Raw genomic sequence first — 518,270 nt, forward strand, 5'->3', positions numbered from 1 at the left:
ATAGTTGATTTCAGGATCATATTCAAACGCAAGGCGATTGAGTGATGCTCTTGTCAATGCTCGATCATTTTGCATCCGGCGTTGGTTACGTTCTCTATGTGCATCCGTCGCTTGTTGACGTGCCTCTCGTTGTCTTACTGCATTAGCACGAAGACGTCGAGTGCGTTGTACTGAATTTTCATTCGCACGTGTAGATGCAACTTGATCTCTCAGATTTGCATTATCCGCCGAGTGTTCTTCATCTGTTCTATTTATTCGACGATCATGGACTAATTGCGCGTTCGGAGTATGTCGACCAATATTTCTGGCTCTTCCTCGAAGACGTGGCATTTTTCTGAAAAAAAAAAAAAAAAAAAACTGTAAAATAATACGCAACGAATGTGAGTTTTTTAAATTGAGAATGCAATTTTAATTAATTAACAAAAAAGATTTATTCTAACAAATTTTAGATAAAAAACGTGTAGTTTTATTTTTTTGCTTGATAACTTTTAAAATGAATAATTTTTTCCAAAGTAAATAATTTTTAATATAATTTTTTTCAATTTTTTTAAGTTTTATTTTAAATAGTTTTTTTATTTAAAAAATGAATAACTTTTATTAAAAATGATTGAAAAAATTCGTTATGGAATCAATAAACTACACAAATAACTTTTATATTAGGGTGGTTGTTAACAAATTTATACGAAATAAACTCAAGTAATCCACAACGAATATGAGTTATTTATTGAAAATAAAAATTTTAAAGATCACCGAAAACGATTTAAAGTATGTAAATTTTAACAGAATTTTTTCTAATTTTTTAATAATTATTTTTATTTAAAGTTACGAATAAAAAACAATTTAAAAAATTTATTATGAAATTAATGAGCTACACAAATAAATTTTTAGGTTAGGTTGGTTGTTATAAAACTCACGTTATAAAATTCTAATTTTTATTAAAAAAAATTGAAAAAACATGTTATGAAGTCAATAAACTACACAAATAATTTTTAGGTTAGGTTGGTTGTTAACAAATCTATACGAAATAAACTCAAGTAATCCACAACGAATACCTATGAGTTATTTATTGAAAATAAAATTTTTAATTATCACCGAAAACGATTTAAAGTATGTAATTTTTAATATAATTTTTTTCTAATTTTTTAATAATTATTTTTATTTAAAACATGAATAAAAAACAATTTAAAAAATTTATCATGAAATTAATGAGCTACACAAATAAATTTTTAGGTTAGGTTGGTTGTTATAAAACTCACGTTATAAAATTCTAATTTTTATTAAAAACAATTGAAAAATATGTTATGAAGTCAATAAGCTACCAAATATTTATTAGGTTATGTTGGTTGTTATAAAACTCACGTTATAAAATTCTAATTTTTATTAAAAAAATTGAAAAATATGTTATGAAGTCAATAAGCTACCAAATAATTTTTAGGTTAGGTTGGTTGTTATAAAACTCACGTGTAAATTTGATAAAAAATTTATACAAAATATAAGGTAAGTTGGTGTAACTGGGCCCATGGGGTAACTGGGCCATCCCCTCCCAGATTTTCCCTGAACATATAAGAGGGAAATTGAACTCTGTTGTGGCAACACTGGTAAGCAGAAGTATACAAAACAACAGCCATTTGGTCTCCAGCTTGATTGAAGAATGTTTTATGGCTGCTAATGTTTTTTGTATTTGTGATCGCAAAACATGTCTCTACAAAGGTGAATTCAAAAATTTTTGGTAAGTATTTTTTTATCTCTTGAAAATCGAATGTAAGAAATTTTAGCTCAGTTAATGTCAAAATAACATTCCGTATAGTGTTTTAACCTATCGTGCATTTTATAGGTCTGTGGAGTGTTATGACCCAGTTGCCCCATCATATTTAGTGATTTGGGGTAACTGGGCCATACATTCAGGGAAACTGGGTCCATGTATGGCCCAGTTACCCCACACTGAACCACTTATGCTTATATTAAATAAGTTGCTACTAACCTAACCTAATATAAGTAACTATACTATTTATGTTATTTTAATAAGTTGCAATTAAGTTAATCAAGATGAAGGCCTGCTTAGGTAGAATTTTGTTGGAGAAATTTATTCTTTTAAAGCTTGTAAAAATTTAAGAAAAAAAAAGAGTTTTTTCTTACAACTCATCCAAGAACTAAATTATAACTTAATAAGTTACTTTTTATGTTATAGACCATGGTAAGGAAGTACTACCGGAGAACAACCAAGGGTGCAGACCAAGAAAATTCATACTCCCGAGAGGTTTTAGAGTTGGCGCTTGCAGATGTGAGGAATGGAAACCGCACACAAAGAGAAGCAGCGACATTTCATGGCATTCCAAGAAGTACACTGCGTCACTACATCCATGGTTCGAGAGGTTCAGGGTCTATTTCGAGAGATGGGTTTGGGGGTGGTGGAAAACTTTCAATTCCACATGTGTATGAGGTTCAACTTGCAGATTGCCTAAGAGTGTTAGAAAAATGGGGATTTGGACTGTCAAGAGATGAAGTCATGGACATGGTGCAATCATTTGTTCAACAAAACAACATAAAAACCAGATTTAAAGAGGGTAGGCCAGGTCCGGATTGGTTCATTGCTTTTAAGAAAAGGCATAACCTATCAATAAAAAAACCACAAGGAGTAGAATATGTCCGCATGTCTCAAGAAAACCCATTTGTAATCAATGGATTGTTTGATTTGCTTCAGAAAACAATTGAAGAGAATGTTTTGATCAACAAACCACACTTGATATTTAACTGCGATGAAACAGGGTTTGGACACGACCCAAGCAAAACCAAAGTTGTAGGTGGCAAAGGTGTAAAGTGCACTAGAACAATAAGCTCTGCTGGGCGTGAAAATACCACTGTTCTTGCATGTTGTTCTGCTGCAGGAGACAAGCTTCCTCTCCTTTGTGTCTTCAAAGGGAAGAATGTAATGGAAAGCTGGATTGACACAAACTCTGATGCCCGTACTGGTTATGCAGCTTCAAAAAGTGGGTGGATGGATGGAGAGATTTTTTTAAACTGGTTTAAAAAAGTGTTTCTGCCCAACATACCAGAAGAACGGCCTGTTCTTCTTATCCTTGATGGGCACAAGAGTCATGTAAGTCTCCCTATGATTTTAAAGGCAGTGGAACATCAGGTAGTGCTCGTAAAATTGCCACCTCACACGACACACGTCACTCAGCCCATGGATGTTGGAGTATTCAAAGGTTTGAAATCAGATTGGGATAAGAAGCTGACCAAGTGGCAGAGACAAAATCCTAGGAAAAAAATTCCTAAACAGGAATTTGTAAATATTTTGACATCTACATTTTATGATGTTAACAAACAGAATATCACAAATGCCTTTAAAGCATCTGGAATTTATGATGAAGAGACAGGGGGCCCAAACAGGCAAGAAGCAATAAAAAAGTGCAAATTCAAACCTTGTGAAGTACAGGCTTACAACAAAGCACAGCTCAAAAAGGTTGCAGATGCCAACGAAATTCATGATGACCAGACAGATGCTGACAAGATCCCTGATGCCCACACGGATACGGAACACACTCCTTATGACTCGGCTGATGTTGGAAAGACTCCTGATGCCCAGGCAGATGCCGACAAGATTACTGATGCAGACAACAGTACTCATGACCATCCTGATACAGACAAGACTCCTGATGGCCAGGCAGGTGCCAACAATACGCCTAATGCTCATAGAGTATCTGACAAGAGCTCTGATGTTGAGATGCCCAACAATGTAAATGTAAAACGAAGTTTTGAAGACATCATTGTCGAAATTTTCCACAAAAACAAAACTCGAGAAGATTCTGGCAAGGAATCTGTCAAGCCAAAAAGGAAAAAAGTAAGCTCGGGAGCTGAAATTATGACTGCATCTGAGTACATAGAAAAAATACAGGAAGAAAAGAGATTGGAAGATTTGGCTTTACAGCAAAAAAATACAAAAATAGAAGAAAAGCTCCTTAAACAAAAGAATAACATTGTGAAGAAAAAACTCAAAGACAAACTGGAAAGTAAAAACAAAAAGGGAAGCAGCAAATTGAAGATGCAATGCGAGGAAAAAAATCAGAAAAAGAAAAGAAAGATTGTATCTAAGCCACTGACTTCAGTAGATTTAGAAAACCCATTACCTTCAACTTCTGGCCTCTGTAAGTTTAAAAAGGCGAGACCTTCAAGTGTGAATTCAGACTCTGATGATGATGGCTCATCAGGTATGAGCATTGCGGACTGTGAATCAGACGAAGTTGTGCCCGGTATCTCTGTTATCAAAGATGACTATGTTATTGTATTGTATAATGGTATAAAATATCCTGGACAAGTTGTAGATTTAGATAGAGACCAAGTGCAAATAAAACACATGAAGAGTGCTGGTTTAACTTACTGGCGATGGCCAGAAGAGGAGGACATTTTGTGGTATGAAGAAGAAGATATTTTAAGATTGATTAGACCCCCAATCCCTATGAACAAACGTGGAATTTTTAGTGTTCCTGAGTTAAAAGGTTGTTTATTTGAGTATGAGTAAGTTTACTTATTTTACATTATATTTTTTAACTTTTTTTGTATTAATTTATAGCTGATGTTCACAAAAATCAGTCTTGCAACATTGGTAATTGCTTTGAAAAATTATTTCTAAATGGGGGTAAATTTTTATTTTTATTTGTACATTTGCAAGCATTGGACCCAGTTACCCAGTCACAGATTCTGTAGTTTCTTATAAGAAATAGACTTGGGTGGTCCACTTACCCCCATTATCAGGGTAACTGGGCCCACCTGTATTTAAAAATTATATAAAATATTTATATATATAATAAATATAATAAAAATATATATCACAGCTTAATCAGACTTCCTAAGAATTACTAACATACGTGTCATACATGGATTTTTGAAAACTATACATTTTAGTAAAATTATAATGTGTTAAAAGTATAGTATATGAAAAAAGTTGAAAATCTATGGCCCAGTTACCCCAACTTACCTTATACTCACTTCGATTCCACCCTAAATTCGCAAAAAGTATCGTTTATTAGGAACACTTCAAAACTCTTCAAACATCAATTTATATTCATAGTTAATATTTTAATTAGCACACGACTTAAACGAACACAATAATAACACAAAATTTCAAATATTTTTCTCAATTTTATCGCAGCACCAACTGTCGAGACAAACTGAAATTAAAATAGAATAATATTTAATATTTGATGCTGCGATGGTAGCGCAGTCTACCGGATCGAATGTAAAACATTCCAAAATTAACAACTACTTATAAATGAAAAATTAGTTAAATAAACATTTTCTAATTTTTATTGAAAACAATTGAAAAATGGTTGGTTGTTATAAAACTCACGTTATAAAATTCTAATTTTAATTAAAAACAATTGAAAAATATGTTATGAAGTCAATAAGCTACCAAATAATTTTTAGGTTTGGTTGGTTGTTATAAAACTCACGTGTAAATTTGATAAAAAATTATTTTTTTGCTTGATAACTTTTAAAATGAATAAATTTTTCCAAAGTAAATAATTTTTAATAGAATTTTTTTCAAATTTTTTTATAGTTTTATTTTAAATAGTTTTTTTATTTAAAAAATGAATAATTTTTATTAAAAATTATTGAAAAAATTTGTTATGGAATCAATAAACTACACAAATAATTTTATAGAGAAATGACACACACTCACTATTTGTATGGCTATGAAACATGATTTTTTTCTGCAATTTAAATTGTAATATACAAAAAGGGTATTGAAAATTGAAACAAATATGGCGACACTATAAACTGTCAGGATCTTTATTTTTTTCTTACTCTCTACTTAGTTCCTTACAATAGCAAAACTTAATGGCTTCTAATAATACGTTGCAATTTTTGCTTTTAAAACATGTTTTTTTTTAGTTTTTCTTAACTCAGAATCGAGATAAAATATCCAATTGTGAATCTAAACCATCCTCGAATCCCCGTGAACTCACACACAAAATTTCATCAAAATCGGTCCAGCCGTCTAGGAGGAAATCAGTGACATACACACGCACACAAGAAATATATATATAAAGATAAATATCAATTTCCAAGAAGGCAGTCATAACTGCTTACTGAAAGCTGGTATTAGAGAATTTTAAGCTTCTTTAAGAATTTTGAACATAATTTATTGATTACTATTTTGTTTACATAAAATTAAATTTTTTGCAACGTCCAGGGATCGAACCGATCAGTAAATCGAATCAATCAGTAAATTGATTGCAAATATTTTTGAAAATTTTGGAATTTTTCCTGAATTTCTAGCTAAGTAATTACACTATTCCAAGATGGCGTCCAAATTTTCAGATGGCAGGTGCCTCAGTAATAATAAATGATTACTACCCTCTAGCAGGTAAGAATTAAACTAACATGATGGCAGCGCACTCTAGCAGACGAAAACAAGATGGGGGCCTCCAGTAAACGAAAACAATATTGCAGATGTGATGTCATACTAGCCGGCAGTGATTCAATATTGCAGTCATAACGAAAAGTGTAACGATGACATCATACTTATCCAAGATGGTGGGCATAACGAAACATGAAAAACTGCTATAAAACCCGATTTTCTAACATAAAAATTACGAATTTTCAAGATGGTGGCCATAATGGAAATTGCAACATGATGTCATAATTCAAAATGGCGGATAAAAATGGCATATCCAAGATGGCGGCAGGTGTCAAGGTCAAGATTAAAGGTCAAGGTTAAGGTCAATATCATCCAAGATGGCAGCCGTGATGCCACAATACAAGATGGCAGAAATCAGCACCAGCACCACATGCCAGCAACAGACACAGGACATACATTTACATACTACTTACAGGTAATTACGCGACTTACTCACCAGATGAGATAAACTAAGTGATCCTTACCATCGTCTGGCAACACGCTTATATACCCGCAACCGGTAGAATAATATGCAAGTCAAGACAAGTACCATTTACTATAATACACGCGTCAAAATAAAATTAAAAAAAGGAATAACACTCAAAAAAAGGAAGCACTTTTGGAAGCAAATTCGACAAAAGAAATAGGCTTGCAATATACACAATGGACACATAATGGACAAACAATACACACGGAGGAAACGAAGTGTACACACAATAACACACAATGGACACGTAGTATTCACTCAATTATATTCACTGGTTATGCAATGTACACACAATACACTCAATGAAAACATAATGCACACACTTGTGCAAGAAATTAGGTATTTCGGCACGTTTTTTAAAATTTTTTATTATAATTTTAAATAATATTTGAAATTTTATTTTCTATATAATTTGGTTACAATAGGGTGATTAACACTTTGTTAGGCTGGTGTACTCTACTTTGTTAAACTTTGCTGCAGTGGACCGAGTCACCTTTTCTCAGGGACCAATCTGATCTTTTGCAAGTCTAATGAAGACGTTAGCAGCCTGGATGACATTTCTCACGCTTGCAGTCACATTCCCGGCCTGTAATATTATTTCCCTGCATGACTAAATCTGCACACAAGAGCTCTGGACGAGTTGTTACCATTTCTCAGGGATAAGCTTAGAACAGCTCTTACCGTCACGCATACATCTTAGGTTCACTCATAGAAAGTCACGTTAGGATGCTCTTTCCCAGCCTCGTTGCGTTTTTTGTCCATCCTCACCTCCCAGTCCGTCCCCCCCCCCCCCCCCCCCCCGTTTGGTTCTCAGAATTTAGCCCAGGATCATTGCCCTGACGTGAACTCGGCAGGCAGTGGCCGACTTCAAGGACGATTTGCCATAGAAAAAATAGTTGCAAATATGGACCACACACGACATCTAGCGGCAAAAATAGTAACGTCTTCTCTTGTCACCAGCTAGTGGAGCTAACGCCCGCGACATCTGGTGGCGACATTGCTAACCTTCCTCTTTCTTTCCACCGTAGGCCGCCAGAGAGCAGCACCGACTGCGCCATTAGCCCCAGGCTGGAGCAGACGCCTCGGGCGAGTCGATCCCTATCTGTTCCAGACACCCCTCAACAGGTAGCGCTAAAATCGGCCAGTGCTACCAACTTAGAGATATCGAAGTCAGAGTTTTTTATGATTCCCACTCGGAGAACTTCGGAACCTTTCGGTCCGGACGCTCTAGTATCCCCCCCCCCCCCCCCCCCCCCAAATTTGTTTGAGCTATACCTTTTAATTACGAGATGCGGCCATTCCATGGACACTTCGCGTCGCGATTCCAGACGGACTGTTTTAGATTATCGGCGGATCGGCGAGACGTACTACAAGACTTCTGTCCAGTCGTAACCGACGATGTAGTCGATTAGACAAGGGATGCTATCCATGTAAATTCTTTAAGTAGTTAAGTCCGTCTGTACAGTACTAGCATAGCAGTTTTTTTTAAATATATTTTTTTTAAATGATGGAAACGTGTGCGCCTCCCGCGTATCCGCGATCTTTAGATCCGGACTTGCTACACTTCATAACCTAGAAGCCAACTTCCCTGTCTGACAGGGTTCAAGAGCCGGATGCAGACTTAGCATTTTCACACTCTTCCTCTTCAACAAACAGGCGCCCTGGCACCATGTTGACTGCTGAACTCCGGGCAGCGAGTCACCGAACTTCGGTCCTACAGTATTTTTGAGCCTTTTGGAACCACCTTTAAATTACTACGTTCGAAGAAATAAGAAGTATATAACACTTTCGTTCTGGACTTTCACCATCGGTATTGGGATTGTTATACCGCTTTGTATTTCTTTTTATTTAATTTAATTGAGTTTGTTTATTTATGTTTAATTAAACCTTATATAATCTAAATTAGGGCCGGCCCATAATTTTTTAACATATCCGAGAGCTTTTTAATTATGTAATTGAAATTGTATTTTAACACATTTTAATATCTGTTATTAGTTTCCTTAAATAAATATGGAGTAATTATATTCAGACGGAATCATACCTTGTTTCTGTTCATTCCTCATGTCCTTGTGAAACTAAAAGATCCACCGTTACAGCAGTGTATAATGTTAATGGTATTATTTATGTATTTAATCTGATTTACCTACACTGCCACAAAGTAACAAAAATGGTAGTATTTAGCGTGATTAACTTTTTATCTGCTTTGTTTTGATTAATGAACAATGCTGCAACAAAAATGGTAATCAGAGCGCAGTGCTGTAACACACTTGACATGCAATTAACATGCAGTACACATTGGAAATGCAGTACACACAGTACACACACTGGACATGAAATGGACACACAATGGACAAACAGTACATGCAATGGACACACAATGGACAATCAGTACATGCAATGGGCACACAGATCATGCAATGGACACAGAGTACACACAGGACATGCAACGGCCGTGCAATGGACACACAGTGGACACAATGAACACACATCACACACTCACAGGACATGCATTTTCTAAAAGGAAGCACATTTGGACGAAAATCGACCTCAACCAGATGACAACAATATGGCAGCAGTGCACTCTAGTTGGCGAAAACAAGATGGCTATCTCCATCTGACGAAAACAAGAGGGCAGCCTCCAGGAGACGAAAACAATATGGTAGCCTCCAACAGACGAAAACAAGATGGCGGACGTGACATTATACTAGCCGGCAATAAATATATTTTTTGGCATTAGTGGTGGAAGGTCAGTCTGTCTGTGGCTTCCATGGACTAAGTATCTGTCGTAATATTAATTTTGTCCTCACTAGGATCGAACTCAAGACTGAATCACGTAAGTGCGTGTTTTGATTAAATAATTATTAAAATTTGATTTATACATGTATTTTATAAATTTAAAACTTTTTCCGATTTTTTTGGAAAATAATTACGTATTTTGAATATGGTGGCCTTGATGTCATAATACAAGATGACGGAAAGTTTTTTATTTAAACATTTAGATTTAGATTTTTATATTGTAAAAATTTTCCCTATGTAATGGCATAAATATACTGATTTTCAAGATGGCGGCAAAACGATAATTTCAAAGGTTACTTCATATTTCAAGATGGCAGCCATGACATCCTAATCTTGCATGACCTGTTGGCTTAGAGCGGCTTGTCACCAGGGAATTTAAGTCACTTTTGTAAATTTATCAAACCGTTTGAATTTTTGAGGACTTAAAGGGCAAATTTTCTCTCAAAAAAGGATTTATTCCCTTGAAATATGAATTATTTCATTTTTCATTTTTTAAAAATTATTATTGGCATTTTTCCCTTCAAACTGGTAATGTTGAAATTACGGATTTTCCAGATGTTGGCCGTAACGAAACATGCAACATTTATATAATCCAATATGGCGACCATAACGATATGTGCAATGGTGGTTTTTAAATAAATTTTTATAAAATATATATTATTCAATTGGATTGATTAAATTTTTAATGATTTTTAAAAATTTTCCCGATTTTCTAACATAAAAATTACGGATTTTCAAGATGGCGGACATGACGTCATTCTAGACGACGATATATTTATCTTGAAATAAGTGGTGGGAGGTCAGTCTGCCGGTGGCTTCTGTGGAGGAAGGTCCTGACGTCATTATTTTTATTTTTGACCTCGTCGGGTTCGAACCGAGGACCCGAGCTTATTATTATATATGACTGAGTAAAGCTATTGTCGTTTGAAATCCACCTGATAAAAATATTACAAGTGATGATTTAGTAGCAGAAATTCAATTAATTAAATTTAACTCTGAATAAAATGACATGACTCATTAAGTAAATAATCCTTCAAGCAAAGATCTGTTTCTCAGAAACAACCAGAAGCACTTGGAGAAACCACAGGAATAATCAGGAGCACACAGAGAAAACCATCAAAATATTGACAAGAATAATCGGGAGCACACGGAGAAAACCGTCCACATATTTCTTTGATATCAAAAAATCACAGAAAAAATTTAAAAATAATAAATAAAAACAAAAAAATTAAAAATGACAGAAACTGCTTCTGTCAGCTTGTGAACTTCTCTTTGTAGAATAAGGATAGCGTTCTAGCACAAACAAGAAGTTCTGAGACAACTGAAAATCACTAATAAGCAAGACGAACTTCCTTCACCTTGGTGCTTAGCGAAGCCATCCTTCTTTTTCGATCGTTAGTGAGCATCCTGCATCCCACATAAAATAACTAAATAATATTTACCTGTAAGCAGCATTTTGTGTCATTTTGTTGACAAGAATCGACACTACTTTAAACAGGTTATTTTGCATGAGATAAATTAACTCTCACCACTGAATGGTAGTATTGTAGTCAGTTAGAGTCAAGTAGTCTCGTAGCCTCGTAGCCTCGTGTCCTTGAAGCTTCGTAGTCATGTAGCCTCACCGCCTCGTAACCTTGTGTTCTGGAATCTTCGTAGTCCTATAGCCTCGCGATCACATAACCTTGTAGACTCGCAATCGCATAGTCTCGTAACCTCGTGGCTCGTAGTCACGTAGTCATGAAACCTTGGAGCATCGTAGACTTGTAGCTACGTAACCAAGTAGCCTTGTAATCTTATAACAAAATTATGTTGGAGCAGTTAAAGCCATGTATTTTCGAAGCCTCGTAGCCTTGTAGTCAAATAGCGTTAGGCCTAAGACTATTTGGAGTCGAATACTTTTAACGTCATTGATTGTTGGAGCTAAAACACTGTTGTAGCCAATGACTGATGGAGGTATTGTATCCTAACGTAAAATTAACGAACACAACCTACTGAGTTAAATGTTCGTGAAAATGTACGTTTTTTTCGTTAGATGTGCTTCATTTTTGTGAATGTGCTTCCAAATGTGCTTCCTTTATGTGATTGTGCTTCCAAATGTGCTGCTTTTTCGATGATTGTGCTTCCAGAAGTGCTTCGTTTTCGTTAAACGCTTGAACTGCGCGAATGTTGTGAGACCATTGCGTAGATTGCGTGTACAATGCGTGTATTGCGTGTCAATTGCGTGAACATTGCTTGTTCGTTCCGTTTACTGTGTGTACTGTGTGTATTGTGTGTTCATGTCGTTTCCTGTGTGTACTGTGCGTTCATGTCGTTTCCTATGTGTAATGTGTGTACTGTGCGTTCATTCCGTTTCCTGGTGTACTGTGCGGTCATTCCGTTTCCTGTGTGTACTGTGTGTTCATTCCGTTTCCTGTGTGTACTGTGTGTACTGTGTGTACATTGCGTGTCAATTGCGTGAACATTACATGTTGGAGTTCTTGGAGCACTTGAAGCCGATGTGCAAATGGAGCATTGGAGTCAAATGTAGATAGACCTGATGGTGCGAAATGGAGTTTTTGGACCTGTGGGAGCTTTGGAGCTGTTGGAGCATTTAGAACTTTGGAGCTGTTGGAGCATTTGGAACTTTTGAGCTGTTAGAGGTTTGGAGTTTTGGAGCTTTATAGCTGTTGGAGCTTTGGAGCTTTGGAGCCTAGCATATATTGGTGAGATAGAATTACTGAGACGAGAACGTATCACACCTCAAAAAAATTTTTCGGTCATATGGACTTCTATTTTTAATGTTGTTTTGGCTAGTGTATTATAGTAAATGGTTCTTGTTTTAAATTAAACGATCGGTCGCGGCTATATAAGCGAGTCTTAGACAGCAGGTCGCTCAGTTTGTTACTGTCGTCGACAGTAGTATAGAAAAGGGGCACCAGGCACAGGGTTCAGGGTGAGGAGCCGAGAAGCCGACCGCCATATTGGATTGTGACGTCACGGCAGCCATCTTGGATGGTCGTGACCTTGACCTTAGACCTTGACCCCGGTGACCATTTTGGATCCGCCATCTTGGATCCGCCATCTTGGATGACGTCATTTTGTTTTCTCGAATATTTCGGCATTTTGTTTTCCGTCATTTTGAATTATGACATCACCGTTGCAATTATCGTTACGGTCGCCATCTTTAAAATCTTTATTTATTATCCGATTTGAAAGAAAAAATTCAAATATTAAAAATGTAATAAAAAATTTAAAAAACAATCATTTACGACACGAAGCTCGGTGTCCTCGGTTCGAACCCAGTGAGGGCAAAAAAATGGCGACCAATCCTTCCCCCGTGGTGGCTGCTGGCAGACTGACCCCCACCACTTATGTTAAAGTATATATATCGTCAGGTAACATGATGTCATGTCCGCCATCTTAAAAACCCGTAATTTTTATGTTAGAAATTCGAGAAAAATTAAAATAATTTTAAAAAAAATTATCAAACGAATTAAATAATAAAATCTAAAAAAACACCTAGGCACTAAAAAAACAACAGATACTTCCTCCACAGAAGCCACCTACAGACTGATCTACCACCACCAATACCAAGAATTTTCAAGTATATACCGTTAGCTGGTATGACGACATGTCCGCCATCATGTCTTCATCCGATAGATACCACCATCTTGTTTTCGTCTGCTAGTGTGCTGATACCATGTTAGTATAATTTTCTGGTCACCATACCTTTGTCCTCAACTGTTGGCATTGAACCTTGACCTTAAACTTTGACCTTGAACTTGAACTTTGACCTTGAACTTAAAATTTGACCTTGACCTTGAAATTTGACCTTGACCTTGAAATTCGACCTCGACCTTAAAATTCGACCTTGAACTTAATCTTTGACTTTGACATTGACGACCCTCAAAGAGCCGACATTTTATGTTCAGTACATGCTACCAGGAGCTACCGCATGCTAGTGGTCATTGCCACCATCTTGTTTTTGTCTGCTGGAGGACACCATATTGTGTGTGTACTTGTCTTACCATCATGCTAGTTGTATTCTAACCTGCTACAGTCCAGTAATCAGTTATTATTAATGAGGTGCCCGCCATCTTAAATTTGGGCGCCATCGGGAAATCATATAATTATTTAGCTAGATATGCGGGAAAAATTCCAAAATTCACCGAAAAAATCAATTATTAATATACATATAGAAACGCTGGATTCCTGCCCTCGATTCGATACTTGAACAGTGACAAGTGTAACTAAATATAAAATAAATTTAATATTCTGTTTTTCCATTACCTTTCGCGGAGTTCATAAATCATTCTCTCTTCAAAACTAAAACACAAGTCAATGTACGACAATGTTCGACGAATTAAAACGTTGCCGATAAGCCTGACATGAAAGTCTAGTTTTTCGATAATCTGAATAACCTCTAAACCGTTCATGTACAAAGCCATACATACATATAGACCAAGCGTCTTCGGACCGAGAGACCGGGTCTTAATCAATGTCAGACGTATAGACCAGTTATTTCCGAACCTCACGACCTTCCTCATCGTCAGCTAATTATATTCAATTGAACCAACGGATCGTGTTTTTTACGCTTACAAGAGGACCAAGAATCCAATCAAAAAGGCAGCACCATTAACAAAAAGGAAGCACATTTTGGAAGCAACATCAACAAAAAGGCAGCAAATTTGGAAGTACCATCAAAAAGAGGGAAGCACATTTGGAAGCACCATCAACGAAAAGGCAGCACATTTGGAAGCACCGTCAACGAAAAGGCAGTACATTTGGAAGCACCGTCAACGAAAAGGCAGCACATTTGGAAGCACCGTCAACGAAAAGGCAGCACATTTGGTAGCACCGTCAACGAAAAGGCAGCACATTTGGAAGCACCGACAACGAAAATGCAGCACATTTGGAAGCACCGACAACGAAAAGGCAGCACATTTGGAAACACCGATAACGAAAAGGCAGCACCATCATCGACAAGGCAGCACATTTGTCATTGGCTCCAATATTAAATTGGCTCCAATATTCATTGGCTCCAATATTCATTGGCTCCAATATTCATTGGCTCCAATATTAATTGGTTCCATCAATCTATTGATTCCATCAGTCTAGTGACTCCATCAGTCAATGGCTCATACATTCACTGGCTACAACTGTCTTTTGTCTCTTCAACTCCAAATATATTTGGCTAGAATTCTACTGAGTCTAAGAGACTATAAGGCCACAAGGCTACGAGTCTTAAAAATTTTAGCTGGCTACGAGTTATTCATGGCTACGAGACTGCATAGCGAAAAGACCGCGTGGCTACGAAACTACATGTCTTTGAAACTACAAGAATACAAGTCTACTCGACTCCAACTACTCCAGCAGCATTATGTTATTATATTGCATGACTGCTTGTTTACGTAGCAGTAGTATAGGAATGACGGTCCGGAAAAAGGCGCCAGGCGCCGGTGCCGGTGTCCGCCATCTTGGATTGTGACTGCACGGCGGCCATCTTGGAGGAGTGTAACGGGACACCGCGTAACGGGACACAGCGTAACGGGTACAGCGAAACGGGACATAACGTAACGGGACAAGTAGATCACGGCAGCCATCTTGGATCCGCCATTTTGGATGACGTCATTTTGTTTTCTCGAACATTCCTACGTAATGTTTTCCGCCATATTGGATCCTTTTAATGTTGCAATTTTCGTTATGGTCGCCATCTTGAAATTTGGATGCCATCTTAAAAATCTTTAATTATTACCCGATTTTAATGGAAAAAATTCCAAAATTCATCAAAAAATTAACTTATTTGAATTCTGATTGATTATATCGATCACCGTCTTTGGTTCGAACCCGGTGAGTGCAAAAAAAAACTAAAAATGGCGACAGGCTCCTACCTCAATGGTGGATGCAGGCAGACTAACTCCTACCACTTTTTTTTCAAAGCATATATATCGTCACCTAGTATGATGTCATGTCCGCCATCTTGAAAATCCGTAATTTTAATGCTAGAGATTTGGGAAAAAATTTAAAAATCATTAAAAAAAATAATCAACCTAATTAAATAATAAAAAATCCTTAAAACCACCATTGCACTTTTCGTAATGGCCGCCATCTTTTAATCAAGAAACTGGAGATCACCATCTTGTTTTCGTCCACTAGAGTGTGCTGATACCATGTTAGTAGAATTATCTGGTCACCATACCTTTGTCCTCAACAGTTGGCATTGAACTTTGACCTTGACCTTAAACTTTGACCTTGACCATGAAATTTGACCTTGTCCTTGAAATTTGACCTTGACCTTGACATTTGACATTGACCTTGAAATTTGACCTCGACCTTGAAATTTGCCCTTGTCCTTGAAATTTGACCTTGACCTAGAAATTTGACCTTGACCTTGAAATTTGACCTTGACCTTGAAATTTGACCTTGGCCTTGAAATTTGACCTTGACCCTGAAATTTGACATTGACCTTAAAATTTGACTTTGTCCTTGAAATTTGACTTTTTCCTTGTCGACCATCATGGATTCGACATTTTATGTTCAGTACATGCAACCAGGAGCTACCACCTGTCGGAATACGCCATCTTGTGTGTACGTGTATTATAGAGTACATTTCCATCTGGATAATTTTATTCTAACCTGCTACAGTGCAGTAATCATTTATTACCGAGGTGCTTCCGCCATCTTTAAATTCGGCCGCCATCTTGAAATCATGTAATAATGTAGCTAGAAAAGTGGGAAAAAATCCGAAATTCATTAAAAAAATCACTCATTAACTTACATATTGATTCGTTCCGCTCTAGTCCTTGGTTCGATCCCTGAATGATGCAAAACATTTAATTTTAAATAAAAAATAATAATTTCAATAAACCATGTTCAAAATTCAAATCCTCTACTACCATCATCCTATCAGACATCAAGACCACCATATTGGAAATTCGTAATTGTAATGCTAGAGATTCGGGAAAAAGTTCAAAATTCATTAAATAAATTTGTAATCTATATACTGATTGATTAGATCGACTAAGGTCCTTGGTTCGATCCCTGGCCGATACAAAACAACTTTAATTTTAAAAAAGTACCAGAAAAGTGTAAGGTTCGAGAAATAAAACACCTCAAAGTCTTTTACAAACATAATATTTATTACACAATTTCTATCCTACTACAGAATCACTTGCGAAAGCCAGCAATCTTATAAACCTTTAGCCCTGCATAGACGTGAAACGACTACTTCTTAGCTCCAAATGGCTCCAAATGCTCCAAACGGCCTCCATATGGCTCCAACAGCTCCAACAGCCTCCAAATGCTTAACACAGCTCCAAATGGCTCCAAATGCTCCAAACGGCCTCCAAATGGCTCCAACAGCTCCAACAGCCTCCAAATGCTTAACACAGCTCCAAATAGCTCCAAATGCTCCAAACGGCCTCCAAATGCTTAACAGCTCCAAATGTCTCCAGCAGCTCCAAATTCTCCAAATGCTTGACAGCTACAAATGTTTCAAAAAGCTCCAAATGCTCCAAATGACTCCAAAAGGCTCCATGTGCTCCAACAGCCTCCAAATGCATAACACAGTTCCAAATGGCTCCAAATGCTACAAACGGCCTCCAAATGGCTCCAACAGCCTCCAAATGCTCCAAACGGCCTCCAAATGGCTCCAACAGCCTCCAAATGCTTAACACAGCTCCAAAAAAAGGCTCCAAATGCTCCAACAGTCTCCAAATGCATTACACAGCTCCAAATAATTCCAAATGCTCCAAACGGCCTCCAAATGGCTCCAACAGCCTCCAAATGCTTAACACAGCTCTAAATGGCTCAAATGCTCCAAACGGCCTCCAATTGCCTGACAGCTCCAAATGTCTCCAGCAGTTCCAAATGCTTAACACAGCTCCAAAAAACGGCTCCAAATGCTCCAACAGCCTCCAAATGCTCAACACAGCTCCAAATGGCTCCAAAAGCTCCAAACGGCCTCCGAATCGCTCCAACAGCCTCCAAATGCTTAACACAGCTCCAAATGGCTCCAAATGCTTGACAGCTCCAAATGCTTCAAAAGGCTCCAAATACTCCAAATGGCTCCAACAGCTCCAAAAGGCTCCAAATGCTTCAAAAGGCTCCAATTGAACCAAGAGCTCCATTTTCAATTGGTTCCAACTGATTCAAATTAGTTTTCTTATCGAACTTGGCATGATTACTAACATGTCTTTATTAATATACATTTTGACTGGCAGTGGTAACGAATTTTGCCCCTTTAAGTTATAAGTTTTATTTAGAAATCATATTTCGATAAATGGTAGATACCATTTGGAAAGAAAATATATTAATTTATCTTCAAGTTTATACACATACATTAAATTTAAGCCATTATTGTATGTAGCCAGCTTCCCTCAGTTCTTTGAGTATGAAGGATATTTCTTTAATGTTCGAATAGTTTCCTGCACAAAGCGATCCATGTAGTAGTCGTAGCCTGTCAACCAATATGTTAGGATCTTCCCATGAGGTATAATCAATCTCTTCTGCTGCGTTCATCATCCTTGCATGTTTATAATAAATATTATCTCTGGTGTCTATCGTTTTAACACCAACCACAAGGTCACTTTCGTCATCGTGCCAGTGATTATCACAAGCTTGATCAGGATAATTTATTTTATTACGACGTTTCCATCGTTTTGGTCTCAAACCACCATCTCAGTCTTCGCTCTTGCATGCTTTTGGTACTTCAGCACAGTACTCAATCATGTCAGCCTTAGATGTGTCAGCACAGTCTTCGTTCATGCCAGCTTCTGATGTGTCACCACAGTCTTCAATCATGTCAGCACCACAAACTTGATCAGGATAATTTATTTTATTACGCCGTTTCCATCGTTTTGGTCTCAGACCGCCATCACAGTCTTCGATCTTGCCTGCTTTAGGTGCTTCAGTACAGTACTCAATCATGTCAGCCTCAGATGTGTCACAACAATCTTCAATCATGCCAGCCTCAGATGATTCATCAAAGTCTTCGACCTTGTAAGCTTCAGGTGGTTCTCCATCTTTCACATTTTCATGGAGACGACTAGATATTGGAGTAAATATATTTTCATTTCTAATGTGGTTACAACTTCCTTCGTTTGTTTTAAATTTTAAATTATTATCTTGATCTAGATCAGTAATTTTAGCATTAGCTTTTTCGCCTTCGTTCCTCTTCCGAGATGTTGTAGCCCAGTCTTCGTTATCTTTATTCATCTTAATTGTACAGGTCTTGTAATGTCTATCCAAGTAATATCTTCTACCAAAGGATTTCTGACACTGACTGCAATGAAATGGTTTTTTGACAAGGACCCAAATTACACTCGCTTCTCTCATGTCGTTTAGCATTCTTTCTCAAGGTAAACACCTTGCTACAGTATCTACAGTGATGACGTTTCGATACAGCAACTAATCCCGAATCAGGATTCATATTAGTTACTGAGACAAATGCCAGACGCAAACTGTTTTAAATTAGATATATTACTTAAATAGAATGTTTTAATTATTTCATCAGCGAGAATTTATTTATCTCATTTAAAGGTACTTGTTGCAAGTAGTTCTGCTTTTCAACAACAGATGTCGCCACATGTTACTTGCAGGTAAATAATATTTAGTTCTTTTATGCGGGATGCGGGATGCTCACTAACGATCGCAATAGAACGATGGCTTCGCTAGACTCCAAGGAAAAGGATGTTTGTTCTTCCAGTCAGTGTTTCACAGATTTCTCAAAGCATATTATTAATTTGACTGAGTAATGTTATTTTTTTAAATTCCACCTGATAAAAATATTGCAAGTTTTGATTTAGTAGCAGAAATTATTGAGTTAAATGTAACTTCAAATAAAATGTCATGACTCATTAGACAAAAAAATCCATGCAGAGAGCGGTTTCTCAGAATAGTCAGAAGCACTTGAAGAAACCACAGGATTGATAGCAAGAACACGGAAAAAACCATCAAAATATTGACAAGAATAATCAGGAGCTCACGGAGAAAACCACCATAATATTGACCAGATTAATCAGAAGCACTTGGAGAAATCCGCCACACGTTTTCTTTAATATCATAAAATTAAAAATAAATTTAAAAATAATAAAAAATTTAAAACCAAAAAAAAATTACAAAAAATACATTAATATATTCTGGCTTGTACTAGAACTCTATCTTTGCTCAACAATGATAAGTTTACAAGCTAGCAGTATCTATTTATGTATTGTTTGTAATTTTTTTTGGTTTTAAATTTTTTTATTATTTTTTAAATTTTTTTTTAATTTCATGATATCAAAGAAAACGTGTGGTGGATTTCTCCGAGTGCTTCTGATTAATCTGGTCAATATTATGGTGGTTTTCTCCGTGAGCTCCTGATTATTCTATTCAATATTTTGATGGTTTTTCCCGTGTTCTTGCTATCATTCCTGTGGTTTCTTCAAGTGCTTCTGACTATTCTGAGAAACCGCTCTCTGCATGGATTTTTTTGTCTAATGAGTCGTGACATTTTATTTGAAGTTATATTTAATTAGATAATTCCTGCTACTAAATCAAAACTTGCAATATTTTTATCAGGTGGAATTTAAAAAAATAACATTACTCAGTCAAATTAATAATATGCTTTGAGAAATCTGTGAAACACTGACTGGAAGAACAAACATCCTTTTCCTTGGAGTCTAGCGAAGCCATCGTTCTATTGCGATCGTTATTGAGCATCCCGCATCCCGCATAAAAGAACTAAATATTATTTACCTGCAAGTAACATGTGGCGACATCTGTTGTTGAAAAGCAGAACTACTTGCAACAAGTACCTTTAAATGAGATAAATAAATTCTCGCTGATGAAATAATTAAAAAATTCTATTTAAGTAATATATCTAATTTAAAACAGTTTGCGTCTGGCATTTGTCTCAGTAACTAATATGAATCCTGATTCGGGATTAGTTGCTGTATCGAAACGTCATCACTGTAGATACTGTAGCAAGGTGTTTACCTTGAGAAAGAATGCTAAACGACATGAGAGAAGCGAGTGTAATTTGGGTCCTTGTCAAAAAACCATTTCATTGCAGTCAGTGTCAGAAATCCTTTGGTAGAAGATATTACTTGGATAGACATTACAAGACCTGTACAATTAAGATGAATAAAGATAACGAAGACTGGGCTACAACATCTCGGAAGAGGAACGAAGGCGAAAAAGCTAATGCTAAAATTACTGATCTAGATCAAGATAATAATTTAAAATTTAAAACAAACGAAGGAAGTTGTAACCACATTAGAAATGAAAATATATTTACTCCAATATCTAGTCGTCTCCATGAAAATGTGAAAGATGGAGAACCACCTGAAGCTTACAAGGTCGAAGACTTTGATGAATCATCTGAGGCTAGCATGATTGAAGATTGTGGTGACACATCTGAGGCTGACATGATTGAGTACTGTACTGAAGCACCTAAAGCAGGCAAGATCGAAGAATGTGATGGCGGTCTGAAACCAAAACGATGGAAACGGCGTAATAAAATAAATTATCCTGATCAAGTTTGTGGTGCTGACATGATTGAAGACTGTGGTGACACATCAGAAGCTGGCATGAACGAAGACTGTGCTGACACATCTAAGGCTGACATGATTGAGTACTGTGCTGAAGTACCAAAAGCATGCAAGAGCGAAGACTGAGATGGTGGTTTGAGACCAAAACGATGGAAACGTCGTAATAAAATAAATTATCCTGATCAAGCTTGTGATAATCACTGGCACGATGACGAAAGTGACCTTGTGGTTGGTGTTAAAACGATAGACACCAGAGATAATATTTATTATAAACATGCAAGGATGATGAACGCAGCAGAAGAGATTGATTATACCTCATGGGAAGATCCTAACATATTGGTTGACAGGCTACGACTACTACATGGATCGCTTTGTGCAGGAAACTATTCGAACATTAAAGAAATATCCTTCATACTCAAAGAACTGAGGGAAGCTGGCTACATACAATAATGGCTTAAATTTAATGTATGTGTATAAACTTGAAGATAAATTAATATATTTTCTTTCCAAATGGTATCTACCATTTATCGAAATATGATTTCTAAATAAAACATATAACTTAAAGGGGCAAAATTCGTTACCACTGCCAGTCAAAATGTATACTAATAAAGACATGTTAGTAATCATGCCAAGTTCGATAAGAAAACTAATTGGAATCAGTTGGAACCAATTGAAGATGGAGCTCTTGGAGCAATTGGAGCCTTTTGAAGCATTTGGAGCCTTTTGGAGCTGTTGGAGCCATTTGGATTATTTGGAGCCTTTTAAAGCATTTGGAGCTGTCAAGCATTTGGAGCCATTTGGAGCTGTGTTAAGCATTTGGAGGCTGTTGGAGCCATTTGGAGGCCGTTTGGAGCATTTGGAGCCATTTGGAGCTGTGTTGAGCATTTGGAGGCTGTTGGAGCATTTGGAGCCTTTTTTTGGAGCTGTGTTAAGCATTTGGAGGCCGTTTGGAGTATTTGAAGCTTTGTTGAGCATTTGGAGGCTGTTGGAGCATTTGGAGCCTTTTTTTGGAGCTGTGTTAAGCATTTGGAACTGCTGGAGACATTTGGAGCTGTCAGGAATTTGGAGGCCGTTTGGAGCATTTGGAGCCATTTAGAGCTGTGTTAAGCATTTGAAGGCTGTTGGAGCCATTTGGAGGCCGTTTGTAGCATTTGGAGCCATTTGGAGCTGTGTTGAGCATTTGGAGTCTGTTGGAGCATTTGGAGCTTTTTTTTGGAGCTGTGTTAAGCATTTGGAACTGCTGGAGACATTTGGAGCTGTCAGGCATTTGGAGGCCGTTTGGAGCTGTGTTAAGCATTTGGAGGCTGTTGGAGACATTTGGAGGCCGTTTGCAGCATTTGGAGCCATTTTGAGTGTGTTGAGCATTTTCAGGCTGTTGGAGCATTTGGAACCTTTTTTTGGAGCTGTGTTAAGCATTTGGAGCTGCTGGAGACATTTGGAGCTGTCAGGCATTTGGAGGCCGTTTGGAGCATTTGGAGCCATTTGGAGCTGTGTTGAGCATTTGGAGGCTGTTGGAGCATTAAGAGCCTTTTTTTGGAGCTGTGTTAAGCATTTGGAGCTGCTGGAGACATTTGGAGCTGTCAGGCATTTGGAGGCCGTTTGGAGCATTTGGAGCCATTTAGAGCTGTGTTAAGCATTTGGAAGCTGTTGGAGCCATTTGGAGGCCGTTTGGAGCAATTGGAGCCATTTGAAGCTGTGTTAAGCATTTGGAGGCTGTTGGAGCTGTTGGAGCCATATAGAGGCCGTTTGGAGCATTTGGAGCCATTTGGAGCTAAGAAGTAGTCGTTGCACGTCTATGCAGGGCTAAAGGTTTATAAGATTGCTGGCTTTCGCAAGTGATTCTGTAGTAGGATAGAAATTGTGTAATAAATATTATGTTTGTAAAAGACTTTGAGGTGTTTTATTTCTCGAACCTTACACTTTTCTGGTACTTTTTTAAAATTAAAGTTGTTTTGTATCGGCCAGGGATCTAACCAAGGACCTTAGTCGATCTAATCAATCAGTAAATAGATTACAAATTTATTTAATGAATTTTGAACTTTTTCCCGAATCTCTAGCATTACAATTACGAATTTCCAATATGGTGGTCTTGATGTCTGATAGGATGATGGTAGTAGAGGATTTGAATTTTGAACATGGTTTATTGAAATTATTATTTTTTATTTAAAATTAAATGTTTTGCATCATTCAGGGATCGAACCAAGGACTGGAGGGGATCGAATCAATATGTAAGTTAATGAGTGATTTTTTTGATGAATTTTGGATTTTTTCCCGCTTTTCTAGCTACATTATTACATGATTTCAAGATGGCGACCGACTTTAAAGATGGCGGGGGCACCTCGGTAATAAATGATTACTGCACTGTAGCAGGTTAGAATAAAATTATCCAGATGGAAATGTACTCTATAATACACGTACACACAAGATGGCGTATTCCGACAGGTGGTAGCTCCTGGTAGCATGTACTGAACATAAAAAGTCGAATCCATGATGGTCGACAAAGAAAAAGTCAAATTTCAAGAACAAAGTCAAATTTTAAGGTCAAGGTCAAATTTCAGGGTCAAGGTCAAATTTCAAGGTCGAGGTCAAATTTCAAAGTCGAGGTCAAATTTCAAGGTCAAGGTCAAATTTCAAGGTCAAGGTTAAATTTCAAGGACGAGGTCAAATTTAAAGGTCAAGGTCAAATGTCAAGGTCAAGGTCAAATTTCAAGGTCAAGGTCTTAGTTCAAGGTCAAGGTCAAATTTTAAGGTCAAAGTAAAATTTCAAGGTCAAGGTCAAAGGTGTGGTGACCAGATAATTCTACTAACATGGTATCAGCACACTCTAGCGGACGAAAACAAGATGGTGATCTCCAGTTTCTTGATTAAAAGATGGCGGCCGTTACGAAAAGTGTAACGGTGGTTTTAAGGATTTTTTTATTATTTAATTAGGTTGATTTTTTTTTAATGATTTTTAAATTTGTTCCCGAATCTCTAGCATTAAAATTACGGATTTTCAAGATGGCGGACATGACATCATACTAGGTGACGATATATATGCTTTGAAAAAAAAGTGGTAGGAGTTAGTCTGCCTGCATCCACCATTGAGGAAGGAGCCTGTCGCCATTTTTAGTTTTTTTTGCACTCACCGGGTTCAAACCGAGGACGGTTATCGATATAATCAATCAGAATTCAAATAAGTTAATTTTTTGATGAATTTTGGAATTTTTTTCATTAAAATCGGATAATAATTAAAGATTTTTAAGATGGTGTCCAAATTTCAAGATGGCGACCATAACGAAAATTGCAACATTAAAAGGATCCAATATTGCGGAAAACATAATGTCCGAATGTTCGAGAAAATAAAATGACGTCATCCAAAATGGCGGATCCAAGATGGCTGCCATGATCTACTTGTCCTGTTATGTTATGTCCCGTTACGTTACGTCCCGGTACGCTGTGTCCCGTTATGCTGTGTTCCATTACGATCGTCCAAGATGGCCGCCGTGATGTCACAATCCAAGATGGCGGACACCGGCACCGGCACCGGCGCCTGGCGCCTGTTTCCGGACCGTCATTCCTATACTACTCGTAGCTACAAGTCTACGAGGCTACTTGGCTACATAGCTACAATTCTACTAGGTCCCAAGACATCATGACTACGCAACTACGAGCCATGACGTTACGAGACTACGCGACTACGAATGTTCAAGTTTTCGAGACTGCAATGCTACAGATCTACGAAGCTTCTAGAACACAAGTTTACGTGACTGCGAGGATACAGGACTTCAAGTCTGCATGAGTTCTTGACTACGAAGATACTCGTCTACAAGGCTCCAATTACCGTATCTTTCTTCGATGGAATTTTCTCTTTTGCTCCAACTGCACCATCAGCTTTATGTTATGAGATTACCAGGCTACTTTCCTACGTAGCTTCAAGTCTACGGGGCTCCAATGCATCATGACTACGAGACTACGAGCCATGAGGTTACAAGACTATGCGATTGCAAATCTTCAAGGTTACGTGATCGTGAGGCTGTAGGACTATGAAGCTTACAGAACGCATGGTTACGAGACTGCTTGACTAATTAGCCGCGTGGCTACGAAACTTCATGTCTCTAACTGACTAAAATAACACAATTCAGTGGTGAGAGTTACTTTATCTCATGCAAAGGTACTTGTTGCAAGTAGTTCCGCTTTTCAACAACAGATGACGCCACGTGCTGCTTGCAGGTAAATAATATTTTTTTATTTTATGCCGGATGCGTGATGCTCACTATCGATCACAAAAGAAGGATGGCTTCGGTAGTCTCCAAGGAGAAGGAAGTTCGCCCTTCCTGTTAGTGCTTCTCAGATTTCTCACGGTCCGCCATCTTGGATTGTGACGTCACGACGGCCATCTTGGATGGGTGTGACCTTAACCTTTGACCGAAACCACAGGAATGATCGCAAGCACACGGGAAGAACCTTCAAGATATTGATACGAATAATCAGGAGCACTGATCAAAATAGTAACAAGAATAATCGGGAGCACACGGAGAAAACCACCATAATATTATCAGGTTAATCAGGTGCACTCGGAGAAAACCGCCACATGTTTTCTTTGATATCATAAAATTAAAAAAATTAAAAATAAAAATAAATAAATAAATTAAATTCTAAAACAAAAAAATTGCAAAAAATACATAAATTGATTCTGTTAGCTTGTGAACTTCTTATTGTTTAGCAAAGTTAGAGTTCTAGTACAAGCCAGAATCTAGTTAATATTTTTATGGTTTTTTTCCATGTGCTTGCGATCATTCCTGTGGTTTCGGTCAAAGGTTAAGGTCACACCCATCCAAGATGGCCGTCGTGACGTCACAATCCAAGATGGCGGACCGTGAGAAATCTGAAAAGCACTAACAGGAAGGGCGAACTTCCTTCTCCTTGGAGACTAGCGAAGCCATCCTTCTTTTGTGATCGATAGTGAGCATCACGCATCCGGCATAAAATAAATAAATATTATTTACCTGCAAGCAACATGTGGCGTCATCTGTTGTTGAAAAGCGGAACTACTTGCAACAAGTACCTTTGCATGAGATAAAGTAACTCTCACCACTGAATTGTGTTATTTTAGTCAGTTAGAGACATGAAGTTTCGTAGCCACGTGGCTAATTAGTCAAGAAGTCTCGTAACCATGCGTTCTGTAAGCTTCATAGTCCTACAGCCTCACGATCACGTAACCTTGAAGATTTGCAATCGCATAGTCTCGTAACCTCATGGCTAGTAGTCTCGTAGTCATGATGCATTGGAGCCCCGTAGACTTGAAGCTACGTAGGAAAGTAGCCTGGTAATTTTATAACATAAAGCTGATGGTGCAGTTGGAGCAAAGGAGAAAATTCCCAGAAGAAAGATACGGTAATTGGAGCCTTGTAGACGAGTAGCTTCGTAGTCAAGAACTCATGCAGACTTGAAGTCCTGTATCCTCGCAGTCACGTAAACTTGTGTTCTAGAAGCTTCGTAGCTCTGTAGCCCTGCAGTCTCGAAAACGTGAACATTCGTAGTCGCGTAGTCTCGTAACAACATGGCTCGTAGTCGCGTAGTCATGATGTCTTGGGACCGAGTAGAATTGTAGCTATGTAGCCAAGTTGCCTCGTAGACTTGTAGCTACGTAAACAAGCAGTCATGCAATATAATAACATAATGCTGCTGGAGTAGTAGGAGCCGAGTAGACTTGTATTCTTGTAGCTTCAAAGACACGTAGTTTCGTAGCCACGCGGTCTTTTGGCTATGCAGTCTCGTAGCCATGAATAACTCGTAACCAGCTAAATTTTTTAAGACTCATAGCCTTGTGGCCTCATAGTCTTTTAGACTCAGTAGAATTCTAGCCAAATATATATGGAGTTGATGAGACAAAAGACAGTTGGAGCCAATGACTATAGGAGCCAATGACTGATGGAGTCACTAGACTGATGGAATCAATAGATTGATGGAACCAATGAATATTGGAGCCAATAAATTTTGGAGCCAATGAATATTGGAGCCAATGACAAATGTGCTGCCTTTTCGATGATGGTGCTGCCTTTTCGTTGTCAGTGCTTCCAAATGTGCTGTCTTTTTGTTGTCGGTGCTTCCATATGTGCTGCCTTTTCGTTGTCGGTGCTTCCAAATGTGCTGCCTTTTCGTTGACGGTGCTTCCAAATGTGCTGCCTTTTCGATGTCAGTGCTTCCAAATGTGCTGCCTTTTCGTTGTCAGTGCTTCCAAATGTACTGCCTTTTCGTTGTCGGTGCTTCCAAATGTGCTGCCTTTTCGCTATCGGTGCTTCCAAATGTGCTGCCTTTTCGTTGTTGGTTCTTCCAAATGTGCTGCCTTTTCGTTGACGGTTCTTCCAAATGTACTGCCTTTTCGTTGACGGTACTTCCAAATGTGCTGGCGCCTGTTTCCGGACCGTCATTCCTATACTACTGCTAAGTAAACAAGCAGTCTTGCAATATAATAACATAATGCTTCTGGAGTAGTTGGAGCCGATTAGACTTGTATTCTTGTAGTTTCAAAGACATGTAGTTTCGTAGCCACGCGGTCTTTTGGCTATGCAGTCTCGTAGCCATGAATAACTCGTAACCAGCTAAAATTTTTAAGACTCGTAGCCTTGTGGCCTCATAGTCTCTTAGACTCAGTAGAATTCTAGCCAAATATATTTGGAGTTGATGAGACAAAAGACAGTTGTAGCCAGTGAATGTATGAGCCAATGACTGATGGAGTCACAAGACTGATGGAATCAATAGATTGATGGAACCAATGAATATTGGAGCCAATGAATATTGGAGCCAATGAATATTAGAGCCAATTTAATATTGGAGCCAATGACCAATGTGCTGCCTTGTCGATGATGGTGCTGCCTTTTCGTTATCGGTGTTTCCAAATGTGCTGCCTTTTCGTTGTCGGTGCTTCCAAATGTGCTGCCTTTTCGTTGTCGGTGCTTCCAAATGTGCTGCCTTTTCGTTGACGGTGCTACCAAATGTGCTGCCTTTTCGTTGACGGTGCTTCCAAATGTGCTGCCTTTTCTTTGACGGTGCTTCCAAATGTACTGCCTTTTCGTTGACGGTGCTTCCAAATGTGCTGCCTTTTCGTTGATGGTGCTTCCAAATTTGCTGCTTTTTTGTTGATGTTGCTTCCAAAATGTGCTTCCTTTTTGTTAATGGTGCTGCCTTTTTGATTGGATTCTTGGTCCTCTTGTAAGCGTAAAAAACATGATCCGTTGGTTCAATTGAATATAATTAGCTGAAGATGAGGAAGGTCGTGAGGTTCGGAAATAACTGGTCTATACGTCTGACATTGATTAAGACCCGGTCTCTCGGTCCGAAGACGCTTGGTCTATATGTATGTATGGCTTTGTACATGAACGGTTTAGAGGTTATTCAGATTATCGAAAAACTAGACTTTCATGTCAGGCTTATCGGCAACGTTTTAATTCGTCGAACATTGTCGTACATTGACTTGTGTTTTAGTTTTGAAGAGAGAATGATTTATGAACTCCGCGAAAGGTAATGGAAAAACAGAATATTAAATTTATTTTATATTTAGTTACACTTGTCACTGTTCAAGTATCGAATCGAAGGCAGGAATCCAGCGATTCAATATGTAAATTAATAATTGATTTTGTCGGTGAATTTTGGAATTTTTCCCGCATTTCTAGCTAAATAATTACATGATTTCCCGATGGCGCCCAAATTTCAAGATGGCGGGTACCTCAGTAATAATAACTGATTACTGGACTGTAGCAGGTTAAAATACAACTAGCATGATGGTAAGACGAGTACACACACAATATGGTGTCCTCCAGCAGACAAAAACAAGATGGTGGCAATGACCACTAGCATGCGGTAGCTCCTGGTAGCATGTACTGAACATAAAATGTCGGCTCTTTGAGGGTCGTCAATGTCAAAGTCAAAGATTAAGTTCAAGGTCGAATTTCAAGGTAGAGGTCGAATTTTAAGGTCAAGGTCAAATTTCAAGGTCAAGGTCAAAGTTCAAGGTCAATGTCAAAGTTCAAGGTCAATGTCAAAGTCCAAGGTCAAGGTTCAATGTCAAGGTCAAAGTTAAAGGTCAAGGTCAAAGTTTAAGGTCAAGGTCAATGTTCAATGCCAACAGTTGAGGACAAAGGTATAGTGACCAGAAAATTATACTAACATGGTATCAGCACACTAGCAGACGAAAACAAGATGGTGGTATCTATCGGATGAAGACATGATGGCAGACATGTCGTCATACCAGCTGACGGTATATACCTGAAAATTCTTGGTATTGGTGGTGGTAGATCAGTCTGTAGGTGGCTTCTGTGGAGGAAGGATCTGTTGTTTTTTTTTTGCTCTTGGCGTTTTCGAACCAAGGCCAGGAATCGAACTAATCAATCGGTATTTTATTAAGTAAATTTTTTTATGAATTTTGGAATTTTTCTCGTATGTCTAGCATTATAATTACGGATTTTCAAGATGGCGGCCGTCACGAAAAGTGCCTCGGTGTTTTTTAAAGATTTTTATTATTTAATTAGTTTGATTAATTTTTTTAAATGATTTTTAAAATCTTTCCCGAATTTCTAACATAACAATTACGGATTTTCTAGATGGCGGACATGACGTCATGTTACCTGACGATATATATACTTTAACATAAGTGGTGGGGGTCAGTCTGCCAGCAGCCACCACGGGGAAGGATCTGTCGCCATTATTTTGCCCTCGCCGTGTTCGAACCGAGGACTCCGAGCTCCGTGTCGTAAATGTTTGTTTTCTAAAAGTTTTTTATAAATTTTTATTAATTGAATTTTTTTATAAATATTTAAATTTTTTTATTTAAGTCGGATAATAAATAAATATTTAAAAGATGGCGACCGTAACGATACTTGCAACGGTGACGTCATAATTCAAAATGACGGAAAACAAAATGCCGGAATATTCGAGAAAACAAAATGACGTCATCCAAGATGGCAGATCCGAAATGTCCGCTGGGGTCTAGTTCAAAGGTCAAGGTCACGACCATCCAAGATGGCCGTCGTGACGTCACAATCCAATATGGCGGTCGGCTCCTCGGCTCCTCACCCTGAACCCTGTGCCAGGAGATGCTTTTCTATACTACTGTCGACGGTGTAAGGATCACCTAGTTGGTTTCATCTGGTGCATAATTCGCGTAATTACCTGTTCTTGTGAACTAGATGGCATCTTTACCGTCTTTAACGACGAACTCGATGGAGGTTGTACCATCGACTACGGGAACCCTGACGTCAACACTGGAGGAGACTACAACAGTCGTGGTACCACCAGCAGAAGAGACTTTAATACCAGTAGTGCTGGCTGTACAGGAAACCTCCACGAACGCTGTTTCACTCTCGATGGAGACTTCAATGGATGACGAATCGTCAACAACTAACGAACATCGATGTCGTTACTGCGACAAGATTTTCTCAAACTTCAACAATTCTCGTCGACACGAGACGAGAGAATGTGCTAAGAATTCTCCTCGCAACATGTTTGGTTGTGTGAAATGTCATAAGCAGTTTGCCAGAAAAGATAATATGAAAACGCACATGAAGACATGTAAAGGTCCTGCTGTGCGGCAGAAAGTAAAGGTTTCTATACAACAACGAAGCATTGATGTTCATAAGAGTATGCCTGGAAATGGTACAACTGTGGCAACGCCAGTATCTGGATCAGGTCTGAAAGGTTCGTCTTCATCACCACGGTATCCTTGCAGCTACTGTGATACGTCGTTCGCATTTTCCCATGATGCACGAAGACATGAGCGGAGCAAATGCAAGAAGAATCCTTCTCGCATGAAGTTTCACTGTGATGAGTGCCATAAATGGTTTACTCGAATTGATAATTTGCGACATCATGCGAAAAAACGTAAAGGTGAAGTCTGTGCGCCTACTGCTGAACTAACTACAGAAATTTCGACTCCTCGCTTTAGATTGGAGAATCGTAAGCGTACAAGCAAAAAAACGATGTGCAGCAACCGATTGCTATGGCGTCTGGACATGGAACTAAACCTAGGACTGTGTTCGGTGCATTACAGGTGAATGATAATGGCTTCTACTTGGCGCAGTCTGCATTTCGTGGAACATTGAAAGACTACTATTATCTAAATTTGATAAGTGAGTCGAAGGAAATTTGTACTTTTCTAGATGATATCAGACAGGACATAATCAATCAGCTTACTGATGACGTAGCAACAAACGGTCAATAAAAATATAACTTGTGGTTGGACTGTATATATGGATAGCCATATCCGTTCGATGACAAAGTGAAGAAGTGTGCATTCAAGACGTCGGCTGAAGTAATTTACAGTTCTAACGATGTGGAGCAAACTGTTAACAATGGTGTCCAGAAACTCTGTCACGAAGAGGAGAACTATGTCAGTGAAGGTTATGGCTGGTCTCTGTCTAGTATAAACCGGTTGGAGCTAAGAATTAGTCATTTCACGCCTATGCAGACCTAAATGATTATATGATCGCTAACTTTCGCAAGTGTTCCTGTAGAAGAATATAAATTAAGTAATAAATGTTATGTTTGTAAAGGAACTTGTGGTGTTTTATTTTCGAACCTGTCATTTTTGAAGTATTTTTACATAAAATTATTTTTTTTTGTATCGCCCAGGGATCGAACCAAGTTTCAAATCAATCATTACTTTAATGAGTAAATTTTTTGGCGCCCAAATTTCCGGATGGCGGGCACCTCAGTAATAATAAATGATTACTGCACTCTAGCTGGTTAAAATAAAATTAGCATGATGGTAAAGTACTCTTTAAGACGAGTACCTACACACACAAGATGGTGTCCTCCAGCAGACGAAAACATGATGGTGGCAATGTCCTCTAGCAGGTGGTGGCTCCTGGTAGTGTGTACTGAAAACAAAATGTCGGATCCATGATGGTCGTCGTCAAGGTCCAAGTCAAATTTCAAGGTCAAGGTCAAATTTGAAGGTCAAAGTTCAAGATCAAGGTCAAAGTTCAAGGTCAAAGTTCAATGCCAACAGTCGAGGTCAAAGGTATGGTTGTTATACTAACATGACATCAGCACACTCTAGCAGACGAAAACAAGTTGGTGGCCTCCAGCGGACGAAGACAAGATGGCGGACATGACGTCATACCAGCTGACGATATATACCTTGTTATTGGTGGTGGTAAGTCAGTCTGTAGGTGGCTTCTGTGGAGGAAGGATCAGTCGTTTTTTTTATTTTTTGCTCTTACCGGTTTCGAACCAAGGACGGGAATCAGCCTAATCAATCAATTAATTAATAAGTAATTTTTTTGGTGAAATTTGAACTTTTTTCATTAAAATTGGATAATAAATAAAGATTTTCAAGATGAAGCCTCTAACGATAATTGATACAAGTGGTGACATAATTCAAAATGTTGGGTTTGTCGTAAGAATTTTTATTACATTTTGTTGAGATTTTTTTTAAATATATTAATAAATGACTGGTTTACTCTCGCCGGGAATCGAACCGAGGAGCAAATCGTTTACGTAACTAAACATTTGAAGTAGGTAATTTTTTTAATATTTTTTGGAATTTTTTCGGAATTTCTAGCATTGAAACTACGGATTTTTAAGATGTTGGCCGTAGCGAAACATGCAACGTTTATATAATCCAATATGGTGACCGTAACGATATTTGCAATGGTGTTTTTTTAAGTAATATATTAATAAATATTTATTATTCAATTCGATTGATTAATTTTTTAATGAATTTTAAAATTTTTCCTGATTTTTTAACATAAAAATTTCGGATTTTCAAGATGGCGGACATGACGTCATACTAGATGACGATATATATCTTGACATAAGTGGTGGGAGGTCAGTCTGCCAGTGGCTTCTGTGGAGGAAGGTCCTTACATAATGTTTTTATTTTTGACCTCGTCGGGTTCGAACCGAGGACTGCGAGCCTCATCGCGTAAGTGTACATTTAATTTTTTTAAATATTTTTTATGAATTATGTATTATTAAATTTGATAATTGTTTAAAGAATTTTAAATTTTTTCCCGATTTTCTAGCATACAAATTACGGATTTTCAAGATGGCGGCTCTAACGTTAATTGCAACGTTGATGTCATAATTCAAAATGGCGGTCATGGTATCTTTATTCCTAGAAATGGCTTATCGGAGGCTTTAGACATGAATGCTTAAGCCGTTTTTAGAACATTATGTTCTTTCTAAGGCAAAAAGTATTTTGAGGTTTTCGAAATCCTAATTTTTGAATTGTGGAATTTTTTGAGAATTTTTGGCAGGATTTTTTTCCAAAAAAAATGGTAATTTTGGCAAATTTTGAGGAAATTTTGGCAAATTTTGGCTAATTGGAAGGTTAACGGTCAAGTTCAAGGTCATCCAAGATGGCCGCTGTGATGTCAGAAATCCAAGATGGCCACCGTCCACTCGCTCATCGCCCAGAACACAGTGTCCGGAGCCCCATTTCTATACTACTTAAAGCATACTGTATTTATTAATTGTCTAACTGTTATATTAACAGCACTGGAATAAATATTTTTTAAACGAGACAGAAAATTGTATTTAGAGTTTCGTTTAATTGACGTATTCCTGTTACCAAATCAGTACTTACAATATATTTTATCATGTGCAATTCAGACAAAAATATTCATTACTCAGACGATTACCTTGTCTTAAAACGACTAAGAAACACCATCATGCAAGATAATTTTTCTTCCCTTTGAGGTCTAGCGAAGCCCTTCTCTTGAGAACGTAAGTGAGCACCCGGTATTTCATATAAAAAAAATATTTACCTCAATAAACTACGTGGCAACAACTGTTGGCAAGAATCGGGACTACTTGCAATAAGATATTTTGCAGAAGATTAAGTGATGCTGGATGGAGCTATTGTAGCCACTTGGAGCCTTGCATACTTGTAGCCTCTTAGCCTTGTAGCCTCCTAGTACTGTAGACTCGAAGCCATGTAGCCTCTTAGTCTTGTAACAAAATGTCGTTAGAGCAGTTAGAGTCAAATACAGTTGTAAACAAAGACAGTTGGAGGCTATCGTATAATGCTTATCGTATCCTAATGATAGGATCCAGGGCCGCTGAGATATTTTGTGAGCCCTTGGGCAGCTGGGGTAGTAGGCCCCCTTCCTTTTTTTTTGCATACCACTACTACGTACTACGTATACCATAAATATGTATGGTATCGTAAAATTGCATCCTTCATTTGAACATACATAACGATTTCCTAGTTACGCAAAAAAAAAGAGCATTTGCATGTATTATCTCAGTGCACTTTTACATTATTAATCCCATCAAAATACAAATAATAATTAATTTTGATGAATATATTGCTAAAAAAATCTTAAATGGTAATCAGAAATTGTATTATTATATGAGTGTTTAAAATACAAAAGTATAATAATTTATTCTGAATATGAATATTATTAAAATAATTTAAAGTAATAATAAATTTTATTACTTAGAAAACATCAAACACATTGAACCACGTTCATTTAATTGAAAAATTTGTAATACATATTAATAATTTATACAAATTAATTTAATACCCTTAGTTCGATGCAAAATCATAAATGACATGCATTTTAAATATCAATGATACATATTTTAAATCCTACTAAAACACAACAATTCAAATGTCATATACTATATAAAAATGTCTAAATTTAATAATACTTCAAAATGTTTTACAACAGTAGACAGTCATTACTTCATATCGAATCACTAAATTCAAAATAATCATACACTGTAGTATATTATTTAAAATTTTAAACATATAATACATTTAAAAGGATTATGCTACTCAATAATATTTATTTACAAACAATTAAATAGTTCAGAAGTAATCACAACAAATCTGTTTTCCGTGCCTTTTTCAAAGCATAATCGTTAATTGCATCGTCGTATTTCAATGACCGAGCGAGATCAGGCTCTAAGGCAAGCAAGGTGAGCCCACTAATCCTTTCCTGAGACATGGTTGAGCGATGTACATTTTTTATTTCCTTCATTTTGCTGAAGGACCTTTCGGCTTCGGCAACTGTCGCGGGAATTGTGCAGAACACTCGAACAGCGATACACACGTTTGGAAATAAACTATCCAATTTTAATCTCCGTAGTGTGTTTAAAAGCTGGATTTGTTTCAACTGGTTTGGACCAATATTTGAAACATGAATTGATTTTAGATGTATCATTTCATCAGATATCTCCATGACACCCCTTCCAGCCAGGGCCGATCACCGCTTTCTATACTTCAGAAGAGGGAGTCTAAATGGCATTGACCCCAAGTGGAAGGGTGTACGGGACCAAGCAAACCTATTGTGCTCATACCTGGCGTTCCCATTTCTGCTACTACGCAAGTATTTTGTTGTGAACTGAATGTTACAAGTACTGCTCGGTTAGGTTATTGGTTATCGACTGTAGTTTTAGGAAAACACAAAACAAATATACATATCATCTTTATATATATATTTCTTGTGTGCGTGTGTATGTCACTGAACTCCTCCTAGACGGCTGGACCGATTTTGATGAAATTTTGTGTGTGAGTTCACGGGGATTCGAGGATGGTTTAGATTCACAATTGGATATTTTATCTCGATTCTGAGTTAAGAAAAACTAAAAAAAAAACACGCTTTAAAAGCAAAAATTGCAACGCATTATTAGAAGCCATTAGGTTTTGCTATTGTAAGGAACTAAGTAGAGAGTAAGAAAAAAATAAAGATCCTGACAGTTTATAGCATCGCCATATTTGTTTTAATTTTCATTACCCTTTTTGTATATTACAATTTAAATTGCAGAAAAAAATCATGTTTCATAGCCACACAAATAGTGAGTGTGTGTCATTTCTCTATGTCCACGAGGTCTCGCCGCGTCAGTTTTCTCCTTGGAGCGAACCCGTCCGCTTAATTAAATAAACAGCTTTTATCGTTGAATGATTTCATGATTTATTTAATGAAAATATGCTCTCATAAAAAAATTAGTTAGATAGACATTCAATAGGTGTCTTTCTCTCACTCTCTCTCTCTCTCTGAAATGTATGTAGCTTGCTCGCGGGTCAGTAATGCAGACAATCTTTACATTCTAGCTCGACACGGAAAAAACAGTAAATGTGGTTTACAAAGACATTTCATGAAGTGTCTTCCCGTCATTACATTTGAAAGTAGAAACATATTTACTCAAAATTTAGGTAGTAACATATTTTTATTGCAAAGACTGAAAGAGAGGTGAGAAAAATTATCATTTGTGAACATAAGAAAACTACTACAACTGTATCAACTGTTATGTTTTAATGTTTAAATTTCTAAATGGTGCAAGATAATACAAAATGCCATGCGGAAAAAGTCGTGGGCAGCAGATACGTATAGTTATAGGTGTGGGGCTATGCAAGCTGATTTTTCATATACTGCATGGATGCGAACATGTAAGAATAATCTATCTATCTTACTATAATAAAACAGTACTTTTTCTGTCTGTCTGTTTGTACGCGATTTTTATGAAATTTTGTGTGTGAGTTCACGGGGATTCGAGGATGGTTTAGATTCACAATTAGATATTTTATCTCGATTCTGAGTTAAGAAAAACTAAAAAATACACGCTTTAAAAGCAAAAAAACTAAGCATTGTTGATAATTAGCCTCCATGGCAACGGGCTTTTGCATTGTTGTTGCCTTCTGCGTAACCATGGGAAAGGTTTTTGGTAATGGCAGTGGCGTGCCCAAGAGGAGGGGTATGTATAATGAGAAGATACAAAATGTCCAGCGTAGAAATACTTACCGCCATATCCATATCTCACAAAAAGTACATTTGGGCAGGACAATGTCTGTCGGGTCCGCTAGAAAGATATATAGAGAGATAGAGAGATAAATAGAAATATAGAGAGAGTTATAGAGATATACAAAGAGAGATAGAGAATTAGAGAGATAAAGAGAGATGCTTAGTATACGTTTAAAAAATTACAAAAAAAAAATTGATTGAGGCATTGCAACGCATGCCGGGCATTATCTAGTTATATATATATTTATTGTGTGCGTGTGTATGTCACTGAACTCCTCCTAGACGGCTGGACCGATTTTGATGAAATTTTTTGTGTGAGTTCACGGGAATTCGAGGATGGTTTAGATTCACAATTTGGTCCACTGGAAAATGTTTATTTAATTAATTTTTTATTTATAAATTGTTGTTGATCTTTGAATGGTTTAGGTTTACAGTATATATATGTGTGTGTTGTGTATTTATTTATGTGTTGCTGTTAATCTTTGGATGGATTTTATGAATTGTTGTTATTACATTAAAATTAAAAAAAGAATTGGTTATTGAGATTATTATATTATTATTTATTGAAATAACATTTTAAAGTGTAATTAAAAATATAGGTGCAAATTTGTGAGGTGCAGTATTGAAGTGAGTATTTTACATGATTTTTCGTGATTTTAATTATGTATACACGTGAATTCAATACAAATCAACTTAACCTCCAAATTTAAATTGTCAGTTCTCATATTATTCTACATATTAAAATGTAATAAAAAATATACATTGTGCAAAATATGTAAGGTGCAGTATCAAAGTGAGTATTTAACACGATTTTTCATTACTTTTAATTATGTTTAGACGTGTATTCAATAACAATCAACTTAACCTACAATTTTAAATTGTTAGTTCTCATTTTATTCTATGCAACTTATGACGTATTGATGTCTCTTTGAAAATAAAAATATAAGTTTGTAAAATAAATTATAACATTATAACATGTATAGTATCTTATAGTAATTATAGTAATTTCAGTTCGACCCGGCAGATGACGCTGCGATTAGATTCAGGGAAATTTCCTGTAAATTTTCGAATTTAAAACGTTTGAACAGAACAACGTCGGTTGGGTCCGCTAGAAAGATATATAGAGATATATATGTAGAAAGATATATAGAGAGATAGAGATATAAATAGAAAGATAGAGAGAGTTATAGAGATATACATAGAGAGATAGAAAATTAGAGAGATAAAGAGAGATGCTTAGTATACGTTTAAAAAATTACAAAAAAAAATTGATTGCGGCATTGCAACGCATGCCGAGCATTATCTAGTGTGTATATATATAAATAAATAAATATATAGTACAATATGTTTTAATAGCAGGGGAAAATGTTTTTCCAGCCATTTATATTCCACTTCCCCGCCGGCGCCCGGGCCCCTAAGGCTACCAGGCCCCTGGGCATTTGCCCCTTTTGCCCCCCTCTCTCGGCGGCCCTGATAGGATCGCATCCTACTAAGTTGAATGTTCTAGTAAATTACACGTATCCCTCTGATGAGATTGTATCCCTGTGATGATATCGTATACCCACTGATGGGATCGTATCCCTCTGATAGGATGGTATCCTGGCTTGAATGTTCGTGCACATGTTCACACTTTTCATTAAATGTATGTACCTGTCGTCAGGACTGAATATTTAATTAATCAAAACCTCTTGGTTTTTTATTAGGTTGTATCAATACAATTGGTATTACAGGTCGAAGTTTCTGGTCTTGTTTGCTTGAAATAGGTTTTTTTTTTTTTTTTTTTTAAGAAATACCTAGTTTCGACGAAGTAACTGTCCTGGTTCGGAGACTCTTGGCTGGTCTGCTTCATGTAGGTCCTATTTGTTTGAATTGAATACTAAGTATCTAAAAATACTTCCTTGTTATACGAAGTGATATCGAGTAACATATTTATTCAGTCGGCAGAATGCTTTATTTGCAGTATGGACGATAGATGAAATAAATATTGAAAAGCATAAATGATCTTTTTTTTTACATTGATCAAGAATCGAACCAAGAACTGGAACATAACTCATCAATCACTACATTAATAGATAATTTTTTTATGATTTTATGGAATTATTTCCGAATTTTTATTATAAAATACGAATATCGAAAATGCTGTCAATATATCATCATTTGTTTACTGTTCGGTGGTGGATGAGTAATTTAAACCGCTTTTAGGTTTTATTATATTTCATGATATAAATTTTTATTATGAAAACTTAATTTTTTGAAACGAAGAATGATCGAACGAATGAATAAAATCCATCAGTCAATTATCGAGTGATTTTTATAATGAAATGGCTGTTAGTTCCTCATTTCGAGATTAATATTTAAAGAATTTCAAAATGATGGCTAGTATAGCTGACAAAATTGCTGATGTCAAGCTAATAAATAATAGTGTACTCTATCTGGTAAAAATAAAACTAATATGGTGGCAGCACACTCTAGCAGACTAAAACAACCTAGTGGATGCAAGATTGCCATCATGACATCATCCTGGCTGATTTAATATATTCTCAATATTTGTGAGATGAGGTTATTCTGCCGGTGGTCTTCATGGAAGAAGAATTCGTCACCATTTTTTTTGCCGTAATTGGATTCGAACCAAGGTCTCTTATATGTAAGTGTCTTTTTAATTGAAATTTTATTAAAATTATATTTAAAATTTTTAATTTTTTAATAATAATAACGGATTTTTTTAGATGAATACCATAAAGAAAATGGCAATGGTTACATCTTAATTCATAATGGTTTATAAAAAAATGGAATGTTTTTTTATCAAAATTTTATTATATAAATATTTTATAAATTTTAAAATTTCCCCATTGTTTTGGATAATGATTACAGATTTTTAAGCTGGCGGCCATAAAACTATCAGAAAATTATATCAATTAAAAATGGCGGAAAAAACTACAGAAATTTTAGAATCTAAAATGGCGGAATTCAAGTTGGTGGCTCTAACATCATGATTCAAAATGGCAGAATCCAAGATGCCTGATGTATAATCATAAATCAAGATAGCGGAATCCAATACGACGGAATCCAAGATGGCCTCCGGGGTCAATGTCAAGGTCAAAGGCCTAACTCTTCCAAGATATCCCCGTGATGTCACAATCGAAGATGGCGGACACCAGCAGCAGGTCTTCACCTAGAACCCAGCAGCAGGATAAACACTGATATACTACTAACAGTGTTAAAAGGTTAAGGTTTAGTTAGCAGCACTTCTTAACACAGCTTTAATCAAGCCTCTGCCATTGATGCTGTGGCTTATTGTTTTCAGGCCGTAGTTATCAGAATAAGTACAGAACAATGTCATTAACATGAAAGCGTTTATAACGTAGGAAATATTATAAAAACATTCCATTAGGCAATACATTTTTAGGATGATTATCAAAAGTCATCATTTTTGTTGTTTTAGTTTTTTATGAGGTAGTTAACACAATGTTACAAGCTAATTGGCCAATGGTGCTTTTCTAATGTCTGAGTTTTCTAGAATTTTTATCGGCACTTTTTATACACAGTCGTTGTTTATAATGTAATTATAAAATATATATTTAATATAAATAATATTTTTGGAAAGTATATAAATCTGGTTTCCCTAAGTATTGCTAAGAGTGGGTAATATAGAGGTATAAATATATCCCAATAGTTTTAGTCTATGCGTATAAAATCACTCATATTTTCACAAGTCTCTTGTTTCACTTCCTTGCTATACTTCACACTTAGTCTAAATCCAAAGTCTGACCAAATAAAAAAACTAACATGTCACTGGATTGTGATTTGACAGTAACCCACTATCCTGTTAGACCTTGTCCGTGAACCACTGTTCCCGAACACTCTTTCTATCACCACATATTACTGGCGTGCCGCATCACAGACTGGTCTTGCTCCCTTCGGCCACGAAGCCTGTCTTGCCAGCCGAACAGTCGCTCATCACCTCCAAGTGTTCGCCCACACTTACGCTGGTCAGCTGATGCACTGTAATTTTTTTTTGTAAATGTAACACAAATGGTCATATCAAATTTCAGATTTTTGTAAATTTGTACATTTACATGAACACAACTATGTTACTACAAAATAGTGATCGCAGGAATACTGGGTTTGGATTCTACCCGGGAATTTATGCTTTGTACTGTCCCAGTACCTCCGATAGTTGAAGTTATTTGTAAACCGGTTCTTTAATATCTATCCAGTATTAACTGCGTACATATAAGCATGAGACAACAACATAAAGTCAAATAGTTTAATATTCGATTATATTCTCCATGGTTTTTAAAAAATTATGCTTGAGTGAAAAATCGATTGGAATAAGTTATATAATAATGCGGCAATTTTCGTAAGAAATATACAGTATTATCTGAAAAAAAAAAGTATTTCATGTATGCAAAAATAAACGTAGCAATGTGTTGTATAAAGTTAAAATGCCTTTCTTGTTGTATTAGGAACTATTTCTTGGCAACTTGTTTCCAAAGGAATCTTTTGTAAAAGTACAAAAATGTGGTTTTCTGTGCGCGCTTATGTAGCCTGTGGGACTGGCAAAAAAGGATCCCGTGTTGTAAGCCAAGGTCATCTATCTGACGCACGGGAGCTGCCAGAGGACGGGTCCACTGTCACACTCTTGGGCTGGGACTGGCCAGAAATATCCAGATGCATGTGTGAGACATGGCAGCGCCATGCGACGGCGGCGCGAAGACTAAAGGAAGCTGCATGCAGAGGCTACTACGTTATGTTTGAAGACAGCCCGCGCCCTGCACAGAGCGCAAGGGACCGCGCGTGGCAAGATAAAAGTAAGCCGATCGCTAAGCGAACACCTGCTGAGCAGACCGGCCGTCTTTGGAAACGAATTCTCGCAACTGTATGATTTCTGTTATCCAAATGTAGGAATTAATTTTAAAAAATAAATAATTAATTATCTAAGCATGTGGAATATTTTGAAAGCTTCTCAAACCTTCACAAGTTATTAAAAGCATCATTACTCGTCATTCGACGTGATTATAGAAAGCTAAAAATGTCACATTTTCAAACAAAAATCCTACATTTAGTTTTATAACTCTTTCATCTTTGTAGTTACACATAAAATAATTATTTAAATGCCTTTTGTTGATCTGTAGTTAAATCACAAAAAAGGTATTGTTTTTTATCTTTAAATGTTCAGTAGTGTTAAACATGATGTTTAATCTAAATAGTGCTTAGTAATCACTATCAATTATTTTAGCGAATTATATGCTGTAAAAACTCTAATGAATTCACATCTAGAACCACATAATAATTCTGACGAGGTAAGCCGGCCATTGCGTTGTCTGATAGGTTGGAGGTCCTAGGTTCCATCACCGGTCAGGCCAAGGTATTTACTGTCCTTCCCGAGTTTAGGATTGGATGATGTTGCGTCGTTTCTCTTTCGTCTTGTGGAAGGCAGTAGTAAACCACAGCACAATCATTCCGCCTAGTGTGGATGCACAATAGCGCAAAATGTGGGTTTCTTTTAACAGCGTGACAATCAAAAGTAAATGTTTCTTGCCATTGCATACGCATCTTATGTACGTCCTTCATCAACGTTTAGAAGCAAGTTTTATTGTACCTATTTGACTGAAATAATTTTAGTCAAAAGTTATCATTTCTTCTGACAAATCCAAGTTAGTGAACTTATTTCAAAGGTTTCCTTATACAAGTAAGTAAATAAGACAAAATATTTACATGAATAGTAAGTATAATTTTTGACGTGACAAGTCTAATAAATCGACGAACGCCGGCTGCACGCACGGAAAAGTGTCCCGTTACGCACATTGTTCCGTTACGCTGTGTCCCGTTACGCTCATTGTCCCGTTACGCTGTGTCCCGTTAGCTCATTGTACGCTTGCGCCGCACCGACAGAAGTGAAAACTTAAAACTTTGTTTATAAATGTGTAATATGAAATAATTTCTACGTCAAATGTACGTAAGAAAATGAATCTGATTACTAGTATAATTCCAAGTATTTATTCTTTTATTATTAAAATAAAAAAGTAGCATCTGTCGGCGAGTGCAATAATGATAGGTTATGTTACAACTGACTAAAAAAGTATGGTGATTCATATAATTGATATTTGAATACAATTTATTTATATGAAAACTTGTTCATAATTATATTTAAACTTTGTAGCTAAACGCCAGTTTTTAAAATTAATTACAAGTTATCTACACGTGAACTGTTTCGTCGACTGTTTATAAAGTGAAGTGAAAAGTTAATGTGGTTTTCATTGATTATTACAAAAACAATTTCGACAATAAAGGTTAATTATTCTTGCATTTTAAAAATCTGATTACTAGTATAATTTCAAGTACATATTTATTCTTTTATTATTAAAATAAAAATGATTTAACTTTATTCATAAAAGTATGCAATCATTTCATCAATGTTTTGTTATGACGTTGTCACGTTAAACTATCGTCCGTAAACCGACTTTACAGACAACCAATTTTTTACCAACGCACCAGTCAACCAACATTAAAAAAAATCTGGCAGTCATATGAGTATATCGTCGCGCTCGCAGCACGATAGTTATATCAAATCAGAAAGTTTGTAACGCCCACTAATTTTGTCCCGCTGGTGTCGTAGAATTGTTGAACGTGTTTGGTTGGATTTTTTTTTGCGCTTATGCGAATCCTGCGTCTGATACGCAGTTTTCTTGGCGCGACGTTAGCAATTATGGTACTTTGATTGCGACACATTAACATATTACAGCGTACAAATATTAATTGGCAATAAATAAAATTAAATGTGTAATGCGCGTCATTTTCATGCTTTTGAGGGGTGCTATACCTAGGGTTATGTGTTAGTAAGGAGAGTTGATAACGCGTCGCTCACTGTTGCGCGCAGTATTCTCGTCGTGCACGGGGCAGGGGCGGATCCAGTGATCAGTTTTTTTTGGGGGGAGGGGGGGGGAACTGGTGCCCGAAGAACATTGAACGGTATTGACAACATGGTTCTTATGGAATCCTGGGCATAAAATAATTGTTATAAAATATAACATAGGCATAAAATGATACCAACCATAAGAAAAAAAATCAAAAATTAAATATTAAAATTAGGAATCAATTTTTTTTATTACTGGAATAATTTATCTCAAGTAAATGTAATACTTGGGGCATTTACAAAGTCATGGGGAAATGAAGTGGGAGTAATTGCAACTTATTCATGAAAACAAATTGCTTATCTAACTGGATTACTTCAAAACTGGCTAATTACAAAATCTAGCTAATCTGAAAGTACTGCAATTTTAAATTCTTAGAGACCTTCCTCGTTTCCAATAAATAAAATAAAAAATAATTTAAACAATGTTTTTTGGCTGTAAAATATGTTTGGTAATTCCCGTAAATCTTTAAAAATAGATTGAGCTTGTTTTGAATAAAAACACTTCAATTAATGTAATATACACTGTTTATTGTGAATTATTTTATATTAATGTAATAATATTCGTTGTATAAATATGACATGTCATAGACCAACATGAAATATTTGTTGAATAAAAGCATATGAAATAAATTATTTTGCATCATATTGCAATTTAATAATCATCATGAAGTAAATATATATAAAGATATATAAAGATACGGCGTTTGCCAGGTTTCGAGAAACGCTCAATCACGTGAAAAGGGTCCACTGGTATGTCATAATGAATATGGAGAAGAGCGAGACCCTCAAGTCGTCTCTCAATCATTGTAGTTCGGAGCCACGTTTTAGTGCGACGTAACGTTGAGAAAGTTCTCTCTGCGCTGGCATTGCTGACTGGAAATGTGCAAAGAACATGAAGCAGTGTATAAATAATGTTGTATATGTCCTTGTCACAAGCAGCAAGTGCATCAATATCTGTTTTGGGAAGTTCAGCACCACGAGCTTTTTCAGTTTTCCATGTCTGCTGCCAGTGAAAAATTTCACCTTTTAACTTTATTAGCTGAATTTATTTGGTGCCCTCTAGTAATTGAGAAAACTTGTTTACCAGGAACCGAATTGAATCGTTTATTTCAGCTAAGGTTGTGTTCACTATCAACTGTGGAAGTAGAACTGGGAGTCTAAATATATCAAGGACTTTAGAAGAAAATCTTGTCTTGATATCTTGTAATATGCCATCTAGAAGTGGTATGAATAGTGAAATTCTGTAATAATCCTTTACAGATTGCGACTCTACTGGTACCGGGTAGTTACTGCGATGAACCTGTCGCCCAACAGTCCTGGGTTTCCGAAGCTCAACATTAAGTTTCTCTGCCATTTTCTCTGTCTCGGCATAAATTTCTTTGAAGTACTTAATTGTCACAATCCGCACAACGAGTCTCTAAGACCGAAATAACATTTGTAATACTCTTAGAAGCATGTATAAGGTCAAAAGTTTCTTTTTGAAGAAGTTTGCTCACAGGAAGTGCAAGGGCCGGAACATTACTGAGGCAGAAGACAACAAGCAAAAATTTACTTTCACATAGAGCAGCTATAAGTGATGCTGCTTTTCCAGCTACAGATTTGTCTTTCCAGCTAGAAATCTTCTCGACAATTTCTTTTATTTCTGGCAAATCAAAAAAAAAAAAAACTGAAGTACACCGTCATGTCGTTCAACCCATCTTGTATCTGATAAATGAGCTAGTTTTTTCCCAAGAAACTGAAGAAGAGTTTTACTGCGTTTTGGAAAAGAAAAGAAAGAGATAGTTTCTTTCATGATACCCACTGCGTTTTGGACCACATGTATCTTTTGAAGACTGAGATAGAGAATTTTTAAGTTTTGATTGTAACATGGCATTTCCACAGCATTGGTTGTCAAAGTCTGCACTTCCTTTACTGCACCTCTGTCTTCTGATAACATGACAGAGCAGCCATCAGTACCAATAGCTACACACTAGAGGGGAAGAAGCTGCAATGATTTTATTTTCCTGATAATAATTTGGCCTAGTGACTTTCCTGTAAGAGACAGTTCTTCAGTGGCCATTTTGACTGGTTTGTTTGTTGAATTATCTTCGGTACCATTCTCAAGTAATAAAAATTTGTTGTTTGTTTGGAGAGCTGTGGTTCCAGACATATCACCAAATGCATCTATAAATGAAACGAAATCTTCCCTTACAACCATGTTCTGACCAAACTGTACATAGCGAAGGACAAGACTCAATTGGGATTTATTTGACCTGTCACTGGTTTCGTCAAATATAATAGCATAACACCCAGATAATCTTATTCTCTTAAGAATTGTGTCTAATATGTCTAGTCCACAGCAGTCGATAAGCTCGTTTTGCACAGTTTTGCTGATATATGTAGCATTAAAATGAGCAGTTTTAATGTGATTTTCATGTAGTTTATTTTCAGCATCCACCCGAAAACGAAGCATTACCTGAAAATTTCCTTCATTATGAGATGGAGCATCGGTAGTAAGTGGACCATCATCCCGATGACCACGGAAAGGAATATTTTGCCTTCCAAGTAGTATAACTGTTTTCACGATCGGTAGTAGTTTTTTCCGATTTTCCTCAGCCTCTTCCAAATGTTGTTCTTTGACAAGACTTACTACCTTGGAGCAAGGATTATGATATGTCTTTAGGAAGTTCTTCCCCATGGTAACTGCAGTCATATGGTATTGATGGCTTGCATGTTGTTCCAAAGTAACCTTTAGCTCCAATCAAATCTTTAAAATTTGTAAGAGGTTCTGTAACTAAAGTTTTGAGGGAAACATTTTTGCAGTACCCACCTTCATTCCTAGTTGTAAACCATGGACAATATTTACCAAACAGACCTTTTTTAACATCTGATAGAACCAGCCATTCTTTGTAGGTTTGCAGATGACTCCGCCTCACAAAATTCCGCACAGGTTTTCCAGAGACAACACGAGTGGAATGTGGAAAGACATAAGATTCTGGTGGTTGCCACGGATTTTCTAGCAGAACGGACTTAGTGTAGTCATCAATATTTCCTCCAACAAAGTGGCCAATGTCACTGGAAACACTTCCAACAGAAGACGAAGAGCTAAGTAATGCTGAATGTAATATGCCATTGTTAACCTCATCTGGATAAGGCTTTTGGATATGATATTGGTCAGAAGAGCTTGAAGATGATGCAACTTTCTCATTATTATTGATAATCGATGTAAAATCATTTTCCAAAACCATATAATTGTGTGTTTTACCACAATTCAAATCAGTGGGCTGCTCAACTGATTCTGAGGCATCCTCAGAATTCACTTCCACGCGTGACTTCTTCTGAGGTGGACCAAAGAAAGAAGATAGCAAGCTTTGTTTTCCTCCTTGTTGAACAGCCTGTTTGAAAAAAAAATCATAAACTAGTACAAAAGAATGTTGCAAATCAACATTTTGAGTTTCTGTGAAACAGTGAAACCAACACAAGAAAGTGTTTAGCAATTTGTTGCACTTTTGCCATGCCTATTTTGAGCTAGCACCTTCACGACAAATTAGCTTGGACATGAGTATAATGTGTAATTTTAAACAGGTGTTAAGTATTTGCAATATATTATTTTACCAACACCTAGTGGATATTACTTCAGCAGCTGACAATAATATCTTTAGTTTGGTGGAACACTCGAGTATACAACATACCCGCAAATTTATGTAGGCTCCTAATTTAATGAACTTGCGCGAGACACAGCATTAAACATGTTTGAGTTAACTATATAAATCCGCACATATTATCATATACATAATTTTGTGACAGTATTAGACTGTGGTAATTTGTGAAGAGTAAGAAAACAGTTATAAAATGTCGCTTGGATATAGTTGTTTTAAGGTCTTTATATAAACTATTATATTTCTAATGCTTTTTAATATTTATAAAATACATAGTCACCTATGACTTTGTAGCACAGTTTAGTTGAATTCTGCTGGCTGCCCTTTTTTATTAATTACTTTATAAATGCACATTTAATAGTTTTATTTTGCATTTGACTAAGAAATTATTTACATGCGGATTTCTTAGCTAGGTTGCAATTTAATAATCGCCAAATGAGACTTTTTAAATAGTTTGTAACTGTGGTTGGTGTATTAAACATACTGGTAAAAATATTATTAACTTCAGATGTTATTTTTTTTTTAAAAAAATTCAATTCCATTCATAACAGTTAGGTTTGCTTCTGCTTATCGTTTTTTTTTATTTTCGAAAGTTAGAGTATTTAAATAAATTATTTTTCATAAATTTTAGAAAGTTTACTGTTTGGGACTGTGGCCAGAGAGCCAGAGTTGTTCGCTGATGAAGTCATGAAGTGAGACACTGGTCACGGTGTAACAAACTATACTTAGTTCCATGTATGCCGCTAGATGCTACCACAGTCTGCTCTATGCGTTGCAATAGCATATCGTCAGTGCAGTATCACGTAATTCCACCACACTTGAAGCTGGTTCATGGGATCTTATTCAAAACTAATTTTCGCAAAATTAATATAAATAGAACTGAAAAATTTACTGCGGGTTTTATTTTTGAGCTGAATACAACTTTAGTAAAATCTTTACGACAATGTATTTCTCTCTACATACGTAACACATGCGTTATTTTTCCTCTCTATAATATTGGTATTTCACAATTTAAAAAAATTCATAGTAATAGAAAGAACATTAAAATATCTTAAATATTTCCGGTAAATTTTTAATTTTAAGTTGAAAAAAGAGTCAAAAACATGTAAAAAAAATGTGTGTTAGATGGTACATTCTGGCCAGTGGCGTGCCCAGGATTTTGCTCTGGGGGGGGGGGGGGGGTCAGGAGAAGGCTAGGGCCTTTCCGGGGGGCCTGGGGGGTATGGAATACCCCCCAGCTAGGCGGGGGGTCCGGGGGTTCTCCCTCGGGAAAATGTTGAAAAATACGTGTTCAATATTGCTGATTTAGGCTATCTAAAAATACTGGCCGTAACTTCATAAAAGTAAATAATTAATTTTTTCATTTTATGAATTATATATTAAAATATTTTTAGCCCTGGGGGGGGGGGGGGGGGGGGTTCTGGTCCCGCTCGTCCCCCCCCCCCCCCCTAGGCACGCCCCTGATTTCTGGCAGGATTATTGTCATTTTAAAACTAATTTTATGGTCCGATCAGATGTACAAAAAGATTCTAATTTATTTAAAAATGCTTCCTTGAGTTGTACTGTATAAAATAATGAGATGCTTGCGCCTGGTATCTCACAAAAACTTGTGTTGACTTCACTGAAAGGCATTTGTGTAGCTACAGTAGGCTAATCTAAGAGACTCTCACCATGCTCGAGTAATACTTGCCACCATACACCTCACAAAAACATGATTTACTGAACACTCTCTATTACATTTTCTATCACGGTCTTTCTGCTAGTTTTCTTTTAAAGCGCGCGAAACAATCTCAGACACTACAGTTGTCAAGCAGAGTTGCCACATCCGAATTAAGAAATCCCTCAAAAAAAAAAAAAGGCACAAATTTCCCATTCAAGATACATGCTATCATTATACAGTTGTTACCAAGCAATGTTCCCAATTTCATTGTAATAAATTCCTCGACAAAAGCATAAAATTGTAATATTTGATACAAAAAATATTTTCAGATCCCTTGACAAATGAATGTACGGTGATAAATAAAAAAACAGCATTCCATTTTTTTTTGCCACTGGCTTTGGGGGGGGGGGGATTTCCCCCATTTTCCCCCTTTGAATCTGCCCTGGCACGGGGTTACTATGATATTTGAGCGGCAACATAACAGGACATGTAAAAAACATGGATATAAAAGTGTAATGCATAGTCCCTTGAGTTATTTCAAGAATCTGTACCGGGTGTTTCATACCTAGAAATTATTCTGATAACTCCCGTTCTTAAGCATTTTCATTCCAAAAAAAAATTGTATACAAAACTACCATTCCTGCCTCAACATATTCTTAATTGTTTCTCGTGGACCGACACCACATCTGCCATAAACGACGCAAACATGTCTATAACGTGAGAAGTTTCCAAGTTGCCCAAAGAGTTGTGACGCGGGTTTTATGTCGTACGGCGGCCAACATGGACGACGGGCGGACCTCTAGTCACGCAGAAAAGAAAATTTCTAGCATGCGGTTATCGTGGTGGTCGCGGTGAAACGACCTACTCGGAGCACGGAAGGAAAAAGAAAAGAAGTTAGTTCCCTGTCGCGTCGCACTGCGTCGCCACGGTGCGAGGGCGCCCCGCGGGAGCGGCGCGCGCATGCGCAGCATTCCAACCAGCAGACGACATTTCTATTCGCGGGCCGGCGAGCGGGTGTTCAGTTACCGGCGGAGCTGCACGAGGCGTGTGTCGTGCGGTTGTTCTCCGACAAGTGTCCGCGTCTGTTCTCTGTCCCTGCACCAGCGAGCCATGGCGCAGCTCATCACCGCGAAGCTCTCCCGCTTCGACGCGGCCCCGTGGGGGTTCCGTCTGCAGGGCGGCAAAGACTTCGGCACGCCACTCCTCATTCAGAAGGTAAACAAAAGCAAAGTGATCGTGGCGCCAACTGTTTTCTTCCCGGGGAGTTGTGAAGCGTCGGCCGCTGAAAACTGCAACTAAGACAACGGCCGAACCTTAACTCACTCTCCGCGCACTGCGCGATCACGGCGGCGACATTTAAATCGCCGCCACGCTCGGTGATTGGTCGCTACAGCGACGCCTGCCAGCGGGATGTAATCAGGCGCCAAATCCATTTAATTTTACGTGTAAAACGAGTAGGTGATGTTTTGGTTTAGGTAAGGATAATTATTGCTAAGTATTCCGACAGTAAATTACGATTGACATTTGATTTACAAAACGCATCCTTGATAAATTTTATCTTTATGATAATATTCAGATTTAATCAAATGATTTCTTCTTTAGCATTTGTAGTTTAGTCTTGACAATCGTAAGTATCCCAGAATTTAAGTAAATGCTAACTGATGGAACACTAATAAATGATAAATATTTAAATAAATGCTACAAAATAACTTCCCTGAAATTAATTATTGTCACGTTATGACAGTTTATACGATCAAATTAATCTTATGTCGCATATTTTACAAAGTTTTAACCAAAAAAAAAAAGAATATTTATGTTTCGATGACCAGGTGCTTCGTTTTAAATTTTTTCAGCCGTCAGTTTTATTTTACTATCCGAGTTTATTGCTGTTTCCTTAATATAAGACGTCTCAACAAAAGTATAAATACTGGAAGTGTAGGTATTGTATTTTTTAATGATTATCTTCCAATTTTCAAAAAATGCAAATAATGTTATTGATTAGCTACGCTTCTGATGAAAACGTGAAATCATACACCCACTTTTTCCGCCCTGCATGTAGATATTTACGGAGCATAGAAATATGACCCGAGGCCGGGCGTTCTAAATATACTGTCTTGGTCACAGCACTTTTTGGGCCTCGTTGCTTATGTAACGACGAGACTGGGCAACACCTGAAAACAGTGGTGAAGCCAGTTTTTTTTTCTGGGGACGTTTTCCACCCTCACCCCTGATAAAACACAACGACGTGAGAAATGAGCTTTGTGATGAACGATGGATTGAATTTGGCGTTCACAACCTAAAATATTCATGCTGAAGGTGTATTTTTTTTTCTAATTTCCCAACGTTCTGATGTAGGTTATTTTCAGAACTATTTATGGTGATTTAAATTTCGCAAAACTTGCCTAGTTAGTATAAGATGTAGGATTCAAATATAAATATTTCATTACCTACAAAATTCCCCATTATTAAGAAATTCGTGTTTTTACAGATGTTTGATATCGAAACACTTAGGTCGATAAATATAAACATTGTTAATTAACATTATATATGTGGATATACGCACCCATTGTTCCCGGCAAAGAAAAAATAATATATCCTGCATTACAATATTGTTGTTCTAGATTGGCACGAATAAAAAAAATCAAGCTAAAATAATTAAACACAGCATATAGAATGTTAAGGAGCTTTATCTGTGTGATAAGCCTACATAAAAACCCTTAAGCTATCAGTGAAAGTGGTTTTAATTTAATCACTTATGATAGTGAAAGTAAAGATTGCGAATAAATTTTTTATGTTTTTAAATATTTTCTGTTGCTGAGTAATATTTTGCACAAATATAAGATTGAAACTTTTTCATATTTGTTAGGTAGGATATCATTCGTAAATAATTAATAAAAAGTTACTTCTTGCGTGGTGGGTGGTAAATGTTCTGTAAATTAATATTTGTAGAATAGCTCTGGCTTTTTTACATTTAAGATGAGCTACACAATCACAATTTTTAAATTCAAAAAGAAGCAATATGTATATAATTTAAATTTCAGTACTAATTTTCAGTGGTCAGTAGTTTCATATTAAAGGTTTAATAATTTTGATTTCAATAATTGAAACACTGAAATATTGTAATCGTGCATTGAAACTACGAAACGAACCACGATTGCAAGAAAAAAGTATTAAATTCTAAAATTTCAAACCTGAATATTTTACACTCAGTATGCAAAATGTTTTTGAAGGGGGGGGGGGAGGAGGAATTTTTACAATTTTTATGTGTTTTTCCTACATTTCTTAATTCACTGCATATTATAAAGTTAGTAACAAAAACAAACGTTAGGAATTGAAATTAAATGCTTGAAATTAAAAACAGTATTTTTTTTTGCATGTATTCTTAAAAATCAAAAGAACTGCCACATATTTTGTTTGATATAAGTGATGTAAATTTCTACTATAGTTTAACTTATCAAAAGCGATAACTTTAATAGTGAATTTTCTTCATTCGCTTCCTGCTTTTTCATTTGAAAACACTTCAAATCTTTTCTCACTTTTTTTTTCTTCATTTCCTCCAGACACATCTTTTCTTGTCACTCCTGGTTTAATTTAAGTGTTATAAGAGAGGTTAATTTCAGCCTACAGTTAACAAACACTGAGAGAAATGAGCAGAGAAATAACAGAACAGACCTGTTCTCTAATAGGTTTACAATTAACTGTTACGAAGCTTCAGAACTGTAAAAACAAAATTCGTTAAATTACATATAAAAAGATATAGAAATTTTAAAATTTTTACCTTACAATTTTTAAAATAAGTATATTTTATGTAATTTTACAGAAACGTTAAAAAAAAAAAAAAACAAATTTATGCCGCAGTTTTCCTTTAAAATGCACGAATATTAACATTTTATTTCAATAACTAAAGTTAGAACTTTCCACATTTGGATATAGCCTTTATGTGAAATTACACATCAAAGTGTACAATAATAAATGTATTTTTTTTATCAGTACACTGTACTTGTATATCCAGACTTACGTCATTGAAAGAGTGCATAATATTTTTCAGAGTAACTTTTCAACTACCAAGGTACTGCAAAAATAGATATTTATATTGAAAAAATTATTTACGCTATCTATTGGTTAGGTATATAAGAATAGTTAAACACGTCGTTATAAAATGGTGTTCACATTACTTCACGAGCTATTACTGTGCATGATGGACGAGAGGTCAAGACGCTCAATACTCCGATAGTTCGCTCAGATTGTGAGAGATTTTCATTTGATTATTAGAAAATGATAAAGAATTAAATCGCTCTAAAGTACACGTTGTTACTTACAGCTTTAAGCTACGAACCAAATTAAATTTTTTGAATGAACAGGCAGTTGTGGTAAATTTACACATGCATGCTAATGTAAATTTTAACACCGCGAAGTAAAAATATACCAGCAGCTATGGCTTATTTGCCAAATTGTTTATTTTTAATTTTACACTTTCGATAATATTTTTTTTGGGCACAATATTAAAACTGTACCAACATAAATATATAGGTGTAAACCACCCTAGCATCGCTGTATACTCTGCTAACCATGCATTTACTGTAAAATCACACAATTTAGTTCTACCTACATAATATTCAAAAGTACTGTTTACTAATAGTTCAGTATGTTGCAGAAACAATTGAATAAGATCAACAACCCAAACAGGCGACTATTTGGACTGTTGCTGCCGAAATTTGGGGTCCACAGAAGAAATTCTCAAATGAAACGTTTTCTTTGAAAAACTAAGAACATAAGTTATCGATTTATTGTATCTTTTAAAAATGATGTTTTGCAAGAAACAAAAACCTTGTTATGAGGTTGTTAAAAATATGTGGGTCAAAATATTTTTATTTGTATAGTCCTTTGAGACCTTTGAGACATAACGAATACGTATTTTTTTATTTTATTTTATTTTATTTTATTTTAGATTAGCTGAGTGATCAAAAATATTTTTTGTCTCTAAATTAGATGGTAATATTTGAAACTGGTAGGCATTATTGTCAAATGGAATGAAAGTGTGCCAAGCAAGCTATGTTTAAGTTGAATTTCATGATGCTCGGAACGTGGCTGATGGTAAATATTCATTTTGTGGAATTTACTATAAAAATAGCTTATAGAAATTCAGAATGTTTAAACATTTAAGCAGGCCACTTATTTTTTTGTTATTTCAATTTTTTTTGTATGAAAAGTTTTTTGCATGCACCATATTTTCTGGCTGTTAAAAGTTACTTTCTTGAATGCTTGCGAACAAATATTTTGGTTTAATTTGCCTTTAACAACAAATACACAGTATATTCCAGAACTCAACGTCAATCTGAGAACAGTTGATAGGCCAAGTAATTGTGGTTCTGAATTTTAAAAAAATAATTAAAAATCTGGTAGTTATGAGTTTTAGGAATTTTTTCAAAAGGTTTAAAATCACCACCCTCACTAAGTTATTGGCTACTGAGAATTTAAATTTTTGTAACGCAATCCTGGATAACCCTGCAATTGAAAACAATTAAAAATTATATCAAACATACCATACCTATTTAGGGGGAAAACATTCTTTGCACAAATAATGTAGGAAAAAATTTTAGTTTGGTAAATCTGGCGGCTCATAATGTAAACAAATTTATTACGTTAGAAGTATGAAAATGTTCCTCCTGCGCTAGGAGTAGGAGTGTGGACTGTGATTGTCAGCCCGCCATCTTGTATTGTGACGTCATGGCGTTCATCTTGGATGATTTTGAACTTGACCTTCAAAATTTGCCAAAATTGGCAAAAAATGACTCGAAATGACTCAAAATTTACCAAACACTCACAAAAAAAAAAGGTATTCCAAGTATCGAAAAATTAGACTTTGATGGTAGGCACAAGGACAACATATTTATTTCGATGGACAGTTATCTTATATAAGGTCGTTTTTCGTAAAGAGAATGATTAATCATCTCCACTAAAATTAATTTAAAAGAGAATTAAATTTTTTTTTAAGCTTTAGTATCTCTTACCACTGGCCGAGAATCAAACCAAGGACGGAAATACATCGAGTAATCATTATTTTAATAAGGATTTGTTGATGAATTTCGGAATTCTTTCCGTATTTCTAGGTCAATAAATCCAATATTAAGATGGCGGCCAATGGGTATCATCAGCTTACTGGAGGCTGGTAGACTAGGACACTAAGATACTTTTATTAAATAAATTTTTTAATATAAAATTATTTTTTGCATCGATCAAGTATCGATACAAAAACAGGAACTGATTGAATCAATCATAATATTGATTACAGATTTTTCAAAATGAATTTTGAAAATTTTCCCGAATTTATACTAAATATCAAAACATTTCCAAGATGGCGCCCAAATTTCAAGAGGGTGAGCGCCACAGTAATAAATGATTTCTGCACTCTAGTAGGTAAAACCTAAACTAATATGGTGGTAGCATCCTCTAGCAGACGAGAACAATATGTTGGTTCCAAGATAATGGCCTCCAACAGACGAAAACAAGATGGCAGACGTGACGTCATATTATCTGGCGATATGGCATTAGTGTTAGGAAGTCAGTCTTTCGGTGGCTTCTGTGGAGTAAGGCTCCTTCGCTTTTTTATTTTTGCCCTCACCAGGTTCAAACCGATGACGCCATTTTCATTAAAATTTTATTTAAATTGGATCCATTAATTTTTTTATAAATTTAAAATTTTTCCTGATTTTTTTAGTTAAATTATTATGGATTTTCAAGATGGTGGTCTTGAAACAATTCAATATGCCGAAATTTAAATTTTTTTAAATTAATATGAAATTATTTTCCCATTAGCATCGGATAGTAATTACGGTTTTTTTAAGATGGCGGCCATGACGAAAATTGCAGCAGTTGCGTAATTATTCTAAATGAAGGCAATGGCATCCTAATTCTCAAGTTCATGACCTAAGCGACTTATGGCAGCTTGTAGATGCACACTTTAAGCAGCTTTGCGGACTTTTCAAGCCACTAGCAATTTTGAGGACTAAAAACGAGAAATTTTCCCTCAAAACGGGAATTTTTTCCTCTTAATAGGGATTTTTTAAATTTTTTTAAATCTTTTTGGCGGAAATGTTTTAACTAAATAGCTGGAAATTTTGGCGAATATTGGTGAGTTTTTGGTAAATGTTGAGTTATTTTGAATCATTTTTGACAAATTTTGAAGTTCAAGGTCAAGGTCATCCAAGATGTGACGTCACAATCCAATATGGTGGACTGACAATCACAATCCCTACTCCTACTCCTAGCGCACGAGTAACATTTACATATATTTTACGTTATTTGCATGAATATGCCTTCTTTTTAAATAACTTACTAAGATAGGATATCATTTTTTTGTAGTATAAATAGACAAAGTTACCCTGTTAAAAATGTTTGCCTTATAAGTCGTGTAAATACTTATTTTTACAAACGTATAGCATGTTTAATATTATTTTGAATTGTGATAAATAGAAGGGTTATTCAGGATTGCGTAACAAAAGTTTGTAGTCACAGAATATAATACTTTGGTGCAGGGTGGGTATTTTAAAATGGGGATTATTGATTCAAACACTTTATTAGTTGGCCTATCAAGTGATTTCCGTCAGGCGTTGAGTTCTAGGACAACCTGTATATAAAAAACTTTCTGCCAACTAAGTCACCTTACATTAAAAGTGCTTAGTCATGCGGTTGAATAATTATTTAGAGTTGCTATTGTTCACTACGCTAATATTTTTTTTAAAACGCGATGCATGTTGCGAGAATTAAAAAAAAACATGAAATGATGTCATTGCTTGTTCGAAGAAACACTAACATGAGATAAGTATTTGTGACTTGTCACGCTCATTTGTCCACTGGCACTGCCACAGTGGTTCGTGCGAAGAGGAAGTAGAAAGAAAGCGATGGCAGGAACTGCTCGCTTTGATGTGAGAGATGGCGTTTTCACAAATTTACACAAATTTACAACTTAAGCTGGACCTACAATGATCCCTCTCATCCATCCGGTACCCGTCCATCCATCTATCACGTGACATTCAAACAATCAAATGGTCCGAAAAATTCTATCATTACGTCCACCAAAACCTTGCCAAGCTTTAACTTTCGATTGACGGACGTATGCAATTATAACATCAAAAATGTCTGAAAGGCATTGTCTTTATTTTAAAATGTTTTTTAGTTTGTTTATTGGTTACGCTGCTCCCATATTAGGTACGTTTTTAACTTGCCTATGAACACGTATTGATTTTGATATTTGAAACAAAAATTGACTGAGACACAAAAGTAATTTATAATAAATGTTAACTTGTAACTATATTAATATAAATGTTTTAGAGTATGTTTAATCATTTATAAGTGCTTAGTGTACATGATCGTCCAATTGGTAAACCTTTACAAGAGAAATTTCCTCAGAAATATAAGCCATTATAGTTATTAGAAGCATCCAAGTAGATAAAATACTATGACGGACTTGCGGATGATTGTGAATCGCTCGGCTAGTTGATGGACGGACGGATGACGGATGGATGGGTGACCGACGGACGTGACGGATCATTGTGAGTTCACCCTTAGCTTTGAATATATATACTGTATAGAAGTCGCGAGTGGATAGGATTTACTCTACGTTTTTCAGAAGCGTATGATGAGCAGCTTGGGAACTTCACCGCTGCAGTGCGCTGCCGTAACGCCCTGTATCGTCTTAGTTGTTATTTACACGTTAGAGCGCAGCAGTGTCGCCCGCTGTCATTCCCCGCACCTCCCACCTATCATTCACTGCAGCTCAAGATCGTTCAATGGGAGGGGGAAGGGGTGTTTGAAGAGTTCGACACTTGTCCGCTAGGGACCACCACAAGTCGATGCCCTAGAGATGGTGGCGATTGCGGCGGTGAATTAACCAACTACCTCAAAACCGTATTAGAAATTTTAACCTGGGCTGGCGACTTCTATACAGTATATATATTCAAAGCCCTTAGGGAAAGAATTTACGCTCAATAGAGATCTACAACGATGCGACTTGCATTGAGAGGGGTGTAAAATTAATTTTAGTTTTTGAAGAGTTAATATGAAACCAGAAATTATTCGAAAAAAAAAATAATTTAGGTAATTTACATACTGCATTAAAAACCTCTCCTACCCGTAGTAATTGTATTTGAAATCTTATACATTAATTTAATGCAGGAAAGTTTGGTTACAGAAAAAAAATTAGAGCACTGCTTGAAAGGAAAAAAAAACCCTTAAATCCTTGACAGTATCAAAATATAAGGTAAACGTAAGTGTATAAAACGTATGGGCAGGATATCAAAAACCTTCGAAGTAATTCACTAAAACTTAGACAATTTTACAATAACCAATCTTGACAGATACGTGACGTTAATTTGTTTTTGCGATTTTCTATGAAACAGCATAAACGCGTTAAAAAGTTTTCTTATAGTCAAATACTACATTGAAAGTATCATACAATCATTTTCCGGTCATGCGATCACTAGCAAGTTGACTGTGGAAGTGTTTCTGATATTTTAAGAACGTGTTATGGTTTAAGTCTTTCAAAAGTCATTAAGTTACAAGTTACAAGCATTTCACCTTCGATTTTATTTACTTAATTTTGGTTTTATGGTTTAATTCATAATGATAGGTTCCAATCAAAACAATCGATTTTAGTTTTGTATCCAAAGGATAGCTCAAAACTAACCTTCCTCCTCCCCCCTCAATTTTTTCTCACTCTTTTCGTATGTGTGTCTGCTTATTGTTGTGTGTCCCTGTCTGTATGTCCCCCCTCCCTTTTCAACTAGGCAAGCACTCAACCGACTTGATTAAAACTAGATTTTAAGAATCTTATGTGGTGTTAAAACATAAAAGTAATATTTTCGATCGAAATATTATTTGACAAATCCGATCACTTCACTCATACCCTTTATTTTACAAAATTTACGATGGTTAGTTTTGAAAAAAAAAATACTGCGGATAAAACATTCACATAACTATACTAAAAAAAGGCTCAATTGATCATCTAAAACATAAACGTAAAATTCAAGTAAACTTTTGAAGTCTTTTACCAACGTTTTACATAAAAAAAACACTGCACTTTTGTTACTTAACGGTTCATAAAATAAAGTATGGTATTTAAAAGTGTTAAAAAATTAGTTTCACAGAAAATTTATTTCTGTTATAGTAAGTTGACATCTATTGGCAATGTTTGAAATGTTTAAGACATGTTTTAAACTATCTGAACTTAGTATCTACATATGCCGTGAAGTAGTCTTTATGAAAGATGAGATAGAAAACGTAATGCGATTAAAAACTTCAAATAATAATTATTGAAGCATGTGATATTGAATGTACAGAAATAAATAATATTTTTAGATTTTAAGTACATTTCTGGATGGAGTTTCGAAGTCGGCTTAAAATTTAGTCGAATAATCACTTTTCACGAAGATGATAAGTAAGTATGCCAAATTAAAATCGAATAAATTTATGTGAACGTGGATTTATATGACAATAAGCACAAAAAAGTGGGTTGTCTGTAAAGTCGGTTTACGGACGATAATTTTACGTGATAACGTCATAAGAAAACATTGATGAAAAATTGCATACTTTTTAAATATTATTTACAGTTTTTGCAAATTTAATTTAAATAATTTGTTTAAATATAATCACGAACAATCAGTTATAGAAATAAACTGAAATCAAATCAATGTAAATAAATTGTTAATTTGAAAAGACGAAATTGGAAAAATAAAACAAAATTTTTAAATTGCTGCTTTTAAAAAGCTCGTCTTAACCTGTTTGATATTATAGAAGATTTTCTCGCACGGTGGTTGGCCGGTTATTGCACGCTCGGCTCAGGCGGGACGTGACAATGAGTCATGCTTTTTCGTTAGTGCAGTCGGCGTTCATCGATTTATAAGACGTTATCACGTCAAAAATGGCCTTAGTGTAATTCTCTCAGCCAAACTGTTTTCCAGACAATTCTTCAAAGTTGGGTAATTTATATTGTAGTTGGCCTGGGAAGCGTTTGATCATATGTTGCAAATCGCATGCGCCAACTTTCATGCACTTATTTGCACTTGGGTAGCGTTTTTAGCTTGCCTCTATTTTTCCAAATGATTTTATTTGCTTTTAACTTATCAAAAATAATTTTAATTTAAAAATGTTGTTTGGTGTTTGAATAAAACGTATTTCTATTATAAGTGAGGAGGCGATTTTTAGCAACATTTACAAAAGAGTAGCGTAGAATTTTATACCAACAAAAAATATAGTGAAGTCTGGTTTAATTTTTGGCTTAAGTGTTATTTCGCAGAATGGAATACATGCATCAAGTTTCAAATAATGAAAAAAAAAAAAAAAAAAAACTGCACTACTCTCTTAGCTCTTCTAATCTTAATTTACAAATATTTTTTGGTCGGTCTGAGTCATGCCGCTGCTTTCGTTCCTGTTCATCTATGAGAACCAGGCAGTTCATTTGTGCTGACTCCCGGTGGCAGTGTGAGCTCACGCTTCTCTCTCGTGCATCGAGGGTCGTGGGTTCGAGTCCAGCAGTCCAGCAGGGTGCATATTGGTGAGCACCGAGTCTTTTCCCAAGTGGTTCACAACAATCCTCCATAATTTTGGAGGCCCCGGTGGTTCAGTACACTGCAAATGATGGGAATCTGGCCCCACATTTATCGGGCAAGTGATGTAAGGACTAAGCCCTGTGAGTGGTGAATCATCGTGTATACAACAAATCAATAGCAATAAATACATTATAATATAATAACCCAGGAATCTTTCCCTACTACGTAATAATTCTCACCTCGTTATTTAATCATTAACACTCTGTGTGGTCTGGCCTGCAGTGGCGGTCACAGCTTCTAATTTTTGGGGAGGGGTGTATGGCCGGATGATTTTTGATTTGATGGTTAGTCCACAGTTAAATGGGGAGTCCAAAATTTTGAAAAATAATAATCTCTCATAGGCTTTTTTTCTAACGTATTTCCGATACATTGAAAATTCACTAAATAATAATAAAATAACACACTCTATAAAGTAGCATTAAAAATGTAAAAAAAAAAAGAGAGAAAAATTACTGCAAAAAAATTCTACCGAATTCAAAGGTCAGTTGTGGAATAGAGTAGATTATGTTTTCACTCCAGTTTAATTTAGTCTAAGAGGTTTACGGAAAGTATTGTGTGGCCCCTCCCATAGGGACCGCCACTGCTAGCCTGGCATCTAACCCCCAGCCAGGTATTCTGCTGAGTGCCTCTCCCCGCACCGCGATGAAAGTCTGCCACGTCAAAGTAGTGCGCACTTTTCCCGGCCGAGTCACGTGACTGTGCTGTGGGCAGGAAGGCGGACTACGACCTTCACGTAGCATTCCACCCTTCCTCGACCCCTCCCACCCTGCCTCCACGATCCTTGAGGAATCCTACTATTCATATAACCCGAGTCAGACGCCCAAATAGCACGCCTTAGCATATTTGGAATTTTTTTTCGTGACTGTAAAAGTATAAGTTAGGTTAGGTAAGGTATGTTACGTAAATAATATTCTCACGAATATTAATTCTTTTGTGACGTGAATAAATCTTATATATCGAGATGCCAGATTAAAAAATAGAGTGTAACGAAATTAGGATGGCTTTTGAAACATAATAAAGTACAAACCAGGCTAAGTATAATGGGATTGCGCACGTATAGGTATGGTAAGCGTTTACGCATGTGCAATTTTAAACAGTGTTTATATATTTACAGGTAACTACGAGTAATGGGAAAGTCTCTCAAACGTTCGATTCCGGGTGATCAATATACTTTTAGAGCAGATCTTGGACACACGCGTTAACCAATTTGAATTATATGAAATTAAATTTGTGCAGAAAATAGTTACATATTTAGATCATGTTTGAAAAATTATATAAATGTTTACATATTACAACTGTGACACAAAAGTTACGAACGAAACACAGTCGTAAAAATTACCATGTCGAGGCATATGGCGCAATTATACAATCGGAATTGCAAGAAACGAAGATTAGAAGAAAGAACGACGATTAAAAAAAAAAAAAGCAACCTCCCGGTGCCGAGCGGACCAAACTCTGTGGGAGTATGACAAAAGCTAAGATGGTGAACATAACCGGCTTAGTACGAGTGCAGGCCTCAACGATAGCACCTCATCAAGCGCGTTCTAGTAAGAGTGCAGGCATCACTGATAGTACCTCATAAACCGCAGTCTAGTACGAATGTGGGCATCGCCGATGGTACCTCATCAACCACGGTCTAGCACTAGTGCAGGCATCACCGTTAGTATTCAGCCGTGGCCTAGTACGATTTACTACCAGTGATATGAGTTACAGTGCCAAGCCCTTGTATAAACATGATTGTATTTGCTTTATTTAAATTTCCCATTTACACGATGTATTCACATTAAAAACGTGCGGCTGTTTCCTTACACAGTCTACCCTAATTTTTTTCTGCGACGATAGGTTTTCGCACGTTTTCGCACTTTTTCGCATGGTAACTGAAATTAAATATTGGTTAGAGTTGGCCAGTTACATACATAACATCGTTGTTAAAGAATCAAAATATTTTTTTAATTTTTTTTTTCCTGGAAGGTAAGTTTCTCGAGTTGACGGTGGACTTCATGTATGTTCGGTGAGTGATCGGGAGTCAATGAAAAGTAGGCTTCCCTTGTCCTTGTGCTGCTCGCGCAGCTAACCTCTACACTTCTGTTCGGTTCGCCGCCGGAAGTCGCCGCCGTCCTGCAACCTGAGACGGAGCGCGAACACAACAATGAAGGAAAACGTAACGTTAGTCCCAACCAACGAAAATATATAAATTCAGCGTAGAACATGCGTCGCCAATGTTACCAGCATTGCCGTTTGATTTGTTGCTAACATCTCAATGTAAAACTGTTTTTGTATAGCAACGGGAAAAAAGTTCCAAGTGTATTTTTTTTTTAAAATTAAGTAAATACAAAATACACAACTATAAAATTATTGGTAACAAATATTTTTTCCTGTGCAATTTTTACATTTTTTTTTGTGCTCAAAGACGCCCACTCATTCCTCCGTGAATTTTTATCGTGAAATCCGGTGATTTAACAATCCGTAAATTTTTTTAGGATAGTTTTTGTTTATATCACTTTAATAATTCACAACCACTGAGTGATATTCAGAGTTTTAGGTTATGATTGTCCCGCAGAGTGGCTCCTCATCTTCGTTCCAAGTGTTACCAAACTGACACTAGGTTGGGGTACGAAGCTTCTTTTTGAAGTTAGACCTTGTGCTACAACCATCCTCGAAATAATACACCAACCAGTGTGATTAATCGTATGCTTTGTATTCGAGCGGTAGTAATTGTTTTTCGATAAATTAAAAAATCGTTATTTTGTATCTGTAAATATTTAATGATATTGAAGCTATCTGATTTTGTTGTATCGGTATTATAACTTTTATTGTGAACATACATAAAACTACTCGAAAATGTGGTCGCACTGTTATGGGCCTAATTCATTTTGTTTTTGTGGCAGATTTTTATAGTCTTCACGCACATGTATATTTAGCTTAGTTTTTGTTGCTTAGTAGGTATCTTGACAATTATAATTTATTTTGTTTCGGAAATCGAAAATGGGCTGGGATAACGTTGGGTGCGTATTATAAACAAAAATCTCTCGGCAACGAAATACTATTGAGAAAAAAAATAGCCTATGTAAAAATGGCCGTAAAAGATTTTTTTTTGAATATGTGTCTATAAAATTTAGTTTGACTAAATGAAAAACCAAAATATTTAACATGAATATATTAGTTGTTTGCATTAGTATGCAGAATACAGGCACTGCTACATATAAAAGTTTTTTATTACCTGGCCTATTATGTAATGATTTTGTTTACCGTGTATACTGATCAAGGGTGGTACGTATACAGAGTTATAGTATCCGCTTACCTTCATTAAAAGAGACTATCCAATAAGGAACTATCGTCAACATGATACTGACGTCTCTGTCTCACTCTGAGATCTCAAAACCGAAGGCCACACCAGTCTCTGGTCAGCGCTGTGACACAAACTGCTGAATCACGACCCCAGAGGCCACGATGACGTGACAATGTCACTCTGGTACAGCACTGACAAGTGCGTGCTGTAGCTAGACTTGTATCAGCGTGTCTAAAACACACGTCGAAACTGTGGCTCGATCCGCAAGACGTGTAGAACAGGCAGGCTAGAGCCGTTACCGTCAAGGGCGTACGCTGTGGAAGTGATTGTGGGGGGGGGGGGGGGGGAGGATAGAATATATATTCGCCAACCCCGAAATGCTAATATATATGTATATATAATTACAATCTACAAATGGAAAGAATTTGAAAGCAAACAGCGGGATAAGTAGTTCCCCCCTTTTTTCCCTTCCAAAATGAAATTCTGCGTACGCTTCTGGTTACCGTGTACAAGAAAGTACACTGTAGGTCGCTGTTATGTGGAATGCCTAGAGCCACGATTATGTCGCGGATGCATTGGGTACTAAAGTAGAATTGAAGCACATATAGATATGAATTACGTTGATGATTAGACTTCAGTGCTTTTGACACGCCCTTGACAACCCTGAGCCAGTTATAAAAAGAAGAATAAGTGGTTACACAATCACGTTTAACCCGTCAAACGATGTCACCTTGTTATCGACCAATGATCATTCTAAAAAGGGTTGATTTTATGCAGACAATTTGAGTCCACCCTGTTGTGAAATGAATCTCCGAAATAATCGTGGCTATAGGAATTGCATACCCAAAAGGTACACAACTAATCATATGCGTCATGTAAAAACCTGGGCATTTCGTATCTTTATTTCTTTACAGACTAAAATGCAAACTGGTGTACATTTAAATTAGCTCTTTAATTAATCGCGGTTATTCTAAACGTTCTGTTGGACTAGAAGCGGAAAATATTTGGCCCTGTCAAATGCGCCAGGACAGAAGGTATGATTAGAGGCCGGAAAAATTCGCGGATTCCTTTCGAGACAGGCTGGAATCCAAACTCGTTTAGCTTAATGCTGCGTCAGTGATTGGACCAAAATTTACCTGAAGCACTCTGAGCCAATGGCAAACGCTCAACAAAAGAAGTATCGAATCATAAGAATTGCAGTAAACAGGTGTCCCGAGTCGGTAGCCAATGACCAGGTGATAGTTGCCCGAGTACATAGAGAATCGTGGAGTCTATCCTAGTGGTCATTGAAACCGCGAATTTTTCCAGTCCCTAGGTATGATGTAACGACAGCCAATCGACAAGAGACAGAGTCCTGACAGTAAAAAAAAAAAACAACTTGCAGTCCACACTGATGTTAGAAAATAACACAAATTTTGCAGGTATGTAACGATATCTTGAGTACCTTGTACACGACCACCAATGTATCATTCCTAGGATCATGTATTTTTCGCGGAAAAAATCTGATTGCTTATTAGTAGAAACAGAAAATTCCGTGGATTCATTTCGGGATAGGCTAGAACTCACTCAGTTATACCTTACCGCTGCCTCTGCTATTGGCTCTCAGCTTATCTGGAGGAATATGGGCCTATGGGAAACGCTCAACCAAAGCTGTATCGAATCACAAGCTACTACGTTGGGACTTTTCACAAGACAGCAGCCAATGAGTGGCTGACATTTTCTCGAGTATACGCAGAACGTTTGAGTCCGGTAGGTCATTGAACCCACAAATATTTCCGGTCCCTGTTATTAGACTGAAGTAAGGTATACCTCCGCTAGCGATTGTTCCCTTGTAATTGGCGACCGTCTGCAAGAGAAGCTACTTCCCTATTTGGTCAGGCCATTCAGAACGCGTTTGCTTTACCTTTACAGTTTTTCGCATGTCGTCTCAAACTATCGATCTGTGTAAACCAAGATCGACACTTACCGCAGCAAAACGTCATAAAATAAGGATTCTTCATGCATTTGATCCTCTTTTTCTTTGTGAATCATGGGAAAATGCGAGCCAAATATCACAGTAGTGGCAATGATGTCTGTTCGATGGCAACGAACCTTTCAGGCCCGAGCCAGATGCTGACATTACTGCTGTTGTTCCAGTTCCTAGTGTACACTTAAGAGCATAAATTCATCGCTTTTGTAGTGTGCAACCTTTACGTTCTGCCACGCAGCAAAAACCTTGCACGTCTTTGTGTGTATTTTAATCTTATCATTTCTTCAAAATTGTGCTCGCGAAATTTTTTATAGCAAAACTTGTTGTGAGACAGATTCTTAGCACATTCTCTCTTCTCATGTGGATGAACATTACTGTTGTTCGAGACGATCTTTCCACAGTGGCGGCTCAAAAGACACTGCTGTAACTTCAGTAGTCTTCTATGATAGGTTCACTATGGTCGAACTAGTTTTTGATGCAAGCGACATAGGTGTTTCCTCAACTGACGGCACTGCATACATTAAAATCTCCTCTAGCATTGTCGGTGGCGATGGTACACTTTCAATTGGGATCACCATGATCGTCGGCATTGCTACCATCTGAAACTCCACTGTCGATTCTACAACTTCCATCGAGGTCTTCGTGCTTGTCGTCGGCGATGCCAACGATATCTGCGTTGTCGCTGGTGATGCCGACAGCATGATCTCTGCCGTCGATGGTACACATTCAATCAAGAATCAAGTTCTGCGTAGTTGTCGGCATCAACGTCGTCAGGATCTGCGCCATCGATGGTACAACTGACACCAAGTTCTGCGTTAAAGATGGTTAAAATAAGAACGAGTTCTCAAGAACCGCTATTTACTGAATGTATGTATCAGACGAGTCAAACTAGACGATACTCATGCCACCGTAGTCAGTAACTGAAATTCGCGCTGCTAGGCCTCCACTTATATACTCGCAGCGACATGTTTAATACTTGAGTAAAAACAAGGACCAATTTTGCTAGCATAATATTAATTTTTTTACTGTTATAGATTATTTTGTACTAATTTAAGATAAATGATATTTACCAATCATATTCGAATGTTGCTCCCGTTGCTCCATTTGAACTAACTGCGTTTAGCTGTAACTGCTCCAACTTATTTGCCTCTAAATGCTCCAGTGGGTCTCTGGCTGCATTTGGCTCCAATCGCTCCAACTTTCTGCAATGGCTACATATGACTGCATTTTTGGCTCCAACTGCTCCAATTACTCCGACTGAATTTTTGTCTCCAACTGCTTCAATTGCTCCAACTGTATTTGGCTCCATCTGTTTTCAATAGCTCCAATGGATCTAAATAACTTCAATATCTTCAACTGGTTCCAATAACTCCAAGTGATTGGTTTTAACAGGTGCATGAAGGTTTTACACGTTATTATTGTATGTAGCCCGCACTTCTTGATTTACCAAGTATAGTCCATGTTTATTTGGCGATGGATATATTTTCGGCATTTTGCGAAGAATGAAGAAATCTTAACCTGTTGACCAATATGTTAGCATTTTTCCATGGCATGTAATCAATCTCTTCTGCTGCTGATATCTTCCATTCATATTTGTTATTAATATTCTTAAAATCTCTAAAATCTTCTGTATTAACGCCAGCCCCATAGTCATTATAATAGATCATCGTCCCAGTGAACAACACAAACATTATTATCATTATTTATTTTAACTCATAATATCCAACATTTTCGTCTCAGAGTATATTCGCAGTCTTTGATATTTTCAGCTTCAGGTGCTTCTATAACGTTCTCAATTTCACGGAGCTGATTAGAATTTTGTGTGAAATTTTTTCATTTCCCATGGAGGTGCTACTTTCTTCGTAAACTTTAAATTCCAAATCATTAGCGAGATGTGGGATAATGTTGTTAGAATCAGCATTTTTACATTCTTCGAGATCATAATAGTCTGCTAAAAATTTTGTCTTCATTCCACTTCCTTGGAGTTGTAGACTCGTCCTTGCTATCGTTAGTCAGCTTGGTTTTACAGATATTTCTACGTTTATTAAAGATATATCTTCGACCAAAGGATTTCTGGCTCTGGGCGCAAATAATTTTTTTTTTCTGTTAGGAACCAAAATACACTCGGTCCCTTCATGATGCTTAGCAATTTTTCTCAAGGTAAACTTCTTGCTGAATTAATTACAACGGTGACATTTCGAAAACATTGCAGACATCGATCCGGAATCCATAATAGCCTCTAAAAATTTGTCAGATGCTTACTAAAAGTTTATATTAAATTCAATTACTTAAAAATAGCAATTTAAATTATCCATCAGCTAGAGTTAATTTTCTATACAAAAACAATACATGTTCTAAGTAGTTCCGTTTCTTGCCAACAGATGTCGCCACGTGTAGTATTGAAGTAAATCATAATTTTTTACTTGGGATATGAATGCTCTGTCCTGATCTCAAGAGAAGGAGAGCTTCGCTAGATCTCAAGTTTAAGGGAAATCGTCTTGTATGATAGTGTTTCTCGACAGTTTTAAGACATAGAAATCGACTGAGTAGTGAATCTTTTTGGTTGATTTCCACCTGGTTGAAATATTTTAAGTTGTAATTTGGTAACAGGAATTCAACAAATAAACGAAACTCTAACTGAAACCCAAGACTGTGCTTCGTGCATTACAGGTAAATTATAATGGATTACACTTGAAGAAATCCGCATTTCGTGAAATGTTGAAGTACTGTGATTATATAAATACATTTTGTATGTGCAAAGATATTTGTACTTTTCTTGGCAATATCGAGCATAACATTTTCAATCTGCTTACTGACTAGTGACAAAGCACGATCTTTAAATTATAACTTGTGGTTGGACTGTGTACATGAAAAACCATATTCGTTCAAGGACCAAGTGAAGAAGTACGCATTCAAGACAGTGAATATTCCCATTTATAATTTCGAGGATGTGAAGCCGTCTGTTAAACACAGCATTGAGAAACTCTGTCGGGAAGAAAAAGACTATGTAGGGAATAAATTTGGCTGGCCTCTGTCTTCTGTAAACCAATTGAAGCTGATAATTAGTCAGTTCAAGCCAATGCAATATTCAATAAATGTGTATTAAATTGATAAGGTGCATGTTTTCATACAGTAGGGTAAAATTTATGTAATAAATAATGTTTGTAAACGTTGTGTTTTGTATCTTGCTCCAAAAAAATGTGGAACATTAAATTGAAGTGAGTTATTTTAAATATATATTTGAGCAAAAATAATTTTTTTTACACCTAGCAAGTATCAACCAAGGCCAGGAATAGATTGAATCAATCACTATATTAATAAATTATTTTTAATGATTTTTTTATTTTTTTCTGAATTTCTAGGTTAATAATTAAATATTTTCAATTTGGCAGCAAGATGGCTGACAAGATAGCGGATGCTACTACAGTCTGGTGATTGACACTAATGCACTCTAGTGGGAAAAATTAATCCATGATGGTAGAAGCTCACTATAGCAGACGGAAAAAAGATGTCAGATCCAATGTGGCCACCATGATCTCATACTGGTTGGCCTAATAAGTATTCCTTGACATAGGGGGTGAGGTGGGTGGTTAATTTGCTAGTAGCCTCCTTGGAGGATGGACCTGTCGCCATTTTTATGCTCTCGTCGGTTTCGAACCCAGGTCTCCAAGCTCCATGACCTGAAGTACGTTATTTATTTAAATTTTTTTTAAATTGTATTTAAAGATTTTTTATGCATTTTAATTTTTTACTATTTTTATAATAATCACAGGTTTTTAATATGGCGGACATGATGTTTTCATCCAAGATGGCTGAATTAAAAATGGTGGAAAGTTCTAGAATCGAAGATGTTTGAAGTTATATCATAATCCCAAAGTAGTGGAATCCAAGATGGTGTATGTGAAGTCATCCAAGCATCAATTTGCAGTTCAAAGGTCCTCTCCAAAGGCTTACTGGAGGCTTGTAGATGTGGAATTTAAGCCCTTTATGGGTACTTGTCAAGCCTTCAACAATGTTGGGGAAATAAAATGGAAAAGTTTCCCTCAAAAACGAGAATTTTTTCCTCACCAAAAGATTTTAAAATTTTTTTTCAATTGTTTGGTTGAAACCTTTTCCCATATAAACTGCAATTTTGAATCGTTTTGGCGGATTTTTGGTTCAATTTTGTTGGCAAATTTTGAAGGTCAAGGTCAAAGGTCAAGTTCATCCAAGATGGCCACCATGACATCGTAATTCGAGATGGCGGACTGGCATTCCCAATCTTATTCCTTGCTCCTGTAGCAGGACCTCCCATCTTTATATATATATTTCTTGTGTGCGTGTGTATGTCACTGAACTCCTCCTAGACGGCTGGACCGATTTTGATGAAATTTTGTGTGTGAGTTCACGGGGATTCGAGGATGGTTTAGATTCACAATTGGATATTTTATCTCGATTCTGAGTTAAGAAAAACTAAAAAAACACGCTTTAAAAGCAAAAAAACTAAGCATTGTTGATAATTAGCCTCCATGGCAACGGGCTTTTGCATTGTTGTTGCCTTCTGCGTAAACATAGGTTTTTGGTAACGGCAGTGGCGTGCCCAAGAGGAGGGGTATGTATAATGAGAAGATACAAAATGTCCAGCGTAGAAATACTTACCGCCATATGTTCATTTGGGCAGGACAATGTCTGTCGGGTCCGCTAGAAAGATATATAGAGATAGAGATATAAATAGAAAGATAGAGAGTTATAGAGATATACATAGAGAATTAGAGAGAAAGAGAGATGCTTAGTATACGTTTAAAAAATTACAAAAAAAAATTGATTGAGGCATTGCAACGCATGCCGGGCATTATCTAGTTATGTATGTATATATATATATATATATATATATATACACACACACTAGTATTGAACAAACGAGACTTTCAGAAAATATTACTCGTACGTGATAAAGACTATACCTATAGCCTGAACTCACTACGTAAATGAGAGCGCGTGCGCTAGCAAAAAAGGCATTGAATCTACGAAGGAAATGGTCATCGTGTGAGGCTAGCTTTAATAACAGATAACATTATCCCGTAAATTATTTACGTACATAATTTTACTGCTATTTCGCGGGCGATTTTCACTATATTCTTAACTCAACTGTCCGCTTCACACATTAACCATTTTAGTATAAGCTGGAAAAATATGCGAATTCATTTCGCAGCAGGAAAAAAATTCAAACCATTAAACCGTTTTGCTGCTTCTTAGACTCGCTCACAGACTATCTGGAGGACGGTAAATCAGTAGGAAACAACCAGTCAAAGAAGTAACAACTCCACGGCAGTCAAGTTGATAGGTCTCGAAAGTCGGGAGCCAAAGAGCATGTGAAGTAGTCTGTAAATGTTCCTCCAAGCGCCGGCTTAAGGCTGTGATGCCCGTTTGACTAGACGGAATGCCTATCATTAACAGCACAGAGACCGATGGTGACGTCGATGTCGATGGTGTTAAGAGTTGCACCTATTATTCCAGCATTGCAAGAGTTCTAGGTGCATTGCAATGCATTGCAATTAACAATTTTTTTTCATGAATTTTGGGATTTGTTCCGAATTTCAAGATGGTGGCCAAGATAGCAGGCGCTTAGCAATAAATGAATACTGCACTCTAATTGATAAAAAATTAAACTAATATGGTGACAGCACCATCTATGAGACGAAAAAAATATGTCGGCAGTGGCCTCCAGCAGATGTAAACAAAATGGCCACTATGCCATCATACTGACTGAAGTAATATCTTCTTGGCATTAGTGGTGGGAGGTCAGTCGGCCGGTGGCTTACACGGAGGGAGGATTCATCGGCATTTTTATTTCCCCTCGCCTGGTTTGAACCGAGGACTCCATGGCACAAGTATATTTTTTATTAAAAATTAATCCAATGAATTTATTTATTAATTTTATAATTTTTCCCAGTTTTCTAAGTTACAAATACGGACTTTAAATAAGGAGACAGTTTTCCAAATGGCAAAAATTCTTTTTATTAAAATTTTATAATAATTTTTTTTATAAATTAAAACATTTTCCTGATTTTCGGTTGAAAATCATGGAATTTATAGATGGTGGCCGTAACGAAAATTGCAACACTAGGGAGCAGGGTGTTAAGGGCGTTGACTGGTTGCCAAGAACTTCAGTAAAATATGAAAAATTGCCTATCTAAATGCACGGATGTATGACAAGTAGCATCTTCTGAATTTTCAGGCGAATTTGGCCGTATAATCTACCTGTGTCCCTCCAGGCTAATGACACACCTTGCCGACCCTCATCAACACAGCTGGGTGCTTCACTAATGGGGATTATCGTAATCCCTTGTTTGAAAAGAGGAAATGAAGCATCTTATGCTGCTTGTCCTGGGGCGAGTCGAGGTGTTATGTGGAGTTCAGGAAAAACAAATGGTGGAATTTGTGAATTCAATAATTTAATTAAATAAGTTATAGATATCAAAATGCTACACAGAATATAAAAATACTTTGATATTGCGAAATCTGCAAAGTGGTACATATAATTAAGTTTTCACAGTGCAATATGTGTTTATTTTATCTTGCTTGTTTGATAAACTTCTCCGTTGAACATGCCTGTAAAATGCGTCGTACACATTCTATGTGCGACATCATTTGAAACTAGAAGGTCTTTTAAAAATAACACCGAAAGTTCGCGCAGTGACATTTAGGCCCTACATAGTCTGCCTGCCGATTTTGCAGTAAAATAAATCATAAATAGTAATGGAAGGCAACGCATACGTGTATTAATTTATGTATGGCCTATATCTACGCGTATCTTTAGTTCACCTTCGGTATTTCTAGCATAACTGAGTATCTCTCCGTGTATATCTCCAACAAAAACAAGTTATTGATTGAACGCAGAATCAAGGCTTGATCCCTGTGCGTAGTCGGGAAGCTTTCAAAGTCACGTGGAGTACACATTTGTACCACAAAAAAAATCATTAATGGGGTTGGGATTTCTAATTTATAAATGCATCTCAGTTGCTTATAATAAAGAAGTCGTTTTTAAGGCCACGCTAATTGAACTTTTTAATCAGCAGTTTTTTCGTTTATACAAAACCTAAAGAAAATTTCCTACATGAAAAGTTTATTCAATTAGTGGGGTTTTTCTTTCGGTCGCCATTCGATTTATACGCATAATGTAGTTGCCTTGAGTAAAATATACGTTTTTTTTCTTTGTGGCATAATTAATTTTGTATGTCTTGCTATGATGTATGATATCCACTTTATCAGTTTTTATGCCACGCAGGTGGCATGGATTTATCACCTAGTTTCCTGTTTGGTTTCTTAGCATCTTTCGCATTTGACCAATCATACCGCAGTTCTCTATCTAAGGCGCTTCCGTGATCACTATAATACTGTACTCGTACTTTTAACAAAATGCAATACATGTCAAATTTCCAACGTCTGTGAGATTGAAAGTAATTAATGTGGCATTAAGGTATGTCAATACTAAATTACCACATATAATTATGTAATATTTGGTGTAATACCAAAGAAAAAAAATATTAAAAATAATTTTGAATTTTATTTGACTTTAATTGTAAATACGTCGCACGACTGTGGTATTACAGTTGTTTATAGGTGCCGCAATGTAACCTCAACTTTTTTGTAAGATCTACTTCTGGCTTAGATCAACTTTGACGCGTATTTTGCATCTTCCGATTGAAAACATTTTCTTGTGGTAGTCACGTGGTGTTTCCTGCATGGCAATACTATTGTTAACGTTTGGCGGAATTATACATCATTGGCCTGAAAAAATATCTAAACCAGAAGCAGATATACCACAAAGGCTGAAATTGCCATGTAGTATGTAAAGGGCGAGTGAATATTTCACCACTGGATTTTTATAAGTTATTACTGGTGAAATAATCGTGTGTGTAAATAAATATTCAAACACTTCCCTTATTTGTTTAGTCCGTAGGCTGACTTTGTAGAGGGAATGAGGATGGCTTAGTAATCAAACAAGATCAACCTGACATTAAACACTCCCACCACGCTCATGCATGTCGCACGAGAAACTCGAACCCATGACCCCACCCTCCGCAAGCTGGCGAGTCTTCTACAGCGAAACGTATTTCAGCACTGTAATGATCCTTCTGACACTAGCAGAGATGACTAAAAGATCCGTAATTTTCTGTACCTGAACCAAACTCTACTTCGTACAAACTCCCACCAAACGTCAATTTAGATGAGCTCGTACGTACTGTGCTGTAAATGTTATATTATTTACTATATTTTTCATAACTGGTCATCCAGATATTTTTCGTAAGCCTATTTGTAAATAATAAGCGTGTGTAAGTATCTTTTAAGAATAAAAGTCAAGATCAGTACTTAATATTCACCAAATATATATAAATATATATATATATATTTATATTTATATATTTATACATATAATACTTGAATAGTTGAAGTCGTTTACGTTTTTTTGCACATTATAGGCAATTAACTTCCGAAATTTCGATTTGAATTTGAAGTGAAGACATTGAACAATGAAGCCTTCCTTTAATCCACAGTCAAGTTAATGACAACGTAGTTGGTTTGGTTACATCTTGTTGTTGCATAAGTGTACTTGAACATGGGGAACGATACAAATGGGCAGGGACGCACTAATTTTCTTGAAGATTTACGACGAGCGAGCTACATATCAATATCCTTCTATTAAAAATGTATTGTTCATGTTATAATTCGCTATTTGAATTTGAAAAACATTGTTTTCTAACTTTACGTGACAAATGAGACTTCTGTTAATCCAATAATGAGTGTATTAAATTAGTGAAAATACACCAATTAAGTGAGAATTTTTTTTTGTCTCGTAAAAAACAGTTTTAAATATTTAATACAATAATTTATTCAGAAATTAGCTGCCCTAAATTTCTATACGGACGGGATTGCGATTATGCAATAGCACAGTGCATTTCAAAACCACATATAATAAATATGGGCAACTGTGTTATCATTGTACGGTTCAGGAGAGTAAAAAAATAATTTGCAAGCTGAATAAAATGTACAGTATGCAGCATACATATACCTAATCTTTGCAATATTATTTTAACCTTTTATCATGATTATAATTACACAAATATATAAATATATATAATTATGTTTTCTAATAAATTTACATTTATACTGATATTGTACAAACATTTATTATACGAGCATACTTCAAAACGGTTTCGAAGGTCACCATAATGAGCAAGAAATTTCTTCGCTAGTAAATTTCCCTTTCGGCAAAATTCTTATGCCTTCGAAACAAAATTAAATACGCCAACGTATTACAAAGTGTGTTAAAGTAATTTTTAATTTTTTTTTTCATTATTTTTTCTGTTAAAAAAATTACTGTTCGTTCCTGCAAGAAACATAAATCCTTTCTCTTACCACATACATAATCTGAAACACTTGCACGACCTAAGACAAATCTTTGTACCTAGTAATCGTTATTCCGAAGTCGGCAAAGCCTGAAGAAATCTACTTATAATTTATATAAGCAAATTAATTATTATTTTATATGTGATTTAGAAGTCATTACGTTAGTGTGTAGTTATTATTAATTGAGCATCAAGCCACAACAACATGTTGAAAATTGTTTTTCACGGAAATTTTTTTTACAGAAGCTGATCAGAGAATGTGCGATGTAAAAAGGAGTGAGAGAGAGAAACACGTAGGCTTTTAAATTGCGTTATTAGTTACTTTATCTGTTGATAACCTTTTTTAGGCATTCAAAAACAAACATACATACAATATCTACAATAGGCCTACATATCTGTACATACAGTACACGCATATCTAAGCTACACATTACCTCCCAAATCACATCAAATACTTTTTGTTCTTGTTTAATGTTTGTCAAGCTGCAGTTTCTTCTTTGCATCTTGAATGTATGGCAGATCTTTGATGTTCAGCCCTCGAGCTCTCCGCGAATCTATTATTTCAGGCAGAAGACACTCCTTGTAAAATGTCTGAAGTTTTGGAAGCATTTTACTCAACCAAAATTCTCTAATTATTCTGACTTCGTCGATCAGTAAACCTGTAAAATAATCCATATTTTTAATATGAAGATGACTTGTGTTATGAGTGCAACTGAAACATACACGGGACTTGCAATTTATCAGAATAATGGCTGTTAATTGTGATTAACCAGAAAAATTAAAAAAATAATAAAATCATACTATATTTTGGCCTACTATAAATTGGGTAAGCACTATTATTTTTAGATTAAGAAATTTAAATTAAAGTTTAAGTGAGTTGTTTTATTATTTGTATGGCGTATGTCCAAAAGACTTCACTGAATCAAGATTCCCCATTGCATCAAACATTCAAAAGACGTATTATTTGTAGGTATAGTTTAATAACTTTGGTCTGATTATATATTAACTTATTTTAATAATAATAATGTTTGTGATTAGTTTCGTGAAGTAAATGCAACATTAATTCAAATATAACAACCGCGTATAAATTATATAACTATAACTTGTTCTACCTCCTCAGATATATTATGCTAATGTATGTATATAATGTAGGCATGTGTGTATTTAGTAGCGTAAACTTATATTGCCGAAATAAAGAGCGATGCGACGCACATATGGTCCCGGTCCTACATTTTACTGTACACTATAATTCTACACTCTTCGCAATGCTGCAAAATATTTACAGCAACATAAGTTATCGTATATTAATATATATTTATAATATACAGACAACTGGAGCAATGAAACATATACGTTTAACGTTTAATTCCGTATGGGTATACTTTTTTCTCCTTTTTTTTAAATATGAACGCAACTGAGCGTAATAAATAATTACGTAGTTTTCTGGCTGATTTACCAACAATACTTGCTTTGCGCAATTAAGGTGAAATCATTCAAACATTGCAAAATAGTTGTCTCACTGACCCTACAATAAAAGTTATGTATATGTTGTCAGATAACACGCAGGCCCAATGTATTAACGGTTTGTAAGCAATTCTTTTATTTGTCTGTACGCTCACTCGCCGAGATTGCGCGCGTAATCACACTTAATCTGCTAAATATAATAAATATTTCATTTCTAAATAAGTATACGAATTCGATAGAGGTATTTTAATGAATACTACATACTATGTTTAAGTTTGGAAAAAATATCCTACTTTACCGGTCCCTAGTTAAAAGCTATGACTATATAATTTGTTTTCAGATATTTAACATTTTGTTTACCATATAATATTAATGATACATGTTTTCAATCATATTTAAGTCCGCGATGTGTAGATAAAGCAGTTAACGAATGTTATGCTGAAGTTGTAATAACTTTGGCTATTCATTATAAGTGGTTTATAATCAGTGTCACACAAATTGCACACATAGTAAATTACATAATTTTATTTGCATCGTAAGTAACATGGTAATATACACTAATTTGGTGGCCCACACTGAGGTGATATGGTATATGTACCAGTTCGCAAAATCTGTTTTAGGGTCTAGGATTCAAACTGAGTATTTGTCAAGAACGAAGGGGGGAAAATATACCAGAGTTTCGATGCGGTGGTGAGTCACGACCTACAAACTGTAAACAGCTCCAGGAAGGGATTAGTACCGCCCCCCCCCCCCCCTCCATGCACCAAGGCAGCTACCTGACAGCTTGCCTCCCTTCCTTCCCCCCTCACCCAGCTAGCCATCGCTCATCTGAGATATTTGCCCCTACACAAATTATTTCAATACAACAAATATAATATTATAGCTTTCCTATTACAGATAGAGACATGCGGTCTGAAACTTTTTTGATCTAAATAATTTGCAGAATTTGCCTTAATATTCATTTTATATATAAAATGGGCAGCCTGTTTTCAATAGAGTATTGAAAAATGAACAAATAATTTAAAAACTATGTGAAAATGTTATTAAAAAAGTGGGTATTAACGCAAGTGTATACCTGCATTATCTGCATTTTGGTTTTTATTTTACCTTTTTATCTTATTTAGTGCCTACATAAAATGTAATTTAGCTAACATTGATTTTCCTATACTGGCAAGATGCCAGCGCCCGACCATCCAACAGCCTTAAATGGCAAAAATTTCTAGATTTTAAAACGGCGGAAAACAAAATGACAGATATAATATGGCGGAAAACAAAATGGTGGAAAACAAAATGGCGGAAAACAAAAGGGTGGAAAACAAAATGGCGGAAAACAAAATGGTGGAAAACAAAATGGCAGCTATAATATGGCGGATCCAAAATGGCCGCTGGGGTGAAGATCCAAGGTCAAGGTCATCCATCCAAGTTAGCCGCCGTGACGTCACAATCCAAGATAGAGGTCGGCACCACAGGCACCACAGACTAAAGTATGCGCTCGGGGAAATATTTACATACTACTATGTGACATTTGACGAGTATTCAGAGGATTGTGCAGTCCATCATGGAGGTATTTGAACCCGCGAAATTTCCCAGCTTCTGTCCTTAAGTGTGATATTTTGCCGTCAACAAGGTCTTGCGGACTGGACTGCACACAATGGGGTCACACTGCTTCTCGCTGCTCGTTACTGGCTCAGGGTCGCCAGGGCGTGTCGAAATACCCGGGCCAGCGTTCAAAGTGAAGGACATATAAGTGGTCAAGCTTGCATTTCTATACAAAACGTGTACGCAGACTCCTCGTGTATCTGTACTTTTATAAAAGATTCCTTTGGAAACCAGCTGCCACGATATAGTTTGTAAACTACAAGAAATATATTTTAATTGTGTACAACACATGACTATGGCTATTTTTGCGCATATGAAATACGTTTTTAGAGATTATACTGAGTATTTCTTAAGAAAATGGGCCTATAATACCACATTTTTATTGATGAAGCATAATTTTTTTTAAATTATGGAAAAGATAATCGAATATTCAACAATTTGACTTAATTTTTCTTTATAATCCTTATTAAACAAATAACTTTAACTATCAGAGGTGCTGGGACAAAAAAAATCATAAATTCCCGCGTAAGAAACCGTACCCAGTTAAATTGAATAAATAATACTTGGGTACAGTGCCAGCCGGCTTGCGCATTGGCTACGTTTGTTTCTCCAACCTTCTCTGTGCATATAATCACGTGATATGTTCGCTCGACAAGTCAGTACCAAGGAAACACACTTTAAGTTGAAACGGAAATTTAATTTATGCAGTCTTACACATGGCGACCCACTACGCTACAATTCAACTGTGCTGTAAGAAGTGTTTGATAATAGATACTGCCATTATATAATAACGCGAATTTCGCACGTTTCTAGCGATAACGTTTGAAAGTGATGTGTTACAGTGTGGCTTTAGAAGCGCAATTTAATTTTAAAAATGAATAGAAAGATCGGAACAGTTAAAAATGTTATGGTGTCATGATATTTTATGCATGGGTACTTAAAAACGTTTAAAACCAACTTAAAATAAATTAAAAAAAATAGTTTTGACTTTATTTAGAAAATAATAACATCATACAGCCTTGGATGGAATGCTTTTCTTAGTTTCTCATCGAACTTTGCTTCAGTTGCGAAAATCCAAAACGCCTGCAGCCAGTATATTCATGGCCTTCCACTATCAAGTGGTCAATTAACGGCTCAACAACTTCGAAAATGACTAACAACCATTTTGCATCTTATTGAGACATTATATTGCCGATTGAAACAGCAATCAAAGTAAACTCTTCTTGATCCTGTGGCTTAGAGCGAGATAAAGCATTTATCAAACATAATCACTGTCATAAAATCGTAGTTAATAGATAAATAATCACAAGAACTCTGGGAACTTTTTTCTGATAATGTATTCGTAAAGTCTGGCTGTTTTGATGTTGTACCTGATACTTCTCAAATTGTAGAAAATTTTCTATACCGCACAGTAGTAATTTTTAACATAAAAGTTTGTTAATTAAGGGGCCGCTTTACTAAAACCACGCATAACGAAAACATTTAGTACTAACATTGCTTATGTGTAAAGCTGGAATCACAATGCCACAAAGAACACGAAACGACAGGCCCGAAAGGCTCAGTAGTAGACAATGAAATACAAGGTCGCCGTAAAGTCAAAACGACAAAACACGCGCCCCGACGACCCGTAAGAAATATATTCTATTTATAATTTTGTGGTGTGCTGCACGACGTTTTCATAGTTAGCATACTTTTTATAACTTTTTGAAGGCTGAGAGTAAAGCATAATGATAATAAAATTTCCTCTGCACCTTAAATTATCCCTATTCTAGGTCTACTCATTTGTGTGATCTTTTTCAGTGAACTGGACATCTTATAGTCGTTTTTTAAACAGGCTGTGTCTGTGAAGTCGTTTAGGTTGTTAGCAGCTCACCCTGGTTAACGTGTATTGTTTACATTCAGTATGTCCCCCCCTCCCCTTTCACATATGCGCTCAATTAGTTTCCTGGAGTTGGCCAGCCTGTGCATGCCAAATCCCGTACATCCAAAATCTCCCCCCCTCCAAAGCAATAATCTGGGGGAGGGGGGCTGCACGACCTTCAGGTTGCTATCCCCCTTCCCTTCGCCAACCACTGCACCAGCTGACAGCCTGGCATCCTCTACCACCTTCTACCGGCCATCACCCCTCGGGAACATGCCGCTGAGGTAAGCCTGGCTATCTACCGCCCGCTCTACACTGTGTTAAAGAGACATGCTCTCTGGCATCCAAATTTAATGTTGTGTAGGGTCTCTACTTTGTTGTACCATTTAGTATTTAAACTTCATGTACGCAGATCCCACGAAATTAAATCGTGTATTATTCTCTTGACATGTGATATTGGTTCCTAGTCCCTGCTTCGAGGCTCAGCCAGGGTCAGATACCATAGTGCCTAATATGTAATAGTGTTTAAGTGTAATATTTAAGAGCTCCATAGAGTTAAGAGTGTTCTATGTTTGAATGAATTTTTAAAATAAGGTACTCTTTCATTTTGTACGATAAAAGTCGGCTAACGATCTCCGAATCGGTTAATCGCCCATGAGCTTTTTTTTTTGATCCGGTAAATGTTGCTGATTATCTCCTTTCACAATTATTGTCCTGGAATTTTTACTTAAGGACGAGATAGAATATGAACTAGTTCTGAGGAATCTCGATACCCAAGGTGACACACAGGCCCTTAGGAAACACCTAAGAGCAGCTGTTCAGGACAACTTATCAGTAGCCCCCCATGAATTAGGATTGGATGTAATCGAGGAATTTAATTTTTGTTGTTCGAAGTACCAGGATATTCAGGCTCTAGCCTATAACATTGAAAGAGAAATAAGGCAAGGAATATTAAGTGCACCCTTACGCAGCTAGACCATGTCATACATCGGTTTTCAAATCTTAGTTTGCTCACAGCTAACAAGCTGAATGGTATATACAAAATAGAACTAGGTTAGTCATACTGGTTAAACCTTTACCAAACCCACAGGACTGCAGTTACATTCCCATAGAGCAGTTGACAGGAACCACCACCATCACCAGGACTCAAACGAAAACTCCATCACCAGTCATGTCAGAAGTTCACACCACTTTCACCCCACAGTCTCGATCGTCACCTTCCCCCTCCCCCCCCCCTCTTCGTTTCCCCCTATCAAATCACAACCCACAATCATCATTTCAACTGCACATTCAGCATTATCCACCACTCACCCCTTCCCCATCCCTTTTTTTCGAATTGCCTCTATTATGACTCCTGTCGCCAGGCTACCACGAGTGTCACCCGTTCTCACCCTTTTTTGAACCCTTTTCACAGCTTTTCCAACCCAGCCTTGGAACGATGTACTTACCTTTTCCTACCACTGCAGCATTTCAAACCCTATCAACAATTTCATTCAGGTTTCACTTCTAGGCAAACAACTACTCTTCCCTCGGCAACTAATCTACAGCCTACTCTTCCATCATCCATTGCACCTCCATCACAAGCTTCACCTCGTATGACACCTTCTTAGATCAGTCCTTCGACCGTTTTCCACTCTCCAGGGGATTCTACACCCTTAATGAAAAAATCACCCCCACACCCATCACCCTTAAACCTACCTGAGAATCAGCCTCAAGTTCAACAATTCACCGCAGGCCATTGTGGCGAATACCAGTTTTATGACAAAATACCTCACCCCATTGAGCGCCTATTGTCAGAGATGCCTGAAACCAATGGTTTGGACCCCAAAAAAATGGTTGATTTTTTGAGGCATCTTCTCAAGTTGCACCAGAAAGTAAATATACCTGAGAGACAGCTGTTTGAGGTAATATTCCCACTAACAGAGCTACCCCAAAGTGAACGCACAGCTTTAGCGATAAAGAAGAATTTTACCTTTGACCAGTACCATGCTGATGTGTTATCTTTTTTTATTCCAGCATGATTGCTAACCAATATAAGCTTAGAATGGTACAATAGACCGCAACAAAAGAACGAACTCCTACTACATTATATTGCAGATATCAAAGAGGCCGCACAAGTACTTCGATTTGGTATCTCAGAGTCTGAATTAGTCACGAACATCCTGGATGGTATAAACCCTATAGTGTGATGACAATCGGTTTTCCAAGCCCGACTACAGAATTTTGCCGAGCTGGACCGTTTGTGTATCCATGCCACCAATGTGGAATTCGCATATCATCAAAGTAACTGAGCTTTAAATTTCAGTGACCAACAGGAACATAAAAGTCAGCCCGCCAATAGCTTGTTTAAGCCAAAACATTATTATCCTAGTAATTCCTAAACCAGGTACAACCAACTCCATTACCAGACACACTTTTATAAGTTTTGCAAGAAACCTAACATGCATTCGAGGAATGTCTTTCAAAACATAAAAGTCAAAATTATCATTACACTAAAACAACAAAAACCCTGTAACCAGGTGGCAAGAAAACTATGTTACTTTGACACCCAAACAATATTCACATGAAAACCACTCATCAAACTTTTCTCCCATGCCAGAAACTGGAAAGCCTCAATATGGCAACAGAAGTTTATGTGAACTTAAACAAAGAAGTAATAATGCAGGAAAATGCCAAAGGAACCAAAACAAAACACTAAAAAATTCGCAGAAAAAAAAGGTTTTAAAAGACCCGAAATCACCAAACGACCAACAAACCCAAACTTGTAAAGCACTATTTGACACACAAGCCTCACTGCAAAACTTGCGTTTGCCCTAACAGGACAGGAAAACTAACCTGCCATAAAATTTTCGGGAAATTCCCCACTATGCTGCCATATGTAAACACACTGATTGGCACACAAGTAATACCAGGTTTAATTGATACAGTTAGCAGTTTTATAATGGGAAAATTCTTTCAGAAATTACAGGAAAATAATTTAATTAAGAGTTTAACCAACCTTTTAAAAATATTTAAAAGCCTCTGAGCAACCTTTAAAGGTAAACTCGGCTGCAATAATCAAAGTCAAAATTGATTTATTTTCATGGATGTTCCCATTTTTTGGTGTGCTATGCTCTAGCTACAGACCTCATTTTCGGCTCAGATTTTATTGCTAAAACCGAATTAGTAATTGATCTTCAAGCAACAAATTTAAATTTAATACAAAAGTTTCCATCCACTTTGTGAAACCAGAAAACATTTTTAAAGGTAATGCAAACACACTAGAAACAAGTGCTGATGATGGAAACAAATTAACTCTGGACCATATCAGCCACAAAAAAAAATACCATCAAAAGTCTATGCAGACAATGTTCCGACATTTAACCAAAAAATTAGGACACATCCACCTAATAGAATTTGACATCAACATTTTGGATACTACACTAGTAAAATATCACCCATACCAGTTGTTAGGGCCCAAAATGGAAATTATGCGAAAACACATACAAGATTTGTTTGATAATGATGCCATCGAACACTTTACCTCTGCTTTCAGTTCACCTGTCTTTTTAGTCTCTAAAGGAAAGGATTAGAGGCTTGTAGTCAAATTTCGAAAATTTATCTGGCAGATAAGTATAGAGTCTACACCTCTCCCAGACCTTAATTTTGCCTTCCATCGGTTCAGTTAGGTGAAATATTTAATTGTTTTTGACCTAAATTCGGCATACCATCAAATTCCTCAAAGTCAAAAATCCAAACATATGGTTTTTTTTTTGCATACCGTGGAAATGTATCAGTAAGTATCGTACCTTTTGAGCTGGCAACCGGTACACAGGTGCTAACTCGTCTGCTCGACCAAGTACTGGGAGATCACAAATATAAGTATGTTTTCAATTATTTGAATGATGTGGTAGTTTTGAGGCGCATATAGCCCATCTCACAAAGGTACTTCAGAGACTGTGCAATGCAGACAACTGTGAACATGAAAAAGGTAAAGTTCGCAGTCAAGGAAATATAATTCTAAGGCCATTTATTTTCTAACCAGGGAGTAACCATTACCACAGACCATACCCAGGCCATCATGGAGTTCAAGCCTCTTGCTAAAGGCATCTCTCATTTCATCACATGGCAAATTTTTACTCCAAATATATACCAAATTTTGCTGAACATGCAGCCTCTCTAAACGCATTACATAAGAAAAATGTGCAATTTCTTTGAGAACATGAACAGGACAAAGCTTTCTTATTTATAAAATGGGCCATTGCCAGTCCTCCATTCATACATATGGCAGATTTCACCAAACTGTTTATCCTACAAACTGATGCACCTACCATAGCCATTGGAGCTGTATTGTCCAAAAAATTCGATAGGTGTCGACAACCTATAACTTTCGCCTTGCCAACACTCACCCATCAGGAAAGAAAAGCCTCATCACTATACGAACTAGAATGTTTGGCTGTAGTATTTGGCATCGAAAAATTTAAACAGTTTTTCTAACATAGAGAATTTCTTTCAGAACCTGATAACCAAGCCCTTGTATAGCTCTTAACACATCCTAAACAGTTAGGAAAACTGGGATTTTGGATTGCCAAGATTTCTTCTCTCAAATTTCAAATCCAACACATTCGAGGTTCACAAAACATTGTGGCAGACACCCTTTCTCGAATATTTGAAAAACCCTCGGATGAAATTCTTCCAGACACCCCTTCCCCCCATCCACCACCACAAACAAGCTTCTTACAGATTCCCCTTTGGCAGTTCAAGACCTTCAGTCCCACCAGCAATCAGATCAGTACATTTCCAATATTGTTGCCCTGGTTAAAGCAGGTCTCCTCCAATATTTTACAAGCTTTCCGAAGGACCATTGTATCGACGAACTCAGTAGTCGAAATCTTTTAAAATAGTACTACCTCAAAAGTTAAGAAATATGATTTTCCAATATTACCACACATACTCTCTTGTTGCACACTTAGTCATTTACAAACCTATCCAAAACATTTGGAATCATTTATTTGGGACAGCATGCACAATGAAATTGTGGAATGTGTCAAACTGTGCAAACTTCCCTCAGTAAACCAACCCTAAATAACACTATGGGATTCCTGTCTTCTGAGAATGCTGACCGCCCAAAGCAGAAGATTTTTATTGATTTTTTAGGCTTTTCCCTTTGTTTTAAGAATGGAATCACCATGTTCTTGGTGTGCATTGATGCATTTTCGAGATTAGTTTGGCTCATTCATTTGAGAAAAGCTACATCAACTACCACCATTTCAGCTTTGCAAAAAAAAATCTTCAAGAATGCTGTATTCGTCTCCGATAATGGACCCCAGTTTACCACGAAATCATTCAAAAACATGTGTTCCTCCCATGGCATCCAAAATGTCACCACATCCACTTATTACCCTAAACGGTCTCATGCAGAAAGTTTCAACCGGAATCTCCATTCGGTGCTCATAGCCCATCATACACATGCACAGGATATGTGGGATTCAAATTTGTTGTGGTTGCAGATGGAATTAAAATATGCCTGCCAAGAAGAACACAAAACCAGCCCATTCGAACTCATAATCACTTAGCGGCCAAATACTCCTCTCTCCAATCTGTGATCTCTACAAGACCTTTTGACCAATGATACGAAAGGCATACAGGAGATTTGGAAGAGAGCTTACAAAAATCTTAATCTATTTCATGAAGCTAATAGGCACAAGTATAATAAGAATTGCTCTCCTAACCCTTACAGGGTAGGTGACTTCATGATGTGCAGAACACATCCTCAGAGCAGGGAAGTTGACAAGAGGTCGGACAAGCTCATGTACTGCTGGATTGGTCCCTTACACACCCAGAATTTTTTGGTACCAGTTACAGTGGATTTAGCGGACCCAAGTTCTGGTGAGTATGTGTCAATGGCTTACATCTCCCACTTAAAGAAAACACATCCTAATATAAAGTAGTTGCACCATATTTTTGCTCCTTCATAAGGGAATCTTTCTAAGCTTCAGCATGCTAAACATCATGAAGATGTTACCCAATCAAGAATCCGAAGTATAGAGTTAAGTTCACACAAAACTGTGATACTATTTATAATTATGCTAGCATGTCTTGTCTTAGATTTAAGTGGTACCACTCTATTTTATAAGTTTTTTTACAAGAATTTGGCGTATTATTTTCCCACATGAAATATGGTTATCTTATTTGTTACTAGGTAAGAAGTTAACTACCTATCTAAGAGTTAATGGTACAGGTACTGACCCTAGGTTCCACCTTTCAGCGGGGGAGTATGTGCCGCAAATTCAGACATTTCTCTCGGCACCATAAATATTTCAACATTTTGTACTTTGATCAGTATAAAGAGGCCCTTACTATATATTTTTTTAACTGCTGTATCCTAAGGGGACACTATAACTTAAACTTTAGGCTGTGGGTCTGACCACAGGGACCTGCCAAGAATGTATTATTACCAAGATATGTTAGTAGCATGATTCCTGTTCCTCCCATCTTGCTGCACATCTCGGAGTGTAATTTCTCCCATCTTAGCCACCAGCACTTGAGCGCCTGCGACCGTTCGTGCACTCGGAGCACATATGCGTCTAAGGTATCGGCTGGGCTCTGCAACTTTCGTCAGGGCGCACATATCCTCTGTATACCTATCAGAGAACATGAGACATGCATGTGATGTCAGTGGCAGCATTCTCCTCACACCCCTTTACCCCCGCTGTGCTTCTCGGAACCCAGATGTGGCCAATGGCTGGATCCCCTCCTTAGCATACCTCTTCCGTGGGTCTTCTACCTTAACGAACATTGGCCCACGACCACAGTGCCACCCTATGCTATCTCTTGGTGCCCTCCAAAACTAAAGTTAAGCCCTTTAACTCCATTTTGTCCCGCAAGGCAGTGCCCTCCCCTAGACATCGTCTTCCAGCAGTAAGATATACCATGGCATCTCTAAGTGTCACATAGCAGAAGGCTGCCAACTATGGTCAGCCCTTTTATGTTTAGTTCGTTTTCTACGCTACCAAAAGCCACTTCATGCATGGTCCTCCGATAAACACCCCCCCCCCCCCCATTTTTGTGGCCTATGTTCAGGAAATGCATGTATATCTAGTCCTCTGGCTCTAAGTTCGTCTCCAGGTGGAATGATACACAATGCCCACTACTCCTCTCCGCCTTCGGCCGGACCTCAGAGAGAATCCTTCCAGCCTTCGCCGTAATAACGTGTGACCGCAGCTTTCGTCTGATTTATCTTTGCATATCAGTACTAAGTAAAACGTTTTTATAAGAGATGTTAAGATTTTATGGGATTGACTCCCAAAAGCTGCGTCTCTTTTAATATGTAGTTTTCGGATACTACTCTTTGCTAAATTTTTTTCTTTTGGTATTTTACCCGCGTGTCAGTCTACGCAGCTGAGCATGGACAATGTTCGCTTTTACCATCTTCTCATCGTGTCTTTAACAATCGTTTTGCTACCCACATAATTGGTGAGTGGTCTGATATTTTTTATAACTCCGACATCCCTTTAAATTTTGTTTGGTTACAGCTTTGAGTCTTAGCAATTTTAATTTGTCATGGCACTAATCACACTGCATTATTTGTGATGCATTGGGCAGGTTTCGGCCTAATTCAAATGTCTCTCTGGTATCATGACCTTTTGAGGGATTCTCTGGTCGGCACGTCCTTAGGATGTCGCCTCCCATGAGCTTTCCAACACATCTGCTGAATGCCCATGTTTAGGGGAAGCATCTACTTTCAGTAATATATATATATGTATTTGTATGTATATATATATATATGTTTATATGTAGACAAATATGGAATACCAACTCCATTTTGGTTAGTAACTTTTTAAATATTCTTTGTACAGCAATGACAAACAGCAGGAATAAGCATATGAGGTTTATTTATAATTTATAATGCAAGTTAAACCAGATTTATGGAAAGAAAAACTTGGAAATTATTTTTTCTCCCATATTACACAAAACACCATTACATAAATAGGGTGACAAATATGGAATACTGGATCAATATTAAATAATATGCTGTCTAACATGTTACACCATAGTGAAATCACTGTATTTGTTCATTGTTTTGCACATAAAATGTACACCAAACGATGTATTCTCCTGGCATGCTATATTTTACAATAATCAGATACGTATGCTCCACACTCATAGCCAGCACACTCAGAATGACACCAAAGCTTACAAATGGCACACTGAATCCACGTTTCACCTTGTGTATCATCCGAATACTTTAATTCGCAGAATAAACACACTGCATCAGCATTATCGGGAGTGATTCCACAGTGCTCCACGTCTATGTCACTGGAATCGTCATGAAGAGACAGTTCTTCAGCAGAAGAACTATATTCAGTCGATGCACTTCCACTAGTTATAGGTCTAGTGTGAACAGGTTTTGCGCCCCTTCCTCTGCTAACTATAAACTTCCTTTGGCCTCTCGCTCTTTTCACCTCTTTCCTCTTTTGTGACGCGAGACGTTTTCCAGACGCCTGCTCAATGCGTTCTTTGTAGGGCGAAGAAGTGATCAATGCACATGTCCCGGGTTTTCTGCCACGCCTGGAAGTTAGTTTTCTAGACCTGATGGGGATGGGAGAAATTTGACTTGGGACAATCAACCTAGAACTAGATGAACTGGGATTCCCGAGGTTCTTATGAGGAACATTACAGCAAATGTTATGACTGATAGGAGTGTCTGATACTGATTCAACTGGCACAGGGACATTTTCTGGTAAAGTGGCTTGCTGATTAGTCTCATTGCTACAAGAAGGGCCTGGATGAGGATGTACGATTTCCCTTGGATTAAGTGGTAGACCAAGACCTACACCTTGATACTGGAGACCTAATGTGCCATCAATTTGATGTTCCTCTGAAGTGCCAGCTAAATTGCCATTTTCTTCATCATTGGCAAGAAAATCATGGTCACTGAATACATTCCTGTCAACCGGAAAAATCCCTGTCACCCTGAAACCATTCACTGCGATTGCTCCACATTGAACCTTCAAATATGCGCGCCCAAACAACTCAACAACATCAAAATGAGTCAGAGGCCTGCCAGAATGACGCAACCAGGTACGCACTTCTTCACTAAAGAAGGTTTTAAGAGCACCCATTAATGTCTTGGCAAGTGGTTGCATCTTATGTGTGGTGTGGGGAGGTAAACATAATATTGACACATGATTATCTCTTGCCAAATCTATGACCTCTATATTTCTGGTGTGGGTATTGTGCCCATCTAAAATCAACAGAACAGGAGACTCTTCAGTAGGTCTTACATTTTGAAGAAAGTGCCTAAACCACAATGTAAACAAGTGTGTCTGAATCCATCCTGAAGGATGGCATGCTGAAATGGACCCTGGAGGCGCACCTTTCATGAGAAGTGGACTCATCAATTTTCGTGGAAATATAATGAGAGGTGGAACAAATGATCCTCCAGCACTCATACACAAAACTACAGTAATCAATGCTGCTGAAGCAATCGCGCCTACTTGACGTTTTCCGTTGGGAGAAATTACATGAGGAAGTTTACTTTGGACAACAGACAGTCCTGTCTCATCGACATTTTATATTCTACTTGCAGTATACTTCTTCTTGTCCATTTCACCCTCAAGCATACTGAAGAACGCATCAATTGATGTTTTGTTAAATCCCAAAAACCTTGAAAATGAAGTTCCTGCAGGTTTGCGGAATGACACAACATCTTTGTGGCGTTTAAGAAACAGCTTCAGCCAACCTTTTCCAGCTGTACCAAGAACACGAAATGGGTGTGGAATGTTATTTAACACAGCCAACTGGTAAGCCATATTGCGCACATCTGTTCTTGCCAGACCAAAGAAGTTGCGTTCCATTATTATACAGTATCTTACCAGCTCTGCCTCCAGATGTGGTGGGAGAATAGTCTTCCTTCCAAGCTTTGTAGTGGCTGCCTCATGAGGATCTTTTGACTCGTTTCTTGAAAGGCGGAAAAGTATTGTTCTTGGTACACCGTACTCTTGCGATGCTTTTAGAAACCCCATTTTCTTTTCCCGTACAGCAATTATAGCTTGAGCCATTTTGTCTTCCTCCCACAGCTTCCTCCGATCTCCCCCTGCTAACCGTTTGCTTGACATAGTTTACTGTTCATCTGTAAACAGAAAAAAAAAATTAACTAGCAATATTTTACCACATAAACTATATGGTGACTGGTTGCTACAGCTGGACAGTAAATGTAATTGGACACCTTGGGGTGTACAGTCAAGTCGCAATGGTAACTAGGCCGGACCCAACCGAGGATCGAGCAATGATCGCCATGGTATGAGGCGAACACACTGCTACTATGGTCTCTTAATCTGGTCAGTGCATCACTATTAAATATGTTATAGCTTAATATAAGCTGAATGAATGTTTTATAGGTTGATGTAGTTTTCATTTGTATTTGAACTTATTTTATGTTCATCTATTTTAGCCTGTACATAACACATGGTTGCCAATTTAAGAAATAGTTTAGTTTCAGAAACTTTAAGTGTGCCGAGTAACTATGTTTACGATCTAAATGAGACATGCCTGCAACACCACTTAGGTATAAATGCAAATCAGACAGACTATACCAGCTGACAAGTCTAGCTGATGAAGCTCAAATTTATTAAATTTCAGTCAACAATTATAAATTTGCAATATCAACATATTTGTGTTAATACTATGTTAACGAGTCACGAAACTGAGTTTCGATAAGATACAGATAAGATTATCTCTCTCAAAATGGCTACAAATGAATTTATTGCTTCGGTTAATGACATTAAAAAATTAAGCACAAATATGGAATAGTATTCCATATTTGTACCACCAGTGGTATTCCATATTACTGTCTTCGCCATCTTGCAATACTTAGCTTGAAAATAATTCGTTAATTTCGAAAAAGAGAAACGTATAGCATGTTACAGGTAGATGCGTGTGTAAGCTTTGCCATACAATGAACTAAATTGCTAAGTCTTGGGACATTTAATAATTATGAATGTTATAAAACTCACCTGTTGACTTCTCAATATGTTGAAATAAACGTTGTCTACAATTCGACGTGTTTCGTTCACTCCAGCACACTCACAAACTGTAGAAATGCTTTTAGATGCTCGATTACAAGAAGTTGCACCGATTCCCGCTAGATGGCAACTCTTGTATCATCCGTAACGGCGATATTCCATATTTGTAACCCTATTCCATATATGTCTACTTTCCTCTCTCTCTCTCTCTCTCTCTCTCTCTCTCTCTCTATATATATATATATATATATATATATAATCGTCGAAGTACTGAAATTCATAAGAACACCGAAAAAACCATAAACCATATAAATTTGGTGTAATGTTGTAAAAACATAATGTTAAAAGGACCTTTTCTTTTTGAATTTTATTGTAATAAATTAATTTTTATGTTTATAAAAATGTGCAAAAAGAAACTTCTCCTGACCAGTAAAGCATAATGTATCAAATATAATTATAGTTTCTCTTTTATTCGCAGACCCTGGTCATAAGTAAGACTCCAATCCACTGAGTGTTAATAATGTTTAACACCCTAATTTTTGATAATTGACACATGTCTCTCAAACCTCTGAAACTCAGCATGTTTTCTGATACTTCAATAATAAAAACAATTCAAATTATGAAAAATGTGACAAACGGGTATCTGAGTGTGGTTATGTTCGCATTTATGTGTATATATTCTGAGTCTACAGTATTATTTGGATTAATTTGCTATAGCCATCTTCGTGTTTGTGATTTTATATGTTTTTCACTGTGCTACTGGTAAGGCTAAACCTATACAGAGGCTCGTTTCATTTTGTGAATATCTTTTACTAAATCAAACCTTACAATATTCAATTTAGATGGAATTCAAATTAAATACATCCATTACTCAGATAAATAATATGCTTTGAGACAGCAATGAAACACTATCTTGCAACACGAACTTCCTTCTCTTTGATTTCTAGCAAAGCCTTTCTTCTCTTGCGACCGTAAGTGAGCAACATGCATCCCGCATAAAAATAAATATTATTTACCACAACACAACACATGACGTCATCTGTTGGCTGGAATATGAACTAATTGCAGCAAGGTTCTTGCATGAGATAAATTAAATATTGCTGACGAAATATTAAAAATTATATTTTAGTGATGGTTTAAATTTAACACTCTCAATGAACATCTCATATAAGTCTCAATAAACAATATGACTACCTGTACGATTTATGCAGCTGTATCAAAAGGATACAGGTGTAAGTTGTGCAGCAATGAATCATCTAGAGAAAGAATGCTAGACCACACGGGAAGAATGACTGTGTTAAAAATCCATTACGCAAAATGATAATTTGCGTTCGTTGTAGAAAGTCGTTTATGCGAAGAGAGAAAGACATGGAAAAACTTGTAATGCCAAGCCTACTTACAATATAGAGTACCACGATGGAGCTACTATTCTAAAGAAAAGTGTTCTGCATTACGTCAATAACTTTCCTTGTCTTAAAAGAGATTATTTTCATAGCTCTCCTGATCTCAACAAAGAACTTATATTGAAGTAATATGATAATTTATGGAAGGCTGAAGACAATGAAAATATCATTACCATTATAAGGGAGAATACATTCAAACCTAATTCAGGTAGATCCTCCGTACTGTATAAAAATGGAGGACTCTTAAAAAAGAAGCTTGAAGACGATGAAAAAACTGCTACGACGATTCCGAATTCTTACAGTAATATGAGTGATGACACTGACTTCTACGATGATAGCGACAGTGACTGTGGAGCTGGTGACAAGACCAAACACTGTGATGAAGCACCTAAAGCTTTCAAGATTGAAAGCTGTAATGAAGCCTGAGACAGAAACGATGGAAACGGCGTGATAAAATAAATTATTCTTTTCAAGATTACAATGAACAACGGGACGATAGCGATCTTAAAATTAATAATAACAGACATTCCAGGAAGATGGCGATAGCAGAAGAGATTAATCATACGGCATGGGAAGATCTCAACATGTTGGTTGATCGCCTTATACTGTTGGTGGCATCAGTTCGTGGAGGAATATACTCGTACATCGATGAAGTAGCCTCCATACGTAAAGAACTCAGATAATCTGGCTACATACTAAAATCACTTGTTTAACTTTCATGTGTATAATATTGAAAAATAAACCAATTATTTATATTTATAAAATTTTTCTTTATTTCTTGTAATCTCTTTTTCTAACTAAGACTGAGTTCTCGTAATACAGCTTGCTTTTTTTGATTGTGCTTCCGATTGTGCTTCCTTCTTTATTATGATTCCTTCTTGTTGATGGTGCTTCCAAATATGCTTCCTTTATGTTCATTGTTCTTCCAATTTTGTTTCCTTTTGGTTGATTGTGCTTCCTCTTTTTCGAATGTGCTTCTATTTTTATTTTTTCCTTTTCTTTGATTGTGCTTCCAATTACGCATCCTTTTAGTTGATTGAGCTTCAGTTTTGTTGATTTTGCTTCCTTTTCGTTGAGTGTATGCTTCTAAATGTACTTCCTTTTTGTTGATTGTGCTTCCAATTGTTTTTCCTTTTTGATGAATGTGCTTTATTTTTAATTATCATGCGTCCTTTTGATGATTGTGCTTTCTTATCGATGATTTTGTTTCCTTTTATATGATTGTGCTTCCTTTTTTATTGTGCTTCCTTCTCGTTGATTATACTACCGATTTTGCTTCTTTTTCGTTGATTGTGCTTCCAATTGTGCTTCCTTCTCGATGATTGTGCTTCATTTTCGTTTATTAGAATCCGATTGTGCTATCTTTTTTATTGAACTTACAAATGTGCTTCCTTTTCATTGATTTTCGTTCGATAAGTCTGTACTCAGGTCATGATTTGTCTCGTGGTTCGGAGATGCTTAGTCTATACGCCTAACGTTGAACAAGACCTAGTTGGAATGTATTCCAAGTGAGATTTTCCCCGAATTTCTAGCTATTTCCAAGATGGTGAGCAGATGGCAAGATGGTGGGCGTCCTGGCAATAAATAACTACTGCACTCTAGCGGGTAAAAATTATACCAACATGGTGGGAGCGCCCTCTAGCAGACGTGAACAATATTTTGGCTCCAAGAGGGTGGCCTCTAGCCGAAGAAAACAAGATGGCTGGCGTGGTGTCATACTAGCTGGCAAAATATTAACTTTGGCATTGGTGGTGGGAAGTCAGTCTTTGGGTGGCTTCCGTGGAGGAAGTATGTCACCATTTTTTTTTACTCTCGCTCGAACCGAAGACTCCATGATTTAAGGGTATTTCTAAATAAAATTTTATTAAATTATTATATTATTTTTTTCATTTTATAATTTTTACTTTTTTATGATAATACTTACAAATTTTTAAGAAAGTGGATGTGATGTCATAATCCCAGCAGACGGAATGTTATTTATTAAAATATTGATTAATTTAAACATTTTCCCGATTTTCTAACATTAAAAATACTGATTTTTCAAGATGGTAGTCCTAACGAAAAGAGCAAAAATTCTAGAATCTAAGATGGCGGGTGTTATTTACGAATTCGATTTTAGTTTTTTAATTGTAATTAAGAATTTAATTTTTTTATACATAAATTGCATGTTTACTCTCACCGGAAATCGAACCGAGGACTTCGATAGATTGCGTAACCAAGAATTTGAAGTGAGCAATTTTTTTATATTTTTTTGAATGTTTCAGGAATTTTGTGTACAAAAATTAAAGAATTTAAAGTTTATGGTCAATGTCAAAGTCATGACCTCGCTGGCTTATGGCGGTTTGTAGATGCGGACTCTTATGCCGCTTGGCGGACTTTGGGTTCTTTCAAATGCAAATTTCTTTTGAGGCATTCTGAATTTAGAATTTTTTTTTTAATTTTTTAGAATTAAAATTGGAAATTTTCCCCTCAAAACGGAAATTTCTCTCTCAAAATAAGGAAAATTCTAGGCATTTTGAGGCATTTTTGAGAAATTTTGAGGAATTTTGAGTCCAACATGGCTCACGTGACGTCATCCAAGATGTAGGTTCCAAGGCAACATACACCGCCACCAGGGGCGCAACAACTAAATTTCCAAAGGGGGGGCAATATACCTTTTTATAAAGAATCATCGATCCCTCCTATTGAAGCGGGTGGTCCGGGGGTCCTCCCCCGGGAAAATTTGTATTTCAAGGTGGAAAATGGTGCTATTTAAGCAGTTTTAGTATCTAAAAATTGATTACACAGAACTTTATTTGCCCCCGTTTACCCCCACTTCAAGGTTTCAGAGGGGGGGCAAAATACCCTTGCCCCCCCCTCCCCCCCTGTTGTTGCGCCCCTGACCACCACCACCACCACCACCACCCACCGGCTCCAGGCACTGACATTTGAGCCAATGGTGGAGCACAAATTGTTGCAGGATGTGTGTTCCCAAACAATAACGGGTGTTTGGCAGTTTCCTGTCAATAGTCTTGCAGCAGAAAAGGCACTACAATTGGCTTGTACAGCTTCTGTTTTGGTTTTTTTAGGTATGCGGGTTGTAACACTAAAAGCATGTGGCGATGCGGTTGCTGAATGTATTGTCTATCCCCAAGGCATTAAGAGTGGTATATACCCCTTTTTAAAACCAGTTATACATGCGTCCACTACTAGCCTATTTTCTCGAGAATTATGATAGCTACAGCTTCCAGATTATTAATCTGACGAGAAAAGTAATGCAGTTTTTCCAATATAGTTTTATATTTTGGAAATCGTGACGCAAAATATATTTAAAAAAATGGTAAAAACAAGCAATTCGTTGACGAATTTCTAGTTATTCGATGAGAAAAATTAAAATTTGAATCTATATTGGAAAAGATTATATTTTTCTGAACAAAATGGTATATTAAAAGTATAAGGTCACCGCATTAAATATCAGTTTATTTGGTTAGGAAAACTGGCTAATTTGGCATTTTCAGTGTCTGCCTTGTGCTGCTCGACGTGAAGGTTGACGCCAAGCTCCGGGAAGACGAGCAGGGTGGGGATGACACTGACACGCCTCAACGTCGCCCGCTGTAGGGGAAGTGCTGATCTGTAACGGTGATAAACCTCCCTCCTCCCTTCAACCTCCTCCCGCTACACAGCAACACCGTTTCTCTGAAGGATTCATAGTCCAGGCATTTTATGAGAAAAAGGGGTCGATTTACGGACAAATTGCAAGAAAAGGTTTTATTATATCAAAATTTGCAGAAAAATTTGTAGAATAACATATCCAAAATCCACCGAAATCCACTTTATTTTGGTAACGTTTTTTCCGGGATTTGTCCCGGAAAAATGCGGAATAAATTAATAACTGGAAAACGGTGCGTTCTACGAAGAAAGGTAGAGACACTAAAATTAAAGAGAGCCAAATTTACCATAACATACAAAAAATTTACAAAAATACACTAATAACTACTATTTTGTTTTCTGGAATTCGTCACGGAAAAACCTAAAATATTGAAATAAATTGAAAATAGCGCATTTTACAGCAAAATGTTTCAGGACAAAGTTAAAGTACACAACGATTTTCATAATATATTACAAATTAACAAAAATCAACACAAAATAGGTTTTTGGTTTTCCAGAAAATTTCCTGGAAAAAAAAGGACAAATCGAAAACGTATCGTACGTCAAAGAAAGTCGTGACTAAAATTAAAGACTTTTTTTGTATTAAATATAATTTAATTTCACCAAAATCTGCTCATATATATAAATGTATATATTTTTATATGTATAGTTTTTTTTGTGACTCGTCCTGGAAAATCTTTAAAAATTCAATAAAACGAAAACGGAACATCGTATTGAAAACGTTTCGGTGGGACAAACAGAAGCACACAAGATTTCCTTTACCAGATCCTAAATTCACTGAAATCTGGTAAATAGATTTTATTTTGTGATCGGCCACGGAAAAAGTATTGAATATGTAGGCAAAATAACAGAAAGCATTGTATCCCATGTCAAATTGTCAGATCCGAACTATATTCATTTTCCATAATATATATTTAAAGTCACTTAAATTATATTCCTTTTTTCAGTTAGTGATGTGTTAAAACGTTTTTGAAATCTACCAAAATTATATTCCAGAAAACAAAATCAGACTCATTTCAACTGCTTATCGTTTGAAAGAAAAATTCGACACGTCCATTCTCACAAAACATACCATACAATTAAATTTACACAAGATTTCCAGTGACCTGTATCGAGAAGAAATAGAAAAATATACACACATTGGGATGCACTCTAACACACAATACTGAATAAACATGCATTAGGTAACATACATAAGTACTTTAATTTAAAATATAGGTTACCTAAACAAACATTAACGTGATTTTATATTTCTATTAATGTTAACAAACTGATCCAACAATTCGGAAAATTACCTACATATAAGCTCGAAATGTTATTTAACAGAATCATCCTGTTTAAGAGTGGTATATACCCCTTTTTAAAACCAGTTATACATGCGTCCACTACTAGCCTATTTTCTCGAGAATTATGATAGCTACAGCTTCCAGAGTATTAATCTGACGAGAAAAGTAATGCAGTTTTTCCAATATAGTTTTATATTTTGGAAATCGTGACGCAAAATGTATTTAAAAAAATGGTAAAAACAAGCAATTCATTGACGAATTTCTAGTTATTCGATGAGAAAAATGAAAATTTGTAACTATATTGGAAAAGATTATATTTTTCTGAACAAAATGGTATATTAAAAGGTCACAGCATTAAATATCTGTGTATTTGGTTAGGAAAACTGGCTAATTTGCATGGATATGTAGGAACACCCTACCTTAAAAGCCGTCACAGTAATTGCAGTCCTCGGGAGGTAATTCACGGTTTTTACAGGTTGATCCATGACAGTTTCCACAAGCCGAAGAACATGAGATGCCGTGTTTCCTAGAACTGCAGTTGGATGCACCGCAACCATCTTCCTTGCAAGTGCACCTGATTACCTTAAAAAGGCATTCCGGAACTGTTGGCTTGTCTGTCGAAATTGGCAAGAGAAGGTAGCCACATTTTCTCCATCCCCATTCTTCTGGATTCATCTTAATTCCCTTCCATTCTTGTATCTGATAGAAAACCCTTAAGAAATGGAAACGAGCTGAAGCACTAGTTGGAGGTAATTGTTCTGGTTGTACACATTTGGAACTAGTAGCTGCATTCTCACTAAACACTTTACAACGCAAAGTGTCGAGTGTGTCACTTCTTGACCCATTGTACAGGCGTACTACAGCTGTTCTGCCGATTTTACAGTGTCTTCTTTTGACACACTGGGAATACTATCTGAAATACTTTCGCAAGTTGCCTGAAGGCACTGTCATTCTGGAGCAGATCCAATGTTTTCCCCTTTCCTATACCATAGATGTGTGATGTGTCACATCCCATGAATGCATGACAGAAAAGAATATTACTACAAATTTCATCACCGAGCTTCAGCTTTAGCTCCTTAATGTGATATGTTTTCTTCTGCCTTTGTTCACTTTTTAAACACAAACAGTTATGTGTTTGTGAGCCAAAGTAGTAGAGTAAAAGGACAAGTAAATCTGTGTCTGTTCCTATAACTATTGTCAACTGTTATTTTGCACATTTTAAAGCTTCTTGGACAATGTAAATATCTGCATCACCTGGTGCTTCAACAACAGGACATTCTGCTTCGCGTAAATGTATTGCTAATAACCTTACAAATTGTCCTTTATTTCGCTCGTTCAAAAGAAACATATCTTTACGGAGTGATAGATGCATTTCTCCTGTGAATTCAACTACGGGTGATGCATTACCTCTTGTTCTTCTCATATGTGCTGTGTCTTTAGTACTGTGAGTTTTCCCATATCCATCTAATACAGTAGTTGCTAATCCATAATTTTTTAAGATGAAACTCACGTACAGCTGAGCGATCTCGTTGTATGTTGCAGTATGGGGCCAAGGTAACTGATGAAGTAAATATCCTCCGTCAATGACATATTTAATTTAATTTTATATATTTTATCGTTTGCAGAGTTATAACACATGGATACATAAAATCACTCAGTACAAGGGAATGGGAATTCAATCGTATAAATAGTAACTACATATACCAGCCAGGACAATAGTACACAAATTTTAAGCACAATTTGATAAAGGTCAATTATATAATGCAATTTTTTTGCCCATAATTTAATTCACGATTTATTTTGAAGTACAGTGCACGATTTCCGTTTTTTTTTGCTTTCGATAACTTTTTACCGGGACATTTCCTGAAAAACAAAAAAAAATTAAATGTTGATCTGTGTTAAATTCTCATATATTATGATAAACATTGTTTACTTTATCTTTTTCCTAAACCATTATGCTGTAAAGTGCACAATTTGCGATTTATTTCATTTTTAATATTTTTTCCGGGACTAATCCCGGAAAACGAAGCAGAATTTATAAGCTGATTTTCTTGAACTTTGGATATGTTATGGAAAAGTTAATCTTCTTTAATTTTTGCCTCTACAGGTTTTGTCATCACATGCACCGTTTTTGAGTTATTATTTTATTTCGTGTTTTTTCCGGGACAAAACCCGGAAAAAAGTTACCAAAAGAAAGTGGATTTCGGTGGATTTTGGATATGTTATTCTATGAATTTTTCTGCGAATTTTGATGTAAAAAAAACCTTTTCTTGCAATTTGTCCATGTTTTTTTCATATCTTTCCTGGACTATCATGGGACAGACGATTTCCTTGGCGAGTAGCTTGAAAAGAATCTTCACTCGGTAGCAAACTACATTGTAAAAGATTTTTAAGTCTGCTGATTCGATCAATGGTTCGTTAATGCTGTTTGTGAGCTTTCGCATAATATAAAAAAGACGCAATTATCTGTTAGTCGGTACGCATGGAAAAAAAGCAAGACAAATTAATCGGTAAGTTAGGGCGACTTTATTTAAGTGCGAAACGGAAGAAAAGAAGACCAACGGATCTGATTGAGTACCAGAAACAAAGGTAAGATATAGCGATACCGATATTAATTTTTCTTTTATCAATGTAAAAGAACACCGGAGAATTCCAAAACCGGCTAAAAACTATTTTAAGAAACATATTTTACAACTTAGTTTGTACAATGCATTTAATTTTTTAGAAAAATCCGAAGAGTTGAAGAATATGGTGCAGTTCAAGAGGAAGTCAACAGCACAATAACTGATCCCCAAACAGCTAACTTGACGGCTCATTTTTCTTTACCAGGATCAAGCAACGCAGGGAATGAAAATATGGTTCTGAATCCTGATGAGGAGTAAGTAGCCAGTGTTTTATACTACACAAACTGCGAACTGTATTTAACGATAACATTTATAATTAGCATTTTATTACGTTCAGAGTCTAATGAAAGGCTTAAATTTTTCATATAAATAATTTTCAGTTCAGTAATTGAACTTCTATGGATTTGTTCTTGGAAAAAAATATATATAGGCCTAGTGTTACGGACAGATTAAAGAAAAGTTAGATACTCGGTATTACTGTTGTATGCAAGTCATAGGAAGTTATTATGGCTTGACGACCATACATACGTCATCGATTATCAATTTCAATTAGTAATTTTAAAAAGTGAACTAATAGGGCATTTATTCAGTCCAAGAAAAGTTCATGTGACGTGAAAAATACTAGTGCTATTATAAAACAAGCCGAAAGATAATTAAATTAATCAGTATGGGTGAAGTTATGAGGGTGGGGGAATAATTGCGAGAATGGAAGGCAAGCTATTGATAACTCACTGTGTTCGGTTCCAAAAGACAGTTTCTTCATCCCCCACCTCATTTCCCTTGTTTGAGCGTGTCTCAGTTTACAAATGCGTTCGACTATCAACAAATTATTGTGTTACTTGTGGTAGCCGCTAGCTGGAAAAACGCCAGGAATCCTTACTGCTGTATGTTGCAATATTCAAGTGCGTCATTGGGTGATTGTCCATGTTTCCTTATAAAAAATATTGAGTGCGAAAAATTTTCGCCTCGTAGGCTTTCTAGTAAAGGACGATATACAATATGGCTCTCCTGCAAACAAAAAACATTCAGTAAATATATGATGACATAAATTATTATTGTTCCACGTAGCCTTTCCTTTTTTTTGAATGTTACTTCTTTGTATGCAAGTTTGTACGTGCATGCATGTGTATGCCCGTATCTCGTGCTGTACCTACATTCTGGAATTAGACTTGTCATATTAGTGTACAATAAAACTCTCTTACATCATATCCCACATTTACTGATTAGTTTGCGAACAGTGGTAGAGTTTATAGGCAGGATTATAGAATTAACTGAATATTTCACTACCTTTAAAGAGTAATTCATCAACATTTTGAGCGGAACACACAACTATAAAATTGTACTCAAATATGAGAGCCAAAATAGGAAATTTCGTTACTTTTGGAATTTTGATACTCAACATGTCACAAATATATTTTGTTTTAATCTTTGCAGGACAGTCACCAAATCGTACGCCAAACTTCAGCCACCAATCCAACTGCTGGAAACGGAAGCCGGTGTTTTTCATTGGTCCACGGAAGTGTCTGACACCATCATCATAGAAAACATCAACATCGTTGAAAACTTAATAAAATGGCGTATGAAATGAGCAGTGTTCAACAGGAAAGAAAGGTATTTAGAACAAACATTTATTGCTGATTTAGAATTTTTGTAATAAAACGTTTGAACCTATTTGAAGCCAACAACAACCTGCTAGAACCTAGTAAGAGCCATAATATACTCTCATGACATACTTAATGTTCCAGCAGTACAACATGGCAGGCAGTCCGAAGAAATAGTCATCAAATAGCTAGAAGACCAGGAAAAAATTAATATAAGTAAAGCTGGTCTTTTTATTGACCAAGAACACCCATTTCTTGCCGCAACACCCGATGGCCTTGTTGGCGAAGGTCGTCTCGTAGAAATAGTGTCCTGCTTCGGCATATGGAATGGACATAAATGAAGCCATGCGAGAAGGCAAAATAAAGTATTTGAAATATTCTGAAGAAAGTCCTACTGTCATTTCATTTAAAAAAGATCCTGAATATTTCTACCAAGTCCAGGGTCAACTTCACATAACCAGAAGGGATATTTGCTTGTTTGGCATCTGGACTTCGAGCCAAAATAAATTAAAAGTACCTATTGGAAATTTTCAGAGACGACACATTCTGGAAAGAAAAAAATGGAACCAAAACTCGTTTTATTTTACACACAATGCGTTCTTCCGGAATTAGTTGATCCTAGACACACAAGAAATATGGAAATTCGGGATCCGCCGCACATAACAGAGGCTATCAGAAGTCATAAGATAAAATGCATGGGAAAACGAAGATCGTCCAAAACAAAACCGAATATTACACCCTGATTACACTAAACGTGAACATTTTTCAAGCTTTTGCAGAACTTTCAAGAAAATGTTGGTCTTGGATAATCATTCAAACTAATTTTTATAGTGACCTGTTTGATTTATCAATCTAAGTCGCCTGCTCACTTTGCTTCATAAACTATCACCTTTCATACTGGAAATTATTCTTGCTCATTGTTTCTAGAACGTTTAACCATGCCAAGCATTTTCATGAACCTTCATTTTTAGTATGCCAGCACCTACGAGTGCATAAGAAAGTATAGCCCGTGTGGTCACGTTCAGTGGCTACCTAGAGAATCATTACCGTAATTATTTTGGATATGTAAAAAAATAAAATGTCTTACCTATAATGTAAATTTTAAAGCTGAGTTAAGTTTTCCAGAATGGTTAAATGCTCAAGTGAGCAATGGTGTTTAAAATTATAGAAGACATTGCTTGTTTAGGTGAATAAATACTGAGGTGTTCGTAACTGTTACTTTTGAAGGAAATTAATTCATTTGGCAGCCAATTGAGAAATTTTGTAAAATTTTTAAATGAGAAACAAGAGAATTTCATAAAAAGAGTGTTCGGTATGCATAAACTTCTTGTCTGGTAAGTCCTAACAAAAAGGAGAAACGAAATAAATGTATAATAGCGACCATAAAAATATTTTGCTTCAGTGGTAAGCTGAATTAAATTCTGTGTTTTGTTGTTTTAAAAGTGTGTGTGCATTAAATCGAATAGTATAAATGCCTGTCTAGTTAAAAATATAAAGCTTATGTACATTTTTTGTGCGTCACAGGTAAAAACCAATTTGTGTGTAATTCTACTAAACTTGTTTAAATAATCTGTTGTCGTTTACTGTATCGGATTTGTAAAATTATTTCTATTTAAGCATTTGTTTCTCTTAAATACCTCTCTAAAGGCCATCTACATACTTTTAAGATTGTTGGACTTTTCTGCAAACTGTTTTGAAAAAGGTTTTTGTGATGTAAAAATATTTGTGTTTAAAATGTCTATTATACCGTACAGTTTTTTTTTTTAAATTTGTCTTTCTTGGAAGTAACTCGTGCCCACGTTGGTTTAATTTATAGTGCTCTTTTTAAATTTATTTGTCTTTTATAACATAATGAACATTGTATATTGGTGTGAAACAAAATGTATGAATTACGTGTGAAATAAATACATGTTTTATAATGTGGAATTATGTAACGATTTTCTGTATAGTGCCTTTTTATACCACGTCCAAATAAAATATATGCTACCTGCATGATAACTCATTGCCATGACACAAGTGAAACAATTACAAATGAGATTATTCCATGTTATAAAAACACGAACACTTTTTTTAAAAAAATAGTACATAATATGTATGTATTTCGAAAAGCTTTTACAACTATCATTGACAGATGCGAGTTATAAAAAATACATAACATCGATTCGGAAAATATATTTAACTTCGGCAAGATTTGTTTGCAGAATAAGGTAATTTCATGTTCCTTGGAGGATATGTAACGTTTAATATCCACGTGACTTCGAAAATTACGATGTAATATCACTTTTCCCACTTCATGTAAAAGTTTGTGTTTTTAGCAAAAACATAGTAATCCATTTTATCTTTTTTTTTTTACTTATGAACTACTAAACACGCGTAAAAAAATGCTACCATTACGACAAACATACTTTTCGCGTTATTTGACATTTGAGTTGAATGAAACGTTGTATGTAGCCACTGTTAGCTCGCGCGGCGCTCCGCTCGTACGGGGAAGGCAGGCAGGCAGGTAGCAATGCTGTCGAGACATCCCGACCCGTACCGCGCCGTCATGAGGAGGGAATGACCATGGAGTGAGGGAGGGTAAACCGAGTCTATCCCCTCCACCGACATCATTTCGCCAGGACGCGCTCCTAGTAGGCCACTCCTCCAAGGCTAAACTCCGCCCAGGCTAGAAGTATTTTGTGCTGCTCGCGCCGGATTCTGAGTAGCCGCTTCTCTATATACCACTCTTAACAACGCCATCCAATCTTCAATTTGGTGTATTTTATTTTTGTGAAAAGTGATAAAGAAGCATAGTAACTGCATATTATAGTTTAATTTACGTTAATTTTATCAGAATTTGACAGTTCCCAAAGTAGTACCAATGTTATACGTATCCTGATACTGCCGTTCTGTCAAGTGTGCATGTGAACAACTTGGTTTTGAGTTATTCAGGGATCTTAAAAATACGAAGTCAAAACATTATCAAGGAGTGTTAGCAAAAATCTTATAAAACACTCTCTTCTTAACCTTCTTCTACCTTTCATCCTGTTCACAAGAGAACAAGAGAACTCTAAATATCTGAATCAATCTAGAGTTTCTACGAAGATCCAGTTATTACTAACTTCACAGAACCTTTCATTTATTTAAACCATTCCAGTCTATTCGTCCACTAATTCGTCTTAATGATACATGGAATTATCAAACTTTGAACTAGTCTACACCATACTTTATGGTAATGAAATAAATCAATTTTATTAATATAATTTAAAATTTGAATATAATAATTATGTATTAATATTACGATAAATGCATTTTAAGGTTTTTACTATTACTAACTTACAAAATGTTTCTTTGTAATAAAATAACAATTATGTGTTAGTAATATGCAAAGTGTGCCTGAAAGGATTAGGTGTATTCTTCTTTGAAAAGGCCGTAAATGAACAGTAATTTATTACATTGCGAAACTGTTTTTTTCCTGTATTTCACCGACAGCGAGGTTGTTACATGCGGAAACCCGCGAACAAGTGAGGGAAACTGGGCGAGTAATGCGAGCAGTGTCCCGAAACGGTGCGACACCGAGATCAGAATGGAAGGTTTCAGGTTTCGAACCCGGCTCCTCCAGAGAGCTTGGGCACGCTGTTTCGCGGGTATTCTGCACTCAGTGGCCACGGCCGCGGATTCACCCCGCTCGTGTGGCGACGGTAGTCGCTTCGATCCAGAAATAAAAAATAAAAAAAGACGTGACTCAAGTCCATGAGCACCGAGTCGGACATCGAGTGCATCGGAGCTGACCAAACTCTTGGACGACCCACAACCTTAGATTCTGGGCATAACCGCTTTGACATAAAAACCACGGAGTTAGTATGCTGTGGCGTGAACGAAGTCACTACCGCCATATTGCAACGCTTATTGCCGAAATGGTGCTTGACCACATCTGACGATGGTTGTTAATACGAATTAAAATTTATATCGTAAAACAATGTCACTTCCATGAAAAAAATAAAAACACTTCCTTAAACCTTTCCCACAAAGCCAACACATAACCTGAACCAATGTTTTGAGTGTCCCGCAAACGTAGCGCAGATGTATCAGCTGGACCATCAGTTGGACTTACGCAGTAGTCGTTTGGTGATACATCTACCACCACCCTCTGGGGGAAACATAACAAACAAGTATGTGCTCCGTTAGGATTCTTTATATGTGTGTTATTTCTCATCACTGTGATGGTTTGACTTAGTCAAACGTCTGCAGATGATGATGGTGATGATGATGGTGATAATAATGGAGATGATAAGGGTGATGATGCTGAAAATGACGATGATTATGATGAATATGACATTTTTTATGATAAGGATGATCACGATGAAGATGACGATGAGGACGATGATTTTGAAGATGTTTATAATTATGATGAAGATAATGAAGATGATGATGGTGATGATGTTGGGTTAATCATCTCGAAGGTTGGTTGGGATCCCTTTTATAATGTGGTGACTGAAGCTGCTAGAATGATATGATTCGGCAGTGGTTGGCTGCTGCCTTCCGCAGCATGTGGATGAGAGGATAACATAACATCCATTCTGAAGCCAAGACGCTTTCGTGGCTCGAACCCTGGGACCTCTGGCACACAAGCCCAGAATCTCTAGCCACTGAGGCAACACGCTGGACCACGGATGGTGGCAAGGTAAGAAATAGACCGCGGTGTTTTTTCGCCTCCACATGGTGGCCCGGATACAGCGCGTATTAATAGCAACCAAGTTCGACACAGGGTCCACGCACGTTAACCTATTTCCCCCTCCCAACCACCTCCGACTACTCCCTGCGTTTCCTGCCATTCTCTCTCTATAGTCTGTCTCACGCTTAGATTGCATTACACAGGAAATGGTGGCAACTTTTGCCAGACTGATAATAACCGGCTTGTTATTACTTAAATTATTATTCTGTATATCATCTTCAATTATAATAAGTTTGAATATTATTTTTTAATTTTACGTCTTTGATTTTCTATGACCATCAATCAGTGTATATTGACTATACTATTACAGTTGTAGTCATTCCGATAGAAGAAATTTAATGCTAAGCACCAATTATTAATTCACTGAAGGAATTCATCGTAGCAATATTTAACTATTAATGAAAGGTATTCCATAAAATTAGGTGCTACGCTCAGAAAAGAAAAATTAATTAATATTAAATGATAAAAAAAAAATTGAAAATAACGGTGAGAACCAAGAATACGACACCTTAGAAATAAAAACTGAATATTATCAGATGAAGAACTTAATGAAATACAACAGAAACATGTATCTACAAAATTATTCCAAATGCTACTTTACAAAATACAGTTTCTCAGAATTTTCATCACATTACAAAGTTGTGGCTAAACCTTTGTGCTGTATTGTGTGTATCTGGCAACAGAGCGCACAAAAACAAGGACAGTGCTAGGGGCAGAAATCGTGCATTGGAACGAGAGAGGGACTGCCAACTAAGAATGGAACGCGAAATAGGAACCCTCCGGGCGTCTTCTCCGGCTAGGACAATCAGAAGCTATTGCCCGAGGCGTCTCCCCTGCGCGACTGCGGGGGAGCAATTAGACGGCGCCCGAGCGGCAGATTGGCTGAAAGGCCGAGAATAGCGCTAAGCGTGATGACGCCACTGCTCGAAATGGCGTCGTGTGCAGAAGGCGAGGATAAAAAAAACCTGAGCGAGTCTTTCAGTACTTGGTACCTAACGACAAAATCACGTGGTGTCAATTTGTTCGTGTTGCGAATAAAGTTACAATACGAAATTCGGACACGAAATTTAACGCCAAATTCTTTAAAATAATGCCGAGCATGATAGATAAACTTATAATTATGTCACTTTTCAAATACCAAAACTTTTGGTTGCGAGTCACACTCATACTTTCTGCGCTCGCCGCATACTTTCGATGCCTGAATCGTAATCGTTGCATACCATCATCAAAGACAAATATAATTAGCAGCAATTTTTAATTTTTAGAAACTACTCCGAAAAAACCCTGGTGCATGGACCTGTTTTTCGAAAAGGAATTCTATTAAAATATTGCCCATCTTGTTAAATCCACTAACCAATTAATTCTATAAAGTTTCAACACACGTTAAAAGAAACAATTATTTGGCATTACTAAAATATTAACCTGAAACATTTTAAAACACACATTATAACAATAGGGATATGTTTGTAGATTTGGTTTTGCTTAAACAACTGAAATCAGTCTGTAAATACTTCCTACAAAATAACCTTAAATTTATTGAGCTGATTAAACGTTATTATATTATAATGTTATTAAAAAAGTAATAAAAATGTTGGCCAATGATGATATTTGAATTACGCCCCTTGAGGTTACCAAGCACGCGCTCTACTGCTGTGCTAATAAGCTTCTTAGGAATGAAAATATGTATTACTAGCGGCCCGTCCCGGCTTCGCACGGGTGGACATGATTTTTTAAATATTTTTACCTTTTATTTATAGTTTGTTGTTGTTTCATTTCTATATTTTTTTAACACAGTATCACATTATCCATGTATACTTACAATCCGAATTTGTTCATCGTTTTTTTATTAAAGTAACTTATTTAATCTTAAGGGAGACATATTACTTAGTATTTTTTATTTACATTTTTACAACATTTTACATTTTTATCTGATCCTACCTAATTAAATATTTTTTAATATATTATATAATATATAATACATAATATATATTTAATACATCTTATATTTTTTGTTGTTTTTTTAATTTTTTTTTGTTGTTTTAGGTGTGTATTTATTTTAAAGAGTTTTTCTAAGTCATTGTAATTTTTACATTCTGTTTTTACATTTTTATTTTAAAGCTTTATTTAATTATATTGGTTCTTACTTTTATTTTATAAAACTTTTACCTTAAAGCTTCACTGTACACTATGTTGGCAGTGGATTTTATAGGTGATAACAAAACATATTGATTTTCAGGAGATCCTACTCGAGAAAGGGCAACATATCTAATTGCCCATGAGAGAAGCACTCTTTTCTTAGGTCGATGCCACCAATCGAAAAAGTTTGTCCCTGTGATTTATTTATCGTAAGGGCAATCTATATCTTCACAGGAAACTGTAACCTATTAAAGGATATAGGCAAATCTGTCGGAATCATCGGGATTCGCGGAATGTGAGCGAGCTGTCCGGCCGCGGGTCTAGTGATGAATGTTGCTACAATCACATTGTCTCGTAATTCCTTTATCAAAAGTCTTGTGCCATTACACATACTGGGAGGGCTTAAATTTCTCAATATCATAATGGGAGTACCTCCCGCACCGCTGCAACGCCTGGCTAGCCACGACACGGCGCGGCGGCGCCTTTTCTGTATCTGTGACTTTTTAAATTCGTAATATCTTTTGAATGGAATATACGATTCAAAAAATTCAAAAAGTTATCTATAGGTATTGAAACAATTTTGAATACAAAATAATTTATTTGGATAAGGATTAATAAAAAGGTATGAATAACATGCACAACGCGACAGCGTTTATTTTTTCTATTTCTAGGACTTATTAAATTCGTAATATCTATTGATTAGAATAGCCGATTTGAACAATTCAAAAAGTAATTTACAGGAATTGAAACATTCTTAAAAACAATGTGATTTATTTGGATAAGGATTTAAACAGAAGTATGAATAACATGGTCTAATTTTGGTCGGTATTTCTATCAACTTTTAAAATGTAAAAAGCGGTTATTGTGACATAACGATAACAGTTGGACATATAGTATCGCAAAGTTTTTTGTAGTTATTGATATGTTCTTTAATATTGTAGGACATACTTTTGTTCTATCATCAATAGTTTCCTCAGCGCATGCGACGTAAGATGTTTTATGACATTTTTTTACACCTTGGGTTACGTTACTAAAGTTTTAGTAAGGATTCCTTATCTTTTCTAGCAATAAATATAGCCTATGTTACTCAGGGTGAATGAAGCTTTCTAATGGTGAAAAAATGTAAGAAAACGGCACAGTAGTTTTTGAGTTTATTCATTACAAACATATACATACACACACAAAAATACAAATCTTTCCTCTTTATAATATTAGTGTAGATAATAATTGTAATGCCAGCTTTCTTAGGTATTTTAAAACTTGAGATAACTTTTTATCTTTACAGTAGTATATAAATGTAGGTCCTGCGGCAAGTTCCAGGTTGTGGTACCTATGGTGCCGACCGCCATCTTGAATTGTGACATCACGGTGGTCATCTCGGTGTCAAATTGCCTCAAAATTCCTCAAAATTCATAGAAATTTCCCTATTTCGAGGTAAAAATTCCCGTTTTTAGGAAAACATTTGCCTTAGAAAAAATGAAAATTCCTCATAGCGACTTAAATTACTCATGTTTAGCCGCCCTAAGCAGCATACCTTGACCTTAAACGCGAATTTGAAATTCTTTAATTTTTGACCAAAAAATTCAGAAAAAATTCCAAAATATATTTTAAAAAATGGTTTACTTCAAAACTTGCAATTTTATTTTTTCCTGCCGTCTTGGATTCTAGAATGTTACACATTGCGTGGTGGCACTCGCCATCTTGGATTCATGAACGCTGCACTTTTCGTTACCCTCGCCATCTTGGCTGTGTATGTCGTCATCGTTGCACTTTTCGTTACTGACGCCATTTACTACGCATACTTTGTTTCTTTAAATATGAGACAGCTGTGAAACATTTTGCGCTGAAGTTAATTTTTTAAAAATTGTATTTACTCTACTTAGAAACAATGTAAATTATCTTTGTTTGCTCGCTTTGGCTGGGCACTCCATTAACTCATGGCCTCCAGTAAGCGAAAACGGTCTTTATTTTTCTGCCCTACCCTTTTTTTCTTCAGACGTTTGCTATCTCCGGCTATCGCTTTTTCCTGTTTCCTGTCTTCCAAGTGACACAAGGTCTGTCAGTCGTCAGTGCGACGTGAAAGAAAAACACACGCCAGTAAAAGGAATTGTTTTTCCCAAGGTTACGACAGGAGTTTCACCTAGAATTATTTAATATGAGGAGTGTTTTTACAAATATGCGCTTAAAGGTCGGTTGTAAGTTTACTAAGTATCGTTTGGATATTATTTTCCAAAATATTTTTATGTGAATCTACATATAAAACAGTTTAAATTGTACAATACATTCCTTGTGAAATGTATAAAAATTATGATTTCTCTGAACAAGCAAGTACTGTAGTTTCCCAAATTATGATAATACATATAGTTACAGCAAATATTTAGTATGTCTCATAGCAGTGTGTTATAAAATTTACAATATTTCACTTGCAGCATTACAGAAAAATACTTGAGCACATGTTTTAAAAAAATCCTTGCAAAGAAATTAAAAAAAGTTTTCTTATGTTACGAACAAATTAATATACCTCTGTTTTACAGATACATTGTCATTTAACTCTACATACATAGCTAGTAAATTTCAAACGTAGAAGTAAGAGATTTTCTTAGAACAAATATGTATAGAAGAACCACGGGTTTTATCTCATTAGGCTCCGAACCATATGATTACCATCTCATTATTCATAACTTGGGTTGTACCCAGAAACGGATTAAGACTTTTCAATTACATGACAAGGTAGGTTTTCTCCCTTAATTTTTACTTCACCTAGCTTCTTAGTGACACCAAACTAAGCATTATTTATCTACCTAATATTTCTGGGTAATTTAAGGCAAATATTACAAAAAATAGACATGTATATTAAATTAATTATTGTATTTAGTTTAGAGTTGAAAATATATGTTGTGCATTATTTCAGCGTTATTAAACGAGAAAAAAGCTTCATGAAGAGTGACGTCATGGGTGCTGACCTGACAATATAAATTTACTTTAAGAGAAAATTTAGATATAATATTTATTTGTTTTATAATTTTAGAATAGTTCATTAAATATTGATGGTGGGCTTTCGTGGCCGAATTTATGAACTACTTCTTGGCATACGGATGAGTTTAACATTTCGGCTTGCCACGTTGCAGCCAACTTCAAGTGCGATTCACAACGGAAGATTATTGCTGATTCCAGAGCTTCTGCCTAGCAGACTCATCCTGATTACCCAGGCCATCGCCCAGTTACTGCCGTCTATAGGGATCAATCACAGCTCGGCTGTGAATGGCGCTATACAAACACTGTGCCGGAACACCAGGCCTTCAGCAGTTGATCGCCCTTGTAGATGGCTGATACATGGCAAGCCCAAACGTCTGGCACATCCCTATCTCAAGAGCTAGAAAGTAGTTAAACTATACTCTGCCTCACGCTCTGATTATTTACAGAACTGAGTAAATGGCGAACTGTGTTTTCAGATTGATACTACATTTAAAGTCTTATTTTATAGACCATCGTTAGTTTTAAAAAGTTATGATGTAATTTTGTTTTACTATTTGTTGATTTGAAGACCATAAAATAGCGTATACAGACGGTATTATTACAGTTGTAGTCACTATGACAGAAAAATGCTAAACACCAATTATTATTTCAAATCAGAAACTAATTGTAGCATTCAGTCACTATTAGTCAAGATATTCCATGAAAGTGTGTGCTATTCTCCAAAAAACAACATTTTTTACTATTAAAAGATATAACAATTGTTAGCAAAAACAGTAAGATGGCGTATTTAAATTACATCTTCCTTAGAAAAAAATATATAAGCAGTATAGTAAGGGGGCTCCTGCAACAGGCTAAGGAGTTTGGCTGAGGTGTGACGGGGGGTCAATGCCCGATCACCTCTGACGTCACGGCGGCCATCTTGGATGACCTTGCCATTGAAATTAATCTTTAAACTTGATCTTTTAACTTGACCTTTACCTTTTGCCATTTTGAATTTCACCATGTTGTCATCGATTACCCCAATCCCCAAAAGTTGCAAGTTTCGTTACAGCCACCATATTAAATTCTAATAACACGCCCGACAATTTTTATCTCAAGTCAAAAACTTTTTTTAGATTCTAACGACACAGTCGTCATCTTCTTGTAGTCTGCTGGAGACCACCATCTTGGATTAAATCGCTCTGCATCATACACGTAAGGTCAATGTTCCATTACCTGCTAATGTTGAAGTGGTCCTAATCGACATGTTAAATTTAATTTTGTATGCAAAATACATTGGAAGCGCTGTGATTCAAACCACGACAGCCCCGACCTCTGTGTTGGAAAACGTATGCCTTTAACCGTACGGCCATCGCGACGGTTACCAAACAGAGTATTATTCAATGTGTATAAATAAACACACATATTGGGACTTGTAATAGATTTTTTTAATTTGAAGAAATAATAAATATCAACACCTGTTCGAGACAAAGCCATAATATTTAATTTTTTCAGTACATGCTACCAGGAACACTAATTTACACATATTACCTACTAGAGAATGCTGTCGCCATCTTATTTTCAGTAATTGATACAAGGAGTTCTAGTGTCACATAATACACACGCCATCTGCCAGAGTGCGCTGCCGCCATATTAGTTAAATTTTTGTCCGCTTGATATTCAGGAATTATTTATCACTGTGGCCTTCACCATCTTGTCATGTAAATGCCATATTGAAAGTCTGTAATTATTAAGCTATAAATTCGGCAAAAATTAGCAAAAATTATTCAAAAATTACTTTTTAAAATAATGATTGATTCGATTTATTACTGTTCTTGGTCCGATACTTGCTTAATGTAATAACAGATAATTTAATAAAAATTACCAAAAATGGCAGCTTAGAGAAAAATTAACAAAATTACAAATAAAAAATTTATTACATTAAGTCTACCAGTACAAAAAACAAACAAAATACTCACGTTTCTCGATGTCTAAATTCTTCTTAGAAGGCAAAGAGAGTCCTTTGCATGCCTCGACATGTGTTTTGAGCGCATTTCAACATTTAAGTTTATTAACCAGCTACGTCCAGTTGGTGACCATGCACATTAGTCAGTTGGCCAGACACGCACGAACAGTCGGTTGGATAGGCTATCACGTCCAGTTGGTGGCAAAGTACGCCAAATCGGTGTCCAGACACAAAGCGTAAATGTTCGGGTAAAATTTCGAACCCAGTATTACTGTGAACACTATTTTGTATTGAAAGAATTCTTATCATGCAAATGTACAAATTTACCAATATCTTTAGTTTTACATGAATATTTCTGTTCCATTTACAAAAAAAAAAAAAATACAGTGCAGCTAACTGCATGTTCGTATAAACAATGCCGTGAAGGTAGACACACACAGGTCTTCAACGCATGCACACACACGAATCGTATTTATTTAACGTAGCAAGCACACTGCATTTGGAATGCCCGAAAGGGTATTCCAACCTCTGTGTCGTTCAGTCATTCGCGTCGCACGGACCTTACGGATTACTCGACATCCGACGAGTACCCTTCGCTTATTTTAAGTGCTTTCTTCGTTGAAAAAACTGTAAATTTGCTGTAATTGTCTAAAAGCGTGGATGGGAGATTGCTCACGAGCTAAACTACTTTCCAAATCAACCCAGCCAGTCCGGAAATTAGGTAATGTAAACCTTCGTGCTTCCGAAGTGAATAGAACCTACCACCTTCAGATCACTGAGTATACTTGAGCGCCTGGTAGGACACCCCCTCGGCCACAAATCATCACCAACCGATAGTGAAATTAATTAATTATTTAATTAATACAAAAACACTCTTTGACGTGGCTAGCTACTGAGCCGTACTCAGTGGCAATAGCTTCTGGCTGGTTGGTCCTGGGTTGGATGCTCGTAAGTTTTCACTTGTTGTAAGTATACAGTTTTCTTCCTTGGTTTAGGGACTAGGTATTGTGTGGCCCTTCACTTCCACACTGTGGAAGGCAATAGCTAGAGACCTACTTTTGGTCAACATTTAGACTGCATACATCTATACCTAAGCATTGCTTTGATAATTAGATACACTGTTTTTTTTTGTAAATGGAACAGAAATGTTTATGTAAAATTACAGATATTTGTAAATATGAACATTTACACGAAAACAACTTCATCACTACAAAATAGCGTTCGCGGTAATACTGGGTACGGATTCTTACCCGGGCATTTAGGCTTTGTGTTATCCCAGCACCTCCAATAGTTAAAGTTACTAGTAAACCCTTCCCTAAATAGCTTTCCGGTACTAAGAGCGCACATTTATAAGTATTGTTACGAACGCGAGAGACAAGACCGCGATGCGTGCCAGGTTCGGAGCGGACTGGCGGACACGCACGGCCGCTGACGTCACGCGACATCCATTGACGTAGGGCATACCACGCGTGCCTCGTCAGATTACAAGGGTCCTCGCTATACCACCCCCCTCCACCACCAGTGTACCATACCGTCTCGAGTTATTGTCACCTTTAGCATCCTGGTAATTCCTGGCTTCCAGAGGCCACCACGAGGAGTGGCGTGAATAAGCGTCGCTGTTCTGAGTGTTTCGGGCGTCGTGTCCGCCCGGGATGACGCGACACGTCACAGCCACTCTCGTCTCTTCGGAAGGACGCAACGGGCATATAAGCAATGACGCCGGCCTCCACGGGAGTTCCGAGGGTTTGGAGATTTCTGAGAGATCTGAGAGTAGGGGAGAGAGTCTCTCCCTCGGGGATGATACTGGTGATACCCTTGCGTTCAGCGAGTGGTGAAGAGGGCAAGTAGCCCTTGGTGAGCGAACCGGACTAATCGGGAGGCGATACCTGCGAGAAGGCCTGGCGAGCCAGTCGGGTGCGACGAGCGATAGTTGGGGACTGTGCTGTGGCGCGGCGTGGGTGAGAGTGCGAAGGAAGAGGACAGAAGAGCGAGCCACTGTCGAGCCAAGCTCCAGTGGAAATTGTTAATGTTTCAATGATCAGTGTAAGACTACTTGTTGTGGATAGAAATCTTGAGTGCAGTAATTAAATTTATAGTATAGACATTAGTGATAAATAAAACTGTACTAATTAATTGGGATATCCCTTAAGAACCCAGTAGTTCTCCCCACATAAATCTTAACAGTATAAAGTATAAGAAAATCAAATAAAGTCAAACTATTAAATAATTATTTTTCAATGGTTTAAATAATTATACTTGAATTACACATCAATTAAAATATTCAATTATGTGTTAATTTTTGTAAGAAATACTCAGTATTATCTCGGAAAACGTATTTCATCTATGTAAACATAACGATAGCCATTTGTTGTACAAATTTACGATATCTTAAACTATTTATTGGCAACTGGTTTCTAAGGGAATCTTTTGCAAAAGTACAGAACATTTTTTTCTGTGTAAAATTCTCTCGCAACTCCCCTCTACGACTGTACGCCATTCAGATAACAGCTAGCAGTAGAGAAACCTAATCATATCGACACACTCTAAAGAAGTAGAGGTTCGCCTTAAGAAATTAGTAAATAGGAAAGTATTTGAGGCCACAGTATACGTAGGACTGCGGATTTTAGTCTGAAGCCAAATGAATCCGCGAAATTTCTGGGCTTCTAGCTATAGCGAACCTTCGCAGAATTATGTCGATTAGTACGCCTCATGAGAATGACTCATTGAATCTAAATACACATGGCGATCTAAAATGTGAACTGGATGCGATAATTTTTTTTCTGTTATCGTCCGCGAGTAAGTATTTACCTTTGCGGCCAGATAAAAACGGACTGGTACAGCATTTCTCATGTCGTTTTTCGATGTGAGCGCATGTTTGTGTAAACTCTAATGTTTATTCGCTTTCTTTTACTGGTTTGTTTGCTGATTGATTGTGGTGAAGTCATAGCTTCCGCCTCCTTTAGCACTTTATTAAATTAGTCATATATGGTAAAACTTTCATTGAAACAGCACATAAACAGCACTTAAATATTCAATGAACATAACACTTTTTAATCGAAGAAAGAAATTTTTTGGCAACATTTAAATGCCTTGTTTGTGAATTGGTTAAGCAAAACATATTTTATGTATTAAAATAAAATTTAGTTTTGAATATTACTGATGTTTAAGATAAAAATAAAGCCTTGACTTATTAAAGTCAAAAGTGAAACGTGTAACCACATGGATTTGCTCACACCTGCGCGGCGAAGCTTGAGATATTTTTTTTTGATGGAACATAAATATTCATGTAAAATTACAGATAATTTTACATTTGAACAATTTAGTGATAACAACTGTATCACTACAAAATAGGGTTCGCAGTAATACTGGGTTTGGATACTTACCTGGGAATACATTTCAGATGTTTGCCGGAATAAAAAAAACTCAATTATTCTAGCATTTATACATTTCTACGATTTGAGATTATTTTTAATGTCGCAGACCTCACCCACGCTACCTATATTTTAGTTGCAAACTTCTAGGCGTACGTAAAACTACCCTTCAGTAAAAAAAATTAAGAACAACATTTTTGAAAGAAAATTAATACATAAACAACAATTTAGGTATTATTTATGTAATTGAACTACCATAATAAACCTTTAATTTTATTTGCGATTTCGTAGTCGTGTGAAAACGTACCCTCTCGGAGAAAAAAATTTTTTCTGCGAGACTTTTATTTATGTAACAGACATTAACTATGTTTTAATTTTCAACAGCAGGGAAAAAAGGGTTAGCAAACTGATAATTCGGAAATCTGACTCAGGCTCTATGAATCTTAGGGTTCTCTTTGCGCGCATGCGCAGTCGGTCGCTGCTTACATGGACACTTTGGTACTGGCGCGCGTGTCTGAACCTGCTCATTTGCATATTCCCAGCATGATCTCCTCTCTCCTCAAGCCGTTAGAATGGTGGGCAGCGCATTTGCATACAAAACCGTACTCTAGCCGAGCCTAGCACATGGGCGCAATGCGTGTGCATAGCATTTGGTTTCTAGACTCCTGGCTAGCAGTAGAGCAGTCTGCACGCAGTAGAAATAAGTACGTACTTTCGCAAGATAACTGGATAAAATTACATCTTTTGAGACATTTGTTTACATCTTGTGGATACGTGACTGTTTTTCGGTGATGTCGAGTCCCTGCTTCTACAAAAATTATAATTTATTCTGAGTGAAGTGAATGTCAAACCTTAAGTGGGCCACATATGTCACAGGTACCTTGGTTGCCTATATGTTGTTTGTGTAACGCTATCAGAAGAACTGCGCAAATTTTACAATACTTTGCTGAGACATATTTGTGTTCAGTCTATTATTTATTTTAATCAGCGGGTGCTGTAGTTTCAAAATTTATTATAACATGAAAGTATGTAATACATTCTGCATGTCCGACACCAGAATGTTGGAAAACGGGCATACTGTGTTTTTTGTATTATTAAAAGAAATGTTTTGGTAACTAGTATACAAATAACACAATTGCTGTAACACAAGTAAGAGTGAGATTATATTGCTGCTTACGTCGTTTACGACCTGTTTTAATGATCGGCATGTTTTTCAAAATATTATAAAAAATAAAGGAAAGGAATCTCTTACAGATCGACTTATGATAGTCGCGCTATTTACATATGAATTATACTATATAATTGAGCCCCACATAAATATTTTCTTCTAGTTGAAATTTCAAAATGAACATATTGATAAACTTGTATTTAATGAACGTGTAAGGAAGTGCTACGTCAAACTATATCTCTTTTCTCTCATTAACTTTGGTGGTCTGTTGTCTACAGGACAGCGCATTCATAATCTTGGCATAAGACCTTTAATGAACACGCTTGGCCTATAGTCAATTTTTAATTGTTATCTTTTTTTATTGATTTTTATGTGAAACATTGTTACGCGTTATCTCTTTAAGGTGATGTTAGGATAATAGTATGTGGAACCACATTAATCATTTTTAAAATATAGTTATGAAGGAAAAAAAAACAACAAAGTTTGAGCTGTAATATTTTAATCGGCCAAACACTTGCCCGATGCAGTAACACAATATAGGCAAGGGCTGGTCAAATACTGCTGCTAAACGTAATTCTAGCCTTAATTAGTTTTGTGCATAACAGCTTAATACACACTTGCGATTTCTGGGAGAGTGGCTAGCACCAGCGGTAAAACGTAACAACCAATCTTTTGTAAATCTTTAACTTTTTGAAGTTGTACTTCTTTAGGCATGTTATGGAAAACTTATGATAGTGGATTTTTACGATGCGGGCGCACCATGCAACGAAATATTTACAGAAAGATGGCGGACCTACATCTAATAACATAAACCTATAACTTTCATAAAAATTATAAGACAAATGAAAAGTATTGGTGTGCCAAATTAAACTTTATGATTGTGAAACAACCCTGGAACATATAAGGTAAATTAAAACAGTCATAGTAAAGTGTAATTTTATGTTATAAAAAACATAAGGATACTGGTATTAAAATACTTATAATACTGTTCTCCTTATTATCTTTGTCAGGATTCGTAGCGCAGTTGTTATAGTGGGCGGTTAATAATTTTGATGGACGTGGTTCAAAACTTAAATCTGGAATATTTTTTTTTCCTTTTTAAAATTAAATATTATTGCATTATAAAAACTGTGTTTTAAGCAAATATGTATGAAGACATTTTATTATTATCGTATTTCTATAATGTTAGTAAATACAAAGTTCAGATACCTAATTTAATTATTTTATAGTAGGTAGGCCTACGTCCTCTATCGTTACTTAAAGTAATATTTAATTACGTTTGTTAGGAAATGATTTTCCATTAAACGCATAGGTAATTAAAAAATAAAACTTTATTATAATACAACTATCATTTATGATAATTAATAATTTATAGTCATATAACGTGTGCGAAAACTATATACTATTAAATTTTTAATGAATTTTAAAACTGGGCAGTATTGTAATAACATTCCATTTCCAAAATCGGGGCCACGCCAGTTTTAGTATTTTTTTCAAGTCTTTTTCGTTTTTATCGGAGAAGTTTCATTATATAGTTTAAACTTTTCGCTCTGCAAATCGAATGATTCGATAGTTGAATTTAGTGATTAATATTAAATATCGGTCTATAAAAATAAAAAAAAATATTTATTTTTATGAATATTAGTGATATAATATGTGTTTATTAGCTTTTCAAGTATATTTTCAAGTGTATTAATATAAGTGGTGTTATGTTACCGTATGTATAATTTATTTGTTGTATAAGTGGTAAATTATTACATTATAATTTAATAAACAATTAAAAACAATAAATTATTATAAACATTCAGCATATTTACCGATTGTACTAATTATTTAAAATTATTTAGTTTATTTTTATAATTAATTTTATACACACTTTTATATTAATATTTAATACTGAGTATGTATTTAATTAATTTTTGTTACACTAAATTTGAAAATAGTTCAATGTCTTAGATAAAAATTAAGTAAAACATCCAACGTGCATTTTTTTTAATGAGTGTTATTTAGGATTAATAGGTGAGAATTGCACAAATAATGGACAATCAAGAGCAACCGACAGCAAAAAAAAATGAAGAGAGAGAATATTTTTTGATAGTGTGTATGTTATATGGAGTATTTTATGTTCTGCTTAAATTATTTTTGTATATTAGCGAAAATATAAACAGTCATAGCCTAGAAGTAAGTCAAAGTGTACAGTGCATGAAATTACGTTTAAAAATAAATATTGAATGTAAATAAACAAAAATTTGTAACATAATACATACCATGTGCATGCAAACAGAATTGTATTTGTATTCTTAATCAACAGACACTTTAATGCATCTGATTCACGTCCAACACAGTAAATCGTTCTCAAAAATATATTTAACGTACGTCTTACAATTTTATTTACTTCTTTAAAAACGAAGACATGTCTGGGTTATAGAGGACGTCTGATAATCCTAGTATTTTTCGTTGATTGCTTCTGTGTATAAATTTGTGTGTATAATTTTTCTTTTCATGACCCCTCCGTTTTCCTGTAGTATGTAGTATTTTACAATGCGTTATCTTTTAGCGGCTAGATGATTGGCTGTATTACATTTACTTACAAGTATACTACTTTTGGTGATATTTTGAACTATCAATTATTTCCTGTCATATATGTATTCAGATATAAACCTAGGACTATGTCGGTTGTATTATCTCCAGGATAAAGTTACTGTGCATTAAATATTGCAGATATAAGTGAAAGATAATCCGCTTCACCTTAATTTTACCAACAGAAAAACAAAATTAAATAAATGTAACGGAGTTCTTCGCTTGAAAGTTCCGTGAGTTTTCTTCAAACAACACGGTCATCAAGTTTCGTGGAAGAGCGACTCCTCACGAGGCTTCTCACGCCACACTGTACATTTGCTGCCTCCGGTTGGCCGGCCGCATTCCGATACTCTTGGGGTTCTACTGTCCGTGGCTAGCTATTCCAGTTACGTCACTCTCGAGTTCCGGAACAGCTTACGAGCCCCGGCGACTCATCAGTGACCTCAGAGCCAGAAGTAGGCGGCGGCGGCCTGGCGTCCGAGCAGTGAATCACTTTCTCCGACCCGCCGCTCTCTGCGACGACGACAGCAGATTCCTGGTAGAGACGTGGTCGGTCGCTAACACATGCTCAGACAAGACGTTACGCAAATGAAGCGTCACAGAAGTTGTGACATTTAAACATTGTTTCGCTTGGCATTTATAAAAATAAAGGTAATTTACGCTACAGTATAAATTCTTAAATACAGATTATTAGGGATAGGTACTCCAAAAGCGTATTTTCTGGCAATTTCATCTAAAAGGCTTTACGGGTTCGATTCCTGTTCAGGTAAAATACATAAATATATATATTTAAATTGTAAATTTTCTGATCGGATTCTCATGTGGTTCTTTCGCCTCCGCACCACGGAAAACAGCGCCACACCATTGCAGAAACATCTTGTCGAGGTAACTTCAGGCGCGCCACAGTTTCCCATCGCCGCGGCGTTGCTCTTTGCCCGTACGCTCAGATCTGAGCCAAAGGCATTCAACCCGGTTTAGTTTCATCCACGATTGTTAATTTTCCATGCAATCTCTGAGAGAAGACGAATACAACTCAACCAAACGCTATTTGAAATAGTGCAAAGCAAATGCACACTTTAAAGAACTAAACTTATTGTTAGTTATATGAAGTAAATATGCCCAACTAAAAAAAAATGCCATCCGGAAATAGAGTCGAGCCGATGAAATATTTTACTTTGGTTCAACAAAATCTGAGTTGAAAAATATATGTACTTTTCTTTGAAACAACCATCCATTTTGGGGTTGGCACTACTTGATCAAACAACGGCCACTTTAACAATTTTCTCGAAGTGCACGTGAAGACGAAAGATTTCAAATAACTTTCAACACGTAACATTTTCGGTTGAAAAACTCTGTTAAGGGATGCACGTGAGATATTTGGTTCAAATTCTGGAGGGTTATTCACAGCACTCAGTGGCAGTCTTGATTGAGGTCGCTTTCGTCTGCACAGTGAACAATTTTACCTGCTCATTGCTTTTTGGCGACGGCGATTCAGTATATCAGCCCGAGTCAGTAAGCAAGGGAGGTTCTGGGTCCTCTCAGAGTCTTGGAGGCATGTGAGTTTTTTGGTGGGGAGGGTGGTGGTGTGGTTTTTGGATGATTTCTTATCTTAAGAAAAATCCTACAGGTGTAAATTATGCAACTTTTCACAGACGAAGGATAGTGTTTATTTCTTAATAAGTTTCTTCCAAAGTGTTTAAATAACAACAACCAACCTGTTATTAGATTGTACATACTTTTTTCCAGTTTTTTATTCATCTTAAAATGGTGCTATCTACCCATATGGCCATCCTGGATACAACTCTGCTTAGATGTCCCAGTATATTTTTTTGTCATTACCGTTAAATAGTGATTTTACCGAAAATGTATCCCCAAAGATCTCGTACATGTTATGTTTCGTTTCAAATATTTCTCAACAGATATTTACTACGTATGATCTACTAATATCAGTAAAAGGTCACGCATGTATTCGTGTTAATGATTCACTGCGTGATATTTTACAACTCTAAAATAACGGTTTGTAAATATCTATGGCGATATTGAATTTCATTGAAAACATTAATGGATTGTAATGCCAAGGAAATAAAATGACACGGCATGTGGGACGGACTTATTGCTGTGTGTATTTAGACAGAACCAAGAGAGCGCTAAGGTCGTAATTGGAACGTGCATCAAGACTCCGGTCGTCTCTACGCGTATAGAGACTGGAAAATATAATCGCGGATTCAATGACCTTTAGGTTTAAATGCACGGTCGTTAAAAGCTCGGGCAAATGTGACGGTTAATTTGGCCACTGTCTTGTTCTACGTCACAGCAGCGCTGCTCATGATACGGTGTTTCTCTGACAGAGTTACTCATCGGCCCTCAGTCCTCCAGATATGTTTTTCCCTGTCTTTATCAATTAGACTGCAAGGGAGTGACCCTATTCATAAATCGTGGTTAAGTGCACAGCTAAGTTCAATACCCACATGCCTTGGGGTGTTTTCGTGCATACATTTAGTCCGTACATGCCTATTGTGCCATGTTGAAGGGCTTCGAATAAACATACAAAATGCGAAAACTTAATAAATATAAAAACTAATAAAAAAAAACCAAATGCGAAATGTCCGACATAGTCTGAAAATACGTATTTCATTAATTTCCGTGCTTAAACGGATTACAATACGTTCCGTAATTTCCTGTCAAGAAGTGTACTTTAAACAACCTACTCCACAGTTTCACACTAGATAGGTGGATAGACCCCGCCACAGTTGCATCCGTTCTGATATGCCTGGCCATGTTGTCCGACCATGCTGTCTAATAGGTTTCCGGTAGTGGCGTGCCACATTTACTTGTCCGACGCATCTGCTTCACAATATAATACATAGAAGGCAGCTCAGTAGGCTGCTATAGACTTTCATCTTGGCTTGCTTTGAGAGTTTAAGGAAAGATAGTATTAATGAACATGTGTATTGATGGAAACTTAGATAAATTTCTTTAACAATTTGTTAATAATTTAATTCGTATTTGGGGTGAACCTGTTATTTCATGCCTACACACTTTTTTTTTGCATTAACGTGTACTTAGTTTTACGTTACAAAGCAATTAACTTTAAAAAAAACTACAAATTCAACATAGTGAAGCCAAAGAGGAAATGACAGAAACCTAAAATTAAAATGTGCGCTAGGAATTTTTTTTCACGGGAATTCAAAGTTTGTTTGTACCTGCTTATCATTCTTCTCACTATAAAACTGTCTGCACTATTGTTTTGTTTTTTAATTTTAAAAAAGAACCATTTCGAAACTTTTTAGCAGGTTTTTTATTATTTCTTTTTTAGCAGAACTTCGATGCAATCACATTTATTAATTTTATTTTTGTTTTTTGACCGTAAGTTCTCTTGGCATTTTGGTACAAATTACAAACATTACATACACAATGTAAATATAACTAAAACAATTATACAAATATAATTATTCCAGCAGACGAAAACATGATGGCCGCCATGACGTCATACTGGCTGATTTAATATCTGCCTTGGTATTAGTGGTTGGATGTCAGTCTGCCAGTGGCTTCTGTGGAGGAAGTATACGTTGCCATTTTTAATCAATTTTCCTCGTCAGGATTGAACACAAAAATTGTTTTTATAAATTTTATGATCAAAATTTTATTAAGTAATTTTTTATTTAATTTTTTTCATTAAAATCGGATAATAATAACGTAATTTCAATATGGTAAATGATTTTTGAATGGTGAAAGTTCTTTTTATTAAAATTTTATTAATTAAATCATTTTATAAATTTTAAAATAATTTTCCTTTTCAAATCAGATAAGTTTAACGGATTTTCAAGATGGCGACCGCAAGGAAAACTGCAACGATAGCGCCCGATGTCAAGGTCCTGATATCAGCTGCGTAGGGCTGCTAGCTTGCTCTTAGAAATTTTCAAGCCGTTGTCATTTTTCAGAAATAAAATGAGTCATTTTTCCTCAAAATGGGAATTTTTCCCTCAAAACAGGGATATTTCTAGGAATTTTGAGGAATTTTGAGTTATTGGTGAGGAATTTTGAGAAAATTGACACCAAAAATTTCCGCCGTGACGTCACAATACAAGTTGGGGGACACCGACTCCAGCTCCACAAACCGGAACCAGTGCCACTACCGGCTATTATATACTACTTACACACTTCAGATCCTGCCCAGTTGAAGCCGTTTTTCACTGGCCAAACCACTATGCAAGGGTCAGTGTTTTTAACGATCAACTCTGTGTTTGTGTGTTTCAATCCAGTTCCGTGCATGCCCACTTTTAAAACAAGTTCAATTCGAACCCGTCCCCTATTGAGGTTTTCGGCATAGGGGAGAAACATTACTAAAGTAACCAATTTAAATATTACTAAATACTAGACAATTTCTACAAACATGTACTTAGTTCAAAAGACAATTTTTAAATATTTTTAGGGTGATTTCCTGTCTGAAAATTGTTTAATTTAAAACGCCATTTTTGTCGATTATACAAAAAAGTCCTTGTTATTTAATTTTTAATGTTGCTTTACGACAATTGTTAGATATTTAAGTACTGTCATTACCACGAGTTGATAAAATACAAAAATAAAACTTTGCAATACGAACCTCAGTTTTTTTTACAACGTAATACACATTGATAAGTTGGCCACTATGAAGAAAAGCAAATCTTTGTCTCAACAAGTTTTAAAATTTCAGCTAATTTTTTTTGCTTAAATCTCTTTTTTATTAAAGCAGAAAAAAATAATTAGAACCCACCAAAAAAAATTGTGGAACAGTAAAATAACTATGCGGTGTCAACTTAATAGCGAAAGCAAAATCTTGGTTTTTCTAATAAATGATTTAGTAGGGACTAAGGTAAGTTAGCCAAATAAGGCCCCCCTTAATTATAAAATTAAAAAAATAGTATGAATATCGTAAAAATTATGAATGTTGGACAGCAGCCTTCTTAAACATGTGTACTTCGATAATATATGATCAGAAGTACCAAAAGTAAGCTAGTTGTATGTACCAAATGACATTATCCTGAGACCACCGTTATCTCCACAAACCACAGCGTTAAGGGGAAAAGGGAGGTAGTAGGGCAGACTGATAGAGAAAAAAATCCTAGGTCTAAGTAAAGTGAATTTATTACCTGTACTTGTCCACAAAATTAATACTGTACTCATCAACAATTACATTGACCGCTTCCACCGCAAATTTACACTGATCACTAAATATTAGTTGGAACATTTATAATAGTAATAAATTATTAACTTTAATAAATCCATTACTTTTACCAAAAATAATAACGCACAAATATTAAATGAAAGTATGGAGGGGTTGGAGATGGTAGTCGCAGGCCACACCACATGCCTCAGACTGAGTCAATACCAACTCACAGTTATTAATAACCAGACTCCAAATACAGCACAGGTTATGCCAGCATAACTTTGTACTTTCCCCAAGAATACAAATATAATAAGGTGCATACATAAACAGTACAGGCTGTGTAAAATACTTGCAATAATAAATACTTCACAATATTAGTAAAACATCAAATAAAAATAACTATTACCACAAATAAGATCATGTACCAGCATGTATCTTAACCCGCCAGTGCACGGGTTAAAAAAAGTTACATAATTGAACGGGTTGGGTCTCTCAGACCCATATATATATATGCTGAAAAAAAAGTTATTATTTTGACTATGTCTTTTATTATTTGTTATGGTAATTGCTATACAATCGACGTTCAATATACGCAAGCATACACTTTTAAAAAATTGAGTACAAATTTTCAGATATTTTTTTTGTAAAAGACTACATTATTTTGCAGAATATTTCACTAAAGCATAAAAAACATAAATGTTCAATTACAATTGACTTGAAACTTCTGTCACACCTTTATGGGAGAAGCAATAACTATCTAAACTTCACACAGGATCATTACAGTCATTACATAAACCCATTTTACTCTAAAAAGATATATCAATTTTTTATGAACTGCGGACATGAGTAGTGAGATTTCCTGTCTTTACCGTTCACAGTTCGTCCCATTTATCTAATTTATTTGATTCAATATTCCTCCATCCAACCTGTATAATACCTTTGTAGCAATACAAAATTTTTGAAAAAAAAAAAAAAAAAAAAAAAAAAAAAAAAAAAAAAAAAAAAAAAAAAACACACACTCACACACACACACACTAATACACACAATTTTCTTGCGCTCTTGTTTGCTCAATTCCTAGCCATTATTTTACAAATCACTATAATATTTTACACAAAACCTATTATGGAATAAAAAATACAAAATTACTGTTGATATGAAAGTTTTGCCATGACTTTTCATGTAAACTTCACATGTCATTTTTACAGTCACTGCACATGATGGCACTGTGCTCTAATCACAGATATTTTCTGCACTTGCAACACGAGTAGTGAGTTTTTCTGTCTTTACAGTAAGCACATCTTCCTCTCTTGTTTCCATCACTTGTTTGCTATTCTTCTTCTGGCAACCCAGATATTTTTTTTGCAGCATTGTGAATGCTTTTAGGAAGAAATTTACACATGGCTCTTTCTTTGATGTGCTCCTCCGTAAGGTTGAACATCAGTTTTCTCAGAAAAGTTCTTCTGTTTTTTTCCATCTTGGGATGTAGGATCATTTGCTCGATAAAACAAATAAGCATTGACACCTGCAATATTGAGCATTGCGTAAAAAATTACCATTGTCCATCTACTAGTGTTTCGAGCCACATTATAGAATGCAATCCTCTCATCGACACAATCCACACCACCTTTGGTTGAATTATAAAATGTGATGATCTCTGGCTTTTTTTGTTCTCCTGTGCTCGCATCATTTTTATCATCGGCATGCATAGACGACAACAACAATACAGATTTTCCTCGTTTTGGAACATAAGAAACGAGAGTCATGTTTTCTTGAAAGCCGAATACACTGCTGTGAGGTTCCCGTTTTGCAGCTGTAATAAAATGTGGTGGCAGCTCCTTCTTATTTTTTCTGACAGTTCCAACAAGTTATGTTGTGTTCATTCTTCGTTTTTGCAACAATATCGTATGATGTGAACCAGTTATCTATCGTCAAATTACGCCCACTTCCAGAAACAGGTAAGCACATTCTTTCATCAATATCACTCGGTTTGAAGCTCACATCTTGATATGGCCCTGCAGGTTGCTTACCACAATATATTTCAAGATTGTATGTATAATACATTTTAGCATCAACCAGTGCAAAAACTTTTATACCATATTTCCCCGGTTTCGACGGAATATACATTCTAAAACCACATCGTCCTCTGAAAGAAAGAAGCATTTCATCCAATGTCATAAACTCACCCATGGAATAGTATTTTTTACAGTTTCCATTGAATGCTTCAAAAATTTCCCTCACTGCTGCCAGTTTGTCACTCTCTCTCTCTCCTCTGCTGCCTGGTTTCGATATCATCAAAGCGAATAAATTTCAGAAGAAATCGGAAGCGTCTGAAAGCCATGGTTGCTGGAAACCGCTCCGTTCCTAAACCATCAGTAGACCAAAAGTCTTGGATATTCATTCTTCTAACATGCAGGAAATCCATTCCGTAGAGTAGTCCAAGGAGAGATTTTATTTCTGTCAGTGATGTTGGTTTACAGTCACTAGGATCTTTATAACCAGAAGAAATTTTTAAAATGTATTTGTTTGTGAACACAACAATTTTTTCAATCATATTGTTGTCAAAAAACAAACTCCAGCATCCACTAACACTTTTTTCTTTTTTTTCTAGCCTTGTAACACCTGGAAGTTTTTTTTACAATATTGTGACTTCTAGTACGAACACTTTGCATTGGTCTACTTTTTCCCCACTTTGTCTTCCTGTCTTTCCCTAAAAAGTAATTGTTCTCAGTGTTATTTGATTGTATTTTTCCTTCATCTGAATCATTTTCTGAAGAACTATTATGGTCCCTGCTAACTGCATAATCTTGATCGGCATCAGTGTCTGTACAGTCAGAAATATCATCATCGGACAATGTTTCTTCTAGAAGTGCCATAACTTGTTCCACATCGCGTGGATTACTCAAATTGTACAACTGTTTCCTACGGGACCTAGAAGAGAAAATCATCACCATATATAGACTAAACCTATACCTATTTTAATACACATGTATTTAATTTCAAAGGCTGTGTGGAGAAGCAAAAAAAATAAAAAACAGTCAAAGCAAACATTAAAAAAAGCTTACATAATTGTACGGGTTGGGTCCCACAGACCCAACAGTCGATAAAATGCACAGTACTTCGGAAACTATAACTGCCACTCTGCTGCAAGTCCACAGAGATACTAAACAGGTTTGGATAGGAAGCTATTAGGTTGCACAAGTAAACAGCTTTTGCCATCTCTTGGCGATTCGAAGAATTACATGCTGCTGGGTCTCACAGACCCAACCCGTGCACTGGCGGGTTAACAGAACTAATTTTAACATTACTTCCTTCAGATAAGAAAATCTTTAGCGTGTATACATAATATAATATTAATTAACTTTAAAAAAAATTGCTTCAGGTACATGTTATAAAGAACAGTTAACTGTTAATAATACAAGGTAAGACACTTTAAAATACACGCATACCTGCCTCAAGATATAACTTCTTTTTCACTACAAGAAAAATGCAGGAACACATCTAAATGCCTACCATATGCACCATAAAAAAACCCATCAACAATATGTCACTCTGATTATTTACTTTTCCTCAATAAAAAAAAATTAACTTTCTCTCTAGTAGCGCTCTCAAATTAAAATATATATCTGTATCTTACACCATATAGTCAAAGCTCACTAACAGCCAAACTTGAAAATGATAATAAATTACTGAAAATATAAATGGCTGACTGTGACACTTTTCATTTAACTTGTGGGTAGTCTTAGCAAGTTCACTCACATCTTGTACTCCAAATTCGGGGAGGTGCTAAAAATAAGTGCCAAAAACTTACTTTGCTGCCCAACATCGCTCATCATGAGCAAAGGAAAACTGCTCAAATCCTCGTCAACAGTAAACGAAAACGCTTACATAAGGCAGGTCTCCAAAACATGCTTCAAAAAAAGGCAACCTGGCCGAAAACGCAGCAGTGCCAGACCAAGCGGAACTTCCTGGTTAAATGCGGTAACCGTCCACCACGATGAATTACATTAAACTCGTCACGTTTGCTGTAATCGGAATTGAAGTACAACCAGGCACCAACACGTTTCACTGCAATAGCTAGCAGCACGAACTCGTCGCAAACACTACTCGTAAACCGTAATGCTTAATATTGCCATAGTATTCTCTGCAATAGCTATTAGCATGCACTCGTCGCAAACACCACTCGTAAATCGTATTGCTTAATACTGCCATAGTATACAGTGGCTCAACTCCACTCGTTGAAGTTACATCGTCGACAGAACGCTCCAAAAACCGCAAAATTTTCAATTACAACTCGCCATACAGACACAAACCTCACAAAAAATTACTTCCCTACCCCTACCAACAGCTGGCTACGGCAAAAAAAAAAAATTCCATAGTGGCGCTACCAGCGCGCAGCATACAGAGACCTCCTACGACAAATCAGAGAACTACCAGGCAAGGCTAGTTTAAAACCACCACAACAGAATGCGTAACCATTCACATAACCAGCGCGGTCACAAAGAAAACAAAAATGTGACGAGCGAAGCTAACGTCACAATCCAAAAATGATGCAAAGGGCCATGTTAGGAACACCTGTTCCAAATAAGGCCCAGCAGCAGTACCAAATAAGGCCCATGTTTAAATAACTGCCAATTGAAGTCAAATAACAATAAAAAATAATGAAATTATCTATACATTACAAGGTGCAATGGTGGTAGTCCACATACAGATAATTTGAATTACATTGTAACATTTTAGAACCTTTATCGATAAATATTAAAATTCCTATAGCTGAACATGTAAAGACTAAAAGTTCGCACTCGAATTACAAACCAGAAATTTTAAAAGAAAAGTCACAGCTGAAAATGAACATGTAGGTACGCAATATGTCTGAAACTAAGTAGCCTTACAAGCACAAACTGGGCAAATGAAATTTGGTATTTTGTCAGCAGTAAGCCCCACACATTCTTCATGAACATAGTGGCTACACTTTACACACAGTCTCATGTCAGCAATCCTGTCCTCTGTGCAAATGAAACAATACCAGGCTTCTTTTCCTTTCTTCTTCGTGTCACTCGATCCAATAGCAAGACGTTTATGTGTGGCAGGTTCAGAGTGTTTTTTATTGCTTTTAACATTGGAACTTCCTGGGGCAGAATTGCCTGGCTTGTCTTCATTTTGATCATTCTGAGTCTTCATTTTGTCTTCAAATAATGTCTTCTTACCTCAACAGCTTTGTAGCTAAGCGATTTTTTTATTTACATTATTCTTTTTCATCACCTCGTAGGATATCTTTGAATGAAATATTTAGACTAGGTTCTGTGCTATCACAGGATACAACAGAAGAGTCACTTGAATCACTTGTTCCCGACGATGAGTCTTCTACATACCTTAGTTTGTCAGCTATTTTTCGAGTTTTCTCTTTTACCTGCCCATGCTTGCTCTCTTGTGGGTGAACTGGGGCTGCAGACTGTGATCCTTGTGCTGTTTCATCTGGGGTTTCTATTCTGGTAAGTTCTGAAGGAGCGTAAGCACTCTCGTGGATAACAGTAGGGTCAAATGGGTAAATGCCAGTTGCAGAAAACCCATTTGCTAAATTACTAGGCGTAGCAGCTTTGGTCCAAACCTTACTAAATATTTTCCCAAAAATCCTTTTGGTTATTGTGCGGTCTTGAATGTTTGTCTGCTTTGACCAATGTAGTAACACTTCATCATCCCAAAATGTTTCATGAGGACCGAAAACAGATTTATCAAAAGGCTGCAGCTCATGTGCTGTGTTGCTTGCTAAGCAGAATAGTGTGATTCCGTAGGCTTCAGCAGCTTTCACAATGCCTATGTCCAAGTGTGATGATGCACCATCAAAGATAAGCAAAATGTTACATTGTGGTTTGAATTTCGCAAATTTTTTTGAAAATATTTTTTACAAAATAGTTTTTAATTGAACCTTTTAAGAAGGTTTTAAAAATATTTATTCTACAATAAATAATCGTTTCAGTGTTTTACAAAAAGTTTTAGTGCTGCAACAATGAGATAAAAATGTCAGAAAACAGATGTTCCAAATAAGGCCCGCAGGCCTTATTTGGTTCTCCAAAGTGGGCCTATTTGGAGTTTGTGGCAAACACACACTTTCTTTAAGTGTTTTACTCACAGTTTAAAACCCTTTCCTGCCTGGCGGTACTTGTGAGTCCCACAATGTTTGAAGCCCCATAGAAATAGTGTGTGCATGTTTGAAACCACATGCTGCCTGTCGGGACCTCTGGGTCCCTGTATAGCTCCGCTCTGCTAGTTTTCGAAGAAGTTCGATTGACAGCCAAGAGGTTGCAGCACTAAAACGGCAGCACTGCACCAGTCTGGAGCGCCCTTTTTTTTGTTTGTTGAGCTGGACATATGATAAATGCCTGTCAGGACTTAAAAGTCCCATAATTAAAAAATATATTAAATATAAATAAAAAAATTGGAAAAAATTATGGCCTCCTTTTATGCCTACTTAATTATAAAAATAAAATAAAAATTACAAAATTCAATTTTTTTACATTTCTAGGCAGGAAAGGGTTAATACACAACAAGAGTTCAGAATATATAACCATACTACCATATTCTGTAAACTACGGGCTTTAAAATAGTATATAGATACTTTGTGTCAGTTACATTACTTTAATGTGAAGTCGTTTTTCACGATTCGTCGAAATTAGTAACAACAGCCACTACGAATTCCTTGCTGGTCTCTAATGCGTGTAAAATGGCGAACAGTTCGTGTCCCAACAAGTAGTACCTGCGCTGACCGCTAGATGCCAGAGGCTATCCGCAGCATGTCTCGTCCGGTGAAAACCTCTTTGCTATCCTAGTAAACTCAATGACGGGCCTTATTTGGACCCGGGCCTTATTTGGTCAAGGTACCTTATGAATTATTTTCCTATCTCCACAAAATAATGGTGAGGTATGTATTGTAAAAGTAACTTTTTGGTGGCTACAAACATTTTTTTCTCACAAGTTTATGTATGTAATTTATTTATTTATTTTTTTATTTATTTATAAGCCTCCATTTCTCCAGGCAGCCTGAAGGGGAGTTGTCAATACAAAACACATAGGACACTCACATACAGAACTCAAATTCAGTACAGCGGATATTTTGTCATGGTGCTACCAGCAAATCATATAAAGTAGCAATTAATATACAGTTTTGATACATTAAATTATATAACATATATTAAAAAATAAAAACAAAAGTGGGACTTATATACATATATAGATAGATACAAGACAAGACAGATACAAGTCATAAATAGTCAATGTTTACAGAGCATTTAATATACAAAACAGATACAATAACTATATTTGCAGAGCATTTAATATAATCACTTTTCAAAAAATATGAATCACCCATCTAAAAACTCTTTAACAGAGTAGAACGCTTCATTAGTTAAATACTCTTTTAATTCCTTTTTAAATTTCTTATCATTTCTAGTATTTATCATCTGTCTTGGAAGTTTGTTAATTAATTTTATGCCACAATAGTACGGGCCTTGTGCAAATATATTGGTTCTATGCCCTACTATCTGTAACTTATTTTGACCCCTGGTATTATATTCATGTATATCACTATTTTGTTTAAAATTTATATGTTGAGTTACAAACAATATGGTATGATATATGTACAAGGAGGGGAGTGTAAGAAAGTTTAGCTCCTTGAAGAGAGGTTTGCAATGGTACTTTTTATTTTTACCTTTTATTATTCTTAGTATTTTTTTTTGAAGGCGAAATAATTTAATTGCTTTACTTGAGTTTCCCCAAAAAATAATACCATACTCAAGGATAGATTGAACGTTTGAGAAATATAGAGCTCGGACAGCTTGAGTCGAACAAATAATATTTTTAATGGTTTGCATAGCATAACACATAGTGCTTAATTTTTTAGAAATAGTGTTTATGTGCACATTCCAGGATAGAGTTTTATCAATTACTAAACCAAGAAATTTTATTTCATTTTTAATTTCCGATTTTCTGTTTCCAATAGGCTTAATTTCGTCTTCCAGAATTAAATGTTTTGACCGTGAAAATTTCATTATAGTGGATTTTGAAATGTTGAGGACAAGTTTATTTTTTTGGAACCATTTATTGAGTTCACTTATCACTGTATTTGTTATGTTTATAAAATCTGTTTTTTCAGTTCCTGATATTATTACACTTGTATCATCAGCAAACATAGTTGCTTCACCTTTAATTAATCTTACTGTTTGTGGAAGGTCATTGATAAATAGTATAAATAATATTGGCCCCAATATCGAGCCTTGAGGTACACCAATGGTTACTGGATTTTTTTGCGAAATGTATTCTATTAATCTTCCATTGTTATTTCTATGAGTAAGTGCTGTAATTTGATAACGGTTATGTAAATATGATTGAAATATTTTAAGTGGTACTCCTCTTACCCCATATGATTCTAATTTTGTAATTAACAACTTATGATCTACACAATCAAAAGCCTTAGAGAGATCAGCAAAAATACCTAAGACATGGTTTTGTTTATCGTAAGAGTCAACTACTTTGTTTATAAAGTGATATATTGCTTGTTCTGTTGATTTCCCTTTTAAAAAGCCAAACTGATTTGGTGATATTATTTTATATTTTTCTAAAAATGCTATTAACTGGTGGGCAATGATTTTTTCAAGAATTTTTGAGAAAGAAGAAAGTACTGCAATAGGCCTATAATTGGTCATACTAGTAGCTTCTCCCTTTTTGTGGATCGGGATTATTTTAGCCCACTTTAGCCTATCAGGAAACACTCCGTTTAGTAAACAATGATTAAAAATATATGTTAGTGGATACTTAATGGCATGACAGCATTTTTTTATTATGGTCATAGGTATTTCATCTAAGCCAGCTGAATTCTTTGCTTTTAGAATATTTACTATTTTAAGTATATCATTTTCAGTAATTGGATTGAAAATTATAGATTCTTGGTTTATGTCTATTGAACCTTTGTCTTTTTGAGGGATGGTAATATCAGCTATTTGTGGGTCAGCTTGCCTTACCCAGATAGCAAAATAAGCTTGATTCAAGCTTGAATCAAGCTTGCCATGTCAAGCCTGCAAGCTTGAATCAAGATTGTCACGACAAGTGTGTTAGCTTGAATCAAGCTTGATTCAAGCTAAGCTAGTTTACACATGACAAGCTTGCAGCAAGCTTGCCATATCAGGCTTGCAAAAAGCTTGCCGCGACAAGCCTACAAGCTTGCCGCAAGCTTGTCATGGCAAGCTTGATTCAAGCTTGCAGCAAGCTAGCCGCATTAAGCTTGCATAATGCTTGCCGCGACAAGCTTGCAGCAGGCTTGCCGCGACAAGCTTGAGGCAGGCTTGCCGCGACAAGCTTGAGGCAGGCCTGCCGCGACAAGCTTGTGGCAGGCTTGCCACGACAAGCTTGCATAATGCTTGCAGCGACTAGCTTGTGCCAGGCTTGTCGCGACAAACTTAGGCTTGTCGCGACAAACTTGTGCCAGTCTTGCCATGATATCCTTAAGGCAAGGGTAGGCAAGGGTAAAAGAATACAACCTAAAATCTCGCTTATATATTGTTCAGTCAACAATATCCAAAAGGAATATTACCTAGAGTTAGCTGCAATGAATTCAACTACAATTTGTGTAGTAATACTAGCTTAAATCATTGCTAGGTAAGTTGATGAAATAAAAAAAGATTTAGGATTGAGACCCAAAAGGTGTATGCAAAAGATAATAATTTACAAAACTTTCTGTTGTATTTTGGTGTTTCAGAAAACAACACACACTGTAATTTTTTTTTATTAAAACCATAGTAAACTATATATGGATACCAGATAATTGCACATATTAAGATTTTGAAGAAAATTTAATGAAAAACTAATTGAGTTTTAATGTTGCATATCAATAATGCAAACAATTCAGATTCAGTGCCATTTTATCACTTTAAAACATACTCCATATTTCCTAGTTACAAAGTTTTCTTGCATTAACACTATAAAATTGCTGTCATTGGTATAATACTTCAAAAGAAAGATGACCACTCAGTTGCTGGTTCAGAATACACATTGTTTAAAGTAGTGTATGCTAGACATACACTTGCTTCATTGTTATGATCTTTAATACTAATAATTTAATTACAGACATGTGAATATAGAAACCACATCATTAATTAAATCTCTACCTTTTAAGTTACATAAAGTTCTGGACCTTATGAGATGTATTTAAATGTGTGCAACACAAATATAGCAAAACATCTTGTAAGAATTCAATAACCTAACTTAATAGTATTATGTAATTTGGTAATGTATTAAACTTAAGCCTAAATCTTATACAACTTTTCACAAGGAATTTATCAAAGTAGTTATAAGTATGAGTAAATGTCGGAAGTAAATGTGACAATGTCAACAAAAAGTATTCTGCTCTTTCCTTAATACCTATTCGCTTCCTTCATTGTCTATTTTAAAAACAATTGAGTGTTTAGCCAACTTTTACATTCTGAGATTTTGCGTGTCAACAGCAGCTCTGCTGATAAAAGCCAGACAGTTACATTTTTATTTAGAATTTAAATGGAGATTCTTTAATCAGTTTTTTATTAGTAAACTGTTTTCCTAAAACGAATTGGGGTGTAACTATGAGGGACGGGTGTTACAGAGTTTGTCTTGAGGTCGGGATAAAATATTTCCCCAAAAATCACTTTAACAGTGTTTTTCAATCATCCGTTGACCCCTTGCCAGTCATTACACCGGATAACCAGGGGTCTACTGTATTACAAAATTAAATAACGTAAGAACAGAGATGACAAACAAAAGGAGAAATAAGTCAAAGCATATTACAGTTACTAAAAATTTATTAATATTATAATTTATACAATAAGCAATCTACTATAGTATCATATATAATTTTAGTGGCCTGGATCATTTTCAGCTGGTCCTTGGTGCTGGTTTCTGTTTCCTCTGGAACAAAAAAAAATATATATATATATAACACTGAAATTGATACATCACATTAACCAACACATTTGCAAATACCTGTTACAAAAAAATTTTAAACAATGACACATGCTTCTACTTATTATTGGCATTTCAATAAATATCTGTTGTTTTGAGATTAAGTCATAAGGTTTTAACATTTTACTTCACAAATTACATACTAACAATCAACAACATGGCTAGCATTAAAATAGGGCAGACAATACATATGCTATTACATACTCTAAAACAAAATATGTGCGTATTGGCCCGAATGTAAGGCGACCCCCTAATATCAGGCAACCTGCAGTTTCAGGAGGCCAAACAAATGTAAAAATTCATTAGTCATTACTTTTGTGTGACAAATCCTATTTGTGTTGACTGATGTATAACAATTTATTATGTCTATTTATCTCATTACTTTTTTGAAAAACGTTTGAATGGCCTACCTCAAAAGTCAAAAGAAAAAATTACAAAACATTTACTGTTTTTTATCATATAATTGTCGCACTGTTATTTTAGGGCTAGGGCGTTAAAATTTGGAAAAAATTATTTCACATAAACGTTGCATGATGTTTTTGGCCCAGCTGTTCGGTTCCCGGTGCTTTGTGTAGGTAGTAAATAGTAAACATGACAGGATAAAACAACGAGAAACAGAATCGGTTTTCAAGTTGTTGTCAGGCAGTTTAGTAGTTATATTTAGAAAGTACAGTAATTTAAATTATAGTGAATCTCATTTATAATTTAAATTGCACAATGCCTACGATTTCCCGTCCAAAATGGTTGAATGAATTGGTCCCACCATTTTCTTAGTACGACAAACTATTTTTTTTAAAAGCTGTTAACTTTAAGTTTCTAGTCCCGTAAGAAACAATGTATTTTAAACCCAAAACTTATTATTAGTTTAAATATCACTGCTTACTAATTTATTGTGTCAATTTTTTTAAAGATGTTTTCAAAAGTTATAACTTTTTACACGTCCCATCTTCGTCGCCGACCACTATCGATAGCTCGCCGATTGTTGCAGTGTGCACGATCTCGTTCCGAGTAAACTACATTTCATAGCCCGCATTGTCACACTATTTCTTAGTGTGTACTAAGACTTACGACAATAATTATGCATTAAATTCTGCCTCTAGTTTGAAATACTTAGGTTTTTTGTTTTTCTATTTTAAGTTGATCATAATATGTTTTAGTTTCACGACTTATTAATTTAAATGGATTTGTGTGCTTTGGTGTACTCTATTTTCAATTAAACGTACTTTCCATAATAAAGTTGTGGTCATTTTCAGAGCTACTTCCTTCCTCTGAAGTACCACTTGTCTCGTCTAGCGTGCGAAAATAAGGCGACTTCCAATTTTCACATATCTCATTTAAGTAAAAATGGTCGCCCTATATACAGACCAATAGTCTACGATACTTTTATGATACTGTTTTAGCCAGTTCTATATTGACATGTAACCACAAATTAGATTTGGCATATTTAGCTACCAAATATATCCCATATTCTTTCTAAGATTTCTCCAACACATATGAACTGCCAAACACAGTCTCAATGTCCACAAGAGCCAACCTAAAATAATGAGATCATGCTAAAATTCTGTGTACAATTCTGAGTACACAATAAATGGGTGATGCAAAGACATATTTTTATTTAGTAACATAATAGCCAAAGTGATTAATACACATGTAGTTAAACCAATCTCTCACTTAGCACATCTTTAAATTGTGTACACTCATTTAGCTTGTTATGAATTTTACTACAGCGAAACCCCTTATTTACGTTACCGTTATTTACAATTCCCAATTTTTGCACAATATTCTTCAGCTCCCGTTTGGCTCCCATTTAGTCCAATACAATACTTTCACGTGAATTACATCTCAAAAATTGCATCCATCTTGCTAGTTAAATCACGTAACACGTAACACACAAGCAACTTGGTGCAATCGCCATACATGATGAAACTGTAAAAGAATTGTCAGAGAATAAACATGTGAAACGTGAAATTAAAAACTGCATTTACAAGTTTCCAACACTGGCCTAGTAAAGGCAGGCTTCGAGAAAACATTAGCACATGATGCTAGAGCTACAATTTATAGAAATTATTTATGTTTGTTAGTACTTATACATACAGAATTATGTACATTATTTATTTCTGGTGTTAATCTTAGTCAACGTCTAACTTTTTCAGCAATAAATAATTATTGTAAATAAGGAAAAAATTTTGACTTTTATCTGTACATTTTTTACAAGATGGTAGCATGTAAAAAACAAGGAAAACATTTTAGATTGATGAAAAACTCAACTAAGTGCATGAACCATGACACAGAAACTTGTGTTTCACTCACTGAAAGGTTAGGCGTGCCGATTTCCACTCTGAACAAAATTGTAAAAAATCGCGAAATGATTAAGAAACTGCATCCCAGTTGTGGTGTTTCTAATACATATAAAATACATTCGTGAATCAAAATATAAGGAAATTAAAGTACTTTAGAAGGAATGGTTGGTGGGTGCAAGGGCCCTGGAATGACCCATAAACTGTGTTTTGATTAGACAAAAGGCGCAACTTTAGCTACATGGCTCCGAATTGATGAGTTTCATATATTCATTGGTTGGATTGACAATTTCAAATGACTAAATGACCATTGGAATTTTTGGTAAATAAGTAGTGTACGGATTAGCGTCAAAATTTTTTTTAAAAATCTGAAATAACTTTCATTATATACTCTTTTACGTCCTCTTTTCATTACAGCCTACGGAGATAATAAATTCCAAATACTTTAGGAGATATCGAATTTTTTAATTTTCATATTTGGGCAATATTTTTTTTAAAATTTTTTAAAATTCTGAAAAAACTTTTATTCTGTGCTCTTTAACTTCCTCTTTTCATCAAACCCGGCAGAGATAAAAAATTCCAAATACTTTAGGAGATATCAAATGTTTTAATTTTCATCCTGTGCACTCATGCGGCATTCAACATTGTTGCTTGTTTACAAGTATGACTTTTTTTTTTTTCGCGACGTAGGTGAACGACTACATCATATAAACAGAAAATTACGTGAGTTTCTACTGTTCAACCTTTGTCCCGGTTTGTTAGATCAGGTCAGCTACATTATAAATACTTCAAAACTAAACAACCATTAAAATTACTTTTATTATTTTTATTTTTAATGTCCGTTCAGTTTCAAAGTATTTATAATGTAGCTGACCTGACCTAATCTACTTTTGTCCCTTTTTGTTAGGACAGGTCAGTTACATTATAAATACTTAAAACTATACAAGTAAAATTAATTGATATTATTTTTAATTTGCATTTATTTTGAAGTATTTATAATGTAACAAACCTAACCTAATGGAAAATTTCTTTTATTTAGGCATTCACGCAGACACGGCAAAATATAAAATTGTAACGGCCGAATGATTACATAGGTCTTGTATTGCAAAATAAGAACGGCGATATCTCCAAAAGTAATTGGAATTTCTTATCTCCGCAGGCTGTAATGAAAAAAGGACGTAAAAGAGCATATAATGAAAGTTATTTCAGATTTTTAAAATTTTTTCTGACGCTAATCCGTACACTACATATTTACCAAAAAATTTTTAAATACTGAAATAAGGTTTTTGTAAAACTTGCTGTATGTTTTTTTTAATGTAACTTTTGCTTTAGTAAACTATCCTTATGTATTGACAATTTTATCAATATTCTTAATCTGCAAACATCTGATATGAATTGCCAACTACAGTATGAAAGTACGTATGTATTTTAAAGATGCTTACCTACACTTCACAGAATGTAAATAAGAGATTAAAGATTAATTATCAATTATTATTTTTGGATATGCTTCAGACACTCATAATAAGGAATAGTTATGTTTATATGATAGTGCAATATGTTTAGGTTGTATAATATGACAGTTATATGACCAAAAAATGATTTTCCATACATTTCCCTTATTTTACACTTTTTTTTACTTTGTGCCCACGAACAGTGCAAATAAGGGGTTTCATTGTATCCTAGTCTAGTATTAACACATACGTAAATTTATCATCACATTGCGGAAAAAGAAACTACATAGTTATGTAAAGATTCCATTCAAACTGTGCTCCAAATAAAATTCTACAAGTGTTAAATTAAGCAGTACTGAATCGAAAACCAAATATATTTTATTTAAATTTTTGTTGCAGAAATACACAGATGAGAAATATCATGTAATGAAAGTCTGTAGTTCTTAATTTTTTATAAGACAAAAATCTGGAAATCCAAATTCAACTACCAGAATTGAAAATTGTAAAATAAAATTCAAAATTAATTTTTTTGTATACAAAAGGCAACTAGCCAAAAATACAATCATGGACAACTTTCAATGTTACAATAAAAAAGTTGTTAAAATAAAGTTGTTAGAATAACAAAAGTTTTACCTCCTCATTACTCTTGTTTTGCTCTGTTGCAGCCGCAGGCAGATTGTTTCCTTCACCTCAATATGGGTAACTTTATGAAGTTTCAGGACATCAGCTGCAAAAACCATGTTCACAATAAAGATGAATTCAGACACTTTATCCCCAAAATTTTAAATTATATCTAGCAAGAGCAGTTCCAAGTATACTGCACTTTTAATTAAACTGTGCAATTATGGTCGATTATAAGTTGTAAAGCTAATTACTTCAATGTCTCTTTTCTAACGTCCAACAGATGCATTAATAAATTTTTTATTCAAAAAGACCAAGAAATTCTAAAGTTATGTCTCTTAGCCCTCATTTAATAATTATAATGGTATCTTTGCCTCGTAAGGAAACTTAGGGAGACAGGATTGGAATTATATATAATTTTCAAGCCATGGCCATAGACAAAATAACACGCAAATACTGGGCAAGTTTTGCTCTTCATTGATCGATGTATTTTTTTTGCTACTGAATCCAACATAAATGTTTCTATGATTTTTAAGTTGCTACTGAAATTGTGCATGTATTTAGCCCCCAACGAGCGATAGAGAGTTCTTTTTATAGAATTTCATGTCGTAAAATTCATAGGCCTAACACCTTGGATTTTGACTATTATAAACAACCGTAATTTTGCTGCATTAAGGCTGCTGCGAACGACAAAATGTTTTTACAATCTTTAGTATTCGATAGTTTACAATTTTCAAGTTTCCAAGCTGACGTACTTTCTATGCTAGAAGTTTTCGCTGCACATGATACTGGCTACTTTGATGGTTGTAGTCTGAGCATTTTCAAAACAATAAGTTATCAAAACGATTCTTTTCAAAGCTGCAATATGAACATTTTTATTGTGGTAATTACTACTTTTCACCACATACAAACAAAGAACTTCCATGTAAAAATTTATTATTGTTGCTAATTGGTCTTTCGTTCACTTCTTTCCTACCATATTTATGTTTCCCAATCTTGCGCGCCAAATTCTAATGTTGTTTTGATTCATTCTGATTGGCCACTGCTTAAATATTGTAGTGAAACTGGTATGAAAAATAGGACACTGAGATTAGGCTAAACCAGTAGCCGATCTCTCAGGGCTGCTCGTAGCCAGCAAGTTTTTAAGTGACAAAACTTAAGCAAGCCAGGATAACATCTCTTGTACAATATTATAAGAAAAAATGTGTCGTGTGCAGCGGGCTTTAGTTGGAGTTGCATCAATCACTGTGTAGTTTATAAACCTAGCCTAACTGATGTTAGGTTGGATACATTAATAGAAATACTGTTAAATTATTAGAGAACTTAAGTTAAGTATTACCTATTTTAAATGAATACACCTAACATAACCTTCAACACTACTTTTGAGAATTTTTTTCCATAGCTTTCCTAACCTCGCCAACTTTTAAACAATTTAATGCTATGAATGTAACTAACAACTATTACAAGGGTAAACAACTATGTATAAACATACTTAATATAAATGGCAATGAACTTTCACAAAATTATCATTAAACACGTAGTAAGAAGTAAGAAAATGCAAGTAACTTTTTTTTACATATTATCATTTAAGTAGGCCTTCATGCTTAAATAAATTTTAAAAAATCTGCAATAACCCACTCTCATTAACCACATACATATCTACCTATATAAAAAATTTTATTAATAAAATCACATCATTTGATTCCCTAACAAAAAGGTTTTAATGATTTCAGTATTTAATGAAGTTATCTAACCATTCTCTTAATTTAATGTTAGTACTAATGTACCAAAACTTATGTTAAAACAGTAAACTAATTGTTAACGAATTGAAGCAGGCCTATTGTAATAGGTACCCTTCCATGGGGGTTATGTTTGTAACACCTTTGGCTAGGCCGATGTGTTAGTGCCTTGATAAGTAACGTTTTATCGGTATAACTATCATAAGGAAGGATAAATCTAAATCATATTAATTTAACTATCATGTGTCAAATTAAGATGCCCATAGCCGGGCCATTTAACACAAAAAAGCCGTAACCTGCATTATTTTTAAACATAACTTCTATAACCGTACCCAAAATTATTTTTAACAAAACTTCTATTGCCTTAACCTGCATTATTTTTAAACACAACTATCAATAATTAGTTTCACGAAATAAATTAATTCATAAAGGTTTCTAAAACAGAAAAAAATTGAAGACCTAAAACGTATGGTTTGCTCATTTTTAGTGTAAACGAGTCAAACGATTATTTCATTAATAAATTATTATTTTTAAATAAAATGAAAGTATTCAAACAAAACGACCATCCAATCTAAAAAACAATATTTATAAAACAGACCTATTTTCGAATAAACACATGTTAAGTACAACAAGAATTGTATTCAATAAAATTAACGAATGGTAGATCATAATAAGCATTAACACAACACATCTATAAAAAAATTACTTATTAAAAAATAACAATATATTTGCCTAAAAAAGTAATAAATTTACACAACTTACCTTGTTAGCCTTATTCAACTTCGGCAATATGGAGTATTTAAGCTCTGGCCAGAAAAAAATTAAGGAACATGGAAACGGAAACAAAAATACTAAACTCCCAGGATGCAACAGGGCTGCAACACGGCAAGTCAAATTCAAGCCTTCGGCAAGCTTACCGAAAAAAAAAAAAGATCGATATAGCTCACAGAAGACTTACATCAAGCTTGAATCAACCTTGATGCGTCAAGCTTGCATGGAAAGTTTAATTCATGCCTTTGGCAAGCTTGCCGAAAACAAGTGTAGGTCGCAATGGATGACAGAGCACTTGAATCAAGCTTGAATCAAGCTTGATGCTTCAAGCTTGCATAGCAAGCCAAATTCAAGCTAACAGACAAGCTTGCTGCAAGCTTTCATGCTATGTGGGTACATGGCTTCACATTGTTAATAATTGTATTATTCAAGTTGTGCGGCATTTGGAAGTGGTAGTTTTACAGTTGGTAATAAAAATACGCACGGCATTCGGAAATGGTAGTTTTACGGTTGGAAGAAGAAGAATACACACGACACTCGGAAGTGGTAGTTTACAGTTGTATGAAAGATTACACACGACACTCGAAAGTGGTAGTTTTACAGTTGGAAGAAAGAATATACACGGCACTCGTAAGTGAAAAGTTTACAGTTGGTAGGAAGATTGCACACGGCAGGAGGAAGTGAACATGTCAAGGGCGTAGTAACTGCGCGAGTGCAAGTAGCTATAAATAATCTTCCGCATTGCTTTCGTGGTTGCCAGAGATGTTTATGCGTGCTGTCTGCGAAGCTTGCGATAACATTTCGCGTGATATTGCACGCTAGTATTAATCCTGAACGTTTACGAACCAATCCTTCAAACCGTCAAGACGAGAAGACGAAATGGAATATGGAAACACGCGTTTGCCGGAAGAATGTAAGCACAGGCATCAAGATGAGTCAATTATCGACTTTTTTTCTTGCAGTGCTGCCGACACGATGTTGGCGAGCTTGCTTCGGTGGTGCAGTGGTTAGCGAAACTTGCACCGTTGTTTGCGCGTTCGTTTCCTACCTGGGTCGTGATTCTAATCGGGCCAAGCCCTCCGGCATAAGACGAGAATGTTACCCTTCTTTATATCTATAGAGTAGTCTTCCGATAGTCCTGCATCCAACGGTTTTGAATGCCCGATAGTCTGGCACCGGCGAGTGTGTTCGGACTCAAGCCAACTAATGATTCTGCAGTACAGTACGACATCCAATCCTAAAACCCACAAAGGAAATCTTTCCCTTGTGAAAAATAACCCAACCCGGTTGGGAATCGAAACCGGGATCTCTGGCTGACAACTCAGCAGAAAGGTCAGACACGGAAACGCACCACGTTTTCTTGCATCACAGCGTGTTAGATCACACGGCTATGCGCGGAAGCTTAACGCTCCCTTTCGCACGCCTTGTTGATTTTTTTTTCAATTGTTTCGTCATTCAATCAAAAGGGAATTTTTCCAATTTTAACTCGATACCTCCCTTACATTAATTGTTCTCCCATACATTTTTTCAACAGATATTAACTTTGTTTAATATTGTGGGGTGTAAAAAGTTGCTAACGTTTTTCGTAATTAATATCACTTTCTCAAGTTTTTACTCCCATTATATTACACTTAGTGAATGTATATTGAAAACATTTGTGAAAGAACAGCAAATGCAAGGTAAGTATCAAATTTAAAATTAAAAAATATCACTTAAGTAAAAGTAATGACAAAAAAAATTTAAATTCGACGTGGCGTGTGAGGGCGTACCTTAATGAGACGTGACCTCCAACATTGTAGTGCGCTCCGAACCACTGGGGAAGTGACACATTGCTCATGAATATGGGTGTTGGTGGGTATGAAGGGATCGCCTCATGCACAAAAACAATTTTTCTTTACTTTTAAAAAAGATTTCTCTGGAAACCAATTGCCAATAAATAGTTTTTAATAGCAGAAGAAAGAAATTGTAACTTTAAACAACATACGGCTATGGTTATTTTTGCATACATGAAATACGCTTTTCGAGATTATACTGAATATTTCATACTAAAATTGGAGCATGATTTATATTTTTACTGATGTTTCATTCAAGCATGATTTTTCTAAACCATGGAAAAGATAATCTAATATTCAATAATTAGACATTATTTTGTTTTATCATGCTTATTATGTGCGCAGTTAATACTGGAAAGCTATTCAGGGAACGGTTTACTTTAACTATTGTGGTACTGGGACAACACAACACATAAATGCCCGGGTTATAATCCGAACCCGGCATTACTGCGAACACTATTTTGAGGTGATACAGTTATTTTTATGTAAATGTACAAATGTATTTAATTTTACGTAAATATTTCTGTTCCAGTTACAAAAAAAAAAAAATTACAGTGTAGTCCGCCGGGGCTGGAACCCGTGACCGCCGCCGCGCAGAGAGGGAATGAGTGCTAGACTCTCCGCGTCACCCCCTCCCAACACGACGCGTCAACGCGTCAACCCCCCTCCCCTTTCCAATGCAAGACGCGACAACGAGACACCCACCCCCCCTCCTACAACCTGTGTAGCGTCACTGCGCATGGCGAGCTCGCAGAAGTGCGCCGTCTCGCGGGTGACGTCACCGTCTGGCTCAGGGGTGTCCAACCTGCGGACCGGTCTGCGAAGTACGAGTAAAACACACTCTATAGTATGTCTCATCCTTATGTGGCAGTGTGGAGCTAAAGGCGGGATTCCAAGACGTTCGGGTAAGGTATCCAATAAGCACTGCCTTGTTGGGTTATAACCGTAACCTAACTCGTGGGCCGTATTCTAGAACGTGTCCAAACCTAATCATAGTAAGGAAACAAATTGGCGACCGTTTTAATTAACGATACAATGCGCGAGGCTAGAGACTGGTTTCAACGCATTCTAGCGGACGTTTCGCAATCATCGAAACAATTATTACGGCAAAAATACTAGAGATAGTAGCACCATCGCACAAAAATTGAACCACCGTTCTAATTTTCTCAAGTACTTTTTGAGTTGCGATTATTTCTTGTTATGACCATTAAAGTGTACAGAATGTATTCCAGGATAGTTTCGCTATAAATAAAGTTTCATTTGGCTTACCAACACGCTTGTTTCGTTCCCCGATGATCACAAAAATGACTATATACAAGTTAATAATGCCATCTGGTCGAAATCAACGGAAAAGTGAGCTCTACGCATGAGCGGAATTTGGGCAACGGATAGGACACCAAAATCCGTTCCTTAAAAATAAAGGACTCACCGTGTCCTATCGTGCACTAGGAATACGGTTAGGGTACAGGTGTAGTATATTCAACACCTAAACGCTTATTTTTGTGTCTGGGAATACCGGCCTAAATGTATATATAGTCTCTCTTTTCAATGCACGATATCTGCTATTAACGCTGTCCTTGTTTCAGTGTGCTCTGTTGCCAGATATACCCAATGAGCACAAAAATTTTAGACATAACTTTCTTAGGCAATGAAAAATTTAAAATGTACAAATTTTTTTTTAAAGTAAAATTTAGAAAGAGTATATTAGAAACACATTTTCTTGTTTTATTTCATAAAGAGCATCATATGATAATATTCCATTTTTACTTTTAAAGAGATATAACTGAAAGACGCCAGCTTGGTTTCAATCGTTTTTGTCAACTTTTTTAATATCATTTTATATAAACATTTTTGGCTTTGTTTGAGCATAGCACATCATTTAATGGAATGCCTTGCTATAAACGGTAACCGACTGCTACAAATATTCTCTCCTGGGAAATGATATTGGTGATAGTTGAATTATTTTTTCTTATATAATTACTACCAATGTAATCGTCGGTCCGGGCCCCCTTGGACCCCTCCGTGATGTACCCCATGCTCTCAATAGACTGTTTTTTATCTTCCAGAAAACCAATAAATAGCAAAATTGGAAACATATTTAAACTTATTATAATAGTCACTCATAAACAAAATAAGAATTTAGTGTAACAAGCCGAGTAGTATACATCTTGTAACACGGGTGCCATTTGCTGTATATGTAGTGGAATCCATGCGCGAGACAGACAATAGTACAGAGTTGACACTCAATGGTGTTGAATCTTCGATTTTTTTAAAGTAATACTTCTTTACTGAAGAGCTACAATTTTCGAGCTTTACGAAAATTCTGATCGCATGAGGGGAACAGTTAGGTACGTGGTGGGGGAACCATCAGATGAGGAGACGGCAGGGGAGAGGTAGAAATGACGCAGCATACTTGCACACTTACATTCTTTCACACTTGCACAATTGCATACTTGCACATTGCGCACTTGCATACTTGTACACTCACAGACTTGCACACCACACTTGCATACTTACGCAATATCATAATGTAGCAGTCGCATATTTGCATATATATTTTTTTATCTGCGACCTCAGCCAAAGAGAATCATGTTTCCTATACTTATAATATAATAAACAAGAAATTTCACTTCTGCTACGCGTGGACTCCACGCACACATTTTTTCTTTCGTAGTTGCTATACCGAATTGCAAATAAGGAACACGCACCGTAACTTAAGATAACAAAGACGCCAAGTTGATGTTTAGTTGCAGAAGTCGTAGAAGACACAGCCCACGTGAAAAATAGATTCGTTTTAATGATGGTTTAACTATAACCAATATCCAAAGGCTCTACACTAACAACATAGGTAAGAGTTAACGTGTAGTTACAAAAATATTTTTAAAATATATTGTTAAAGTATGTATAATTCTTGGTGTCAGATATGATTAACTTCTATTTAAGAAATTTGAAGCACGGAGGTTTTTTCCCCATAAATATGAATAATGATTAAAAAACATAGTCATAATGTTGGTACCATTTGAATTTAATATGAGGTGGCCACATCTACATGATTACATGGTAATTGTATGAAGGCGTTATTATTTATTGAGATAATCGCTGTGCCATATTGGTAAGACGCCCAAAACATTGGCTGACGTGTAGTGTTTTCATTGTGGAAACAGGTTTAGATGAGCTCTTTTATGAAATTGATTGTTTTTAACGACGCAGATTATAACTCATACGTACTGACAGGGCCCTCACATGGCCGGTGCTATCATTGCTATGGCAACGGGGCCCATGGGTCTAGGGGACCTACGCAGGAAAGAAAAAAACTTAAAACAAAAAAGTAGACAATTTTAAATAAATCATAGAAAACAATTAAACAGTAAGGCCTAAATTTAGTTACCGATGAAATATTACACCAGAGTAATATTATTCGGAATATGCTGTGCGTACAGAAAGTGTCTGAATCTATAACTGTGAGTAACAAAACCACCACCAATTGACGTGACACCATGTTGACAGTGCAGAACACTTACACTCATTTATTTGCCATTATTCAAAATCAATTAACGTTGACAATCGAAACACTGACTTAAAACTAGTTTTAATGTGTTTTAAAAATAATTGTGAAAAGGTTAAAAAAAATATAACTAAAACAATATACATAAAGAAAAAAAAACATTTTTTTATCTCTGTCAGAAAAAAAAAGGGGGGGGGGGGGATCATGACTTCTAGCAACGGGGCCCACAGAATGATGTGGAGGGTCTGCGTACTGATCATCATCTGACGTTATCTAGCACCATTTTTTGCAATATTTTGGGCGTGACAGTATGGCGATGGCGCGGTAAAAAAGTAAAAAAGTGACGTCAACGGTTGTACGTCACAACATGCCGTCTCCTGACGATTCATAACATCATGGTATTACACATATACAGTTATTGTTCGTACTGGCCATACGTCGGCCATCTCTCGGACTGACGTGACATCAAGCCAGGTTTAACACAAACATTTTAGAGCTGTCGAGTATTAGTTTGCTACAACTTGTGCACCTGGACGCTACTACACCTTTAACACCTGCTCAAGGAGGTGTGGTTGGGGATTTAAAATTAAATTCAAACGAGATAACACATTCTTGGAAAATAACAAGATAATAATGGTATTGGCAGTTTCTTTTTTAACCCTCCATTTAGTCTCTAAGGTGATGAATCAGTCTATGAGGATGGACTCATTCCAATAAAAAAAAATCAATGCAAAGTTTGTGTAATTGTATCAGTGAGAATGTGAGAAAATGTTATAGCATTTTTTGCGATTTTGTAAAAAAAAATCGTTTGACAAATTTAAGCTTTCTATGCTTTGTGCAAAATGTCATTAAATAAACATTTATCAGCAAAAATAAACATTTTATGTCGTGTGCCATTAATATAGAATAAATAACATATATTTAGATAGACAAGGGAATTATGTTGTTGTAGAGAGCCACAGCATTAATATTATTTAAAAAAATAATATGTGAAATATAATTTACTCAGAATCACATTACTTTCACTGAAACACTACCTAGAGTTTATTAAAATGGATAGGACTTTAGTTACAGCATATTTCCATAAACATATCTGACTACTTTGCTTTTAAAAATATTTTAAATTTAATTTAAAAAAAAAATACTGATGAAAACAAAAAAAAAAGGACTATCCTTCATTCTTTCGGAATAAAGTTACGAGCAGAAACAAAATAGCAAATTATGTTTAAAAAATATCAGAGTTACAAAATACTAATTGCTGTTGATGAGAGGCACGATATTTATGGATATAATCCTCACCAGCCAATCACAAACCAACACGGTTTAAAATCAACGTGGAGGCTAAATGTTTGATACTAGAAAGATCGTACGAATTATAATTTGGGCACTGATGGCTTTAAATTATTTAAATTTACCTTTACTACTTAAATGTTGGCCATCCCTGTCCTAGAGTTGCATGTCACGGTCGACATTTATTCTGGTGATCTCTATAGCCGTAGACCGCGGGCCTGGAGTAACTCCTAGCGCGACTCACAGGATATCAGGAATGCGGGGGAGAGGTTATCGAAGAGAATTGAAAGAAAAAACTCGAAGCTTTTTTCTTTGGAGTTTTTATGGTCAGTGTCGATTGTCTATTTTATTTTTTAGCCAACCTCTATGATTAGCGGGCCCACCCAAATAGGCTCCTCTACTCGCTGTAGGCTCGTTTCAGAACTCCTGGTTTATATAATAGGCGTAAAATCAAATTTTAGTGAAAACAATTATTAATGATAAGAAAAACCGTATTAACACAGTCACATTAAAAAATGTTGCCTCTAAGCAAAAACGCACACAGAAAAATATTCAAAACTTTCTTCAAACTACATCTACTGAATAATAGACAAACTTTAAAGTACCCAAAAAAATGAAAATGATTCTTTATAAAGTAAACTTATAACACTTAATGCCAATTTAAAAAGTTTTTATGTTACAAATAATTGGAACTATGATTCACTCAAAAACCCGGTCGTATCTGCTGACGTGTTTTTAACAATATTTTGTCCATGAACTACTCTGTGTATTCGAACTACAATTTATACATACTTTCTTAATTGAAGAAGTAACAATAACGACACTGGCGGTAAACAAAAAAAATAAAAACGCTACTGATAAGGAAATCACAAACTTTAATAAATACAACATAAAAACCACGATCCCCCTTCCCTCTTCCCCAAAATACGTAGAGTTTTGAGTTTCGGTGACTGGCGGGTTGAGCAGATAGCGCTTCAGCGGGTGGTTAAAAACTCCTAGATTACCACCTGCGCATCCCCTTCTCTAAGAAAAAGGTCAGAGAGTTTGCATTTTGGTGACTTTGCCTGGCTGAGAAGTTTGCGCGCATTGCGGATACAGCGGGTGGCAACAAACTCCGAGATAACCACCTGTGCATCCCCTTCTCTAGGAGTAAGGTGACTTTTGCACGCATCCCGGCTACAGCGTTTCGTGTGCGAAGTGTCTCGTGATCGGGGAGGGTGGAGCAGGGGTCGTGCGCAGCTAGCAGTTTATTCCTGGCCTCACGTCTATGTATGGCCCGCTGGCCGTGACGTCACGCTGTAACCGACACTTTGCGCTTGGGAGAGCGAGTCTCCAGGCCTGCGGGCCAAGACTCAGGCGCACGGCGGGGAAACAAGTATATTTGTTAGAACACAGTTTTACTGTACCCACACAACCAAACGACCAATATGTTATTATTCGTGTTCAACGTCTCGTCGGCAAAAATGTTGTTCTCGACGATGACAACACACTTCTTAAGACATTGATATTGGGGGATGCATCGGCCATGGCCTATTGTAAGGGCCAGCTTTCGGTGTTACATGGTTTACCGTGTCACTGCTGCCCCAGTTTCCCCGACTGACTTATGTAGTGTTCGCCCGATTCTATAGACCTCGTCAACCGGACCGCAAAACCGTTATATGAAAATTATGTGGAGGTGGATTAGAATTCAAGCTCAAACACATCTGGTTCACTTATGACTGGTCTACGGTTAGTTTGAAATGCTCGATGATTATATTTAAATGTAAAGTTATTTGGAGAAGGGTTGAAGGGGATAGCAACCTAACAAACTCGCCTAATGCGATCGCTGCTTAGTGCCAAACGACGGTGTAACCAGGGCGAGTCGTCGTGGGTCTGTGACCCGCAGCTGGTGGCTATCTGAAAGCCAGCTGAGTGGAAAAATGCGCGGAGATAGCCACGAGCGATATCGATGGCTTCGTTAGAGAAGGCGGCTGCCAGCTGAAGAAAAAAACAAAAAAACCTGTGTTTTAAACTGCCCTACTTGTTTCATCCAAAAGTAGAACACTCGACAGAGTGTAACTCTCAACTTAAGAAGTATCGAATCACAGACATATCAGTTGAGATGACCCAAAAGACATCAGTTAGTGAACTAGCATTATTTGCCTAAGTATACAGAGGACTGTGTAGTAAATCCTGGAGGTAACCGAAACAAAACATTTTTTCCGGTCCCTACTCATAAGTTATGCGACCTAACGCTGGACAAGGTATAGCTCTCCTGGCGAACTATAAGTCCTAATAAAAAGAATTGATCCACCAGTCACATCTAGAAGTCGACAGTTCAAATAAAACGCAAATTTAAAACGCCACTCGCGTCAATTGATACTCTCGCCTCTTCTCCTGATCTGACCCCGTATACCGCCTGTGTCGAACAGTCGAACACAAACTGGCGGCAAGGATGGTTTGGTTCGTCCGTGTCGATGCTGCCAAGTTATGAACTGAAAGATCTCTAGTGTATACAGACAGGAAAATTTCGCGGATTCATTTCGCGAAATGAACTCAAATAGTTGTAACTTACCGTTGCCTCTGCCGATTGGCTCACAACTCATCTGGAGGAATCTGGGCCTATGAGAAACACTCAACCAAAGCTGTATCGAATCACAGGCTACTACGTTGAGACGTCTCACAAAACAGCAGCCAATGAGTGGGTGACATCTGCCTGAGTATACGCAGAACTGTAGAGTCATCCTGAAGGTCATTAAACACACAGAAGTAAAGTTTACTTATTTGAGTTTTAGCCTATCGCGAAATGAGACAGTATCTAGACTCAGTTATAAGGAGAGACTGGAAGAAATTTGCGGGTTCATTAACCTTCAGAGTAGACTACGCAGTCTTCTGTATACTCGAAAAAATAACGCCAGTTGAAGGTTTACTGGCTTGTGAGTCGTCTCAACTGGACAGTCTATGATTCGATATAGGGACTGGAAAAATTCGGTGTTTCAGTGACCTCTAGGTTAGATTCCACGATCCTCTATGTACTCGGGCAAATTACACTTGCTCATTGGCTACTGACACCTGACTCCTGTTAACTAGGGTGCTTGTGATTCAATACTTTTCTTGTTGAGAGTTTTTAATTGGCTCAGAGTTCCTTAGGTAAAATGTGGTCCAATCACTGAAGAAGCAGCACGAAAGTGAACTAGTTTCTATTCTATCATATCACGGAATGAATTCACAAATTTTTCCGTTCTCTAATTCGATACTTCTTTGGTTGGAGATTTCTCATTGGCCCAGAGTCTACCAAAAGACCAGCTTAAAGTTATAGTTATTTGAATTTTAGCCCATCAAGGAATAAAACCGCGAATTTTTCCGGTCTATAGTTATAAGTAGAGACCCGTAAAATTCGCGGGTTCATATCGTGTTATGCTACAATTCGAATAATTATACCTTAGTGCTGCTTCTGTCATTGGTTCACTGTTAATCTGGAGGACTGAGGGCCAATTAGTGACCCTCACTCATAGAAATGTCGAATCACAGGCCACCCAGTCGAGACGACTCACAAGTCAGCAGCCAATGAACAGTTGGCATTTTCCCGAGTGTGTAGAGGATATTGGAGTCTATCCTGGAGGACATTGAACCCGCGAATTTGTCGGGTCTCTAGTTATAAGTATATACATATTAAGTCTCGTTCCCGAAATCTATTGTGGAGGGGAAATACAGACCTCCGATGCCACTGCCAGAAGTCAATACTGTACACGCTGAAACAAGCGAGGAGCCCGCTGTGTTGGCAGCCCTGGTCCTAGATCAGGCGCTATCTCCGCCGGACGCCCGGACAGCTGAAGGAAGCCCGTCGCCGAAGGTGAACAAACGACTGCTGTGTTGGGGGCTCGCGCGCGAACGGGTGTGGCAGTCACTTGTCGGCGCAGCTGCTCGCGAGACTCCTAGTAGTAGCGCAGCGATCTAGACATCAGCATAGTGTGTGACGGTGTTATCTACAGGATGAGCCTGAATTCGGCTGACAAACGGCGGTTCTTCAAAATAAGATGTAAACATCTAATGCAACTTAGGGTCTAATATATGCTTTCCGAGGCTGGTATACGTCTTTGAAGTTGGGGCTGAGTAACATTTATATTGTAAACTAGCTGCCCGACCCGGCTTCGCACGGCTATACTAATGGAAAAAAAATTAAGCCACATCTCCCTTTTACAGTAATGGTAAATAAAAAAAAATCAGTGAAAATTTATTACAATACTGTATAATGTACCGGAGAGATAATGAATAGCACCGATGGTTTCCCGACTCGTGCACGCAACGTACAACTGATGTACCCGTACTTCGCTACGGTAGTCTACAGGTAGATCACTCTTGCGCCGCTCATTATACATGCCCCTCCTTGTGGGTACGCCACTGCCGCGCGATGACCGTTGCCATGGAGACGCAGAAGGCATGAACAATGCAAAATCCTGTTCTCATGCAGACAAAGTATCCACTGTTGCCTGGTTTTAACCACCCATGGGATCTAATTTTCGGGAAATGTCATCCTGAGTAACATAAGGAACATTACTGTGAAGTTTCAAGTCTGTAAAATATATATACTTGAAAAAAAGGGCAATAAAAACAAATTAAACACAGAGAGAGGAAAAAAACAATAGTTTAGGTTTGCGATTTAAAGCGATAAAAAGTATTTAAATACTAATTGAACTCTTATGAGGGTACTGATTGCTTCGTTGTTAATATTACACGGGTGTTTTTTACTTGTATGGGAAAATTAAGAATGATAAGGCATCTAGTGCGTGGCAACAATGTTAATAGGCAATAGGAAATAAACTTCTAGCGCCTGCGGCATTGTCAACACACACTTCGTACGTGTACTGCATGTTGTATCTAACTCCCTCCAAAGCATTTGATTCTAAATTGGACTTTTAGTAAGGATCCCTAATGTTATTGATAATATAATATAGCATATAGCCTTCCTAGATAAATGTACTATCCAACACTGAAATAATTTTTCAAATCGGACCAGTGGTTCCTGAGATTAGCGCGTTCAAACAAACAAACAAACAAACTCTTCAGCTTTATGATATTAGTATAGATAACTGATAAAGTATTTAAGATGGAATACTGAGCGTCTGCATTTTTAAAATTGAATCAAGTTCTAGAACGTTCACGTTTTTTTTTGCTGTAGTAAAATTAGTTCAATAAATTAATTGGTGGTAGTAAGACATCACAAAATTATGTGGAACGTAAAGTAAAATCCTTCGATTATTTCAATGAAATAATTTCACGACAGCGACAAGTTTTGCTGTGGTTGTAGAAAACCTTTCATTAAACATCATCCAAACGCTAAGTGTTCTCTCTTTAACAATTTGACCATTATTTACAATAAAATGTTGTTACGTTTTAACTTCAAACATGTATACCAGCCTTGGTAAGAACTTTAGACCAAATTTCTGTTTTTAAGTTTCCTACTTATTTTGTCGTGATTAAACTTCAGCAGTCACTCTCACCTTCTACAGCTAAAACACCGTTTAATTCCCAGATTCATTTCTGTCCAGCCTTTTCTCAAGTCAATGGACAAGTGACTTTCCCCTAGTGGAGTCCATCCTAGAGGTAATTGAAACCCGAAATTTATCAAGTCCCTATTTATAACTGGCTCTTGGGTGTCAAGGGCATGTCAAGAGAACTGTAGTCCAATCATCAGCGTGAAGTAGTTGCATATATTTCAAGTCTACTTTTTTACTTAATGAATCGGCAAAATAATCGTGACTGCATAAAAAATGATTTATGGATAATGAGCGCAGACAAACTTTCCACCACAAAATACTCGGGCCACCCAGAAGTGAAACTCTAGTGTATGTCGCGAAATTACGGACGCCAGCAAAATGGTGTAGCTGGCCAGCAACAAGGCGGAGCATGATTAGCTAATCATTGTCCAGGCTCTAACTGGCCAGGTGTCAGACCCAGATAGTTGCAGGTCTTCCTACAGCGGCGAGTGAGCAAACAGAGGCAAAGCCACAGTTAGACTCAGTTAACAGACGACAGAACAAGTCTACAATAAAGCAACCACCACTACACCTTACTTCTGAATGCCCAAGTATTTTCTGCCATAATCTTATCAATGATTTGTTTCAATATCTATCGAAGTATGAATAGGTAGGTACATATTATTACTCCTCATTACAGCCACGATTTTTTTAGCTCATTATTTTCGGTCCATGCTATGATAAATAGTTTGTACATTAGAAAGCCACTTCACTGTGCTTAATGCCCGATACCAAGTTAGTTATTTGGACTAGGTGGCACATTATTGGGCTAATACTTCACATTTATTATTGGCTTAGGTCGTAGTATGGGGTTTGTTAAGAGGACCGTGGTCCGATCATTGGAGATACGATGTTTTCGCGGATTCATTGGAAAGCAAAATAGACTTGAAGCACATACACTGCGTTACTTCAACGATTGGCCTACAGTGTTATTGGCACGCACTGGATGACTCTGTGGGACAATAATTAACAAGGAGGAGCCAGTGTTTACTCAATTCTGTGTAACACGCTCAAGGTTTCGATCTTGGAATCGACCAATGAGCACTCTTAAAAGGCTTGATTGTGTATATAACAGTTGAGCCTAGCCTGTATCTAAGCAAATCTGCGAAATAATTGTGACTACCAGTCATAGAAAAAGAGCACATGGAAATGTATTTCCAGTCTATAATTGGCTCCCAAATGAATTTGCAATTTCCTAGTGGAAAATTGTGAGCGTATTTTTACCAAGCATGTAAATTATTGTGAAGAGTATCGTAGAAGTTATTGATCAAGACCGGAAACATTCGCGTGATTCATTTCGCGATAGGTTAGAATACCAACCATTGTAAATTTTTGCTGCCACGGCGATCGGCTCACAGTTTACCTGGAAGACAGTAAGCCAATGAGATACAATCAATCAAAGAAGTAATAAATCCACGAAAAACCAGATCAGACATCTCATAAATCAGGATCCAATGAGCAAGTGACATCTTCCCCAGTATGCAGAGGACTGTTAAGTCAATCCTGGAGGTCGTTTAGCACTCGAATGTTTTTCCAGTCCCTAGTCATTGAACCAGCGAATTTATCTAGTAACTAATCGTACATATTTCATTCTTTTAAACCCTGCCCTTGGACGAGAAACATTAAGAATTCCATTTTTATTTGTCAACCTTTTTTTTCTGCGCCAGACTAGGCCTGCATGCACAGTTATGATTTGAGGCAAAGTAAAGTAGTTCTCCATTAGATTAACCTGCAAAGTTTTGGCTTAGATTTAACTTACTTGACTGTGCAAACGAACTATAGTCTCAGCAGTGGCGAGTGCCCAAATTTCCCCACCGAAGTGTTAGTGCTGTCCCCACACATCACCTCTGGTCTTCTCACTTTCTTGGCACCCGGTGGAAGCCACGCAGTGGGGATGATGGGCTGGTGCTGCAGGTGAACGGTGGCAACCACGCAGTGGGGATGATGGGCTGGTGCTGCAGGTGAACGGTGGCAACCACGCAGTGGTGATGATGGTATTGTGCTGCAGTTGAACAGCGGCATCCCTGCAGTGGTGATGATGGTATTGTGCTGCAGGTGAATTTCGGAGGCCTCGTAGTGGTAATGATGGGTTGGTGTTGCAGGTGAACGGTGGCAGCCTCGCCGAGAAGGCCGGTCTTCTAGCGGGAGACGCGGTGATACGCGTCAACGGCGTGGACCTCTACGACTTGCGGCATAAGGACGCCCAGGACGTGATTGTGCGCTCCGGCAACAACCTGGAGGTCGTCGTGCAGAGGTGAGTCCTTGCACCACATCGCTACCAATAACTAGAGGCCTCCCAAATTTGCCATATTAGTTGTCATTCTAGAACACAAAGGAATACACAATTGAATGATTTTCTCATTGGGTAATATGTAGAGATGGGAAAAATTTGAGATTTCATTTCGCGACAAGTTAAATTACAAATACGTATACCTATGGTATTCTTCTGCGGTTGGTCCATTTTTAACTTGGAGGACTCTGAGCCAATGGGCAGGAGTCTACCCCAGAGGTCATTGAACCAGCAATTTTTTCCGGTCCCTACTCATGGGTACTTTTACTTCTCCTTAAAGAACCAAAAACCATTAATCGCACTACAATATTCATTTTACACTATCACATTCTATCCGGAAAGAGGGTTAGCAGTCTGTCAACAGAATACACCAACTTACGTACTTATGTACAAGTGAATGGCGTTGAGTCTGGTACCAGAAAGTAACACATATTATGCAGTTTTGTAGGAATAACTGGGTACTGGTAAACTACAGGGATTACATTTTAATATGTTAAATTCAAATGTTTTACTTTGTTGCAGTTGGCCTAAATTTTATTTGGATGACTAAGCCACCGAGAAACCATCGCGTCAGATAAGTAACGAATCCTTGGAAATACGGTTGAGAAGTATCAAACGTCCGGAGCCAATGAACATGTGACATAAGCCCTGAGTATTTGGAATACTCTGTGGTCCATCCTTAATGACATCGAACACGGGAATTTTTTCGGTTCCTTGTCCTTAGAGATTCTAAAATACTAATCTGGTCAGGTTTTTTGGGGAAGAAAATGGCCTTGAGCCATTCAAGGATCCTTACCAGCATTTTTTGGGTTCATTTCTGAAACCATAGATCTCCGTTTTCAGGAATGTATGGATTGGGATTTGAATCAGTTTTCTCCAGAATGCGAGTCCAACGTTATGCTATTGTTGCCTGGCTTGACATACTGTAATAAATTACTGACTTTTCTAAGAAGAATGTACCAAAACAATCGAAGAGTTCTTTGCAGTTTTAAGAAGCAGGTTTCACTACTGTGAACAATCAAAATAAAAAATTTACAAGTGTTTTTTGTTTTTGAAAAACGTATCAATGCCACAATGTAAAAATGAGTTACCAATAGCAGTTGCAGTATCAGAAAACATAAATTGAATTTATTATATAAAAATTATAATTTTGAATTTGAGTTAAATTGTGATTAATAATACTGGTTAATTTTATAATTTTATGAGTTTCGATGCTAAATGGTGTATTAATTTGCATTTCGATTTTATATTGTGTGACACAATTTTCTGGTTTATTTAAGATTTATCGCAATTCACCATATAATCTTGTCCCTAGTAATTACGCATCAAAGGCATAACAATTTATGGTTTCTACAATTATACAAATATATTTCAGTAATCAGTTCTAATGGCTTTTCCATAAACTGAAAAAAAAGATCATTCATAGTGTCTGTACCACCTAGTTTTTTTGCAGACTATAAATTTTTGTAGTTGATATGCAGGTTGCCATACTCTCAGCAATTATCACCGAATATCTAAACTCCGTTTCTTCAAATTACCCTTGCAATTTAAGACATCATTCATGTGTTCCGTTTTAAACACGTTAAACATGCACACAAGGGAAAAAAATGTTCGGGCTGGAAACTTGAAAAATATTGGTGTTTGGTTAAAAAATTGGGGTAGGCATTTTTCTCGAAAAATACCTGAAAGGATATTAGACTGCAACAAGGTATACCTGTACTAGCGGTTTCTTCCTTGTGATTGGCAGCCGTTGCGAGAAAAGTTGTGGCTTTATTTGACCAAGCCACTCAGAACTCGCTTGCTTCCAAGCTGAATTACTGAGTTTGGGTTTGTAACAATCGAAATGTACCTGAAAGAAACTCACCCATTCACGAAACACAGGTGATGCTACCAGGGACGTATTTAAAATAGTTTCCACCAGGGGTAAGAATAAATTCCCCCCCCCCTCCCCCATTTTTTTCAAACCAAACAAACCAAAACCGTTTGCCGACTACACCTCATATACCACCACACATTAATTCCAATATTTCAAATATATTTGATTCAATAAAGATGGTAGATAAATAGATTTATTAGCTGTCATTTCATTTTTAATACATCGCAAGTTGGATGATACGCGGAAAACGCCAGTTTTTAAATATTTGATTTCAATAAAAATAATTCAGATCATTTGCCTTCCAGCATTTTTTTGTGTTCCAACACTAGCTACGATATTCAAGTAAATTTCTATAGTAATAATTACTCTACCAGTTTATCCAACCCCCCCCCCCCCCTAATGCAGCGCGCGGGGCACAAGCCCTGTCTGCCCCCCCTCTAGTTGCATCCTTGGATGCTACAGTGTTTTAACATTCAGCTATTCTCGGAATCTTTTCGCGAAATATGCATGCTCCTTCGAATAATCTAAGAAGATTCTTGTCAGTTCATGTTAAAAGTAAGTTAACTCAGTACCTGTAAATTGTTGAAGGTATCTCTGTAAATTTACGCAACTACATGGGCAATTTGTAACCCATTTTATTGGTAAATTTAAGGTAAAGATTTTTTTTAACAGTGTAGCGACCCCATCACGTTTTGAAATATTTTACCATCGCGAAACTCTGCAAAACTCTTTGACTTTCAGGGTCTTGAGTAATTTGAAAACCGTAATCTGACACATCATAGAAGACCACAGGGAAATTGTAATTATTCAGCCATTTGAAGTGCAAATCCCATATAGATAGCCACGATTACTTCGCTGATTCATTTCACTGAATTCTAGACTCAACTTGCGTTTACATAAACAAACCGTTTAAAAGTGCTCATTGGTCGATAACAAATTTACATCCTTCGGTGGGTTACACACGATTGGGTAACAATTAATTCTCCTTTTTTGCAGTTGACTTATTGTCGTCAGGAGCATGTCAAGATTATTGAGGTTCAATCATTAATGTGAAGCAGATGTATATGTGCTTCAAGTCTACTTTGCTACCCAGTGAATGTGCACAGTATAATCGTGCTAGAATACATAACACTGTTAATATAAATGGTATTCTGATTAGATCATTGGTAATTCGGCCCACCTCGAAAGGGTAAGAAACCAATAAAATCTAGATACCTGCAATATACGCGTTATTATTTGATGAAAGTGTAAATTGCGAAGTCCTGTACACCTAAAATACCATTGTCGGATTGCGTGTTGATATGTGACACGCTCGGGGTGACTAGAAGCCAATGAAAAACCCAGAAACCAGCCTACCAAAGCAAGTGTGACCCGGAGAGAAGGTGCAATGTGACAGCATCCAACTAACACATAACATCGATTTAATAAATTATATGCACGTTTTTGGATTCCAACACGGAGCTTGAAAATAACGAAAACTTTCCGGGTCTCTAATAATACAATTACAAAACCATGTAACCCAATCATATGTTATACATATGAAGCATAAATATATATCTGCAGCCAATAAACAATAGACCTACTTATTTAGGTACAAGTGTGGAGATTTTAGTCTTGTACCAGAAAACATTGCAAATTGTCAGGTATCTACCAGTCAATTGTAACCAGCTAATGAAGTGGCACTTTTGTTTACCAATGAGCACAATTTAAAAGATTGATTATGTATAGGCAAGTAAGTTCAGTCTGGAGTGAAATGAACCCCTGAAATAACTGTTATCGCGAAATGAATCCGCGAATATTTCAGCTCTCTGGCAATTAAACGTTCCTTAAATACTAGACATATTGATTAAACAACTGGGAATTTCACCAGGTCAATGACCTTCGGGTTAGAATAATTTATGTTGTAATTTATCAAGCTTTATTTATAGAGACGCGATTTTTTTCGTGGATTAATTGGGGAGCAAAGTAGTCTTTAAGCACATATATCTGTTTCACATGGATGATTGGACTAAAGTGCTCTGGACACGCTTTTGATTACCCTGAGCCAGTTATAAACACGGAGAAGAAATGAAGACTACACAATCATGTGTGACCCTCCAAAGTATGTGACTTAGTTATCGATAGGGGCAGGAAATTTTCGCGAAAAAATCTGAACGCCTACCAGACTGAACAAGGTATACCCACACCAGCGGTTTTTTCCTTATTATTGGCGGCCGTCTGCGAGAGAAGTCGTTGCCTTGTTTGCACGAGCCACCAAGGACGATTTTGCTTCCACACTGAATTAGTGTGATTGGTTGTTGTAACAATCGACATGCACCTCAAAGTAACTCACCCAATCACGAAACACAGACGATGCTACAGTGTTTTAACTTCCAGCTACTCTCGGGATCTTTTCGCGAAATTTTCATGGCCCTAGTTATCGACCAATAAGTGCATTTAGAAAAAAAGGTCGACTATGTAAAGGCAAGTTGATTTCATTACTACCTGACAAAAAACCAACATATGGAGGAGCCATGATTATTTTGCAGAAACATTTCACTAAGTAATGGAATCAACTTGCCTTTACATAGTCGACCTTTTTTTCTAAATGCACTTATTGGTCGATAACTAAGTCACATACTTTGGAGGGTCACACATGATATACAAAATTACGTACCATTCACTACTTTTTAAACATTTTCTCATAACCACACGAATTATTCCTCAATAAATAATTCTAACTGGACCCTTTTCTTTTAGTTATAATTACAAATTCTTTTTAATACAAAATACTTAAACCTTCACTTACAGATCAAAATTAGACATTGTTTTAACAGTACCAGAGACTTAGGAACGAGATATTTCTAACACAATTTAAATTTCAACACTTCTCCCCAAATAAAATTGTCTAAAATCTTCAGTGTCGTTTAAGTGATAGCGGCGAGTGTTTTTTTTTATTTCCGTTGATCCTTGACCTGATCACCCCAGTCGGACCGGAAACATCGACGGAGCGAATTTCTTTATTCTACCTCTGCCGCCGTGCTGATTCCCTGATACTTGCACATTTTCGCCGGCTCTTAATTCACACTATTTGGTAATAAAACGAACACTATACTAGTGCAGAGAATTGGAGACAAATCACCTAACATGCTGTTGCTTGAAATTATTTTAAAACAGTTTGTCATTAAAAATTTTCCCTCCTTGTTTATGTTCATAGGTAGTCTTAAACGCCACGACTGATAGTCCCGCTAATGCCACTGCACTACGCCCTTAACGTTTTAATCAAGTAGTAGCACCTTTTATTTTCACCGTATTAATAGAACGAGAAAATATATATATATATTTTTTTTTTTTAAAGTATTGCTGAGCAGAACTCTGTTATGCTCCTAGTCGCAAACCACTTCATGACCCTCGGCGGAATTTTCTATGTTCCCCTTGGTCATTTTACTGCAAAGTCCGACACATACTTTTTACTTCCGAAGTCCCGTGCCAACTTGCAAATTGTTACTGGGCTACCACTGAATTATTACCAAGTCCGTAACTGACTTGTATAATTTGCGGCCTCTCTTACCGCCTTTTTCGGCATCCGTGCGCAGCTTGAAGACCTCAGCGGGCAGCCTTTCGGCGTCGATGATCGAAGGTGCGGGTCGTGGTCACCGCATTATTCACGCAGCCGGTTGAGAGAAGACTCTGTGGAACTCGTGCTAGCAGCCTGCTTATATACTCGCTGCGCTCCATACTAAAACAGCGAGGAATATTCTGGACATCCTGAATCGGAAACGCGGCTCGGAAACTTCCGACCACGTCCACGTGCTCCGATCAAAGGCGATTCGGCACGAGTGGACCCGAGGATCTGCTATCCAACGCGCATCAATTGAAATTCGCGCGCCGAGTCCGTGCAGTGTATGGCGTGTGGTATCCCACTAGCCCACAGGGGCGAGTTTCCTCGTTACGCAGTACCAACCTGCGTAACAGTGTTGTCTTCATTTATTCTCCTATATATATATATATATATGTATATATATATGTATATATATGTATATATATATATTTTTGTTCAAGTCTAGCTTATCACGAAAAAACAAATCCATGAATTTTTCCGTTTACTAACAATTACCTACTCGGAGTTAAACTTGTTAAATAAAAACAATAAATATTCTAGGTATGTATTAATAGGTTTTTATTGTTCCTAGTACGTTTGGACAAAGATAAAAAAGGTTTTGCTTACACGAAGAACAAAAGTTCGTTGCCTTTAAGTTGGTATAATCATTTTTAAAAGAAGCCATTTATAAGACTTATTGACAATTGTGTTGCCATATATTAGACTTTTGGCATATCGTGGAACATTGCCACACTGTTAGAAATTACAGTAAATTTACGAACTTTTCACCGAAGAATTTAACTCAAATAAACGAAGAGTTCTTCATAATTTCAAATAACTGAGTCTTCCTAGAAACTGCACCATATTTTGACGTTTTATATTTCGTTCTAAACAAAGGTAAAACACCAGTGGACAAAATAAAATTGTCTTACTGTATACTTAACCAGTTTTGGAATGATTCGATAATACACCAGAATATTCATTTTAAAATAAGTGAACTCAGTGACCGTAAATTTACGAAGATTCTTGGATAATTTTTAACCAGCATTGTTCGTAAATTTATGGTTAAATTTTTTAACTGTGCTGATTTTATTCCAAAAAACGTTTGAGCTGTCCTGAAATATTCGTGGCATTTTCTGGCCCCAGGTCAGACTCCACCAATCTGCTCAGAATTAAATCGACGAGTCTATGTTACGTGTTCATTACCTGCCACATTTCACCATCTCTCTTGGTCGCTCAATGTTTAGTCAGCTTCTTTAGTAGGTGTTTGTCATTGTCCTATACACAGAAAAAAGTTTTTTATACAAACAAATATTGGTTTTTATTTGGCGAAACAAATAATTACTTTGACGCAACAAAATGTTTGGCTGGCCACACAAAATTGTAAGTAAAAAAAAAATTGATTATGTACCCCTTTAAAACATGTAGTTGATTTGAGTAAACCGTATCGACTGACTGGTCAACCAAATATTTGTTTGAATCAAAGAATTTTTGGTTGGGGCAAAAAAAAAAACCTTTCTTTCAGTGTAGCCCTTCATGGTGAATCAAATAAACTCATGAACATATGACAAGAGTCATTAAGGTGTACAAACCATTGAATTTGAGACTGCTGCAAAATAAAAACGTCAACACTAAATAAAGGTTTTGTCTCAATAATATATTTGTTTGTATGTGACCAAATAAATACATGCGTTTCATGTAAACAAATATGTTGTAGAAGGAAAGATTTGGTTGAGCCCACAAAATGATTTTGTAATGTCAACTATATATTTTGCTAGGAATGTAAAGTGAATTTTGTTACACATACATTTTGATATGGCGAACCAAATATTTTGTTTAGTCACATAAACATTTGATTCGCCATAAACAAACATTTTTATGTGAGAAGTTGACAAGCCTGTTATTATATCTCGTGCATCTGTCCGAGTCCGGCGACGCGCGGTGATGTAAGCCTTCCTAACGAAATACCCATTCGCGCGTCGGTCGCTGCCTCGAAGGTCAGGTCCATAGAGTAGTGATGGATGTAGACAGCGCGCGCAAGCTGCGCAGTAGGAAGTTTTTGAGACTAGCTTCGAACCGCTTATTGCCAACTGTCAAAATCGTTTATCGTGGCATGGCGGATGTCAATGATGCGTCATTTAGGTGATAAAGTCAAGTATCGCTTTATACCAAGTGAATTAATTTTTTTTCCCCACTTGGATTTTTCTGTCGACAGAAGCGCTTGTTTAATGAACTATAATTTGTAAAAAAAAAAAAAAAAAAAAAAAGCTTGTGCCATTTTGTACAAAATCTGATTTCGACATTTACGTTGCAAATCGTTAGTCAATTAACGCCTAATGTGCAAAATACAAGTATCGTTCTATTACATGGGCGTATATACGTGTGGTGGGGGGAGCATTGTCACCCAGGTATCATCCGTTTTCACTTGGAATTAAAAGGCCCCTCGCCGATGAATAAATATATAATAAATTCAAGGGTCTATTTCGCGGAATACTGAAACTGATATACTCCTACCTCCTTTACTCGGGAAAATGCCAACGGCTGTTCATTTTCTGCTGAATTGAGATATATCTTGACTGGGTTGCCTGTGATTTGATGGTCCAGAGTCCTCCAGGTAAACTGTGAACAAGTAGCATAATCAGCCCAAAGGTACGAGTATTTAAATTTTAACGTATTGCGAAATGAATCCTTAAAATTTCCGGTCTCTAATTGATCTAAAAATAAGGACTGGAAAAATTCGCAGGTTCAGTGACCTCTAGGCTAGTTTACACAAATCTTTACTTCCTCGGGAAAATGTCTCCAGTGCATTGGCTGCTGATTTGTAAGAGTACTTCTGATAACCTGTTATCCAATAGCATAATTAGTGCAAACTTACAATTATTTTAATTTCAGTCCATCCTGATCTGATTCCACGAATTTTTCCGACCTCTATCAATAAAAGGCTCGAAACATTCGCGGGTCCAGTGACCTTCCGGATAGACTTCACAGTTCCTTACATGCTCAGGCGCATACCACTGGTTCATTGACTGCTGGCTTGCCTTTATTGGGTTGCCTGCGATTCGATGAGGGTATTTTATTGGCTCACGATCCTACACAAAAAATGTTGCTTAAAAAAACTAGTGCCTTCTCTAAAAGTTGTCTTAAAATTGTCTGACTATTCGTGATTTCCCCTTCACTTACCATCCTCACCATTGAACACCCCACACTTTAGCGTTGTCATTATGGTCTGATGAGTCATCATCTAGACTTACCGTTCCTGTTGTAAAGTCATTTTACAATAAAAAATAGTGCATATTCTCATGCCAACGAAAAACCTGCAAATTTCTTTCAGTTGTCTGACTCTCGTCTATATGATTTCCCCTACCCCACACCATAACCCTCTCCGACATCGAGCGTCCCACTCCTAAATGCAGGACTGTCAAGAGAAACTAAGGGCACTAGATGTGTGTTGAAACACCGTATCTTCGATTGTATTTCGTGATGGGACGAGTCGACACGACAGGGCCATTCTCTTGCAAAAGCAACCAATTATAAACAAAGAACCACTGGTGCCAGAATAACGTGTTTCGGTTTAATGAGGGCTCAGATATTTATATTTTAATTTCGAAATATATCAGTCCATACCGATAGTTGGGGACTTTACAAAATCCGCTGGCTCAGAGACATCTTGGATGGAATCCGCAGTTCTCTGCAGACTCTGTCAATTTTTACCTACTCATTGGCTGCTGACTCATGGGACGTCTTAACTGGGAGCCTGTGAAAGAATTATTTTCTTGTTTTAGAGTTTCTAATTGATATACAATTTTTCAAAACACATGGTTTAAAAAAAAAATCTCAAAGGACTGTGAAACGTTAAAGTGGCTGTAACTGTAATTTTGACCTACGCGTGTTGCATATGTTGTAAGGTTTCCAAAGAATCATATCAGCGGTAGACTTGTTCCAGCTGTGAGGACGGCTGTGTGTGTGGCGCAGGGGCGGCAGCACCTGGAAGCCCGCCGTGACGCCTGTGGGCGCAGCGCCCACCGCGCCCAGGGCCAAGCTGCAGCCCGTCACCAGCACCTCGCTGGCCGCCAACAAGCCTGACGCGCCGCTCATCGGCGTCGGACACAACCTCACGCCCAAGCCCTTCGGCGCCGCGCAGGTAGGGCCCCACGCACATGCACTGTAACATCAACTGTGTTTCGTGGTTGGGTGGGTGATTGTCCACTGTTAGACCACCACACTCAGTTATTCAGCGCCGAAGCAGACGCGCCCTGAGTGGCTCGGTCAAATAAGGCAACGACTTCTCTCTCAGACCGCCGCCAATCACAAGAAAGAAACTGATGCTGCTGTTTATAATTTTTTTTCTTCGCGGAAATGCCTGCCCTTAGTCTTTAAACGATTAAAGCAAAGCAGAATTTTGATTTAATACCATTTTTACATCTGCTACGTCATTGCAATTTTGCACTGTTATTTTATCGTGAATTAATTACTTCAATGGAATTCTTGTGCTGTCTGATATTTAGAGCTAGACTGTATTCGTTTTGCGCTGTAGTCGTTGTGTTGTCCATAATAACGGTTTAGTTTCATCGTTGGGTCCACCTGTTCGCTGTTTTGTATAGGGATTCTTATTTTTGTATTCTTGAATTTTTCGTTGGCAAAAAGAGCATATGTACAAATAATTATATTAAATAAGTAAATAAAATACTTGTACGGAGGGGACACTCAATGCCATTGAATCTTCGCGTTTTGTGCTACAAGATTGCAAATTTGGCAAACATGAATGGTGTTTTATCAAGTTTTCAACTTACAATAAATGGCTCGCAAATCAATGAATGATGATTGTTATTCATAAAATATATGTCTAAATGCCATCCTTGTATGTAGGTATAAAATAAATAGTCAAAATGTGTATAAAATCTGTACGAGGCAACTAGGGATTTTTCTCGTTAGCATGTGGTGTAGCAGCCCTGACATTATTTTCTAGAGGATTTTAACACAGTGAGAGAGTGAAGCAAAAAACATTAATGTTTTTTAGTATTCTGTCCTTGTAGAATAACACAAAGAGTACATTCTAAATCCACGCATACTGCAACAAAATTCCAATTAATAAGTTCCGTGCAGTTAGCACGTCGATCACTTTTACCATGCCATGCATTGTACAGAACTTTTGCCAAGATTTAACACGTGCAACACGTAATCATAATTAATATTTCTCATAATTAAATGTAGTAAAAATTTGAGGGATTTACATTTGATAAAAAAATGAATTAAATTATTACTTTCTTAAATTTAAGTAAATTACAGTAGCTTGAATTTTTTTTTCTATTTTTATTTTTCCAAGGATTTATTTAGCGTTGAGCTATCAGAAAAAACTGTTTTACTGTTCCCTATAGTGTTTCCACCCGTGAACTGCGTATTGGCTATCGATTGGAGCAGGTACTTTTCGCGAAAAAAATCTGAACGCCTATTAGACTGCTTCCTTGTGATAGGCGGCCGTCTGTGACATAAGTCATTGCATTATTTGACCGAGCCACACAGTGCGTTTGCTTCCGCATTGAATTACTGTGATTGGTGATCTAATAGTAGACGTGTACCTGAAATAAACCCACCTAATCACGAAAGACAGACGATGTCACAGTGTTTTAACTTTCAGTTAGCCTCGGAATTTTTTCGCGAAATATGCATGCCCCTAGCTATCGACACTAGGTGGTATGTATTTTCCGCTTAAAATATTCCGAGACTAGCTGTGTATTATAACTATAACACAGTAGCATCGTCCGTGTTTCGTGTTGGCTGAGTCTGCACGACACAGCTATTCTTTTGCAGGCGGCTGCCATTTACAAGCAAGAAATCACTGGTGCCCGCATATACATTGTTGCAATCTAATAAGGGTTCATATAATTATTTTGCGAAAAATGCCTGCCACTACTCTTGGATGGAATCCATAGTTCTCTGCAGACTCAGGGAATTGTTCATTGGCTGCTAAATCATGGGAAACCTCAGCTAGGTGGTCTGTGATTCGATACTTTTCTTGTTTGAGAGTTTCTCATTGACCCAGATTTCTCCTCATAAGCTCTTGGCCGATAAACAGAAGCAGCAACGAGTACTAAGTATTTAAATTTTATTCTATTACGAAGTGTAATGGAGAGGTTTTCAAGTATCTACCAATCTAGCCTACTGATACGTGCGCGTATAGTATGTGGCACATAGAGCTAAATGTTTAACATTGTAGAGATTTGTGAAGATAGGATCTGTCTAATCATACAACAAGAAACACTTACAGATATTTGAAAAACAGCCTGACCGTAAACTACATCGGAAAAAGATACGGTACCTGGTAATGATTAGAGACGACTATTTTTCGCAAAACAAAATCTTGTCTAGGTATTTCTGAGAACGTATAGCTCTTTTTTTACTGTTATGTCGATTCATGGACGTGCAAAAGAAAAGTAACTACATTCTCAATGTCTCATTGTGCGATAACACACTTCTCACCGACCATAGTCAATAACGCAACAGTTTCTATTGCACATTACGTGGGTGCCACCTATTCCTTAGCTTAAAAACTTCCACGTATTAATTTTAAGGTAATTTTTAAAACTGTAGTTGAAAATTATTACTATTAAAAAAAACAGCTTATTTCAAGTCAAATTTAACGTTGAGTAAAATTACACTTCGGAAACTTGGTCGTTAGATAGACTCTACTTTTGTGAGAAAACTTTTGAATATTTTAAAACCATTTTCTTGATTGATAATTAAAAAACATATTTTCAAACATTGAAAGAAAAAAATTATCAGTTAGTTGAATTTTGGTTTATACTGCAAATCAATGAGAGTTTGGTTGAAAAGTCGTTCTACTACGAAAATTTATATATTTTTGAACAATATTTCGCTGTAATTAAGTGGTAGGAACGCTAGTATACGACTCCCGGCGGGTTCAAACTCGGATTTTAGCACTTGGAATACGTGGCGGACGTTGCTGTGGCGTGCGGGGTTTCTCGGGGTAGTCACGTTTCCCCCTCCAATTCATTTCGTCTCTGCTCCACTCCCCGTATCATCTCACCTCACGCATTCTCCAGGCTGGCTTGCACGAGTGGTCTGTCCCTCGGGTAGGGCAGCCGGCTCCTGTGTGTGTCAGCCCCATTCCATCCACGTAGAGCCTGTCCTAGGCGGGAAGCTACGTGTCCATTTTCATTTTTAAAAAAGTATATTTTTTTGTTGCAAATGGAATCGAATTTTGATGAAGAAACTGAGAAACGTGCAAACATGTGTGTGTGTGTGGCGCAGGTGAACGGCGACGCGCCGGTCAGGTCCATCGTGAACAAGCAGTACAACTCGCCCGTGGGGCTGTACAGCGAGCAGACCATCGCCGAGACGCTGTCGGCGCAAGCCGAGGTCCTGGCCGGCGGCGTGCTCGGGTGAGCCTCGCCGCCTGGTCGCACGTGTACTCGTAGTGCTGAGCGTCAGAAACACACGCCAATTGCGCTTCCAACTGCATTTAGTGACGCGAATCACACGCAGTTTCCGCACCCGCCGTTAGAATTCGTTGCCGCAGCAGCTATGTCGACTATCGAATCATTCGATTTGCAGATTGAAATGTTAAACTATATATATATATATATATAAAATTGTTCCGATAAAAGCAAAAAAAAAAAAATGAAAAAAAAAAATTAAACCGGGTTTGGACATGTTTCAAAGGAAAAAAATACTGGCTCTCAAATGCTTTTTGTTATGACACCTTTAATATTCTTGAGCGGTTAGTATTAGTAAATAAGGGCAAGCTTCAAGGTCGCGGTTGTGAATCACGGTCACCAGATAGTGCTGGGGTGGAGCTGAGAGCGAGAGATCGCAGACAGAGATAAGACCGTGGCAGCGAGTGAGCAGAAGGGTGGAAGGGGGGCGCCGGCGGGATCACGTGTTCATCCGGTGTTGCCAGCTCTGTGTCCCATTGAGGAGAACAGGCGCGTGCCTAGCTGGGGGCGGACCGTTAGGCGAGTCACACCCACTCAGCAGAGCTTCAGCACTAGAAGCCCGGGACAGCCGGAATCTTCATTGGGCATCGTATAGAGATTTTTTAGGTGATGAATTCTGATAATACGACATTGATAACGTTTTTTTTAAATTATAATCCTACAACCAATGGTCAGTTAAACTGAAATCTATTGCATGTCACGTTCAAGGATGACGTGCACTTACACGTCCCATACCATAAGCCCCGTCACTCTGGCGGGTTTTCCTACACACACATTTCATTTTATGAACAAACCTAATTGTTTTTTAATTTAAAATATTTTAACTTATCCATATAATGTATGCGAATATTACACTTGTGACCAAATGTTTGAATTATGTTTATATATGTTTATATATGTTTATATATATATATATTCGAGTTATAGGGCAGGACTATTTTTATAATATTAAACAATTTGTCATTTATTAAAAAATTTAACAGTAGTCGAGATGCGTTTCTTGAAATATATTTATTTATTTCAAGACACAAATATTTCGTAAGAAATAAAATACGATGTACATACATACATATACTTGCTACACATTGGCAATGTAACGAAATGTAAAAAATGAGGACCTAATACAAGGATGTATTAAATTAAAACTTAAGTTTATGAAATAATTGCCAAGTGCAAGTACTATAGGTAAATCAAGTACTCCGTATCGTTCATAAATATGTGTTCTTAGCTTGAAAACTTGTAAACTGAAGTAATCTGTTAATTAGTAATTAAAAATAATTTATTATAATTAAATATCGTATTCCTTACACAGGAAAAAAATGTTTTTGGACATTTACACAAAATTCCTTTAGAAATCGGTTGCCAAGAAATATTTCGTAATATTACAAGAGAAAATATAGTAAATTTCTACAAAACATTGTTATGGTTATTTTTAAATTTATGATTTGCGTTTTTCGAAACAAAGCTGGATATTTACTGTCGCGATTACGAATATTGCAATAAAATATTATATTTCGACTTTTTTTGTACAAGAGTACATTTTTTAACCCTTGAAAAATGTAATAATATTTAGCAATTGGACTTCATAATTGTTTATTGTGCTTTTGTATGTGCGCATTTAATCGTGGAAAGCTATACAGGGAAAAGTTTAGAAATAACTTTAACTAATTCAGGTACTGGGACAACCCAAAGCATAAATGCCCGGGCAATAATACAATCCCACATTTGCAGCGATTTGCTTTCGTGCAAATGTACAGATTTACAAATATCTGTAATTTTGTGTGCATGAATATTTCAGTTTGATTGAAAAAAAATTACAGAGTACTGTCTAAGCTTTCCAGTATAAGAATCAACAGTGTTTCAGTCATATATTGGCTGTAACCACGGTAAAGTTATGCTTGACGAGCTGTCAACAACTTTGCAGATGCAGCGTTCCTAACGAACTATATAATATGTGAAAATGGAAATTTTTATAGTTTGTCTTTTATGATCTACAGGACAGTGCGGACAAGACCTACAAGCAAATGCAGACTGACAAATGACCAGATTAGACTAAACAAGGTTGGTTACCAAATCTGTTAGACCTTTTACCTGCAACAGGGACGGAAAAGTAAAAAGAGGCAAAAGAAGTATAGGAATGTATGTCCGGGCACAGGAGCCAGGCGCTGGTGCCGGTGCCAGGTCAATGACCGACCGACCTCTGAAGTCACGGCGGCCATCTTACACTCAAAAGTTCCTCAAAATGACTCAACATTCCTCAAAAATGACTCAAAATTTCTAAAAAATTTCCCGTTTTTCAGGGAAAAATTCCCGTCTTGAGGGAAAATTTTCCGTTTTTGGACCATAAAAATACCAGCGGCTAGAAATTTTCATATTGAGGCTTAAGCATCCATGTCTACAGCTTCCGATAAGCCTCTGACGTCATCATTGAATAGGTCATCATGTAATATGACGTCACCGTTGCAATTACCGTTACGGCAGCCATCTTGAAAATCATTATTTATTATCCGATTTTAATGAAAAAAATTAAATTTTTTTATAAATATAACTTTTTTATAATTTTTTTAATTTTTTTATTAAAATCGGATAATAAATAATGATTTTCAAGATGGCTGCCGTAACGTAAATTGCAACTGTGACGTCATATTACATGATTACATATTAAATTATGACGTCAGAGGCTTATCGGAAGCTGTAGACATGGATGCTTAAGCCTCAATATGGATTTTCTAGCCGCTGGTACCTATTTTTAAGATTTAAAAACAGTAAGTTTTCCCTCCAGACGGGAATTTTTCCCTGGAAAACGGGAACTTTTGAGTCATTTTGAGTCATTTTTGAGAAATTTTAAGGAATTTTTGAGTCCAAGATGGCCGCTGTGACGTCAGAGGTCGGTCGGTCACTGACCCGGCACCGGCACCAGCGCCTGGCGCCTGTGCCCGGACATACATTCCTATACTACTGGCGAAACGAATCACAGCCAGTATTATCAGTCCGGATAGGCCTATAAATAGAGATAGGTACATTTCGCGCATTCATTTTGTCGCAAGCTAGTATGAAAACATTTATACTGTTCCACTGAGTTCATTTTTGGGCGATAGTTATTTGGCTACCCCTCTGCGATGCCCAACTAGGAGAAAAAAAAAAGTAAATCAGGTAGTGCTGATCAACTTGGATAAGAAATCAGCCAAAGGAAAAGCAAACATGGGTTGAGCACATGTAAGACATTTAATTCTATCCTGATTCCAGATTAATTCACGAAATTTCTGAGTCCCTACATAGAAGTAACGCGAAATCAGTACGTGTGTACGAAGGTTCGTATTCACTTAGTCATTTTCTCAATTTTCTAGAAGTGGCCATCCAAACCTCATTAAAAATATATATATTTCCTTTTAGTTTCCCATTACTAAGCAAATAATGATAAATCAACATTTATTAATACACACAGAGATTTTCAGTACAGTAAAATTGTTCTTAATGCATGGAAAATAATTTATATATATATATACACACACATATATATGTGTGTGTGTGTTTGTGTGTGTCATTGAAATATAACTTTACTTTGAAAACGAAGTTTTTTGCGAAACTGAGATCTCTCCAAGATAAAGAAGTTTGTTATAAGTTAGTAAGAACTACACATTAACGTATTTATATGTTTTTATAATTAATTTCAGTTAAGTGTAGGGCATTCTTAGCTGAAACCGATTTACGTTTTTAATATTCAATTGCTGCAAGAAAAAAATCTCATAATAATAAAACATTAATTTAACCTGCCAGAATTTGAATAATTTTCATCCACATATAACTTCACAGCTAAAGTATTACATAATAATTAAAGTTGTTTGCGTTGGTTTTTAAAAATTATTTTCAGGCAATTAATATCAGCTGAGAGTGTGTGTCAAAATAATTACAAGAAATGTTTTATGTATTTTTGAAACATAAATACGGTTCCATACGTTCCAAAGCTGTAAATTTTACAAATATTTTTTTCTTTATTGATCAGTAAATGCAGCGATATGAGTTAATCTTTATGAAGGATCTTATCAGAGGATGTGGCTATGAAAATGCTCAAAAAATTGGTATTGTGAAAAATGTGTCTAAATCAGAATCAACACAATATTAGATTAACTTTTCTTTAAAAAATTTATGTACCCTCTGCCATAATGTTTAATGCTAATGATTGTACAACTATTGGTATCCGTGTATTAATTATTACATTTACCGGTACTACAAATAGTTATAACGTAGAATGACCACTTCTTAAGTTGTTGCGAAATGTGAACCACAGTTAAAGAAAATACATTAGGTTTGAAAATCATGTTTTATATTTCATATTTTACAAAGAATTCAAAATAATAGTGACATTAACTCATTCAGTATAATATATCATACAAAATAGAAAAATGAGAATAAAAACCATAGGCTATAACTGATAGTAGAAACACAGTTTATATCAGCATAGAGACCAAAATACACGTATATTACAACATACAAAACCAATAAATAACTATAATCAAAATAAACAACTATAATCAGTTCTTCGGAATTCATTGTAAACAATATTTTAAAAGGTATGTCTCCACAGAATTAAAATATAAACTTCAGATAAAATTATAACTTTATATAAAACTCATGTACAGTTACTTCCAAGAAAAAAATTTTTCTTTCGTTTAACTTAATGTTTTCGATGTTAGAACAAATTTGAACACAACAGAACATTTTATGGCAATCTTCTAGATTTTCAAAGAACAAAAATATCTTACTTCAATTATATTTACATTCATTTATCCCTTGCTTTTTCCGGGTCAGTTTTTGACGTCTTGATTTCTGTTTCTCTGCCAAGCTTCTTTCATTTTCCAAAATGTAGTCTGGTTCTCTAATGGCTCTGTCTATGCTTTGATTTGGCACCACTATCTCAGGCAGAAAACACCTACGATAAAATCTAGTCAGTTTCGGCAACATTTCTGTTTCCCGCATGAGCTCATCTCTTTCTACTCTTTCTACTTGTAAATTCTGACGAACACCAGACATTATCATGAAGTAACAGTATTCGCGCTCTGTATGTTTAAAGCCCCTTGCAGCTCATAAAAATAAAGGTGTGAACGTTTAAGAATTAAACATCCGTTTCATTCACACGTGGAAAAAACTTTCTTTTTATTATTGCAGTTTCTTGGAGCCCTTGGTCAACTGCATAAGGCACACACTTGATTTCAACAATCGCATTTTCTTCGACCACAAGTCCGTCAGGGCTAGCACTGAAATATCCGTATTAGAGATCCAAAAATAAACCACACTTCTGTACAACTAATCCGGTTTGTGCTTGAAACCTCTGAATGGCAATATGCTCATTGCGACCACCGTACTCCATTGCCAGTGTCGAAAACGGGGGCGTGTAAAGTAGGTAACTGTTTAACATGATTTGAACAGGACATAGATTCTTTCCGGCGACAAACAACGCCGAAATTACTGACTTTTAACCGCACACGTCTCATTTTGTGCCATAGCTTAATCAGCTAGCATTTTTGTTCGTTTCACGATATTAGTTCTTTCTCCAAAAGTGACTTGCAGTGATTCGATGTAATCAACATTAATTACATAAGTTGTTTTGTCACAGAAATAATACTCCTAAATATACTAACTTGTTCACCTGTTAGATGTCAGACATGCAATTATAACATGACAATAATATACATTTTTAATACTATTCATTACTATTAAATAAAAATAAACGTTAATTATATAATGTTTTTCAGTCACATTATAGTAAATATAAGATGTGTGTATAATCACAATGGCAGTCCATCGGTGAGTGGGCAAAGGCGTCACCGAAACTCAGAAATTCTAATGTATTACTACTTTTAACGTAAATTGATTTTTACATTAAATTAAAATTTTTAATAAAATGTTTGTTTTACATAGACGTATAAAATAATTTATACATGGTAAAATTTAAAAATGGAATAACATAAAGCATATTTTACAGAAATATTTTGGGATTGTTTTCTCAGTTTCTGTTTTATAATCTATTGTCGCTGACAATAAGTGCCAGCACGTAAAATTGACAGTAAAGATTACAAAAAATTATAGACAAAATTGCATCCTAATAAAAGTAGTATTTATAGCTGCATATAAAAATTAAAATTGCCCCGCATGCATCCGCAATTTTACGGCTAACATTGTCACTAGCACACAAGTGTAATGTATCAATAAATTTTCAAACTATAGGCTTCAAACTATAGGCGTTAAATTCGTTTGAAATGTTTTTAGAGCAAATATATTTATCAACTCTTACAAATGTTAAAAATTAATTTCCAGGGTTCAGTTTTCAATATTATTTTAAATGTTTTACAGTAGGTCACATACAAATGTCTCATATCCGTGTATGTATAATAATATATATAACACATGTACATACTTTTTATTTTTAGCAGTACGTGCTAGAAGCATTTTCTTTTTTTGCGGATTTCTTTCGCTTTGATAATTGTGGCCGTTTCTTGAGACATTTTGTGCTGCCGATAATCGCACACTTGGTACCAAGACTTGATAAATTTCGTTGAATAAGTCACACGTAGTCGAGCGTCACGCTAATACTAAACAAGAGAGAATGAGTGACCTCGGTGATACGCTGGCGCCAAACACCTTTCACCATCCCTTCTCCTCATGCAAGGTAGCCGAGGGCGCAACTAGCCACGGGCCTCAACGCCATAAAAAAATTTTATTACAAAAAGTTCTAATTGACAGAATGTGAGTGTCGCTAGATTTTTTTTATCTACTTATGTCTACCAATAATATCAAAGTTTTAAGCAAACCTTCATAATGTAATAGTTTGTGCGTCTTCAGAAACATTTGCATTTTCAGGAGAAGCCTAAACCTAAAGATAGCAAATGCTATTCTATGTTATTTTTTAAACTCTTTATTAAAATAAAATTTTATCAAGTATGTGTAGATATTCAGATAGGAATTTGAGATCTGTGTCACAATAAATGTGTAGTTAAAAATTTTAATAAACGTTTGGTTTAGACAGGATTGTTTCGATGAAGCGTCGGTGTGCATAACAGTGTGACATAAAATCCTCCTAAATTATATACGAAAAAACGACCACAGAAAAATCTATTTAAAATAATGAACAAATTTAATTTGTGAAGACGAACTGCGCGAGCACAATTTATACTGTTTTTAATACATGCCATCATGCTATCAGTTTTTGTTTTATTTGCTGTTCTGTAAAGAGTTAAACATTAACCACTGAAGTTGTAAATGCAGAAAGGTCACTACCTCACGCGCAATGCGTTACAGATGACTAACTAGTCCGTGTCCGTCTTCCTAGCTCACAGTCGCGAGGGGTGGGTGACCTTCCAGGAAGTAGCTGGCAACTTGGCAGCCTGTCTCCGCCACCCCGCGCGTCATCCTCTTCCCCCTGCCACCTCTCGTCCACAACTACGTGCTGGGCCTCGCGGCCTCAATGTTTCCATTACAAATAATCATCCTGTGACTTTGTTTTTAGAGATAGAGTATCAGCCCCGCTGACTTTTTTAAAGAATTCAACTCAGTCAAGGTTCCAGTACAGCCGATTAAGCGATTAAATGAATAGCCTGAAAACTATGATACTTTGAATATTATATCACATGATATCACCATCTTGAAATAAAAAATTAAAACTTTTAAAGCTATAGCGCTGTTAAGGTCTTCAAAATCTACAACATGGTTTTTGTTTGACGCCGTTATCACAAAAATTGTGGAAATCGCGCGGGAATTTGTTTTGCATGTAAATGCCTATCCCGCGGCCGGAGTGAATTTGGTTGGCGGATCTGCATGTCGTTTGGTGGTCCAGCCACCAAATTCCACCGGATGCGCGAAAGTAGTAGGCGTACACCCTCTGTGACCATTATTACTAAGGCGTCACAATCATGTGACGAGGGGAGGGTGAACCCGAGTTGATTCACCAACCTCCAATGCTTTGTCTCCAAATGAGGACAGCGTTTGGTACTGAAGATAGAGCAACAACTGATTTTGGGATAAATCACAATTGCACTAAAAAAAAAATCCGTACCCCAAAGGTTAAATACGTCATGTCCCAAATAGTATTTTTCATAAGAGTAAGTTAGCTATTCAGTTCAACATTATTTTCAGGAATATTCGCTTGTAAAAATAATTGCTTCATAAAAATTTTATACTATTCTTGGTATTCTTGAACAGGCAAAAATAATACTTTTAATATATTTTTTTTTCAAGTTTTGAGTGAGAAAAAACTATTGAACAAACAAATGTAAATGGTTTCATTTACCTTCGGAGTATAGAATTTTGGGTTTAAACGATAGAGTCACGACAGTTTTGTGGATTCATTTCATTCCAGGATAGACACACACTTTCTATACATAATGAATTATTTTTAGAATCTTTGTAATTCTATAAAAAGGTTATCATAACCTTTGGAGGGTAACATATGATTATGTAACCACTTCTTCTCCTTGTTTATAACTGGCTCAATGCCGTTAAGGTCGTGCCAAGAACACCGTAGTCCATCTATCAACGTAAAGCAGATGTATGTGTGCTTCAAGTCTACTTTATCATTCAATTAACTCACAAAATAATTGTGGCTCTACTAATAGAGTATGTCTTGCTCTTTGGTAGACCTACGCTAAATAGATTTCCAGTGAAATGAGAAATTGAAATAATATCTACATGTCATATCTGACTATCTCATGCCTAGTAAGTACACTTATTTTTTTTAATGTTCAAGGAATGCTACAAATAACACTGGTTTACGTTTTGAGTCTTAAAAAATATGGAAGTAATCTAATGATCTTTTTATTTATCTTGAGTGATGATGAGTCGTTTGATTTATTACTAGATGTCGTGAGCACAGGCAAAGCCACGATGATGACAGCCGTGACGTACAAATGCTTGACGAGGCCGGATGATTCCACAATGGTTTACCATTGCCTTACACCTAACCCTGAACCCAGGGAGAAGATCTGAAAAAAACCTCTACCCGTCTGGGAGTCGAACCCGGGCCTTTTGGCCTACCAGCCACACACGCTAGACAATATATCACGTAGAATAGGTAACCTAAAAAATGTAAAAACCAAAATAAAATATGCGAAAGACAAATTAGTAAAAAAAAATATTAATCATAACAAAATAAATACTTGTTCTCGAAATTTTCTCTAACCTAGCAGCAATTTCTTTGTCCCGTGCAAATGTAACAGTTTTAATTCTATAAATGAGGCGCTTGTTGTTTGTTGGAGGATCACAGCTGTGTTTGACGCCGAACTATCAGACAACGACCTCCTGGCCACTAATGGAGACGTCGGAGAACCCAGAGTTATGTGCACGGCCGTTGACACGAACGATGACGCGAACATAACAAAAAATCAGACGACGACCCCCTGACCTCTAATGGAGACGTCAGAGAACTCAGTTGTGCGCGGGTAGTGACATGGACACACAAAAAGCAGACAACGACCTCCTGTGCACTAATGGTAACGGCAGAGAACCTTGCTCTGCGCGGCTAGTGACACGGACGCACGAACTATCAGAGATTACCCCCTGGCCGCTAATGGAGACGTAATAGAACCCAGCTGTGCGAGGCTAGTGACACTAACACAAAAAAAAGCAGACGACCACCCAGACCTGGCCGCTTATGGAGACGTCAAAAAACCTAGCGTTATGTGCATGGTCGTTGACACGATTGGTAAAGAGAACACACGAAAACAACACTCAATGTTAAAAATAGTTGTGAAATTTAACTGCAAATTTGTTAAACGTGCTTTACTAGAATAAGTTCGTTCTTAAAGTTTATTTCGGTTACTGAATCTGAGATTAAACAGTATTTTTAATTAATTTTACAATGAATTCCACTCTTAAAACACATATTTATATTTAAATACGCTGGATGAAGGATTGGAGCGAGGAATGGACGCCATCTTAGATAAAGTCAAGGCCTCTTGGATTATTTGAACTTGAAAATTTCTCGTGTTGCTCAAAATTGACACAATCTATTTCATAATTATATCTATTTCCCATTTTCCTTCCCAATTATTTTTTGGTGAAAATTGTGTGTTTTAAAAAAAATTCTCTTAACTCATAAATAGTGAAAGGTGCCAAAAATACTAAGATGGGGACCATTTTCTTAATATATGGGCCAAATGGTAAGTTATGATGTCGATCTAATATGGTGGTCGTCTCTGTCTCCACATTATTAATCCTTCGCACGGACATATTCAGTAATATTACTTTTGTCAGTAACAACTCGTTAGCAGAATTTTTAGTCCCTATTATTAGTTTATAAAATTAACTGATTAATATTTACAGTGAACCATCCTAGCTCGCAAAGTTTCAGATGACACGAGCTGCACAACGCTATTTATAATAAATTCATGGGATAAGGCCAAAGTACAATTCTTATGACAAAATATAAAAAAAAATACCATAAAAGAAAGGTCCGATCATTTTTTCACATCCTAAGATGTTCAACAATTTTTGTTATCTTACAACATGAAACTGCAATATAGCTTTGGCTAGTTGACCTGAATCATGGATGAAAAAAGTAGGCATAACACATATAGTGTTTCTCCCAGCTTTAAAATCATTTAGTATATTCACAGCTTTCATTGATTAAAAATTATGTGAGTATCTCCTTTTTTTCTGATTTTTTTTTTAAATTTAAAAAGTAGTTCGTATGTTCTACCTAATGTTTTTGCATTAGTAAAAGACGGTAAATTTTTTTAAATTTTCCCTACCGACTCTATTTGGTGACCGAGCAGAGATCAGAAAGCCGCACAGTTAAATAAATTTTGCCTATAATAGTTAAAAAATAATAATTTTTATACTACAACTCTTTTTAAATTCCATAATTTATTGTCATGATCAAATTTTAAAATGTTCGTTGGGAAATCCTTTATGGTGTTCAACTAGCTCCAGCCGCAATGAATCTCGAAAGTTTTGATGGAATTTTCTGTAGTAATGTCTTAAACACATTAAATTTCCCCACTGACTTTTGTCCTGCTCGATTTGTCTAGCGTGAACTTCAAGAAGAACGAGAAGAACTACAACGCGGAGAACAGCGAAGTGTTCAAGATGGTGCAGGAGATCGACAAGGAACCTCGTGAGCCCGAGCCAGGTGAGGGAATTTCAGAAACTAAACCAAGTCGCACACCCGGAAGAACACTGCCACAGCTCAAATAACCTTAGTTTTAAGATATGACCCTTCGAATGTTTAATCTAAGGTAAAATAGATATTTTTAATGAAAAAATTTGAAACTGTCTATAAGTTTAGATGCCATATTAATTATTACGACACTTTTACTGTAATCATTTTAAAGGAAAAATGCTAATTTGTATCCATGTAAAACTGCCACACTTCTATATGTGGCAGGTTGTGTAAAGTATTGAATGACGCAAAACGGCCACTTTCCAACATATGGCGGTTCTGGATTATTGTACAACCGTTTTATTGCCGACAGAATGTGTGCCGTATAACTGATACATGATGTGCCATTGTTATTCCGCAGAACATTAAAAAAATGCAAAAATAACTCATGTCAAATAACGATGGACTGTACAAGAAATTCAGCTGAAAATATTTTCACAGGGTAGCAGACCACTTTGTGACATTACAATTGGGCGTAACTCAGCTCTTAAAACGTTATAGTTGGGACGGTATTGTTTTGGGTTAGCAAAATATCGGCAAAAGTAAATTTTTTAGTACACTTCAAGCTCAAAATCACTATGCTACCAAATACCTCTTATAAATTTTATTTTCAAGTTTATTTAACACTAGCTGCAGTACCCGGCTTTGCCCGGGCTGAACACCGGGTGATATATTATCCGCGAGTTACAGCAAAATGGATAGCGATATGTCCAGTGTGGTGGACATTAAGAAATGACACATAATTACTGTTTGTGTATCTGTGACCTATGGTTTTCTGTTTACCCATGGCGATCGGTTGAAAGGTTTAGAAGTTGATGCGCTACAGCGCCATCTAGCGGCGAGTTACAAAAAAAAATGGATGATAAAAACACTTCGATGTGCCAACTTTCATGGCGATCGGTCAGACGGTGTAAGAGTTTATCGACGTAATACATGCCAACATCCAATTATATATATTCTTATATTTCGAAATTTTGGGGCTTTCACTTTTGCAGAAAGTGGATGTTCAGGACCTCGAATGGTTTGGAACACTCCATCTCGAAAGAATAGATATTTGAAATTCCTTAAATTGTCGAAATTTTGTGGCTTTGTTCCCACAGGGGGGCGGGGGGTTTGAGGTCCCTGAATGGCTCGAAAACACTTAAAATCGAAAGAGATAGATTTTTTTTAAATTTTTTTAACTTTCGAAATTTTGGGGCTTTAACCACCTGGGGAGGGGGGGGGGGGGAATGCTGAGGACCCCGAATGGCTCGGAAACACTACAAATCGAAAGAGATATAAAGGAATATAAGAATGTAGGCATTTACTGTACTCCTATCTACCATAATAACAATATTGACAAATAGAAAGCTTATTACCTACCTATGAATAATTATCTAAATAAATGAATAAAAAACTGTATGTTTAAGAATTTACGTACATACATAATATTAAACTTCAAACTATACACACCAAAAAAAAAACTAAGGATGTTTGTGAAACTATTTTTTTATTTGTCATAATGTTTAAAACATTTGTAGGATTTGCTTATATGTAAAACTGTGGTGGCAATATTCCGCTTATCCAAAGGAGTATAGAAATTAATAGAGATATCACTCCCTGTACACACCACAAATCTTTGAATTAAGTAAAAAAAAAAAAACATAGTCCAAAATGAAACAAAAAGTATAAATAACAACTAATTTGACAAAAACATTTATACAACTGGAATGACAATGTTAACATCCGCCTGAAATTTAATAGAAGTAGGTAGGTAAGAATATATATAAGAAATTAAATGAAATTAAAACATACATAAATAAAATTATCTCACACTCAGCCAAACATAATGTTTAATATGAAATAAAGGAAGATGGCAATTACACGTAACTATTCTAATTAATAAAAAAAATCAACTTTCCTGAAATAGTTAAATTCAAATTTTTCAACAATATATTACATAATTGATAAATATATCTGGTCTTCGGTCACAGCAGCCCTAAGACTCTTGACGCTCAGCAGATAAATTATAAACACTAAACCAAACTTCTTGCAAATAAGTAGGTACTGTAAAAAAAAAATAATATTGACAAATAGAAAATATTAGTAGGCCCTACCAACCTATGAATAAATTTCGAAGAAATTTATAAGTTTAAGAATTTATGTACCTACATAATATCAAACTTGAAACTATCCACACAATAAAAACCTAAGAATGTTAGTGAAACTAATTTTTTTTATTTGTCATAATACCTAAAATACGTATGTTTTCAAAATGAAACAAAGTATAAATAATGACCAATTTGACAAAAAAAATTGTACAACTCGAATGACATTGAAAAAATTCACGTGAAATTTAAAAGAATTATGAGTGCCCTAGGTAGGGAGAAAAAATATATATGGAAGAAATTAAATTTAAAAAATTAGTGCGTGTACTTAAGGTACGCGCATGAGAAGTTATACTTCTTTGGCATAATTAAAAATAGTTTTTAATTGCATGCAAAAATATTGCGCGGAGTCCCTCCGCGCAGAAGAAGTGAAACTTCGTAATGTGGAAATGAAAATAGGAAGGGGTAGAAATTGATTTTTAGTGAAATCATCTTGTATCAAATCAAACTAAAAAAAAATAAAGGAAATAAATTTGTAACGATTCATAGATTAATCTTCAGAGAGAGAGAGAGAGAGACCTATTGAATGTCTATAAAACTAACTTTTTTATGAGAGCAGATTATCATGAAATAAATCATGAAATCATTCCACGATAAAAGCTGTTTATTTAACTAAGCGGACGGGTTCGCCCCAAGGAGAAAATTGACGCAGCGAGACCTCGTGGACATAGAGAAATGACACACACTCACTATTTATGTGTCTATGAAACATGATTTTTTTCTGCAATTTAAATTGTAATATACAAAAACGGTATTGAAAATTGAAACAAATATGGTGACACTACAAACTGTCAAGATCTTTATTTTTTTTATACTCTATACTTAGTTCCTTAAAATAGCAAAACGTAACATAATGGCTTGAAAGCATTTGCTCGGCAGACATAGAGGAATGACACTTACAGTTTGTATATCTATAACACACATTACATAAAATTAAGATATATTTTTCTAACCCGTTTAAAATTTATTTTTTATATAAAAGAAAGTCTATGTCCATCCCCAGGATATAATCTATCTCCTTGCCAAATTTCATTACGATCCGTTCAGCCGTTCAGCCGGGGAAAGGTAACAAACAAACAGACAAACAGACAGACAGACAGACAGAGTTACTTTCGCATTTATAATATTAGTAAGGATTAAAAAAATTAATCTGCAATAGAATGTTTCCCAATTCGAAACAAAATTTCTAGAGACATGCATATTTCACACTATTTTTGTAGACAGATTGGAATTCATTACACTGTTAATTTTAAGGTGTTTTCATAGGCTCATTGGAAGTTTAATTTGCCCTGGAGGGCAACAAACCAATAACAATATGACAATTACATATTACCCAATTTTTTGCTTTTCGTACGGAACGTAAAATGTGGCAGCAGCCAATTAACAACATACTTCGACATTTTTAGGTACAAGCGCAATAAGTTTAAATGGTACCAGAAACACGAGAAATTTAGAGTTCTTCAACCACTTGATATTCAGGTCTCTTCTATCCTCAGCGTGTTTGGGTGTGCGTTGTTTCCAAAGACGTAGTACAGAAAGAAACTGAGATTGATAAAAGATTTTTAACGAAGCTATGGGCGTTGAGTTACACAGTTGAAAGTGTAACATTATCCTGAAGAATGTAACTACAATATGTGTCAATATTTCACCCAAGAAAAGAAAAAATAACTTAATTACAGGGATATAATTTTAGCTAGTGGAATTTGCAAGTACAAATTATGAAAACGCCCTGCTCTATGAAAAATGTAGTGTGGCAACTATCTTTGGACTGAAAATAAACAACATATTTTTACCCGCTTCAAAATAGTCAACATAGACGCTATCGTATATTTTGTGTTGAGAGCATACAATTTTTTAGAGCAGTGTTCACTTAGTCGCTTTTTAGTGGTAGCAAGGTAATGTTGTCAACGATAAATGGTTTTTTCGAGGTTACAAAATAATTGGTCACACAAGAAAATATATAGTTAAGTGTATACAAACAAAAACAATTGTAGGAGTCATAAAACGTTTTATTTCACGGCCGATTCAGAAATAAAATTCTCGATCTTATTCCCCCTTTGAAGGTAAGAGTCATTGGTAGAGCCGCAATTATTTCGCGAATTATTTTCACCTTAGGATAGACTTGACTTGCCTAGTGTATAATCAAGCCTTTTTAAAGTCATCTTTGGTCTATAAACATGGTCACATCCGTTGGCGGGTTACACGTGATTGGGTCACCACTTCTTCTTCTTGTTCATAACTGGTTCATATTTGTCTTGGGCGTGTCGGGAGTGGTGTAGTCCAATAATCAAAGTGAAGCGTGCTTCAATTCGAATTTGCCACCCAAAGAATGCGTGAAAATATCGTGCCTCTCGTTTAACAAGTGTTGCGGGTTCGATCCCTACTTTTCTTTATGTCCGGAATATGTTTGAGCACTGAGTCGGCACCCAAGTGCAGGGCCTGATTAACCCTTAGGCTAATTAGGCTGCAGCCAAGGGCGCGTGGATCGGGGGGAGGGGGGAGGGGCGCTCTGAAATCGTGTCTTCGCATGCACTATTAATCTAGCATCATTGCATCTACCCTAAATATTTCAACTAGACCGAGAAAAAACACTAAAACTAAATGTGCTGTGAACTGAAAAAGCTTGGGACTCCCTGATTTTAACAATACACTTTGAAATTTTAAAAGCGCGCGTAAAACAAATATTGACTTGTCACCTGGTGGGGGCGCATCCTCATAATTAGCCTAGGGCGGTCAGAACTCTTGATCAGTCGCTGCCGAAGTGATACGGATCTACTGCAGTCTTGAAGAACTCCGCCCATGAAAATACGGCGTAAAACCTTATCTTTACACTGTAAACTAGAAATTGTTGAAACTGCGTCAAACGATTGAAATTTGATTGATAATCTGTTAGGACGTCTCCACTTGAATCTGTGAATTTCGCTTGTTTACTATCGACTGCCGCTGATCCTTCAGTCAGTTTCACTACCGTGAGCAAATATTCTCCGGAGCCACAGTGGTCGAGTGAAGAGCCGACCTCCATAGCGCAGTTGGGTGCGCGCCAGCTTTCAGCTGCGAAGGGTGCTGGGTTCAAGACCCGGGTAAGACATGGGTGAAAGTTTTTATTTGTTAAAATGTCACAACTTTTGCCACCGTCACTAAAACTGTCGAAATGAGAATTATCATTGCCAAGAAATGTGTCACAAAGAGGGGATGTTTGACTCGATAATTAGTAAAAATGTCAGATCACATGCCTCTCGAAAATTCGGCGTGGGTTCTATTCCCGTTTTTCTTCACGCCCATTCTCATTCGGTCACGTCTCGACGATGCGACGCGTGGACATGCCATTACAAACAAAAGCTTCAATACACTGCTGTTGCTCTGCAATGCACTGTTAGGAATCACAGTACAATCACGGCCTCCTAAACGAAGGATGCACTTCCAATATACGAAAAATATTCTTCGTAGTTCCAGGTAGTTCGATCTAGCGTATAAACCTCGCCAGATTACATCTGCCTGGTTCTGTGTTTCTCTTAAACAGGGTAGACACGCACTGGAAGGAGGAAGATTGTTTTTTACGGAGACATAACAAGGTTTTGAAGGTTTTGTTAATATTATAAGATGATTTTAGTTAGTTTACCTTCAAAGCGAGCAAACTCAGTTCCTGTTAATTTTTTCACAAATGATAGTATATGAAGATCCCTGGATAATTTTAACTAGTTTTCTTCGTAAATTTAAGGGGAAATATTTTAAGAGTGTACGGTAGAAAATAAATGTGTTAATGTACGTAACGAAGTCCATTGATTTTCCCATAGTCAGAAACAGCTAGTTCACAAAATTTTCATTCGTTAAGCTGTCAAAAACTTTTCACCTTAAATTTACGAACAATACTAATTGTCCAGGTATCTTATTTAATCTACGGATATCTTCGTGGGCTTACGGATATATGTTAACTTGATTTGAAAATGATCTCATAACAGTCATCATGCAGCATTAACAAAACATTCATTTTTAATTCCGCCCTCTTGGATTATTGCACTTTACGCCATCTTGGAAGACTTCACGGCCGCCATCGTGATAATAATCCGTAACTATCAACCAGTCATCATGCAGCACCAACAAAACCTTCATCAACTGGATGACTTGACCCGGGCCACCATATTGGATGACATTGAACCCGGCCGCCATCTTGGCCGCAATTTTGAAAATCCGTAATTACCAAAAAATATCTTGGAGCTTTAACAAAACCTTCATAAACTGATTAAGTCAACAGGAAAATACAATTTTTCTCCCTTCTGTGTGTATCTTTACCCTGTTAACAAAGTGTATCATACATCTAGCTCAGTTTGTGCGAAGATCTACAGGTATATGAAGAACTGTTGGCTTATTCGTCGAAAGCGACTCAGCTGGCTCAGAGGCGTGCCTTCCCGTAGAGCCCGTGGTGGCGCCGGTGCCTGCAGTGAGCGGCCTGCGTCACGTGTCGGCGCCCGAGTCCACGCCGCCGGCGCCGTGCGGCCAGCAGGACCCCTTCAAGATCCTGCCGCCCGGCCAGAACATCTGCGCCGAGTGCGAGCGCCTGATCGTGTGAGTGCACAGCGCTGTTTGAACGACCTCTACCTTCTCCCTGCTCATTGGCTGCTGACTTGTGAGGAGCCCTTGGTTGAGTCCTCCAGATTAATAGTGAATCAATAACAGAAATAGTACAAAAGTACGATTATTTTATTTTTAGCATATCACGAAACGAATACGCGAAATGTTTCGGTCTCTAACAAAACAGAACGTTCATTACATTGAAACGAGGAAATGCCCGAACCTGCGGTTTCTTCCATACGATTTGCGGCCGTTTGAAGAGTGAACATTGTCCAGCTTGGCGGGGCCATTCAGAACGCACTTGCTTCCGCACAAAGTAGCTGTGATTCGTGCGCCGACAGTGGGCGTATGCCTGAACGAAAGTTAAACAATTACGAAAAACAACGATGCTACAGTGTTTTAACACATAGCTAGTGTCAAAACCGTTTCGCCAAAAGTACGTGGCCCTACCAATAATAATTGGAGACAGAAAAAATTCGTGTATTTCTCGTCATATAGGTTGGAAGCCAAGGACACATACATTTCCTGCTTCTGTGGTTGGACCACAGTTGATTAGAAGGAATCTTAATCGATGTGAAACCCTCAAAGAAGGGCGAATCGAATCACAAGCCGCCCAGGTTACAAGTCACAAGTCAGTAGCCGAGTACGTAAAGGATTGTGGAGTCTATCACAGAGGTCAATACACCGAGGTTTTTTTTCCAGTCCATGCCAATAAGTATACATACATAAGTAGTATACAATAGTATTTACTAGATCAGGCTTCAGGCTGTGGTGCTTGGTGCCGACGGATTGTGACGTCACGGCGGCAAAAATTCCTCAAAATTCCTCAAAAATGACTCAAAATGACTCAAAATTTCCCGTTTTCGAGGGAAAAATTCCCGTTTCGAGGAAAAATTAGGATTTCAAAAAACCACAAATGTCTTTTGCCTTAGAAAGAACACCAATTCCTAAAATAGGCTTAAGCATCCTTAACTCAAGCCTCGGTTAAGCCATTTCTAGGAATAAGGATACCTTGACCTTTGACCTTGACCCCGACGGCCATCTTGGATCCACCATCTTAGATCCGCCATTGTGTTCTCGAACATTCCGTCGATGTGTTATCCGCCATTTTGAATTATGACGTCACCGTTGCAATTTTCGTTACGCTCGCCATCTTTAACTTTTTTATTATCCGATTTTAATGAAAATTTTTTTAAAACTTATAAAAAAATTCACTTAATAAAATTTTAATCAAAAATATCGAAAAAACATATATTTACGACACGGAGCTCGGAGTCCTCGGTTCGAACCCGGTGAGGGCAAAAAAAATAAAAATGGTGACCGATCCTTCCCCTGTGGCGGGGTGCTGGCAGACTGACCCCCACCACTTATGTCAATGCACATATACCATCAGGTAGTATGACGTCATGTCCGCCATCTTGAAATTTGGACGCCATCTTGAAAATCTTTATTTATTATCCGATTTTAATGAAAAAAATTCCAAAATTCAACAAAAAATTAACGTATTTAAATTCTGTTTGATTATATCGATGTACGTCCTTGGTTCGATTCCCGACGAGAGTAAACAGTCGATCCTTCCTCCATGAAAGCTACCTAGACTGATCTATCACCACCAATACCAAGGTATATATCGTCAACTGGTATGACATCATGTCCGCCATCTTGTCTTCATCCACTGGAGACCACCATCTTGTTTTCGTGTGCTAGAGTGTGCCGATATCATGTAGTATAATTATCTGGTCACCACACCTTTGACCTTGACCTTGAACTTTGACCTTGACCTTGAAATTTGACCTTGAACTTGAACTTTGACCTTGACCTTGAAATTTGACCTTGACCTTGAAATTTGACCTTGACCTTGAACTTTGACCTTGACCTTGAAATTTGACCTTGACCTTGAAATTTGACCTTGACCTTGAACTTTGACCTTGAACTTTGACCTTGACCTTGAAATTTGACTTTGACCTTGACCTTGAAATTTGACCTTGACCTAGAAATTTGACCTTGACCTTGAAATTTGACTTTGACCTTGAAATTTTACTTTGTCCTTGAAATTTGACTTTGTCCTTGATGTCCATCACGGATCCGTCATTTTATGTTCAGTACATGCTACCAGGAGCGACCACCTGCTGGAGTACACCATCTTGTGCGTGTACTCGTATTACCATCATGCTAGTTTTATTCTAACATGCTACAGTGCAGTAATCATTTATTACTTAGGTACCCACCATCTTAAAATTTGACCGCCATCTTGAAATCATGTAATTATTTAGCTAGAAATGCGGGAAAAATTCCAATAGTCTCCGAAAAAATCATTTATTAATTTACAAATCGAATCGATGGATCCCTGTCCACGGTTAGATTCTTGACCAGAGACAGTTGTAACTAATTATTAAATAAATGTTAGGTTCTGTTTTCCATTACCTTTCGCGGAGTTTATTAATCATTCACTCTACGAAAATCAACTCAAGTCAATATACCGGACCAACGAATTAAATCAGTGCCGATTAGCCTATTATGAAAGTCTAATTTTTCAATAATCTGAATAACATATAAGCCGTTCATGTACAAAGCCACACATATAGATCAATTGCCTTCAGTCCAAGAGACCGAGTCATGTCATTATCAGACGTATAGGCTAGTCATTTCAGGACCACATGACCTTCGTAATCCATCGTGACATTTTTATACATTCTAAAGGACCAAGTAACCTTGTAAAATATTTTAGTAACACCAAGAGGTGATAAACTAGTAAATATTCAATCACTACATTTTGTACCACGCGCAGTCAACAAAAAAGGAAGCACCAACAACGAAAAGGCAGCACCGACAACGAAAAATCAGCACATTTGGAAGCACCGACAACGAAAAGGCAGCACCGACAACGAAAAGGCAGCACATTTGGAAGCACCGACAACGAAAAGGCAGCACCGACAACGAAAAGGCAGCACATTTGGAAGCACCGACAAAGAAAAGGCAGCACCGACAACGAAAAGGCAGCACATTTGAAAGCACCGACAACGAAAAGGCCGCACCGCCAACGAAAAGGAAGCACATTTGGAAGCACCGACAACGAAAAGGTCGCACCGCCAACGAAAAGGAAGCACATTTGGAAGCACCGACAACGAAAAGGAAGCACCATCAACGAAAAGGCCGCACCGCCAACGAAAAGGAAGCACATTTGGAAGCACCGACAACGAAAAGGCAGCACCGCCAACGAAAAGGAAGCACATTTGGAAGCACCGACAAAGAAAAGGCAGCACCGCCAACGAAAAGGAAGCACATTTGGAAGCACCGACAACGAAAAGGCAGCACATTTGGAAGCACCGACAACGAAAAGGCAGCACCGACAACGAAAAGGCAGCACATTTGGAAGCACCGACAACGAAAAGGCAGCACCGACAACGAAAAGGCAGCACCGACAACGAAAAGGCAGCACATTTGGAAGCACCGACAAAGAAAAGGCAGCACCGACAACGAAAAGGCAGCACATTTGAAAGCACCGACAACGAAAAGGCCGCACCGCCAACGAAAAGGAAGCACATTTGGAAGCACCGACAACGAAAAGGTCGCACCGCCAACGAAAAGGAAGCACATTTGGAAGCACCGACAACGAAAAGGAAGCACCATCAACGAAAAGGCCGCACCGCCAACGAAAAGGAAGCACATTTGGAAGCACCGACAACGAAAAGGCAGCACCGCCAACGAAAAGGAAGCACATTTGGAAGCACCGACAAAGAAAAGGCAGCACCGCCAACGAAAAGGAAGCACATTTGGAAGCACCGACAACGAAAAGGCAGCACCATCGACGAAAAGGAAGCACATTAATTTGTCATTGACTCCAATATTCATTGGCGGTGCTGCCTTTTCGTTGTCGGTGCTTCCAAATGTGCTTCCTTTTCGTTGGCGGTGCGGCCTTTTCGTTGTCGGTGCTGCCTTTTCTTTGTCGGTGCTTCCAAATGTGCTGCCTTTTTGTTGTCGGTGCTGCCTTTTCGTTGTCGGTGCTTCCAAATGTGCTGCCTTTTCGTTGTCGGTGCTGCCTTTTCGTTGTCGGTGCTGCCTTTTCGTTGTCGGTACTGCCTTTTCGTTGTCGGTGCTTCCAAATGTGCTGCCTTTTCGTTGTCGGTGCTGCCTTTTCGTTGTCGGTGCTTCCAAATGTGCTGCCTTTTCGTTGTCGGTGCTTCCAAATGTGCTTCCTTTTCGTTGGCGGTGCTGCCTTTTCTTTGTCGGTGCTTCCAAATGTGCTTCCTTTTCGTTGGCGGTGCTGCCTTTTCGTTGTCGGTGCTTCCAAATGTGCTTCCTTTTCGTTGGCGGTGCGGCCTTTTCGTTGATGGTGCTTCCTTTTCGTTGTCGGTGCTTCCAAATGTGCTTCCTTTTCGTTGGCGGTGCGACCTTTTCGTTGTCGGTGCTTCCAAATGTGCTCCCTTTTCGTTGGCGGTGCGGCCTTTTCGTTGTCGGTGCTTTCAAATGTGCTGCCTTTTCGTTGTCGGTGCTGCCTTTTCTTTGTCGGTGCTTCCAAATGTGCTGCCTTTTCGTTGTCGGTGCTGCCTTTTCGTTGTCGGTGCTTCCAAATGTGCTGCCTTTTCGTTGTCGGTGCTGCCTTTTCGTTGTCGGTGCTTCCAAATGTGCTGCCTTTTCGTTGTCGGTGCTGCCTTTTCGTTGTTGGTGCTTCCTTTTTTGTTGACTGCGCGTGGTACAAAATGTAGTGATTGAATATTTACTAGTTTATCACCTCTTGGTGTTACTAAAATATTTTACAAGGTTACTTGGTCCTTTAGAATGTATATTAATGTCACGATGGATTACGAAGGTCATGTGGTCCTGAAATGACTAGCCTATACGTCTGATAATGACATGACTCGGTCTCTTGGACTGAAGGCAATTGATCTATATGTGTGGCTTTGTACATGAACGGCTTATATGTTATTCAGATTATTGAAAAATTAGACTTTCATAATAGGCTAATCGGCACTGATTTAATTCGTTGGTCCGGTATATTGACTTGAGTTGATTTTCGTAGAGTGAATGATTAATAAACTCCGCGAAAGGTAATGGAAAACAGAACCTAACATTTATTTAATAATTAGTTACAACTGTCTCTGGTCAAGAATCTAACCGTGGACAGGGATCCATCGATTCGATTTGTAAATTAATAAATGATTTTTTCGGAGACTATTGGAATTTTTCCCGCATTTCTAGCTAAATAATTACATGATTTCAAGATGGCGGTCAAATTTTAAGATGGTGGGTACCTAAGTAATAAATGATTACTGCACTGTAGCATGTTAGAATAAAACTAGCATGATGGTAATACGAGTACACGCACAAGATGGTGTACTCCAGCAGGTGGTCGCTCCTGGTAGCATGTACTGAACATAAAATGACGGATCCGTGATGGACATCAAGGACAAAGTCAAATTTCAAGGACAAAGTAAAATTTCAAGGTCAAAGTCAAATTTCAAGGTCAAGGTCAAATTTCTAGGTCAAGGTCAAATTTCAAGGTCAAGGTCAAAGTCAAATTTCAAGGTCAAGGTCAAAGTTCAAGGTCAAAGTTCAAGGTCAAGGTCAAATTTCAAGGTCAAGGTCAAATTTCAAGGTCAAGGTCAAATTTCAAGGTCAAGGTCAAATTTCAAGGTCAAGGTCAAAGTTCAAGGTCAAGGTCAAATTTCAAGGTCAAGGTCAAATTTCAAGGTCAAGGTCAAAGTTCAAGGTTAAGGTCAAATTTCAAGGTCAAGGTCTAATTTCAAGGTCAAGGTCAAAGTTCAAGTTCAAGGTCAAATTTCAAGGTCAAGGTCAAAGTTCAAGGTCAAGGTCAAAGGTGTGGTGACCAGATAATTATACTACATGATATCGGCACACTCTAGCACACGAAAACAAGATGGTGGTCTCCAGTGGATGAAGACAAGATGGCGGACATGATGTCATACCAGTTGACGATATATACCTTGGTATTGGTGGTGATAGATCAGTCTAGGTAGCTTTCATGGAGGAAGGATCGACTGTTTACTCTCGTCGGGAATCGAACCAAGGACGTACATCGATATAATCAAACAGAATTTAAATACGTTAATTTTTTGATGAATTTTGGAATTTTTTTCATTAAAATCGGATAATAAATAAAGATTTTCAAGATGGCGTCCAAATTTCAAGATGGCGGACATGACGTCATACTACCTGATGGTATATGTGCATTGACATAAGTGGTGGGGGTCAGTCTGCCAGCACCCCGCCACAGGGGAAGGATCGGTCACCATTTTTATTTTTTTTGCCCTCACCGGGTTCGAACCGAGGACTCCGAGCTCCGTGTCGTAAATATATGTTTTTTCGATATTTTTGATTAAAATTTTATTAAGTGAATTTTTTTATAAGTTTTAAAAAAATTTTCATTAAAATCGGATAATAAAAAAGTTAAAGATGGCGAGCGTAACGAAAATTGCAACGGTGACGTCATAATTCAAAATGGCGGATAACACATCGACGGAATGTTCGAGAACACAATGGCGGATCTAAGATGGTGGATCCAAGATGGCCGTCGGGGTCAAGGTCAAAGGTCAAGGTATCCTTATTCCTAGAAATGGCTTAACTGAGGCTTGAGTTAAGGATGCTTAAGCCTATTTTAGGAATTGGTGTTCTTTCTAAGGCAAAAGACATTTGTGGTTTTTTGAAATCCTAATTTTTCCTCGAAACGGGAATTTTTCCCTCGAAAACGGGAAATTTTGAGTCATTTTGAGTCATTTTTGAGGAATTTTGAGGAATTTTTGCCGCCGTGACGTCACAATCCGTCGGCACCAAGCACCACAGCCTGAAGCCTGATCTAGTAAATACTATTGTATACTACTTACATACACACATGGAATGCTCGGAAATTCCTAGCGTAAATATAATAGGTGACAGAAAATATGAAAAAAAAAGAAGCTTTTTTAATATAAGAAATAAAGTCCGGAAAAGCAACCGTGCAAAGTTATAACTGCCAAATGTGAATTTCTCTCGCATCTAAGCGTCACTGGAGCAGCTTAGAGGACACACAATTGATCAGCGGGGAGCCGTGGCGAGCGCGATGTGTCAGAGTCAGCCACACGCATGGGCAGTTTGGTATACAGCAGGGTGAATGGCTAGTCGTGTTGTGCGTTCGCACGCGTGTCCCTGAGCGATTGGCGCAGTGGTGGAGGATTGCAGGTTTAGGGAACAACAGCGGCACGGCAGACCTTGGAAGTCCCAGAGAGCACCTCTTGCGGGCGGGCGAAGGTATCACGGGCGGCTGCGGGCAGGGCAAGCCGTGAGGTCGCCCAGTATAGTGATCTCTTAAGAATATGGACTTTAATGGAAAAATTATAATTAAAACCTAATATTAGCATGTAAATTAAAGTACTGGTAGGTAAATACCAGTTTAAATTCATGATTTAGTACAGGAAAACTTTCAAATATTTCATTGCCACTTATAGACTATTTACGCGATTCCACCGGAATTTGATTGTAAGCATTTATAAAAATGACCCGAGGATAATTTATCAGGAAATAATATTAAAATTCCGCAAAGAGATGGATTAGCAAACCATCGTGGGAACTTAAGTTCCAAGTTGGCTAAAATTTCTAAGTCTAGGGCCACCAGTGAGTGAACATTTACCAAGGGCGCTTTCACAATCGACGCGTATTGAATAGGAAGACCGTTATACGTCTTTACCAGCGACTGCCTGAAAATAGGAGTTTCATACCACAAAGGCTTAACGGCGGCGCCAGGAGAACTGTTCGAACGCCATGTTTAGAAGAAAATATCCTTATTTCAATAGTGCCAAACATGCGTGTTAGAAACAATACATATGGTATAGTCAGCCACTGCACTGACGCTGACATGCGCGGGAAATTTAGATTTGCGTGCTACTATTCGTACCTGTAATTTTGCATGCTTGCGTTTCCGGACATTTTTCTGAAAAAAAGAAGCGTTTTTTTATCTTCTGGGAGTTTCTGAACAACTTGTATATATATAAATATAAATATATATATATATATATATATATATTAGTAATGCAGCAAGTATTATGTAGCATCTTGTTGTGGGACTTGATCGTGTGAATAAGAGTGCACTAATACCGAAAAAAAAAATCTTTTACAGTGTAATTAAAGTATAAAAAATGGGCTCGGGGCTGCCATGCGCATTAGAAGTGAAACTTTACTCTTCAAATATTCCTTTAAATGCTAAAACCAAAAATTCAATAATTCTCTTGAGTGATGAAACTAAACATGTAAAGTGGAGGTTTACAATTGCAAAAAAATATTAATAAAAACATGGCAATGAAAAACCTACAAAAAGGCTTGCAGTTGTACTCCTCGATCGCCCTACCCCTGAGCGTTGCACGTTTCGTTATAGTTCGATGAGTCATCTTTTTGACATACGCCACCTACTGCAAATATGTCTCTCGTAAGAAAGTTTATGCGTGGTTTTTATTTCACTGTGGTCGAGAAAGTAGCTTAAAATATTTTTGAAGTAGAACTTATTTGGGCGCAATGAGAGTAAAATTTAAAGGCCGAATTTGAATGCAACGTTTTAGTGAATCAGTGTTGTGAAACGTTTCTGACGCGAAAAGGACAGAGAATAAGCACTTGGCTAAAGATATATAAAGAGAGCACTATGCTATATACTTTGCTGGGCTCGTTTTTGTTTTCCTCTTTTTGCGATGATTCGTCCCCCACAAAAAAAAATAGAACAGAGAGAGATAGATGAACGAAAGAATAATACAGAGAGTTTGTGGATGCGAATGTTTCAGAAAATTGGTATAGGTATCCTATACAGTCAGCTGTGAATGCCTTTAATTTTATATTTGCTACCAGTGCGCTCATATTCCTCCTTGTTCAACCAGCAGCGTAGAGAGCGCTGTTGAGACATTCCCTGCATTTCCCGCGAAGATAGCACTACCTGTTATGAATTTCATATTTCGTTCAGAGATTTGGCATGTTACAAATGACAGAATTGTTTAAAGAAACAGTAACATGCAACAGTTTTTCTTTGTGATGTGAGTATTTCAACAGTGAGTAATATTTATTGTTAATTAATCATTATTAAAATTTTTCCTTTCTCTTTTTCTCTCTCTGCCGTTTTACCCCTTACGATATACTAACGAGTCAAGGTTTGAATTGGCATAGAAGTTTCACTTCTATCAGGTGTACGAAGTTACACGCAAATGGGCTGGTCAGTTGACAGAGAGTTCTGCGTCTTGCTGCCGACAGGGGCGTGTTCGTCCGCATCAAAGAAAAGAACCTGCACGTGGAGTGCTTCAAGTGCGCCACCTGCGGCACGTCCTTGAAGAACGTCGGCTACTACAGGATCAACGAGAAGCTGTACTGCGACGTGCACGCCAAGCTGGTCGCCCGACAGACCACGGCCTTCTCCAACCTCGAGCCGGTCACCATACCTCCGTGAGTACCGCCGGCATTCCGTTTCAGGGTGACGAGCGCCACGTAGCTGATGCGAGCAGAACGACGATGTTGCTTACGATCAAAGTTGTGGTGCTTGTATAAAGACATGGAAGAAACTGATTAGGACTTTTTATCTTGTTGGTTGCATCAATTTTAAACAAAAGTATGAAGGAAACAAAGGAAACAAATATAATTTATATAATTTTATGATATTTCAATACGCTTATAAAAGTGTTTGTAATGCAGTGTGTTTTTAGCAATGATTTGTTCATATTTACTTATTTATTTATAGAATATATAATAAAAGATCATATGAAACCACTATAAAACACCTCATAGCCCTAATTGCCCCAGTGATTTACCAGTGTTATTATTAAGAACAAAATGTGAATGAAATAATAACAATAAGAAGATACAAAACTCAGGGATGATATCTAGGAGACAACAGAGTTGCGCCGATTTGTAACATATCTGACGATTGCGCCGGTCACTGGCGGCTGCCGCTTGCATCTGCGATGTTTATTTACTGCTACAAGGACCAAAGTATGTAGGGAAATGCTTGGAGATAAGAAGCGGCATTTGTGGATAGATAAGGTTTTTAACAGTTAATTGTGTTTGTTCTCAGTTTATTCATGTGTTTATTATTTATATTTTAGTTGAATGGTCACTTTTATTTATAATAATAAAGAATATGCTGAGTGAAATTTATATACCGATATAAATTGGAAGGAAGATGATTTGCGGCTCGATCATCAAAAAATTACTCTATTATTATACCATAAAATGATAATTTCAGATTGTGATTCAATAAATACGAAAAAAATTAAATGGTTATGAAGACTAATTTTTACTCTGAATTAATCCGCACTGAGTTGTTACCATCCTATTATTTCTAATAATAATTTTGCCGAAAATGGTTAACGCATGTGTTTTTCTTGGTTCAATTAATTTTAAACTTAGAATTTTATACTAAAATAAAATGTTCATAGAAGAAGATAAGGGTTATAACCGCTGAAGAAATTTAAAAGAATATGGAAAAAAAAACCTATTTATTATGAAAGCAGTACACAATTATTTTATAAAAACATATATATTAAAGTTTATTTTCTAATAATATATATACACTTAATAAAAAAATACAGCGGGGATAGGAAATTAAAAGTCTACTGAGCTCTAATAGCTCTTGCCAGGGCATTGTTTAAGCATCTGCATGGCTTTTGAAGTATTCTGTGAATGAATTTCTCACAGAAAATGCGTCTTCATGAGCAAAACCGCCATTCCTGGCCAACGGCCATAGGTTTTCAATTGGCAGTGGTTCGCTTCTTATATTTCATAAAGAGGCTCGTTAATTTTCTCTACGAATGCATATTTAAGTAAATTGTGTAAACAAAAGGAAACAAAAAAATTCAGTCTGTTCTGGCTTAAGACTGATTAGAGAGTATAATAAACAAAATATTTTTACTAATCATCGCTAAGAAAATTTCTAAAAGTTATATTTTTTACCATCATGTAAGAGAATGGTTTCATCGTTTTTGGATGTAATTGAAATACCTTGTTGCCTTGTCAACTTGATTCGATGTTAAAATGAGTCTTCTGTACTTCTTCTAACATTACATAAAGCAACAAACCGCGCTCACTCATCCTTTCAGTACCGGGACCGGACGGTGACAGACGCCTGGTAGGAATAGCCATGCATGCGTCAGCCATGCTGCGTCAGCAGTGCTGCGTCAGATGCACTACTGCTGATGCGTGCGTCAGACGTTGCATAGGAATCGCACATTTAGATTCAACACGAACAACGTCTTGATTTTCTAAGATTACCGAGTTTTGTCAGTTGATATTATTTTTGATTACATAATTTTGTAAAGCATTAAATTATTAATCAAAATATGTAAAATTTTATTATTTCAAAAGGAAAGTGATCTCGAGGAATGTGTTTAAAATGACGAAAATAGTTATTACTTCACGAAACTATTATTTTGATATCTATACCACGAATTTAATCAAACATAAGTTAAGGAGAAGTCATAGTGAAACACGGATCATTTTAACTAGACAAAAAATTATTAATTTTTAAATTTTTTTAATTTATCGATACTTCCATTTTTTTTTTTACCGTCGTTAATGAAAACGGTCATTTCCCAAGCACAAGAAGAACACACAGCAGTTGAACTCCGTGTAAATAAGCTACAATAGAACATTACGATAAGCATTTACACAAACCCGGAATTGATGTCTAGTAGTTAAAGTTCGCTCTAGGTTGAACTCTTTCTGAATACTATGTTAATGCTATAACCGTGATATTTATTTCGGCAATCAGAAGCTCTGAACGTCGTACTACGTTGTCATTTGAGAACTTTGTTTTATAAGCAATAAAAAATATATGTTGACTAAATTGTACCGTATATTGTTCTGTTTTGTTTATTCTGTTCCGAAGGAGAAAAAAAAGATTTCTGTATTTATTTTAAATTCCGATGCTATATGGTATTTTATTCTGTTATTACTATACATTTGCGATATGATTGCACACTACCAACTAAAGCAGCATTTATTGCTAGAAGGCTAAAAAACAACATCGGTAACATACAACTGCATGTGTTCTTATGTTGCAAATACACTTATAATATGAAAGCAGGAATCGAAATTTAACGTAGAATTCTTAAAAATAATGCCGAGCGTTATAAGCATACGAAAATTATGCTTTCAGTTACGTTTATTGTCAAAAATAACACGTAGGTTCCTTACCCACCGCTAGAATTTGCTGCCGGATTAGCTACGTCGACTATCGTATCATTCGTTTTACAGAGCGAAATGTTATAGTGTACAATGAAACAACTCTGATGAAATAAAACAAATTGAAAAAATAATAAACCGTGGCTTTGGTCCTGATTTTTGACAAGGGATTTGATTAAAATATTGTCAATCTTGTTAAAATTCAATGACAAATTAATACTTTAAAGTTTCCTTTGGCTTTGTGAACTTTGGTTCGCACCATCCGCCATAGATGGCAGTACCATGTTTACACGTTTCCGTTCCATGCGACGTTTCCGTTCCATTCACCAAAACCTCCTACCAAATGCCGTATACCGAGAGCTAAGATAATACACATAAAAAGGCATGGATTACGTTTATGTCTGTTTTAGCCAAGCCGCTGTGCTAGTACTGTGTTATGCAAGTGTATTTTCCTGTAACTATCTATGTGTTGATACCGTGTTGATTGTGGCCGTGCCTTAAAGGCCCCCACACACGATCAGTCTAAACTGTAAGTTAGGACTTATCAGTTGGAACTGCCGTGTGTGAGAAAGGACGGTGGACTGATCAGTCGGAACTGATGGACTGGTGAACTGATGGCTTTGCATCACATCGGACTGTGGTCTCGAGAACCTTTTTAGTCCGAACTGACGTTTGTGGGAACAGCGTCTCGCCAGTCCATACCGCCAGTCCATGAGTCCATCAGTCGATCAGCTGAGTGTCTTAGCAGACATCTTGTTTATACTCGTTGGTTGCTTTGCAATTTTTTTATAGCTAAAAAATCAACTGCAATTGCAATATCCAAAGTTTCTTTCATATTATATCCTACAGCAACAACAACCAGAAGACGGATCGTGTGTGGGGAAGGTCCAAATTGTCAGTTCAGACCGTTCGTTCCGAACTGAGCACCTGGAGGGCCTGAATCCAGTCCAAACTGCCAGTCCGAACTGGAAGCTAGGCTGATCGCGTGGTGTCTGCTTGCAGGAGTGCGCTTAGCGCCGCCGGCTACATCAAGGCCGCACTGCCTCCAGCTGCGTCCACTCCTGCCGCCCCGGGCAGCCTGTCGCCCCAGCCGGGCACCCTGGGGCCTCTGCCGTTCCACGTGAGTCACTCCCAGCCGCCCATAGAACACTGACAACTTGCCAAGTTACAGTCATTGTTGCCAACGTCACAAACAAACAAAAAATATCGTTAATTTTTTTTACATCTAAAAGCTAACTTTTGTAAAAAAAAAACTGATTTACAACCTTGTTCTGGGAAACTATTATTTTTTTTAAATGAATGAATAATGAATGAAAAAAGATTAATGAAGAATAATTTGAATGAATGAGTACTGAATAAAGAATAATGAATGAACAGGCTTGACGTCTCGTCGATATCGATGCGAGGGAATAAACTGTGAGATGGAGCATCGACGTGGCAAGGAGAGGAAGAGCTGGTAAACCCCGAGAAAACTTAAAGGCTCACGGTAACGTCCACCACATTTTCCACACACAAAAAATTTTTGATTCTGGGACCGACCCCGCCGGGAATCGAAAGCTACAGGTCATAGGGCCAGTTTTATTATTATTTTTTAGTTAATATGTTTGGCTTGTTGATAATTTTCATGAGGAATGAGTGCACAGAAAAAACTTTTCTGTACTTTCACAAAATATTTATTTGGAAACCAGTTGCTAAGAAATGGTTTATAATGCTACACGAGAGATATTGTTACTTTGTACAACAAATGGCTATGGTAATTTTTGCATACATAAAATACGTTTTCCAATATTATAATCAGTATCTCTTAAGGAAAATTGGTGCATAATTTTATACTTTAATTGATGATTCATGCAAGCCTAATTTTTAAACCATGAAAAGGATAATAGAATAATCATTAATTGTAATTTTTGTTTTATCAGGTTTATTATGTGCGTAGTTAATACCAGAAAGCTTTTCAGGGAACGGTTTACAAATAACTTTAACTAATGAAGGTACTGGCACATCACAAAGCATAAATTTCTGGGTAAGAATCCGAAACTAGTGTAACTGCAAACATTATTTTGTAATGATAGAGTTGATTTCATGTAAATGTACAAATTTACAAATATCTAAAATTTTACATGACTCTTCATGTTACATTTAAAAAAAAAACATTTAAAATGTAAACCCTCTCTTGTTTAGTTCGACATGACTACCACAGTGCTCCCTGGTGGCAGAGTTGGGTTTGCTTGTATCATGTAGTAAGTGAGCTGCAACGCGATCTGAGCGAATGACTTCACAGATGAGCGCCTGAGTCGTCATTGGTGCACAGCGAGCAAGTCATTACTAAAGCAACGACGTAGCAAGGATTTTGTGGAGAAGTGTTTCCAGTACAACCATTGAATCATTTTTATAAGTTTTCTTTGTAATTGTATTTCAAAATAAAATTGATTGTCACACTTTAAATCTCAGGGATAATTAGACTTTTAGAACTCAACGATTTTACATAGAAATTTAAATACTTAAAGATGAATCGCCAGAAAAGAAATCTTAATATATTTTAATTTTTCATTTTAATATTTTAAATAATTTTTTCTTAAGTTATTTGTTTGGTGATTTTGTTAAAACAAGTCGTAAATAAATATGCAGATGATTTACAAGGTTACGTGTCTCTCCCACCTCATGATTTAATTAATGGTATAAGTAAGTTAAATATGGATCTTTATAGTATCTTGAAATGGTTGATAAATAATGGATTGCAAATTATTCCTTTTAAATCACAGATTATAATGCTAGCAACTAATGCTTCGCTGTCTGTAATAAATTCAGTTAGCATCCCTGATGTTTTCTAAGATAAACAAAAGTTGGACATTTTACCAACAGTTAAAAACTTGCTTATTACGCTTACTAGTTTACTAAACTGTTATCAGCATATAACGTTGATAAGTAGAAAGGATTTTGGCACTTTGCGTGGCTTAAACGTCTGGAAAAGCTTCTGCCGACCGCCGTTCAAAAAATATTAGCGTATCTCCCTGTATTACAATAGGTTATCTTGGTTAAAACTTTACAAAATACGATATTTTAAATTTTTAATTGCTTTTAGTGCTTTTGAAAATATTTATGAAACTTGTTGAAAAGTTTCAGTTTCTCGGTTCACGTCATCGTTATAGACACATATCAGAGAAATGGTTTTTTGTTCATGTCTCACCACAAGACAGCTTGCTGCATATTCAACATATTTTTCTGTGAATGCTGCACGTACCTGGAATGGAATACCCGAGTCAGTCAGACTTCAAAATTCCCTTTCTGATGTTAGAACTTTTTGAATAACCTTTTTTAAGTCCATTTTTATTTACTCATACGTAAGATAATCATGTTTTTCTTGTGTGCTAATTATTTGTTGTTATATTTATATTTGCTAGTGATTCGTAATTTTAATTTTTACTAAGCTTATCTTGTATGTACCGTCTTTGTAATTTTTTATGTGGTTAAGTAGCTTAACCACACATAATAATACAATAAATGTGAGCGAGTTTTTCAGTACTCGTCATTTAACATAGAATTTTTTAAAATAATGCCGAGCAAAATAAATATACGCAAATTGTGTTTTCAACTACATTTCTGGACGCGAATCACACGTAGTTTACGCAGCCGCCACTAGAATTTGCTGCTGGAGCAGCTACGTCGACTATAGAATCATTATATTTGCGAGCGAAATGGTAAAGTGTACAATTAAACGGATCTGATAAAGAGAAAAAGACTTTAAAAAATACTAAACCCCTGCTTTCGATATGATTTTCGACAAGTTATTTTATTAAAATACTGCCCATCTTGTTAAAATTCATTAAACAGTTAATATTTTAAAGTTGTTTTCTTTGGCTTTGTGAACTTTGGTTCTCGCCATCCGCCACATATGACAGCACCGTGTTTACACATTTCCGTTCTATTTTACTTCCGTTCCATTAATCAAATTACTCCCATCAAATGCCGTACACCGAGAGCTAATATATTACACACCAAAAATATTAATGTTTATTATATACATGAAACACACAGTTAATTTTACGAGTTATGTCGTGAATGGAACGGAAGTTGCATGAAACGGAAATGTGTAACCATGATTCAGCTATCTATGGCGGATGGCGCGAACCAATGTTCACAAAGCCAAAGGTAAACTTTAGAGTATTAACTGTTTAATGAATTTTAACAAGATGGGCAGTGTTTTAATAAAATTCCTTGTCGGAAATCAGGTTCAAAGTACGAGTTTAGTATTTTTTTTCAAGTCTTTTTATCTTTATCGGAGTCATTTCATTATATAGTTTAAAATTTTGCTCTGCAAATCGAATGAATTGTTAGTCAATGTAGCTGCACCAGCAAAGAATTCTAGCGTGGTGCAGTGGCGTAGCCAGGATTTGTGTAAGGGGGGTGTTAAGAAGCTTGCCCCCCCCCCCCCCCCCCGCCGTATTAAAGCGGGGGGGACCCCCGGAAAAATTTGAATTTTAAGGTGTAAAATAGTGCTATTTTAGTAGTTTTCGGTTCTTAAATTTAAATATTGTAATGGTAAATTTTTTATTAATTTTAATATGAAATTTGTTTGAGTGATGAATAAGAAATTAATTTAAGATTTGGTGCTAAGGGGGCGGGGTTAAACCACTAACCCCCCCCCCCCCCCCCCCTGGCTACGCCCCTGGCGAGGTGTAGATACTACGCGTGATTCACGTCAATAAATGTAGCTGGAAACACAATTTGCGTATATTTATTACGGTCGGCATTGATTTAAATAATTCTACGTTAAGTTTCGTGTCTTAGTTTTGTATTATAAGAGTATTTGCAACATGAGAACACATGAATTTGCTCCTTACCGAGGTTAGCTGTTACACATCTCTTGCGAGTACTGAAGGCATATCTGACGTGTTCCCCCCCCCCCCCCCCCCCCTTCTTTTAAATCTCGGAAGGGAGGGCCTTCAATGGTGTCTCAATGACGTGTCGCTGTGCGCGTTCTCGCAATGGCGCTATGAAGAGCCGACGAGAATTTCTGCGTTGCAATCAATTTTATTGCAAAAAAGATATAATGTTAGGACGGAAATACGACCCTGCACGACTTGATTACGCTTGTATGATAAAAGTTTTTTTAAATTTGGACCATAAATTCTGTAAACTGTTAAATTACACGAATTCGTTAACTATCGTCTACATATTTTTTTGCAATGTGCGACGAACGCAAAGCACCCGACGGACGCCGAAACGTAACGCTATTTTCGAAAACGCTTCATGGTTTGTCTAAAACGGGCCACCCGTTCCTCGGCGCAGTAGATCCAGAATAATTCAATACTCAAACTACCTGTTCACATACATAAGTAAATAATTACGATAGCAAGTGTCCTAACTTATTTTTTCTTTATATTCCACAATCACCAATCTGCCTCCTGACCACGCCAACTGGGGATAGCAGTGTCTGTCAAGCCTCTATTTTTACCAATATATATTTTAAAGAGTGCTTAAATGCCTGCACATAATCTGCCAATACTCTTTGGCTATGCCATGAATTTATTAATTTAAAAATGCAATTTTTTAAAACAAAATTCATTTCAATGTGCGCTATAGCAGTGTTTACCAAACTGTGCCTTTGGGGATTATGGGGGCTCAGCAATGGCTTGTCACACAGTCATAAAGATGACAATAACAAGAGGCTCACTAATAAAAAAATAGTTAATTATTTTTTTCTTAATTATTCATCTAGATCCATTTCTGGATTTGATATTTCAATATTCATATTTTTCTGGCACTGGTAGTGATGTAAATTTAAATGCCAAATTAGTTCGATTCACAGTCTATAGCCATTGCACATTTCATGGGGCTTCAAAAATGTCTCCATGGCTAAAAAAAGTTGGGTGACCTGAAACATTTTACCATGTGCTTTTAACTGTTGTCACAGGAGCGCAACGCAGCGTCGCACTCTTTAGAAAATCGTATTTTCTTTCCTTTAAGAGTAATTCCTATTTCGTGCTTAATCAATCCCCTGCGCCGCCGTAAGCTATAATCTTATACGCCCTTTCATTTGCAACATGTATCTTTTTTTACCAGAATGTATCTATGATAATATGGATGAATATATTTCTCAGTGATATTTCTAACAAACAGAAACATTTTCGTTGCCAGGGATTTCATTTTATGTCTTTATTTTGAAGTGATATTTTATTTTTGTAATGAAAAACTTCATACCTTTTTGTGTTTTTTTAAAATTGAATTCTTAAATTTCTCCAAATATTTTCAGGTTTTCCCTATTGCCGCAATAGTTTTTATTTTTTACTTTTTACGATGCAGACCGCAACCTGTTAATTACTGGCGCTATTTCTTTACGGTGTGCAATAACCCAACTATAGGAGTCTAAATAAATTTTACAATTTGAAGTTTACGTTTATTTTCTTACTGGGATTTTACAGTCTAGTGTTGTATACGTAGAATCTCTGCCTTATTTTCGTTTGTCAGATTGCTTTTATACATTTTTTTGATAGTGAAGCAGTGTTCAGACTGTGCTACATGTATGTGCAACATGTTATACAATGCTAAATACCGCACGGACCCGTCAGCTGAGAACACGCGAACCCACCCCGACCCTCTCACTCGTGCACGGCTAGGCAGGCCAGTGTCTCAGACATCCCCACTTTGCATGCGACCCGACTGTACGCGTGTGTTTTTGTGTACACTCCATCCGCGTGACCTTGTCCGGCAACAAGTGCAACTCGTGGGGAAAAGGAGGGGGAAGTTAGCTGTGGTGTATCGCATATTTCCGCTGATTCAGCAATTTTTTATTGAACAAACGTGGCGAGAAGTGAGAATGTTACTTCTCTCTCTTCCCTTATCTCCTTCCCTTTGGCGTATGCTTTTACGTCATTTAGTATTTGCTATAACATCCGTGCTATATACCTTAAGGCTCACCGTGTTAATTTTTTAAATTCATTCTCTCGTCATTAATTTTATTTAGGGGCTATTTCTTAAATTCTAAAACGATACCTCTCTTGCATTTTTTATCCGTCACTAATACTTTCAACAGATATTCACGTAGTGAATTATTGTAAGTGTAAAAAGTCGTGCAAGTAAAGATACTTACAAAGTGCCTTTTTACACCCATGATATTAAGTACACACAGTGAATATCTGTTGAAAATATTTGTGGCAGAACAACAACTGCAAGGGAGGTATGAAGTTAAAATTTTGGACATATCATTTAAATAGTATTGACGGAAAAATCAACAAAATATTATCAGCATGGCGAGGAAGACCAAGCCTTAAAAGGCAGGGATGGATGCCGGAAAATGTAATTTTAATTTCAACATCTTTTAGGCCATAACAATTTTATATCATTTAATTTTCAAAATTTGGCGTCGCCCAAGCGTTTTAGATAATTTCATTGAATGTATGAAGTTAATAAATAGTAACTAGTTTCTACAAATAGTTACGCCTTTGAAGTTAATGTTGAAGTACTGAACTAATTTTTGGGAATGACTAATACATATATAATAATACTGTCAATAGAGACTTGGAAATGGTTTTTAAAAATCTCTCAAAATATGCCTAAACGGAGCCAAATTTCCAATATTAAGGAATTCTAAATGGTCGTGGTATAGTAACAGTTGAAACCAATATGGCGTATTTTGGTTACTGGCTCTTTGGCCGCCAGCAATGTCACTAATGGCTTACAGAGGTCCAAGAGCCGTTTAAAAACCACTCAAAATAACTGATAGCCTAACTAGGTTTTAGAAAAACTCTAGGCTAGCTTCCACAATCCTCTGCCTACTCGCGAAAATGCCACCTGTTCATTGACTGCTGACTTGTGAGATGTCTTGACTAGGTAGCCTGTGTTTCGATGCTTCTTTGGTTGATGGTCTCTCATTGGCCCAGAGTCCTCCAGATAAACTGTGAGTCAATAGCAGAATCAGAGCAGAGGTACAAATATTTGATTTTTTTCCGGTCTCTACTAATAACATATAAGAGCCAAAACACTTGGCTTTAAAGAAATTTGGTTAATGGTTTCTCTTTTAACGTGTTTTATTCTTGGACAGCGAAAAAGGCTGAAAATGTGGTTTTCACGGACATTTTTAGGCATGAAAAATTTGGTGCATAGTATATAATTTTTTTTAATACTGCACGATAAAATGACTGGGTCTCCACTTAACGCCCCATAGAGGTGCATTACCAACGTAAAGACTGCGACCCAGCTCGTCCGACGCGTAGAGACTGGGAGGCTTTCGATCGGCGAGGCGGAGTCGCCCTTAGGCCGAGTTTGTAAACCTCGCAAGGAACGCAAATACTCAAACAACGCAACACGCGACCAGTGCAAGAAAATCACGGTCGTTTATAGAGCACGATGGTCGCAAGTCATGCACAACATGAAATTGTAAAACAGTAAAAAAAAAATCCTCCCCCGAGCTTCTTTTGACAGTTCCAGTTCATCATGAAAACAAAAGAAAATGTCAATAATTTGATTTAAAAAAGTTATTTTTTTACTGTGCAAAAGTCTAACAAGTGAAAACATGATGAATGAAATAAAAACAACAAGTCTGCGTTTATAAACAAATTTCGGAACTTTTTTTTAAGTACGAAAAACAGAGGAAATACAAGGCTGAAACGCAAAAAGTTGAAAATTGGCCAATGCTTACGTTGCGTTTACGCTTATTGCGTAGTTTTAAAACAGGCACTTGAAAACATTGTTGTTGAACTTTTTTCGTCTTGCGTTTATTGCGTTCTCACGATTTATTTGCATAGTTTATAAGCCCGGCCATAGCGCCTTGCACTTTAAGAGCTCGTATGCTTAGACAGACGGTTCTCTTAAGCTGTGCTTATTATGTGGGTCACATCGTACGCAACCCCCTTCCGACCCACCTATTGCCAAAGCATTGACGGCAAGCTGAGATGAATATTTTCTAGTGCGCGTGTTGTGTACCATCATCAGGCCTGATATGTAAACTACGCAAGAACGCAAGATGCAAAATGTTCAGCAACCCCATTTTTGAGTAATGGTTTATAAACTACGTAAGACGAAATAACGCAACGGAAGTATTGTTCGACTTCTGACTTTCATGCGCGTTGAATGGGGTTTAGACAGCCATATTTGAGAAGTTTCTGAAAACTTTTAAAGATGCAGCGTTATGCGCACAGAAGAGCACGATGTTCTTTTATTACATACATCAAGTTTTAAATTGTTAAAATTTCACACAGTAAAATAAAATAACAGTTTTAAATAAAAAATTACAATTATTTTTATGATTAATATAAATTATGTAAAGAATTCCTGGTTAGAAATTTGTTTACAAGGGTTTTATCATTTTAAGTAATACGTTTGGTGTCGTCTTGCGACTTATGGGCTTTATAAAATGACTGTAACTTTCTTGCGTTGGTTGCGTGTTGCGATGTTGTGTAGTTTGTGAACCCAGCCCTAGCCAATAGCAAGTGGGAACTACGCGTGCAGTGGGCCCACACTGATGTCAGTACTCACACGTACAGCAAGTTGCATACACCAGGATTTGCAGGCTGTATTGTTTCTGATCGCCTAGTGCTACACTATTAATTCGCAAAGTAATTTGGAAGTAAAGTAGACATGAAACACATATACATCTGCTTCACGTTAATGGTTGGACTACAAAGCCCTCAACACGTCCTAACTACTCTGAGCCAGTTGTAAACAAGGAGAAGTATTTACCCAATAACGTTCACCTCGCTAAAGGATTTGATCTTTTTTACTGACCAATGAGCGTTATAAAAAGGCTTCATTATGTTTCGGTAACTTAAGTTTGTTCTGGGGTGAAATGAATCCAGTAAATAATTGTGACTCTTAATTATTTACGTATGTACGTAGTTAGTTACAGCTGTTTTCTCCCACATTTGTTGCTCCGCCATATTATATTGCCTTTAAATAGTACATATTGGTCATTATTTTGCTGGAACTTTATGTCTTTCTAACCCGCATAAGTTTTTGTATTAGTTTGGTAATAGACCATATAAAAGTCCAGTTTATTCATAATTATGAATAACTAAGCATACCTTTATACACACAAAATTTGAACGTGTGGTATGCAAAAGAATGCGAAGGTATGCATATTTTGGCCACACACTTGTGGTTACAATGTAAAAAAAAATTGTTCGGGAATTTGCAATATTAACATATGGGCATGGCGAGAAATTACAAATGTTAAATTCATAAAAAATTAACAATATGTGAATGGTAGACGTCTCTTGAAATCTGTTTGTTACGAACTTCCATTGAATGTTTAGGGAAATTACCAGAACTTTTACACCGTGTTTTTTATCTCAGTTTTTTTTACATGTAAGCCATTACAGACATTTCAAAAATTTACTCACTGCTGTGCATACAACGTATCTGTAAGTATTTTTTGTACATGACTTTACATCTTGCGACAGTGAGGCATTAGAAACAGTGATATAGCTTAACAACAGTACAAATGAAAGGTGGCTGGTGGATTTGTTCAAGAATTTTGGTAAAAAGAAACCATTCCAGTATTTTATTGGCGGTGGATATTTCGGGAATAAGCGCGGAACTCAAACCAGAATACCGGGATCTGAAACGCGAGTAAACAGAATTTACATATCCATGTGGCAGGTCAAGGAACATGCACCACCTGATTACAAATTACATCGAAATACGTGCGTTAATGCCAGGGCGTTTGTTGTGGTGAGTTATTCACGGCATTTATTGTCTCAGATTTTTTTTAAAATAATGATATTTTTATTTAAGTTAATAAGGGCATATCCTCTAAAAATGGATACACGTTTGTTGCATCTACGACGACTTTTTGTTTTGAACACAACTGCAATACATATTTCGCAACTGCTAGTTGGGATCTAGAACTTCATTTGTTACAAGTTAAAATATTGTTTGTTATATGTTACTTTACCACTACAGGGTTTCTATTTTATTTGTTGCTGGTGCTGCAGGATGGTCTACCTCGTGGACAGCTGTCGCCTTGACGTGTTTGCCCAGCGAAGCCTGCTGATACAGAGAAAACACATGGCGCATCCAAAAAAATTGGCTGTTTGTAAAGTCGGTTTACGGACGATAGTTTAACGCGACAACGTCATAACAAAACATTGATGAAATGATTGCATACTTTAATGAATAAAATTGTATCATTTTTATTGAATTATCACTATTTTGTATGGATACAAAGGAGTGAAATGAAATCTACAATTTAATTGATAAATTTTCCTTTTGTTTCCACTCATTAATTCAAATATGTTTATTACTTTAACGAAGAGATTATTTTAACTATAACTTTTATACATGTTTGCTATTTAACTTCTTCCAATCTGTGTTCTTCTGTTAAGGATAGGACGATGATAGGAAAAGTAGGAAACGAATAGGAGTGTTTCAAGTTTAATGTGCCTCGAAAAAGTCAAATCGATGGTTGATCCAATCGAGTGGAAGAGAGATAGATACGGCGCAAGCGTACAATGAGCGTAACGGGACACAGCGTAACGGGATAATGTGCGTAACGGGACACCTTTTCGTGCGTGCAGCCGGCGTTCATCGATTTATTAGACGTTGTCACGTCAAAAAAACATCTCCACAACTCAAATGTTGTCCGATTTTATTTACACCCATCTTTAATACCTCAAAGTAGCCTGTTATCTCTTGAAAAACGTTTTCAGCCTAATTTCATATAAAGTCTATTGTTATTTGACATTTGTCACACTTGCGTTCTTGTTTTGTTCTTGAAGGTGCTGCATGACATCAGTGCCATATTATGTAGACCTATTAATGGTTATATTGCACACAGTCTGTTGGCAACATGATGTTTGCCCATTTATCCAAGACTGCCACATGTTGAGAAGTGACAGTTTTTCTTTGTTCAGAATGTTTTACAGCATGCTACCTATTTAAATGTGGCAAATTTACAACGTGTATTATATTCAATCATGTGCCAAATTTATATTAGTGTCCGTGTTATGATGTGAAATTATTACTTAGTATATCATGTCATATTTATTAGTGCGGCAATTTTACATTTAACCACCACAACAATGAAATCACAGCTATCAGCAACCAACAATATAACTTACTATCTGTACTTATTATACGTGATACAATAATGCACAAGTATTAAAAAATTCAATTTTTTTACAATTTAAAATGTATTTACACCTGCAAATAAAAAAAAAACATGGGTTATTATTTCAAAAATATTTTTTTGAGTTGTGGCAGTATTGTTTTAGGGGTGCGAATTATACCTTGTCGTACCACTGTACTGGTTGTCAAACGAGTTCCCCCTCCAGACCGACCTCGGGTTGGAAAACCTGCGGTATGATTGCTAACACGCGTTCTGCAATTTAACACACGAAAAACAACGAAGATCGTCGATGTTACTGCAGAAAGAAGCTAAATGAGTAGGAACACGACCTTTTTTCGTTGAACTCCGACTATTGATGACGCTGTGGTGGTACCTACACACCGTAACTTTTGAGTTTGAACACACATTTCGGATGGTATTTATCACACCGTTGCCACGTTATATTCCACGTTTTTATCAGTTGGTGGTATGAAGCGAATACAAGGTTAAAGATTTAATTTAACTATAATAAGTATTTAACATTATGGTGTTGAGAGAGTTTAGAAGCCAAACTTACCAAAACTGAAGTTTAATTTTGCATAATTAATTGAGGTTAGGAACTATTAATGTAGAAAATTAATTTTGTTAATCTATCCATGGTTTCATGTTTGCTACAGCAAAGCATACGTTCAGCTACAATGGCAACACAAACTTTTCTACTGTATCTCTAATTTAAATGATCAAGAAACCAATCAGCCGTAACATGGAAATTGTCGAGACAAAAAAAGTAAATATTAAAAATTAATATTCGGTCCTCCAGAGGCATATCTTCGTTTCCTGTCTGTCATCCAATCACGGTAATCCGCCTCTCGGGTGCATACTTCGCTGATCGTTCACGTTGTCTAAATAGCTAGTTTATTTAGCTTTTACCTTTACATTCGTGTTATTTATGGTTAATTCATTCAATTCTTAACCAAAAATGTTTGTATCAAAATCTATTTCTTGTAACGGCAACTTACGCCTTGATACAGTTTTGACAGTGTAGTTGTGAGGTTATCCTTCTGCTGTAATCAGTGCGTTAGGAGGCTCCTCACCCTGAGACACTCGTCTCCATTAGTGGCGAGATCTCTCGCTGTGGCTCCCCGGCCTTTGTCCGACCTTTGTCCGACCTCGGTCAACGAACGCTGCCTCGTCGCCCAGACGTGTCTCGCGCCGAGCCGAAGTCGTCTCCGAACACAAGGCCCCGCCTGCCTGGGCACACTCACAGGAAATAACAACGCGATTTGAAAACCACTCAAGATATACGAAAGGGTTCTGTTCACGAAAAGCATTTAAGAATTCCCCGAGAGCTGATAAGTAGTTTGGTTTCCGGATTAAGTTTTTAAACTGCTTTTTTAGGAGAGGGAAAATGGCCAAAAGGCGTGTTAGAAGAGTCGTTTTTAAGCATAAAAAATCCGGTACAATTTCTTAAAAGCACTTGGGGCATTGTATTACACCTTTATCTTCGTTTCTCCGCTATATAATTTTACGGTCACATCTGAAATTTCATAGTTGCCCTCTGCACGACGAAAAGACTGCACGCCAATTCTGAGCCTAGTGCTTAGAGGCGATACCGCTCTAGAAACACCAGCGAGCGTCGCACTTGTCCCGCCTCAATTAAACAAATACACCCTGACTGGCTATGCAAATATCCTGGTGTAAGCGCGTCGTTTACAAAACCGCTCAACATTTATTTTAGGTTTCCAATTACGAAACGCATTTAAGAGCTATTGAACTTGCCTGCACGAATCAAGTTTTATGGTTTCGTTTACAGAACTTATTTTTGACAGAAAAAAAGGGCTAAAACTGATGTTTTCACCGTGGTGCAGATAGCCGTTTTCTTTCATATTAAATCATGAAATAATAGTTTCACGAACAGCATTTGAGATCAACTTCACTTACCTATGAATGTTTATCAAGTATTTATCGGACAGGGAAAAAAATCTAAAATTTTGGTTGTTTAGGAGATTTTTTTTGTTTCAAAATTTAAGAATGCAGTATTTTAAGAAAAGTTAGTACGCAAACTATCTCTTAGTTAATTATTTAAGCAAAACAGTGTGAGAGTAAGTAAACCATATCTATCACGGGTAGAAGAACTCCAGAGCGCAGCTAGACGCACGCTGGCATTCTGTGCGAGGGTCTATGGGTTCGAATCCAGGTTATGTGTCCATGGGTGTGAAAATGATTGCCGGGAGTTTAAATTGTTATGGAAAAATAAATATTTAATGGATATACACATGTGGCATCTTAAAATGTTCAGACAAGTTTAAGGTTTTAGTCGTAGCGGAACAGAAATTTGGTTGTCCATAACAAAAACGGAGTCTTCTGTTAATTAGTCCACATCCTGCCACGCGGAAGTGAACAGGGTAATCTCGCAGTGACCACGCCTGTAGTTATAACGAGCAGAGTAGATGCGGGGCCGCGAGGCAAGCCAGTGAGCCAGCTAGCCAGCCAGTCACCCCGTTATCTCGCGGGTGGTGCGTGGTCCATTAGCGCGACACGTGCCTTACGGACTAGCAACGGCTTCCTGCTACCCCCCTACCCCCCGCCAAGCTCCAAAATTCTTCAAGAGTCCCGCCTGCGTGAAGTAGCGTAACTGTAATGCGATTGTTCTGGGAGCTTCGGGTGTCAAGTCAACTCTGATGACGCGACACTTCAAAGGGTTGCGAGAACATTCCGGAAGGGGGCTGAGGGGCATAAAGATTGTGACAACAGCCTCCGAGGCAGTGAATTAAAGAGGGTGAGTGACCTCTTGGTGAGCGAATGCGGACAACGAGCGACGGGCTTCGTTTTCGGAGACTCGTGTATCGGGACTGTGTTGTGTGTGACGGACGACTGAGTAGCGCGAGGCAGTGTGTTGGGACGAGTTAAGGGACGAGCAGTAGGAAGAGATGCTGTCAAGTCGAGCTCCAGTGTAGAGAGTAAACAGTGGGCTTAATAAAAGAGTGATTAATTTTTGAACAGACATTTTAAGTGTAATATAAATAACAGTGTTAATTGTAGTTAATAAATAAAACTATTTAATTAACTGGGATATCGTTTCGATTATGTTTCCTACTCGTAATATTATGAACTATTCGCAGCTCTGTTACACAGTCAGTAAATTGTAAAATGTAAATTGAATTTAAACGAGCGTAGCACAAAAATAAAGTTTTTAAATCACTCACCTCTGACAAAGGAGAACCGGGTTTGATTTTTGGCGTAATCAAACTAAGATTATTTGTAAGTGATAAAGGTGGCAAACGTTGCCATAAACTGCAACTCCAATTTCCCCAACCCATTCCATTTGACAATGCTACTATCTCATTGGGTCACTCTTCATCGTAGCTAATGACCACAATTTCAAAAAGACGTGAAACCCTTATAAATTGCATCGTTTAACCACCGGGTGTAAATGATAACATTCATCCCACACTTTTGACCACTAATGTCATAACGTGCTCCACTATTTCATCAACGTTAATTTCACCAACTTCCCGAAGATAGCTTTCTTAACTTGATGAGCCATAAATTGGAAAAAGATATTCGAATTTTAAACTGTTTAAGCGTAAGTGCACTTTTTGAGCGTCTTGTTCGAATTTGCTTTCAACAGATATTTTTTTGATATACATGCCTAAATGAACACTATGTTTACCTGATGAATTGCACCTATAATGTGAATTTACGTAATCTTTAAGACAAACTTAGATACTCGGGAATTTCTTTCATACATTTTACATTTTTCATTGGCTCAAGCTACGTCGGAACTTTTCTAGTTTTTTAAATAACATTATTATTAATAATAACCGAAATGAAAATCAAAGCGATAACTCTTCTTATCCATATTTCAAATATATAAAAAAAAGCCAATAGTGTGCCTTGTCACGGCGTTTGACCTATCAGTAGGCTTTTCACCTTCCTCCAAGACATGTTTGTCCGAATGTTGTCTTACACAATTATGCCTATTTGTCTCTACACCTCTGTATTATTCGTAAGCTGTTGTAATAAGTTAAGTAACGCCTTCGCTTTACTACAATTAAGTATGCGATGCTGCAGTAATTTTGTCAATATTTATAAAAAAGGAATTGTAGAATAATTCTGGCTGAAAACATTTAACAATATCAACGGTGTAGCCATCTTTTAAATAACTTGCTTATGTGGCGAAGTATATTTTTTACAGTATGGATAATCTTATTTACCCCATAAATTAATATTTACCACATAATTCTTCCAAATATTTTTTTTCTTTAAAGTATAGCATGTTTGATTTTATTATTAATTGTTTTCAATAATAGGGTAGTTTATGATTGCTTAGTAAAAATGTTATTCACAGTACCTTATAATTTGGGGCAGGTTGGCGATTTAAATATTTTTGAAAAAAATGACTAAAACTAGAAAACTATAACACTTTCTGACTATTTTTTAAATTCAGAATCGTTTTTTACTGGCATTTTGACTATTCGCTTCTCGGAGTTGAGTTATGGGACAGACTGTAAATGCTGTGATACTTTGCGCACTGAAATATGTATTTATTTAAGTTTTGTCTATGTAATGTTTGCAGGCGCCCCGGACTACTCCGTCTCATGTTACTGCACCGCACTCACCTATTCAGGTAAGTCTTTAAAACACAGTTTATATGCTATTTAAGTTATTACATTGACCTAAATAAGGCCAGTTCAACTGTAAGCACATTTTTCGTTCTCAACGGAACGTTCGAAGAATGCACATTAATGATCCACACGACAAATACCTACACGTTCAAAAGTTCATATTGGTCTTTAATACTAAAAACTGCAACTTTCGCAATGTCTACTTAAGCAAACATGTTATCGTAGCGAATATTACTCGAAAACAGAAATAGTTTTTTTTTAGTTATTTTTTTGCGATAAAACTCGCAAATATTTTTCATTTTTTGTGGGATAAAAATGTGGGTAAAGTGGTAGTGATTTGAAAAATAATACAGTTGTTTTTATTACATAATCCTTAAAAGTTCGTAAATAACAATTATAATATGGTTCAATAATTCGGGTATTAATATTCTAATAATTTTCGAAATTTATTAATTTTAATACAGCGATTAAATTACCTATCACCGTGTTTTGTAAATTAATATTAATAGAGGTTACAATTAGTTGAAAAATCTCTAGTGGTTTACTCGCTTTCAATGCTATGTAGCCCGCAAAAAACGAAATACAAAATTTCAGTTGTATGGAAAAAAAATCAATCGGAAATAAAAAGTTATTATATAGAGGTTGAGTCTGAATTCGAACGACAGCCTGCCAGTTCATCACGACCAAATATGCTGAAAATATCAATAGGACTTATAGTCTAAAGTGCTTCTCAAGGCTGATATACGTGTTCGAAGTTGAAGTTGTAAAACAGTTTTATTGTAAATAATAGATAAACTATTTAAAATAGAACACTAAGCGTCTGTATTATGTTTAATTCAACGAAATTGTTCAGCAACCGCGAATTTAGTCGCCGTAGCAAAGTCAATTCATTGAAATAGTTGGGGGTAGTAAAACGCCACAAAGTTATGTGAGAAATAAAGGTATTGTCTGTAGTTATTTAAATAAAATAATTTTTTACAGCTACAAAATTCGCAGTGTGTGTATAACTTCGTTTGATAAAACATAATTCAAACGCTCAGTGTACTATCTTAAATAATTTCTCTATTATTTACATTATAAAAGTTAATTATCTTCAAATTCAAAGATGTATACCAGCCTTAGGTAGCACTTTAGACCATACGTCGTACAGAGGTTTTAAACTTATTTTGTCGTGATGGACCTGCACCTGAAGTTTGTCAGCAGAATCCATACTCACTCTGTACATAAGTGTTTACTTGAGTGACAATAAATATGTTCTGGTAATATATTGAATGCTATGAAAATATTAATTTTAAATTTACCTTCTAAATTTTTTTAATGATATTTAATGTCATTCAAGGTTCGTGTAAAACATTATGAAAAGAAATGAATTAAAAAAAACTCTTAAAATATTTAAACTTTTAATTTTACTGAAAATCGTTTTACCTAGCGCCGACTTAATCAAAACATATAAGCATAACCCCAGACGAAAAACAAAATTTTAATAATCACAAAAATATTCATTTCTTTTAAAATGAAAGCGTGACAAAACATTCTTTAAAAATCATCAGAAGGAAAAGTTAGCAAGTCATACGAAGTTCATTTATATCCATCAAGAATTTTTTTTAAATATGATTGATTAATAATTTAAGTTCAGTCCCAAATATAAATGACATAATTCAAATTCGGAAGTGTTTTGCAACAGATAAACTATTTTTATGTTAATAGATGAATCTCAAAGCAAATAAGCAAATAATTAATGGTATTTTTATAACACTCCTAGTTTGTGCCGTAAATATATTTAGCTACAGCTGAAGGTCATACACAACAACCGAGAGGCATAAGTTTTCTGAGAACGATTGCACAAACCATTGAATTCTCTTAAAACCTGTATTTATCTTGTTATCGTTAATATGAGATCATTTTTCTCACATTTTCACACATGTTTCTTCGTTCATTGATTTTAGTTTGTCATTATCAACAATTCAGTTTACTTTTACCTTTTTATCACCTGTTTCTTTGCTGAAAATGGTCTACCATAAAAGTTTTATACATTTTTTACCTGCATCATTTTTATATGTTTACCATATTTTGATAAGAATTAGTATTATTTTCTGTTATCCATAGCAGTTTATCTAGTTTAAGTCTTCTTCATAGTTTTTGATCCGCCATTTTGTCTAGGCGTGGTATAGTTAGTGGTAGGTTAGTGGTATATAATATTTGTCATCAAATAATATATACCAATAACAAGTTAAACCCTAATCATGTTATTTCTCAGCCTCTCTAAACAAGATTTTCTCGTGTGTTTTTCTATTCAAGTTGCGTGGAGCTTTTTATATTGATTTTTGATTTCCTTTGACATTCAAAAGTCAGCCCTAAAATTCTGGTGGTACAAAATAATGGTTTGTTTCTCTGTCAACACTCGGAAAAGTTGTGAAGCTAATAGTTAGGTTTGTTGTCATTTCTTGACGATGATGTTTGATGCTAAGAACTTTCCTGGATCATCGGGAGTAGACTTCATCATTGTTCTTAAACAAGTCGAGTGCCAAAACTTGTCTTGCAGAATTTCACCACCTAGTTTCCCATACATTTATTTAATCCAACCTATTATCTTAATAACATTGCTGCCACTTCCACTGCAGCTACCCCAATGTTTTGAAATTTTTCCCCCTTAAAACTAACATTTTATTCTTCCTTAAAACTTATATATGTTTAATTTTGTTGTAATATCAGAATTATATGATTTTGTGAAGTAAGGAGAGGGGTTGGGTTAGCTTTATTGCTGATTTTGATAAAAAAGAATCAGTTTAGTAAAAATAATAAATGAAGACAATCATTTGTGTTTTTATAATACATCTTCAATCCTACAATAGTGTTTTCCCACTTTGAATTGGTATTAATTAAGAAACATAAACATTGGATTCTTCTAGACGTTAAATTATGTATTCTATGTAGGCTTTATAAGTAGTAATAGGAATTGACCAACGATGTTTCTCAGCTTAAATCCAAAACTAAAAGTAATCCAATATTGTTGGCTAAAAAAAAATAATAATTTAGGTGTGACAGTTAAAGTAACCACTATCAAAGACAAATAGGCTCTTACAAAGATGGGACTTTATTACTGCTACAGACAAGTGAGTTGATATATTTGACCACATATATGGGGAATTCTAACTTACTTAAAAGCATTTTCATCAAAGGATTCGAGAAACTGTTTGAAATACTTACCCGTGGCTGCCCTCTGGACAGAAGTCACATTGTTGTAATGTTGTTTCAGAGGGAGAAGGCTGGCGGGGTACAGGTCCCGATTCAGCCGTGGTCACCCAGAGGCGAATCAGAGAACAGAGTCAGGATCGTACCCATTCAAACCACATACTGAGATATACAAACATTGGCACACAACATTTTAGCATAAACATTTCAAACAACATGAAAACATCTTACAGAATGATTTTAACGGTATAGAAACAGATCTAAATGTTTGCAGTAGCAGTTTACATTCTATATCTAAGCACCGCTTTAAGCTATTTACTAAAAATTTTGTATTGCATACTTCTCTAAGGTTTTTTATCTTTAGCTTGGAACTTTAATGAATAAATTCTATGTGAATTAACTACAAAAACATTTTTATTTTGAAAAAAAAAGTAGTCAAGAAAAATGAATAATCTAGATCTGGTTATGAAGAATAAATATTTAAAAAACCTAAATGAAGTTAGTGTCTAAAATAAAATTGTGTTAAACTCTGGGTAAAATCTATAACGTACAAATTTGGAAATATTTAATGATAATAATATTAATTAAATAACTAAATTCTTAATTCGATCTCACAAGATAAATTTATAAACAATGAAAATAAATGATAATTGTATGGGTTTAAAAATAAATATATAAGTTTGTATTACGTTAAATTTAAAATAATACAACTGGATATATAAGGTGTATAAGATAAATCGTAATGCCAGTTCTTGTTACTCAAGACATACAATGCTTTTGTTCGTGATTTAGATTGTTTACATTATCTCTTCTCGGTTGTTTGACAGTGCAAACTCCGCTTGCAATTGTTGGTGATCAGAAAAGATTATTATTTTTAAAATTATTTTTAATATTGTGTAACTTAATTTTTCAACGGTTGCATGATGAAACTGAGAAATAATTTGAGAAGCAGATCACCAGAACACTGGCTGATTCATTTTACGTAATTAATAGAGAGTTATCTACATTAAGATAAAGAAGGAAAAGACTACTTTACAAATACTTAAAAACTAAACAGGTTGTGTACCATTATAGAATGACAAGTATTGGATACTTTATGAAATTTAAAACAATTTTGGGACCGGGTATTTGTACCATTATACAATTATTTACAAAATTTAATGTGTTATTAAAAGTTCTACCGTTCGCGAAACAATGGCATGGTGGAGAAATGAGATTAGTGAAGTTAAAAACAATTATAATTTTTCAAGTAATTTAAAGAAGGAACACAAATATATTTATTAAAATAAATTTACAGTCGTAAATCATCTCTTATTTAAGTATTGGTATCACAAAAAAATGTTTACAAAAGGTCAGTAAATAATAGTATTTAAATTAAACATCAGTCAAAGAGAAATAGCATAGTCTTTAGTTGAGTTACAAAAATATCGACTGGTGTTGCTGAATTCTTGTTTTAATTTTTTATGGCACATAGGACTCAGCTATCAAGGGAAGTTATCTCTGGTTTGTAAAAAAACATTTATTCAGTACTTAAACTATGTAGGCGTATGGAAATGCTTAGTTTGAGTTAAATGCGTTTGTTAAGAGGTTTATAAAACCTGGATACGACCAACGAAAATTATGTTTGAATTCCCAAACATATAACTATGAGGCATTCTCGTAGTATGTGTAAGAAATGGTACGCATAATATTGTACACATTAAAAAATATATACTGGAACAAAAATAAGTATCCATGCAAGCGATATATTATTGTTAAATGTGAATTTACTAAGTGTCATAAAAACTTATAATTATCATACCATGCTGAAATTCATTAGCTTTTCTTACACTAAGCGTAAATCCATGTTAAGAAATAAAAACATACTAAATGTTTATGTTCACGATTAATAACGTAAAGCTATTTTGAGGTGTTAAAACATTTTTTATGAATCTGGAATGTTATAGAAGTGAGGTTTTAGGATTGAGGTTCATCAATGGGTTTGCCGCTGATATTTGCATCGTGGAGAGAAAAAAAACCACCACACTCAGGAGTGAAGATTTTTTCAAACAGAAAATATTTTACCCAATGGGGAATCGAACCTATTCGCTTCGAACAACGAGCCAGGTGTCTTGGCAATTGTTTGTAGGACATTTTTGTTTTATTTCCAAAAGACTCTAAGTAGCAAAATGTAAAAATATTAAAACTTTATTTCTAATAGGCCTAAATTTATTTCCTTACTAAGAATCTTTTAGATATTATATGTTAATATTGTGCAAAAAATTAAACAAGTGCTTTTAAATTATAACCAGGTTAAAACAGTAGAATGCTTGGTTCTATTAAATCCCATAGTTAAGTCCGCATTAAGTCCATTATTTTTAATGTGGTACCGGGAAAAAAATTGTGTTTACTTCCACATCATAATTTCAACTGGCTGCCAACCGGTGCCCCGAGTCTAAAATCTGTGGTCAGTGACTATGACAATTTAGTTCCAGGTTAAATGGTATATGCCACCGATGTAATAAACTTTTTCACATTTATGTTTTAAAATTAAGTGGATTTAAACTTTACGTAAAAGTTGTGATTAATTAATTTCCTAATGCTCACACTACTCATGATACATTAATGCTCCCCCTGCTATGTTGCCGTTGTTATATTTTTTTAGGAATTTCACATAAACAGAGAGTGTTTTTACTATCAATAATATAATGTAAGATTATGATATTTGTAATTAAGCATTAATTGAATTTATTTTTTGCCAGCTTTGTATTGTTTGTTGATTTCTATGTAAAATTCTATTTTTTAAAATAAAATCTAATTTTTGAGTGGGAAAATGTGAGTTTTTTGAATAGTAGCTATCAATATTAGAGGAAAGTGTCCTAATATGGGGAAGGTTTTAGTTGACAGATTTTGACTATTTGGGTTTTATAAAAACGTTATCTAATCCTTTTACAATATTTATTTGCTTATTTATACAAATAAGCAGTCGTCATTATTTTGTTACGCTCGAAGGTATTATTTATTATTTAAAAAATTAATTCCGTTTAATATGGCTTTGGTGGTCTTTATTTAAGATATAAATACTTAGCCGAAAAAGGATACTTTGTATTAGTATAATGTATATTACTTACTCAGTTTTTGCTCACAAGAAATAACCATTAGCATTATTCAAAATAACATATAACTCTGTACTAAAAATTAAATTTCCGTAGCAAAATGCAAACAATTTAGCATTGATGTTTGTTGATAAGGCAGAAATTACTCATTGTCCAATCTGGCTCCTGCGCAATATACATGTGTACCTACGTGGCTCCTCTAAAAAAAAGTTCTGCATCAATTCGTGTTTCCCTTTCATAGTCTTTAGAGAATATTGCCAGACGTTTGAAAAGGGTTGTAACCATTTTCACATGATTTTTGATAATAATAAATAAAAAGATTTTTTTTTTTTAATTTTTGGATTTACTAGCACTTATTTTGGCAATCTTTCTATACGTTTATACGCAATTTTTTTTTTGTGTTTCTCGCAATGAATCTTATTTCATAGATTTCATAAGGTAATATTTTTATAATGGCATCTGTTTGCAGGATGAGGTTGTGATTATTCGGGCTGAACCACTCCTTGACAATGTGACTGCTTTTGATGGCAAAACTGGAAATGGACTAACGTATCAGCTGGTCCTAGTTGTGTAACATTTTATATTAAGACGCATATCACTAATAATAAAAAAAATCACATGATTATTAATAAAAACTATGCTGTATATAAGATCAGCCGGCCTCAACAAGACCTATCTTTACTAGCCATCTTGGCTACACACGCTGTCAAACTTACGCCTCTGCATTCATTTTACTACCCGACTTGGTAGCTCACTAGTGGATGAAAGATAAGTCAAAATTGGATTTTCTGAGTAGCTTTTTTAAGACCGTTTGATAATTATCATTCAAGAAGGCAGATTTTTTTAAATTTTTGTGGAATGTTAATGCATTTTAATTATGCAGGGGAGCTTTTGGGTTACGGTTTCGAAGGCAACACTCATCAGTCATGTCGGAAATGGGACTGAACGCCTATACCCCAGGACTAGAAGATACGTCCGTCAAACATTACGCCAGCGAAGCCAGATTTTAGTCACCAGGAGGTTTAACAACTAGGAGAGTTGGATGTTTGGTCAAATATGGAGAAGTTATGAGATCGAAATGCTTTATATTGCAGAGACAGGTGTCCTTCCTTTGAAAACCCATTGATTTCAATTTAATTATTTGTTTATCTTCTGTAGAACAAACTCAAACATTTATTCTATTTGAAAAGAGGCCCGTGTTTTTCATGCCTGTTCTACTTCTTAACAGTAATACGACTTAAAAGATGATATAAAACACTAATTATATGGCTGCATCTTAAGCCTCTAATGGAGAAGAGAGACTCCTATAGTTACTTCGTTTTATCTTCCGAGGTTCATGACTGACTTTTCTGTGTGTGCATTATGACACCATAAGAAAACCAATATTATTATTTAATTTTTGTAAGTTTTCACACTTTTAGATTCACAAACTGAGTGAAATAATCTGTCTGAGCAGAACTACGGAAACAATAAAAACAAAATGCTTATTTCTGAGGATTCAATATTCAAGTTGTAGTTTTTTTCTGGGGAAAATTATGAGTTGAGTATTTTAATGGCTTGCAACAGAATTGCCACTAGTGGAAGTCAAAAGTAGGGCAACTTTTTCATCAGACATCTGTCGCTTTCTTTTTAAGTTATGATCCTTCTAATGTTTTTACTAACTGCGATTATTGTTTGGTAACACTTGTCGAGGCCAATTAGAGAATATTTGATTTAATCCCTGCGAGTTAAAAATACTATTGTACATGTTTCAATGGCACTTGCTCTAGCAAAATATATGCCTTTCAGTTGTTTTGCTGACATTACATTTATTTTGTCAATTAGAAATGAATTTTGTCATTGTTTTTAAGAGGTAATCGTGAGAAATTTTCCTGTTTCAGAATATTGTTCAGCTAATTAATTTTTATTTCCATAATATTTGAAGAATTTCTGCAGTATTTTTAAATCTTTTGTTATTGTTCACATATATACATCTAAAGTTTTCTGATAAAAAATTATTCGTTTATAACTTTGTAGCTTGATTTCTCTTATCCTCAAAGCAAACTTCATGTTATCTTGGCTCATCTTCCTCTCAGTAAACTTATTAATGATTATTAACAAGTTTTGCTTGTTATTTATTTTTCTGCATTTTTATTTTTTTAACATTTTTCACATTGATTTATTTGGAGCCCAGCTTGAAATTGAACCAGCAAGGGTGATCACAAGGTCGATCCACGAGGTTTCACTTGGCTTTCACGCAGTAAAATTTGAAATTTATTCGTAGAAATGGGGCTTCAAGCGCGCGTTTATATTGCAAAAAGGTACAGAAAGATCGTATCGTTTAGATTTCATAGTTAATGCCTAATTTTACCACACGAAAATTTTAAAACGTTGAAAAAGATACTTTTTAGCAAATTTTAAAAATTAATAACATCAATTAGAAAAAAAAAACAGATAATCCTAGTGGCACGCTTTATTCTTTTCTTCGTAAAAAAAGTGCATGTCTAAATAAACGTTGTTTTCGTTGCCTAAATTAGAGAGCTGTGCATAACATATTCGCGGACTCCCATTTAATCTAGTGTCGGTCTTACAAGCCACGTCAGTTACTTCATGTTCTTGTCGTTACAGTCATTTAAGTGCTTTTCCACTTAATTAATTACTATAGCTCTTTGGAATTTGTTGCTTGGTTGTAAATTTGGTCCTCATATGTTTACATAAAATTATTTTAAAGCAGTAAAATATGACGCGAGTGGTTACAACATTATGATAATTTGATTGCCATTTTACCGCTATTGTGTAACACTTAGTATCTATCTGGGGAAAAAATAGGTGACGAAAAATAAAATGCTATAGAGCTCTCGTGAGGGTGATGAGTTTACAAGAGTATACCTTAAATAATATAAATGATACGAAATGTATTTAAACTACGTGGTGTGTGAGACCAAGACTTAATTGAATAAAGTCATTATGTTGTGTTATAACATTTCCACAAATTAATGTAAAATACGGAGTAATCCTTGAAATGGGAAAATTACATTGGTATCAGTTTATCTCCATACATTAGATCGTTATTGGAGTTGGTTTCGTGCTTTCTTAATATTGATCGTGTGTTATTTTTAATACACCCAGTAACAAATAAATATGTAACTCACTAAACATATAATAATTACTTACCTTCGTTTGGAAACAAGCCCGTTTTTGAACTAACACGCACACTGACGTTATTCTTGCGCCCAAATCACAAATAGTACCATGTACTACTGGGAGAAGCAGCTCACATACTGATTGTAAGTATCTCTCATACTTCGATACCTCCCCACTTTAGGTTCCTTTCCTCTACTAGATGTACGCATCCCCGTTCAAGCTAGCATTGCTTGCTGCTTGCAGGACTTTATTGCTCATCATTAAAAATATTTTTTTAAGTTAGATACAAGTAGTCGATTTTCCACTTAAATGTGCGTATAGCAAAGCAGGTCACTGTCGCATACAACATTTTTAAGTGCCAACTTCTGAGACTTAGCTCTGCTAGGTTGACGTTATGACAAAGAGTTTTCATTTTGCAAGGAATATGTTTTTTAAAATAAGTTGTTAAATGTTTTTTTTAATTACAGTGCTCAATAAATGCGTCATGGCTTAATTTTGTGAAGACCACTTATGATTAAAATACAATTTTCCCAACGTTTCGGTTTGCCATGTTGCCGCCATTCTTAAAGAGCGGTGAATATAGGTCCCATTAGAGCAAGGTTGTGATTGGTCCCTGCGAGAGGCTATGTTTGGAAAATCGTCTGGCCAATCAAGAATATGCTGACTAGAAGCTCAGTTTATCCAGTTATCTGGAATCAAAAATCTATAATCTCTCCATTCAGAGATGTAAAAATCCTGATTGGACTGACCATTATCCAACCACGGCCTCTCGCAGGGTCCAATTACAGCTCTGCTCTAATGGACCTTATATAAATACTTCTCCAGAAGAGTATGCCTTCAGTTGTTCATCTTTCTTTAAGAATGGCTGCAACATGGAAAGCTGAAACGTTTGGCAAATCAATATTTCATCGGACGTGGTTTTCACCCGCTCCCCCCAAAAAAGTCAATAAGTAGGTAAAAATATTTGGCCATGCAAGTCTACTATAGAGGTAACAGTGCTTCTAGTATTATTATTGTACAATTTTTCTACACATTTCTGCGGGACTTCGAGATGCAAACTACAACTCCATGTTCGTTATTATTGTTAAAACAGGAATAAATCGTACATTTAAACATTTAGTATTTTATATTTACGATTAAATATTTTGATAACTAGATTCCAAAAAACAATTTACAAGTTTTTTTAGTGTAGTCCTGCTTACTATATCATCTCCTGGAGTAAGAGACAGGGCCTCACAAGGCGTGCTCGCGGTCACGTAGGCTTGAGACGATGGAACCTCTCAGGTCAAGGTCACTCGGTTGCTGACGCGTGTTCGTAAATGAACGCGAGTCGGTGATACGGAAGTTTCGGTTAAACAATCAGCTTCGACCTCGGCCCGAACGTAGACGCCGCAGCAACCTCGGCCACCCAGGTTGCCGCAATACCTTCCCAGTCGGAAGGCGGAAGTAAGAAGGCAATAAGGAAGCAAGAATGAAGTCAAGAGGAGCCCAGTTTACTCTAGTTACTACTGCTTCTGTAGCAGTGTTGGAGCCTTTATAGCGGTGGGGGTTTGTTAGGGGGAATATCAAATTACAGGAAAGGAGTGTTAGGCAACCACATTTTACTATATTTCATAAAGAAAGATTATTTAACTACCCAAGAAAACTCTAGTGCGACCAACGCAAAAAAATACTTTTTTTTAATAAAATAACCTAGTTGCAAGAGGTCTCCAACCCTACAACTTTAAATAATAAATTATTAGGGTTTACAGGGTTTATTTTTACCATCCTGCCTCATTGTTTATACTTAAGAATTTTGCAGTGATATAACTTCAAAGTGATGAACATGTGAACAAGAAAATCTTAAACATCTGGCCACCTTGTAGACATAATAATTAGGTTTTTAAATGTTCAATAATCATTGCTAATACATATATTTAATTTAATTTAGTTAATATTAAAATTATCCACTCTTTGGCCAAGTGTGATTGTATTTTTACGTAATAATAAAATCTTGCTAAATCATAAAACATTTAAAGTAAAAAGAATATTATATAGTCATTTGCTATGACGTGTTAATATAAAAATTATTTTGTTCAAAATATATGATAGTAAGGGAACACCTATCAAAATTACGTTATAAAAATATGATTGGAAATTTGATTTAGGTAAATATAAAAGTAGCTTACCATATAAAATATTTTTTTAGTTAACAACATTTTTAAATTTTATTTATAATTCATCAACTTGCTTCTGTGAACCATTTCTGACTGCCACTAGACACTTTTACGTCCATAGAAAAGCACAAACATACTTACATTTATGTATGTGGTACTAATGTTTGCTAAGCCTCCACATCACGTCACTAGCCTGCCTAACGAGTAAGACAGCTCACATAGGTTACTCACCTATACTTAACAAAAAAATACACAGTATTCAAACTTGAAATACATTTCACATTAGGTTTGTATCTCAGCAAACTGTCTCATGGCGAGCTAGGTTAAGATATTTCACTATCGTTATAATTCTTAGACATTCATCTCTGCAAAAAGGCACGCAGGTAATAAATTACTTATTTTTATCTAAATAGATGTGGGTGTCAATAATACGCTTAGTGTTTGATATAAATTTAACACACAATTTGAAACCCGTGTAGGTGTTTCTTATATAATTATCAAATGCGAAGCTTCTCTTGCTAGATTTTCTAACAAATCGACTGATAGCATGCATTTGATGTAGTTGCTTGCAACTAATACATCGCCGATTTTAATTCTGAAGGGCTTTACTAATTCGATGGGAGTAGTATGTAAATGGGGCTCCTAGATCAGGCGCCAGGCGGTGGATTGTGATTGTCGATCCGCCATCTTGGATTGTGACGTCACGGCGGCCATCTTGGATGGATCTGACCTTGACCTTTGACCTTGACCTTGACATTTGACCTTCAAAATGTGCCAAAATTGGGCAAAATTCTTCAAAAATCGCCAAAATTTCCATTTTTGTGAAAAAAAATTCCGCCAAAAATTCTCAAAAAATTCCTCAATTCAAAAATTAGGATTTCATAAATCCTCAAATGTTAATTTGTCTTAGAAGGAAACCAAATGCCTAAAAGTGGCTTAAAACTCCTAAGAGCTAGCCGCTTTAAGTCGCCAACCTTGAAAATAAGGATGTCACGGCAGCCATTTTGAAATATAACGTCATAGTTGCAATTTCTGTTACGGCCGCCATCTTTAAAATCTTTATTTATTATCCAATTTTTATGAAAAAAAATTTAAAATTTATAAAAAAATTCAATTATTAAATTTTTAATAAAAATATTTAAAAAACATACATTAACGACACGACGCTCTGAGTGCTCGGTTCGAACCCGGTGAGGACAAAAAAATAAAAATGGCGACCGATCCTTCCTCCACGGAAGTCACCTACAGACTAACCTACCACCAATAACAAGGTCAACTAGTATGATGCCATGTCCACCATATTGTCTTCGTCTGCTGAAAACCATCATCTTGTTATCGTCTGCTAGAGTGCGCTGACGCCATGTTAGTTAAATTCTCACCCGCTAGAGTGCAGTTATCATTTATTATTGATGTGTCACCCGCCATCTTGTCATTTGGCTGCCATCTTGGAATCGTGTAATTATTTAGCTAGGAATTTGGGAAAAATTCCAAAATTCATTAAATAAATCACTCAACATTTTACAAATTGATTCGATCGATTCCTGTCCTCGGTTCGTTACCCGATCGATGCAATAATGTTTTATTTTATGTAAAAAATAATAATTTCAATAAACCATGTTAAACATTCGTAAAGAGACTTTAAATCCTCTACTACCATCATCCTATCAGACATCAAGAACACCATATTGAAAATTCGTAATTTTAATGCTAGATATTCGGGAAAAAGTTCAAAATTCATTAAATAAATTTGTAATCTATATAATGATTGATTAGATCGACTAAGGTCCTTGGTTCAATCCCTGGCCGATACAAAAAAATTAAATATAACATCAATTTAACATAATAGTAACAGGTTCGAGGAATTAAACACCGCAAGTTCTTTTACAAACATAATATTTATTACATAATTTCTATTCTACTACAGGATCACTTACGAAAGCTAGCAAATTTATAAACAAACATTTAGTTCCACATCGGTGTGAAATGACTAATTCTTAGCTCCAATCGGTTTATACTAGACAGAGTCCAACCAGAACCTTTACTGACATAGTTCTCCTCTACTTGACAGAGTTTCCGGACACCGTGTTTAACAGTTTGCTTCACATCGTTAGAACTGTAAATTACTGCAGCCGCTGTCTTGAATGCACACTTTTTCACTTTGTCATCGAACGGATATGGCTTTCCATTTAGACAGTCCAACCATAAGTTATATTTCAATGAACCGTTTGTTGCTACGTCATCAGTAAGCTGATTGATTATGTCCTGTCTGATATCATCAAGAAAAGTACAAATGTCCTTCGACTCACCGAACGTATTTAGATAATAGTAGTCCTTCAATGTTCCACGAAATGCAGTCTGCGCCAAGTAGAAGCCATTATCGTTCACTTGTAATGCTCCGAACACAGTCTTAGGTTTAGGTCCATGTTCAGACGTCATAGCAATCGGTTGCTGCGCATCTGTTTTTTTTTTTGATTGTACGCTCACGAGCCTTCAATCTAAAGCGAGGAGTCGAAATGTCTGCAGGTAGTTCAGCAGTAGGCACACGGACTTCACCTTTACATATTTTCGCATGTCGTCGCAAACTATCAATTCAAGTAAACCATTCATGACAATCATCACATCGAAAATTTATACGAGAAGGATTCTTTTTGCATTTGCTCCGCTCATGTCTTCGTGCATCAAGGGAAAATGTAAACGACATATCACAGTAGCTGCAAGGATACCGTGCTGATGTAGACGAACCTTTCAGACCCGATCCAGATATGGACGTTGCAACAGTAGTAGTACCATTTCCAGGCATACTCTTATGAACATCGATGCATCGCTGTTGCACCGAAACCTTTATTTCTGCCGCACAGCAGGACCTTTATATGTCTTCATGTGCGTTTTCATATCATCTTTTCTGGCAAACCGCTTATGACATTTCTCACAAACAAACATTTTACGATATAGGTTCTTGGCACATTCTCTCTTCTCATGCCGTCGAGCATTGCTGCTGTTTCAGAAAATCTTGTCACATTAACAGCACCGATGTTCGTTAGTTGTTGTCGATTCGGCATCCCTTGAAGTCTCCATCGAGGGCGAAACGAAGATCGTCGAGTTTTCCTGCACAGCCAGCACTACCGGCATTAAAGTCTCTTCTGCTGATGGTATCACGTCTGATGAAGTCTCCTCCAGTGTTGTCGTCGTCGTTGTCAACGGAATCTGCTCCTTCTCCGTCGTAGCTGTCGTCAAGGTTCCCTTAGACGATGGTACAACCTCCATCGAGTTCGACGTTAAAGTCGGTAAAGATGCCATCGAGTTCGCAAGAACAGGTAATTACGCGATTTATGCACCAGATTAAACAAACTAGGTGATCCTTACACCGCCGACGTCAGTAACAAACTGAGCGTCCTGCTGTCTAGGACTCGCTTATATACATGCACCGTATGGAATAATACGCTAGTCAAATCAAGAACCATTTACAATAATACTAGAGTCAAAGCAACATTAAAAATAGAAGCACCATCAACAAAAAAAGGAAGCACATTCTGGAAGCACAATAAAAAAAAAAGACAGCACATTTGGAAGCACCGACAACGAAAAGGCAGCACCATCATCAAAAAGGCCGCATATTTGTCACTGACTCCAATATTCATTGGCTCCATTATTCATTGATTCAATTAGTCTATTGATTCCATCAGTCTAGTGACTCCATCAGTCTAGTGACTCCATCAGTCTAGTGAATCCATCAGTCATTGACTCCTACAGTCATTGGCTCCAATTGTCTTTTGTATCACCAACTCCAAATATATTTGGCTAGAATTCTACGAGTCTAAGAGACAATGAGGCCACAAGGCTACGAGTCTTAAAGGATCTAGCTGGTTACGAGTTATACATAGCTACGAGACTGCATGGCTAAACGACCGCGTGGCTACGAAACTACATGTCTTTGAAGCTACAAGAATACAAGTCTACTCGGCTCCAACTACTCCAGCAGCATTATGTTATTATATTGCATGAATACTTGTTTACGTAGCTACAAGTCTACGAGGCTACTTGGCAACATAGCTACAATTATACGAGGTCCCAAGACATCATGACTACGCGACAACGAGCTATGAGGTTACGAGACTACACGACTACGAATCTTCAAGTTTACGAGGCTGCGAGGCTACAGAGCTACGAAGCTTCTAGAACATAAGTTTACGAGACTGCGAGGATACAGGACTACAAGTTTACACGAGTACTTGACTACGAAGCTACAAGTATACAAGGCTCCAATTGCGGCATCTGTCTATGTCTGAATTTTCTCTTTGGCTCCAACTGCTACAGCAGCATTATGTTATAATAGTACAAGGCTACTTGACTACGAAGCTACAAGTCTACATAGCACCAATTGCGGCATCTGTCTTCGGCTGAATTTTCTCTTTGGCTCCAACTGCTACAGCAGCATTATGTTATAATAGTACAAGTCTACTTGACTACAAAGCTACAAGATTACATGGCACCAATTGCGGCATCTGTCTTCGGTGAATTTTCTCTTTGGCTCCAACTGCTACAGCAGCATTATGTTATAATATTACAAGGCTACTTGGTTACGAAGCTACACATCTACAAGGCTCCAATTATTGCAACTGTCTTCGTCGTCATTTTCTCTTTTGCTCCGACTGCTCCAACAGCATTATGTTATATGATTCCATGGATACTTTGTTACGTAGCTACAGGTCTACGAGGTTCCAATGCATCATGTTTTTGAAGCTTCCAGAACACAAGGTTACGAGTCTGCGAGGCTACAGGACTACGAAGCTTCCAGAACACGAGGCTACATGGCTACAAGATTACATGACTCTAACTGATTACAATAGCACCATTCAGTGGTGAGAGTTAGGTTATCTAATGCAAATCAAATTGATGCAAATAGTTCTGGCTGTCATCAACAGATGTAGCCACATGTTGCTTGCAGGTAAATATTAATTAGTTATTTTATGTGGGATGCGGGATGCTCACTAACGATCGCAAAAGAAGGAGGGCTTCGCTAGACACCAAGGAGAAGGAAGTTCGTCTTACATGTTAATGCTTCGCTGATGTCTCATGGCATATTATTATTTGACTGAGTAATAGTTTTTTATTTCTTTAATTCCACCTGGTAAAATTATTGCTAGTGTCAATTTATTAGCAGAAATTCACTAATTAAATGTAACTCTGAATAAAATGACATGACTTATTAAGTAAATATCCTTCATGCAGAAATCGATTTCTCACAAGACTGATGGAATCAATAGACTGATGGAATCAATGAATAATGGAGCCAATGAATATTGGAGCCAATGAATATTGGAGTCAATGACAAATATGCGGCCTTTTTGATGATGGTGCTGCCTTTTCGTTGTCGGTGCTTCCAAATGCGCTGCCTTTTTGTTGTCGGTGCTTCCAAATGTGCTGCCTTTTTTTTTATTGTGCTTCCAGAATGTGCTTTTCTTTTGTTGATGGTGCTTCTATTTTTAATGTTGCTTTGACTCTAGTATTATTGTAAATGGTTCTTGATTTGACTAGCGTATTATTCCATACGGTGCATGTATATAAGCGAGTCCTAGACAGCAGGACGCTCAGTTTGTTACTGACGTCGGCGGTGTAAGGATCACCTAGTTTGTTTAATCTGGTGCATAAATCGCGTAATTACCTGTTCTTGCGAACTCGATGGCATCTTTACCGACTTTAACGTCGAACTCGATGGAGGTTGTACCATCGTCTAAGGGAACCTTGACGACAGCTACGACGGAGAAGGAGCAGATTCCGTTGACAACGACGACGACAACACTGGAGGAGACTTCATCAGACGTGATACCATCAGCAGAAGAGACTTTAATGCCGGTAGTGCTGGCTGTGCAGGAAAACTCGACGATCTTCGTTTCGCCCTCGATGGAGACTTCAAGGGATGCCGAATCGACAACAACTAACGAACATCGGTGCTGTTAATGTGACAAGATTTTCTGAAACAGCAGCAATGCTCGACGGCATGAGAAGAGAGAATGTGCCAAGAACCTATATCGTAAAATGTTTGTTTGTGAGAAATGTCATAAGCGGTTTGCCAGAAAAGATAATATGAAAACGCACATGAAGACATGTAAAGGTCCTGCTGTGCGGCAGAAATAAAGGTTTCGGTGCAACAGCGATGCATCGATGTTCATAAGAGTATGCCTGGAAATGGTACTTCTACTGTTGCAACGTCCATATCTGGATCGGGTCTGAAAGGTTGTAACATACCACGATGTACGTTTACTAAAGCAAGTATCCCAGACCCCTCCCATATAGTCGTGATATTTTCCCACCCTGCCGGGGAGGAGCATACGGCTATCAATCAGCATAAATAGAGTATATCTTGGTGTAAGGGTAACTGTGCATTAAGGGATGACCACTAGTATACTCATATACAAGAAAGATTTCAAGTATCTTTTTAATAGATCCCAACTCATCAAAAGGGAGGTATATAAAATTAAGATATACATAAGTATTCCATGAATACAAAAGTTTACAACAAGCTAAACAGTACAATATTGAGTAGAGCGTGACCGTGGTCGTCAAACCGTGTCTCTTACAATATGTGTTCGCTACACGGGCGAGAAGTCTTATATGTCAAACAGTACTACCTTAAGGTTAACATTGAATACTTAATTCTACTCCTAACTTTGTACACGCGCGTGTGGGGCGTATAATTTAGTTCGGTTATACAACAGTGGTTACAGACTTTAAAGTACATACGTAAATATTACTAGTGTCACAGAAACGTGTCTTTAATTACTTCTAACAACGTATATATTGGAACAGTGTTTCTGCAGGGGTTGGGCGCATCGCGCACATTTTCATAGTGAGCCTAAGCAGACAATATAAGGAAGCGAGGTACGTTCTACGTTAAGTATACGAGAGACGCAACAGAAGGAAACCCGATAGTGCAAAATGTACATATCCTCCTAAGACGGGAGCGGGCCGGATTCCCGGCCATGGGCGGCGCCGAGGACAAGAACTAGTATAAAAATAAAAAAGAAAAATTTAGAATTTTGAACGTGGCGGCCAAACGTAAGCGAAGGGGAATTCAAGCCACTACACACCAACACTCACCCACCCATGACCGGTGACCGGACACACCACCCGCGACAAACTATTCGCACTAGAACTATGTACTATCTAAGAACGAGGCGAGCGCGCCCAGCCCCTTTATACTCTAAGGAAATTAGTCCGGCGTAAGAACACACACATGCATAGTTACAAGCGACAAGTAAAATACTTCCGCGCACCACAAGCGCCTAGAGAGGGGACACGTTGACGTCAACACTGGAGGGAGAAAAGGAGGGGTAATACTCCGCTCAAGGGTCGGCGCACTCACAGGTGAAAGAAAACAAAAAAAACATCACGTAATTAATAAGATCTGACGGAAGCAGTGCGCCTCAGCACACTGCAAGGTTCGTCTACATCAGCACGGTATCCTTGCAGCTACTGTGATATGTCTTTCACATTTTCCCATGATGCACGAAGACATGAGCGGAGCAAATGCAAAAAGAATCCTTCTCGTATAAATTTTCGATGTGATGATTGTCATGAATGGTTTACTCGAATTGATAGTTTGCGACGACATGCGAAAATATGTAAAGGTGAAGTCCGTGTGCCTACTGCTGAACTACCTGCAGACATTTCGACTCCTCGCTTTAGATTGAAGGCTCGTGAGCGTACAATCAAAAAAACAGATGCGCAGCAACCGATTGCTATGCCGTCTGAACATGGACCTAAACCTAAGACTGTGTTCGGAGCATTACAAGTGAACGATAATGGCTTCTACTTGGCGCAGACTGCGTTTCAGGGAACATTGTAGGACTACTATTATCTAAATATGTTCGTTGAGTCGAAGGACATTTGTACTTTTCTTGATGATATCAGACAGGACATAATCAATCAGCTTACTGATGACGTAGCAACAAACGGTCCATTGAAATAAAACTTATGGTTGGACTGTCTATATGAAAAGCCATATCCGTTCGATGACAAAGTGAAAAAGTGTGCATTCAAGACAGCGGCTGCAGTAATTTACAGTTCTAACGATGTGAAGCAAACTGTTAAACACGGTGTCTGGAAACTCTGTCAAGAAGAGGAGAACTATGTCAGTAATGGTTCTGGTTGGACTCTGACTAGTATAAACCGATTGGAGCTAAGAATTAGTCATTTCACACCGATGCGGAACTAAATGTTTGATTATAAATTTGCTAGCTTTCGTAAGTGATCCTGTAGTAGAATAGAAATTATGTAATAAATATTATGTTTGTAAAAGAACTTGCGGTGTTTAATTCCTTGAACCTGTTACAAGTATGTTAAATTGATGTTATATTTAATTTTTTTTTGTATCGACCAGGGATCGAACCAAGGACCTTGGTCGATCTAATCAATCATTATATCGATTACAAATTTATTTAATGATTTTTGAACTTTTTCCCGAATCTCTAGCATTAAAATTACGAATTTACATTATGGTGGTTTAGGATGTCTGATAGGATGATGGTAGTAGAGGATTTAAAGTTTCTTTACGAATGTTTAACATGGTTTATTGAAATTATTTTTTTTTACATAAAATAAAACATTATTGCATCGATCGGGTATCGAACCGAGGACAGGAATCGATTAAATCAAAATATAAAATGATGAGTGATTTATTTAATAAATTTTGGAATTTTTCCCGAATTCCTAGCAAAATAATTACACGATTCCAAGATGGCGGCCAAATGACAAGATGGCGGGTGACACATCAATAATAAATGATAACTGCACTCTAGCGGGTGAGAATTCAACTAACATGGCGTCAGCGCACTCTAGCAGACGATAACAAGATGATGGCTTTCAGCAGACGAAGACAAGATGGCGGACATGGCATCATACTAGTTGACCTTGTTATTGGTGGTAGGTTAGTCTGTAGGTGATTTCCGTGGAGGAAGGATCGATCGCCATTTTTATTTTTTTGCCCTCACCGGATTCGAACCGAGGACTCCGAGCTCCGTGTCGTTAATGTATGTTTTTTAAATATTTTTATTAAAAATCTAATAGTTGAATTTTTTATAAATTTTAAAGAAATTTTCATTAAAATCGGATAATAAATAAAGATTTTGAAGATGGCGGCCGTAACGGAAATATTGCAACTATGACGTAATATTTCAAAATGGCTGCCGGGACATTCTTATTTTTAAGGTTGGCGGCTTAAAGCGGCTAGCTTTTAGGAGTTTTAAGCCGCTTTTAGGCATTTGGGTTCTTTCTAAGACAAATTAACATTTGAGGATTTTTTAAATCCTAATTTTTGAATTGAGGAATTTTTTGAGAATTTTTGGCGGAATTTTTTTCCACACAAAAATGGAAATTTTGGCGATTTTTGAGGAATGTTGGGCAAATTTTGCCCAATTTTGGCGAATTTTAGTACATTTTGAAGGTCAAATGTCAAGGTCAAGATCAAAGGTCAAGGTCAGATCCATCCAAGATGGCCGCCGTGACGTCACAATCCAAGATGGCGGACCGACAATCACAATCCACCGCCTGGCGCCTGATCTCGGAGCCCCATTTATATACTACTGATGGGTAGGACATATTTGTGGATATGTCTTCCCCGTTAAAAACATAGAAATTTTCGCGGCTCTTGTAGTTTCTGTTATATTTCTTTATTAGTGAAGTTAAATCAATTTCAGCTGTTAAGGTTCGGCTAAGTTAATATTGTTTTTTGAAAATATGTTTGTGATGAATGTATGAAAAACTTATAACTGTAATAGCAAATAATACATGTAATAAATGTTTTGTGCAATAAGTATCGCACAATCTGTGACAACTAATTTTATCCTTGTTCAATGCTAATAGTTTGCCTTACACTTTATTTTCTTTTTTTTATTTTGTTTACTTGATTTTTTTTTTTTTTTTTTGCTTTTTAGAATCCAACAAGTTTTGCTGGTCCAAAGCTTTTCACTGTGCCGCAGATCTCAACTGCACATCGTTCGCCATCAGGTAAGTTCATAAATAATTAATTATCGTCATTTTATATGTGTGAAGAGCTACGAGATGTTTAGTGGTTGTTTTATCGCCACCACTTTCGCAATTATCTCTTGTGCACAAATGTTTGCCATCTAACCGCACTTACATTCATTCGTCAGGGAGATTAATTTCTTTAAAATTAAATATATTTCAGGCTGCTGTGTTTTTAGCATAGCTAGCATGGTTGCAAATTATTTAGTATCGAAACCACCATACAGTTAAAATATTGCCACAAGCTAAAATTTTCTTAAACATTCTACTAAAAAGCATTAACTTGAGAAACCAGTCCACATTAAATTAGCTAAGCAAAAAAATATACTTAAAATATTTACTATTTAGCAGTTTCATAAGACACTAATTTATTTGCACCACACTGCCCAAAATCGGCCATTCTCTATATGATATTATGTCACAATGGCAATACATTGTTTTATGGATAACATTTTAACTATTATATATAGGACTTCCGAAACAAAACCTGGATGACATCAGTGAACATATTATGAATCTATGAAATACCCACAAATAATAAATAAAGTATGCATAGAGCTGATATTATCACCGTTACACAAATTCCTTTTTTTTTATTTTACCATAGTCCCAAAATTCAATATTAAAGATCTTGCATCTATAATATAATACCACAGTCAAATGTTGAGCAAGGACCACAGCAACGTATCTGGTTGTCACTGAGGTCAGTGGCTAGTGCATTGGCGGATAAACAAGCTCGCAAAAAGAGAGGGAGGACGGGCATCGTATTCATTAGCTAATGTTTCTAACAGTTTCCCCAGAAAACATAATCTTATCAATTAAATGTCGTGTTCAGAAAGAGAGCGGAGCTATGTATTTGCCTCTACGTAAAGTCAGGGCATGTTTTGGAGCTAATAGTATTCAACTGTTTACATTTTATAGGAACATGTACATATAACACAATTTTTTAACTACGCATTATTAGTTTGCCGTAAAATAGATTTTGTCTTCTTATTTCTTCACGATTATCTGTATCACAAGGTCTCCGAGAAACTTCTTGTTTCATAATGCAGTTAACTGTTGTTCTCACTCGCCTTGTGTCTTTCCGTTCTCTAGCGTTTTGGAAGATATTTCACACGTCATCTTCGGGTGTCTACCTACTGGGGTGACAGTTATTTACCTGACAGGGCCTTAAGTCACACTGCTTTGCACGGAGAGGCTTGAGTTGACGTGGCAGCCAGGATGATGGAAGACTCAAAACGACTTGAACACTTGGCTCTTGCAGCCATTGTTGGTAATGGAGCAGCCAGTAATTAGATTAGAGTATATTCAGTGGAACACAACTTGTAGATTCTTACTGAACGGTTAAGGCAGCCACCCATACGTGGCTGCTGCAAGCAAGACAAGTCTCCAACTTGAACACCGACGGGGTGCCCTTTGATACAAACACAGGACGGTTCACTTGGAGATACAGCCACTCACAGCGCTTATTCCTGACATCGTTCGAGGAAAAATATATGTCAGTTGAATGTAGGTATTATTCCGTTGCATTGAAATGTAACGAGATGTGAAACAGTGCCTCGCACTATGCGATTATCTGCAGCTAATCTGCGTGCAGCCTGCGTCGAGAGCACAAACAATAAGTTATTGTTTGTATTTTGATTTGCATTAGTGAACCTTTTATTATGGCACCTTTTAAATTTCGTGCTATAAAATAAAATAATAATGTCGATGACTTCTTAGTGGCTTATAAGTTAAAATCAAGTTATCTTACCGTTAAAAATACCAATCAAATCCATGTCTTACTCAGCATTTGAATTCAAAACCCATCACCGAAGTTGGTTTTCCAACCGCATAGATAGGAAACAACATTTCTTGTGTTTGTTAATATTTTTTTTTACCGTAACCGCTACCTAGCCCCAGTAAAGGCGAGGCCACACAGAAATCTAGCTTTGTTCGCGATGTTCGCTATGTTTCGCGATGTATGCTATGTTCGCTACGCCAGATGGCCAGATACGTCAGTCTAGTTCGCGATGTCGGAGAGACGCATGCCGTGGGATTCCAATGATGATTAAGACGATTATGATTTTCTGCTGGCTTTCACATTATGTGAACGTAAATACAAATGGGTTCATGAAGTTAATATATAAAATAAAATAATTTAAGGTGTTTCTCATTTGATAAAGCATTTGCCCTTAAAATCAAATCCCAAGATTGTTCTGCATATTCGGCCTTCTATATTTTTCCATCGATTTATTCCATAAATATGGATATTTTCGTATTTCTTCATTGAACTTTTCCGTCGACATGGTTATTTACAGCACAAAAGTGAAAGAAAAACTTTAAAAAATTCGAACAGGCCGACGTGAGTGACGTTTATAAAAAGGGCCGAGAAGGCGGCGAACATAGCGAACACGGCGGGCGTGGCCAGCGCCACCTGAGAGGCGGCCGAGGCTGAAGGCGCACCTGGGTGTTGCCGGCGCAGGCCTGGGCGGCGCGACCTTCCCGAAGGGCGCCAGCCTGGGCGGCGCGGGGCCGCGCGGCGCCAGCTTCGCCGGCTCGACGGCGCCGCGCCGCGGCCAGGGCGTGCTGAACCCCAGTGTGGCCGCGGGCGCCCGCGTGCCCATGTGCGCGCATTGCAACGGCCAAGTCAGGTACCGCCCGCGCGCATGGCGGCTGTGCATGCTGCTCCCCCGCCCGTGTGTTCCTCTTCTTTTCCTCGTGCAGTGCAGTGTGCGAGTTCTGTGACCCGCCATCTTGGATTTCCTTACATTTTTACATTTTGTTTTCCTAAAACTGAAACATTCAAGATGACGTGGATCAAATTCCCTGTGTGTATTTCGTTGTTTACTTTCAAACTAATCATATTTAGTTAATGCGCATTCTACCAATATCCCAATTAAACCACCTGCAGATACAAAACGAATAGTTTTTAATGAACAAATAAAATTAATGAAATAGGTACCAATTCTACACAGTGCGTGATTCACCGCTAAGATCCGTTCATCATTTTTTAAAGTACTTAGAAATATAATTTATTGTGAGACATTTTGTTTAGGTTACGGATTCATTTGATGTGTCCGTCCATCATTCCCTTGGCTTCATCTCATGGAGTGCCTTTGTCTTTTTATCTTCGCTGTTCGCATGTGTAGCAAACATAGCGTCCATGAAGTTCGGGTTGAAAAAGGCACAGATCAGTGTTTTATCTAGGCGGATCTGTTTCTGTGGAACTAAAAAGTTATCCTTTTAGCATCTAAAACCAAAATTTTTAGTCTTCCCTGCATTTAACTGTTAGTCATTTCAAGAATTTCAGGGCCATCACTTGTTTGTTGAAATATATTTTTTAATCGAATACAGTTCCTGAGTTGATGTGATTTCCGAATGAGAACATGTAAACAAGCAAGTAGTATACAAATGGGCGCCCAGGCTAAGGGTTCAGGGTGTGGTGCCTGTGGTGCCGCCCGCCATCTTGGTTGTGACGTCACGGCGGCCATCTTGGATGACCTTGACATTGACCTTTGACCTTCAAAATTTGCCCAAAAATCGCCCAAATTCGCCCAAATTTACATTTTTTAGGAAAAAAATCCCGCCAAATATTCTCAAAAAATTGCACAGTTCAAAAATTAGGATTTCGAAAACTTCAAAATACTTTTTGCCTTAGAAAGAATACAATGTCCTAAAAACGGCTTAAGAATCCATGTATAAAGCCTCCGATAAGCCATTTCTAGGAATAAGGATACCATGACCGCCATTTTTATTATTACCTCACCATTGCAATTTCTGTTACGGCCACCATCTTGAAAATCCGTAATTTTTATGTTAGAAAATCAGGAAAAATTTTAAATTTCATAAAAAAGTTAAACAATCAAATTTAATAATACAAATTTAATAAAAAAAATATTTAAAAAAATTTAAATGTACATTACGCCATGGAGCTTGGAGTCCTCGGTTCGAACCCGACGAGGTCAAACATAAAAAAATGACGGCTGATCCTTCCTCCACGGAAGCCGCTGGCAGACTGACCTTCCACCACTTATGTCAAGGTATATATATCGTCAAATAATATTATGTCATGTCCGCCAACTTGAAAATCCGTAATTTTTATGTTAGAAAACCAGGAAAAATTTAAAAATTATAAAAAAATATATTAATTAAAATTTAATACAATATTACTTAAAAACCACCCTTGCACATATCGTTATGGTCGCCATCTTGGATTATATAAAAGTTGCATGTTTCGTTACGCCCACCATCGTGGTTGAGTACGATGCCATCGTTACACCATTCGTTACGGCGGCCATATTGGATTCTAAATCGTTGCATGTTTCGTTACGACTGCCATCTTGAAAATCCTTTATTTTAATGCTAGAAATTCCGAAAAAATTAAAAAAAAATTAAAAATTGCCTACTTCAAATGTTTAGTTACGTAATCGATTTCAGTCCTCGGTTCGATTCCCGACGAGAGTAAACCAGTTATTAATAAATATATTTAAAAAATTTACAGTTAAAAGTAATAAAAACCTCTTACACCACACACGACATTTAGAATTATTTCACCTCTTTATCAATTATCGTTATGGGCGCCATCTTGAAAATCTTTATTTATTATACGATTTTAATGAAAAAAGTTAAAAATTCATCAAAAAATTAACTTATTAGAATACTGATTGATTAGATCGATTCTCATCCTTGGTTCAAAACAAGTAAGAGCAAAAAAAAATAAAAACGACAGATCCTTCATCCACTGAAGCAATCTACAGACTGACCTTCCAACACCAATAACAAGGTATATATCGTCAGCTGGTATGACATAATGTCCGCCATCTTGCCTTCGTCTGCTGGAGGCCACAATTTTGTTTTCGTCTGCTATAGTGTGCTGATCCCATGTTAGTATGATTTTCTGTTCACCATACCTTTGACCTCGACTGTTGGCATTGAACTTCGACCTTGGCCTTGACCTTACACCTTTACCTTGAAATTTGACCTTAACCTTTAAAATTGACCTTGACCTTGAAAATTGACCTTGACCTTGAAATTTGACCTCGACATTGAAAATTGACCTTGAAAGTTGAACTTGACCTTCAAATTTGACTTGGACCTTGACAACCATCATGGATCCGACATTTTGTGTTCAGTACATGCTACCAGGAGCTACCACCTGCTAGAGGACATTGCCACCATCTTGTTTTCGTTTGCTGGAGGACACCATGTTGTGTGTGTACTCGTCTTATAGAGTGCATTACCATCATGCTAGTTTTATTATAACCCATTAGAGTGCAGTAATCCTTTATTATTACTGAGGTGCCCACCATCTTGATATTTGGGCGCCATCTTGGATCCGTGTAATTATTTAGCTAGAAATTCGGGAAACATTCCAAAATTCACCAAAAAAAAAATTACAATCAATTTACAAATTGATTCGATCAGTTCCTGTCCTTGGTTCGATACTTGACCAGTGAAAAGTGTAACTAAATATTAAATAAATATTAGATTCTGTTTTCTTTTAACTTTCGCGGAGTTTTATTAATCATTCACTCTACAAAAATAAAACTCAAGACAATATAACTGTCTGACGTATTAAATACGTTGTCGCATTACCTAACAGGTAAGTCTAGTTTTTCGATAATCTGAATAATCTCCTAACGTCAAAAAAAAAATATGGCAATCTGGGCGATTTTATGGCATATTTTGGCAAATTTTGAAGGTCAAAGGTCAAAGTTAAAGGTCAAAGATCAAAGTTAACGGTCAAGGTCAAGGTCAAAGTTCAAGGTCATCCAAGATGGCCGCCGTGACGTCAAAATCCAAGATGGCGGGCGGCACCACAGACACCACACCCTGAAACCTGCGCCAGGGCGCCCATTTGTATATTACTCAAGCAACTCAGCATTGTCTCTCAACAGCTTGTTGCCACTCGAAATACAACAGTGGCGAAAACATTTCTAATTTACCGGAAGTATGTATTTTAAAACATTTAATTCACGAGACAGTTTTTGAAGGGAATTATTTTTTTCATAAGTAAAACGTTTTAATTTTATCGTTGATCATAATTTTTTAATCGTTATGAATTGTGTTTCAAGAGATTGCGTTCAATAAATGAAGAAAAACTTTTCGTATCAGTTACGTTTGGAAAAGATTGTTCCTGAAACACTTAAACAAATGGAAATATATAATAATTTTTTAATTTGTTTATTCGATTTGAAGATAGCCCTTTTAGTTTGATCACTAATGTTAAAAGAATGTTTTATTGCACGCAATGTGGCATGATTGGTTTGACTTGTTGATATGTGTGTCCACTTATTTAAAATAATACCATCACTATACCATTTATTAAAGAAAATTTTCTTTTGCTTGCAGAATTTGTGATGATAGTTAAATTTTGAACCCCTGGTTTCGTTTTGGTTTTAAAGTTTAATTATTTATTCTAGTTACGTGAGCACATGTATTGTAATTCATATTTTTTTGTACATTTTAGTTGAGTTAATTTTTATGTTTCGTTCAGAATGTTTTTTTAATATTTGCTGATTTGTTTGGAAAAAGGCCTAAAGAAAAAAAACTGTTAAGTTGGCAATACTTCAAATGATTTGGAAGCTAGGATAACTTTCTGTATTTGGTATACTGTAAATATATTCAAAGTAATTTTTATATTAACTTCAGCTAGAGATTTTTAATACTTATATTTTACTTGGCTACCTGAGTTATAGGCAGGTGTTATTAAAAAGTGTGCTAGAACTATTTTCTTGCGTGTGCGCTGACGGCAGTTCGGTCACGTGTGCCTCCGCGCATAGGTGGCAGAGAGGTTTTTGCCATAATAAGGGTGTAATCACGTTTTAGCACGATTATTGCAAAGAGTGGTTCCGGTCCTTCAAGATCGACGGGTGCATGACTTTGCGCCCTACAATACTGGGTGCAGTTGGTGGTTGAGCACGCCCAGTGCTACATTATTGTGCTACCCTGGTAGCTTGGTACCACACCCGAAAGAAGAAAACTCTGCAAGCTACGCACTCAAAAGAAACTGTTGGCCACCCCTTTGATGTACGCCCCTGGGAACTATTACTTTGCATTACCGTGTCAGTCCCGAAGCATTTGTGTTTTTCAAGTACAATAAAGAGAAACGGAACATGTTGGGGGTCTGGGATTCGCTACGCCGCCGAGCCGAGTGTTTCAACTTTCCCGGAAATGACTTAAACTTAATGGTTAGCAAGAAAAAACCGCCGTCACGCTCCGGACCTGTTTAGCGTCTGTGTGTTGGCACACGCAAAAGTTCAAATGACTGATAAAAAATACGTATTTTTCCGTCCGGGCGTAAATTTAAATTAACAGGTAACCTTATGATTACAGTGGATATTGTTTATATTTTCTGTAATCATATTTTAGACAAAGTTAAGAATAGGGTTAAGCCCAATTACCAAGTGTTGTGTTTCAGAACAATTCAAGGCCATGCATATTTTTTCCTGTAAGAGATGTTATGTTTTTTTATAGTAACTCATTAAAAGATAATTTCGCATTACTCTCAATTTGCTCTACTAAGATTTTTTTTAAATATAATTGCTTTTGGGTATAAATTTGCTAGCACCCTTCAATATGCGAGAGCTACTTGTTTGATTTATGCGGCAGTTAAACAGATATTTGGTTGATGGGTGCGCCGCCTTTGCTTAACGTAGCTTCGCGCAGGGCGCTGGAGTGTTAGCACTGTCCCAGAGAAAGGGTAGTTGTTAGTTTTATTATTTCCAAATCTGCCTTCAAATATGTTTTTTCTTTGTTTTTAAATCTTTATGCTTTTAAGATAGACCTTTAATTATATTTGACTTAGACCCTCTATTTGGCATTTAACACAATACGTCTTTATTTATATCCATGCTAACACCCGTGCAAAAGTTGTTTGAGCTCGCTGTGTATTGAAAAAGAAAAAAAAAAAGTTGTAATTTTTCTGCACCATTCTTATTGTGGTAGAGTTTTTTGGACTTAAAAGTATAGATTTTATAATTTTACTAAAAAATATATTGGAACTGTATGAAAATTTACCGAGCATATACATTATAATATAAATTACAAAATTAGTTAATTTACATGTGTTTGTGCCGTTGAACAAAAATTTATACATGGAGTAAATTGTGCAACTAATATTTTTTGTAAATTTTTGTGAACCATAATTGTTATGGGATCGTCACATTTGTAAACTGAAATTTTGACGATAGAGACTTTTTTTAGCTTGCGTTTCATGTAAGTTAGAGAGGAGGATAAAAAATTCATTGACAGTGTGCCTGAGGTTGTAAACCAACAACGTTAAAACAGCTTACAAAGTAGTAAAATGAACGTTTGAAATACCGATAGTTCTTAAAGTTTTGGTCATTGAACGAATAAATTGTATGTCATTTGACGTGATAACCTTTGAGGTGCGGCTCTGGCAGCACTTGAAGTCATGTATACGCCATTTTTAGATACTGGCGTGATGATTTATAAGTGCTAAGAATTTATTCTGCAAGATAAGGACACGGGGAGAGATAAACATTTTATTTCAGGCAGTTATAGAAGAAAATGAATCAGGAAGTTAAGCCAGATTTATAAACTACGGAAGGAACACTACGACGCAACACCACAACACGCAACCAAAGCAAGAAAATCTCAGTCGTTTATGAAGCAAGAAATTTTCAAAACGTCACAAACCCTACAACATTAAATAATTGTAAAATAGTATACAATAAATTTCTTCTGAGGCTTCTTTTAATAACGAATGTTTATCATGAAAATGTGTTAAAATAGAAATATATTGATATAAAAAGGTTTTTTTCTTTCACTGTATGCAAGTTTAACTAGTGAAAACCTGATGTATATAATAAAAACCTTCGTCATATAATCTAGCCTTTTAAAATTGTACATAACACGCCACTTCAAATATGGAAGGCGGAAACGCCAGCCGAAACGCCAGAAGTTGGAAGTTGGAAGTTGAGCAGTGGTTGCGTTGCGTTTTTGCGTCTTGCGTATTTTATAAAAGGGTATTTGAAAACGTTGTTATTGAATATTTGTGTCTTGCGTTTCTTGCATTCTTGCTGTTCTTGCGTAGTTTATGCACCCGTCCTTAAGACCAGCTAGCGATGTGACACACTTATAGAGTGTGATTTCAGTTTCATCCTCTTCCGCAGGCTCCGGGTTTTTGAAACCCAATTCAAGTCTAACTCCACGATAATTTTTAAACAATCTCGTTTTTATATGTTGTGTATCAGAAATTTTTGCAAAAATAAGATATTTTAATGATTGGTTAAGTGATTATTTAGTTAAATAAAAGTATTTTTCTTAATGAATAAATACCGACAGTCTTCATGTATTCGGTAGATTGTTTTGAAGCTTATTTCCAATATCCTGGTCTCAATTAAAATTTAAAAAAAAAATGTGAATTGAGTTCAGTCGCAGTTTTCAACATGGTATTCACAGTACAGTTATTTTCAAACTTTTATAGCAATAAGTGACTTATTAAAATTGTTTTAATTATTTTGCGTTAAAAGGTAACCATTGAATTGTTTTTTACTTTGAAAATGTTGATTGATTGACGCACATGTAGGCTACACTGTTTTGTGTAACATAATTCTGTCGTTGTGAAAATAATGTAAGTTGGTCCTAGTTTATTATTTATAAAAATTAATGTGCTTTACTAATTGCTTGGTGTGTTCCTTTATGTCTTGATGATTATTTTAATTGTTTGTTCGTTGTACCTTTAAACTGTTATTAACATGTATGTTGTGTTTTGTTAATGACAGCATGTTTTTTAACCCTCTAAAACATTGTGAATGTTAACAGAATCATTGATGAAGACGCTAGACGAGCAGACAAAACTCAAGAGTCTCGATGATAAACTTGTTTGCGAAAAATGCAATGGAAAAATCACGTAAGTTAAAAATTATACGTAACGTAGGATTAAGAATATAAATATTAAAATTTTAGAAGAAATACAGAATAAAATTCTCTTAGTTACCTTCATTATTTTCTTTTATTCTTAGATCTGAGACCAAGAAAAGGTCAAAATATTTGCTATAAATTTAAAATACGTAAGTATGTTTTGAAAGTGGGTTCCAATTATTCGGAACACATTTGAATCATTTTCTTCGGTAAAGAAAGTTTGAAAATACGAGTATACTTGCTCTAACATGTGGCCAGTTGGAAGATGTAGGCTATAAGACGTGCTACGATTAAGTCGAGTTCTGTACAATGATAGAGAGGAATGGTTGTCAGAAGCCGGGCCCAAAATTTACTTTCTAACTGGAATGAACTTTACGTTTTATTTGAACAGTGATGGTGAAATTTATCCACTAATAAAACTGCGAAGAAAAAAATATAACGTTGCAACTAAATTGCGTTCTTTAGATCCTACTTGATACCTTTCGAAGTGTTTCAGACATATCGAACATCCAATATGAAAATAATTGATCTGTTTCTAATGTCATAAAATTTTTAAGAGTTGCAAATTCAGTGTGATATTTATGCCATTGGTCTGAAATTGATCAAATATAAATTAATTTATCCAAAAAGGGACAGCAATAAAATTGGTTCAAATTTCCATATTATATCGAATTTGTAACACCTAGAACTGGTATAACTTGGTTTAGAATATTCTGCAAAAGAATCATTTTGTGATAGTGCCGAATTTTTGTTGCTTCCTTGTCATCCTTTTACATAACAGCTATGGAGTGATTTATCTGCTCATATTTCTCAGTGTGAAAATTTGTATGTATTCTTGTTAACAACAGCTCTGTAGTAATGAATAAGTTAAGCTTTGTGTGAAAACTATCTTTACTGGCTGCTTGTGTGTATATCCCAATAAAGCATGTAACAAATATAGTGTTTGCGTATTGTTGCAGTATAATAATTGTGTTTTAATACTGACGTAATTTTAAAGTTATACATCTTTAGACGCGTTGAGGTTGAAATTTTAGTAAGCTACGGAAATGTATTGAAATGCGCGTACATCACACAGGAAATGAAGAAGGTTCAAAGTCCAAAGAGCATGCGCATTTCTTCTAAAGCCACGAGCCGAAGTCATCAAGATGAGGACACGCGTGTGGCTACATGCACCCGTATATTTTCACTTCCGTGAACATTTGGCGTGTAAAAGGCGTATTGGTGTGCGAAATGAAACTTTATGATAGTGAAACTATCCTTAATACACTTTGTAAACTTGAATAGTCGTAGCACGTCATAATATAAACCTTTAAAATATCTTTAATTAACTATCCAAGACAATTGTGTTGGAACAAACATGGCATCAAGGATACTTTACATTTGGCTATTTCTCTATAACATTAAGAATGTGGCGCTATATTAAGTGTATATTTAGAACTAAAAATTGAAGTCCAATATACACATTAAAAAAAGTATGACTTTTAACGTGTGTACACACAGAACTTTTTTTAATATGTTTCTGGATTCATCAAATTACTGAATAGAAAAAAAAAATGTGAGCGAGTCTTTCAGTGCTTGCCAGTGATGTGTAAACATCTAACTTTAGTAACAGGCCAATTAACGTGTTCTTATGTTGTTCTTGTTTCAAATAAACTTATAATACGAAAATTGGACACGAAATTTAAGGTAGAATCCTTTAAAATTATGTCGAGCGTGATAAATACACTGATCAATAAAATATTTGATTTTCAAGTACCAAAATTTCTAAACGCGAATGACATAATTTCTGGCCCCGCCTCTAGAATTCGCTGCATGAATCATAAACGTTGCTTGCCAACGTCATTCACATAGAGCAGCACGAAATAGACGGAAATTATTAACTATTATAAACGGCTCCGATTAAAGCGAAAAATACTTTAAAAAATCCTAAACCCCGGCATTGAACCTTATTTTTGACTAGGGATTTTAATTAAATACTTTCCACCTTGTTAAAATTCACTAAACAGTTAATAACTATTAAGTTTCCGCAAACGTTGGAAGTTATACTTCTGCGGTATTACTAAAATATTAACCTGAAACATTTTTAAATACATACGTATCATGTTTGAATATTTGTTTTTGTTTAACTGACCGAAATCAGTTCTACAAACAAATCTTATTCAGCTGATTCAACATTATCATAAAATATTATTATATATGTAATATTATTATATAATAATGTTATTAAAAAAGTGAACAAATTCTGCGACGAGACTTATTCACAACCCTTGAGGTTAACTATACCGCGCTCTACCTCTGTGCTACTAAGCCAATTGGGAGTTTAGAAAGTGAATATGTATTATAATTATGTATGGCAGTTTTTTGAGCATTTTAAAATTTGATATTACTTTTTACTATGACTATTTTAGTTTTCAAAATATATTCCAGGGTAGCTTCACTATCATAAAGTTTCATTTGGCACACCAATACATTTGGTATGTCCCTTAATATTTACGCAAGTGAATAAAGGGTTTATGTTGCTACACGTGGGTCCGCCATCTTTGTCACATTTCAGTTCATCGATTTCCGTTCCATTTCCACGAAATTACTTCTACCAAATGCCGTATACCGAGCGCTAAGATGTTTACACATCAATAATGTATCGTTGTAATGTCTAGTTTTTGGAAGCTCATCGTGAGTGGGTGTTGCAGAGGCCCATTCATCTCTGCGCTGGGCAAGATCTGGTGCCCCGAGCACTTCGTGTGCGTGAAGCCGCACTGCCGCAGGCAGCTTGCGGACATCGGCTTCGTGGAAGACCACGGTGACCTGTACTGCGAGTACTGCTTCGAGCAGTTCTTGGCCCCCACCTGCAGCAAGTGCAACTCGAAAGTCAAAGGGGTGAGTGGAAGGACAACATTGCGAGCGAGCACTCAAAACAGCGATCGCATTTTCATTCTTTTCTTTAATATGGGGAAATTTTTATTTGTCATGTGACTTATTATTCACGTGCAAATCGAAAAATTATTGAAGCGTTCCATGCCAAAGTGATCAAAGTAACAAAAAAAGTTATTTTTATTTGTAATTCTAAGTGATCTAGAAAATATCGCTTATGCAGCGCACTCTGATAAGTCCGTCCGACGTTTTTCAGGAGTTCAAAAGTGAGACAGATATTTGAGTTACTGAACACAGTTTTTTTTTTTTAAATTTTCTACAAACTGGTTTTTGGTACTAAGATTACTTTGCTCCGGTATGCATCAATTTTTACCATTTACAGAGGCACTGCAGTTATTAATCAGTATTTTAACCCGCAGAATAAATGCTAAAGATTTATTGTGTGGTCATGGGTAAGTGACTAACAAAGCTAATATTTTTAAGACCTCGTGGACAACTCGCTGTGTTCTGGTATCTGACTCCAAGAAGCTACAGTAAATTTACGGACTTTGGAACGAACGAAGCACCTCAAATAAACAAAGAGGTCTTCGAAGTTCCAAATAAGTGGATATTTTTATAAACTACGCCGTAATCAGACTTACAGGCTCCAAGTTTGTTGTGAACATGATAAAAATGCACGTAGAGAGAAGAAGTATGTGTTCTGGTTGAGAGTATGTGACGGTCCTATGGAAGGAGCAATGAATCACTGGAACTGAAAAAAAAAAATGTAGAGATAACACAAATAATCTACTTCATATCTTAGATGGTAAGAGTTAAAGATGCGAGAATAACGTTAAAATAGTTTTTAATGAAGTTGTTACTTTTCAAAATTTCGTACTACCCATAAAACCGGTAGGTTTTCCATATCAGTAGTATATAACTGTAAGTACTGGAACAGGTTCTGGCTCGAGGATTGAGGATATGGTCAATGACCGACCATCATGACGTCACGGTGGCCATCCTGAATTACCTTGACCTTTGACCGTGACCTTTAAATTTTGGCAAAAATTGACAAAAAAACTTCAAATTTGCGCAAATTTGCCAAAATTTCCAGTTTATAAGAAACAAAATTCCAGCAAAATAATTTAAAAAAATATGAGAAATAAAAATGTACCTATTTTGAGGAAAAAATACCCATTTCAGGGAAAGTTTCCCATTTTATCCTCAAAAATGTCAATGGTATGAAAATTCCTAAAAGCAGCTTTATAATCCTAAAAGCAAGACGCCTTAAGGGGCCCGCCTCGTCAGGGGTGTATGTGTGTTAGTGAGGCGGGGTGATAAGCGCGATATAGCCTCTAAGCGCAAGGCTCTGAACTGGCGCGCATTCGTCTCGTCGTCACAGGATAACTGTGAAATTTGAGCGGTGACCATAACATTATATGGCGGAGAAATGAAGATAAAGGTGTTATGCAAGCCCCTTAAGTGCTTTCAAGAATCTGTACTGATTGTTTTATGACTAAAAATTACTCTGAAAACACGCGTTTTAAGCATTTTAACGCTTCTAAAAATACAGTTTAAAAACTTAATCCGAAATTAAAAGTACTTTTCGGTCCTCAGCGAACTCTTAAATGCTATTCGTAAATAGGCCCCACTCGGATATCTTGAGTAGTTTTGAAATCGCGTTGTTTTTCCTGAAGCTCTGCACACTGTATGTGTGCCCAGGTAGGCGGGCCCCTTAAGACACTGAGGTCCTAACTTTGACAATTAGGATGTCATGGCCGCAATTCTGGATAATAATGTAACCGTTGTAATTTTCGATATGCCACCATCTAGAAAATATGTAATTTTCATCCAAAAAATCGGGTAAATTTTTAATGTTTATAAAATGGTTAACTAATAAAATTTATTATAAAAATCTCCGCCATTTTGAAAATCGTCCGCAATGATGAAAATCCATTTTTTTCATTAAAAAATCGGAATTAATTAAAAAATTTAAAAAAAGTATATAAAGATTTTTTCAATTTTAAAACCTTCGCCATTTTTAAAATAGCTCCCCATTTCGGAAATCGGTAATTTTCATCCAATAAAATTTGGCAAAAAATTTTAAATTTATAAAAAAAATAATGAAATTTAATTTATAAATGCTTTAAATAATGGTGTTCAGATTCCTCGGTTTTAACACGGCGAGGTCATTCGATTAAACCATGGCAACATCTCATTGCTCCACAGAAGTCAGTGGCAGGGCATGTGTCGTTTTGCCTAAAGGCGTTTTGCCTAATTTGAGGCAAAACGCCGTTTAGGCAAAATGCCGTTAGGCAAAACGCCATTATGAAAATCACTGTTAGGCAAAACGCCGTTGGCCAAATAGGAGTTAGGGAAAACGCCGTTAGGCAAAACGCGGTGAGTTATAACGCCGTTAGGGAAAACGCCCTTAGGCTAATCGCCATTAGGCAATTCGCCGTTAGGCAAAACGCTTTTTCCTTTTTAGGCAAAACGCCATTAGGCAATTCGGCGTTAGGCAAAACGCTGTTAGGCAAAACGCCGTTAGGCAAATCGCGGTTAGGCAAATCGCCTTTAGGCAAATCGCCGTTAGGCAAACCGTCGTTAGGCAAACCGCCGTTAGGCAAACCGCCGTTATGCAAAACGCCGATACGCAAAACGCCGATAGGCAAAACGCCATTAGGTTAGGTTGGGTTAGGTTAGGTTAGACAAAACGCCATTAGGCAAAACGCCATTAGGCAAAACGCCATTAGGAAATTCGCCATTAGACAAAACGCTGTTATGCAATTCTCTGTTAGGCAAAACGCCCTTAGACAAAACGAGGTTTTGTCATCATAGTTACATTTTAGGCAAAACGCCATTAGGCAAATCGCCATTAGGCAAAACGCCTCTAGGCAAATCGCCGTCAGGCAGAACTCCATTAGGGAAAACGCCGTTAGGCAAATCGCCGTTAGGCAAATCGCCTTTAGGCAATTCGCCGTTAGGCAATTCGCCGTTAGGCAATTCGACGTTAGGCAAAATGCCTTTAGGCGAAATGACTTTAAGCAAATAGCCGTAACGAATTCATGTTTAGGCAAACCGCCTTTAGGCAATTCGCCTGTTACTCCAATGGCAGTCTAACATCCCACCACTAATGCTAAGGTAGATATATCGTCAGCTAGTATGACGTCACATCCGCCATATTGTTTTTGTTTGCTGGAGGCCAACATATTGATCCGACATTGTTTTCATCTGCAGGATGATGACATCATGGATTATGACATCATAGTCAAATACTGTTGGAGCCAAATTCATTTGGAGCAGTTGAGGCCTACCATTAATAGGCGGTCGTATCCTACTGATGAAATCAAATCCCTATGAGGATTTCTATCGTTGAGATAATATCGTATCCCTCTTATAAGAGTGTATCCCTCTGATGAGAGCGAATCCTTCTGGTTATATCGTATCCCTCTGATGATATCGTATCCCTCTGATGATATCGTATCCCTCTGATGATATCGTATCCCTCTGATGATATCGTATCCCTCCGACGAAATCGTATCCCTCCGATGAGGGTGTATCCTACCGAGTTTATTGTGCTGCCAAATGTGCTTATTTTTGTCGAAAATACTTCTAAATGGGCTTTCTTTTTTTAATGTTGTTTCGACTCATGTATTAATGTAAATGTTTCTTGTTTTGACTTGCATATTATTCCAGCGGCGACGAGTAGGTATATAAGTGAGGTCCAGACGACAAGACTCTCTGTCTACCTCTGGTTTTGGTACATTGCAGATCGGCTAGTTTTACTCGTCTGTCATATTACTCCAGTATCTGTCTATTCTTGAGAACCTGATTGCATCTTTTACCATCTTTAACGGCAAACTCGATGTTAGTAGTACCATCTTCGACTGGGACCTCAATGGCAGTGATGACGGTGACGCAGATCGCTTTGGCATTGTCGACGACAACCACGGAGACCTTGAAGGAAGTTGTGCCATCGAGAGTGGAGATCTCAATGACCACGCAGATCCCGATGGAATGAGTATCATCGTCACCAACAACACTAGAGGAGACTTCAACAGGCGAGGTTCTACCAGTAGAAGATACTTTAGTCCTTGCAGTACTAACTGCACAGGAAACCACGATGAATGCTCTTTTGCAAGCGAAGGAGACATAAATGGCTGCAGTACTATTAGCATCAATGATGTCCCCTGAAGGTGTATGGACGTCTTCCCAGCATCGGTGTCATTACTGGGACAAGATTTTTTTGAACAAAGGTATTGCTCGTTGAACTGAGAAGAGAGAATGTGCTAATAATATTTCTTGAAAAATCTTAAGCTGTAAAATGTGTTGCAAGCATTTACAAATTGAAAAGACACTTGAAGACTTACAAAGGTCCTGCTGTTCGTCAGTAAGTAAAGGTTTCGCTGCAATAGTGCTGTATTGATGTGCATATGAGTACACCGAAAATTGGTACTACATCATCCGGTTCTAACCTTAAATGTTCGTCTTTTTTGACCAGACATCCTTGCAACTACTGCAATATGTCATTTGCATTTTCCCATGATGCACGAAGACACGAGAGGAGTAAATGCATGAAGAATGCTTCTCGTATGAAGATTCTCTACGATAAGTGCCATGTTTGGTTTACTCGTATTGATAATTTGAGAAGACACGCAAAAAACTGTAAAGATGAAGTTTGTGTGCCTTCTGTGGGACTATATACTGATATTTCAACTCCTCGGTTTAGGTTGGAGATTCGTATGCGTACAAGAATACAAGAAGATGGGCTGCAATCAATTGCAATTATGCCTGGGCATATAACTTAACTCAAGTCTGTGCTGAGTGCATTACAAGTAAATGATAATAGATTCCACTTGGCAAAATTTGCCTTTCGTGGAATTTGGAAAGACTACCATTATCTGAATACATATAGTCAGACAAAAAAAAAGTACCTTTCTTGATCAATCAGCTAACTGATGAAGAAGCAATGTATGGACCTTTAAAATATTACTTGTGGCTGGACTGCTATATGATAAACCGTATCCGTTAGATGACCAAGAGAATAAGTGCGCTTTCAAGACTGTGAATACTCCCATTTATAGTTCTGACGATCTAAAGCAGTCTATTAAAGACAGTCCTCTGTCGAGAAGAGGAAGACTATGTCAGTTAAGGATCTGGCTGATATCTGTCTTCAGTATTAGTCAGTTTGAGCGTGTGCAGAACTAAATGTTTATTGGATTGCCAACTTTTTAAGTTTTCATAATTTTTTTGTAATTTTGTTGTTTTATTTCTTGATTCTGTCTTTTATGGTAATTATAATTAAATTGATGATTTTGCAAAGACCAAAAATGGAAACAGAGACTGTAATAAATCGAGTTTATAATTATTTTAGTAAACGATTTTTTTATGATTTCTTGAATTTTTCTGAATTTCTAGGTTTATTATTACGAATTTCCAAGATAGCGATCCAGACGGCCGACAAGATGGCGGATGTCACGGTATTAAATACTAATGCACTTTATCGGTTAAAAATTAAACTAATATTGCGGTAGCGCACTCTAGCAGATGAAAATGAGTTGGCGACCTCCACCAGACAATACACGATGGCGGACCCAAGAGGGCTGTCATGACATCATACTGGCTTATTTAATATATTCCTTGGCATTAGGGGTGGGAGGTCAGTCTGCCGGTGGCTTCCGTGGTGGAAGAATCCATTGTCATTTTACTTTGAATGACCTCACCGGGTTCAAACTGAGGATCCAATGACGTTAGTGCTTTATTTATTAAAATTTTATCAACTGCATTTTTTTATGCATTTTTAAATTTTTCCCAGTTTTTTCTGACGATAATTACAGATTTTCAAGTTGGCAGTCATAACGAAAAGTGCAACGTCCTAGAATCCATGATGGCGCGTGTGACGTTAGCAAGATTTTATTAAAATTTTAATATGGTAATTAATTATTTCAACATTTTTTAATTTATTAATTACCTTTTAACTCTTTTTGGGAATCGAACTGAGGACCGAGGTGGATTAAGTAATTATATATTTGAATTTAAAAAAATTGTTCTTATTTTTACGATTTTTTTCAAAATTTTTTGTTTAAAAATTAAAGAATTTCAAGTTTACGATTAAGGTCAAGGTCAAAGCTCCCGTCCAGAGGCTTATTAGAGGATTGTCGATAGGGAATCTAAGCCTCTATGAGAAATCTTCGTTTTTTTAAAAGCATAAATCTTTTGAGGCATTTCTAAGTTATAATATTTTTTTTAAAATTTTGAGGAATAAAACGGAAAATTTTCCTGAAAACGGGAATTTTCCTCTCGATGAAGGGATATATTTTAGGAATTTGAAGGAATTTGGAGTTATTTTAAAGGAATTTTTGACACCAAGGTTTCCGCCGTGACGTCACAATCCTATATGGCGGTCGACTTCTCGCTCCTAAAACGAGAACTAGGGCCAGGAGCCCCATTGTTATACTACCCAACAAATAACTGCATCCTGATTATGCCCAAGTATGTGAAATAGATGCCCTGGTAACAGAAAATAAAGAAAAATATTGACATTCCTTACCTATTTCACGAAACTTGCCTTTTTGGCGCTCTTACGGACATTTAAATCATTTAATTATATCTATATTCGAAAGAAGCATTTGTTTGTTACAGTTTTGCTTGTTACTCTTAGCTCAGAAGTTTGCAATCACCCCAAAATTAGCATACTTGGCTTGAATTTAACGGCTGTAAAAATAGTTTTCAGTACGACCAATGGATCCCAGCACGATGGAAAAGAAAGGTTAAGTTATTTGTCTCTCTTGCGTATTTTAAGTTCCCTGCATCGTTAGCGAAGCAATGTTTGGATATTTTCTTCGGCGAACAGTAGCGGAACATTCGGCGTCCTCACTTCGAACACAGTTTTCTAGTTATTTTCTTAGAAAACGAAGAGGCTTATTAAATTTCCATGCCGGTGTGAAATTATCCATTTTAACTTCTGAACGTTGACCCTAAATCATGTCTATATTACAGCACTTAAAATATTTCCTAAGGACATACATTTTCAATTACTTTCAACAGCAACTAACGATCATTTATTATCACGATTTGGTTGACAGGCTTATAAATTAGGTGATGATTCGTTACTTGTTATGTCTCAGGAAACATAATACCAAATTATTGACTGAACTTGCTTCTCTACTACCCCCTTGAGTTATCTTAAAAACCATTTACTATAAAAAAAACTTTTTTACTTGTCACTTTAATCAGTGTGATATTCTAATGACTATGCAGACTTAAAATATAATAACAGGTAAAGTCTAATATAATTTTTTTTAAGCTTAGGTAAACCACTGAAGATTTTTGTTTCATAATTCTATATAATTGTTAGTAACACAGCAGCACTGAAATATTTTTAGGAACATCAATGCATTGCATGAAACTAAAAAAAAAAAACAAGGATGCTGCAGACATACTTCAGCACTGTATTCATGCCATTAAATAGTGCACTTTTTGCATTTCTAGTTACAAGACTGTGTAAAATTTTGTTTGGAAGAGTTATAGACATGTACTTGTCTTAGGAAAACTACCTGGTAATTATGTCTAATGACCGTTAAAAAGCAAATAAAATATTGTGGTATTTTGCTATAAAGTCTGCAGAAAGAAAGAATTTATTTCTGGAAAGATGTCTCATTTATGGTTAGGAATTGCATCCACATACGTGATTTGTTTTTAAATCTATTTGTCTCGTGGTATGCCATGTACTCCAAATTAAATATTTGTTAGTACTCATATCAAGGAAGAAAGATGTGATGCATGGTAAAAAAAAACTAGTGCAAAATATACGGTATGACACATTTTCGATAAATATGCTTTATTAAATAGTGAAGTATGACCAAACAAAATATTGAAAATGAAAACCCGTAGCTCTTATTAAAGTGGTCTCGACAATATCATAACTGATTTAACTGATTATCATCAGTAATTCCGATTCATAATAAATGTTTTTCCTTTTAAAATAATATAGTAACTAACAGTAAAATACTATATGCACAAGATGGTATACAAATATTAATTATAATGATTATTGTACCGAATTGTAACTAATAAATAGTTGTTTAGCTGTAATCACTATTGTTCACAAAGTAAGAGAGGAAGTGTAAGTATGTACTTAACTTGGTAGAGACGCGATTATATAGTGTATTCTGTTAGCTCAAGGATAGACTCCGGCACTCATGTGTACTTTACATGCTCTGTCACGGCCTGTTTTAAAAGACAAAAAATAAGGGTTTAGGTATTGAATATGATACACCTGTAACCTAACTGTGGTGTCCTATCTGTTTCCGTTCTGTTGCCAAAATTCTGCGCATGTGCAGAGCTCACTTTTTCGTTGATTTCGTCCAGATTGCAGACTTGCGTCTGCTGCCATTAACTCATATATAATTATTTTTGTGATCATCTGGGGAAGTACCAAGCGTGTTGGGGTGCTAAATGAAACTTTATGATAGTGAAACTATCCTGTAATACATTTTGTACACTTTGATTTTCATAACAAGAATAAATCGCAAAATTAAAAGCGATTGAGAATATTAAAAAGGCCGTTCTATTTTTGTGCGATTGTGCTACTATCTGTAGTATTTTTGCCGTAATAATTGTATCAATGGTTGTGAAACATACACTAGAAGCGTTTAGAACCAGTTTCTAGTATCGCGCAGGGTACCGTTTATTAAAAAGGTTACCGATTTGTTTCCTTACTGGGATTCGGTTTGAACACGTTCTGGAATACGGCCCGCGAGTTAGGTTATGGTTCATGTAAACAAGCCAGTGCTTATTTGCTACCTTACCAGGACGTCTTGGAATACCGCCCTAAGTGTGCCCAATGCTCGGTACAAATAGTGGTTTTTCATACTTTTGAAATGAGTCCACATGATTGGGTCACAAAACTTATATCAGTTTATTACTTGTTCAGGGTCTATTAGGACATGTCAAGTCTACCGAAAAAAACACAAAATCCTCGTGCAGCTAGCACATAATACCTTTGTTAACTTTGTGGATTGTTCGGAAGCTATCAGCTGCGAATCATTTAAATGTATTCATAGAAATAACATGCATAGCATTTTTTTTAGTAATTTACTACATTGGTTTGTTTAATGCATTAATACTGTGTTCCAGGATTGCTTGAATGCAGTAGGGAAGCACTTCCACCCAGAATGCTTCTCCTGTACCTACTGCGGGACTTTGTTCAGGAACAACCCATTCTTCTTGGAGGACGGCCTACCCTACTGTGAATCAGGTGAGCAAGCACTTCCACCCATAATGCTTCTCCTGTGTCTAATCCGGTACTTTATTCAGGGACAAACCTTTCATTTTGGAGGACGGCCTTCTTTATTGTGAGTGAGGTAACCAAGCTATTGTGAGTCAGGTAACCAAGCACTTCTGCCCAGAATGCTTCTCCTGTACCTACTACCGGGACTTTGTTCAGGAACAACCCAATATTTTTGGAGGACGGCTTTCCTTAGAGTGTATCAAGTTTTCAAGCACTTCTACCCATAATGATTCTCCTGAGTCTAATGCAGTACTTTGTTAAGGAATAACACATACTTCTTGGAGGACGGCTTCCCCTTCTGTGAATCAGGTTAAACAGCAATTTATACGTTTGTGTGTAAGCTTCCATAGCTCAGGACATAAGGACATAGCATTTGTCTGGTTTCTAGACCAAAATATGCAAGAACGATCTGCTTAATTTTTTTCACAGAAAACAGAGTGCAGATGAGATAACAAAGTGGTAGTTGGTACCTTTAATAACTGATACCAGCACATTGCAGATAACCGCTGATTATATTATGCATAGGCAATTCAGCTGCACTTTGCAAGCAAAACAAGAAAATAAAAACGGGATTGTTCCCATAAAGTTTAACCTTTTTTTATTTATAGACGATGATAAAGTGGTGATGAGTTATTCTCGATGAGCTAGGTGCCTATTGTTAACGTTTTGATCAAATGTAATCAAATTCACAACCCAGTTGATGTCTAGCTCTGAGTTTACCAGCTGAGGGGACCATTGCTTGGCTCCGCACCATTCAAAATTCATCGAAGCTGTGACGTATGTGGGAAATAGTGTGTGTAAGTCCATATTGACCAACTTCATAAAACATAAATTAGGATGGCTGGACTGAGATTGATACTTGGATCCTTTAGAATGCTAGTCCATTGTCTTACCACTGTGCCACTTCGCTCCATTCAAGTACCCCTAGTATTAAATTGCTCGTATAGTTGGAGTCCAAACAAAAAAAAAAAGAGCTTTAAAATTTTGAATTAAATCCGTAAAATAAAATAAATTTTTCACAAAGCGTTTGTCAAGCCTCATTGGTGTAGTTCCGTAGCATACCTTACTCCCAGTACAATGGTCGTGGGGTTGAGTCTATCAGACTCTTTAACATAAGTTGGAAATATAACTTTCATATAATACGATTAAAAACTAAGCTATGCATGTAAGAATAATTTAGGTTATGGAAACTTATGAAACAGTGTTTTAATTGTACTGGTTTTTTTTTCAGACTGGAACGAATTGTTTACAACCAAGTGTTTCGCGTGCGGCTTTCCCATCGAGGCGGGAGATCGTTGGGTCGAGGCGCTAAGCAACAACTACCACAGCCAGTGTTTCAACTGCTCGGTGGGTGTCTGCGAGAACCACAAACCCATCATTGCTATCGGCAGATACACAAGAAACCAAGCCATATGCTATTACCATGGTTGAGCATGCAACAAATAACCTTGTGGCATGGAGTGACACTACAATTTTTTTTTTTAAATTATTATTTGATCAAATGCAATGTAATTTTTATTTTATGTTGCCACAAAAAATTTTCATTTCTATCAGGAAATTCTAAGCACTTTAGGTTTATTTTTAAAATAAGTTTTTTAACTACACCAAAGGAATTGCCAAGAAGAAATATTTATTTGTACCATCACAATTATTATCAAAGTCGTCTCCCTCCAGCTCAAAACGGAAAAATTTGATGGGCAGATTTTTCACAATTTTACCTCTTTCATGGGGAAAAAGGATCCATGATGCCATTCATTAATAATAAATAAGAAGAGGAAAATCATTATTTACTAAAAAAAAAATGAACAATAGTGTGTAAGATTCAGTTACAAAACGTTTTTAACTAAGGCACCTTGCTTCTTTTTTTTTTTTTTTTTTTGAAACTCCATTGACGGCAAATGTTTAGCATGGCTAACACATTTAGGGCGCGGTTACACGGGAGTCTGAACTACTTCAGGTGAACATGTTCAGCTGTTGAGTGCGGTTACACACAGTCTGAACATGTTTCGTTCGAGGCCATTTCTCATTTAACTTAAACAGGTTGGCAAAGTAGTTCAGATCGACATATCTTCTACATTAGCCTCTGATTGGCTGGTTAGAATATAAACAGTCTTTTGCAGAAATTCTAGATGGAAAGTGTTTCTGGCACAAGTTCGAGTAATATTTTACCGAATGCAACAAAAAAACCAACAGATAATTATACATATTTTTTAATTTATCCTGACCTTTATTTTCTTAAAACTGAGATAGGTACTCTCGCTCAAAAAATAATAAAAAATTTTACTGTGCATGTTTGAATTCCCGATTTGTAAAAAAATATTGAGCAATATGTAAACACATTTCATTTCTGCTGATAATGCTGTATAAACAAGTGAGAAAATCCCGCGTTTTCTGGATGCAATTAAAAAATAGAAATCAACAACACAGTCATTCGTTGACAGTAGACAATCGGTTTTAGAGCTAAACACACTTTTCAGCAACTACCGTGTAACCGCACACTTTCGCGTTTGTAAACGTGTTTACTTAAACATGTTCACCTGAAGTAGTTCAGGGTCCCGTGTAACCGCGCCCTAAATCTGGTTCAACTGCCCCCTTTACCCCCTCTCCATCTGGATACACCCTTGATTGGTATCGTCAATTTTAAACAAATTCAATCGTAACCCATTCAGTAGATTCGTTTACTGAAGCGGACAAAAATATCCCAAATATACATTGTGTTCATCCAATCTTGAATGTTTGAAAGTCATGGTGTACATTCTAGTCGACATCATAAGTAGTTAGGTTATGCCGATCCGGGGACAGTGGATTATGGATTAGGAGCAAGGAGCAGTGACCTTAGACTCCTGACATCACTTCCGGCCGCCATCTTTGATTACATAACTTCCGGCCGCCATCTTGGATTACGTCACTTCCAGCCGCTATCTTGGATTACATCATTTCCGGCTGCCATCTTAAATGACACGGCCGCCATTTTGGATTACGTCATTTCCATACACCATTTTGAATTCTAGAACTCTCTACCATTTTGATTTCCAGTATTTAATATTATGAAGTCAGAGCCGCAGTTTTTAATGACACCTTTTGCAATTTTCTTTACGATCGCCATCTTTGATTATGACATCACAACAGTCATTTGTTTTCGTCTGCTGGAGGCCGCCATCTTGGATGTTGTAAATATCGCCATCTTGATTTTTTTCTTCTGTACTGGGGGCCGCCATCTTGATTTTACATTATGTTCCGCCATCTTGGATTTCCCCATCTTTGTTTATGATGTTTGTTTCTAGAGAGCATCACCATCGCTCTATTCATACACATAAGGTCAATATTTCATTACATACCAATGTTATTATGGTCCTGATCAATATATTAAAGTATTGTTTTTATACAAAATACATTCGGAACTGCTGAGATTCGAACCATCATACAGCTCTGACCTATAGGTTGGAAAAAACATACGCCTTTAACCGCTCGGCCATCAAGACAATTACCGATCTTAGAATTAAATAAGGTATATATAAAACATTAACACACATATTCGGACTTGTAATATTTTTATTGAAAGTAATAATAGCATCATCTTTTCGAGAATTATACAACATATATATATTTTTTATTATTGTTTCAATACTCGCTACCTGGAGCACTAGTGTCTAGCAGTGTGTGCAGTGGCCATCTTGTTTTCAATATTCACTACTAGGAGCGCTAGTATCACTTAGTACACACACATTATCTGCTAGAGGGTGTTATATTAGTTTAATTCTGCCCTGCTGGAGTGTAGTGCTGTCTTGACCTATAACATCTTAAATATTTTCCTCACCTTGAACTTTACACTATACTAGATAATGCCCGGCATGCGTTGCAATGCCTCAATCAATTTTTTTTTGTAATTTTTTAAACGTATACTAAGCATCTCTCTTTATCTCTCTAATTCTCTATCTTTCTATGTATATCTCTATAACTCTCTCTATCTTTCTATTTATATCTCTATCTCTCTATATATCTCTATATATCTTTCTAGCGGACCCGACAGACATTGTCCTGCCCAAATGTACTTTTTGTGAGATATGGATATGGCGGTAAGTATTTCTACGCTGGACATTTTGTATCTTCTCATTATACATACCCCTCCTCTTGGGCACGCCACTGCCGTTACCAAAAACCTTTCCCATGGTTACGTAGAAGGCAACAACAATGCAAAAGCCCGTTGCCATGGAGGCTAATTATCAACAATGCTTAGTTTTTTTGCTTTTAAAGCGTGTATTTTTAGTTTTTCTTAACTCAGAATCGAGATAAAATATCCAATTGTGAATCTAAACCATCCTCGAATCCCCGTGAACTCACACACAAAATTTCATCAAAATCGCGTACAAACAGACAGACAGAAAAAGTACTGTTTTATTATAGTAAGATAGATAGATTATTCTTACATGTTCGCATCCATGCAGTATATGAAAAATCAGCATGCATAGCCCCACACCTATAACTATACTTATCTGCTGCCCACGACATTTTCCGCATGGAATTTTGTATTATCTTGCACCATTTAGAAATTTAAACATTATAACATAACAGTTGATACAGTTGTAGTAGTTTTCTTATGTTCACAAATGATAATTTTTCTCACCTCTATTTCAGTCTTTGCAATAAAAATATGTTACTACCTAAATTTTGAGTAAATATGTTTCTACTTTCAAATGTAATGACGGGAAGACACTTCATAAAATGTCTTTGTAAACCACATTTACTGTTTTTTCCGTCTCGAGCTAGAATGTAAAGATTGTCTGCATTACTGACCCGCGAGCAAGCTACATACATTTCAGAGAGAGAGAGAGAGTGAGAGAAAGACACCTATTGAATGTCTATCTAACTAATTTTTTTATGAGAGCATATTTTCATTAAATAAATCATGAAATCATTCAACGATAAAAGCTGTTTATTTAATTAAGCGGACGGGTTCACTCCAAGGAGAAAATTGACGCGGCGAGACCTCGTGGACATAGAGAAATGACACACACTCACTATTTGTGTGGCTATGAAACATGATTTTTTTCTGCAATTTAAATTGTAATATACAAAAAGGGTATTGAAAATTGAAACAAATATGGCGACGCTATAAACTGTCAGGATCTTTATTTTTTTCTTACTCTCTACTTAGTTCCTTACAATAGCAAAACTTAATGGCTTCTAATAATGCGTTGCAATTTTTGCTTTTAAAGCGTGTTTTTTTAGTTTTTATTAACTCAGAATCGAGATAAAATATCCAATTGTGAATCTAAACCATCCTCACTATTTGTGTGGCTATGAAACATGATTTTTTTTTCTGCAATTTCAATTGTAATATACAAAAAGGGTATTGAAAATTGAAACAAATATGGCGACGCTATAAACTGTCAGGATCTTTATTTTTTTCTTACTCTCTACTTAGTTCCTTACAATAGCAAAACTTAATGGCTTCTAATAATGCGTTGCAATTTTTGCTTTTAAAGCGTGTTTTTTTAGTTTTTCTTAACTCAGAATCGAGATAAAATATCCAATTGTGAATCTAAACCATCCTCACTATTTGTGTGGCTATGAAACATGATTTTTTTTCTGCAATTTCAATTGTAATATACAAAAAGGGTATTGAAAATTGAAACAAATATGGCGACGCTATAAACTGTCAGGATATTTATTTTTTTCTTACTCTCTACTTAGTTCCTTACAATAGCAAAACTTAATGGCTTCTAATAATGCGTTGCAATTTTTGCTTTTAAAGCAGGTTTTTTTTTTTAGTTTTTCTTAACTCAAAATCGAGATCAAATATCCAATTGTGAATCTAAACCATCCTCGAATCCCCGTGAACTCACACACAAAATTTCATCAAAATCGGTCCAGCCGTCTAGGAGGAGTTCAGTGACATACACACGCACACAAGAAATATATATATAAAGATTGGATTATAGCATTTATGTTCGTCATCTTTTCGCCAACACTATCTTGGAATCATCACATTTCACATTACTGTCGACACCCTGAACTTCCAGCCATCTTGGACTATACCATCACATTTGACTTATAACATATCCACACCGCCGCCATCTTAGATTTTGTTATCACCCACTTTAATCTTGACCACCAACATATTGTATTATCACCTCATGAATGCACCCACCATACTTGATTATATAATCATACTATCTTTCATCCTCTGCTAGAGTTTGTAGATTAATTATTCGTAATGAGCATCACATGGTCATCCCAAATACTAAGATAAAAAAAAAATTATTACCATTAAACTTATCACCGCCAAAGTCATACCGTAGAATTGTGCACTGTTGAACTCTACTCAAAATCGACATACATAGCTTACGTTTTCTTTACGTGCTTTCATTTGCGCTTACAATTTCTTTGAGGGCTTTCATTTGCGCTTACATTTTCTATATGTTCTTTCATTTGCGATTACATTTTCTTAACATGCTTTCATTTGCGACTACATTTTCTTTGAGGGCTTTCCTTTACACTTATGTTTTCTTTGAGTGTTTTAAGTTTCGCTTATGTTTTCTTTACATGCATTCCTTTGCGATTACATTTTATTTATATTGTAACTCAGTATCACATGTAAACAATATTTAAGTATCCATATATATAATTAATCTTAATAGCAAATGTTATGGCCATGCATGCATCCTTATTTTTATAGTTGTCACCATTAATTAAGCAGGATAAATTAAGGGAAAAAAATCATACTATACATAAAAAATTTATTTTATTTACAAAGTTTATTATATACACAGTCTTTTACATAAAGTAAAACATCTATACTGCGTCAAAATGACTAATTCTCAGCTCCAGATGGTTCACCGAATTCAGCGTCCAACCAGATCCTTTACCCATATAATCATCTTCTTCCTTGCAGAGTTCTTCTATACTCTGTTTAACTGACTGATAAACTTCGTCAGAATCGTAAATTGCAGCAGCCGATGTCTTGAAAGCACGCTTGATCACTCGATTCTCGTGCGGCTCCGGTTTACCATATAGACAATCCAGCCATAAGTTATATTTTAAAGGCCCATGCGATGCTCTATCATCCATAATCTGTTGTATTATATTCATCTCAATATCACTCAGAAAAGTGCAAATATATTTTGCCTCACAAATAGTATTTAGATAATAATAGTGTTTCAGAACTCCTCCAAAAGGAAATTGTGCCAAGTAAAATTAATAAATATCCATTATCATTTGTCAGTAACTGACCAAGCACACTGTTAGATTTATGTCCAGATGAAGATGCGGGTGGTTGTTGCTGCTGATCTCCTTTAATGCTGGAGCCTGTGCGCATGGGTACCTCTAGTTAAAATTGAGGAGTCGTGACGTTCACATGCTGTTCTACAGGCAAGCGAACTGCACCTTTACAAATCTTCATATGTCTTTTCATATTATCTTTGCAAGTAAACCATTAATAGCACCTATCACATTGAAACTTCACATGTGAGGGATTCCTGACACAAATACTTCTCTCTTCCCTTCGCGCATGATGAGCAAATGCAAACATCATGTCGCAGTAATTGCAAGGATGTCTATTTGATGTGCCTTCCAAGACTTGAGCAGATGTGTTCGACGACGCAACACCTAAACTATTTGACACATCAATGCAACGTGGTTGCGGAGATATCATCACCAGTGACCACATAACTCTTCCTTTACATATTTCTTCATGTGTTTTTTTTTAATTATTCGCAGCGAGTAAATGTTTTTTGACATTCATTACAGAAAACAATAGTGCGAGATGGATTCTTCAGGCAATTACTCTTCTCATGACGTCCCATACTAAAACTTGTTGAGAACATCATACTACAGTGCGGACACCGATGCTTCATTGGTGGTGATGGCTCCATGCAGGATTCCGAAGAACTAGGGGTAGATTCCATACTCTCCCCAGATGCCTTTGTAGTTAAACAAGAAAGAGAGCTCCCAAGCGATATTCACTCTTCGGAGTCAGGATGACAACTAAGCTACTAATTCCGTCCACATCCCTACATATAAAGCCAAACCCTAACCCCACTACGGCACTCTTCACATCATCAACATGTTTACTTAGGACTCAGCTTACATAGGGTCTCTCTCTCTTCTACTTGAAATCATTCACCTATCCTAGAATTCTTGAAACTATCTAGATGATGCAGATTCATAACCTGACCAATGCACTCACGATATCATTCTTTGTATGGTAAACACAACTAAAATACATCTTCTCCAACTGTCATGATCTATTATTAATAAAATGCCTCGAATCCTCTTAAATATTAACATCTGTATAGGACTTTGCACACCTCATTTAATTTCAAAACTCACAGCCACTATATTTACGCGGAACCATAAATCATTAATCTAATACTATTTCAAATCACAGTCTTAAGCCGGCATATTTGTGTAATATTATCCGCTGTATTATTTTGTATAATTGCCATTCCCACCTAACCTACTGACATAATACTTAGATAATGTTATGTAGCATTCCGTCCAATTATATCAGTCAAAGTCGTAATCGTGCATAACTATACTCTAGCCATTGTTCCAAAGCAGCCAGAATGTAATACTTTCAAGTATCATCCCATCATCATCATACTACTTAATATAATTCCATAAAAATTTACTATATGCAAACATTATCTACACCATATTAAATATGTACTAGGTCCACCAAAAAATCCAACATGAACATCAGTCAAAAGACAGTTTTAAATCTACAAAATATAACATACATTCCTATTCCTCAGCCCGCAGTACCCAATATTCATCAGCTTTCAAACTCTTTAAATTAAAGATTTAATTATGTATTTCCTTTCATTCTTTGAATGTTTCTTGCAGTAAAGAATTTTGAGTCAAATACCACTCACAGACATAACCAGTCACATCATGCCATACAGAAATCACAGCATATACCGACTTAACCACAGGATAAACCAATATAGCATGTTCAACTAAATAGATAATACTTAAGATATGTACAAAGTCCGATCTAACATTCTGGTCGAGTAATTGCATATGAATAAAAAATTATGAGGAGGGTACATACACGCTAAGTCATTACATACGAATACAAATATGAGGAGGAGGGATCGTAGCATATGGATAAAAATATGAGGAGGATGGATCGTAGCATACATATCACACCAAACTTTTCTCAAATACCAACTATATCAACCAGAAAGTAAATTATAAGAGTTCTGTTTCCAATTTAAATTACTTTCCGATCGATCATTCTGATACCCAGGCATAAAACACATAAATATCGTCGAAGATCAAAAGAACGGCAAAGTGAACATAAAAATACTGGTCACAGTCTAAGCCATAAGATCTATGTCCATCGCATTTATATCTACCATTTCCCTTTTACACCTTAAGTGTATGAAATGTAAGGCCAGCAAAAATAAATACCTGATACATATTGCCCATTTTAATTGTCCTTTTCACGATGTAAATACTTGTAGTGATTATGCTGTAGAGATTCCGAATAAAATTTCTTACTTAAATAACAACTACTATGCCACGAATTAATATAATAAGTACTGATAATAACTCTCCTTACCCACATAATATGAACGTAAAGACAAAAATTACTCAACATTTTAGTATATCTACACAACATCAATATATAAAGTCATGTGTATAAGTATTTACAAAACTTGCAAGAATCGAGAAGTTAAACCATACAGGCTAAACATTACTTTAAGCATTAAATATGTAGATCATAAATATATTATTTTCCGAAGGATTGAACATGTATTTGGCATAAGCATTGCCGCTAAGCTACATACATACAAGTTAATGGCATTAGAACTCATTCGATTATTGAGTAACAATATTGAAGCAACATCTATAATGTAATGTTAAAAAAAAGGAGCAGTAAATTAAATGAGAAGGATCTAGAATTAACAACCAATGCTGGAGTTTGGCTCACAGCTTTATTTTACTATATATCACTGATACAGTTAGGTACATTATACTAGGAACAAGTTCTTACACTTTCAATTACGTCCAACAATATTCGGTGATTCTGGATTCAGCTGCGAAAACATATCATGAAAGAAAATGTTCTTTATCAGGTTTTTGCAATTAGACATTACTTCATGTGGTATATCCTCAAGTTAAATCTCTTTAGGTGAATATTTATTACACACAGTTAATGAACAATCATTTCCAATTGCTTCACTTATAAATCACATCATCAACATCATCCCGAAGCTGGTGATATCATGTAAACTGAAGGCCAGTCCCATAGTAGTATCTGCTGGGCTGGATGCTTTCATAAGAATCAAATTATATGTTGCAGCGACTCATGTGCACATTCAAACTATCGCCTCGCGAAATCAACTTTCCACACCTATCACACTGATGTGACTTGGAGGTAGGATTCACAAGGCAATGATGTTGTTCATGTCGCCGAGCACTACTGCTGCTTGCAAACTTCTGCTTACAATATCTACACAAAATTTGGATTTGCATTTAGTTTTCCCGTTACACTTCACAATATGGAAGTTAAAATTTTCTCGCCCCCGCCAAAAAACTTTCCACATTTGTCACACAGAAGTATTATATCGGGGGAAAGTCTTCATACACTCATATTTTCCAACACGTGATGATTCTGGTGACATTATAGGTGATGTAGGCGTTGGTGATGACGGGTGCGATGATATTTGAAATTTACGCTATGGTTAAGAGGCGACACATAGCTTTGGCAGTAGCGGGTTGTGGATGAAAATATATTATTAAAAAGAAGCATAGTTTACAAGGCGAACTTTCATATGAACTGCGTATAACTGTGCAAGCTTATTAATTAGACCCTCCCGTTTATTAAAATGGGTGAATGCTACTTTGCTTGACTTTGATAAATGTGGAGTGTAGAAATGGCCGTTATGCCCTGAAGAGATTTATTATTTAAATTATGTTTACCTGCGAGATTTGCCCTCGGAACTAAAACATTTTTAGTGCAGCCGCCTCGTTCTGACTGAGTGATATTTTCCATGGCACATTTGACTGAACTATATCAACACATTTTCTGAAGGTCACGGTTATCAGATGTTTGATTCTTGGAAGCAAGACGTGCAATAATTGATGGTCGTGCACGTGTATAAATCCGGCTCCCAGTAGGACTCTTTTTGGAACTTTCATAATTACTTGTTTTTATTATATAGTATTTTTATAGTATTTGTATTTTCTGATTTTATAGGTTATTTGGTTCAGGTAATTGCTATGCATAAAGGTTTAATTTTTTTGTTTATGAATCTTACGAAAGATGTTATTAATAATAAAATTTTGAGTAGCCTTAATCTGTTTGATTTTTGAAATGAGCCAAAGTCTTGCTGTATACGTTCGTAATTATTCTCCCTTACATAGATCGACCGCCAGGGTGCAACTTTTGGAGCGAATTACCTATTTTTGGTTTTCCCTGTTTTTTGTATTGATAGTTACCCAGGGTGAGTCGGGGACGGGACCCCCCTTCCAATTTGACCGGAAGGCGGGTTTCAGTAGGAAAGATCTACTTGAATTCGGCTGGAATGTATTCTCACTTTTCACTTTAAGGATTCTTCCATTGTCATCATTCTTCCATAAATCATCAACGTCCTTCAATTTAAGTTCTTTGTCGAGATATATATAGGAATATAGTATATAACTTATGCTAAAACATATAATATGTTTAAGCATAAATAATTTTTAATTTTAGATATGTTAACATATATATGCTTCAGCATATGTTTTAAATATATCTAATACAAATATGCAAGCATAAAAGATATGGTTCCCACCTACATTAGAAAAGAAATTGGCCGTCGTGGGAGATAATTTATTTTATTATAGCTGATATTTCTTTAGCTGACTGCAGGCAGGGACGTAACTAGACATTTTTCCACCCGGGGCAACATCTCATCTTGGCGCCCTCCCCCCCCCCCCCCCCCCCGAGCCATTTTAATTTTTCCCCAAATCAAAAAAGAAAAATTTACCGACAACACGTCATCATACGACTACATATGAATTCCACAATTCCAAATATGTTTTATTAATTAGATAACAAACAAATGTATTTATTTACAGCAATTTCATTTTTACTACAAGATAAAATACCCACTTATGTCTAAGCTACTTAATGGACATATAATCTAAGAGTAGCATGTTTGATATATACTTTCACAATTTTTACAGAAATGCTGCAAATGAAATGAAAAGTTTATCATCAAATGACAGAACAATAGGTGTGGACTGAATCGACAAAAGGAACAGGATATTTGATTATGATAAATAGAGTTAATATTATGAATAAAAGATTTCACTCAAGTTGTTATCTTGAGAATCATAACTACACATTATACACAATAGCTTAATCTACTGGCTAATTGTGATAAAAAAAATTAATTCACACACAGAAAGCTTGAACTAAAACTTAACTTTACGGGCTCTTTTGGCTGCAAATGTTTTTACAATGCCCTCAAAAGACAGCTTTGAAACTAACTTGTGCTCTATTGATATGATGCTCAGGTTGGTTAGTAGTTGCTGACCTGTTCAATTTCTAAGGTAATTTTTATGATTTTTAGTTTGCTAAAACTCGTTTCATTAGAGGCGGTTGAGACTGGTATGTGCAAAAAATTCTCAATGCTGTCGTTATGTTGGGGTATGCGTCTTCAAGCACATTCTTATATATTAATGGCAGAAGATCTGCTGGTGAAGCGGTTTTCATATTAGGGCTTAAATCCAAGGCATGATACTTAAAACTTTCAACTTCTATCGCCAGCTCGTCCCTGTTTAAGTCTTCTTTATATGTGGTAGCTAAATCAAGTGCCTGTTTCTTCAATTCTTCTCCATTTAGTGTTTCAAACAGAGCTCCATTGAGGAAACCAAATAAACTATTCATGTTTTGAATAGCTTGAAACTTTTGTCTCAGTTCACTCAGAATCCGATCTATTATTTGTATAATCAACAGTCTGAACTTTTTTTCTTCTGAGAATTCATAGCTTTCATCTTCACCCTTTTCATCAACCATACGCTTTTTCTTTCTTCCCCTTGTTTGAAATGAGGATTTAGGTTAAGCTTTTCTGCTATTTCTTTCGCTTCTCTGATTGCGTTTGTGGAACTATTTAACCTTTCTGATCCTAATTATGATATCAGACGGTTAATATGTTTTGCTGATAGATCGATAGTGATGTCATCTCTTTGTAATAATTTGTTGACGATATCAATGCGGCTTAGTTCCCTATACCAAAAACAGGAAAAGACAATGAATTCAAACTTTCTGACATTTCTTAGAAAATAAGTTGCTTCTGTTTTTGTTTCAGCTGTTGTTATTAGGCTGGTCACGAGATCATTCAAAGCATCTATAATCTTTTATAGATGCTTATATATTACAGCTACAGCTTCTCTCTTAGCCGACCATCTGGTATTGCTTTGCAGTTTGAGAGATAAGAGAACATGTTGCACTAGAACCTCCCATCTATTGGTGGAGGAAGCAAAAAAATTGTAGAGACAATTAAGTTAGCCAAAGTAGGACTCTGCCTCTGGTGATAAGCTAGCAGCATTCACCCCAACTAAATTAAGCGAATGTGCTGCACATTGCACAAAATATACCAAACTATTTACTTCTTTGATTCGAGATTGAACTCCTTTTGACATACCAGCCATGTTTGACCCATTATCATATGACTGCCCTCTGCAGTTCTTAATATCTAATCTATCATTTCTGAGTTTTTCTAAAATCTCTTCTGAAAGAGCCAATCCAGTTTTTTCACTAACTTTTATGAAATAAAGAAAACTTTCCACTATCTCAGGGCCATTTTCGGTGATCTTCACGTAACGAAGAACTTCAGACATTAGTTCAAAATGGCTTAGATCGGGTGTGCAGTCAAACATAATGGCAGTTATTTAGGAGCTTTGATGTCATTAACTATATGTTCTCTTATTTTTCCAGCGATAATTTCTAAAAATTCATTTTGAATATAAGGAGAAAAGTAGCTGACCTGGCCCTTTTTATGGCGGAGAATGTGCTCTTTCAGTTGGGGATGATAAAGATACCAGCTCTATTGTGTTTAAAAACTTGCCAAATCTAGGGTCACCAAAGGGATTCATCGGAACCTCTTTATTGACTACCTTGTTTTGCTAAATGTATAATAACATCAATTATTATATACAAAACTCCTCTCCAGTGTGTTTCCTCCTGTGCTATTTGATCCTGCAGCTCTTTATCAATACCAGAGCATTTATTTAAGGATAATTCCAATGTTTTCCACGAGCAAAAACACTTTTTGTGGTTAAGTGAATTTTCATGCTCAGGAATCCTTTCACTCAACTTTTTCCATTGAGTGAAACCTTCCTCCTTGGCCAAAACAGATACTTTTTGTTCAGAGAACATGTAGGAAAAAAGTTTGCATGGTACACGAAACAAGGCATTTTTTTATTGACTGTTTGTTAGCCATGTTCGGCGTACCTTTAGACCACCAGCCAATGTTTTGGTGAACCAGTCTTTGGTTAAATTCCTTCCATCTCTTGAGGTGTTACTTAGATCAGGCTCTACCTTCCCCTCGTTCAATAATCCTGATACTATAAAGCATTTTTCTGTATCCGAAAAGGCTGCAGGCCACTTCCCGGGGTCACTGAAATCAAAATGAATAGCGGGCTCACCCTGGACGAGGTTCTTTGTCGCAATTGTAGAATCAGAAAAAAATGCCTTTGATGTTCCAACAGTAGTCGTAAAATGCTGCTCAGATACAGTGCATGGTTGGAACTCATCTTCATTGATGACTTGTGTTACTGGAATTTGAAGTTCTTCTTGATGGCTTCTTGCCAGCTCACTCTCTGTTCCAGTTACACATACCTCTTGAATTGAATGTTCCTCAGGATACTTACTGCTACTGCTACCACCTACAAAACAAAACCAAAGTAATTAGACTTGTTTGATCAATGAGTAAGTCTAGATATGTGATTTCTGTGTAAGCTATTGCTGTACTGTTTTGAAATTCTTTTTGAGCTTGTAAATCCTATACTCTTTTTCTGAAAATTTTTTTATAAGACTAACCATTGCTGCAAAGGGTTGAAAAAAGAGGGGTGAAATTAAAAAAAAGGATAAAATTCGTACCATTAACACTATTAAATTTATTACTTTTTATTGTAAAACCTAAAATACTATCTACAAGCTTCGTCTAAATTAATTTTTTTTATTTGCCCAGCCATTACTGCAAGGGGCGGAAAATAACAGGGGTTGAAGACAAAAAAAAATCATTACTCCCTTAGTAGGCACACTATTAAATCGGTACAAATTGTTTGAAAATCATAATTTTTCTAAAGCATTTGTATTAAAATTGTTTTGATGATTCAAACCATTATTGCAAGGAGTTGAAAAAACTTGGGGTTGGAGTAAGAAAATAAATAATATTTTTCAACTATGTACACTACAAATCCATTTCTATTTTTTTTTTTAAATTTCTAAATATTGTCTAAAACTATTATTAAAATAATTTTTTATCTGACCAAGTATTACTGCAAGTAACATGGTTTGAAATTAAAAAAGATGCATTATATTTATTAAATATACCTATATACTATCGAATCCGTAATAATTTATTTATAAATTTTTAACTTCATCGAAAACTTTGGCTGAAACAATTTTTGATGAAAATAATTACTACCGCATACACAGGATTTGAAATTTTAAAAAATTCAAAACATCCTTAGTAAGTTGTAAGTATCAAATTTGTTCGAATTTATTTTAAACTGTCTTAATATTATCATAATCCTTGGTGCAAATTATATTTTAGTAAGACCACGTTTTTAGTGCACGGAATGAAAAAAAAAGTGTTAGAAGGTCAAAAAAATTAAATAATTACCTACCTTATCTTACACGGAGTCTTCAAAATACTTCCAGAGTAGCCTAAATATGTATTATTTCGAAATCTACATACGCCTGTAGACTGTGCCGAAAGGGATTTTTTTTAAATCTTTATTTCAAAGGTCGATTTGATCCAATTTCCATAAAAATATTTTTATATCCTGGCTACCGAACTGGTATCTTAAGATTATTGCTAATCCATCCAGTATTTTTGAGTTTTTATAGTGAACCTTGCTCTCTCAAAATGCAGTCTGCGAAATCATTGATTTTAAAAAAAATATATGATTAGAAAATATTTACGTTACCGCTTTTCCAAGGATGTTAATATTAAGTACCCAAAAACCTACAAAATAGTACAATAATTGTATACACATAAATATCAAGTTTAATCATACATAATTTTGCTTTACAAAGCGTTGAATTAAACATATATTACCGGCAAATCGGCAGATAGACATACATGCGCAGCAAAGTACTAATGTCCTTTGTTTGTGTACAGACTTAAAAAAATGTTGTTAAAAATTATGTATTTGATCTAACGGTGGCCCTATTTAAGTTCTAATGCAATACTTTTCTATTACAAAAATAAAATAAGAAAGTAACATATAAAAAAAAATTGTTACCTTATATTTTTCAAGTAAGTTAATAACGTACCTTCTTCATTAACGTCTTTGACATTAAGCCAAGATGATAAAAAGGACGAAGACTGGCGAGCTTCTTTTTCTCGTTCTTTAGCTCTTCTTTTGAATTCTGCACCAGACGGGTTTTTTGACATGTTTTGAGATTAAACACGATTGTCAAACATAATTGAAAAGGTTTACGAAATTGTGTATTCACAAATAGCAAATGTGATGTAACTGAGAGAACAGAAATGCTCCACACATGAAAAGATACTCCCGGGCGAATGACCCTACTGGGTTGTGGTTGTGATCAACTGAAGCTATTTCAGACACCCGATGCCTGACCTGGCCTGGGCGGGGCGGTGGGGGTGAGAAATGTCGCGACTTTCCAAGGTCGGGTGGGGATTTCCCTCCATGGTTCCCACAGGGCCACGGCAGAGTTGCCAGACGTACAATCTAGAAGGTTTTTGTACCTACCAAAATTCAGTGGTATGTACCTACCAGTTACCACCGTACCTTCGCAAGTTAGAATGTACGCGAATAATATCATTTTTATTAGCTTATATACCTATTATATATCTTCCAATATGAATAATTCCGTTAAACTGCCCTCGACTTTTTTTGTTCTAACACTACGATATTTAAGTGTGTGTATATATATATATATATATATATATATATATATATATATATATTACAAATTACTCTGCCAGTTCAGCGCCCCTCCAAATGCGGCGCCCGGGGCACAAGCCCCGTCTGCCCCCCTCTAGTTTCGTCCCTGACTGCAGGCAGTTGTTATAAAAACAAATGTCAAAAGCTGTCTACACACATTCATCCGCAACGACATATTCTAATATTCAAATACATTGATATATCTCCTTCTCCAATTTATGATTTTATTTGTCTAAGTAGAAACATTTATTCTTGGTGTTGGAATTTTATTAGTCTACTATTAAAATAACATATAAGTTGTATTGGTTGTAGAAGCTAACATGGATTATTTATCGCTACCAGCATCAGTATCGGTATGTTACCTGATCTTTTCCTTGAGAAAGAATACTTCCCCCTTAGAGGTCTAGCGAAGCCATTCTTCTTTTGCGATCGTTATTGAGCATCCTGCATACCACATAAAAGAACTAAATAAATTATGACTCAACACAACACGTGGCGACATCTCATGCTAATAATCGGGACTATTTGTAACAAGTTCTTTTGTATGAGGTAACTTAATTCTCACTGATGAAATATGAAAAAAAATTCTATATAAGTAATGGATATAATTTAAAACACTTAGTTTGCATCTGGCATTAGTCTCAGTAACTAATATGAATCCTGATTTAGTGTCTGATGTATCGAAAGGACACAGGTGTAAGTTTTGCAGCAAAGAATTTATCTTGAGAAAGAATGGAAGACAACACGAGAAGAATGACTGTGTTAAAAAAATCCACTACGGAATATGATAAGTTGTGTTCGATGTAGCAAGTCGTTTACGCGGAGAGAGAGAGCTTAAAAATACATGACAGATCTTGTAACGCCAAGCCTGCGTACAAGCTAGAGAACAACGATGATTCTACTAGACTAAGGAAGGGTGATCTGCATTACAACAATAATTTTCCTTGTCTTGGGAGAGATTATGCTCGTGGCTCTTCCGATCTCGACAAAGAAGGACGTTGATGATTTATGGAAGAATTATGACAATGGAAGAATCCTTAAAGTGAAAAGTGAGAATACATTTCAGCCGAATTCAAGTAGATCTTTCCTACTTTGTAAAAATGATGGACTCCTAAAACTGAAGCATGAAGATGGTGATGAAGACACTTCAACACCATCGATATCGAATTCTTACGATAATCTGTGTGAAGACGATGCCTTCTATGGTGATTGCTACAGTGACTCTGAGGCAGTTGACAAAGGCATAGTCTGTGATGAAGCACCTAAAGCTGACAAGATCGAAGAATGTGGCGGTGTCCTCAGACCGAAACGATGGTAAAGATGTGTTATAAAAAATAAATCAGATGAAGCTTATTATGATCACTGGGGCTATTGTGATATTAAAAGTATTTATAATAAACAGGCAAGTAAGATGGTGGTAAAAGAGATTGATTACACATCATGGAAAGATCCAAACATATTGATTGAAAATATTCGTGCATCAAAGAAATATCCTTCATACTCAAAGAACTGAGGAAAGCTGGCTACATAAAATAATGGCTTGTTTTACTTGCATTTGCATAATGTAAAGAAATAAAATAAATAACTTCAATTTAAAAAATTTAATGTTTTTATTTCTTGAATTCTGATTTCTAACTAAGACTTAGTTCTCGTAACTTGTGCTTCCAAACGTGCTGCCTTTTTGTTGATGGTGCTTCCAAATGTGCTTCCTTTTTGTTGATTATGCTTCCAAAATGTGCTTCTTTTTTGTTTATTATGCTTCCAAACTGTGCTGCCTTTTTGATTGTGCTTCTAAAATGTGCGGCCTTTTTGATTGTGCTTCCAAAATGTGCTGTCTTTTTGATTGTGCTTCCAAAATGTGCTGCCTTTTTGATGATGGTGCTTCCAAATGTGCTTCCTTTTTGATTGTGCTTCCAAATGTGCTTCCTTATTGATTGAGCTTCCAAATGTGTTTTCAACTAACTCCAGTAAATGATGTTACCAAGAGTTGGAGCTACTTTAGCTACTGAAGGTATTTGGATCCAGTTGGAGCTAGTTTTAGTCACATGTGTGGCCACTGTGTGTATTCAGTGAGTGCAGTGCATGTCATGTGAATACATATTTATGTATGTAAGAGAACTTAGCTTCTTTTAATTGGTTAATATGATGTGATCATGGTTTCGAGAGTATATAAGGCGCGATGCAAATAGCAATCCATAAGTTTGTTTCTGGGCTTTAAATAGCGGAGACTCATTGGGATAGCCTTCCCAGGTTATTTTTTCTCCTGCAATGGGTCAAACATTTAGTGGTAGATCACTAGTGGTGAATCATTCTACTACACAGGAAATGAAGTCGAAGTCATCGCACCCATCATCACCAACGCCTACATCACCTATAATGTCACCAGAATCATCACGTGTTGGAAAATATGAGTGTATGAAGACTTTCCCCCGATATAATACTTCTGTGTGACAAATGTGGAAAGTTTTTGGCGGGGGCGAGAAAATTTTAACTTCCATATTGTGAAGTGTAACGGGAAAACTAAATGCAAATCCGAAATTTTGTGTAGATATTGTAAGCAGAAGTTTGCAAGCAGCAGTAGTGCTCGGCGACATGAACAACCTCATTGCCTTGTGAATCCTACCTACAAGTCTAATCAGTGTGATAGGTGTGGAAAGTTGATTTCGCGAGGCGATAGTTTGAATGTGCACATGAGTCGCTGCAACATATAATTTGATTCTTATGAAAGCATCCAGCCCAGCAGATACTACTATGGGACTGGCCTTCAGTTTACATGATATCACCAGCTTCGGGATGATGTTGATGATGTGATTTATAAGTGAAGCAATTGGAAATGATTGTTCATTAACTGTGTGTAATAAATATTCACCTAAAGAGATTTAACTTGAGGATATACCACATGAAGTAATGTCTAATTGCAAAAACCTGATAAAGAACATTTTCTTTCATGATATGTTTTCGCAGCTGAATCCAGAATCACCGAATATTGTTGGACGTAATTGAAAGTGTAAGAACTTGTTCCTAGTATAATGTACCTAACTGTATCAGTGATATATAGTAAAATAAAGCTGTGAGCCAAACTCCAGAATTGGTTGTTAATTCTAGATCCTTCTCATTTAATTTACTGCTCCTTTTTTTTAACATTACATTATAGATGTTGCTTCAATATTGTTACTCAATAATCGAATGAGTTCTAATGCCACTAACTTGTATGTATGTAGCTTAGCGGCAATGCTTATGCCAAATACATGTTCAATCCTTCGGAAAATAATATATTTATGATCTACATATTTAATGCTTAAAGTAATGTTTAGCCTGTATGGTTTAACTTCTCGATTCTTGCAAGTTTTGTAAATACTTATACACATGACTTTATATATTGATGTTGTGTAGATATACTAAAATGTTGAGTAATTTTTGTCTTTACGTTCATATTATGTGGGTAAGGAGAGTTATTATCAGTACTTATTATATTAATTCGTGGCATAGTAGTTGTTATTTAAGTAAGAAATTTTATTCGGAATCTCTACAGCATAATCACTACAAGTATTTACATCGTGAAAAGGACAATTAAAATGGGCAATATGTATCAGGTATTTATTTTTGCTGGCCTTACATTTCATACACTTAAGGTGTAAAAGGGAAATGGTAGATATAAATGCGATGGACATATATCTTATGGCTTAGACTGTGACCAGTATTTTTATGTTCACTTTGCCGTTCTTTTGATCTTCGACGATATTTATGTGTTTTATGCCTGGGTATCAGAATGATCGATCGGAAAGTAATTTAAATTGGAAACAGAACTCTTATAATTTACTTTCTGGTTGATATAGTTGGTATTTGAGAAAAGTTTGGTGTGATATGTATGCTACGATCCCTCCTCCTCATATTTTTATCCATATGCTACGATCCCTTCTCCTCATATTTGTATTCGTATGTAATGACTTAGCTTGTATGTACCCTCCTCATATTTGTATTCATATGCAATTACTCGACCAGAATGTTAGATCGGACTTTGTACATATCTTAAGTATTATATATTTAGTTGAACATGCTATATTGGTTTATCCTGTGGTTAAGTCGGTATATGCTGTGATTTCTGTATGGCATGATGTGACTGGTTATGTCTGTGAGTGGTATTTGACTCAAAATTCTTTACTGCAAGAAACATTCAAAGAATGAAAGGAAATACATAATTAAATCTTTAATTTAAAGAGTTAGTAAGCTGATGAATGTTGAGTACTGCGGGCTGAGGAATAGGAATGTATGTTATATTTTGTAGATTTAAAACTGTCTTTTGACTGATGTTCATGTTGGATTTTTTGGTGGACCTAGTACATATTTAATATGGTGTAGATAATGTTTGCATATAGTAAATTTTTATGGAATTATATTAGGTAGTATGATGATGATGGGCTGATACTTGAAAGTATTACATTCTGGCTGCTTTGGAACAATGGCTAGAGTATAGTTATGCACGATTACGACTTTGACTGATATAATTGGACGGAATGCTACATAACATTATCTAAGTATTATGTCAGTAGGTTAGGTGGGAATGGCAATTATACAAAATAATACAGCGGATAATATTACACAAATATGCCGGCTTAAGACTGTGATTTGAAATAGTATTAGATTAATGATTTATGGTTCCGCGTAAATATAGTGGCTGTGAGTTTTGAAATTAAATGAGGTGTGCAAAGTCCTATACAGATGTTAATATTTAAGAGGATTCGAGGCATTTTATTAATAATAGATCATGACAGTTGGAGAAGATGTATTTTAGTTGTGTTTACCATACAAAGAATGATATCGTGAGTGCATTGGTCAGGTTATGAATCTGCATCATCTAGATAGTTTCAAGAATTCTAGGATAGGTGAATGATTTCAAGTAGAAGAGAGAGAGACCCTATGTAAGCTGAGTCCTAAGTAAACATGTTGATGATGTGAAGAGTGCCGTAGTGGGGTTAGGGTTTGGCTTTATATGTAGGGATGTGGACGGAATTAGTAGCTTAGTTGTCATCCTGACTCCGAAGAGTGAATATCGCTTGGGAGCTCTCTTTCTTGTTTAACTACAAAGGCATCTGGGGAGAGTATGGAATCTACCCCTAGTTCTTCGGAATCCTGCATGGAGCCATCACCACCAATGAAGCATCGGTGTCCGCACTGTAATATGATGTTCTCAACAAGTTTTATATGGGACGTCATGAGAAGAGTAATTGCCTGAAGAATCCATCTCGCACTATTGTTTTCTGTAATGAATGTCAAAAAACATTTACTCGCTGCGAATAATTAAAAAAAACACATGAAGAAATATGTAAAGGAAGAGTTATGTGGTCACTGGTGATGATATCTCCGCAACCACGTTGCATTGATGTGTCAAATAGTTTAAGTGTTGCGTCGTCGAACACATCTGCTCAAGTCTTGGAAGGCACATCAAATAGACATCTTGGAACTACTGCGACATGATGTTTGCATTTGCTCATCATGCGCGAAGGGAAGAGAGAAGTATTTGTGTAAGGAATCCCTCACATGTGAAGTTTCAATGTGATAGGTGCGATCAATGGTTTACTCGCAAAGATAATTTGAAAAGACATATGAAGATTTGTAAAGGTGCAGTTCGCTTTCCTGTATAACAGCATGTGAACGTCACGACTCCTCAATTTAAACTAGAGGTACCCATGCGCACAGGCTCCAGCATTAAAGGAGATCAGCAGCAACAACCACCCGCATCGTCATTTGGACATAAATCTAACACTGTGCCTGGTCAGTTACAGACAAATGATAATGGATTTTACTTGGCACAATCTGCATTTGGAGGAGTTCTGAAACACTATTATTATCTAAATACTATTAGTGAGGCAAAATATATTTGCACTTTTCTGAGTGATATTGAGATGAATATAATACAACAGATTATGGATGATAGAGCATCGCATGGGCCTTTAAAATATAACTTATGGCTGGATTGTCTATATGGTAAACCGGAGCCGCACGAGAATCGAGTGATCAAGCGTGCTTTCAAGACATCGGCTGCTGCAATTTACGATTCTGACGAAGTTTATCAGTCAGTTAAACAGAGTATAGAAGAACTCTGCAAGGAAGAAGATGATTATATGGGTAAAGGATCTGGTTGGACGCTGAATTCGGTGAACCGTCTGGAGCTGAGAATTAGTCATTTTGACGCAGTATAGATGTTTTACTTTATGTAAAAGACTGTGTATATAACAAACTTTGTAAATAAAATAAATTTTTCATGTATAGTATGATTTTTTTCCCTTAATTTATCCTGCTTAATTTATGGTGACAACTATAAAAATAAGGATGCATGCATGACCATAACATTTGCTATTAAGATTAATGATATATATGGATACTTAAATATTGTTTACATGTGATACTGAGTTACAATATAAATAAAATGTAATCGCAAAGGAATGCATGTAAAGAAAACATAAGCGAAACTTAAAACACTCAAAGAAAACATAAGTGTAAAGGAAAGCCCTCAAAGAAAATGTAGTCGCAAATGAAAGCATGTTAAGAAAATGTAATCGCAAATGAAAGAACGTAAAGAAAATGTAAGCGCAAATGAAAGCCCTCAAAGAAATTGTAAGCGCAAATGAAAGCACGTAAAGAAAACGTAAGCTATGTATGTCAGTTTTGAGTAGAGTGCTACAGTGCACAATTCTACGGTATGACTTTGGCCGTGATAAGTTTAATGGTAATACATTTTTTTTTATCTTAGTATTTGGGATGATCATGTGATGCTTAATCCGAATAATTAATTTACATACTCTAGCAGAGGATGAAAGTTAGTATGACTATATAATCAAGTATGGTGGGTGCATACATGAGGTGATAATACAATATGTTGGTGGTGAAGATTAAAGTGGGTGATAACAAAATCTAAGATGGCGGCAGTGTGGATATGTTATAAGTCAAATGTGATGGTATAGTCCAAGATGGCTGGAAGTTCAGGGTGTCGATAGTAATGTGAAATGTGATGATGCCAAGATAGTGTTGGTGAAAAGATGGCGAACATAAATGCTATAATCCAATATATTGGAAAGTTCAAGGTGAGGAAAATATTTAAGATGTTATAGGTCAAAACAGCACTACACTCCAGCAGGGCAGAATTAAACTTATATAACACCCTCTAGCAGATAATGTGTGTGTACTAAGTGATACTAGCGCTCCTTGTGGTGAATATTGAAAACAAGATGGCGGCTGCACTTGGTTAGACATTAGCGCTTCTGGTAGCGAATATTGAAAACAAGATTGTTGCAGTACTCGGCTATACACTAGCGCTCCTGGTAGCAAATACAGAAATCAAGATGGCGGCCACACTCTGCTAGACACTGGTGCTCCTGGTAGCGAGTATTGAAACAATAAAAAAAATATATATGTTGTTTAATTCTCGAAAAGATGATGCTATTATTACTTTCAATAAAAATATTACAAGTCCGAATATGTGTGTTAATGTTTTATATATACCTTATTTAATTCTAAGATCGGTAATTGTCTTGATGGCCGAGCGGTTAAAGGCGTATGTTTTATCCAACCTAAAGGTCAGACCTGTGTGATGGTTCGAATCTAAGCAGTTCCGAAGGTATTTTGTATAAAAACAATATTTTAATATATTGATCAGGACCATAATAACATTGGTATGTAATGAAATATCGACCTTATGTGTATGAATAGAGCGATGGTGATGCTCTCTAGGAACAAACATCAGAAACAAAAATGGGGAAATCCAAGATGGCGGAACATAATGTAAAATCAAGATGGCGGCCCCCAGCACAGAAGAAAAAAATGAATTGGTGATATTAACAACATCCAATATGGCGGCCTCCAACAGACGAAAACAAATGACTGTTGTGATGTCATAATCAAAGATGGCGATCGTAACGAAAATTTTAAAAGGTGTGATTAAAAATTGCGGCTATGACTTCATAATATTAAATACTGGAAATCAAACTGGTAGAGAGTTCTAGAAATCAAAATGGCATATTGAAATGACGTAATCCAAGATGGCGGCAGGAAGTGACCTTATCGAAGATGGCGGCCGGAAGTTACGTAATCAAAGATGGCGGCCGGAAGTGACGTCAGGGGTCAAAGGTCACTGCTCCTTGCTTCTAATCTATAATCCACTGTCCCCGGATCGGCATAACCTAACTACTATCATACTCTATGCCTATGAAGAAATTAATTTCATTTAAATTTTTATTATATATCAAACATTTATAGGTCTATTAAAACACAGTACTAGATTAATAATAAATAATATATACAATGAATAGTTTATTTAAAATAAAGGAATATATATATTTATATTATAGGAATTTACAAAGTGTGAATAAAATGGCTAATACTACGCATAAGCTATGCCATATTTTGGACTGGAGTGACAACAACGGCAGATTTGTTACGAAAAATTAAGATTGTCCTGTATTGGTTTCTAGTGCATTGCATGTTCGTAAGTAGTCATCGTGATGTTGAATTAATCAACCTAGAAGCATGATTCAATGGTTTAATCTCAAATTTAAGTATGACTCATTGTTTTATAAGCTCTGATTTGGCATCTAGTGATTTAGAGCCGTCTGATAGCTTGTGAATTTATTCTTCCGAAACCTTTCTGCGCACACTCGTACGACATTATTTCTTTATGTAGGTTCATGGTTCATGTAACAGTTATTTTACATGTGTTTAGTTTTATTAAAAATCATCATCAAAAATATAACGTTTTGAGATAATGCTGAGTTTGCAGTGAAACACCTTCCTGTTGGGCGGAAAAACTATGAGCACCAATTCAGGGTTTAGGTTCGACAATAAGGTCCCTTTAAACAGCACGCGACTCAGTAGCCTAAAAGCCTCAAATATTTTGGGTTTACGATCTAAATTTACTATGTTGTATAAGCACACTTCTTGGATCCCAAATTATTCTATAATCTTTATTTATGTTCCCATGCTTTAAAAACGCAGTTAGGCGCAAAAATGGGACAGAAAATACCGTAAGGAATTTTATTTTTATCCAGATACAAACAAATTGTTGAATTTAGTTACAGCTTATGTCTCACAAAAACATAGGCCTATAAATATTTTCATTAATATCCTATTAAAGAAATTCAGTAGTAGCTCTCTGAAAATTTTTGAAATCAATGTAATGCCTGCAATTTTGGCGTGTGGTGTTTAATAATCTACGTAACGGATTAATCGTAAAATTTTCGTTGGAGTTATGTTTCTAAATGTTATTGGACCACTGGTGGTCCTAGTCTCTGTTACGGAGGCCTACTATTTCGAAGAGGTCGTCTAACCATGAAGTATTGGTGAAGGAGGGGGGGGGGGGGGGGGAGGGGTTAATGAAAAATACCTCAGGACCTCCCCCGGAAAATTTAAAAAAATAATTTATTTCAAACAACTTATTTAAGCAAATCTAAAACTTAATTTTCAGAGATGGTTTTACTAATTTATATTTTTAAATTTTTATATTTTCTTCTAATAAACGATCCTTCGGTTAGTTCTACGAATTCTTATGATCAAGTTCTGGTAAAAACGCGTCATTATCTGTGGTAGTAAAACATTTTAAAATTTTTCTTATACGATTGTAGCCGCGAGGCTACTGATTATTCGGGAGGGGCAGGTAGGCCGTGCTAGAATAAACAGATAGGTCTACTGTTGCACACTACTATTTGCGCCGTAGAGTGCGCTAGCAAATTTACATCTGTGTAAGATGCACAACAGCCTACTCGTGCTAAGAGACAGACTGGAACTGTCTCTCCTTTCCTGCTCGCCAGCCTGCTAGCCCGCGCGGAGGAGGGGTGATAATCCCCTTGGCATCTGGGCTAACGGGACTCCTGGAGGGTGCGCTGCATTCTGACCCAGGGGTGTATAAACACCAACGGGACAGCCGGTGCTGACAGCCGCATGGTTGGCGTAGTGCGGTAGATGTCTTCACGATGTACCGCCACAGTACGCCCCTCCCCCCCCCCCCCCCCCCCGCCGCCAGTGACTTGCGCTCAAGTTATGAGAAACCACCTTGGAGGTGGTTAGGAAAGCGGACTTGGCGGCCAGATCGACGTGTTGCAGTTTGGGGAGGCACGATGCTGACATCCAGATGATTCGTTGGAGCGGCCATCCCAGCAGCAGGACGTGGTATGTCGTGGTCCTCTGGAATGATGTCACGGATGGTGTATGCAGGTTTGAGGCGATCGATGGAAACAGTAGCCTGCCTACCATGCATTTGGATAGTCGCAGTTTTTCCTGAGCGACTAACAACAGGGAAAGGTCCCTCATAAGGAGGTTGCAAGCATCCTTTTGGACCGTCGTGGCGAACAAAGACCTCAGTGGATGTGGCAAGATCCTTGAAAATGAATGTTCTCGTCTTATCATGTCTTGTGCCACCAACTGGTCGGAGTTCACGGAAGTGCTGCCGAAGCTCTTGGATAAGGCCCGGGGCCTCCAGTTGTCTTGCATAAGGATGGGCGACAAGAAACTCGCCGGGTAGGCGTAGTGGTTGGCCATATACCAAATCTGCTGCAGAAGCACGGAGATCCTCGCGCCATGCTGCTCTGATGCCTAAGAGTATGGTGGGTAAGATGTCCCCCCAGTGCTCTGTCATATGGCAACATATGGCGGCCTTGAGCTGTCTGTGCATTCGCTCCACCATGCCATTGGAGGCAGGATGAAATGCAGTGGTCCGAAAGCGAGTCGTTCCCATCAGGTTACTGAGGTCCCTGAAAAGGCAGGACTCGAACTGGCGCCCTTGGTCGGTAGTGATTTGTAGGGGAGTTCCAAAGCGTACAACCCAGTTGGCATAAAATGCTCGAGCTATGGTGTTAGCCTCAATGTTCTCCACGGGAACTACCTCTGGCCAGCGGGTGAAGCGGTCTATGATGGTCACACAATAACGGTAGCCTTGTGAAACAGGCAAGGGTCCCACAATGTCGATGTGGGCATGGTCAAAGCGGGAGGATGGTGGAATGAAGGAGCAAACAGGGGAAGAAACATGGCGAGAAATTTTGGAGCGCTGGCAGCGTAGACAGGCACGGGGGTGTACAAACACCGACGGGACAGCCGGTGCTGACAGCCGCATGGTTGGCGTAGTGCAGTAGATATATTCACGATGTACCGCCACAACGATATTATGGATTGAAATAGATACTGATCAGCGCTTTAAATTACACTAGCTAATTTTTTTTTCTGTTGCCAGTAATGTGCAGATTTTCAACAGAGCAATAAAAACAGTGGAACAAAAATTTAACTGGGTCCTTGTATTGGACATCCTATACGTAAACGACACTTGTGCTATTTCCGAATACCTCCTTAAAGGACCTTTTAGCCTAAAGGAGACTTGAAAAGTAAATCTTAAAGTATGTCAGCAATTTTTGTTGACATTCCGCATAGTTACAAGGGGGAGCCTGACTGCTCTTGCAAAAGCGTGGCTGTGAAACGGGTTTGATATTAAAACTATGTATTATGGAAAACTTTCCATATATTTTAAGGTTTTCTGCTTATTGCATGTATGTAAGGCAAAATATGGGCAGTATACAACATACAAGCACAGTATCCAGAGATGACGTGACGGTTAACCCCACATGAAAAACTCTAGGGCCGGGCGGGACACCCCCCCCCCCCCCTTAACAATGAAATAGTCAGTTGCTTGGCTAGTCAACTGCTGCCTACGCCATTTAGGAAGATATATACACATATACGCGCCAAATTAGTTATAACAGTGTTTGGGCCATTATTTGTTATTTCGTTTAATATTGAAAATGGGCCTTCGCTAAAGTATAGCTCGCAACGACCATCAAATGTGTCTATGAAGAGTATTATGTCAGTTGTAGTTATTTCCAAATATTAATTAAATAGTAAATGTCAGTTACATTAATGGGATATTATTTGAAGTATGTAGTCAGTCACATTTATCTTCAGGTATTTCTTAAAATTATAAACCATATTTAAATAAGCCAAATTTTGAAAATCAAAACATAATTATTGTTATGACCTTAGAATTGTTGAAAAAAGGTGGCTTCTTTAAGTTATTATCTCGTCTACTTAATTTACTTATTACTTTAAAACGATCAACTCGAATGTGTGAAATTAATAATGACTTGAAAATAGTCTGAAATATTTTTAAAAGCAAACAAATGACAGCGGGAAATATGTTTATTTTTTTGACACACCAGTTTGTGTTAGCATCGAAAGAATTCAGACGTCTTTTCACGACTAGTTTCTCACTGAATGCAGATTTTATATTAATGGATAATTTGTTAAGGCCGCGTCAGTAAAGGACACATGATGACTATTCGGAAACAGCATTGGGTTTCAAAGCAAAACACATGGCGTGGTAAGCAAACACTGTTATCTATGTTTGGAAAAACACTTTCTCTTACATTAAATATATGTAAATATATTTGAAAAGTTGAGTAATTGGTGAATTTTCGCGTAAACGTGGAATACAGTTTGCGTTCGAACATTGTTTGGCACAAATTTGCATTTAGAATCAATTTTCGCTAAGGTTTTAAACCGGTTTCATATGCCAGTCCACCTTTTGAACTGGACTGGATTGTCGCCTTCCACTACTGGATCATTACATTCCGAAAATGTTTCTGACAAAGTTTCAACCGGGATTTCTCAGTTAAGTCGTATTTAGAAATTTCATGTACACAGGGTTTCAGGCAGACAGGGAAAATATGGAAAACTCAGGATATTCAAAATGTGTCTTCAAAACCTGGAAAACAAAGGGAAAATTGACAATATCTTAGTTACAAAACATTATCAGTAATTTTTCATAACATGCTGTATATTATTGTCTAAAAACTGTTAAGTATTTTAATAATTAATTCGTGTGCTGTTAATAATCAGTATATGATTTTTACAAACATTAACTAAACTTAAGGGATACACACAATTGTGTATTAATTTGAACTACAATAATTGCCTATGAGTTTTCGATTGCTCACAATCAATAATGTAAGTTTACGAAATAAATTTGGTATTGGGTAAATCTAATTTTTATTGATTCAATGAATGATATACTAAAAGTAAATAGTTTTGAGACTAAGGGTTAATACGAACAGTTAATCAAAAACTGTATTCCACAGAATTTCATTCTTTCAGTACATGCTAGCTTGATATAAAACATTTGTCTTTAAATTCATAAAAAAACATTAAATAAAGACTTTTTAGTAGAGAAATTATGTTATAAAAAATTACATTTGGGTATAATATGAATTTAATATAAATCATATGTGAAATCACGAAATATTAGAAGCAAAATAATGTTGGAGAATACTCCATTAAATTAAAACTTTGGCAGCTGACCTCATCAGCATCGTCATGATCGCCAAAAAACAACGCAGGGCTTCACTTGCTCTATGATGAGATAGGAAATGTGAAACATTGCTTTTGAATGTTGTTCCCAGAACTGCAAGAAGAACTTGGAAGGGCAGAGCTTCTACGCCAAGGGAGGCCGACCTTTCTGCAAAGCTCACGCCCGCTGAATTTCAGTCAACGTCTTCAACTTCCTTGTCCTGTTATGTTTAAGCACTGAAACTTTTTGTTCGTGTATATTTTGTTATCACGATAAGCAGACAAAAAATTAAGGGGAAAAAACGTTAACGTCTAGTATTATTTTCATACATATGTACTCTAGGGTAACTATTTTGAATCGAAAAGTTACAGAGATTATAGAAATAAAATGTGTTACCAAATTTTCAGGTCAGTAAGTAGAGGGTAGTAAGACGAGTTATTTTAGTCAGCATGTCCCGACTCTAAAACGTAACAAACGTCAGAAGAATTCATTCAGGCACGCCTCGGAGGTAGGCTATTCTTCATGCTAAGCCTGTAAGATAGGCAACTATTCGTGCTAAGCCTTTTAAGGTAGGCAACACATCATTCCCTACTTCTTTAACGTTAAAATTTAACTACGAAAAGTGCCACGAGGATGCACAGGATTTTTTTAAACCATTCTTTACCGTTGGCTCACGTTACTTGTTCAGTACTTCAAGATTTATGAATGGTAACTTTTTGACGGGCTGTTAAAAAAAACTTAAGTTTCGAACAACCAGCGCAACCTTTCAGCAGTGAGTGCCATTAAAATGTATATATTGCTGTTTTGGCTGTGTCAGAACTGTACGAGCCAACCTTCCAGATGTTCCACGAATACCCGCAAACGTTTGCAGGCATTGCATAACGACATGTCGATACTCTCCCATCTACAATCCGGAGAATATCCACAAAAATTGCTCGTCTTAGCTATCTTTAGATGGAGAAGCTGTGTATTTTGATTAATTTATGCGATTGTAAACGTTGTTGATATTTTTAGTTTGCAAATGCACAATTGTGTATAAAAAACCGTCAACTGTACCAACGTGTTTTAGAGCTTACATATTAATTTTATGTGTCTTAAAACTTAATGTCTTACTTCTTGTTTACACTGAGAATTTAAAATGCGTACGCAACACTTGCCAAGATTAACTTATTGTTAGTTACCATGCAATGAATTTTTTATTTATATAGTCCTGTAATTATAAAACATTGTTTTTACATCGTAAAGTATCTGTAACGGCATTATGATTTATTTGACTATTATGTTATCACTTAATTATATCTGTTTAAATATTCAAGGTCAATGCTTATTACTCATTTCAGTCAAAAAAAATTGGATTCTGAACTTTAAGATAGTAAAATGAACGTAGCAATAATTTCACTTAAAAAAATTTACCTCCAAAAACATGTTAGTAAATTGAACTCTTCTTTTTTAAAAGTTTAATAACTAAAATATTCTGCTTATACCAAAAATAAGTTGCTTTTTACTTAAGCTCATCATGAAAAATGTATTATATACCATATCTGAATATCATATCTGCTTTGCTTGTTAACTGTATTTAGATGTAATTATATGTTATAATTGTTGTAATTTTGTGTTATAATCTAATTATTATTAATTATTTGCTTGGCTTCTAGACTGTTTTGTTTCTCTACGATGATAGTTAGTTGCTGCTTTTAATCAATGAGTCCACTGAATGATGCTTAAATAGTTTCATAAAATAAATATTGGTGACTTTATATTTTAATCATGGTTGCAGGCACCACCAATGCAAATAAATATAAATGAGTAAATTCTATGTATTGTATATATTATTAAAAAGTGTAATGTATGATTTGTTTTCAACTAGAAAGGAAATATGACTTATTTTTTTTCAGTCAAGGTACCGAATTTGTGTACAAGCTGTGACTTATGTTGGGTACTTAAAACGCAAAGCATTGAGAGTTAATGCCATGCATCCTAAGATTAGTTTTCTGATATGTTGGTGATGATGAATTTTCTTCATAAATTTGACTTAAGGATCCAATGAAAAAAGTGTGCCTTTTAAATGTTACTAATGTTAAGACTTAGAAAATAGTTTTAAGAAAGTTTGCAAAAGCAACATGTTAATAATATTGTTTTGAAATATATTAAATATAATCAGTGCAGAATAACAAAGGAAATCTTTATTTTTTAATTATAGGATCAATAAAGAAAAAACTTCTGTAATTGCAAAATTCTGTTGTGGGTTTGCCTACAAAACATATTTTCCGACCTGTTTCAATTAAATTTATAAAAAGTAAAATATTTTTTATTGTAATTGTTGATGTTATTAAGTAAAATTACGAGGTTTTGTGAAAACTCAATATACCTGCAATTATAAATAATTTTTCTGTCTTTTAAGAAATATATATTTAATCTTTTAAAAAACTTCCAAGTAGGCCTAAACACTGAATTTATGAGATTTTAAGGTGAGGCTTGTGTTGAGAACTCGTCCTTATTGAATGTGGTGCAAAACATTACGCTAACATGCAGCAACTTTTAAGTGTAAGAAAGCGTGATGAACGGGAACACCCGGAGAAAACCATCAGGCTCAAGGCACCGTCTGCCACATATTACTAATGAGGAAAATACGTGCTTGGATCAACTGAGACACCAACTTCGAGAGTAGCGAGAGGCACTAGAGCCCCACATAAAAACTGCATTCATACTTAACATGTGAAGTTTATATTTTAATAATTTTTTGATGCATCGCACGTTACCACAATAATGCTTGTGGTAGCAAACGTAAATTTACCAATTAGCTCGAGACAAGATGTTATGACTTTATCTTCAGCTCAAGTTATTTTTTAAAGTGAAAGATTTGAGTGTTGTTGGTTTTATTTGTAAAAATTATGTTTATTTTATGACGACAGCATAGTATTCAACACACTAGGTGATAAATGTTATTAATTCTTTTTTTTAACCAAATAGTAGTGTCGTTTGATATTGGTACAAGCCACATTTCACTTCAAACAAATAAATTGGCAAAATTTGTGGGTTTCAATTATGTATCCGCATTTTTAAGTTAATAATGGGGTAAGAAAAAGTAAATTATCAATTTAGGAACTAAATTATACTTTAAATATCCTTTTAGTTTTCTAGCACTTAAATAATAATACGAATTAACTTTTTGATTTTAATAATTACAATTTTAGTGATTTGGTTAAAAGATTGTTAAAATTCGGTTTAATTTAACAGATTGACTAGTATTTCAGTGTTATATGGTGAACTGACACACATTTCCATGTTATTTCTGTGTCATCGCAATTCACCATAAAATCTTGTCTCTATCAATTACCTTTATAATGTACCTGTGTCGTATATAAAATGCTATAAATATAATTAAATAGCCACCATTTTGTTAGAAACACATCCGCATGGAACCTCCATAGACTTTCCTTTTGTGTGCATATAAGTCATCCATAGTTGCGTTAATAAACTGAATTGAAATTAATTTCAATCCTTATGTTGGCTATACAATGTACAGGTGCCTTTTTTCTGACTACAGTAAATGCTAGAACATTTTTAGTTTTTCTTCACCTGTAAAAGCAAAAAGAAAACTGGGGGAGCAATTTGATTTTATTGTTCCGAATAATTAAATCCGTAATTCAAAACAAAAGTCAAAGTGTCGATTATATAATCTAAGAGGCCAGAGTTTAAACTGAAATTGGTTAGCTATACTTAGAAGATACAAGTTCGTATATATCTGTGCATACTTTTGTCAGAAAATTAACAAATCGCAATTGAATTTATAAAACCGTACGTTTATCATTAACAATTATAAAACAAATTTTTTTTCTAAGGCTAAGGCCATGTTCCAGTTGGCATTTCTTGTAAACTTATTGACGTGAGTCGAATAGGTACTGTGACGTATTTTACTATAATCGTTTTATAATCTTCAAAGTTTACAAATTGCCGTACACAATCACCAGCCACCGACATGTTTGTTTAAACTCTTACGAAATTTTATCTACGGATCGATACAATCCAAGATTACAAAACTGATTCCATTCATTTATAAGTGAACCAATTTATGACTTATCCTGATCTCGAAAGTGTTAAAAAATTAGACAAAATCTCAAAATTATATTTGGTTCTCATTTTGATAAGCATTTTTTTAACCCCGCATAATATCAACTTCTAATTCATTGTACCTACAGAACATTTTTCTGTTGCACGCAGAAATTAGCATCGGAATGTGCCTGATGACTTCGATGACTTGTATTCATACGTCAATCACGTAATTATTAAAATGATTCTACAATGGGGATGATTGATTTAAATAATATAATATAATATACATAAACCAATGTTGATTTAAACTGGTTGTTAAAGAAGACACCTCAAGAATGGACGACAAATATAAATACGTAAACAAACGGTGAACAAGCCAATATCAGCTGTTGTCAAAATATTACATGCCTAGCCCGCACAGAAAATTTCGTAGAAGGAATTTAGTCAGAAAAAATCACAGCACAGATGAAAACTGTAAGATGAAAACTACGAGGCAGTTGTAACACGAACAGTATATAAAGAAAAAAACCTTGGACACACTCATATAAACCCCTGTTTTTCAGTTTGTATGATTTTGCCCCAGATTGTCGTTTTTATATACTTTTCGTGTTACAACTGTCTCGTCATTGTCACCTTACTGTGTTCATCTGTGCTCTGATATTTTTAATGACCAATGACTTCTCTTACACCAAATGAACATGCAAGTCACGTCCAGGCTCGGAAATGTTGCTATTGCGGTTCTACATTTTCTACAAACAATGGAAAAGTGAGTGACTACAGCCATTTCACAGGCATGTACCTCGGTGCGGCCTGTAATGACTGTAATATGCTTCGCAGGCTGCCAAAATAGCTTTTAGTATTTTTTATTACTGGATTTACGATGAGAACTTAATAATCAAACAGTTGGATATCATACAAAAGATGGGTTCATAATACCGCATACCCAGGGAAAATTGTTTACATTTTCCAAGAAGCTAACTAATGTGTCCCCCCATCAAGTATGTAGAATTTCAGTTGGACTAAATCATATAAAACCCTGATTTCAGTGTCCACAATCAGCTTGATGGTGCCTGGTGCCGCGAGCAGATGTCAGATCCCAAAACGTTGCTACTGTTTTATCATTTTAAGCCTATTGTGTTCATCCGCGTGGCGTCGTAGTTTTGCCCTGATTATCTGTTTAGCTTCATCTGTGCTTCGCTGTGTAGTCGAAGGCTGTTGTTAGTATGTATTTATTGTTCTTGTGGCAACTGTCTCGTCGTTGTTGGCCCACTGTATTCGTCAGTGCTGTAATATTTTCTGACTAAATCGCCTCTACAGAATTATCTGTGCTCTTTAGGCATTTGACATTTGACATAAGCTGATTTTGGCTTGTTCTTCGTGTGTTTTTAAATTGATCTTTATTGTCCATTCCGACAGTTTACTCTATGGCAGCCAGTGTAAGCTATCAATAGTGTAGCCTATATCCATAAAATAATTTTTAAATCATGATATTAATTTCAGTTAAAAACACTAGTTAGAAATTATAATTATGATTATAAATTGAATTAAAATAGAATGAAAATATCTAAAGAGCCACCAAGTCAATTCAAATATTACTTTTTAATAAGCCACAGAAAAAAAAAGAAACTCGTTTTTAAGCTTGTTGCGAAAGTAACGTTTTGTGTATCATGCAATCAACTTGGAAATACACACTGGCAAAGTTACCACTATTTGTTCACGTCAGGCTAGATTGCCAACAATTATTTATTTGACAAACATTCATCATCGTATCATGGGTTATTTCACACGCCACAAAAGATTAAAAGCCAATAATAGGAAACTAAAGAAATGTGCGAGATGAAATCGTGGGTAGCTAGGAAAGAAGGTAGTATTATGTAGCTGTAGCCAAAAAACTAACGACAAAACAGTGATTATATAAGTTTGGTGTAGTCCAACCTGGCATGTTACTTGTCTGAAATTTAACAATTCTCAAACGTAGTACCGGTGGTTTATTATTATTCTTCCTCTGTTGTTCTGTCAATATGGTTTGTAATATGTGATTGTCAGAGTTCTTTAACAAACATAACGTTTTGCTTTTCAAGTGACATATGAGAAATGAGTATTACTGGTACTTGATACATTTAGAACATACAAATTGAAGACAAGTTACGTTACACAGACTTAAGCGCGAGTGTTGCATTCTCTGTATATCAGTCATACATTTGCAGCAATACGCAGTGATTACTATTCAAGCAGAATGTATGATGACAGTTGAGGTGAAATTGTAACTAAGATGAATATCAAAAGAATGTGACATCTTGCTTGTTTTACTTACGTATCGTACAGTTTATTGGCAAAAAAGAGCAAAACATATTTATGTTATTTATTAGTAAAATAAGTGCCCTAACAAAGTTTTTAAAATAAGCGTTTTAATATTTTAGCGTAAAACATTTCAACGAAACATTTCTACATTGTTAATAATTAAAAAGTTCAATAAAATGGTTAGTAAAAATTGTAAAAATCATATGTTTATTTTATTGCTGTACAAAAATTAGTTTAAGATTTTTATTTTGACACTATAATACAACAGTCACGTCCTTATGCAATAAAGATGCAGGTTTTCCATTGAAATAAATCAAAATGTGGTCAGTGAATACGTTTTACTCTCTTTTAGTTAATAGGTAATTTTGTAATGAACATTTGTTTCTCTAGGAATTAGATTATAATCATCACAAAGTACACGTTACACTTGAACATTGAAACAATGCATTTAGTATTTCCACTATAAAATGTTCCCTTTTATGGTTGCCAATTTTATAAAACAAATTTTCATCAATTTTTAAGTGTCTTTAGTTAGTGAAAATGTTCTCCTAAAAATGAAGCACTGCGTGATATCATGAAATATTTCCACTCACTGGTTGCATTACAAATATTATCACATTTAGAGCCAGTTTCACCAAAGACAGTCAAAAATTATAAAACAGAGACAATTATATTGATATGAAAATATTCACTACGGTTTGAATCTCAATGAAGTAGTTACACTATGATTTTAATACAATTCGTCGCACAAGTAAAAGTGAGGTTTACGAACTACAATAAATTCTTCAATGTAACTATCCCTTTTAAAATATATAAATGCAAATATTTCTATTAATTTTTTCGTTTATTTTATTTGGGCTTAAATATATATCTGAAAAATCAGGGGTTTGAGTATTTTATCTCGGTAAGTTGAGGTACTTGTAAATGTAGCGAAGGGAATACACCTTTCGGAAAAATGGGAACATTTTTGAGAAATATCCGCTGTTCGTGTCAACGTCCGCCACGTTTCCGGATTGCAGAAAATCCAGGTTCAACTACGCGTGTTATCGAACCCGGATCGCCTTGGCGGCAGCCGAATGATCTGCCCGCACAGTCGCCAATCAACGCAAGATGGCGTCGTGATGCGCTGCGATGCATCCGACGCCAGCAGTATACTGCGAGTTTCAAGGGGCGTTAGGCCTCGCCATTTTGCAATTTAAAATATTTTGATACAGCTGGCAGTAAAGCTTTCGTGCTAAACTGGTTTTGAGTTTAAATGGCGTAGGACTAGGCTTTGGCTACTTTTTAAAGTCAACATTTGTGAATTGGTGTATTATCATGATAGTTGTCGCCCGCATGAAACAATAAATTTTTTCCTCACGGCGCTTACAGGCTAGAGCCTGTTAGAAAATATGTGTTTGCAACAAGGTATAAAATGTATGCCTTGAAATAGCAAAATATTTGAGATAAATAATTGAAAATTAGAATTATAGCAAAAATATAAATAAAAAATGATGGCGTAATTTCGAAATGCTTTGATAATGTTTCAATGGCCAGAATACGACTATTAATAACTCTATAAACTTACGTGACATTTTGTAAACCTAGACTTCTATCAGCACTCCTGCAACTGACTTCAGCTTTTCGCGATATGTTTGGCGGGAAAGTAAACAAACTGCCCATCCTCGCATGAGATGAGCGATGAACGTGCAACGTGCAACGAACTGTGCGCGCATCGCCTGCGTCAAAGCTCTGGTAGATTAAATATCATCGCGCCACAAAGCAACTAATTACGTTTGGCGTGTTTCGCAGAGACGCTTGGTGAGGCGACCGGTTCCAGCCAATCGGAGGCTTTTAAAATCGCATGCGACGGATTGGTAGTTTATTTCCTCACTAAAACTGCGCATCTAGCTCACGCTTGTTTTCAAACACATGCAATTTAACAGTTTTCAAAGAAGTAATAATATATCTCATAAGCTTATAAAGTTTCGCATTGTAATTTCTATGTCCCGAATAAATGGGGGAAAAAATTCTTCGCAAGAGAGTGAATGATAGCACTGTTATTCTTCTTGCCAACCTTTCAGCGATACTCCGTCGCAGCATCGTGAAAATTGTAATGTAAATTTACAATGAGGCGCGGGCAAGACTGCGCAGAAGCTAATTTTCGTAGCCAACAAATACCGAATCTACATTAGCTTGACCCATCAGCACCAAGGTGGGAAAAATACTTTTTCATGTAAACACAACCATAAAGACACAACTCATCAAATAAGTCATTCCTTAAAACTCAAAATTTCCTCCATAAAATATGTCTACAAACGTTAACAAAAAAAAAGTATCACAAACGTGGAAACAAAATCAAATTCTCAAACTTTCACTTGTAAATCACCATCACTAGTTTACGGACATACGATGATGTTTCTTAATCTGTGACGTGCATCCCATCGTGACACAGGATTCGCTGCGAAACACGCTTCGCGCCGTCGCGGCAACTAGTAGCCGCGCTCGTGGTGGCCGACGAACTCGGCGTCGCGGCTGGACGCGGCGGCGCTGGAGTAGCCGTCCGCGCAGTCGCCCTCCTGCGAGCCGCGCTGCGCCTCGCCGGAGTCGTCGAGCACGTCGTCAGCCTGCTGCACCACCTGCTGCGCCTGCTGCAGCACCTGCTGCGCCTGCTGCGCCTGCTCGTAGTCGCCGCCCTCCTCGCCCTCCTCGCCGCTGTAGCCGGCGACGGCGAAGTGCCTGCAACGAGCAGCCAGCGTCGCGCGAACCAGTAGCAACTCATCTCAAAAAAAAAACATAGGGTAGGGTGGGGCTATTTAGGCCACGGGGCTATTTGGATCGAAATAAGAAAAAAAAAAAACACTTTTTTTTTTTTTTAGCTAAGACGCCATTTACCGCGTGAGAGCTTGTGAGTGAAGTTGTAAATGGAAGTGCTAGAAGGTTTAACTAAATATCTGTAATGTATCTCATGTGATATCAATTCATAATTTGTGAGGTAAGTATTTCCTGTAAAGAAATGGCATTGATGTAGTTTCCGATGTTCGTTATTTAAGATCTTACGGGAAAAATAATTGAAACTCTGTGCATGTTGTGTTTGTATAGCGGTCTGCAAAGACCACTTCGTCGTTCTATACGACAACTAGCGACATCTGTTGCTTGGTTTCGGAAATATTTGAAGTTTTGAACTTTGTATCCCGTGGGGCTATTTGAACCATTTCTGGCGGGGCTATTTGAATCACACTGGATTTTTCCTTCGTTTACGTTTATATTGCCTTTATGGTTTTTAGATTTAAGGTAAAGAGATTAAATTTAAAAAAATGCAGTACTATATACAACAAAATAAGAATTTAGGTTTAATTGTTAAAGGTATATAAATGGTATAAAAGTATCAGAATTAGAATTTATTTATTTTAATGTTTATTGTGAATTTAATAGCAATATTGTTTGTAGTTAGTATAAATTAGTATTTTTTTTATTCCTGAAAAAAAAATGAACTTTAATAATTACTGCTTTTGCATACATTAATTTTTGATATTTACAGAGGTAAATTCAATTTTTTTTTCAGATGATGAGGAATTATAAGTGTAAAAATGCGTACTTGCAGTGGTCTGAAGAAAGAATGGATCAAGCTAAAATAAGTGTCCTAAATGCACTTCAATGTTCCATACACAACTCTGCAGAGAAGAGTCCGTGAAGCTCAACTTCAAAGAGATTTGATGAATGATCCTAATCATGCACAAATTCTCAAGAAAAGAAAGGCCATTGGTCATCCCACAATATTTTCACCGGAGCAAGAAATTGATCTCGTGAATAGACTCAAAAGTCTTTCTAGTCGTGGTTTTGGCCACACTTCTGTCAGTGTGAGAAGGGCAGTGTGTCATTTTGCCAAATTGGTGAACATCATTACGCCATGGAGTGATGAAATTAAAATGGCAGGGAAAGATTGGTTTTCGTCTTTCATGGCCAGACATAGAAATTACATTTCCTTAAGGAAACCAGAAGGTCTTTCGAAAGCTCGGGCTATGGGTTTGAACAAAGACGTGTTGATACTTTTTATGACATCTTGAGAAGTGTTTCAGTCGAGATTGGCATTCTTGACCAGCCTCAGAACATGTACAATGTGGATGAGAGGGGTTTTTCAATGAACAACAGACCCTTGAAGGTGGTTAGTGAACGAGGTAAAAGAGAGGTCGTATCACTGACAAATTTGGAACGAGGAGAAAATGTAACGGCTGTCGTCTGTTGCAGTGCTAGCGGGGTGTTCATTCCACCATTCATTATATTTAAAGGCAAAATAATGAGGGAAGAATATAAGAATGGAATGCCTCCTGGCAGTGAAGTTGCAATGTCAGAGTCAGGTTACATTAACGAAGATTTGTTTCTGGTTTGGTTGCAACATTTTCAAAAACACCATTTACCAGGAAGATGCTTACTGCTATTGGATGGGCATCTCTCACACCAGTCACTACAGTGCTTGGAGTATAATGTGAAACATCAAATCGAGTTAGTATGTCTGCCACCACACACCACTCATGTCTTGCAACCTCTTGATAGAACTGTTTTGAAGCCTTTGAAAACATTTTACCACCATGAAACAAACTCATTCGTGCATGCCAATACCACAGATTCCATCAGCAAGTTCGTTTTTGGTAGTATTTTCAATGCAGCATGGAGGAAGGGTGCAACTGTTGGCAACGCAGTAAAGGGATTCGAATGCACTGGTATTTATCCGTTTCATGCAGATAAAGTGTCTCCAGAAAAGTTCCTTCCTTCAGCAATTTTTGACAATACACTTCCTAGCGACCATGATAATGGAACTGAATTACAAAATGAGGAATCATCAGAAATGCCAACTTCGTCAGCCAATTTATCTGCGCATCAAAATTATGAAAACCAAAAATTTTCAATTGCAACCACATCCTTTCCTGTAGTACTGCCAACACCAGAAAAAGGAAAAAAGAAGAAAATATTGACCAGAGCAAAGGGATCAGCGTGTCATATAACATCTCCGGAACATATTGAAAAAAAAACAAGAACGAAAAAGAAATTATTTTTTAATAAATCAACACAGACATGAAACAAGCCAAGTTCTATCGAACAGTTTCATAGAAAACAGAGGCGACAGCGCAGAATGAGGAAACAAAGTGAGAGCTCTACGAGCTCCGAAGAAATTTGGTCAGAAACATCAGATCAAGAAAACACATCATGTGGCTTCTGTCGTGTTAGATATTTGGAGGAAAAGTCACAGAGTAAAGGTGACTGGATAAGTTGCCAAAAGTGCTGCATATGGTTCCATGAAATTTGTGTTGGTGCTTATGGAAAAAAACAATTTATTAGTGGTAAATGTGTTTGATTATTTTGAGAACTGTTTTAGACTTTATTATTGTGTTAATACGTGCACTATTAGGCAACAAATTACGTGATCCAAATAGCCCCTTGTGCAGTCCAAAAGACCCCTCGATTTTTGGATGGTCATGTTGGAGTAGTGCTGGAGTTAATAATTTTTTACCAGGAAATTACTTGACTAAAAATGTTGAAGTTGATTTCATTTGATGAAAAAATTGTAACATTGATGTACGTAATTTTTGTATTTGATCGGATACAATGTTGAATTATTATTATTAAGCTTTAAACTTGAAATGATTCAAATAGCCCCACCTTACCCTATCTCATCCCCTACCTCGAATTGAATTTTTTTCCCCTGGTCAGTAATCACATTCATTCATACAACATAATAACAAATTGACAAAAAATAAACGCTAAAAATTAATTACCACTCTTTAATATAAACTATCTTGCTAAGTAAGCCATTAAACAATTTTTAAATAAATTACACAGGTTTGAAAACTATTTAATGCTTAAAAGTTTCATGTTTTATGTTTAAATTTTAATAACTTAAAAATACAGTTTAGCAAATGCTCAAATATTTTTAATGTTATGTTACCTTCCTGTTACATGAGCTAGATTTATTGTACGAAAAATGATACACACAAAATTTCAGTTGAGTCATTATTTTTCTCTGTTTCCATAATAAATAACACTCAATAATTTCGTAATTAGGTGACTAAATTAGTAATAATTACTTAAAAATCCCTCAAACTTGGCAGTACTACCAAGTATACGTCACGAAGGCTTGAAAACGATAATAAATCAAGGCTATGCTAGCCGACACACTAAAATGTTTAGCAAAATTCTTCCAAATCATATGTTAGAAAATCAATTTTACGCAAATACAACATTGTGATTCTGTAAGTGAAGAAAAAACTTCAAATAAGCTACGCCCACCTTTAGCAGTCATAACTTGGAATGATAAACGATACAGACATTTTATTAAACTACAATTGTCCTGACAAGAAAATACTAATTTATGCAAAGAATAAACGTACTCATTAGCATCTGTATTATAACCACTAATATTACAAATAAATTTCTTAGGCCAATATATTCGTCTGATGCAGCGTCTTTCTAGCATGTTGGATATGCCCTTAAAGAATTTCTCTTCCCAAAGTGTCTCCTGTGATGACAGATGTGTGGGTCCCTCTTATAATAGACAGTGAAGTGAACTGGTTGTAGCTGGTTTAAAGACGCCATATTGTAGAGGTAAAAAGGGCCGTGTTTGACTTCATGGATGACCATCAACAGGCTCCGAATCCACACAGGCAGATGCAACGTAAATCCGCTGAAATATGCATATCCCAACAGCTTCGGCCTATGCCCCAACGGACAGACCTAAACTATTGACCATATGATGATAACTCAAAACACATTTGAACCATGCAACCTCACTGACCTTACCCAGATCAATGGGCTAGCACTCGTATGTGCAACCTTCTGGTGTTTTGTTATTGTAATAATCTGCTGCCTAAATAACAACAGATCATGTTGCAGGATGATTCACTGTGCTGTTCGTGAACATTAGTAATTGCCATATAGGGACAGGCGACTGTGGGTACTTCACTTCCCATAGTTGTAGCTGCGAGGCACACTCAGATAATGTGTTGAAGCACTGGCCGAGGCCGAACCGGTGGATATGACATTATGATCAGGGACGCAACAACAGGGAGGGGGGAGCGGGTATTTTACCCCCCCCCCCCTCTGAAACCATGAAGTGGGGGCAAACGGGGGCAAAAAAAGTGCTGTGTAATCAATTTTTTGATAATAAAACTTCTTAAATAGCACCATTTTCCACCTTGAAATACAAATATTCCCGGGGGAGGAACACCGGACCCCCCGCTTCAGTAAGGGGGATCGATGATTCTTTATAAAAAGGTATATTTCCCCCCCTTTGGAAATTTAGTTGTTGCGCCCCTGATTATGACAGTTCGGCATACCTTTCGTGGGCGAGAGCGCTTTCTGCGTAGCGAGTGGACGAGCCCGAGGCGTAGTGAGTCGCCCTGGCACCCTCGGGCATGTAGCCCAGCTCGACGTAGTTGAGCGGGTGGCTCCTGGAGCTGTAGTAGCCCTGGCTGCGGCGCTGCGCCTCCAGCAGCTCCTTCTGCTGCTCCTCCGCGAGCGCCTGCTCCTCGTGCTGCATGGCAGGGTCGCTGCAGCCGCCGGCCGCGGGCCGCACGCGCAGCTCCATCACCTGCCGGTCGATGCTGTGCAGCCGCTCCTCCGGCACGTTGCTGATCGTCTGCCGTGCCACATCCGTGCATTAGTTACGTTACAATGTTTCACTGAGGTCGCGCTCGCATGTTTCTGTACCATAGCATTTACACAGTTTACTGATCTGTTTCAATATTCCCAGTTCAATACTACACTGCAAATTTAAATATAATTGTTTATATAAAATTTCATCAGTACAATGTGTGTTACAAAGTATGAATGAGTTTCCTAGTGAAATCACGCCGGACGAAAATGCTAATGGATGCGATTCGCAAAATGTCATATTTTTATCAACTTCTGTGGACTGCATTATTGCAGGGTCAACCATCTGTGGTAAATTAGTTGCTAGAAGAACCAAAAAATATTTGGTATCTATAACAACGGTCAACAGAATTACTGTAACAGAGAATGTGATTGGTGATGAAATCAGTTTTTGCCTATCGATATCAGTTTTATTGTGACTCGCAACCCTCTATCTATTGAAAACCTTGAAAATGCTGCAAATTTATTACCTATCCTTCTGTGGCTTGCTTGTATTATTCTGCAAATTAAATAAATGAAAAACAACTAAAATATGTTTAAGGAATTCCCACACATGGACCTCAGTTAAGAAATATACCTCCAGATAATACAGGAGGTTTGGCAATATTGCCGATGACTCGTGCTTGAACAGGAAGAATCGCGTTGTGTTTTTTTTTTCCAGTTGTGTCTCGGCATTGAGAATTCTGACAGCATGGGCAGTGAATTGGAAGTGACTGCTTGTTGTTTTAGGTTCGTGAAGGTTTTTATTGTGTGTTGATTCAGAAGAAGAATTGCCTTGTACCTGTGTAAATAGCCCAAATTCCTTGCTATCTATTTGGAGAGTTTACGCCAAAACCGCAAAAACGAAAACTTATATTATCTTGTAAAGAAGTATTTATAACTTTATTTTGGGTGTAAGGTTGGCGACCAGGACATTTGACACTCATAAGAGGCTGGTTAAAAGAATCACGCCATATGTCCTTTGCTGTTCCTATGATTTGGAGGGAACTCTCGGCTCACGCTAGAGACTTTTACTTATGTCTGACAAAAATATCTGGAATCACTTTGGAAACAAAGAAAACTGTACAATATTCTAATTTAACATCTGCTATGAGGCCTGTATATCACAGTGAAAAATACCTAATACTACTGCCTCATGAGAATATGACAGTGAGTGAAGATTAATACAGTGACGAACACGCAAAATACAGAAGAATATGTGCACACGAACCCAATATTTCAAGCCACTTGTGAATCAAACGATTGAGTCACACTTTTCATCTCAAGGGGATCTCAACAATCTTTTTTGTAATTAAATTTTTTTGAAACAACATTCTGAGCCATAAGCTTCACGATTAAAATAATGGAATAATCTTTTTGCAACACGAAAGTGTTTTTCGTGACCGTAATCCTTTTTTTTTCTCTGAATATTTATCTAAGGCAGGTGATAATGTTTTAAAAAATTATATCGAATCCATATGGAGGCCCTCTGCCATGATTTCAGTGTAAATTAGAGGTGCATGTTCATAGAGTCTAGCAAAGTTAGTCTTATAGCAGTACATCTCTCCAACGGGAACAAATTTACTTTTGTTCCGATTATTCATGTAGTTAACCTGAAGACATATGAGAACTTGAAACTGCTACTCATATTTATTTAATATGATAACTATAACAAGCGTATATGTGGAGATCTCAAAGTAATTGCATTCATGATCGGTATGTAGCTTGGATACACGAAACAGTGCTGCTTTGTGGGGCAGTGGGACAGTAGATCAGAAAAAAAAACAATATTGTGGGGAAAAAGTAGCTTTCTCAGAATGAAATACTGTCTAGAGAAACTCTCCTTCTGTTGACCCCAAAAACTGCACATTAAAATGGTCTCGGTAAAAACTTTGTGAAAGCCGTTGAAATAACATCACATGGATTCACGTAATCGCGAAAGGATTTCACAAGAATCACTGAAGCAAAAATAAAGGAAGGACTGTTTGTAGGACTGATGAACATTTCCTTGATTATTATGTTATTTTTAAAAACTGGCTTGCTGTCTTTCACAAGTGTCTGCAAGAACATTTTAAGCAACTGTAAGACATAGAACTATCGCCATATTGTACAAGAACCACTGAGATGATACCACCGTATGGGATGTGATAAGTCAATTAAGCTTCATTTCTTGATCATTTGAAATTCTTCCTTGATAATCTAGGCACCGTTAGTGACGAACATGTAAAACTGCTTCATTAGGACATAACTCAAATGAAAGAGCGTTATTAAAACAAGTATACTGCCGCAATGTTGTCCAACTACTGTTCATCATTAACAAATGCCATGTTCCTGAGGCAATATCGTAGGATATGTGGAAGAAAATATTTTAAGATGTTTTTGTTATTTTATTTACTCTTATGTTGTACTTTTTGCTGTTTGGATTTAGAAATCATGTTGAAAGAACGTGTCATTATTCCATATAGACAACATATAATGTTTATATGCTGACATAAGCATTTATAAAAACGGTTATTACGTGAAAAGCGAGGCCGATAGAGAAAATATGAAAATATATATGGGTCTAGGGGAGAATCATCTTCCAGAAACATTGCGTTTTGTTATTGTGATCAAGATATTAAACATGAATTAGATTTTCTTAGAGCCAAATTCTATGATTGTGTTTGACAAGCTGGTGTAAAATAAACCAGGTTGAAGCAAAAAATGCTTTTTCATTAGTATACACTTAAAATATAACTGTAGTATTTATTTTTTATATAACCTGTGTGTAAAATAAACATCTTATTTTCTCTAAAAAACATGTTATTCAAAGTTTTAGCAATATTAATTTAATTTGAACAAGGGATGTTGCAGTTTAAACTGAATATCAAAAATAGATTGTATGATACACTGGGTAGAAACGCTTCTGATATTGGTTAAACTATTTTCCTTCTCGGTATGAAATTAGAGAGAGTGAAATCTTATTTTTTGAATTTACTTGTGGTAGTTTCAATAATAATTCTTTCAGATTTAGTTCCAAATTTTGTAGAGGAACCTAAACATAATAAAAAATGACATGTTTATAAGGGAAATGGAAATGCAAGAGAATTCAATAAATACATAGCTAAGTGTAATGGTAGATCACAGTCAACAATTGCAAATGTCCTCAATAAATATAAAAGCATAAGTATTTAAAAGTAGATATCAAGGAGCATTTTATTTCTTAAATGTAAAAATTAAACTTAAAATATCAACTTTTAAGGTAGAACATGGGCATGTTTCAGTTTTTAAAATCTCATTCTAAGGTTACTGAAATGAAAGTGTCTTAATAAAATATGGTGACGAAGATAACTAATTTTAAGATGGCGGCCTACACTTGTTTTGTTAGGTTTTAAAAAAATTTGTTTCCAGAAGTTAACCCTAATAAAAGGTTTTATGACGAACACTAAAATTCGATTATCTCCTAAACTTGCTAGCTGAAATTAAACTCTTTCTAAACACAACTGTAGGAAGACTTTCGAAAAAATAGACCAAATGTATATATATTTCAAGTGTATTAATAATGTTAGGTGTTCGTAAACACATGCACAGGGACAGCTCCAGGGCCGGACAACCTTTACCCACGCACCCGTAAATTAAAATGCTCGTCCATTACATTACGTAATAATATTTTATTCGGTTTTTAGTAATGCTAAATTCATCTTTATTGTATTAGTTTTTGAAATTTCAAAATTAATAAATTAGCAAAACTATCAATGAAAATTTAAGATCATGGTTGGTTTGAAAATGTTGATTTAAAGAGTTTATTTTTCATACATTTACGGGATCCCCTTTTATTCTGGAGGCTTTTATAACTACCATAAAAGGGAGGGGAGCATTTGGGGAAGTCATTCTGCCAAATATTAGGGCCCCGCAAAAGTAGATGTGCTTAGTTAAAGTCTGGAATCACAGACCTTTCTGGCGGAACCGTCCCTTGGTATGCTCTTCGGCCCGTAGAGTAGTCCCTCTTCGCGGACGGCGTTGGCGGCGTTCCTGATCAGTCCGTACGCCAGGGAGAGGGACACGGCGTCAGCCGGAGCTGGCACGTGGGACTTGTCCTCCTCGCAGAAGGCCGCGGCCTGGCCGCCCTGCTGGCCGGTTGAAACCTGCTGGAACTGGTGCTGGCCGGTTGAAACCTGCTGCTGGAACTGGTGCTGGCCGCCCGAGTAGAAGGAGCCTTGCCAGCCGGCGCCCAAGTGGTCCAGCACTGTCGAGTGGCGCGCCTGCGACTCGCGGGTCACCTCGGCCGACAGCTCGGCAGCGGAGGAGCGGTGCTTGCTCAGCAGCCCGCAACGGGGGCAAGGCGGTTTCGGCCCGATGGCAGGAGCGACCTGCAACGGGTGACACATCTGGTACACTCCACAACTAGCTAAGGGGATTATGGATTTTTCTATCTTTTTTGCTATATTTATATTTTCGAACTATTTATCCAAATATTTTGGCATTTCAAGGCATAAATAATTTTGTCGAGACATTCTGTGCCTTGTTGTTACCACATATTTACTATCAGGCTCTAGTCTGTACCTAAGCGTCGCTGGGAAATTACTTATTATTTCATGCGGGCGACTACAAATATCAAGATTATCACACCAGTTCACAAGGGTTGTCTTCAACAAGTAGCCAAAACTAAGTCCTATGCCATGTTGAACCAAAAAAATTAGTAAAGCTTTACTGCACGTGGTTTGAAAAGATTTGGAATTGCAATATGGCAAGGCCTAATTTCCTTACAGAATTCAGTCACACAATGAATTTTGAGGTGTTATGTTACCGCTTCACATATTTCCATATGTAATAATATTTAATTCTTCCATAAACTCTATGTTTTTACAACGATTTGGATTACTTTATTATTTCTGTTAGTTTGGTATAACGCTAATATTGTTTTGTAATTTTTTTCCTGTTTTAAATCTTTAAGGTGGAGACTAAAGATGGCGTCAACTGGTGACGAAAGTACGTTAAAATGGTTAAATACTGTGATTGTATTTCCTTTCTTGCTAACAGATTAAATGATATTTTTTGCACAACTGTAATTTAGCTGAACTTTGTAATATGTGTGAGGAAACTTTATTTGTAGCAGGGACGTAACTAAACTAGTTTCCACGCAGGGCAAGAAATCATGTTCCCCCCACCACTTTTTTTCCAAAACCAAATAACAAAACCAGAAATCTTTCCGATAACACGTCATATCCCCACCACATACTAATTTCACTATTCCCGGTGATTTTTTATTTAACTTAGATAGTAGATAAATAAATTTATTTACAGTCATTTCTTTTCTTGCATTAGATATAATACTAAATTTATTCTTGGATATTTAATTAAAAAACAATCCAAGAGTAGCATGTTTAGTAGATCCTTTCAAACGCAAAGGAAATGAAAAGTTTGGAAAAGAAAAGGTTTATCAAATGATATCGGAATATGTGTGTGCTTAATCAACAGACAGAACAGGATATTTAATTATGATAAATAGTGTTAACATTAGGAAAATATCAGATTTTACCCAGGTTGTTATCTAGAGTATCATACTAATACATTGCAATCTCTATATATTGACAAAGTGTGAGAAAACATAATTTAAACACAGAAAGCTCAAAATACAACTTAATTTTACGGGCATTTTTGACTGCAAAAGTTTTTACGATGTCCTCAAAATACAGCTTTGATAGTAACTTATACTCTATTTTTATGATTATCAGGTTGTTTAGTCGTTGTTGTCCTGTTTAGTTTCTGAGGTAATTTTTTATGATCTTTACTTTTCTTAATCTCCGTTCATTTGAGGCGACTGAGACTGGTATTGTAAGAAAAATTATCAATGCTGTCATTTTGTACGCGGGTCGGTCACGCGTCTTCAAGTCTGTGTTTTTATATCAACGGTCCGATATCTGTTGGTGCAGCTGTTTTTATATTAAGGCTTTAACCAAGGCGTGATACCTAATATTTCTTACGTATATCGTCAGCTCGTCGCTTTATAAGTCTTCTTAATATGTGGTAGCCAAATCAAGTGTCTGGTTCTTCAATAATTCTTCTCCATTCAATGTTTCAAATAGAGCCCCATTGAAAAAACCAAATAAACTATTTATTTTTTGAATAGCTTGATATTTGCCTCAGGTTATCCAGAATCCGATATTTGATTTGTATACCAACAGTCTGAATTATTATTAGAGTTTTATTTTTTAATACATAAATGTGAATCCTTTTAATTTTATAGAGCTATTTGTTCTGTAATAGATGTTTTATCTATTTTAAATTTCCGAAAATAATATTTTTGTATCCTTGCAATTAAAAATGTTTTTATATTATTAATACATCTATCAAGTGGTTTTGGGCTTTAAGAGTAAACCTTAGACGCTTAGAATGGATTTCTGCTAAATGAATAAAATTGCTAGCAGCAACAGTTAATGTACCGCTTCTCCAAGTATATTATTATCATAAATAGTGCAATAATTATGTACAAAAAGTCAAGTTTTATCCTAATCACGTAAGAGAGCTTTGAATCAGAACTATATTACCGACAGACGGATAGACAGACAGCAAACTATAAGTGTCCTTTGTTTGCCTACGGACCTTAAAAATGTTGTGCAATTAAGTATTAAACCAAAACGTGGTCCTAGTTAAGTTCTAGTGTAATAAATTTCTAGAGCAATAGATATAATAAAGTAAAATTTAACAAATTATTTTTACATTAGGTATTCATATCACTTAATAACAATACTGATATTATGCCAAGATGATAACAAGAACAAAAACTGGTGAGCTTCTTTTTCTACAATTAACATTTTTTTTTAATTTTAACGAATATCAAACAAAAAGAAATACACGACATATCTGGAGTTGAACGGCTATCAAGCATTGGCAAGACGTCTTCTTCGAAAAGTGAATCTCGCGTGTCAAAAACGACAGAAAGGAAGACAACTATAATTTATCCATATATGATGAGGAAAGTCTTTCGTATCTGTTTGTTGAAAACGTGTTCCTATACATGAGCATAAAACTGAATCTCAGGCATCAAACATTTTATGAAAGAAATGAGAGTAGTATACGAGCCCCAAACGTTTGCACATTATGACGTTTTGAGCACAAGAGTGAGCGAAGAAATGACTTTGCCTTTCGATTAAGGTATTACTGTGACAACTGTGAGAAACACTTCACAATATCTTCCTCTTCCAGTGAAAAATGTAATGACGTCAATAATGCATTTGTATGGAGAGTAATATCTCTAGGCATTGAATATTACCAAGCTGAAGTCATGTACAGTGTAATTGATATTCGAGCACAGAGCCAGACTTATCTGATGTTGAAATGTAGAAGTTGGCGGAAAATTACTAAACCAATTACGTGATGACGTCTGTACTCATGATAAGCAGGCTGCTTTAGAAAAGAATACGCAAGATCAGCACGACAACGCAATAAGGAGAACAAAACGTCTGAATCGCCTTACAGCTTCAGTTTTGGATTAGTAAATCAAAAATTACATCTTACTTCTTGTCACATTCTGGTGAAGAACAATCTCTTCAAGGAAGAAAGTCATACTGAGGGCCGGTTTTATGACCTCCGGCTAAAGTTCCGGCTAAAATTTAACTGCAGGCCAGCTCTTATTTCGGTTTTATGACTCCCTGTTAACGTCTACCTTCCAGTTAAAGTCCCGGCTAACCTAGCGGGTGGATGAACCGGCCGCTAGCTGCTTAACCGGAGGCTAAGCAACAGAAAATAAAATGGCGATGTATCAGGCGAGGTTATTTGTTGATAGTAATGATGACTATTTGAGGAATTCTATTGAATATTTGCAGGATGCGATGGAATAATTTATTACTAAATTTAAAATGCTTCGCCGTATTCGTCAAAGTTTTATTAAAAATTACATGGCATGAAAGTGTAGTCACGCTTTTCTATTCTCGTCGAGTCGTGTATTATTATTTGACTTTAATTGATCACGAAGTACATAAACGTATGCTATGTATATAAACTTAAATGTTCCTGCTTAAGAATATGTGTAAATAAGTGAATTTTAAAATTGCAAAACGAGGGTTATTATTACCTATAAAATGCGTGTTTTCGTGGAAGTTGTATCTGTGAATTTTTATTCGTAATACAGTGGACATATGCCGGGAATGAAATACACTTCATACGACTTCAGACGTGGTTCTAATTCAATGAATACAAATGAATGTGAAAATAAATGTTACCCAATTATCCCTTCCCTATCTTACAAACCATTAGGTACTTATTATCAACCTGCCACGCAAGTGCAAAACGAAAACAGCACTGGAATTATTCTGTTTACCGTATCCAAGTTTATCCCTTGATCCTATCGGCATGACGCTTTATATGTTGGTCTTGTTTTACATTATACTTGCTGTTTTAATTTAGAATGTTGAAAAATCCTGTACATAACACAAAATACCTAACATATCACGATGCAAACAAATTATGTCAGGTCTTGTAAAAATATATTTCTTTCGTATACATTTTACAATCATAATTATTTCCCCAGTGAATATATCTAGGATCTCTCGACCTACTAAATTAAAACAGCAAGCATCCTATACCACAAACTAATTCCATCAGGATCGGATTAATTTGGATACGTGATACGAAACTATTAGTACAAAAATGAAACTTACACCAGTGAAATGAAAATCGACAAGTATTTTCCCGAAACGGGGTCTATATTATTTGATTATGAAATAAATTTATGAAAGAAATAAGTGTTCTCTAGCAAAAATGTCATCCCTATTTATTTGTTGGTATAGAATTACTTCGTTAGTTTTGGCTTAATATATAACCTAACAAAATCATGTGTTTCAATACAAGAGTAAAGTTGAAAACACACGGTTTTGAATCGTAAATTGTAATTTTATGGTTTAATACAGAGGAGGTTTGACGTCAAAGTAGTTTTTGGTTAATTTAATTATATCTGTTGCAAGATAAAGTTCGCGGCATATTTCTTTACTGCAGCTGTAAACATTCCGAATCACAATACAAACAAACAGCTGACTAACATTCTACCAGAAAAAATAACTGTCTTGCAACAAAAGTTACCAAATTCTGTTTTATTTCATTACCAACACAACCATTATTACACCACACGCTTCGTCAGGTTCCGGTTAGCCAACCGCAGGCTAAGTATGGGTCATAATACACCCCTCTTTCGTTAACCTGAGGCTAGCCTTGCCTGGAGGCTAGCTAACCTGAGGATTTAGCCGGAGGTCATAATATCGGCCCTGAGTCAGTTATATTTGGCAGGCTACTCGGAAAAAAACAGCACGTCACGGTTGCCATCTCAGATGAAATTGACCTTAACCGTGGACCTTGACCTTGAATAATTGTGACTTTGACCTTGACCTTTGACCTTGGTACCGCCATCTTGGATCTCTCTATTTAAAAATCTAGAACATTCTGTAATTTAGTTTGGCTGCCATTTACAATTGTGACGTCACCTTTGCAATTATCGTTACGGCTGCCTACTTGTAAATTCGCAATTTTCGTCCGAAAAATTGGAAATAATTTCAAATGTTATAAAAAAATAAAATTTTAGTAAAAACGTATTCCTCCATTCCTATTTTGACGTCACCTTTGCACATTTGGTTACGGCCTTTATCTTGAAAATTTATAATTATTAAGGGGCCCACCTCGTCAGGGGTGTATGTGTGTTAGTGAGGCGGGATGATAAGCGCGACGCTCGCTGGTGCTTCCAGCGCGGTATAGCCTCTAAGCGCAAGTCTCTGAACTGGCGTGCATTCGTCTCGTCGTCACAGGATAACTGTGAAATTTGAGCGGTGACCGTAATATTATATGGCGGAGAAATGAAGATAAAGGTGTAATGCAAGCCCCTTAAGTGCTTTCAAGAATCTGTACTGATTGTTTCATGCCTAAAAATTACTCTGAAAACACGCGTTTTACGCATTTTAACGCTTCTAAAAATACAGTTTAAAAACTTAATCCGAAATTAAAAGTACTTTTTGGCCCTCAGCGAACTCTTAAATGCTATTCGTAAATAGGCCCCATCCTATATCTTGAGTAGTTTTGAAATCGCGTTGTTTTTCCTGAAGCTCTGCACACCGTATGTGTGCCCAGGTAGGCGGGCCCCTTAAGGAAGAAAATCGGGAAAGATTTAAAAATTTATAAAAACTACCCGCATGCTATTTTAATATTTTTTTTTTATAAAAAACGCACTTATGTCATGAAATCCTTGGTTCAAATCCAGCGAGAGCAAAAAAAATGGCGATGGGGTCCTTCCTCTATGGAGGCTACCATGCAACTGACCCCCAAAACTAATGCCAGAATGACATCATGGCAGCCGTCTTGACCGCCATCTTGGAAATCTGTAATTATCTATCTAGAGATTCGGAAAAATATTCCAATATTCATTTTAAAAAAAAACACTTTTAGTTTACTGATCGATTAAATCGATTTTCATCCTCGGTTCAATCATTGGTAAATTAAAAATAATATTTATTTTAGTTAAAAAACACTTCTTTAATAAAACATGGGGGGAAAATCTTAAAAACTAGCTTAAAATCCCCATACACCAGCCTCCAGTAAGCCGATGATGACATATTGACTGCCATCTTGGAAATTCTTAATTATTTACCTCGAAATATGGAAAATAAATTCCAAAAAAACACCGATTAACTTACTGATTGATTCGATCGATTCCCTTCCATGCTTAAATCCCAGAACATTGCAAAAAACGAATTTTAATTAAATACAAAAATTTCAGGTTTAAGAAATAAAAAAATAAAAAATAATGTAAATTCTACTCTACTAAAAGTGCACATATACGAGCAAATAAAAAAAAAAATATTTTTTTTTTCCAGTGAGCAGAATCTGTTTGTTCTCAGTTACAATTGAAAATGCTCCAACTGTTTTTGGCTCCAATTGTTTTAATTGCCCCAACTGCTCCAATTGCTCCAACTGCTCCAACTGATTGAACTGCTCCAATTGTTTCAACCACTCTAATTGCTCGAACTGCTCCAACTCCACTCAGCTCCAACTGTTCCAGTTGCCCAAACTTTATTTGGCTCCAACTGATTTCAAATGCATTTTGCTTGAACTTGCCCCGATTGTTGGAATGACTATTATTACTCTCCATTTTGTTAATCATTGCTGACGATTTTTACTTCTTTAAGGAGGAATTTGTATTACGAGAACTCAGTATTAGTTAGAAATCATATTTCTAAAAATAAAACAATCACAGTAGTATATAAATGGGCGTCCGAGATCAGGATTCAGGATGTGGAGCCGGAGCCGGTGTCCGCCATCTTGGATTTGTGACGTCACGGCGGCAAAAATTCCTCAAAATCCCTCAAAAATGACTCAAAATTACTCAAAAATTCCCGTTTTAAGAAAAAATTTCCCGTTTTCGAGGGAGAAATTCCCGTTTCGAGGGAAAATTTCCCGTTTAATTCCGTAAAAATCCCAGCGGCTAGAAATGTCCTGATAGAGGCTTAAGCATCCTTAACTCAAGCCTCAGTTAAGCCTATATCAGGACTTGACCTTGACCTCGACTGCCATCTTTATCCGAGATCAGGCTTCAGGCTGTGGATTGAAGATTGTCGGTCAGCCACATTGGATTGTGTCGTCACGGCGGCCATCTTAGACGAGCGTAACGGGACACAGCGTAACGGGACATAACGTAACGGGAAAAGTAGATCATGGCGGCCATTTTGGATCCGCCATTTTGGATGACGTAATTGTGTCCTCGAACATTCCGGCAATGTGTTTTCCGCCATTTTTGATGATGACGTCACCGTTGCAATTTCCGTTACGGTCCCCACCTTTAAAATCTTTATTTATTATCCGATTTTAATGAAAAAAAAATTAAAAATTATAAAAAAATCCATTTAATAAAAATTTAATAATTTTTTTTATAAAAAATATACATTTACGACACAGAGTTCATAGTCCTCGGTTCGAACCCGGCAAAGGCAAAAAAATAGAAATAGCGTCCGATCCTTCTCTCGTGGAGGGCGCTGGCAGACTGACTCCTACCACTTTTTTTTTCAAAGCATATATATCGCCAGTGAGCATGACGTCATGTCCGCCATCTTGTCTTCGATGCTGGAAGCCATCATCATTGTATCGTCGGCGAGAGTGCGCTGACGCCATGTTAGTTGAATTCTTATCCGCTAGAGTGCAGTAATCATTTATTTTTGCTGTGTCACCCGCCAACTTGAAATTTGGCCGCCATCTTGAAAACCCGTAATTATTTAGCTAAGAATTCGGGAAAAGTTCCAAAATTTATAAAATAAATCACTCATTAATTTGCATATTGATTCGATCCGCTCCTGTTCTCGGTTCGATACCCGATCGATGCAATAAAGTTTAATTTTATGTAAAAAATTATAATTTCAATAAACCACGTTCAACATTCTTATAGAGACTTTAAATCATCTACTACCATCATCCTATCAGACATCAAGACCACCATATTGAAAATTCATAATTGTAATGCTAGAGATTCAGGAAAAAGTTCAAAATTCATTACATAAATTTGTAATCTATATACTGATTGATTAGATCGACTAAGGTCCTTGGTACGATCCCTGGCCGATACAAAACAACTTTAATTTTTAAAAGTACCAGAAAAGTGTAAAGTTCGAGAAATAAAACATCACAAAGTCTTTTACAAACATAATATTTATTACACAAATTCTACCCTACTACAGAATCACTTGAGAAAGCCAGCAATCTTATAAACATTTAGCCCTGCATAGACGTGCAACAACTACTTCTTAGCTCCAATAGCTCCAAATGCTCCAAATGGCTCCAACAGCTCCAAATGCTCCAACAGATCCAACAGCTCCAAATGCGCCAACTGCCTTTTCTTTCAACAGCTCCAATAATATTGGGCTACATTGCTACGAGTCTAAGAGACTACGTGGCTACAAGGCTACGAGTCTAATAGGATCTAGCTGGTTCCGAGTTATACATGGCTGCGAGACTGCATGACTAAAAGACCGCATGGCTACGAAACTACATTTCTATGAAGCTACATGGATACAAGTCTACTCGGCTCCAACACGCAATGTACACAGTACACACAGGAAACTGAACGTACACACAGGAAACGGAACGTACACACAGTACACACAGAAAACGGAACGTACACACAGTACACATAGGAAACGGAACGCACACACACAGTACACACACAGAAAACGGAACGAACACACAGTACACACAGGAAACCGAAAAGTACACACAGTACACACAGGAAAACGGAATGTACACACAGGAAAACGGAATGTACACACAGGAAAACGAAGTGTACACACAGTACACACAGGAAACGGAACGTACACACAGTACACACAGGAAACGGAACGTACACACAGTACACACCGGAAACGGATCGTACACACAGTACACTCAGGAAACGGAACGTACACACAGTACACACACAGGAAACGGAACGTACACACAGTACACACAGGAAAACGGAATGTACACACAGTACACACAGGAAACGGAACGCACACACACAGTACACACAAAGAAAACGGAATGTTTACACAGTACACACAGGAAACGGAACATACACACAGTACACACAGGAAACGGAACGTACACACAGTACACACACAGGAAAAGGAACGTACACACAGTACACACAGGAAACCGAAATGTACACACAGTACACACAGTACAAACAGGAAAACGGAATGTACATACAGGAAAACGAAATGTACACACAGTACACACAGGAAAACCGTATGCACACACAGGAAAATGGAATGTACACACAGGAAAACTGATTGTACACACAGTACACACAGGTAAACGGAATGTACACACATGAAAACGTAATGTACACACAGAGAAACGTAATGTACACACACAGGAAATCGGAACGTACACACGGTACACACAGGAAAAAACGGAATGATCACACATATAGTAGCGGAAACACATGCTTAGTTGGAAATCAGGATACAAGAACTAAATCATACTTTTTTAAAATATAAATAATTCATTTATTTTTCAATAGTACACACATGACATTTAAACAAATGATTATTGTATGTAGCCAGCTTTTCGCAGTTCGTTATGTATGGACAATACTTCCTCGATATGCGAGTAGTTTCCTCTACAAACAGATGCCAACAACAGTCTTAGCCGGTCAACCAATATGTTTGGATCTTTCCATGATGTGGAATCAATCTCTTCTGCCACCATCTTCCTTGCTTGTTTATTATAAATATTATGATCTCTGTTGTCTTCCGTTTCAACACCAACCTCAGGGTTACTTTCTTTGTCGAGACAGTGATCATCACAAGCTTGATCAGATTTATTTAATATATCTCGTCGTTTCCATCGCTTCGGTCTCAGGACACCACCACATTCTTCGATCTTGTCAGCTTTAGGTTCTGCATCACAGTCTATGCCTTTGTAAACAGCCTCATAGTCACTGTAGCAATCACCGTAGAAGACAACGTCTTCGCCCAGATTACTGCAAGAACTCGATATCGTTGATGTCGAAGTGTCTTAATCACCTTTATGCTTCCTTTTGAGGAGTCCATCATTTTTACAAAGTATGGAGGATCTGCTAAATATAGGCTAGAATGTATTCTCACTTATCACGGTGTTGATACTTTCATTAGTTTCAGTCTTCCCGAAGCCATCATCATCCATCAATTTATGTTCTTCGTCACGATCGGGTGAGCTAATAACATCACGCTCAGGACAAGGAAAATTATTGTCGTAATGCAAATCTCTCTTCTTTAGTCTAGTGGATCCATCTTTGTCCTCTATGTCGTAAGAAGTCTTGGCTTTACATGTTCTACCATGTCTTTTTAAGCTGTCAATTCGTTTTAACGACCTGCTACATCGATTGCAGCTTAACATTTTGCGTAGTGGGTTTTTAGCAAATTCATTCTTCTCATGTCGTCTAGCATTCCTTCTCATGACAAAATCCTTGCCACAATATCTACAGCGGCTTCCTTCCGATTCAGCTGCAGATAACAAACCATGATACATGGTAGCTTCTGTCACTAATGCCAGACGCAAACTAAGAGTTTTAAATTAGATATAGTACTTAAATAGAATTTTTTAATTATTTCATCAGCGAGAATTAATTTATCTCATTCAAAGGTACTTGTTGCAAGTAGTTCTGCTTTTCAACAACAGATGTCGCCACATGTTACTTGCAGGTAAATAATATTTAGTTCTTTTATGCGGGATGCGGGATGCTCACTAACGATCGCAAAGGAAGGATGGCTTCGCTAGACTCCAGGGAGAAGGAAGTTCGTCCTTCATGTTAGTGCTTCTTAAATTTCTCAGAGATTATTTGACTGAGTAATGATATTTTTTTTTTAATTTCCACCTGATAAAAATATTACAAGTGTTGATTAAGTAGCAGAAATTCACTAATTACATGTAACCTTGAAAAAAATTGACATGCCTCATTAAGTAAAAAAATCCTTCATGCAGAGATCAATTTCTCATCTGTAACCAGAAGCACTCGGAGAAAAACATCAAATGTCTAGTCAGGAATAATCAGAAGCACCCAGAGAAAACCATCAAAATATTGTCAAGAATAATCAGGAGCACACGGAGAAAACCACCATAATATTGTCAAGAATAATCGGAAGCACACGGAGAAAACCATAAAAATCTTGACAATAATAATCAGGAGCACACGAAGAAAACCACCATAATATTGACAAGAATAATCAGGAGCACCCGGAGAAAACTACCATAATATTGACAAGAATAATCAGGAGCACACGGAGATATCCGCTATAATATTGTCAAGAATAAACGGGAGCACACGGAGAAAACCACCATAATATTGACAAGAATAATCGGAAGCACACGGAGAAAACCGCCACAAGTTTTCTTTGATATCATAAAATTACAAAAAAAAATTAATAAAAAATTAAAAATAAAAACGAAAAGAATACAAACATTCTGCTAGCTTGTGAACTTCTCTTTGATGTGCAAAGTTAGAGTTCTAGTACAAGCCAGAATCAGTTTTTTTTCTTTTTAATTTTTACTTTTTTATTAATTTTTTTTTGTAATTTTGTGATATCAAAGAAAACTTGTGGCGGTTTTCTCCGTGTGCTTCCGATTATTCTTGTCAATATTATGGTGGTTATCTCCGTGTGCTCCCGTTTATTCTTGACAATATTATGGCGGATATCTCCGTGTGCTCCTGATTATTCTTGTCAATATTATGGTAGTTTTCTCCGGGTGCTCCTGATTATTCTTGTCAATATTATGGTGGTTTTCTTCGTGTTCTCCTGATTATTATTGTCAATATTTTGATGGTTTTCTCCGTGAGCTTCCGATTATTCTTGACAATATTATGGTGGTTTTCTCCGTGTGCTCCTGATTATTCTTGACAATATTTTGATGGTTTTCTCTGGGTGCTTCTGATTATTCCTGACTAGACATTTGATGTTTTTCTCCGAGTGCTTCTGGTTACAGATGAGAAATTGATCTCTGCATGAAGGATTTTTTTACTTAATGAGGCATGTCAATTTTTTTCAAGGTTACATGTAATTAGTGAATTTCTGCTACTTAATCAACACTTGTAATATTTTTATCAGGTGGAAATTAAAAAAAATATCATTACTCAGTCAAATAATCTCTGAGAAATCTAAGAAGCACTAACATGAAGGACGAACTTCCTTCTCCTTGGAGTCTAGCGAAGCCATCCTTCCTTTGCGATCGTTAGTGAGCATCCCGCATCCCGCATAAAAGAACTAAATATTATTTACCTGCAAGTAACATGTGGCGACATCTGTTGTTGAAAAGCAGAACTACTTGCAACAAGTACCTTTGAATGAGATAAATTAATTCTCGCTAATGTAATAATTAAAAAATTCTATTTAAGTACTATATCTAATTTAAAACTCTTAGTTTGCGTCTGGCATTAGTGACAGAAGCTACCATGGATCATGGTTTGTTATCTGCAGCTGAATCGGAAGGAAGCCGCTGTAGATATTGTGGCAAGGATTTTGTCATGAGAAGGAATGCTAGACGACATGAGAAGAATGATTTTGCTAAAAACCCACTACGCAAAATGTTAAGCTGCAATCGATGTAGCAGGTCGTTAAAACGAATTGACAGCTTAAAAAGACATGGTAGAACATGTAAAGCCAAGACTCTTATTTACGACATAGAGGACATCGATGGATCCACTAGACTAAAGAAGAGAGATTTGCATTACGACAATAATTTTCCTTGTCCTGAGCGTGATGTTATTAGCTCACCCGATCGTGACGAAGAACATAAATTGATGGATGATGATGGCTTCGGGAAGACTGAAACTAATGAAAGTATCAACACCGTGATAAGTGAGAATACATTCTAGCCTATATTTAGCAGATCCTCCATACTTTGTAAAAATGATGGACTCCTCAAAAGGAAGCATAAAGGTGATTAAGACACTTCGACATCAACGATATCGAGTTCTTGCAGTAATCTGGGCGAAGACGTTGTCTTCTACGGTGATTGCTACAGTGACTATGAGGCTGTTTACAAAGGCATAGACTGTGATGCAGAACCTAAAGCTGACAAGATCGAAGAATGTGGTGGTGTCCTGAGACCGAAGCGATGGAAACGACGAGATATATTAAATAAATCTGATCAAGCTTGTGATGATCACTGTCTCGATAAAGAAAGTAACCCTGAGGTTGGTGTTAAAACGGAAGACAACAGAGATCATAATATTTATAATAAACAAGCAAGGAAGATGGTGGCAGAAGAGATTGATTCCACATCATGGAAAGATCCAAACATATTGGTTGACCGGCTAAGACTGTTGTTGGCATCTGTTTGTAGAGGAAACTACTCGCATATCGAGGAAGTATTGTCCATACATAACGAACTGCGAAAAGCTGGCTACATACAATAATCATTTGTTTAAATGTCATGTGTGTACTATTGAAAAATAAATTAATTATTTATATTTTAAAAAAGTATAATTTTTATCTTGTATCCTGATTTCCAACTAAGCATGTGTTTCCGCTAGGTACCTACTATATGTGTGATCATTCCGTTTTTTCCTGTGTGTACCGTATGTACGTTCCGATTTTCTGTGTGTGTACATTACGTTTTCCTGTGTGTACATTCCGTTTTCCTGTGTGTACTGTGTGTACAATCAGTTTTCCTGTGTGTACATTCCGTTTTCATGTGTGTGCATACGGTATTCCTGTGTGTACTGTGTGTACATTTCGTTTTCCTGTGTGTACATTCAGTTTTCCTGTTTGTACTGTGTGTACTGTGTGTATATTTCGATTTACTGTGTGTACTGTGTGTACGTTCCGTTTCCTGTGTGTGAACTGTGTGTACGTTCCGTTTCCTGTGTGTACTGTGTGTACGTTCCGTTTCCTGTGTGTACTGTGTGTACATTTCATTTTCCTGTGTGTACATTCCGTTTTCCTGTGTGTACATTCCGTTTTCCTGTGTGTACTGTGTGTACGTTCCGTTTCTTGTGTGTGTACTGTGAGAACGTTCCGTTTCCTGAGTGTACTGTGTGTACGTTCCGTTTCCTGTGTGTACTGTGTGTACGTTCCGTTTCCTGTGTGTACTGTGAGTACGTTCCGTTTCCTGTGTGTACTGTGTGTACGTTCAGTTTCCTGTGTGTACTGTGTACATTGCGTGTTGGAGCCGAGTAGACTTGTATCCATGTAGCTTCATAGACATGTAGTTTCGTAGCCATGCGGTCATTTAGTCATGCAGTCTCGCAGCCATGTATAACTCGGAACCAGCTAGATCCTTTTAGACTCGTAGCCTTGTAGCCACGTAGTCTCTTAGACTCGTAGCAATGTAGCCCAATATCATTGGAGCTGTTGAAAGAAAAGGCAGTTGGCGCATTTGGAGCTGTTGGAGCCATTTGGAGCATTTGGAGCTGTTGGAGCTAAGAAGTAGTCGTTGCACGTCTATGCAGGGCTAAATGTTTATAAGATTGCTGGCTTTCTCAAGTGATTCTGTAGTAGGGTATAAATTGTGTAATAAATATTATGTTTGTAAAAGACTTTGTGGTGTTTTATTTCTCGAACCTTACACTTTTCTAATACTTTTTTAAAATTAAAGTTGTTTTGTATTGGCCAGGGATTGAACCAAGGACCTTAGTCGATCTAATCAATCAGTATTTAGATTACAAATTTATTTAATAAATTTTGAACTTTTTCCCGAATCTCTAGCATTACAATTACGAATTTCCAATATGGTGGTCTTGATGTCTGATAGGATGATGGTAGTAGATGATTTAAAGTCTCTTTAAGAATGTTGAACGTGGTTTAATGAAATTATTATTTTTTACATAAAATTAAATATTATTGCATCGATCGGGTATCGAACCGAGGACAGGAGCAGATCGAATCAATATGTAAATTAATGAGTGATTTATTTCATGAATTTTGGAACTTTTCCCTAATTCTTAGCTAAATAATTACGGATTTTCAAGATAGCGGCCAAATTTCAAGTTGGCGGGTGACACAGCAATAATAAATAATTACTGCACTCTAGCGGTTAAGAATTCAACTAACGTGGCGTCAGTGCACTCTCGCCGACGATACAATGATGATGGCTTCCAGCATCGAAGACAAGATGGCGGACATGACGTCATGCTCACTGGCGATATATATGCTTTGAAAAAAAAAGTGGTGGGAGTCAGTCTGCCAGCGCCCTCTACGAGGGAAGGATCGGACGCTATTTTTATTTTTTTGCCTTTGCCGGGTTTGAACCGAGGACTACGAACTCTGTGTCCTAAATGTATATTTTTTATAAAAAAATTTATTAAATTTTTATTAAATGGATTTTTTTATATTTTTTTATATTTTTTTTCATTAAAATCGGATAATAAATAAAGATTTTAAAGGTGGGGACCGTAACGGAAATTGCAACGGTGACGTCATCATCAAAAATGTCGGAAAACACATCGCCGGAATGTTCTAGAACACAATTACGTCATCCAAAATGGCGGATCCAAAATGGCCGCCATGATATACTTGTCCCGTTACGTTATGTCCAGTTACGCGGTGTCCCGTTACGCTCGTCTATGATGGCCGCCGTGACGACACAATCCAATATGGCTGACCGACAATCTTCAATCCACAGCCTGAATCCTGATCTCGGATAAAGATGGCCGTCGAGGTCAAGGTCAAGTCCTGATAGAGGCTTAACTGAGGCTTGAGTTAAGGATGCTTAAGCCTCTATCAGGACATTTCTAGCCGCTGGGATTTTTAAGGAATAAAACGGGAAATTTTCCCTCGAAACGGGAATTTTTCCCTCGAAAACGGAGAAATTTTTTCTTAAAACGGGAATTTTTGAGTCATTTTGAGTCATTTCTGAGGGATTTTGAGGAATTTTTGCCGCCGTGACGTCACAAATCCAAGATGGCGGACACCGGCTCCGGCTCCACATCCTGAATCCTGATCTCGGACGCCCATTTATGTACTACTAATCACTTTTGAAATCCAAAATAGAATTTTTTTTTTTCAATTTTATATACATGCAAGTAAAACAAGTCATTATTGTATGTAGCCAGCTTCTCTCAGTTTTTTGAGTACGGAGGCTACTTCTTTGATGTGCGAATAGTTTCCTGCCCTAGCGAAGCCAGCTGCAATTTCAGACTATCGACCAATATCTTAGGATTTTCCAGTGTCGTCTAATCAATCTCTTCTGCTGGTATCATGTTCCTTGTATGTTTATTATTAATAGGTTTCAGATCTCTGAATTTTACATTTTAACACCACCCTCGAGGTCACTATCATCATCGTCCCAGTGATCATCACAAGCTTCAGAAGATTAATTTATTTTAACACGTCATTTCCATCGTTTTGGTCTCAGCGCTTTATCACAGTCTTCGATCTTGTCAGCTTCAGGTGTTTCATCACAGTCTTCAATCTTGTCAGCTTCAGGTCACTCTATTGTTCACAATTTGATGTAGGCAGCTAGAATTTGGTCGAAATATATATATTTTTTAAATTTTACATGAAGAAATCACTTTCTTCGTTTGTTTTAAATTTTAATCATTTGCGAGACTGGGATAAAATTGCTAGCATTACCATTTTCACATTTTTCGTAATCATTATAGTCGTCTAATATTTTGCCTTCCATCCACTTCCTTGGTGCTGTACACCCATCCTCGTTATCAGTATTAAGCTTAGTTTTACAGATCTTGCGATGTTTATTCAAGCAATATCTTCGACCAAGGTATTTCTGACACTTACTGAAACTAAATGGTTTGTGACAAGGACCCAAAATGTACTCAGCCTTCTCATAACGTTTACATTTTTTTCTCAATGTAAACTCCTTGCTGCAGTATCTATAGCGGTGTTCTTCAGATACCGCTACAGGCATCGAACCAGGGATCCATATTAGCTTCTATGACAAAAACTAGATGCATACTGAGCGTTTTAAATTGGAGCAATTACTTATATAGATTTTTTAATATTTTGTCACTAAGAGTTAATTGATGTCTTACTAGAAACTTGTTGCAAGTAGTTCCTATTCTTGTTAACAGATGTCGCCACGTGACGTGTTGAGGTAAATATTATTTATTTTTAATTTGGGATGCGGGATGCTCACTTACGATCGCAAGAAAAATAGTGCTTCGCTAGACACCAAGAAGAAGGAAGTTGGTCTAACATGATAGTGTTTCTCAGATGTTTTAAGGCATAGTATTTGACTAAGTAATGAATATTTTTTGTTTGAATTCACCTGATTAAAGTATTGAAAGTGCTGATTAATTAACAGGAATTCACCAACTAAACGAAACTCTGAATACAATTGAATGTATCATTACTAAAAGAATACACGCAGATATTATTTTCTCAGAAATAGCCAGCAGCACACGGAGAAATCCAACTAAATATTGTCACGAATAATCAGAAGCACACGGAGAAAATTAACATAAGTCTTGGAAATCCAGCTCAGTGAATTTTACTTTGAGTCAATTCATATATAGTATATAATATATTATATATAGTAATATGCTTAGTGTGCCGTTAATTAGTAATTTCGACACGATATATTTTAAATTTTTATTATGATTTTAAATTTTTTTGTGTGGAAATTTTATTTGCTCTACTATAGTGTGATTTTACTTTATTAGTCTGGTGTACTCCTCTGAGTTAAACTTTGTCTCAGTGCTCTGAAGCCCCTTTCCCATCGGCGTATCGGATATTTTGCTGGCCTAATCCCTGACTGGCAGACAGCTTACCATTTCCCCCGCCTTCAGTCACGCCTCAAGCCTGTAATATCATTTCTCTTCGAGACCCAAACTGCATAGACAAGCCTGTAGCTTGCAGGCGACCAGTTCTCAGAGACGAGCTGAGATTGGCCTTTTTCATCACGTATTAGTGTTAAGTTCGCTCCTCTGCAGGCACGACGGGACGTAGATTCCCAGCAGCGTTGCATTTTACCCTCACCCCCCCCCCCCCCTTCTCAGTTCCAAGTAAGACTAATGACCGGTCGTAACCCCCTGGGCAACCGTGACCGTCCTCAAGGTCTCCTCGCAAAAAAACGAGTGCGTCAAAACTGATCGCAAGCGCTACCTAGCGACCAAGTCGCGAACTTCTCCGCTAGCCTACCCTCTAGGGCGCCAGAGAGCAGCACCTGCTTTCCCTTGAGTTATATGGACGCCGTGGGCGAGTCGATTGTTTTCATCTCAGACCCCTCCGACAGAGTTCTCTACTGTCGCCTAGTGATGCCAACTTCAAAACTCCTGCCAGAGTTTTTTTTTCCGCCCGCATTCGGGCAAGTTCGGAATCTTTCGGCGGCCCAGACCCCCTCCACCTGTAAGAGCCGGCGCCCCTTTTTAATTACGAGACGCGGTTTGCCGCGACACAGATCAGCGCGCGTCACGTTTGCAGACAAATCTCCGGCGAGCTCAGAAGACTCGGAAAGACTTCATCCGACCGCTAGCGACTATGTAATCGTCCTAAATAAGGGATGCTATCCCTCAACTAAATTCAAGTAGATTAGTCTGTCTGCATAGTGTTAGTAATTTTTTTGTTTTGAAATTTTCCCTTTTAATTTTTTTAACTATGAAGAAATCATCCGCGCCCAGCCGCGCAAATCGCGAGCTACGGACCATGGCTGACTCCGCGATGGCAGCTTGAAGGCAAATCCCCTGTTTTGTCAGGGGTTCGACCTACCAGCGATGCACATATTCAGCTAGATTCGAGATCCAGCAACTACTGGTGGACGAATTGTCCACCAGTATGTTTTTCGGCAGTCCGAGATCCATCCATTAGAAGAAGCAGCTTTCTTCCATTCTACAGTTCGGCATTTTTAACTCCACACCTGGAAGACTCGGGTGATATGGTTTCTATTTCTATCCCCTCCCTTTTTAAAGACAAACCAGCGATAAGTGACTATCCACTTAATCCACTGATATGGTAAACTAATCAGCGACAAATTTAATGTAGTAGAACATTGCAAGTTGTAATAATGTATCAATACAATGTACTTTGTTTTAAATAATCGCGGGCCGGCCCCTTTTCGTTTTTCTTTTTTTTTTTTTTAAATCTTTGAAACTTGTTAAAACCTTTTGTATGTAAAGTAATGGAAACAAAATAATTCATCAGGGCAAATAAAACAGGGAAACTATAGATCAAGTTAATCGTGTAGTTTTTATTTATTGATTTTAACGATCCACCAACTTCCTCCTTGCTTGTTACAGGAAGTTCCTAAATTTTGTTTGTTCCCCACCTCGTGCCGCCTCTGGTAAATCAATTTATTTAACTTATTTTGTTTATCCCGCAAGTTTCCAAGGCTCTTTTTAATTAATTCAAAATAATTCAATTTTGAGGCACGAGGGGTGTAACATTAGCATAGCTATATACGTTAATTTTAAGCTCAAGGTCAAGGGTAAAAGGTTACGGTAAAAGGTCAAGGTCCAAGATCAATGTCATCCAAGATGGCGGCCGTGATGTCACAATTCAATATGGCGGTCAGCACCAAGCACCACAACCAGGAACCATAGCTCGTAAATACATTTATATAATACCGGTAATGTTCCTCTTATTTTGAATGTCAGTTTTGCAAAATTTAATCAAGAAGTACCCAAAATCAGTTTTAATTGTTGATAAAGGGGGGGGGGGGGGGGTTCCGGAATCTAATGTAAACAGTGGAATTCTTCATGTTTTGTAGGTAAAATGTGCTAAATTTCATCATACTTAGGATTAAACTGTAGATTTGTACAAAAAAGCTAATCAGTAGATAATTTTAATGATTGTGATCATAAGACGTACTTTTTATAAGTTGAATATGTTTGCCACTGAATAAAATAAAATTTCTATGCTTACCTTGTGTAAAATAACAAAGTTAATTCGCTACCTATGTATTAAAAATAATTATAACATTTTTTAATATAATTTTCATAAATTTAGTGTTAAAAAGTTCTTGTTGTGGGAATCGAGCCCAGTAATTTTTTACTGGACTAACATGCAATTAGCCATTAACAAGATACCAGTACGGGTCTGCCAAACTGCTTTTTGACAACGTTGCTCTTCGTCTCCAGGCAAGTATCGATTTGTATGATGAACCGGTGGAGCTTGTGATGGAAATCAGAGATTATAATTCTTGTACGGAAATGCATGAGAGTAATAATGTGTTTATGTTCAATTTCATGATCAAGTTATGTTGCTATTTTCTTGATCGCAGTCTTTGAAATATCATATACCTATTAAATATTCTGTGTAAACATTACTTTGAAGTTTTTTGTGTTCTCGAAATTTCAAAATCTAGAGCATCCTGAAAAATTACAAACGATAAGATTAATTATATGTACTAAAACCTGTATATTATACCGTGTACCATGTCAAATATATGGCTACGGAAACAATTTAACGTGTTTTATATATATTTGGGTTGCAGTAATAAAGATATGTTACACTATTTAAAAAATGGAGGAGACATAATTTTTGTTGTTAAATGTATCTATATGGTAATTTTCTTGAATAAAATGCATTAGTATGTACCGTTACAAGCAAGCTTATGTTAGTCTCTCATTATTTTGTCAAAATCACCGTTGCGGTTAATCAGTTGTCTGCGCCGGCACTAAATATGCGGTATGTTAAAGTTATACTTTGACTATGTTAAAAATCAGACCTCTTTCTTCTACAAATCTCTAATTGCCCTAAACCATATTAATTTTATATCTGAACGATAGCTTTTAAAAATTTTCCGCGAGTTCGTGATTCTTCCTCCTTCACATCATATGAGAATTCTAAACATTCTTCAAAAATAAACGATAGTTGCATATATATTGACAATACTAGTTTGCTTTAGTAATACTGATTTACTGGATCTGAAATGGTAAACCTATGATTAGAAATATCCATCCATGCCCTACAGGCTACAAACTGAAGGCAGACTCAGTGAAAACAATAATATGACAGTTCTTACTTCCAGGGTGCAACCTGTGAGAACATTCGTCAAAGTGTATATTTTTGTAAGCGTAATGTTGTAAGTATAGATTGTGTATAAAAGTATGTTTCAGGTCAGTGTGAAGACGTGTTTTCACTATCTTTTGTGAGTAACCCCTGTGGTAATGGCAACCCACAACGCTCCGAGAGCGCTTCGTCGACACGCCTGTGAGTTAGAGGACCTGCGGAGCTTGTGCACGGGTGCCAAGGAACAGTCCAGTTCATCTAACCGCCACGTCGCGTCGCCCGGAAGTTGCAACAGCCCAGTTCTGGCGAGCAGTGTGAAGAACTTCCAGGCCTAGAAGACCGTGGGAAAAGGGGAAGCAGTTTGAGCACCACCGAGGAAGCTACCGACATCGCCACCGTCGCCACGCCGCTTGTGCCGTCAGTACCTACGCCCTATGGACTGCCCCGCCAGGACGGGTACCCATAGGGCACAGATTTTCCTGTATCCGAGATTGTCTGTAACGATGGCGTATAGGGCTGACCTTGAAATGAGCGGAAATTGTTCAGACAGTTCTGAAATCGTGAATTGACGTCTCTCACGAACAACTGCATCAACTCTCTGAACTGTTTCATCTCTTAAAATATTTTCTTATTTAATACTTTTTTTTTCGTGTAATACTACTTGAAACTTAAGAATTTAAAAATGTCACATTGACTATCGGTAGCAAAATAGAGTAATAATAAAGCCATTCGAGCAATTGGGACCAGTTTGAGCAAAATGCAATTGAAATCAGTTCGAGCAGTTGTAATCAGTTTGAGCCAGATCCTATCGTATCCTGTCAATCGTATTCTAGCGTATCCTACCGATCGTATCTTACCGTACCCTACCGAATGGAATGTGTATCCAAATTGGTGTCCTTTTTTTGCATGTATGTCCCTAATGACGAACTTGTGTCCAAATGTGTTTCCTTAATGACTAATGTGGGTCCAAATGTATGTCTTTTTTGGTGAATGTTTATCCAATGTGTGTAATTTTGATTGAGTGTGTATCCAAATATGTGTCCTTTTGTGATGATTATGTGTCTAATATGTGTTTTGTTTGTTTTATATGTGTCCTAACAAACAATGTGTGTCCACAAGTGAGCTCTTTTTCTTAAATGTGCGTAGACAAGTCTTTAGCCAGGACTGAAGATTTTGTGGTCCTGAACCTAATGGTCATGTAGTAAGATTTTAAGATTTTTCAGGGATGCTTAGGCCTATAGTTAGCGTAAAACAAGTCTAGTTAGTTAGTATATATGCTTGTAATAAATAAGTTATATCCATACTGTAAGTCTAGCAGTACACAGACTCTTACCTTGTTTGCCTAAAATAGGTCATGGCTTATTTGAAAGGCATGTCATTTATCGAAGAAAAAGGCCCCGTGGTTCTGAGATGCTTCGTCTATACACCTGACATTGTACATGACCTGGTTGAAGAAAATGCCAAGTATCAAAGAAAAAAGACATATGTGGTCTGTAATTAAATGCTTGTAAAAATTTTTTACTTGGACGTATTGCATACTTAGTATTGACAAAAAACCTCTCATAGTTCGGAGACGCTTGGTCTATATACTTGTTGTTTGCACTCTAGTATTCATAATGTGCACCGAATACGATCTCCAAGTAGGATAATCATATTGCGTAACATATTTATTTAGTTGGACAGTTGTCTTGTATAGAGTCATTTTTCGTATTGATGATGATTAATAAACTCGTAAAAAGTTAACGGAAAAAAATAATTTTAATATAATAATAATAAAAGAAATTTAATAAAATATAATTAATATAATTTTAAGATTTAAGATCGAACTAAGGATGGAAATCTATCGAGTCAATCAATATAATTATTTTTAAGCAATTTTTGCTATGACTTTTACAAATTTTTCCATATATTTAGGTTAATAATGACAGAGTATCATGATGACTGCCAATATAACATCATCGGCTTACTGGTGGCTGTTAGATGGGGAATTTAAGTTGCTTTGGGAACTTTTCCCCATATTAAATTAAATACCCTCATAACCTGTAATATCTCTGTGTCATCTCGTGAGACGTATCAGTATGATAAATGTGATGATATTTTCGCGATGCAACAAATTTAAAACAGTTAACATTTCAACCTCAACTTCCACAATTGAAGCGAAAAGACATGGCAAAATCTCAGGATCATTTAACATATAAAATGTTTTTCTCCAACTTAATCATAAGACTCTAGATTGTACAGTAACGATTAAAATAAAAATAAAAACATGACGAGACGCGTATATTCATATGCTACTCAATATAGGGTCTCGTGTAGAGTAATAAAAGTAACACTAGTTGGTCTTGAGTCGTGTTTAGACTGCAGTAAGACATAATAAATAAAGTGTTATGTCAAGGTTTTACGTCATGCAAACATTATAAAAGCGTAAGACGACAATAATTTTAAAGACTACAGATGAATCTGAACAATCCCATCAAGCAATGATACGTTGTTCACTAACTGAGACACACCATGAGTAGTGAACATATAAGGCTCCTGGGACAGGCTTCAGGCTATGGATTGATGATTGTTTACATTGTTCCTCAAAACGCAGATTCTCGTGAGGTGTCGGTGTCCGCCATCATGGATTGTGATGTGTCGGCGGTCATCTTGTATGACCTTGACCTCGGCAGCCATCTTAGATCCGCCATCTTATAATCGAGCGCCCTGATCACTAATGGAGCACTTTTCGTTACGCCCGCCATATAGAATTATACAACGTTGCAATTTTCGTTACGGTGGACATATTGAATTCTAATAACATGTCCGACATCTTGGATTGGATTTCATAGAATTTTTTCGATTATGACATCGTGTCCGCCATCTTGTTTTCGTCTGCTGGAGGCCATCATCTTAGATGACAAAACATCCGCCATCTAAGTTTTTTTCTATTATGCTGCAGGCCAACATCTTGGATACCGACGTCTCTGTTTCTGCTGTTTACTCCTAGAGAACACAGGCGTCGCTCCGTTTCATCACATAAGGTCGATGTTCCATTAAATACCAGAGCTGTAATGGTTTTTCGACATATTATATCAATTTTTTATGCCAAATACATTGGAAGCGCTGTGATTCAAATTATCGCAGCTCTGACCTCTAGGTTGGAAAACATACGCCTTTAACCGCTCGGCAATTGAGACATGTTCCAGACTGAGAATTAAATAAGACATATATATATATAAACAACACACATATTCTGACTTGTAATATTTTTTTTAATTGGAATGAATAACAGAAACGCCTGTTCGAGACCAAGCCACCATATTTATTTTCAATACTTGTTACCAGGAGCGCTAGTTAACGCACATCACATGCTAGAGAGCACTGTCGCCATATTGTTTTCAGTAATCGATACAAGGAGTTCTAGTGTAATGTAGTACACATATCACCTGCTAGAGTGTGTTGCCGTCATATTAGTTTAATTCTTAGCCGCTAGAGTTCAGTAATCAGTGGCGAGGCGTGAGGTTAACATGAGGGAAAGCAACAACTCCGTTCACCCAAAAACAAGGGGGGGGGGGGGGGGGTCCTCCCCCGGGAAAATATGGATTTCAAGGTACAAAAGGGTGCTATTTAAGTAGTTTTCTTAACTGAACATTGACTATTCCACAGGTAGAAAATTTGACATTTTTTTTAAAATTATAAACTATTTTTGAAAAAAAAATAATGTTTTGCATACATTATTCTGATAATAAAATACCTACTCTACATTATTTATATACTAAGTGGGAGTGTAGTATCATCGATAGCTGGTACAAAATATATAAACAGACAACACATGGCAAAGTAAGTACTTAAAATAAAGAGAAGCTCATAAAAATGTACTAGAATAGTAAAAATACAATGTTGGTATTTTTTGTACGAACACAAAAGAAACTATCTTCATACGTGATCAGAAACTCTGTTAACTGGTACGTGGTTATTCACAGTCACTCCAGCGAGATTGCAACTCTCGAGCTGAGATCCCGTATCCGCCACCCGCGGGACGCGGTCGGCAGCAGTTGGCACAGCTAGGCCGCCTCCCGTACGCCCACAAATACCCCACGCACTGCCAGCCTTTGGTTACCCAATAGGGCGCAGGGAACTCCCAGCCAACAGCCCGCGAAAGAGATGCGCGCGTCCCGAGAGACGACCGCCGACTGAAACGCCACCTCGCCACCTGCCCTGGCGAACTGTAGCGGACACTCTTAAGCGAATCAATTAATTTAAGAGAAATCTTTATTTTCTGTCGTACATCACGACCTCTAAATGTCTTCATGTGCGTTTTCATATTATATTTTCTGGCAAACAGCTTATGACATATCTCACAGCCAAACATTTTGCGAGGAGTTTCTTAAGCACATTCTCTCTTCTCGTGTCGTTGACCATTGCTATTGTTTGAGAAAATCATGTAGCAGTGACAGCATCGATGCTCGTTAGTTGTTGTCAAATCACCAGCCATTAAAGTCTCCATCGAGGGCGAAATGTCGTTCATCGAGGTTTCCTGTGCAGCCAGCACTGAAGTCATTAAGCTGTCTTCTGCTGGTGGTACCACGACTGTTGAAGTCTCCTCTAGTGTTGTCTTTGACGTTGCCAACGTGATCTGCGCCACCATCGTCGCTGACGTCAGGGTTCTCGTAGACTCGATGGTACAACGTCAATCGAGTTCATCGTTAAAGACGGCAAATATATTGTCGCGGTTCGAAATTTTGCAGGGTTGTTGAAATCAAATTTAGGGACTTTACTGACGGGACTCTGGGCTGGCTGCTCTGTTCACTCGTCAGCGTAAGTGGCGTGACCATGTAATTGGGGCACGGGGCCGGCGCGGCGCGCTGCGGGCTTGCAGATTTTTGTTTGTTTGTCCGGCCGCGCGCGGCCGCAGCCACGGGCCGCAGTTACTGGGGCGCGCTGTCGTAACAAGGCACGCGGTGTGGCCTGCACGTCGGGGTAGAGGGGGGTAGCCTTCCCAGATGTTCTAGTTAGTTGTTTAGTAAATTTGGCTTCAATAACGAGGATTTGTTATGCTAGGCGCGGCAGGGCGCGCGAATTTAAGCGCAAGTGAGTGGTAGCTCGGGGCTCACTCTGGCGGAAGCTATGGCCGACGCCAGAGGCCACGAGTAGTTTAGTTCGTAATGTAGTTTAAGTTAGGTCCTAATGTAGTCGTCTTCAAGCACTCGGGTGGAGGCTATGGCCCTCGTTACGAGTCTTTATAAGTCAGAGTTTTTAAGAATGTAAGGTTCGTTCGAGGTTTTAAGGGCAGGAGAGGCCCCTACGTTAGTTTTAAGTAATCGATCAAGAAAGGCTTTTCGGAAAATGTGAGTATGGACTTATCTTTGTTTTAATTTTAAGTATAAATTATGATTTAATGTATTCGGAAGGATTAGGGAAGTGTTTAGTGAAGTTTTCTCTTTCTCTCTTGTAAGGTCGTTTAATAGTTAAGGAAGTAATGAAGAGATTATTGTTTTAAATTGTAATCCCGCTATTTAAATGTTCTTTAAAAATGATGTTGATTATTTGACTTTAAAAATAAAAATCATTTTAATTTAGTATTATGTTATTTTGCAAAATCTCCTTAGTTCAGCTCTCACCAGACATCCTGTACGGGATGACGAACCTATGATCCTAGGTACAGTAAAGTATTTTATGAAGTTAAGACTAGTTGAAGCCAGCAAGCGAGTTGCTTCTATGTAAAGAGCTACGATTCTCTCCCCCCTCATTAGTGAGACGTGACAGGAATGGTGGAGGCGCCGGGTAGGTTCTATTTCTGGTGAGAGGGAGATTTAATGTTTATTATTAAGTTAGTTTCAGCTTCTGATAGCAGGTTAATAAGAGTTTACTTGAGGAGAGGATTATGGAATTTAGTCTAAGTGGAGGAAGTCTGCGAGTTTTTTTGGCGTAACAGATGTTTATTTGAGGATACTTGTAAGGATAAAGTTTATAGTGATAAGTTGTTTTAAGTCGTTGAATTTATCAGGGATTATTACGTGAGGAGAATACGTTATAATTTAAATGCTTATTAGAGATAATGCAAGTGGTTTAATTTAAGTGAAGTTAATTTTAAGTTTGTAGGTTAAGAGAGTTAACATTTAAAATAAAGTTTTTTTTCGTAAATAGGATTTATTTTCAAGTGAAGTATGTTTTGTTGTCGTGCGCATAGGAGACGAGACGTACGAATTAAATCAGCCGAGGGAAAAGATAGACGTTAAAAAGGAATAAAGATAACACGAGAGTTTATTTAAACGAGAGTTAAAGAATTTATAGTGATGTTGTGTTTTAATTAGAAAAATGTTGAGAGTTGTTTCAGAACGACACGTCAGTGGACGTGGCAGAGTGAACACGTGACGGGGAGGTGCTGAGACCTAGCGGAGAACGGAGGAACCGCAAGCGAGGGTTGGCGAACCTGGCGGAATGCGGTGACGTCACGGGCTCGTACGGAGACGTGTACAGGCCGTGACCTTGTTTTGATCAGCTGTACGGTAACTTAGCGATAAGAAAATAGACTTTTATTTAATAATTTAAATTTAAGTGTGCTTTAGGAGAAGAGGAACTTTCAGTATGTAAGTAATTTATTTTAAGAAGGGTAATGTCTAAGCTAGAAGTGTTACGTTGTAAGTTGTTTATGTTTTTGTTAGTTAAATTCTACCTCGGTTTTAAAAATAATTTTTGGGATTCGTAAACAGTTATTAAGGAGGTACACTATAAAATCGATAAGCATTGAGAAAAGTGGGAAGGATAGTTTTTGTGTGTAGAGGGAATTGACTACAAGGGAACAGAGAGACAAAATTAATGTTTTCTTTAGGGCGAGGGACCCTAATGTGAGGTGTTGTGTCCCTGGGAAGCAGGGATTGTAGAGCAGACCCATAGGAGATGGGCTGACTACGGAATTAAGGGTCAGGAGAATCCTGAGAGTTGTGAGTAGTTTGGGGCAGGAGTTCCCCATGGTAGTACCGAAGTGGCTATCCTGTATGGGATAGGGTACCATTTCAAGGAATTTTGTTGGTGGGGTTAGAGTCCCCTGTGTAGTAGGCCTATAGCAGATAGGCACTACAGCGAAATTTTTGGTTATTTTGGAGGTAAAATGTCCCTGGGTTAAGTTAGAGAATGTGTTATCAGTTAGGAAGAAGGGAAATGAGAAACATTGCTGTAGAGAGCTAGTGTACTTGCCTAAGTTTCAAATTGAATTTTAAATTAATTTAGGAGAAAGTTTATTAAGTTGATAATGGAAGGGAGATAATTAATTAATTTTGTTTTGAGTAAGGTGTTTTAAGTAATGAAATAGAATAATGTGAAGTAAGTTGAATAATTGGGGAGGAGTTTCTTTAAGAGTTTAGATAATTGTTTTTGAATTTGAGATATTCAGCCAGTGGAGTTTGAGTGTGAGAGATACATTGAGATTTTAAGGAAATCGGTTGTTTATTAATTAGGACGAATGAGATTTTAGGATTTAGAGTCAGTAAGCATAGTTAAATTTACGACATGATATTTGTTGACAGTTTACAGTTATTAAGGAGAAAACAGAGTAATATATTTATTTTTATTTTTATTTTTTGAAGATAAGATTATGAATTTTTTTTAAGTTTCTTTGACATGTTTGAATATTTTTTTTTTGATTTTAAGAAATTACAGAGAAAATTTAATTGATTTACATTAGTTTGGAATTTTGGAGGTTTAATGTTCGATTAGCCCTAACTTGATGGTCGGATCCCAAAAGAATGCCGTAAAACCAATAGCCAATTCAGAGGAATGCGGTAGGCGCTTGAGTAGAGAGGGGTTGTGGGAAAACTCCTTGGGACTGATGGCAGATCAGGGGCCCTAAATAGTGTGTGATGCTGTAAAACCAGTGCTGGGAAAGCCTGGTATGCTTAAATTTTTGGGCACAGGTTATGTAAACCTGGGGTTCCATGGGATTTAGTCATGTTAGCTGCTGTGGCACATTTAAATTTCCAGGCTCCATAGTAAATTCAATGTTAATTTTTGTTTTCTTAAAATAATAATTTTGTTTTTAATTTGTTTTGAGATATTTGATTTGGAACAGTGAATACAGACCCCGAGGAGTAAGAGTTGTCATGATGATGTGAGAGAAGGTGGTAGGCCTAAAAGGGTACAGGCACCACAGAGGTTAAGTGCATTGCATAATTTAAATATAAGGAAACGAGAAATTTGAAATTTTGTTGTTGGGTTGGACACCCATAAGAAGAGTATAGGCAGAATTTTTATTGTTATGAGATGTCTAATTTAATTGAAAACAAAAAAAAAGAAGAGGTTTTTAAAGATTCAAAGTAACATTATTATTGTAATAATTGAAAGAGATTAAGAGGTAGAGAGAAATTGGCAGTTTTCGTTTGTAAGTACTAAAGTTTACATATAGAAATTTAGTAACTAAGAATGAATAATAAGTTAAGTCTAGTGTAAAAGTTTTTTTAAGTTTGTTAAGTTAAGAGTCATAAGAAAGTTTTTTTTGATAGGAAGTATTAGAAACTTATGGGAATTTTAGGGTAACATAAATAATGTAGGTAATAAATAATAAATAGATGGTAGGTCTTAAGTTAGGATTAACATTTGAAGCAGAATTTAATTGAGAAGAAGGAAAATAAGTAGGCCTAAATAGAAAAAAAAGTATTTTATGGTAAAGAAAATTTTTTAAAATAATAAACAATAAATAATAATGTTGTTTCAGGGTAATGTGTACTAATAATACAATTTTTTTAGGACCAAAGAACAGGAATTTTTTAACTTTAAATTAACATGTATTTTTGAAACTGTTACAGATACCTTAAGATGAGCTGAGCAGCAGTACAGTTCACAAGATTGCAAGAGTTCGAGAGACAAGATACAAGATCACTGAAACAAGAACCAAGACTGAAGATACAAGAGAAGAGAAAGCTGGCAGCCATGGACTTACAAGTGAAGATTAATAAGGTCATGTAAAGTTTTATTTTTTTTGGAGGACAGTAACTGGAGTTTTTTTTTGTGATAAAAATTCTTTATAGAACTTTTTAAGTTATAATGTCAAAAAGAACTAATACATTAAGTTTAATGTTAAAATAAATTTTCTTTATTTACAGAGGGATTAGGAGTTGTTTTTTAAACCTTGTTTAAATGGCATTTAAATACAATAGCTTATTGTAAATGTGTACGAACAGTTCAAGTTCACAGTACTGATAGGTAGGTCAGATGATCTTACTGATTTTGATGATTTGTTTTTTTGTTGATTTTAAGTGTTGTGGATTAGATTCAATGAAAGGGTTCTGAAAACTTAAATTATTTCAAGCTAAGAAATAGTAAATTTAATTGTAACTCGAAGGACACCAGAATTAAAATTTTTTTGAATTAGTAATGTTTGAAAATTTTATACTTTACAAGAAAGGTTATAAACAAACAGATCGGATGGAACAAGGATGCAGTAAATCACAGGTTCAGTTAGAATTATTGATTTGCTTTTGAGGTTCTGAAGGAAAAGTAATTATAATTTAAAAGTTTGAATAAAAATAGTTTTTTTTATTGGTTTGGAAAAAAAACATTTAAAAGTTAATTAGTCATGATCTAGGTGGGTGATGGTGTGGGAATTGGCCACTCTTTTTCCCTATAACCTCCCTAACATGGCCTTCTATTACAACTAACAGAAAAGATGAAGAAAAAGAAGACTTATTATTAGTTAGAATGTTTTTTTCATGAAGATACCTGATGAACTTTTATTGTTGGGAAGAATAGTAGCAAGGTTATTCAGATGTTTTACTCGGAAGAAGAAGATAAATCTGTTTTATTGCTCAACAAGCCAGAGAGTGGTGTTTCCCCTCTGAGCTTCTATTGACTTCATTGTTTTCTCTCATGGGATAGCTGGTTCGGCACCATGGAGAGAGATTGGTGGGCATTGTGGTTGCCCCCAGAAGAAAAGGAGAGTAGAAGAGGTTATGGGTGGGTCATGTGAAGGGACCTTCAACCCAGTTACTTTGTGGCGACTATTTGATGCTGTATAGAGAAGATCAAGACTCCAGAGTTAGGGAAAATCATTGGAGGTCATGTTTCCCTTCCTTAAGTTTTTCCTATGAAATTATTTTCCTGATTAGATTATGCTAAGGGTGGGATACTTTATGTTAGCAGTTGAATTAATTAATTTTATTTTTTTTGTTGTGTTTGCATCCTTACCCATCGATTGCAGTTTAGATGTTAGTTCTGTATTTATAAGGCGTGTTGGTAATGCCTGGTGATGATGTTTCAGAATTGTAATCTGTTCGTGATGAGGATGGCACAACTCCGAAGCAGATGTGGGGAGAAGATGTGAGCTGCCCTGGAAGCCAGTCCAGTACTGGTTGGAGTTGAGTGGTGTTTGTTGATGGCCAGCCCAGGGAGCTACTCTTCTCGACAACACTGACTTCAAAGAATTGCACCAACCTTCACGAGATAAGAGTTAAAATAAATTGAAACACTGATAATTTTGTAAGGACACTTAATTTTTTTTTAAGAACGAAAGAAATATTGTGATAAACGGAAACTGGGAAAAAAGAAATAATAATTATCAAGAATTTGCACATTGTTGAACGTATACTGAGAAACTAAGTACATTAATTTAATTTGTAAAGCGAGCTTCACTAACAGAACAATTTTTTTTTAGTATTGAGAACTCGAGCCTCTGAAGGTCCCTGTGAGAACAACAAACCAGATAAAAGTTTTACATTTTTAGTTTTATGAATAATTGTTTTAAATTGATCTTGTGCAGAATCTAGATGTATGTTCAGACAGTAAGGAACTAAGAAAATTCTTATTTTTGTGAAACGATGAATTTATAGTTATGGTCTAATGGAAAAAGACCATTTGTAATGTTGAGGTAGCTCGATGGGGCTCGAGCTCTGTTAGGGGAGGGTTATGTCGCGGTTCGAAATTTTGCAGGGTTGTTGAAATCAAATTTAGGGACTTTACTGACGGGACTCTGGGCTGGCTGCTCTGTTCACTCGTCAGCGTAAGTGGCGTGACCATGTAATTGGGGCACGTGGCCGGCGCGGCGCGCTGCGGGCTTGCAGATTTTTGTTTGTTTGTCCAGCCGCGCGCGGGTGCAGCCACGGGCCGCAGTTACTGGGGCGCGCTGTCGTAACAAGCCGCGCGGTGTGGCCTGCACGTCGGGGTAGAGGGGGGCAGCCTTCCCAGATGTTCTAGTTAGTTGTTTAGTAAATTTGGCTTCAATAACGAGGATTTGTTAAGCTAGGCGCGGCAGGGCGCGCGAATTTAAGCGCAAGTGAGTGGTAGCTCGGGGCTCACTCTGGCGGAAGCTATGGCCGACGCCAGAGGCCACGAGTAGTTTAGTTCGTAATGTAGTTTAAGTTAGGTCCTAATGTAGTCGTCTTCAAGCACTCGGGTGGAGGCTATGGCCCTTGTTACGAGTCTTTATAAGTCAGAGTTTTTAAGAATGTAAGGTTCGTTCGAGGTTTTAAGGGCAGGAGAGGCCCCTACGTTAGTTTTAAGTAATCGATCAAGAAAGGCTTTTCGGAAAATGTGAGTATGGACTTATCTTTGTTTTAATTTTAAGTATAAATTATGATTTAATGTATTCGGAAGGATTAGGGAAGTGTTTAGTGAAGTTCTCTCTTTCTCTCTTGTAAGGTCGTTCAATAGTTAAGGAAGTAATGAAGAGATTATTGTTTTAAATTGTAATCCCGCTATTTAAAATAATGTTCTTTAAAAATGATGTTGATTATTTGACTTTAAAAATAAAAATCATTTTAATTTAGTATTATGTTATTTTGCAAAATCACCAGACATCCTGTACGGAATGACGAACCAATGATCCTAGGTACAGTAAAGTATTTTTTGAAGTTAAGACTAGTTGAAGCCAGCAAGCGAGTTGTTTCTATGTAAAGAGCTACGATTCTCTCCCCCCTCATTAGTGAGACGTGACAATATCATCGAGTTTACAAGAACAGGTAAGTACTAAACTTAGGCAACAGATGAGACAAGCTAGGCGATCCTTAATCCGTCGCAGCCAGTAACAAACTGAAAGTGTAACCGGCTGAGAACTCGCCTATATACACGCAACCGGTCGGATAATATGCTAGACAAAACAAGAACCAATTACTATAATACACGAGTCAAAACAAAAAAGGTTTCAAATTTGGAAGCAAATTCAAACAAAATTAATGGACATGCAATACACGCGCTGCACACAGAATATACGCAATGGACACGCAAGGTAAACGGAATTGCCACGCAATGTACACGCAATGTAAATGCAATAAACACAATGGACACCTCATGTACACAAATGGACACGCAGTGCATACGCAATGTACACGAAATGTCCACGCACTGCACACACAATATACGCAATGGACACGCAATGTACATGGAATAGGCACGTAATGTAGGCCCTACACACAATGTACGCGCAATGTCCACGCAATGTACACACCGTACACGCAATGCAAAAGCAATACACGCAATGTACACGGAATGGACACCCAAAGTACAGGCAATGTACGCGCAATTACCAGGCAATGTACACACCGAACACGTAATAAACACTCAAAATACACGCTGAACACCTAATGATCACGCAATGTACCTACACACAGAAAACGTAATGTATACGTACGTGAAGCATTTAACTAAAAGAACGCTCATTTGAAAGCAAATACTCGCGTAAAAGGAAGCGCAATTAACAAAAATGAGGTACATTTTCAAGTACATTCAACTCAGTAGGATGCGATTGTCAATTTTACGGTAGAAGTAGTATGTAAATGGGGCTCCTGAAACAGGCTTCAGGCTGTGGATTAGGACTGTCGGTCCGCCATCTTGGATTGTGACGTCACGGCGGCCATTTTTGACTCAAAATTCCTCAAAATGACTAAAAAATTCCCGTTTTAAGAAAACATTTTCCGTTTTCGAGGGAAAAATTCCCGTTTCGAGGGAATATTAGGATTTCGAAATACTACAAAAGTCATTTTGCCTTAAAAACCACGAAATTCCTGATATAGGCTTAATCATCCATGTCTACAGCCTCCGATAAGCCTCTTTTAGGGTTATGCCTGACGTCACCGTTGCAATTTCCGTTACGCCCGCCATCTTTAAAAACCGCAATTTTTAAGTTAGAAAATCGGGAAAATTACAAAAAATACATACAATTCTGGCTTGAGAACTTCTCATTGATGAGCAAAGATAGAGTTCTAGTTCAAGCCAGAATTTTATGTATTTTATGTAATTTTTTTATTTTTAATTTTTTTTTCTAAATTTTGTGTTATCAAAAAAAAACGTGTGGCGGTTTTCTCCGTGTGCTTCCGATTATTCATGTCATTATTATGATGGATTTCTCTGTGTGCTCCTGATTATTCTTATCAATATTTTGATGGTTTTTTTCCGTGTGCTTGCGATCATTCCTGTGGTTTCTGTCAAAAGTCAAGGTCACACCCATCCAAGATGGCCGCCGTTACGTCGCAATCCCAGATGGCGGACCGTGAGAAATCTGAGAAGCACTAACAGGAAAGACAAACTTCCTTCTCCTTGCAGACTATCGAAGCCATCCTTCTTATGCGATCGATGGTGAGCATCCTGCATCCCGCATAAAAGAAATAAATATTATTTACCTGCAAGCAACACGTGGCGTCATCTCATGTTGAAAAGCGGAACTACTTTAAACAAGTACCATTGCATGAAATAAATTAACTATCACCACTGAATAGTGCTATTGTAGTCAGTTAGAGACATGAAGTTTCGTATCCACGCATCCAATTAGTCATGCAGTCTCGTAACCATGCGTTCTGGAAGCTTCGTAGTCCTATAGCCTCGCGATCACGTAACCTTGAAGACTTGCAATCGCATAGTCTCGTAACCTCATGGCTCGTAGTCTCGTGGTCATGATGCAATGGAGCCTCGTAGACTTGAAGCCTTTTAATCGAGTAGCTTCGTAGTCAAGTACTCATGCAGACTTGTAGTCCAGTATCCTCGCAGTCACGTAAACTAGTTTTCTAAAGGCTTCGTTGCTCTGTAGCTTCGCAGTCTCGTAAACTTGAAGATACGTAGTCACGTAATCTCGTAACCTCAAGACTCGAAGTCGCGTAGTCATGATGTCTTGGGACCTCGTAGAATTGTAACTACGTATCCAAGTAGCCTCGTAGACTTGAAGCTTCGTAAGCCAGTAGTCTTGTAATCTTATAACATAATGCTGTTGGTGCAATTAAAGCAAAAGAGAAAATTCCGACGAAGACAGATGCGGCAATTGGAGACTTGTAGCCGAGTAGCTTCGTAGTCAAGTACTCATGCAGACTTGTAGTCCTGTATCCTCGCAGTCACGTAAACTCGTGTTCTAGAGGCTTCGTAGCTCTGTAGCTTCGCAGTCTCGTAAACTTGAAAATTTCGCAGTCACGTAGTCCTCTGAATTGAGCTATTGTAGTCAGTTAGAGACATGAAGTTTCGTATCCACGCACCCAATTAGTCATGCAGCAAAGAAAAAAATATTATTTACCTGCAAGCAACATGTGGTGTCATCTGATGTTTAAAAGCGGAACTACTTTAAACAAGTACCTTTGCATGAGATAAATTAACTCTCACCACTGAATAGTGCTATAGTAGTCAGTTAGAGACATGAAGTTTCGTATCCACGCATCCAATTAGTCATGCAGTCTCGTAACCATGCGTTCTGGAAGCTTCGTAGTCTTATAGCCTCGCGATCACGTAACCTTGAAGACTTGCAATCGCATAGTCTCGTAACCTCATGGCTCGTAGTCTCGTAGTCATGATGCAATGGAGCCTCGTAGACTTGAAGCTACGTAAGCAAGTAGCCTTTTAATCTTATAACAAAATGCTGATGGTGCAGATGTAGCTAAAGAGAAAATTCCGTCGAAGACAGATGCATCAATTGGAGCCTTGTAGTCGAGTAGCTTCGTAGTCAAGTACTCATGCAGACTTGTAGTCCTGTATCCTCGCAGTCACGTAAACTCGTTTTCTAGAGGCTTCGTAGCTCTGTAGCTTCGCAGTCTTGTAAACATGAAGATACGTAGTCACGTAATCTCGTAACCTGATGACGCGAAGTCGCGTAGTCATGATGTCTTGGGACCTCGTAGAATTGTAACTACGTATCCAAGTAGCTTCGTAGACTTGAAGCTTCGTAAGTAAGTAGCCTTGTAATCTTATAACATAATGCTGTTGGTGCAGTTGAAGCAAAAGTGAAAATTCCGACTAAGACAGATGCGGCAATTGGAGCCTTGTAGTCGAGTAGCTTCGTAGTCAAGTACTCATGCAGACTTGCAGTCCTGTATCCTCGCAGTCACGTAAATTCGTGTTCTAGAGGCTTCGTAGCCCTGTAGCTTCGCAGTCTCGTAAAATTGAAGATTAGTAGTCACGTAGTCCTCTAAATTGAACTATTGTAGTCAGTTAGAGACATGAAGTTTCGTATCCACGCACCCAATTAGTTATGCAGCAAAGAAATAAATATTATTTACCTGCAGGCAACACGTGTCGTCATCTGGTGTTGAAAAGCGGAACTACTTTCAACAAGTACCTTTGCATGAGATAAATTAATTCTCACCACTGAATAGTGCTATAGTAGTCAGTAAGAGTCATGAAGTTTCGTATCCATGCGCCCAATTAGTCATGCAGTCTCGAAACCATGCGTTCTGGAAGCTATGCAGTCCTATAGCCTCGCGATCACGTAACCTTGAAGACTCGCAATCGCATAGTCTCGTAACCTCATGGCTCGTAGTCACGTAGTCATGATGCATTGGAGCCTCGTAGACTTGAAGCTACATAAGCAAGTAGTCTTGTAATCTTATAACATAATGCTGATGGTGCAGTTGGAGCAAAAGAGAAAATTCCGACGAAGACCGATGCGGCAATTGGAGCCTTGTAGTCGAGTAGCTTCGTAGACATGTAGTTTAGTTGTCGGTGTTTCCAAATGTGCCGATTTTTCGTTGGCGGTGCTGCCTTTTCGTTGTCGGTGCTTCCTTTTTGTTGATTGTGCGTAGTACAAAATGTAGTGACTGAATATTTACTAGTTCAAAACCTCTTGGTGTTATTAAAATATTTTTCAGGGTCACTTGGTCTTTTAGTATGTCTAAGAAATGTCACGATGGACTAATTGAATATAATTGGCTAACGACGAAGAAGGTCATGCGGTCCTGAAATGACTAATCAATACGTCTGATATTGTCATGACTCGGTCTCATGGACTGAAGACAATTGGCCTGTATGTGTGGCTTTTTACATGAATGGCCTATATGTTATTTAGATTATTGAAAAATTAGACTTTCATGTTATGCTAATCGGCACTGTATTTAATTCGTTGGTCAGGTATATTGTCTTGAGTTGTTTTTCGTAGAGTGAATGTATAATAAACTTCACGGAAGGTAATGGATACAGATCCTAAAATTTATTTAATAATTAGTTACAACTGTCATTGGTCAAGAATGGAACCGTGGACAGGAATCCAGCGATTAAATTTGTATATTAATAATTGATTTTTTCGGTGAATTTTGGATTTTTTCCTGCATTTCTAGCTAAATAATTACATGATTTCAAGATGGCGCCCAAATCTCAAGATGGCAGGCACATCAGTAATAAATAATTTGTGCACTGTAGCAGGTTAGAATAAAACTAGCATGATGGTAAGACGAGTACACACAATATGGTGTCCTCCAGCAGACGAAAACATGGTGGCGGCAATGACCACTAGCAGGTGGTAGCTCCTGGTAGCATGTACTGAACATAAAATGACGGATCCATGATAGACGTCAAGGTCAAAGTTAAAGATCAAGGTCAAATTTCAAGGTCAAGATCAAATTCAAAGATCAAGGTCAAGGTCAAATTTCAAGGTCAATTTTGAAGGTCAAGGTCAAAGTTCTAGGTCAAGGTCAAAGTTCAAGGTCAATGTCAAATTTAAATGCCAACAGTCGAGGTTAAAGGAATGGTGAACAGAAAATTATACTAACATGTCGCCGGCACACTCTAACGGACGAAAACAAGATGGTGGTCTCCAGCAGACGATGACAAGATGGCGGACATGACGTCATACCAGCTGACGATATATACCTTGGAATTGGTGGTAGGTCAGTCTGTAGGTGGCTTCTGTGCAGGAAGGATCTGATTTTTTTTTGCTCTTAGCGGTTTCGAACCAAGGACGGAAATCGATCTAATCAATCAGAATTCTAATAAGTTAATTTTTTGATGCATTTTGGAATTTTCCCGATTTTCTAACATAAAAATTACGAATTTCCAAGATGGCGTCTAAATTTCAAGATGGTGGCCGTAACGATAATTGCAACATTAATATGATCCAATATGACGGTTGTAACGTAAAGTGTAACGGTGACATAGTACTCAACCAAGATGGCGGGCGTAACGAAACATGCAACATTTATATAATCCAAGATGGCGACTGTAACGATAAGTTAAACAGTGGTTTTTAAGATTTTTATTAAATTTTTTTTAATTTTTTTAAATTTTTTTCCCGATTTTCTAACATAAAAATTTCGGATTTTAAAGATGGCGGGCGTAACGGAAATTGCAACGATGACGTCATAATCCTAAAAGAGGCTTATCGAAGGTTGTAGACATGGATGCTTAAGCCTATATCAGGAATTTCGTGGTTTTTAAGGCAAAACGACTTTTGTGGTTTTTCGAAATCCTAATTTTCCCTCGAAACGGGAATTTTTCCCTCGAAAACTGGAAATTTTTGAGTCATTTTAAATTTTTGAGGAATTTTGAGGAATTTTGAGTCAAAAATGGCCACCGTGTCGTCACAATCCTAGATGGCGGACCGACAATCCCAATCCACAGCCTGAAGCCTGTTTCAGGAGCCCTATTTACACACTACTGGTAGGATATAATGCCTACAACAGTCATTTGGCTCCAACGTTCTTTGGCTTCAACAGTCATTCAGCTACAACGGTTTTTGGTTCCAACGGACATTGGCTTTAACAGTGTTTTGGATTCAACGCTCATTGGCTCCAACAGTCATTGGCTCCAATGGTCTGTGACTCCAACAGACTTTTGGCTCCAACAGTCAATGGCTTCAAAAGTATTTGGCTCTAAATAGTCTTAGGCCTAGCTGCTATTTGGCTACAAGAATAGGATGCTACGAAAGCTACGAGACTACAGGACTACAAGACTACAAGACTACAAGGCTTCAACTGGTTACGAGGCTACAAGTCTACGAGGCTACGAGATTATATAGCTACAAGTTTACGAGGCTACAAGTCTACGAGACAACTTAGTCTATGTGTATACCTACATGACACTTTTAACTGTCTTTGGCTCCATTCAGCGGCGAGAGGTAAATTATCTAATGGAAAACAACATGTTGCAAGCATTCTAGATTCTTGCCAACAGTTGTCGCCACGTGTTGTGTTGAGGTAAAAATTATTTATTTATTTTATGTGGAATGCAGGATGCTCACTAACGATCGCAAGTGAAGGAAGGCTTCGCTATACACCAAGGAGAAGGAAGTACGTTCTTCATAATAGGGCATCTCAGGTGTGTCAAAGTATATTATTTGACTGAGTAATGGATGTTTTTGGTTTGAATTCCACCTGAAAAAATATATTATTAGTGATAATTTGGTAGCAGAAATTCACAATTTAAATGTAACACAAAATAAAATTGCGGGACTCATTAAGTAAAAAAACATTCGTTCAGAGATCAATTTTCAGAAATAACCAGAACCACTCGGAGAACATAAGCAGAAGTCTCGACAGGAATAATAAGGAGCACACGAAGAATACCATCAAAATATTGACAGAAATAATCAGGAGCACACAGAGAGAACTATCGCATGTATTCCTAAATATCCGATAATCACAAATATAATAAAAAATAGAAGGAAATATGTAAAAAAATTCTGTCTTGTACTAGAATAATATCCTTGCTCAACAAAGGAGAAGTTCACAAGCTGGCAGAAGCTTTATTTGAAATTTTTCCTTCAATAATAAAGTAATACTAAATGTAATAATAAATGATTTCTGCACTCTAGCAGATAAGAATTATACTAATATGATGGCAACTTACTCTAGCATATAACATGTGTACCTACTACGTGACACTAGCACTACTTGTATCGTTTACAGAAAACAAGATGACGACAGCGCTCTCTAGCATGTGATGTGCGTTAACTAGCACTCCTGGTAACAAGTATTGAAAATAAATATGGCGGCTCGGTCTCAAACAGGCGATGCTGTTATTCCTTTAAATTAAAAAAAAAAAAATACTACAAGTCCGAATATGTATGTTGTTTTTTATATATCTTATTTAATTCTCAGTCTGGTACATGTCTCAATGGCCGAGCGGTTAAAGGCGTATGTTTTCCAACCTAGATATCAGAGCTGCGATAATTCCAATCACAGCGCTTCCAATGTATTTGGCATAAAAAAATGGATTTAATATGTTGAAGGACCATAACAGCTCTGGTAGTAAATGAAACATCGACCTTATGTGATGAGACGGAGTGACGCTGGCGCTCTCTAGGAGTAAACAGTAGAAACAAAGACGTCGGTATCCAAGATTTCGGCCTCCAGCAGAACAGAAAAACCTTAGATGTCGGATGTGTCAACATCTAAGATGGCGGCTTCCAGCAGACGAAAACAATATGGCGGACACGATGTCATAATCGAAATAAATGACAATGAAATCCATTCCAAGATGTCGGACATGTTATTAAAATTCAATATGGTGACGGTAACGAAAAAGTCAACGATCTATAATCCAAGATGGCGGCCGTAACGAAAAAAGCAACGATGACGTCATACACATCCTAGGTGTCGAACGTAACGATAAGCACAGCATTAGTGAGCGGGGCGCTCGATTAAAAGATGATGGATCCAATTGGCTGCCGAGGTCAAGGTCAAGGTCATCTAAGATGGCCTTCTCAACGTCACAATCCAAGATGGCCGACATCGACACTTCACGAGAAAATTGCGCTTGGAGGAAAAATATAAACAATCATCAATCCACATGCTGAAGCCTGTCCCAGGAGCCCCATTTGTACACTTCTACCGTGTTTCGATTTCCAACCCACAACTCTTTCTACACGAGCATTTCACATCAGTGATACGTCCTGTAATTACAGAGATAAATTTCCTAGAGGCTTTCAATAACACATCTAACAAGAATACTCGAGTTATATTCCCAAAATTACAGATTTGCATTAATTTAATGTTTGTTTGTAAAACATATTTTTGTTTATTAAACGAAGAAAAGGAAAAATAAATAAACATTATTAAAAATTCAAAAAATAATCACATATTTAACCAGAATATTTTAAAATTGAAAACGTGTTTTAATTCGAAGAAATTTTAAAATATTTCTTCACATTTATGTTGTGAATATTATTGCTGTTTAAAACAAATCTTTCACATGTAAGTTTACTTCCAGAGACATGATTATTATTGTTATTAGTTAAATACTGCATTCTAATATTCTGAGTTTGCAAATAAATGTTCAAAAGCACAACCGTCCAATTGGATGAGTACATATTTTTCCATTTATCCCTCGTATGCAACAGTTATTGTAAAAAGTTATTTTAGTTATTCATTTTATCTTTTTCTTCCTTCCAGTTTCACAAAACGATATTTTACATACACTATTCAAACTATAACACTTCGTAAGTTGTACTGCGAAAGTTAAAGAAGTGAAAAAATGACGGTCCTTATTGTGGATAACTCGTAAATATGTATTTTGTAAACTGAACTAGTTCATTAAAATATCTTATATATTACACTTTATATGTTCGGACTTAAAAGCTATGACTTAATTTGAAATGTAGCTTCGCTACAACATACATCTAGTTATTCGCAAAAAAAAAATCCTTACTGCTTCCATTACGGTTTGTATAGCACTAAATACTAGAAAATAAAATGGATTGATCTCAAGTATAGTCGACATAGATTTTATGAGAGACGATGAAAAGCGATGAAATGCTAATGGAGAATTTACGGATTGGATAGGAGTACCCCGAGAAAACTTCCGGCCACGGAAACATCCACCACGTTTCCCATTTGTGAAAAATCAGGGTTTTATTCTGCCAGAAATGGATCGCTCACTCAACCATCGTTGCCCTACCGTAAGTAATAGTCATGTGTCCTATACACACCTTCCTTTTAAAAGAATAATTTTATGAAAACATTTTAACAATTTAGAAATACACACAAAGACACACATACACACATATACATGCATATACATACACCCTCACGTACTTATTTGCATACAAATTTGTTCATTGTAGTCAAAGAAATTTACCTATTAATGTTATTTAGAAAAATTATTCGGCCTAAATAATTAAAAAATAAAATAAACAACTCTATATTGTAAAGTGAAACCCTCGTGAAGGTATCTTCTCGTTCATTAATAGTGTATCCGTTGCAAAAAACTAATTCAACAGGAATTAAAATACTTAAGTATGCAGAAATATATGTTCAGTGTCCGAGCTACAAAATAGATTGGACAGAAGTTTTTTTTTAATAAGGTCACACTTACATTGACGGTGAATTTATTAGTATGTTCGACTTATTGGAAAAAAAATCCTCTGAAAAAATTGATCGAATAATATTCCAATCGCAGGGGAAAAAACTGTCACTAAAATATTATTGTAAATATAATGTTTAAATAATACATTTTCGGCACTCTAAAAAATATATCCATACATGGTTCCATTGAAAATACTCACGTTAATATGACCGCAGCTGCAGGCATCACCAATAGGCGTTAGTTTGGGAGAGCCAGGCAGTCTCTTGCAAACAACCCTTGGCTCCGTGAAAGGTATTTTGTGCAGTTTGGGCGGTCGCACCTAGAAAAATATTGATTTGCATGTATACTATTTGAAACCCAAATTAAAAACAAACAAAAAATAGTTTCTATTCCATACCCTAATCACAATTGCCCTCCATAATTTAGTTGTAACCTCTTTACACACCCTGCCCCCGACAAAAACTATTCCAATTTTTAGTAATTTGTGACAGTTTGTCAAAAGAAAAGAAGGGGGAAAGGATATAATTTGCTTCTCTTTTCATACTATTCCTGTATAAAGGCCTTACCTCTGAATTGATTAAAATGCACTTTAAAAAACAAAGCACAATAAGAAATCTTATTAACTAAACATTTTAAAAGTAACACTTTAAATCAATAATAATGTCTAATGACTTTATGAGAGTGAATATACAGAATGTCCCGTAACTGAACGCCAAGCTGAGAACAGATGATCACGGTTCTGAATCAAAAAAACCCGAAATAAAAATAGTGTAGGCTACTAGGTTTTAAGTTACAAGCATTTTTTCAAAAGCTTTTGAATCCATACTCTGCTTTAAACTAGTAGATACTGTGTTTAATTTTTTTTTGGTACGCAATCATAAATAACCGTACTATTGATAAAAAATTAATAATAAAATTTTTAATATGGTATACTTTGAGTAACAAAAATCTTTGCCCGACTTACGTGTCAACAATTTTTAGACGGGTAAATTAGACTAATCATCCAGTAAAAACATATATGTGCTAACTTAGCAAGTTATTTGCTTTAATAAGTCATATTTAAAAAAATTGCTAAGTTAGCAAAAAAAACATTTTTACACTGTGACTAATATAATTTATCGATTTTCTTGCGGCATAAGTCGTGCAAATAATGTTTTTCCTTAAAAGTATAGCATGTTTGATTTTATTTTGAATTGTTTAGAATAGTAGGGTTATTTATTATTGCGTAGAAACAATTTTTAGTCAATGAATTTTATAATTTGGTGCAGGAGTTATTAAAAACTTTTGAAGGAAAAAACCTACAACTCGATGCTTATAGAATTTTTTTTAAATTTAGAACCTTATTTCACTGTCTTATCAACTCATCTCGGCTTGACGTTAAGTTATTTGATACTCTGTATCGTTTTATATGAATGAGAGAATGAGTTACGGCTGATAAGTGTCGTAAGTGACGATGAGAGGTGGTGAGATGAGAATGGCGCATTGGAGGATTGACACAACGTCCAACACAATTCACATTTACAAAAAAAAATCCAGGTTTGACCCTGTATGGAATCGAACAAGGATCACGTTGGCGGGAGGTAAGCTACCACAGCGCACCCCTTTTCAACACAGTATCACCATGCTAAACGTAATTTAGTTGGGGACTCTCCATAGAACTACTCGTGGGAGACAGCTATTTGGCACTAGAGTACTGTGTTGTAATGATTTTAAGTATGTACATTAAAACGGGAAAAAATCAAGAAGAGTTTAAGGTGTAATTAATTAACTATTTTTTTTGTTTTGTGGAGTTCTCGTAGTAATATATTTTTTTCTTAAAGATAATATTTTTTAATGTTTAAACATCTTAGCTCTCGATGTACGGCATTTGGTAGCAGTATTTTTGTGAAAGTGTAACGGAAGTCGATGAACGGAAATGTGTCACAAAGATGGTGGACCCACGTGTAGCAACATAAACCCTGGAGAAAAATTGTTGCTCGTTTTGATATACATTTATACTCAGTGTAGGTCTATGGCGGATTCAGAAAGTTTTTTCTGTCAAAATGGAAGGGGGTGAAAAAATAAAAAATCAACAAATTTATTAAAAAAAACCTACATTACTATTGACACTGACACACTGACTCATAAGCCGAATGCAACGTGGCTTCTCACATGGTAACTTACTGCCTTCACTGATATTTTGAAAAAAAATTCCATTACATTGGGGTTGGGGGAGGGGTTTAAATCCACCATCTTGCATCCGCCCCATTGAAAGTACATATAAATATATCATAAATGAATATGGTATGAAATAATACTGTTTATTTAAGTCTAGAGCAGTTAATTGAAGTGTGAAACAGCAAAGAACTGAATTTAATATCAACTTTGCAATACAAGATTGTATAAAATTAAATGAAATTGATTTCAGGAACATCCGGGTTCCAATTCTGCTCCATTCGTCCTTGTTTTCTTTTTTTTTTAACATGTGTCAGAAATCGCTCCAGACAAATGCTGGGACGGTATCTTATTGTAGGCCATGGTTGATTCTTTCCACAATTTTGCTGACTTGAAATTTAAGGAGATGTATTAAAATTAATGGTTTAGCGTCAGCAACTCAATACAGACGGCGAAAGCTGATGAGCTGTTAATGGAGCATAAAGAGAATGAATGGGTGTGGCAACCAGAGCACCCCAAGAAAACTTACTGAGCATGGTATCGTCCGCCACATATCCCACTTGTTAATAATCATGGTTAGACCCCGCCTAGATTCAGACCCGGAACACTTTGGTAGAAGGCAAGTGATCTGACCCCTCAACACTACACCGCCGTGGCCCTTAGTCTGTCTGTTAGTAACTACATTGTCGATGCGACTGGATAAACAATAGATCTAGGTATCGTTCTTTTGTCCATCAATAAACTAACTTGTTTTTACAGCACATAAGCAGGTAGCGACGACTGTATATAGTTGCCGGTAACCATTGAGATTTCTTAATCTCAATGTTATTTTTTGGGGGGGGGGGGGGGGGGGGGAGAGAGAGACACACACACATCGCCACCCTCAAAATTCAAAAATATCTCATCTATAAAAAATCTAGCAAAAGGAAAGTATTTGAAAGCAAACAGCAGCAATGTGTTTTGATCTCCCCCCGAAATGAAATTCTGCATACGCTCCCGAGATCTTCTGAGATAATTGTTGTATTATTTCTGTGTTACTTATTGTAAGAATAGCTGTAGGACATCCTCCTTGTGAATACAATATAATCTTTATATATATATTTCTTGTGTGCGTGTGTATGTCACTGAACTCCTCCTAGACGGCTGGACCGATTTTGATGAAATTTTTTGTGTGAGTTCACGGGGATTCGAGGATGGTTTAGATTCACAATTGGATATTTTATCTCGATTCTGAGTTAAAAAAAACTAAAAAATGTAATGTGTGTCATAGATATACAAACTGTTAGTGTCATTCCTCTATGTCTGCCGAGCAATAGCTTTCAAGCCATTATGTTACGTTTTGCTATTGTAAGGAACTAAGTATAGAGTAGAAAAAAAAGCTCTTGACAGTTTGTAGTGTTTCCATATTTGTTTCAATTTTCAATACCGTTTTTGTATATTACAATTTAAATTGCAGAAAAAAATCATGTTTCATAGACACATAAATAGTGAGTGTGTCATTTCTCTATGTCTACGAGGTCTCGCCGCGTTATTTTCTCCTTGGGGCGAACCCGTCCGCTTAATTAAATAAACAGGTTTTATCGTTGAATGATTTCATGATATATTTCATGAAAATCTGCTCTCATAAAAAAGTTAGTTTTATAGAAGATCAATCTATGAATTCTTACAAATTTATTTCCTTTATTTTTTTAGTTTGATTTGATACAATATGATTTCACTAAAAATCAATTTCTACCGCTTCCTATTTTCATTTCCACATTACGAAGTTTCACTTCTTCCACGTGGAGGAACTCCACGCAATATTTTTGCATGCAATTAAAAACTATTTTTTAATGATGCCAAAGAAGTATAACTTCACATGCGCGTACCTAAGTACACGCACCTATTTTTTAAATTTAATTTCTTCTATATATATTTTTCCTCCCTACCTAGGGCACTCATAATTCTTTTAAATTTCACGTGTACGTTTTCTATGTCATTCGAGTTGTACAATTTTTTTTTGTCAAATTGGTCATTATTTATACTTTGTTTCATTTTGGAAACATACGTATTTTAGGTATTAAGACAAATAAAAAAAATTAGTTTCACTAACATTCTTAGGTTTTTATTGTGTGGATAGTTTCAAGTTTAATATTATGTTGGTACATAAATTCTTAAACTTATAAATTTCTTCGAAATTTATTCATAGGTAGGTAGGGCCTACTAATATTTTCTATTTGTCAATATTGTTATTTTTGTTACATTACCTACTTATTTGCAAGGAGTTTGGTTTAGTGTTTATAATTTATCTGCTGAGCGTCAAGAGTCTTAGGGCTGCCGAAACCGAAGACCAGAAATATTTATCAATTATGTAATATACTGTTGAAAAATTTGAATTGAATTATTTCAGGAAAGTTGATTTTTTTTATTAATTAGAATAGTTACGTGTAATTGCCATCTTCCTTTATTTCATATTAAACATTATGTTTGGTCGAGTGTGAGATAATTTTATTTATGTATGTTTTAATTTCATTTAATTTCTTATATATATATTCTTACCTACCTACTTCTATTAAATTTCAGGCGAATGTTAACATTGTCATTCCAGTTGTATAATTTTTTTGTCAAATTAGTTGTTATTTGTACTTTTTGTTTTATTTTGGAATATGTTTTTTTATACTTAATTCAAAGATTTGTGGTGTGTACAGGGAGTGATGTCTCTATTAATTTCTATACTCCTTTGGATAAGCGGAATATTGCCACCACAGTTTTACATATAAAGAAATCCTACAAATGTTTTAAACATTATGACAAATAAATATAGTTTCACAAACATCCTTAGTTTTTTTTTGGTGTGTATAGTTTGAAGTTTAATATTATGTATGTACGTAAATTCTTAAACATACAGTTATTTATTAATTTATTTAGATAATTATTAATAGGTAGGTAATAAGCTTTCTATTTGTCAATATTGTTATTATGGTAGATAGGAGTACAGTAAAAGCCTACATTCTTATATTCCTTTATATCTCTTTCGATTTGGAGTGTTGTGAGCCATTCGGGGTCCTCAACCTCCCCCCCCCCCCAGGTTGTTAAAGCCCCAAAATTTCGAAAGTTAAAAAAATTTGAAAAATCTATCTCTTTCGATTTTAAGTGTTTTCGAGCCATTCAGGGTCCTCGAACCCCCCGCCCCCCTCTGGGAACAAAAGCCCCAAAATTTCGACAATTTAAGGAATTTCAAATATCTATTCTTTTGAGATGGAGTGTTCCAAACCATTCGAGGTCCTGAACATCCACTTTCCGCAAAAGTGAAAGCCCCAAAATTTCGAAATATAAGAATATATATAAATTGGATGTTGGCATGTATGTCGTCGATAAAATCTTACACCGTTTGACCGATCGCCATGAAAGTTGGCACATCGAAGTGTTTTTATCATGGAGAATGTTTTTATGCTAACAATTTTTTTTGTAACTCGCCGCTAGATGGCGCTGTAGCGCATCAACTTCTAAACCTTTCAACCGATCGCCATGGGTAAACAGAAAACCATAGGTCACAGATACACAAACAGTAATTATGTGTCATTTCTTAATGTCCACCACACTGGACATATCGCTATCCATTTTGCTGTAACTCGCCGACAATATATCACCCGGTGTTCAGCCCGGGCAAAGCCGGGTACTGCAGCTAGTGCTATATAAAACCATCCTAGTGTATTCCGGAAGTGATATAGAAAACCCTCTTAACATCGAAATCAGAATGAATGGAACAAGATTCATACCCAAGTCCTCCTGAATGAGAATCTAATGTTTTAACGTTGCGCTAATTCACGCAGAACATTTTTAAAACAATGAGCTCAATACCACGCACGCTCTATAAATCAACTAATAGTCTCTGTACCCCTCACTGCTTCTCTCTACTCTAATGCTTTTTGAAAAACTATATTTTTAGTTTTATGTTCTGGCGCGTAAATAAATAATGTTGATGGTTTTCCGACACGAGAACAGGCGACATATAATTGGCCATGTGAAAAACATGGATTTTCTAGGTTGATGCCACATACACTTAGCGACTGCCCTTGCGATTTATTTATTGACATTGCAAATGCAAGCCGCACTGGAAACTGTAAACGCTTAAATTAATATATTTCTTTGACTTGCCGTATTTCGAGTTCTGCGGCCTAAGCTTGTACTTCTGGTTGGTGGCATTGTTAAAAACGAAAATCCAACTGAAAATAAAAAGCTCTCATACATTTTCTGTATAACCATGTATACCAAATTATAGTATTGTGTAGTCACCAAAAAGTTCTAAAAATCAATATGAAGCTGTGAACTTACCATGATTAACAAACACTTATTAGCAAACAAAAATATTCTTAGTCTTTAAAACAATTATATGTCAAACGACATAAATTTACATTAAAAAAGATCAAAAATGAAAATTCAACTGTAAATTAAAGAAAACGGTTGTATTCTTCTTTATAAGCAAGTATATCACACAAAAACAAACATAGAAAATGTTTACATAATGTATTGATTTGTTTTTCTATTTTTAAACTGCAACACAGTAATAACGAATTATGGCATGACAATGGCCTAGGCAGAATGTACACAGCCAGAATAGCCTGCGCCAGCAGCTCTGTACCGAATGTACCGGTACAATATGTAGTAAAACGTTAATGTTGATAAATATTTCCTAAACGATACAGTTTCTTTACATCCTCTTTGAAGATATTTGCAGCAAACATTCTGTCAATTCTATGTCAAACGTCATAAGGTTACTTTAAAAATATTTATATTGTACAAAGTGTTGGGTTAGTTTGGAAATAATTTTATATATGGTGGTTCAGTATTCTTAAATTTTCTAATTTTCCGTTAAATTTTTTCTTTCATAAGAACCTTCTCGTGACAATAACAAACACAACAAAAAAAGAATTAGTGACATCGGTTCAGTCATTTACGCGTGATGGCGTGACCAAGGGAAATAGGAATTCATTATTCTTAAATTTTCTAATTTTCCGCACAATTTTCTTAATTTTTTCTTTCATAAGAACCTTCTCCTGACCATAGCAAACACAACAAAAAAAAATTAGTGAAATCGGTCCAGCCGTTCACGCGTGATGCCGTGACCAAGGAAAACGGGTTTCATTTTTATATATATAGATTACATATTTATCTTGATACGTTGCGTGACGAAAAAGAGTTCGAAAATTTTGAATTAGAGGCAATCAAGATATGCGAAGTGACCACATACAAAAAATATGTAAGAAAAGGAAAGAAACCAAAATTTCATTTTGATGAAGTTAAAACGGGGCAAATTGAGTTAGAAGGGAGACGATCTTTCATCGTTAATAATTATCATGCAACTATTGATTGTCTTAAAGTGCACTTAAAAAACAGGCAAATTATTTATAATACAGTAAACACAAAGTTTGGTTTCTTATGGAAACTGCATGAACTAGACGACAGTGAATTTATTAGAAGTAAAGCAAAGGAGTTAAAAAAACAATATGCCACTGATTTAGAAGAAAGAATGCGTCCATTTGGCGCCGTTTTTAAAATCTGACACCGAGGCCGAGCATTATATTTCTGTCAGAACCCCAAAGGGTTTGTTGCAGTTTATAAAAAGTTTGAATATTTCATGCATGTTCCCGAATGTGGAGATAATATTAAGAATTTGTTTACTATGAGTGTTACCAACTGCAGCGGCGAAAGGTCTTTTTCAGCACTTAAAAGAGTAAAAAAATTACTTGCGCTCCACACTCCGCCAGCAAAAACTTGCAGCGCTCTCGCTAATGTACATAGAAAGTGATTTTTTACAAACTATTTAATTTGAAAAAAATGTGGAAAGATTTGCAAACGCTAAAGCACGAAAAATGACTTTTGTATAAGCTAATAATAATTACTTAATTACTATAATTTTCAAATAAATCATTAATCAGTTGCAAAAATGTTTCACTAGTATGATGCCTCTCGTCTTTTTTACATGCTTTATATTAGCTTCACCTGTATGTTTGTCTGTCCGTCTGTAACTCTTTCGAGTAAGAGTGAGTGCCTCATCACTGTAAAATGTCCCACCAATTTCATTACGTTCGTTAGCCGAACGGTCTAAGGCGCGCGAGTTTATCTCAGATGGTAATAGGTAGTGTCGGTAACTCATTTCCCTATGATAATTATACATAAATATAGTTTAAAAAACTAAAAAAACATGCTTTTAAAGAATATCAAACTAAAAAGTTAAAAATAAATATAGTTTAAAAAACTAAAAAAAAACATGCTTTTAAAGAATATCAAACTAAAAAGTTAAAAATAAATATAGTTTAAAAAACTAAAGAAACATGCTTTTAAAGATTATCAAACTAAAAAGTAAAAAATAATTTTAAAATTTAATTTATGACAATAGTATATAAGCAATACTAGTATAAATGAGAAAAAAGCATGGGGCGCTTAATATACAAAAAATATGGCACAAAGCGCCTCAAGCTTTTTTCTCATTTATACTAGTATTTCTTATATACTATTGTCATAAATTAAATTTTAAAATTAATTTTTACTTTTTAGTTTGATAATCTTTAAAAGCATGTTTCTTTAGTTTTTTAAACTATATTTATTTAAAGATAACAACAGAAGTGTAAATATTAAAAAAAATATTTAAATTCGAAGCAACTTCACACACTAGATTACCACGCTCATGGTCAAAGGCCGCAACAACTAGTTGTCCATATAAACTAAGCCAATACAAGTCATGCGGCCAAACACGACATGGATTTGGTTTTCTACTTGGTAGCCTGCAGTCACATGTCATGATTTTGGTCGTATAATGCGTGAGGTGCTTTGCCTTTATGTACGGTCAGCTAAAAAAATGGTTTGCCACCCTAAGGTTGAATGTCGTGCAGATTAAAGGACAACGTTAGTTTCGCTTGCAGATCGATTTGAAAACTTTTATAGGTAGTATGAACCATGTTAAAACTTTTACACTAGTAAACAAAGTCAAAACTAATATACTACTTTTTAGGCCGACCGTAACACACACACCTAGTGGGGGCGCGTCCTCATAATTAGCCTGGGGCGGTCAGAACTCTTGATCAGTCGCTGCATGCATAGAATTTGCTGCGACAGCGGCGTGTATACGGAGAGTCAGCTGGCTATGTTCCGACTAGAGATATCATGTGGTCTTGCGACGGTGGTACTTACGGTGTCACCTAGGTCACCATCGTACTAGCGTACTCTGTGTTTTGCGTGCTGGCTACGTGTCAGGCTGTTCAAACTAAGCATCTGACACTTGACGCATGAATTTCACAAAAATAAATTTGCCTGATAGTGTTCCGACAATATGTTTTTTTTTTGTTTAACATCTTATCTCTCGGTATACGGCATCTTATAGGAGTAATTTTGTGAATGAAACAGAAGTCGCATGGAAAGTAAATCTATAAACACGATGCTGCCATCTGTGGCTGGTGCGCGAACAAATGTTCCTAAAGCCAAAGAAAAACTTTAAAGTATTTACTATTTAAAAATTATAGCAAAATGGGCAGTATTTAAATGAAATTCCTTGTCAAAATCCAAATCCAAAGCCAGGGTTTATAATTAAAAAAAATCTTTTCCGCTTTTATCGGAGGCTTTTTTTTATATAGTTTGAATTTCGCTCTGCTAATAAATTGATTCAATTGTCAACGTAGCTGCTCCGACAGCGAATTCTAGCGAATAGTGTGAAAACTACGTATGATTAGAGTCAAGAAATGTAGTTGAAAACACAATTTGCGTATCTATATTATCACTTTTGGCATTAGTTTACAGAATTTTATGTTAAATTTCGTGTCTGAGTTTCATATTATAAGTGTATTTGCAACATGAGATCACATGGATTTCCTTGTTAGCGTGGTTAGATGTTACACATCTCTGGAAAGTACTGAAAGACTCGCACACATGTTTTGTTTATAATTTTGTTGTACTAATAATCGATAACAGCCTAGTTCTATAAAATTTCATGCCAAAAAGAGTATCCACCACCAATTTATTAACGAGAGGGAATGGTATCGTAAAGCATATTTTCACAGGTGTTAAATATCTGTTACAAGAAATCTTATCCTCCCTTTTATTGTTTAACTGAATTTATTTTATTTTAGATACTGTGATAAAATTTCATTTGTAAGAAAGCCCATAGAATAAAGTTTTAAAAATGTCTTCATCTTATTTTTACATAAGGACTAACCTAATGAGCGTTGTCAATATCATTTGAAAACATTTGTTACTTTTATTATATATGTAACCACTTCCTTGGAACATACTTTTGTTGTTATTCACTTAGTTTATAAATTAACAGTGTTACGAAAGAACGTTGGAATGTACATTTTTGAATAAATTGTACTACTCATTTAATTTCTTAACTGATGTTCGTTGTTTACAGGATAGTAAATTCAGCCAAAAACCACACTGCTGCCATGTGTGGCGGATGGTGCGAACCATAGTTCACAAAGATGAAGTAAAACTTTAAAGTATTAACTGTTTCGTTAATTTTAAAAAAATTGCACTTCCTAGACATTGAGTTTCAAAAAGGGTTATTCGAAAAACGACAATATAGTCAATTATATAGTTTTTTTTTTATTATTTCCACTTTATTGCTTCCACCAAAACTATGTATTAATTACCATAGAATAATTTACCTACATGCTTTAAAACTCGATTTCTGTTGCTTCCGCTGTACTTATATATTGATTACTATAGAATAGTTCATCTACGTGCTATTAACTCGATTTATTTCCGCTGTCATAAATCTGTACTGAAAACTAAGGTAACCTTTGATGTATTACAGAAACCAATCAAGAATATTACCATTCAGGCAGAACGCATAATTAAAATTGCTAGTTGTCAGAATCTATAAGAATTTATTATTATATTTTTTTTTTGCTTTAACGCACATGAACATCGGTTTGGCTCATTTGTGAAAGACTTTATATTGTTCCTAAGAAAGTTATATTTATCTAGAGCAGAAACATAATTTAAGTGCATATATATTATGAAATTAAACTTATGAATTTAGAATAGGTGTTAACAAGTAACAACACATATTATCAACATGAAAGACCACCTTGTGTTTCAGAAAAGTGTTTTGTTGAAATTATTTTTTTTTTACGCATAATACATGATTGAAAGTTGTCCATTTATGAAATCTGCGTGGGTACATCTAAAATGCAGACATTGAAAAAGTAGAAAAATACTGTGATATATTAGTTTTGTAAAAATAAGATTTCAAAATTTTAGAGTATTTACAAACATTTAAATCTTGAAATGTTGGTGTGTTGGACACTTACCACAAGCTGTTGGCATCCACATGCATTGACTCCTTCCGTGTTCAAGCCACAAGCACAAGTCTTCTTGTTCGCTGATATCTGTGCATAAAAAACATCACATCAAAAATAGCTGAATGCATCGACGATACTTGTCATAACTAAGTTTTTTATTTTATTTTACAAACATATAATTGTGTACGAAATTAATATTATTATTATTCAGACATACTGTACTTAATAATTTACAACCAGTTTTCAGTGGCTGCCAAGTCTGGTCTTGATCAAGGTTAATCGAACGATAGCACCATAAGAAATAGTAGGTACTTTATTTTAAATATCTTCAGCATTTAAAATGTTTAATGCAGATCATGTAATTCTCGGTTATTCGTTGTGTTTTACACACAAAAGTTGTTATTATAATTCAGATAGGCTATAAAATATTGGAAGCACACAGCCCATCAAAAAGGCGAGAAGACGTAGAAACGCAGGTGAATGTTCTAGGATGTGAACGGTGTAAAGGTTTCGCAAGTGTGCGGTCTCTAACCTGCGACACGCTGGCGGAGACGACCAAGAGAAGCAGGAACATCTGGCCGTCCATAGCTCTGCCGGAGTCACTGCTGCGGTGCTGGACAGGCGAGTGGCCGCCGGCACAGCCAGTCACGTGTTTTATAGGCTCGCCGCATCTGCACGCTGTTTGCGAGTACGTGTTGTTTCGGGGAACGTGCAGCGGCGTGGCTCGCGCCGACACAATCGCGTGCCGGGTTGTTTACTGGAGTCGGCGCAAGGACACCAGGGGCGCAGCGTGACCTTTCGACGGGAACCGATGAACGACCGCAAATATGGAATTCCCTCTTTCGTTAAAAATCAACAGCGCCTGATATGATTTCCCATCACCACCCAACAGCGGGGTGTCACACGTCACGTTGATTTTGTTCATTTTCTCGCCTTGGCTGTTTCTGTAAATTTAACACCATGTGTCTGTTGCATCGGTTGTTATTTTCAAGATATATTTACTACGTGTGATACAATTGTCACGAAAGTGATAACAATCACAAACAATTGCGCGACGTTTTACTCCCATTAAATCGCACTTAGTAAATAACTGTTGAAAATATTTGTGACAGGTCAACAAATTTAAGAGAGGTGTAGTGTTAAATTTACATAAATAGCACTTAACTATAATAAGTGAAGAGAAAATTAAAAAAATAAAATGTAATGTGAGACTCTGCCTTAAGGGGGTGCCTCCCATTTCAGGTCAAGATGTTATATTTACAGTAATTACAGATAAACTTGCGGACTTTTTCAATTGTCTAACTTTCACGAAATGAAAAATATATACAGCGCATACTTTTTGCATGATTAGCTGCCAAAGGCACATTTTTAACGTTTTTGGGTTGTAGAAATAAGGATAATTTCATTTATTGCAGAACTGAAACTTTTTAGGTTTAACTGCAATACCACTGGCTACTTCAAGAAATGGTTAGAATTTCTTTCAGAAAATATTAATTAATTTTACCTGGCATTTCAAAATTCTCAAATTTGTTACCATTTTGACAGCCAAGAAACATGAAATGAGTTTTTTTGAGAGAAATGCAAACCATATCATGAAGTAGCCAGTGGCATTGCAGTTAAACCTAAAAAGTTTCAGTTCTGCAATAAATTAAATTATCCTTATTTATACAACCCAAGAACGTTAAAAATGTAACTTTGGCAGATAAATATGCAAAAAGTATGCGCTGTATATATTTTTCATTTCGTGAAAGTTAAACAAATGAATAAGTCTAAAAGTTGATCAATGAATAATATAAATATAATATCATGACCTGAAATGGGAGGCACCCCCTTAAAGCTTGGATTTACTACGATGTTGGATTGTTATATCCATATTGTTAGCTTTGTTCAACAACATTTTCCATGTATTATAATTAACACGTTTTGTTTGCTTAGCTGTGTCATGTTTACTCTATAGAAAATTGGTCAATGTACACAGTTTAAAGTAATAAAATATTTTAAAAATTGTTTTAGGGAATGTTGCTTATTATGGCGAGTGTTTAGTTTTAGCGTGTATAGAGACCAGAGGTTTTCGAGAAGAAAAACGAGACCCTTACATGAATATCGTACAACGGGCTATTAAAAATGGTTGACAGGAAATAAAATTATTAAATTAATTTACATTGATACATAAATATATTTCTATTAAAATATTGACAAAGCCCCATCATAGGATCATGGGTTCCTATCATGTGGAACTACTGAATTATAAAACGAGGTGGTATTGCGATATTACAAACAGAGTGAAAATGGTTTCAACATTGGTATACGCAATTCTCTTCTAACTGGCTGCTTTCATTGAAAAATCTGCACGTTGAATTTGAAGTCATTATTTTTAGAATATGCAAATTTGTTTAGGTTAAGAGACAAATCGGTGTGAGATGTTAATTTGTTAGTACTATTTTAACATAACTATAACAATAATTATTAAATATAAAAATGAAATTGCATTTTCATAAAAATTAAAAAAGTTTAAATGGTCAATAACACATTGATTTTGCTCACTGGCACAAGTCACAAATAAAATGTTTGTCAACGTTGTCTGGACAAAGTATGTGGCTTCACTTGCAGCAATTGCTACAGCGTATCCAGTCTTCTACTTTGTGATCTTCTGAAAATAGTCCACCACAAAACAAGCAATAAACCTCATTATAATTTTCTGAGATATAGAGATCAGAGTCTTGAAATTCCACTTCGATTTCTTTTTCAGAGTCAGAGCTACCTTCAAGAATAAGTTTCTTCTTGGAGTGATGACCTCCAAGTGACGATATATCACGTTTCTTTCCCCTTAAGTTGTAGTTAATCATCTGTTTGTTTTAAAGGAATTACTTTAGGTTTAAACTTTTATTCTGATCTCTTGCTTGTTGTCTGATTGGCTGCCTCCTTATTATTTTAAACTGCTTCTAAGGTTAGCTTGTAAGGTGTGAGGACCCAATAAACAATGGATGTGTGCATGAGTGCATTTAATATAAAATATAAAATTAGTAACCCAATATGGGGAACCCCATGTTAGGCACACTTTTACCCCATAATAAGTACAACTTAAACAATAATTACAAAAATATTATCTATGCGTTTTATTTTTAATTATCTATAATAACTGCATACATTTAAAAAGTAAGAAACAGAGAGTAATTCCAAGAAAAATTTCAAGTCATTTTACATACCAATTTATATGAAAACAAACATTTCCTTAATTTACGTAAAATGTTCTGTCACACAGTTAAAAAATATAACAGCTGTGACACTTAATGACGGCAACTTGCGGAAAGGAAATGGCAGGAACACGAAATGAACAGACCCCTCTTAACAGTTTCATTATTCGCCAATAGGTTGCAGTACCTCATTTTATCAGGAACCCTTTCAATAAGAGGTGACTTTCCTTATTAATATCTACAAATGTTAATAAAAATCAAGCATGGGGATATATCCGCATATAGGAAAAATAAATACAAGTATTTTAGTGTATCCTCACACGGCGAAGGAGCATTTGACTGGCGTTAGTTAGAGTAAAAAAAAATGTGGTTTTGAAATGGTGGGAAATCGCAATACATATGGAGTTAAACTATGAATAAAAACTCACCCATGTTTAAGAGCGCGCACAGCACTGACCGGCGATAGTTGCCACTGAGCACACGCGCGTTTTCAACGCAACGCGCGCAGTTCACATGCGTTTAGGCAAGCTATGTATTTGCATGTGTATTTGTGGACGGGGATTTTTGTTGACAGGCGTTGGTTGATTCCAAGTGTTCATATTAGAACGCCACTATTTAATCAACCACATTTAGTTTACTAAAAATATGTTAAAATAATATCTGGATATATTATATATAAAAATATATAGACACACCTATCACAGCATTGTAGGAAATAGTATAGCACACAATCTCTTCCGGTCCAAAGGCTAGCTCATCCTCTACCTCCCCTTTCACACATGCATCCCTTAGGGTAGATTGTAAGTCAGCTGGCAAAGCCATTTTGAGCCAAAATTTTTAAGCGCACACTTAACCAAAAATGCTTGGAAAATATGTCTCCTTCACCCTGCACCAGCACAGGCACAGGTATGTACAGAACCAGTACAGAGCTTTATGTTTTTAATATAATTTCTGTGATTCACTGATCTGGATTTCACAAAACGTTAGTTGGTTTTCTCCGTGTGCTCCTAATTATTCTTGGCGAGACTTCTGCTGGTAAACTCCGAGTGCTTTTGTTAATTCCTGGTGATACTTCTCCTGGTATTCTCAAAATTATTCTGGTTATTTCTGAATAAACAATCTCTGCGTGTGTTTTGTTTTATGAATCAAGCAATTTTATTCAGTGTTTCGTTTAATTAGTGAATTTATGTTACCAAATTATCACTTACAATATTTTTTATCATTTAGAATTCAGACAAAAAAAAAAGATTCATTACTCAGACGATTATTTTGTCTTAAAATAAACTGAGAAACACTAACTTGCAAGACGATTTTCCTTCTTCTTGAGGTCTAACGAACCCTTCCACTTGCGATCGTGAGTAAGCATCCTGCATCCCGCATGAAAGAGCGACTGCCTGTACAACCGATAGAATAAAAAATTTATTACTAAATCGATTATTATGCCTTGAAACAGCTGTGTTATACTATCATGCAAGATGATTTTCCATCCCCTTGAGGTCTAGCGAAGCCCTTGTTCTCATGCGATTTTGAGTGAGCATCCCGCATCCCACAAGAAAAATACATAATATTTACCTTCACGCAACATGGGGCGACATCTGGTATTGAAAAGCAGAACTACTTGGCCATGAGTATTTCAAAATGGAAAATTAACTCCAACTACTGATGGATTACTCAAAACTGTATTTAATAATCTGTTTATAATTAAAAATCTCAGTATGTATCTGTTATCAGTTGCAGAAGCTATTTAAAAACCAAGAGTGTGCGATCTTGGTTGGATCATTTTCGGTTTGAAACATAGAATATGATTTTGATGACACATCCAGAACAGTCAGCGTTGTTCCTAAATCAGTGGTGTCATTGTCGGCATATATGTGTCGGAACTGTGGCATTTTGTTATCTAAAACCAACAATGCTCGATGTCGTGAGAAAAGCAATTGTGCGAAGTGTCCTTTGCGGAAAATTCTACGTTGCGACAATAGTGGCTTTCAGTTTGGAGAAAGTGATTAAATAAAAAAAATAAAAAAAACACATCAACACCTGAGAATAAGTCAGCGTTTGGACCGAATGTATGTGAAATTGGGATAAATATCAAAATTGAAAATATGTACTGGAATATATTGAGATAAGAATATAAAAGAAAATACAGTAATAAACGAAATGAATAAAAAATAACAAGATTCCTAAGATGAGTTATGAATGATTTGATATTCGTAAAGAATTATCTAATGGATTTTCCGTTATTGAGCTGAAGGATTGTATAATATTACTGGAAATCATGACATAAACAACAGCTGTAAAACAATTTGGAAAAAAAATAGTAGAATTAGAAGATAACAAGACAGAAGATTGTGTTGATAAACTAAGACCAAAACGATGTAAAAGACATGCTAAACTAAATTATACTGATTACGTTTATGATGGTCAATGGGACTATGACGATAGTGACTTTGAGGCTGGTGTTAAAATGGAAGATTTAATGATCTTAAAAAATAATAATAAACATGCATGGAAGATGACAGCAACATAATAAATTTAATACACGTCATGTGTAGATCCTAATATATTATTCTACAGTTTAAGAGTTCTTCTTGCTTTGGTTAGTGGAGGAAACTATTCGCACCTCAACGAAGTGGCCATCATACTTCATGAACTAAGAAGTGCAGGCTTCATACTATAATTACCAGTTTTACGTGCTTGTGCATAAGATTGAAAAAATATTAATTATTTGGTTTTTAGCAAAATTTTAGTTTTATTCCTCGTAATCTTATTTCTGACTAAGGGTAAATTTTCTTAGTATCCTATTTTATCCTAATAAAAATATTTCACTTATGATATCGTATTTTTCTGATAATATCGAATCACTCTGATGATATCGCATCCCTCTGATGAGATCGTATCCCTATGATAGAATCGTATCCCTCAAATAAGATCGTATTCTTCTGGTGAGTTTGTAACACTCTGATGATATCGTATTCCTGTGACGAAATCCTATCCCTTTGCTGATTACATATCCCTATGATGAAATCGTATCCCTTTTATGAAATCCTATCCCTCTGATGATATCGTATCTCCTTGATGGGATCGTATTCCTCTGATGATTTCGTATCCCCCGATGTGATCGTATCCTTCTGGTGAGATCATATCACTATGATGAAATTGTATCCTTATGATGAGATCGTATCCCTCTAATGATATTTTATCCCTATTATAAACTTATCCCTTTGATGAGATAAAATTCCTCTGATGGTATCATACCCCTACTGAGTTGAACATGTGTACGATGTAAGTTCCTATCGTTATATGTACTTAGTCAAGTAATTATTCAGGAATGAATATTTTATGGTTCAAAACATCTTGTTCTTGTTTTAGATAATATCCATTGAATCGATCTGACAGTTCGGAGACACTTTTCCGCACGAAATAGGTCATTACTTGTTTGAAAGTATCAAAAATAAATCCTCTTGTTTCGTATAAACGTATCATATATGCCTAACATAGTAAATGACCTGGTCTCTGTGTTCGAAGAAACTTTGTTTACACGATTAACATTATACATGACCTGGTTGGAAGGTATTCCAAATATCGAAAAATTAGACTTCCATGGTCGGTGCAATGGAATGTATTTCGTCGGGCAGCTATCTTTTATAGAGTCGTTTTTCGTAGAGAAAATGATTAATAAACTCCATAGACAGATAATGGGAAACAGCATTAAAAAAAATTATTTTAAGCTTTAGTTAACATTATCACTGGTCGAAAATTGAACTAAGGACGAAAAACATCGAGTCAATCTTTACATTAATATGTGATTTTTTTATGCTTTTCAGGTTTTTGTTTCTGAATATATAGATTAATTAGTACGAATTGCCAAGACGGTGGTCAATAAGTCATCATTAGCTTACTGGTGTCTGGCACATGAGGAATTTAAGTAGCTTTTATGACTGTATTTAATGAAATAAATATATTTTTACCTAAAATAATAATTTGCATCAAGCAAGGATCTAACAGAGGACAGGAATCGTTCGAATCAATCAGTAAAATAGTGGGTGGTGTTTTTGGTGGTTTTACAATTTTTCCCGAATAACTAGGTCAATTATTACAGAATTTTAATAATGGTGGCCAAAAAGCCAATAAAATGGTGATTGCCACGGTAATAAATAATACTGCACTCTAGCGGGTAAACATTAAATCAAAATGGTGGCAGAATCCTCCAGCAGATGGAGTATGTACTATGTGACACTAGCGCTCCTTGTATCGTTTACTGAAAACAAAATGGCGACGGCACCATCTAGCATATTATGTGTGTTAACTAGCACTTCTGGTAGCAAGTATTGAAACATTTTGGTGGCAACATCCTCTAGCAGGTGATTTTTTTATTCCTTCAAATTAAACAAAAATTACAATTCAAAATAGGTTTGTAATTTTTTTATATACCTTATTTAATTCTCGGTTGGAAAATTTCTAGATGGCCATGCGGTTAACATTTATGTTTTCCAACCCAGGGGTTCGTGCTGTCATGGCTTGAATGAATGCAGTTCCAATGTATTTTGTATAAAAAATTAAATTTAATATGTCGATAAGGACCACAAAAACATTGGCAGCTAATGGAACATCAACCTTACAAAATAAGACATGGCGATGCTGGCGCTCTCTAGGAACAAACAGCAGAAACAAAGATGTCGGTATCCAAGATGGCGACTTCCAGAATAACCAAAAAAACCATATTGGCTGTCTTGACATCATCCAAGGTGGCGGCCTCCAGCAGACGACAAGATGGCGGTGGTGGCGTCGGAATCGAAAAAAGTGGTTATGATGTGAGATCTAAGATGGTGGATGTGAGGTCAAAATTCAAGATGGTGACCATAAATAAAATTGCAAAATTTGGTGAGTGGAGTGCTCGATGTCAAGATGGCCTAATTTTTGAATTAACAAATTTTTTGAGATTTTTTGGAGGAATTTTTTTTCCAAAAAAATGGAAATTTTGACAAATTTGGAGGAATTTGGGTAAATTTGGGAAAATGTTGGCAAATTTGGGCAAATTTTGAGGTAAAAGGTCAAGGTCAAGGTCAAGTTCAAGGTCACAATCATCCAATATGGCTGCCGTGACGTCACAATCCAAGATGGCGGTCGGCTCCACTGGCTCCACACCCAGGACCCAGTGCCCGGACGCCAATTTGTATACTACTCATGCTTGCAGCTATTGTGATATGTCGTTCGCATTTTCCCATGATGCACGAAGACATGAGAGGAGTAAATGTACGAAGAATCCTTCCCGCATATAGTTTCGCTGCGATGAGTGCCATGAATGGTTTACTCGAACTGATAATTTGCGTCGACATGTGAAAAACTGTAACGGTGAAGTCCGTGTGCCTACTGTTGAACTACCTGCAGAAATTAAAAATCCTCGGTTTAGGTTGAAGACTCGTGAGGGTACAAGCAAAAAACAGATGAGCAGCAACCGACTACTATGACGCCTGAAAATAAACTAAACCTAAGACTGTGCTTGGTGCAAATCAGTTGAATGATAATGGCTTCTACTTGGCTCAGTCTGTATTTCGTGGAATATTGAAAGACTACTATTATCTAAATACGTTTAGTGAGTCGAAAGATATTTGTACTTTTCTTGACAATATCAGGCAAAACATAATAAATCAGCTTACTGATGATGTAGCAACAAACGGTCCTTTAAGATACAACCTGTGGCTTGATTGTATAATATAAAATCCATGTATTATATGGAAAGCCATATCCTTTCGATGACAAAGTGAAGAAGTGTGCATTCAAGACACCGGCTGCTGTAATTTACAGTTCTGACTACGTGAAGGAAACTGTAAAACATGGTGTCCAGAAACTCTGTCAAGAAGAGGAAGACTATGTCTATAAAGGTTCTGGTTGGTCTCTGTCAAGTATAAACCGATTAGAGCATAGAATTAACCATTTCACGCCGATGCAGGACTAAATTTTTATAGGATTGTTAACTTTCGCAAGTGTTCCTGTCGTAAAATAGAAATTATGTAATAAAACTTGTTTTTAAAAGAACTTGTGGTGTTTTATTTCTTGAACCTGACACTTTACTGGTATTTATAATTAAATCTATTTTTAGCTTCTTCCAGAGATCGAACCAAGAATCGAGTCAATATTTAAATCAAAGAGTGATTTTTTTTATGAATTTTGGGATTTTTCCCGAACTTCTAGGTTAATTATGACAAATTTTCAAGTTGGTGGTAGTAATGGCTTATAGGATGATGGTTGACTTGGATACTATACTTCTTTTAGGACTTTGATCATGATTTATTGAAATTGATATATTTACATAAAATTAAAAATTATTGCATCGCCCAGGGATCGAACCGAGGATATGAACTGATCGAATCAATCAGTATATCGATTGCAAATTTACTTAATGAATTTTGGATTTTTTCCCGAATTTTTAGCTAAATAACTAAGAATTTACAGGATTGTGTCCAAATGTCAAGATGGCGGTTTCCTCAGTAATAAGAAATTATTACTGCACTCTAGCGGGTAAAACTTAGACTAATATAATGGTAGCACACTCTAGTAAACGAAAACAAGATGGAGGCCTCCAGCAGACGAAAACAATAAGGCAGATGTGACATCATACCAGTTGATGATAAATACCTTGGTATTGGTGGTGGGAGGCCAGTCTGCAGGTGGCTTCCGAGGAAAAAGGATCCATCGGCATTTTTTTTTTATTTTTGCTCTTACCAGGTTCGAACCGAGGTCTTCAAGGCGTAAGTACGTTTTTTAAATATTTTTTTTATTAAAATTTGATATATTGATTTTATTATAAATTAAAAATTTTTTTAAATTAAAATCGGATAATAGAGATTTTCAAGATGGTGACCGTCACGAAAATTGCAACGATCTAAAATCCAAGATGGTGTCCATAACGAAACGTGTCACGATTATGTCATACACTTCCAAGATGGTAGACGTAACAAAATATGCAACATTTCTATAAACCAAGATGGCGATCGTAACGAATTGTGCAACAGTGTTATTTGAAATTTTTGTTAAATTAGAATTTTTATGAATTTAAAACATTTTCATTAAAATCGGATAATAATAAAGATTTTCAAGATGGCGTCCGTTACGATAATTGAAACAGTGGTGTCATAATTAAAAATGTGGGGTGTGGCGTACGATGTTTTTTATTAATTTTATTGAGATTTTTTTAAATATACTAATAAATTACTGGTTTCCTCATGCCGGGAATCGAACCTAGGACCGAAATCAATTAAGTAACTAAACATTTGAAGTAGGCAATTTTTAAAATATTTTTTTGGAATATTTTCGGAATTTCTGGCATTAAAATAACGGATTTTCACGATCTCGGCCGTAACGATAATTGTAACAGTTACGTCTTAATACAAGATGGCAGTTCTGTCTCGAACAGGCGATGCTATTTTTACTTCAAATTAACAAAAATTACAAGTCCGAATATGCATGTTATTTTTTTATAGGTATACCTTATTTAATCCTAAGTCTTGTAAATGTCTCGATGGCCGTGCGGTCAAATGCGTATGTTTTCCAACCTAGAGGTCAGAGCTGCGATGATTCGAATCACAGCGCTTCCAATGTATTTTATAAAATATTAAATTTAATATGTCCATAAGGACCATAATAGCTCTGGTAGGTAATGGAACATCGACCTTATGTGATGAGACAGAGCGACGCTGGCGCTCTCTAGGGACAAACAGTAGAAACAAAGTTGACGCTATCCAAGATGGCGGCCTTCAGCGAAACAGAAAATATCAATATGACGGTCGTGGCGAAAATTGAAGCTAAGTGAGTGGGGCGCTCGATTTAAAGATGGCGGATCCAATATGGCCACCAAGGTCAAGGTCAAAGGTCAAGTTCAAGGTCATTCAAGATGGCCGCCGTGACGTCACAGTCCAAGATGGTGGTCGGCTCCACGGCTCCACACCCTGAACCCTGGCGCAGGACATACTATTACATACTACTATTTTTGCATTTTGACATTTTGTTTATTAGAACCAATAATCCTAATGTCATGAGAAAGGCAGTTGTGCAAAGAGCCCATTGCAGAAAATGCTAAGTTGTGGCAAGTGCGGCTTTCAGTTTGAACGAAGTGAAAATTAAAATTAAAAAAAAAAAAAACTCAAAACCTGCGAAGGTACACTTTTTTCGTATACTGATAAAAAGTCAGTGTTTGAGCTGAATGTATCTAGAATTAGTATAATTCAGTACACTTCGACATCTGCACTGTCTACCTGGAAATTGAATAAGATACCAGCATCGAAGAAGATATCGTAATACAGGCAGAAAATGACATATTACCTAAGATGAGTCATGAAACAATTGGCCTTCCTACATAATTCCCCAATGGATTTTCTGTTACGCAATCTGAAGGATTATATAACAAAAGTGGAACTCACGACAACAATAGCTTTATAGAAAATGAAAACAATATTAAATAATTTTAAGCTGTCAAGACAGAAGATTGAGATGATGCTCTAACTCCAAAAATGTGGAAAAGATGTGCTAAAATACATGGAAATGACTGTGCTCATGTTAATGAGACTAATAGCTACGTTGATGACGAAAGTGACTTTGAGGCCAGCAATAAAAAAGAATACTTAAGAAATAAATTAAATAGTAATTATAATCTTCATGTAAGACGATGACAACAGCAGAAGCGATTGATTACATACTTGTCGACTGGTTAAGGCTTCTATTTACTTCGCAAAATTCCGAAAATTTATCCATCAATAAAGAAACAAGGACTATACTTCGTGAACTATGAAGTGCGGGCTACATAAAATAATGACTTGTTTTACCTGCGTGTATGCAAAAAGTCCAAAATAAATAATATTTTGGATTTAAAAAAAATAATTGTTTTATTTTTTTGTAATATAATTTATAACCAAGACTGAGTTCTCGTAATACAACTTCTAACTTAAAGATATATCAATATGATAATCAAGGACTAACAAAATCGAGAATAATCATAAAACCACTCCAGAAAACGGGACCAAATAGAGCAAAATTCGAATGAAATCTTTTGGAGCCATTTTATCCAGATAGAGCAATATTCAGTTTGAGCCATTGCAGCCAGATGCTTCCGTATCTTAGCATATGGGATCGTATGCCATCGATGAGATCGTATTATATTGTATCCTGCGATTGTATCCTACTGATAGAATCGTATCCTACTGATGTGATCGTATCCTACTCATAAATTCGTATCCTATCGTATCCCACCTAATTGAATGTTCGTCCAAATGTGCATATTCAAGTCTGTAGTTGGGATTGAATATTTAATGGTTGAAAACCTGTTGGTCTTGTAGTAAGCGTAAAATATTTTTCAGCGTTTCTCGGTCCTATGTAATTGATTGTAATATATTTTTGCGAACTAGAGCAAGGCCGGGACACGTGCAGGTGCAGAGCTGGCTGGCGACTGCCGCAACATGATATGCGCCGCGCGCGCCGGGAACATAACAAGGATTGTCGCTTCCCCCCCTCCTTACCATCACTCCCCGCGCGGCGCCTTCCTTTGACACGTAACTGACAACGGACAGCTGGGAGTTGCGCGAGTCGGCGATACGTGTTTTCGAGAGATTTCTGCCGTCGGGACGGCTCGGAGTGACGCGACTGGCACCCGGCCGCTCTCGTGAGTTCTGGAATTGCACCGGGGCCTATATGTATATATGCCCGAGTTCGTCAGGGCAGGGAGTCAGTTCGGAGTGTTCAGTCGGGAGTTCTCCCGCGGCGGAGTTTCCGGGCGATAGTGCCCGGGTGCGGTGGAGCCCCGAGCGAAGTTGCGAGCGAGGAGTCGAGCGGATCCTCGGCGAAGGGGAAGTGCGTCGGCGGCGGCGGAGTGTGGCGACGGAGTCCTGCGGCGGAGACCCACGAGAGGTGCTGCGGCGAGAATTGCGCCAGAGGTGCGGCCCAGCGAGGTGTGTGGAGCGAGTGACTGGGGAATAGACCTTTCTTTAAGTGTAATTAATTATTTACCATTTTAGAAAATTTTTGTAAGTGACATAAGTAGTGGCAATAAATAAAACTGTGAAGTGTAATCAAATCTTTAATTGGGTTATCCTTTACGAACCCACGGTAACAATCGTAACAATATTGACAAAAAATAATAAGGAGCACACAGAGAAAACCATAAAAATATTGACACGAATAAACAGGAGCACACGGATAAAACCATCATAATATTGACAAAAATAATCAGGATCACACAGAGAAAACCATCACACGTTTGAGGAGTAACATGCGGGACGAACATCCTTCTCCTTGGTGTCTAGCGAAGCCAACCTTCTGTTGCGATCGTTAGTGAGCATCCCGCATTCCACATAAAAGAACTAAATTATATTTACCCGCAAGCAACACGTGGCATCATCTGTTTAGAAGTATCGACACTACTTGCATCAAGTTCTTTTGCATCAGATATCTTAACTCTCGCTGATGAATGGTGCTATTGTAACCTGTTTGAGCCATGTATCCTTGAAGCCTTGCAGTCTCGTAGCTACGTAGGAATGTGTTCTGGAAGCTTCGTAGTCCTGTAGCCTCTCAGACTTGTAACCTGTAGACTTGTAGCTATATAGTCTCGTAACTAGTGGCCTCCTAGTCACGTAGTCATGTTGCCTTGGATCCAAATGTTGATAGATCAGTTGAAGTCAAAACACTGTTGGAGCCAAAGCCAGTTGAAGCACTTTAAGATTTGGAGCTCTAGAAGCATTGGATCAGATGAGGCGAATATTGCTTTGGAGCATTTGGAGCAATTGGAGCTCTTCGAGCTGTTGGAGCTTTTGGAGCTGTTTGAGATTTGGAGCAATTGGAGTTTGGAGGAATTGGAGCTGTTGGAGTATTTGGAGCTGTTGGAGCTTTGGAGGTGTTGGAGCTGTTGGAGCATTTTGAGCTGTTGGAGCTTTGGAGCTGTTAGAGATTTGGAGCTATTGGAGTTTTGGAGCTGTTGGAGTTTTGGAGCTGTTGAAGTTTTTGGAGCTGATGGAGCTTGGGAGCTTTTGGAGCATTTGGAACTGTTGGAGCTTTGGAGCTGTTGGAGCATTTGGAGCTGTTAGAGCTTTGGAGCTGTTGGAGGATTTGGAGCTGTTGGAGCTTTGGAGCTTTGGAGCATTTGGAGCTGACGGATATGGTATGTGTGTACATTGTATGTTCATTCCGTTTCCTGTGTGTACTGTGTGTTCATTCCGTTTCCTTTGTGTATTTTTTCATTCCTTTTCCTGAGTGTACAGTGTGTTCTGTGTGTTCATTTTGTTTCCTGTGTGTACTGTGTGTTCATTCCATTTTCTGTGTGTACTGTGTTTATTCCGTTTTCTGTGTGTACCGTGTTTATTCGGTTTCCTGTGTGTTATGTGTACTGTGTGCTCATTCCGTTTCCTGTGTGTACTGTTTGTTCATTCCGTTTTCTGTGTTTACTGTGTGTTAATTCTATTTCCTGTGTGTACTGTGTATTCATTACGGTTCCTGCGTGTACTGTGTGTTCATTCCGTTTTCTGTGTGTACTGTGTGTTCATTCCGTTTTCTGTCTGTAATGTGTGTTCATTCTGTTTCCTATGTGTACTGTGTGTGCTGTGAGAACGTTATGTTCAGTGTGTTCTTTTGTTGTATGTGTGGACTTTAGTTAAATGCACGTATTCAAATCTGTAGTGTCTCTGAAAGTTTACTAGACCAAAACCTCGTTGTCTTGATAAATTTTTTTCAGGGATTCTTGGTCCTCTTGTAAGCGTAAAACATAATACGTTGGTTTAATTGAATATAATTAGCTGTCGACGAAGAAGGTCGTGAGGTTCGGAAATTACTGGTATATACGTCTGACGTTGTTTATGACCCGGTCGCATGGTCCGAAGAAGCTTGTTATATATATATATATATATATATATATACTAGCTGACCCGGCAAACGTTGTTTTGCCATATAAATTATTTCTAGGGAATTTCTAGCTGCAGTACCCGGCGTTGCCCGGGCTGAACACAGGGTGAAGGGTACCTTTTTCGAAATCAGATGTAGTTAGTAATTATCTTCTTAATTTGAATGTCAAGTTTGCAAAAAAATTTATATCACTTTCAGATCCCGACAGACGTTCTGCCAGTGTATAGTTATTTACCTGTATACATCTAAAAATTGGTGGTCTGTTTGTAGTCTAGACTCCATAAAGCACTATAGAAAAAAGCTTAAAAATAAGAGATTACTAATATTGAAAAGATTCCATTATCTAGCTAATGCTCGGCATGCATTGCAATGTCTCATTCAGTTTTGTTTTGTAATATGTTTCAAGTAGTTTCACATATACAAATCATCTATCCATCTCTCTAAACATATATTTATCTCTATCATCTATCCATCTCTCTAAACATATATTTATCTCTATCTACATCTTTATACATCTATGTATCTCTATATTGCTATTTATCTCTTTATATCTACATATTTACATATATACCTCACACTATCTCTCTCTTCTATATATAAATCTCTATATAGCTCTATACATCTATATATCGCTTTATCTAACCCATTTCATTCTCTATACCTCGCTCTATCTCAACTTATCTCTCTGTCTCTCTCTATCTCACTCTATATATATCACTATCTCAGACTCTCTTTTATATTTAAATAAATTGTGTCATGCGTGCGCACTTATACAACAAAAACAGACGAAGTGCCGTTATATAATATGAAAAAAACACATTTTTTGAAACGATTCGTTCTCCAACTATTGCAAAATAGTTATACCGTCTCAGAAACCTTGATGAATGGCATAGGAACGCATACGGCACAAACAAACGAAAATTAAAGACATGACAAACGCATCAAGCGATGGTGCGTTTAAAATTCAAGGCAACTAACTCTATCTACTGACGTAGTTAAGAACAAAACTGTTATAAGCGCCTTTATTTTGCTAGCCGCTGCGAGCTCCACTAAGTGGGCTGGTCTCACCAAGGAGAAAAATATAAATTTGCCATACCTTACTACGTGTATGATCGTGTGGCGGACATAGAGAAATGACACTCACTCACTATTTGTATGTCCATGACCTATGATTTTTTTCTGTTATAAAATGAAATTATGACTTTTTCACTCCCTTAGGGATGTAATTTCATATTAATATGTGGTCTATGTGTTAATCCAGGTAATGAGCTCGCTGTAGGCGGGGAAGGTTGATCAAGTGTTAATTGATCAGCTATCGACCAAGGTTGAAAAAAAAAATTCTATTAAAAATTAGGGGTTGGTGATAGAAGGGTGAAAATTTAGGGTTGTATGTATTTTTTAATGCCACATTATAAAAAAAATAAAATAAAAAATTTTGTCCAAAAATTAAAAAAAAAATGTTTGGGGTGGACAACCCTTATCACTTAGGGGTATGAAAAATAGATGTTGGCCGATTCTCATAGATACCGGATAAGCACAAAAAATTTCATCAAAATCGGTCAAGCCGTTTCGGAGGAGTATGGCAACGAAAACTGTGACACGAGAATTTTATATATAAGATACAAGCTGACCCGGCAAACGTTGTTTTGCCATATAAATTATTTCTAGGGAATTTCTAGCTGCAGTACCCGGCGTTGCCTGGGCTGAACACAGGGTGAAGGGTACCTTTATCAAAATCAGATGTAGTTAGTAATTGTCTTCTTAATTTGAATGTCAAGTGTGTAAAATAATTTAATTCACTTTCAGATCCCGACAGACGTTCTGCCAGTGTATAGTTATTTACCTGTATATATCGAAAAATTGGTGGTCTGTATGTAGTCTAGACTCTATAACAATAAAAGCTTAAAAATAAGAGATTACTAATATTGAAAAGATTCCATTATCTAGCTAATGCTCGGCATGCATTGCAATGCCTCATTCAGTTTTGTTTTGTAATATGTTTGAAGTAGTTCCACATATAAAAATCATGTATCAATCTCTCCAAATGTGTATTTATCTCTATATACATCTAAATATGTATCTATCTATATTTATCTCTTTATATCTACATATATATAACTCCCACTATCTCTATATCTTCTATATATAAATCTCTATATAGCTCTATACATGTATATATGTTTATCTAACCCATTTCATTCTCTATACCTCGCTCTATCTCAACTTATCTCTCTCTCTCTCTTTATCTCACTCTATATATCACACTATCTCTGTCTCTCTTTTATATTTAAATCAATTGTGTCATGCGTGCGCACTTATACAACAAAAACAGACGAAGTGCCGCTGTATAATATGAAATAAACTAATTTTTTGAAACGATTTGTGCTCCAACTATTGCAAAATAGTTATACCGTCTCAGAAACCTTCACGGGCATGCGCATAACAACTCACCAATATTTCATCGCAATCGGATGAATGGTATAGGAACGCATACGGCACAAACAAACGAAAATTAAAGACATGACAAACGCATCAAACGATGGTGCGTTTAAAATTCAAGGCAACTCTATCTATTGACGAAGTTAAGAACAAAACTGTTACTAGCACCTTTTTTTGGCTAGCCGCTGCGAGCTCCACTAAGCGGGCTGGTCTCACCAAGGAGAAAAATACGAATTTGCCAGACCTTACTATGTGTATGATCATGTGGCAGACACAGAGAAATGACACTCACTCACTATTTGTATGTCTTTGACCTATGATTTTTTCTGTTATAAAATGAAATTATCACTTTTCCACTCCCTTAGCGATGGAATTTCATATTAATATGTGGTCTATGTGTTAATCCAGGTAATGAGCTCACTGTAGGCGGGGAAGGTTGATCAAGTGTTAATTGATCAGCTATCGACCGGGGTTGAAAAATATAAAATTCTATTAAAAATTAGGGGTTGGTGATATAAGGGTGAAAATTTAGGGTTGTATGTATTTTTGATGGCACATTATAAAAAAAATAAAAATAAAAAATGTTGTCCAAAAAATAAAAAAAAATTAGGGTTGGACTACCCCTAACATTTAGGGGTATGAAAAATAGATGTTGGCCGATTCTCATAGATACCGGATAAGCACAAAAAATTTCATCAAAATCGGTCAAGCCGTTTCGGAGGAGTATGGCAACGAAAACTGTGACACGAGAATTTTATATATTAGATGTATGGCGTATGTAACGGTATTGTAACGGTGACACCATAATCCTAGATGACGTCAGAGTCTTATCTGAGGCTGTAGACATGGATGCTTAAGCCTCTTTTAGGAATTTGTGTTCTTTCTAAGTCAAAAGTATTTTGAGTTTTTTCGAAAACCTAATTTTTGAATTGTTGAGGAAGAAAACGAGAAATTTTTCCTTAAAACGGGAATTTTTGAGTGATTGTGAGTCATTTTTGAGGAATTTTGAAGATTTTTTGAGTTGAAGATGGCAGCCGTGACGTCAAAGGTCGGTCGGTCATTGACCCACCACACAACAGCGCCTGACGCCTGGCACCGGACTGGCCAATACATACTACTGCTGTATTGTTTTTTTTTGTTGAAGACTCTTCGTACCAAGCTGTGCCTCCTCGACAACTAGGGCCTTTATTGGTTCGTCACTCGCCTTGAGGTAAACACAGTTCCCGATGTGGAGGTGCAGCGAGTCACCTGCTGTCTTCCGCTCGTTTGCCAAGTGAGATCCTCTTTCCCCACGGTGCTCCACATGGACTTCGCTGGCGGTGGCTACTGGCTGAGCTTCACCCCAAAGCACAGAGACGAGTCTGCACCCATGATGAGGATTTCCTGAGAACCTGGAATCGTATGCAATAAGTGTCTGCTACTCGTGGCTGCCTTGGACAAAATCGTTTTGTCTCATACCACTACCTGTTAGTACCATGACGACCGTTACTATCACTGACTCATTGATCCCCCTACGGGAAGATCCAACAATTTGTGCACTCCTTTCTAAATGATTTCGATGTCAGTCCATACACAAACACTACCTTCCACATCACTGTCTTCGAACTATGTTACTTATACATGTCTAGCACTCACTTAGTCCTCCAACTCGCTTCCCCCTCACTCACTCGACGAGTAACCACTTACAGTCATCAACGAGTTGTTAAAGACATACCCGGGTACTCTACTCACCGAGTACTCTCGGATACCGAGGAGCGAGTTTTTAGTAATTAACTCTCTGACAAGATCAATACTCGTAGAGCGAGTTCCCTATTCGTGGAGCGAGTTATGTTTTTTACTGGTATTCTAAGTTCGCTGTTGGCTACTTCCTCTGGTCATGGGCCAATTCCACTCTAAGAAATGCAGAAATGTTTCTTACCCACATCGAGGCTATCTCAGCACTTAAATAAATTGGTAGTCTCCGGCATCATAACGTCATCTATCCGGGTGGTTCTCAAGGTAGAAGTGGCGTAGTGGTCAACGAGTGGCGTGATTTTCTCTAGTAGCGAAAGCGGAGTACTCATCCTGAAGAAGTCCTAAAAGAGGTGTGTGTGTGTGTGTATATATATATATATATACATATATATAATATCTTGGCAACAACGAACTTCGCCGACCAGAACCGCACAGGAAAGTCTTTCTAAGTCTGGCTAGCCTACTCCGTTCAGGCCAGGAACCAGTCGAAATGATTTTTCCCTTGCAACTCTGCAGGGAACTTTACGAACACGGATATATGGCAGTTGGTCTACAACCTGGTATTAACTTCTGACTGAACAGGAAGAGAGTGGGAGTGATAAAGAAAGTTACAGATGGCAGCTTATACCTGTCATAAAAATATCAAAGTTACATTAAATTTAATTAAAATATTTTAAGGCGCGATATCGTTAAGTCAAAGCAAGATTACAAATAAAATGGTTACGAGCCCTTCAACAACTCAGATTCAACACTCTTATAAATTTCAAAAATGATTTAAAATACTATAGGATTCCAAAATACTGTAGATAACTGAATTATTTCAAGGCACAAATGTCAGTTGAATTAAATATGAAATTCAAGGCGTATGCATTATTTAATAATACTCTGAAATAATATAGATTTTTTTGAAACAGTACTACACACACCGCCCGACCTACGGCGCAAATAAATGATGTCTGCAACTTGTCTCTAGGTTGGTGTGTCCACACAGCGAGTTCCACCCACTGTCGTGTGCTGAGGGGCAGGCCACGATGCCTCGTGCAGCGACCTGGGTTGAACTTGTCACGAAGTCGAAGAGCCCATCAAGCAGATACTGACAAACGTAACTGCCCTAAATGGAAAACTGAAACAATAATAAAATCGGTTATGGCTAACCTTTACAACCTACAAGTCGGCTAGATTTGCGTCCGAGCAAGCTCAGTACCAATCCAACAGAATTCCCAGACACGACTGTATATGTATCACTAGGTGAACGGCAAAACTCCACATTGACATATGACTTACCCAAGCTCCCACCTGATACCTGAACACCTTATGCTTCGGCTGCCACCATGTCACAGAAACGTTCGCTTTCACAGCACAAACATCGACCTCTGATGAATAGTAAAGAAGGGAAAAGGCCACAAACAATACAATTCTATATTCAAAAGAACCGGAACCACACTCACTTTCTCCGACAGCCCTTTATTTATTATTCCCAATTTCGACCCGATGAAGATGGCAGCTGAAGTGGAATCTATTTCAAACTGCAACAAAATAAATCTAACAGTGTAAATAATTCACCTTTCACATCCGTCACCAATGGTACTTCCAATGCTAACGATTCAGGTGCTCAAACATTTAAGTCTGATTTTATATCAGACAGCTAGTCAAGAAAACTCACGGTTTAGGGAAGTAATACAGTACATGCATTCAAACGTTCATGTTATTACTCTTACCACCCAGAACTCACCTTCCAGTCAAGAGTGCTGGGGTAGCTATCTATCCCTATAAAATTATACACAAATTTACACACTAAATTATTCCCATGAGAATCATTCAGTGTAACTGTAGATCTCTCCCGCTTTAAATGGACTACTGCAAAAATATGCCCAAATAAATACTACTGATGTCATCATGCTTCAAGTGCAGCCCCAAGAATTCTGGACATTCAAGAAAAAATTAAAAATAAGAATTTAAGTTAAACAAGTTTTAAATGCCTTTGATTATTTAAATATCTATACTAATATTATAAAGCTGAAGAGTTTGTTTGTTTGTTTGTTTGAACGCGTTAATCTCAGGAACCACTGGTCCGATTTGAAAAATTCTTTCAGTGTTGGATAGTACATTTATCGAGGAAGGCTATAGGCTATATAATATTATCAATAACATTAGGGATCCTTACTAAAAGTCCAATTTAGAATCAAATGCGTTGGAGGGGGTTTGATACAACATGCAGTACACGTACGAAGTGTGTGTGTTGACTATGCCGCAGGCACTAGAAGTTTATTTCCTATTGCCTAGTAACATTGTTGTCACGCACTAGATGCCTTATCATTCTTAATTTTCCCATACAAGTAAAAAACACTTGTGTGATATAAACAACGAAGCAATCATTACCCTCATAAGAGTTCAATTAGTATTTAAATACTTTTTATTACTTTAAATCGCAAACCTAAACTATTGTTTTTTTCGTCTCTCTGTGTTTAATTTGTTTTTTTCTTTTACTAGAATTATTTTTATTATTTTTAATTAATTTTTCTTTTTTCGGACCATCAATAATTTTCCTCTCCCGTTACAATTCTGACAAGGACTTGTGTGTGTGTGTGTGTGTGTGTATATATATATATATATATATATATATATAAGCGAAATACCACTCACTGACTCACTCATCACGAGATCTCTAAAACTATACACCCGATTGACTTGAAATTTAGCATAGTTACTCATTTTGTGATGTAGACGCTCACGAAGAACGGATTCTGCGGAAATCCGATCCGAAGGGGAGTTTCGGGGGCGTAATATATCAAAATTTCCAGTTTTTGGTAGGAAATCACCATGGCAACGGCTGTTGTTTTGTTGATGCTTCATTCGTCTCTATGGCAACGACTATTTCATTGTTAGTGCAGTCCTCATCACCGTTGAAATATTCCGGGTACTTTAAATATCAAAAATTGCCCTTTTTTTCAATTATATATATTTTACAGACTTGAAACTTCACGGTAATGTTCCTTATATTACGCAGGATGACATTTTCCGAAAATTAGATCCCATGAGTGGTTAAAACCAGGCAACAGTGGGTACTTTGTCTGCATGAGAACAGGATTTTGCATTGTTTATGCCTTCTGCGTCTCCATGGCAACGGGCATCGCGTGGCAGTGGCGTACCCACAAGGAGGGGCATGTATAATGAGCGGCGCAAGAGTGATCTGCCTGTAGACCCCCGTAGCGAAGTACGGGTACATCAGTTGTACGTTGCGTGCACGAGTCGGGAAACTATTGGTACATTATACAGCATTTTAATAAATTTCACTGATTTATTTTTAAATTTAACATTACTGTAAATGGGAGATGTGGCTTCATTTATTTCCATTAGTATAGCCGTGCGAAGCCGGGTCGGGCAGGTAGTTATTTTATATTTTGTCAATTTATATATTATTTAGAAAAGGGCAAATCCATTAAAGTTGGTATTATAGGGATTTTGTGCCGAAGTTGGTAATCCTGATTATATATATATTTTTTTTGATAAGTTTAAAAAAAGTTTTTTATCAAATTTTTTATTTATTTTTCAGTTTATTGTTATTTATAGATATTTCAAAAAGGTTTTTAGTCACATCATATTTTACGTCTGGTGTTATAAAAAGGAACTATTAACATGTGCGCGCGGGTGATAGTGGTGGGGACAGTATCAGCTGTTCGTGGCGAGAGAGGAAGTAGGATTGCATGGCAGGCGCGATGCCGGACGTTTTTCTCCCGCGGCTCAGGTCAACGACTTGATTTTTTCGAGTGTTTTGATTTAACTATGCCAACCACGAGTGTACTGGTGACAAATGATAACCTTGCATGCCGTGTTGCAATAAGAATTATGCGGTGTATTCCGCGTGTGTACAAGCTGTGGCGAGAACTTTAGGCTGGCCGAGGCTCGTCAATGGCGTGAGCCTAGAGCTGGCACTTATTGCTTAGGATAGTGTTACGCCCCTCTTGCTCTAAATTAAATCAATCTAATCAATAAGGAAGCCTGGAAGAATTGCTGGGACAAGCAAGTCTCTCAAGTAAATTGCCAGAGGCGAGCACAAGTGGTGAGATGCAATTTAGTATATGCTCTAAAGCCAAGGGAGGGGGGGTTGTGTCACTGGGTGTATCGTTAAGTTACACTACTAAGTAACAACACCAAGGTTCGGGCTGCTGAAAAAAGGTATTTTAATACGAGCCAATTATTATCCCTTTATCTTCACATCGACATCAAAATCAAGATTCTTAGGAATTAAAAATTTTATGGAAATTAATGATCTTTTACAAAATTATGAAATAGCAGGTTCCCGGCCGGGAGGGTAGGGATTTAGAGAAAATTATTTATACACACGCACACCTCCTTATATCACGGTCCCTTAACAAGATTAGCCTTTTGTATATAATTTCTTGGCTTAACAAACATCGTTTCCTTTTTGGTAGCCCAATGTAACAGTCCAGAGCAATTTACTTGGATACACACTTTACATAGGTAGATTTGTTATTCACTTAACTCTCACCTGCTGGCGGTGAGAGAATGGCGAATCAGATTATCCCTCCGAAGTGAGGATAGACCCTCGGAAGAGTGGATCTTTCAGCAACATCAGGGACCGAAATTCAAAGGTGACACATGGAGCTGTCACGAGCGTCATGTAGCATGCCGCAGTTGTGTGCAGGTATTACGAGCACCTCACCTTCGGTGGGTTGATCCAGAGATCACAGCATCTTGTGACGTCCAACATTCGCGAAACCCGCGGATGAGACATGATCTGCTAAAACTAATTTAAACACTATCTTTTTGTAAGTGTTCTTATGGTAAGGCAAACACTCCCTATATAACCGGGACTACATCCCATATCTTAGTCATCTGCTCGTAATCAAAAGTTGTTACGGAATTACTCGTGGCAGAGCAGCATGGGCAGATGATGACCGGGACGAAAGCAGAACCGCGACTCCTCCCTAAGGAGCGGAAGCCCATGTAATTAAAGGGCGCGCTAGATGTTGAGTCAACAGGAAGGGGAAACGACCTTCTGATTGGGCGGGGGTTTGGAGGGGGGAGGAAGTACGCATAGAAAGAATTTAAAATATATATATATCTGTGTCGTACAGTTGCCCTACATTTAAAGGCAACTGTGTCAGGCGCGTGGCAGAGGAATTATGTCCGGCAAGGTTCTCGAGACGACCGCGAGGTGCGCAGCGGTGCAACCACTAATCATTGTGCCAGTGGGGGAGTGGGCTGAAAGGTGTTTCCCTTTGGAAAGCAAAATGGGATTAATTTTGGCTTTAGTTAGGAAGTTCTGCAATGTATGTCGTTTGAGGAAGCTGCGAGGAGTCCTAAGAAGGTGCGGCCCGAGGCCACAGGGCATATTGTTATCGACCGGTCATTCCTCGCGGTCTCATTTCTCGCAAACTCAGCGCAAACATAGGTGGCTAGTGGAGAGGGGCAGGATGGTGCCGTAGTGGGTATGAAACGAACAGAGCCCCTGGGGCGTGTTCTGTAGGCTGAAATATCGATCCAGGTGTGAGAAAACTCGTCGATCTCAGGCGTGGCTTAAGGTGCGGGTGTGCTGGGAAAGGTTGACGCGAGCTAGCGCTCCGATTGCTGTTAATGCTGGAGGCACAGTGGGAGTTCGTAATATCAATAAATTTAGCCCCAAAAATCTCATTTACATACCTATGTAAACAAATATGTAAAAAGGGTGCCGAGGGAATTCCTAATTTGCGGCACAAAGTGCTAAATCAAAAGCTGCAGAACGCTAGTTGTGACCATCAGAACCCTTTCATTTTTGACGTGTGTACCTCTGAGGACGTCAGGTTTTAATTAATTTGGCACTTTAAGACAGAGTTACGTAAATTTTATGTTGTGAATTTTTTAAAGACATTGTTCGTGTACTGTTCGGTAATTGCCCCGTTTACTGGAAACTGTGTGGTCAATTACACCTCCCCCCCCCCCCCCCCCCACAAACCAACCAATTTGAAGTAATTTGTGATGAGAATTACCGATTTCTTGCAAGGCCTGCCAAACTTTTTTTTTTTTTAGAAACTTTAGCTTTTCTAAAAATTAACCGAAACCCACACAAACTTTATCAATTTTATTTAAGTAGTGAGACGTGTAGTCCCGCCTCAAATTATTTTATTTTTGTAATTATATCTTGTTTTGCTTTGGTATTTTTATGGCACTTAGTTTTAGACTCTGCGTCTAGTTTGGTAACGTTAGGTAGGAGGGGTTGGTACTCGTGTCTACCGCAGCTATGACGTGATCTGGTTGTTGTGTTCCCTGGCCGCTGCGAGGCGTGGTGATCGGCGCTGGTTCATGAGTCTTCGAGGAAGGAACTGTGGTAGCCGCCTGCGACGCTCTATCTAGCTGTGGCATTGGACTTGGCAGCTGGAGCAACTACTACCCCTGAACGAGTTTTGACATGGGGGAGACGCTCTCGTGAGTTCTGGAATTGCGCCGGGGCCTATATATATGCCCGAGGACGTCAGGGCAGGGAGTCAGGAGAGTTAAGAGTGAAGTCGGGAGTTTTCCCGCGGCGGAGTTTCCGGGCGATAGAGTGGCGAAGTCCCTGGACGAAGGTTCCAGGGCGAAGAGTTCAGTTCCGAGCGAAGTTCCGAGCGTGCCATCGAGTGGGATCTCGGCGAAGGGGAAGTGCGACAGCGGCGGTGGAGTGCGGCGACGGAGTCCTGCGACGGAGGACCACGAGGGGTGCTGCGGCGAGAGTTGCGCCAGAGGCGCGGCCCAGCGAAGCGTGTGGACTGTGAGAAGCAAGTGACTGGAGGAGGCAACATTTTTGTTTAGTGCAATTTATTAATTGGCATTTTTAGATTATTAGCTAGCGATGTAAATAGTGGCAATAAATATAATTGTGTGCGATTAAATCCTTTAATTGGGCTATCCTTTACGAACCCGCAGTAAATCGTAACATTTTGGTGTCAGAAGTGGGATAGCCTTAATTTAAAGAATTTAGGATTAGTTTATTATGGATTAAAATTTAATTAGATTTTCGAGATTGCAACAAGTGTTAGGAACTGTAGTTAGTTTTGAGTGTAGTAGTTTGGATATTAGTGTTAGTGTTTAGTAGCAGTCTTGGTTAGCATGTAGAGGAAATTAGTGTCGTCATAGGACACTAGCTTGTAGTATATGTGGACAAGAAAGATGGCTGCCGACGAGAATAAGAATTTAATGGCATTCTTGGCCGAAATGAAGAGTCGGCTGGATGAAGTGAATCATAAAATTGATAAAGGTCAGGAAGACATAAAGAATTAAATGAAGAGTAACAGGGAAGAAATGAAGAATAGCCAGGAGAAAATGGAAAATAGGCTGGACGCGATGAAGTGTGGACAGGAAGAAATGAAATATAAAATTGATAACAGCCAGGAAGAAATGAAGAATTAAATTGATAACAGCCAGGAAGAAGTGAAGAATAGGCTGGACGAAATGAAGAATAAAATTGATAACTGCCCAGAGGAGATGAAGAATGATATGAAGACAGAGATAGAGGACATAAAGAAAAACCAAGAAGAGATGCGAAACGAAATAGTTGCTGCACAAGAAGAAATGAAAAAGAAGATCGATGAAACCAGCAACCAGTGGGAAGGCAAAGTGCAGTGTTTGGAGCAGCATCTTGCAGAACAAGAGCAACATGTAGCAGAACATGAAGAACTAGTAGCGCAACAACATGCCCAACTCGAGCACACCTTAGAACAGCGAATGGCACAACAGCTAGCTCAGCTCAAGCAGACCACCGAACAGCAAGTAGCAGCTGTAACAGAAGAGTTCCGTCGGATGATCAAGGAAGCTGCATCGGCTACAAAACGGAGTAGTTATTCTGGAGACGTGAAGGTGGAAGGTGCAACTGGTCTCCCAAAATTCAAGCCACCCACCTGTGATGGCCAATCGTCGTGGGCTCTCTACAGGCGACAGTTTGAGGCAGCTGCTGAAGTTAATGGGTGGGACGATGAAGAAAAGGCTACCGCACTCGTCTTGGCCCTGCGAGGATCTCCACTAGAGCTGCTGCAGACCATACCAGTTACAGACCAGAAAGAATATGGGGTATTAGTAGAGGCCCTTGAGTTGAGGTATGGCGACCGACACATGGGCGAGGTGTACAGAACAGCCCTGAAGACACGGCAACAGAGATATTCGGAAACCCTCCAAGAGTTTGAAGCCGACATCGAGCGACTCTTGCACCTCGCCTACCCAGAAGCATCAACAGAGTTCCGCCAGCAGATAGCCACTAGTGTTTTTTATAGACTGGCTCAGAGATGTGGAGGTTCAGCAAACTCTTCGTTTGGCCCGCCACAAAAACTGTTGCGTGTGCTCCGCTCACGCACATCAAGATATGCCGCGCGGCGCCTAACCGCGCGCCGATGCAACCCGCACAAGTAAAGTGTTCGTGCGCTGCGCGCGCGAAGTTCGGAGCCGCTCGGGAGCCCTCGGGGAGGCTCGTTTTGGCGGGCTGCCAACCGGACATCGCCGCAGGCGCCGGTTCCGGTTGCCCCGACCGAGAACATTCTGCCATGTTCGATACGAGCAGTTCACAGAGTATAAAAGGGGGCCCATATTGCGGTGAATGAGGAGACTCGTCGCGACCACCAGCGACACCAGCCGGAGGCCCTGCTGGCCTTCCCTGCGGAAGGAAGCTACACCGTCAACACGTCTCGCCCGCCTGCCGTGACGCTGCCCGTTGGAAGAAGCTACCACTTGGTAATGTACCGTTTCGTCGTAGACACTTAGAAACCGAGTGGGTAGAAAACTTAGACTGAGAAGAGGGGCAGTGGTGACGGAGGCAAGGCTTGGAGATGGCGGTGTGAGCTCATGAGTCCCGAGGAAAGACTTGACTACCGACTGGACATACAATGCTTAGGTGCGAAACCCGGCAGTGACACACCCGAAGAATAATCCCAGTGCCCACACCGACGAGCATTTCTCGCGCTAAGATAGTTTGCGCAGATAGTCACTGCTAATCCATGGATCGTCTTGCCCGCAGAAATACGTGTCGACAAGAGTCGACGAGGTGTTAGAGTAATTACTAGAGGTCTGCGTACCTACGTAAAAAAAAAACATGCTATATGTATTAGTTGCATAAGTCGAGAGGTTTGGTTAGTTATTTTCTTTTACAGTCTGGGAATTTATGTACGTTGTAACTTAGCTTTTCTTTTGACGGTGTACCCAGCGCCAAGCGGCGTGCCAAGTATGAGAGCACGGGCAATTGTAATTGATTTGTTAAGCTGTATTCACGTGTCTTGTAATTGTTAAACGTTTCTGTTCGCAGACTTTCGAATCAGAGCCACGCCGCAAACATCAACTGTTTACGTTTTCGTCATTAATGTTGTAATGAATAATTTCTTGTATAATGAGTAAGAAATGTATTCAGTTGTAATAGCTTTCGATGACTTGTCGCCACACTCTGTTCCCTTCCTACTCCTTGTTCCCCTCGTGTGTTTAACACGAGAGGCTACAAAACATTCGCGATGCTCTTGTTCACGCCCTGAAAATCGAAGCTGCCTGCATTGCCTCAAGAAACATGAGTATCAGAGCGAGACAGACCGTGATAGAACCTTACTACCAAGCGAATAGCCGCTCAGATACTAACGAAGAGATTATACTTGGAACACTAATGAAGTTGTTAAATAGATCTCAGTTTCAGAAAACAAGGGGAAGACAGCGGTTCTTCGTCTGCAAAGAACTAGGACACATCCGGCGCGAGTGTCCGAATCGTGGTAGGAAGCCCAAGGGAGAAGTACAACGCTGTGAGACAATGATCGAACAAGAGAAGAGTCTACCGGCCCGACGGAGAAGAGGTCCCCACGATGTTACGCGTGTCGAGAAAGAGGGCACGTCCAACATGACTGCCCGAATCGTGTGAAGAAACCGAAGGAGGAAGGACATCTATGTGATATAGGGATTAAGGAGGGTGGTAACTCACTGGTTAAAGGAATGGGAAGTCGCCTACGGTGTTCTGCTTCTGCGTGCCGACAAGGGGTATTCTCAAGGGAGGTGCCCGGAACGGGAACGTGTTCAGCGGGGTTGCCTGGTGGAAAGGGAAGCACCACAGCAGCAGGTGTGGAAGAGCGAGACCCACAGTCACTGCAAAGCTGGCATACGGACCCGAAAATTCGGAGGATGGCTGCGATGTTACATCTGTCAGGAAGTGGGCCATATTCACTACACCTGCCCGCTGCGTAGGATGGCTTTGCCGCATGACTCACAACAGCGCAGTGTTACCTGTTCGGGACGAACAGGTTTAAGGAGGGGGCAATGTTACGAACTAGAGCAAGGGAGCAAGGCCGGGCCACGTGCAGGTGCAGAGCTGGCTGACGACAGCCGCAACATGATATGCGCCGCGCGCGCCGGGAACATAACAAGGATTGTCGCTTCCCCCCTCCTTACCATCACTCCCCGCGCGGCGCCCTGCCTTTGACACGTAACTGACACCGGACAGCTGGGAGTTGCGCGAGTCGGCGACACGTGTTTTCGAGAGATTTCTGCCGTCGGAACGGCTCGGAGTGACGCGACTGGCCCCCGGCCGCTCTCGTGAGTTCTGGAATTACACCGGGGCCTATATATATATGCCCGAGGACGTCAGGGCAGGGAGTCAGTTCGGAGTGTTCAGTCGGGAGTTCTCCCGCGGCGGAGTTTCCGGGCGATAGTGCCGCGGGTGCGGCAGAGTGGCGACGTCCTTGGACGAAGGTTCCAGGACAGGGAGTGAGTGAGTTCAGTGGAGTCGGGAGTTTTCCCACGGCGGAGTTTCCGAGCGATAGAGTCGCGGGCCGGGCGAAGTCCCGAGCGAAGTTGCGAGCGAGGAGTCGAGTGGATCCTCGGCAAAGGGGAAGTGGATCGGCGGCGGTGGAGTGTGGCGACGGAGTCCCGCGGCGGAGACCCACGAGGGGTGCTACGGCGAGAGTTGCGCCAGAAGTGCGGCCCAGCGAGGTGTGTGGAGCGAGTGACTGGGGAATAGATCTTTCTTTAAGTGTAATCAATTATTTGACATTTTAGAAGATTTTTGTAAGTGACATAAGTAGTGGCAATAAATAAAACTGTGTAGTGTAATAAAATCTTTAATTGGGCTATCCTTTACGAACCTGCGGTAAAACGTAACAATATTATATCCGTACTGTAGGTATGAAAGTACTGAAACTGTTGGAAATAGATCACATTTGTTTGAAAGATAAAAAAAAAATCAAAGAAGAATCCCTCGTTGTTCGGATTCTCTTGGCCTATAGGCCTGACATTGTATATGACCTGGTTGAAATGAATGTCAAGAATGGAAAAAGAAGTCCTCGTGGTTTGGATACACTTGGCCTATATGCATGTAGTTGGCAGTCAATAGTTGCACCGAATACGGCCTCCATGGTGCACCCACGTGCTTTATATGCTGTAGTTACTTAAGAGAAAAAGTAATCTATTTTCACAATAGTTACTTGGTTCGTACCAACTATAACAATATATAAAATAGTGTTATCCGTGTAATAACAATAAAAGCTGTTAATAATCAATATATTTATTTAGGCGCCAAAACCATAACACCACACCTATAAAATTGCAGATGGTTGCAGAATATAATTTAAGTATTATGTTTGGTAATAATGGCAAATAACAAAATATTAATTATACATCGAATGAATATTAATACACCCAAATTTTATGTTTGTTTAAGGATTCAATTTCATACAAATCTGATTCCTAGTTTATATATATTATTCATAACATCAATTATATAACATCTACAGATAAACCTATAGTTTGAATGATTGAAACGTTCATCTTTAAATCATGTAAAGGAAGAAATAACACGAAATAGAAAGATTACATTCAGATTGTATCTGACTTAGGTCTTACTAATTCGTCAGGAATGTTATGTAGAGCACAACCAACAAACGTCTTTGTAAAAATATGTTTCAACCACGGATGTGTACAGTAAAAATAAGAATACGGAAAAGGAATTTCACTTTCTTAAATCAAAATACTCCGGTTTTTCTTTCAATATGAATGCATAACACTCTTTCAAAGGACTTCTGATTTAAGAATATATTTGAAATGTCTAAAAATAATAATGAATGATTACACAGGCCAACAATGAAAAAACATTTTTCTCAAAATACCAAATTCTTATGTTTTTTAGGGTGCTGAATCCTAATATGATTCTTAAGAAGCTGTATCACCCACCATTTGTTCACATTTTATAAATAAACATATAAAATTAACCGATTTATTACAGAATTTAACAGCTTTAATTTTGTTTACATAAATTGAAAAAGTAGTTATAATGGTTGTACATGAAGGACATTGGTAGCACTGCTCAAACATAACTGCTGGCAAAAAAAAGTTGAGTCTATTTTACAGTAAACAGCTGATGTTTTGTATATTGTCAACCTAACCTCACTTTCATGTTTCCTGTACATGTGCTCAGTACAATGTCTAATAGTGGTTGTAAAAACTCTGCTGACTGTTTTTGTTATCTTTGTGGTGAGTTTGTGATTAAGAAACACCAAAGAAATATTTCAGACTTTGTGAAAAACGTTTATATATCATACTTTGGAATTAAACTTGGTGATCAAGATAAATCTTGGGCGCCGCATAAGGTATGCTATGTATGTGTTGAAGATTTGAGAAAATGGTCAAAAAATGGGGGGGGGGGGGGGAACTTTAGATTTGCTGTTCCTATGATATGGAGGAAGCCAACAAATAATTACAATGATTGATACTTTTGCGGTGTTGATATTACTAGGCATAACTCGAAAAACAAGAAGGTAATATGCTACCCTAACCTTCCGTCCGCTACCCGACTAGTAGGGCATGGTGTAGATTTGCCGGTCCCTGAACCACCAGATAATTTAAATTCTATTTCAATGGAAGTTTTGTCTGATGTATCTGAGATAGATTAACCAGATGTTGAAGAATTCCAATGTAATACAGAAAATGCAGGGCCTAAATTGTTTACTCAGATCGAGCTTAACGACTTGGTCAGGGATCTGGGCCTAATGAAAGAAAAATCTGAATTTCTTGGCTCTAGACTAAAAGAAAGGAACTTGTTGGCGGTTGGAACCAGCATTAATGTGTATAGGAAGAGGGAGCAGCAATTTTCCAAGTATTTTGAACAGGAAGGTGACTTAGTATACTGCTCAGACATTCCCGGCGTGATCAGTGAATTTGGTCTTGAATACAAAAAGGAAGACTGGGGGCTGTTTATTGATTCATCCAAAACTAGTTTAAAGGCTGTTTTATTGCACAATGGTAACATGTACGCATCTATACCTGTTGGTCATTCTGTTCATATGAAAGAAAGCTATGAAAACCTAGATAGAGTGTTAAATAAAATAGGCTATTCTGCTCATGGTTGGAGGATATGTGGTGATTTAAAAATAATATGTATGCTTCTTGGTCAGCAAGGTGGTTTTACCAAATTTCCTTGTTTCTTGTGTGAATGGGACAGTAGAGCAAGGGATCAACATTGGTGCAGAAAGAACTGGCCTGTGAGGGAGTCTTTAAAACCTGGCGAGAAGAACATTCTGCGCAATATCCTAGTAGATCCACAAAACGTACTCCTACCACCTCTACATATAAAGTTAGGCCTCATGAAACAGTTTGTCAAGGCTTTGCCTAAAGATGGACCATCTTTCAAGTATCTCTGCCAACAGTTTCCACACCTTTCAGAAGCTAAACTAAAAGAAGGCGTCTTCGTCGGACCTGACATTATAAAAATGATGTTTGACGTTAACTTTGAATCCACAATGACCTTAAATGAGAAAGAAGCATGGTTATCATTCAAGCAAGTTGTTAAAGAGTTCTTGGGAAATGAAAAACACCCAGAATATGTTTCTATTGTAGCTAAGATGTTAAATTAGTTTAAAAATTTAAGATGTTTGATGAGCCTGAAAGTTCACTTTTTAAACAGTCACCTAGATTACTTCCAGGAGAATTTGGGAGATGTTAGTGAAGAGCAAGGTGAGCGTTTTCACCAGGACATTAAAGTGATGGAAAAACGCTACCAGGGCCGCTGGAACACCAACATGATGGGGGACTACTGCTGGTCACTTCACCGAGAAGTTCAGCAAGCAACTCATCGCAGAAAATGCTACAAAAAAGCTTCAAAGAAAAAAGAGAAACCAATACCAACTGACAAGTGAGTAGTGTATGATAGCCGGTCCGGAAACAGGATGCAGGATGTGGATTGTGATTGTCGGTCCACCATCTTGGATTGTGACGTCACGGCGGCCATCTTGGACTCAAAAATTCCTCAAAATATCTCAAAATTGACTCAAAATGACTCAAAATTTCCCGTTTTAAGAAAAAAATTCCCGTTTTATTCCGTAAAAATCCCAGCAGCTAGAAATGTCCATATGTAGGCTTAAGCATCCATGTATACAGCCTCAGATAATCCTCATCATGGATTATGACGTCACCGTTGCAGTTATCGTTACGCCCGCCATCTTGAAAATCCGCAATTTTTATGTTAGAAAATCGGGAAAAATTTTAAAAATCATTAAAAAAATTATTTAATCGAATAAATAATAAAAATCTTAAAAACCACTGTTGCAGTTATCGTTACGGTCCCCATCTTGGATTATATAAATGTTGAATATTTCGTTACACCCGCCATCTTGGTTGAGTACCATGTCATTCTTACACTTTACGTTACGACCACCATATTGGATCCTATTAATGTTGCAATTATCGTTATGGTCGCCATCTTGAAATTTAGACGCCATCTTGGAAATCCGTAATTTTTATGTTAGAAAATCGGGAAAAATTCCAAAATTCATCAAAAAATTAACTTGATAGAATTCTGATTGATTATTTCGATTCCCGTCCTTGGTTCGAAACCGGTGAGGGCAAAAAAAAATCAGATCCTTCCTCCACAGAAACCACCTTCAGACTGACCTACCACCACCAATAACAAGGTATTTACCATCAGCTGGTATGACGTCATGTCCGCCATCTTGTCATTGTCCGCTGGAGGCATCCATCTTGTTTTCGTCTGCTAGAGTGTACTGGCGACATGTTGATATAATTTTCTGTTCACTATACCTTTAACCTCGTCTGTTGTCCTTGAACTTTGTCATTGACCTTGAACTTTGACCTTGACCTTTACCTTGAACTTTGTCCTTGACCTTGAACTTTGTCCTTGACCTTGAACTTTGACCTTTACCTTGAAATTTGACCTTGACCTTTAAATTTGACCTTGAACTTGACATTTGACCTTGACCTTGTTATTTGACTTTGACCTTGACAACCATCATGGATCCGTCATTTTTTGTTCAGTACATGCTACCAGGAGCTACCACATGCTAGTGGTCATTGCCGCCATCATGTTTTCGTCTGCTGGAGGACACCATCATGTGTCTACTCGTCTTACCATCATGCTAGTTTTATTCTAACCTGCTACAGTGCAGTAATCATTTATTATTACTGAGGTGCCCACAATCTTAAAATTTGGGAGCCATCTTGAAAATCCGTAATTATTTAGCTAGAAATGCGGGAAAAATTCCAAAAGTCTCTTTGAAATCAATTATTAATTTACAAATTGAATCGATGTATTCCTGTCCACGGTTCGATTATTGACCAGTGACAGTTGTAACAAATTATTAAATAAATTTTATATTCTGTTTTCCATTACCTTTCGTGGTGTTTATTAATCATTCACTCTACGAAAAACAACTCAAGTCAATATACCTGACCAACGAATTAATACAGTGCCGATTATCTTATTATGAAAGTCTAATTTTTCAATGATCTGAATAACCTATAAGCCGTTCATGTAAAAAGCCACACATTTAGATCAATTGCCTTTAGTCCATGAGACCGAGTCATGTCATTTTCAGGCGTATAGGCTAGTCATTTCAGGACCGCATGACCTTCGTCGTTAGCTAATTATATTCAATTAATCCAACGTGACATTTTTATACATTCTAAAGGACCAAGTAACCTTGAAAAATATTTTAGTAACACCAAGAGGTTTTAAACCTGTAAATATTCAATTACTACATTTTGTACTACGCGCAATCAACAAAAAGGAAGCACCGTCAACGAAAAGGCAGCACATTTGGAAGCACCGACAACGAAAAGGCAGCACCGCCAACGAAAAGACAGCACCGCCAACGAAATGGCAGCACATTTTGAAGCACCGACAACGAAAAGGCAGCACAGCCAACGAAAAGGAAGCACATTTGGAAGCACCGACAACTATAAGGCAGCACCGCCAACGAAAAGGCAGCACATTTGGAAGCACCGACAACGAAAAGGCAGCACCGCCAACGAAAAGGAAGCACATTTGGAAGCACCGACAACGAAAAGGCAGCACCGCCAACGAAAAGGCAGCACCACCAACGAAAAAGCAGCTCATTTGGAAGCACCGTCAACTATAAGGCAGCACCGCCAACGAAAAAGCAGCACATTTGGAAGCACCGACAACTAAAAGGCAGCACCGCCAACGAAAAGGCAGCACATTTGGAAGCACCGCCAACGAAAAGACAGCACATTTGGAAGCACCGTCAACGAAAAGGCAGCACCATCGACGAAAAGGAAGCACATTTGGAAGCACAAGTTACGAGAACCAAGTTTTAGTTAGAAATCAGAATACAAGAAATAAAAACATTAAATTTTTATAATTCAAATTATTTATTTTATTTCTGTACATTATAGAAATGCAAGTAAAACAAGCCATTATTGTATGTAGCAAGCTTCTCTCAGTTCTTTGAGTATAAAGGATATTTCTTTGATGCACGAATAGTTTCCTGCACAAAGCGAGCCATGTAGAAGTCTTAGCCGGTCAACCAATATGTTTGGATCTTTTCATGATGTGTAATCAATCTCTTCTACCACCATTTTACTTGCTTGTTTATTATAAATATTATGATCTCTGGTGTATTCCGTTTTAACAACCTCAGGGTAACTTTCATTATCGAATTGTGATCATCACAAGCATGATCAGATTTATTTAATATATCTCGTCGTTTCCATCGTTTCGGTCTCAGGACACCGACTCAGTCTTCGATCTTGCCTGCTTTAGCTGCTTCATCACAGTCTATGTCTTTGTCAACAGCCTCAGAGTCGCTGTAGCAATCACCGTAGAAGGCATCATCTTTACCCAGATTACCGTAAGAATTCGATGCCGATGATGTCGAAGTGTCTTCATCGTCTTCATGCTTCCTTTTTAGGAGTCCATCATTTTTACAGAGTAGGAAAGATCTACTTGAATTCGGCTGGAATGTATTCTCACTTTTCACGTTAAGGATTCTTCCATTGTCTTCATTCTTCCATAAATCAACATCATCCTTCAATTTAAGTTTTTTGTCGAGATCGGAAGAGCCGCGTACATAATCTCTCCCAAGACAAGGAAAATTATTGTCGTAATGCAAATCGCTCTTCCTTAGCATATTAGAGCCATTGTTGTACTCTAGCTTGTACGCAGGCTTGGCGTTACAAGTTCTGTCATGTCTTTTTAAGCTCTCTCTCCGCGTAAACGACTTGCTACATCTAACACAACTTATCATATTACGTAGTGGATTTTTAACACAGTCATTCTTCTCGTGTTGTCTTCCATTCTTTCTCAAGATAAATTATTTGCTGCAAAACTTACACCTGTGTCCTTTCAATACAGCAACAGTCTCCGAATCAGGATTCATATTAGTTACTGAGACTATTGTCAGATGCAAACCGAGTGAATTAAATTAGATACATTACTTAAATAGAATTTTCTAAATATTTCATCTGCAAGAATTAAGTTACCTCATACAAAAGAAATTGTTACATGTGGTCTCGATTATTAGCATGAGATGTCGCCACGTGTTGTGTTGAGTCATAATTTATTTAGTTGTTTTATGTGGTATGCGAGAAGCTCACTAACGATCGCAAAACAAGGACGGCTTCGCTAGACATCAAGGAGAAGGAAGTTCGTCTTTCATGTTAGTGCTCCACGGATGTCTCATGAAATATTATTTGACTGAGTAATGGTTGCTTAATTTTTATTTCCACCTGGTAAAAAAAAATTGCAAGTGCTGATTTAGTAACAGATATTCTCGAATTAAATGTAACTCTAAATAACACGTCATAACTCATTAGGTAAATAATCCGTCATGCAGAGAGCGGATTCTCATAATAGACAGAAGCACTTGAAGAATCCACAGGAATAATCAGGAGTACACGGAGAAAACCATGTAACGTTTCTTTGTTATCATATAAATACAGAAAAAATATTTAATAATAATATAAATTAATAAAAAAAATTAAATTGAAAAAAATTAAATTGAAAGCAGGAATAATCAGGAGCACACGGAGAAAACCATCATAATATTGACATGGATAATCAGATGCACTCGGAGAAAACCACCACATGTTTTCTTTGATATCATAAATTTACAGGGAAAAAATATTTAATAAAAATAAATAAAAAAAATTCAAAAAAGGAAAAAAATTACCAAAATACATAAAATTCTGGCTTGTACTAGAACTCTATCTTTGTTACACAATGAGAAGTTTACAAGCTAGCAGAATCTATTTATGTATTTTGGTAATTTTTTGAATTTTTTGAATTTTTTTTATTTATTTTTATTAAATATTTTTTTTCCTGTAAATTTATGATATCAAAGAAAACATGTGGTGGTTTTCTCCGAGTGCATCTGATTATCCATGTCAATATTATGATGGTTTTCTCCGTGTGCTCCTGATTATTCCTGCTTTCAATTTAATTTTTTCAATTTAATTTTTTTTATTAATTTATATTATTATTAAATATTTTTTCTGTATTTATATGATAACAAAGAAACGTTACATGGTTTTCTCCGTGTACTCCTGATTATTCCTGTGGATTCTTCAAGTGCTTCTGTCTATTATGAGAATCCGCTCTCTGCATGACGGATTTTTTACCTAATGAGTTATGACGTGTTATTTAGAGTTACATTTAATTCGAGAATATCTGTTACTAAATCAGCACTTGCAATTTTTTTTTACCAGGTGGAAATAAAAATTAAGCAACCATTACTCAGTCAAATAATATTTCATGAGACATCCGTGGAGCACTAACATGAAAGACGAACTTCCTTCTCCTTGATGTCTAGCGAAGCCGTCCTTGTTTTGCGATCGTTAGTGAGCTTCTCGCATACCACATAAAACAACTAAATAAATTATGACTCAACACAACACGTGGCGACATCTCATGCTAATAATCGAGACCACATGTAACAATTTCTTTTGTATGAGGTAACTTAATTCTTGCAGATGAAATATTTAGAAAATTCTATTTAAGTAATGTATCTAATTTAATTTACTCGGTTTGCATCTGACAATAGTCTCAGTAACTAATATGAATCCTGATTCGGAGACTGTTGCTGTATTGAAAGGACACAGGTGTAAGTTTTGCAGCAAATAATTTATCTTGAGAAAGAATGGAAGACAACACGAGAAGAATGACTGTGTTAAAAATCCACTACGTAATATGATAAGTTGTGTTAGATGTAGCAAGTCGTTTACGCGGAGAGAGAGCTTAAAAAGACATGACAGAACTTGTAACGCCAAGCCTGCGTACAAGCTAGAGTACAACGATGGCTCTAATATGCTAAGAGTAGTATATAATATCCGGAGCTGGGACTGGGTCCTGGGTGAGGAGCGAGGAGCCGGTCCGCCATCTTGGATTGTGACGTCACGGCGGCCATCTTTAATGGTTGTGATCTTGACCTTTGACCTTGACCTTGACCCCAGCGGCCATTTTGGATCCGCAATCTTGTATCCGCCATTTTGAATGACGTCATTGTGTTCTCGAAAATTCCGGTGATGTGTTATCCACCATTTTGAATGATGACGTCACCGTTGCAATTTTTGTTACGGTCGCCATCTTTAACTTTTTTTATTTATCATCCGATTTTAACGAAATTTTTTTTAAAGATTATACAAAAATTTAAATAATAAAATTTTAATAAATATATTTATAAAAAATATACTTTTTCGACACGGAGCTCGGAGTCCTCGGTTCGAACCCGACGAGTGCAAAAAAAAATAAAAATGGCGACTGATCCTTCCCCCTAGGTGACTGCAGGCAGACTGAATCCCACCACTTTTTTCATAGCATATATATCATCCAGCAGTATGACGTCATGTACGCCATCTTGAAATTTGGACGCCATCTTGAAAATCTTTATTTATTATCCGATTTTAATGAAAAAAAATTCCAAAATTCATCAAAAAATTAACGTATTTGAATTCTGTTTGATTATATCGATGCACGTCCTTGGTTCGATTCCCAGCGAGAGTAAACGGTCGATCCTTCCTCCATGAAAGCTACCTAGACTGATCTACCACAACCAGTACCAAGGTATATATCATCAACTGGTATGACATCATGTCCGCCATCTTGTCTTCATCCGCTGGAGACCACCATCTTGTTTTCGTCTGCTAGAGTGTGCCGATGCCATGTAGTATAATTATCTGGTCACCATTCTTTTTTCCTCAACTGTTGACATTGAACATTGACCTTGACCTTGAAATTTGACCTTGACCTTGAAATTAGACACTGACCTTGAAATTTGACCTTGACCTTAAAATTTGACCTTGAACTTGAAATTTGATGACATTGAAATTTGACCTTGAACTTGAAATTTGAAGACCTTGAAATTTGACCTTGAACTTTAACCTTAACCTTGAAATTTGACCTTGACCTTGAACTTTGACTTTGTCCTTGTCGACCATCACGGACCCGACATTTTATGTTCAGTAGATGCTACCAGGAGCTACCACCTGCTGGAGTACGCAATCTTGTGTGTGTACTCGTATTATAGAGTACATTTCCATCTGGATAATTTTATTCTAACCCGCTACAGTAGAGTTATCATTTATTACCGAGATGCCCCACGCCATCTTGTCATTTGGTCGCCATCTTGAAAATCCGTAATTATTAAGCTAGAAAAGCAGGAAAAAATCCAAAATTCATCAAACAAATCACTCATTAATTAACATATTGATTCGATCCACTCCAGTCCTTGGTTCGATCCCTGAATGACGTAAACATTTAATTTTATATAAAAAATAATAATTTCAATAAACCATGTTCAACATTCTTAAAGAGACTCTAAATCCTCTACTACCATCATCCTATCAGACATAAAGACCACCATATTGGAAATTCGTAATTTCAATGCTAGAGATTCAGGAAAAAGTTCAAAATTCATTAAATAAATTTGTAATCTATATACTGATTAATTAGAACGACTAAGGTCCTTGGTTCGATCCCTGGACGATACAAAACATCTTTAATTTTAAAAAAATACCAGAAAAGTGTAAGGTTCGAGAAATAAAACACCTCAAAGTCTTTTACAAACATAATATTTATTACACAATTTCTATCCAACTACAGAATCACTTGCGAAAGCCAGCAATCTTATAAACATTTAGCCCTGCATAGGCGTGCAACGACTACTTCTTAGCTCCAAATGGCTCCAAATGCTCCAAACGGCCTCCAAATGGCTCCAACAGCTCCAACAGCCTCCAAATGCTTAACACAGCTCCAAATGGCTCCAAATGCTCCAAACGGCCTCCAAATGCTTAACACAGCTCCAAATGGTTCCAAATGCTCCAAAAAGCCTCCAAATGGTTGACAGCTCCAAATGCTTGACAGCTCCAAATGCTTCAAAAGGCTCCAAATGCTCCAAATGACTCCAAAAGGCTCCAAATGCTTCAAAAGGCTCCAAATGCTCCAACAGCCTCCAAATGCTTAACACAGCTCCAAATGGCTCCAAATGCTCCAAACGGTCTCCAAATGCTTAACACAGCTCCAAATGGTTCCAAATGCTCCAAACAGCCTCCAAATGCTTGACAGCTCCAAATGCTTGACAGCTCCAAATACTTCAAAAGGCTCCAAATGCTCCAAATGACTTCAAAAGGCTCCAAATGCTCCAACAGCCTCCAAATGCTTAACATGGCTCCAAATGGCTTCAAATTCTCCAAACAGCCTCCAAATGCTTGACAGCTCCAAATGCTTGACAGCTCCAAATGCTTCAAAAGGCTCCAAATGCTCCAAATGACTCCAAAAGGCTCCAAATGCTCCAACAGCCTCCGCATGCTTAACACAGCTCCAAATGGCTCCAAATGCTCCAAACGGTAGCCAAATGCTCCAACAGCCTCCAAATGCTTAACACAGCTCCAAATGGCTCCAAATGCTCCAAACGGCCTCCAAATGGCTCCAAAAGCCTCCAAATGCTCCAAACAGCCTCCAAATTCTTGACAGCTCCAAATGTCTCCAGTAGCTCCAAATGCTCCAACAGCTCCAAAAAAAGGCTCCAAATGCTCCAACAGCCTCCAAATGCTTAACACAGCTCCAAATGGCTCCAAATGCTGGACAGCTCCAAATGGCTCCAAAAGCCTCCAAATGCTTAACACAGCTCCAAATGGCTCCAAATGCTCCAAATGGCTCCAACAGCTCCAAAAGGCTCCAAATGCTTCAAAAGGCTCCAATTGCTCCAAGAGCTCCATCTTCAATTGGTTCCAACTGATTCCAATTACTTTTCTTATCGAACTTGGCATGATTACTAACATGTCTTTATTAGTATACATTTTGACTGGCAGTGGTAAAGTATTTTGCACCTTTAAGTTAAAAGTTTTATTTAGAAATCAGATTTCGATAAATGGTAGATACCATTTGGAAATAAAATATATTAATTTATCTTCAAGTTTATGCACATACATTTAATTTAAGCCATTATTGTATGTAGCCAGCTTCCCTCATTTCTTTGAGTATGAAGGATTTTTCTTTAATGTTCGAATAGTTTCCTGCACAAAGCGATCCATGTAGTAGTCGTAGCCTGTCAACCAATATGTTAGAATCTTCCCATGAGGTATAATCAATCTCTTCTGCTGCGTTCATCATCCTTGCATGTTTATAATAAATATTATCTCTGGTGTCTATCGTTTTAACACCAACCACAAGGTCACTTTCGTCATCGTGCCAGTGATTATCACAAGCTTGATCAGGATAATTTATTTTATTACGACGTTTCCATCGTTTTGGTCTCAAACCACCATCACAGTCTTCGCTCTTGCATGCTTTTGGTGCTTCAGCACAGTACTCAATAATGTCAGCCTTAGATGTGTCAGCACAGTCTTCGTTCATGCCAGCTTCTGATGTGTCACCACAGTCAACAAATAATGTCAGCACCACAAACTTGATCAGCATAATTTATTTTATTACGTCGTTTCCATCGTTTTGGTCTCAGACTGCCATCACAGTCTTCGATCTTGCCTGCTTTAGGTGCTTCAGTACAGTACTCAATCATGTCAGCCTCAGATGTGTCACCACAATCTTCAATCATGCCAGCCTCAGATGATTCATCAAAGTCTTCGACCTTGTAAGCTTCAGGTGGTTCTCCATCTTTCACATTTTCATGGAGACGACTAGATATTGGAGTAAATATATTTTCATTTCTAATGTGGTTACAACTTCCTTCGTTTGTTTTAAATTTTAAATTATTATCTTGATCTAGATCAGTAATTTTAGCATTAGCTTTTTCGCCTTCGTTCCTCTTTCGCGATGTTGTAGCCCAGTTTTCGGTATCTTTATTCATCTTAAAAGTACAGGTCTTGTAATGTCTATCCATGTAATATCTTCTACCAAAGGATTTCTGACACTGACTGCTATGAAATGGTTTTTGACAAGGACCCAAATCACACTCGCTTCTCTCATGTCGTTTAGCATTCTTTCTTAAGGTAAACACACAGTGATGACGTTTCGATACAGCAACTAATCCCGAATCGGGATTAATATTAGTTACTGAGACTAATACCAGATGCAAACTAAGAGTTTTAAATTAGATATATTACTTAAATATAATTTTTTAATTATTTCATCAGCGAGAATTAATTTATCTCATTCAAAGGTACTTGTTGCAAGTAGTTCTGCTTTTCAACAACAGATGTCGCCACATGTTACTTGCAGGTAAATAATATTTAGTTCTTTTATGCGGGATGCAGGATGCTCACTAACGATCGCAATAGATCGATGACTTCGCTAGACTCCAAGGAAAAGGATATTTGTTCTTCCAGTCAGTGTTTCACAGATTTCTCAAAGCATATTATTAATTTGACTGAGTAATGTTATTTTTTTAAATTCCACCTGATAAAAATATTGCAAGTTTTGATTTAGTAGCAGAAATTATCAAATTAAATGTAACTTCAAATAAAATGTCATGACGCATTAGACAAAAAAATACATGCAGAGAACGGTTTCTCAGAATAGTCAGAAGCACTTGAAGAAACCACAGGAATGATAGCAAGAACACGGGAAAAACCATCAAAATATTGACAAGAATAATCAGGAGCTCACGGAGAAAACCACCATAATATTGACCAGATTAATCAGAAGCACTCGGAGAAATCCGCCACACGTTTTCTTTGATATCATAAAAATACAAAAAAAAATTTAAAAAAAATTAAAAAAATAAAAACGAAAAAATTCAAACATTCTGGCTTGTACTAGAACTCTATCTTTGCTCAACAATGAGAAAATCACAATCCATCGATTCAATTTGTAAATTAATTATTGATTTCATCGGAGACTTTTGGAATTTTTCCCGCATTTCTAGCTAAATAATTACGGATTTTCAAGATGGCTCCCAAATTTCAAGATGGTGGGCACCTCAGTAGTATTAAATGATTACTGCACTGTAGCAGGTTAGAATAAAACTAGCATGATGGTAAGACGAGTAGACACATGATGGTGTCCTCCAGCAGACGAAAACATGATGGCGGCAATGATTACTAGCATGTGGTAGCTCCTGGTAGCATGTACTGAACATAAAATGACGGATCCATGATGGTTGTCAAGGTCAAAGTCAAATAACAAGGTCAAGGTCAAATGTCAAGTTCAAGGTCAAATTTCAAGGTCAAGGTCAAAGTTCAAGGTCAAGGTCAAAGTTCAAGGTCAATGACAAAGTTCAAGGACAACAGACGAGGTTAAAGGTATAGTGAACAGAAAATTATATCAACATGTCGCCAGCACACTCTAGCAGACAAAAACAAGATGGATGCCTCCAGCGGACAAAGACAAGATGGCGTACATGACGTCATACCAGCTGATGGTAAATACCTTGTTATTGGTGGTGGTAGGTCAGTCTGAAGGTGGTTTCTGTGGAGGAAGGATCTGATTTTTTTTTATTTTTTGCCCTCACCGGTTTCGAACCAAGGACGGGAATCGAAATAATCAATCAGAATTCTATCAAGTTAATTTTTTGGTGAATTTTGGAATTTTTCCCGATTTTCTAACATAAAAATTACGGATTTCCAAGATGGCGTCTAAATTTCAAGATGGCGACCATAACGATAATTGCAACATTAATAGGATCCAATATGGTGGTCGTAAGGTAAAGTGTAAGAATGACATGGTACTCAACCAAGATGGCGGGTGTAACGAAATATTCAACATTTATATAATCCAAGATGGCGACCGTAACGATAACTGCAACAGTGGTTTTTAAGATTTTTATTTTTTATTCGATTAAATAATTTTTTTAATGATTTTTAAAATTTTTCCCGATTTTCTAACATAAAAATTGCGGATTTTCAAGATGGCGGGCGTAACGATAACTTAAACGGTGACGTCATAATCCATGATGAGTTTTATTGGAGGCTGTAGACATGGATGCTTAAGCCTACATATGGACATTTCTAGCTGCTGGGATTTTTACGGAATAAAACGGGAAATTTTCCCTCGAAACGGGAATATTTCCTTCGAAAACGGGAAATTTTTTCTTAAAACGGGAAATTTTGAGTCATTTTGAGTCAATTTTGAGGAATTTTGAGGAATTTTTGAGTCCAAGATGGCCGCCGTGACGTCACAATCCAAGATGGCGGACCGACAATCACAATCCACATCCTGCATCCTGTTTCCGAACCTGCTATCATATACTACTCAAGTGAAACCTGTATTAGCACATTATATCACTGTTATAAGTAGCCTACTGTAAATACAAACCATGCTTATGATGAAACATAGTGTTCCATTAATTTTCCCATATAGAGGATTTATACTATATAATAAATAGCTGATTGCTCGAAAACTATGGGTGATAAAAAAAATCAAAGCCAGATTTGGATTCAGCACAAAAAAATCTATAAAGTTCAGCTACTAAAGTCAAAAAAGTTTTCAAAATAAAATTTTTTGTAGGCCTGTGTTATAGTTATTTCTGATTTAAACACATAAATTCACGTTATCTCACTTAGTTTGCAATTATCAGATTAGATATGAAACTAGCGTCACTCGAAATGGCTACTCAGTACCGCTGGATTTATTATGACTTACTGCGATTCTTCTTTGCAGCACACTCACTGTTATTCAATAATCCCTTTTAGGATAGCCCTGAAAATTAATTCCAAAACCATTTTTAAATGTCTTTAATCAGAAATATAACTAGAACTGAAATGAAGATAGCAGCTTGAAGTCACCATACATTTGGCTTAGTCACAGGAGCACGATTCTCTGACAATGGGTTGTTTAAATTTTCTTAATTTCTTAAATGCAGTGTTGTGATAGGTCCAAACTGATATTGAAAAGTATAAACTAGACATATAAGACATGAAATACCCACTTCACGTTACATAAAATTACTCCACAGTATTGGTTTTCAATACAAAATAATTTCAAAAATCTATGGTCAAAATAAATAATTTGTTTAAGAAAAATTAAATACTTAATCATCAACTGTTACTCTGTGATATTAGAGGTATTGACTGGTAGAACTGTCCAATTTTCATTTACAACTAAAATATGGTTGTAAAAACATAATTTCAAACAAATATAAACAATCACAGATAATAATTCAAGTAAATTAAATGCCTCTGTGACCGTGTTTTGGCACAATGGCAGACAAAGTGATAACATTTTTATTTAGTCGGACAGCTGTTCTGTATAGAGTAATTTTTCGTAGTGATAATTATTAATAAAATCGACAAAAGGTAATGGAAAAATATTTAAGTAATTATTATAATCTTTAATTTCTCTTATCACTGCCCAAGAATCTAACCAATTACGGAAATCTGTCAAATCAATAATTACACAAAATGGTAATATTTTGATGATGTTTGGAATTTCATCCATATCCATATCCAGATATTCAATATGGCATCTTCGGCTTACCCGAGGTTGGTGGTATAGTTATTTAAGCTTCTTGTCTATTTTTTATAATTTTTTAATAAATAAATATATTTAGGTTAAAATTTAATTTTTAGCATTGACCAATGATCGAACTTAAGACTGAAATCAATTAATGTATTAATAAGCAATGTTTTAATAATTTCTGGAATTTCCCGAATGTCTTGAGTAATAATTACAGATTTACATTATGGTGGCCAAGATGGTCGATAAGATGGTGATGTTTCAAAGGTCTGGTCATAAATAATACTGCACTCTAGCAAATAAAAATTACACTAATATGGAGGAAGCGAACTCTAGTGGACGATGTGTGCACTAGACGACACTAGTGCTTCTAGTAGCAAGTATTGAAAAACAAATATGGTGCAGCGCCCTCTATCAGAAAATGTGAGCACTATTTGACACTAGCGCACATAACAACAATAAGATGGAAACCGTGACATCATCCAAGATGGCGATCTTCAGCAGAAGAAAACCAGATGGCAACTGTGAAGACGGAATAAAAATGGCAGAAAACAAAATGGTGGCCGGGTGTAGGTCAGAGGTACAGTTTAAGATCAAAGGTCAAGTTCATCCAAAATTGCCACCGCGATATCAAAATTCATATGTCGGACACCCATCTCCGGCTCCACACATCTACTATGTATTAGGAAATACCATTAGGCTATATACTACTACTGTTTTAATACAATAAATAAAACATAATAATTACATGATATATGTTAAAAGTAGTATGTTTTGGGGGCGCCGAGCGCAGGAGTAGGAGTGTGGATTGTGATTCTCGGTCCGCCATATTGGATTGTGAAGTCAAGGCGGCCATCTTGGATGGTCATGACCTTGACCTTTGACCTTGACCTTGACATTTGACCTTCAATTGTGCCAAAATTGGACAAAATTTGCCCAAAATTCCTCAAAAATCGCCAAAATTTCCATTTCTGTGGAAAAACATTCCACCAAAAAATCGCAAAAAATTCCAAAATTCCAAAATTAGGATTAAGAAAATCCTCAAAAGTCGTTTTGCCCTAGAAAGAACCCAAATTCCTAAAAGCGGCTTAAAACTCCTAAGAGCTAGCCGCTTTAAGCCGCCGAGGTAATGACCTTGAATATAGGGATGCCATGGCAGCCATTTTGAATTATGACATCACCGTTGAAATATTTGTTACGGTCGCCATCTTTAACTTTTTTATTTATTATCCGATTTTAATGGAAAAAATTTATTTTATAAAAAAATTAACTAAATAATTTTAATAATTTTTTAATAAAAAAACATACATTTACGACACGGAGCTCGGAGTCCTCGGTCCGAACCCGGCGAGGACAAAAAAAATGGCGACCGATCCTTTCCTCGCAGTGGCTGCAGGCAGACTGACCCCCACCACTTATGACAAAGTATATATATCTTCACCTAGTATGACGTATGTCCGCCATCTTGTAAATACGTAATTTTCATGTTAAAATATCGGGAAATTTTTTTAAAATCTTTAAAAAAATTAATTAATCGAATTAAATCATAAAAATTTAATAAAATACTACTTATTAACAGCTGTTGCACATATCGTTACGGTTACCATCTTGGATTATATAAATGTTGCATGTTCAGTTACGCCCACCATCATGGTTGAGTACAATGTCAACTTTACACTTTATGTTACGACCACCATATGGGATCCTATTACTGTTGTATGTTTCGATAAGGCAGCCATCTTGGAATCGTGTAATTATTTAACTAGAAATTCGAGAAAAAAATCAAAAATTCATCGATAAAATCAATCATTAATTTACCTATTGCGTAGTTACTAGGTTCGATCCTGGACGAAGCTAAAAATAAATTTAATTTAAATACCAGAAAAGGGTCAGGTTCGAGGAATTAAACACCACACGTTCTTTTACAAACATAATATTTATTATATAATTTCTATTCTACTACAGGATCACCGGCGAAGGTTAGCAATCTTACAAACATTTAGCCCTGCATAGGCGTGAAATGGCTAATTTTTAGCTCCAATCGGTTTAAACTAGACAGAGACCAACCAGAACCTTTACTGACATAGTCCTCCTCTTCTTGACAGAGTTTCCGGACACTGTGTTTAACAGTTTGCTTCACATCGTTAGAACTGTAAATTACTGCAGCCGATGTCTTGAATGCAAACTTTTTCACTTTGTCATCGAACGGATATGGCTTTCCATATATACAGTCCAACCACAAGTTATATTTCAAAGGTCCGTTTGTTGCTACGTCATCAGTAAGCTGATTGATTATGTTCTGTCTGATATCATTAAGAAAATTACAAATGTCTTTCGACTCACTAAACGTATTTAAATAATAGAAGTCCTTCAATGTTCCACGAAATGCAGTCTGCGCCTAGTAGAAGCCATTATCGTTCACTTGTAATGCTCCGAACACAGTCTTAAGTTTAGTTCCATGTTCAGACGTCATAGCAATCGGTTGCTGCGCATCTGTTTTTATTTATTGTACATTCACGAGCCTTCAACCTAAACCAAGGAGTCGAAATGCCTGCAGGTAGTTCAGCAGTAGGCGCACGGACTTCACCTTTACATATTTTCGAATGTCGTCGCAAACTATCAATTCGAGTAAACCATTCATGACACTCATCACAGCGAAACTTCATGCGAGAAGGATTCTTCTTGCATTTGCTCCTCTCATGTCTTCGTGCATCATGAGCAAATGCGAATGTCATATCACAGTAGCTGCAAGGATACCGGGGTGATGAAGACGAGCCTTTCAGACCCGATCCAGATACTGACGTTGCCACAGTTGCACCATCTCCAGGCATACTCTTATGAACATCAATGCAGCGTTGTTGAATAGAAACCTTTACTTTCTGCCGAACAGCAGGACCTTTGCATATCTTCATGTGCGTTTTCATATTATCTTGTCTTGCAAATTGCTTGTGACATTTCTCACAACCAATCATTTTGCGATAAAGGTTCTTAGCACATTCTCTATTCTCGTGTCGTCGAGCATTGCTGTTGTTTGAGAAAATCTTGTTGCAGTAACAGCACCGATGTTTGTTGTTTGTTGACGAATCATCACCAATTGAAGTCTCCATCAATGGCGGACCAGCGTTCGACGAGCTTTCCTGTGCAGCCAGCACTACCGGCATTAAAGTCTCTTCTGCTGGCAGTACCACGTCTGTTGAAGTCTCCTCCAATGTTGACGTTGCCAACGGGATCTGCTCCATAACCATCACCGCTGACGTCAGGGTTCCAGTTGTAGATGGTTCAACATCCATCGAGTTCGAAGTTAAAGACGGTAAAGATGCCATAGAGGCCTCAAGAACAGGTAATTACGCGACTTATGCACCAGAAGAAACAAACTAGGTGATCCTTACACCATTTTCGTCAGTAACAAACTGAGCGACCCGCTGTCTAGGACTCGCTTAGGCCTATATACATGCATCGGATGGAATAATACGCTAGTCAAATCAAGAACCATTTACTATAAAACTAGAGTCAAAACAACAATTAAAAAAAAGGATAATATGATCGAAAAAATTCGATGAGGTGTTATATGTTCTCGTCTCATGAATTCGATCTCACCAATATACGATAGGCTCCAATATACGCTATGCTCCAAGAGCTACGATTCGCGCCATCAGATCCAAATGCGCCCATAGCTACAATTCGCACCATCAGATCCAAAGCTCCAACACGCAATGTACGCAATGTACGCGCAATACACGCAATTTACACGCAATAAATGTAATGAACACACAGTACACGCAGGAAACGAAATGAAGAAATAGTACACACAGGAAATGGAACGTACACACAGGAAACGGAACGAACACGTAATGTTCTCGCAATTGACGCACAGTACACGCAAAGTACACGCAACGTACGCAAAGTACACGCAATGTATGCAATGTACGCAATATACGCAATGTACACACAATGACTACGCTTCGTTCGCGCAGGACAAGCATTTAATGAGAACGAAGCATGTTTGGACGGAAATTCTATAAAACGAAAGCTCATTCAACGAAAAGGAGGCACATTCTCTCTCGTTCATTCAACTCGGTAGGATGCGATCGTCAATGATAAGTTAGGATATAATGTCTCCAACAATCTATGAAACCAACAGTTTTTATTTCCATTAGTCATTGGCTCCAATAGACATTAGCTCCATCAGTCATTGACTACAACAGTCTTTTGGCTCCAACAGTCTTTTGCTCCAACAGCCATTGGCTCCAACGGTCTTTTGCTTCATCAGCACCAATGATATTTGACTATAATGCTGCGAGTCTAAGAGACTATGAGGCTACAATTATATGAGTCTACGAAGCTTCAACTACTCCAGCAGCTTTATGTTATAAGATTACAAGACTACTTGTTTACGTAGCTACAAGTCAGTGTAGCTACTTGGCTACGTAGCTACAAGAATACGAGGCTCCAAGACATCATGACTACGCGACTACGACCCATGAGGGAGAATAATCGGGAGCACACAGAGAAAACTATAAACATATTGAAAACAATATTCAGGAGCAAACATAATAACACGAATAATTGGCAGCACACGGAGAAAATCATTACACTTATCCTTGATATCAAAAAAATTCAGAAAAAAATATTTAATAAATAACAAATAAATTAATAAAAAATTTAAAATTAAAATATACAAAAAAACATAAAATACTACAGGCTTGTAAACTTCTCATTGTTGAGCAAAAATAGAGTTCTACTACAAGCCAGTATTTTATGTTTTTTTTTTGTATTTTTTAATTTTAAATTTTTTATTAATTTATTTGTTATTTATGAAATATTTTTTTCTTTATTTTATTGATATAAAGTATAAGTGTAATGATTTTCTCTGTGTGCTGCCAATTATTCGTGTTATTATGTTTGCTCCTGAATATTGTTTTCAATATGTTTATGGTTTTCTCTGTGTGCTCCCGATTATTCTCCCTCATGGGTCGTAGTCGCGTAGTCATGATGTCTTGGAGCCTCGTATGCTTGTAGCTACGAAGCCAAGTAGCTACACTGACTTGTAGCTACGTAAACAAGTAGTCTTGTAATCTTATAACATAAAGCTGCTGGAGTAGTTGGAGCTTCGTAGACTCGTATAATTGTAGCCTCATAGTCTCTTAGACTCGCAGCATTATAGTCAAATATCATTGTTGCTGATGAAGCAAAAGACCGTTGGAGCCAATGGCTGTTGGAGTTAAAAGACTGTTGGAGCCAAAAGACTGTTGTAGTCAATGACTGATGGAGCCAATGTCTATTGGAGCCAATGACTAATGGAAATAAAAACTGTTGGATTCATAGACTGTTGGAGACATTATATCCTAACTTATCATTGACGATCGCATCCTACCGAGTTGAATGAAAGAGAGAGAATGTGCCTCCTTTTCGTTGAATGAGCTTTCGTTTTATAGAATTTCCGTCCAAACGTGCTTCGTTCTCATTAAATGCTTGTCCTGCGCGAACGAAGCGTAGTCATTGTGTGTACATTGCGTATATTGCGTACATTGCATACATTGCGTGTACTTTGCGTACGTTGCGTGTACGTTGCGTGTACTGTGCGTCAATTGCGATAACATTACGTGTTCGTTCCGTTTCCTGTGTGTACGTTCCATTTCCTGTGTGTACTATTTCTTCATTTCGTTTCCTGCGTGTACTATGTGTTCATTACATTTATTGCGTGTAAATTGCGTGTATTGCGCGTACATTGCGTACATTGCGTGTTGGAGCTTTATATCTGATGGTGCGAATTGTAGCTATGGGTGCATTTGGATCTCATGGCGCGAATCGTAGCTCTTGGAGCATAGCGTATATTGGAGCCTATCGTATATTGGTGAGATCGAATTCATGAGACGAGAACGTATAACACCTCATCGAATTTTTTCGATCATATGATCCTCTTTTTTAATTGTTGTTTTGACTCTAGTATTATAGTAAATGGTTCTTGATTTGACTAGCGTATTATTCCATCCGATGCATGTATATAGGCCTAAGCGAGTCCTAGACAGCGGGTCGCTCAGTTTTTTACTGACGAAAATGTTGTAAGGATCACCTAGTTTGTTTCTTCTGGTGCATAAGTCGCGTAATTACCTGTTCTTGAGGCCTCTATGGCATCTTTACCATCTTTAACATCGAACTCGATGGATGTTGAACCATCTACAATTGGAACCCTGACGTCAGCGGTGATGGTTATGGAGCAGATCCCGTTGGCAACGTCAACATTGGAGGAGACTTCAACAGACGTGGTACTGCCAGCAGAAGAGACTTTAATGCCGGTAGTGCTGGCTGCACAGGAAAGCTCGTCGAACGCTGGTCCGCCATTGATGGAGACTTCAATTGGTGATGATTCGTCAACAAACAACAAACATCGGTGCTGTTACTGCAACAAGATTTTCTCAAACAACAGCAATGCTCGACGACACGAGAATAGAGAATGTGCTAAGAACCTTTATCGCAAAATGATTGGTTGTGAGAAATGTCACAAGCAATTTGCAAGACAAGATAATATGAAAACGCACATGAAGATATGCAAAGGTCCTGCTGTTCGGCAGAAAGTAAAGGTTTCTATTCAACAACGCTGCATTAATGTTCATAAGAGTATGCCTGGAGATAGTGCAACTGCGGCAACGTCAGTATCTGGATCGGGTCTGAAAGGCTCGTCTTCATCACCCCGGTATCCTTGCAGCTACTGTGATATGACATTCGCATTTGCTCATGATGCACGAAGACATGAGAGGAGCAAATGCAAGAAGAATCCTTCTCGCATGAAGTTTCGCTGTGATGAGTGTCATGAATGGTTTACTCGAATTGATAGTTTGCGACGATATTCGAAAATATGTAAAGGTGAAGTCCGTGCGCCTACTGCTGAACTACCTGCAAGCATTTCGACTCCTCGGTTTAGGTTGAAGGCTCGTGAGCGTATAATAAAAAAAGACAGATGCGCAGCAAACGATTGCTATGACGTCTAAACATGGAACTAAACTTAAGACTGTGTTCGGAGCATTACAAGTGAACGATAATGGCTTCTACTAGGCGCAGACTGCATTTCGTGGAACATTGAAGGACTTCTATTATTTAAATACGTTTAGTGAGTCGAAAGACATTTGTAATTTTCTTAATGATATCAGACAGAACATAATCAATCAGCTTACTGATGACGTAGCAACAAACGGACCTTTGAAATATAACTTGTGGTTGGACTGTATATATGGAAAGCCATATCCGTTCGATGACAAAGTGAAAAAGTGTGCATTCAAGACATCGGCTGCAGTAATTTACAGTTTTAACGATGTGAAGCAAACTGTTAAACACGGTGTCCGGAAATTCTGTCAAGAAGAGGAGGACAATGTCAGTAAAGGTTCTGGTTGGTCTCTGTCTAGTATAAACCGATTGGAGCTAAAAATTAGCCATTTCACGCCTATGCAGGGCTAAATGTTTGTAAGATTGCTAACCTTCGCAGGTGATCCTGTAGTAGAATAGAAATTATATAATAAATATTATGTTTGTAAAAGAACGTGTGGTGTTTTATTCCTCGAACCTGACCCTTTTCTGGTATTTAAATTAAATTTATTTTTAGCTTCGTCCAGGATCGAACCAAGTAACTACTCAATAGGTAAATTAATGATTGATTTTATCGGTGAATTTTTGATTTTTTTCTCGAATTTCTAGCTAAATAATTACACGATTCCAAGATGGCTGCCTTATCGAAACATACAACAGTAATAGGATCCCATATGGTGGTCGTAACATAAAGTGTAACGTTGACATCGTACTCAACCATGATGGTGGACGTAACGGAACATGCAAAATTTATATAATTCAAGATGGTGACCGTAATGATATGTGCAACAAGTGTTTATAAGTAATATATTTTTTTAAATTTTATTATTTAATTCGATTAATTAATTTTTTTAAAGATTTTAAAAAATTTTCCCGGTTTTCTAACATGAATATTACGGATTTTCAAGTTGGCGGACATACGTCATACTAGGTGAAGATATATATATACTTTGACATATGTTTTGGGGGTCAGTCTGCCTGCAGCCACTGCGAGGAAAGGATCGGTCGCCTTTTTTTTTTTGCCCTCGCCGGGTTTGGACCGAGGACTCCGAGCTCCGTGTCGTAAATGTATGTTTTTTATAAAAAAATTATTAAAATTATTAATTTAATTTTTTTATAAATTTAAATTTTTTCCATTAAAATCGGATAATAAAAAAAAGTTAAAGATGGCGACTGTAACAAATATTGCAACGGTGTCATACTTAAAAATGGCTGCCATGGCATCCTTATTTTCAAAGTCATTACCTCGGCGTCTTAAAGCGGCTAGCTCTTAGGAGTTTTAAGCCGCTTTTAGGAATTTGGGTTCTTTCTAGGGCAAAACGACTTTTGAGGATTTTCTAAATCCTAATTTTTGAATTGTGGAATTTTTTGTGATTTTTTGGCGGAATGTTTTTCCACAGAAATTGAAATTTTGGCGATTTTTGAGGAATTTTGGGCGAATTTTGTCCAATTTTGGCGAATTTTGGCACAATTGAAGGTCAAATAACAATGTCAAGGTCAAAGGTCAATGTCACGACCATCCAAGATGGCCGCCGTGACGTCACAATTCAATATTGCGGACCGTCAATCACTATCCACACTCCTACTCCTGCGCTCGGCGCCCCCTAAACATACTACTGTTGAACATAAGCAAAGAAAATGAAAATATTTTTTATATCACATTCATCTTAAAATTTAGCAGGGTTGAAAATAAAACAAACAATTTTTACCTCTCTGTATGCGTACAATGAGTTAAGTAAAAAATCGTCTTAACAAGATGTGTTTTAAGTAAGATCTATCTCAATACGACCCTTAAAGAGTCCAATTAGAATTATGTTTGCTTAAGATTGTAACGTATTTTGAAACCTGCGTTGCACAGATAATATTTGTGAATGCCATGACTTGGTAAATAAACCCTTGTTTTCAATTAGCTTTTTCTCCGTAGTATAATAGTATCTTACTAACGCTACCATAATTTATAATGTGAATTAAATATATATCACTTTTAAGTTAGTGAATACATATTTAAGCAAAATACGTGTCTCATGGAAACTCAAATTAAAGTGTATTTGGTCCCGTTTCTGTACGGCTTCTGTAAAATACTTATTAAATAAATTTTTACTTCACGTCATTAATACAGCTTCACGTCCAACTCTCTTTCTGTTCAATCCTATACGACGGTTAGAATGTTTTTGTAAATCGAAGATTGCTTGTTTTTTTCCAATAGAATAAACCATTTAACTTACAATGTTAGTAGCTTACCCGGAATTAAGGACTTATTACTTCTTTTCCAGCAAACACGGTGGCAATAAATTTACACAATAATTTGGTTTCCAATTACTCGTTAAAATATTTCAGGAACTTTGACACATATGCGGATTCTTTCGCGGTCTCTGATGTCAATGTCCTTTTGCCGTTTTCTTTTAATTTTTTGTGTTCTGTCTGGAATATGTTGGTGTTGTCCCTCAGGGATTGGTTGTTCGGGGAGGAGGAGGCGTGTTTTAGATTCAAAATCTCACTACTATTTATATTTTTTCTTATTAAAAATTAAACAGATTTTTAAAATTTAATCATTGTTTGACAGTCTTTTGCAAAGTTTCCATCGCAAGGTTCTGTTTTAATTTTTAAGTAAAGTGAGTTAGTCCAAAGTTTCATCATTTACTTTCTTTCGACTCTTAAATCAATTGTTTAATTTTTATATGTTATGTCTTATGTTATTAGCACCTCATGCACAGAGTGTTAGTATTATGTGATTATGTGGCGTATATATATATATATATATATATATATATATATATATATATATATATATATATCCACGCCACATAATCACATAATACTAACACTCCGTAACCGTACGTGTGTTTAAACTCGAGACTGTCTGCTTAGCGGACTGATCCATCAGAAAGGCATGTGGTGTTGGTGGCTGATAGTGTTTTTTCAACCTTATAGCGCTATAGCCCGCCTCTTCCCTGCTACACGGTCTCCTTCGTGGCTGTCCCTCGCAAAACTTCTCACAAAACCTACAAATTATTAAATAACTTTATAATACTGTAAATTTTTCCCTTGCTATTAGGATTTTAATATCTTATTAACAAATCATAAGCCGCAAGACGTACCTATGTCATTAGAGTATAATCATACTAACCTTTTTATTTGAAACATTATAAATGCATTTTTCTTGCATGCATTACGTAGGATATACAGATTAAAGGGTGTATGTTAAATGAAATTATTATGTTTTAAGACTATTAATATTTTAATAGTTTATTTCAAAAATATGTATAATTTTTGCATAAAGGGGCGTAATCTAAAGATACACATATGCCAAAATTACATGGTTATATTGATGTTTTATGACAAAAATTAAATGTAGTTAATAAAATAAGTTATGATACATGATATGAATTAAAGGGGCATATGTTAAAGACATACTTAAGCAATACGATTATGTATAATAACTTTTCATTAGGGACTTAGGCTGAAATTCATAACTATGTATTAAGGTTGTATATGATCATTTTAATAAAATATAATTATTAAAAAAAGATTTCGTAAACATTTTATGATTTCTGAGATATTCTTATTTTATATATACCTCTAAAAGTATGAAGTATGTATTTGTTAATTTCATGGTGGCCTAGCGTTTAAGGGTATACATTTTTATTTGTTACAAGGGTGACCATGATTTCCTATAAAACTATAAAAATTTATACTGTGAAATAAGTGCTCCAGGCTCCAGCACCTGACACGTCACATCTGGAGCAACAAGATCGTAAACAAACTTTTCACTTTCTCTAGCAAGCGAGTTGGTTGAAGGATGGGGAGGGAGTTTCGTTACGCCCGGCCAGCAGGACTGACGTGTGTCGTTTGACAGTAATGGAGAGTGGAGGACATTTCAAAATGGCCTCAACAAAGGCGTTACAATACCACACTTTCCCCTACAGCTTACACAGAATGAGGGCCCAGGATTAAGTTTTCAAAATGGCGGTCGTGAGTTGAGCACTCTATGGTGATGGCCGTAACGAGAACGCCACATTAAGTTATGTATTAAATGCGGAAGTCAAGTTAGATGTCAAGGTAAAGTTCATCAAAGATGATTGTCAAGGTCATCCAATATGGCGGTAGTATCCTGAATCCTTTGTCTGACATCAAACACACATTTTCCTACTACTAATGATTATCAAGGATTGAATAAACAAGCAATATTTGTTAGGGTATAGGTATACATATTTCCGAAAATACAACCCTGCAAAGTTTCGGGTGCGAAATGTAGCATGTATATTTGAATTTCGCACGAATCTGGCTGGCACTCCACTGCCTGAATGGACATGATTGTAACGCCATGGCGTTCAAATGCTCAGCGGGAGGCAGGGTGTCGAGTGGGGGCATTCATTGTAGTTAGATATACGCACTAGCTAGTAGCTGAGTTTCCAGATTAATTTTACTATGAACTAGACCATAGAAGTCTTTGCCATGTGTTATTTCTGTAGACAAGAATCGTTCTAAGCTAAATCTAAATTAAATAAACTCCTGTGGCAATTTTTGGCTGAATATTCATTTGACTGTTTTTACTAGAGTGCACAGCGCAGAGCTTTCATAAATACATTGAGTAAATTAGTCAACTCCCGACATGTTCATGTGTGAGGTAAACTAATGGAGTATGAACTGACAACTACTCCAGTGCAACTGCACAGAGTTATGCCGTATTTTCGCTGATCTCCGGTTATCCAGTCGTACCGCTGCGCTATAAACGATGCGTCAACTTCAGGTTGCTACGTCAGTATTGCACTCTTGAGTGAGGTTGGGTTTCTGAAATTTTTCACCAAAGATAAAAAAAAACGCTGACATTGTGATTTTTATCTGTTCAATTATCCTGTCAATGTGTCAGTAAACATTACGTAGTCCTTTTGTTCAGATAGAGATTTTTTAAAGCTCTTGCAGTATTAGGAAAAAATCTAAGTCATACACTTTTGAGTTAGTTATAAATGTTAAAAAAACACTTTTCTATTAAAGGTTACATTCATCTAAAGTTTCTAAGTTGTTAAACTAATGTATTTAAAATGGAAAACTCTTTTGTACTTTTTTTTCCAAATGAGTTATTTTTTACATCTTGCAGAGAATCTGATTTGAAGCCTAAGTAATGTTTGATTCTTAGCAAACAAATTTTGCTTATGTATGAATAAAGTAAACTTTAAGAGTGTTTTTATAAACAGCATTAAATTGAAAATTGTTAAGCACATACTACAAATTCACACACACCTACACACCTTTTCTAACAGACGCACATACAGATTTAATATTTAATAAGCACTTCCCCTTGCAAATAAGCTAAAAACTAATTACTTGCATTTTTTAAAAAAAAAATACTTTTTAAAATTTAAGAAATGTGACTATATAGGCCTACTCATTTGCTTTTAGAGGTATGTATAATTAATATTTAATAACGTAATAATTTACGTAGCCTACTTTGTTTAGTTTACGTAACCTAAATAAACTTCGAAAATGTTAAATCTATTTTTCTTCTTTAAGCTTAACGAACAAAATAAAAAATAAATTAAAAAATAGGAATATTTCTCTAAATTAAGTCAAATGACACTATAAATTTTAAAATTTGTATGTAAAAGAAATCATTTAGTCATTTTTCTGTAAATAATTTATGCTTCTGTAAAAAGTGGAACAAAGCATGTTTGTGCACTGAGCTGTATAGTGCTTAATTTTTTAATATCTTTCTAATACCAAAAAATATTATATTTTCTACATTTTATTTAGTGCTTGGATTTATTCCTCAAAAGTGACGTTTCCGATGCTCAAGACAAAAATTCAATAAAAAATAAAACACGTTTAATTGAACTGTATATAAAGTCAAATGACAATATTTGCCCACAAATCATACTTTGATGTGAATTCGAGCCTTCTATTCATGTCTTTGTTAAATTATATTTTAATTTATCATACTTTAACTTATTTTGGACTTATTGATAATGAAAATAGGATTTTCAGAAATGTAATGTGGTTTTAATATTTTTGTTAACACTTGTGATCGGCATTCTCGGAAATGGTAAGTTAAAGCTTAATTATCGATGTTGTTTCATAACAATTATTTAAGTTACGCAATCTTAATATTGCACTTCTTTTATCATATTTAATCAAACATCATACCGGTTCAATTAAATATTACTTTATTTTATTTCCTTCATTCTCCTATTCAACCCACGCCTCGTTCAAATTTACCATTTGCTTTTTTGGACGCAAGATTCTTGAATTTTCATTTCCTCCGCAGAAAATTTAAACCGTAAAGAAAACATGCATAATAATAAGTATGATTATTAAATGAAACGTAGAGTAAAATGCTTACATAATTACATAATTTGGTCATCTTTTAAATGTTACATATTAAGCGTCTTACGACAATCAATCAGCAGGCAATTTGCGGGTACAGTGGCCGCGTTTTATAGAAAATGTGCTAGAATTGGTCAGGTTTTAATGCAGAATTTGAGCTTGTAAGGAATAGTCCCTTCGCATATGGGAGGGAGTCGCTTGTTTGAACGGGCACGCAGAGGACACATTTGCCCACGTGCGATTCAGGCGATCTTGAAGTGGCTTATTCACGGCATGCAGGAAAATACCTTTAAATCTGAGAGATTATTTTTCGATTTGTGACTGCATATGTGCACAAACTACGCGCAGGAATTGTGATATATGAAAAACGTAATTAGATTCGCCATCGTCGTATTTTTTTATTTCGTTTCGACTAGGTAAATTATTTTACAATACGTTGTGTTAAAATTAAAAGTAGCTTGTTATCGTGTGGAATAAAATATTATTTTTTAAAATAGTTGGGATTTTTTCAATGGAGAAATATGTAAAATTGAATTTGAAATTCAAATTAAAAAAAAAAACGCTGTTTGAAATAGACATACATTAACTGAGCTACCCATATCACAACATTATCGGGCATCAAACGTCTTGGTGACGTGTCAGCGCAAGGCCAGACATATGTATAGGTTTTAAGTTATACAAGTTTTATGTGAGATAGTAAAGATATTTAAATATTATTTTTATTTCATGAAATAAAATGGTTAGTAATAATTAGAGGTCATTTTGAATGTATGTTCACAAATACTTCACATTTGTGAGGATGGATTCAAGTAAGCTTTTTCAGCGTGTTTAATAACCTGTTTTTACACATTTTATTGTTTATAAATAAAATTAATTTTTCACAATAAATTTTTATGCACTTCATTTAAATTGTTTCAAATTTTAACGTAGACTATGATAACCTATTTTTTGCTTGCCACCTAGCTGTTTTATATATGAAGGCGACGCGGTGTTTTTTCGTTTATATCGCTAAAGAAATTTAAAAAAAACCTGTTTGAGCTGATTGGTGGCCTATCTGCCGTGCTGGGATTGGGTGTCAATGAGGAGGCAGAGCGGAGCAAGGTTGAACGGGTGGGAGAAACCAACTGCCCATCAAAGCTCGGAGGGTTGGACGCTCGGATAAGTGATCACTCCGGCAAGTGGTCCTTCGAACAAAATAAGCTTGGAGAACTGATCACTTAGAGAAGTGGACATTCGGACAAATGGTTTACACCCATATCTAGGTTACTTATAACAGAATATCAAGATGGCGGTCAATGTGGCCGACAAGATGGCGGATGCAGAAACTGTCTGGTAATAAATACTGTCGCACTTTTGCGGGTAAAAAATAAATTAATATAATGACTACACACTCTAGCAGACGAAAAACTAGATGGAAGATCCAAGATGGCCGCCCTGGCATCATAATGACTGACGTAATATATTCCTTGACAAAAGTGGTGTAAAGTTTGTCTGCTGGTGGCCTATATGGAGGAAGGTTCGGTCACCATTTTTATTTTGCCCTAATCATGGCTGAACCGGGTAGTCCATGACGTATGTGCGTTTTTTAAATCAAAATTTTGACAGTTATTATTAAATAATTTACTATGAATTTTTAATTTTTTCTGATTTTAAGGACTATAGTTACGGATTTTCAAGATGGTGAATGTGATGTCATAACTCAGAATGTTGGTTATGACATTTTCCTAAAGGTTGAGATCATGACCTCAGTGGCTTAGGGCGGCTTGATTTTCGGAGTCATAAACTACTTTAAGGAATTTTCAAGCCATTTGCAATTTTGAGGACTGAAATATGACAATTTTCCTCAAAACGGGTATTTTTTTCTTTGATAAGGGAATTTCTTTATTTTTCAGATTTCTTGAGACATTTTGGAGTTTTTCCCCCCCTAAACACTGGACATTTTGGCGAATTTTGGCAAATTTTCGTCAAATTCTTTAGTATTTTAAGTCTTTTTTTTGGCAAATTTGGAAGGTCAAGTTCTAAGGTCAAGGTTATCCAAGTTGGCCGCCGTGACGTCACAATTTAAGATGGTGGAAACCGGCTCCTGGCTCCTGACTCATACTCCTATCCTTGGAGAAACCATTATATACTAGTAATGCAAAATAAAAATTTGACTCAGAACATATTTAAATACACTAAGTAATGAAATATCAAACACATGCGGCATTTAAATCCGGACATACAAAAGGCAGTGAGATTTTATAACTTTAACAATGCACCATCCTCGTACACCTATGATGATAGAATCACAATAGCGCGACGGCGACAACGCAAAGATTTCTAACGAATCACGTCCGATACATCTATCACGTCAGCGCGACAAATATGGCGGGTGCGACAGACATCGCTATTAGAAATATTTTTTAATCTTTGTTTCTATCGCGTCGCTGGCGCGGCGTTACTGAAATGCGGGACAAAATTTTGTTTTCGTAAGATTGTTAAACTGAGTAAATTGTAATTCTATTATTAATTTTGTATTTTTAAGGTTTTTTGGACAACATTTAGTAGCGAAATCTTTGAAGTGTGGTTACGCAAGTGATTTTTACAATTGAATGTTAATTTGAATTTAAAGTAATCCTCTCAAACATATCGATAAAAAAACATGCCAAGCTGTCATATGTTTGGTGCGTATGTAACGGCAAGAAAAATTTTTTATTCAGTAGTTTGCTTTATGTTGTCGCGCGTGTAAAGACCGTATTTCCACAATAACGCGATATTTTTATGTCGCGTCACCAATCATCGCATCGAGCCGTCGCACTATTGTGATTCCAGCAGGGCACTCGTTTCAATTCTATTTTTATAAAAAAAAAGTGACGTTTAAAGTTGGGCTCAAAAATATTTCCCGCTACGCGTATTGTTCGCATGGTCTACGCCTACACAATAACACGAGAACGGAGACAGATCTCTCAAGGAACAGAGTTTCTACAATAGCACGCAGATGGAGACGGACCCATACGGATTAGCTCGGCAGTGCTGAGCTCCACCGTTTACGTTGCTCCGTGCGACCAACAGAAGCGAAGCACTTGGCTGTGGTGATAGCCATTTTTGTTCATGTCATAAATAAGTTCAAAATTGTTTCAATTAGAGCCTACAAGAATATCTAGTGTTATATTAAAATTTTGGTCGTTTCTTAATATATATATATATATATAAATATAAATTTTTCCCGTGCTATGATATCCAAGCATACGTAATATATTTAAATTAATATTTCGTAATCTTGAAATGCAATCTCATTGGTTGCCATCTGTAACGCAGCAGGCGCGATAGTGAAATGTTCCGGGAGATCCGTCTGTTTCCACGCCACTATAGAACGGGCCTCGGTCTGTGTGCTGCTCGATGCAACCCGAGCCCTGCCCCGCTGACCTTCTGCGCGCCTACGGCCTGCGTGACGGTGCGCCTCGCCTACGTCACGTAGCGAGTACAAACAACCCTTCCTCGCCGGCTGCAGCGGTATTCCAGGGCCAGGCGCGCGGAACTTCGCCTCAAACGGCGGACCTGAGAAATGAGATTATTAACATTCCTTTTCTTTGACTAATATTTCAACAAACTTTACAAATAGGCCCTACACTGTCAATAGCACAAAAGGCGAGTTAAAGTCACCTTCAATCTAGCGTAGCCTAGCAGAGAAACTCGACTAACAGGACCCGCACCTAACAGGTCACTCGGCTAGCAGTGCATCGTGCCTAATAGGGCCCCGCACCTAACACGGCCCCGCGACTAAAAGAGCCACGTGCCTGACGGCCCCGCGCCTAACATGGCCCCGCGCTTAAACGGAACTGGCGACTAACAGAGCCACGCGCCTAGCAGGTCACCCGACTAGCAGTGCATCGTGACTAACAAGTCACATGACAGCAATGATTCGTGCCTAACAGGTCGCCCGACCAGCAGTGCATCGTGCCTAGCATGTCGCTCAACTGGCAGTGAATCGTGCCTAGCATGTCGACTGACAAGCAGTGCATCGTGCCTAGCAGGTCCCCCGACTAGCAATGCATCGCGCCTAGCATGTCGCCCGAATAGCAGTGAATTGCGCCTAGAAGTTCCACCGACTAGCAGTGCATAGTAGTATAGGAATGGGCGTCCGGGCACAGGCTTCAGGCTGAGGCGCCTGAGGTGCCGACCGCCATTTTGGATTGTGACGTCACGGCGGCCATCTTGGATGAGCGTAACGAGACACAGCGTAACATGAAAAGTAGTACCGTGACCTTGACCTTGACCCCGGCGGCCATATTGGATCCACCATCTTGGATCCGTCATTTTTGATGACGTCATTTAGTTTTCTCGAACATTCCGGCATTGTGTTTTCCGCCATATTGAATTATGACGTCGCCGTTGCAATTTCCGTTACGGCCGCCATCTTTAACTTTTTATTTATTATCTGATTTTGATGAAAAAAATTAAAAAATTAATAAAAAAATTTAATTCATAAAATTTTAATGAAAAATATTTAAAACCTACATTTACGACACGGAGCTCGGAGTCCTCGGTTCGAACCCGGTGAGGGCAAAAAAATTAAAAATGGCGACAGGCTCCTTCCTCAATGGTGAATGCAGGCATACTTACCTCCACCACTTATGTCAAAGTATATATAACATCATCTAGTATGACATCATGTCCGCCATATTGTCTTCGTTGCTGGAAGCCATCATCATTGTATCGTCGGCTAGAGTGCGCTGATGTCATGTTAGTTTAATTCTTACCCGCTAGAGTGCAGTAATAATTTATTATTACTAAGGTACCCGCCATCTTGTCATTTCGTCGCCATCTCTGAAATCCGTAATTTTAAGGCTAGAGATGCAGGTAAAATTTCAAAATTCATTAAATAAATTGGCAATAAATATACTGATTGATTCGATCGATTTATGTCCTTGGTTCGATCCCTGGATGATACAAAACATTTAATTTTATATAAAAAAATAATAATTTCAATAAACCATATTCAACATTCGTAAAGAGACTTTAAATCCTCTACTAGATACCATCATCCTATCAGACATCAAGACCGTCATCTTGGAAATTCGTAATAATTAACCTAGAAATTCAGGAAAAAGTTCAAAATTCATTTAATAAATTTGCAAACAATATACCGATTAATTAATTAGATCGACTAAGGTCCTTGGTACGAACCTGGAAGAAGCTAAAAATAATCTTAATTTTTAGGTAAAAATGCCTCAAAAAATAACAGGTTCGAAAATAAAACACAAGTTCTTTTACAAACATAATATTTATTACATAATTTCTATTCTACTACAGAATCACTTGTGAAAGCCAGCAATCTTATAATCATTTAGCCCTGCATAGAAGCGAAATTACTAATTCTTAGCTCCAATTGGTTTAAACAGGACAGAGTCCAACCAGAACCGTTACTAACATAGTACTCCTCTTCTTGACAGAGTTTCTGGGCACTATGTTTAACAGTTTGCTTCTCATCGTCAGAACTGTAAATTGTAACAGCCGATGTCTTGAGAGAATTTCTTCTCTAGGTCCTCGGAATGGATACGATTTACCATATAAACAGTTCAGTCACAAGTTATAATTTAATCTCCGTACGTTGTTACTTCATAAGTAAGCTGATCGATTATGTTCTACCTGATATCCTCAAGAAAAATAAAAATGTCTTTAGCTTCAAATGATCAATCCAAATGCTCCAATAGGTCCAAATGCTCCAAATGGTTCCAACAGCTCCAACAGCCTCCAAATGCTCCAAACGGCCTCCAAATGCTTAAGACAGCTCCAAATGCTCCAAATGGCTCCAATAGCTCCAAATGGCTCCAACAGCTCCAAATGCTCCAAATGGCTCCTAGTGCTACAACAGCCTCCAAGTGCTCCAAAAAGGCTCCAAATGCTCCAACAGCCTCCAAATGCTTAACACAGCTCCAAATGCTCCAAATGGCTCCAGCAGCTCCAAAAGGCTCCAAATGCTCTAACAGCCTCCAAATGCTTAAGACAGCTCCAAATGGCTCCAACAGCTCCATCTTCAATTGGTTCCAACTGATTCCAATTACTTTTCTTATCGAACTTGGCATGATTACTGACATGACTTTATTAGTATACATTTTGACTGGCAGTGGTAACGTTTTTTACACCTTTAAGTTATAAGTTTTATTTAGAAATCAGATTTCGATAAATGGTAGATACCATCTGGAAAGAAAATATATTAATTTATCTTCAAGTTTATACACATACATTTAATTTAAGCCATTATTGTATGTAGCCAGCTTCCCTAAGTTCTTTGAGTATGAAGGATATTTCTTTAATGTTCGAATTGTTTCCTGCACAAAGCGATCCATGTAGTAGTCGTAGCCTGTCAACCAATATGTTAGGATCTTCCCATGAGGTATAATCAATCTCTTCTGCTGCGTTCATCATCCTTGCATGTTTATAATAAATATTATTATCTCTGGTGTCTATCGTTTTAACACCAACCACAAGGTCACTTTCGTCATCTTGCCAGTGATTATCACAAGCTTGATCAGGATAATTTATTTTATTACGACGTTTCCATCGTTTTGGTTCAAGCCACCATCAGTCTTCTCTCTTGCATGCTTTTGGTGCTTCAGCACAGTACTCAATCATGTCATCCTTAGATGTGGCAGCACATTCTTCGTTCATGCCAGCTTCTGATGTGTCACCACAGTCTTCAATCATGTCAGCATCACAAACTTGATCAGGATAATTTATTTTATTACGTCGTTTCCATCGTTTTGGTCTCAGACCGCCATCACAGTCTTCGATCTTGCCTGCTTTAGGTGCTTCAGTACAGTACTCAATCATGTCAGCCTCAGATGTGTCACCACAATCTTCAATCATGCCAGCTTCAGATGATTTATCAAAGTCTTCGACCTTGTAAGCTTCAGGTGGTTCTCCATCTTTCACATTTTCATGGAGACGACTAGATATTGGAGTAAATATCTTTTCATTTCTAATGTGTTTACAACTTCCTTCGTTTGTTTTAAATTTTAAATTATCTTGATCTAGATCAGTAATTTTAGCATTAGCTTTTTCGCCTTCCTTCCTCTTCCGCGATGTTGTAGCACAGTCTTCGTTATATTTATTCATCTTAATTGTACAGGTCTTGTAATGTCTATCCAAGTGATATCTTCTACCAAAGGATTTCTGACACTGACTGCAATGAAATGGTTTTTGACAAGGACCCAAATTACACTCGCTTCTCTCATGTCGTTTAGCATTCTTTCTCAAGGTAAACACCTTGCTACAGTATCTACAGTGATGAAGTTTTGATACAGCAACAAATCCCGAATCAGGGTTCATATTAGTTACTGAGACTAATGCCAGTTGCAAACTAAGAGTTTTAAATTAGATATATTACTTAAATATAATTTTTTAATTATTTCATCAGCGAGAATTTATTTATCTCATTCAAAGGTACTTGTTGCAAGTAGTTCTGCTTTTCAACAACAGATGTCGCCACATGTTACTTGTACCTAGGTAAATAATATTTAGTTCTTTTATGCGGGATGCGGGATGCTCACTAACGATCGCAAATGAAGGATGGCTTCGCTAGACTCCAAGGAGAAGGAAGTTTGTCCTTCCTGTTAGTGCTTCTTAGATTTCTCAGAGATTATTATTATTATTTGACTGAGTAATGATATATTTTTTAATTTCCACATTATAAAAATATTACAAGTGTTGATTAAGTAGCAGAAATTCACTAATTACATGTAACCCTGAATAATATGACATGCCTCATTAAGTAAAAAAATCCTTCATGCAGCGATCAATTTCTCATCTGTAACCAGAAGCACGCGGAGAAAACCATAAGATGTCGAGTCAGGAATAATCAGAAGCACTCGGAGAAAACCATCAGATGTCTAGTCAGGAATAATCAGAAGCACTCGGAGAAAATCATTAAAATATTGTCAAGAATAATAAGGAGCACACGGAGAAAACCACCATAACTTTGACAAGAATAATTCGAAAGCACACGGAGAAACCACCAAAAGTTTTCTTAGATATCATAAAATTACAAAAAAAAAATAATAAAAAATTTAAAATAAAAAACTAAAAATACAAAAACAAATCTGGCTTGTACTGGAACTCTAACTTTGCACTACAATGAGATGTTATAACTTATAACTTATAACTCAAAGGTGTAAAAAACGATACCACTGCCAGTCAAAATGTATACTAATAAAGTCATGTCAGTAATCATGCCAAGTTCGACAAGAAAAGTTATTGGAATCTGTTGGAACCAATTGAAGATGGAGCTGTTGGAGCCATTTGGAGCATTTGGAGCATTTGGAGGCTGTTGTAGCATTTGGAGCCTTTTGGAGCATTTGGAGCATTTGGAGCCATTTGGAGCCTTTTGAAGCATTTGGAGCCTTTCGGAGCTGCTGGAGCCATTTGGAGCATTTGGAGCTGTGTTAAATATTTGGAGGCTGTTGGAGCATTTGGAGCTTTTTTGGAGCATTTGGAGGCTGTTGTAGAATTTGGAGCCTTTTGGAGCATTTCGAGCTCTTGGAGCCATTTGGAGCATTTGGAGCTGTTTGAGCCATTTGGAGCTGTCAAGCATTTGGAGCTGTCAAGCATTTGGAGGCCGTTTGGAGTATTTGGAGCCATTTGGAGCTGTTGGAGCCATTTGGAGCATTTGGAGCTGTCTTAAGCATTTGGAGGCCGTTTGGAGCATTTGGAGGCTGTTGGAGCTGTTGGAACCATTTGGAGCATTTGGACCTGTTGGAGCATTTGGAGTCGATTGATCATTTGGAGTTAAAGACATTTTTATTTTTCTTGAGGATATCAGGTAGAACATAATCAGCTTACTTATGAAGTAACAACGTACGGAGATTAAATTATAACTTGTGACTGAACTGTTTATATGGTAAATCGTATCCATTCCGAGGACCTAGAGAAGAAATTCTCTCAAGACATCGGCTGTTACAATTTACAGTTCTGACGATGAGAAGCAAACTGTCAAACATAGTGCCCAGAAACTCTGTCAAGAAGAGGATTACTATGTTAGTAACGGTTCTGGTTGGTCTCTGTCTTGTATAAACCAATTGGAGCTAAGAATTAGTCATTTCGTTTCTATGCAGGGCTAAATGATTATAAGATTGCTGGCTTTCGCAAGTGATCCTGTAGTAGAATAGAAATTATGTAATAAATATTATGTTTGTAAAAGAACTTGTGTTTTATTTTCGAACCTGTTATTTTTTGAGGCATTTTTACCTAAAAATTAAGATTATTTTTAGCTTCTTCCAGGATCCTACCAATGACCTTAGTCGATCTAATTAATTAATCGGTGTATTGTTTGCAAATTTATTAAATGAATTTTGAACTTTTTCCTGAATTTCTAGGTTAATTATTACGAATTTCCAAGATGACGGTCTTGATGTCTGATAGGATGATGGTATCTAGTAGAGGATTTAAAGTCTCTTTACGAATGTTGAATATGGTTTATTGAAATTATTATTTTTTTATATAAAATTAAAGGTTTTGTATCATCCAGGGATCGAACCAAGGACATGAATCGATCGAATCAATCAGTATATTTATTGCCAATTTATTTAATGAATTTTGAAATTTTACTCGCATCTTTAGCATTAAAATTACGGATTTCCAAGATGGCGTCGAAATGACAAGATTGCGGGTACCTTAGTAATAATAAATTATTACTGCACTCTAGCGGGTAAGAATTAAACTAACATGACGTCAGTGCACTCTAGCCGACGATACAATGAAGATGGCTTCCAGCAACGAAGACAATATGGCGGACATGATGTCATACTAGATGATGTTATATATACTTTGACATAAGTGGTGGGGGTCAGTCTGCCTGCATCCACCATTGAGGAAGGAGCCTGTCGCCATTTTTATTTTTTTTGCCCTCACTGGGTTCGAACCGAGGAATCCGAGCTTCGTGTCGTAAATGTAGGTTTTAAAATATTTTTCATATAATTTTTTTTAATAAATTTTTTTATTAATTTTTTAATTTTTTTAATTAAAATAAGATAATAAATAAAAAGTTAAAGATGACGGCCGTAACGGAAATTGCAACGGCGACGTCATAATTCAATATGGCGGAAAACACAATGCCGGAATGTTCGAGAAAACTAAATGACGTCATCCAAAATGACGGATCCAAGATGGTGGATCCAATATGGCCGCCGGGGTCAAGGTAAAGGTCACGGTACTACTTTTCATGTTACGCTGTGTCTCGTTACGCTCATCCAAGATGGCCGCCGTGACGTCACAATCCAAAATGGCGGTCGGCACCTCAGGCGCCTCAGCCTGAAGCCTGTGCCCGGACGCCTATTCCTATACTACTGTGCATCGTGCCTAGAATGTCACCCAAATAGCAATGCATCTTGCCTAGCATGTCGCCTGGCAAGCAGTGCATCATGCCTAGCATGTCACCCGACCAGCAGTGCATCGTGCCTAACAGGGCCCCACGTCTAGCAGGACGCCCGACTAGCAGTGCATCGCGCCTATTATGTCACCCGACTAGCAGTGTATCGCGCCTAGCATGTCGCCCAACTAGCAGTACATCGCGCCTAGAATGACGCCTGACAAGCAGTGCATCGGGCCTAGCATGTCACCCGACCAGCAGTGCATTGTGCCTAGCATGTCACCCGACCAGCAGTGCATCGCGCCTAACAGGGCCCCGCGCCTAGTAGGTCCTCTCAACTAGCAGAGCCACGCGCCTAGCATGTCCCCCTGTTATCACTGAGTTAGCAGGTGATAACGGAAATAACATTGAGAGGGTTGCAGTAACTAGAAACAAATTTATTTATTAATTACCAAGCAATTAACAAATAAATTTTAATTATACTAAATAATACTTCAATTCTTCAGTTGTAAATATTTATCACCATATACTGGCCGTTACTCGATGAAGACACTGTAACAAATAAACGTAAGTAGTATGTATTGGCCGGTCCGGCGCAAGGCGTCAACCACTGGTGTGTGGTGGGGTCAATGACCGACCGAACTCTGACGTCACGGCGGCCATCTTCAACTCAAACAATCCTCAAAATTCCTCAAAAATGACTCAAAATGACTAAAAAATTCCCGTATTAAGGAAAAATTTCTCGGTTTCTTACTCAAAAATTCAAAAATTACTATTTCGAAAAACCTCAAAATACTTTTGCGTTAGAAAGAACACAAATTCCTAAAAGATGCTTAAACATCCATGTCTACAGCCTCCGATAAGCCTCTGATGTCAACTAGGATTATGACGTCACCGTTGCAATTTCCATTACTTCCACCATCTTGAAAATCTTTATTTATCATCTAAATTAAAAAAAATTAATTAATGAAATTTAATAAAATATTACTTAAAAACCACCGTTGACATATCGTTACGGTCGCCATCTTGGATTCTATGAATGTTTCATGTTACATTACGCCCGCCATCTTGGTTGAGTATGCTGTCTTTGTTACACTTTTCGTTACGCCCACCATATTGGATTCTATAAATGTTGCATGTTTCGTTATGGTCCCCACCTTGGAAAACCTTAATTGTTATGCTAGAAATTTGGAACAAAATTTGAAATATATATAAAAAATTATTAATCACATTTAATATAATAATATTTAAAACGAAATTAGGCCTTGAAGACTTCGATTTGAATCTGGTAAGAGCAAAAATAAAAAAAAGTCATTCAATCCTTCTTCCATGGAAGCCACCTGCAGACTGACATCACACAACCAATAAAAAGGTATATATAATCAGCTGATATCACGTCACGTCCGCTATCTTGTTTTCGTCCGCTGGAGGCCACCATCTTGTTTTCATCTACTAGAGTCCGCTGTCATCATGTTAGTTTAATTTTTTTGTTCACCATAACTTTAAACTCGACTGTTGTAATTCAACTTTGATCTTGACCTTGAAAATTGACCATGACCTTGAAATTAGACCTTGACCTTGAACTTTAAACTTGAGCTTGAACTTTGACCTTGACCCAGAACTTTGACCTAAAATTTTGACTGTGACGAACTCTGACTTTTACCTTCAATTTTATACTTGGGCCTGGAAATTGACCTTTCACTTGAACTTTGACCTTGAACTTGAACTTTGACATTGACCTTGAACTTTACCTTGACCTTGAAATTTGACCTTGAACTTGAACTTTGACCTTAACCTAAAACTTTGACCTTGACCCTGAACTTTGACTGTGACCTTGAACTTTGACCTTGATCTTTGAATTTGAACATAAAATTAAGCCTTGGCCTTTGACCTTGGCCTTGACAATCATCCTGGATCCACCATTTTGTGTTCAGTACTCGCTACCAGGAGCTATAGTTAACATATATCACCTGCTAGAGGACATTGCCACTATTTTGTTTTCGTCTGCTGGAGGACGCCATATTGTGTGTGTGTACTCGTCTGATAGAGTGCATTACCATCATATTAGTTTAACTTTTACCTGCTAGAGTGCAGTAATAATTTATTAATACTGAGGCGCCCACATCTTGAAATAAAAAATAAAAATTAAAAAAAAAATACAGAAAATACATAAAATTCTGGCTTGAACTATAACTCTATCTTTGCTCATCAATGAGAAGTCCTGAAGACAGAATTTTATGTATTTTTGTTATTTTTTTTATTTTATCAAAGAAAACATGTGGCGGTTTTCTCCGGGTGCTCCCGATTATCAATGTCAATATTATGATGGTTTTCTCCGTGTGCTCCTGATTATTCTTATCAATATTTTGATGTTTTTTTCCGTGTGCTTGCGATCATTCCTGCGGTTTCGGTTAAAGGTCAAGGTAACATCCATCCAAGATGCCCGCCGTGACGACACAATCCAAGATGGTGGACCGTGAGAAATCTGTGAAGAACTAACAGGAAGGACGAACTTCCTTCTCCTTGGAGACTATCGAAGCCATCATTCTTATGCGATCGATATTGAGCATCCCGCATCCCGCATAAAATAAATAAATATTATTTACCTGCAAGCAACACGTGGCGTCTTCTGATGTTGAAAAGCGGAACTACTTGCAGCAAGTACCTTTGCATGAGATAAATTAACTCTCACCACTGAATAGTGCTATTGTAGTCAGTTATAGATATGAAGTTTCGTAGCCACGCGGCCAATTAGTCATGCAGTCTCGTAACCATGCGTTCTGGAAGCTTCGTAGTCCTATAGCTTCGCGATCACGTAACCTTGAAGACTCGCAATCGCATAGTCTCGTAACCTCATGGCTCGTAGTATCGTAGTCATGATGCATTGGAGCCTCGTAGACTTGAAGCTATGTAAGCAAGTAGCCTTGGAATCTTATAACATAATGCTGATGGTGCAGATGTAGCAAAAGAGATAATTCCGTCGAAGACAGATGCGACAATTGGAGCCTTGTAGACAAGCAGCTTCGTAGTCAAGAACTCATGCAGACTTGTAGTCCTGTATCCACGCAGTCACGTAAACTTGTGTTCTAGAAGCTTCGTAGCTCTGTAGCATCGCAGTCTCGTAAACTTGAAGATTCGTAGTCACGTAATCTCGTAACCTCATGGCTCGAAGTCGCGTAGTCATGATGTCTTGGGACCTCGTAGAATTGTAGCTACGTATCCAAGTAGCCTCGTAGACTTGAAGCTACGTAAGCAAGTAGCCTTGTAATCTTATAACATAATGCTGCTGGTGCAGTTAGAGCAAAAGAGAAAATTCCGACGAACACAGATGCTGCAATTGGAGCCTTGTAGTCGAGTAGCTTCGTAGTCAAGTACTCATGCAGACTTGTAGTCCTGTATCCTCGCAGTCACGTAAACTCGTTTTCTAGAGGTTTCGTAGCTCTGTAGCTTCGCAGTCTCGTAAACTTGAAGATTCGTAGTCACGTAGTCCAATGAATGGTGCTATTGTAGTCAGTTAGAGACATGAAGTTTCGTATCCACGCAGACAATTACTCATGCAGCAAAGAAATAAATATTATTTACCGGTGCTTCCAAATGCGCTGCCTTTTCGTTGACGGTGCTTCCTTTTTGTTGATTGCGCATAGTAAAAAATGTAGTGATTGAATATTTACTAGTTTAAAACCTCTTGGTGTTAATAAAATATTTTTCAAGGTCGCTTGGTCCTTAGTATGTATAAAAATGTCACAATGGATTAATTGAATATAATTAGCTAACAACGAAGGTCATGCGGTCCTGAAATGACTAGCCTATACGTCTGATATTGACATGACTCGGTCTCATGGACTGAAGACAATTGGTCTGTATTTGTGCCTTTGTACATGAACGGCTTATAGGTTATTCAGATTATTGAAAAATTAGACTTTGATGTAATGCATAGCAGCACTGTATTAATTCGTTGGTGAGGTATATTGACTTGAGTTGTTTTTCGTAGAGTGAATGATTAATAAACTCCGCGAAAGGTAATGGAAAACAGAATCTAAAATTTATTTAATAATTAGATACAACTGTTACTGGTCAAGAATCGAACTGTGGACAGGAATCCATCGATTCAATTTGTAAATTAATAATTGATTTTTTCGGAGACTTTTGGAATTTTTCCCGAATTTCTAGCTAAATAATTACATCATTTCAAGATGGCGCCAAAATTTCAAGATGGTGGGCACCTCAGTAATAATAAATGATTACTGCACTGTAGCAGGTTAGCATAAAACTAGCATGATGGTAAGACGAGTACACACAAGATGGTGTCCTCCAGCAGACGAAAACAAGATGGTGGCAATGACCACTAGCAGGTGGTAGCTCCTGGTAGCATGTACCGAACATAAAATGACGGATCCATGATGGACGTCAAGGTCAAAGTCAAAGGTCAAGGTCAAATTTCAAGGTCAAATTTGAAGGTCAAGGTCAAAGTTCAAGTATAAGGTCAATTTTCAAGTTCAAGGTCAAAGTTCAAGGTCAAAGTTCAAGGTCAAAGTTCAAGGTCAAGGTCAAAGTTCAAGGTCAAGGTCAAAGTTCAAGGTCAAGGTCAAAGTTCAATGCCAACAGTCGATGTAAAGGTATGGTGAACAGAATATTAACCTAACATGTCGTTAGCACACTCTAGCAGACGAAAACAAGATGACTGTCTCCAGCAGACGAAGACAAGTTGGCGGACATGGCGTCATACCAGCTGACGACATATACCTTGGTATTGGTGGTGGTAGGTCAGTCTGTAGGTGGCTTCTGTGGAGGAAGGATCTGATGTTTTTTTTGCTCTTAGCGGTTTAGAACCAAGGACGGAAATCGATATTATCAATCAGAATTCTAATAAGTTAATTTTATGATGAATTTTGGATTTTTTTTTCATTAAAATCGGATAATAAATAAAGATTTCCAAGATGGGGACTAAATTACAAGATGGCGGACATGAGGTCATACTAGGTGATGATAAATATGCTATGAAACAAGTGGCAGGGGTCAGTCTGTAGGTGGCTTCTGTGGAGGAAGGATCTGTTGTTTTTATTTTTTGCCCTCACCGGTTTCGAAACAAGGACGGTAATCGATATAATGAATCAGAATTCTTGTAAGTTAATTATTTGATGAATTTTGAACTTTTTTCATTAAAATCGGATAATAAATAAAGATTTTCAAGATGGCGGCCATAACGAAACATGCAACATTAATAGGATCCAATATGATGGTCGTAACATAAAGTGTAAGGATGGCATCGTACTCAACCAAGATGGCGGGCGTAATGAAACATGCAACATTTATATAATGCAATATGGCGACCGTAAAGATAAGTGTAACAGTGGTTTTTAAGATTTTTATTATTTAATTCGATTATTTAATTTTTTTATGATTTTTCAAATTGTTTTCATTAAAATCGGATAATAAAAAAAAAGATTTTCAATATTGCTGCCGTAACGGAAATTGCAGCGGTGATGTCATAATCCAAAATGGTTGTCATGGAATCCTTATTCCTATAAATGGCTTATCGGAGGCTGTAGACATGGATGCTTAAGCCAGTTTTAGGAAGTTTCAGCCTCTGGTATTTTTACGTACTAAAACGGGAAATTTTTCCTCAAAACGGGAATTTTTGAGTCATTTTGAGTCTTTTTTGAAGAATTTTGAGGAATTTTTGAGTCCAAGTTGGCCGCAGTGACGTCACAATTCCAAGATGGTGGCTCGGCATCAGGCACCACCGCCTGGCGCCTGTTTCAGGACCGGCTATTACACAGTACTATTACCCAAGTTAATTATATACAAAACAGAACTAAAAAAACGTATATCGCTCTCTCATTATTAACAATATATACAAGCCCCTGATTGGAAATAATAAAATTAAATATACTCGCTACAGGCATGCCACCAAATGATTTTAAAAACATGTGAGTGAAAATAAACTGTTAGAGCATAAAATATTTATAGGAAAAAAATTCTGAAGTATAGAATAAATATTATTACTCGCTTGGGATTACTAAATTACAATAGAGTGAGCGAGTTTAGGGTCCTAAACCTTTATTTATGTCAAAATGTTACTTCAGTCGGGAATATTGTCTCACATACGCTAGTATCTCGTTAGCCACGGTTAAGTCCGATAAATAACACCGCTCAAGATACAGGGCAATTTCCATATTAATTACTCGCCTGGAGGGATGTTGCTGAAGCTGGACTTCCCTGGACCACAGGGATGGCCGATCCGCTTGCACTGTCTGCTCGCTGCTTCAGCCCCGACCCGATGTCGGACTTCTCAGGACGAGTGATCGCCTACCTGCGGCACCTGGAGCAGTCCCTACTCGTGCAGCGCACTCGCCCCTGGTGTGGTCCTTGTACACCTCTACGGCACGTGGTGACGCCCCAGTGGTACGGCAGCTCGTGACAGGCCCCGGCGGACCGCTCCTCGAAAGCCGCTGTGCCGAGCGAGTAGACCTCCTACTCGTCGGTGAGGTCGGGCTTTTCCGAAGATGGCCGGTTGCAACGAAAACATCCTCTCAGGCGTTCCAGCGCCTGCTGGTCCACTAATTATGGAAGTCCCACCTGATTAGCGAGCAGTTGGGACGAGTCCTCCAAGACTCGCGCTCCGACTCGCCGAAATTCGCACCTCGTAGTGTGGCGAACTCCTTGCCGACCCGTCGTCCGCTACCTCCGGCGTACAAGGCACAGCGCCCAGCAGGTTCCTGACTAGCAGAGCCCCGCGCCTAGTAGGAACCCTCGACTAGCAGGTCCCCCGACTAACAAGTACCTGCTCCTAGCAGGTACCCACGACTAGCAGGTTCCCGATAAGCAGAGCGTGAGCAGCAGATCCCCAAACTAGCAGGGTCCCGCACCTATTAGGAACCTCAAGAAGAAGGAACCCGTGACTAAAGGGTCCCCAGTTTATAAGGGCCCCACGCCTAGCAAGTCTCCCGAAGAGCAGGACCCCGTGCCTTGCATGGCCCCTAGAGTAGCAGGTCTCCCTATTAGCAGGGCCTGCGCCTATCAGGTACAACGAAGAGAAGGGCACGACACCTTGCAGGGCCCCGCGAGTAATGGGTCCCCCAACTAGCAGGGTTCTGCGCATTTCAGGGCCCCCGTATAGCAGGACCTTGTGCAATTCAGTGACATGTTTCTAGCAACTACACGCACCTAGCAGGTCCTCGCCTAGCAGGTCCCACGAAGAGAAGGGCTACGCGCTTTTTGCAGGGCCTCGCGCATGGCAGGTCCCCGACTAGCAGATCCCCGCACCTAGCAGAGCCCTGCAACTAGATGGTCCCATGCTAGCAATGCCCAGAGCCCAGCTGGGCACCACGCCTAGCATGTTCCACGACTTGCAGGACCCAGCATTTAGCAGGGCCCCGCTACTAGCAGGTTCCTCGATTAGCAAGATCACCGCACGAAGCACGGCTCAGCAACTAGCAGATCCCCCGACCAACGGGATCCCGCGCCTAGAAGGATCCCACGCCTAGAAGTTTCCCACGCCTAGCATGTCCCCCGAACAACACAGCCCCGCACCTAGCAGTGCCTCGCATTATCAAGGCCCCACGTCTAGAGGGCCCGCGCCTAGCAAGGATCCACGACTAGCAGGGTCTTGTGACTAATATGGCCCCGCGCATAGCAGTCCCCCCGACTTGGAGGGCCCCGTGACTAGATGGCCCCGTGACTAGAATTGACTCTATCAGGATTCCCGAAACTAGTTGAGCCCCGCGGCTAGCAGAATCCCGTGCCTAGAAAAACAGCATGCCTAGTAGATACCCCGAAAAGCAGGGCCTCATGACTTGTACGTAGGTACCCAGCCCTAGAATGTACCCCGACTAACAGGGCCCCGACCCTATCATGTACCCAGACTAACAGGGCTCCGTGCCTAGCAGGGCCCCGCAAATACTAGGTCCCCCGACTATCAGGGCCCTGCGCTTAGTAGGTCCACCGACCAGCAGTGCTCCGCGCCTGACTAGGCCCCGCGGAAAGCAGGTCCCCCGACTAACAGTGCCCCACGACTAGTAGTTCCCGCAACTATCATATCACTCGACTAGCAGGACCCCGCAACTAGCAAATCCCCTGACTAGTATATGCTCTAGTATTTCGTTTTTCGTACTTTCTATTTTTAGACAAAGTAACGAAATATATTTTCGGATATCGGCGTCGTGTGACTTGAGAACCGTATTCAGTTCGCTAGTGCGACTGATACGACCGAATTTTGAAATCTATGACTCATGTTTGATAATAAACTGATCGAAACCTTGTCTCTACCTGCCTTTATAGAGAGGCCAGTCCTTAATGATAACAATGAATCCATGCTCGTTTTCACAGGACAAAGAGCACATGTCTTTTTAAGTCCTGAAATGTTATCGTTGTAAGCGTGGCATAAATGAATTGGTCCATGCAAAAAGGGCTTCAGTCCCGGACTGAAGCCCCTTTTGCATGTAATAAAGTTTAGGAATTTTGGTTGTAGCGGCGCAAAATTTCATGCATTAATATCAAGCAGGAGGTTTACGGGAAAACAGAAGGATGGATCTGGAAGAAGAGTTGGACAGAGTAGAAAAGAGTCTACCATGCGGGGGGGTTGGGGGCTTGTAAATTGCTGTCCACATTGGTTTGGGTGGCACTGGTTGTTTCGGGGGCGACTTTAGTGGTTTCCCGTCGGGCTGCCAGCCAGCCCACTTAAAGTATGAAGAAAGAAAATTATTTAGTTAAATTATTTAAGCTGTAATTCAAAATCTCATCCCTTTCAGAACACAGCCGGCTTGGAGGTGAGGCCTGCCAGGCGAGCCATGCCATCAGACATGAGGGTCAGTACTAACACGACAGGCAGAGAACCCGAGGGGGCCGACCATACACCTGCGTGCTTCGCACTATTTTTAATTGGAACTGTGTGTCCTTATCGCTGATGGTGTTGGTGTGTGTAGATTTCGCATGTTTAACGCGAAATGTTCTGTACTTATAGCTAAATGCCTAAAACTAATATTTTTTAATATAAATTTTTTTGACATTTATAATCAATTTTTAGAGGGTGCGATTCAAAATGTTATGCATTTCAGGACACAGCCGGAACTGGAGGTGAGGCCTGCCAGGCGAACCATGCCATCAGATATGAGGGTCAGCCCTAACATGGCAGGCAGAGAACCCGATGGGGTCAATTTATACACCTGCGTGCTTCGCACTATTTTGAATCTTGCACTGTGGTTTGTTTATGGCGATTGTGTGTGTATAGTTCGTTGGGGGGAGGGTAGGAGTTTCGCATGTTTAACGCGAAATGTTTAGTGTGATAACAGCTAAATACTTTATCTATTTATGACGAACTGCCAACAATACAAGTGTATGTGTGAAATTTACCCGCCAGTCCGCAACCACGTGGTTGGGGTCCAGCCTCGGCCATCGCAGGCAGCTGTGATTGGCCGGCTGCTAGGCCAATCGCGCATCGCTACGGGGGGCGATGCGCGAGGATTGATTTCGGGCCTAAACAAACATGGTGCTAATTCAAAATGGTCCAAAGCACACAGGTGTATGATCGGCCCCCTCGGGTTCTCTGCCTGTTGTGTTAGGGCTGACTCTCTATGTCTGAAGGGCGTGGCCGCCTGTTTGGCTTCACCTACAGCGCCGGTTACGTTTCGGAAAGGCATGGGATTTTGAATTACATGTCTCAACTTCTAAAAATTTCAGTACAGCCACCATTTTTTTTTAAATCTAAATATTCCCTTCCCCGGGGCCACGAACACTTCATCCACAACGAGCAAACACCGTCCTGACACGCGATTGGCCGAATAGCTTGCCGGCCAATCACAGCGCGACCCCCTCCAAACAAAACTGGTTGGCAGTCCCGCCGCGCTAACATGCGTGTGGAGCGTACAACCTCCTCTCCCAAACACACACGTTTCGCACCTTGTCAGGGCAGGGCCATACAGGAAAACTGGCAAGGGGTTTCTACCCCAAACCCCCACTGGGGATCCAGGCCGAGAGGCATGCATACCTGTCAGAGCAGGGCTCTGGGGGTTTGTACAGTTAGGTTAAGGAAATAGATAATAATAATAATAAATATATATATAATAATAAAAATAATAAATCTAATTTTTTAAAAAAATAATAAAAAATATATAAAATAAAAATAAAAAAAATTAAAATAAATAATCATTTACGAAGGCTTTTGGCCTGAATTACAATTTGCGACCTGTACAAGGATAACAAATAACATGGCTCCTTTTGTTCTAGCAATAAGGTGACAACAGCCCTCTGGGCTCTCTACGCAGCAACTGGCTTAGCCTACTTTTGAACGAAACTGTTTTGGAACGCAACAATTCGGTCCATAAGGCAGCCAGCAGTGTACTAACCCATGTGAATTTATTTAACGTTCACCAACACGACTACACGATGATACGCCTGTGCGAGTGTCGGCCTGAGACACCCGTGACATGCACATATTGTCACGGTCTGAAAATTTCATTACTTTTTTTTTCTTAAATTTATTTTTCTTTTGTTTCTCGTTAGGTTAACGTGTTGGTGTACGTGCGCGTTTCCAGGCTCGGCCGGTTGATTGCGACACAAGGGTAGTGGAATATAGGTTGCAGCGACGTTAGTTTGCAGGCACCGCGGGCTTTTGCGAGGCTGCGTGGTTTGCTAATTCTCGCGGGTCGCTGGCCAGGGCCCGCCGAGAGGTTGCAACACGCCGTTCCAGAAAAACCCGCTGTGTAACGTCGATTTTGTTTGTCTCTGTCATTTTCAGCTTCGTGTACTCGTTTCGAGGACTCTGTCCTGATTAGTGTTGCTATCTTGCGTCCGAATTTGGAAACGTAGGCAGAAATAATCGAACATAGCAAGAGGGGGAGGGAGAGCTCGCTCGCGCCTGCGCAGAAGGAACTGTCGTCTTCGCTTGTTTTTTTTTTCCTTGCGGGAGGGAGGGACAGCCATTTTCCCCGTGGCTAAGTTTTCCTGGTGTTCGTGTTTTTTTTTTTCGGAGTGGCCTAGTTTTGTAGTTAAAACCTCCTTCCAGGGAGGGACCGAGGCTTTTTGCCTGGGGACCTCTCTGGAAGCCGGGTCCACTTCGGTTTGAAACAACTTTTCTCCGTCTCCAGTCAGAGGGTAAGTGGTTAGCCATGGCTCGTCCGCCACAATCGTTTCTCGGGCGGTCTTCGTCCCGATTCTAAATTCAATGTGGTAATTTAAAGTAACGTAGTTTTTAGTCTGATCTTTTATTTTTTTTTAATGTGATTTAAATGTAAACAGACGCGGTACCTGGTTGGTGCGAGCAGATATGTGCTGGGTTGTAGCACAATTAATCTGAGTGGGTGCTAATGGCTAGAGGGCAGCCATGTTGTGTAGTATAGCGTGATTACTTCATTAATCTCTTTGTTAAATTATTTATTATTAATTTGTTTATTAAATATTTGTTTAATTATTGTTATCTTAGTGAATAAAATCTGTGCTTGAATGGATTAATAATGTTTCTTTTCAGTGAATAAATCGTTCCCTACACTCCCTGTATGGGGAGAAGACTTGATCTCTAGTAACTCGACTCTGCCTAACTACCCCCCCCCCCCTTAATGTTATAGGTTATTTATTGTGTTGTGTATAGGTGTACGCGGGACGTCTGACGGAGTCACGTCACAATATTATGGGCTAACCACCCACGCATGTCCTGTGTTCCAGGGGTCTGGTTGGAGCGGCTCGCACAGCTCTACACTACACGCCACACCCGAGATTAACTAGCCCACTTGCAATTTCAGCACACTTATATGACTCTAATGTCCACCAACATGACCCCACATCACGCCAGTTAGCCGAGCTAATTGGTGCACAGGCCCGTGTGCCAAACCTATCCCACAAGACACGCACCCCGCCCGTTGATCCAAGTGATTCTAACAAAAGTGTGGGGTGCACCTGAATTGCAATGCACCAATCGAGTTTTAGAAACTTCGGTTTCTGGTCTCGCACACACTAAATGCCCCGGATGGCAGTATGATGGATCGGCGGCGGCGGATTTCGGGCGTTTGTATTTTTGTGTTATGTCGGGATCATAATTTCCGAGTAAGGAAACATGCGGATTTAAACTGTTTACGCATTTATCATAGAATTTTTGTGTTGTACGAATGTAAAAGTCTTGCAAAGTTTCCGATTCCGTTTCACGATGCAAAGCTTCTACAGGACAGTATACAGGGGTGTCTGTAGCGATTTGAATATATTTGTTTTGAATTCACTGTAATTTCAGCAAGTGTGTGCGAGCTGCGGTTGCCCAGACAGGGGCTGCATATGTTATGATGGGGCGGATAAGAGCTTTGTAAAGCAGCAAGCCATTTTTGACTGTGCTGCCGCGTCGCCTACTCATGACTGGGTATAGGGAGCTGATTCTAGCCTGCGCTTGTGTTCGTTTGGCGTCTATGTGATTGCGCCATAGCAGTTTACTGTCCATATCTACGCCTAAATATTTGACTACGTCTTTGTAAGAGATGTTTTCGTCGAACAAACTAATGTGTGGCCTGTTGTCGACAGGTGTAATGCGTTTGTGGGTATACACAATTGCTTCGGACTTAGTTGTATTAACTTTGATTCGCCAGGTCGTGCACCAGTGTTGGAACTCGGTGAGTGCGACTTGTAGTCTGTCTGTGGCTAGCTGGACATTGTGGGACCTGCTATACAGCACCGTATCATCTGCGTAGCAGCCTAGCTTCACTAGGCGGTGTGCGGGGCGTGGCATATCGCTTACGTATATGTTAAATAGGACAGGGCCTATGATGCTACTTTGTGGTACTCCTGCTCGTATTTGTTTTATGTCTGATAGAGCTCCTTCAGTGAATACTAGGGATAGGAAAAATTCGCGGGTTCATTTCGCGACAGGCTAGAATACAAATAGTTATACCTCAGTGCTGCCTTTGCTATTGGCTCACAACTCACCTGGATGACTCTGGGCCAATTAGAAACGCTCGACCAAAGCTTTATCGAATCACAGGCTGCTACGTTGGGACGTCTCACAAGACGGCAGCCAATGGGTGGGTGACATTTGACCGAGTGTACGTAGAACTATGGAGTTCATCCTGCAGGTCATTGAACCCGCGAATTTTTCCTATCCCTAGTGAATACTCTGAATGTTCTGTCTGCTAGGTAGGACGCAACTAGCTTGATGTAGCAGTCTGGAAATCCTGTTTGATAGAGTTTGTAAATCAGCCCCGCATGAAAGACTCCGTCGAAGGCTTTTTCTACGTCTATAAACGTTGCGACTACGTAATCGTGTGCGTTAAATGCGCTCGTTTTATCTTCTGTGAGACGCACTAATTGGTGTACTGTTGAGTGAGTAATGCGGAAGCCAAAATGTTCGTTAGGCAGTATACAGGTATTGTTATCGCAAATGTGTCGATTAAGACGATTTAGTAAAATGCATTCTGCGACATTCGACACAGTGCTTAATAGGCTGATTGGTCTGTAGTTTTGTGGTAGTGTTTTGTCTTTACCAGGCTTGTGGAAGACTATAAATTGTGCTTCTTTCCACTGAGAGGGGAAGATATTTAATCGAAACATTGCATTTATGCATTCCGCTAAGTATTCAAGTGTTTCTTTTGGGAGTTGTTTGAGAACAACAGCTTGTATGCCATCGTTTCCTGGAGCTTTGCGCGGCTTCATTTTTCTGATAGCTCGCTTTATTTCCTGTGCTTGTGTTCGCAAGGGTTCTGAGACAGTGGGCTGTCACAATTTAACACGAAGTTCGCGGTAAATTTGTGCGGTGAATTGCCTGTCGCAGGGCTGCATATTAGGCTGGAAAGCTGCTTCTAGTGTGTCGCGAAGGCCTGTGCCTTGTGTTGGGGCTGGAAAACTACGCCGTTGTTTGTTTGTAGGGGCGGAATTTTATCAGATTTGTTTAGAATTCATTTTGTCAGAGTCCAGGCACTGCCGTCCTGGGTTTTAAGATTTGAAATTTTTGATTCACACTGGCTGCTGCGCCAGAGTGAGATTTCGTCGGATATGACTGTTTTGAGTTCGTTGATTCGGCGTTTCGTCTGTTGTGTACGGCCCGCGTGTATTCGCGCCGCAGTCGATTCTTTTGTGCGATCAAGCTGCGGATATACTGTGGCAGTTCGTCATGCGCTAACCTAACTTCCTTTTCTGGGATGCACTGGCTGATACCATCCTGGATTTTTTTTACAGTTAATTCAGTTATCGCGGAATCTATGTTTTCACTATTTTCAATATTAATTTCGGCCGTGTCAGGGAGATTTATCATTAAGTAATTTTTAAAACGTTGCCAATCTGCGTTCTTGTAATCCCTAACTTTGCGCGGTGGGTTTTTATCTAAAGTTGTGTCATCAAAGATTAAGTGGACAGGGAAATGGTCTGACGACATGTCGTGTACAACCTACTTGTACTGGTGTCTGGGACTCTCCTTCTTGAACTCGCTGTAGCCCCTGTAGTTTGCACAGTGCTGCAGCTTGTAATGTGCACATTTTTTGTGCGCAGGGTCGCCTCCATTTGGGAATTCTGTGGCCTTGTGAGGGCCGCTACACCACCGGCAGACATGGTGAGCATTGCAGCCTTTGCCAACGTGATTGAACCGCTGGCATCGGCTGCACTGGCTGGGGCCGTTGGGGCGTCTGTAGTCGTCGACGCGAATCTCCATACCGGCGAACTCTCTTAGGGCGCGAATTTTCCCAGCGTCATAGGTCTGAGGGACCTCGATGACAAGCGCGTCACATTTCCCGCGCTTCTGCCGGTTCTCGAGGAACCAGCAGTTCTGGACTGGCAAGTCGGCGGCGGCGAATTCCTGCTGCAGGAAGTCGAGTGGTGTGTGGCGGTGCACACCACGTAAAACAAACTTTTGCGGCGTCTCGTCTCGCTGGAGCAGGACCGAGTGTTGCGCGCCGATGACCTGAAGGGCCTTAGTGGCGCGGTGGTAGTCGTGGATGCTGCTTGTGTGAATGAGCAGTTCATCCTTGCCGCGGTTCTTGCAGGTGAACCGCTCTTGTAGGGAGCCTTTGAGCGTCGTGTACACCAGTGGGTACTGGTGACCCTGGTCGAGGAAGACGAACAGGGGTTTCACCTGCTTCTTCCTAGGCGCGGCCGTTTGCGGCTGGGGGGGAGGGGAAACGGGGCCCGCTTTGTTGTCGCTGCCTGCGTCGGACACGTCAGTGTGCTGCAGCTTAGCACGCTTGTTTGTTGCGACAGTCCAGCCGTCTTGTCGCTCGTTGCTCGGCCGGGCATCGCAGTTAGCCATCTCGCTCGTCATTAGTCCGTTGGTGTGTCCCTATCACTTAGGCACACCCACTGACATTCCCCCGGGGCTGAGTTTGCCGGGTTCAGGCTAGGCTATAGGGGAGCTAGCTCCCCGGGTGTTGCCAAGCTTGTCGGTCGTCTACACAATACACTACCTTTGCCTCGTAACTGTACTTGCCTGTTCGCACGAAGCACACAGGTACCTTTCGCTGCCTGATCGCTGGGTAGCACTTAGAAGTGCTAGCCACAGCTGTACTTGAAGTTCTCGCAGGGTCGCTGGAGAGCAGCTCCGGAACACGTCCGTCCACCACCGAAGCGCAGCTCGAACTCGTCGCGGAATGCCTCCTTAAAATATTCTATGCCATTAATTTTCCTAACCTGTTATTCAAAATGTTTAAAATGAAGTGTGCTCACTTCTAATGGATTATTTGAACACTGTTGCTCCAGAAGTTAAGGAGATAAGGATATTTTCTGACAATGGTTATGGCCAGAACAAAAACCATTGGCTTTAACACACACCAGTCGCTTTAATAAAATAGAACAGTTCTACCCCATCAGGGGTCATTCCTTTCTCCCCTGCGACCGAGACTAAGCCAGTAATGTACTGTCAGGTCTTTGATAATAGACGACACAATCTACCTTTTTGCAGGATGTCTCGATTATGTCCGGAGCCTCCTCGTCACAATCACTGGTCCAGTGATGACCGAAGTTGCAGACCTCTAGTTGGAAGTAACCATCCTCGGTGACGTAGTGCACACGGCGGAATCCGGGCGTTACTTCCGCGTACTTTGCAGACGGATCGAACGGCATTTGCTTGAATTTGTAGCAGCAGCACTATACCCACACGACTATGTGTTGACTGCTGTGTCTAGGGTGTTGACCTCAATTTATTCCGCTAGGAACACCCTCCAGTCCAGTCACATGTACCGTTGCTTCCGTTGTTGTCCCCCGCCTTGCTGGCGACCTCCAACATTCCAACACGGTGATCAACCATCCAAGCCCTAAGCATGCTAGCATTGTGTCTTGAGATCGGACCTGGACATCCAAGTTACATAGAGTACAATATACTCTGAAATACATAATAAAGAGAAAATTGATATAAATAACATTATACTTTGCTTAATAGTTCCAGAAGTAATGAACGCACTGCTTGACCAGTGACCGGTGTAACTAAATATTAAATATATTTAATATTTTATTTTCCATTAACTTTCGTGGAATTTATTAATCATTCACTCTACGAAAAACAACTCAAGACAATAAACCTATCCAACGAATTAAATACAGTACCGCTATGCCTTACATGAAAGTATAATTATTCGATAATCTGAATAACCTATAAATCGTTCATGTACAAAGCCACACATACAGGACAATTGTCTATGGACCATGAGACCGAGTCATGGCAATATCAGACGTATAGGCTAGTCATTTCAGGACCGCAGGACCTTCTTCATCTTTAGATAATAACAGTCATTTAGACCATCATGAAATTTTAATACATACTAAAGGACCAAGTGACCTTGAAAAATATTTTAGTAACACCAAGAGGTTTTGAACTAGTAAATATTCAGTCATTACATATTTTACTACGAGCAATCAACAAAAAGGAAGCACCATCAACGAAAAGGCAGCACAATAAAAAAAGGCTACACATTTGGAAACACCATCAACAAAATGGAAGCACATTTTGGAAGCACCATCAACGTAAAGGCAGCACATTTTGGAAGCACAATCAATAAAGGCAAGTAGTATACAATAGCCGGACCGAGGACAGGCCTCAGGCGGTGGAGCCGAGAGCCGGCTCCGCCATCTTGGATTTGTGACGTCACGGCGGCAAAAATTCCTCAAAATTCCTCAAAAATGACTCAAAATGACTCAAAATTTCCCGTTTTAAGAAAAAATTTCCCGTTTTCGAGGGAAAAATTCCCGTTTCGAGGGAAAATTTCCCGATTTAGTCCTTAAAAATCCCAACGGCTAGAAATGTCCTGATAGAGGCTTAAGCATCCTTAACTCAAGCCTCAGTTAAGCCTCTATCAGGATGTGACCTTGACCTTTGACCTTGACCCCGACGGCCATCTTGGATCCACCATCTTGGATGACGTCATTTCGTTTTCTCGAACATTCCGGCATTGTGTTATCCGCCATTTTGAATTATGATGTCACCATTGCAATTTCCGTTACGGCCGCCATCTTTAAATTTATTATCCGATTTTAATGAAAAAAATTTTAAAATTATAAAAAAATGAAATAATATTTTTAATAAAAAATATTTAAAAAAAACATTTACGACACGGAGCTCGGAGTCCTCGGTTCGAACCCGACGAGTGCAAAAAAATTAAAAATGATGACCGATCCTTCCCTCACAGTGGACGCAGGCATACTGACTCCCACCACTTTTTTTTTCAAAGCATATATATCGTCAGGTAGTATGATGTCATGTCCGCCATCTTGTCTTCGATGCTGGAAGCCATCATCATTGTATCGTCGGCTAGAGTGCGCCGATGACATGTTAGTTTAATTCGTATCCGCTAGAGTGCAGTTATAATTTATTACTGTGACACCCGCCATCTTGTCATTTGGCCGCCATCTTGAAAATCCGTAATTATTTAGCTAGAAATTCGGGAAAACTTTCAAAATTCATTAAATAAATCACTCATTAATTTACATATTGATTCGATCGATTCCCGTCCTCGGTTCGATCTTGGATGATGCAAAAAAAATTAAATATAACATCAATTTAACATAATAGTAACAGGTTCGAGGAATTAAACACTGCAAGTTCTTTTACAAACATAATATTTATTACATAATTTCTATTCTACTACAGGATCATTTGAGAAAGCCAGCAATCTTATAATCATTTAGTTCCGCAGCGGTGTGAAATGACTAATTCTTAGCTCCAATCGGTTTATACTAGACAGAGTCCAGCCAGAACCTTTACAGACATAGTCCACCTCTTCTTGACAGAGTTTCTGGATACCGTTTTTAACAGTTTGCTTCACATCGTTAGAACTGTAAATTACTGCAGCCGATGTCTTGAATGCACACTTCTTCACTTTGTCATCGAACGGATATGGCTTTCCATATATACAGTCCAACCACAAGTTATATTTCAAAGGTCCGTTTGTTGCTACATCATCAGTAAGCTGATTGATTATGTCCTCTCTGATATCATCAAGAAAATTACAAATGTCTTTCGACTCACCTAACGTATTTAAATAATAATAGTCCTTCAATGTTCCACGAAATGCAGACTGCGCCAAGTAGAAGCCATTATCGTTCACTTGTAATGCTCCGAACACAGTCTTAGGTTTATTTTCCTGTTCAGAAATCATACCAATCGGTTGCTGCACATCGGTTTTCTTGCTTGTACGCTCACGAGCCTTCAACCTAAACCGAGGAGTCGAAATTTCTGCAGGTAGTTCAGCAGTAGGCACACGGACTTCACCTTTACAGTTTTTCGCATGTCGTCGCAAATTATCAATTCGAGTAAACCATTCATGACACTCATCACATCGAAACTTCATGCGAGATGGATTCTTCGTGCATTTGCTCCGCTCATGTCTTCGTGCATCATGGGAAAATGCGAACGACGTATCACAGTAGCTGCAAGGATACCGTGGTGATGAAGACGATCCTTTCAGACCCGATCCAGATACAGGCGTTACAACAGTAGTACCATTTCCAAGCATTCTCTTATGCACATCGATGCATCGTTGTTGCGACGAAACCTTTACTTTCTGCCGAACAGCAGGGCCTTTGCATGCCTTCATGTGCGTTTTCATATTATCTTTTCTGGCAAACTGCTTATGACATTTCTCACAAACAAACATTTTACGATATAGGTTCTTGACACATTCGCTCCTCTCGTGTCGCCGAGCATTGCTGCTGTTTGAGAAAATCTTGTCGCAATAACAGCACCGATGTTCGCTAGTTGTCAAATCAGCATCCATTGAAGTCTCCATCGAGGTCGTATCGTCGATAGTCGTGGTTTCCTGCACATCCAGCTCAGTAGTCATTAAGCTATCTTCTGCTGGTGGTATCACATCTGTTGAAATCTCCTCCAGTGTTGACATCGACGTTGTCAACGGAATCTGCTCCTTCTCCGTCGTAGCTGTCGTCAAGGTTCCCGTAGACGATGGTACAACCTCCATCGAGTTCGTCGTTAAAGTCGGTAAAGATGCCATCGAGTTCGCAAGAACAGGTAATTACATGATTAATGCACCAGAAGAAACAAACTAGGTGATCCTTACACCGACGACGTCAGTAACAAACTGAGCGTCCTGTTGTCTAGGACTCGCTTATATACATGCACCGTATGGAATAAAACGCTAGTCAAATCAAGAACCATTTACAATAATACTAGAGTCAAAACAACATTAAAATAGAAGGACCATCAACGAAAAGGCAGCACATTTGGAAGCACCGACAACGAAACGGCAGCACATTTGGAAGCACCGACAACGAAAAGACAGCACATTTGGAAGCACCGACAACGAAAAGGCAGCACATTTGGAAGCACCGACAACGAAATGGCAGCACATTTGGAAGCACCGACAACGAAAAGGCAGCACATTTGGAAGCACCGACAACGAAACGGCAGCACATTTGGAAGCACCGAAAACGAAAAGGCAGCACATTTGGAAGCACCGTCATCGAAAAGGCAGCACATTTGGAAGAACCGACAACGAAAAGGCAGCACATTTGGAAGCACCGACAACGTAAAGGCAGCACATTTGGAAGCACCGACAACGAAACGGCAGCACATTTGGAAGCACCGACAACGAAAAGACAGCACATTTGGAAGCACCGACAACGAAAAGGCAGCACATTTGGAAGCACCGACAACGAAAAGGCAGCACATTTGGAAGCACCGACAACGAAAAGGCAGCACATTTGGAAGCACCGACAACGAAACGGCAGCACATTTGGAAGCACCGACAACGAAAAGGCAGCACATTTGGAAGCACCGACAACGAAACGGCAGCACATTTGGAAGCACCGACAACGAAACGGCAGCACATTTGGAAGCACCGACAACGAAACGGCAGCACATTTGGAAGCACCGACAACGAAACGGCAGCACATTTGGAAGCACCGACAACGAAACGGCAGCACATTTGGAAGCACCGACAACGAAACGGCAGCACATTTGGAAGCACCGACAACGAAAAGGCAGCACATTTGGAAGCACCGACAACGAAAAGGCAGCACATTTGGAAGCACCGACAACGAAAAGGCAGCACATTTGGAAGCACCGACAACGAAAAGGCAGCACATTTGGAAGCACCGACAACGAAAAGGCAGCACATTTGGAAGCACCGACAACGAAAAGGCAGCACATTTGGAAGCACCGACAACGAAAAGGCAGCACATTTGGAAGCACCGACAACGAAACGGCAACACATTTGGAAGCACCGGCAACGAAAAGGCAGCACATTTGGAAGCACCGACAACGAAAAGGCAGCGCATTTGGAAGCACCGACAACGAAAAGGCAGCACCATCATCAAAAAGGCCGCACATTTGTCATTGGCTCCAATATTCATTGGCTCCAATATTCATTGGCTCCATTATTCATTGATTCCATCAGTCTATTGATTCCATCAGTCTAGTGACTCCATCTGTCATTGGCTCCTACAGTCATTGGCTCCTACAGTCATTGGCTCCTACAGTCATTGACTCCAACAACTGTCTTTTGTCTCACCAACTCCAAATATATATATTTGGCTAGAATTCTACGAGTCTAAGAGACTATGAGACCACATGGCTACGAGTCTAAAATGATCTAGCTGGTTACGAGTTATACATGGCTTGCGAGGCTACAGAGCTACGAAGTTTCTAGTACACAGGTTTACATGACTGCGAGGATACAGGACTACAAGTCTGCAAGAGTACTTGACTACGAAGGTACTCGTCTACATGACTCCAGTTACCGCATCTGTCTTCGACGGAATTTTCTCTTTTGCTCCAACTGCTCCATCAGCATTATGTTATAAGATTACAAGGCCTCTTGCTTACGTAGCTTCAAGTCTACAAGCCTCCAATGCATCATGACTGCGAGACTACGATCAATGAGGTTACGAGTCTACGCGATTGCGAGTCTTCTAGGTTACATGATCGCGAGGCTATAGGACTACGAAGCTTCTAGAACGCGTTACGAGACTGCGAGGCTACAATTCTACGAGGTCCCAAGACATCCAGGCTACGCGACTACGAGCCATGAGGTTACGAGACTACGTGACTACGAATCTTCAAGTTTACGAGACTGCGAGGCTACAGAGCTACGAAGCCTCTAGTACACAGGTTTACGTGACTGCGAGGATACAGGACTACGCGACTTCGAGCCATAAGGTTACGAGATTACGTGACTACGAATCTTCATGTTTACGAGACTGCGAGGCTACAGAGCTACGAAGCCTCTAGAAAACGAGTTTACGTGACTGCGTGGATACAGGAATACAAGTCTGCATGAGTTCTTGACTACGAAGCTACTCGTCTACAAGGCTCCAATTGACACATCTGTCTTCGATGGAATTTTCTCTTTTGCTACATCTACACCATCAGCATTATGTTATAAGATTACAAAGCTACTTGCTTACGTAGCTTCAAGTCTACGAGGCTCCAATACATCATGACTACGAGACTACGAGCCATGAGGTTACGAGACTATGCGATTGCAAGTCTTCAAGGTTACGTCATCGCAAGGCTATAGGACTACGAAGCTTCCAGAACGCATGGTTACGAGAATGCATGACTAATTGGCCGCATGGCTACGAAACTTTATGTCTCTAACTGACTACAATAGCACTATTCAGTGGTGAGAGTTAATTTATTTCATGCAAAGGTACTTGCTGCAAGCAGTTCCACTTTTCAACATCAGATGACGTCACGTTTTGCTTGCAGGTAAAATAATATTTATTTATTTTATGCGGGATGCGGGTTGTTCACTATCGATCGCATAAGAAGAATGGCATCGATAGTCTTCAAGGAGAAGGAAGTTCGTCCTTCCTGCTAGTGCTTCTCAGATTTCTCACGGTCCGCCATCTTGGATTGTGACGTCACGGCTGCCATCTTAGATGGGTGTGACTTTGACCTTTGACCGAAACCGCAGGAATGATCGCAAGCACACGGATTAACCATCAAAATATATATAAGAATTATCAGGAGCACACGGAGAAAACCATCATAATATTGGCAAGAATAATCAGGAGCACACGGAGAAAAACGACACATGTTTTCTTTGATATCATAAAATTACAGAAAAAAAATATTTAGAAATAAAAAAAATTAAAATAAAAACAAAAAATACATAAATAGATTCTGCTAGCTTGTAAACTTATCATTGCTGAGCAAAGATAGAGTTCTAGTACAAGCCAGAATTTTATGTTTTTTTTTGCACTAGCAGGAAGGACGAACTTCCTTCTCCTTGAAGACTATCGATGCCATTCTTCTTATGCGATCGATAGTGAACAACCCGCATCCCGCATAAAATAAATATTATTTTACCTGCAAGCAAAACGTGACGTCATCTGATGTTGAAAAGTGGAACTGCTTGCAGCAAGTACCTTTGCATGAAATAAATTAACTCTCACCACTGAATAGTGCTATTGTAGTCAGTTAGAGACATAAAGTTTCGTAGCCATGCGGCCAATTAGTCATGCATTCTCGTAACCATGCGTTCTGGAAGCTTCGTAGTCCTATAGCCTTGCGATGACGTAACCTTGAAGACTTGCAATCGCATAGTCTCGTAACCTCATGGCTCGTAGTCTCGTAGTCATGATGTATTGGAGCCTCGTAGACTTGAAGCTACGTAAGCAAGTAGCTTTGTAATCTTATAACATAATGCTGATGGTGTAGATGTAGCAAAAGAGAAAATTCCATCGAAGACAGATGTGTCAATTGGAGCCTTGTAGACGAGTAGCTTCGTAGTCAAGAACTCATGCAGACTTGTATTCCTGTATCCACGCAGTCACGTAAACTCGTTTTCTAGAGGCTTCGTAGCTCTGTAGCCTCGCAGTCTCGTAAACATGAAGATTCGTAGTCACGTAATCTCGTAACCTTATGGCTCGAAGTCGCGTAGTCCTGTATCCTCGCAGTCACGTAAACCTGTGTACTAGAGGCTTCGTAGCTCTGTAGCCTCGCAGTCTCGTAAACTTGAAGATTCGTAGTCACGTAGTCTCGTAACCTCATGGCTCGTAGTCGCGTAGCCTGGATGTCTTGGGACCTCGTAGAATTGTAGCCTCGCAGTCTCGTAACCATGCGTTCTAGAAGCTTCGTAGTCCTATAGCCTCGCGATCATGTAACCTAGAAGACTCGCAATCGCGTAGACTCGTAACCTCATTGATCGTAGTCTCGCAGTCATGATGCATTGGAGGCTTGTAGACTTGAAGCTACGTAAGCAAGAGGCCTTGTAATCTTATAACATAATGCTGATGGAGCAGTTGGAGCAAAAGAGAAAATTCCGTCGAAGACAGATGCGGTAACTGGAGTCATGTAGACGAGTACCTTCGTAGTCAAGTACTCTTGCAGACTTGTAGTCCTGTATCCTCGCAGTCATGTAAACCTGTGTACTAGAAACTTCGTAGCTCTGTAGCCTCGCAAGCCATGTATAACTCGTAACCAGCTAGGTCATTTTAGACTCGTAGCCATGTGGTCTCATAGTCTCTTAGACTCGTAGAATTCTAGCCAAATATATATATTTGGAGTTGGTGAGACAAAAGACAGTTGTTGGAGTCAATGACTGTAGGAGCCAATGACTGTAGGAGCCAATGACAGATGGAGTCACTAGACTGATGGAATCAATAGACTGATGGAATCAATGAATAATGGAGCCAATGAATATTGGAGCCAATGAATATTGGAGCCAATGACAAATGTGCGGCCTTTTTGATGATGGTGCTGCCTTTTCGTTGTCGGTGCTTCCAAATGCGCTGCCTTTTCGTTGTCGGTGCTTCCAAATGTGCTGCCTTTTCGTTGCCGGTGCTTCCAAATGTGTTGCCGTTTCGTTGTCGGTGCTTCCAAATGTGCTGCCTTTTCGTTGTCGGTGCTTCCAAATGTGCTGCCTTTTCGTTGTCGGTGCTTCCAAATGTGCTGCCTTTTCGTTGTCGGTGCTTCCAAATGTGCTGCCTTTTCTTTGTCGGTGCTTCCAAATGTGCTGCATTTTCGTTTTCGGTGCTTCCAAATGTGTTGCCTTTTCGTTGTCGGTGCTTCCAAATGTGCTGCCTTTTCGTTGTCGGTGCTTCCAAATGTGCTGCCGTTTCGTTGTCGGTGCTTCTAAATGTGCTGCCGTTTCGTTGTCGGTGCTTCCAAATGTGCTGCCGTTTCGTTGTCGGTGCTTCCAAATGTGCTGCCGTTTCGTTGTCGGTGCTTCCAAATGTGCTGCCGTTTCGTTGTCGGTGCTTCCAAATGTGCTGCCTTTTCGTTGTCGGTGCTTCCAAATGTGCTGCCGTTTCGTTGTCGGTGCTTCCAAATGTGCTGCCTTTTCGTTGTCGGTGCTTCCAAATGTGCTGCCTTTTCGTTGTCGGTGCTTCCAAATGTGCTGCCTTTTCGTTGTCGGTGCTTCCAAATGTGCTGTCTTTTCGTTGTCGGTGCTTCCAAATGTGCTGCCGTTTCGTTGTCGGTGCTTCCAAATGTGCTGCCTTTACGTTGTCGGTGCTTCCAAATGTGCTGCCTTTTCGTTGTCGGTGCTTCCAAATGTGCTGCCTTTTCGATGACGGTGCTTCCAAATGTGCTGCCTTTTCGTTGTCGGTGCTTCCAAATGTGCTGCCGTTTCGTTGTCGCTGCTTCCAAATGTGCTGCCTTTTCGTTGTCGGTGCTTCCAAATGTGCTGCCATTTCGTTGTCGGTGCTTCCAAATGTGCTGCCTTTTCGTTGTTGGTGCTTCCAAATGTGCTGTCTTTTCGTTGTCGGTGCTTCCAAATGTGCTGCCGTTTCGTTGTCGGTGCTTCCAAATGTGCTGCCTTTTCGTTGATGGTCCTTCTATTTTAATGTTGTTTTGACTCTAGTATTATTGTAAATGGTTCTTGATTTGACTAGCGTTTTATTCCATACGGTGCATGTATATAAGCGAGTCCTAGACAACAGGACGCTCAGTTTGTTACTGACGTCGTCGGTGTAAGGATCACCTAGTTTGTTTCTTCTGGTGCATTAATCATGTAATTACCTGTTCTTGCGAACTCGATGGCATCTTTACCGACTTTAACGACGAACTCGATGGAGGTTGTACCATCGTCTACGGGAACCTTGACGACAGCTACGACGGAGAAGGAGCAGATTCCGTTGACAACGTCGATGTCAACACTGGAGGAGATTTCAACAGATGTGATACCACCAGCAGAAGATAGCTTAATGACTACTGAGCTGGATGTGCAGGAAACCACGACGATCGACGATACGACCTCGATGGAGACTTCAATGGATGCTGATTTGACAACTAGCGAACATCGGTGCTGTTATTGCGACAAGATTTTCCCAAACAGCAGCAATGCTCGGCGACACGAGAGGAGCGAATGTGTCAAGAACCTATATCGTAAAATGTTTGTTTGTGAGAAATGTCATAAGCAGTTTGCCAGAAAAGATAATATGAAAACGCACATGAAGGCATGCAAAGGCCCTGCTGTTCGGCAGAAAGTAAAGGTTTCGTCGCAACAACGATGCATCGATGTGCATAAGAGAATGCTTGGAAATGGTACTACTGTTGTAACGCCTGTATCTGGATCGGGTCTGAAAGGATCGTCTTCATCACCACGGTATCCTTGCAGCTACTGTGATACGTCGTTCGCATTTTCCCATGATGCACGAAGACATGAGCGGAGCAAATGCACGAAGAATCCATCTCGCATGAAGTTTCGATGTGATGAGTGTCATGAATGGTTTACTCGAATTGATAATTTGCGACGACATGCGAAAAACTGTAAAGGTGAAGTCCGTGTGCCTACTGCTGAACTACCTGCAGAAATTTCGACTCCTCGGTTTAGGTTGAAGGCTCGTGAGCGTACAAGCAAGAAAACCGATGTGCAGCAACCGATTGGTATGATTTCTGAACAGGAAAATAAACCTAAGACTGTGTTCGGAGCATTACAAGTGAACGATAATGGCTTCTACTTGGCGCAGTCTGCATTTCGTGGAACATTGAAGGACTATTATTATTTAAATACGTTAGGTGAGTCGAAAGACATTTGTAATTTTCTTGATGATATCAGAGAGGACATAATCAATCAGCTTACTGATGATGTAGCAACAAACGGACCTTTGAAATATAACTTGTGGTTGGACTGTATATATGGAAAGCCATATCCGTTCGATGACAAAGTGAAGAAGTGTGCATTCAAGACATCGGCTGCAGTAATTTACAGTTCTAACGATGTGAAGCAAACTGTTAAAAACGGTATCCAGAAACTCTGTCAAGAAGAGGTGGACTATGTCTGTAAAGGTTCTGGCTGGACTCTGTCTAGTACAAACCGATTGGAGCTAAGAATTAGTCATTTCACACCGCTGCGGAACTAAATGATTATAAGATTGCTGGCTTTCTCAAATGATCCTGTAGTAGAATAGAAATTATGTAATAAATATTATGTTTGTAAAAGAATTTGCAGTGTTTAATTCCTCGAACCTGTTACTATTATGTTAAATTGATGTTATATTTAATTTTTTTTGCATCATCCAAGATCGAACCGAGGACGGGAATCGATCGAATCAATATGTAAATTAATGAGTGATTTATTTAATGAATTTTGAAAGTTTTCCCGAATTTCTAGCTAAATAATTACGGATTTTCAAGATGGCGGCCAAATGACAAGATGGCGGGTGTCACAGTAATAAATTATAACTGCACTCTAGCGGATACGAATTAAACTAACATGTCATCGGCGCACTCTAGCCGACGATACAATGATGATGGCTTCCAGCATCGAAGACAAGATGGCGGACATGACATCATACTACCTGACGATATATATGCTTTGAAAAAAAAAGTGGTGGGAGTCAGTATGCCTGCGTCCACTGTGAGGGAAGGATCGGTCATCATTTTTAATTTTTTTGCACTCGTCGGGTTCGAACCGAGGACTCCGAGCTCCGTGTCGTAAATGTTTTTTTTTAAATATTTTTTATTAAAAATATTATTTAATTTTTTTATAATTTTAAAATTTTTTTCATTAAAATCGGATAATAAATTTAAAGATGGCGGCCGTAACGGAAATTGCAATGGTGACATCATAATTCAAAATGGCGGATAACACAATGCCGGAATGTTCGAGAAAACGAAATGACGTCATCCAAGATGGTGGATCCAAGATGGCCGTCGGGGTCAAGGTCAAAGGTCAAGGTCACATCCTGATAGAGGCTTAACTGAGGCTTGAGTTAAGGATGCTTAAGCCTCTATCAGGACATTTCTAGCCGTTGGGATTTTTAAGGACTAAATCGGGAAATTTTCCCTCGAAACGGAAATTTTTCCCTCGAAAACGGGAAATTTTTTCTTAAAACGGGAAATTTTGAGTCATTTTGAGTCATTTTTGAGGAATTTTGAGGAATTTTTGCCGCCGTGACGTCACAAATCCAAGATGGCGGAGCCGGCTCTCGGCTCCACCGCCTGAGGCCTGTCCTCGGTCCGGCTATTGTATACTACTAAGGCAGCACATTTGGAAGCACCATCAACAAAAAGGAAGCACATTTGGAAACACCATCAACAAAAAGGAAGCACATTTTGGAAGCATTATTAACGTAAAGGCAGCACATTTTGGAAGCACAATCAATAAAGGCAGCACATTTGGAAGCACCATCAACAAAAAGGAAGCACATTTTGGAAGCACCATCAAACAGGCAGCACATTTGGAAACACAAGTTACGAGAACTAAGTCTTAGTTAGAAATCAGAATGCAAGAAATAAAAACATTAAATTTTTACTTTTAATATTTAATGTATTCTTAACATTATACAAATAGAAGTAAAATAAGTCATTATTGTATGTAGCCAGCTTTCCTCAGTTCTTCGAGTATGAAGGATATTTCTTATATGCACGAATAGTTTCCTGCACAAAGCGAGCCATGTAGAAGTCTTAGCCGGTCAACCAATAAGTTTGGATCTTTCCACGATGTGTAATCAATCTCTTCTACCACCATCTCACTTGCTTGTTTATTATAAATACTTTTAATATCACAATCGTCCCAGTGATCATAATAAGCGTTACCAGATTTATTTATTATAACACGTCGTTTCCATCGTTTCGGTCTCAGGACACCGTAACATTCTTCGATCTTGTCAGCTTTAGGTGCTTCATCACAGTCTATGCTTTTGTCAACAGCCTCAGAGTCACTGTAACAATCACTGTAGAAGACATCCTCTTCACCCAGATTACCATATGAATTCGATATCGATGATGTCGAAGTGCCATTATCGTCTTCATGCTTCCTTTTTAGGAGTCCATCATTTTTACAAAGTAAGACAGATCTACTTGAATTCGGCTGGAATGTATTCTCACTTTTCACGTTAAGGATTCTTCCATTGTCTTCATTCTCCCATAAATCATCATCGTCCTGCAATTTAAGTTCTTCGTCGAGATCGGAAGAGCCACGTACATAATCTCTCTCAAGACAAGGATAATTATTGTCGTAATGCAGATCACTAATCCTTAGTCTAGTAGATCCATCGTTGTCCTCTAGCTTGTACGCAGGCTTAACGTTACAAGTTCTATCATGTATTTTTAAGCTCTCTCTCTGCGTAAACGACTTGCTACATCGAACGCAACTTATCAAATTGCGTAGTGGATTTTTTAACACAGTCATTCTTCTGGTGTTGTCTTCCATTCTTTCTCAAGATAAATTCTTTGCTGCAAAACTTACACCTGTGTCCTTTCGATACAGCAACAGACACCGAATCTGGATTCATATTAGTTACTGTGACTAATATTAGATACAAAGAGACAGTTTTCCAATTGGAACCATTACTTAAATATAATTTTTTAAATATTTCTTAAGCGAGAGTTAAGTTATCTCATGCAAAGGTACTTGTTGTAAGTAGTTTTGCTTTTCAACAACAGATGACACCACGTATTGCTTGCAGGTAAATATTATTTCTTTCTTTCATGCGGGATGCAGGGTTCTCACTAACGATCGCAATAGAGGGATGACATCGCTAGACTCCAAGGAGATGGTAGTTTGTTCTCCCAGTTAGTGTTTCTCAGATTTCTCAGGGTATATATTATTATTTGACTGAATAATGATTTTTTTTTAATTCCACCTAATAAAAATAAAATAGAAGCGCTCAGAGAAAACCATCAGGGATGATGTCGTTTATAAACATCATAAATTACCAATTTTTTTTAAAAAAGTCCAAATTTAATCCTGCTTAAGCAAAGAGTTCACAAGCGGGCTTGTGCTAGAACGCTCATGTTGCTTAAGCAAAGAGTTCACAAGCGGGCTTGTGCTAGAACTCTCCTGTTGCTTAAGCAAAGAGTTCACAAGCGGGCTTGTGCTAGAACTCTCATGTTGCTTAAGCAAAGAGTTCACAAGCGGGCTTGTGCTAGAACTCTCATGTTGCTTAAGCAAAGAGTTCACAAGCGGGCTTGTGCTAGATCTCTCATGTTGCTTAAGCAAAGAGTTCACAAGCGGGCTTGTGCTAGAACTCTCCTGTTGCTTAAGCAAAGAGTTCACAAGCGGGCTTGTGCTAGAACTCTCATGTTGCTTAAGCAAAGAGTTCACAAGCGGGCTTGTGCTAGAACTCTCATGTTGCTTAAGCAAAGAGTTCACAAGCGGGCTTGTGCTAGAACTCTCATGTTGCTTAAGCAAAGAGTTCACAAGCGGGCTTGTGCTAGAACTCTCATGTTGCTTAAGCAAAGAGTTCACAAGCGGGCTTGTGCTAGAACTCTCATGTTGCTTAAGCAAAGAGTTCACAAGCGGGCTTGTGCTAGAACTCTCATGTTGCTTAAGCAAAGAGTTCACAAGCGGGCTTGTGCTAGAACTCTCCTGTTGCTTAAGCAAAGAATTCACAAGCGGGCTTGTGCTAGAACTCTCATGTTGCTTAAGCAGGATTAAATTTGGACTTTTTTAAAAAAAATTGGTAATTTATGATGTTTATAAACGACATCATCCCTGATGGTTTTCTCTGAGCGCTTCTATTTTATTTTTATTAGGTGGAATTTAAAAAAAAATCATTATTCAGTCAAATAATAATATATACCCTGAGAAATCTGAGAAACACTAACTGGGAGAACAAACTACCTTCTCCTTGGAGTCTAGCGATGTCATCCCTCTATTGCGATCGTTAGTGAGAACCCTGCATCCCGCATGAAAGAAAGAAATAATATTTACCTGCAAGCAATACGTGGTGTCATCTGTTGTTGAAAAGCAAAAACTACTTACAACAAGTACCTTTGCATGAGATAACTTAACTCTCGCTTAAGAAATATTTAAAAAATTATATTTAAGTAATGGTTCCAATTGGAAAACTGTCTCTTTGTATCTAATATTAGTCACAGTAACTAATATGAATCCAGATTCGGTGTCTGTTGCTGTATCGAAAGGACACAGGTGTAAGTTTTGCAGCAAAGAATTTATCTTGAGAAAGAATGGAAGACAACACCAGAAGAATGACTGTGTTAAAAAATCCACTACGCAATTTGATAAGTTGCGTTCGATGTAGCAAGTCGTTTACGCAGAGAGAGAGCTTAAAAATACATGATAGAACTTGTAACGTTAAGCCTGCGTACAAGCTAGAGGACAACGATGGATCTACTAGACTAAGGATTAGTGATCTGCATTACGACAATAATTATCCTTGTCTTGAGAGAGATTATGTACGTGGCTCTTCCGATCTCGACGAAGAACTTAAATTGCAGGACGATGATGATTTATGCGAGAATGAAGACAATGGAAGAATCCTTAACGTGAAAAGTGAGAATACATTCCAGCCGAATTCAAGTAGATCTGTCTTACTTTGTAAAAATGATGGACTCCTAAAAAGGAAGCATAAAGACGATAATGGCACTTCGACATCATCGATATCGAATTCATATGGTAATCTGGGTGAAGAGGATGTCTTCTACAGTGATTGTTACAGTGACTCTGAGGCTGTTGACAAAAGCATAGACTGTGATGAAGCACCTAAAGCTGACAAGATCGAAGAATGTTACGGTGTCCTGAGACCGAAACGATGGAAACGACGTGTTATAATAAATAAATCTGGTAACGCTTATTATGATCACTGGGACGATTGTGATATTAAAAGTATTTATAATAAACAAGCAAGTGAGATGGTGGTAGAAGAGATTGATTACACATCGTGGAAAGATCCAAACTTATTGGTTGACCGGCTAAGACTTCTACATGGCTCGCTTTGTGCAGGAAACTATTCGTGCATATAAGAAATATCCTTCATACTCGAAGAACTGAGGAAAGCTGGCTACATACAATAATGACTTATTTTACTTCTATTTGTATAATGTTAAGAAATACATTTAATATTAAAAGTAAAAATTTAATGTTTTTATTTCTTGCATTCTGATTTCTAACTAAGACTTAGTTCTCGTAACTTGTGTTTCCAAATGTGCTGCCTGTTTGATGGTGCTTCCAAAATGTGCTTCCTTTTTGTTGTTGGTGCTTCCAAATGTGCTGCCTTTATTGATTGTGCTTCCAAAATGTGCTGCCTTTACGTTGATGGTGCTTCCAAAATGTGCTTCCTTTTTGTTGATGGTGTTTCCAAATGTGCTTCCTTTTTGTTGATGGTGCTTCCAAATGTGCTGCCTTTATTGATTGTGCTTCCAAAATGTGCTGCCTTTACGTTGATGGTGCTTCCAAAATGTGCTTCCATTTTGTTGATGGTGTTTCCAAATGTGCTGCCTTTTTTTATTGTGCTGCCTTTTCGTTGATGGTGCTTCCTTTTTGTTGATTGCTCGTAGTAAAATATGTAATGACTGAATATTTACTAGTTCAAAACCTCTTGGTGTTACTAAAATATTTTTCAAGGTCACTTGGTCCTTTAGTATGTATTAAAATTTCATGATGGTCTAAATGACTGTTATTATCTAAAGATGAAGAAGGTCCTGCGGTCCTGAAATGACTAGCCTATACGTCTGATATTGTCATGACTCGGTCTCATGGTCCATAGACAATTGTCCTGTATGTGTGGCTTTGTACATGAACGATTTATAGGTTATTAAGATTATCGAATAATTATACTTTCATGTAAGGCATAGCGGTACTGTATTTAATTCGTTGGATAGGTTTATTGTCTTGAGTTCTTTTTCGTAGAGTGAATGATTAATAAATTCCACGAAAGTTAATGGAAAATAAAATATTAAATATATTTAATATTTAGTTACACCGGTCACTGGTCAAGCAGTGCGTTCATTACTTCTGGAACTATTAAGCAAAGTATAATGTTATTTATATCAATTTTCTCTTTATTATGTATTTCAGAGTATATTGTACTCTATGTAACTTGGATGTCCAGGTCCGATCTCAAGACACAATGCTAGCATGCTTAGGGCTTGGATGGTTGATCACCGTGTTGGAATGTTGGAGGTCGCCAGCAAGGCAGGGGACAACAACGGAAGCAACGGTACATGTGACTGGACTGGAGGGTGGTCCTAGCGGAATAAATTGAGGTCAACACCCTAGACACAGCAGTCAACACATAGTCGTGTGGGTATAGTGCTGCTGCTACAAATTCAAGCAAATGCCGTTCGATCCGTCTGCAAAGTACGCGGAAGTAACGCCCGGATTCCGCCGTGTGCACTACGTCACCGAGGATGGTTACTTCCAACTAGAGGTCTGCAACTTCGGTCATCACTGGACCAGTGATTGTGACGAGGAGGCTCCGGACATAATCGAGACATCCTGCAAAAAGGTAGATTGTGTCGTCTATTATCTAAGACCTGACAGTACATTACCGGCTTAGTCTCGTCTCGACCACCATGACGAAATGTGTAAACCTCCAAGGCTTCTCTAGTTAGTATGGATTTATTATCAAGGAACTTAGCATTGCAGATGAAGAAGGAAATGTAATAACACACTATGTGTGGTAATTATTTTTAGCCGAAGTGATAATTTAATAAAATACGTAAAAATTAACTTTAAGGTTTTTTTTCTAATGTGTCAACAAATCAATGATAGGATGGATTTGTATGTAGAACTAGAAGTATACCACATCTCTTGAAGAACACTGCATGGTATATATTGAAAGACTCTTGGGCTCAAGAAACTATACTATAGGTGGAAAGGATGATGTGGTTCCTAAGATTAAATGAAAAGAACTTTGTTGATTTTTTTTGCAGTATACTACGATGATTTAATTGTGTTTGGGATGATGGGATGAAGGATTAAATAATAAATCTGGACACATAGGCTTTTGAAGAAAACGAGAATGTAACTAACCATGTCTACAAAACAATAGAGAATAATGTGAAGCTCACAAGATCATGGATTGTGGTAAATCTCTGACAACTGAAATGCGGAAACGACATCATAAAATGAGTGATATTGATGCAGCTCATGATAATATTGATGACAGCTACGATGATGATGATGATGATGATGATAACTTTGCGTCTGTGATAGTGACACGGATGCGTGGATTTTAAGACTAATAATAACAAATATGTAAAGAAGATGGAAGCCGTAGCACATGAGACCAATTGTTCATCGAGAGACAATCCAAATGATTGAAGAATAGGTTAAAACTTCTACTTGGTTCGCGAAATGCTGAAAATTTATACGTCCTCAATGAAACATGAACTAAGAAATGCGAGGTTTATATAATAAAACCTACTTTTTTTGATCAGATGTGTATTAATGGGAATAAATATACAATTTAATATGAGTTTTATTAAATATCTTTCTTACATATGTACTTTCAAGCTCTTGGCGTCTACAGTGTGCATAAAGTATATAAAATATTTACGTACCTGGTTCTTCGTTTTCCATGTATATTTTGCATTTTAAAATATGAATTTATTAAAGAAAAATGACTGATTTGTTGTGTGTTAGAAACCATAAGTCCGTCTATAACTGGTGTGATTTATAATACTGTGAAATTTTGAGGATAGTATGACCAATAGGATGTTAATATAATGATGTGACATTGGCTTGCTATTTCGCTTGAATGAAATTTAAATGTTAACTTTGTGATGAAATCTGCAGGTGCGTGCATTGCGTGTCCATTTCATATGTCGAATTTGCTTCCAAATATGCTGCCTTTTTCGTTGAGTGGGCTTCTATTTTTAAATTAGTTTTGACTCGAGTATTATTGTTGATGGTTCTTGATTTGACTAGCGTATTATTCCATCCTGTGCATGTATATAAGCGAGTCCTTGACAGCAGGATGCTCAGTTTGTTACTGATGTTATCGGTGTAAGGATCACCTAGTTTGTTTCTTCTGGTGCATAAGTCGCGTTAATTACCTGTTCTTGTGAACTCGATGGCATCTTTACCATCTAAAACGATGAACTTGATGGATGTTGTACCATCGTCTACAGGAACCCTAACGTCAACGGCGACGAGGAAGGAGCAGATCCCGACGGTAACGAGGATGTCAACATTGGGGAAGACTTCAACAGTCGTGGTACCACCAGCAGAAGAGAATTTAATGCCGGTGGTGCTGGCTACACAGGAAAACACGACGAACTTCGTTTCAGCCTCGATGGAGACTTCAATGGCTGGTGATTCAACAATTAACGGACATCGGTGTTGTTACTGTGACAAGATTTTCACAAACAACAGCAATGCTCTACGACACGAAAAGAGAGAATGTGTCAAGAACCTTTATCGTAAAATGATTGTTTGTGAGAAATGTCACAAGCAATTTGCAAGACAAGATAATATGAAAACGCACATGAAGACATGCAAAGGTCCTGCTGTGCGGCAGAAAGTAAAGGTTTCGGTGCAGCAACGATGTATTGATGTTCATAAGAGTATGCCTGGAGATGGTGTAACTGCTGCAACAACATCATCTGGTTCGGGTCTGAAAGGATCGTCTTCATCACCACGGTATCCTTGCAGCTACTGTGATATGTCGTTCGCATTTTCTCATGATGCACGAAGACATGAGCGGAGTAAATGCAAGAAGAATCCATCTCGTATAAAGTTTCGCTGTGATGGGTGTCATGAATGGTTTACACGTATTGACAGTTTGCGACGACATGCGAAAAAATGCAACGGTAAAGTCCGTGTGTCTACTGAAGAACTACCTGTAGAAACTTCGACTCCTCGCTTTAGATTGAAGACTCGTAAGAGAACAAGCAAGAAAACCGATGTGCAGCAACCGATTGGTATGACGTCTGAACATGAAAATAAACCTAAGACTGTGTTCGGCGCATTACAAGTGAATGATAATGGATTCTACTTGGCGCAGTCTGCATTTCGTGGGACATTGAAAGACTACTATTATCTAAATACGTTAGGTGAGTCGAAAGACATTTGTAATTTTCTTGATGATATCAAAGAGAACATAATCAATCAGCTTACTGATGATGTAGCAACAAACGGTCCATTAAAATACCACTTGTGGTTGGACTGTATATATGGAAAGCCGTATCCATTCGAAGACGAAGTGAAGAAGTGTGCATTCAAGACATCGGCTGCAGTAATTTACAGTTCTAACGATGTGAAGCATACTGTTAAAAACGGTATCCAGAAACTCTGTCAAGAAGAGGAGGACTATGTCTGTAAAGGTTCTGGCTGGACTGTTTCTAGTATAATCCGATTGGAGCTAAGAATTAGTCATTTCACGCCGCTGCGGACCTAAATGATTATAAGATTGCTGGCTTTCGCAAGTGTTCGTGTAGTAAAGTAGAAATTATGTAATAAATTTTATTTTGTGAAAGAACTTGTGTTGTTTTATTTCTCGGACCTGCCACTATTATATTATGTTTATTTTTTTTTCATCTTCATTCCGAATCGAACCAAGGACCTTAGTCGATCTAACTAATCAGTATATAGATTGCAAATTTATTTAATGAATTTTGAACTTTTTCCCGAATCTCTAGCATTAAAATTACGAATTTCCAATATGGTAGTCTTGATGTCTGATAGGATGATGGTGGTAGAGGATTTAAAGTCTCTTTAAGAATTTTGAACATGATTTATTGAAATTATTATTTTTTACATAAAATAAAAATATATTGCATCGATCGAGTATCGAACCAAGGATAGGAACTGACTGGGCCAATCAGTATATTGATTGCGAATTTATTTAATAAATTTTGGAGTTTTTCCCGAATTTCTAGCTAAATAAATATGGATTTTCAAGATGGCAGATTCAAAATGGCTGTCGGGGTCAAGGTTAAGGTCAAAGGTCAAGGTCACATCCTGATAGAGGCTTAACTGAGGCTTGAGTTAAGGATGCTTAAGCCTTTTTAAGGACATTTCTATCCTCTGGGATTTTTACGGACTAAAACGGGAAATTTTCCCTCGAAACGGGAATTTTTCCCTCGAAAACGGGAAATTTTTTCTTAAAACGGGAATTTTTGAGTCATTTTGAGTCATTTTTGAGGAATTTTGAGTCATTTTTGAGGAATTTTGAGGAATTTTTGCCGCCGATGACGTCATCCAAGATGGCGGCCGGCTCCTGGCTCCTGCACCTGTTCTTGAACCCCCCTTTTCCAACTACTTTAAGGCACAGACAGTGTTTTGTGATTTTCTCAAATATACTTATTTAGGACTGAAGTCCTTTTTGCATGGACCGATTCAAATTAAGTCCGTCCATGCGGAAAAGTACTATGACATTCGAATTGTCACATAGCAGATGCTTTAGTATTCGGCCAATGTCTGACACAGGTAAACACAGTATACATTTGCATGTCTGTCCATGGAAAAGTACTATTGTATTATGCCTTGCTTCTCGCACACAACGTCATCGAAAATGATTACGGAATTGGCTCTTACTTCGCTAGGAGGCTCCACATTTGCATTATCAGTAAACGGAAAATGCTTCAGGCCATCCAACGATCGTAGAATCGTGGCCAGGCGCTGGTACCTTGGCTGTTGCAAAGACTGGGATTTGAGGTAACTTTCTCAAACAGAAGATCTTTTGGTTCTTCTAGCAAACTCAGTGGAACACACGTTTTCCCACAGTTTGATGGACCTGCCATAATGCATCGTAAAGTAGAAGGTAATAACGAGCAATGTCACGATTCGCACGCACTGGCTTCGTTGTATTGGGTTATGTGCACGGTCAAATACACTTTTTGCTTGAAGACTTGCTTTGTACTGACGAAATTGTATAAAAGAAAACAAATTTATACTTTCAGCTAAATTGTGCGTAATGACTCTTAGAGTTAAGAACAAAGGTCACATTCGTGCAGGACTAGTGAACTCGCTGATAAATAATCTGCCTTTTGAGCTGCACATTCCTGGCTACAGATTCTGTAGTCCAGGAAAAAAACTAGTCAAACGACTAGCTCGATGTGACATGGGCATTAATTCTCTTGAGAAGTTCAAGCAGTACGATATTGCTTATTTTCCCAGCATGGACTTGGAATCAAGGCACCTAGCTGACAAGATATTGGCACCGGGAGCTGAAGATTTAAGTAAATCCCCAGACGCAGGACTTGGAGAAAAAATCGCGGCGTGGGTGTATCGAAAGTCATGAAGGTCAAGACTAAATTAGGGATGGGTGCCAGTCAAGCCACGCCCTGCAAGACTAAGACTAATTCACGCAATACTGGTGCAGGTGTGCAAAAAGCCAAGAAAAAAATATTTCGACAAAAAGATTACTGGCGGATTTCCACCTTTGCTTTTGCCTGCTTTGGGCGTCCTTGTCAACCTCATCGGTGCTACAAGTGGTATAGTTCAGGCAGTCAACACTTCCAGGAACCAGCAGAAGCAACTAAAGGAAGCACGAAGACACAATGCCAGCATGGAAGCCACTGCCATCGGTAAAAAACTACTTGGGACTCTATTTATGGCCTCACAAAGAATGCCGCGGTATTAGAAAGAAACGAGTAAAAAAATCCTAAGTTCTCTGCCGAAATGATCGCTCACAAATATATACACACAAAATGATAGCTTAAAAATACATGGCATAACATTTAAAGCCAAGCCCACTTAAGAGTAGGGGACATCGATAAATCCACTACACTAAGGAAGAGTGTGCTACATGTTGTAAATAATTTTCCTTGTCTCGAACGAGATTATGTTCAGATCTCTCCTAAGCTCGTCAACGAACTTAAATTGAAATATGCTGACGCTTTAAGAATGACTGAAACCAATGGATGTATCATCACCGTGAAAAGAAACAATACATTCAAGACCATCTAAAGAAGATCCTCCATACTTTGGAAAAAATGATGGACACTTAAAAAGGAAGCTTTTAGACAGCGAAGAAGCTTCGGCGTCACAGATATCGAATTCTTACAGCAATCAAGGTGAAGACACTGACTTCTACGATGATGGCTACAGGGACTTTGAAGCTGTTGACAAGACCAGAGACTGTGGTGAAGCACCTAGAGCTGCCAAAATCTAAACCTGTGGTGAAGCCCTGAAAAAAAAACATCGTAATAAAAAAATATTCTAATCAACCTTACGATGATCACTTGAACGATAATGATTTAAAGAATATTAATAACAAATGTTAAAGGAACATGACAGCAGCAGAAGTGATTTATTTCATGACATAAGAAGATCCTAACATATTGGTCGACCGTCTGAGACTATTAATGGCATCGAATAGTGGAGGAAACTAGTTGCGCCTAAACGAAGTAGACTTCATACTCGAAAAACTGAGGAAATCTGGCTACTTAAAACGACTTGTTTTACTTGTATGTGTATACATTTTAAAAATAAATTTTATTTTGTATTTCAGGTGTGATTTTTTTATTTATCGAAATATGATTTCTAATTAATATCGAGTTCTTGGGACTGCGTGTCCAACATGTGCATTGAATGTTCATTGTGTGTTTGGTGTGTGTATTGTGTGTCCATTGCATATCCATTGTGTGTCGTGTGTGTGTATTGGATGACCATTGAAAGTCCTGTGTGTGTACTGCATGTCGTGTACATGTCCTATGTGTATTGCATGTTCGGTGTGTGTATTCCGTGTCCATTATATGTTCAGTGTGTGAATTGCGTTTCCACTGCATGTCCAGTTTAAGTGTTCAATGCATGTTCGGTGTGTGTATTATGTGTTCCTTGCATGTTAGATGTGTGTATTTTGTGTTCCTTGCATGTTCGGTATGTGTATTGTGTGTTCCTTGCATTATCGGTGTGTTGTGTGTCCATTGCATGTACTGTTTGTGTATAGCATTTTCATCGTGTGTCCAGTGTGTGTATTGCATGTCCATTGCGTGTCCAGTATGTGTATTGCATGTCCATTGTATGTCCAATATGTTTTATTGCGTGTTATTTACTTGTCCAGTGTGTGTATGTGGCATGTCCATAGCGTTCTCAGTGTGCATATGACATGTACATTGTGTGTTAAGTATGTGTATTACCTGTACTGTTCTTATTTTGAATGTATGTCTTTTCATTAAATATAGTCGGATCTGAATATTTACTGGTTCAAAACATGTTAGACTTTATAAAATATTTTTTTTAGGATTCTTGGTCCTTTACTATAAGTATAACATGTTTTGTTGGTAGAATTGCTTGCAATTGATTTTAACGATATTTTAGGTCTGACAATTCAGAGACTTTGTCTTGACTGTTTGAAATATCATATACTTGTTTGAAATATACAGCAAGTATAAACGAAGAAGGCTTTGTGGTTAAGAGACATCTCGTCTATAGCCTGACTTTGTACATGACCTGGCCTCTTGATTCGAAGACACTTGGCCTATACGCCTATAATTGTACAAGACCTTGTTGGAAGGTATTCCAAGTATCGAAAAATGAGACTTCCATGGTAAGTACAGCGACAACATATTTATTTTGTCGGACAGGGATCTTGTATAGAGTCGTTTTTCGTAGAGAAAACAATAAAAAAAACTTCACGAAATGTAATGGGAAACAGAGTTCAAAATTTATTTTAAGCTTTAGTTCCTCTTATCACTAGCCGAGAATCAAGCCATAGACATTAATCTATCGAGTAAATCTTACATTAATAGATGATATTTGATGATTTTTAGAATTTTTTCCGAATTTCTATGTTATCACGAATTTCCAAGATGGCGGCCAGAATGTCGTCATCTATTTACTGGAAGCTGGTAGATGAAACATTTAAGTAGCTTTTAGGTTTTATCATCATATTAAATTGATTATTTTACCTGAAATTAACTCTTTTTGAATCAGTCAAGGATCGAACCAAGGACAGGATTCGATCGAATAAATTGGAGGCTGGTAGATGACAAATTGATGCCTCTTTTAGGATTTTTTTGCCATATTTTATTAAGCAAATATTTTACCCTAAAATTATTATTTTTTGTATCAAGAACGTATCGAACCAAGGACGAAAATAAGTTTAATCAATCAGTAAATTAATAAGTGATTTTTTGATGAATATTGGTATGAATTTATAGCTTAATAATAACAGATTTTCAAAAATAGCTGATTCCAAGATGGCGGATGTGTAGTCAAATAAAATGGCTGACGAAGTCCTGATGATAGGAATCCAGCGACGGAAACGTCCGAACATAGCCGATTCCTCACAATTGGCAATCCAACAAGCCACCAAGCCTCGAGCCGTAGTCCCATATGATATACATTGTACCAGAATGCTTATTTATAAAAAAATAATATTGAATTCTGAGTATTTATTTAATTAAAATTGTTACAGTTAATTTCAATTTAGTTCAGTGTCTTATCACAAAAATAAGTACATAAGTACACACACCATTTTTTCAAATAGTGAACATTTTTCGCTACACATAAGTAATACTAAAAATGTATTACTACCAATGTTGACAACATTGTAATGCTTACAGCCACTTGAAATTTTTGTTTGATTTTTGCTCTAGTTCCAAACAACACTAGTGCAGTACATAAACCGAACAAAAAATAATTTAAATTTTTTTATAAAGAAATGTAATAGTTGCTCTCTTGTAAATATATTATAGTAGAATAGCCATTTAATACATTGTCGTCAATCATTAACGATTGACAGTCATCTGAAAGGTACTGTTGACTTATATTTTGTTCGCATTGAAACTATTTTGAACCTACCTAATATATTGTTACCTGTGTCCCCTGACACAATAACATAATCATATTTTTACTTTATATATTCAAACTAAGTGTGTGTCTTCGATTTACTCGATATGACCCGAGTCCCGAGACCCGTGAACCGTGACCAATGATCGGTGACCCGTGAAGGTGGCCCGATAGTGTACTGGATGAGACCGTGGTCGAATGAACTGGACGCGACACGGATCAATGTGCCATGACCGGTACCCGAAACACGTGACACGCGTCTCTCCCAGGGACTAGCAGTGACCCAGTTTAGTGACACGTATTCAATGCCCCGTGAATCAGGTCAGGAAGTGATCAGCCAGAACCAAGGAGCATGTAAGAAGATCTGGAGTGGACATGTGTAGGGCGAGAGCGAAGCCAGCCTGTTGCGAAGAAGGGTTGAAAAGAAAGAGGAAGAGAGCGTATTTCTACTGCAAACGCAGCCCCAGCCCACTTGTCCTTGAGGTTTGAGTGGCGCTGGTGTGCGGCTACAATGGTGATTTCCTGTAGCGCATATGGCTGTACAAATCGATGGAATTCCAAGCCGGATGGCGTTGCTTTTCACATGTATTAAAGATTTTTTTTTCATTTGTTAACTAAATTAATTCCCAAAAGTGGCAAATTTTTTAAACCTAAGAAAACTATTTAACAAAGAGAAGTTGTTTCAGTTGTAAGTATAATTCTTTACTTTTTTCATAGATTTCCAAAACGTGACGATCAACGACAGATCTGGGAAAAAGCGACAAAGCGGAAAAATTGGACTGCGTCTCCGAACCATGCATTGTGTACAGTGCATTTTGAAGACAAATGGGTCTTAAGAAGCGAAAATCTAACTCGATTAAATGATGATATGGTGTTCGGTATACTAAGGTTTCCCTCAAAGGAACGGTTTCACAATGCTTTTAAGATATTAGATAAATCCCAACATAAGTTTAAAACATTTCTCTTAAAAGTTTGCTTCGTAGCATTAAAAGACGTGCCTTAATTATTTTGCATTATATTGTTATGGTGACGATGTCAGGGGTTTTCGTATTTTTTTAAGAAATATAGTACAGTATGTATTAGCAACTACGTTATGAACTGTTATTTTATTCACACAGAGAAAAGAAATACAAAATGCTAAAATTTGGCGTCTGTCTTTTTATATCCTATATAGGCTTGTTATTATATGTGTGTTGTAACATGTATAAAAATGTTAAATATATTCAACAATATTTGGTAATTATATATATTTAAAAACTTTTATGTACGCTACTTGAAACTACGTGAAAGGTTTTCAGTCTATAAAGGCCTATTCTATGATTTTTTAAAATTATTAATTCTTATGCAAACAATTAATAAAATTGAAAGTTTCTTACATTGTCAGTATATGCATAGCATTACAGTTATTACAAACAATTCTCTACCAGTGTTTAGCTAAGGTTTGCATGTTACGTGGTTGAATAAGTAGACTGGAACATGAACATGATATTGAAAAGACTTCTAACTTCTACAAATACACGTATATTACAAGAGATTTGTAATAGATTAAATGAAGTAAGTAAGAATTAGTTTTTTATAAACGTTGTGTATGAAATTATAAAATTTGAGAAGTATAATAACAAAAAGAAGTGCGTTACGAAGACATATGTCGGTAGTGTTACCCACTGAAACATTATTCCCACTTCAACTCTCTGTAAAAATAAAAGTATGGGGTTGAATGCGTCAAGAGTGGTATATAAATAAAATTTGAAGCTTCTTCCTAATTTCATACGCAGGTGTCCCCCACCTATAGTTGCAAACAAAAATTTTTCCTCGATGTTGAAATTTACTCTGCGTATTCACAAAAAAAAAATTGGCAGTAAATAGGTATTTAATTTTTAAAAATGAAAGTATTCATGTTTCGAAAAAAAGATTAAAGAGGTGTGGGGAAGAATGTTTACAGATAATCCAGTAAAATTTTCAGTTTGATTGTTTTGATAGTTTCGGAGCTGTTGCGAGTTTAGTTTGGAGGATTTTACGGCCGCGCGAGACAAGTTTGGCTCGTTTTCGTTTTCTTCCAGCGTAGGAAGCAGGGAATAAACGCCGATACCCGGCTTCACCTCGCATCCTTTGCTGGCCTTCCCTTGTCCTCTCCAGATGTATTACTGTATATTAGCTCCATGGCCAGAACCCGCTACAGAATAGCCCAGAAAGGAACCAGATCAACGACCCGTGCACGGCGAGTTGTGACCCGGATCAATTGAGGTGCCTTTTCGGGTATATAAGGGTCGCAACAGCGCTCAGAAAAAAAAACACAAGACAACCAGAGGACAGTACCAAAAGACAACGAGACCACGTCACTGCCGCCGAAGCCGCCGCAGCCGCCGTCACCAGCCTACAATGTTAGGCTGCTGGAAGAAACCGCGATGCCTGGATTGTCTCAGGTGATTACAGTGGTAAGGCACTTCATACCCGAACTAAAGACTTTCATCACCTGTGAATACATAGAGTTTTATGGTATTGGATTCAGCGGGATGACGCAAAACGAAGAGTATAAAAGCCCTTATCTAGTCATGGAGGGTTTTCGCAGAGGCTTGGTGTGCTAAGTGAAGCTAGAGGCGTGCTGATAATGACATTCTCTTGAAGTGTGACGTACCTACATCCCGACTAAACGAACGACCAAGACTCCCGAAGTTGGCTTACACCACAAGTCGGCCATTGTTTGTGCTGGGATCGAGTATTTGTGTTGGGAGTAGGAATTAGCTTTTCGACTTGATGTTCCTGTGGACGAAGAGCAGATATTTGTAGCAGCACCTCCCGGTGTTCATCAAGAGCATCAGGACGAGAGCCAGAGTCGTCCAACCCGAGCTGAGGATGCCCCGACTTCAGCGAGCGACCCCAGGTAAGCCGGTTACGAGACGAAGGGGCCGTTGCTGCAAGGCGTGTGGTGGTCTGCGGTACAGGGACCCTCTCCGGTGACCACATTCCCGCTGGTGGACTTCGCCAGTGGCGTCGATGCAGCCCGGGCCTGGGTTGCGACTCAGCGGTCATCTATGGACGGCTATGTAAAGCAAGCGAGTCTTTTGACATAGTTCACGTCCAGGTAACGAGATGGTATTTCTCCTACGTTACGAAAACTGAAAGTTAAGAGGGTGTTTACATGTATATCCAATATATTGCCATCAAGGGCCTAACTTTGGTAGCTATATTTATTTTGTTTTGCTTGGTCATCTTCTTCATTCAATTAATGGGAATATTAAAGTGTGATGTTATTTTGTGTTTTGCTTGGTTTATATTCACATAGTGTGTGTTAGCCAGCAGAGACTCGTAAAGCATAAATGTTTAATTTCAGAAATTATTCTTGTCGTAGGTAAATTGCATGCGCTGAATAATGCGGTTCTTTGCTCTTATGCGTAAGCAACATAGACCCCCAAAACTATGCCATAGAGCAGGGATGTGTTTCCAAAAGGAGACTTCTTCCAAAAAGACCAGATAAATCTTAAAACAACATTTATTCCCCACTATCGGTGGGGAAAATACTTGTACTAAAAAAAATAAGGTCTTTGAATCATGAACAAAACAACAACTTAATAAAATAAACAATATTTATTTAATCCATGAGAAATTTCCCCACAATTTCCCTTTGGATTTCTTTGATACGAACACTATAAAATGTTACAACTATTCATAAAACTAACACCGTATATCAAGCTGCTCTAGTTACATAATGGCTACGTTGTTTCATAACCCTTTACACAGATTTACAAAAAAAATTAGCAGAAAAAAATAACTATTACAATACAAATGACATATTACGACATTATAATTTATTTACCTACTACCGTCCATTATGAGTCTTTTAAACATTTGCTTGACCTCCAAAAATAATAAAATAAATAAATATAGTTATAAACCAATAAAGTGTTTCCGATGGCTGATCAAAAGGGGTAGAAAAAAAACTTTGTGCCCACGACGACAAACATTTAAGTCGTAATGAAAACGTATTTTAAATAAACACCATTACCTTTTGTCTGACGTCTGTATTACTCCGTCGGTAAAGTTCCCCACTTTAATTAATAAGTCTCAAAAATAAATAGTATCAATTCATTTAAAGATTATACTCATTTCTGTTTTCGGGCAACAACATTTGGTTACTATTATAGTTTAACTTGTTCATTTGCCTTTGATGCTTCTTGCTATTTGCAACACTGCTGAACTATATAAGACACATTCTATACTCATAATTTATCACCAGAATTTAAAACGGTAATAATTTCTCGTAATGATTTTATTTATTAGTCAATAAATTTCCCACCAGTGATTTACAACAAAGTCCGCTGCAATAGTAAAACGAACCGGGAAATCAGCTATGCCGCATACTGCCCCATAAACATAGGCCGAGGTAAACTCACATTTAGAGCCGTGCAAATAAAGACATTCAAACACAGTCAAAGTGGGACAACCAACACCGCATGCTGCCATAAATGTGCATTTTACAAGCATAAACTCCGGTAAAGTTTCGCATGAAGCACTCGTAGAAACAGTCAAACATGGTTTTATTTTGTGGCACGCACAAATACGATTTACTATTCAAAGGGCTTCCCCTTTACACTGACGCCAGAAAACCCACAGTATATGAATAAAATTGATAAATCCCAGGTCAAAGCCCGTGTCGGGCATGGCAAAAACCTAATCAAGCGGCGCTGTAGAACAGAGAGAGGTGTTTCTCTCTTCCAAAAAGCCAGCCGCCACATCAGGTCCTGCTGAAAGTCAGCAGCTGAGTTAGGCACGATCAACGGGCAGGCTAACTCCATGGTCGGAGTTTCCGCGGCTTGTTTTCAAAAGTCCTCACACGTCCGCTACTCGACACCTTCTCGCACATCAGGGCCACTATCCAAGCTTCCCTCTCGCCTCACGCAGTTTACTGCCGCGCCACCGTTGCCTCCGGCAAAAACAAACGCCGTCACGCAAACTTTTGTTTCTCAGATGATTTCCACAACAGCAATCAGAACAATCACGCTACATTTTGAACCTACACATTTGCCTTTACGATAGTTAAAAGAGTTAACTGGAAACAGGATAACATTTGATAGCCACAAAACAAAATTACTGTATTAAAATAATAACAAACAGTTACATATGAGTTAACCAACCTAAACTCGTCACAAAAAGGTTTACAAAGTAAATAAAATAACAGCTCTAACCTCCTAAAACAAATCAATATAGAGAAATTAAGTGAATTACCAAAAATTAGTGACAGTTAGTACCACAATAATTAAGTAAAAGTGTTATTTTTCTTGTAAAGATTTTAATTGTTGTGCTGTTTTTGTAAAGTACTAATTGCGCCCGTTTGGCCACTAAAATCCTGACGTCATTAAGAAGCTAGATTTTTCGTGAGATTTTAATGATTGTAAAATTTCAATCTAACTTTGCAATAGAACTTAATTCTGTTTGTTTAGAGTGACGTAAGGGCGCCAAGTTTAAATGCCTGAGCTCACATCGCCAACCAACGAATTAATAGTGGTCATGCAAATAACCTAACGGTGTCTTGTACATTCTGTAAAATAAATTATATTGTCTTTAACACCGCACACTCTGACTAGTATCCTTAAGACTGTTAAGGTACCTCACAGTATCCCCAACAATGTGTGTAGTCTTTCTTCCTTTTCTTCACATTACTTTGTTGTGGAAGCATGCTGGGTATGAATGATGTTTTACTTATTAAAATTATACAGAACAAGGTTATATGTGTGATAAATAAGCAAAAGGTAACAAATGATTCACACATTAACACCTAAGCAGCTATTACAGACGCGTTGATATGCGCTGGGCATAGCCGGAAATGAATTAAACTCGATGGCGAACACTCGCCTTATCCGTACACTTTCAACTGCAAACAAAGAATAGCTGCAATAAATAATTGCATTATGATTATTATACATGGAAAATATGTGGAAACTACTTGTATAATCATTACCACATGATGAGTGCTACCTAGATTCAAAAATATGCAATATGATTTTTAAATTTTGCCCCCCTCGAGGTACAACAAGAAGGTAGTTTTTGAAAAAAAAAACTAGATTTAAGGAAGCATGTAATTTTATTCATAACAGTGTCAAATATAACTGGCACACTAAACAACTGACATGAATGCATAAGTTCACTTGTCCTTATTTGTAATTTCAAGAATTCTGCAAGAACAGAGCTGGTCTCGGCATCAGCTTAAGACTAACAAAAATGAGATCGATAGAAATAATTTACATTAATAATGATGTGGTCGGAAATATTTACTGAAGACCAACATTACTTATTGCTGTGAATTTGACCAATCCTTTCGTATACATTAATGCTCAAAATTGACTATACAAACATTTTAACACACTAAAGGAAATTTACAAACTTCAAGAGGGCTTCTTTGAATACACAAAGTTTAACAGTCTGCCATCTTGAGCCCTTGATTATAACAAAATTCAATTACAAAATGCAGATTCTAAAAAAGGCTAAACAACAATATTTTTGACTAATAGCCCAAAAACTTTAAATTAATACTTTAAAGTTCGCTGCAAGTAGTATGTATTGGCCGGTCCGGCGTCAGGCGTTAGGCGCTGGTGTGTGGTGGGGTCAAGACCGACCGACCTCTGACGTCATTGCGGCCATCTTGAACTCAAAAAATCCTCAAAATGACTCAATATAACTCAAAAATTCCCGTTATAAGGAAAAATTTCTTGTTTTCTTCCTCAAAAATTCAAAAATTAGGATTTCGAAAAACCTCAAAATACTTTTGCCTTAGAAAGAACACAAATTCCTAAAAGAGGCATAAGCATCCATGTCTACAGCCTCCGATAAGACTCTGACGTCATCTAGGATTATGACGTCACCGTTGCAATTTCCGTTACGTTCGCCATCTTAAAAATATTTATTTACTATCCGATTTTAATAACAAATTTTAAAATTATAAATATTAATTAATTAAAATTTAATAACGGTCACCATCTAGGAAAACAGTAATTTTTATGGTAGAAATTAGGAAAAAAAAAATTTAATTTATAAAAAAAATAGTAATCACATTTTAATATAATGATATTTAAAAACGCACTTAGGCCTTGACGTCCTCGGTTCGAAACTGGTAAGAGAAAAAAATTTAAAAAATTCGTTAGATCATTCTTCCATGGAAGCCACCTGCAGACTGACATCACACCACCAATACAAAGGTATATATCATCAGCTGATATGACTTCACGTCCGGCATCTTGTTTTCGTATGCTAGATGCCATCATTTTGTTTTCATCTTCTAGAGTCTGCTGACATGTTAGTTTACTTTTTTGTTCACCATGACTTTGACCTCAACTGTTGACATTAAAGTTTGATATTGAAATTGAACTTTTACATTGACCTTGAACTTTGACCTTGACATTGAACTTTGACCTTGACCTTGAACTTTGATCTTGACCTTGAAATTTGAACTTAACCTTGCACTTTGACCTTTACCCTGAACTTAGACCATGAACTTTGACCTTGACCCTGAACTTAGACCTTGAACTTTGACTGTGACTTTGAACTTTGACCTAGTACTTTGACCTTGAACTTGAACCTTGTACTTTGAATTTGACTTTGACCTTGACCTTTACCTTGAACTTTAGCCTTGGACTTTGACCTAGACCTTGTCGGCCATCTTAGATCCACCATTTTGTGTTCAGTACTCGCTACCAGGAGCTATAGTTAACATATATCAACTACTAGAGGACGTTGCCACTATCTTGTTTTCGTCTGCTGGAGGATGCCATCATGTGTGTGTACTCGTATGATAGAGTGCATTACCATCATATTAGTTTACGTTTTAGCCGCTAGAGTGCAGTAATCATTTATTATTACTGAGGCGCCCACCATCTTGAAATTTGGGTGACATCTTGGAAATTCGTAATTATTTAGCTATAAATTCGGAAAAAAGTTCCAAAAATCACCAAAAACTCACCCTTTAAAGTAATTTTTGATTTGATCAGTTCTTGACCTTGGTTCAATCCCTGGACGATGCAAAAAATAGTTTTATGTAAAAAATACCACTTTCAATAAAAAAGGTGAGACAGAAATAAATCTTAAAATCCTCTACTACCAGCCTCCAGTGAACCGATATGACCGCCATCTTGGAAATTTGTATTTATTTACCTAAATATTCGGGAAAAATTCCAAAATCCACCGGAAAAATCACTCATTAATTAACATATTGATGCGATGGATTCCTGTCCTCGGTTTGATTCCCAGTCAGTGTCAAGTAAAACTAAATATTAAATAAATTTTATATTCTGGTTTCCATTACCTATCGCGGAGTTTATTAATCATTTACTCTACGAAATACAACTCAAGACAATATACATGTCCGACTAATTAAATACATTGCCGATAGGCCTAACATGAAAGTCTAGTTTTTCGATACTTAGAATAACCTCTAAATCGTTCATGTACAAAGCCATACATACATATAGACCAAGCGTCTTCGGACCATGAGACCAGGTCATAAACAATGTCAGATGTAGAGACCAGTCGTTTCCGAACCTCACGACCTTCTTCGTCGACAGCTAATTATATTCAATTAAACCAAAGTAACATGTTTTACACTTACAAGAGGACCAAGAATCACTGAAAAAAATATTAAGACAACGAGGTTTTGGACTAGTAAACATTCAAAAATACTACAGATTTGAATACATGTATTTAACGAAACGCCACATATTCAACGAAAGAAAACACTGAACATACAGTACACACAGCACACACAGTACACACAGGAAACGGAATGAACACGCAATGTTCTTACCTATCAAAGATCCGTCAGCTCCAAATGCTCCAAAGATCCAAAGCTCCAACAGCTCCATATGCTCCAACAGCTCCCAAGCTCCATCAGCTCCAAAGCTCCATCAGCTCCAAAGCACCAACAGCTCAAAATGCTCAAACAGCTTCAACAGCTCCAAAGCTCCAACAGCTACAAAGCTCCAAGCTCCGTCATGTTGCCTTGGAGCCTCGTTGAATTGTATCCAAATGCTGATGGAACAGTTGAAGTCAAAAGACTGTTGGAGCCAAAGTCAGTTGGAGCACTTTAAGCTTTGGAGCTCTAGAAGTATTGGAGCAGATGGAGCGAATGTAGCTTTGGAGCATTTGGAGCAATTGGAGCTCTTCAAACTGTTGGAGATCTTGGAGCAATTGGAGATTTTGAGCAATTGGAGCCTTGGAGCATTTGGTGCTGCTGAAGCTTTGGAGCTAAGGAGTAATAGGAGTTTGGGAGCTGTTGGAGCAAATTGAGCTGTTGGAGCTTTGGAGCTGTTGGAGCTTTGGATCTGTTGGAGCTTTGGAGCTGTTGGAGCTTTGGAGCTGTTGTAGCTTTTGGAGCTGTTGGAGCTTTGGAGCTGTTGGAGCTTTGGAGCTGTTGTAGCTTCTGGAGCTAATGGAGCTTGGAAGCTGTTGGAGTATTTGGAGCTGTTGGAGCTTTGGAGCTTTGGAGCTGTTGGAGCATTTGGTGCAATTGAAGCTTTGGAGCTTTGGAGCATTTGGAGCTGACGGATATGTTACTGTGTACATTGCGTGTTCATTTCGTTTCCTGTGTGCACTGTGTATACTGTTAGTTCATTCCGTTTTCGGTGTGTACTGTGTGTACATAATGTGTTTATTCCGTTTCCTGTGTGTTCTGTGTGTACTGTGTGTTCATTCCGTTTCCTGTGTGTACTGCTTGTTCATTCCGTTTCCTGTGTGTACTGTGTGTTTATTCATTTTTCTGTATGTACTGTGTGTTTATTGTGTTTCCTGTCTGTAATGTGTGTTCATTCTGTTTCCTGTGTGTACTGTGTGTGCTGTGTGTACTTTATGTTCAATGTGTTCTTTTGTTGAATGTGTGGACTTTCGTTAAATGCACGTATTTAAATCTGTAGTATCTCTGAATGTTATCTAGTCCAAAACCTCTTTGTCTTGATAAAAAAAATTTTCAAGGATTCTTGGTCCTCTTGTAAGCGTAAAACATGTTACTTTGGTTTAATTGAATATAATTAGCTGTCGACGAAGAAGGTCGTGAGGTTCAAGAATGACTGGTCTATACGTCTGACGTTGTTTATGACCCGGTCGCATGGTCCGAAGACGCTTGTTATATATGTATGTATGAACTTCTACATGAACGATTTAGAGGTTATTCTAAGTATCGAAAAACTAGACATTCATGTTAGGCCTATCGGCAAGGTATTTAATTAGTTTGGCAGGTATACCCTATTGTCTTGAGTTGTTCTTCTTAGAGTGAATAATTATTAAACCCCGTGAAAGATATTGTTAAAAAAATATAATTTGTATTTAATATTTAGTTATACTTGACACTTAACGTGAATCAAACCGAGGACAGGAATCCATCGCTTCAATATTTAAATTAATGAGTTATTTTTCGTTGGATTTTGGACTTTTCTTCGAATTTCTAGGTCAATAAATACAAATTTCCAATATGGCGGTCATATCGGTTCACTGGAGGCTGGTAGTAGAGGATTTTAAGTCTCTTTGATGTCTTACCTTCTTATTTATTGAAATTGATATTTTTAACATAGAACTACATTTTTTTGCATCGTCCAGGGATTAAAACAAGGTCAGGAATCGATGGAATCAAAAATTACTTTAATGAGTGAATTTTTTGATGATTTTTGGAATTTTTCCCGAATTTCTAGCTAAATAATTACGAATTTCCAAGATGGAGCCCAAATTTCAAGATGGCGGGTGACTCAATAATAATAAATGATTACTGCACTGTAGCGGGTAAAACTTAAACTAATATGATGGTAATTCACTCTATCAGACGAGTACACACACAATATGGCGTCCTCCAGCAGACGTAAACCAGATGGTGGCAACGTCCTCTAGCAGTTGATATATGATAACTATAGCTCCTGGTAGCGAGTACTGAACACAAAATGGTGGACCCAGGATAGCCGTCAAGGTCAATGTCAAAATCAAAGTGTAAGGTAAAAGTTCAAGGTCAAATTTCAGGGTCAAGTTCAAAGTTCAAGGTCATGGTCAAAGTTTAATGTCAAAGTCAAAGTTCAAGTTCATGGTTCAAGTTCATGGTCAAAGTTCAAGGCTTAGGTCAAAGTTCAATGTCAACAGCCGAGGTCAAATTTATGGTGAACAAAAATTAAAATTTCATGATATCAGCAGACTCTAGTAAATGAAAACAAGATGGTGGTCTTTAGCGTACGAAAAAATATGCCGGATTTGACGTCATATCAGCTGATGATATATACCTTTATATTGGTGGTGTTATGTCAGTCTGCAGGTGGCTTCCATGGAAGAAGAATCTAATGACTTTTTTAAATTTATTTCTCTTACCAGTTTCGAACTAAGGACTTCAAGGCCTAAGTGTATTTTTAAAAATTAATATATTAAAATTATATTAATAAATTTTTTCCAAATTTCTAGCATAAAAATTACTGTTTTTCAAGATAGGGACCGTAACGAAACATGCAACATTTATAAAATCCAATGTAGTGGGCGTAACGAAATGTGTAACAAAGACAACATACTCATCCAAGATGGCGGGCATAACAAAACTTGCAACATTTATAGTATCCAAGATGGCGACCGTAACAATATGTGCAACATTGGTTTTTAAGTAATATTTCATTAAATTTAATTGATTTTTTAAAAATTTTTAATTTTTTTTATTAAAATTGAATAATAAATAAAGTCTTCAAGATGGCGGACATAACGGAAATTGCAACGGTGACGTCATATCCTAGGTGACGTCAGAGTCTTATCAGAGGCTGTAGACATGGATGCTTAAGCCTCTTTTAGGAATTTGTGTTCTTTGAAGTTTTTCGAAGTCCTTATTTTTGAATTTTTGAGGAAGAAAACGAGAAATTTTTCTTTAAAACGGGAATTTTTAAGAAATTTTGAGTCATTTTTGAGGAATTTTGAGGTTTTTTGAGTCGAAGATGGCCGCCGTGACGTCAGAGGTTGGTCGGTCATTGACCCTACCACAAAACAGCGCCTGACGCCTGGCGCCGGACCGGCCAATACATACTACTGCTACATTGTTTTTTTTTTCCTTTTTTTTTTTTGGTTGAGGACTCTTCGTACCAAGCTGTGCCTCCTCGATAACTAGGGCCTTTATTGGTTCGTCACTCGCCTTGAGGTAAACACAGTTCCCGATGTGGAGGTGCAGCGAATCACCTGCTGTCCCTTGCTAGTTTGCCAAGTGAGATCCTGTTTCCCCGCGGTGCTCCACATGGCCTTCGCTGGCGGTGGCTACTGGCTGAGCTTCACCCCAAAGCACAGAGACGAGTCTGCACCCACGATGAGGATTTCCTGATAACCTGGAATCGTAGGCAATAAGTGTCTGCTACTCGTGGCTGCCTTGGAAAAAATCGTTTTGTCTCATACCACTACCTGTTAGTACCATGACGACCGTTACTATCACTGACTCATTGATCCCCCTACGGGAAGATCCAACAATTTGTGCACTCCTTTCTAAATGATTTCGATGTCTGTCCATACACAAACACCGCCCACCACATCACTGTCTTCGAACTGTGTTACTTATACCTGTCTAGCACTCACTTAGTCCTCCAACTCGCTTCCCCCTCACTCACTCGACGAGTAACCACTTACAGTCATCGACGAGTTGTTAAAGACATACCCGGATATTCTACTCACCGAGTACTCTCGGATACCGAGGAGCGAGTTTTTAGTAATTGACTCTCTGAGCGAGTTCAATACTCGTGGAGCGAGTTCCCTACTCGTGGAGCGAGTTCGCTACTCGTGGAGCGACTTATGTTTTTTTACTGGTATTCTAAGTTCGCTGTGGGCTACTTCCTCTGATCATGGGCCAATTACGACCTCAAGAAATGCAGAAATGTTTCTTACCCACATCGAGGCTATCTCAGCACTTGTAGAAATTGGTAGTCTCCGGCATCATACCGTCGTCTATCTGGGTGGTTCTCAAGGCAGCAGCGGCGTAGTGGTCTATGAGTGGCATGACATTTTCTAGTAGCGAGAGCGGAGTACTCTTCCTGAAGGAGTCCTAAAAGAGATGTGTGTGTATGTATGTATATATATATATATATAACCGCTTGGAACCAACGAACTTCACCGACCAGAACCGCACAGGACAGTCTTCCTTAGTCTGGCAAGCCTACTCCGTTCAGGCCACGTATGATGACGCGCTGTTGACTTCTGGCCACGTATGATGACGTGGAACCAGTCGAAATGGTTTTTCCCTTGCAACTCTGCAGGGAACTTTACGAACACGGATATATGGCAGTTGGTCTACAACCTGGCATTAACTTCCGACTAAATAGGAAGAGAGTGGGAGTGATAAAGAAAGTTACAGATGGCAGCTTATACCTGTCATAAAAATATCAAAGTTACATTAAATTTAATTAAAATATTTTAAGGCGCGATATCGTTAAGTCAAAGCAAGATTACAAATAAAATGGTTACGAGCCCTTCAACAACTCTGATTCAACACTCTAATAAATTTCAAAAATGATTTCAAATACTATAGGATTCCAAAATACTGTAGATAACTGAATTATTTCAAGGCACAAATGTCAGTTGAATTAAATATGAGATACAAGGCGTATGCATTATTTAATAATACTCTGAAATAATATAGATTTTCTTGAAGCAGTACTACACACACCGCCCGACCTACGGTGCAAATAAACGATGTCTGCAACTTGTCTCTAGGTTGGTGTGTCCACACAGCGAGTTCCACCCGCTGTCGTGTGCTGAGGGGTAGGCCACGTTGCCTCGTGCAGCGACCTGGGTTGAACTTGTCACGAAGTCGAAGAGCCCATCCAGCAGCTGACAAACGTAACTGCCCTAAATGGAAAACTGAAACAATAATCAAATCGGTTATGGCTATCCTTTACATTTCCTATAAGTCGGCTAAATTTGCGCCCGAGCAAGCTGAGTACCAATCCAACAGAATTCCCAGATACGACTGTATATTTATCACTAGGTGAACGGCAAAACTCCACATTGACATATGACTTACCCAAGCTCCCACCTGTTACCTTAACACCTTATGCTTCGGCTGCCACCATGTCACAGAAACGTCCGCTTTCACAGCACAAACATCGACCTCTGATGAATAGTAAAGAAGGGAAAAGGCCACAAACAATACAATTCTATATTCAAAAGAACAGGAACCACACCCACTTTCTCCGACAGCCCTTCATCTATTATTCCCAATTTCGTCCCGATGAAAATGGCAGCTGAAGTGGAATCTATTTCAAACTGCAACAAAATAAATCTAACAGTGTAAATAATTCACCTTTCACATCCGTCACCAATAGTACTTCCAATACTAACGATTCAGGTGCTCAAACATTTAAGTCTGATTTTATATCAGACAGCTAGTCAAGAAAACTCACGGTTTAGGGAAATAATACAGTACATGCATTCAAAAGTTCATGTTATTACTCTTACCACCCAGCACTCACCTTCCAGTCAAGAGTGCTGGAGTAGCTATGTACCCCTAGAAAATTATACACAAATTTACACATTAAATTATTCACATGAGAATCATTCAGTGTAACTGTAGATCTCTCCCGCTTCAATGGACTACTACAAAAATATGCCCAAATAAATACTACTGATGTCATCATGCTTCAAGTGCAGCCCCAAGAATTCTGGACACTCTAAAAAAAATTTAAAATAAGAATTTAGTTAAAAAAGTTTTAAAGGCCTTTCATTTTTTAATATTATTTTATATTTTGTCAATTTATATTTTATTTAGTAAAGGGAAATCCATTAAAGTTGGTATTATAAGGATTTTGTGCCGAAGTTGGTAATCCTGATTATATATAGATTTTTTGATAAGTTTCAAGTAAGTTTTTAATTAAATTTTTTTATATATTTTTCAGTCTATTGTTATTTATAGATATGTTAAAAAGGTTTTTAGTCACATTATATTTTACGTGTGGTGTTATAAAAAGTAACTATTAACATCTTCGCGCGGGTGATAGTGGTGGGGACAGTATCAGCTGTTCGCGGCGAGAGAGGAAGTAGGATTGCATGGCAGGAACGATGCCGGACGTTTTTCTCCCGCGGCTCAGGTCAACGACTTGATTTTTTCGAGTGTTTTGATTTAACTATGCCAACCACGAGTGTACTGGTGACAAATGATAACCTTGCATGCCGTGTTTCAATAAGAATTATGCGGTGTATTCCGCGTGTGTACAAGCTGTGGCGAGAACTTCAGGCTGGCCGAGGCTCGTCAATGGCGTGAGCCTAGAGCTGGCACTTATTGCTTAGGATAGTGTTACGCCCCTCTTGCTCTAAATTAAATCAATCTAATCAATAAGGAAGCCTGGAAGAATTGCTGGGACAAGCAAGTCTCTCAAGTAAATTGCCAGAGGCGAGCACAAGTGGTGAGATGCAATTTAGTTTATGCTCTAAAACCGAGGGAGGGGGGGGGGGGGCTTTGGGTGTATCGTTAAGTTACACTACTAAATAACAACACCAAGGTTCGGGCTGCTGAAAAAAGATATTTTAATACGAGCCAATTATCCCTTTATCGTCACATCGGCATCACAATCAAGATCCTTAGGAATTAAATATTTTAAGGAAATTAATGATATTTTACAAAATTATGAAATAGAATGTTCCTGGCCAGGAGGGTGGGGATTTAGAGAAAATTATTTATACACACACACACACCTCCTTATATCAAAGTCTCTTAACAAGCTTAGCCTTTTGTATATAATTTCTTGGCTTAACAAACATCGTTTCCTTTTTGGTAGCCCAATGTAACAGTCCGGAGCAATTTACTTGGATACACACTTTACGTAGGTACATTTGTTATTCACTTAACTCTTACCTGCTGGCGGTGAGAGAATGGCGAATCAGATTATCCCTACGAAGTGAGGATAGACCCTCGGAAGAGTGGATCTTTCAGCAACATCAGGGACCGAAATTCGAAGATGACACATGGAGCTGTCACGAGCGTCGTGTAGCATGCCGCAGTTGTGTGCAGGTATTACGAGCACCTCACCTTCGGTGGGTTGATCCAGAGATCACAGCATCTTGTGACGTCCAACATTCGCGAAACCCGCGGATGAGACATGATCTGCTAAAACTAATTTAAACACTACCCTTTTGTAAAAGTTCTAACGGTAACGGAAACACTCCCTATATCACCGGGACTACATCCCATATCTTAGTCATCTGCTCTTAATCAAAAGTTGTTACGGAATTACTCGCGGCAGAGTAGCATCGGCAGATGATGACCGGGACGAAAGCAGAACCGCGACTCCTCCCTAAGGAGCGGAAGCCCATGTAATTAAAGGGCGCGCTAGATGTTGAGTCAACAGGAAGGGGAAACGACCTTCTGATTGGGCGGGGGTTTGGGGGGAGGGAGGAAGTACGCATAAAAAGAATTTAAAAAATATATATCTCTTTGTCGTACAGTTGTCCTACATTTAAAGGCAACTGTGTCAGGCGCGTGGCAGAGGAATTATGTCGGGCCAGGTTCTCGAGACGACCGCGAGGTGCGCAGAGGAGCAACCACTAAACATTGTGCCAGTGGGGGAGTGGGCAGAAAGGTGTTTCGAGAGCAAAATGGGATTTATTTTGGCTTTAGTTTGGGAGTTCTCCAATGGATGTCGTTTGAGGAAGCTGCTCGGAGTAAAGAGCAGGCGCGCCCCGAGGCCACAGGGCATAGGGTTCACGACCGGTCATTGCTCGCGGTCTCATTTCTCGGAAACTCAGCGCAAACATAGGTGGCTAGTGGAGAGGGGCAGGATGGGTGCCATAGTGAGAATGAAACGAACAGATCCCTTGGGGCGTGTTCTGTAGGCTGAAATCTCGATCCGGGTGTGACAAAACTCGTCGATCTCAGGCGTGGCTTAAGGTGCGGGTGTGCTGGGGAAGGTTGACGCGAGCTAGCGCTCCGATCGCTGTTAATGCTGGAGGCACAGCGGGAGTTCGTAATGTCAATCAATTTAACCCCAAAAATCTCGTTTACATACCTATGTAAACAAATATGTAAAAAGGGTGCCGAGGGAATTCCTAATTTGCGGCACAAAGTGCTAAATCAAAAGCTGCAGAACGCTAGTTGTGACCATCAGAACCCTACATTTTTGACATGTGTACCTTTGAGGACATCAGGTTTTAATTAAATGGCACTTTAAGACAGAGTTACGTAAGTTTTATGTTGTGAATTTTTAAAAGACACTGTTCGTGTACTGTTCGGAGATTGCCTCGTTTACTGGAAAATGCGTGGTCAATTTGTCCCCCCCCCCCCCCCCCAAACCAACCAATTGGAAGTAATTTATGATGAGAATTACCGATATCTTGCAAGGCGTGAGAAACTTTTTTTCTTTAGAAACTTTAGCTTTTCTAAAAATTAACCAAAACCCCACACAAACTTTATCATTTTTATTTAAGTAGTGAGACGTGTAGTCCCGCCTCAAATTATTTTCTTTTTGTAATTATATCTTGTTTTGCTTTGGTATTTTTATGGCACTTAGTTTTAGACTCTGCGTCTAGTTTGGTAACGTTAGTTAGGAGGGGTTGGTACTCGTGTCTACCGCAGCTATGACGCGATCTGGTTGTTGTGTTCCCTGGCCGCTGCGAGGCGTGGTGATAGGCGCTGGGTCATGAGTCTTCGAGGAAGGAACTGTGGTAGCCACCTGCGACGCTCTATCTAGCTGTGGCATTGGACTTGGCAGCTGGAGCAACTACTACCCCTGAACGAGTTTTGTCATGGGGGAGACGTGGCAAACCTACTACATGGTAGTCCAAAGCAAACAAGTAAGGTGGACGAACTAAATAATATGGTCTGAGTCTGAGGCCGTTTTTAGTGGATTCGTGTGAAGATATGACCATTAACTTTAAGCAGCACGATAATATTTTTTTTATTTACGTCTTCCTGCCACGCAGTATTTTTCCGGAGGACTGAATTGCGTGAAATTATAGACGCTACACATTATGCATTAATTTGCTTCTAGCTTAACAAACTTACGGTTAAGTCTTTATTTGTTAATCTGCCAAGACGCTGGTGTACGCCATCTTGAAAATATGTAATTTTTAAGCCAGAAATTTGGGGTACATTCCAAAAGTTATTAAAAAATCACTTGTTAAAATAATTATAGATTCGATCGATATCCCCCTCGGTTCGATCTTTGATAAAAAAAAGGAGGTTGTCTGTTAAGTAGGTTTACGGACGATAATTTTACGTGATAACGTCATAAAAAAACATTGATGAAAAATTGCATACATTTTAATTTTCAAATATTATTTACAGTTTTTGCAAATTTAATTTAAATAATTTGTTTAAATATAATCACGAACTATTAGTTATAGAAATAAACTGAAATCAAAACAATGTCAAATTGTTAATTTGCAATGACGAAATTGGACAAATAAATCAAATTTTTTAAATTGCTACTTTTAAAAAGCCCGCCTTAACCTGTTTGATATTATAGAAGATTTTCTCGCACGGTGGTTGGCCGGTTCTTGCACGCTCGGCTCAGGTGGAACGTGACAATGAGTCATTCTTTTTCGTGCGTGCAGCCGGCGTTCATCGATTCATAAGACGTTATTACGTCAAAAAAGGATAATTTAATTTAAGTCACCAAATAAATGACAGGTTCGAGTAATAAAAACAAAAAAATTACAAAACAAAATATTTATTACATAGTTTATACTCTATTGCAGGAACACTTGTAAAAGTTAGCAATCTAATAAACATTCAGTTCTGCATTGGCTTGAACTGACTGATTCTCAGCTCCAATCGTTTGCTGAAGACAGAGACCAGCCAAATCTTTTACTTACATAGTCTTTCTCTTCCTGACAGAGTTTCTCGATTCCATGTTTAACAGACTGCTTTACATCGTCAGAACAGTAAATGAGAGTGTTCATAGTCTTGAAAGCACACTTCTTCCGTTGGTCTTCGAATGGATACGGTTTACCATATACACAGTCCAGCCACAAGTTATATTTGCTACTTCATCAGTAAACTGATTTATAATGTTCTGCTTTATATCGTCAAGAAAAGTACAAATATATTTTGAATCACTTAAAGAATTTTAATGATTTAGTCTTACAAAATTCAAAGAAATGCAGATTTCGCAAAGTAGAATAATGCACCGAGCACATTCATGGGTTTGGTTTCATGTGCAGGCTGCATAGCAATCGGTTGCTGCACATATGTTTGTGTGCTAGTACGCATACGAGTCTCCAACCTAAACCGAAGAGTCGAAACGTCTGCAGGTAGTTCCACAGTAGGCACTGGACGTCATCATTACAGATTTCGCATGCCGTCGCAAACTGTCAATACGAGAGTAAACCAAACATGGTACTTATCACAGAGAAACATCATACGAGAGTATTCTTCATGCAGTTACTCCTCTCGTGTGTTCATGCATCATCGGAAAATGCAAACGAAATATCGCATTAGCTGCAAGGATGTCTAATCAATGAAGACTATTATTTCAGTCCCAAACCGGATGCTGATGTAACTGCTGTAGTACCAATACCCGGTGTACTCTTAAGCGCGTCGATATATCGTTGTTGCAGCGAAACATTTACTTTCTGCCGAACAGCAGGGCCTTTGCATACCTTTAAGTGTCTTTTTAACTTAACCATTTCTTGTAAATTGATTATGACACATTTTACAGCTAAACATTTTGCGAGAAAGATTATTAGCACATTCTCTCTTCTTGTGTCGACAAGCTTTACTGTTGTTCAAGAAAAATCTCGTCACAGTAACGACACCGATGCTGGGAAGACGCCGATGCAACTTTAGTGATCATCGTTGATGTTAGTAGTACTGCAGCCATTAGGGTCTCCTTCGTCAGAGAAACATTCATCGAGGTTTCCTCTGTAGCCAGTAAAGTCTCTTCTACTGGTAGAACCACGCCTAATGAAATCTCTTCTAGTGTTGTTGGTGAAGATGATACACATTCCATCGGGCTCTGCTTGTCGCTGACGAGATCTCCAACGACAATTTTGGGTGATAATTATTTTTGGCTGTCAGATTTGCACAAGTTTATTCCCCCTTTAATTCTTTCTTTAATGTAGTTCATTTATATATTTGTTTTTTTTTTCGTATTGTTAGTTAAATTCATTATTAAAAATGTTTTTATTGTAAGTTTAATTTTTAAGATTTAGTAATTTACATACGCGAGTTCAATGTTTCATGCAACTGCCGCTTGGGAGCGCGACCGTCGAGGCGAGTGACATCGCAAGCGACGGTGCTGCGAGTGGTCCGCCACGCGGACTCGACAGAGAGAGAGAGAGAGAGAGAGAGAGAGAGAGAGAGAGAGAGACGGGCTGCGGATGATAGAAGGCGGACGTGTGGGTCGACGCTCGGCAAGGCGTGGCGACTTCACGAGTGGTGCAGTGTACAGCACCGCGAAACTCCCAGCGACGTGAAACAAGGTATAGAGAATATCTGAAAAGCTTTTTCCAGTAACATTCGATACTGTTTGCGATTGTTACCAGCCTGTGCAGAGCGAGTTAATTTAACTTTGCCATGCGTACGAGAGGTATCGACAGTGACGTAATTTTTTAATACTCTCCTGCTTTAGTGGATTCACGCATTTTCAGCTGTCTGCCTTGTAATGACAGGCTTCTTATATTCGAGTAGTTCAGTGAAATACCGTTGGTCACCAACTTAAGTCCCTACAACGTCAACACCATTTGTGATTTGTCATGTCGGCTATTTCTTCTAATCACGTATTATTTAAAGGCAAAGCTTATAGAAGTCTACTCCCAAGATTTTGTTGCAAGACTTGTTTCATTTAAATAAGTTTGTACCTAAAAAAAAACGTGGCATAAAAGCATTACGCTGAGATGTCCGAGCGACCGCACCCATTTAACTGCTTCATAGTGCGCGTAGGCTTCTACTTGTGTGTTGCTACTACCTTGAAAATAATGCGTGACGATTTTGTAGTAGGAACTGTCATAATTTTGATTATAACAAGCTCATCCCCCAAAATAAACTTTAGAGACCTTTTTAGTGTGATTGTATTTAGGCTAAACACTGCGCAATTATAAAGTTTAATATGACCAATAATTTATAAAGTAGTATATTAATGGAATTTGCGTGCATATATATATTTTAAATAATGTTTATATTTTTACAAATAGGGTATTTCTAATAAGTAGCATGAGTTTGCCTACGAAGCCTTACTCTATATCCAGGGAACTGATCAGGATTTTTTGTAAATGTTTGTAGAATATATAAAGTTTTATAAATATGGTTACTTTTATTTAAAATTTATTTCATTTTTCAGCCCACCCCTACTTAAGGTCTTGATTGGTGAAAGCAGTTCGTTCAATTTTTACTCTGCTTTTAAGATATCTGTTAATATTGTTAATTGGCCTGGCACTTGGATTGTGGATGGTTTTTGGGTCGGCATTGTTTTTTGCGCAAAATACTTTTTTTAATAATTTTTTCCAGTTGTTAAGACTATCCACAGAGTGTCGGGGACGTTACTGTTCTTGTTTTGGAAATACAAGTGCCGTTACAACCTTCCACCAAGATCTTTGCATTTGTTGGTGTGGCTGCCATCGAGGTTTCCGCCGCCGGCTTCTGCCAGCTGTGAACTTCTCATTTGTTAAGCAAGGATAGAATTCTAGTACAAGCCAGAATTTTTGTAATTTTTTTATCTATAATTTTATTTTTTATTTTTTATTATTATTTTACTTTAATATTTTTAATATTTTTCTATGATTTTTCTAATATTAAGGAAAACTTACGATAGTTTTCACCGTGTGCTCCTGATTTTTTCTGACATTATATATTGGTGGTTTTCTCTGAGTGCTCCTGATTAAACATGTCCTGACATCTGATGGTGATCTCAGAGTGCTTCTGGTTATTTGTGAGAAATTGAAATCTGCATGAAGGATTTTTTACTTAATGAGTCATACCATTTTATTCAGAGTTACATTTAATTAGTGAATTTCTGCTACTAAATCAGCACTTACAATAGTTTTGTCAGGTGGAATTAAAAAAATATCATTATTCAGTCAAATAATAATATAAACTCTGAGACATCTGAGAAACACTAACATGCAAGATGAACTTCCTTCTTCTTGGTGCTTAGCGAAGCCTTCCTTCTTTTGCGATCGTTAGTGAGCATCCCGCATCCCACATAAAATAACTAAATATTTACCTGTAAGCAACATGTGGTGTCATCTGTTGATAAGAATCGACACTACTTTAAAAAGGTACTTTTGCATGAGATAAATTAACTCTCACCACTGAATGATGCTATTGTAGTCGGTTGGAACCATGTATTCACGAAACCTGGCAGTCTCGTAGCCATGTAGTCCTGTGTTGTGGAAGATTCGTAGTCCTGTAGCCTCACCGTCACGTAACCTTGTGTTCTGGAAGCTTCGTAGTCCTGTAGCCTCGCAGTCTCGTAACCTTGTAGACTAGTAGTCACGTAGTCTCGTAACCTCATGGCTCGTAGTCGCGTAGTCGTGATGCCTTGGAGCCTCGTAGGCTTGTAGCTACGTAACCAAGTAACCTTGTAATCCTTTAACATAATGCTGCTGAAGCAGTTGGAGCCAAAGAAAAAATTCCGCCGAAGACAGATGCAGCAATTGGAGCCTCATAGACTTGTAGCTTCGTAGTTAAGTACTCATGTAGACATGTAGTCCTGTAGTTTAGTACCTTCGTAGTCTCCTAGTCTTGTAGTCAAATAGCACTAAACCTAAGACTATTTGGAGACAAATACTTTAGACTTCATTGATTGTTGGAGCCAAAGACAGTAGGAGGAAATGACTGATGAAACCAATGAATGTTGGAGCCAATGACTATTGGAGCCAATGACTTTTGGAGCCAATGACTTTTGGAGCCAATGACTTTTGGATATAAAAACTGTTGGATTCATATACTGTTGGAGACATTATATCCTAACTTAACACTGACGATCGCATCCTACCGATTTGAATGTATGTGAGAATGCACCTCCTTTTCGTTAAATGCGCATCCGTTTTGTAGAATTTCGGTCAAAATGTGCTTCCTATTCATTAAATGCTAGAACTGCATCAACGTAGTGTAGTCATTGCGTGCACATTGCGAACATTGCGTGTACATTGCGTGAACATTGCGTGTTCGTTCCGTTTACTGTGTGAACTGTGTGTTCATTGCGCGTTGGAGCTTTGGAACTTTGTTGCTGTTAGAGCATTTGGAGCTTTTGTAGTTTTGGAAATGTACGAGTTTTGGAGCTCTTGGAGCTCTTGGAGCCTAGCTTATTTTGGTGAGATCGAATTCCTGTGATGAGAACGTATCACACCACATCAAATTTTTCGATCACATGGGCTTCTATTTTTATTGTTGTTTTGACTCGAGTATTATAGTAAATGGTTCATGATTTGACTAGCGTATTATTCCATTGGGTACATGTATATAAGCGAGTCGTCCGAAGGCGGGGATTTCATTTTGTTACTGTCGTTGACGGTGTAAGGATCACCTAGTTTGTTTCATCTGGTGCATAAGTCACTTAATTACTTGTTCTTGTGAACTCGATGGCATCTTTAACGTCTTTAACGGTGAACTCGATGGAGGTTGTACCATCGTCTACGGGAATCCTGACTTCAGCGACGTCGATGATGGAGCAGATCCCGTTGGCAACGACGACGTCAACACTAGATTAGACTTCAACAGTCGTGGTACCATCGGCGGAAGAGAGCTTAACGACTTCAGTGCTGGCTGTACAGGAAACCTCGATGAATGTCGTTTCGCCCTCGATGGAGACTTCGATGGCTGGTAATTCGAAAACAACTAACGATCATCGGCGCCGTTACTGTGACAAGATTTTCTCAAACATCAGCAATGCTCGTCGACACGAGAAGAGAGAATGTGCTAAGTATCCTCATCGCAAAATATTTGGTTGTAAAAATGTCATAAGCAGTTTGTCAGAAAAGATAATATGAAAATGCACATGAAGACATGCAAAGGCACTGCTGCACGGCAGAAAGTAAAGGTTTTGGTGCAACAGCGAATGATTGATGTGCATACGAGTATGCCTGGAAATGATACAACTGCAGCAATGTCAGTATCTGGTACGAGTTCGTCTTCATCAACTAGGTATCCTTGCGGCTACTGCGATATGACATCTGCATTTGCTCATGATGTACAAAAATATGGGAGGAGTAGATTTACGAAGAATCCTTCTTGCATGAAGTTTTGCTGTGATGAGTGCCAAGAATGGTTTACTCAAATTGATAATTTGCGTCGTAATGTATAAAACTGTAAAGGTGAAGTCCGTGTGCCTACTGTTGAACTACCTGCAGAAATTTCCACTCCTCGGTTTAGGTTGAAGAGTCGTGAACGTACAAGCAAAAAAAAAACAGATGAGCAGCAACCGACTGTAATGACGTCTGAATATGAAACTAAACCTAAGGCTGTGTTAGGTGCATTACAGGTGAATGATAATGGCTTCTACTTGGCGCAATCTGCATTTCTTGGAACATTGAAAGACTACTATTATTTAAATCCGTTTAGTGAGTCTAAAGACATTTGTACTTTCCTTGAAATTATCAGGCAGAACAAAATCAATCAGCTTACTGATGACATAGCAACAAACGGTCCTTTAAAATACAACCTGTGGCTTGATTGTATATATGGAAAGCCATATCCGTTCGATGACAAAGTGAAGAAGTGTGCATTCAAGACATCGGCTGCTGTAATTTACAGTTATGACTATGTGAAGCATACTGTTAAACAGGATGTCCAGAAACTCTGTCAACAAGAGGAAGATTATGTCTGTAAAGGTTCTTGTTTGTCTCTGTCTAGTATAAACCGATAAGAGCTTAGAATTAGCAATTTCACGCCGATTCAGAATTAAATGTTTATAGGATTGTTAACTTTCGTAAGTGTTCCTGTCGTAGAATAGAAATTATGTAATAAATGTTATGTTTGTAAAATAACTTGCGGTGTTTCATTTCTCAAACCTGACACTTTTCTGGTATATTTAATTAAATTTATTTTTAGCTTCGTTCAGATTCGAACCATGTATCGAGTCAATATGTAAATTTAAGATTGATTTTTTTAATGAACTTTGGGATTTTTCACGAATTTATAGATTATTTTAACAATTTTTCAAGATGGCGGTCGTAATGGCTTATAGGATGATGGTTGACGTGGAAACTATGCTTCTTTTAGGACTTTGATCGTGATTTATTGAAATATATATTTTTTACATAAAATTAAAAATTATTGCATCGCCCAGGGACCAAACCGAGTATATTGTCACGGTCTGAAAATTTTATTACTTTTTTTTCTTAAATTTATTTTACTTTTGTATCTCGTTAGGTTAACGTGTTGGTGTACGTGCGCGTTTCCAGGCTCGGCCGGTTGATTTCGACACGCGGGTCTTGGAATATAGGTTGCTGCGACGTTAGTTTGCAGGCACTGCGGGCTTTTGCGAGGCTGCGTGATTTGCTATTTCTCGCGGGTCGCTGGCCAGGGCCCGCCGAGAGGTAGCAACACGCCGTTCCAGAAAAACCCGCTGTGTAACGTCGATTTTGTTTGTCTCTGTCATTTTCAGCTTCGTGTACTCGTTTCGAGGACTCTGTCCTGATTAGTGTTGCCATCTGGCGTCCGAATTTGGAAACGTAGACGGAAAAAAATCGAACAGCGCGAGAGGGGGAGGGAGAGCTCGCTCGCGCCTGCGCAGAAGGATTTGTCGACTCCGCTTGTTTTTTGTTTTTCCTTGCGGGAGGGAGGGACAGCCATTTTCCCCGTGGCTAAGTTTTCCCGGTGTTCGTGTTTTTTTCGGAGTGGCCTAGTTTTGTAGTTAAAACCTCCTTCCAGGGAGGGACCGAGGCTTTTTGCCTGGGGACCTCTCTGGAAGCCGGATCCACGTCGGTTTGAAACAACTTTTCTCCGCCTCAAGTCAGAGGGTAAGTGGTTGGCCATGGCTCGTCCGCCACGGTCATTTCTCGGGCGGTCTTCGTCCCGATTCTAAATTCAATGCGGTAATTCAAAGTAACTTAGTTTTTAGGCTTATCTTGTAATTTTTTTTTTATGATTTAAATGTACACAGGCGCGGTGCCAGGTTGATGCGAGCAGATATGTGCTGGGTTGTAGCAGAATTAATCTGAGTGGGTGCTAATGGCTAGAGGGCAGCCATTTTGTGTAGTATAGCGTGATTACTTCATTAATCTCTTTGTTCAATTATTTATTATTAATGTATTTGTTAAATAATTGTTTAATTATTGTTATCCTAGTGAATAAAATCTGTGCTTGAATGGATTAATAATGTTTCTTTTCAATGAATAAATCGTTCCCTACACTCCCTGTATGGGGAGAAGACTTGATCTCTAGTACCTCGACTCTGCCTAACTACCCCCCCCCCCCCCCTCCCAATGTTATAGGTTATTTATTGTTTTGTGTATAGGTGTACGCGGGACGTCTGACGGAGTCACGTCACAAGATGAACTGATAGAATCAATCGGTATATTGATAACGAATTTATTTAATGAATTTTGGACTTTTTTTCCCGAATTTCTAGCTAAATAATTACGAATTTCCAAAATGGTGCCCAAATGTCAAGATGGCAGGTGCCACAGTAATAATAAATTATTACTGCACTCTAGCGGGTAAAAATTACACTAACATTGCACACTAGGAGCCGAAAACAAGATGTTGGCCTCCAGCATACATAAACAAGATGGAGTACATATCATACCAGCTGACGATATATACCTTGGTATTGATGGTGGGAGGTCAGTCTGAGGGCGGCTTCTGTGGAAGAAGGATCAATCGACATTTTGTTTATTTTGTGCTCTTACCGGGTTCGAACCGAGGACTTCAAGCCCTAAGTGCATTTTTAAATAATATTTCATTAAAATTTTATTTAATTTTTTTTATAAAATTTGAAATTTTTTCCGAATTTCTAGCATAAAAATTAGTTTCCAAGATGGCGGCCGTAATGAAAAGTGCACCTGTCTAGAATCTAATATGGTGGGTGTAACGAAAAGTGTAACGATGACATCATACTAAACTAAGATGGCGGGCATAACGATACATGCAACATTTATGGAATCCAAGATGGCGACTGTAACGATATTTGCAATGGTGTTTTGAAAAACTTTTTATTAAATTTTAATTAATTAATTGTTTTAATAAATCTCAGAATTTTTTCATTAAAATCAGAAAATAAAGTTTTTGAAGATTGCTGCTGTGACGAAAATTGCAATGATCCTAGAATCCAAGATGGTGGCCGTAGCAATATTTGCTCAATGGTTTTTAAATTTTTTTATTAAAATTTAATTAATATTGTTTTAAATTTTAAAAAAATTCATTAAAATCGGATAGTATATAAAAAATTTCAAGATGGCATCCATAACGGAAATTGCAACGGTGACATAATCTTAGATTATGTCAGAGGCTTATTGGAGGCTGTAGACATTGATGATTAAGCCTATTTTAGGATTACGTGTTCTTTCTATGGCAAAAGTATTTTGAGGTTTTTCGAAATCCTAATTTTTGATTTTATTCTGGACAAAAACGGGTAATTTTTCCTCTACGGGAATTTTTCCCTCGAAAAAGAGAAATTTTATAAATATTGAGTCATTTTGAGTCATTTTTGAGGAATTTTGAGGAATTTTTGAGTCCAAAATGGCCGCCTTGACGTCACAAATCCAAGATGGCGGTCGGTACCAGGCACCACGCACAGAACCTAGTGCTAGTAGCCCCCAAATCATACTACTACAGTCGTGTATCTCGTATTCAAGTTCCAAGTAAATACAGTGACACTTGCTCACATTTAATTCAACACAAAGCCAGAAGGCCGTAATTATATCGCAGTGTCATAACCACATGAATGTACAACGGGTCACTTCAGGCTTAGGCTGCGGAGATAACCCAAGCCATGTTGGCAGTAGCGCCATGTATGAGTGACACATGTCATTAAAGCAGTCATAGCAGAATACGAGTGCTACAATTCCATAGTGAGTTTGACAGTCAGTAAGCATTTTGCATACCCGGTGGCTGCAACAGCTGGGGGTACCTCTGTCTGTCATCACCTGCTGTCTGCCAGCCACGTGGCAACATCGCGCCCTGAGAAAACACCCGTGCTCTACCTGTGGACTGACTTGTAGGTCCATAAATAAAGTTAGTTGGCGCCCTTAGCATTACTATCAGCATCAGTCAACACGGCAGAAGGTGGCAGGCTGTTAGATTAAATCTTGGCTGCTTTAGAAGTCATTTATCTAAGTTAAATCTGTTGCTTCTCCAGCCTACGAATGCGAAACTGCAAATCACATTAACCATATTTTATTTCAGTGTTAGTTGATGAAAAATAGTGAGTAATTATTTTAAAAACGTATGTAAGAAGGAAAATATTCATCTATCGCGAATATGTGTTGTATCCACCAAATGTAAATGTATATCAGGTAATATAATATCAGTATTTGTTCTCAAATGGTGTTAGTCTAACGTCATCATGGTGACACATTAATGCAAGTGTTCAGTTTTCAATAAAGCAGTAGTATTCAACTGTCCGACGATGCGACGAAATTCTAAGTTTCCTCAGTTACTTGACGAAAGCCAAACGAAGAGGATGTACGATACCACAGCGTGTCTCCACATCACCATTACATAAGATTTAACGAATAAGATCGTCAAAAGGCCTATACAAATACGCAAGGTAAGAAGTAAAATAACGCCTATGACGTAGGCCCAACATTTAAGCAAACAGATTAGTTTTGAACATTTATTATATGACCCTATTATATGCTTTCAAATTTACTTAATTTATTATTAAATAGGTAAACTCAAGACCAAGAACAACAATAAGTGAAGTGAAATGAAGCGTGAACCAGGGAGTGACAACTCAAATAGGTGAGTGAATTTTTCCTATCCTAGTTAAAACTGTGTTTTTGTTTATGAGGGTCATGGTAATTGATGATTCTAAGTGCGCCTCGAGCCGAAGCCTATACGCCTAATCATGCTGAATTTCAGCCATGAAGTAAGGGTAGCATGTATCATGTGCTTTGGCCAATCATGGAAGGAATTGATGCCTTAGCTAACTCTCCTAGCTTAGATCTAGACTATATCTAGTTAAGTTGGGCCCAGGTGAAACCTGCATAGACACAGGGAAACCCTGGGCTTATTCATGTGGGGTTAAATTTTTGCAAGCATTGAGCATGCAGGTACAATACAGGACACGAAGAATGGTCCAGGAAGAATATTTGGTCAAGGTAGAAAGTTTCAACCATGCTGGGGTCGGGAGCTTGGACTTTTCGGTCCGTAATGGTGTTTGTGCGGGTCTGGATTGGTACCAGTTGTGCATGCGCCCCTGGTGGTGAGCGACTTCATTCGTCACCCAACAGCTACCAGTCAGCACATGTGCTTAACACTATGAACACGAAGACTGTTGAGTACATATTGATAAAGCTTATTGAAAGTTAACTTATATTAATTAACTGGCACATCGGGTCTCACTCCAGAAAAGATAGAGCGGCAAGTCGCTTGTCGCCAGTAAAAGGCTGTCGGCAGTTAGCGATATTATCAAATCTGTCATTGCAAAACCCTAGATACAGCATCTATGCTTCAGAAGGGATGAGTAAATTAATTTTAACAAATGCCTAAACGCGAGTTGTTGCGTCGGGTTGTTGTGCCCCTTGGGCTCACCTCCCCCTCATTTTACCTATTTATGTCTTTTGCTGGCCCTCTATGGCCTACCTCCCTGGAAGGTAAAAAAGCTACATAACGAAAAAAAGCTTTGCTTGGATAAAATAAATGTCCCTTGTGTTATGTAAACAGGAAATGGTTCTGTCTCCATCTTGTTCTGGAAGAAGGAAGAAGCTTCTTGTCCGAGCTTCTTGGCGAGCTGGGCGAGTATATAAAGCTCATCGCAAGCTGTAGAGAGAGGAGAGAGTAGAAGGGGAAGTCCTCGGAGAGACTCGTCGACCAGAAGACCACCACACACTCATTCGCTCCTGATCATCACTATGCCCGTCGTTTTGCTACCACCAAGATCGCTGCCGAAGAAGAAAATTGGTTTGTTATCGTTACTAAGTTAATGCGGAGAGATAATTTATTTCGTGAAGCCAGCAGTGGAACTTAGAATAATTTTTAAGCTTTGGTGATATAAATATTTTGAGAGTGTCGTTTGGACTTAGCCATTTTTTTTAAGTAATCTCTCGTCGAAGTTACTGATAAGGAACCAGTGTTCTAAGAACTTAAGATACTTCTTCACTGGGATGGCATTTAGTGACGAATATGTTGAGCTGGAGTTGGTGAGTAGTCGGGAAAATAAATACAGTCACATTCATGGGTCTTTTGTTGGTCAGTGTTGGTCGGCAAGTCAGTTAAGAAACATACGTAAGATACATAAATTGTGATGGTTATGTTATGTAAGGAAATCGCCTACTGTAATTTGAAGTCCTCTAATCTGAGCCAACTATATTCTTAAATTCCATAACTGTGCCTCAAAGTTTACTTTGATATTCATAATGGCTTAAGTCAGGTTTATGTAAGAGGACTTTGTCTTTTCGTCTTTGATCAGAGTGTTAAATGAATATGTTTTGTAGAGACAACTATAAAAGATTTCCACAGTTTTACTCCAGGTCAATAAATGTGGGTGCCTTGTGTTCTGCAGTTGCTAATCGCTTCGTACGAGCTGTACAGGAACTTAGTTTACGCTTGGGCTGAGCCACCTTGGGGCGGATCTCCGGGTGACCCAACGACAGCTAGCTGTGAGTGCTGCCAGCGCTGGACTTTGGCTAGAACGAGCCATCGTGTCAGCCACAATAGGGCAGCAAGAGGTTCAAGTAGAGGACTTCTCTGAACAGCTGTTGTCTGGCGAGTTGTTATTTTTGATTGTAGGCACCAGTTGTCGGGTGCAGTCTTACTGCTTAGGTACTCATTCCTGTTTTTCTTTCCCTTATTATTATGATTATTATTATCATGTGTTCTAATCAACATAGTTAATAATGGATTTTAAGATATGTTTTTAATACTGTTCTTTCAAGGCACTTAATATTGCAGCTCTTTGATGGCTCTGTGGCTTGAGTAATGCCGTATAGATTTTACTTGTCATTTTGAAAATTTAAAGACCTTTTTTTAATAATATTATTTAAGATTTATGGATTTTGAGTTTTATTGAAAATGCAAAGTGTAAGTGCCCAAGCAATTTTTCATGATGTTGGTATATTTGATGTGCTTTTTATATAACCTTTTACTGTAAGCCTTAAGTTGGTAGTCATAAAATTTATTGTTTTTATATTGCTTGCTTTATATAGTTATGCTATGGTTCGTGTGTTACAGTGATAATCATGGCCAGTTACTGAAGAATTCCCTAGTAGCAGAACATGAATTGTTTTATGTTTATAACATTTATTGTTAAATAAATGTGCTATTGGCTCTAATCATCCCGCTCTTTTTTATTTGCCCAGTTCCATGCTTTTCACAGGTTAATACTCAGGAAGGGATAGAGCTGCAGGTTAATCTGTCGCCAGTAGGTAAATGGTCAGTTAGAGAAATTACCCAGTCCTTCATTGACTAAATAGCCTAAGGATAAAACAACAAATACAATATGGCAATAGTATATAGGGTCTCTAAAATCCAAATTTTCAAAGTAAATACACAAAATAATATTAACACAACAGTACTTCCACACAAACTATATTCAAATGAGATCACAAATTTATTGTAAACAAATAATATAAATAATTTTGTAATATGCAGTACAAAATTTTTAAATATTATGAATGGCGAGTTATACTTTGTACAAAATAGAAGGTAGCTAGTTTGGCCTAACTCGTCAACAATGAAGTCATTAGAGATAGAGACACTTATTCAAACGGACAATAGGGTTTTGGATTGTAACTTCTATGATCTATGTTATGAAACCAGCCAAGAATGCACCTGAAGTAAGTTAAGAACCATGTATAACCATAATCAGAAAGCCACACCAGGTCAAACCAGGTTCTTTCCATTTGAATACTTAACAATAGAGGCAAAGATGCAAAGGGGTATTTTCAATAACAAATAACAACATAGTCTGAGAAGTAGACTTTAATAAAAAAAACTATATATAAGTATATATAAATAATATATACAATACATGAAACTTTTAACTGACTCTCTATGCAGATGTTTTTGGAGATTTTTGCTGGAAAAAAAAGAAGAAAAAACAATTATTTTTAACTTGTTTCAGGTCAATTATGACATGTATGTGAGATTTTTAAACATGTAGACACTAAGTTGTTACATTATTTATTTTTAAATTACCATGTCGCGTACCCGCCTCCGTAGAATGCGTGGAGACGTGGCGGACGTCGCTCGGCCGTTTTCTAGTGTTGCCCGGCGCCAGCTCTCTCGCGTAGAGCAGCCTCCTGCGGGGAGGCAGGGGTGGACCGTCCGGCCCGTGTAGCTGCCGAGGGACGTCGCGCGCTGGAGAAATGTGCGGTGCAGGCTAGTTGTGTTAGTCCACGTGTTTTGGCCCGCGGACACGCCAGATACAAAACAACACTCACGCACACGGTAAAGAAAACGATAAAAAAGAGATTATACACACTATAGAACAGAATCCAAAAGCGATAATAGCGGCGAGTTTATGGAGCGTCTCGCGGCCGCGTCTAGCCTCGAAGGTGGCTCGCGCGGGACTGGAGACCAGGACGCCGGCGCACTGCTCTCGCGCGCACGGAGCGGAAGTGACGTCATTCCCAAAGCCGCGGCGCGCTGCGGACAGGGCTGTGATCCGGGCTTTAACCCAGAGGCACGGAGGTACGACGTCAACCATGCAAACAGAAAAAAAAAGTTTCTGATGCCAATGATAAATTTCAAAACTAAAAGCATCTTAAAATGGACAAATTGGTATTGCAACCTATGCATTTTTTTTTTCAAACTTATTAAGCAGGAATACTTCTTCACTGGGAATTTCTTAACATGCTATTTACATTCCTAATAATCAATTTAATGGTGTCTGGTTAATGCAAAGAGGCCCATGACATTGTATAATAACACATTTTAAGCAAAGTTTTAAAAGAAAACTTAAATTTAAATCCTAATGATTTCCTAATAAGTGTCTGTGTGAACAGTGCCTGTGATGTTACATCATTACAATTCAGCCCATGTTTTTGTGCAATAATACTCTAAAATTTCTAGTAATTTTTTGAGCAGATTCTCAATATTATCCTTTGTAGTGCACATTTAATGTTTATTTTCATTATTTAAATTGCTACCACTACATAACTATACACATGTAATCTAATAAATCATCATTTAATGTGTTTCCTTTATTGTCATATAATGGATGGAATTAGGTTTTGTCAAACTCTCCAAATCAAACATACTTGGTTACTACCATAATTTAGCATAAGAAAAACTAATTTAAATAGAAAAACCAATGATGCTTATGCATAGTACAACACAACTCGAAGACTTGTACCTTCTCTGCGGTAAAGGACAAGATTTATTTCAATTATTTTGCGCTGCAATTCCAGCCCACCAATAAAATGAAGGCCAGATTGCAGAAATAACTTTGTTAAGCGAAATGGCAATTAATGAAACCGCTGTCTAATTATATGTGTAGGCCTAGTGCATTCACTTACAATAAATTACATTTATGACAAGCCAGATATAATAGCAGGCTTTATTAAATTTCCGTTAATAGTAATACGTAGGCCTACAACATACGATGTAAGTACTACAGAGTGCAGAACATAACATAATAAAAATAATTACTTAACCAGTAGAATTGTAAATTATTTCAAATAAAAAACTTCAATATTTATATTAAAATAAACACAACATAATTAATTTATGTGTTGTGCACAGTAAATAAACATTAATTACCCTTAACTACATATTATAGGTTATGAAATATATTTACTTAAGTATATTATAAAAGCCCGAAGGTGATAACTGAATAAAATAAATTGGTTTAATCAAATGCTATTAAAACCAAAATATTTAGGAACCTATAAGCGTGTGATTTTTGACTAAAGATAATAAATAACCCATACATTAGCATTCGTGTTCTACAGTCAACGAATATATATAGCTACAGTAAGTAGAAAACTCATTAGATGCTTTCGCAATTTTATTAAATCGCGAATATCCTGTTAATGCATCACATAAATTAAAAAATCAGACTGAAAACAGCGCACATATAAATATGGCACGGGAATGTTAAGCATACCGACAAAAAAAGACATTCCTTAACCTACAGCTTTACACATTTCGAAGACGCATAAAAGAATGTTTCTATACCGGTACTTGCTTAAGTGCGAAAGTAAAAACAAAAAAAAGTAAACTAACATGAAATAAATAATGTTAAAACTTACAATTTATTCACCACATATAAAAATCCAAGTACCAAAATACTGCGCCAAAACAAGAAATAATACACAAAGACAAAGATTTCTAAACTTCAGTGCCAACAAGCATGATGGGAAGTTTCAATATAATGTCTCAGATACATTTCAGAATCAACCACAATGTAATATTGCCAAACGAATCTTGCTGAAATGTATCTGAAACTTCATTTATAGACATGAGTACTATGTGTCCAATGAAATGTTTATGAAATATTCCAGAAACATGACAGATGAAATGTAATCTATTCGAAACATAGTAATGTTACTGCAATATCACAGACATGTTACTGAAACATTGTGTGCTGTATGGGAATGTAGCTTAAGCATTACATTGATACATACAGCTAAGTATTCCAATGTTTTATCATGAAGTAGATTGAGAATGAAAGATTGAATTCTGTCGTTTGTACCTGGGAATTTTCTGGGCTTTATGCACTTGATTACCCTTTTGATTTTTGGTTCTTGGGTGGGGGACAGCTCTGATGTGACTGGTTACTGTAAATTGACATACAATTCTCTGTGGATGTGCGCAGGGCTGGTTGTTCGGCTGGAGTGCAGTTTATAAATTATTTGCACCGACCTGTGCCTTGTCACAAGGCAGAAAGGCTATTCCAGTGTCTGTAGCAGTGAGATTTTTTAAGTTTTGTTAAGGAGGCGTCAAGTCATGGTTCAAGCACTGTTGTCCTGGATCTTGAGCCTAGTTATTTTCGCCTCCCATGTGTTGGATCACTACGGAGCAATTTAGTTGGAAATCACTGATTGTAATTCATTTATTCGATGCTTGGTTGCTCGCTGCTTATGTTGTTTTTATTTGCGATGCAAGCAGATTCTCTATATAATTTAATCACTTATACATGCTGGCAGTTCATAGTTCATTAACTTAATCTCCTTTTTCTGGAATGCGCCTAGCTATGCCATCCAGGATTTTGGTCGTTAGTTCAGTGATCGCAGCCTCGAGGCTGATAGAGACTGTTAAGTTAATTTCATTCGCATATCGGAGATTATTTTAAAAATAAATGTGAAAGCCCCGACAGTCAGCAATTTTGTAATCTTTAAATTTTCTAGGAGGGTTTGATTATGGATTCGCGTCATCGAAAATTATGTGTCCCGGAAAGTGGTCTGACGATGTGTATTGCACCACTTACCCAGTTCGAACCCAGTATTAACTCGTTTATTGATTGTGACGTCGTACCGACCATGGCCTCTAAGCCCATGCTCCGCACCGCCAGTAGACTACCGGATCCCGTTTTCGGAGCGCACCCCTAGCCCAGCCGGAATGAGTCAAACGAGCGCCCCGGGCATGACCTCAATAAACTCGAATTAACTTCAGGACACGAGACCCTGGGGACTCGATTTCATAAAACAATCAATGAATGAGACACTAGAACAATAGTAATTATTCATAAGCATTAAGCAAGTGTGTCGTAGGTAATCCATAAGAGCACCGCACGCACGGAGTGGGCAACGAACCTCATTACCAGTCGCCGCGGCCACTGGCCTTAATTACAGTGCCCGTGAACCTGATCAAGTCAGGTTAGGAGAAATCCAACCTAAACAATTTACACTGAGACAATTTGTCACTATATTGACAGTCACCAACTTGGTGCGACATTTCAAATCATTAAATAATACATAACAGCTGTTAAGCCTTAAGCACCGAATTACCAGATGCTAGATTTTATTTAAGCTCCTGGAATGTGTTTTTTGTTATAATTCAACCAATTAATATAATATAAGTTTTTGGCGCGGTCTCACAAGGGAAGTGAAAGTTCCCCCCCCCCCCCCCTTGCGAGGCGGCCATGTTCGGCAGTCTCGAACCACTCCGCGCCGGGTCAAGACGTGTTCGTCCGTGAGCAGCCTTCACCTTTCTGCTCACCGATCGCTCCTTCTGTAAGTAATGTAATCACTTAACCTTCTAATTCGCTGCTGCTCACGTCGACTCAGCGTGTATTCCACGGAACCGGGCCTATCCCGACCGTCTTTTTAGTGATTCTGCACCGCGTCGCAGATCACACCACTTACGGTACTGGCCGACTCCAGCCACAGTGTTTTTTAGTTAATTCGCCGCGCATACGCCTGCTGGCTCCAACGTCACGTAAATGTTACAGTTGATTTAGGGTCACGCTCATCGAGCCCTCCCAGACTCGTTAACTCTCGGCGCTGGCCGTTTCCAGCAAACATTAATCATGTTCCCGCGAGACTGCCGCGGTAAAATCCAAGGGTGGTTGTAGTATTGTGTTTTGTTTTAAAGTGTAAATGTAATAGGGCGTAGATGCCGCACAGCACATTAGCGCGGTTTGTGTAGCGACTTTGTACCGCGTAGTGTACGTGTAGGGCGTACAAGGTACCCACGCGTACCACCGGAAAGTACGTGAAACACCGTTTAATATAAACTGTGTCGTCTACCGTCATTCCGCACCCTTCCATCCTCCACACGGCCGAGCGCCGCAACTCAGGATAGGTTTCAAGCCGCGTACCTGGCGGGGCACGCGGGGGCAGAGTACCCACGACCCACCATCAATGGCCTAGTATCGCACTAGCCTGGCCCCCTCGGACATCAGCAGCACCTCGACGCCCGTCAGGTACCTCCCGGGCCTTAATCAGAGGTCGGGTGACGGCAATTGTAAGATCAAGAATATCTGGCGTAGTGTTTAGCTTGCCATAGTCACGCGTCAGCTCATAAGGGAGCATGAATATGATAGTTTTTATTCAAATGATGGTTGAAAAGCATTCTGTCAATAGTTGTTGAACACCTGTTATTCCATTTTAAGTGTTTGGCATTAATGTCGCCTACAGCCAAAACAGAGGGCTACTGGCTCCATACGGAATATTTAGGTCGGTCTCTAGTAGTGACCTACCTGGAGGGGCGTACAAAGAAATTAATTTAACTTGTTTATTTATCAAGACATTAATGCCAACTGCTTCTAACTTATAAAACTGGGGGAACTGATATTGCGAGCTATTAATATCCTTGTGCACAGCTATAGCCACTCCCTCTCCCCTGTGCCTATCAGTAAGTTACAAATGTGTTTCATTAATGGTCGCAATTTTAATGTTTTATTGTTCTAGGTTATTGATAAGTTCAGGCAATCTATTCTTTATCCCGCATACATTCCAGAATGTAAATTATCGCTATTGGTCGGGGTTGTTTTGCAGGGTCCCGTATGTTGCTGCCATTGAGGCTGGTAGCAATTGTTTGAAGGAATCCCAGTGTGCCTTTAACTTATGACTGAAGCTCAGCATCTTGGTTGCACCATATGGCCATGAGTTTGCACATCGGCTGTTTCGATTCGGCTCTAAAGGCCTCGATTGCTCCAAAACCTTCATGAAATCGGACACGTCTGGCTGTGAATGTGATGCGGATTTGCTTGGGCCGGGGGGGGGGGGGGGGGGCATTAATTGCCATGATCTCAACGGTTGTGGGCCCAGCCTGCTGCATGTTGAGGGGAGGGGGAAGTTGGTTGCTGCTCCTGTGTTGTAGAGAGTGGCCTGAAATTGGTAGCCAGCAGCTTATTTTGTGCTGGCTGTTTTGTGTGGTAAGCAACATTTGAATTTTTATGTCCAAATGGGTGCTTCTTGAAATGCAGTTTGTGCTGGTGCTGGTGCTGGTGCTGGTACTGGACACGAAGCCTAGGGTAGTTGGCCAGGATGGAATAATTATCGTACGCTGGGCTTCAGATAAACACTCAAAAAATGAACAAGTAAAAAAAATGCCTTGGAAGCATCAGCCCACAAACAAAAAAACAACAATTACTATTACAGAGGTGCCCAGATGTTGTACAAAGGAATTTACTTATAACCTACTAGAAACTCTAGGAGGCTATGTGGATCGAGGATAAGTAATAATGAAATAACAAGAATGCTGGTTTGATTTATATAACTGCCCTTTTACTAAAATCATTTACTTAACTTCTTCTTTTCTTTTATCTTAATCTTGAAATACATCCGTATTAACTATAAACAGAAGGGAGTCCCGGGGCAACAAAATACATACTAAAAGTAAACAACCATATCTCTGAAACTTGACCCTGGTAATGTATGAACTCGCAGGCTCAAAAGAAAGACAATTACATTTTGTTTTTAATTTGCTTTAACCAAATCCTGTGTCCTGAAAACTGGCAGTCCTGGCACCGGAGGTTTCTGTAGATTGAAGTCCAGAAGAATTCGATTTATGAAGAAACTTGTATGTCGACCGGTGTGGGGAGAGCACTTGTAACTGCATGAGCCCAATCACGGACTACTAATTTTGGTAGTGAAGTTCCATTATAATTCTTGCATCTAATTCTTCTATCTAATTCTTGCACCCCGCCTGTAACCAAAGTCCCAAATTGCTTAGACTGGTTAACAGGCGGCTAAGTCTGGGCAAGACTACGCCTAGGGAAAGGCAAAAAAAAAGAGGGGGGGGGGGGGGGGGAGGTATGACGATCACTTACCCAAAACAGCAGGGTGAAGTCACGTGTTAGCTGGCTCCAGGAGTAGAGTTGGCAACTCCCGGCACGGAAGTCTGCGGTAGCCATAACAAGAGAGGAAAGAAAAATATTTATATAAAAAAAAACTAGTCCGGGCAGCCAATTTTAAAAATAAGAAAAATTAGGCATCTATGCCCTGACGTTCGAGACTACATGTCGTAGTGTCAAGTCTTGGAAATAATACTGAGATGGACTCTCGTTAATCACGACGTGTGGTCCGTACTGTCCAGATGCTACCTGCCAAATGTTTCAAAAATGGCATCGGCGCGCCTAATTAAAGAAAGTTACTGCGCCCATCCAAGGAGGGTGGGAGGGGGGGGGTGGGTGGTGATGGCCCGAAGGTATCCGGAGATGCCAGAAGGGGCGAAGCAGACTGCAAAAACGCTCGCCGCGCTCTCATCAGGGTCGTGGGCGGACTGAGGTCGCAATCGCGCCGCGACTGTTTCCAAAGTCGATTATGACAAGCTGTCTCTTATGGGAGAGATGAGTAGTGCACTATGGCGGCCAAGATTATAAACTGCCTGGAGGATCACAGAAACGTCCACTAGAGTGCACTGGGCGCACTCGCAACCAGCGGACAGAGCCAGGTTAGGGATATTTGCCGCCACTAGGCCTCGCTGATGGCTCTGTTGGACAAGGGCGTATGTCCTTGGAGAGACCATGTACTCTGCGCGGGTTCACTGGAGGTCGATGCTCCGGGTTGAAGTTCCCTAGAAGCCACAGGGGGAATATGAGAGGAGGGGGTGGGGGGGGGGGGGGGTCAAAACTTGCTGAGTCGCCTGGGAAAAGCGTCGTGTGGACCGTCCCGAGGACTGTAATATGCTCCTCGACGTGCTGCCAAACAGCTTACCTATGCTTGCCTCCGAGAAATGAAAGATGCACGTGGGTGCAGGTGCACTGGGTTGCACAAGATCAAGTAGGAGAGTACAGTAATGGAATCAAAATTAAATGAAATTCGAATGCAACTTTATTTTTTGGTTTCCTTCTTTAAAAAAATGAAAAATTTAACTTAAAATTCAAAACTTGTGCCCAAAAATTATAATAAACGGCACAGAAGTCCAGCTTGTTGTACTGCTGGTCCTGCAGAGGCGCATACCTCTTATGGCTCGCCTGTGCTAGGTACTGGTTGATGTAGTTTGGTGTGGGTACCCACGTGGGTCCCAGGGGTTAGGCCTTGTTGCCTGGGTGGTCCATGCTGGCCTGAGTGTCCTTGATATTGGGGCGGGGCCTGGGTTGCTGCTGCAGCCCTCTTGTAGTTCCGCATTGTGTGGCGGGACTGCTGGTCGCGAGCCTTCCTAACATGTGGGGGAAGTTGCTTGCACATTTATCTGCCTTGTAGGCAGGACACCCATGGTACCTAATTGGCGCAGTGCTGGCCTCTGCAATGCCAGCACTTGACAAAGTTGCGGTTGCCCCCATTAGGGCAGTCGGGGCTTGGTATATCGTGCACTAATTCTTTAAACTGGGAATTCATTTGTTATAATTTTGAAGATACTTTTTTAAGAAATCAATAAAATATTGACGAGCTGTATTTAAATACGAATCCATGTTTGTTATTATTTTTGTGATTGTTAAATTCTCAAGACAGGATTTCAACTCTGCTCCCGATACTATAATTGGACAACAACCTTGTCATGTTGAAAGTGAGTCTGTGACTTCTACCAGCAGTCGGTGTAGGTCCTGGTTGATTTCAAATCAATTACATGCATGGTTTAGTCGTATCGAATATAGCAAGGGCTTCTTTGAGGCTTTGGCGATATCTGTTATAATATTAAGGTCATGCTACAATCAAAATATTTCAATTGTAAAATTACATTTAAAAGGGCTGTAAGTGGGGAGTAGGTAGTCTTTATGATTCCTTAACAAAACTGATGACATAACCAAGATGTTATCGCTTACATCTTTACCACCCCTACATTCTTATGGGACAGTGCGGGAATAAGGAAGTGATGTTAATTTTCATGCATTAAATTTTTTTAAATATTATACCTTTTTCGGTATCATAAAGTATACTTTCATTTCCCTCCCCCCATATAGTATATTTTTCAATACATTTCACTATCGAAAAAATTAATTTTTCTAGACATTACAACTAATGGCAATATCACGAAATACAAGTGTTCCCATTTATTATCATTCTTCTTGAGACTGAAAAATAAAAGGTTCAAGTACAGTGGTAAAATATGGGGAATAAAATACCGGTACCTATCGCAAAATAGACTAGACTGGGTGAGACACTATTCAATACTTCAGGATATTAAGAAAAATTTTTCTTGAAACATGATGAGAGAATATTTTCTCTAAAAGTCATACCTTCAAACAATTTAAATAGGTACCAGTATTACTAAATAGATTACACAAGGTGGGACTGTTCACTGTAGTCTACTTCACAATTCTGAGAAAATATTTTCTCTACAAGTCATATTTTCAATTAAATACAGGTATCGCAAAATAGACTAGACCGGGTGGGACTGTAGTCTACTTCACGATATAGCAAAAATATTATGGCCAAAAGTCTCACTTTCACCAAATGAAATACTGGTACCTATCGCTAAGCAACCTAGACCTGGTAGAATTTAAATCTACTTTACCTAAACCTTTAAAATATACCTAAATGAAATACGCAAAAATCACCGTCTACATTCTCATTTGCCAAAACCCAACAACTTTTTCCGTTTATACAGTAAGAACGTACAGGTCTTAATTGCTTCAGCACAGCCTTGTTGACCACTTTATCAATATTACTACCATATTGCGATGTAAATGTGTGTGTGTGAATATTTATATATGTATGTGCCTATATATTAATTAGTTGACATACCATCACCAAAACTTTTGCTTTGTTTTTTATATCTACAATGGTTTCAAAACTAACCTAACACACAACTCACCTCTAACCTAAAAACATCAAACAAAATGCACATAAAACTACAAATCTCCAAACATTTAAAATCCATCAAAACTCACTGACCTTTCTTGGTTTTATGGCAATAATCTTTTATTTACTTATCACTTATTTATCTTTTAGATATTAAAAGTTATGCCAAAAACAATAGCCATTCATCCATTTAATCCTGTATAGCGAAACACGAACTGTAGTTTTTGTGTTCACTACTAAAATCACACAACCCCACTTTCTTTCTCTAAACTGCACAGTCATATTTATTTAATACGATAAACAAGACTACGCCCTTCTCTCGTGACTACTTCACTTATTTCCACACATATCCAATAAATTTCTGAATATCTACTTATTACTTCTAGTGCACTTATTTGATTTATAAAAATATTTATTTCTTTATCAATGTAGTCCTTCTCATACCAAAATTGCTCCAAAACTCAACTTTGTCTTTTTTTTTCTCACAATTTTATATACATACTATATTTTCCTTCAATCCACAATTCAATTTGTAATCATTTGCATTGCAACTTCCATGACATAATACTTTTCCCCTACTTTATTTCCAACCAATAGGAATGTGGTATTTTAAAATGAACTTGACCCTCTCGTTGCAATAAGAAATGCAAACTATGAAAATCAATAAACAAAAATGACATATTACAGCCGAATTACATATGTTGCGATAGTTGTGTTGACTTACCTATTATTATCTATTTATCTTTGTTTTATTTATTATGAATCTATTTCAAAATATAAAGCCAATATTATTTTGATTGCAACCAATTGTAAACACAGGTACATACCACAATTTCTAAAATATACAAACAATAAAGTTATAGTCATTAAAATTTGTTGGATAAGAGTCATTTTTAAATGGGCCTACACGAGTTCCAAAAGACTAAACATCAAAATGAACTCCCATCCATGATGCATGGCAGAAGCCACCTAAAATCAGGCAGTAAAGATAACCAAATATCTTAGATGCCCAAACTGATTCAGACTCAAAACAAAAACTTTATTTGTTTTGTTTACTCACCCTTGTTCTAAATGCTTTCAGGAGCATGGAAAGTTCAGAGTTGATGACAATTATGTATTGGTACTCAAGTGTTGGCCGGCTGAGTTTTTTTTTTTTCAAATCATTCATATCCCACGTGTTT

General features: G+C 37.3%; 2 protein-coding genes and 1 long non-coding RNA gene across 4 annotated transcripts; 1 reads left to right on the forward strand and 2 right to left on the reverse strand.

Moving 5' to 3' along the window:
• Positions 1 to 50,059: 50,059 nt before the first annotated feature.
• LOC134529299 (PDZ and LIM domain protein Zasp) lies at positions 50,060 to 294,041 on the forward strand. Of its 2 annotated transcripts, none has more exons than XM_063363207.1 (15): positions 50,060 to 50,353; positions 158,025 to 158,176; positions 167,641 to 167,809; positions 170,938 to 171,068; positions 182,144 to 182,244; positions 188,834 to 188,984; positions 198,213 to 198,401; positions 202,137 to 202,254; positions 217,757 to 217,807; positions 239,304 to 239,376; positions 241,859 to 242,027; positions 251,955 to 252,141; positions 261,253 to 261,373; positions 262,638 to 262,753; positions 291,979 to 294,041. In XM_063363207.1, exons 1-15 carry the CDS (start codon positions 50,099 to 50,101, stop codon positions 292,054 to 292,056), a joined length of 2,061 nt encoding a protein of 686 aa, XP_063219277.1. In that variant the 5' UTR covers positions 50,060 to 50,098; the 3' UTR covers positions 292,057 to 294,041. The 2 variants fall into 2 exon arrangements, with proteins under 2 accessions (XP_063219277.1, XP_063219279.1); XM_063363209.1 differs by lacking the exon at positions 241,859 to 242,027 and adding an exon at positions 249,166 to 249,253 and having other exon boundaries at positions 50,062 to 50,353.
• LOC134529301 (uncharacterized) lies at positions 136,110 to 221,149 on the reverse strand. Its single transcript, XR_010074528.1, has 3 exons — positions 221,013 to 221,149; positions 141,282 to 141,375; positions 136,110 to 136,846 (listed from the first exon to the last, which is right to left on the reverse strand). It is a non-coding gene; the product is annotated as an uncharacterized LOC134529301 (long non-coding RNA).
• Positions 294,042 to 298,005: 3,964 nt separating the features above from the next.
• Positions 298,006 to 364,727, reverse strand: LOC134529300 (uncharacterized). Its single transcript, XM_063363210.1, has 6 exons — positions 364,619 to 364,727; positions 364,096 to 364,173; positions 352,854 to 352,973; positions 309,758 to 310,174; positions 305,531 to 305,832; positions 298,006 to 300,938 (listed from the first exon to the last, which is right to left on the reverse strand). The coding sequence occupies exons 1-6, from the start codon at positions 364,670 to 364,672 to the stop codon at positions 300,692 to 300,694; spliced, it is 1,218 nt and encodes a 405-aa protein (XP_063219280.1). The 5' UTR covers positions 364,673 to 364,727; the 3' UTR covers positions 298,006 to 300,691.
• Positions 364,728 to 518,270: the final 153,543 nt, after the last annotated feature.

This window comes from Bacillus rossius, chromosome 2, assembly GCF_032445375.1.
Source record: "Bacillus rossius redtenbacheri isolate Brsri chromosome 2, Brsri_v3, whole genome shotgun sequence".
NCBI lineage: Eukaryota > Metazoa > Arthropoda > Insecta > Phasmatodea > Bacillidae > Bacillus > Bacillus rossius.

Coding starts and splice junctions, on each gene's coding strand:
- LOC134529299 (XM_063363207.1), top strand. CDS start 50,099: ATGCGCAGCATTCCAACCAGCAGACGACATTTCTATTCGCGGGCCGGC. Junction 198,402..202,136: donor GAGCCGGTCACCATACCTCC/GTGAGTACCGCC, acceptor GTCTGCTTGCAG/GAGTGCGCTTAGCGCCGCCG. Junction 239,377..241,858: donor TGCACATCGTTCGCCATCAG/GTAAGTTCATAA, acceptor TTGCCGGCGCAG/GCCTGGGCGGCGCGACCTTC.
- LOC134529300 (XM_063363210.1), bottom strand. CDS start 364,672: ATGGACGGCCAGATGTTCCTGCTTCTCTTGGTCGTCTCCGCCAGCGTG. Junction 352,974..364,095: donor GTGGATGCCAACAGCTTGTG/GTAAGTGTCCAA, acceptor ATATTTTTCTAG/GTGCGACCGCCCAAACTGCA. Junction 310,175..352,853: donor GCAGCTGCGGTCATATTAAC/GTGAGTATTTTC, acceptor CACCCGTTGCAG/GTCGCTCCTGCCATCGGGCC.